Source organism: Bos javanicus, chromosome 20, assembly GCF_032452875.1.
Source record: "Bos javanicus breed banteng chromosome 20, ARS-OSU_banteng_1.0, whole genome shotgun sequence".
NCBI classification, from domain to species: Eukaryota; Metazoa; Chordata; class Mammalia; order Artiodactyla; family Bovidae; genus Bos; species Bos javanicus.
The window spans coordinates 2,124,929-2,650,000 of record NC_083887.1 but is presented as its reverse complement, the minus strand read 5'-3'; the positions used below and the strand labels follow the sequence as shown (position 1 = coordinate 2,650,000).

General features: G+C 47.3%; 3 protein-coding genes and 1 long non-coding RNA gene across 8 annotated transcripts; 2 read left to right on the top strand and 2 right to left on the bottom strand.

Moving 5' to 3' along the window:
• Positions 1-17,885: 17,885 nt before the first annotated feature.
• GABRP (gamma-aminobutyric acid type A receptor subunit pi) lies at positions 17,886-44,464 on the bottom strand. Of its 2 annotated transcripts, XR_009731703.1 has the most exons (11): positions 44,254-44,464; positions 38,836-38,932; positions 38,047-38,165; positions 33,631-33,698; positions 32,676-32,893; positions 30,947-31,029; positions 27,702-27,839; positions 27,089-27,241; positions 26,461-26,648; positions 19,427-19,782; positions 17,886-18,109 (listed from the first exon to the last, which is right to left on the bottom strand). XR_009731703.1 is itself a non-coding variant. In XM_061393197.1 (10 exons), the coding sequence occupies exons 1-10, from the start codon at positions 44,345-44,347 to the stop codon at positions 19,480-19,482; spliced, it is 1,461 nt and encodes a 486-aa protein (XP_061249181.1). In that variant the 5' UTR covers positions 44,348-44,463; the 3' UTR covers positions 17,886-19,479. The 2 variants fall into 2 exon arrangements, 1 of the variants encoding a protein (XP_061249181.1); XM_061393197.1 differs by having other exon boundaries at positions 17,886-19,782; positions 44,254-44,463.
• Positions 44,465-82,549: 38,085 nt separating this feature from the next.
• Positions 82,550-491,085, bottom strand: KCNIP1 (potassium voltage-gated channel interacting protein 1). 4 transcript variants are annotated; one of them, XM_061393194.1, is made up of 9 exons: positions 344,266-344,846; positions 104,042-104,074; positions 99,253-99,377; positions 98,429-98,498; positions 96,887-96,957; positions 96,067-96,174; positions 88,541-88,645; positions 86,914-86,976; positions 82,550-83,382 (listed from the first exon to the last, which is right to left on the bottom strand). In XM_061393194.1, the coding sequence occupies exons 1-9, from the start codon at positions 344,324-344,326 to the stop codon at positions 83,335-83,337; spliced, it is 684 nt and encodes a 227-aa protein (XP_061249178.1). In that variant the 5' UTR covers positions 344,327-344,846; the 3' UTR covers positions 82,550-83,334. The 4 variants fall into 4 exon arrangements, with proteins under 4 accessions (XP_061249178.1, XP_061249180.1, XP_061249177.1 ...); XM_061393196.1 differs by lacking the exons at positions 104,042-104,074; positions 344,266-344,846 and adding an exon at positions 490,659-491,085; XM_061393193.1 differs by lacking the exons at positions 104,042-104,074; positions 344,266-344,846 and adding an exon at positions 490,517-490,876.
• LOC133233406 (uncharacterized) lies at positions 269,074-323,950 on the top strand. The gene is made up of 3 exons (XR_009731702.1): positions 269,074-269,565; positions 316,480-316,967; positions 321,465-323,950. It is a non-coding gene; the product is annotated as an uncharacterized LOC133233406 (long non-coding RNA).
• KCNMB1 (potassium calcium-activated channel subfamily M regulatory beta subunit 1) lies at positions 455,832-468,771 on the top strand. The gene is made up of 4 exons (XM_061393191.1): positions 455,832-455,995; positions 459,873-460,030; positions 461,389-461,560; positions 466,954-468,771. Exons 2-4 carry the CDS (start codon positions 459,897-459,899, stop codon positions 467,221-467,223), a joined length of 576 nt encoding a protein of 191 aa, XP_061249175.1. The 5' UTR covers positions 455,832-455,995; positions 459,873-459,896; the 3' UTR covers positions 467,224-468,771.
• Positions 491,086-525,072: the final 33,987 nt, after the last annotated feature.

Here is a 525,072-nt window from a genome sequence, read left to right as displayed (position 1 = left end):
TGGTGGTGGTGGTAGTGGTGGTGGTGGTGATGGTAGTGGAGGTGATTGGGTAGTGGTGGTGGGTGGTGGTGATGGTAGTGGAGATGATTGGGTAGTGGTGGTGGTGGTGATGGTGGTGCTGGTGGTGGTGATGGTAGTGGAGGTGATTGGGTAGTGGTGGTGGGTGGTGGTGATGGTAGTGGAGATGATTGGGTAGTGGTGGTGGTGGTGATGGTGGTGGTGGTGATGATGGTGGTAGTGGTGGTGATGGTGGTGGTGGTGATGGTGGTGTTGGTGATGGTGGTAGTGGTGGTGGTGATGGTGGTGGTGGTGATGATGATGATGATAGTGGTGGTGTTGATGATGGTGGTAGTGGTGGTGATGGGTTAGTGGTGGTGATGGTGGTGGTGGTGGTGGTGATGATGATGGTGGTAGTGGTGTTGATGATGTGGTAGTGGTGTTGATGATGTGGTAGTGGTGGTGATGGTGGTGGTGGTGATGGTGGTAGTGGTGGTGATGGTGGTGGTGGTGATGGTGGTAGTGGTGGTGATGGTGGTGGTGGTGGTAATGGTGATGGTGGTGGTAATAGTGATGGTGGTGGTGGTGGTGGTGGTGATGGTGGTGGTGGTGATGGTGGTGGTGGTGGTGGTGATGGTGGTGGTGGTGGTGGTGATGGTGGTGGTAGTGGTGGTGATGGTGGTGGTGGTGCTGGTGCTGGTGTTGATGATGGTGGTAGTGATGGTGATGATGGTCGTGGTGGTGATGGTGATGGTGGTGGTGGTGGTGATGGTGGTGGTGGTGTTGATGATGGTGGTAGTGGTGGTGATGGTGCTGGTGGTGGTGATGGTGCTGGTGGTGATGATGGTGGTAGTGATGGTGATGATGGTCGTGGTGGTGATGGTGGTGGTGGTGGTGATGGTGGTGGTGGTGGTAGTGTTGGTGGTGGTGATAGTGATGGTGGTAGTGGTGGTGATGGTGGTGGTGGTGGTGGTGGTAGTGATGGTGGTAGTGGTGGTGGTGATGGTGGCAGTGGTGGTGGTGATGATGGTGGTGGTGGTGGTGATGGTGGTAGCGGTGGTGATGGTGGTGGTGGTGATGGTGGTAGTGGTGGTGATGATGGTGGTGGTGGTGGTGGTGATGGTGGTGGTGGTGATGATGATGGTAGTGGTGGTGTTGATGATGGTGGTAGTGGTGGTGATGGTGGTAGTGGTGGTGCTGCTGGTGGTAATGGTGCTGCTGGTGGTGGTGGTGGTGTTGATGATGGTGGTGGTGTTGATGATGGCGGTCGTGGTGATGGTGGTGGTGGTAGTGGTGATGGTGGTGGTGGTGATAGTAATGATTGAAGTGTGGGTGATGATGAGGATGGTGATGATTGTGATGGTTGTGTTACCAAGTCCAAGTCTGTGCTGCTCACAGCTTGCCAGGCCAATAAGTTGAGAAACAAGGTGTTGGGGCAAGGAACAGTGACTATCCAAAAAGCCAGGAAACCAAGAAGATGGCAGATTAATGTCTTAAAGAACCACTTTAACTCACAGTAGAATTCAGGCTTCTTTTATACTAATGGAAAAGGGGAAGCAAGAGGGTTCAAGGTCAAAGAATAAAGGTGGACCACAGATTTCTTGGAGCCACCTGGCCTTCAAGGAAAGCATAACATTTCATTTCTCCACTTGCTCATCTAGGCTGGATCACAGGGCTCCTGCAAAACCTCGAGCTGTTAGCAGTTTACTATTTCTATCTCTGCTTATTCGTGAGATTTTTGGGCTGGAAGTAAATCTATCTTTATCTACTGCAAGTAACAGCCATAACTAACCTGGGACCGTGGCATGAGAGCTTTATTCAGGGAACCTAATGAGCTATTTGGGCACAAGCAATATTCGTCTAAGATTTAACTCTTGATGTGCAGGGCTAACATAATAGAATACATAGGCTAAAGAATGAGAGAGGCAGTTTCAAACATGGTGTTAGTTCTGTTCTTCCTTTCTTACAGTGGTAAGGAAGGATAAAAGTTGAGAAAAGCAGTGCTAAGGACTCTCCATCTTAAACATAAAGGCATTCCTGGTACTTCTTCCACCAATATTGTTTGTTCTATCTGAAGGAGAAAAATGAGTGGCTTCAAGGAACTAAAACTGAGGGAAAAAAGAGGGATCCCAGTGTGATCTTAGCATATATGGGGCTTCCCAGAGCTCTATGAAGTAAGTGGATGTAAGTGAATAATCCTTATTGTAACCCACAACAGAGGTTAAAAAACCAGGAGCTTCACTAAATGCATCTGGCAAGCATTTCGTCTTCCCTTAAATAAAATAAATACCCTTAATAAAGCCAATGGAGGCAGGGTTGGTGGGAGGGGTGGGGGGTGGAGAGGGTGTGTATGATTTATTGTGGAGCAAGAAGAGGGTCTTGATGGCTCTGAACTATCTATTTAGAACTGCTGATTCTAAAACGAAGTTGTACATTGGTTTCTCTTTTTGTGCCAATCTTACATTTTTTAAAAAATATAACTTTTATGAATATCATCATTAGTGCTATAAGCACAGGGAAGTATAAGTTAATTTTACAGTAAAGTGATTATTAAATCCATTAGTCATATACAGGGAATCCATAATTAACTTATTCTCCAGCATCAAGTAAATGATTCTACTGTGTGCTTTAAGAAAGCAATTGTTCACTAATATGCAAAATACAGCAGAACTATTAGATCATAAAGCTATGCAATCTTATAATTAAATTATAAATTTTACATATTTTAATAATGTGCTTTATATACTTTAATTGTTTTCTACGCAAGATTAAAAGGAGGTGCCACGGTTTTTCTCAGACATATTATATCTTGACCTGAACCATGCAATACTTAATAATAATTGATGAGTATCTACCAGGGATGGCAGCAGTCCTTCAGCAGCATCAGATATTTCTTTGGATTATTGCCGAGGACGAAAATGAAGATATGCATTAGTCCTAAGTGGAGTCGCAGCCATACCCTTGGGCTTTTCTTTTGTTTCCCCGCCCCCTTTGCTGTTATAACAACCACAGGCATCCATGTTCCCTCTTCCCAAAACGGGCAGGCCTCCATTCTCACTGCCTTGGCCGACAGTGTGGGCAAGGCAACACACACATTAAATTCTCTGCAGGGGACTTATGTGCCTGCGTGAGCAATCTATTGTTGTTATTATATTTTGGATTAAATAATGATGCCATTCTTTTCCATGTGCACAATTAAATGTGTTTGAAAGGCTTGGGAAATAGCACAGATCTGTGCCTCGGGGGGATGCCTCCGTAACCTTCTGTTTTTCCAAACCCCAATTGCTGCAGTGGGAACCGTAGTGCTGGTTTCCTTTATGCTCCCTCAGAGGGAGCCAACCTTTCTCAGATGGTTCCCTGTTCTAACCGGCTTTCCAGTTTTCAGGAGTAACATTGCATTGAAGATGCCCTCCACACAGGAAGAATAAGAAGTTCATTCATTCTGTGAACACTTATTGAGAGTTTACGACAGACATGCCCAGCCCTGAGCTTAACGCTCAGATTTAAATTTTTGAAAGATGAGGTTTCTTGACTTAGGTCTGTGAATCAGGTTTATTGCTAAGGCTTACACAGTTTATGTTTGTTAGGGCTTTCACAAGGTGTCATAGACTGGGTTACTTAACAACAGAAATTTATTTTCTGAAGTTCTGGAGGCTGGAAGATCAAGGTGAGCACAGGGTTGATTTTTTTCTGAGACCTTACTCCTTGGCTTGCTAATGGCCCCCTTCTTGCTGTTTCTTCACATAGTCTTTCTTCTGTGTGTGTCTGTGCCCTAATCCCTTCCTAGAAGAATGCCAGTTATAGTGGATAGGGCACACCAGAATGACTTCAATTTAACTTAATTACCTCTTTAAAGTAATTTAAAGCCCTTCCCTGATAGCTCAGTTGGTAAAGAATCCACCTGCAATGTAGGAGACCCTGGTTCGACCCCCAGGTTGGGAAGATCCCCTGGAGAAGGGAAAGTCTATCCACTTCAATATTTTGGCCTGGAGAATTCCATGGACTTCATAGTTCATGGGGTTGCAAAGAGTCAGACATGACTGAGTGACTTTCACTTCCTTCACCTCTTTAAAGATCCCTATCCCCAAATACCATCCCAATCTGACATACTGAGAGCTAAGACTTCAACACATGAATTTAGGGAGGGCACGGCCTCACTGACTCAGTGGACATGAGTCTGAGTAAACTTTGGGAATTGGTGACGGACAGGGAGGCCTGGCGTGCTGCAGTCCATGGGGTCGCAAAGAGTCGGACACGACTGAGTGACTGAACTCAACTATTCAGTCAATAACACTAAGGGATCCCCATTACCAAGCCCTGGCTAGGGTAGGGAAGGCTTTTTGAAGGGTAACTCTAGACCAAGTTTCAAAAGATAAATAGAAGTTACTCAGATGACTTACAGGGAAGGAGGCTAGGCAATCTAGGTGGACAGGGCAAGATGTGATGATTAGTCTTGAGTATGGTCAGAGCTGAGTGTGACATGGGTGGGGAAATGGATTGACACAATGTTGAGTCTGGAAGGTGGGCAAAAGGGCAGCGCTGGAGTGCCACATTAGATTTGGAGTGCCAAGTCTAAGGGATTTGGACTTTATCCTGAAGGCTCACAGGAACCACTGAAGGATTCTAAGCTGGCGAGTGGTGAAATTTATTTTATTTTTTTACAAAAAAGATGGTACGTTCGAGGCCCAATGTCTGAAAGGTCACTAATATCCCCAGATCTCTTCCCTATGTGATTTGCTTCAGTACCTGAAATTCTCAATAACAAAGAAGCTCTCCTTTGGGTCACTGTCCTGTAGATGCAATCCTATTTATTTTCTTGATGGCACTAATCAGGATCTGTAATGACTGAATTTGTTTTATGTAGTTATTTCTTTGATGGTCTGGTCACTATATTTCCTCTGCACTGAGCATAGTGCCTGGCATATAGTGGTTGCTCAATACACATTTGCTGAAAGAGAGGATGAGTCATCTCGGCCAAATAGCACATTAAGCCATTAAAGCCAACAAGTTGACCCAGAACCCTTGAAATAAGGTGAAGATCAGATAAATTTTGACAACAGGGAAGTGTTGCCTGACCTAAATGAAGTTAGGTGGAACAGGCCAGTGGGAGGAGCCACAGCACACTGGCCGATACCCTATTTAGGCCTGTCACTGGGCGGCTATGAGGGGTGGGAGATGACGACTAATTGAGGTAATGCACATAGAAGTGATTTGCACACTCGATCGGGAAGCTAGATGGCCAGTGGGAATCACACTTCTGCCACTCACTACCCATGTGACCCTGAAAAAGTGGCTTGCACTCTCAATTTCCATTTTCTCATCTTGAAATAGGATAATGATACTTCCTACCTTTTAGGTTGTAATGAGGATTAAACGAGTTAATACGAGGAAAACTTTTAGAATAGGTTCTGGCACATCATAAGTGTTCTGTCAGTCTTGGCTATTATAATGTGTTTTTGAATTTTAATTAGAGGAGGTACACTCTGTCCTCTTGATTCTGATCTCTGCTCCTTTTCTTCCAGCTTCTAAGCTACTCCTATTCAGCTTCTAAAACCTAAATCATATTACTTCCTTACTTGAAAATCTTAGGCTTGAAAAAAATTCTTGGCTCGAGTTCAGACTATCACACAGATATCATGTGAGTGTTATGTTCCAGGCCCTGGATCAGAAGTTGTGGAAAGATAAACCCAGAAGTGCCTTCTATTAATGGCATCATGTGGTTTCTAGCAGTGTTTCTCAAAACTTGGGCCACAGATTTCCCTCTAGCGTTTCTGGTGCTGAACAAAATGACAGTAAACCAAATCTGTAAGTGCTCAGAATAGTCTGAGGGCAGAAGTCTAGGGCTTGACACTATCACCAGGATATGGAGAATGTTCTAGAAAAGAGTGGTAGTGAGTGGGACACTGGGAGGTACAGTATTCTTTCTAGAGAATTGTTCACACACTTTATACCCCCCAGAAGAGAGCAACTGAGGCTGAGGGAGGTCTCAGCTCTCAGAAAAAGAAGAATAGAATGAAGAATTCAGATACTCTGAGGCCATCACTGTAGCTACACTGTGGCTACCCAAACCAAACTTAGCTTTCTAGAATCGGCTGATAGAGCAAGATCCTGTTTCATTTGTGAGTTCTGGACACAGAATCATTCTCTGCGGCAGCTCTGATGTTGGTGGATGGGAGGCTCAGCTCTGTCCTGTTTATATAGCAGCAGTTGATAGATAGTGACTCCATAGTTGGATATTTATGAGAGGTTTCATTTCAAATAATATAGTTTTGGCCCGTGGCAATGCGAAGGCTCTTACCCATTATTACTGAGAAGCTAAATCTTTAGGATATTGTAACTATAACTGCAGGGTCTGTTTGATCTACCCGGAAGAACTGGAAAAGTTAATATTTTTCAAAGCAATGAAAGCTTTATTATAAAAAAGTCTCATTAGGAAGTTATCTGTCCCTAAAACATATAGGCTATCAGAAGGTCAGGTATTAAAAAAAGCAACTTTTCATACTTTTCTTATACCTTATGACTTCTATCACATAACAAGGTAATTAAAAAGAAAAAAAAGTTTCTTGCTTTCCATTACAGAAACCAAACACCTTGCCATGCCCTCCAGCCAGGTCCCAGCTCCGAGAGGAGCTGGCGAGGTCCATTCCTCACCCGTTCGGGACAACGGTCTTGGCTGTGTTAGGAACCGAGACTTCTACTGATGCAGTGTTGTTCCCAGACCTAGAAACCGTCAGTGCATTGTGAGTGTCCTCTGTTTCCTCGGTTGTAAAAGAACGCCACCCCCATTTTACACCCCCCGGGCGTATCTTCCAACATCTATGGGGTTTAAATCCTTGTAACGTGATGGGAGATCCTTGGCAGTTGGGTCTGGAAAAGATGGGTGAGTAGGGTGGTACCAAAGCTCTTTAAGGTGAGTGCTGGGAATCAGGGCTTCCCTGGTGGCTTTCCCAGATGGTAAAGAATCTGCCTGCAATGCAGGAGACCTGGGCTCAGTCCCTGGGTCAGGAAGATCCATCAGCGGGGAAGTGTTCATGTCACTGCCGCTCTTCTCAAAGGGACACTGGATGGCACACAGGCAGTCTCTTGGTTTGGGGGAAGTAAATTAAGAGCTAGATGGTTGGAGAAAAATTGGGCAAGTAATGAGGGTGATAGAGTTAGCAGAGGGCTTAAACAATTTTTCCTTTTTATGTTCGTAGAGCAGGAAATTGACCAGGACATGCACAGTAACCCCTTATGCTTTTAGAGGCCAGTGAGGGCAGCTTTGCTGGTGTTACGGATGAACTGGACCATCCTCTCCATCCCAGCACCAAGTTCATTTGTTGAAGTCCTAGCCCCTAGTACCTCCGAGTAGGATTGTGTTTGGAGATAGGCTTTTTCGAGAGAAGATTTATTTAAAATAAGGTCTTTTGGGTAGTGTCTAATCCAATATGATAGTTGCCCTTATAAGAAGAGGGGATTAGGACACAGATGTGCACAGAGGGAAGACCACGTGCAGACACGGGGAGAAGTAAGCCAGGGGCGAGACCAACCCTGTGGCCACCCTGATCTGGACTTTCAACCTCCACAACTATGGGAATGTACATTTTCACTGTCGGAACTCCCCTGGCAGTGCAGTGGGTAAGGCCCTGTGCTTCCACTGCAGGGCGCATGGGCTCAGTCCCTGGTTGGGGAAAAGATGCTGCATGCTGTGGCATGGCCAAAAATATTTAAAAATGATAATAATAGTAACTTAAAAAAATAACAGCAGACAATAAATTTTAAAAAATAATAATAAGTAAGGTTTTGTTTTAGCCACCCGGTCCGTGGCACTTTTTTATGACAGCCCCATCTGTCATAAGTTGTGGTTAAGGGGTGGGGGGAGGAGAAGGGCAGACTCTATAACCTTGCATCACCATGCACAATGTACCTCTTTCCAAAGTGTGAACCACTTAGCGGGGCACTCTACCTTTCCGTATGCCTGGACTCTTAACAGGCTGCACTGGGCTTCCACCACAGATTTTGCTCTCAAGGGCTACAGGGATTTCTTACCTTGGCCCAGGGGAAATGTTGGACTCTAAAAGTTTGAGGCTAGATTTTTTTTTTCATATATTTTATGTCTCATTAATCAGATTTTAAGGAAAAGTTACTTTCTTGATATAGTCAGGATTTCTGCAATACCTACAATATTAAAAACTATTTGGTCCCCAATTCTGTTTCTTGCTATGTTGCTACTATAGAATCTAATTTAGCATTTTTCCCAAAGTGTATTCTATAGAATATCCATAAGATACTCTAATATATTTTATTCACAAAAAGGATTTTATTGTCAAAAACCTTTGGGAAACACTGAGTATTATACTTCCCTCTTAGATATTCATCATGTACATTACATATTAGAAGCTCTGAGAATTCCTGCATCAAAGGAAGCCCTTTAACTTTATTTAATCCTCTATCTTTCAAAATTATTTGACTAAAAATACTTTTTATTCTCAGATCATCTAGCCAAAGTGATATTTCAAGAACTACAACAATAGGTTACATTCGCTCTGGCATTATTACTGTGTAGGGCATTGCTTTAAGCAGTGCATTTATTTTAGTTCATTTTCTACGGATAACAGCCCAGGAAAGTAAGGACTATTCCCATCCCCAATTGACAGATGAGGCACACAGAGAGGACTAATTTGACTAAGACGACACAGCTAATACACCTCAGCCAAGTCTCAAAATCAGGCATTCTGACTCCACGGAGGGGTGCTTGGAGAAACCTCTCTGATCTCTAGGGACAGAATTTGGTTCAGTTTTCTTGGATTCAGTGAATGTATTGATTCATTCAGTAAGTGTTAACTGGGTACTTTTTATGTGAGTCACTGTACTAGGCCCTGCGGATGGATGTCCAGTGAATAAAGGCAGACAGATTTCTCACCTGAGGAAGTACCTATCTCATGGAATGGCAGTCACCAGCCAATGCTTCACAGAGGTGTACAATTACAGCTGTGATCAAGTTACAGAGCTTTTTAATAAAAGGCATATACTGCCACAAAATATGGGGCTTGAGTTGTTCAGAGAGAGAGGGAGGTGAAAATTAAGCCTAAAAGTAACTCTATAAAGATCCAGCCCTGTGGGTGATATTTGGCGAAAACTCCCACAAAGACTCGTTTTAGTTTTGCTTTTCTGAAACGAAGGATTTTAGTGTTAGTCACTCAGTCGTGTCTGACTCTTTGTGACCCCACGGACTGTAGCCCGCCAGACTCCTCTGTCCATGGGATTCTCCAGGCAAGAATTCTGGGGTGGGTTGCCATTCCCTTCTCCAGGGGATCTTCCTGACCCAGGAGCAGAATTCAGGTCTCCTGCACTGCAGGTGGATTCCTTACTGTCTGAGCTTCCAAGGGGACACTACCTCGAAATGAAGCTATGTGGTGCCAGCCCTTGGTCAAATTGTCACTTCCAAAGCCCAAGGTTCCTGGCAGCTTCTTGCTCCTTCCACTTCTTTGTTCAAATGTTTCCCATTGTTCATTCATCCTGAGGTAGATGTTTGAGGATTATCTTTCCAAGAGGACAGCTACATTTTCTCTGGGATTAAGCCATAAACAAAAAGACTGAAAGTCAGTAGAGAGAGCTTCCTTGGGCAGGATCCCTGTTGAGAGGTGGTCTCCATTTCAGCTTGGCATGTAGCCAGGCTACTATTTTATTTTCAGTACATAATCCTATTTAAGACAGTTTTTTTTTTTTTTTAATGTGGGAATGGTGGCAATGAGAGCTAAAACTTTATTATGTAAAAATAAAAAAAGGATGAGACGTACATTTTAGGGTCTGACATATTAATTAGAAATTTTAGAGGTTTTATCTTCACATTCTTAGCAGCACCTGTTTCCTACTCAAACCAGAAACAGAAATCAAGTGGGTTCTATTTTGAGCTGTTCAACTAAACTTCAGTGTTAGCTGAGTCTAAAAAAGAGCATCTGTTCTTGAAAGTAAAAACCCAGCGCTTGAGAGCCACTCTTTGTTTTTAAGTCTCTCTTAAATCAATAAGTCTAGAGCCATTAGGTGCCAACAAAAACCAGTTAAACCAGAAACTGTCATTTTTTTAAAAATCAGTAATGTGTCCTTTATTTTTTATTCAACAACCTAACAGCTAAAGTTCTAATAAAATATAGATAGCATTTATTAAGCATGCAACAATATATGCCAGGTATGGTGTTAAGTACACTGTACATTTTGTATCATTCAAGCCTACAAGGATATTTTCCTTTCTTACAGAGAAGGGAATAGGTTGAAAGAGGTTAAGTGGGGTCACAAAACTGACTAGCAACAGGCAGAGCAGGGCTCAAACCCAAGTTGACTCAGTACAAAGGCGTATCGTCTAACCTCTCCAGTGCGCTGCTTGGCTTTCTCACGGGGTCAGTTTGCTTTTTCTCATCACCCATGAGTGACTGGCTTTGGAGATGGAAATTTCAGTGAATATACAGTGGTTGAAGGAGTCATGTTCTCACTGTTTGAATTTGTTTCATACCATAGCATCATCTAATTTGGATCCAGATTCTGAATACTTCTAACAGCTCACTGTAAGGGAGAAACGGTATGATATAACGGATAAATCATGGGTCTTGAGACCAATTAGACCTTGGATTCAAACCTCAGCCCTGCTGCTCACCAACTATGTAACACTGAGCCAGGCAGTCAATCTCACTGAATCATTGTTTTTCTTATCTGCAAAATGGGTTTGCAGCATTTACCTTACAGGAGTATTGTCAGGGTGAGAGACAGCATAGGCTAGGTGCCTAGTATATGATTGACACTTAATAAGTTGTAGCTATTGGCTCTCATTTACACACATGGGCTCCTGTCCTTTTGTGTGACTCGTAATATCAAGTCTATCCATCTGGGAAGAAGAGAAATGAGTAAAATGAGAAATGAGAAAAGCGCTGAAGGGCTGCATCGTGGTAATGATTCTTAATAATTTCCCCTAGTAGAAGTTTGAATAAAACTTGTTTTATGCCTCTGTTCTACTTGGAAAACATTATAAAACTGAGTAGACAACAGTGGTGATGACGCAGTGGGCTTTTCTGATAAAGATATAACTTTATTGCCCTTTATGTACTCTCTTGATTAATAAAGTAAGCAAATGGAAGGTAATTTGAAATACCTTTTCTACCATTTATAGTGTCAGAATACACAACTTACCTTTAAAAATGCGAAAGATTCATTGCAACGAAAGGTATGGCTTATACATACAAATGCATTTTTAAAACAATTCGCCTGTGTAGTGCTGAGAGGATTCATGAGCCAAGGTCTTTCACCACTACAGAAGTGAAATAGGATTTTCTTGCTAACTGTGTTTGAGGAGCAGCTAGCCGGGTCAGAGACACGTTGTGTGGGCAGGGGCTTTGAGAAGGAACGGCTGAAAAGCTGGATCCTATGTGAAAAATGGTTGCAGAAAGTCCTTTCTAGGGAAGAATGATCTTATTTGGTAGCAAAGATTCCAGAGATATACTCTGCCAAAAATTTCTGGGGGTAGGACAGTCCTGGCAGCTTGAGAGAGATCTTTGAGACAAAAGCCACAGATGGTAACTTTGAATCTGAACAGGGTTGTGACTTTTCATAACAATGCTGTGGATGTTGTAATCTTGCCATGCCCTGTGTGCACAGGCAGCGCACAGAGCCGTCTGAGGAGGTAATCGAATCAGTGACGAGAGTGCTGGGCTTAGAGGACGTGCCTTCTAGTCCTGCTCTGCCCTGGGTTTGCTCTTGGGTGCATTCTCTGATGCCTCTGACCATTAGCTACTAAAATGTCAATAAGCTTGTTGAACGTCATGATGTCCCAGCCATATCCCAATTCTGATTTTCTAGGGGTATGTAATATGTGCATATCCATATGTCAAATTAATTAGGACCTGCTTCTATTACACAGTTCCAAAACACTTTCATATTTGTAATCTCCTTTTTAACTCTATCACAAACCTGATGACTCAGCAGGTAAAGAATCCGCCTGTCAATGAAGGAAACACAGGAAACGCAGGTTTGATCCCTAGGTTGGGAAGATCCCCTGGAAGAAGAAATGGTGACCTACTCCAGTATTCTTTCCTGGAAAATTTCATGGACAGAGGAGCCTGGCAAGCCACAGTCCATGGGGTCACAGAGTCGGACCTGACTGAGCACATGGCACACACAAACCTGTGGGATAGGAAGGGCAAATATTTTTGTTTCGTTTGACAAATTAGTGAACTTAGGCAAATAGAGATTAAGGTAATGGCAGAGCCCAGATCTCTTGACTTTCTTTCCTGGGTTCCTACACTAAATGAAACTGGATTAATCTTTCATGATACGTTAAAAGAGTATGGAATTGGATTCTTTGTGGAAAAAAGATAACTAGGTAAGTTATGTTCAATTACTACAGGAGTAGATAAAACAAAGACCTATTTCCATTGTTGAGAATTTGCCTGTGATCCCTTCTATAAAATGGATAAGAATGTTCTATTAGGATGTAAAAAACATACAAACCCAGAAAAGGTATATCTCATATTCTTTTAAATGGATACTTTCTCCTGAGACTCCTTTACATTCTGAAAATTCACTTTATTATTACATTCTAAGGTTCGTAGCTTTAAATGCCACAGCATCTAACTTTTATTGGTGATATTTGTGGTTATCACTTTCCCCTGTCATCCTCTTCCATTTCCTTTGTTTTGTTCCACAATACGATTTGATTTATGAATGAGGGCTTTTGATGCTTCAAGAAATATTTTGGCGAATTGGTTCAATAACTTGTTATTGAAAAGCAAAATCCATCAGGGACATATTTGCCTACTTCCCCTAAAAAGAAATCTCTCATCAAACCAACTGTTATTCATCAGTCATGCCGTGCTTCTATATGTTATGAGGACATATCCACATGTTTGGTTAAATATGTCATAAACATTTGCAACCTGAAAAGCCAGCTTCAAGACTACTTTTTAATTTGGAAATTAAACAACTGTTGTAATCCAGAAGATAATAAGTGTTAGTCACTCAGTCATATCTGACTCTTTGCGACCCTATGGACTGTAGCCAGCCAGGCTCCGCTGTCCAAGGAATTCTCAAGGCAAGAATACTTATGAGTAACCATTCCCTTCTCCAGGGGATCTTCCAGACAGAGATCAAACCTGGATCTCCCACATTACCGGCAGATTCTTTACCGTCTGAGCCACCAGGGAAGCCTAACTGTAATTTGGATTCTGGCTAAACTTGCAAGACCTACTTCTGGTGCAGATGCAGAGGAAGTTGGTGAGCTAGCTCAAAGAGGCCCTAAGAATGAAAAAGAAATTCGAATTTGGAGATGACCTTTTACGTCACAACTTTGATAATCTCATACTTCTCAATTGAATCTTCTTTAGTCACTCTGAGAGTTCTTATTTTATGCGAGACAGCAAAAGAGACACAGATGTATAGAACAGTCTTTTGGACTCTGTGGGAGACGGAGAGGGTGGGATGATTTGGGAGAATGGCATTGAAACATGTATAATATCATATAAGAAACGAATCGCCAGTCCAGGTTCGATGCAGGATACAGGATGCTTGGGGCTGGTGCACTGGGATGACCCAGAGGCGTGGTACGGGGAGGGAGGTGAGAGGGGGATTCAGGATGGGGAACACATGTACACCCGTGGTGGATTCATGTTGATGTGTGGCAAAACCAATACAATATTGTGAAGCAATTAGCCTCCAATTAAAATAAATAAATTTAAATTAAAAAAAACTTTTTATTTTTTACTGGGGTATGGCCGATTAACAATGCTGTGACAGAGTCAAGCAACAGTAAAGGGACTCAGCCATGCATATACGTGTATCCCTTCTCCCCCAAACTTCCTTCCCATCCAGGCTGCCACATAACGTTGAGCAGAGTTCCATGTGCTCTGAAAGTTTTTGATGAAACTTTGGGGTCATACCCCTTGGCTCCCTGAGAGCTACCTTCAACCTAATTCAGGCCTACTGCTCCTCCAACCCACTGCAGAAGCCAAAGTCTTGGCTGCATGGAGTCTAACTCTTCACTTCCCTGTGAAGGTTTTTAGTTCATTTCTGTGCCTGTTAAGGATTAGTGTTTCACAAACCAGGAATTGCAGTGAAGGATTGCTGTAACCTCCATATGCCTTCCTAACTCCTCAACCACATGTTCCATTAGGTGTCTTTTCATCATGTTGCGGCCTATCAGAAACAATACCTGTCCTGTTCCTTCTTGGGGCTAATATAGAAGATTCCATGAGACAAAAGAAAATTTTGCTTTCCATCTGCTGTATACATTATTCATGTTCAATAATCATGTTGAGTTGGACTCCTCTTCCATGGGGCAAACACACTGTATTTTTTTTTCCTAAAAAAATATAGCTTTAGTGCAGCCGTTGTCTTTTCCACCAAGGCATTTGGCATCTGTCTTCCCATTTGACTTGACATCAAAAACATCTGGAGAGCTCTGAAAAATATAGATCTTGAGTCCATAGGTTTAGGGTTAGACTCTGAAATCTATTATTTACAAAGCTCTCCCAGTGAATTTGATGATCAGCCAGATTTGGGATCCACTCTTCCAAAGCATGGGCTTCCCTGGTAGTTCAGCTGGTAAAGAACCCGCCTGCAATACAGGAGACACTGGTTCAATTACTGGGTCAGGAAGATTCCCTGGAAAAGGGATAGGCTACCCACTTCAGTATTCTTGGACTTCCCTGGTGGCTCAGATGGTAAAGAATCCACCTGCAGTGCGGGCGACCTGGGTTCAATCCCTGGGTCGGGAAGATCCCCTGGAGAAGGGATAGACTACCCACTTCAGTATTCTTGGACTTCCCTGGTGGCTCAGATGGTAAAGAATCTACCTGCAGTGCAGGAGAACTGGGTTCAATCCCTGGGTCGGGAAGATCCCCTGGAGGAGGGCATAGCAACCCACTCCAGTATTCTTGTCTGGAGAACCCCCATGGACAGAGGAGCCTGGCTGGCTACAGTCCACAGGTTCACAAAGAGTCGGACACAACTGAGTGACTAAGCACAGCACAGCACAGCACTTTCAAAGCATGTGTGTTGGGAGTCCCTAAGACCATCCACAGGCTCAGTGATTGTCTATGAGAACTCACAGGACTCAGTGTACAGTGGCACCCATGGCTGTGATATAGCAAAAGTATATAAAAAACAGTCAACTGAGGGAAAATAAAAGCACATTGCATGAAGGAGAGAAAACCACACATGGACTTCCAAGAGTCTTCCCTGTGTCCTCCCTAGGACATGCTTGTTTCCAGCATGCAGTTGTGACAAGTGTGGAATGCTGTCTACCAAGAAGCTCATTAGAGACTCAGTGTCCAAGATTTTACCTGGGGGCTGCTCACACAGTCACCCCTTTGCTTAGCATGATCCCAAATTCCAGACTCCCAGAAGAGAAGCAGGTGTTCAGCATAAACCGTATTGTTTGTACAAATAGGTTAGGCCCAATGAGCCACTCTAACCAATTCGGGAATAATGAGAACTCTCCCTGAATCCAATTTCCCAGATGTCAACTAGGGGCCACTTTTCAAAAAGACCATTTTTAAGGATAGCAGTGTCAGGCTTGTTATGTTAATGATTTTCTACACAGTAAGTGAACTAAGTTTCTCTATTGGGTAGGAGGAGAAATTTACAGATGAAGATAGAGATTTAGGTGATGAAGTGTGAAATCCTATTCTTTGAGGATTTGAATAAAACTCATGCCTTGACTTGAATAGGAAGCAGGCCCATCGTGAATGCAGAGTATGAACCACTTCGCTCTCAAGATTGGTTAGCCCATGGCTCTAGTCTGGGCTTATTAAAGAAGAGATAACTGGTTTGTAGATGCAGATATTCTCGAAGATCACAGAGACATTGGATCAATATACAGCTAATCATTCACTTTTTATGCCCTATTCCCCTTTCTAGTTTTCCAAATGGGATTGCTTCTTCCCTAATTTCTGAAAAGGCACAATTTTAAGTAGTTAGATTGGATGGTCAAAGCCTATCTCACATCCAAATCACTGAAAGCTGTGGGTCACATGACTCCCTTTCAAATCCCCCAAAAGAAAGCATAATTTTGGAACTCAACCTTATGGGCCACCAGGAATATTCTTAGGCATACATTCTTTGTTAGCAATAGTTGTTATGACACTAATTTTTTGAAGCCAGAGGCATCTCCTTGTATCTACAATCTCCTAAGATTACCTAGCAGATTCTTCTGCTTTCAAACAGGTGGATGGCAAAATCAAAGAGGAGAAAAAATTATTTATTCTCATGGGAAATTTCCAGATGGAGACTAGATGTTTATCTGAGCATTTCATTATTCAACTGCATTTCATTATCCAAATTGCACATTTTCTTCAAAACAATTAGATTTTCTTTTAAGTTTGTTTCTATTTACTTTTATTCAGTTCACTTACTCAGGTGAATAGTGGAACAGTATGTCTCATGTACAAAACCTTCCTGGTCCTAATGACAGTCATTGTCATTTAGTCTTGCTTTTCACAGTGCAAAAAGGCCTTCTTATTGGACCTGTTTTCCAAAATTTTAATCACTTCTGCAACTTTTCTTTGACTCTTTTTCCTTTGCTGTACATCCTTCTTAAAAGTGTAGTGGCTAAACTTGGACTCAATGTTTTTCAACCCAAATATACTACAGTCTGATATATACATATATAAATTCTCTACAAAAATTCAAAAAAGATGTATATTATATATTTTAAAAATTATTTTTAAAACATAAGATACGTAGTCAGATGTTTTTTCCTTCTTTAAATTCATTAGTAAAACACACAAATTATATTGACTGTATAATGGGGTATAATTTCTGCTAAGACTCAATTTTTAAAATGTGTATTAAGAAGCGAGGATCTTTGGCAGTAAACACATTACTAACTGATCAGAATTAACTATGAGCACGTAGCTGAGAAGAGCTGTGTGCGTAAGAGTAATGCATGGCGCTGAGGAAAGACCACAGCTGGTCCTGGAGGCCCAACTTCCCCTAACTACAGATTATCACTATACTTTCCTGTGACTGGAAACCCAAACTGTATTTTTTTCCCTAATGGTACTCCTCTGCATTGCCCACTTATTTTCAGCTTGTGGTCTTGTAGTATCTAGCTCTTTTTTGCTATGCTCATTTCTCCATTTCTTCCTTTCATTTGAAATTAACCTGCTTGTTACTGAATATATCTACATCTATGTATACATATCTTCCTCCCTGTATTGAGAATATTGATATTAAACATTGATATTCTCAATATCAAAATAATTGATGGGATTAGTCTTGCTATTTTTACCCAAGAAATAAATGCTTTGGATAAAGCAGGTTGGGGACTGATCTGGGTAGGTATGATACATGGAACAGACTTAGAATATTTGGAGTGTTTTTACTGACAGCTCTAATATTGCAACCTACATAAGTTTCACTGTGACACAAAAATCCAAGAATTTTTTTCCCCAAAGTATATTCTCAAACTATAAAAATATCATTCAACAAAAACAAAAGAGAATTTAAAATTAATGGAGAAGATGTGGAAGGGAATCTAGGACATTTTTTGAGAAGTAGGTCTTTCAACATCACCAGGCCTAGCTGTTTAACTGCAAAGCAAGTTAACAGTGGTACAGTGGTGTCAAAGAATGACACTGACGATTTCACGAGTGTCTACCCTCCTCAGTAGGAAATAGTAGAGGGGGGTGTGTGTGTGAATATATATGTGTATGGTCTAGGATGAAGGGAATATGAGGATGGAAGAGTGTGAGTCCACTGAGTTTGTATTATGATGAACAACTTTTCAAAATGGGATCTTAAACATGTTCTATAGATGACCACTTGACTTGGTATGTAGCTGATATGATATATTTATTTCACAGTTTCACATCTTTATACCTTTTTAAAAAATATAGTGCTTGACTGGAGTTTCAAAACAGATATTTCCTTTCAATCTTTATTTAAAAGAATCACAAATATTATTGAACCATACAGTTGCATCCACCTCTTTAATTCTTCCATTCCCATCAGAAACATTTTGCTTAAAAACCTCAGTTGATCAAACCCACAGAAACGGAATTGTTAGCAGTATCATAAAGGGGGAAAGAATGAGAGCCTGTGGTACAGGGATAGGAGAGAGATGATCTTCCAAAGCCATAGTTTATTTCTGAAAGGAAAAGTTAAAGGATACATTTATTAGCAAAGGAAGCTAAAGAATTAAAGATGGCAAGATTCTTTTAAAAGATTGGGCCTTTATCATGGCACACCCACAAATTACCATTTATGGTACCCTCGGCTGAGCGAGGCCAGGAGGCAGGGATGCACATAAGGTGTTTCTTTTGTTAGGGTGAGAGTGGCTGGGCTGGGAAAAGATAGCTCACCTGCAGCACCTTGTTCTGTAACAAGCTACTGACTCAGAAAGCTCTGGACCCAGGATCAAAATTCTCCTACTGAGGCAGGATAAACCACTCAAAGTAGTCCAGCTAGAAAGATCAGGTGCCACTTGTGATAAGCCACTTGTTTCTGGGTGATGCAGCTCATTATCTATTATAATAAGCATCCTTCCTTGTCATTAGAGCATAGGGATAAAAGCTCCTCATGGAAGGACGCAGGGGATCTGCTGCTGGCAAACTGTTGCTCAGTGTTGAAGCAGCAGATAGAATTGGACTTGATTCTGCAAGGCTTCATGACAATAGTCTGTATAAAGACTCTTAGAATAAGTGTTTTAAAAGTTCCTCCATTTTTCCCATGATGTGGGGAAACGGCTTCAGTATTGTTTAGGATAGGCTTGCATATAATAGTAAAATGATAAGACATGTCAAATGGGGGAATGAAGCCCCAGAGCTCTCCCAGTTTGGGGAATCCATTATATCTTATAAAAGAAGAGATTTATGTTTGAGATTATTGGTCCACTAAATTTTTCTTCACTTATATTTGATTTTCAATGGTAGGACTTATTGGAATATGTGGACAGTTCTGCTGTGGCAATAGACACTATATTAAAAACTCATCTTGGTATTTACTGCACTGACTTTCAGTTAATTTACTTAAGCCCACATTTCATTTTAATCAAAACCAAAAACTAGAAACTGTTACTCCCCAACTAAGCAACAATGTATTTTTTAAGCACTGTAGAGATTTAGTAAATAGCATGTGTGATTAATTTAGAAACAACCTCTGCCACTCGACTCAATACACATAATAGTTTCCCTTTTCCTCTTTTGTATGAGTTAAATGAAGACCAGGGAGCCAATGAGAAGCCAGTCCTGTTAGGCTTGTAATCTTGGGCTCCATAGGGATGTCTTTCGTAAAAATAAAAAATAAATGGGTAGATATTTCTATTAAAAGACATGGTGCTGGGACTTGTACACAGCTTAAATAATGGTTGGGTGAGCCATTCTTTGAGGGGAAACGCTCAAATGTTATTTTAGTCACTCGCGGCACCATTAGTTGGGGTGCACACTTGGCTTAGAATATCGTTTACCTTATTACGTTGCTTATTGATGATCTTTGGCTTGCAAACAGTTCAACATCTTCTCAAAAATACATATAGTATGCCCAGTAAAATACATTGGCTAGCATAAAAATCAAAGGAAATAGGAGTTTGGAATATCGATCAACATTACTCGGGTTTTGAATTGTGAAATAATCAACAATCCTGCCCAACTTATCTCGGAAGACAAACTTGACCTTGTCACTGGTTTTCATTGTCAGGTCGCTGTAGTCAACGTTATCTCCGGAAATTTCAATGCTGGCAAAACTGATCTTCCGTTTAAAGCTGGAGATGGAGCTGTTGATGATGTTAGTAATGTTGACTTCTTCCACTTCCTTTGCTTTCCCCTAGTTCATAAACACGGTGGTTAGTGTGACAGATGACTTAGCAAAGTAAGTAAGTGGGTATTTATATACGTGGGGCTTCCCTGGTGGCTTAACGGTAAAGAATACACCTGCCAATGCAGGAGAGGTGGGTTCGATCCCTGGGTCAGGAAGATCTCCTAGAGATGGAAATGGCAACCCATTCCAGTATTCTTACCTGGAAAATCCCATGCAGAGTAACCTGGAGGGCTATAGTTCATGTGGTTGCAAAGAATCAGACATGACTGAGTGACTAAGCAACATCAATTCACATACTTAGAGGTCTTAATATTGAATAATTAGGTTTAAGACAGAGCAGTACTGAGTGCCTTGCTTACCATACAAATCAAAGGAAATAGTAGTTTGGAATATCGATCAACATTACTAGGGTTTTGAATTGTGAAATAATCAACAATCCTGCCCAACTTATCTCAGAAGACAAACTTGAACTTGTCACCGGTTTTCATTGTCTGGTAAGCAAGACGTGGCAGTCCTGATATCCTGCTTATAGGCACCTGTCTTTAAGCCATCAGCTTGTATAATGGGGAGAATAACCATTGCCCATTCTAGATGTGCAGAGCCGAGTGTGTGTGTGTATGTGTGTGCTCAGTTGTGTCCAACTCTTTGTGACCCCAAGGACTGTAGCCCATCAGCCTCCTTTGTCCACAGAATTTCCCAGTCAAGAATACTGGAGTGGGTTGCCATTTCTTTCTCTAGGGTGCTAAATGTTAATTGCTCAGGTTTTGAAGATACTGACCTGGGTTCAGATCCCATTCTGTATTTCACTATTGTGACATTTTAGTCACCCCAATTCCTTTAGAACTCAATTTCCTTGCCTGCAAAATGTTGATGACATTAATACCTACCTCTTGAGAGTGATGGGAAGATTAAATGGTGTAAATTACGTAAAGCATTTAGTAGGTATTTGACGATTTCATTTTATTCCAGGGAGAAGGGAATAACTGATTATGGAAGTTAGTAGAAATCAGCAGTGTCTTAAGGTTTTTGCCACACAAACAGAAATAATGATGGTTCCTGCAATCCCATGGAGTTGCCATTCTCCGCCATAGCTGGAACAACACAGCACGTGGACTGGAAAGAAAGCTCAGCTGTGGAACGCAGAGGCAGCCTGATCCCAGGGCAGAGCCTGGGTGGGGTGGTGGCAGCCGTTGTTGACTCTTACTCCAGCAGCACATCAGAAGCAGCCCAGGCCTCTGACAATGGCTGATACACAGTAGCTCACTGCCCCCAGTCCACACAGAGAGTCTACATGGGTCCTGCTTGCCCTGCAGTGCGACTTCACAGCAGGGCTGGGGTGGCAGAGGCCGGAGGAGTGATCAGCTACGAACGAAAAGAGGACCTGGACCCGAGGTTGCACCCGAGCAGAGCAAGGGCAACAATTGCTGGTACCTGCCCAGATAGTACATCAGAGAGAACGTGGACCTCTCTCTGCAGCCTACCCAGCCTGTAGGCCTCCCTTCCTTCAGCACCTCCCTGGGGCTGGGAGAGGGAAAAGCATACATTTAAAAGGGATAGAGCCAGCATGAGCTCAATCCTCAGGGCTTCTGCTCCAGCAACTTGGGGTCAGATCCCACCCTAACAGGGTGAGGAGGGTCACCGGGCAGAAAGGAAGTCACACCGCACACCAGGCTCTAGCTCTAGCCCCTCCATCTGCAGTCCCACCTTCCACCAAGGTGACAGCTGCCAGCACATGCTGAGGAAAGACATGACTAGCTTCCACACCAAGTTCAGCTTTCCCAGCAAAAGCACTCTGTGTAGGGACATACCCACATAAGGCCTATGCAAGACCGCAATAGGCAGCTGCTTCACCTAAACTCGTAGAGGCAGAGAAATTTAAGCAAAATGAAAAGTCAAAGAAACTGATCTCAGTTGAAAGAGCAAAAGAAATCCCCTGAAAAAATAATGAAACAGAAATAAACAATATCTGATAAAGAATTCAAAACATTATTATTAATAATGTTAACTGAATTAGGGAAAAGAATAGATGAACATGGTGAGAATTTTAACAAGGAACTAAAAAATATTTTTAAAAAGACCCAATCTTAGGGATTCCCTGATATCCATGGTTAGGACTCCACACTTTCACTGTCGAAAGCCTGAGTTCAACCCCTGGTCAGGGAATAAGATCCCACAAACCGCACAGTGTGGCCAAAAGAAAAGAAGTGAAGAATTTAATACTGAAGTAAAACTCACTAGAAGGAATGAAGCAGACTAAATGATACAGAAGAACACATAAATGATCTGGAAGATAGAATAATAGAAACCACCTGATTAGAACAGCAAAAAGAAAAACAAGTAAAAAAAAAAAATGAGAACAACTCTGAGATAATATCAAGTGTATCAATGTTCACATTATAGGGGTCCCAGAAAGAGAAGGGGATAGAAAATGTATTTGATGAAATTATGACTAAAAACTTCCCAAACCCAAACAAGGACCAAATATCTAGGTACAGGAAACACAGAGGGTCCCAAGCAAGATGAACTCAAACACATTCATACTAAGACATAACTAAAATGCCAAGCGTTAACGATAAAGAGAGAATTCTAAAGGCAACAAGAGAAAAATACAGAATCATATACAAGGGATCCCACATAAATCTGTCAGCTGATTTTTCTGCAGAAACTTTGCAGGCCAGAAGAGTGTGACATTCAATGCTCTAAAGGGTAAAACCTGCAACCCAGGTTATTCTAGATTATCATCTAGAATTGAAGAAGAGATAAAGAACTTCTCAGACAAGGAAAAACTAAGACAATTCATCAATAGTAAACTTACCCTAGAAGAAATGTTAAAGGATTTTCTCTAAGTGGAAAAGAAGAAAGAATCTATAGGAAAGGGATAATCCTAATCCCTTTACTAGGAAAGGCAAACGTACAGTAAGAACTGAGGCTCAACCACTTAATTAAGCCAGTGTGAAGATTAAAAGACAAAAAAATTGTGAAAACAACTATAACTGCAAAAAACAGTTGAAGGACACATGAGATGTAAACTATGACATCAAAAACGCAAAGTGTAGGAGAAGGGAGTAAAAAATGCAGCTCCTTCACAATGCGTTTGATCTTAAATTACTACCAGTTTAAAATAAGTAGACACCACAAGTCAAAAACCTACAAGAGATACACAAAAATGAAAAAGAAAGGAACGTAAGAATGTTATTAAACAAAATCTTCAACCATAAGAAAAGAAACAAAAAAGGAAATGAACTGAGAAGAACCAAAAAAAAAAAAAACAAAACTAGAAAATGAGTAATAACACGGCAGTAGGTACATGACTGTCGGTAGTTATTTTATTTTTTATTAAACTTTTTATTTGGTATTGGAGTATAGCCGATTAACAATGTTGTGATAGTTTTGGGTACAGCAAAGGGACTCAGCCATACATACACATGTATCCATTCTTCCCAATTCATTGAGCTCCCTCCTAGATACACTGCTATATTTAAAATGGATAACCGCCAAAAGTCTACTGTTGAGCACAGGGAACACTGCTCAATGTTATGTGGAAGCCTGGATGGAAGGGAATAATTACTTTAAATGTCAATAGACTAAATGCTTCAAACAAAAGACAGGGTGAGTGATAGAATTAAAAAACAAGACCCACCTATATGCTGCCTACAAAAAAGTTTAATGCATGCAAAGACTGCAAGTGAGGGGATGGAAGAAGATATTTCATGCAGACAGAAATGATAAAAAAGCCAGGGTAGCAATACTCATATCAAACAAAACAGACATCAAACAAAATCTATAACACAAAACAAAGATGGAAACATACAGTAATCAAAACAGCATGGTACTGGCACAGAACAGACATACAGCTCAGCACAACAGAGTAGAGAGCCCAAGAATAAATCCACTTCACAGTCAGTTAATCTATGACAAAGGAGATGAGAACATATAATGGAGAAAAGAGTTACCTCAATAAGTAGTGCTGGGAAGACTGGACAGCTACGTTTACAAGAATCAAATTAGAAAAATTTTAATTAATTTAAAATTTAAAATTAAATTAAATTTTAAATTTTGTATAAAATTTAATTTTATACAAAAATGAACTCAAAATGGATTAAAGATCTAAATGTAAGAGCTGAAACCCTAAGACTCCTAGAAGAGAACGTAGGGAGAATACTCTGACATAAATCATAGCAATATTTTTTTGGATCAGTCTCACAAGACAAAAAGAAACAAAAGCAAAAATTAAACAAATGGGGCTTAATTAAACTTAAAAGTTTTGCACAGCTAAGGAAACCATTAATAAAATGAAGCGACAACTTACTGAATGGGACATAATATTTGCGAATGACATGAACAGCAAGAGGTTAATATCCAAAATATATAAACAGGTCATACAGCTGAATATCAAAAAAACAACACTATCAAAAACATGGCCAGAGGACCCGAAGAGACATTTTTCCAAAGAAGACATACAGAATGACTAACAGGCAAGTGATACTTGACATATCTAATTATTAGAAAAATGAAGATCAAAACAATAAGACATCACTTTGCATCTGTCAGAATGGCTACCATCGAAGAGTCTACAAATGAATATTGGTTAGGACGTGGAGAAAAGGGGATCCTTGTACACTGTTGGGAATGTAAGTTGGTGCAGTAACTATGCAAAACAATAAGGAGGTTCATCAAGACACTGAAAATAGAATTACCATAAGATCTAGCAGTTGCACTCCTGGGTATATATCCAGATAAAAATGAAAGTACTAATTCAAAAAGATACATGCACTCCACTGTTCAGAGATGCACCGTTTACAATAGCCAAGATATGGAAGCAATCCAAGTGTAGCTCAACTGACCAACGGATAAAGAATATGTGAGATACACATATATATAATGAAATATTAGCCAACCATAAATATGAATGAAATTTTGTCATTTGCAGTAATGTGGATGGCTCTAGAGAGCATTATGCTCAGTGAGATAAGTCAGAGGGACAAAGGCTCTGTGATATCACTTATACGTGAAAAAAAATAAATGAATACAACTAGCAAAAGAGAAACAGACTCACAGATAGAGAAAACAAGCTAGTGATTATGGGAGGGAAAGAGAAAAGACAAGGGGCAAGACAGGGGTATGGGATTGCATGATTTCAACTACTATGTATAAAATATATAAGCAGCAAGGGTGAATTGTATAGAACAGGCAATAGCAGCCATTGTTTTGTCATAACTTTAATGGAGTAGTATATATAAAAATAATCATTATGCTGTACACCTGAAACTCATATAACATTGTAAATCAACTCTACTTCAATTTAAAAAATAAATCTAATTAAAAAAATAATTTTTTAAAAAAGAAAGCCTACAGGGAGTAAAATAAATGAATATTCTTTGGCTGGCACATATGATCATTTGCCTTTAGTACTTGAGTACTATGACTGTGTGAAACATTGTTTACGATAGTCAAGCACAAGAGAAAAGTCAACTGGATCTCTGGGCTATTCTGAATCCTCCTTTTCTCCCCATTAAACCTTGTACATCCCGGCCCTTTGCTGAAGGTGGGCAGCTCTTCTGCATTGGATCCCTATTTTTTTTTTTTGCCTGTTAGCAGGAGCTTTGTATGGCCATGTCTATCAAACTGGGCTTCCAAAAAATTCCAGGGTTCCATGAGGGTGCAGAGAATAATAGTTAAGGGCATGGTCCATTGCCCACTGCAAGTGGGAATAACAGATGTGTCAGACTTTGGAGCCAAGCAGATTTAGGTTCAAATCTCAGCTCTGCCTTTTCCTGTCTTTGTCCTCTTGAATAAATTACTTATCTTCCCATACTGAGAACTCTAAACTGTAAAAATAGGGATAGCCTTACTGAGTTGTTATGAGCACTTTTAACAGGTGTCTACAAGATGGTAAAGAATCCGCCTGCCAATGCAGGAGATGTGGGCTCGACCCCTGGGTTGGGAAGATCCCCTGGAGTGGAAAATGGCACCCCACTTCAATGTCCTTGTCTAGAGAATCCCACGGGCAGAGGAGCCTGGTGGGCTAGAGTCCATGGGCCCACAAAGACTCGAACATGACTGAGCACATGACCATGACATGATGACCATGAGCATTTTAAATGACATAATATTGGCAAAGAGCTTGTGACTATGTCTGGCATATACATGCTCAATTGATAATAATCATTATTATTATTCTGAGAGATGAACCATGGTGTTTCACTGCTAAGCCAGATAATGAGTCTCTCCCTGTTAGCAGAAAAATACGCTAATCATGAAGTTTGCCACAGTTTAATTTTTCCATACATTTTTCTGTAAACCATTGCTTGTATAATTTAAGAAAACAAGAAGGCAACAAAAGAATAAATAGTAAATACATATTAATCTGGAATTTATAAGCAGCTGATCATGTTTGATTTGATCCTAGGTTTTTCATGGATGCTTGTTCTCGTGGTTGTGATTTTATGTTGCATTACAGATAACAGTTATTTTCTGTGAGAAAATTAAGCATATTAATATCTCATTGGCAAAAAGAGTAGTCTTGTTAAAAAGGCGTCATGACTGTCAGATTCCCACAATTGAACAAGATGAGAATCACTGGTGCAAAGTGAATCCCTGGGGGTCAGGAACCAGGTCCTGGTTTTCTCGACAGACCAGTATATGGCACAGGTGATGAATTATACAGAGTCCTCAAATTCTTACCCGATCTTTGGCTGCCATCTGCTGTAAGGAGCTGTAGTGGGCAACTGCATATTCCAGGAGGGCCCCAAACACGAAGCTAAAGCATATTCCCAGGTACACATCGATGGCCTTTATGAAGCAGTTGGTGTTCGGGAGAGAAGTACGGGACCCAATCATCAGTGTGGTCATTGACAATACGGTGGTCACTCCTGGGGAAAAAGTGAGCAATGTACCCACGACAGTGGTCAGTGCACCTGCCTTCTCCACCTGGCAAACTGTCTCCACTCAAGAGCTGGCAGCATGGGGACAGGACTCAGAAATGGGGCAGAGCTCATTCTGAAAAGGCTGTGGGCTTCTGGAAAAGAGTTGATTTGCCCATCTTGTACAGGTATGAGTGATACGACTTTCTAAATATTTCCGTCTTCTCACTGGAGGGAGGTGTTCAGTAAACAAAATAACCATTCTTCCTTATCTGTCACTGTAAAACAAAGTTTAAAAATACACTATTCCTAACGTGGTCTCTCTTTATCTCTCAAGAAATCAGCTCCTAGAACTGTCCTGTGAATATCAAATAAAAGAATGGCAGAAAGTTAAAAAAAATAAGACCTAATAAGCCAGTTCTTAGAAATCTCCCATTGGAACTACTTACCAATGCAGGTTCTTGCAGGAACTGAATCAAGGGAGATCCAAAACGAGACCCAGGATAACACCACCAGGAAAGTGGAAGGAACATAGGTTTCCAAAATGAAATATAGGACGTTCCTCTGAAGCTCAAATTGCAAGACCAGTCGTGTGTAATTTCCTGATAGGGTGAACACGGGATAAGAGATCAACCCTACTCAACTGGCATTCCCTGTGGGATGTTTAACTTCGCTGTATTTGCCTCAAACCATCCATTGTTCACCAAAACATAGTTAACAATGAACTGTCATTATAGTTTCAATGAAAGAAATTGTGGTTGTATAGTATGGCGTTTACGGGGGTGCTGATGCCCCCACCCGCGAGCCTCTCATGCCTTACTCTGTCACAGTGTTCCTGCAGCATCACTGCTGGTTTCCAGGACACCTGCTTCACTAGACTGTGAGCCCCTGGGACCACTTCAGTAGTGGGTGTGAAGCAGGTAGAAGTGCCAAGCCCAAACGCTTGGCATATCACAGAGGGGTTCTTGGGCCCAGAAGGGGCCAAGTGAAAAAGACGTGATATTTCTGACTCAGAATACAACTAGGCTACATTGCCCTTGTGCAGATTGTCCTATGAGTTACCTGTTTCCTGCTGTGATCTGGTAACTGAGGTGAAATATTGTTGTATGGTGTACTGAGCAAGCCGCAGGTTCTCCAATCCCCGCACAGAGTCGTTCCCTCTCAGCCAGCTGAACTCTACGTCATTCCCATCGTAGCCCCCTGCCGAGTGAAAGAGTGCCCTGATCAGTGCAAGAAGGTGGCAGATTGGACTGGTCTGGAAAACACTGTGAGGCAGAGACAACAGAAGCTCTGTCTTGATGGTGTAAGTCCAGGGACGATCCCACGCAAAGCCCGGCGTGATTTCTCAAGCGTAGTTACAGTGTGTGCCCAGAATGAGACGACCTGCTGGGGCCTTTCACCGTCAGTGAGAACCAGTCCTGCGCTAAGCATTGTATACACCTAGTAGATGATGAGTAACTAGAAACGGCCTCTATCACTATTTAAATGATATTTTTGAACACGTATCTGTGAACTCACAAAGATCTATAGTAGCTATTGCCTTTCAGGACAGTCTAATTTGGAGGGGGTTCTCAGGGACATTTGGCCTGTTCATATTTTCATATTGGCATAATACAACAAAAAAAGAACCCCAAAAAACTTTCAGCCATCCACTTTGTTGATGTCTACAAACATAAGTATTTGATAAACCTCAAAGCAGTTTTACTAATATAGTTGGTGATAGTAATAATAGCTACCTTTTATTAAACATTTACATTAAGTCCTTTACATATTATGTCTCTAAGATTCTCACAAGCTTGCAAAGTAGAGCTATATACTTCTTCATTATTTAAAACTTTTTTTTTTACATTTTATGAAATTGAAATGGATCTCACAGTTGTTATATATTAAGTAGAGCTTAGAGCCTACATTTTTTCTGCAGTGTTCCTATTCGATACATGCTGTGCCTTAGAATTGAGGAACTGTAATGCTTTGTCCCTTTTATACATGAGAATGATCAGATTCAGAGAGACTGCATAACTTTCTCAGGACAGCAAAGCAAATGAGAAACAAACCTGTACTGGACCTCAAGAAAGTTTAATACCAAAGCCCATGGATGATGATGATAATATCTATCGCTTAGTAATCAATTACCTTTCTAAGTGCTTTACAACATTATCATCTCATTTAATCCTCAGATGATACCTTTGAGAAGACAGATGAGTGGTTATTAAGCACATAAAAAGATTCTCAAAATCATTAGTCTTAAGGGAAACACAAATCAAGACCACAGTAAGATACCACTTCACATCCACCAGAATGGCTGTAATGAAAAAGATAGACAGTAATAGATGGTGAGAGTGTTGCTGGTGGAAATGTAAAATGGTGCAACCACTTTGGAAAACGATTTGACAGTTTCTTGAAAAATTAAACATAAATTTGACCCGGCGTTTTACTCCTAAGTATCCGTCCAAGAGAAATCAAATCATGTCCATAAAAGGACTTGTACAGAAATGTTCACAGCACTGTCGTTCATAACAGCTGAAAGGTGGAAACAAGTCAGAGCAACTTGTAGTGCTTGTATCATTTTGTCTGGAATCCCAAAGGGAAAAAGTATCTAAAAAAGTAAGTTATACAAGCCTCTACTTAGATACTTTGCTTTCATAACTGATGGTGGGGTTGTTGTCCAGTCACTAAGTTGTGTTCTACTCTTTGTGACCCCAGGGACTGCAGCACGCCAGGCTTCCCTGCCCACCATCTCCTGGAGTTTGCTCAAACTCATGTCCATTGAGTTGGTGATGCCATCCAACCATCTCATCCTCTGTCGCCCCCTTCTCCTCCTGCCCTCACCCAGCATCAGAGTCTTTTCCAGTGAGTTGGCTCGTCGCATCAGGTGGCCAAAATATTGAAGCTTCAGCTTCAGCATTAGTCCTTCTGATGAATATTCAGGGCTGATTTCCTTTAGGATTGACTGGTTTGATCTCCTTGATGTCCAAGCGACTCTCAAGAGTCTTCTCCAGCACCACAATTTGAAAGCATCAGTTTTTCAGCACTCAGCATTTTTATAGTCCAACTCTCATCTGTACATGACTACTGGAAAAACCATAGCTGTGACTATATGGACCTTTGTGGGAAAAGTGACTGGTAAATGCTCACAATCATTACCTTCTCATTGCTCTTTCCCTGAGTGGATATGGGCAATTGTGGCATGGTATCAATTCTTTTCTAGGGATAGCATTCAGGAAAAAGCCCTTGGTGAGGTTTCTGAACCCAGAGTCAGGGAAAGCTTCCTCTGCTCACTGGGGACAATATTTGTGCAAGCAGAGTGCTGGAGTTTCCAGGAGAATCTCACTCCTGAGATTTGAGATGAGCACAGCCACCCATGGAGGGCAATTGCTCTCTGTACATGGGGCTGAAAATGAGCTCTCTTTTTGTTAACCTCAAGTTTTAGTCTGCCCCCAAACAGCTGCATTGCTTCAAGAAGGTTTTTCATGCATTTAATCAATAAGGTAATTAATCTGCCTGCCCGAGTCTTTAATTAAATGTCTACCTCTGAAAAATGACCGCTGTCTCATAATGGTTCTGTTTCTCAGATGTTGGCCACTAGTGTCCTCATGTAAGAAGCACCCAGGGGTTTCCAGAGCTTGACTACAGTTTTTCCTCCTTGTGCAAGCCATGCCTTGACGCCTTAATAATCATTGTCTGTGGCATTTTTTCCCTAGGACTTGTATCACAGGTGCCACCTCCCCATGGTAGGCATTTCGGAGTGGTTTACAAAGGAACCACAAGATCACTCAGACTGCCAGGAATTCATCTGACACCCATCAAGTTAGAGTAAATCCTCATTCTTCATCATAAGCAAATCCCCAGGATGCAGTTTGGATGTCCACTTACTGGCACTATGCTATTAAGCTTTATGTGTATCAAATAATTTATTTTAGAAGTTTAAAGCAGTCTTGCAATAAAGGTCGATGATTGTTTTGTATATCTGCCAGTTCTTCTGCTGTGCTCTTCCTGGCTTCCATGACTTAGTAGTTTCTGAGACTCCTTCCTAGTCCTATTGACTCCTGTTTGCTTTGCTGTCCTGTCTAGTTGTAGGTGGAAATACTTGGTGCCAATGCACAGGGGTCCTCTCCCAAAGACATAATGTTGAAAGGTTTATTTTTTAAAGTCTCTAAATCTCTCTGGACATACACCCAGAAGGGATGAACCCATTGTCATCAACATCAAGGAGAGAAAGTCTACTATGAATAGGACACTCCTCACACATACACAGATCTAAGTCACCCCAGAAACTCATCTAAGGGGCCCACATGACATATACTCACAGCTCTCTAGTTGCAACTTGCATGTCTGTGTGTCCATGGGGTATTTAGACAGGTCCATGTTACATGCAACAGTTGTTGTGATTCTAAGAAAGGAAAAATGGGTTCGTAGAGAGTGTTATAAGGATGCTATAAAAAGTATACCCTCCCTCTTAAGGGCCACTCCAAGAGAACTTTCACCTTGACTCTTAGAGTGAATGTGTGACTTGGTGCCCACATTCACAGAGGTCCTGAGTTTTTCTGCACTAAGCAATACTTGAGAGACTTGGTTAAAGCCAGAGTCCAGAGTGCAGAAAGTTAGAATGTTGGCAATTCAGAGACAAACTTGCAACAATATCACAAAACAGAATCATTCATTGGCTTTTTTGAGATCCTTCTGCATCCAGTTTATTCTGGGCTCTGAGAGTCAAAAACTTGCCTAAGGTCAGAGAGCAGGGACTTGCCCTAAATCTGTCTGACTCTGGAGCCAGGCTATTAACCATCGTCCATTATTTGTTATCCTTGTACTTGCACTGTTATGTGCAATAATACAGAGAGACAAACACACACACGCACATGCACACTCACACATGCTGTGGGAACGCAAGGAAGGGGCACCTTAGTATTAATTGGAGTTAGGGTCAAGGGAGAGGTCTATTGGACTTCTCGAAAGAGGTGTTGAGGTTTGGGCTGACCTCTGTGGCTCAGCTGGTAAAGAATCCGCCTGCAACGTGGGAGATCTGAGTTTGATCCCTGGGTTGGGAAGATCCCCTCGAGAAGGGAAAAGCTACACACTCCAGTATTCTGGCCTGGAGAATTCCATAGACTGTATAGACCATGGGGTTGAACACAACTGAGCGACTTTCACTTTCACTTTCATGAATATTTGGTCCCTGTGTGTGCATGTCTGAAGTCGCTCAGTCGTGTCCGACTCTGCGACCCCGTGGACTGTAGCCCCCCAGGCTCCTCTGTCCATGGTCCCTAGCCTTCTACTGAAGGCCTCTAGCAGCGTTTGGCTTGCAGTCATTGTCTAACCCTGGCAGAGGCAGTGGTGAGTCCTCTGCCTGTAGGCTGCCCCAGGGAGCACCTTAGGGGCATCCTTCCTGTTGCTGCCAAACAACAGCTTGATGAAGTTGTGAAGGGTGGAAGAAAGTTTTGGCCTCGGGGATTTGAAGAAGGGGCAAAGCAGAACCCATGACTACAGGTGGTGAGGCTTTGGAGGACTGTACTTTGATTTTTCTATCTGTACGAGAACAGTTCACCTAAGTAGAGATGTATTCTGTGGCCACCAACTGCCCTGCTGTGCCCAGGAAAAGGAAGTTCTTTGTATCACCTCTCTGTCTGCGCTTCCTGTTCCCCTTCCCTCTTCCTAGCTAACTTCCTTTTACTCTTTAAGACTCAGCTTAGAGTCCTGCGAAAACCTCCTCTAACATCACCCCAAACCACTGTCCCACTCCCGCCTCAGGCCCCCAGTGCCCTGACTTCCTTTGCTTATGTGTCTGTGTCAGGACAACATCTGATTCAGCCCCATGGCCTCAGCATCCAGCACAGGGCTGGCACGGAGCACACATTCTCAGTAGAGACTTGTTGAGCCAAACTGGACTGAGAAAGGGCCCTTCTGCTCTGTGGACAAGGACCTAAGAAGGCAGGCCCACGAGAAGGGGAGGTGGTTACTGAAGACTGGTCAGAACATCCTTTGCCTTTCCTCCCCACTCTTTCCCCTCCAACCCTGAGGTCACAGGTGCCCAGTTACCTGAGGGCATACAGGACTGTGCCATTGGAGAAGAGGCGGATAAGTCTGTTCCCCACAGTGACTTCATGGAGGAAGGACTTCTTGGACTCCACGATGTAGGTGTCTGGCACCCAGAGGAATTCCACTAGGCGTGCATCCAGAGTGAAGCTCTTGTTGCCTTCGAACACCAGCCGCTGGTCCGTCCAGCGCTGTCTGAGGTATATGGTGGCTGTGTAGTCCTGAGGGGCATCCGGGGAGAGGAAGTGGACGGAAGGAGAAAGCTCAGAAAGTGCAAGGAAAAGGGTCCCATCTTACTTCCCTCCCCACCGCCACTGAGATCAAGAGCACATGCCACAGTAGACAGGGGTGAACGAAGCTTGCCTCGAGGTGGTGGCCTGCAGCTATATGAGAACAAAGCACCATATTTATTCCAGATAACAACACCCACTGCCCAAAGGGAGCCGCATAGGAGTATGTTCAGGGCCTTAACTTACTATCCCTTGATCACAAAGGCCACAGTAAGTTTTTCAAGGTTGCCTAGTTTACCTGGGGTCTACAGCGGACTCTCATGGCAAACTGCCTGTAGTGTCACCTTGCCTAAAATGTGTTCTCTTAAGTGAGAAGATGGTTGGAAGAAGTTACATGATTATTGGTTTTCATCAGCTTGTCTCCTGCTCTGTGAGGAACCATGTGATATTTAGGCTTCCTCCCTGCATTTTATTTTTCCCCATTCTTATCCCTCACCCAGCACACCCACTCCCTCATCCCCCCCACTCCCAGCCTTTGAATCCACTTTTCCTCTGATACTCAGAAGATTTGTTTTACAAGCATCTTCCACTGTCTTGAGTTTCAGGATAGGTCTCCAGTTCCTGCCATTCCAATAAGTCTCTGTTCTGTTTTGCATAGCTAGAATGGGCTTCCTCATAAAACACAGGGAAGGGGCTCAATGGGTGGAAGGCGAGGGAAGCACACTTACCATATTACTCTCTGAAATACTGGAAATACTTGCAATGTCCAGAGTCAGTGCTATCTGAACAGGTTCTCCTAAGAATGGAGAAAAAACAGAAAGCCTTAATAGAAATATAAACAGATTCGGTAACATTAGCACAGTTAAGAAATATAGTTATATACATTAATAATTAATAAAAAATATATAAGAAATATATGGGCTTCCCAGGTGGTGCTAGTGGTAACGAATCTGCAATGCAAGAGATGCAAGAGATGCAGGTTCGATACCTGGCTCAGGAAGATCCCCTGGAGAGGGGAAAGGCAACCCATTCCAGTATTCTTGTCTGGAAAATCCCATCGACAGAGGAGCCTGGTGGGCTACAGTCCAAGGGGTTGCAAAGAATCAGATAAGGTCTCAAAGCGTCAGACACAATTGAAGCAACTTGGCAAATATGCACATAAGAAATACATATATCTTGGAAAATTTCAAAAGTAACAGTGATCTATTGCAAAATTTTAAACACTTTAGAAGCTTATAAATAAAAGATTAATTTCTATCCTCCCCCTCGCAGGAGAAATGTCCATACAGGGTGTGTCTCTCTTTTGTATGAAAAAGCAACGCACATGTATACACTTAGCTAAACACGCGGAAGCGAGACCACACTAGAGTCATTAGTGTTTATTTGAAGGAATGGAATGGTATCTGCTACTTCTTACTTGGAGGACTTTTTCCTATGGTGCTTGTGAGGGACCCATTTATTTCAAAATGTAATAGAGATTTGGGAACTTGTACACAAATATATCTCCCTCCCTCAACCAAGTAAATTTACCACCAGATGGCATTCAAGACTGCTCATGGTTGAGCTTCCACTCACCTCCTGACATCTTTCTCCTCTTCCTGTGCTCTCCAGGCACCTTAAACTATTTACAATTGCAGAACCATCCCCATTTGGTCTGGTGTACAGATGCTGGGCCTCAATCCTGGAGTCTGGGCGGATGGGCCTGACTTCTGAGGGTGCCTGTCTTACCTCTCAAGTGAAGTAAGAAGAAGTGAAGAAGAATGGGAGCCACCATTCTCAGTGGCCAGGCCAGGAATATTTACTCTCCCTGAGACTAGAGATGTGGAACAAAAGTCCAGGAGTCAGGAAGATGTGAGTTTTGATCTGGGAAGTTAGCAGACCTTTCAGAACTGCAGCTTTCTCACCTGCAGGTTTGAATAATGCTAATGACATCAGAGGGTCATGGAAAAGGTTAAATGAGAGAAGGTGTGTAGTAGCTTCTTTGCAGGTGACGAGCTGGAATATGCACGAATGGTTGCCTAGCTAGACATACAGAAGGTGCTCAGAAATAATTATGTGTACAGAGCCCCCAGCATGGTTTCTATCATGTCATACCATGCACTTGGTAAATATCATTTCCCTTCCCTAACCCCTCTCTTCCATGATGTTAGCTAATTCTGGAAAAGAAACAACCTTCCTCATCAGGTTAATAGGTGGAAAGCATTTACTTGGGATAATAACTGGGGGTGCCTCAGGGAACTGTGACAACACATTAACTAGAGAAGGAATTCAAAATGCTTCACCACATCAAACTGGGAGAAATCAGAGAGCAGCCTAATTATTAATTGAAGGAAATCAAGCTGCAGGGTATAGGTAAGAACTTGGAATTGGAGTTTTAAAGCCAGTGCAATTAAAAATAATTAACTGAATACTTGGTAGGAAAGGGGTAGATCTTTCAGGGCAGACCCTGGAAGGTGCTGAAGGAGTTAAGGTGCTAAGTGGCTCTCTGACCCTCATGGCAGCAAGGTGTTGCATCAAGAAGAGAAGCTTAGGGTCAGAGTGGCCACATCCCAGCAGTGTGACCTTGAACAAACTGCTAAACCTCTCTGTTTTACAGTTTCTCATCTTTAAAATAGAGCTACTAATGTCGGTCATCAGGGTGGGGTTGGGAAGGTCATGGGATCGATTGTAAGAGCTCGGCACACGGCAGGCGTGGGTCAGCGCTGGTTGCCACCCCGAGGAACATGGAGAACCGAAGATGTACAAGCGCCTCAGGCTCACTGTGGGCTTGTACGTTTAGTTTGTTTCTAGGTAGTCTAGTCCCGGCTTTTCCTCAGTTGGCTGCTTTATGGACCAGAGTTTGTTCTTTCTTCCCTGTGAGTTAGAAAAGTGAGCAGTACCACCAGAGGGCAGCTTTCTCCTAGGAAACAGGTCAAGGCCAGGTCCTGGGCAGAGGCTTGCAGACCCGTGCTGCCAAGCTCAGTCCCTGAAAAGCCCTACGGAGGTCTGGTCACTCAGGGACCTCAGGGTCCTAGACCTGGGTGGACAGACGTTACTCCAGAGAACTACAGCCCCTCCGTGGGCCTGGAGACTGCCTCATACATGTAGGTTCTGTTAGGAGGCAGAGTGCCAAAGGCTCATGACAAGGGGTGGGGGGTGTGCCTTCCCCTCTTTTTGACTGAGGACCCCTTGCCCCATCCCACCCCAGGGGGGTGTGCGTCTCATGTCCCTGAGGGCCACCTCAGGCTCAGAATGGTATGTTACCCAGGGACTCTGCACCCTGTTGGTCCACGAGCCAGCAACAAGAAGGGCAGTGTTCTGGCCCAGTTGTTTGGCATTTGGGAGGCAGAGAAGTTGTTCAGCAAATCTAACTAGATGTGCACACTCCCAGGCTTATCATTAGCATTCAGTTGGTCCTGGGAAAACTAGGGGAGGTGGAAGCCCCCCAAGGTCCCTTAACTTAAGGACTTCAAATCCAAATAAGCAGCTGGGTCTCTCAGATCTCCACCTGAAGGGGTATGGGTGGCCCCAGCTGCTGTGCTCTGAAACCTTTCACCACACTTGTTCAGAGGCCACACTTCCCATGGGCTGCATCCCACTGGGGCCTGAACGTGTTAGGAATACTAAGGCAGGCCTGCTCCTGGGAGGCACAGAGATGGGAGACTCCTGTGATGGGAACTTCTGCTCAAGGACTCCGTGGTGGACTTTCTGAACACGCTTAGAACTGCACTGTGGTCTAAGGCACCTCCACTAGCCTTTCTTCCCTCCCTCCCTTTTCCCCTTCAACTTTCCAGCTTCCTCCTTTTCCTGCCCCATATTTTGTCATAGATATGGCCCCAATAAATATCTTGCAAGGATAATCCCCTCTCATTGTCTGCTCCTCAGAGGACCTGGACTAACCCACTAATCCTAGATCTGACCTGAGAATTTTATTAATATCAACTGAAGGGAGGAGCAGGAAGGCAAAGGGATTAAAATAGATGGCATCCTGATGATATATTTAAACACTTCATTCACTCTTCCTTGTGAGGTAGATGATATGCCCCCTAGTTACAGAAAGCTAAGATGCTTGCCCAGCAGTTGAGCCAGGAGCCAAACTCAGGTTTATTCAACTCCAAGGCTCTTTCTACTACTCAAGGTAACAAGACATTAGTAACCACCTTGTTCAGTCTTGCATTTTACAAACAGAGAGGCTGAGACCCTGTGAGAAGGAGGTAGGTGGTGGCCTCATTCTTTCCATCCTTGCCTCATTTTTCAAGATATATTAATTGACAACTTGCTACCTGCTGAGCACTGAGATACCACTGGGGCTAGTGAAATAAATAAAGCAGGATTTCTGCAAGGGATTTCAGCCTAGAGCCGAGACAGACATAAAGCCAGTGACAGTAGCACCCGGTGACAGCTATGATCTACAAGTATGTTCAAAATAGAGTGTGAAGAAAGGGCATGAGGCCTGGAGGAATCTGTGTGGGCTGCTCAGAAGAGGAAGCCTTTGATCTGAGACATGAAGGAAAACTGGCATTTTACCAGGAGTCAAATTGGAACAACCTCTTCTTGGCAGATAAACAGTCTGAGCAAAAACCATGGAGACCAGAGAGGCCAAGGAGGTCTGGGGGCACATTTGTATAAGGGCATAGCGGGGAGAAGCTGGGGAGATGAGGTTGACAGACAGATAGAGGTGGGGCTGGGAAGTGCCGAGTGTGCCGCGCAAAGGGCTCTGGACTCTAGGCTGGAGATACTGGGGAGCAGGAAGTATTCTGAGCAGCAAAGGGCCCAGGTGGGTCATCCGAATGGCAGAGTAGAGGGTTAGTCTTGAGGTGGCAGGCTGAGGCATGAAGAACAGGTGGAACAGTCCTGGTGAGACATAGTGGGTTTCTCGAGTAATGATACCAGAAGTGCAGGTAGAAGGCAGAGAGCAGGTATGGGGTAGTGAGGAAGCTCTAGTCCTCCCTGGGGAGAAGGATTTCTGTATCCTGCAGGTGGAGAGACCAGAGAAACTGCTTTCTCCCAAGCAGCATGAAAAATAACTGGCAGCTGTTTGTATCACTGCCAATCTGTTAGATCAGAAAAAGCAGTCAACTACAGTCTCCCAAAACCCTTATCTGCATATTATCTCTGGTCCTGTTCCTTTCAAATTGATGTCCTGGGCAAAAAGAATGACCTACCGCCAAAATTGGGCCTGAGAAACTTGTTATATCCTGCTGTGAGATTCTCAAAGCCAGGCAGGGACAGCTTGTTGCTTCTGCTGACCTCGATGTTAAACTGATTCCCCTGGACGCACATCCTGCAGAAGAAAACAGGTGTCAGTGTACATGTGTGCTGATGTGCGGGTCAACATGCACACACACAAACTTGAAACTTGAGCTTGTGTTTGCATGTATGTGTGTGGTTATATAGGCTTCCAAGTGGCTCAGTGGTAAAGAATCTGTTTGCCAATGCAAAAGACGCAGGAGACACAGGTTTGATCCCTGGGTCAGGACTCTGGAGTAGGAAAAGGCAACCCACTCCAGTATTCTTGCCTGGAAAATTCATGGGTTGCAAAGAGTCAGACACAACTGAGCACACAAGCACGCACATACGTGTGCATGTGCTCATGTACCAGCAATGACTCTTCCAAAGAGAACCCTCCAATTTTCAGCTGCTGAATTAAACATATCTCTATCTCACCCCACTTTATTATGCATTTGCCATGTATCATAATGTCGTGGTAATTTGGAAACACTCAAAACCTTCACCCCAAAACAAAAGGGATTTATCCATCTCTGACCATTTTGGAAGCTTGACTTCTCCAGACGGAAAAACATGGCATGACACTGTACGTCCTGGTGCGTCTGCGGGGTGAAGGCACTAGGATCTGTCTTGTCGTCGGTAAGTAGAAAGGACTGCCACCCCTCCCACCGAGTGCAAAACACAGAGCAGTTCAGACCAAGGCCACTGTGGGTGGCAGAGCTCACCGTGCAGAGAAGAGACTCAGACACACAAAGGTCAGGTGGAGACTGCGCTTCATGCTGGGGAGCGGCACGTGTAGCGTGAGGCCGAAGAAGAAACCACCTGGGGAAGCAGATGGGGCAGGTGGGAGGCAGCCGACCCCCAGAGCGCACCTCCACCCAGCCCAGCTTTTCCCTCCTGGAGGGTCAGGTACAGCATTTTCTCCACCTCTGTTGGGGGCAGCCTCTTCCCACACCCACATGCAGCTCCTCCCTGCATGTCATCCAGGAATGCCTTCATTTTGGAAGATCACATTTTTTTTCCACTTTTTAAAACTGGAATATAATTCCTTCACGGTGTGGTGTCAGTTTCTGCTGTACAACATCATGAATCAGCCACATGTATTCATATATCCCCTCCTTCCTGAGTCTCCCTGCCACCACACCCCCACCCCACCCCTCGAGGTCATCACGGAGCGCCACACTGAGCCCCCTGCGCTACCCAGCAGCTTCCCATCAGCTATCTGTTTTACACACGATAGTGAATATACGTCAGTGCCACTCTCTCAGCTCATGCCCTCTCCTCCTCCCCGACCACCGTGTCAACAAGTCTGTTCTCTACATCTGTGCATCTATTCCCTCCCTGCAAATAGCTTTATCGGTACCATTCCTCTAGATTCCATATATATGCATTAATATATGATATTTGTTTTTCTCTGACTTACTTCACTCTGTATGACAGGCTCTAGATTCAGCCATATTGCTTCAACTCACTCAATTTCGTTGGAGAATCACATTTCAAATAAAGGCTGAGGACTTGTTTAGCGAGCAGTTCTCCGGAGCAGAAATGTAGCTGGTGCGTCCTGAGGTGCATGTGTGGAGAGCCCAGGACAGCGCTCACCCTGTCCTTGTCCTGATTTTCCAGGAAGGACATCCCAACCACATACTCCCCTCTGACCATGCTGTATATCGGAGGGTCTAGGCCTGTTAAGCAGGAAATGAGAACTCCCTGAGGACCTCCATGGGCCAAGGAACATGTTAGGTATTTTCCCATAGATTCTCCTCATCTGTGCTCACAATGGCCTTGTGAGATGGGCAGGTTTATCCCTGTATTGCAATGAGAATACAGCACTCCCAGAAATGTCTCTGTGCTGGTGAATGTCAGAGGCTTCACAGACAGGGCTGGCAGCCTCAAGACCCAGTCACGGACTGCTCTCCACCCCCGGACCTGCTCCCTGGTGCTTTGAAGCTGCTTAGCCGGTGCGGGTGAGCATCATGTGCGTGCAGACTGTCAGGGGAGGCACGGCCTAGGGGCTGGCCTCCTCGGTTTGGGGACTGCTGTCAGATGTCTCTGGGAGAGGCAGGTACCCAGGCAGGCGAGCCTGCGAACTGTCACTCTGGGGACAGCAGCAGAGGTCCTCAGGGCAGGGGCGGGGCTCAGGTCCCAAATTTGACCTCTTTGGTAGTCTCTGTGAACAAGGTCACTTTCTAGAGTCTTGCCATTCTGGGGCTCAGGGTGCAAATCAGCCATTAATTAACATTACTTACAAAACAAACACATGTTTATTCTAGGAATGGAAATGAACTAGAGATGTATACAGTCAAATGTGAAAATTTCAGTGATGTATTGAAGTAGGTGTATCAATTTGACACACGTACCACTAGGGTGGGAGATGTTGATGGTGGAGGAAGCTGTGTATGTGTATGGAGCTCAGTTTTGCTGTGAACTTAAAAGTTCTGAAAAAATTAACTCTTAAAAAAATAGTGTAAATCCCTCCCTCACTTCTCTAGTCTCATACATCCAAGATAACAATTGTTAACGGTTGCTTTACGCACACATCCACTATATTTTTATGTACACATATATCTTTGCATGAAGAAAAAGATTTAAAAGCAAAACTGGAATGATGGCATACAGTTTTTGCTACATACATTTTCACTTAATAATAAAAGCAAATCTTTATTAAATATTGAATGCATGCTTTTACTATGCCAAGAACCTCTTCAATCCTCACAACAACTTTTTGAGGTAGTTACTACCATTGTCATTTTACAGATGAAGAAATGGAGGCTTAGAGATGATAAGAAAATACCAAGGTTATATAGCACGTGAAGAACAGAACTGAATCCAGGCAAGCTGAGCCAAGCACTATTTTTTTTTAGCATTTTATGTTTTTTTTTTTTAATGGTTATTTCACTTTCATATTTCTTTAAAAAGTTGAAGTATATTTGACCTACAAGTACTTTTAACCACTGTACCATGACACATACTCTTTCCCAATGTCAGTGGGAACTTTCCATGTCATTCCTATAGATCTGCCTCATTGTTTGTGATGGCAACAAGATATTTCATAAGATTCCATCCATGGCTCCTCCCATGGATGTAGGAGCCTGGTAGGCTGCAGTCCATGGAGTCGCTAAGAGTCGGATACGACTGAGCGACTTCACTTTCACTTTTCACTTTCATGCATTGGAGAAGGACATGGCAATCCACTCCAGTGTTCTTGCCTGGAGAATCCCAGGGACGGGGAGCCTGATGGGCTGCCGTCTATGGGATCGCACAGAGTCAGACACGACTGAAGCGACTTAGCAGCAGCTGCAGCAGCAGCAGTGTACTAACATTTATATAACACATGTCCTATATGGTTACTAAGTTATTTCTGAATCTTTTACTGTTACAAAGCCAATAATGAACATCTCTGCACATGTGTAAACTCCTATAAATCTGCACTCTGTCATATTTCCCTGCCTCAGTCTTTTCCTGCTCGTGCGCCAACAATACCAGCCATAAAATCACCATTATCGATCTACCAATGTTCGTAATCACACTTTCTCCCTTTAGTGCATCTCCCCGACGCTTGTCCTTCCTCTTAATCCCAGAGTCATGTTTAAGAAGGTCCAGGGAGCACTCCCATGCCTTCTATCCCTTCATTCAACTTTCCAAAGGCTTAGCGGATCCTCCTATGAATCAGACTCATGTGAGGCCCCCAAAGAGCTGCGGTCTGCTGGGGACAGAGGAGCGTGAGCAGTGAAGGAGACCTGAGTTCCCGGTGACTGTCCTGTGACGGGGGCCGAGGCAAAGGGATTCAAGGAGGGAACACAAAGGAAGCGCGCGGCCAGCTCCATGGGGGACCGTGCCACAGTGCTAGGATGGAAGCCATAGAGAGGGTCACGGGTTCCTGAAGGATGTGTGTGCATTTGCCAGGTGAATGAAGGAGGCCAGGGGCCCTCCAGATGGTGGGGACAGATGTGGAGTCTTGTCTACGGACACCCTGCTACTTACTGCACTTAGTCTCTCCCTATAACCCATGACCACTGACAACTTCTTTCTAGTCTGGCCTGAATTAGCTGCATTCTCATCTGGGATATGTCTCAACTCTTTCTTCTCTCATAAGGTACCACCCTCAGTCAAGTAAGTTGGAAACACCCAGTCTTCAGCTCCAAGACTCCAGCTGAATCATGTGTTTCCTGTGGTCAACCCTAAGTTAGGAAGACAGAATGTCTGGGCCCTGAGCCTTTGAATCTGCTCCAAAGAGTTCATACTCTGAGAAGCTTTACCCAGGCTAGACGTGGATGGGTGATCCCATCTCAACCTGCTTGCTCTGGTTACAGTGCTGAGAATGTCTCATTTTATAAGGGAAGAAAGGAGAAAAGGAGAAAGCCCTCTAAATGCCTGCTAGGTGCCACTCTTGGTGATTAATCTCATTTAATTCTCACCAACTGACCCAGTAGGTGTTAATTTCGGGAGTTGACTCTAAGATCAGTGAAAGGTTTTGACTGAGGTCACATGGCCATAAAGTGCCTGTGATTTGAACCCAGGTCTTCCAAGCCCCTCTTTTATGTGCTATATCTGGGAAGAGAGGCCTCAGGTCCTGGAGCTAAACTGGGTTCCACAAAACCCATCTCTGGGATGGAGTTCTGTATTCACAGCATGGCCTAAGTGGCAAGTGCAGCTGGTGCCCTCGTCCCACGTGGCAGAGGCACCAACCCTTAGGTGGCAGTTTGCGTACCTGACTGCCTGAATGGAGGTTTGGGCCACCAGCTGTGATACAGACTCGGGGAATGGCGTTTGGCAGAGCTGTGCACTGAGCCACCAGGGGGCGGTGCCCAGAGGGTTGTCTTGCAGCCACAGATTCTGGCTGGAACCACCAGCCTCCTGCGTCTGTAGGGAACATGGTACTCAGGCACTCAGATCCACTCCTGAGTAGGGGCAGCCTATGCACTCTTACCCTCCTCTGAGGGGATCTCTGCCAAGATCCAACTTCCACTGGTAGAACTTGAACTTTGGATTCAGGCATCCCTGAGTTGTTTAACCTCTCAGAGCATTGGTTTTCTCATCTAACAAAAGGGAATAGAAAGCACTCAACAAACACCTGCTTTCATTCTCCTCTACCTTCTCCATCTTCCAGGGGACTTTGGCGACTCCACCATGACTACAGGAATCCAAAGCTCAAGCTCTTTCTAACATACCCAGGCTGTGAGCTGACTGTAGTGTCGCTCCGAGGGGACTCAGGTTGGCATCACCTCGGGGAGGACAGTGTCAGACACAGGACCTCAGGGTCACCTAGGCGACTGAGGCCACCTTTTTCTAGATGGGCTCTGAGAAGCAGTTGTTGTTGTTTGATTGCTAAGCCATGTCTGACTCTTTGCGACCCCATGAAGCAGAAGTAATTCCAGTATGTGCTGGTCTCCACTCCCATTCCCAGAATCGCCATCACACAAATACTGAGAACTGAAATTTGTCATGCGAAGAGTTGACTCATTGGAAAAGACTCTGATGCTGGGAGGGATTGGGGGCAGGAGGAGAAGGGGACGACAGAGGATGAGATGGCTGGATGGCATCACTGACTCGATGGACGTGAGTCTGGGTGAACTCCGGGAGTTGGTGATGGACAGGGAGGCCTGGCGTGCTGCGATTCATGGGGTCGCAAAGAGTCGGACACGACTGAGCGACTGAACTGAACTGAGCTGAAATTTGCCATGTTAGCCTCCTCCCTCCATGGGCACTGTGCCCCTGTCATCGGTCACTTCTGCATAGACAGAACCATTTGTTGGAAAGCAGGTGTGGCACCTGAGTTAGGCTGAGATGAGGAGAGACATCATCACCACAGGCCCACCTTGAGAACTCACAGAAGCTGGACTTGCCCAGTGTGTGTCCTGGGTGGTGACACAGAGAGGAAGACCTGCGGCTCTAGGATCGGACCAAAGGTGTTCTGATCTTGCTTCTGTGCTTTCTCTGAGATTGCTTAACTTCTCTCTGAAGTTGAGTTCCCTCCACTGTATTAATAAAAGGAAAAGTTCTTAAGACAACGGTGAGGCCTCGTACAAAGGAGGTGCTCCGCAAATTCCGGCCCCAGCCCCCTTCCCCGGGTCCCTGCCGGGCTTAGACTTGGCTCGCCTGCCCTTTTCTCGCTCCAAGCAAAGAGGGGCCAGCAGCTTCCTTACCGGTTCCCTTACTCCGTTGGGACCGGGCCTTCAGGTCTTCAGGCTGGGCTTTCAAGTAGGGCATAGTCTTCCAGGTCCCTGAGATTCTTCCCATCGTCAGCCCTGACCCCCGGGATGCAGACACACAACCACTCTCTGATGGAGTGGCTCTCTCTGTGGGAAAGAGGAAGCTGCAGGACCTGCCGGCAGACGGCTGGGTGGAGCCTCTCACAGCTCCTCCCCCGGGTGGGGCTCTGAGCAGGTTCCAGGTGTCTGTGGGAATTCTCAGCTCTGGCTAGGGCTGCCGGCTGCCAGGGACTTGATTCTGAGCTGTGTCTCAGCCACACTCCTGGACCAGAGAAGATTCTTAAGATGAAAGACCCACGAAAGTCAAATAAAATGGGTCACCCACCCATCATGTCTGGAAGATGAGTCTCTGGTTCTGGATTCGGGAGACTCCTCTCTACCTTGGTATAATGAAATGAGAATTTGAAGTGTGTATGACCTTGGGCAAGCCACTTCACCCCTCTACTCCTCAGCTTCCCATCCATAACATAGAACTCGACCATCTCTAAAATTATGATTCCTGGTTATGTATTTTAAATGCTCTTTGGGATCAACAGAGAACCTTATCTGTGTAGAAGACTTGCAGAGCCCAGCACCTCATGCTTTCCACTCTGTGAAGTCTCAAAAAGAGACACAGAAGTCAAAAGAATAGAGGATAGAGGCTGAGCAGACCCACCCAGGAAGAGATTGGAGGGACTCTGGGACAAATCTGGAGAGATTTCTAGACTGCTCCAACTTCCCTGTCCCTACCCCTGACTCAGATGATTTCCCATTCCCCACAGAGTCCACTGTAGGAGCCTCCTTCTTCCCTGGCCAGTTGAACCTCCTAACAGAAGTGCTTCACAGCGTTCTCTGAAAACTAAGTGCCCTCCTTGTCACTGTAGCCAGTGGCCTCGAAACTCAATCTTGGCTTCCTGTGGGAAGGCACAAGGAATTCCCTGGAGGGTTAGCCTCGCACCCTGAGAGCTGGGGGCCAGGGAGGGAGTCGGATGGAGAGCCCCAGGGGCGAGCTGGCAAGATGCCCCTCAGCACCTCCTACCCTCCTGACATCACTGCAGGGCTCCTGCCCAGGTCCCTGCCTGTCCGGGAGATGGGGCGGTGGGGAGAGAGGGAGACAGTTGAAGAGGGAGTGAATGAAAATTCAGGAAGCTAAAGGAGGTAGGAAGGATAGAGGGGGCCTTCATGGGCGATGCCCCATAGATACCTTTGGCTCCAGACAAGTTTCCTTAATGTGCCCCTGGAGCCTGGCCAGCCTCACAAGCATTTCTGTGCTGGTTGGCACGGAGTAGGTACCTGAAAAGAAAGCTCTTTGATTTCTCTTGAGAGGCCTCACTTTGACCTGAGAAACTTGAAGGTGGCTAGAAAAGGAATGAAGGAGGATCCAGTTTCAGGTTCTCAATGAATGGAAAGTAGTTTGGGGGTTTTCTCAGAATTTCCAGATGTTCTCATATAAAACGAAGGTTCAAAAGTGACAAAGACAGTTCGGAGATGGGAGGTGGGGATGGGAGGAGTGGGTGTCCTCTGACTCAGGAACAGTGAGATGAAAGGCCAGGTGGCAGCTAGCTGGGTGGCTTTGCCAAGTTACTTGACTTCTCTGTGCCTCAGTGTCTTTATCTGACAAATGAGGATGATGGCTTCTCACAGTGTTGCTACAAGAATTCAGCAATGACAGGTTTGAAACTAGCTCGTGTATTGTGCCTGGCACATTGTGGATACTTGATAAATTGTTCTTTTTATCTGATGTCATTGGTATCTTCTCATGTTTGTACTTACCTATTTAAATCTCCATCCAAGTATCTATTTACCTACCTATCTATTTAGCTTTCTATTTACCTATTTAGCTGTCTGTCTATCTATCAATCTAATCATCTACCCAACCATCCAGTGTTTAGACTTCCCAATCAGATTGTAATAGATTGATTGCATCAGGGTCAGGGCAAGCCAGACCTCAAGTTAATAAAGTAGGTATGATGAGGCTTCTTATCTCCCAATTTCAAATGATGCTTCAGTTTAGTGCCGGCTTCTTTGATTTCTTTCAGGTCAACTGAAGAAATGCTCAGAGTGGGGAGTTTGCAGGAAAGACATGTTCTTATCCAGAAGACCCAGCACCCCTGCCCCATCCAGGTCTCCTCATTTCCAAGAGTGACCTCTTGTCTCCAGATGCCTGAGGTCAGTGGTATGTCAGGATGTTCAGCTATGCAGGCACACTGCCCATGGGTTATTCATCATGGTGTTCACCTCTTAAGTCACCTGGCCACACACCCTCCTAGAATGTGTCCCAGAAAAACAAGGGCCAGGGTGAGTGCCTTGCCGGGGACCTTGATCACCCTGCACATAGGACACTCATAAGTCATAATAATGCTGTGCATTTAGATAGTGCTTTGCTGTGTTCAGAGCCTTTTCACATGCCTGTGCCTTAGCTTAGTTGAGCCGCATTGTAATTCTGTGAAGCAAACAGAATTTGTTCCCTTGTTTTCAATGTGCAGATGAGAAAGCCCAAGAGTCACACAACCACTAAGCAGTAGGCGACACAGACCAGAGCCCAGGCCCTGGGACTCGAGTCGGCCGCTTGCCTCACACCTCTGTTCAGTGACGACGGGGAGTGCAGAAGGACAGGGTCCAAGTGAAGCGGGGGATGCAGACAGCCCTTGCATCTTCTGGCCTAGAAGGCCATGGTGGGAGAAGGCTACTGATACCTGCTTGTCAGGCTGAGGCCCCACCACCTGCAGCCCCAGGTGGAAGCACCAGGCAGTCGCTACCCCTTTCGTTTCTGTCTCCCCTCCCCCTTGTCAACACCCAAGTGACCCCTACCCCAGACACCTTTCCATTTTGTCTCATCTGCCAGTGCCTGACTCAGGATTGTCTTACCTTGGAGTCTGTGGTCTCCAAAAAGAGGCTTGCATGCACCATGTCCTATGAAAGATGAGTCTCTGAGGTGTGGGGAGAAAATAGTAGAACTTCTATGGCTTCAAACAATAGGAAAAACATTGCACTCCAGTAATATTTCTGTGTAGGTGGACACTGGCCTCCCATTCCTCTGTTGGCCAGACTGGCCAAGGCCACGTGCCAAGGGCCACGTACCACGTACAAGCCTGAGGATGGAGCAGGGCTTCACATGTGGAGGCCTTGCAGCCTCCACTCCTTCTCTGTCAGTGTGCCTGGACCTTCTGCAGTGCACGTTGGTTCAATGGATTTATGATTTGTTTTCACCAAATTAACCCTAAAGCAATGGAAGCTTGACTTAAAAATGAGTCCTGCAAAGAGAAACTACTGAGAGAAGATAGCATTAATAATGCAAACAGAGGCAAACAGCAAGAAAATGGTGGTATTGACACTTCCTACCTAACGCCTACCTTAACTAAACATCTTCCAAATGAAGCGTTCTAGTGCTTTTCAAAGCTTTGGGTCAAAATATAAAAAATGCAATAACTAGCTAGCAAAAACACCTGATAGACATCAGAGAAGATAGAAAGTCACGAGCTGAATTTAAACAAAAGCCTTTACAGTAGCATTTTGCATTACTGTGATACATTATCAGATTATGGATCTCTGAACCTTAGTGAAGTATCTTTTTTTTTTTCAATTCTGAAAACTATCAGAACAAAGTATCAAAATAATTTGAACTTCAAACCAGATGGTATGAATGTCGAATGGCAGAGTGTTAATACGGAGAGAAAACGAACTGAGGAAAACACGCCAGCCGTGAGTGTGTTGCGTGCATGCCCCGTTGCTGAGTCGTGTCTGACTCTTTGTGCTGAAAATATTAGCATCCAAAATAATTCCTTTCCGTGATAAGTTTTTTTTTTTTTGGTATGGTTAACAAAGTAAGAGCTCAAAAGGTAATGTAATTTCATCTTTAGCTCATCTATTTAAATCCTCTTTCTATGTCTTACTGAGGAATGAAGCTCTAGTGGTGTCTCCTGTTAAGAGGTGACCTTTGCACTGACCCTAGGTTACTGAAGGATGAGGGCTGGTTGCCAAAGGAGCCAACTATGCAATTAAAGGTCTGGAAATTTCTGGACCTCCAGGAGGTTAAAGAAGTTGGAAGTTGAATCAGTCACCAGTAGCTAAAGATTTAATCAGTCATATTTAAGTAATGAGGCCTCCATAAAACCCCACAGGGACAGTGTTCGGAAAGTTGAGCTGGTGAACAAGTGGAGACTTGGAAGAGTGAATTGCTCAGAGGTGACAGGAAGTTGCCCATCCTTTCCTCAAACCTTGCTGGATACATCTCATCCATCTGGCTGTTACTGAGTTATACTCTTTTAGAGTAAACCAGTAGTCTGCTAAATAAAACATTTGTCTGAATTTTGTGAGCCATTCTAGCAAATTAACTGAACCCAAGGAGGGGGCCCACTGGAACCTGTTGGTCAGAAACGCAGGTGACAGCCTGGACTTGAATCGGCACCTGAAGGCGGGGGAGGGCAGGCAGTCTTTGGATTGAGTCCTTAACCTGTGAGATCTGGATCCTGTCTCTGAGACACTGAGTCAGGCTGGGCGCCAGAATGTTCTGGGGGCCAGACACCCTCTTCTGGTCTCAGCCGCACTGTCTCCTGCCTGGTTAATGTCAACGTCTTCCCCACTGCTTCTGCTCTGACAGCCGCATTTCATATTCACCTCCCTAGCCTGTCCAGCCCCCTGCCCTGCTCTTGCCTCTTTCTCCGTATCTTATCCTCTTCCACCAGCCTCCATAATTCAGTCATTTACTGTGTTTATTGTTTATCATCCACTGGGCTCCTCCCTGTAGCATGCAAGCTCTACGGGGCCCTTCAGCTGTTTTGTTCCCTGATGTATTCCAGTGCCTGGCACATAGGGGTCTACAGATGTGTTGAGTGAACCGTAGCGACTCAATGCTGTTGGCGTTTCAGGACTCCTGTTCTAAGAAACAGCTGGGGAGCTGGGATGTCCTGCCCAGAGACACACAGCCAGGGAGGGGCTGACTGCCGAGTCCGCGTCTCCGCCCCTGGGCCTGGCTGAGGCTGAGCTGATGCAAGCTGTGTGAGGTGGTCTCAGCCTCGGGGGTCCCCCTGCCCCTCCCCTCGACTGAACTCTCCATGGGGTTACTAAGTAAGCATCCTTACTCAGCACCCCCTCTTTTGTGTTGAATAGGGAGAACCCCTAGGCTAAGGAGCTCTGCCCTAGTTAGACCTGGGGGAAGAGGCTGGACTTGGCTGTGGTGGGCTTGTGCTGAACTTTCTCATGCTCCAGAATATAGAAGTCAGAGGCGCTTGGCTTCGGGCGGGGGCGGTGGAGTGGCTGGCAGACGGGGAGGGCCTGGCAGAGAGATGAGGCTCGCACAAAGCAGCTAATTCTGACAGTGTCTTGAAGACCCACCTTCTGAGGCTAGAGAAATCAACCCCACCTATTTTACCACAGGTTCCTGGCTTGCTCCCATCCCCTCTTTCCCTGAATATTATAGCCACGCTCAGCGTTAGTGGCTGTCTAATCCTTGTAGTATGCATTTGCTTTGTAAACACTCATGCAGCCAGTTCAGGTGTGGCCGTGGCCCTGGCCTTGCCTGACCTTCTCCTGGGTTGCTGCTGGCATCTCTCCAAAAGGCTGGGGCACCTGCCTAGACCCCAACGCGGTGCTGAGGTCTCCAGGAAGGTCCCACTGGTGTGACCCCAAATGGACTCATCCTTTCCCCTTCACCCCGTCTCTGCTCTGCTGCTGCCGCACCCCAAGCATACCACGTTTGGTCATGCCCCTGGCCTTTGCACACCCTGTTCCCGCTTCCTGGAATGCCCACTCTGCTCTCCCCCACCCACTGAACTGCTCCTCATTCTTCAGGAGCCAGACCTAGTGCTGGTCTCTCCAGAAGGTCCTCCTGCTCCCTGCCCCTTCATGTGTGGATGTGTGCTGCACACGTGCACACTCACACACACAGATATCCTGAACACAGACTTATGCATTTATGTTCCATATACACACACACAACATGCACACATGAATTACATATGCATCCATAATTCCCATCCCCTCCACAGGTACACACACCATAGTCCCTTCCAAATAGACCCACTCGCACATATACAGACATATTCCACGTCCCACACATGTTCACACACCCTCCTGCCCTCTGTACCTGCTCTGCAGACACAGTCCCGAGCCACCCCCTTCTTTATGCCTCAGATCACTGGGCACAGGTGTCTTTTAGCAGGTCCTGCACTGGACCATGGTGGGTCATCCCTTGTTCCTCAGCCTGGACCAGAAGTCCTGCCTGAATCCCCCTTCCTAACAGGGTGGCTGGCACACAAGAGGACTGAAAAGCAATTGGGAGGTGGGGACTGAATCAAAGTGAACTCATGAAAAAAGAGTAGGGTGGAGATGAGCCCTAAAAAGGATTCCAAGAGCATTCAGCCTGGGGCCTCAGTAGAGCTGAGGCAGACAAGGGCATCTTTACTTTGAAAATCAAAACAAGCACAAAAGAAAGCAAGCGATGCGGCACCTCCCAGGTGAGCCTCCCGTGCACCTCTGGGTAAGAAGCCCTGGTCAAGGCCACCAGCCCTCTCGTTCTCAGAGTTGGGTCGTGGTGGCCGTAACTACACACAGCTGGGTCGGGACCCATGCCCTGGTTCCTAAACACCCTGTAATACACAGGCAGCACCCCTCCACCACGCCAAGAAAGAACTATTTAACCTAAAATGTCAACTGTGCCCCCTTGAGAAACACTGGTGGAGAGAAAGAAAAGAACATGGGTTTTTGGAAGCAGTGTGAATCCCAACTCTGCCCCTTCCTGCCCATGTGATCTGGGACAAGTCATTTCCCTGCTGCCTCTGAACCTCAGTTTTCTCACTTGCAAAAGGAGATAGTTATGCCTATGTCACGTGGTTATTGTGAGGATCAGATATACACAAAGCGGGAACTCCCTGGTAACACTGCGCTCTCACTGCTGAGGACCCGTGTCTGATCCCTGGTCAAGGAACTAAGATTCTACAAGCCACAGGGTGCAGCCAAAACAAAAACTTTTTTTACACAAAGCATCTACCTAGCTGAGTCACAGGGCACATGGAAGGTGTGTGATTAACAATGGCTTCACTTTAGCCCTGGAGCCTTCCAGAGCTAGACTTCTGAAGCCAGGCATTTCCCTCTGCCACGCCTTTAGCAGTTCAGTTCAGTTCAGTCACTCAGTCGTGTTCGACTCTTTTCAACCTCACGAATCGCAGCACGCCAGGCCTCCCTGTTTATCACCAACTCCCGGAGTTCACCCAGACTCACGTCCATCGAGTCAGTGATGCCATCCAGCCATCTCATCCTCTGTTGTCCCCTTCTCCTCTTGCCCCCAATCCCTCCCAGCATCAAAGTCTTTTCCAATGAGTCAACTCTTCGCATGAGGTGGCCAAAGTACTGGAGTTTCAGCTTTAGCATCATTCCTTCCAAAGAAATCCCAGGGCTGATCTCCTTCAGAATGGATTGGTTGGATCTCCTTGCAGTCCAAGGGACTCTCAAGAGTCTTCTCCAACACCACAGTTCAAAAGCAGCAGATCTTCCTCCTAGTATCTCCCTGGTCTCTTGGTTTCAGAAGTGTCCTTGTTCTATCACTGGCCTTCCTCTCTTCTCTTTGAACTGTGTCCATGTGAGCTGGAGTTCTGAGCCCTTCATCTTCAATCCCCCAACTTGAATATACATATATCTCTGCTTGAGTGCGTGTGTTAGCTCTGGATGGGTAAAGCATTCCTTGAACGCAGGGCATGGTGTGTGTGTGTGTGTGTGTGTGCGCCCGTGCCTACATGTTCACATGCATCTGTACACTTTCCTAACTTCTCCTCTGATATGATTTTCAGAAAGGAGATGGTAGGGGAATCCCTGATTTGGAGGTGTGGCATTTTCATTTCTAAAAGTGTGAAAATTCACATCCTTCCATGGTAGCTCAACTGGTAAAGAATCTGCGTGAAATGCCTGAGACCCCAGTTCGATTCCTGGGTCCAGAAGATCCCCTGGAGAAGGGATAGGCTTCCCACTCCAGCATTCTTGGGCTCCTGGTGGCTCAGATGGTAAAGAATCCACCTGCAATGCAGGAGACCTGGGTTCGATAGCTGGGTTGGGAAGATCCTCTGGAGAAGGAAATGGCAACCCACTCCAGTGTTCTGGGCTGGAGAATTCCACCGACAGAGAAGGCTGGCGGGCTACAGTCTGTGGGGTCGCAAAGAGTCGGACAAGACTGAGTGACTTTCACTTTCACTTTCAAGTATACTCAGGACATAAAAATAAGAAGACAGTGTCCACACAGAAAGTGATATTCCCCATCTTCTCCCAGTCTTGCTATAACTAACTTTTAGAGGAAACTGTCATCCTTGTTTGGACAGAAGAGTGTCAAAGAACTCTAGAAGGGGGCTGTGGGGGTCCCTTACCCTTCCTGAGCTTCTCTGAACGTTGATATGCCCCATCTCAAATATTTTGTCTGTAGCATATATTTTGTTTAAAAATAATAAACTTGCCTTTTGGTATTACAGAGGAGCAGAATTTGACACCCTAAAATGTGTCTCTTAGTCATATTAATTATTTTAAGCTGATTATTTTCTGAAAAAATAGGATATAGGGGAAGGACTTGGAAAACAAAGTAGGCCCTTGTGTAACTAAAGTTACCTTTGCAAGAGAAATCCCCATTTTTAAGTGTGTCTCCCTCTCTTACTCTCAAAGGTCACCTTTATAAGATCACCAACATACTAGTTCAAAACACGGGGAAGGCGCTTCCCAGTGGAGCCTTTCGGGAGCTTCAGCCTTGATGTTTTTGCCTGCATTTACCTCCATCTGCCATCCACTGCCTCAGGTCTTGTTCCAAAATGCAGTTCAGATTGTGTCACTCCCTTCCTCAAAAGCTTCCCTGGTGGCTCAGACAGTAAAGAATCTGCCTGTAATGCAGGAGACCCTAGTTTGATCCCTGGACTGGGGAGATGCCATGGAGAAGAGAATGGCCACCCACTCCAGTATTCTTGCCTGGAGAATTCCACAGACAGAGGAGCCTGCTGGGTTACAGTCCATAGGGTCGCAAAGACTCAGACGTGACTGAGCAACTACCACTGGGCTTCCCTGGTGGCGCTAGTGGTAAAGAACCTGCCTCAGTACAAGAGACATAAGAGATGCAGATTTGATTCCTGGGTGGGGAAGATCCCCTGGAGAAGAAAATGGCAAGCCACTCCAAGTATTCCTACCTGGAGAAGCCCATGGACAGAGGAGCCTGGTGGGCAACAGCGCATGGGGTTGCTAAGTTGTACACAACTGAAACAACTTAACACACAAAACGTGCTCACCCTTTAAGATGCCCCTCGGACACTTCCCCCTTCCCAGAACCTCCTATTTGAAGTTCTCCCCTCCCTATAATATAGCCAAGTGCTGGAGTTGACTGGATACACGTTTTTCTTCTCCAGGACTGAAAGCTTCTGAAATTCAGGGACTGTGTCATTAATCACTGTGGTTGATCTCCTTCCCCCTTTCCTGCATCCAAGTGCTTGGCACAGATTAGGGATTAAATAAATCATGGAATTGAAGCATTTTCTACAAGCTCTTATAGGAACCGCTGATGCTGACAGATGAGGAGTGGGGCTTGATGACTGCTCGAAATCCTCCCCAGCCAGGCAAATAGCAGGAGAAAACCCAGGAAAGACTCTAAGAATTGTTGAAACGTGTATTCCAGTGGTTGGGAACCCACTCCAGCTGATGCCACATTATCTTCCCTTCTGTAAGAGCCAAGCAGCCTCTTCCCTTTCCAGCCCCTCCCATTTCTCTCCAGCTCCCATCTCTGCTGCTCTCCAGGGGAAATTTATGTCTGTAATGGTGGAATGATTAGCTCCCAATCCTGGTATGCATTAACCTCGAATTGATGGTGTCAGCTAATGAGAGAGAGGGAGCAGGAGGGTTCAGGCATTATGGCGCCTCTAACTGCAATCCTTTCTCTAAGGCCTGGCTTGAACTTGCATGTTTTTTCACTCCCAACTAGGAAAGATCATTATAGGTTTTCTCATACTCTATGATATCAGTAATCTCCATTTTAGTCAAATCTTTCTCCCCCATCCCAAATAAAGTTAACAATATATTTCTTCCCACAAAGATTTCTTTACCTGTGGACTTAATTTTGCCCTTATTTTGGCAAATGGGAGGCACAAGGTATAACCATCAGTTATTAACTGTGACTCTGGATGAGCTGCTTAGCTTAGTCTGTTTTCTTATCTGTAAAATGGAGATAGTTATAATATCTACCTCATAGGGTTGTTGAATGGATCCAATGGTTTGACATATGTAGATACTCAAGCATAGGGCTGTGCTTAACTACTGTTAAGTAGTCATGATTATTGCCTGGTCCACAGGAGCACTGGCAGCCTGTGCCCTCTCTGGGCATCAGCATCCTTTTCTCTAAAATCGGGGCTGAGCCTAGAGGGGTGGGATGGGGGAGTGGTGGGAGGGAGGCTCAAGAGAGTGGGGGTATATGTATACATAGAGCTGACTCATGTTGCGGTACAGCAGAATCTAACACTGCATTATGAAGCAATTATACTTGAACTTAAGAATAAAGAAGTAAAATAAAGAATATAAAGAGAATTATAATTAGACAAGAGTTAAGAAAAAATAAAGCAGGGGCTCAGACTTGGCCATCTGTAACTCTCAAGTGAAATACTAAGACAGGATAGCTTTTTTTTTTTTTAACTTTTTATTTTGTATTGGGATAAAGCCAATTAACAAACGATGTTGTGATAGTTTCAGGTGAATAGGAAGGGTCTCAGCCACACATATACACACATCTATTCTCCCCCAAACTCCCCTCCCGTCCAGGCTGCCACATAACACTGAGCAGAGTTCCCAGTAGGTCCTTGCTGGTTATCCATTTTAAATACAGAAGTGTGTACATGTAGACCCCAAACTCCCCGACTATCCCTTCCCCCCGTCCTTCCCCTAACAACTATAAGTTCATTCTCTGAGTCTGTTTCTGTTTTGTGTAAGTTCATTTGTATCATTTCTTTTTAGATTACACATACAAGCATGTCATACATGTCAAGCATTCTCCTTCTCTGTCCGACCTACTTCGCTCAGTATGACAGTCTCTAGGTTGAGATGGGATAATTCTCTGGTCTTCTCATCACTCTATTTATATGCCAACCTGGCTGCTGTTTCTTATTACTTAAAGTCTCGCTTAATTTGCTCCACTCACCAGTGCACAAGATTCCTCGGATAGTAGTCATAATTGTCCCAGTAACGCGACGGCAGGGAAGGGACTTCCTTACTTAGAGCTGCTCCCTGCCCTCCGGAGAAGTCGCTGCACTTCGTCAATGGCTTCCTCCGATGGTCTTCATCTCTGGCAACCGACGATATCAGTTCACTCAGTGATTCTTGTGTCTGCGTAGTGTTTTAGAGAGTTTTCCATCTTAGTGGTCTCAATTCGTCCTCTCAAGTAACCCCATGGGTAGCTGGAGTAAATATCTGTCAATCCCATTTTAGAGATGGCAATACTTATTTGTTTGTGAATATTTGTGGAACATCTGTACAGCTGCCCCGGCTCAGATGACTGGTGTGCGTGGCTGAGGTGTTGTGGCTCTCAGTGGCGTCTGGGTCCCAGGCCTCCCTGTGCTGGGCCCAGCGTGCCCTGCCCTGTCACACCCCTCGCCTGGAGGCGGCCCCAGTCACCACCCTGGTTCCTGGTTCTGAGGCCCTCACTTGATGATCACCTCCAAGAGAGGCCATCAGCACAGGCAGCCCCCTTGGTGTCGTTTGCTGAGCCCGCCGTTCCCTGGTGAATTGCTACTCACGCTCTAGGCTCCAGCTCCTACCCTGTGGACCCTCCCTCACTTTGCCTTTCTTTGCTCCTCCCAGCAAGGCACTTTAGATTCATCTCCATGACCACACTTATCACACTGTAGTGTGATGACTTATGTACACTCCTGCATGTCTGCACCTGCACCCCCCCACCCTGCATACATCCCCATCCACATACAATGCTACTAACTGGAAAGTTCAGGAGGTTGAGGGCCCATTCTCTCATTCCTGAGTCTCGAGAGTCAAGCCCAGCATCAGCAAAGGCTCAGTAAATGTTTGTTGAATGGATGGAGTAATTCTGAATGGGTCATTCCCTCTCTGAGTAATGTTGGTACCTTACATCCTCTGGGTGTAGTTGGGTAAGGAAGGGGAGAAGATGGGGAGATGGTGAGGGGAGAGAGTTATTAAAGATAGAAGCAGAATACCAGGCCTGGCACCTCTGTGCTTCCGGGGTAGATTATTTTAATATGAGAAGTGTCTCGTTTATAGATGTCCAGTAGCCATTGTGGATAAGTACCCCTCTCAGTTTGCTGCCATGTCCTTTCCTCCCAATAGATCCTGGGTCAGGAAATTAGAAAGACACAAAGCAACCAGGCAACTTGCTTAGCAGAAATGAAAGGGAATTTCTGATGGTCTCTCAAGTGCTAGGCTTCCTTGTTACTAGGTAATATTATCACCATTTTATAGGTATAGTCAACATTACACAGTAGATCCTGGGCCAAGGTGAGATTTGACTTAAGACCACCCAGGACCAGGAACACTAAATGTCTCCAGGCTTCACTGGGGACCAGAGAGAAAGGTGAGAGGAGGGTCTTATATTGAAACCTAACATGCTGGGAGGTGGGAAAGGGAAAGACCTGGAGAAAGTCATGTCGACTCTGGGAAATGATTGATGTCTCCAAAGGTGGACTCTGCTTCACGTCTATGTGGTATTATCTTACTTATAAAGAGTTCCTGAGCTCAAGAAAATGGCCAGAAGTAGGGGACAGTAAGGGTCACGTATCTCTCCTGAAGGGACCCCCACAGAGGGGCAGATGGAAAGCTGTAGCATTGTTTGAAGGGACCCTGAAGTAAGAGCTCCAAAGCTCTGTGAGGGAGAGGGCTGTGGCTGTGTGTATGCCCTCATGTGTGTGAACTCTGTGTGTGTGTGTGTGTGTGTTTGTGTCTACCACGTGTGTGGACTCTCAGGAGCATAAACTGAGCCTTGTTCAGTGTGGTTCTCTGGGTTCCTGGCATCACCAACTGTGCCATCTGCAGTGAATCTTCCTCTACCTCAGTTGGCTCCTGCTCCAAAGGCCCATCTGGGCCACGTCCCCCTCACCCTGCAGGAGCCCCTGTTTGACTAGCTCTTGAGCAAGATCTGTTAAGAAAGTGTAGATTAATTTTATTTTCTCAAGAGTCACATTGTCTGGAGAACCCTCTCTGGCTTTCAGGCAAGTGCCTGGACTATGGGCTGGCACAGGGCCACGGGGAGGGAACAGTCGGCTGAGCAAACAGAGGGCCAGCTCCTTCCTTCATTGCCTTTGTGTTCGGCACCCAGATGGGGCTCAGGCTGGGCTTTGGGCAATCAAATGACCCACCTGTCCAGTCCCTTTTCCCCAGCCTCCCCAAGGGCTCTTGTACTGAGCCCGAGTCTAAGTGGTTTCCTGCCTGTGTATTGGCCCTCTGAGGAAGTACTGGCATCAACCCTTACTCACACCCCACCATGACTTCCTGACCCTTCTACCTAATGGAATAATGGTGTGTGTGGGACTCTTCATAGACTATGAACTCTTCATAGATTGTGAACCGTTTCATCCAACAGCTAATTTACAGGCCAGGGAAAATACTGTTTGAATTGTCTGTGGTTTATTCATTCACTGACTCAGTGAACATTTATTATACCAACTCTGGGCTAAGCGCTGGGGAAATAAAGATGTATAAGACATAGCCTGTCCCTTGAAGGGTTCATGGTCAGCTGGAGGAAAGTTGTAAACAAGAAACCCATTATGCAGTACAGGGAGCAAGGAGAGTGGCATTACAGAGAAAGGAGCCAATGAGGTAGGGGAAGAGAAGAGAGAGACCACTTGTGGGCTGAAAACTTCACCAAGGAGGTGACAACTGAAATGGTTCTTGAGGGATGGGTGTCTGCTACCCAGGTGAAAAAATAAGGACAGGGTCCTTCTGGGCAGAAGAAACAGTGTATATGAAAGGCTAGAGCGGGAGAGCGTGTACCAGGAAGACGCCAGGAGAGGGGAGTGTCACATGATGGGCCTGGCACCCATCTGGAGAAGCCAAGAAGTTTGGATTTTATCAGACAATGAGGAGCCAGCAGAGGACTAGCCAGAGAGCCGCCTGCTTGCCATACATGGTGTGAGAATATGGTGAGTAGGTTAGAGAAGCTCCCCAGCGCTGAGGTCGTGTGGTTGGTGCCCAAAGAGGTGGTAAGATTTGAGTGGGGAAAACCTCTCTGCTGGGAATGGCTTCCCACCTCATTAACTCTGCAGATCTGGCAGGAAAGTGTAGACAAACTCCAGTCCCTACAGCTGGAACATGCAGCTATGCTGAAAATACATCTTACCTATGAAACACAATGTGTAATAATTAACAGGAATAGATCCTTCATTCTCCAGCCAACATGGAAATGCAGACGTTTACTCACAGAAATTTAGAGTGGAAAAGTCCAAATACCTTTTCATTGGATTTTGTTTTTCCAGTGAGTTTGGGGACTAAAGATCCTCCTCCTCTTCTTTTTACTTTTCTAATGAACAAAAACCTTCCTTCGTTTTAAAGTCTGGAAAGCCAAGACCCTGAAAATGTAAGTTAATCCCTCCAGATTCCACTGTGTTCAATGGCAGTGTTTATACTCATGAAGATGGGGGTGGGGCTTGTGATTCCTGAGTATGAAATGGCCCATCTATGAAGTCCTTAGAAGGGTGCACTGATGCAATTGCCTAGGAATTTTTTTTTTTTTTTTGAAACAAACAAAGAAACAACCACCTTTTATCTTCCACTTGAGTTATCTGGATCCCAAGGCCAGAGGCTATTGCCACCCATGTCTTCCCTAGCTTCTGCAAGATTGGTCTTCACATCCCAGGTAAAGATGACCAGACAGAGGGAGAAGTGAAGAAAACATCTCCCTTCCGGACTACTCCCTTCACTCCAAAGAGTCAGATGAGGCAATCTTTTATTTTTAATCAATTAATTAATTTGAAGTAGACCATTTTAGTCTTTACTGAATTTGTTACTATACTGCTTCTGTTTTTTTATGCATTCGTTTTTTGGCTACGAGGACTTTCCAGATGGCATAGTGGTAAAGAATCTGCTTGCCAATACAGGAGACACTAGAAATGCAGGTTCCATCCTTGGATGGGGAAGATCCTCTGGAGGAGGGCAGGGCAACCCACTCCAGTACTCTTCCCTGGGAAATCCCATGGACAGAGGAGCCTGGCGGGCCACAGTGCATGGGGTCGCAAAGAGTGGGACACGACAGAGTGACCAACACGTGCTTGGCCACGAAGCAAGGGGGATCTTGGTTCCCTGACCAGGGATCAAGCCCACAGTTCTTGCACTGGGAGCCAGGCTTCAGCACTGGACCTCCAGGGAAGTCCTGGGGCAGGGCTTTCTGCTCAGAGCATCTTTGTAGGGCTGTCAGTGGAAGGCAACATTATGAATAATATAGCCCTCTCTGCTGCCCTTCGTGCTGGAGAAGTTCACAAAGCAGGGAAGCAGCCCCCTTGCCCCTCACTCCTACAATGCCTTCCTCGGGTTTGAGCCTGCTCTCAGTGTGAATCTTTTGCTACTGTTGTGGGGGCATTTCTGCAGCTGTGTTTTATATTTTAAAACATTAAGAAATGTGAATTAAAATTTTTCTCTTTCATTCCTATATAGGGTAACCAGATTTGGCAAATAAAAATAAAAATATAAGACATCCAGTTAAATTTGAATTCCAGGTAAATAAAGAATACTTTAAAAAATATGTGTGTTCCAAATATTGCATTATTTGGTGCTGATCTGAAATTTTAATTTAACTGGGCATCCTGTATTTTATGTGGCAGCTCTACTCTCTCCACAAGGAAAATGGCTCAATATCTGTTTTCTCTGACCAGAGCAATTGTTTACACTTGTTTTTGCCATGATGATTTGCTTTGAGCTTGTTAAAATAATTGGTCAAAATATACATGTGCCTGGGGAGTTCAGATGTCTGCATTTCCAGAAGAGTGTAGGAAATTGAATCCAAATATTGATATTTCTGATGATTAATCATTATCAGTGTTTGTGCCTGATGCAAGCTCTTCCTTTTGACTGAACTGACAGATTAGTGAAAAAGATAGCCAGTCACTTGCTTCTACCTAAGCCCATATCATGAAGCGTCTTCACTTTTCAATGGGTTGCTTTAATGTTTACAACCATTGTAGTTAGTGTGTAATTAAGACACGGAAAATACCTCCTTGAGGCTAGAGGCCGTCTGGCTCTGTAAATAGTATTTGTACTGACCAAGCCAATAAACTGTGCACACCAGAGGGACAAGCTGTGCACCAACCCCCTACCCCCACCCTGCCACTGACCCCAGTAATTTAGAACTAAGGTAGTCCTTTCGGAGAAGGCAATGGCACCCCACTCCAGTACTCTTGCCTGGAAAATCCCATGGATGGAGGAGCCTGGTGGGCTGCACTCCATGGGGTCCCTAAGAGTCAGACACGACTGAGTGTCTTCACTTTCACTTTTCACTTTCATGCATTGGAGAAGGAAATGGCAACCCACTCCAGGGTTCTTGCCTGGAGAATCCCAGGGACGAGGGGAGCCTGGTGGGCTGCTGTCCATGGGGTCACACAGAGTCGGACACGACTGAAGTGACTTAGCAAAGGTAGTCCTTTAAGAGTTACAGAATAAAATTCATAGAATATGAATGAAAGAAATTATCTCTAGACATTACAGGGGTTTTTGCCAGTATTTTTCCAGAGCCTTTTAATTTTATTGTATAAATTCCCATAGATGGGCAGGCACAGATCTCTTCTGGAGTTAAGGGAGGCTGGGCATCTAAAGGTGGGTAATCTCCCGTTAAATACTACTTTTTAGAGAAAAAAGGGGCTTCCCTGATGGCTCAGCAGGTAAAGAATCCGCCTGCAATGCAGGAGACACAGGAGACATGAGTTTGATCCCTGGGCTGGGATGATCCCCTGGGGGAGGAAATGGCAACCCACTCCAGTATTCTTGCCTGGAAAATTCTGTGGACAGAGGAGCCTGGCGGGCTACAGTCCACGGGGTCGCACAGAGTCGGACACGAGTAAGCACCTAAGCACTCCCACACAGAGAACAGAAGACAAGTCTCCCTAGGGTGACCGCAGCGAGTGGAGGCTGTGTGCATGGTGCCGTATAGCCTGTATGCTCTCGTGTGCCCTGAGCTGTGGTGTTAGCACTGCAGTTTGTTTGCCAACTATGCGAGGAACAGGCCCCAGAGCCTCTGTATTCAGCAGCAATTCACTGCTGGCTTCCCTTGGCAAAATGCCAACTGGGTAACCTTTCTGCATTGCTATAGAAAAGGTGAGTGCTTGCTCAGTTGCTCAGTCATGTCCAACTCTTCATGACCCCTGGACTTAGCCCTCCAGGCTCCTCTGTCCATAAGATTCTCCTGGCAAGAATACTGGAGTGGGCTGCTATTTCCTCCTCCAGGGGATCTTCCCGACTCAGGGATTGAACCCGCGTCTCCTGTGTCTCCTGCATTGACAGGCAGATTCTTTACTGCTGAGTCATTAGGAAAACCCATAGAAAAGGTAAGTAGCTGTTCGAAATTGCAAGTGCATATAGAGGAGATATACTTCTGTCATCATCTTCTACATTTTATACAGTGTGTGTGAGCAAACTGTATTCAGAGGCAGGGGTTCTTCTAGCAGGTCAAGGCTGACTGTTGCGTCAAATTCCATTGCTGTCCATTCTGGAGACTGTCTTTGCCATGAGCACACTGAGCCAAAAGAAATGATTAGAGTAGCATTTCAGGTTTCTCTCCTTTTGGGTTCTATTTTGTGTACCATTGGTCAGGAGATTAACTTAATATAAGAAGGAGGCAATTAATTTAGTTTAAGGGAAGCCTATTCACTCATTAAATAAACATTAGCAGAACACCTGCTCTGTGATGCACTTTCGGCCTAACAAGAACAAACAAGAGAAACAGACATCTTGTTTGCTGGTTCAGTGGTGCCAGTGATGTGTGGTTTGGTGGCCTAGACCTATGTCTTTTTGTGCATATTAGAATCAGAGGTCACCACTAGGTCATGAAGACGTGGATGGAGCTGAGTATTATAGGTATAGGACAAAGTGGGGAGGACAGGGCAAGAATGGTCTGGGAGCTGTCCAGGCCTGGGCACGGATATAAGATCCCTCCAACATTCCAATCCAAAGCCCTCAGACAGTCAGTTCAGTTCAGTTCAGTCGCTCAGTCATGTCTGACTCTTTGTGACCCCATGAATCCCAGCACGCCAGGCCTCCCTGTCCATCACCAACTCCCGGAGTTCACTCAGACTCACGTCCATCGATGGCATCAGTGATGCCATCCAGCCATCTCATCCTCTGTCGTCCCCTTCTCCTCCTGGCCCCAATCCCTCCCAGCATCAGAGTCTTTTCCAATGAGTTAACTCTTCGCATGAGGTGGCCAAAGTACTGGAGTTTCAGCTTTAGCATCAGTCTTTCCAGTGAACACCCAGGACTGATCTCCTTTAGAATGGACTGGTTGGATCTCCTTGCAGTCCAAGGGACTCTCAAGAGTCTTCTCCAACACCACAGTTCAAAAGTATCAATTCTTCGGTGCTCAGCTTTCTTCACAGTCCAACTCTCACATCCATACATGACCACAGGAAAAACCATAGCCTTGACTAGCTGGACCTTTGTTGGCAAAGTAATGTCTCTGCTTTTCAATATGCTGTTTAGGTCTGGTCATAACTTTTCTTCCAAGGAGTAAGCGTCTTTTAATTTCATGGCTGCAATCACCATCTGCAGTGATTTTGGAGCCCCCCAAAATAAAGTCTGACACTGTTTCCACTGTTTCCCCATCTATTTCCCATGAACTTGGGTCTAATTATCTATGTTGAATGGCTTTAGCCAGGCAACTAGCTGGCAAGGTAAGTGGTTAAAATGCTGGATATGATGGCAGGAGCTCAGAAAGTCATAGGACTGGAAGGGAGAGGGTTGAGTAAGGCTGCCAGGATGCCATTTTTCTGTTCATCTATTGATTCACACATTAATTCACTCAGCAAACATTTATGAATATCTGTTCTGCAAAACTCAAAGATAAATAGAGCTGACTACGTACCCTCAAGGAGCTTAGCACCTTGTGGGAAAGAAAGGCAAGTGACAATGATTAGAAATACTAACTGGAAAAAAGAGAGATACTAGCTAAACCTTGCTATGAACAATCTTTTTGTGCCAATCCTCAATTTCCTCAGGGTGACAGAAAGAGAGCCGGATGTCACTTGTACATGCTGTGGATGGCAGTACAGGAGAGGAACGCTGAGCTTAGGGGGCCCATTGCTTTTATAGCGGATAGTAAGCCTACCTACCCTTTACTTTGAAGGGGGATGCTATCTACCTTCTGAGTCCACTTGCTATATAAACTTTCTTGAAAAGATAACCTATAGTCAAGATAGTGTCTCCATTCACAAGATATGCCGGAACACGAGAGACTCCAGAAAACTGTTTTCTCAAAATAAACAGGGTCACCAGCAGGAGTGGGAAGGGGGTGTGGTGTAATCAGACACTCTCCTATTGGCTAATGGTAAAGGCTTTTGTTTATGAGGAACATGTGGCTTCCCCCTATGAGCATCTCAGAGCAGATATCTGAAGAGAAAGGCAGCCTCTGAAGGAAGGAAGGAAATTAAAATCTGCTGAGGACCTCCTGAGTACGTCAAGGCTGTATATTGTCACCCTGCTTATTTAACTTATATGCAGAGTACATCATGAGAAACACTGGGCTGGAGGAAGCGCAAGCTGGCATCAAGATTGCCGGGAGAAATATCAATAACCTCAGATATGCAGGTGACACCACCCTTATGGCAGAAAGTGAAGAGGAACTAAAAAGCCTCTTGATGACAGTGAAAAAGGAGAGTGAAAAAGTTGGCTTAAAGCTCAACATTTAGAAAACTAAGATCATGGCATCTGATCCCATCACTTCATGGCAAATAGATGGGGAAACAGTGGAAACAGTGTCAGACTTTATTTTGGGGGGCTCCAAAATCACTGCAGATGGTGATTGTAGTCATGAAATTAAAAGACGCTTACTCTTTGGAAGGAAAGTTATGACCAACCTAGATAGCATATTCCAAAGCAGAGACATTACTTTGCTAACAAAGGTCCATCTAGTCAAGGCTATGGTTTTTCCAGTAGTCATGTATGGATGTGGAAGTTGGACTGTGAAGAAAGCTGAGTGCCGAAGAATTGATGCTTTTGAACTGTGGTGTTGGAGAAGACTCTTGCAAGGAGCTCCAACCAATCCATTCTAAAGGAGATCAGTCCTGGGTGTTCTTTGGAAGGACTGACGCTAAAGCTGAAACTCCAGTACTTTGGCCACCTCATGCAAAGAGTTGACTCATTGGAAAAGACTTTGATGCTGGGAGGGATTAGGGGCAGGAGGAGAAGGGGACGACAGAGGATGAGATGGCTGGATGGCATCACTGACTTGATGGACATGAGTCTGAGTGAACTCCAGGAGTTGGTGATGGACAGGGAGGCCTGGCATACTGCAATTCATGGGGTCACAAAGAGTCGATCATGACTGAGTGACTGAACTGAAACTGAGGACCTCCTGTATCTCAGGCTCTGCAATCAATATTTCTACAACTTCCATTTCACTTTGTCTCATAATAAACTTTCTTTTTTATTGTGGTAAAATTCATATCACATAAAATTTACCATTGTAATCATTTAAAAGTGTCATCAAGTTCATTCACCAGGTCATGCAACCACCACCACTATCTAATCTCAGACATTAGCATCAACCCAACAGAAACCCCAGACCTAGGAAGCAGTCACTCCCCATTCCTCCATGCTGCTCAGCCTCTGGCAACCGCTAATCTGCTTTCTGCCTCTATAGGTCTGCCCACTCTATATATTCATAACAACCTTTTTTTTTTTTTAAAAAAGACTTTCTTTGGATGCGGACCATTTTTTAAAAGTCTTTATTGAATTTTTTGCAATATTGCTTCTGTTTTATGTTTAGATTTTTTGGCTTCAAGGCATGTGGGAATCTTAGCTCCCCAACCAGGGGTCAAATCCACAGCCTTGCGCTGGATCCCCACATCAGCCTTTTGATATAAGTATTGTCATTCCCATTTTACAGATGAGGAAGCCATAGCTCAGAGAGAGAGGTTCACGTCCCGCCCAAGGTCGCAGAGCTGGTCGGTGAGGAATGTGATGGACTCTGCACTGAGCCCTCCAGGTAGAAGAGCATGGTCAGTCACTACGTGGCCTTTGAACTTGGCTTAGAAAGGCTCTCAGGAGCGTGCCCCCAGTCAGCGCGTCCAGGGTGTGGAGCAGAGCAGAAGGGAAGCAGCAATCCTGTGCACCGGGCCTGGATCAAAAGGCAGGCAGGAAGGAGAGGTGCTCCAGGTGGAGGAAGCGTCCAGTGTTAGCAGGGGTGGCCCGTCGGCCAGTGGAGCCAGAACCCCTGCTGAGTGAGGGAGGCTCTCTCTCAGTTAGGTGGCATTTGGTGGTGGGGGCAGGACCCTGATTCTGGAAGCGCTTGCAGCACAGAAGGCTGTGGCTCCCCGAGTCCAGCTCTAATATCTGTTTATTCGAGTGAGCCTGACAAGAAAGTGCCTGAGGAAGTCAGCTGACTCAGGTTTCGTTTTCTCCGGGGAAACCCAGACCTGTCTTTGGGTGAGAGTCTCTCTTGGCAGCTGCCAACACCCTCCACTGCCCCGGGGGTGCTGAGTGACTGAAGGGGAGTTCATGAGCGGCCTCTGGTCAGAGCAGCTGCCGTATGAGATCTCCCCTGGCTGTGTGAGCCTTTTGTCTGTCTCCTGGGAGCCCGTGAGAAGCTGGGTCAGAGCCCCACACGCCCACAGCAGCCGTCTCCTTCAGCCTCATGGGGCCACTTTCTGGGCCTTCCCCCAAGCCTCTGGGACTCAGGGAGCCCCTTTCCTTGCTTGGGGGAGTATGGTAGGTGTTGGGTATGTTCCTTCTCAGATTCCCGAAACTCAATAAGCTCATGGTCTCTGCCTCTGGGGAATGTTGGCTTCCTGCCTCCCCAGCGCTGGCGAGCAGCATCGGGTGGGGGAAGGGGGGGTTCCTTGGGCGGTCCTGGGCCACCCTCTCCTCCTGAGGATTTCTCTCAGAAGGATATGCATCCCTCAGCTCTGACCCGAGGGTCTTCAGAAGGGTTATGTATTCAGCAAAACGAGCCTTTCCAGATGGGCTGAGCTGCAGCAGCTGTCACATAGGGCCTCCGCCAGCCCCTGTGGGCCCATGGGATGCAGCCGTCACTGCATCTGGCTAGTCTGACTCCAGCCAGATGAGCTGGGACATGAGGTGTGTGCCTTCCTCCTGGCGGGGAGCTGGGTGAGCCTGTTCTAAGAGTTAGGGTGATGACCCTACGGGTGAGTGGGAAGAAAGGGGGGATGCCCTAGAAGATGTCTGAGTGCCCACAAAGATGGATCCTGTAGCAAATACCCTATTCTCACTCAGTAGAGTGGACACGGAATCGGGACTCACTGAGCTTCATCCAACTTTGCCACACGTGGCCAGGTGGACTTGGGAAAATCCCCTTACATCAGTGAGGCTTTGCTCCCTCCTTTTACAAAGTAGGTAATACCCACCTCACTGAGGTGTTGTGAGGCTTAAATGAGAATGTGTGTGAGATCCCCGATAGATGGGTAATAAATGCAAGTTTATTCAAGTCTGGTTATTGGAGACTTTGACTTCCCATGTAGCATTCAAATATCCTAAGAGAATGAGTGGATTTGCTCATGGCCCCTTCTCTCTTGGCCTCAGAGCCTGCCTTAGCCATTTCTGGGACATTTTCTGAACAGTCATCCTATGCCAGCCTGTCTGACTCAGGAAGGGACTCCAGTCCCTTCTAGTTTCTGTGCAGCTCTGTAAATTAAAGGCTGCAGCCTGCGTTTCTAGCTGCTGAGTGAGGACGTCCCTGTGAGACCCCTGCTCTCTGCTCAGCTCCTTTGCTTTAGAGTGGTTGAGGCTGCACGTGTGATTCGTGCTGCCCTCTGCCGTGGGAGGCAGAGAGAAAGATGGCTACGCATGCTTTGCAGCCAGACGGCTTGGGGTGAAATGCTGGCTCCATTGCCAATTGTCTAGGTGACTGTGGGCCAGTGTCTTCATCTCTCTCTGCCTTAATCTCACCTTTTCTAAGAGGTAGACATGATCGTCTCACATGCACATGTCAGGCTATTGGGCAGATGAGATGCGCCAACACACACAGACACGTAGGACAAAACATGGAAGAAGGAAGGACGCCACAGCTTCCAGCTGTTATCAGGACTCTAAGTTCTGTGCGTTTGCCTAGGAAGGACGCCACAGCTTCCAGCTGTTCTCAGGACCCTAAGTTCCATGCGTTTGCCTAGAAACCCCATGGGCTATGAGCCAAGCATCCATGAGGGCGTCAGCGGCACATTCTGTTTTCTAGATCCAAGAGGTGGGGTGACGGGCAGGAGGAGGCAGAAAAGGAACATTTCTTGGTGCCTGCTGGGTGTCAGCCTGCATCCTACGACCTGTCCTACATTTATTCATTTACCGTGATGAGAATCCCACCAGGCAGGTGTCTGTTTTTATTGATACTTCACAGAGAAGGCAGCAGGTTCAGGGAGGTTAAACACCTCGCCCAGATGTTAGTGGTGAGTCAGGGCCCAACCCTGGGTCTGTCTGAAAAGCGCATTATTCTCCCATTCTCCCTCACCCTTTCCTGTTGGCTGAAATGGAAAGTTCCTAAACAGAGACGGGACTGTTCTTTAAGACCTATTGTGCTCTTGTTGGTTGTATTTTAAGAGCTGCCCTAAGTGACTGTGAGACAATCTATAAAGATTAAATACAAGCTCCTCATCCCAAACTGTCCTGGGAGTTTTCAGGTCAAATTGTTAACATGCCGATGGTGGTTCTACCATCAATCCAGTCCTCTGCTGAGCTGGGGATTTGATTGCCTATGGTTATCATTTACAGCCACAACAAAGTCAGAAGGAGTCATGGCTGGTTGTATGACACTTGTCACTTAATGTTAACTCCCTTCCATTTAAAAGTGTTAATTTCACCAGAGTCAAAAGAGGCTGCTTTCCTCCACTTTACAAGCCATCTAGATCCTTCTTAAGTTTTCTAGAAACTAAAATCTTTAGAAACAGTTAACATTGGTTTTCATGAAGGGCAGTGGTGCCGGCTTGGGCAGACAGAGCTTCCAGGGGTTAAGACTGTAGAAATGGGAGCTTGGGAGGCCAAGAATCAGTCCAGGTTTTGAGTGGGAGACGCCGTTGGGGTGGGTGCTTCTGGCTGTTGGTGATGGCGGGAAGTCTGGGGAGATGCACAGACAGTCCAGGAGAGGGCCTGGGTGGTGGTGTCCCCCCAGGAGGACAGTGTGGGAGGTGATTCCCCGGCAGGACTCTGTCAGCTTTGAAAAGAGGAGGGTTGGGTGGTAACACTCAGCACAGCTGTTTGGAGCAAGCCGCTCTTGTGAACGAAGAGTCCACATTTTGGGAGTAGGGGATACAATGGGAGGCTCCCCTCTCTTGGGGAACCCCATGGGGAAGGGCTGAGCTGACATCAAAGACTGCCACTGGAAAGGGAAGTCCTGTGCCAGGTCCCACCCTGATGTCCCCTAGGTCAGGAATGCTTTCTGGATGAGAAGAGTGGAGCAGGGAAGATAACCTTCCCTTAAAACACTGACACTCTCCCAAAGCCCATCATATGAATCAGAAGGCCGAAGCAGGTGGAAATGGCTTACCTTAGCCTCCCTCTGCAAACTGGCATTCGAGCCCATCTCAGTCTGTGGACCATTCATCCCAGACGACAGAAAGGGTGACTGGGCCCAACCCGACTGACCTTTGTGGCCTTCACGTGCCCAGGAGCCACCTCTCTCTGCACAGAGTGGGTGACAAGGAAAGACACAGCTGGGGGCTGGGGAGCTGTGTCTGAGGCAAACAGCTGCCTCCACACCAGAATGCTACAGCGTGAGGGACTGAAGTGGCCAGCTACCCCACCCATTGCTGCCCAATCCAGAGAGGAACGTGATCGGATTCGGGTTGGGTCGTCCAGTTTGTTGACTTAGCAGTGCAGCCAATGTCTCTTTGATCGAAGGTGTGAGCTAGTCCTTGAAGAAATTCTCTCTGACTTCCTGCAAATAAATATTTGCATCAGAGTGTGGTGGTTCCGGTGGCCCAGCAGAAAGAGGCTTAAGAGGAATGAGAATGGCTAAGGTTACGTTTTCTTTAGGTCTATAAGGGAACACCACAGAAAACTCTGCTATCACACAAAGCTGTGAGTGAAGTGGGTGTCGTTCGCAGCAAAGGCAAGAGCTAACACAAGTGTGCTCTCCTGTGCGGTTACAAAGAGTAACTCGTTAACCCCTGGCCACAACCCTGATGAAGAAGGTACTGTTATTAGTTTTTATTATTGTTTTATTATTAGTTATTACAAGTTAGGGTCCTTCAAGAAGCAGAGGTCAAGAGGAGATTAGATGTGCCAGAGATCCGTGGGACTAAACGGCTATGAAGGGTAAAGGCCGGGACACTGATGTAGGGCTGACAGCCGTAAAAAGGAGAGAGGGCAGGAAGACTGGGTAGGAAGAGTTCAGACAGCAGTGCAGTTCTGAGAAACCCCAGCCAGGCCGATGGCAGTCTCCAGGCAGAAGTCACTTTCTAGATCACCTGTCCTGCAGGGATGGGCTGAAACTGGCACCCCCTGCCCGCTCAGTCACTGTCTGGCACAGCCTGCAGGGTCACGTGGCCCCCGGGCCAGCAGCGGGCAGCCCTGCACTCCTTCTCTTCTGGGGCAGAGGGGGACGGTCACACCCACATCACGGCCCCTACTCTGAACCCATAAGCAGAAGGTAAGTTCTCTCGAAGGAGGTCTGGGCAGCACATCTCCATGGCCACCACACCCCCATTTTATAGGTGAGGAAACCGAGACACAGAGAAGTTACGTCACTTGTCCACAGTCTCAGGCCAATAAGTGGAAGAGCTGGCACCAGAAGTGGCCTGGTGCCAAAGTCCACCCTCTTAACCTCTGGTCATACTGTGGGCTGTAAGACTATCTGTTGGGTTTTAGCTTTGAAACCAGACAGACCGGCCTGCCCCTTCTCGCTCTGGCACATACTGGCTGCGGCAGATTGAGCCTGGGGTACAAAGAGTGCCTGGAACCGCGGCCAACAGAGAGCCGGTGCCCCGGCTCCGAGGGGTGGCCTGCGGTCACACAGCGCAGAATGACAGGGAGGAGAGATACATTCCAAAACAGGAGGATGTTTGCAACAGCTTCTTGGAACTCTCCAGAGGACCTGAGAAATGACTCCCCAGGCAGTCCCCTCCTTTTGAGCAGCACCTTCAGGTCAGACTCACATGCAGAGCGTGGTTATCCACTGAGCCCTACTCCCCTCATCTCTGGTCTGATCTCAGCCCAGGGCTCTGTCTCCATGCAGAGTGTGGGGGTGTTAAGATCCAGCTTTCTGGATTATTTCCAGGAGTCCCATAAAGAATCCAGCTTGGGTCTCCAGACCATGACCATTAGGATATGGAAGCTCTTCTGGGTGATTTCAAAGACCTGCTTCCTGTTGTCCTCCCTGTCCATGCACCAAGCCTGCAGGCAGCCTGGCACTAGGGAAGGCCCAGCCATCAACCTGGAGAGGGGAAAGGTGCCAGGTACTGGCTCTCAGGTCAGCTCCATAGTGATGGCCATGTTGTTAAACGGCTTTGCCTGAATTACTGTGTTAATCCTCAAATTAAAACTAATACTGTGAAAGGTGTTACTAGCTCCAAACGTGTTGTCAAACGTGATGCTGGTGAGGGATGTATTCACTCAGCAAACGATTCCCAAATGTCTGATACGTGCAGGCGCTGTGTGAAGTGCCAGTACATGTGGGGAGAAGAGTGTGATGTGGGCCTTTCCCTTAAGAAGCTTGAAATTCTGGGGGATTTGAGCATAGCAGCAGAGGAGCAGGCGCTCAGCTGCGAAATGCGCAGAGGTGGGCGGGCCAGCCACACTCGAGGTTGAGAAGATGTCTCAGAAGTGGCGACAAGGACTTCCCTGTTGGCACAGTGTATAAGAATCCACCCACCAATGCAGAGGACACAGATTTGATCCCTAGTCCAAGAAGATTCCACACGCCAACGAGCACCTGTGGGATTGCCCTTGTGCCACAGCTACCGAGCCCGCGTGCTGCAACTACCGAAGCCTGCATGCCAAAAGCCTGCGCTCGGCAACTGCAGTGAGAAGCCCATGAACTGAAACTAGAGAGTAGCCCGCCTTCGCCACAACTAGAGAAAGTCCACGCAAAGCAATGAGGAACCAGGGCAGCCAAAAAAAAAAAGTGGTGTCTATCATATGAGGTCTTAAAGGGTGAGCTGAAGTTTGCCCAGGGGCTAGGTAGAGAGAGAGCATTCTACAAAGAGGGACAATGCGTACAATGGCATGCATGTAGGCAACACCACACGGAGAGCAGCCTGTAGTTCCGTTTAGTTGTATATAGACTCCTGGGGAAGACACGTCAGCAGACAGTGGGGAGTAGGCCATGAACCACGTTGTAGGCCTTGCTAAGTAGGTGAGATTTTATCATATAGATTATTTGAGAGTCTTCTTATGGAATACAACAGAATAGAATCAACAATGACAGTAATTGCTACTATATAGATATAATAATTATCATAATTTTATTCTATTTTTTTATAAGTGAGTATACCAGACCTTTTTCTAAGGGCTTTGCGTGCATGCTATGTCGCTTCAGTTGTGTCCGACTCTTTATAACCCCATGGATGTAGTCTGCCAGGCTCCTCTGTCCAAGTGATTCTCCAGGCAAGAACACTGGAGTGGGTTGTCATTTTCTCCTGCAGGGGATCTTCCTGACCCAGAGATCGAACCTGCGTCTCTTATGCATTGGCAGGCAGGTTTTTTACCATTAGCGTTACCTGGGTTTTACCTCAATTAATGTGCTAATCCTTAAATTTAACACTTATTAAGTGTTAAAGTATTACTTTAAGTGTTAAAGTATTACTGCAAAAGGTGTTATTAGCTCGACTTTACAGATAAGGAAACTGAGGCATGGGAAGAGAGTGAGTGTCTGAGTCTAAACGCAGGCTGCCTGAGTCCAGGGCACACATCTGCCCTGCTCCTTGCCTAGTGAAGAGAAGCGATGGTGCAGAGCCTGAGTGTGATAAGGACTCTGTTGCTTTCTGCGATTTCCAAGTCCTGTCCTAGCCTTGCCCTGAGGTTTGGTTTTTACTCAGTGTTTCAGTGTCAGGTAGCCCTGAGGTGCTTCTGAGATCTTGGGATGAAAGACCCAGATTTCAGATAATTCACAGTCTTTCCATTGTTGATACTGCCTGGTTAACATCCCGCTCTCTCTGAATGTCAACTCCCACTCCCGAAAGGCGGCCTGCTGACAGCAGGAATGCTCCTGAGCTGATTGCTCCGTGAGCAGGCACCAGGCCTGGGCCTGGGGTGGCCTCTGGAGTGAAATGCAGCAGCATTTCCCCTCCTTCTCACCAGGGGAGACCAGGCAAGGTGTCTGTATGTACATGTGTGCTAAGTTGGTTCAGTTGTGTCTGACTCCTTGCGACCCTATGGACTGCATCCTGCCAGGCTCCTCTGTCCTTGGAATTGCCCAGGCAAGAATACTGAAATGGGTAGTCATTTTCTCCTGCAGGGGATCTTCCCAACTCAGGGATCGAACCTGCGTCTCTTATGTCTCCTGCATTGGCAGGTGGCTTCTTTACCACTAGCACCACCTGGGAAGCCCAGAAGCTGTCTACTTAATTCTAGCTAATATTTCATCTCTACTACCTTTAGGCAGGAGTTCTTAACACCCCCATTCTTCAGATGAGGAAGCTGAGGCTCATGGAGGTGAAGACTTCTTGCTCAAGATCATACAGCTCATAAATGGCAGAGCTGGAATCTGAACCCAGCCTGACCGCCTGTAAAACCCACTCACTTTCCCCCACAACATTGTAATCTTGTGAGGTAAGTATTACCATCCCTGCTTTATAAATAATGAAATAGAGGCTCAGAGAGGTGTAGTCACTTATCTGAGGTCACATAGCAAGTACATCGCAGCAGTGGGGTTGGAGTCCAAGCCTGTCTGTCTCCAAGGACTCCGGGACAGTCTTTCATCCTGGTTCAGCCTAGACTCTAAGGAGGCCACACTCCCTGGAATCCAGAGAATCTTCTGTTCTTCAGTCCCCAGTCCCCGAGCCCAGCACCCACTCCTAGCTCTGTGCATCTGGAAAAGCAGAGAGGCTTATTCTGCCTTTTCTGTCTCTCCACCCCATGACCTGATTCTGCAGCACGAGGGTGAGCCCTGAACCAAAATTCAGAAGACTGGGCCAAGTCCTCGTGTCTCCCTCTCGACCTTGGGCAGACCACTCATTTGTAAATTGGGGTGGTGAGTGCCCAGTTGGCTTCTTAGGGGAGCTGCGGGGAGAAGCAAAGCAAGCAAAGCGGATCAGAAAAGGCTTTGAAAGCAGCCCAGGGTGGTATAGGAGTACCATCATCATTTTGCTGTTTTCTTCCCTTCTCCCCTCTTGCTTCTCTGCAGCCTCTCCCAGCAGCAAGGCGCTTTGCAGGCCTCTCTCCAGACCCACAGTTAATGGCGCCCCTCTGGTCTGGCTTGTTGGACCACATTTCTCAGAGTTTTCCCACCCTCAGCCCTCCCAACTGTCTCTGAGGCCTCTGCCTCCTAAGGGGAAGATGCCCAGGGCAGATAACCCAGTTGCTTTCGTGATCAAACCCAAAAGTAAACAAAGGAAGATTTACAGAGGACCTGCAACTTGCCAGGCACATGAAGGGTTTAATTGTCACTGCCACCCTGAGAATTTCTCTGGTTTACTTTTGATGAACATGAGGCTAAGAGGTCACCTGCTTAGGGCATGCTGGAAAGAGAAGTCCACCTCTGGGCTGTTGCACTCACTGGGAGGCCAGACCCTGACTCCCTTCTACTCACCCTGCCAATGGGCAGGTCGTTCAGTACCCACGTCTGTGGCCGTCTGTCCTGGAGGCCTAACAAGCCAGGACTAACAAGTCCTGGGCTGGGAAGATGAACTTTTCCTTCTGGCTGCCCAGGATCTTTCAATCACCCAAAGAAATGGAGACTCTGGGGACATCTCTACTCCTGGCCCCTTCATCCCAGCCCCACTTCAGCTTCAGAGCACCAGGTGGGCCTGAAGGAGGCAGGGGCAGAGGCCTTTGTCTGCATTCTGGCAGGGCCAGTGCCTGCAGAGGGCAGCCTCTGATGTGGGCAGGAAAGAACTGCTGTCCTTGGGGATCAAAGATGCTGCTTCTGGTAGGCAACCCCAACAACGAGCGTGCGATCTTGGACAAGTCTCATCCCTTCTCTGAGCCTCGGTTTCTTGGTCTGTGAAATGGGACCATATCTTTACCTCTCCAGGCTTCCCTGATAGCTCAGCTGGTAAGGAATCCGCCTGCAATGCAGGAGACCAGGGTTCGATCCCTAGGTTGGGAAGATCCCCTGGAGAAGGGAAAGGCTACCCACTCCAGTATTCTGGCCTGGAGAATTCCATGGACTGTATAGTCCATGGAGTAGCAAAGAGTCGGACACGACTGAGCGACTTTCAGTCACTCACTCACTCACCTCTCTGTGGTGTGGGCGGGATAAATGAGTCACCAAGTGAAGGTAACGGGAAAGCTGCGTCGGACCTGGTGCATGATGCGCAGGCCTCGGAGCAGACGTAAATGTGTGTTTCCTTCCAAGGCGGTGGCAGCGGAGCGTGACCCGGCGCCCAGCCCTGGGAAGCAGGAGGCCCTCTGCATGCCCAGGCGCTGAGATTTGGGGTGGTGGGGCGCATCCCCCGGTTCCCTCTCGGGCAGGAGCTGCGCACCGCCTGGCTCCCGGGCCCTGCGGGGAGGCCCAGGCTGAGGGTCCCGCGGCGCGTTCAGCGGGGCGCCTGCTCCATCTAGCGGCGTCTGGCGAGCACCACCGCCGCGCGCGCCAGCCGGCCACAGCCTCCGGGTTCCACTCCTCCTGTGTGCGAAGAGAGTGCTGCTGAGTGCACTGCGGCCCGGTCTTAATTCTGCGTCTCCCATCGGTCACCACGTCCTCTGCGTGGTCCTGCAGGCTCTCACACTGGTTCTACCGGGTTTTCAGTTCTTTGGTCCACTCACCCGCCAGCCACTCCCCATGCTTTTGGTCGAATTCTTGAGGTCCCCGCCGATCCGTATGAGCTTCCCAGGTGGTGCTAGTGGTAAAGAACCCGCCTGCCGATGCAGGAGACCTAAGAGACATGGGTTCAGTCCCTGAATCGGGAAGATCTCCTGGAGGAGGCCATAGCAATCCACTCCAGTATTCTTGCCTGGAGAATCCCATGGACACAGGAGCTTGGAGGACCATGGCTCAAAGAGTCAGACACAACTGAATTGGCTTAGCACGCACACACGCACGCACCACCATCCTTCCCAGAGCTGGTCCCTCTTCGGCCTCTGGAGACACCTCTCTTCAGCTCCATTTCAGTCTGCGGCTCCATCTTCCTCAGAACCCTGTGACTCTCTGCCCCCTCCCTTCTGTTGGCCTGGCATCTGAAGCCATCCATCTGGTGGCCCAGCCTGACCCCTCACCTCCCCTATCTTGGCCTGCTCATGATCCTTTAAGCGTCACTGGCTTCCTGACATCTCTCCCTGATTTGGGGTCCCCTCCTCCTGCTTGTGGTCTCTCCGGGTCCCACCTCTGCTGGGAACCTTCCAGGATTACTAGAATCCTCAGGGTGCCATCCCCTTTGGACAGCAGCATGGAGATGTTATTGGAGTCAGAGGTGGCCAGGTCAGGGGTGTGCGTGGAATGAAATGTTGTTGTTGTTGTGAGGATTACATGAAATGAGTTTAGGCACTTAGAATGGCATCTGGCTCATTGTAAGCACTGAGTTAATGTTGTTATGGCCATTATTATAATTATTAAATCCTGTGTCCATTAATTACCAGCAGTGACTTTGGTCCCCTGATTTCACTTCACTGAGTTCTTCCCATCTGGAAAATGGGTACTTTTTTTTATTATTTATATTCCTATTCCAGAAAGTTGCCGTGGTTGCAGCCATGAAATTAAAAGACACATACTCCTTGGAAGGAAAGTTATGACCAACCTAGATAGCATATTCAAAAGCAGAGACCTTAGTTTGCCAACAAAGGTCCATCTAGGCAAGGCTATGGTTTTTCCTGTGGTCATGTATGGATGTGAAAGTTGGACTGTGAAGAAAGCTGAGCGCCGAAGAATTGATGATTTTGAACTGTGGTGTTGGAGAAGACTTGAGAGTCCCTTGGACTGCAAGAAGATCCAACCAGTCCATCCTAAAGGAGATCAGTCCTGGGTGTTCTTTGGAAGGATTGATGCTAAAGCTGAAACTCCAATACTTTGGCCACCTCATGCGAAGAGTTGACTCATTGGAAAAGATTCTGATGCTGGGAGGGATTGGGGGCAGGAGGAGAAGGGGACGACAGAGGATGAGATGGCTGGATGGCATCACTGATGCCATCGATGGACATGAGTTTGAGTGAACTCCAGGAGTTGGTGATGGACAGGGAGGCCTGGCGTGCTACGATTCATGGGGTCGCAAAGAATCAGACACAACTGAGCGACTGAACTGAACTGATCCAGAAAGTCGCCACAGTACTAAATGAGGTGCTGTACAGAGATGCTCGGCACATAGCAGGTGTCCAAGAAAGACTAGGCCTCTCCGTTTAGTCCACACTCTGGCTGCTCATCAGCTTTTCATAGATCCTTCTTAGTTATCCAGAAGTTCTTCTGCCTCTCTGGAGGCAGAATGCCTTCTTCCCAGCGGACTTTAATCTTTTCTCTTAAGGCCTTCAGTTGATGTGAGGAAGCCCAGTGTGTTTTAGAGGATAGTCTTTTATTCAGATTTAAATGTCAATCACATCTATTAATGCAAAATTTAAGCATTGCTTCAGTCGTATCCAACTCGTTGAAACCCCATGAACTGTAGCCTGCCAGGCTCCTCTGTCCATGAGATTTCCCAGGCAAGAATACTGGAGTGGGTTGCTGTTTCTTTCTCCAGGGGATCTTCCCAGCCTGTGGATCGAACCCTCATTTCCTGCATGTCCCACATGGCAGGCAGATTCTTTACCCACTAGACCCCCTGGGAAAAGCAACATCTGGAATGGCATTTGACAAAAAACTGGGTACCGTGGCTTAGCCAAGTTAACACAAAAAATTAACCATCACAGTGGGCTAACATTTATCTTGTAAGGAGTTTGTAAGCTCCTTCATTTTCTCTCATTCATTCTTTTTAAGTTCCTTCTCTGCCTCCCCATACTCCTCTCTGCTTCCTTTTCTCTGTCTTTTACTTACTTTTCTCTGTCTTTTACTTACTTTTCAGCAGCCAATTTAGTGCCTCTGTCGCTCTCCCCGATAGAATCCACAACGATCCATCTTTCTCCGCCTCTCCCCAAGCACTCAGTGTTCTGTGTCAGCACGGAGACTTTGGCTCCTTGGACTGGGCAGGGAGTGGGGGTCTAAGAGATGGGAGGGCTGGGTACTGGTCACCTGCCACAAGGCTCTGGCCACCCTTCAGGGGTTCTCGTCTGGGGAAGGGGCCTGGCTTGGACTTTGGGAGTGGGAAGGCGAGGCAGGATTCTCTTGGCAGGCTTCCTGGTGGGGGTAGAGAGCGAAGTGATACAGCTGGAGAAACTTGGCTGGAATAAACTGGCCAAAAGACTGACCAGGGAAGGTAAAATGATGAGGCTTGTTCATGTAAAGTGCTTCTTGAAGAACAGAGCTCCCAAAATGGTAGGTAAACCATGAAAGCTGGTGGTGGTGTGCTCTGGGATCCCAGGCCAATTTTAAAAACATCTATATGATATAATTTGACACATAATACATATAATACAAAAAACATATAGTTTAATGTTTTTGATAGGTGTATATACTTATGAAATCATCACACAATCAAAATAATAAATACACCCACCACTCCCAAAAGTCTCCTTTTGCCCCTTGGTGATATCCTCCACTCCTTCTCTCTGTGCTGACCTTCCCCAGCCCCAGATAACCATTGACCTGCTTCTTGTCACTATAGATTAGTTTGTGTTTTCTAGATTTCATATTATAGATGCATACAGTATGTATTCTTTTTGCCTGGTTTCTTTCATCAGTATAATTGTTTTGAGATTCATCCATGTTGTATCTGTGAACAATTCATTTTTCTTTATTGCTGAGTTGTATGCCATTGTCAGAGAAAGCAATGGCACCCCACTCCAGTGTTCTTGCCTGGAGAACCCCAGGGACGGGGGAGCCTGGTGGGCTGCCGTCTATGGGGTCGCACAGACTCGGACACGACTGAAGCGACTTAGCAGCAGCAGTAGCAGCAGTATTCCTTCGTATTATGATTGCACTGGCTCAGGTCTTAAGCCTACCCCTGAACCAATCACTGTGGCCGGAGGCATGGGAGGGAATGCTTAGCCTAGACTACGTCATGTGCTCCATGTCTAGACCTGTGAGTAATTAGCTCTCAAAATCTCAGGCACCATCAAAAGTCCACTCAGTGGGGCTGGTGACTTGTGAGATTTTCCTCTTCTCTTCAAGATCTGGGGGTTTTGGTCTCCAATCAGTCCCTGGACTGGGGTGCAGAGGTTGTTTTTTGAGGTCTGTGAATTAAATTGGGCCTTATTTTGATGTGAAGAGACTTCTTTCAGCTCCTGTAAGAAACCCATATGGGCATCTTTGCACATGTTTTTGGCATCATTCCCTCTAGAGGAACTGTGATTTGGCTTGAATTTATGGACTTGTTTTCACTGCTTTAGTTTTCATGACTGCTGCTTTCTAGCACCTTCTGGTGTTTATACATCATTACAGCTAGTTTTAGGAATAGGTGGAGACAGTTTTCATGTTCTCTAGGAAGTGGAGCTGGGCTTGGATTTCGGAGCTGGTAGGCTTTTAAGCACATTTCCAGCTGTTGTGAGCGCTTCCCTCCGTGTCTCTGGGCATCCTTTTCTCATCTGAAGCACAGGTGCCTAAGTGCCTGCCTCGCAGGGCGGTTGTGAGGCTCAGGTAGGGTCTCAACCACGCCACCTGCATCTCCTCCTGGCAGCCTCTCCAGTGGGCCTTCCTGGCCTCGCTCAGGATTTATTCAGAGATGGGATGTTAGCGAACCACAGGATTGGTCATGATGGGATTTTTCATTTCCACATCAGATCAGATTTCCTTATTGGAATAAGAGAATCTCAGAAGCCTGAGCAAGAAGTCACAGCAAGCCTAGACCCAGATTTTCTGAAAGTGCCTGATGACCCCTCAACCTCTGAGATCACGTCAGGTTCCGCTCAAAGGAGCCTTTCCTCTGCACCCTGTCTGGAGCAGCCACCCCCGTCATTTTCCTCATGTTACACTTCTGTTCTCTTCATACCACTTTAACTAGCCCAAGTCATTTTATTTGTTGTCTGTTTGCTTTCAATAGAATATAAGAGTCTTGAGAGCAGGACACATACCTGTCCTAGTCATTGCTTGTTTTAGGTTAGGTTCCTCCAGAAGCCAGTCCTGGGACAAGGATGTGGAAGTAAGTGGTCTACCTGGGAGGTGATTCCAGGAAGTAATGGTAGGGGGATGCAGGAAATGAGACGGGGAAGACAAAGAGGTCAATTAGGGGTGCACTTTTGAGCAGGTTACTACTGTGGGTGATTGGGGCTCAATTCCAGTGGAGAAAGTAGTCTGGGAAAAGGCAAGAGTTCTTCCTATTGGAACCTGGGTTATTGATTCGCCAACTTGGCATGAGTCATTGGCTCAGGGCTGCTCCTAGGAAGTGTTAACAACCTGATTCTTCCTGCCTGCCTTTTCCACAAACAGAGTGGGGCTATCTTGGCCACAGTCTGCTGTGACAGTCAAAGTCACAGGCAAAAAGTCACATGCATTTGCAGTCGGCAGCCGTTGAGTCCGCAGGAGTGAGTGCCGAGGGTGTCTGGCAAGGCACCTACTACACAGCTGAATCCCCAGCAGCAGGCGTGGTGACTGGCAAATAGTGATAATCTGGTGGATGATTCAGGAGGAGGAGGATCCCTCCAGGATGCCAAGGGGATGGATGTTCCAAGCTGAGAACCTTGTTTCTCTAATACCTCCGCTGCTGAGGGATGCATGGATTCACAAGAGCCCGGGCCTCTTTTTCTTTCTGTGCCTCTGTGGAAACCGCAGAGTTTATTTTTATCTCGTTCCTTTATTAAAAGCTTTGACGAATGATGGCCCATTTATTTGCAATTGCTCCAACAGGGTGTCCTTATCTCTCTACCCACCAGGATGACCAACGTCCTTTCTGTTGCTTATTCATCTTAGGACAAGTTTTGAATCTTCCTTCCATTCCGATTTCTCTCTGATATCTCCAGATGCTGATTTTCCCGTCAGTATTAGGTTCTGAGGACTGAGTTGAGTTTCTTATTTGTGGCCTGGCCAGGACAGGGAGAAGGGCAGCAGCCCTTCCATTCTTTTAGAGCAAGGGCTCTTAGCCCTAGGTGCACACTGGAATCACCGGGATAGTTTTTAACACCTCCTGATGCTCAGGGCCCCACCTCTGGAAGTTCTGATTCAGAACCTGGGACAAGGCTCAGGCACTAGGTACTCCAAAAACTTTCTGTGATTCTGATAGGTAGCCATGGGGGAGAAATGCTGGCTAAACTAACACAGGCATCAGACAAAGGCACCTGGAAAGGTCATAGGTATGTGTGGGTTCGGGTGCAGCGGGAGCCAGCAGCTCAATGATCTCATCAATTTCTGGTTTATTTTTACATTGTTTATTAAAAAAAAAAAAAAGCAAAACCTCTCTGCTTATCTCCTGTGATTCTGGTTTATCTGTCCTTTGGTTATCAGATAAGCTCTCAGAATTCCCAAATCACTGCAAGCTGTCCTAGGACTGTCTCTTATTCATGTCCAGTAGGAGACAGAACATCTTTGTCCCACCATTCCTAGCACAAGTCTTGAGATTCATGCTGTGTGGACTGGCATATGTACGAAGCCCAGCTCTGAGCCAATGATCGTAGCCAGTGGGATGGTTCAGATCCTGTGCTCGTTCATAGCACCGGGTATGGTCAGTTCCCCACTGTAGCTCTGCATGCACTTTACAATCATGGGCAGCTTCTAAGGAATTCTGATATCTGGGTTCTACCCTCAGAGATTCTGCTTCAAGTGGTCAAGGATGGGGTCCAGGTGTTGGCATTCTTCAAAGCTCCCCAGGTGATGATGAACGTGTAGCCAGGGTGGAGAACCATGGCCTAGACACTGTACAACCTCAGGATGCAGTGCACATCCAGTGTGGGGAGGGTCACAAGTGGAGATCCTCTGCTTGGGCCTAACTGTATGCCTGTTAGGGGCCAGCCACCTATCCAGCAGCCTTAGATGACTGCATGGCTGCACTGAGGAAGCTCGCATAGAGAGGCAGAGCAGTGGCCTCTGTGTTCCCAGCCATAAGAAGAGTAGCCAAGGGCAACCAGACTGGGAGTATTTCATGCACGCAGAGGTGTGGTGACCTGCTCTTGCACAGATAGCTAAGATATCCGAGGTATCCACAGACACCTAAGGCTTCCCCTTCTCTATATCTGTTTCCTCATCTGCTATTTGGGTTCAAAGAACGCCTTTGCCTCTCGGAGCTGACTGGAGATGAATGCAGTTTGTGTGAAGGACCCTTGGTTCCTCGAGGTGAGACAGAATCCCCTAGTAGGAGGCTCCAGGATACTGTGGGAAGAGTGTAACCTCTCTAGGGAGCTGTGCTACCTTAGTCAGTGTCCCTCACCTCTCTGAGCTTCAGGGTCCAAACCAGCAAGATGAAGACTCTACCTTCCAGAGCATTCTACCATAAAATAAGGTTATGTATATAAGCCCCTAGTACAGCCCTTGGCATGTAACAGGGGTTCAGTACATTGCTTTCTTTCCAAGAATGCTGCTGTTAACTCTTAATCTTTTTAATATGATGTCAAATGAGGAAACCAAGACTCCCAGTGTGCAATATAAGCAATTATTTGCTGTTTATAGGCTGGAGTCTCTTGATGAACTCCTGGATTCTAAGTCCCTCAGCAGGAGGTCCTGCCCACCGCTTCATCTCTGTATCCCCAACCACGCCATGTGAGGCTCCAGACTTTCCACACCAGAGGGTCTTGGGAGTGGCAGTTGTGCTGGAAGGGACAACGTGAAGAGCCTCATCTTTAAGCTGCATTTGCTTATGGTCACAGTCTTTGCATTTGAATGGGATATTTGCCTGGGGGAGGGTGATGCTCTGCTTGGCACAGTGCCTGGCACAATAGCAGTACTAAGAACTGGAGGCCAAAGGGATGGACTAGCCTTCCCTTTCCACAACTTACCTTTTCTGCTCAATGTAGTCATGGATGAAATGACGATTAAGAGTGTAAGAAATAGTTCTGTTTATTGATTAGAAGATGGTATAAAATTACAGCAATTTGCAGGCATCCTGGGCTTTCTGGGAGGGTCATGCAGTGCTGGACTCAGGCAGGAGATGGAGTGAGGCATGGGTCACTGGCACTGGCCCCCTTCCTGCGCCACTAGCGCAGATGCTAGCACGAGAGGGCACTACTGTCCTTGCCTCTGGAAATGGAGCACATGGGCAGTTTGGGTCATCAGACAATGCCATGCTTAGTTCAGTCCTATCCTACATATGTTAGATGCTGGCGCTCCCAATCTAGTCAGGGTAGATTCTGACTGTGCTGTACAACACTCATTCTTCCCACCAAAGACAGGGAAAGAGGCACATTGGTTCGGGAGGCCAGAGGATGGTGCGTGTTTGGCTCAGGTCATCTTGCTTCCAGATACATCAAGGTCTGCTGGACTTGGAGGCAGTGGCCTGGGACACGCAAGCAGAAAAGTGTGCACTACTGTTTAAGCTCAAGCAGAGGGACCTTCCACAGGGCAGCAGTGTGAAGAGATGAGCATGCTTCCAAAAGAAACCCGACTTCATCTTGTCTCTCTCGAGAAGAGGGAGGAGGAAGAGCTGGCAATCAGAGACTGAGCCACATGGTCCTGGGTTCCATAGTATGTCTTCACAGAGAATTCTTCCAAAGTGTAAAAGGTGTTTCTGTCCCAAGAGTTAGTGTGTAAAATCAGCAGGAGGGCCGATCAAGGTGCTCAGTTGGCTGTTTAGTATGTCTCTGAGAGCCGGATGGCTGTGTTCACAGTTACATGACATTTTGGAACAGCTGGAGGGACCGCATGATGTTGTCATCCTGGGGAGGGAGAGGGGAGGGAAGAGGATGGTTAGAATTCTCTGAGGCTTCTCCCTGAGAAGCTCTATAACTGGTGAGCACATCTCCCAGAATGAGGGACTTCCCTGGTGGTCCAGTGGTTAAGAATCTGCCTTGCAATGCAGGGGATGTGAGTTTGATCCCTGGATAGGGAACTAAGATCCCACATGCCAAGGAGCAACTAAGCCTGTGCAAAAACTACTGAGCCAAGAGAAATTCAAAGCAAGAAACACCTTCTCCGGCCTTAAAGAGAAATTCAGAAGAAACAAATTATTCAGTAAACCAGTGAAGACTGCTTCTTTTAAGAAGCTGTGGGGAAGTGCATTTTATCAAATGCTTTTTCTGTACTTATAGAGATGATCACATGCTTTTTCTGTTTTATTCTATGATGTCATTAATCACAGTGATTAACTGTTGAAGGTTAAACCATTCCAGCACTCCTGTAATAAGCTCTATTTGTTCATGATGTTTTATGCTTTTTACATATTGCTGGATTTGTGTTTCCGTGCCTGTGTCCAGAAAGAAGACATTAGCTTCCCAAATTTTGTATCTTATAGTGGCCTGGTCAACTTTCCATGATAGGGTTATGACAGCTTCATGAATCAAACTGAGAAGTTTTTTCTTTTTCTCTGTGTCCTTGAGTTTGTGTATGATTAGCATCATTTCTTTGTTAAGTGTTTGGAAGAATTTACCAGTGAAGGCATCTGAGCCTGACGTTTTCTCTGTGGGAAAATCTGAAATACAGATACAATTTCTGTAACAGGCATAGGACCATTCAAATTTTCTGTTTCTTTTTGTGCTAGTTTTGATAAGTTGTATTTTGTAGGTGGTTTGTAGACTTCATATATTATCAAATTTATTGGAAAATTGAACTGTTAACTTTTTAGTGCCGGTAAAGCTTCTGGTGATGTTACCCCTTTAATTCTGGATGTTGATAATTTGAGTATTCTCTTTTTTGTTTAAATTGGTCTTGTTAAACATTTATCAATTTAATTAATTTTTTCAAAGTGGAAATATTTGGGTTTACTGATTTTCTTATTGTATGTTTCTATTTTATGTTCTCTATTTTATATTTTTCTATTGTATATTCTCTAAGGAGTAAGTATGGGATGTAGAAAATCCTCAAATGTTTGGATCTTAACAAGTTTCAAATTCCATGTGTCAGAGAAAAAAGTATCTTAAATTAAAATATAATGAGAATATGACATCAATAATCTAGGAATCTAAAGCAGTACTCCAGTAAAGCAGTACTCAAGGAAAATTTATCCCTTTAACTGCTTATATTAGAAAAGAATGGTTGAAAACCAATGATTTGAACCTCTGTTTCAAAAATGTAGAAAGAACACCTAGAAAATTGAATTTAAATTAAAAAGCAGAAGGAAGAAGATAATTTGGAGCACGTGCATGCATGCCAAGTCGCTTCAGTCGCGACTGGGTTGCCATGCCCTCCTCCAGGGGATCTTCCTGATGGAACTCACGTCTGATTACCTTTCCTGCGTGGGCAGGCGGGTTCTTTACCACTAGCGCCACCTAGGGAGCCCAATGTAGAGGACACATGAATGAAACAGAAAGCGGACTGAAGTAGAGAAAGTCAACAAAGTTGATTATGGGTATTTGAAATCTTTTAAAAGTACATGCGTTCGGAAGTCAGGCTGCCTAGATTCTAATTCTGACTCTGTTACTAGTGGAGTGACCTTAAAGTACCTCTCTGTGCCTCAGTTTTTTTGAGAGTGCAATGGTATGGAACATAGTACCTACTTACAGGGTGGTTTGTGAAAAAAAAAAAAGTGAGTTAATGAATAGCTATAGAAGTTGCAAATGTGAGAAACTAAACTGATTAAAAACCTGTCAAAAAGCATAGTACAATCAAAGCATAGTCAACAAGCATAGTACAATAGGGCATAGTATTTAAAATTAAAATGATACAGTTCAAGTTCCATCTCAATCATTTTTTGAGGCTTAACCATATCTCTTAACTTTGCAATACCTCAGTTTTCCCATCTTTAAAATGGGTATGATGAACACTGGTGGTTAGCCAGCTCATAATGATTAAAATGTGGAAATGTTTCTAACCGTGTTAGAAAATAAATAACTGCTGACCTGAGCCTCTCTTCCAGCAACTTCCCCTCTGGCTGCCTGATAACTGGTTCAGAACCCCTAGACTACCCAAAGATCCATCAGCTAACAGGTTAGTACCAAGTTTAGCAGGGCTTCTCTAGGGCACTGCTCCAAGGCCTTGGTCAAAGTCAGTTAAGAATGATCAATTCTCAGTCTATTCCAGTTTTTAAATATATTGACTATGTGAAGTTTATGTAATGTACCTAAAACTTGGCTGGTGCTCACTACATGTTAATAACTTCTCCCCTCTCCCACTTTCTTGCACTTGCAGTTCTTACTAAGAGGAGATCAGAGTAACTGTATATTTTTCTGAAACAAAGTAGGGGTATAGATGCATTTTTCTAAATTAGAGGAAAGTGATTATTTCCAGTTCAGTCTCTGGCTGACTCTGGGGCTAATGTATCCTTTAGAACACAAGCATCAGCGGAGACCCACTGAGTTAGGATCTGCATTTTAATAAGAACTTCAAGGAGGCTGGTTTGCACATTAAAGTTTTAAAAGCGTTGGCCAGGGAAATTGTGCTAAAATGAAGCTTTCTAGATCCACACCCAAGATCCAGAGTCTCTGGGACTGAGACCTGGAAATGTGCATTTTCACAATCATCTGAGGCAATTCTTACACACACTGTGGCTTAAGAATCACAGCTCTAGACTTTTTCCAGCAACTCCCTTATAATCTAGGGCAGTGGTCCCCAATCTTTTTGGCACCAGGGACTGGTTTTGTGGAAGACAATTTTTACACAGATGGTGGGGGGCGGGGAGGGTCGGATAGTTTGGGGATGAATCAAGTGCATTACGTTTATTGTGAACTTTATTTCTATTGGGCTTCCCTGGTGGATCAGCTGGTAAAGAATCCACCTGCAATGCAGGATACCTGGATTCAATCCTTGGGTTGGGAAGATCCCCTGGAGGAGGGCATGGCAACCCATCCTAGTATCCTGGCCTGGAGAATCTCACGGACTACAGTCCATGGGGTCGCAAAGCGCCTTTCACTTTGTTTCGTTATTATTGCTTCAGCTCTATTTCAGATCATCAGGCATTAGATCCGGAGGCTGGGGACCCCTGGTCTAGGGAGTGGGCCATCAGGCAGAGGAAGACTGAGAAATGACAGTGCTGCCCACCTGGAAGTCTGCAGTTCCACAGAGACCCGCTCTGGGCTCTCACAGCCCCCTGCTCCCCTGCTTAGTCTGTGTGGCTCAACCCCTGCATGGCCAAAACCAGCCGCAGGCCAGTCTAAGCAGTGGAGGTTGCTGAAATTCTGAGCTGCATTGCCGTGGCTGCGGTGGCTCTGAGTCAAAGGGCTGCAGGTTTCTTGCGTTCTCCCTTCTTCAGGTCTCTGAGTCCCAGATTTCCTTTTCCAGATTTAGAGGTTTTGTGCCCTGAGATCTCTCCTTACCTCCTGACAGGATTCAAGAAATTCATCTAAAGTCACGATGCCATCTTTATTTTTGTCCATTTTCTGAAAGACACAGGAAGCAGTTTAAAGAAACTGGTAATCTGCATTCCAAAACTTGCTTTTTGCTCACCAACATTCCCCTGACAATTAGGATGGTCTTTCATTGGTCAGACAACTCCAGGCCCTGGTTACAGCATTTTGACCCCCATGCTGCTGCTGCTGCTGCTGCTAAGTCGCTTCAGTCGTGTCCGACTCTGTGTGACCCCATAGACGGCAGCCCACCAGGCTCCCCCGTCCTTGGGATTCTCCAGGCAAGAACACTGGACTGGGTTGCCATTGCCTTCTCCTTGACCCCCATAAGCATCTTTCAAATGAAAACATTTGCTCTAGACGCTCGTCTTTTCATCACCCGATTATTCTGCTGACTCCTAACACGTCTTGCCCAGTCTCACTTCCAGCCTGTCTATTTGAGCACACTGGGCACAGGCAGGTCTACTTCTGCCCGTGTCACCTACTGTGTGACCTTGAGTCTCCCTGAGCCTCTGCTTTTCTCATCTGCAAAGTGAGAGGATTAGACTAAACTGAGCTCTCATGTTTGCTGATACTCTCCTGCCAGGTGAGAAGGCAATGGCATCCCACTCCAGTACTCTTGCCTGGAAAATCCCATGGATGGAGGAGCCTGGTAGGCTGCAGTCCATGGGATCGCTCAGAGTCGGACACGACTGAGCGACTTCACTTTCACTTTTCACTTTCATGCATTGCAGAAGGAAATGGCAACCCACTCCAGTGTTCTTGCCTGGAGAATCCCAGGGACGGGGGAGCCTGGTGGGCTGCCGTCTACAGGGTCGCACAGAGTCGGACATGACTGAAGTGACTTAGTAGTAGTAGTAGTAGTATACCACTAAGATCTTGCCACTCTTCTAAGTCACAGATTAACGGCATCCACCTACTTTTTACCAGAGCAAGGCTAAATTCTTCAGTTGAAAGATCTCTCTCTAGTTTCCAACCCATCCTAGTTTCCATCTGATGTCCCCTTGCTCCTCAAGCACAAATGCTTAACACCAACGACACAAATGTGCTTAATGACATCTTCTGTATTTACTCTGAGGGCTTCCCAGGTGGCGCTAGTAGTAAAGAACCCTCCTGCCAACGCAGGAGACATAAGAGACACAGGTTCGAACCCTGGGTTGGGAAGATCCCCTGAAAGAGGGCATGGCAACCCACACCACTATTCTTTCCTGGAGAAGCCCATGGACAGCGGAGGTTGGCAAGTTACAATCCATAGGTTAGCACAGAGTAGGGCACAACTGAAGCGACTTAGCAGGAGGAATACACATAACAATATCTTTGATGTATGCACATGTGCTATTTACTCTGATCTCCCAGCCATTTTTATGAAATTTAGAGTCCACACGCTACCACTTATACTTAATAATATTCATCCTTGCTCTCTTCTGTAGTGTATACTTGTCTATGTAATAAAATAATCTATTCCTGGGGGACGGTACATCTTGTAATTCTGTTTCTTACCATGTGGAGGCTGGGATACAAAACACTGCTCAGACACTTGTGGGTTGGTTGGTCTAAGGTGAGCTTAAAGCTTACACACAGGGTGTTGTGCTCTTACCTGGAAGAAGATGTCCACGTGCTGCCTTGGAGTGTCTTCTTTAAGCACAGGATATGTGTATTTCCCCATCATGTCGTAGATGGCTTTGACAATGTCCATCATCTCCTGGAGAGGGACATGGAAGCACACGGTGTGGGAACCAGGAAGGTAAGGTCTTCTAGGTGACACTCTGGGGCTCTCTGTCCCCCTTGAGAATGAGAGTGATTAAAAGGAACCTCAGCTAGTGAGAGGGAGTTAGAAAGGGAGCTGAAGGGTATATATCCTGGGAGCTTCTTCCCAGGACAATTCTATTTGTTGTCAGAAGTTCTTGGGTGGCTCACCTCTTCCTGAGCTTTCCCAAGTGATGAGTTATAAGTGGGATTTGAGTGTATTTGTTCATGTACTGCACCCCACTCCAGTACTCTTGCCTGGAAAATTCATGGACAGAGGAGCCTGGTGGGCTGCAGTCCATAGGGTCGCTGAGGGTCGGACACGACTGAGAGACTTCTTTCACTTTTCACTTTCATGCATTGGAGAAGGAAATGGCAACCCACTCCAGTGTTCTTGCCTGGAGAATCCCAGGGACGGGGGAGCTTGGTGGGCTGCCGTCTATGGGGTCACACAGAGTCTGACACGACTGAAGCGGCTTAGCAGCAGCAGCAGCAGTTCATGTACTGACGGACCCACACCGCATTTTTGGAACACCTTCTCTCTGCTCTATAATTCCCTTGCATGATTGGCCTGTGTGGCTTTGTTTGAGCCAGCTGATGGGAACAAATGTGGACATCTGACTATGGAACTGAGTCACTATGTCGTTATCTCTTGAGAAGTCGGAGTGAAAAGCTGGAGTTTGTGTCAGAGTTGGTACCATGGGCAACTCATTTCCAGGTTTTAGTTGAGATCAGGGGAGAGCAGACACTGAAAATAAATATAGAGATGAACTTCTGTAAAGCGTAGGCTGGAGCAGATGGCATAGAGGAGATGAGAGAAATGCTGGGAGGAAGGGAGCGCAAGTAGAGAAGTGAAAAGGGTAGAGGAATAGAGAGCGGAGAAGGGAGGTGCCAGACGGAGGAGGACACAGATTTTCCCATGAGGAATTTCTCATGAGCTTACACACATACACATGTACCCCCATACACATGTGTTTTCTGAGAAAAGTGGTTGAAGTAGACAGAGATAGTAACAGGGATCAAGAGAAGCCCTGGAGAAGCAGGGTCTGAGAATGGTTACCCTATTCACTAAAGCGTCCTCTGGAGTCTCCCCACCGCCAACCATTCCTGCAGAGGACGGTGTGGCCATCTTGACCTAAGACAGTGCTGCAGGAGGGAGACGAAAGAGAGGAAGAGATGGGTGTAGCATAGGGGGAGACCAATAACTTTCTACTTTGTAATGGGGATTAAAATGTGCTACATTAAACTACCTGTAATATTTTTCACTTTAACAAGAATTATTTATTTCTTAAAAGACTTTTCTAAGAAATTACCAAATCTTTACAAGAAAGGTCTCAACTTAAGCCATTGATGTTGATGGTTTTCTATCTTTGTAACCAAAAAATCCCTTTCTACAAAGACAAAAATTACCATGGGGCCAGATAGATGTTACAAATCCTTTCATATTTTCTTTCCAATCTTTCAGTAACATGGAACAGTGATCAGCACATACTCATTAAAATAAGTAAGTGGCTCTTATTGCTCTGTGGATCTGTTTCCCCAAAACTGTGAGCTCTGAGGACACATGCTTGATCCTTCATTGCTAAATTCTCTGTACCTGGCACCGTGTCTGCAGGGGCTGGGAGCCCCGTATCAGTTAAGTGTCCCCGTGGTGTTTTCCTGGTTACCCTGGCCAGGCATGGTGTTCCATGGGCTTCCTCGATCCCTACTCAGAATGAGGAAAAGGAATGTAGGAAAGCAGCCTTGTCTTCAGGATATTTGATGGAGTGTCTACAGAGACCCGGAACTTCCAGGCGGCACTAGTGGTAAAGAACCCCCCGTCAAAGCAGGAGATGTAAGAGACACGGGTTCTATGTCTGGGTGGCAAAGATCTCCTGGAAGAGGGCATGGCAACCCACTGCAGCACTCTTGTCTGGAGAATCCCATGGACAGAAGAGCCTGGCGGTCTGCAGTCAGTGGGGTCACAAAGAGTCGGACATGACTAAGCGACGGAACAACATGGGTATTTATTTTGCAGATTATAATCCCAAACTATAAATTTGTATTTGTTGCTCATATTATAATATTAATAGCGTTGGCTATTGTGAACTCCTTCAGGCTGGCTTCTAGGACCTTCAGATATGCTCTTCACCACCCTTTTTTCTTTAATAGTACTCCCATTTTTTTGACACTGTAAGATGCTCTAAGATCATCTTGTATTTTCTCTTTCCCAGGCCTGGAATCAACCAAGTCCAAGGGGACTGGTTACTTTTCTTGGAGAACGGTATTTAGAAACCAGGGTCTAGGTGCCAGTACTCATTGCTACCGGGGTGTCATTGCTCTTAGGTCCTAACAATGGACAGAACTAGGGTATATACACCTGTCCACGTGCTTAAGTAAAAATGTGTGCTTTAATGAGTCCTTAACATCCATATGGCTATAGGTTTGTTTCCTGAATAACTTTTATAAGAGAAAGGACTTAAAGATAAATTTTGATTGCTCTCTCAGGATTTTCTTTGCTACGATTTTGATGAAACTGTTTCCAAATGACTGCCAGGGGAAGGTTCAGCTATCTTTTCTAGGAAGCTGCTTATCCACACTTTATTTTCTTTTAAGGAGAATTTTATTAATCCTGCTTCCAGAAAGGTCTGATGGATATTTAATGGGGACAATTTTGTCTATATTGTAAATTACAGAAGGGGAGCAGGAGTTAGTAAGATTATTTAGAGATGGAATAATGGTTGAACGAAGGTTGAAGATCTTGTTATAAGGCTCACTTTAGGGTCTTTTTTTTTTTCTTTTCTTCCTTTTAAAAAATATATTTTGTAAAGTAGTATTTGAATATTTTAGACTATCTTTTATTGTTCTTTCATTGCTAAGTCATGTCCAACTTGTTAGTGACCACATATACTATAGCCCACCAGGCTCCTTTGTTCATGGGATTTCCCAGGCAAGAATGATAGAATAGGTTGCCATTTTCTTCTCCATAAAGTATCATATATTTGAGTATATATAGGAGCATTTAATTATTTACAACATTGAGATAATATTATACATCCTACTGTAAAAAATAATGTTTAAATGGAATGTATAATGCTAATTTAAAATTATATCTAACTGCTTTTGCATGGTTTTACATGGCCACTTGTTATTCCATTATATACTGGAGTTCTTACCATATCTGCTGTTAGTGGACATTAGAATTTTTCACATTCTGGGGACTGTTCACCACTTTATCTTCAGCACCAAGAACACCTAACAAGCCCTCAAATATATGTTGAGCAAATCCATGACTGAATGAATGAGGAATGGAAATTGGAGGGTTGAGGTGAGGATTAGAGATGATATTTGTAACTCTGCACACTGTACCTGGCACATAGGAACTTAGAAAGTGGGATGCTATGAGATGCTAAATCCAAGCTTTGACTGAGATTCCAGGATACAGTAGATACCAAAGTGAGTTTTGAGATAGACCTGTGGGTATCTCACTATCTATGTACCACATCTACTTTGAGGCTCTAAAGGTGTCCAGCAGTGAAGCTTCAGAAATTATTTGTGATAGTTATTTAGAGATACGCCTGAGGCCAGGGGCGGTGGCCGGGAGGACCAACCCCACGTCCAAGGAGCCGTGGCTGCGTGGGCGCAGGAGGGCCTAGAGGAGCTATCCCATGTTGAAGGTCAGGAAGGGTGGCGGTGAGGAGATACCCCTCATCCAAGGTAAGGAGCAGCAGCTGCGCTTTGCTGGAGTAGCCATGAAGAGATACCCCACGCCCAAGGTAAGAGAAACCCAAGTAAGACAGTAGGTGTTGCAAGAGGGCATCAGAGGGCAGACACACTGAAACCATAATCACAGAAAACTAGTCAATCTAATCACACTAGGACCACAGCCTTGTCTAACTCAATGAAACTAAGCCATGCCTGTGGGGCAACCCAAGATGGGCGGGTCATGGTGGAGAGATCTGACAGAATGAGGTCCACTGGAGAAGGGAATGGCAAACCACTTCAGTATTCTTGCCTTGAGAACCCCATGAACAGTATGAAAAAGCAAAATGATAGGATACTGAAAGAGGAACTCCCCAGGTCAGTAGGTGCCCAATATGCTACTGGAGATCAGTGGAGAAATAACTCCAGAAAGAATGAAGGGATGGAGCCAACGCAAAAACAATTGTGGATGTGACTGGTGATAGAAGTAAGGTCCGATGCTGTAAAGAGCAATAATGCATAGGAACCTGGAATGTCAGGTCCATGAATCAAGGCAAATTGGAAGTGGTCAAACAAGAGATGGCAAGAGTGAATGGCGACATTCTAGGAATCAGCAAATTAAAATGGACTGGAATGGGTGAATTTAACTCAGATGACCATTATATGTACTACTGTGGGCAAGAATCCCTTAGGAGAAATGGAGTAGCCATCATGGTCAACAAAAGAGTCCGAAATGCAGTACTTGGATGCAATCTCAAAAACGACAGAATGATCTCTGTTTGTTTCCAAGGCAAACCATTTAATATCATAGTAATCCAAGTCTATGCCCCAACCAGTAATGCTGAAGAAGCTGAAGTTGAACGGTTCTATGAAGACCTACAAGACCTTTTAGAACTAACACCCAAAAAAAGATGTCCTTTTCATTATAGGGGACTGGAATGCAAAAGTAGGAAGTCAAGAAACACCTGGAGTAACAGGCAAATTTGGCCTTGGAATACAGAATGAAGCAGGGCAAAGACTAATAGAGTTTTGCCAAGAAAACGCACTGATCATAACAAACACCCTCTTCCAACAACACAAGAGAAGACTCTACACATGGACATCACCAGATGGTCAACACTGAAATCAGATTGATTATATTCTTTGCAGCCAAAGATGGAGAAGCTCTATACAGTCAGCAAAAACAAGACCAGGAGCCGACTGTGGCTCAGATCATGAACTCCTTATTGCCAAATTCAGACTTAAATTGAAGAAAACCACTAGACCATACAGGTATGACCTAAATCAAATCCCTTATGATTTTACAGTGGAAGTAAGAAATTGATTTAAGGGCCTAGATCTGATAGATAGAGTGCCTGATGAACTATGGAATGAGGTTTGTGACACTGTACAGGAGACAGGGATCAAGACCATCCCTGTGGAAAAGAAAAGCAAAAAAGCAAAATGGCTATCTGGGGAGGCCTTACAAATAGCTGTGGAAAGAAGAGAAGTGAAAAGCAAAGGAGCAAAAGAAAGATATAAGCATCTGAATGCAGAGTTCCAAAGAATAGCAAGAAGAGATAAGAAAGCCTTCTTCAGCGATCAATGCAAAGAAATAGAGGAAAACAACAGAATGGGAAAGACTAGAGATCTCTTCAGGAAAATTAGAGATACCGAGGGAACATTTCATGCAAAGATGGGCACAATAAAGGACAGAAATGGTATGGACCTAACAGAAGCAGAAGATGTTAAGAAAAGGTGGCAAGAATACACAGAAGAACTGTACAAAAAAGATCTTCATGACCCAGATAATCACGATGGTGTGATCACTGACCTAGAGCCAGACATCCTGGAATGTGAAGTCAAGTGGGCCTTAGAAAGCATCACTATGAACAAAGCTAGTGGAGGTGATGGAATTCCAGTTGAGCTATTTCAAATCCTGAAAGATGATGCTATGAAAGTGCTGCACTCAATATGCCAGCAAATTTGGAAAACTCAGCAGTGGCCACAGGACTGGAAAAGGTCAGTTTTCATTCCAATCCCTAAGAAAGGCAATGCCAAAGAATGCTCAAAATACCACACAATTGCACTCATCTCACACGCTAGTAAAGTAATGCTCAAAATTCTCCAAGCCAGGATTCAGCAATACGTGAACTGTGAATTTCCAGATGTTCAAGCTGGTTTTAGAAAAGGCAGAGGAACCAGAGATCAAATTTCCAATATCCGCTGGATCATGGAAAAAGCAAGACAGCTCCAGAAAAACATCTATTTCTGCTTTATTGACTATGCCAAAGCCTTTAACTGTGTGGATCACAATAAACTGTGGAAAATTCTGAAAGAGATGGAAATACCAGACCACCTGATCTACCTCTTGAGAAATTTGTATGCAGGTCAAGAAGCAACAGTTAGAACTGGACATGGAACAACAGACTGGTTCCAAATAGGAAAAGGAGTACATCAAGGCTGTATATTGTCACCCTGCTTATTTAACTTATATGAAGAGTACATCATGAGAAACGCTGGACTGGAAGAAACACAAGCTGGAATCAAGTTTGCCGGGAGAAATATCAGTAACCTCAGATATGCAGATGACACCACCCTTATGGCACAAAGTGAAGAGGAACTAAAAAGCCTCTTGATGAAAGTGAAAGAGGAGAGTGAAGAAGTTGGCTTAAAACTCAACATTTAGAAAACGAAGATCATGGCATCTGGTCCCATCACTTCATGGGAAATAGATGGGGAAACAGTGGAAACACTGTCAGACTTTATTTTTTTTGGCTCCAAAATGACTGCAGATGGTGATTGCAGCCATGAAATTAAAAGACGCTTACTCCTTGGAAGGAAAGTTATGATCAACCTAGATAGTATATTCAAAAGCAGAGACATTACTTTGCCAACGAAGGTTAGTCTAGTCAAGGCTATGGTTTTTCCAGTGGTCATGTATGGATGTGAGAATTGGACTGTGTAAAGGCTGAGCACCGAAGAATTGATGCTTTTGAACTGTGGTGTTGGAGAAGACTCTTGAGAGTCCCTTGGACTGCAAGGAGATCCAACCAGTCATTCTGAAGGAGATCAGCCCTGGGATTTCTTTGGAAGGAATGATGCTAAAGCTGAAACTCCAGTACTTTGGCCACCTCATGCGAAGAGTTGACTCATTGGAAAAGACTCTGATGCTGGGAGGGATTGGGGACAGGAGGAGAAGGGGACGACAGAGGATGAGATGGCTGGATGGCATCACTGACTCGATGGACGTGAGTCTGGGTGAACTCCGGGAGTTTGTGATGGACAGGGAGGCCTGGTGTGCTGGGATTCATGGGGTCACAAAGAGTCGGACACGACTGAAGCGACGCAGCAGCAGTCATGCTGGGGCTGCTGCTGCTGCTGCTGCTGCTGCTGCTGCGTCGCTTCAGTCATGTCCGACTCTGTGCGACCCCATAGACGGCAGCCCGCCAGGTCCCCCGTCCCTGGGATTCTCCAGGCAAGAACACTGGAATGGGTTGCCATTTCCTTCTCCAATGCATGAAAGTGAAAAGTGAAAGTGAAGTCACTCAGTCGTGTCCGACTTGTAGCAACCCCATGGACTGCAGCCTACCAGGCTCCTCCATCCATGGGATTTTCCACGCAAGAGTACTGGAGGGGGTGCCATTGCCTTCTCCGTGACTGGGGCTATTTCCTCTCTGATTAGCTCTTTCGTGCTCCTAGCCTCAGCTCACTTACCTCTTTGTTTATGTATCCGTCTTTATTGATGTCATACAAATTAAATGTCCATCTTAGTTTCTCATGGACGGTTCCTCTCAGTAAAATTGACAGAGCGGTTACAAAGTCCTGAGAAGTGGAAGAGGCATGAGACATTAAGCAGCGAGCCACTGGGTGGGGCGGTGCTCTGTCTGGGGGTCAGACTCTGTGACCGTCTTTACAGAATGGTATCACCCAGGTCCTCTGTCTCCTGAAGGATGTGGCCAAGCTCAGCACAGTACACCACCCACCTTCCACTGCCTACCTTGCCACATACTGGGGAAGGAGCTTCTGGAGGAAGAAGGGAAGGCAGCGTGTGCTGACATCGGCTGTCGCCTTACCCCCAGGGCTGCAATTACCGTAGAAGTGGGGGCATCCTCTGGCGGCTAGGAGTGTGGACTCTGGAAACATACCACTCGAGTTCAAAGCCCTCCTTTGCCTCTTACTGTCTGACCTTGGGAAAGCCACTCTGTCTCTCATTACCTTACTTTCCTCTTCTGTAGACTGGTAATATATAGTAGAACCCTACCTTGTTAGGGTTATTGTGAGGGTTAAATGAGTTAATTCGCGTAGAGTGCTAAGTGCAGCGCTGTAGCGCTGGTCAGCCCGGTGCACATGTGAGCCATTAGACTGTCAGTCCCTGAGGCCCTGAGTTCTTGGAAGACAGTTGTTTCTTCTGTCTTCAGGAAATCCTTCTTAAATGGTATAGAACTTAAGCATTGAATGATCCACTCCTCCCAACATGCCCATCATTTAAAGGAAGCGTTGTTGGGGCCCTGGGGCCTCTGAGAGACAAACATACCTCAAACTTCACGGAGCCTGTCTGCGTGGTGTCGAAGGCATGGAAGAGGTAATGAGCATACATGCTGGCATCTGCAAGGCACAGAAGGAGAGGCAGGTGATGGGAACGGGGACCCCGCACAAGGGAGGGAGATCACTTAAAAGCAATAAGAAAGAGGAGAGGGTGATGCTGGGGTGATAGGAAGGAAAAGATTGCCGAGTGGGAAAAGCCACTGCTGTGACCTGAGACCTGTCTGGTTTTCCTGGGGTCTAGGGGGGAAGTTCTAGCAAAAGCTAAGACAGGTTTCGTCCCTAAGTCTAGCCATCCCTGGAGAGACGCTCCTGTCTCTGAGTACAGTTCTTGTTGGATGAATGACTTGGTCCTGTGTGTAGAAGATGTTCTTCTGGATGGCAGCACAGTGCCATGGAATGCGCGCCCACTAAGGGTCAGTTAGACCTGGACTCAGAGAGCAGTTCCATCACTACCTCGCCGTGTGACTGTGGGAATGTAACGCAACCTCTCTGAGCTTCACCTTCCCATCTCTGCACACTGTTTAACTCTTCACGTAGTCATATCATTAGAACCATCGTTGTTTGCCACATAGTCAAAACTCAATAAAGAGTGGCTCAACAGGACTCAACAAATAGTGGGTCTGGGGCCTGCATGGGGCGAAACTGTCCCCAGCTGGGGGAGGAGCCCTGTACTGGAACTCACGCCTGAGAAGGCGCCTGTCTGCTGCTGAGGGAGGCGTATGAGAAATAGAGCCCGAAAAGCGTCTGGGACGTTTGGATCTCTGTTTCATCGGCCCCCGAGGAAGGGGTCCTGCAGGAGATGGGTCCTGGGCAGGAAGTAAGTTAACATGTGACACACGGAAGCCATGGGAAGCCTCTGATGCCCCAGACCCCAGGGCCAGAGCAGGTGCCTGCAGGAGTCAGGCAGGGCGGCAGAGTGCCTGTGAACCTGGCACACAAGCTAACCTTATTCATAAGCAAGATTTTATTCACCTTGCATGTTTTTGGATTCCTTTATTTTTATAGCTTCTGGTATTTACTAAAGTTCTTTTTCAAAATTCCACCTTGCCTCAGCCGTTTTAAGGAAACGATGGAGCACGGCGCAGTGGGAGGTGGGCCTAACACAGCAGAGCTTTGGATGGACACTCTGGGGCCCAGTCCTGGTCTGCCGCTCTCTAGCTGTGTGATCTGCAGTGAGCTGCTTAGCCTCTCTGAGACTCGGAGGCCCATTCTCCCATAACCACACCAGCTTTCTAGAGACTTTATGATACTGCTTTATCACTACCATCTCTGGGAGAGGGTCCATTTTCAGAGCTCTTTTCTGCTAAAGCTTTAGTGAATTCCACATCTTGCAGTAAGGGAGGAACGCTGCTCCGAGCTCTCCCCAACCCTGAGGAGGAGGCAGACAACAAGGCCCTGTGGCCCTGGAGGAAGGAAGCATGATGGAGGGAGCAGAGAGGGAGCCGGAGGGAGCAGAGAAGGAGGCGGGAGCAGAGAGGGAGGCGGGAGCAGAGAGGGAGCTGCGAGGGGTCTCTTTCAAGACCGGACTCACCTCCATGAGGGAAAAACTGAGCGTAGATCTGCTTGAATGTCTCTTCATTGACCACACCGCTGGGGCACTCCTGTGTGAGGGAGACGGAGTCAGTGGGGGAGGCTGAGAGCTTTGGAGGTCCTCATGAGCCCTGGTGGGCGGGGACCGGGTAACCACCTGGGCACTTCCCTGACTCCAAGGAGAGTGGCTGGAAGTTCTACTTTAGGACTGAAGCTGCTTTGCAAAATTGTGAGATGTTATCAGAGAATGGGCACTGTGAGGTGGGAGTTTGGGCTGTGGGATTTTTAACAGAAAGACCTGGGTTTGGATCCTGGCTCAGCCCCTTCTATGCTTTGTGACTTTGAGTGAGTCAGCCCTGATTCTCAATGTCCTTACCACGAGAATGTAAAATAGGGCTACCAGTACCTTTCCAGCCAGGCTCTCAGGAAGTTAAATACATGAAATCATGAGATAACACGTTGGCTTTCAGCCTGCTACTTCAGTCTGTGAGCTGGGTTAGCAGCAGACCCAAAGCCCCACATTTCCGGGACACTAATGACACTGATGGTGTGATGGGCTATCCTGAGGCGAGTATCTAGGCCAAAGCCATGCCACCCTGCCAGGTCTGGGCCACCGGCTGGCTTCCCATCCACCGAGACTGCCTCTTTCTTGTTTGGCACCTTTCTCTCTAGCTGGTGAGCGACCGTGCTCTCCTGACTCCTTTATAAAATGGCCTTCCTTACATATACGCAAAAATCTCTTGGAGGGGTCCCTTTGGCATTTGGGAGAGCGGAGTCCCAGGTGGGAAATGCTGCCTGGGCCTTCAGAAGCCATGTAGGTCTTACATTTTTGAAACCTCGATAAAGGACTTGCAGCTCCCTCTTGGTGAAGTTGGTTTGTGCCTCCAGCTGCTCCAGCCCCTCAGGCCGATGGCAAACCATGGTCATCTCCAGCTCGTCTTCAATCTTATCTAGAACCAGAAGAGATGGCATTGGGGTGGCTCACCTTGGTGGTCACTTGTCAGACTGTAGCCTGGGTTGTCAGAAGGGGGGTGTGGTGACCAGGACATAGGGTCATGGGCTGGGGGGTCACATTGCAGATGACCTTCTTGCCTTGAGCCCCACCTCTCTATTCAGTTGCTTTCTATCTCACCATCAGTCCACCACTCCAGGTGTGTTAGACACCACCTATGGAGGGAACTTCAGCCCAGGAACATGCGTTCCGAGTGCTAAAAATAAGTCCATACAAAAATATTTCCTTGTCTTTCAAAATATCTGTTTTGTATATTCAATTTGCTGCCCACTGAATATTCCACTGCTCATCTGAATATTCCAGAGACACAGGTAAGTGAGCAGATGGATTAACATCCTCCGAACAGCAAAGGGAGACAAATCTACTAAAAAACCATAGAATAAATTCTTACCATCTGGGAAACTAGAGGTAGGCTAGCTTGATTTGGCAAAAAGTACAAATTATAGCATGTTAAATATTAATTTAAAAATATGAAACCACTTTCCAGTATTGTAATATCTAACAGACATCCTTAAATAATAGGAAAGTAACTTAAATGGGAGCTACTTTACATAAATGAAAACTTTGGAAGCATTTGAAGGGCTCTACAAACAACGGTTTACATGTACTACGGTGCAATAGTTTTGCACTATTATTTAGGAAGCTTTAGTCATTTAAAGCATCCTATTGCTCTGTCCATCTCCTATTGAAGGATCACAAAATCCAAATAAGCGGAACTTTGAACGTTTTACCATCACCACTGGGCTTCCCTGGTGGCTCAGCTGGTAAAGAATCCACCTGCGGTGTGGGAGACCTGGGTTCAATCCCTGGATTGAGAAGATCCCCTGGAGAAGGGAAGGCTACCCGCTCCAGTATTCTGGCCTGGAGAATTCCATAGTCCATAGGGTCGCAAAGAGTCGGACACAATTGAGCAACTTTCATTTCACTTCACTTAACCACCATAGAAGTGTTTTCCTTTGGGACCTACCAGAATGCTTTCTACAAATTTACTTCAGTCAAGAATCAATTACCATCTAACCTTCCTGGCCTGTTGTTGTCAGGCAGGCATCACCAAATCCATGTATTGAGTAACTGTAAATCTGAACTGGCAAGAGTAGTGATGAGATGGGCAGGCTTCTGGAAATGTACACGCACCGTCATATCCCATGATGGAGAGTGAGGATGGGCTGAGTTTCCGTCTGAGGATAGGACGGGTACACGCATTTCCCTAGCTAGTGTCCGTCTCTTTGCATCAGATTCTTTCCGCAATTGTCACTTCTCCTTTTGAGACAATGACCCCAGTGAAAAAGGAACCCATCAAAGTCAGTTTATATCTTGTACCTCTTCTCTGAGGTAACTGACATTGGGGTAGAGTTCCAAGGGAGAGGCAGAAGAACTCGGTGACGATTTCCAATTGTTATCTTTTTTATGTGCTAGGGAACACGTGTCATCATATCCCACAGGGATCAGAGCATATTACTCAATATAAATGACACTTTGCTTGCACAAAATAGCTGCCAGTGGCCAATTTCCTTATAATTTGAATAGAGCCATTAATTATTGTTATGTTACCAGCTAACAAGTTAAGTAGCAATTATGAAACACTGTAGCATTCTCAAACAAATAATCCCACATAAGTATAATTCAGAATTCTCCCATATATTTTTAACTCATTTAAAAATAGAAAACAAGTTGTTGGTTTAAATCTTCTAACATTAGATTTAGTAGCAACTTTATTTTAAAAATGCACAGAAATTTAACAGTGAAAAGAGGTGAAAGTTATATTAAAAGGTAAACAAGGAAGACATGAAAGTATTTTTGGAAGAACTCATGTATTTTTGAAGGCATCTAGTATACCTTTTCAAGTCTGTCTTATCCAGAAGCTTAAAAGATTTCTCTTTTCAGTATTGACTATTATCAGATTCTTCACAAGCTCAGGGAAATTCCTTTGCAGAAGTTTGAGAGACTCTGACTTAGAAACTGCACTTGCTTACCATCTCTCTCATTAAAAATGCACTAAGTAATTATAGATATATCAAATATTAAACTCACTTCATTAAGACAGAACTGGTTTGTTTGCTGGCTGACCAGCAGGGTCAATTTTCCATATCAAAGAGATTCTATAATATCTGAATATTTGGACATTGACTGCCAAGCTTTTGTTTGGCTTTTTCATCACCCTCTAATTGTCAGACTGTGATCACATCAGTTACTGAAGAAAATTTGCATATCTGGGATTCAAGATGCTAGCGCTGGGAAATCACTGGCGTGGTGAGTGTTAGGGGCTTAAACCAGTGGTTCTTAATTTTTTTTCATTGTAAGAATTACAATTTACATCACAATCCATATACATAAAGGAACAATTTTGTAAAATGTTTTGAACCAAAGGTTTCATGAAATAATACTTTTTCTCACTAATGGGAACTGTCCTCTGTTTTCAATTTTAATCTATTCCTTTATAAAAATGTACTGATTATGACCCTCATGGTCATGATTTGGGAACAGACAACACTAATTTGTTTAAACCTAGAGCAATCTTTATGGGGGTGCCCATAACTAAGCATTCTTTCCTTCACACCAGCTGCCCCTTCTTTTTCTTTGTAAGGTTCATGGTTCTGGCCACTGTAGCTATATTCCAAAGCAACCTTGGAAGGAGCTGTGGAGGTTTTCACATTCCTGTTTTCCCTGGGGAGCCTCTGAGTGCTGTCCAAGTGGTCCCACTAAAGGAAGAAGGATGGTCCAGCACCCTGGTTGGAGGAAAAGGAAACAGAATGAAAAGATGGGAGCCTCCTTGATAGTTTCTTCTGAGGTTAAAAGTTTCTGAGGCCAAGTGCTACTTGTTATTCCTATTTTTGTTATTAAAAATAATGATAAGCCAGTTACAAAGTCAGGTTGAATTTGAATCAAAAAGATAAAAATTAACCCAGAGAGCGAATACAATGGGGATAACCACAAAGCAAGAATAAATCAGAATATCTTTTGTTTGTAAATTGCCTTTGTCCTGTAAAATGTTTTCATGCCCACTGTCCCGTTACAACCTGTGTGTGGTGGGGAGTGGGGAACATTACCCTCTCCATCAGAATATTAGGAAGATGAGTGTCCTAAAAGATCAAGAGTTTTTCTAACTATAAGAACCTTAAAAAGTGATGAACAATCCAATGCTGGGGGTGGTTAAAGCAAGATAGAGTACCAGAATAACATCTAATGAGTGTAGATGCTATACAGGTAGTTCTCAGACGGAAGGCAAGTTTGGAGAAGATGAATCAGATTATGTGGGCTTTAATGTTTCGGGGCCACAGGCTCTTCTGAGTTTGGATGAAAGCTATAGGCCCTCTCAGAAAAAGCAAATGCACCTAACTCACATTCCCTGAGCTCCCGTCTCTTTCAAACACTTGGAGCCCACGTTGAGGATCTAGTGCAGGAGAAGCTCTCTACACCCTGTCGCCTCTGCCTTTGCCCGAGTCCTGGTTCACACCGTCAGTTGGAGACAGAACTGGACCTCAAATCTGGCCAGTCCAGGCAGATCTGGCTTCCATGTGCCTCTCCAATGGCTTCTGCTTCCCTCCAGCACAAGCTGCAATTTGGTTTGAAACCAGCCTCACAGATGTTCTGCTTTTGGCAAGCTCTCTGCCCGTGTAAGAGTGAGGCACTTCCACTATGAGCAGTCTGTGATCTCCTCCACGACAGGATGAAAGACCATGGCCATTTCCATCTCCTTCTCCTTGGACTGGAAAATATTTTCTGGATTGGATTTTGTACCAACCATCTAGCTTTGAGGTTGCAAAATGAGTTGGTCCTTAGCTTGAACAGAGTTCAAAGACAGGTCTTGTTTGGCCTATAAAATGTATTTTGTTGGGAATTTCCAATATTTAAAGATGAGAGATTCAAGCACAAGTTTGGATTTCTAGTTTCTCTTGGAAACTGAGATTCCCTGACCACGTTGGCAGCAGTTTATCAGAGCTGAGCAGGGGCCGGCCCCTCGAGCCATGAAAACCTCTAGTGTGCCCTCTGTCTTCCTCTGCGTGACTTCATTTCTCCTCTCTGCCTGGTCCTGCAGGCATCTGAGGTTTTGGTTCCTGATCTCTACCCACTTACCCTGCCACCACCTACCTTTCACCTATCTCGTAACACCCAGATGACCACCTTCTCTCTTCCTCACTATTTGTTTATTCAAACACGTTTTGCTTTGTTTCGCAAAGGATTTGAAGTTGATTATATGAAACACATATAATAAAAAAAAAAGATATAAAGTAATAAGAAAAACTGCCTTGGAAAATATTAATTAGATTAGGAGGTTGAGACCACAGGGAAAAAGAGAACACAGAAATTCAGGTCATTTGTTCCAAGCAGTTACTACACTTGAGCCACAGATTGGCTCTGAGCTTTTACATGTATCTTACAGTCTGTGAGAGGAAAACATATCAGTTTCTTTAGGGGAAGAAAAATTTTCCTGTAACTTGTCTCTACAAGAGTGTTTTCAACTGTTTCTATTTAAAAGAAGTTTGCTGACAGGACACAGAAATTTGGTCTGTGTGAGAAGACTAATGACAAAATACATCCTTGGTTAAGAAGCGCTCCCACTGAAAGTAATGTAACCAAAGCAGTCAAGTTAAACTTTTTTACCTCTCTGATACTGGTAATACCACCAGGCGATGTCTAGGAAAAAGTAAGAAAACATTTTACCAAAACCGGTCATCAAACAAGCAAAACACACTTTGATTTTCCATGGAAAGCCTGTTCTGCGGGTGTCCAGGTCACCATCCAGCGCAACATATGTGAAGAGGTCTCTTGCTAGCAGAGCTGGAACTGACCTCCCACGGCCAGAACAGCCAAGAGCAATGGGTTACCTTGCAGTGCCCACTGCTTCCAGCAGGGGGCTCATTGAGCATGCCCGCAGCCATGCAGCCATGCAGCCCGAAGAAAGGTGGGGGGCGAGGGGCAGAGGATGCACGGATGTGGATGGGTCTTGGAAATACCTGCATGTTTGATTGAAGAATGCCCTATAAGATAACCCTACACAATAGAGGCCCCATTGCTGCAATCTGCCATTTTGTGATTTGAAGCTGCATTCTTGAAGTATTCTTTACTCACTCACTCAACAACTATCAGTGAAGTGTCTACTATGTGTACATCGGTGAATGAACAACTCTGTTCCCTGCTCTGGTGGAGCTTACAGTCTACGAGTCTTTGCTTCTCTCTTCCCCTTTCAGTCACAATAAGTAACACAGATTCAGAAAAGGATAGAGGGTTACTGAAGACTTAGCACTTTGGGATGACTGGACAGATTGGTTGCAGGCAAAATCCCCAATTACACTGAATATAAAACATGAGACAAAACATCAGACCTGGAAAATCCTCCATTTCATGGTGGAGATGGGTGGAACTAGGTCCCAAAGAGTGGGAAACAGGTTCTAGTTGCTGTTCTTCTGTTGGCCTTTTGGGGGCTATTTTGGGATCATCCTAGCTTTCTCTGTATCCCTGATCAAGAGTGCATAAAGCAGACCAGCCACCACCTTGTGTGTCTGAGTCATTCCTTACCCACAACCCAAGACAGGAAAGGCTTCTTTCCCTGCTGCCCCTGAAAGTCGTGGGACAGGTGGGTGTCCTATTTCTGCTCTTGTTGCCTGACCTGAATCCTGTGGGAGAAACTTATCGTACTGGATGTGTCACTCTCATAGGTAGCATTTGTATTTATTTTTCTAACAGAGGCTACTTTTAGAACAGTTAAGGTTATGGAAAAATTGTACAGAAAATAGAGTTCCTATGCATTCCACCTTCACAATGTCACCTATTTTAACATCTTGACTTGGTATGGTATATTTGTTGCAATGGACAAACCAGGATTGATCTATTATTTTAAACTAAAACCCGTAGTTTACATTAGAGTTCACTCTGTGTTGTACAGTCTTGTAGATTTTGATAAATGTATAATGCCATGTATCCACCATTATAGTATTCTACAGAATAATTTTACAGTTCTAAAAGTATAGCATTCTTGTAAAGATATGTCTACAAATATGGTCTGACTTCTCTGACATTCCAGGAATGTGACAGGTATTGGGAGAGAGATGAAAAGATACCATGTCTATTCATAAGGAGTTAGACTGATGGGTAGGGCACATGCATAGACCAAGGATTACCAACTCAAATGCCAATCGTTGTTGTTGCTCAGTCGCTAAGTTATGTCCAACTCTTTGTGACTGTAGCACACCAACCTCCTCTGTCCTTCACTATCTCCCAGAGTTTGCTCAAATTCATGTTCATTGAGTCAGTGATGTTGTAATTCAGATGAGTTTGGTAATGTAAGTACAACCATGGAGAGTGCTGGGGACTGAGAACTGGAGAGCCATTGCCCCATGAAAGGGAAATAGCTGTTATGCAGCCAGTTGTTGTCATGTAGAATTTAAGCCTGGTGAATCCACATCTTCAGGTTTTTCAAGAGATGCTACAATCGAAAGATGATTTGTGTCCTGATTCTTAGCTGTTGTTGATGCATTTAACATTTATATATATATATATACACACACACACACCATTGGACAAGTATAATATTACTGTTGGTAGAATATTGTGGATTTCTGGAAGGGAATTCTTCATTGGCAAATCATTCCAAGCTCTGTGTATGTATGTGTGTGTGTGTGTGTGTGTGCACTCAGTCACTCAGTTGTGTCCAACTCTTTGTGATCCCATGGACTGTAGCCTACAAGGCTTCTCTATCCATAGGATTTCCCAGTCAAGAATACAGAAATGGATTTCCATTTCCTTCTCCAGGGGATCATCCCGATCCAGGGATCAAAATCATGTCTCTTATGTCTCCTGCGTCGGCACTAGGAGGATGGTAATGCCATTTGGATGGCGGGGGAACAGAAGAAGTCACAGGGAAGATTTCAAGGGAAAGTGATCACTTATTGAGTCTTGAAGGAAGAAGGACAATGGAACAGCATGTGAAAAGGCACAGAAGCTGAAAGGGCCCGAGAATTGCAAGCTCTCTTGAAGCAGAGCTGACTTCTCACTGAGAAAAACAAGAAAAGGGGGATTTAAAAAAATCACAACTGTTTGGAGAGCTACCAGGATACATATTAAAAAGATCATACATCATGACCAAGTGGGCTTTATCCCAGGGATGCAAGGATTCTTCAATATCTGCAAATCAATCAATGTGATACACCACAATAACAAATTGAAAGATAAAAACCATATGATTATCTCAATAGATGCAGAGAAAGCCTTTGACAAAATTCAACATCCATTTATGATAAAAACCCTCCAGAAAGCAGGCATAGAAGGAACATACCTCAACATAATAAAAGCTACATATGACAAACCCACAGCAAACATTATCCTCAATGGTGAAAAATTGAAAGCATTTCCCCTAAAGTCAGGAACAAGACAAAGGTACCCACTCTCACCACTACTATTTAACATAGTTTTGAAAGTTTTAGCCACAGCAATCAGAGAAGAAAAAGGATTCTTCTTTTCCACATTGGAAAAGAAGAAGTAAAACTCTCACTGTTTGCAGATGACATGATCCTCTACATAGGAAACCCTAAAGACTTCACCAGAAAATTACCAGAGCTAATCAATGAATATAGTAAAGTTGCAGGATATAAAATCAACACACAGAAATCCCTTGCATTCCTATACACTAACAATGAGAAAACAGAAAGAGAAATTAAGGAAACAATTCCATTCACCATTGCAATGAAAAGAATAAAATATTTAGGAATAAGTCTACCTAAAGAAACAAAAGACCTATATATAGAAAACTATAAAAACACTGATGAAAGAAATCAAAGATGACACAAATAGATGGAGAATACTCCATGTTCATGGATCGGAAGAATCAATATAGTGAAAATGAGTATACTACCCAAGGCAATCTATAGATTCAATCCAATCCCTATCAAGCTACCAATGGTATTTTTCACAGAACTAGAACAAATAATTTCACAATTTGTATGGAAATACAAAGAACTTTGAAAAGCCAAAGCAATCTTGAGAAAGAAGAATGGAACTGGAGGAATCAACCTGCCTGACTTCAGACTATGCTGCTGCTGCTACTGCTAAGTCGACTCTGTGCGACCCCATAGATGGCAGCCCACCAGGCTCCCCTGTCCCTGGGGTTCTCCAGGCAAGAACACTGGAGTGGGTTGCCATTTCCTTCTCCAATGCATGAAAGTGAAAAGTGAAAGGGAAGTCACTCAGTCATGTCCAACTCTTAGCGACCCCATGGACTGCAGCCTACCAGGCTCCTCCGTCCGTGGGATTTTCCAGGCAAGAGTACTGGAGTGGGGTGCCATTGCCTTCTCCGGACTTCAGACTATACTACAAAGCTATAGTGATCAAGACAGTATGGTACTGGCACAAAGACAGAAATATAGATCAATGGAACAAAATAGAAAGCCCAGAGATAAATCCATGTATCTATGGACACCTTATCTTTGACAAGGGAGGCAAGAGCGACTGAGCGACTGAACTGAAGCAGAGCATGTGAGCGGGACTTTCAGCAATCTGGGAACACAAAAACTGAATCAGTGCCACAAAGACATTGAGGACGCGAGGCCCCAGACTGGAGGGACCACAGAGACATGAGCCTGGTAACACGAGTTGCTTATTCCCTCAAGGCTTTTGATAATTCCTAAGTGACAGAAGTCAAGAGAAACTGAGAGGTCAAGACATACTACCACAAAATTTTGTAGAGCCAAACAAAGCTTTTGGCAGGCTCATGGTATTAAGAGATAACTGTTAGAGTTCTGGGTTTTCCTAGGAAGAGGGATCCTGGTAAATACCCAGGCTTTCAGCTTGACCCCTAAAGGATTACATTTTAGGAGCAAAACCAAGTTAGGAATAGGTCCGGCTTTACAAAGACTGAAATCCAGCCTCAACACAACTCAGCCCATGTTTGGGTTAAGTTTACTGCCCCTCTTCTAATACTTTCTAGAAGTGGAAGTTCAGGTAGGTAGTTTACAAATTTTTAATTCTAATGCCCACCTTTCATTAAAAATGCCAGTTGTATTAAGAGACAGGACCAAAAGTAAAAGAAATAACATGGTAATAGAGATTTATGAGACCTAGATATTGAACCTCTCAAACATGGGCTTTAAAACAATGAAATATGCTCCAGAAAATAGATAAAAGATGGAGAATGCCATCAGAAAACCATAATATACACAAGAAAGTAAGTTTAAAATTCTGGAATTATAAAGTATATTACTTAAAATATATAACTAAACAGATTGATTTAACAGTAGGTCATGCACAGATGAAGAGAAAATTAATGATTTGTTAGATAGGTCAAGAGAAAAATATACTCACTGATGCACAGAGAGAAAAAATGGAGACTAGAGATAAAAGCACAAGACATGATGAAAAACTCTAACATTTATAATTGGAGTCCTGGAAAAAAAAGGAGCTAAAGAATGATTCTGAGGCAATATTTGAAAGATAAGTAAATGAAAATTTGAAAAATGGATGTAATAAATCAAGCTACAGATTCAAGAAGTACTACAAACCTCAAGCAGATAAACACAAAGAAAACCACATCTAGAAGCATCACAGTAAAACTGCTGAAATATAATACAAAGACAAATAAAAACTCTTCAATATAAGACAGCAACCTTCAAGTTATAGCCAAACCCTAACTAAACGCTGCTTACAAGCATAAGGACAACAAAGGCAAAAGTAAAAGTATGTAAAAGAACACAGCATGCAAACAGGAATTGAGAAATTCTGGCACGGCTATTTTAACATCAGATAAACTAAGCTTTAAGGCAAGAGGCTTTGCTGGAGACAAAGAGTTTTCAAAATGAAAGAGGCCATTCACTGGGAAGACATAGCAATCCTAAATTAGTATGCAACAATAATATAGCTTCAAAATACATATAAATCAAAGGCTGATGGACCTAGAAGGAGAAATAGCAAACTCACAATCAGAACTGGAGATTTAAAAACACCCTGGAAAGATCGCCTGGAGGAGGGCACAGCAACCTACTCCAGTATTCTTGCCTGGAGAATCCCATGGACAGAGGACCTGGCGGGCTATAGTTCATAGGGTCGCAAAGAGTCGGACATGACTGACACGACTTAGCACGCATGCACACGCAGTGTGTAATTGATAAAACAAAAGACCAAAAAGGCATAGAAGATACGAGCAATGTAATTAGCAGACTTGGTCTCATTGACGTATGTAGGTCTCTTTACCCAACAATCATAGACTATTACATACCCTTTCCAAGCGCATATAGAACACTTACCAAAACGGACTACTTCCTGGCTCTTAGAGCCAATCTCCAAGAATTCAAAGAATTGAAATTTTCAGAATGTTTTCTGTCCAAAGTGAAATCAAGAAATCAAGAGCAAAAAGAAAACCAAGAAATCTCCAAATGTTTGGACATCAAGCAACATGGTTCTAATTCCTAAGTGTCCCATGTATCAAAAGAAGAGACGTCATGGAAATTAGAAAGTATTTTGAACTAAGTGATAATGAAAACATGACATATCAAAACTTGTGGGCTGCCATTAAAACTGTGCCCAGAGGGAAATTTAAAAGAGCATAACCTACTCGAGCTGCACATAATTTATGTGACAGGGTGCATAAAACTGAATGATGTGCTATCTCTTGTTATCATATTTTTAGTGTTTCCAATGATTCAATTTTAATGTTGCCTAAGCTATGTTGGTTACTTTAGAGACTATTTGTGATGGCATGCTGGCATCTGAAAATGTAATTTTTTCTCTCCCCTAAACATGGCTTGTTGGTCTTTTCTGGATAAGTTTAATAACATCTTTCGATTGACAGATTACCCCAATGTAATCAGGGATGAAGATCCTCGTTGGTGCCTCTGTGTAGCCAAGGGGGAAACAAGTTGTATTAGACCCTTAAGTGTAATCCTGGAGGCTGAAATCCCTACAGCCAAGACTTAGACGTGAGTCATAAGCTCAAGCAGACACTCACGGCACACAACTCATCAGCTCTGAATTTTATAAACGTAAGGATGAGTCCCCGGAGTGCTGAGTTGAGACTTGATAAAGATTTTCTGAGTGTTCTAGACATTTTTTTCAGTCTTCTTGGTTCAATAAAACTCAAATCATGTTTTGCTCCAAGCATCTGTTCTCTTAATCTTGAAATCCTCTTGCCCCTTTTAAGCAAAATTGAATCTATACATATCTCATTCATTTATACCTCAGTCCTAAAAATGTTCTGGCAAAGAAAAGTCCTACCAAAAAAATATTTGAGTATTTGAGTACTGCTACTTTCACTGGATGGGGGTTTTCTGGATGAAATGTCTCAAAAAAATATATAGTGTACCTGAATTCTCTGACCTTTCTCCTCAAATGGGGATATTTTTGAGGGTGACTTTCAGTGGGATGTACCAAAGGGGCATGTCAGCTGTATACTGCAACTTCTTGAAGATGGTGTTGGTGGTAGAAATGAATTTTCAGGAAGGTAATGCAATTATTTAAACTCCACGAAGTCACTACATCGATTGTGATATAAGTCACAATTCTTTTGTCTGTGTGGTGGTGCAACATTCACACATTTTCCACCAAGACTGAAAAAACAAAGACACTCCTGGGAAAGGAGTGCGTCACGTAGACACCAGGGTTGACAGCAAGAAGGAGCCCTAACTGGTGTTTCAGGACAAGGAGCAAGGCCACTGACATTAGGGACTCTTGAGTCCTCTCCTCTCCAAAGCCAACGCTTCTGTCCAGCTAGCCCCCCCCGCCGCCCCGCCCCCCAGGTTGCAGAGCAGAAATATATGTCAGCTTCACCGCAGTGTCTCAGCCACAGGCGAAAATCTCTAGATAATGTTTTAAGTGGACTTGTTTGTCTAGAAAAAGTGTCCCAGGATGAAACTTTGGATGATTTACTTAGGTAACTCCCACAGTTCCTACAGCTCTAGGGGAGAATTAGTTATATCCTGCCACCAGTTAGTAGTCAGGAAGCAGTGGGGAAACCTCCCACTGTTTCTCCTTTAGTCTCAGCAGGACCTTGCCCTGAAGCTCCAGCACTTGGAGACAGCCAGGTAATGAGCAGTGGCTGCCCTGCTTTGGGGAAAGAGGGTATACTACCCAGGATGAATGGGTCTAGGATATTTCTGCAGGAAATCAGAGGATTACATGGGTGGGATTTTGTTACTTGGCTGAGAGGCTAAAATGATTTATTGCAAATGAGAGAAAAATAGTCTAGGGAGAAAAGATGTTCTTAGTATTAAGATGGACAAATGAAGGTACAGAGAGAAGCTGAAGGAATGACTCAAAGGAAAAGTAAAATTGCCACCTGAGCAAGACTTATCTCAGGTTGGCAAAGAGCTTTCTCATCCATGGAAACTCATTGGACTGAGGCCAGGCTAAGGAGTCAATAGCCTGTCTTTCAGTCTGCTTTTTGAGGAGCAGTTCACTGCCATCCAGATAACATGTCAACTTGCTGAGTGATGGTTTCCAAGCAGGGAACTTGAGGGGGTGGCGAGAAGCCTGCTTGATACCATTTTCCAATTTCTTGGTGTACATACCTGCTTCATAGCCTAGTTCAGGTTATTAACATGAACTCACTGAATATGGATTTGGGAAGCAAAGCCCATGATCTGACAGTATGACCTGACTCCATCACTTTATTACTGCATATTTAGCATATGCTTAACTATTCAAAATCAGTGTACTAAAGACCTGAAAATCAATTTAATACTGGTGAAATACTCAGTTTCATGGTCAGTGTAGTCCTTGTAACCCAACTAAATAAACCCTTTCTTTTTTTTAATTGGAGTATAATTGCTTTACAATGTTGTGTTAGTTTCTGCTATACAAACAAAGTGAATCAGCTATATAAGTATACATATAACCCTTTCTTTGTTAGTGGGAAAATAAACTCTTGTATACCATACAGAACAACCACAAGCAGGGAAATAATGGAGCCTGGCCAAGGGAGCTTTTTCTGGATTCAGTTTTAATGTGTCCTCATATTAAGTGCCTCTCTTAGTGAGCTTAGAGAGTATGGTAATCGTTTTAGAATTGATCTAATAATTTCACTATCCCTAGGAGGTATGTGGTCATTAGACTAATTGGATACCCATCTTGTTGCTGTGAATCTAAAGAGATAAGATATATAATGCTCTCTCTGCATACAGTAGGTGCACAAATATGTTATTCCCACCTTCTAGTATATTAAGATTGTGATCTTAAGGGTCATTCTCAAGCGCAGAATCCAAAATCATATCTGTTAGACTTTCTAGGTCAAGATTACATCGTCTCTGATGGATCTAGTTAATTACATGTGCTTCTTTTCACAATACAGGGAGATTTCTTGTTCTGTGATTTACCCGGTCAGAGAGTCACCCGGTTGCCAGTTCAAGTTGGATATTAACTAGATAAAGTGAATATTAACATTCTATATTAACTGCAACGGACATAACCAAACACAAGACACCGAAAGAGCTGCTAAGCACCTCAGTCCGCAGACTGCCACGGAACAGGGCAGGGTTTCTATGGGTGTGGACGCCAGAAATGTGAGCAAACATACATAATGACTGGTGGTCACTGAAAAATTCCCTGCCTCTCCTCCCCTAGAGTTATTACACGGCTCCATGTCCTCTGCCCTTAATAATCCAGATAGTCACAGGGTGCATTGCAGTGGTCCAGTTCTCGGCTGGAGGAGAGAATTGGATGCTACCCTCTCCTGGAACACAAGCTGCTGAACACAAGGACTGCAGCCAGGTTGTCTGCCTGCCTGCCCAGAGGCAGGGAGAAGGCGGCAAGGTGTCCTCTCCAGGCCTCAGCTAAGAAGCCTCTTAACTGTGCACTTAATAAATGAAGCCTTGGCAGACACACCTTGAATTATTAATGAAGTTATTCAGCTTTGATTGTTTTCTTCTTTGGGGGAAAGGTTATTCACTCAAACGCCTTTGATTAGACTATATAATACATCACAATTGGACCTATTTTATGTGCAACTTTATGGTGATAATAGTTCTGTCTCATTTAGAAGCAAATCAGACATTATGAACTTCGTGATTTATTAATGTATTGATTTCTGTAAATGTCAGTGCATCTCACATCCCGTCAGAGAGCCTGAGAACAATCAGTGCAGGACCAATAAAAATGTAAAATGAAATCATCATTAAAAAAGGGAAAGACTGCAGGTTAAAAAGCCCTGCTGCCTCTCTGAAATGTTTCAGATTCCAGATCATTACCACGAAGGGACCCCTCCCTCGGAAGCACAGCCTGCATGAGACTGGGGCAGCTCTGTCCCATTTGTCTATTCTGTATGGACTGCAATAAGACACAAGAGGTGAACAGTCAGACCTGGAGGGGCCTCCAGGAGCTTGTGCCCTGACTTCTTTTCCTGGAGATGAAAATCAGATAAGGGGGTCCCTCTCCATCAGATTCACCCCACTACAATCCAGCACCCCCTTGCTGAGTCTTCAGGACAAAGCCCAGACTCGCCAGCTGGCCTTGAAGGATCTATCCTAAAGGCCCAGTTTACCTTTCCAGAACAATTTCCCCACAACTACATGACATGGGTCTTTTGCAATAGCTGCAGAGTCTACTGATATGTGGACCTTTATCTCTGCCGAAGCAGGTGATCAGCTGACTTCAATCCCAGCCACCTTTGAAACCTAAGAGCCATCTCCTCTTGCTACCTCCTCCTAGCAGCTCTCAAAGGCCACCACGTGGAAAGCTCTCTCTGTCCAAACCCCAAAAGCACTTATTACCTGTTAACAGTCACCCAGTGGGTATCAGAATCTACCTTTGGGTGTTTCATTGTGGTGTGAGATGGAGTGGGGAAGGGAGACTGTGTCTTGTCTTTTTTTTCCTACCCCACTCCCTCCATGATGTCTAGTATCTACTTTGCACATAGTAGGTGCATAATAAGTGTTCATGAGTGTACGCACGCATGCTAAGTTGCTTCAGTGGTGTTCGATTCTTTGCGCCCACATGGACTGTAGTCCTCCAGGCTCCTCTGTCTATGGGATTCTCCAGGCAAGAATACTGGAGTGGGTTGCTGTGTTCTTCTCCAGGGGATCTTCCCAACCCAGGGATCAAACCCATGTCTCTTACGTCTTCTGTATTCGTAGGAGGGCTCTTTACCACTAACACCACCTAGGAAACCTCTAGTAAGTGTTCATTATTTGCTAAAAGTGTGTAGAACTATTAGGAGCTGAATGGGAATTACATCAGAAGTCCCAAGACAGCAGCCAAGAGACTATCTGGAAAGCAGTTGGCTAATTTGGTGACTAATTCCATCATTTAACAGTTTTGTTCAGAAACCACAATCTGGCAGTCCACAGGGCATAGCTGTTATCTCACTTTTTTCAGATGTGAACTTTGCCAACATTGTTTTCACATAAAATATGGATTTGGTTTCATATTTTATGTGGAAACACACAGCACAATTGGCTGGGGCAGAGAAGCTGCTTGCTCCAGAGCGAGTGCACTCTAGTGAACCGCAGATGCCACTGCTCCCTATTACCTCTCCAGCACTAGGGTCAGGGGGCTTGCCAGCGTCACTCACTATATCACCGGCCTGTGTCTGTGAGCCTGTGTAACAGCCAGTCTCCTGCCACATGCCATGGTTTTCCAAGTGACTTTTGTGTGTTTTGTGATATTCTGCAAGTGACTGAGTTTCATTTTGGAGGGTTCTAAGCAACATGGGAAAAAAATGAGTGCCGTGTGATTAGAGAATCTGTGTCTTCATACAGATTTGGGCTGTGTACTACACGATGCTTCTGTGCTGCTAACATCACATGTGTCAAGAATGGGGTTGAGGGAGTTCTCTGATGGCCTAGTGGTTAGGATTTGACACTTTCACTGCAGAGGCTGGGGTTCAATTCCTTGTTGGGGAACCATCTTGCATGCCACACAGCATGTTGTTAATACAAAAATAAATAAACAAATATTTTTTTAAAAGGATGGAGTTGACTTACAGGTTCTATTTCAGTACTTTTCAGGTTTCTATTCTATAGCTGCTGCTCCTGCTGCTAAGTCGCTTCAGTCATGTCTGACTCTGTGAGACCCCATAGATGGCCTCCTACCAGTCTCCTCTGTCTCTGGGATTCTCCAGGCAAGAACACTGGAATGGGTTGCCATTTCCTTCTCCAATGCATGAAAGTGAAAAGTGAAAGTGAAGTCGCTCAGTCATGTCCGACTCTTAGCAACCTCGTGGACTGCAGCCTACCAGGCTCCTCTGTCCATGGGATTTTCCAGGCAAGAGTACTGGAGTGGGGTGCCATCTCTTCTACAGAACACTCTTCAAATCACTTAGCTCCTGTGAGATATGTTGTTATATTATTCCCATTTTACAGAGGAAAAATCTGTGGTTCAGAGAGGCAAGAGAAAATATTAATATTATCTTTTTCTTAAGAGAAATGGAATCAGAGATCCTATAAGACATCCCTGAGGTTACCAAGATGGTGAGTAGAAGAGCAAAGGCTAATCTCTTCATCTGATTGACAGATAATTCCTGGCATAAGGGGCCACCCTCTGGGTCTCCCCTGGGCCCACTTCTGTGTCTTTGTGGCTGCTCCTCTGTCTCACCGAATGAGGGGCTACAGTCTTCTATTCAAGATTCTCACTCTCTCTGCACTTGCGCCCAGTCTGTGGCAGGAGGGGAGAAACTGAGTAGCTTCAGGGTCTTCCTCCGCACTTTCTCCCCTGCCTCAGGCTCGCTGCCATCCATTTAGCATTTCCAGTTTTGTTTCCCTTTTCTCAGCAGAGGAGTGGCCTTCATGCTGGTGACAAGTTGTAGAAGTCACAGAGCATGAGTTATAGAGAGGTATTTTAGCTTGCCCTCTAACTTCACAGATAAGGCTCCTGGGGTCCAGAGAGGGAACCAGACTTGTCCAAGGTCACACCCTGGATTCCTGAACAGCAGGGTTAAACTCAGCTCAGTCCCGCTGGCAATTCAGTATTCTTTTCAAAGCACTGTTTACTCCTTCAACAAATAATTACTGAGTGCCTACTGGATGCCAGCCACTCTTTTAGGCACTGAGGATAAAGGCGGTGATGTGTCCTGTGAATGATGATATAGTAGGGTTACAGAACTAGAGAGAAATGGGTTATGGGAGGCACTATTTAGACAGTGGTCAGGGACAGCGTCTACGGAGAAGCCAATGGCACCCCACTCCAGTACTTTTGCCTAGAAAATCCTATGGATGGAGGAGCCTGGTAGGCTGCAGTCCATGGGGTCGCTAGTCGGACACGAGTGAGCGACTTCACTTTCACTTTCCACTTTCATGCATTGGAGAAGGAAATGGCAACCCACTCCAGTGTTCTTTCCTGGAGAATCCCAGGGACGGGGAAGCCTGGTGGGCTGCCATCTATGGGGTCGCACAGAGTTGGACACGACTGAAGCGACTTAGCAGCAGTAGCAGCAGGAAAGGCGTTCTCTTGGCAAAACTCTATTAGCCTTTGCCCTGCTTCATTCCATACTCCAAGGCCAAATTTGCCTGTTACTCCAGGTGTTTCTTGACTTCCTATTTTTGCATTCCAGTCCCCTGTAATGAAAAGGACATCTTTTTGGGGTGTTAGTTCTAAAAGGTCTTGTAGGTCTTCATAGTACTGTTCAACTTCAGCTTCTTCAGCGTTACTGGTAGGGGCATAGGCTTGGATTACCATGATACTGAATGGTTTGCCTTGGAAATGAACAGAGATCATTCTGTCATTTTTGAGATTGCATCCAAGCACTGCATTTCAGACTTTTTAGTTGACCATGATGGCTACTCCATTTCTTCTAAAGGATTCCTGCTGACAGTAGTAGATATAATGGTATTCTGAGTTAAATTCACCCATACCAGTCCATTTTAGTTCGCTGATTCCTAGAATGTTGACATTCACTCTTGCCATCTCCTGTTTGACCACTTCCAATTTGCCTTGATTCATGGACCTAACATTCCAGGTTCCTATGCAGTATTGCTCTTTACAACATCAGACCTTTCTTCTATCACCAGTCACATCCACAACTGGGTATTTTGCTTTGGCTCCATTCCTTGATTCTTTCTGGAGTTATTTCTCCACTGATCTCCAGTAGCATATTGGGCATCTACTGACCTGGTGAGTTCCTCTTTCAGTATCCTATCATTTTGTCTTTTCATACTGTTCATGGGGTTCTCAAGGCAAGAATACTGAAGTGGTTTGCCATTCCCTTCTCCAGTGGACCACATTCTGTCAGACCTCTCCAGCATGACCTGTCCATCTTGGGTGGCCCCACATGGCATGGTTTACTTTCATTGAGTTAGACAAGGCTGTGGTCTGTGTTATCAGATTGGCTAGTTTTCTGTGATTATGGTTTCAGTGTATTTGCCCTCTAATGCCCTCTCTCAATACCTCCTGTTTTATTTGGATTTCTCTTACCTTGGACATGGGGTAAGAGAAAGACTCTACACATGGACATCACCAGATGGTCAACACTGAAATCAGATTGATTATATTCTTTGCAGCCAAAGAAGGAGAAGCTCTATACAGTCAGCAAAAACAAGACCAGGAGCTGACTGTGGCTCAGATCATGAACTTCTTATTGCCAAATTCAGACTTAAATTGAAGAAAGTAGGGAAAACCACTAAACCATTCAGGTATGACCTAAATCAAATCCCTTATGATTTTACAGTGGAAGTGAGAAATTGATTTAAGGGCCTAGATCTGATAGATAGAGGGCCTGATGAACTATGGATGGATGTTCATGACATTATACAGGAGACAGGGATCAAGACCATCCCCATGGAAAAGAAATGCAAAAAACCAAAACGGCTTTCTGAGGAGGCCTTACAAATAGCTGTGAAAAGAAGAGAAGCAAAAAGCAAAGGAAAAAAGGCAAGATATAAGCATCTGAATGCAGAGTTCCAAAGAATAGCAAGGAGAGATAAGAAAGCCTTCTTCAGCGATCAATGCAAAGAAATAGAGGAAAACAACAGAATGGGAAAGACTAGAGATCTCTTCAAGAAAATTAGAGATACCAAGGGAACATTTCATGCAAAGATGGGCTCGATAAAGGACAGAAATGGTATGGACCTAACAGAAGCAGAAGATGTTAAGAAAAGGTGGCAAGAATACACAGAAGAACTGTACAAAAAAGATCTTCATGACCAGATAATCACGATGGTGTGATCACTCACCTAGAGCCAGACATCCTGGAATGTGAAGTCAAGTAGGCCTTAGAAAGCATCACTATGAACAAAGCTAGTGGAGGTGATGGAATTCCAGTTGAGCTATTTCAAATCCTGAAAGATGATGCTGTGAAAGTGCTGCACTCAACATACCAGCAAATCTGGAAAACTCAGCAGTGGCCTTAGGACTGGAAAAGTTCAGTTTTCATTCCAATTCCAAAGAAAGGCAATGCCAAAGAATGTTCAAACTACCACACAATTGCACTCATCTCACATGCTAGTAAAGTAATGCTCAAATTCTCCAAGCCAGGCTTCAGCAATACATGAACCATGAACTTCCAGATGTTCATGCTGGTTTTAGAAAAGGCAGAGGAACCAGAGACCAAATTGCCAACATCCACTGGATCATTGAAAAAGCAAGAGAGTTTCAGAAAAACATCTATTTCTGCCTTATTGACTATGCCAAAACCCTTGACTGTGTGGATCACAATAAACTGTGGAAAATTCTGAAAGAGATGGGAATACCAGAGCACCTGACCTGCCTCTTGAGAAACCTATATGCAGGTCAGGAAACAACAGTTAGAACTGGACATGGAACAACAGACTGGTTCCAAATAGGAAAAGGAGTACATCAAGGCTGTATATTGTCACCCTGCTTATTTAATTTCTATGCAGAGTGCATCATGAGAAACGCTGGGCTGGAAGAAACACAAGCTGGAATCAAGATTGCTGGGAGAAATATCAATAACCTCAGATATGCAGATGACACCACCCTTATGGCAGAAAGTGAAGAGGAACTAAAAAGCCTCTTGATGAAAGTGAAAGAGGAGAGTAAAAACATTGGCTTAAAGTTCAACATTCAGAAAACTAAGATCATGGCATCTGGTCCCATCACTTCGTGGGAAGTAGATGGGGAAACAGTGGAAGCAGTGTCAGACTTTATTTTTTTGGGCTCCAAAATCACTGCAGATGGTGACTGCAGCTATGAAATTAAAAGACGCTTACTCCTTGGAAGGAAAGTTATGACCAACCTAGATAGCATATTCAAAAGCAGAGACATTACTTTGCCAACAAAGGTCCATCTAGTCAAGGCTATGGTTTTCCAGTGGTCATGTATGGGTGTGAGAGTTGGACTGTGATGAAAGCTGAGCGCTGAAGAATTGATGCTTTTGAACTGTGGTGTTGGAGAAGACTCTTGAGAGTCCCTTGGACTGCAAGGAGATCCAACCAGTCCATTCTGAAGGAGATCAGCCCTGGGATTTCTTTGGAAGGAATGATGCTAAAGCTGAAACTCCAGTACTTTGGCCACCTCATGCGAAGAGTTGACTCACTGGAAAAGACTCTGATTCTGGGAGGGATTGCGGGCAGGAGAAGGGGACGACAGAGGATGAGATGGCTGGATGGCATCACTGACTTGATGGACATGAGTTTGGGTGAACTCTGGGAGTTGGTGATGGACAGGGAGGCCTGGCGTGCTGCAGTTTATGGGGTCGCAAAGAGTCGGACACGACTGAGCAACTGAACTGAACTGAACAGGGAAGGCAGTAGCCCAATTAGGCATCAGTAAGTGGCGAATGATGATGAGCTTTGCAGTCAAAATAGTCAAGCTTGAATCCCAGTCCTGCAGCTTAATAGCTGATCAGCCTCAGCATGTTACCTCCATTGTCCAAGATTCATAGCAAAATGGACAGAGTAATACCCATCTCCCAGTCTGTTGGGACCACTGCAATGACTGCAGAGAAAGTGCCTGGCTTGTTGAAGGCACTCGGTGAAGTCCCCTCCTCACTTTGTGTGGTGGGGCAGGGAGCTTAGCTTAATAGTAGGTGTTTTGCTCAGCTATGAATGGAGTGCAACCTACACAGAACCCACATAACACTCCATTAACCAGGGTGGCCAGCTGGAAGACTCTTGTAGTTTAAGATGAACAAGCCAGGATTAGTCTGTGAATGCCTTAGTGGGTCACAGGACTCTGAAGCTATTTAATCTGAGGAGTGGTGGGTGGCAATTGCTAAGCTTGGAGGGATTCTTTGATAAAACTTTCTAGACTGGACCTCTGGCTTGGAAATCCCAGCCTTTCTGAGAGAGATCTTATTTCTCATCATTAGACATAAATCTCAAAGTGGCTTACTGAGAAGCTTAAGTTGAATCATAGGAGTCTTTGAATATTAAATCTCAAATACAAGCAACCCAAATAGCTTCCACTCATGCCTTCTCTGTGAATTCTCCAGACCTCCCCACCTGATCTCAAGACCTGAAATGTTTTGTCTATAATTATCTCTTCTATGGGATTATTGGGTGGGGACACTGGAAGAGGAGGCACAATTTTTCACTTTATAGTCTATGGTACTGTTTGAAATATTTTTTAAGCTATATGTATGTGCTGCTTTTATAATTTTAATGTTTTGGTTGAAAACACTACATGTTGAGTAGATAATGGTAAATAGACGCCATTTGTTTCATTGGGAAATTGGCCTGGTTAGGTCTAGTCTAGTGCAGTTGTTCTAGTTGTATTTGTTATGATGTTGGTTTTGTGTAATCAAACTTTTTTTGAACAAAGCATGATATTCTAATGGTCATTAGTGCTTGTCACAAACTATTTCTGGTTCTTCTTCCAAGCACTTACTGCTCCTTTCAGTTCAGTTCAGTTGCTCAGTCATGTCCCACTCTTTGTGACCCCATGGACTGCAGCATGCCGGGCTTCCCTGTCCATCACCAAGTCCCAGAGCTTGCTCAAACTCATGTCCATCGAGTCGGTGATGCCATCCAACCATCTCTTCCTCTGTCATCCCCTTGTCTTCCTGCCTTCAATCTTTCCCAGCATCAGAGTCTTTTCTAATGAGTAAGTTCTTCGCATCAGTTGGCCAAAGTATTTGAGTTTCAGCTTCAGCATCAGTCCTTCCAATGAATATTCAGGACTGATTTCCTTTAGGATGGACAGGTTGGATCTCCTTGCAGTCCAAGGGACTTTCAAGAGTCTTTTCCAATATCACAGTTCAAAAGCATCAATTCTTTGGTGCTCAGCTCTCCTGCTCCTTTTGAGAGAGCTAATTCTTAGGTAGGTTGATAAGAAGTCCAGGGTCCCTGATGAGAAGGAGGAGGAGGAAGAGGAGGAGCGGGGAGAGGGAGTGGGGAGGGGGAGGAGGAAGGGGGGAAGGGGAGGGAGGAGGGGAAGGAGGAGAAAGGGGCCTGGGGCTCTAAAGGGGAGAAAAGGACAAAAGTTTTTCTCTACATTGCTTTGTCTTAGTCAGTATAACAATGTATCTTGCTCCAGGACCTGCTTCTCCTTAACAAGAACCTTCTGCCTAATCTTATTATCTTAAGATTTATTTTGTGGGAGTAGGTCTGGTGAGACCTTTCTATTGTTAGTTCTAATCTTGTTAATTTAAGATGTATGTTGGGGGAGTGGGTTGGGTAAAAGTAAATAAGGCCTTAATAAGACTAACAAGGTGGGCGCTCTTCGTTCCCCTTCTGATGTCTATGACAGAAGCTTTCTCTGTCTTCATTTATACTTTAATAAAACTCTGCTACACTAAAGCTCTTGAGGGATCAAGCCTGGTCCCTGGTCCGGAAGCTAAATCTTCTTTGGAGATCAGGAACCTAGCTATCACTTTGAAGCTAGGTGTGACCCCTGCTGGCCAATCATGTGGGAACAGGAGCGACACTGCTTTCCAGGGTGGAAAGAAAGTGAAAGTGAAGTCGCTGAGTCGTGTCCAACTCTTCGAGATTCCGTGGACTGTAGCCTACCAGGCTCCTCTCTCAATGGGATTCTCTCGGCAAGCATACTGGAGTGGGTTGCCATTTCCTTCTCCAGGGGATCTTCCCAACCCAGGGATCGAACCCCAGTCTCCCACATGGCAGGCAGACGCTTTAACCTCTGAGCCACCAGGGAAGCCCCCAGGATGGAGGTAGAGATTAAGTGAATAATTTCTGAATTATAACTGAGCAGAGTGCTATGGAGGAAAGGCATGGGATGCCATAGGAACTTAAACTGTAAGACTGAGCCGTGACCACAGGGCTTCTCTGTGGCAGTCCAGAAGGACAAGGGAATGGCCAAATGGGGAGTGAGGACAGAGAGAGGCAACAGCCTCTCTCCAGGACTCTGCAGTGAGAAGAAGGAGGCATCCTCCAGGAGATGGAAGAAAGCCCATCATTATGTCTGGAGGCTGCAACATGGTGAATAAGGGACAGAGAAGTGTGAGGAAGGCATGGACCATATTGTGCCGGGCTCGGGGCCTGTGTTAACAGTTTTAGAAGTGGCAAATAGCAAATAAAGTACAGTACAAAGAGTTTTATTTTTTTGAGAAGCCAGTGAAGAGTTATAATATAACATTCATCACCCAATAAGGGCTGATGTTAATCATAAGAGAACCAGGACATCCTTAGCTCCTCTCCCACTTGCTGGGACTTGGTGGAGAAAGGCTTTGCAGAGCAGTTCTCTGTCCGATGGCTTCACATCTTTCCTGTCCTTATTGGCTCTTTGCAACAGATAGCCTCTGTTAACCAATCAGGCCTGAGATTTTAGACTTGGTCTCAGCTCTCTATAAGTGAGAGAAAAGGAAGAAAGTCTGTTTCTCCCTTTTAGTTAATAATACCTATCATTTGAGATACTGAAGTTTCAGCTGGAATGCCCACGGGTCTAGTTGTCTCTGTTTAGAATTCCAAAGGCTGAGTCAGGCTTAGCTGGAGACCTGACTCCATGGCATCAAGAATATTATAAAGCTGGGGAAAGTCTCTTAGGACTAAGACTTTTTGTAGCTAACCAGAAACTTCCTTCTTTATTCTTATTTTAGTTAGCCCATAACCCTGAAGGGGAAAACAGGTCCTGATAATTGTAATTAAAAGGAAGAGATTAAATAATGCAAAGAGCTTCCCTGGTGGCTTAGTCAGTAAAAAATCCGCCTGCAATTCAGGAGACCTGGGTTTGATTCCTGGATTGGGAAGATCCCCTGAGGAGGGCATGGCAACCCACTGCAGTATTCTTGCCTAGAGAATTCCACGGACAGAGGAGCCTGGTGGGTTACAGTCCACGGGATGGCAAAGAGTCAGACATGACTGACTGACTAACACTAGGAAGCTAAGAAACAATGAGACCAGGATCGAGGATGCAGGTAACCTTGTACATCCTTCAGATCATTTCTCAGAAATATTCCTAGAAGTGGATAAAAGTAGGCTTCAGGAAATAGGGAATTTCTGTCTATCTATCTATATATTTATTTCTAAGATAACATACATAAAAATTCTAGCAGTGGTTATCTGAGGAGGTTGGGGTTGGATGGCTGTTAAATGCGTATGTTTTTAACTTTCCATAACGAGTAAGTACAAATTTCTAGAAAGAAGAAATCTATGAAGGTTATTTTTAAGTCAACTTAAAGAACAAATGTGGAATGCCTTGGAAGCCTTGGTAGGGAGTGGGCAGGTGAGGATGGAGCACCTCAGGCTTGGGGACCTTTGTGTAGCCTTATGACATGTTATATCCATCAACCTCAGTTTCAACACGCGGCAACAGTAAGAACAATCTCTACTTGTTAGGGCTTCTGTGAGATTTCAACGAGTTAATGAATGAAGAAGCAACTGACATGGAGTACAAGTTCAGTAGATGATAAACAGTTCCTGATAACTGTTCCCTGACTTACAAAGAAAAAAGACACTGTCTGGCTAGAGGCAGTGGAGGAGGCATTTCTCAACGTCAGGGGTTGGGAGTGGAGCAGGGAGGGTCTTCCTTCGGTCAGAGCAGTAGCTGACATTTCAGAAGCATTTCCTAGATACCAGGCCGGCTTCTAGTGCTTCATATAACCCTTTACAAAGGTTACATTATTTCATGTAACCCTTCCCAAACCCTGTGAGTTCTACGTTGCTACCCTTTTACAGACAAAGAACTTGAGACCCAGAGATGTAAGGTCATTGGCCCAAGACCAGTTAGTAAATGACAGACCTGAGACTCAAACCGAGGTCTGCATGAATACCAACATCTGTGTTCTTAACTGCTACATTATATTGCAGGAGCCTCTAACCTTTGAGCTGGATTGAAATTCCAACTTTGTCACTTGAATGTGATCTAACTCACGTGTCATGGTCCTCATGGGGATTAAATGTGACAGGGCATGTGAAAGACCTGTGTCTGGTACCCAGCGGTGCTTGTCATGCAGTGGCTCCCTTGGTTCCACATCTGGGCCCCCAAGAGGACATTCCCACAGCTTTTTTGGTCTTCTGTGGAAGTTTCTCAAAGCTATGCTGCTGAAAAAGCAATTTTTTTTTTTGCTATAGCTATGTGGATAGATTTTTAATATTTAATTAGAGAGACCTTCAGCTTGGAGAGAGGGCAGGACTTGTTATTAAATCCCCGCTGCTTCGTCTCCTTCACTTGCCCGTGGGATTATTCATTCATTTCCAGTCACACAATTTAATATTGCAACAGCTAATGGGGAGATGTTGATAATTTGTAAAACTGGTTGGTCCCGAGGCCACTAGAGAAGCTCCAAGCCTGGGCCTGATGGGGGCTGGGGCGGATTCTCTGGAGAGAGGGCTTCCAAGAGCTCCCTGTTTATTATCTGCAAGCATTCAGGAGTGCCTTCTGAGATGCCCTGCTGGACATAGGTGAAGATTAGAATGTTCACTGTACAGTTGCATCCTCAAGGAGTTAGGACCCTGGGACACCTGAATGCATTAAGGGTTTTTGTGGTAAAATTTGTATCCAGAGTTTGTTTTAATCAGGTACCTTAATACACTGGAGACAGAAATGACAACCCACTCCAGTATTTTTGTCTGGGAAATCCCATGAACAGAAGAGCTTGGCAGGCTACAGTCCATGGGGTTTCAAGAGTGAGACATGACTTAGTGATTAAACCATCACCACCACCACCTTAATGGGCTTCCCTTGTGGCTCAGCAGGTAAAGAATCCACCTGCAATGCGGGAGATCTGGGTTCGATCCCTGTGTTGGGAAGATCCCCTGGAGAAGAGAAAGGCTATCCACTCCAGTATTCTGGCCTGGAGAATTCTACGGACTGTATAGACCATGGGATAGCAAGGAGTCAGACACAACTGAGTGGCTCACTCACCACCTTAAAAAAGACCCACAGATGTGAAAATAACTGTCATGAGGAAGAAGTTTATACTCACAGATCCCTAGACACGGGAGACACAGGACACCAATGCTGGGCCACTCAGGGAGGCACCAAGGTTGGCAGGAGGCAGAGACAGATGAGGGGGTGGTGTGGCCCACAGCCTTTTTTTGGGATTTTGTGGGAAAGAGTGGGCAAGACAGGATGGATATGTAAGACAGAAGCAAGCTTAGGATTGGAAAGTTTGAGTAATGTGGCAGCTCTGGGCTTCAGGGGTGGTCCCTAGTCACTTGGTACCTGGCCCTGGGATGATTTAGGGCAGAGTCAATATTGGCATGGTATGTGAGAGTTAGATAAAGGAGATGATTGCATTTGGGCTCTGGGTTGGTTGACTTGCACACAAAGGCACACTTGCAGAGTAGTCATTTGCTATCCCTAGGAATTAACTAGCTGGGTTGAAGAGTGGGGGAGTTTCTCCAGGATAAAGGCCCCAAATACCAGAGCATCAAGAATATAGGAAATAGGGACTTCCTGGTGGCCCAGTGGTTAAGAATCTGCCTTGCAATGTGGGGGATGCAGGTTTGATCCCTGGTTGGGGAACTAAGATCCCGTATGCCATGGAGCACCTAAGCCCGAGCACTACAATCTAAGCCTGCATGTTCTGGAGCCTAAAAGCCTAGGAGTCAGTGCGCTGTGGTGAAGACCTCACATGCCACAACGAAGACCCAACACATCCAAATAAATAAGTATTTTTTAAAAAAGAATAATCAAATATAGTCAATGGAGTTTGGTTCTGTAATCAGACAGACACAGGTTAAAAAATGCTTACTTTGACACTTCCTAGTGGGGCATCAGTAACAAACCTCCCTGGGACTCATTTCACATGCTCAGTATCTCCTCTGAGGACAAGTCTATGAGTATAAACTCCTTTCTTCATGACAGTCATTTTCACATCTGTGTGCATTAAAGGCCCTAATTAAAACAAACCCTGGGAATGAATTTCACCACATGAGTCACTCTAGAGTGCATAATTATGGAGTGTCTTTGATGGGCAGTGTGATTACATGGGTGGACAAAAGCAGATATGGTTCTTATCCCCAGTGAAGTTAGTTTGTGCATGGGAGACAGAACTTCAGAATCACAGATGACACACATAAAATTATCACTGAGAAGTTCTGGAAGCGGGAGCTGCTCTTTGATGCTATGGGAGGAAGTGGCAGGGGCTGTGGTGGAGTGTAGGCAGTCAGGGAAGCTTTCCCTGAAGGAGTGATCAGTTCAGTTCAGGTCAGGTCAGTTGCTCAGTTGTGTCCGACTCTTTATGACCCCATGGACTGCAGCACATCAGGCCTCCCTGTCTATCACTATCTCCCGCAGCTCACTCAAACTCGTGTCCATTGAGTCGGTGATGCCATCCAGCCATCTCATCCTCTGTCATCCCCTTCTCCTCCCACCTTCAATCTTTCCCAGCATCAGGATCTTTTCCAATGAGTCAGTTCTTCACATCAGGTGGCCAAAGTGTTTGAGTTTCAGCTTCAGCATCAGTCCTTCCAATGAATATTCAGGACCGATTTCCTTTAGGATGGACTGGTTTGATCTCCTTGCAGTCCAAGAGACTCTTCTGAACACCATAGTTCAAAAGCATCAATTCCTCGGTGCTCAGGTTTCTTTACAGTCCAACTCTCACATCCATATATGACCACTGGAAAAACCATAGCTTTGACTATATGGACCTTTGTTGGCAAAGTAATGTCAGCTTTTGAATATGCTGTCTAGGTTGGTCATAGCTTTTCTTCCAAGGAGCAAGCGTCTTTTAATTTCATGGCTGCAGTCACCATCTGCAGTGATCTTGGAAGTGAAGGAGTGATAGTGGACATGAAATCTAAAGAGATGGGAGCTCACTTGGTGGGAAGGAACGTGTGTGTGTATGTGTGATTCTAAGAAGGCAGGGAAGATGGGGTGGAGCTTTTCAGGAGCCTCTGGTGTACAGGCTCTGGGGAAGGAGAAAACAAGGTGTTCAGAGGAAATACATCTGAATACGTCCTTCAGCGGCTCCCCATTGCCCCCAAGGAGAAGGGCCACACTCTGGAACGAGGCAGTCAAGGTCCTTTCTGATCTGCTCCCTGCTTAGCGTTCAGGTTTCTTCTGTTGCTTCACTCGTACCCACTGACACCCTATTACACATATACTCACTCTCTAGAAGTTCTTGCTGTTCCCCCAGCGTGATTTCCTGGGTGACATTTTCATAGCTTTGCATGTGCTCCTGCCCCCACCTGCTGCCTGATTTCCTTCTCTCTCGGCTGGGTTATTTCCTGGGTCTCCTTCAAACCTGTCCCATTGCACTGCACACGTGCGGGGACACTGTTTAGACTACAGTGTGAATGGTGCTTGCCGGAGTTGTGCAGCTCTTCAAAAGATGTCACCGCAAGAGCTACTTCCTCTGAAATGGAAGTTGTTCTGTCTTCCCCAGACAGCATCAGTATAAGATCTCACTCTTTGCAGCATTTATCATATGGCATGGTAAATACAGAAAGGCTTTTCTGTCTCTCTTGATCATGGGCTCCTTGAGGGTATGGCAAGTTGAGGCACTCACTTACCAAATATGCAATATGTTGAGCTCCTATTCTGGATCAATTACCATCCCAGGCACCAGCCACATGGTCACAAATGCTCTGTTCAGCAAGACTGACACATTAAACAAATAATCACTCAAATGAATGCATAATTATACAATTATTTCTGTGAAGGAAAAGAGTGGGGATAACATGAGTCAGAAAAACCAGAAGGAGTCAGTTTAAGTTAGAGGGAAGGAGAGTCTGCAGACACATAAGCTGAAGTGTAAAGGTGAGAAAGAGTGGTAGAAGAGTTTCAGGGAGAGGGAATAGCGTGTGCCAGGATTATGAGATGGGAAAGAGCTTGGCCTTTTGAGGAAGTAAGTGGAAGCCAAGTGCTGGAGCAGAATGATGAAAGGAGGAAGTGGTATCAAATAAGAAGGCAGTTGGTCAAATCAGCCAACTTCAGGATTTTATCTTTAAAGCAGGGAAAGCAGAGGTATCAAGTTTATAACTGCCCTCAGACTGACCTAATTAAACTTCAAAGCTTTTGCACAGCAAAGGAAATGATCAACAAAGCAAAAATAAAGCCTACTGAATGGGAAAAAATATTTGCAAATGATATGACTGATAAGAGATAAATATCCAACATATATAAACAGCTCAAAAACATGGACAACTTGATTAAAAAAAGGGCAAAAGAACTGAATAGACCTTTTGCCAAAGAGGAAATACAGATAACCAACAGACACATGAAAAGAGGTTCAACACTGCTAATCATCAGGAAATGCAAACCAAAACCACAGTGAGATATCGCCTCACACTGTCAGAAGGGCTATCATCAAAAGAAAACAAGTAATAAATTGTTGGCAAAGATGTGGAGAAAAGGGAGTCCTTGTATACTGTTGATGGGACTGTAAATTGGTACAGTCACCATAGAAAACAATATGGAAGTTACTAAAAAAACTACAGGCAAAACTATGACCCAGTAATTCAACTTCTGGACATATATATATATATAAAAAAAAGCAACCTCAAAGCAAAAATACTAATTCAAAAAGATACATGGACCCTAATGTTCATAGCAGCATTATTTACAGTTGTCAAGATATGGAAGAAACTTGTTTCCATTGACAGATGAATGGATCAAGAAAATGTGGTACACACACACATACATACACTCTAACTACTTAGCCATAAAAAACAACAAAAATTTTCCATTTGCATCAATATGGGTGGACCTGGAGGGCATTATATTAAATGTCAGAGAAATACAAATGCTATATGACATCACTTATATGTGGACTCTAAAAAAGACAGCAAACTGGGTGAATATGACAACAGTGAAGTAGCTTCACAGATGCGAAGAACAAACCAGTGGTCACCAGTGAGAAGGGAGGACGGACAGTATATAAGCGGGGAGTGGGAGACACAAATTATTGGGTTGAAGATAAGCTACAAGGATGCACTGTACATCATAGAAAATAGAGTCAATATTTTATATTTACTGTACATGGAGTATCGCCTTTAAAAATCATATAAAAATTGCCCCAAACCAGAAATTCATCTAAATATTCATCAATAAACAGCAAATTGTTAGTATCGTCACACAATAAAATGCTACACAGTGATGTGAATAAATTAACTGCAGCAGCATCCAACAACATGAATGGAGTGCAAAACCAAGTAGAATTAACCTGTGCTTTTAGAAGTCAGGATAGTAGTTCTCCTTGGGGTGTAGGGACTGAAGTGGAGCAAATAAGGGGCTTCTGGGATGCCGAAATGGTCTTTCCCTTGTTTGTTGGAAAAAATTATGGGTGTTGGTTGCATGGGTTTCTGGTGCATATTTCAATGAAAGTTTTTTTTTTTTTTAAATCTGTTTGTTGTTTTTTAAGTTGCAGAAGAAAGACCTGCTAAGAGAGCGTTGTAACTGGATGAGAGATGATGCAGACTTTGAAGGAGACCCATGAAAAAGTGACTTTAAATCTCTCTGTCTGAGGAAACCACCAGACTTGCTGATGTAGTGGATAGGGTATGAGGGAAAAGGACAGGGAGGTGACAAGGAAGATTTTCCAGGCTTGAGTAATTGGATGGGTGATGGGACTGTGTTGTGCAGTGGGGAAAAGCTGGGAGAGAGTTGTCACATTTCTCTCTTTACCCCTCACCCCAGCAAGGGTCTCTTACAGAGCATGATAAATGCACACTTTGGTAAATGCACACTTACCTTTGATTCGTAACCTAATGATCAGGGGTTTCCCAGCTGGCTCAGTGGTAAAGATTCCACCTGCCAATGTAGGAGACGTAGGTTCAATCTCTAGGTTGAGAAGATCCCCTGGAGAAGTGAATGGCAACCCACTCCAGTATTCTTGAAAATACTGGAAAACCCCATATCCTGGGAAACCCCATAAACAGTGGAACGTTCTGGGCTACAGTCTACGGGGTTGCAAAGAGGTCATTAGGGCTTGGTTATCTGAGCAAACTTCAGGAGACAGTGAAGCACAGGGGAGCCTGGATGTAGTCCATGGGGTCACAAAGAGTCAGACTCGACTTAGTGACTGAACAACACTTAGTAATTAAGTGACAAAGGTGGAGTTTGAACTATGTTTTTTAATGTTGCCACATTACTTCTGTCTGATCTGGGGATCTTGTGTCTTAGTGGGAGATGGGGGATGTTTCCCCATTTCAGCTTCTATGATGACAGGAGGCAGTCCTGATGCTCAGAAAGTGCTTGGAGATCGAACAGCTCTCAGGTTGTGTTTTGCCCTTCTTAATAAAAACATTTACCCATAATGTCTCTTTATAGGATAATAAAAACAAGCCACATGACTCAGGCTTATTAAAGTATACAACTTTTTACTTTAAGACAGCATGGCTGTCTTAAATTTTGAATCATATTATTCAACATTGCCAAAATATATCATATGTTATTAATTTATTTTTAAATAGACAATTTCTTGTAGATTAGCATTCTATTTACTTCTGAAAAAGTGGGCAGCAGGAAGGCGAGGGTTCCAATTAGAATTGTCCTGAAGATAAATTGAGGTCACTGGCTGAGAACACTTCAGCCTTTTCCCCATCTGGGAACAGGACCATCTGTCATCCTGGAGGGGCCAGGCTGGGATTGTTTTTTGTGCTAGATCTTCCCCAAGTGTTGGAGGTTCTCCCCAGGAGTGAACTGGGGTGCTTCCAGCCATCGATCCTGCAAAAGCACCATCCAAGGTTGCATGCTACTGCTAAGTCACTTCAGTCGTGTCCGACTCTGTGTGACCCCAGACGGCAGCCCACCAGGCTCCCTCATCCCTGGGATTCTCCAGGCAAGAACACTGGAGTGGGTTGCCATTTCCTTCTCCAATGCATGAAAGTGAAAAGTGAAAGTGAAGTCACTCAGTCGTGTCCGACCCTCAGCGACCCCATGGACTGCAGCCTTCCAGGCTTCTCCATCCATGGGATTTTCCAGGCAAGAGAACTGGAGTGGGGTGCCATTGCCTTCTCCAAAGGTTGCATGATGAAGGTGAAAACCATCAGGACAGAGCTGCCTCCCATCTGCCTCTTGCTGCGTCTCTCCTTCTGGTCAGTGGCCCTTTCTAAGGACCCCTCCCCCCAGGCACACACAGAGTTTCTGTACTATTGATTCCTCCCCCAAGCAAAAACCAAAACTTCCCTGTGGCAGCCAGGAGGGCAGCTCATGCTATGTGATGACAAGAGAATTTACGGGTCTTTCAAATGTTTCATGTAATTGTAAAATCTCAGCATTTACAATTTGGATGAAACCCAATCATGTCCATTCATATCAGGACGTGTTGATTGAGAGCCTTCTGAGGTCAGTTCAGTTCAGCTGCTCAGTCGTGTCCAACTCTTTGTGACCCCATGGACTGCAGCACGCCAGGCTTCCCTGTCCATCACAAACTTCTGGACCGTGCTCAAACTCATGTCCATCTGAGGTCGGATGTTCGCATCTGTAGAGCTGGAGAAGTGGGAAAAGGTGGATGCTGCCCCAGGGGGTGTGGCTTGACTTCCATATCTGTCATACGCTAGTTGTGTCACTTCTGCAGTTAGGTCACCAGCCCAATGCATTTCTTTGTATGTGAAGGACTCTCGCTTTTCAGGTTCTTCCCAAGGATTAGGTAGGCACCCAGGACACAGTGCATAGTAGGTGTGCAGCTCTTGTGGCTCCTCTTCTTTCCCCTCCTGCCTATTCCTGTGTGAGAAGGTGGCATGACAAGCTGCGCTCTGGGTCACCATGCCTGGGAGTCAATCTGCCACCGTCTTTAGTGGATACTGTGGGGGACTGGCCTGACCCCCAGGAGCCAGCACAGGGCAATGAACACTAAAACACATCCCTTGACCCTGGTTCAGTGTCCTCTGCAGGGCTGGACATTTCCATTCTCTGGGCTCCAATTCCTCTACAGTGGAAAGAGAGGGTGGGGAAAGAGGGGCGCTGGATTTCCACTTGCTAGCCTTGGGCAGTTCTCTCTCTATTTTTTGTTATTAATCAATTATGGATCTAGTCTCCAGAAACTTCTCTAAAGTCACCTTGAACCTATGCTATCTTCAATTTATATTAAATTTCCTTTTGAGATACCAAGTTTCATTAAGTTTATTGGCTTTGAGTAAGTCAAATTCCTTCTAATCAGCTCTAGTTTACTTCTTTTAATCTAATTTTAGTATGTTTAGGATTTGCTCAACATTATTTTTTTAATGTATAAGCATGTCCATGCTCTCCATATTCAGATTTTAGGGAAGAGAAGATTTACATAAAAGAGCTTAATGAATTCCTACTATGTAAAGTAATGAATTCCTACTATATGTAAGGATTTGTTAAGTGCTTTCACATTTGTTAATCTCCTTTTATCTTCCCAGCAATCATGAGAGGTAATATTTGTATTCCCAGTTTGCCATTGGTCAAACTAAGTCCCAGAAAGCTTAAATGACTCTCCCAGGGTCCCAGAGAAAGTAAATGCTTGCACTGGGATGTAGAACTGGAGCTCTCTTTCTATAATCTGGTCCCATCACTTCATGGCAAACAGATGGGGAAACAATGGAATGGACAGACTTTATCCTCCTGGACTCCAAAATCACTGCAGAAGGGTACAGCAGCCATGAAATTAGAAGTTGCTCACTTCTTGGAAGAAAATCTATGACCAACCTAGACAGCATATTAAAAAGCAGAGACATTACTTTGCCAACAAAGGTCCATCTAGTCAAGGCTATGGTTTTTCCAGTAGTCATGTATGGATGTGAGAGTTGGACTATAAAGAAAGCTGAGAGCCAAAGAATTGATGCTTTTGAGCTGTGGTGCTGGAGAAGACTCTTGAGAGTCCCTTGGACTGCAAGAAGATCAAACCAGTCCATCCTAAAGGAAATCAGTCTTGAATATTCATTGGAAGGACTGATGTTGAAGCTGAAACTCCAATACTTTGGCCACTTGATGTGAAGAACTGACTCATTGGAAAACACCCTGATGCTGGGAAAGACTGAAGGCAGGAGGAGAAGGGGATGACAGAGGATGAGATGGTTGGATGGCATCACCGACTCGATGGACATGAGTTTGAGCAAGCTCCGAGAGTTGGTGATGAACAGGGAGGCCTGGTGTGCTGCAGTCCATGGAGTTATAAAGAGTCGGGCACGACTGAGCAACTGAACTGAACTGAACTGCTTCCACAATGTTGTGATGTTGTAATGTTGCCCTCCAGCTTCTTTCTGCCTTCCTTTTCGTTCTCCCTCTTTATACACTGAGAGATGGAAGTGATTATTCCTGGAGTTGCTCAGCATTGATTTTTGCTTCTCCAGACATGGAGGCTGTTTTTTTTCTTGAAGCCTCAATGTCTTGTCTGAAAAGGACTGGAAACTCGAAAGCAGGGGTCCTCCAGGGCTCCCATCTAGCAGCCTGCTTCATTTCTGTTGCGCTTGGCTTCCGTGGTATCTTAGGATAAAGCTGTCACTGCTACAGCTCAATGCAGACCTAGCTAAACAGCAGCACATACATTTAATAGCATGCATGTTTAATTGCATCTGGCCAATGAATGCATTCCATGTTTGTGGATCTTTACTTAGGTGGTTCTTGGGGAAAATTGAGGGCATGTATATCAAGCAATTTTTGAATTATGTCTCTATTAGAATCTGTGAATGTCTCCCCAGGGGAGCCAGGAAAACTCTATTAGCTGAGCAGTTTAAAACAGGATTGGAGGAAGCAGTGGGGGAATATCCCATAGGGAACAATAATTACAAACAGCACTTCCATGTAAACAGGTCTTAATGTGCTTTCTATATTAAATTCCTGAGAGTGAGACTCTGGGGTGGTATCTCAGCGCCCCCTCCAGGGCCACACCCCTGAAGTGCTGGAAACTGAGGCAGAAGGCTCAGAGGGCCCTGCTGGCTTCCCCAGCACTGGAAGCCTCTCAGACCTTGAGAACGCCGAGCTGTAGGCAACAGGACAATACTGGCATTGTTGTGTGACCTTGAGGAAGTGACCTTGGGCAAGTCACTTCCTCCCCTTGGGCCCTTAACGTTTTAGCACTGAGTCAAATGCTTTCATACAATTAATTTCAATTAATTCTTACAACAGCCTTCAAGGTGAGTTATATTACCCCATTTTACAGACTGGGGGCTAAGTATCCCACCCAAAGTCATTAGTCAGCAGATGGCAGAACTGGGGTTTAAACTCTGGCCTCTGACTCCAACTTGAAGGTTATTTTCACGACACCAGATTGTTCCTATGCTCTTTAGGGTGTTGTCCAGCTAAACATTCTATGAAATAAATCTTTTTGATACCAGAAGCTTGGTGATCTCACCTTGGCTTTTGCAAAACTCTCTAAATAAAACTCATTTACAGTCTAGCAGCCATGGAAGCAGATATATCACTCATTAGTTCTGTATTTTATCTATGACTGCTGCTGGTTCCAGTGTTCTAGGGGCTATGGCTGGGGCCAGGGCACCCGTAAAGCATCTGGACTGACGGTTGGTTGTCATAGTGATGGTACATAGGGAAATGCTGTGTTCCTAGCATAACCCGGAAGGGTTAATTTGGATTTTATGCTGGATCTGCTTCTGTGACTTGAACCCTCATCTTGCCACTTTTGTAAGCATACATAATGGCCTGCCTTGGGGAGGTAACTTGAGCCTCCCACCTGTGAAGGACTGTAAGGAAGTGAAACTAACAAGTTCCCCTGCCTGAGGCTTGCCATTCTAGGGGACATTTGCAAGGACTGAATGCTCTTTTTCCTTTGTTTCCTCACCCCCACCCCTCATCTTTGATCCGTGAAGGAACCTGGCCTTGACAAGATGGTTCTTTTGAGGCGCTATCCTGTCATCTTCTCGGTCAGCCAGTTCGCAAGTAAAGTCCCTTAGTCCCAACACCTCTTCTCAGATTCACTGACGTTGAGTCAGTGTGATACTTGGACTCGGTAACACTGGCTGGATTGCACCTCTTCTGTCTACCTTGAAAGCAAGTACATGGTTCTTCTTACATAAAGTGGAATCATGGGATCATTAAAACTTCCAGGTTGGACAGACCTTAGTTAGATCATCCAGTAGATTTCAAACTCCTAGATAGGCAAAGAATTCTTTAATCAAAGAAAAGTTGCTTGGCGGTTAAGTATGTAAATGAGATGAAAGCGTCAGATGCTGAAATTAAAGTAAGAGATCATAAGAATGTTGCTTTCCTTCTTCAAATCCCATAAGGTGGTTCTTCAGGAGATTTTATAATTCATAATTGGAAACTAGTGATCTAATCCAACCTGTACCTTTTATAGTTGGCTAGCGTGAGCTCAGTGAGGGACGTTGGTGTGCCCCAGGGATTGGAACTGAGGCTGGAGTTCAAGTCTATTGACTTGCCGCCCAGGGCTCTTTTCTTAACCTCATAAACAGTGGCAATGAGTGTGTCCCAGGATTGGGCTAAAAAGGATTCTAGTCCTTTTGCTATGAATAATTTGTACATTAACCCATTCATTCATCACCATTTACTATGTGTCAAGTAGTAGAACTTAACCCAATTCTTAGAATACTCTCTGAAATAACCCATTCATTCATCACCATTTACTATGTGTCAAGTAGTAGAACTTAACCCAATTCTTAGAATACTCTCTGAAATAACAATACTCTCTGAAATCCTCTGGCCCTAGGGCAGGCCAGAGGAAGAATAGTGCACTTCTGTCGATATTTAGAATGTATATGAGGAAGATAATAGAGAGGTTTAGAGAAGGAGCCAGGCTTTGACCCACAAGAGAAGAGCAAGAAGTAACTGCTTGGTGTGGGATGTGGAGTCTTTGCTGGTGAACATGGAAGCCTTTGTCTTGGGCTGCCACATGCATTGCAAGGTGTGAGAAAGTTTTGTGGATAAATCACTGGGTCTGTCGTCTGTCATCCATTAGTCGTTTGTTCATTCATTCAACATTTCTGGAGCATCCTATGTATTGGGCACGGTGTTGGGCAGAAGGAATTATGGTGAATAGGATAGATATAATCACTATCTTTATGAGTTGGCCTCTTCCCAAGTTTCCTTTTTGTGGGATAAAGATATTTGTTCATTTGGTTCACTCATTTAACAAATACTTGTTCTTGTTGCTAGAACCACCTATCGTCTTAAAGTTGATTCCCTTAGGAGACACAGCTTAGAATGACTCTTGAGGGGACAGGTCACTCCAACCATATTCTCTCTAATTTTTAAAGTAAGCATATGTGAAAGCAGCCAATAGTCTAAAGCCAGTTTATCATTGTTCCTCAATGTCCATGGAGAGACTGACTCCAAGCCACCTCTCCCCTAGCAGATACCAAAATCCACAGATGCCCAAGTCCCTATAATGTAAAATGAAATGGTATTTGTGTATAACCTATGTACCTACTCCAGCATACTTTAAATCACCTCTAGATTACTAATACAATGCAAATGTTATGTAAATAAAATGTAAATGTTATGCAAATACTCGCTCAGATGCAGCAAATTCAAGTTTTGTTTTTTAGAACTTTCTGGAATTTTTTTCCATATATTTTCCACGTGCAGTTGTTTGAATGTTCGCATGTGGAACCCACCAATGTGGAAGGTCAAGTGTACTATGATAGTACCATAATTTAATAAAAACGGTTGTACTTGGGCTGTTTCCATGCAAATTCACTGATGAAACAATTGTTTAAGCAGTGATCTGTTTTTCAAGAGTGATTTGAGAGCGGTCAGGGTGCAGAAGTAATGGAACATAGCCTAGATAAATTTCAATGGAAATGGATTAAAAGCAGGGAAGTTAGGGAGAGAAAGAATGGAAAGACCAACTTAAGTGGCTATCACAGGAGAAGGCTCTGAGCAGCATGAGAGAGATTTGGACTCCTGGGGCTAGATGGAGAGGAGACCAGGGCATGGAGAGGGAAGGCAGGGAGGAAGAATCTATGTGTTTGCCTTTTTAATCCTTGAATGTTGCCTTGAGGGAAACAGAGGAACAATACTGCAGCTTACTTATTTCAAGGGTATTGGATCAATGAAGTATTATGCTGAATACACTAAACAAGTGACTATGTGGGTGACACTGAGCTCTTTATTTTGGAAAACCTCAAATGCCTGGCTTGCAAGATGTCTAAGAAGGTAACTAGGCAGACTGATTTTTATAGTCAGGTTTATGGATGCTGGAGACAAAGGCTGGGTTCCTCCCTGGGGTTGATTTTGTCTAGGGGCAATGGTGTTCTGGCCACAGCTCAAGTACAAGGTTGAGTTGCTGTGACTTTCTTGTGCAGAGTAGAGATTGAAGCACAGAGAGCAGTTGGTAAAGTATTAACTAGCTAAGCAGACTCCTCAAGGCTTGCGATGATAGGATGTAAGTTACTGGACACCCAGGTGAATCTTGGGGTGCTGGTCTCAAAGCTGGCTGAATCTCCTTCCTGTTATTGCCTCCCCTTCTCCCACCCTTTCTCACTCACTCGCCTCTTCACTGCTTTTTCTAAACATTTCTCACTCCTCTCCCCTCTTTTCTTCTACCTCTCAAACTTCCTGTCTTATTTCACTTCCTTTCTCTCTGTAGTTGAAAATATTGTGAACTTTTAAAGAAGAATCATTATATTCCTTAAATAGAATTTATAGTCACTTAATGTAAAAATCAGGTTGTGATCCTTCTCTGTCAGTAGCCAGTAATCTGCATCGTTATCTTTAGCTTCTGAGCAGTGGTGTCACAACCTTGTCACTTTTCACAAGTGAAAAGTGAAAGTGAAGTCGCTCAGTTGTGTCCCACTATTTGTGACCCCATGGACTGTAGCCTACCAGGCTCCTCCCTCCATGGGATTCTCCAGGCAAGAGTACTGGAGTGGGTTGCCATTTTCCTTCTCCAAGGGATCTTCCCGTCCCAGGGATCAAACCTGGGTCTCCCTCATTCCAGGCAGACACTTTAACCTCTGAGCCACCAGGGACTCCATACAATAGTACTTTGGGATAAAAGTGGAACCAGGATGTCAGGGAAAGCTACAGACACTTTCACTTTATCTGTATTGTAAGAAATTGTTTTTATTTTATTATCACTTTCCTTAATATATTTTATTAAAAATTTTTAATATAAATTTATTTATTTTAATTGGAAGCTAATTACTTTACAATATTGTATTGGTTTTTGCCATGCATCAACATGAATCTTCCTTGGGTATACACATGTTCCCCATCCTGAACCCCACTCCCAGCTCCCTCCCCATAACATCCCTCTGAGTCATGCCAGTGCACCAGCCCCGAGCATCCTGTATCATGAATCGAACCTGTACTGGTGATTCGTTTCACATATGATATTATACTTGTTTCAATGCCATTCTCCCAAATCATCCCACCCTCACCCTCTCCCACAGAGTCCAAAAGACTGTTCTAGAAGAAATAGAAAATCTTAACAGACCCATCACAAGCACAGAAATTGAAACTGTAATCAGAAATCTTTCAGCAAACAAAAGCCCAGGTCCAGATGGCTTCACAGCTGAATTCTACCAAAAATTTAGAGAAGAGCTAACACGTATCCTACTCAAACTCTTCCAGAAAATTGCAGAGGAAGGTAAACTTCCAAACTCATTCTATGAGGCCACCATCACCCTAATACCAAAACCTGACAAAGATGCCACACAAAAAAAAAAAAAAAAAGAAAGAAAAGAAAAGAAAACTACAGGCCAATATCACTGAGGAACATAGATGCAAAAATCCTTAACAAAATTCTAGCAATCAGAATCCAACAACACATTAAAAAGATCATACATCATGACCAAGTGGGCTTTATCCCAGGGATGCAAGGATTCTTCAATATCTGCAAATCAATCAATGTAATACATCACATTAACAAATTGAAAAATAAAAGCCATATGATTATCTCAATAGATGCAGAGAAAGCCTTTGACAAAATTCAATATCCATTTACAATAAAACCTCTCCAGAAAGCAGGAATAGAAGGAACATACCTCAACATAATACAAGCTATATATGACAAACCCACAGCAAACATTATCCTCAGTGGTGAAAAATTGAAAGCATTTCCCCTAAAGTCAGGAACAAGACAAGGGTGCCCACTTTTACCACTACTATTCAACATAGTTTTGGAAGTTTTGGCCACAGCAATCAGAGCAGAAAAGAAATAAAAGGAATCCAAATTGGAAAAGAAGAAGTAAAACTCTCACTGTTTGCAAATGACATAATCCTCTACACAGAAAACCCCAAAGGCTCCACCAGAAAATTATTAGAGCTAATCAATGAGAATAGTAAAGTTGTAGGATATAAAATCAACACACAGAAATCCCTTGCATTCCTATACACTAACAATGAGAAAACAGAAGGAGAAATTAAGGAAACAATTCCATTCACCATTGCAATGAAAAGAATAAAATACTTAGGAATATATCTACCTAAAGAAACTAAAGACCTACATAGAGAAAACTATAAAACACTGGTGAAAGAAGTCAAAGAGGACACTAATGGAGAAATATACTGTGTTCATGGGTTGGAAGAATTAATATAGTGAAAATGAGTATACTACCCAAAGCAATCTATAGATTCAATGCAATCCCTATCAAGCTACCAAAGGTGTTTCTCACAGAACTAGAACAAATAATTGTATAACTTGTATGGAAATACAAAAAAAACTTTGAATAGCCAAAGCAATCTTGAGAAAGAAGAATGGAACTGGAGGAATCAACCTGCCTGACTTCAGGCTCTACTACAAAGCCACAATCATCAAGACAGTATGGTACTGGCACAAAGACAGAAATATAGATCAATGGAACAAAAATAGCCCAGAGATAAATCCATGCACCTATGGACACCTTATCTTTGACAAAGGAGGCAAGAATATACAATGGATTAAAGACAATCTCTTTAACAAGTGGTGCTGGGAAAACTGGTCAACCACTTGTAAAAGAATGAAACTAGAACACTTTCTAACACCATACACAAAAATAAACTCAAAATGGATTCAAGATCTAAACGTAAGACCAGAAACTATAAAACTCCTAGAGGAGAACATAGGCAAAACACTCTCCGACATAATTCATAGCAGGATCCTCTATGACCCACCTCCAAGAAACTGTTTTTATAACGTGAGAATTCACTCATCAGTTGCTTGTGTAATTACTATGTAAAAAATAGGTAAACCTCTTTTTACAAATCAGGTGAGTTGAATATTTTATATTTCTCTTTCTGTGAAGAATCTCAACCGAGTCACATGCAGTTGCTTTGACTAGTATATGGCCCTCACTTTTCTCAGAATCTATGACTTTGGATAGAAAAGTAAGCTCTAAAAAGTTCATTGTGCTTGTATGATAGACTGTGAAATACCAGGCATGCTATGCCAGCAAATCCTGTGTGTCTTTGTGCTGGGTTTCAGATGTTCTCAACTGCAGGACAGGGCTGGGAGAAGTGGGCAGGGAGCAGAATGGGGCCTGGAGTCAGGCTTGTTTTGTCAGTCAGGTTAGGGGTCTTCAGGCTGTGGCTGAATGAAAAAGCGGTGGCTTGGGTCTGGGTGGCTCTGGGGAGCTCTTTAAGATCCAAACACTAGAAACGCTTCTGACCACAGAATGCATTCTCCTGATTAGAGGAGAGGAGGTCCTGGTTGTCCTCCTGCTTGTCATACAAGTGGAAAATTTTAGATAAAGAACAGGGGGGTTCCCCGGAACAGAAGAAGAGGTTGTCCGTATGGGGAATTAGAGGTCTGAGGAGACCTCTCCCATTTACCTTGAAAGGGAACATCATAAGTTTTGAAAAATAATAAATAATGAGCAGACTTGGTAGGGAGAGAAAAAGGAGAAGCAGAGGAAATAAGTGTCCTTTTCTCCCAATATTTCAGAGAAGGTGGATAATAGACACTGCTTAAAGCCAACATTTAAGTAGTCAAGGATTAAGTGTGCCATTTAAAGCATAATTATACATACAGAAGAATTAAACAAAGCAAATCTGGAGGTAGAAAAAGGGAAGAGAAACAATGAGGATATAGTATAGCACAGGGAATTACAGCCATTATCTTGTAATAGCATTTAATGGAGTACAATCTGTAAAAACACTAAATCACTATATTGTACACCTGAAACTAATATAATACTGTAAATCAACTATACTTCAATTTAAAAAAATGAAAGAAGGAGAAAAAAAGAGAGAGGGTGAGGTTAAGGTTGTAGATGAGTAGTCCACTTGAACTGTTTCTGTTCCTTCAGTGGTAGGATGGTATATGGACACGCATACACACAGAGGTACCAAGACACATTTACCAGCAGGATCATGCTCCTCTTAGAGGCTCTAGGGGAAAATTCATTCCTTTGCCTCTTCTAGCTTCTGGGGGCTGCTTGTGGCCGCACCATTCAGTCCCTGCCTCCATCTTCACGTTGTCTTCTCCTCTTCTGTCTGTGTCTAACCTCTGCCTGCATCGCTTTTATGATACTTATGATGGCATATAGGACCCAACAAGATGATTCAGGATAGTCTCAAGATCTTTAATCATACTTGCAAATAACTTTTTTCTTTAATAAAGTGATTAGGACCTTTGGGTGCACTTTTGGGTGCCCATGTTTCAATCCAGTACAACCCAACTTTATTAGGTTACAAACATTTTACCAAAAGGAATACTACAGACATTTGATAACTAGAAATGGTGATATTCCCAATGCTCTAGGCACAGTTTAAGAGCAAGTTTGCCACACTTGGACAATAAAAAGTGCTCTGGAACTCAGAAGGCATGAATTAAGTCCCAAAATTGTTATTTTCTAGCTATGTGACTTTGAAGTCAAAGCCCCAGAACCTGAGTCTTTTGTTAACACTATAAAAGTGGTTCAATGATAATATAAGATTTTTATCTCTCACAGGATTTTTCTGTTGTCCAAGTCAAACATGAGATGGGCAATGTTTTTTCAACTACAAAATATATGCAGGCACTAAGTCCATAAGAAATGGTTAAAGTCAGATATATGTGGGTAGTTGGCTTCATATGAACCATATTTCAAATATTTTGCCATCAAGTGGATCCAGAAAAATTTCTGAGTAATACTATATGTTTAATACAATTTAGAATGCATAGAAAATGGACTTTCTAAAGACCCCAATAAACACACATGGATTCTCAGGGTTTCCCAAAGAGCTTTGCCAAGTTATTATTGCTATACTTTTTGTCTGCTGTTCTTGTGTAGCTTGTGACATTCCTTTTTTCATGAACAAGTTACCGTCAGAGACAGCAAAATAACCCTATATTTAGAAACATATAAGATACGGCAGCAGGCGAACCCACTTTGAGGAAATCTGTCATGTGCCTCACTGCTTAAGGCAGTGCTTGGAGTTAGAATCCCCAGAAAAATCCCCAAGAAAAAGAAATGCAGAAAGGCAAAATGGTTGTCTGAGGAGGTCTTATAAATAGCTGTGAAAAGAAGAGAAGCCAAAGGCAAAGGAGAAAAGGAAAGATATACCCATTTGAATGCAGAGTTCCAAAGAATAGCAAGGAGAGATAAGAAAGCCTTCCTCAGTGATCAGTGCCAAGAAATACAGGAAGACAGCAGAATGGGAAAGACTAGAGATCTCTTCAAGAAAATGAGAGATACCGAGGGAACATTTCATGCAAAGATGGGCTCAATGAAGGACAGAAATGGTATGGACCTAACAGAACCAGAAGATATTAAGAAGAGGTGGCAAGAATACACAGAAGAACTATACAAAAAAAGACCTTCATGACCCAGATAATCACAATGGTGTGATCACTCACTTAGAGCCAGACATCCTGGAATGTGAAGTCAAGTGGGCCTTAGGAAGCATCACTACGAACAAAGGTAGTTGAGGTAATGGAATTCCAGCTTAGCTATTTCAAATCCTGAAAGATGATGCTGTGAAAATGCTGCACTCAATATGCCAGCAAATTTGGAAAACTCAGCAGTGGTCACAGGACTGGAAAAGGTCAGTTTTCATTCCAATTCCAAAGAAAAGCAATGCCAAAGAATGTTCAAACTACTGCACAATTGCACTCATCTCATATGCTAGTAAAGTAATGCTCAAAATTCTCCAAGCCAGGCTTCAATAGTACATGAACTGTGAACTTCCAGATGTTCAAGCTGGATTTAGAAAAGGCAGAGGAACCAGAGATCAAATTGCCAACATCTTTGGATCATCAAAAAAGCAAGAGAGTTCCATATAAACATCTGCTTCTGCTTTATTGACTACAACAAAGCCTTTGACTGTGTGGATCACAATAAACTGTGGAAAATTCTGAAAGAGATGGACATACTAGACCACCTGACCTGCCTTTTGAGAAATCTGTATGCAGGTCAGAAAGCAACAGTTATAACTGGACATGGAAAAACAGACTGGTTTCAAATTGGGAAAGGAGTACGTCAAGACTGTATATTGTCACCCTGTCTTTTTAAATTATATATAGTATATCATGAGAAACACTGGGCTGGATGAAGCACAAGCTGAAGTCAGGATTGCTGGGAGAAATATCAATAACTTCAGATATGCAGATGACACCACCCTTATGGCAGAGAGTGAAGAACTAAAGAGCCTCTTGATGAAAGTGAATGAGGAGAGTGAAAAAGTTGGCTTAAAACTCAACATTCAAAAAACTAAGATCATGGCATCTGATCCCATCACTTCATGGCAAATAGATGGGGAAACAGTGGAAACAGTGACAGACTTTACTTTTTGGGGCTCCAAAATCACTGCAGATGGTGATTGAAGCAAATTAAAAGACACTTGCTCCTTGGAAGAAAAATTATGACCAACCTAGACAGCATATTAAAAAGCAGAGACATTGATGACAAAGGTCTGTCTAGTCAAAGCTATGGTTTTTCCAGTGGTCATGTATGGATGTAAGAGTTGGACAATAAAGAAAGCTGAGCACTGAAGAATTGATGGTTTTGAACTATGGTATTGGAAAAGACTCTTGAGAGTCTCTTGGACTGCAAAGAGATCCAACAAGTCCATCCTAAAGATCAGTCCTGAATATTCATTTAGGTCATACCTGAATGTTCTAGTGGTTTTCCCTACTTTCTTCAATTTAAGTCTGAATTTGGCAATAAGAAGTTCATGATCTGAGCCACAGTCAGCTCCCGGTCTTGTTTTTGCTGACTGTATAGAGCTTCTCCATCTTTGGCTGCAAAGAATATAATCAATCTGATTTTGATGTTGACCATCTGATGATGCCCATGTGTAGAATCTTCTCTTGTGTTGCTGGAAGAGGGTGTTTGCTATGACCAGTGCGTTTTCTTGGCAAAGCTCTATTAGCCTTTCCCTGCTTCATTCCATACTCCAAGGCCAAATTTGCCTGTTACTCCAGGTGTTTCCTGACTACCTACTTTTGCATTCCAGTCTCCTATAATGAAAAGGACATCTTTTCTGGGTGTTAGTTCTAAAAGGTCTTGTAGGTCTTCATAGAACTGTTCAACTTCAGCTTCTTCAGCATTACTGGTTGGGGCATAGGCTTGGATTATCGTGATTTTGAATGGTTTGCCTTGGAAACGAACAGAGATCATTTTGTCATTTTTGAGATTGCATCCAAGTACTGCATTTCAGACTCTTTTGTTGACCATGATGGCTACTCCATTTCTTCTAAGGGATTCCTGCCCACAGTAGTAGATATAATGGTCATCTGAGTTAAATTCACCCATTCCAGTCCATCTTAGTTCGCTGATTCCTAGAATGTTGACGTTCACTCTTGGCATCTCCTGTTTGACCACTTCCAATTTGCCTTGATTCATGGACCTAACATTCTAGGTTCCTATGCAATATGGCTCTTTACACGTCGGACCTTGCTTCTATCACCAGTCACATCCACAGCTGGGTATTGTTTTTGCTTTGGCTCCATCCCTTGATTCTTTCTGGAATTATTCCTCCACTGATCTCCAGTAGCATACTGGGCACCTAGCGAAGTCGGGAGTTCATCTTTCAGTGTCTTATCTTTTTGCCTTTTCATACTGTTCATGGGGTTCTCAAGGCAAGAATACTAAAGTGGCTTGCTATTCCCTTCTCCAGTGGACCACATTCTGTCAGACCTCTCCACCATGACCTGTCCATCTTGGGTGGCCCCACATGGCATGGCTTAGTTTCATTGAGTTAGACAAGGCTGTGGTCCATGTGATCAGATTGGCTAGTTTTCTGTGATTATGGTTTCAGTGTGTCTGCCCTCTGATGCCCTCTCACAACACCTACCATCTTACATGGGTTTCTCTTACCTTGGACATGGGTCATTCAGGTATGACCTAAATCAAATCCCTTATGATTATGTAGTGGAAGTGAGAAATAGATTTAAGAGGCTAGATCTGATAGACAGAATGCCTGATGAACTATGGATGGAGGTTCATGACATTATACAGGTGACAGGGATCAAGACCATCCCCAAGGAAAAGAAATGGAAAAAAGCAAAATGGCTGTCTGAGGAGGCCTTACAAATAGCTGTGAAAATAAGAGAAATGAAAAGCAAAGGAGAAAATGAAAGATATAAGCATCTGAATGCAGAGTTCCAAAGAATAGCAAGGAGAGATAAAAAAGCCTTCCTCAGCAATCAATGCAAAGAATAGAGGAAAACAACAGAATGGGAAAGACTAGAGATCTCTTCAAGAAAATGAGAGATACCGAGGGAACATTTCATGCAAAAACAGGCTCAATAAAGGACAGAAATAGTATGGACCTAACAGAACCAGAAGATATTTAGAAGAGGTGGCAAGAATACACAGAAGAACTATACAAAAAAGATCTTCACGACCCAGATACTCACGATGGTGTGATCACTCACCTAGAGCCAGACATCCTGGAATGTGAAGTCAAGTGGGCCTTAAGAAGCATCACTATGAACAAAGCTAGTGGAGGTGATGGAATTCCAGTTGAGCTATTTCAAATCCTGAAAGATGATGCTGTGAAAGTGCTGCACTCAATATGCCAGCAAATTTGGAAAACTCAGCAGTGGTCACAGGACTGGAAAAGGTCAGTTTTCATTCCAATTCCAAAGAAAAGCAATGCCAAAGAATGCTCAAACTACTGCACAATTGCACTCATTTCACACGCTAGTAAAGTAATGCTCAAAATTCTCCAAACCAGGTTTCAGTAATACATGAACCATGAACTTCCAGATGTTCAAGCTGATTTTAGAAAAGGCAGAGGAACCAGAGATCAAATTGCCAACATCTGCTGGATCGTGGAAAAAGCAAGAGAGTTCCAGAAAAACATCTATTTGTGCTTTATTGACTACACCAAAGCCTTTGATTGTGTAGATCGCAATAAACTGGAAAATTCTGAAAGAGATGGGAATACCAGACCATCTGACCTGTCTCTTGAGAAACCTGTATGCAGGTCAGAAAACAACAGTTAGAACTGGACATGGAACAACAGACTGGTTCCAAATAGGAAAAGGAGTACGTCAAGGCTGTATATTGTCACCTTGCTTATTTAACTTATATGTAGAGTATATCATGAGAAATCCTGGGCTGGAAGAAGCACAAGCTGGAATCAAGATTGCCGGGAGAAATATCAGTAACCTCAGATATGCAGATGACACCACCCTTATGGCAGAAACTGAAAAGGAACTAAAAACCTCTTGATGAAAGTGAAGGAGGAGATGTTGGCTTAAATGTTGGCTTAAAGCTCACATTCAGAAAACTAAAATCATGGCATCTGGTCCCATCACTTCATGGCAAATAGATGGGGAAACAGTGGAAACAGTCAGACTTTATTTTTTGGGGCTCCAAAATCACTGCAGATGGTGACTTAGCCATGAAATTAAAAGATGCTTACTCCTTGGAAGGAAAGTTATGACCAACCTAGACAGCATATTTAAAAACAGAGAAATTATTTTGCCAACAAAGGTCCATCTAGTCAAGGCTATGGTTTTTCCAGTAGTTATGAATGGATGTGAGAGTTGGACACTGAAGAAAGCTGAGCGCCGAAGAATTGATGCTTTTGAACTGTAGTGTTGGAGAAGACTCTTGCGAGTCCCTTGGACTGCAAGGAGATCCAACCAGTCCATCCTAAAGGAGATCAGTCCTGGGTGTTCATCGGAAGGACTGCTGTTGAAGCTGAAACTCCAATACTTTGGCCACCTCATGCGAAGAGTTGAGTCATTGTAAAAGACCCTGATGCTGGGAGGGATTTTGAGCAGGAGGAGAAGGGGACGACAGAGGATGAGATGGCTGGATGGGATCACCAACTCAATGGACATGGGTTTGGGTAGACTCTGGGAGTTGGTGATGGACAGGGAGGCCTGGCGTGCTGCAGTTCATGGAATCGTAAAGAGTCAGACATGACTGAGAGACTGAACTGAACTGAATATTCATTTGAAGGACTGATGCTGAAGCTGAAAGTCCAATACTTTGGCCACCTGATGAGAAGAACTGACTCTTTTGAAAAGACCCTGATGCTGGGAAAGATTGAAAACAGGAGGAGAAGGGGACAACAGAGGATGAGATGGTTGGATTGCATCACTGACTCCATGGACATGAGTTTGAGTAAACTCCAGGAGTTAGTGATAGACAGGGAAGCCTGGCATGCTGCAGTCCATGGGGTCACAAAGAGTCGGATATGACTGAGAGACTGAACTGAGCTGAACTGGAGCTAGGATAGTGAATCACTTCTGAGGTTACCATCGCACAGTCAGTGTACATGGTGGTTTGGAGAAAGGCTGTCATCTGGTGAGGGCAGAGTTTCATAAAGCTGGCCCAGCAAGAGTGAGAAGAGAGGCAAAGGATTAACTGGTATGGTCTCTGAACCTTCTGGGAGGCATTACTTGCCTGTCGCCTCCACATTCCTGTCTCAATCTTCTCTCCGTAGCCCCTGTTGCCTTCACTTTGGTGGAAGTGAAGATGAGCTTGATTGACTGGCAGGCCCTGGCAATGACAGTTGGGTGTGCATAGTGACATTAGCATATCAGGGACAGATCATCCTAGTGTTCCTACTCTGGACGTTTCACTGGCAACTTTGAAATCCAGAAGGATTTGATGAACTTTAAATCAAAGACATAAAGAATGGATTTTATCTTTTTCCCCTGTTGAGTGGTATATTCGTATGATTGGCAGGATCTAAGACTGAAAAGAATTATTTATGAAGTATCTGCTATGAAATAGATAATAAGCTTGGTACCTTCCCATATGCCACTTCATTTAATTCTTACATTATGTAGCATAACTACTAATGTTTTGGGTTTAATTGTGCCATCCAAAAAAATATGTTGAGGTCATAATCCCTGATAGCTATAAAGGTGACTTTACTTAGAAATAGAGTCTTTGCATATGTAATCAAGTTAAGATGAGGCCATTAAGGTCAGTTCTAACACAATATGACTGGTGTTCTTATACGAAGAGTCAATGTTATGTGAAAACAGAGACACAGAGAGAAGGTGGGCATGTGAAAATGGAGGCAGAGACTGGAGTGATGCTGCTGCTGCTGCTGTTGCTAAGTCACTTCAGTCGTGTCCGACTCTGTGTGACTCCGTAGACGGCAGCCCACCAGGCTCCCCCGTCCCTGGGATTCTCCAGGCAAGAACACTGGAGTGGGTTGCCATTTCCTTCTCCAATGCATGAAAGTGAAAAGTGAAAGTGAAGTCGCTCAGTCATGTCTGACCCTCAGCGACCCCATGGACTGCAGCCCACCAGGCTCCTCCATCCATGGGATCCTCCAGGCAAGAGTACTGGAGTGGGGTGCCATTGCCTTCTCCGTGGAGTGATGCTACCAGAAACCAAAGAAGACCCGGAGCTATCAGAAGAAACTGGGAGAGGAAAGGATTGTCTTCTAGAGGCCCGGGGGTAGTATGACCCTGCCAACACCTTGTTTTTGGAATTCTAGCCTCCAGAACTGTGACAGAAGACATTGATATTGTTTGAGCCACCCAATTTGAAATAATCTGTTACAGGAAATCAATATAACCATTATTCTCACTTCTCTACTTTTTGCAAATGAGGAAAGTAAAACCTGGAGAAAAAGAGACTTGCTCAGGATCACACAACTGATAAATAGCACACAAGGATCAAAACCCAAATCTTTTGACTCTGGTCCAATACATACATTATTTCAAAACTACTACTGAAAAATTAAATAAGAACAAAGCCCTTGAATACTAATGAGTTCTTTAGAGACATCCCACTGTTCTCCTTAAATTTACTGCGTCATATTGGCCCCTCCAGTAGGAGGTAGTCTTCTCAATATTAAGTAGGTGAATAGAATTTCTCATACACACAAACATTAAAAATGGTATCTCAGACTATATGGCAAAGGTTGTAGCATAGGAGCCTATGTGTGGTATAGACTTTATGACAGACCACAGGCTCTATCTGGAGCTAACTTACTTGTTGAGGTGCTAGTTGTCCAGGATAGAGAATGAAATTTTAGAGTCAAATATCCACTTATTGCTATTGCTGTATCTTTGGAAATTTTATGTAACTTCTCTAAAACTGTATTCTTCCTTACATAAAAGGAACAACAATATCTACTTTCCACAGTTATTACTTTTTTTCCTTTAGAGTGTTATTTTGAGGGCTACATTAGCTCACGTATATAAAAGCACCTGGCACCTCGGATATTGTAGGTGCTGAATAAATGTTAATCCCTTCCTTCATCTGGGTTCCTGGAGGCAATCTTAAACATATGTTCTCTACGTTTTACCTTAATCCCCTCATTATTATAACATAAGATGAGTAACTGATATTTTCTCTGGTAATAAAATCAAAAGCTGTAACCTTGAGATGTTAGAGCAGAGGATGGGAGATGATTACCTCTGGATATGGAAAGGAAGAACAGGGTAGTATTTCCACTGCACCTTATAAGGAAGTAGGCAGCTCTTACATTAATCTGTAATCTCAGTGGGTATCTACTCTGAAGGTCTGAAAGGGGACAGAATACGTTGTCCTGGAATCTGGTGGAAAAGAGAGGTTTTTCTAAATTTTTATGACAAATTTTTTGGCAAGATAAGTTTGCAATTTTAGAAGGGCACAAATAAGGGACTGAGGGACAGGAGGAATCTCTATGTGCATACAGAGCTATTCTTCCAGATTGTTAGGTTTCCAGTGGGTTTTAAGAAAGAAAAAGTTTTCTGAATGTGCTTCAGCCTTTAAAATCTCAGGAAAACACAGCCATAGACTTTAGAATCATATTGAAATTCACTAAATTTTAGCTAAAGATTAAAAATTTCTTACATAGAGATAACATATGAAATAGATAAAATGGAGCTGGTTTTCTGGAAGCAGAAATGAATGGCTCAGGGTCTGCTTTACCAACCCAACCACAAAACCAAATACAAAGCAATCTCGGGGTTACTCAAGGATTCCATGAAGCAGAGACTGAAAGTCACCAATAGCCTCATAGGAAATTGAGATCTAAATAAAACAGTGATATTACCGAGGTTAAACAGAGACAGATTATTGGTAGAAACCAGGTCTCTTGGCCCCTAGTTCAGAGCTCATCCAACCACATCATTCTGTCCTTAAGTCTCTGGTCTCCCTTATTTTTGGTTCATAATTTAGCTAATTCTTTGTCTGAAAATGTATTTCATTATTAGGTATGTTACCTCTTGGAAGAGGAATTCTGTCTACACTATGCAGCTATGAAAGAATATACATCAAATATGCAACAAACATGCATTTAATATACACTGTTGGAGGCTGGCCTTGTTTAATGCATGGTTTATCAAAATTAGAATCTAGAAAGTTTCTCAGAGCCTAATTTTATGTATATGAACAATAGAAAAACTATGTTCTACTTGGAACAAAATCTCATGAGAAGGAAGAAAATGCTTTTCATTTTTTGAGCTCCTTTAACTTTGGGAACCAAGCCACTAGCTTTACAGTAATAAACAGCCTGGTCAACCTGAATTTTAAACTACATTTTCAGTAAGGAATGGCAGATGAGGTGGATTTAGAGTAAGGGTTCTTTTGAATATTGAGGGTTAAGGGTTGGGGAAAGAAGTTGATATCTTTGTTTAATGTCTTTTCATTGTTGGGCACTGTGATTGGCATTTTGCAAAATCTTTTACTACCATAATCTTCCCAACTACTTCTTAAACAAAGTTAATCAACACAATGACTTTTGAAAGTTATTGACTTCTACCAACCTTATCAGACAATTCGTGAGAGAATTTTGATGTATTCTGCTAGTTTCACACAGCTAGTAATCCACCAAGACTCACATGCATATAGAGTGGGAAGAGAAGATCCTAATTCCCTGCTTCCCCACCACTCTCCAGGCGCCACGTTTCAGCACCACGGACAGTGCATCACTCCGGTGCTGGGAGTAAGGTTGGGATCAATACAGCTCTGATTTAGCCGGGCTTTTTCAAATCTCTCGGGTCTACGCGCTAAGTTCTGTGCATTTTCTAAACTACTCTCACAACCACCTAAGCTGGAAAACACATTCATATGAATCGAGGAAGCTCAAGGGTTCGCTTACCGTCTGACAAGTCAATCAGCCCGAGGTAGTGCAAAAGTTTCAGAGAGGAGCACACGACCACCACTATTCCCAGTGTTTGAAGCCCCTCGGACTCTCCCTCCGCCCACATCCTCGCGGAGCACTGGCCCACCAGCACGACGCCAAGCGGGCATTTAACGCCGGAAAATCACTCTTCCAAGCCTCCTTTCCCGCTGTTCTAAGCGCACTGTTTATTTCCACCAGACTCTCCTCACAGTCTCTCCCTCCCTCCCTTTCTCTCCTCCCAGCTCCCTCCACCTTTCTCCTCCTCCTATCTGGCAACCTCTATGTTGTTTCATAGTAATCTTTGCTTTTATTTCATTTTCTTCTAAGGTAATCCCCCTAAAGGTTTATCCAACCCCTAACCATTAGCTACCGAATTGTTGCTGCTGTTTAGTCGCTAAATCGTACCCAACTCTTTTGCGACCCCATGGACTGTAACCCACCTGGGTCCTCTGTCCATGGGATTTCCCAGGCAAGAATACTGGAGTGGGTTGCCATTTCTTTCAGCAGGGGATCTTCCCGACCCAAGGATCGAACTCATGTCTCCTGTGTGCCCCCTATATTGCAGGTGGACTCCTTACTGCTGAGCCACCAGGGAAGCCCACGTGTAACTGTAATTGGCAAAGTCTTATAGCATACTCTGATACTCAGAGGGAATGCATGTGAGTGTAGACATAAGGGAAGACAGAAAAGGAAGAGATTTATGCTTTTCATCTGAGAAGGAGTTGAAGGTTATTTTTAAAAAGGACAACAATTTGTCTTTACTTCTTCAGTTGCAAAGAGTCAGGCTTATTCTGGAATACAGGTGGCCCCTGCTTTGACAACACAAAATGTCCCTGAAAACTGAGTCATCAAGAAAGTAACTATAACCTGGGCCAAGTCCACAGTTACATTTGTGCTTGGGCAGGTTTTATATCAGTATCAGAAATTATTAAGAGGGTAGTCAGGCTGACTAAACGACCACTTAGCAGCACTGAATTAGCAAAACTTCTGGAAATAAAGCAAAAAACAAACAAACAAAACGGAGAAGAAAAAGATACATGGTGTATCCTAAACTTTGGGGCTCTATGTGGAACTCTGCAATTTTCTTACACTGATTGTCAGCAATGAGCCTGGCGGGGAACAGTAGTCAAAGTGGTGAAGAGGGAAGATTGGAGACTAATGTCACAGACCTGTTCTTGGGAAGATTATTTGGTCTCCATGAGGTCCAGTTTCCTCTTCTGTGAATAGATCTACCTCAAATAAGAGAACCCATGTCACGTATGAGAACAGAACACGCACTTAACAAACCCTGGTCTCAGATTTTGAGACTCCACTATGTTGGCAACAATGTGGGAAAAAGACTCTCGTGAATTGTGGGGGGGAATGTACATTCAAACAATTTCTTGGGAGGGTAAAAACTCGTCAGAAATAAATAGTATATATACCCTTGGGTTCTGAAATTTCACATAGAGGGATGCATACATGTCTGTATAAGTATATATATGTGTGTGTGTGTGTATAGGATATTTATCACATCATTTGTTCATAACAGTAAAAGACTGGAAAAAAAAACATTTGCTTATCAGTGAGGAAACTGGTTAAGTAAATTACAGTGCATACATAAAAGCAATACTATATAGCTATTAAAAGAATGGCATATAAGGAATATCATTGTTGTTTAGTTGCTAAATCATATCCAACTCTTTTATGACCCCATGCATGATAGCCTGCCAGGCTCCTCTATCCATGGGATTTTCAAGCAAGAATACTGGAGTGGGTTGCCATTTCCTTCTCCAGGGGATCCTCCTGACCCAGGGATCAAACCTGTGTCTCTTGCTTGGCAGGCACATTCTTTAACACTGGGCCACCTGGAAGCCCATAAAGAATATTATATAGTCACTTAATCTATACATCTTGTAAATTTAATTATAAGTTAAAATTTGTCTTTTTGGGGAAGAATATAAAAAATATAATTAAATGAAAATAGTTGCTCAGTACAGTAGTTTAATTTTGAAAAGGGATATTTTAAATTTTACCATTCATTTTAATTTTGAAAAGGGACACACACATACACAGGCTGGTATATACCTATTTCCAGAAGGATAACTGATAATTGAGAATTTTAGCTGCTTCTAGAGCGTCTGGGGCTAGAGGAAGACCCATTATTGAAATTTTCTCCCCTGTGTGTAACTGATTTTAGACAGAAAGAATAACTAAATGTGAACACTGGGCTCTCCTTTCTTTCTTTCTCTGTGATGGGGGAGACATATTCTACATATCTGAGTGAGACTCGGGAAACTCTTGTCTTCTCTGCTCTGTGCCTCCCCCATTGGCTCTATGTACCAGTCTCCAGTTTCACTGGTGCCTGGGCAGTGCCTGGAGTCAATCCATTCCAGCTTGCGAAAGCTTATTGTTAAAATTTCCGGAAAACAACAAGGCAGTTGTTAAACCTTTGGTGACTTAAAATCAACCACAGCAGGAGTATTTACACCATGGAAATTGTCAAACACTATAAATGAGTGCTTCCTCCCCCTCCTCGCTATCACAGGTTTACCAGGACTCTTACTCTGCCATTCCAGACCCCACTATGCCATTCCAGACTCCATTTGCCCAAAAGGAAGCCTGGCAAATACACCTGACCCAAGATTTTCCTACCTTCCTGTGTTTTTTCCCCTCTGGAGCCCTAGCAAGTACAACGCTTAGCTCAGTGAGCTTAGTGGAATTTTAGGCCGTAGCACAGCCAGACACGAGGAACTAAATCAGGAGTACAGATATTTCCAAGTTTCTGGTAAGTCAGTTCTTTGCTCTCTTTGCTCTCCTGCCTTCCCTTGTCCTGGTTTGTACCTGCTCCTGCCTGTCTCTCTCATGCTTCCTTTCCAACAAATCTACCTTTTAAGGTTGTTGCTGCCCTGACTTTCTCCTGCCTCTGCACTTTCACTTTCACTCAAGATTATGCATGCTCACTGCTCTAGATGCCAGCCCTGGGTAGATGGTTCTGGTCGCAGGCATATTTCTGTCCTGCATTTTTGCCTGTTATATGATTTCACCTGGCACACGACTTTCTCAGTTCAGTTCCACTAACATATATATTACTCAGCATTTGTTAGATGCAAGGCCAGATGCTAGCAACTAGACTTAATCCTTGGTCACTTTCTAGAATTTCTGGAAATAAAAAGACATGACAAGGAGGAACTGGGGTTCCCTCTTTATACTTTGCTGTCACCATGCAAACACATTCTTTCAAGAATTCTGGCCTCAGAGACAAGCCCCTCCTGATTGTCTCCTAACCCTGATCTTTAGGAACATCTGCGTTTCATGCGAATTACCTCAAAGATAACTGCACAGACTTACAATTTTCTGGAAATTGTGGGGTGCCTTATACAAGCCGCTTCCCTGTCTGAGGGAATGTCCGAGCCACTAGGGAAGCCCACACACAGCTCTGCCTGCCTTCAAAGCCCACACTCTCCCACATATCCAGTTAATAAGTGGGGTATCTGTGGTGTGGCACTTGTGAGAGATCCATGAATTATTTATTAAAGAACCTGTTATTTTCCTCACATCACATTTTCAGCCAGCATCATGTGGTGTCTGCACAAATCTTCCCTCTACATGTAACCTCCCTTTAAATTTTTATTGAAGTTCTGTCTTTCACTTGATGAGAAATTCTTACCCTAACGGGAACACTTCACAAATTGCTTTTTCTTATTTCCATATAGATTGTAAGGTGAATATGTTTGCATTGTAGATATCAGCCTGCATAGAGCTGGACATTTTTCTCACTTTGTCCCAAATTATTTTTTGGCCAAGAATCTTTGCTGGCTTTCTTCAATTCTTTATCAGCACTAACAGGCATTTTTTTTCTCTCTCGGCTATTTGCCATAAAGAAACAAAGGACTGGGTCACTCATGAGATGTTCCCTCTGAGTGAGGATGGTGGGGGTGGGGGTGGCGTACCGACCTCTTGACCTCTTGTATCAGATACCTGACTTTTGCTCCGACCCAGACACCACAAAACACAGGATTCCAATTCAGAATTGTCACAGTCTGACAAATGAATATTGGCTGTGGCTTTCAAGGTCCCGTAGGATTCTCGGGAACCAAGACTGTCACACTCAAAATGCCTAGCATCTTAGTCAGCTTAGGATTGTTGTTGTTTAGTTGCTAAGTTGTGTCTGATGCTTTTGGATCCCATGGACTGTAACCCACCAGGCTCTTCTGTCCATGGTTCGGTGCAAGAATACTGGAGCGGGTTGCGTTTCCTTCTCCAGGGGATCTTCTTTACCCAGGGACTGAACCCATGTCTCCTGCTTGGCAGGCAGATTCTTTATTACTGAGCCACCAGGGAAGCCCCAGCTTAGGCTACTATAACAGAATTCTGTAGACTGGGTGATTTAAACATCAGATATTTATCTTTCACAATTTCAGAGGCTGGAAAGACTGAAATCTTTCAGGGACAAAGTCAGGGAACAAGCATAGTTGGGTTCTGGTAAGATCTCTCTTTCTGGCTTGTAAATGGTTGCCTTCTTGCTGTATCCTTACAGGGTGGAAAGAGAGAAACAGCTCTAATTTTTCCCTTTCTATAAGGACACCAGTCTAATCATGAGGACTCGATCCTCATGACTCCATCGAAACATAATCACCTCACAAAGCCCCACCCCCAAGTATCATCACATTTCGAATTAGAGCTTCAGCATATGAATTTTGGCAGAGACACAAGCATTCAGTCCATAGCATGTGGTTTTCAGCAAACAACTTGCAGGTACACGGAATCTCTGGGTGTGAATTTTAGCTCTGCCACCTGTATGACCTGGGACAAGTCATTGAAATGTTTGAAGCCAGCTTCCTCACCTGTAAAATGGGACTATTCCTGGTACCCATATTATAAGATTGTTGCAATGATGACATGCGATATTACCATAAACTGCTTTACCCAGTCCTGGACATCCAGTGAATAGCAGTGTGGCATAGAGGTTTGGTGCAAGCCTCTGGGGCCAGACCACCTGCGCTGAGTCTCAACTTGGCCTCTTACTTAGCTCTGTGACTATCGGTGAGTTACTTAACCTCTCGGGGCCTGAGTTTTCTCACAGTAAAATAGATATGATCATAATACATATTACAGACAGTTGTGAAGATGGAAATGAGTTAGCAATTATTCATAGAAAGAACTATATTAGTATCATTATCATTATTATTATCCATATGCTCCAGGAGATCATAATCAGCTGGGTCCCATGGAGAAGTCACAGATTGAGTATGTACACACAGTTTGGATCTGGGAAGAAAAAAGTATTTTTTCAGGTATGGGAATAAGACTTTCTCTGGAAATTTCTAGCTGCTGAACATCTCTTCTCCAGCTACAAATTCTCCTTCCAGACAAATGGTTTCAGCTGAGTCTGATTTGCTGCTGGTTCATCTTTGTTTGTGTCATCTCCCATCAGACAGAAAATAAAATTCGATTTTAATTAGTTACTTCCACTGTGCACAGCTTGCTTTTCGCTGTGTAACCTGAAGTAAACAGAGGTGTCCTTTGGTACAGGGCCCCCAGTATTGGAGAAGTTCACTTAGTTAACTGAAAACACACGTGCAATGCTGTGTCCACATTTACTTGACTCCTCAGGGCTTGCCGCTTGTATGTGGGTTTCTGCATGGTTCTCCTGGTAACGGTAACGTAAAGTCTAAATCTCATCTGGATCAGCTAATTTGGTAGAAGGCTCATCTTCTGGAATGTTCTGTTGCAGTTGGTATAAAAATAATGCCAATAATTGCATTTGGAGATTTCTTTTCTTTAAAAGATGGGAAAGAAATGAAAGAATTCCTCAGCGTGCCATCTCAGAGCTCTCAATTCTACCAGAAAGCAAACTATTTAACTGCAAGGTGGTTATAGTTCAGAGAGAAAATCATTGCTGTTCTCATCACTGGTCAAAATATGAAAATTATTCTTGTGTTCGTTATCTTGGTGCCCTTTAGGGGGCACTGACTGGATTTGTTTAATTTTGTAATGATAACTGTACAATACTAATGTGATGATATCTTCCTTCCTTCTTTCTTTCATTCCCCCTTCCCTCTCTTTCCTCCCCGCCTCCTTTCTTCTTTTCCTTTCTCTCTCTCCTTTCTCAGATATTTACTGGGCCTCTGTCAGACACTGGGAACAGATGGGGAGAAAAAGTCTTTTCCATTAGGAAGTTCACAATGTCTAAAAAGTCCTCTAGGATTTCTACTAATAATTTGCAAAATTCAGCTTCACCTTTTAAATTACTTTGCGTAACGAGGTAAATTAATACTTGCTGAGCAGTACTTCAGAGCAACTGAACAACAACAATACTTGTTGAAAAAATAATGTGCCCCACTGCTTAATAAAGTTTTAAATTATGATGCAGCATTACTTTCATTTTACAGGTAAGAAAACAGGGGAGAAGAGAGGGAAATGAAATGCTCTTAGCATTTTTCATGGGTCGGGCCCTGTGCGGGGCTTTCACACAGGTTTTTTCCTGTACTTTAATTGTCTGAGTTGTGTGTTAGTCACTCAGTTGTGTTCAACTCTTTGTGATCCCATGGACTGTAATCTGCCAGGATCCTCTGGCCGTGGAATTTTCCAGGCAAGAATACTGGGATAGGTTTCCATTTCTTTCTGCAGGGAATCTTCCTGACCCAGTGATCGAACCCAGATCTCTTGGGTCTCCTGCATCGGCAGGTGGATTCTTTACCATTGCACCATAATTATCACAAGACAAGTTTTCCCAGGAGGTGATAAAACTAGTTGGTGGCAGAGCCAGGCCTAGAGTTCAGGTTTTCTGTGCGTTCTTTCTTTGAGAGGATTCACGGACTCCCCAAGACTCCGACTCCCAGTGGCCAGCGGTGGGGGGCGTGAGAGGCAGGAGTCAGAGCTGATCATGGGTCACGATTTTCCTGTTTCTGCTCAGTCCTTTCTCTCAGGCCCTTTACTTCTCCTCCCAGTAGCTACAGTAACAACACAGAGTTAGAGATTTTATATACTTTGTTAACTCACTTGGTCTCAACAATGATTCTATTTCTTCACTAGCCATTATTGCTCCTGATAGTGTGTTTATGGGAAGGGGCAGATGCCGAAAGGTAAAAGCCTCAGTGTATAAAGCTGCAAGCCCTTCTCTCATAAACACAGCACTGGGGAGAGCTGACCTGCTTCAGCCAACTTCCCATGGAATCCAAGCGGGGAGAGTCTCCACCCCTTGGGTCCCAGTCTCTCCTTGGGCAATTCCCAAAGGCAGATCTGTTTATTTGATTGTATCATCAGCTCCATGGAGACAGGGGCAGTGTGGAGGGTAGGGAGGAGAGACGATGGGAGACAAACTTGCTGGGTTTTCTTCTTGGATTTTAGAAAATCCTCAGGAAAGATTATCCCAAGCACTTCACAAGATTCGTTTGGGGAGGATTCTGAACCCTCTTTCAAGAATTCTGTGTCCTTTGGGATGAACTTCAAGATTCCTCCTCTTTCCATCCCTCTTCACATCAAGCATCTAGCCTGCTGGGCTCATTCTTCATTTTGCATCCCACCTATATTCCCCTCCCCTACCACAGACATAGGTCTGTCTGCTAAAAGCAGGCTAGAACACAGGAGTGGCTGCTTCCCAGCAGGGAAGAGTAACGAGCACATTAATTAACAAGTGCACAAGATTTGTGTTGATTGTCAGCCTGAATCTTTTTTACTGTTACTGCTAAGCCAATTCAGGCGTGTCCGACTCTGTACGACCCCATAGACAGCAGCCCACCAGGCTCCGCTGTCCCTGGGATTCTCCAGGCAAGAATAGTGGAGTGGGTTGCCATTTCCTTCTCCAATGCAGGAAAGTGAAAAGTGAAAGTGAAGTCGCTCAGTCGTGTCCAACTCTTAGCGACCCCAGGGACTGCAGTCAACCAGGCTCCTCCATCCATGGAATTTTCCAGGCAAGAGTACTAGAGTGGGGTGCCATTGCCTTGGTTTGAGCAAAACTTGACTGTTGTGGATGTTCGTTTGTAAATAAAGCCAGTGAGTAATGGCATTTAAATATCCACCAATGTGTTTCAGTTTTTACCTGTTTTGCTTTCTCAGGAGGGATCCAGGCTCTGTTGGAATTTCAACACACATTCTTTCCTTCCTTCCCTCCTCTTCTTCATTGCTTTCTTCCTCTCTCCAATATCATGTTCTCTAAGCACCAGCGATCCAACTGTGACTAAGATTAATCTCAGTCATCACAGAGTCTCCAGTCCAGTGACTGACATTGCAAACAGAACCACAGATGGGCACCGGTTCCAGCCAGTTTTGTTCCAGAGCGAATGCATTTAACATTGCGTTTCTAGCACACAGAACTTGACTTGCACTGCCCTGCTCATTCCCGTGTCTGTCTGTTTCCCATAGAATGCTCTTTCTTTCCTCTGCCTGGCTAAAGTCAACTCAGTCACCTTTCAGTTCAGTTCAGTTCAGTCACTCAGTCATGTCCGACTCTTTGCAATCCCATGGACTGCAGCATGCCAGGCCTCCCTGTCCATCATAACTCCCAGAGTTTAACCAAACTCATGTCGGTGATGCCATCCAACCATCCCGTCCTCTGTCATCCCCTTTTCCTCCTGCCTTCAATCTTTCCCAGCATCAGGGTGTTTTCCAAGGAGTCAGCTTTTCGCATCAAGTGGCCAAAGTATTGGAGTTTCAGCTTCAGCATCAGTCCTTCCAATGAACACTCAGGACTGATCTCCTTTAGGATAGACTGGTTGGATCTCCTTGCAGTCCAAGGGACTCTCAAGAGTCTTCTCCAACACCACAGTTCCAAAGTATCAATTCTTTAGCACTCAGCTTTTTCACAGTACAACTTTCACATCCATACATGACCACTGGAAAAACCATACCCTTGACTAGATGGACCTTTGTTGGCAAAGTAATGTCTCTGCTTTTGAATATGCTATCTAGGTTGGTCATAACTTTCCTTCCAAGGAGTAAATGTCTTTTAATTTCACGGCTGCAATCACCATCTGCAGTGCTTTTGGAGCCCCCCAAAATAAAATCTGACACTGTTTCCACTGTTTCCCCATCTATTTGCCATGAAATGATGGGACCAGATGCCATGATCTTAGTTTTCTGAATGTTGAGCTTTAAGCCAATCTTTTCACTCTCCTCTTTCACTTTCATCAAGAGGCTTTTTAGTTCCTCTTCACTTTGTGCCATAAGGGTGGTGTCATCTGCATATCTGAGGTTATTGATATTTCTCCCGGCAATCTTTATTCCAGCTTGTGCTTCTTCCAGCCCAGCATTTCTCATGATGTACTCTGCATATAAGTTAAACAAGCACAGTGACAATATACAGTCTTTGCGTACTCCTTTTCCTATTTGGAACCAGTCTGTTGTTCCATGTCCAGTTCTAACTGTTGCTTCTTGACCTGCATACAGATTTCTCAGGAGGCAGGTCAGGTCATCTGGTAGTCCTATCTCTGAGCTGAGTTAAAGTCATGACTCTCCACACTCTTCTAATTTGTTCTTTTTTCTCTGAATGTAGGGCACATATTTGTTAATCATGAGCTTTGGGGCTGGGGGGAATCTCTTGCTTTAATTTCTTGCATTGCTAGCTAACTCTCAGCTACAATTGTGAGAATTATTATTAATTAAGGAAGGCAGCATGGCACAGACACACGGACAGGTGGTTTGAAGTCCCTGGGTCCATGCATGTCTCTGACACTCACTAGCTGGGTGACCTTCAAATGACTTGACCTTGCTGAGACTCGCCTATGAAATGAAGCCAGTCATGCTTCCTGAGTCCCAGGACACCTCTGTTGACCAGGAGTACACAGAGTGGTTTCAAATACTTTTGCAAGAGCATCCACCTTCCTTCTAGGAGCATCCCTTTCTACCCTGCCAGAGATACACTTGTCTAAGGCCTGACATGGGACAGTCCATGGGTTGAGCTTTGGACACTGGAGGCAGAGATGTTTGCTTATGTGTTTACCTACCTAATGGCAATCCACTCCAGTACTATTGCCTGGAAAATCCCATGGATAGAGGAGCCTGGTAGGCTACAGTCTATGGGGTTGCAAAGAGTCAGAAACGACTGAGCAACTTCACTTTCACTTTCACTTTACCCACCTAATAGAACCTCAAATCCATTTTTAATGGATTTGCAGAATATTAAATTGCAGATTGCAATATTCTGCAGATTTCAGAATATTAAAGGGGAAGAATAAAGCAGAGGAAGCTGAAGAATTCTCCAGCAATCACTGATTCTAAGTCCTGTAACACCTGAGAGATAACACATTCCTCCTGGGAACAGTGGCCAAGGCAGTGGTGACTCTTGCTTGATGATATGGGGAGTGAACTGGTGAGAAGATTTTAAAACCTCTAAGAGACAGATGTGCATAATCAGGACAAGTTCCCCAAGTGGTTTTTCTATGTGTTCTTCCCTCTTTAGAACGCAAGTACTCTAACTCCTTTAAAAAGCATTATAAAATATTTCAGACATAGAAAGAGGTATGAAAAAGAATCTGATGAACACTCATATACCTGTCTTAGGAAATAAAGCTATACCAATAGAGCTGAAGCCCATGTACCCTGCTTTGATTGCAGCCCCTTCCCCTCCTTTTGGTGTTTTTAAGCATATCCTAAACTCGGTGACTTTCATTTCCATGCACTTCTTTTTAGTTTTACTACATGCAAGTATATATGTATATTTCTTAAATCGTATATAGCATCATTTTACATGTTATTAAACATTACATAGAATCATATCACATGTAGGCTTCTGTAATTTGCTTTTATTTTTTGCTCAAATCTATGTTCATGAAATTCATCCATGTTGACATATGAAGCTGTAGTTTTTCCATTTTACTGTTGTATTATATTCCATTAAGTGGCTATCCCATGATAAACACAGCATTCAACTGTTACCAGATGGTTTGTTACCTCTGTTCTGCTATTGCAAACCTTGTGACTCTCATCAATATTGAACATGCTTCTGATGTACATTCGCAAGACTTCCTTTTGGGTAGTGGTTCTCAGTGGCAATTTTGCCCCCAGGGGACACTTGCCAATGTCTGGAGACAGACATTCTGTGTGGTTTCAACTGGGAACCGTAGTGGAATCTGGTGGATAGAAGCCAGGGATGCTGCTAAATATCCTGCAATTCACAGAACAGCCCTAACAGCAAAGAAATATCTGTCCCAATATATCAAGAGTGTGGAGGTGGAGACATTCTGTTTTGAGGGAGTAGAATTTCTACATCACAGAGTTTGTGCATCTTCAACTTGAATATTGCTAAATTGTTTTCTAAAGTGGTTGTACTAATTTACACCCAAACCAGTGGTACACTCACCCCCATTTTATTGGTTAAACCTGAGGTTGGCAAAGGTATGCAGTGACTTGGACAAGGGTATGATAAGTGGAAGTCACTCAGTTGTGTCCAACTTTCATGACCCCAAGGGCTATATAGACCATGGGATTCTCCAGGCCAGAGTACTGGAGTGAGTAGCCTTTCCCTTCTCCAGGCGATCTTTCCAACCCAGTGATCGAACCCAGGTCTCCTGCATTGCAGGCAGATTCTTTACCAACTGAGCTACCAGGGAAGTCCCGTGGAATGATAAGGGCATTAATAAAACTTTGACAAAGACATGGTACTCTATTTTCCCAGAAATAACACATCAAAGGAAGATGAATCTAGTCCTTCAATACAAGAGACGTTATAAAGTGTCTATTATGTCGCCAGGAATTATTCTTTACACTCATTGCCTCTCATGTTGCAAGGCTGGAGAAGTTAGTATCAGAGACTAGAGCAGTACACTTAATAGCTTGGAAGTGAGACAGACCTGGATTTGGGTCCTAGAATAGTTATTTACTAGCCCTGTGCTTTGGGAAAGTTACTTGACTGCTCCAAGCTTCAGTTTTCCTCATCTGTGAAATAGGGATCATTATCATAGTAATCTACCTATGTCATACTACCACTGTGATAGAACTAATGCAGTAGATGATCCATAAGTATTAGCCGTCATCAAATCACATCACCACTGTCATTTAATAGATGAGGAATACAGCCTCTGAGTTTAAGTAAGTTGATAAAAAGTCACAACTTGTAAGTGGTAGATATGGAATTTGAACTCATCTGACTCCAAAGTCCATCTTATATTAACTGTGTTATGATGCCTCCCTCAGAGGGGAGGACTTCTGGCTCCAAACCATTAATTTGGATTTTGTGTGTGTGTGTGTGTGTGTGTGTGTGTGTGTGGGTGGGTGCAATCCATATGAATTATTAAAAGTCATACTCTGTCAAAAACTTTTAAATAACACATTTCAATGGTCTCATGAATATTTAGTGACTCAACTAAGTAAAACAAATGCTGCCAAGACATCAGTCCCCTGGGGACCTGCTGTAATAGACAGACAAGGATGATCTGTAATTAGAATATGGACTGCATGCAAATGGTGGGTCTACAGAGTACAAAAATAACTTAGTCTCTTACAGATTATGAATCTCTCCTTTGCCATATAATTGCTAGTAACCTGCCCATCCCTGAAGACAAACCGACTGAAGCCTATCACCTCTGCAAATGATCACAAATTTAAAATTAATGGTGTCAGAATGAATGATGCTCGCCTTCCTACACCCCGTTTGCAAATCATGTCCTCCACTTTCCCACCCCCTCTTCTCCTCCTGGGAAAACATTTGTCTTCAGAGGCCAGCAAAGAGGCATTTGCCGTTACATACATCATGACATAGTTTACATATGCTCCAAGAAGCCAGGGCTAAATTACACTGGTGAGTTATTAAAAACAGCTCTCAATGCTATTATTATTTATTGCATTTCCAACTCTCTGCAGCAGCTGATTACACTGCTTAATCTTGTATTTTAAAAAAAATTCTCCACCCTGAAATTAATTCTCCCTGCAATGAATAAGCAAGGTCAGCCACACCAAGCACCCTTTGGAAAAGAAAGTTTGGATTCTGGAAAGCAGTTTTATTGACAGCCCTGGGATTGAGTCTCTGTTTCCCCAGGCTCAATCATTTGTGTCTGGGGAAACAGCCTCAATATTTCCCATGAAATAAGAATCTGCCTACAATGCAGGAGACCAGGGTTCAATTCCTGAGTCGGGAAGATCGCCTGGAGAAGGAAATGGCAACCCACTCCAGTATTCTTGCCTTGAGTATTCCATGGACAGAGGAGCCTGGCAGGCTACAGTCCATGGGGTCGAAAGAGTTGGACACAACTTAGTGACTAAACCGTCAGCGTGAACATTTCTTTTCCAAAGTGTTTTCTGAGGGAGTTCTCCAAATCACAGGTCTCACAGGCCAGTCCCTTCTTTGACTCATTGAAGGTGTTCAGTGATCTGGTCCCTGCCTACCTCCCAACCTCATCTCTCACAGTACTGCCTTTTCAGCCAGGGCACAGTCGTCACAGGGGCTCATGTTTCTTCCAGGACCAGGCTGTGCTTTCTGAGCTCTCCTGCCTGCTGGTCCTTTTACCTAAAATTTTACCTCCACCCTTCTTTCTTTTCTGAACATCTTTTCCTTTCAGATTCATCTTAGGAAATAATCTCCTTTGGGGAGCCTCCTGAATGAAAGCATTTCTTGCCTGCTTCCAAGAAACCCTGCACTTACATCTAATGCAGAACTTGGCACTCTCTATCGTCATTGTCTATTTATGTATCTGTTTCTTGTCACACTATGAACTGCTTGAGAGCAAGGGCAGATAGCATTTAAGATCCCAGCATAAAGCCTAGCCCAAGTGCCCGGAAATTAAGAAATCGCCAAATGAAAGCAGTCTAGTGGAGTGAAAAGAGCTAAATCTCTTGTATTAAGCATTTATTCATTCAATCATTAAACAAATATTTATTGAGTATCTATAATGAGCCAGGCACTGTACTAAGCAATAGAAACACCATGATTAGAAATCAATTCTTATGGTGCCAATGGCCTAATGAGGCAGAGGTACCTGCCTCAAATAATAGCACAAGCATATAATTACAATTCATGGTAAGTGTTAAGTTCCTATAAAGGAACAAGCACTCAGGGCTATGACAACATGAACATAGGATGCAACCCAGGCTGGAATCAGTATAGGGAGTTTCATCAGGGATGCCTTCCTGGAGGAAGTGATGCTTAAGCTAAGACCTGAAGGATCATTAGGCCTGAACTAGATGATTGGAGAAGGTAATAGCACCCCACTCCAGTACCCTTGCCTGGAAAATCCCATGGACGGAGGAGCCTGGAAGGCTGCAGTCCATGGGGTCGCTGAGGCTCGGACATGACTGAGCGACTTCACTTTCACTTTTCACTTTCATCCATTGGAGAAGGAAATGGCAACCCACTCCAGTGTTCTTGCCTGGAGAATCCCAGGGACGGGGGAGCCTGGTGGGCTGCCGTCTATGGGGTCGTACAGAGTCGGACACAACTGAAGTGAGTTAGCAGTAGCAGATGATTGGTAGGACAAGAGTATTTGAGGAAAAGGGACAGCCTGTGCAAAGGTCCTGAGGCGAGCAGGTGCCTGATTGCTGAAGAAGTTTTTGGGAACTGACTGACTCTAGTGTTAGAGGCAGGAAATGAGCAGGGGTAGACAGTATGGTGTCAGAAAAGGCTGAGAGGCACTCTAGGGTTAGGCCATGCAGTCTTAGAGACAATGTTAAGGTTGTTCATTCTGGGCACAGTGGATTTTAAACAAAGGAACAACATCATGAGTGTGATTGTGTGTGTGTTACTTTTTATAACGTTTGCAATGTAGAGAACAGAATAGAAAGTGACAAAGTATGTCACTTGTATCTGCAGATTGCCTCGGATAACACAATGGTGGTAACATGGAGTTAATGACTGAAGGAACACATGGAGGTGGGAAGCCTCCTAGAGGTGCCCTTGGAGATAGCTTGACCTTGTTTTAGGGTCATAGGCCTGCTCTTGGATATCCCCCTTTACTGACCAAGGCTCAGCCTTTCTGGGGTTAGCTGGTTTGGGGCCTCTGTTCCAGAGGCCTGGGGGCGGGCATACTCAAGCACAGGTGAGCTCTATATTTGTACTTATGCCTCTGGGATAAAGAGATCAGAGAACTGGACTTCACCTCTAAGTTATAAGTTCTGCCTCTAAGACCTTTTAGGTTCTTAGAAGGGTTAGGTCAGCTTCAGAGTAGACTTAATTTGCTACCATGAGAAGAATGGGACCTTGGGATGTGTGGTCTGGTTCATCTTTCCCTTCCATCCTTCCATTCATCCATATCTTTTCACCCAACAAAGACTCACTGAGAAAATATTGGCGGCAAGTCTAGAGCCTGGTCTTGTGACCAGGGACCCTAGTGCAGACCTTGTTCCGCGGGTGTGGACGGGTGGTCCACACCCGTCGTTATGTGTTAGTGTCTCTCAGCTGCTGCCAGGAGATGAGACTGTCACAGAATTTTGTTCTTTTGGTTCTTTGGCTGCTGAATTGGAGCTCCAGGAAAATCCTGCTTTCTTCTCTCCTGATTTAATTGGCCCATTATTTTAAACTTTTGTAGATAAGGGAATAAAAAAGTCAGTGGAATATTGTATTCATCACATTCAAATTAATATGCTTAATTACCATAAAGACAGTGAGTGTGGTTGCAATATTTTCTCAAAACTTTTAATTGAACAGAACACGGGAGGGGGGGAAAAGCGAAAGCTGAAACAGTCAAGCTCAGATGTTGTTTTTCACTTTCTCAGAATGTGTGCTGTTTGTGATCTACTCATCTCATTAGTGTTAATTATGAACTAAAATAAAATGGCATTTAACACTGTACTGAGACTTTAATTAAAGCCAAACCTCCGTATCCAGGAACTCTGTGAAGTCCAAGGTAGTTATTCTACAAGCGTTTAAGCTTCTGTTGGGTCAATGGTACACCTATACATGCTCATTCCCCTCCTGTGTGAAGGCTTCTGGAAGCCATCCATCCATCCGTCCATCCATCCGTCCATCCGTCAGTCCATCCATCCATATATACATACATATATGTATCCCTTCACCAAATAACATTTTACTTCAACATTTAAAATTTAAAGTAGCTTTGGGGGAAGAAAACAAATATTTGTTAAGGTCCATTACATCTATCACTTCAAATACATTATCTGAAGCCTAATACAGCACCAGTAATATAAGGAACATTCAAGTAAGCGTAGTTAGTAATATTGTATACATCATCTCTTTAATCATCAAAACAGTCCCATAAGATAGGGACAGATTATTATTATATCTGTGTTACAGGAAGTAAAATTGAGGTCCAGAGAGACTGTGTGACTTGCCCAAAGTCATATTCACTCCATCTTTTCCTGCTTTGCAATGCTGAGCTAGAAAAAGTATTTTGGATTATCTAAATTCATTCATTCAGCAAATGTAGATCACTTGCTCTGTGCCAGGATCAACATCAACACTAGCGCTGGAGGAAGCTCAGTCCCCCTGCTTAGAGTCAGTGGGATCAGCAGACGTTGGCTGGAGATGACAAAGCAGTGCTGTAGGTGCTGAGAGAGAAGCAGAACTGGAGGAGCATCAACAGGGGCACCACGTCCAGCCTGGGAATCCAGGAAGGATGAGACGAGTGGAACAGTTTCATCCAGGAGTCCTGCAGAGACACCCAGTCGGAAGGGTGGGCTCACGGTTCTTCTCTCAGGACCTCTGGAAACCCCAAGCCCAGCTGCCGAGTGGCAAATACAGCACGGTGCTCAACGAGCCAGACTGTAATTGAGCCCCCATGAAATGCCGGAAACTATTCCCACATAGTGTGCCAACCACTGGCCACAGTCATCGGGGCTGCTTGGCACCAGACACTGGAGATAAAGTCAGTTCCTGGCATGGACTAGGCACTAGTACACATTTGTATTCCCTTCCTCCCTTGGTACGATCCCCCAACTCTGTGTGGTTCCTGGGTTCTGATATCTGAACTGGGCTCCTCTCCTGGATGCCACAGTTTCTTTATTTGGAAGAAAAATCAACACAGGAGAGTAATTGCTGGTATGGTCAGGATTCAGGGATCTCTAGGGCTGACTCATTGCTTAATGACAAGGGACAAGGTAGGGGCCAGGACTAGAGCAAGTCACCTGCCCCATGGCAAACAACAGAACCAGGACTTGGACCCAGGACTCTTGACTTCAGTCTGATGGCATTTCCCTTTTCTTGACAGAGCCCAGTGGGGAGCCTTTTAGGAGATTCTCCTATACTTAGTGGGAGGTCAGGATGCTGTGGAAAGTGATTCTTGCCCATAGGTTTGCTTCCTGTTTGCCCAACTTTGCTTGACTTATTCCTCTCCCCTCCCTAGGAGCCTTGCTATGTAGGGACTCTGTCTGTCTTTGACTTGCCCCATTAGCTCAATGCTTAGCCCCTCAGAGGTTTCTCCTTTTAAGCTGTGTCTTCAGGGAAAAGGGAAGTGATTTCAAGGAAGGCATATATTGCTTTTAGCATCCCCACATCTCTCTCCTGTGATTGTTTTTAGGGGTAAAACTTGTGACTCAAAGTGGCCAGTTGCATCCTAGGTCCCCTCGGTCACAGTGATTGTCCTGGGAAGGGCACAGGACCGGATCACTGTGAACGTTTGGGATTTAGTTACATGAGCTAAAAAGTCCCTTTCATTTTTTAAAATTAATTTTTATTAAATTTTATTGTAGTATAGTTACTTAGGGCTTCCCTTGTGGTTCAGCAGTAAAGAATCCCCCTGCCAATGCAGGGTTCAATCCCTGGGTCAGGAAGATCCCCTGCAGGGGAAAATGGCAACCCACTCCAGTACTTTTGCCTGGAGAATCCCATGGACAGAGGAGCCTCATGGGCTATGGTCCATGGAGTCACAAAGAGTCAGTTGCAGCTTAATGGCTACACAGCAGCAGCAACAAATACTTGCTTTACGGTCTTGGGTCAGTTCCTCCTGGACAGCAGAGCGAAGCAGCGATGGCTCCAATGCTTTGGACCCATCAGTCCATGGGGTCCCACAGAGTCAGACCCAACCGAGAGACTAAGCACAGCACACACACACACACTCACACACACACACACCCACACTCTCATATATCCCCTCCCCATTTAGGTCAGCAGACACAGACACACAGACACACACACACACACACACATATATATCCCCTCCCTGTTTAGGTCACCAGAAAGTGCCTTTAGTTTAAGCAATTTTAAGGTAATTTTTCAATTATTTGCAATCCAAAGAGTCCAAAGAATGATGAAATAATAAAAATAGTAAATAATATGAATTGAGTGCTTACTTTGTGCCAGGTACTGTTTTCAGTTCTTACTTTTCTGAACTTATTTAGTATTCACCACGACCTTATAGAATATGTAATATTGTTCTTCTTACATTGGCCCTGGTGAGGTTAAACAGCTTACAGAATAAAGGGGCCTGGCACATAGGTGATGGATCTGGGATTTGAACCTGGGCAGCCCAGCTCCAGGGCCCATGTTCTCAACAGCAATGCAATCCTCTCCCTAGGTATGTATTCTTTTCATTTAAACCCCGAGGGCCCTCTTTTCATTTGGTGATCTTGTAGAGAGACAGTTCCTCCCCCAGTCTGCTCAAATTCTTGGGAAAATGAAAGTGAAAGTTGCTCACTCGTGTCTGATTCTTTGCCACCCCATGAATTTTAGCTGTTCCCTTCTCCAGGGGATCGTCCCAACCCAAGAATTGAACCCAGGTCTCCCACATTGCAGGCAGATTCTTTACCATCTGAGCAACCAGGGAAGCCCAATCATACTGGAGTGGGTAGCCTATTCCTTCTCCAGCGGATCTTCCTGACCCAGGAATCCAACCGGGGTCTCCTGCATTGCAGGCAGATTCTTAACCAGCTCAGCTACCAGGGAATCCAACAGATGAATTTCATGAGGTTCCCACAGGGGAGGTAATTTGCTTGTGCAAATACATCCCAGAGGCCTGCCCACCACACCAAACCTGACCTTCTGTCATTAGAGGATGCATTTCTTCAGATTATTAATAATAATCATATGGGATCACAAAGAGTCAGACACAACTGAAGTGACTTAAGACATACACAGAAATAATAATAGCTTTTACATGTTGAATACCTGCTATGTTCCGGACCCTCCTTTAAGCATATTGTACACATTATCTCATTTAATCCTTAGAAAACAGGGAAGTGCAGTCAATTATGGGGCTCAGGTTCACTGAACTAGGAAGTATTCTTGTCCTCAGAGTCACTCTCTGACTCCTGGGCCTCTTGGACCTGTGGTCACCCAGAGGGAGAAGAGCACAGAGGCCAGTGACTAGGCAACCCAAGAAAGGCCAGAGGGACTTCCCTGCTGATGCGGTGGTTACAACATCGCCCTTCAGTGAAGGGTTGCATGTTAGATCCCTGGTCCGGGAGCTAAGATTCCATGTACCTTGGGCCAAAAGACCAAAACAGAAAAAATGGAAGCAATATTGTAACAAATTTAATAAACACTTACAAAATAGTCCACATCAAAAAAAGAAAAATCTTAAAAAAAAAAAAAAAAAAGCCAGAATGACTCATGGGCTCCAACCAACCACAGCTGTGGGGCAGGGAGGAAAACTAGTTCCCTACTCCCTGGGGATATCCCTTGGTCTGATGGAGAAGATCAAGATTGAAAGTACAGAACAGACCCCTCAACTAGCCAGCAACTAGCAAAAGAGACCGGGTGAAAACACCCCAAAATGCTAGTATGGCTTTCTCTGCTGTTGGCTTATTAGGATTAATTATCTTCATCTGTATTCTTTCACATAGTTGCTAAATTGTCCATAACGAGCATGACTAATTTTTTTACTTATGAATAAAATAAAGCAAAACAACAACCTATTATGAAAATTAATACAGAATTCTCCAATAGAAGGAATCCAGGATCTGTGGAGAAATGGTTGATTCTAGGGTTGGGGTAGGAAATATATAAAATGAGCTAGGGACTTAGCTGGTGGTCCAGTGGTTAAGAATTTGCATTGCAATGCAAGGGATGCAGGTTTGATCCGGTTGGGGAATTAAGATTCCACATGTCATGGCTGTTCAGTCTCTAAGTAGTGCCTGACTCTTTGCTACCCCATGGTCTGCTGCATGCCAGGCTTCCCTGTCCTTCACCATCTCCTGGAGCTTGCTCAAACTCACGTTCACTGAGTCAGTGATGCCATCCAACCATCTCATCCTCTGTCATCCCCTTCTCCTCTCACCTTCAATCTTTCCCAGCATCAGGGTCTTTTCCAATGAGTAAGTTCTTTGCATCAGGTGGCCAAAGTATTGGAGCTTCAGCATCAGCATCAGTCCTTCCAATATTCAGGGTTGATTTTCTTTAGGATTGACTAGTTTGATCTCCCTGCTGTCCAAGGGACTCTCAAGAGTTTTCTCCAGCACCACAGTTTGAAAGCATCAATTCTTTGGTGCTCAGCCTTCTTTATGGGCCAACTGTCACATCCATACATGACTACTGGATAAACCATAGCCTTGACTAGACAGACCTTCCACATGCCTTCAAGCAACAAAGCCCACATGCTGCAGCTAAAACCCAATGCAGCCAAACAAACACATACATTTTTTAAAAAGGTCATAAAATGAGCCTAGAGCATTTTGTATTGCCAAAAAATAAGGAAGTGCTCAAAAAACAAACAAAAAACTGTACAATGATGAGGGTGTGTCAAAGACACACAAGAGTCAACTGAGAGAGCTCCCAATGGCCAAAGGTGGAACAATTTGAACGACAAGAATGTAAACTAATACTGAATCATAGCCCAGAGTATAAACACAAATATCCATGGTAATAGAAGCACGTCTCTTGTGCAGGAGAATTCCGAATAATTGAGTAGATACTCCACCCTCAAGGAGGTGGAACATAAACCCTCAACCCTTAGGTACGGGCTATGCAGAGTGGCTTCCTTCCAAAGAGGGCAGTATGAAAAAGGGGAGGGTGAGAAGCTTCACAGAGGAGAAACCTGACAAACGCTGCTCTGCCAGATGATCAAGGTCAACATCACAGTGAGGAACCGTGCTGACTGCATGTATCCTTGACACGAATGTGATATGAATGGCACTTTACCTCTGTGCTCTTCCTCACCCAAACTATGACCCAGTCTAAACACAAGAAAAACTTCAAGATGAGAAGTTTTTATCAAGATATTTTTAATCAAGAAAAGACCCAACTGAGGAACATTCTACAAAACTGCACAGTAACTCCTCAAAACAGCTAAGAGGAGCCTTGGTAATTGAACAGGTGATTGAATGGAAACTGTGGTGGCCCAGACGGGATCCTGGACCAGAAAGGGACATTAAGGATCGATAAAAACTAAGAATATCTGAATAAAGTATGGACTTTAGTTAATAATAATGTAGCAATATTGATTCATTAATTGTGACAATGCCAAGGTAAGATGTTAAGACTAGGGGAAGCTGGGCGTGGGGTGTCCCAGAACTGTCTACTAGTTTTGCAATTTTTCTCTAAATTGAAAACTTCTAAAATAAAAAGTTTATTTTAAAAAGTCTGGAAAAGGGAGTGGCAGTGTGTGTTATAGTCTTTGGATGATCACTCAGTCCCAACAGCAATGCAGCTGGAAGGAGAAACTGTTTAACTCCCACTGACTTCTACTTTGCCTCTTTTTCCTTAGAAAAATCTAGACATCTGTCTCTTAGCTGGACTGGAAGGGAAGAAGGTTATTTTATCTAGCTGGCCTCCCCGCAGGTCCCACAGAGATCTCTTGGCAGTTAAATTCATTAACTTGGTATTTCCTAATGATTAATACTGATCAATAATCTGCCGGGTCTGGTCCTTAAATCAATTCCCCCATTAATAAGAATGAAAGCACCATTTTATTATCAAGCCCTGGACCTTTTGCAGAAAAGGCTTCTGGGGTTTGGGCCTTCTGTTCCTGCTGCTGCGTATCAAGTTAATTAAAACTCCCACTCAGGTCTCCCAAGCCTCATGCTTGTGACTTGGAACAATATTAGCTTGAGGGAAAGACCTCTAGAAAAATGAGTTGAGTCTTTCATTCAGTGAGACACTCCGTTATTTAGTCAACTAATTTTTACTCAGAACCTACTAAGTGCTCCGGTCTCTGCTCAAATGCCCCCACCTTAGAGAGACCGCCTCCCCTCATCATGTTACCTGAAAGGTCACTGCTAACGTGCTTTCTCGTCACTGTTTTAGCTTTCTTCACTGTTACTGCTGCTGTAGTTTTCATCAGCACTTGCTAATATATTTAATGTACTTGCTCACTCTTGTCTTTTTGGTATTTGTTTTGTTTCCCCACTAAATCTAAAGCCCCAGGAAAGATTAATTCTAAACGTGAAGGAGAGCCAGGGAAAGAAGCAGTAGGGGGACTTCCCGGGTGGGCCAGCGGCTGAGACTCTGCACTCCCAATGAGTTTGACCCCACATACTGTAACCGAGACCTGCTGCCGCCAAATAAATAAATGCTAAACAAATAAATATCTTAAAAAAAGAAGTAACAAGGTAGGATTTGTGTTTTGGAAAGATGACTCTGCCTGGAGGTACCTGTGGACAGAGTTGGAGGAGGGTATGGACAGGACTGGAGCAGTGAACACACAGGGCCAGTGGAGGCAGTTCACAGAGCCGGTGCGGCCGTGTGGTGGTGGGGTAGAGGAGAGGAAGGCTGCTGCAGGTTGCAGGAGCTGGAGGCAGTTCACAGAGCCGGTGCGGCCATGTGCTGGTGGGGTAGAGGAGAGGAAGGCTGCTGCAGGTTGCAGGAGCTGGAGGCAGTTCACAGAGCCGCTGCGGCCGTGTGGTGTTGGTGGGGTAGAGGAGAGGAAGGCTGCTGTAGGTTGCAGGAGCTGGAATGGACAGAACTTGTGGAATGACTGGGTCTGGGTGGAGAAAAGGGAGATTTCGAGGCTGAGTCTCAGGTCTCTGGCTTTGGTACCAGTCCACTGGGGAAGGACACATGGGGAGATGACCTGAGATTCGATGGGGTCATATTTCCTGAGAAGGGGGCATGTGATGAAGAATCAGAAAGTTATCTTTCTGTTCTTCTAACTCTGATAGTACTCCAGTTCCCTGTCTTCTATAGGAGAAACTCTGGAGACTGGGGCTGAAATCCCCATTAGCTGGCCTCATGTACGTTCTGGGTGGAGAGAGAAGGTTGGTGGGAGACAGGGGAGCTGGGGGTGGGAAATGACACTCAGGCCACCTCCATTACGGTTCCTTCTCAAGTGTGATCGTTCTGGGTGGAGAGAGAAGGTTGGTGGGAGACAGGGGAGCTGGGGTGGGAAACGACACCCAGGCCACCTCCATTATGGTTCTTTCTCAAGTGTGATGTGGCACAACTTCATATGCACCCCCTTGAGTTGGCAAATGAGCAAGTGGGTCGGCATGCAGTACATAACTTCATGTTGACTTGCAAAGAGATGAGGAGAGTGTAATATAGGGTGGGCGAGCCATAACCCATGTGCCTTTCCAGCCTCAGCCCCTTTCTTATACCAATGTTCAGGGACCTCTGCTAGGTCAGGGAATGCAGCTGTGGAAGGTTCCAGGCATAGGCGCATGGCCCACCTCTAACCACTCTGCTTACCATCTCAAGACTTCCTCACTCCTGCTCACCGAAAGAAAACATGTTGGCTCTGCCATTGTGACCCACTGACTCCTAGAACCTTGGAGTTAGCAGGGATCTTAAATGCCAGTTAGCATTATCCTGTATTTGTAGGCCAGGAGAAAGCAGACATGCCTTGGCCAAGGTCAGACAGGAAGTTGTAATGAATGTGACCTTCCAAGTCATGTATGTTGCTGTACACACATGAACGAACACTCAAGTGTCCCCATGTCCACAGACACACAGTCAGGGAAACACAGAATCCTTTCCTGGACTCCTTCTATGGGCTTCAGGCGGTGGACCACCCCCAGATGTTAATTCCAGGCTTGTCTGGCTTCTCCTCTGAGCTCCAGCAGTCTCCTCAGGATCGCCACCTGTATGGCTAACAGGGAGCTCAACAACAACACCAAGACCATCCCCTTGATTTCTGTTCGATTATACCTGCTCCTGAGTAAGTCTTCCAGAAACTGACAATGACAGCATGTCAAAAACCTAGGCGTCATCTGAGAGTCTTCTCTCTCTTTGACCTTTCCAGTCCCTGTGCAAACGCTCAGAGGAACCTGTCGGCTCAATTTCTGAATAGATTGCAAATCTGTATTTGTTAATCTCACTTGGTTCTCGAGTGAAGTGAGCTTCCTGTGTGAGCAGTTAACCAGTGCTGGTTCCATGTGTAGGACACACCATAAAGAAGGAACAAGGGCAGCTAAGTGTGGAGGCCCCTGAACCTTGCCGGTGGTGGTAGGTAGTGTACCGGCCAGGCATAGCCAAGAGCTCCACCTTGGTGGGTCCCTGGGGCCCTCATGAGGAAGAAGCAGGAGGCAGCCTGGCCGGCTCTCACCCCTTTCAGATTCCCTAGTGTAGAGGCAGATGCCAAGCACAGGGCAGAAATCCATATAAATGTAGAATAGGGAAGTTGGAGCAGAGGCCCTAGGCCTGGAGTCCTAATCTGTTTTGTTTTGTTTTTTAAATTTTTATTTATTTGTTTTTTGTTTTGGCTGCTTTGGGGCTTTGTGGCTGCACGTGGGCTTTCCCTAGTTGCCGTGAGCAGGAGGTGCTCTCGAGTTGCGGCGTGTGGGCTCTAGGCCCTTGGGCTTTGGTTGTTGCAGCACATGGACTCAGTAACTGTGGCACGCAGGCTTAGTTGCTCTGTGGCATCTGGGATCTTCCTGGATCAGGGATCAAATCTGTGTCTCCTGCACTGGCAAGTGGATCCTTAACCACCGGACCATCAGGGAAACCCCTGATCTCCTCTTATGCTGGGTCTTTAGCTGCCACCCAGCTAGCTGGGGAGAAACATAAGGACAAATATCCACTAACTGGGCTTCTCATTACAGAAACTGCACATCGAAAACTCCCTGTGATGTACTCTAAGCAAATGACTGCTTTGTATAAAAATCATTCTCCTTTAAATATTAAGGGGAGAAAGTTTTCCAGTTTCCTTTGGCATGGCTTTCTTATTATTTCTTGAGGGCAAAGATTTCCCATTTCAAAATGGAAATCAATGAGAAACATGATTGAATTTGGGAAACGCAGTTTTACAGTCGACTGTTCCAGACTGTGTCACAAGTTCTGAAAGCTATAAATAGATTTATAATTCATACAAACATTCTGGAGATCAGAAAAGTGGCTGGGTCTCACTTTGTCATACAACTGACTTAGACTGTCCTGTCATTTCAGATCTGTAATGTTCTCTGTTCTTTTGGGACAAAGAACAACTTGAGATATTATTTCCTTGTATCTTTCTCCACACTCCTCCCACCTCGGTGGGTCATGGGAAGAATTAAATGGACTGGTGTGCATCAAGAAATAGGCCAGAGTGGGCAGAAAATAGTAGGTCTTATCTTTCTAATCTTGGGACCCTGAAAAGGCCAAGAAAAGAAAATCTCAGAGGTTATTAGGGGATGAGTCATGATGAAATGGAGTAATTCTAATAGTAAAAGCTCTTCTCTCAAGGTTAAAGTTCTAAAAGAAGATTAAAACATGGAACCACGAAAGCAAAGCGTCTGGTCCAGAGTCTGGTTTAAGACAAAAAGTGGAGGAACTTCCCTGGTGGTTCATGATTAAGAATCTGCCTTCCAATGCATGGGACATGGGTTCGATCCCTGGTCAGGAAACTAAGATCCTATATGCCAAGGAGCAACTAAGCCTGTGTACCACATCTAGAGTCCTTTCACCACAATAACGGTCTCATATGACACAGTGAAGATCCTCTGGGCAGCAACTAAGAGCCGCTGCAGAAAAAAAAAAATTCCCTCTGCTGTGCATATTAGTTCTTCATTCCACTCTGCATACTTTGGAACGTGTGAGGTATTTTTAACCAGGTAAGACTCTGGGAGAGCCCTCAGGGAAGAATTCTCTAGAAAAACAAGAAAAAAAAATGTCTGCTGCATTGTAGGCAGATTCTTTACTGACTGAGCCACTGGGGAAGCCCTTGATGGCCCTGCAGGGGCACTTGTTCCAGAAGTTACCACATTCAAGGCCTCATCTGTTTCATTCCTGAGGTGTGAATCTCAGTGAAGGAGGTGAGATGCCAGGGAAATACAGGCTGCAGGTCAGGTGTCACAAGGACTGAAAAGAGAAGTTCATTCTAGGATATTTTTCGCATATCTGAGTCTGTGCACTGAGATTCATTCCCGGAAAACTGGAAGGAAGCTTTTCATAGAACCTGGTTCATATACATGGCCGGTAATTGAAGGAAGCAGCTGCCTAATATTAGGACAGAATTCCCTGGAGGCTGGGAGAGGCTGAAAGGGCATGTCCTCCGTGGCCACGCCCCTCAGAACCACGCCCCCAGAGCCACGCCCCTCAGAGCCTTGCTCCTCTGGCTTCAGGAAGGCAGTGTCGCCAGAGGCCAGAGCTCTGAGCCTTGCAACAGGAGGAAATGGTACACAGAGTCTGTGCCAGCCTGTCCTGCCCTCGCTCTTTCCCTTATTCCAGCCCCACCCACACCAGCCCTTCGGGGCCAGCCTTTGTTCCCCCATCCACAAGCTTACTCTGAAATGCAGATCTTTTCTAATTTCCTGCCCTGTGGCAGAGCCATCGGTCAATGAGCAAGATCACTGACTGGTCAGAGAGGGACTCGCTTCCAGGATAGGACTTTCCCCCACTGCAGGCACATGGTAATTAAACTGTACTGTGGCTGAGAGGACAATGTTTCTCCAAGAAGACTGTCAGTTTTCAGAGGACAATGGGAATCAGAAGTGGAGTGGAAACAAAGGTTGAGATCTCAGCCACAGAAGGTGCCTGTGCTTATCGTTGAAAGCCAAGCTCCCCCACAACTCTGACATACCATCGATGTGCAAAAGCAGTCCAGGCCACCTGAACATGGAGAAGTCAGCCCTGGAGACCTCGCTCCATTCCAAAGGCCATCAGCACATCCAGGACCTATCGACTGGGGCTTAGCGATGGTGGGCGCTGGGACTGGGGTTGGCCTGTCTGGGTGGAGCCACCTGAGACTGATTTGGGTTGTGGATGCGGGGCTAAGTCACTTCAGTCGTGTCCTACTCTTTACGATCCCATGGACTGTAGCCTGCCAGGCTCCTCTGTCCATGGGATTTCCCAGGCAAGAGTACTGGAGTGGGTTGCCATTTCCTTCTCCTGGGGATCTTCCCAACCCAGCGATTGAACCCATGTCTCCTGCTTTGCAGGCAGACTCTTTACCATCTAAGCCACCAGGGAAGCCCACAAGCACCACTTAATTTGGGTCAGATGTAAGCAAATGTACTCAGATGGAGGTAAAGATATTTTTATGTATGAGAGAGAAAGAGAGGAAGGGAGAGAGAGAAAATAAATATGAGAAAACAATGAAATGGGAGCTGAGGAGAAATTCAGTCTTGCATCTAAAGCAATGCTCCAGTTAGTTACAATCTCTCTGGGTCCTGGTTTCCAAGTGAGGTCTCCCGTAGCATGCATCTCACTGGGCTGAGTGTGACCTGTATGGTAACATCAACATTCCATCAGACATATGTAGTCTTCAGACAGCCTGGTCCCGATACATGCCAACTTCATCACATGCACAACTAAAGACAGAGTTCTCCTAATGTTGAGGGAAAAAATGACTTGTTGGTTGCATTTTGAGTTGGTGTTTTTCATGTATTATATTGTAAGGATGATTTAGGGAATCTCAAGAGTAATTCTGACTACGCCCAGTTATTATCTTTTGTGCTGATTCCAGAGACACTGAAGTCATTATTTTATAATCTTCTTTATGCAGTTAACTTACCAGTCTTTATTTTTATAAATGGTAATGATGCAAACTTGATCCCTGTTTATTCTTGAATTGTTCCAAATTTCAGATTAGCACACTCCAAAATAATGGTTTTATGATATACGTTATAAATAGATTTCAGAATCAAATTGTGTGAACATCATCTTACTACATTCCAAAAAGCTATAAAGAAAAATTCGCATCATAAACCAGATAATGTTAATGCAAGTCATATACCTAATGTGAAACTACTGGCTCCAATAATACTCTGAAAATGAGAATAACATTGCAATTTTCACCAACAAATAGCTAACCTAATTTAACCACAGGTAGACTTGAGCTCTATCCAGATGCTTGATATATAGGTAAATCATACATAATATCTGCATAAGAAAGAGTAATGAGCAAATTCAACAGCTAGAATGAGCACTTTGTTTTAAATATGTTTTACCTTCATTAAATGCATTAATATTCATGAGTAAATGAATTTTCTATGGCAATGACCGAGATTCAGCCGATCTCCCTACTTTTTAAATGGATGTATGTATGTGTGCTGTGCTTAGTCACTCAGTCCTGTCTGACTCTTTGACCCCATGGACTGTAGCCCGCCAGGCTCCTCTGTCCATGGTGATTCTCCAGGCAAGAACACTGGAGTGGGTTGCCATGCCCTCCTCCAGGGGATCCTCCCCACCCAGAGATGGAACCCAGATCTCTCGTGTTGCAGGCAGATTCTTTACCATTTGAGCTACCAGGGAAACCTATATGGATACCCAGCATCAAAGTACAGCATGATTTTATGGTGACAGGAGTAGTAGCAGTTTTACAAATTTGCTATAGACTTGTGGACGGGACTGGAAGGTGAGTTCCTTCAAGCTTTCAGGTGCAATCCGCCCTTGGGGATATCCCCAAGGCCCTGAGGCACAGAGCCTGGCTCGTGGCAGGTGCGAGGCAGCATTTGACAAAAGGAAAAACCGGTGCCCGGGGGAATGGCATGGACACCCCAGAGCAGAAGAGTACAGAGAAAAGCAGGTCCCAGAGGGCAGCCTTCTTGGAGGAATTAGGACAGAGACAAACCCCAGAGACGGGAAGGGCTTAGGACTGACGGAAAGCTGTGCAAAGAAGATTTCAGAAGGAGAGAGGGAGAGACAGAGGGAGGCAGTGGTGTGGGAAGAGTGAAATGGCACAAGAAAGGATGAGGATGGGGTGACTTTTGTAGAAGAGGAATTGCTGGGTGAAGAAGGCCACCTGTGGACTGGTCAGAACAGCACCCTTTACCTTAGGAAATATCCTTCTCCAATTTAAATGTTTTTAGTGAAAATTGTGATGTTCCTCAAAAGGAGGTGGCTCCCTGGCTACCAGCTGCTTGATGTGGAGGATCTGGGGGGAATCCATCAGTCTTCTTCATGGAATGCTGAAGGGTATCAATGCACTGTCTCTGTGAGGGCAAGCTTTCAAACAGACCTGGAGCTGTGGAGGGTGGCCATCCTCTGCTATGTTCATCAGAAAATGACAGCCTGTCTGCAGGTAAAGGGGGGCGGGGATGAGACAGCAGGAGACAGAGAGAGCTGCCTGGGGCTACATTCCAGGCCTCGGTTCCACCGGGGCTGCCAGCCTCCATCGGTGTGCCTCTGAGAAGTGCTTGGCTTAAAAGTGGTTTATGTTAACTGGCACCAAATTAGAGTTTGGTTTTTGCTTGTTTTCTTTTTCAGCCTAGTCACACAGCATGTGGGATCTTAGCTCCCCAACCAGGGATTGAACCCAAGCCCTGGGCATTGGAAGCTCGGAGTCTTAACCACTGGACCACCAGGGAAGTCCCAAATTAGAGATTTTTATGTGCATCCACAACAGGAGTCTGGGTTGGGCAGAGAAGGTCTCACAAACTGTGGCACAAAACCCCAACTCAAACCGAGAGGGAGTCTCCCAGATCTGTACTTTTTGACGGTGATGAAGAGTGAGGAGAGGGAAGCAAAGGAGAGACGCGCTCACGTCTTCTTGCTCTTTGCAAGGTCACACCTGGCAGCAGACTTCTCCCCCTCCCCAGGTGTACACAACAAGACGCAAAATCCTGGGTCCAGAAAGCTCCAGGCGCCACCCCTCCTGACCTGTATTGACAGAAAAGGGATCCAGAGCCGGGCTGTCTTTCCTCCCCTTGCTAAGCGGTCGTTCTGTCTGCCTTCCAGAGCTGCCCGGCTGGAACTCCGCTCGGAGGCTCAGCACTCTCACTCCCCACCCTCCCCTCGGGTATGCGAGGGCACTGTGTCCCCCGGCCCAGGCGCAGACCTTCGCGCCTCTCCCCACAGCCCCCATTCCATCCCAGCCCCACGACAAGCTTTGCTTATTTGGGTGTGTGTTCTCTCATCCCAGATAAGCAAAATGAAGAATGAAAATCTGAGCATATTAACATCTAGAACCAACTTAAACAGCTGTAGACTTCTGGAAGGCAGGGACTATGCCTTAGTTTTTTTAACTTTTTATTTTATATTTGAGTATAGCTGATTAACAGCTTCAGATGCACAGCACAGGGACTTAGCCATACATGTACATGTGTCCACTCTCCCCCAAACTCCCCTCCCATCCAGGCTGCCACGTAACACTGAGCAGAGTTCCCTGGGCTATACAGTAGGTCCTTGTTGGTTATCCATTTTAAATAGAGCAGCGTACACCTGTGGCTGGTTTTTGTTTTTTGTGGGTGTTTTGGGGGGTAGGGTAGTTGGAGAAGGGAATGGCCACGCACTCTAGTATTCTTGCCTGGAAAATCCCAAGGACAGAGGAGCCTGGTGGGCTACATGTCAGACACAACTGAGCAATTAACACCACTACCGCTCCTGTAGGGAGGAGGATTCAGGGTGGTGTCAGGAAAAGGGCTCAGGCTTTCCTTACCCAACTCCAGCTTCTCCATCTGTAAAATGGGAAAGCAGCAACTCCCTTTCCACAGGGATGTTTCAATGATAAAAAGAGAGAAGATACATGTAAAGGCACTGGTACATGCCTGCCATGCCACAGGCATACAAACAAATGTCAGGCCCTCTCTGCCCCACTGGCCATCTTCATATAGCTCAGTTGGTAAAGAATCTGCCTGCAATGCAGGAGACCCCAATTCGATTCCTGGGTCAGGAAAATCCACTGGAGAAGGGAAAAGCTCCCCATTCCAGTATTCTGGCCTGGAAAATTCCATGCACTGTATGGTACATGAGGTCACAAAGAGTAGGACACGACTGAGTGACTTTCACTTTCACTCTGCCCCAGCACGTCCCCTCGAGTCTGACAGCTAATGTCACTGAGACAAGCAAATGTGGACACCTGCCGGCTTCTCCAGCTCAGCCTCCCGGTTCCATCCTGAGCGGGCAATGCCCCTTTTCCTCTGCACCTGGCCACTTCAGTGGCTCCAGGGCCTCTCCTTCTGACCTTGGGAACGCTGTCCCCTAACACACTCCCAGGGACGGCAGCTCTACCTTTCACTTCGTCTCCCGCCCTCTCTCCTCCTCCCCCACAGCCAGCCCGCTTTCCCATCGCTCACCCTGACAGCCACAAACGCCTATTTATTTGCCAGCTAACTTCCTGGTGGTTTAATATCCCCTTGAATTACTGTACAATCTCTTTCAAGTTATATTTGATTATTTTTCACATTTAAAAACATGAACACAGTTACCCAACAATGGCACGTGCCATTACAGTCAGAAATAAAATAGTATTGCAATACAATCTATGCATCTCAGACAAGGACTCAGTCCCTGGAAATTATGTCTCCAGCAAGGAGCGAAATCTGCCGTGATAGGTACCATATAAATGCATATGAGACAATAAATAGTTACAAAGGGAGAGGATGCTGAATAATTAATCCACCCGCCTCTCCAGGAACGCTCTTTATAAATCTGTCCCAGGCGTTCATTTGTTTTGTTTTGTTTTGTTTTTTAACAGAAGCAAATATTTAAAAGTAAAAAATAAATTATGTTCAGGAAGGAGAGATAAAAAGAAAAACTCAGTGGGAGGGAGATAGAAGATTATAGATGGTGAGAGTTCCAAGATTCCTGTAACATCAGCCGGATGGCACTTGTTAAGGAGACGGATGGGAATATTCTGAGGGAGACAGGATTGGTCTAAAATCGGATCTAAGCACTAGGTGTTCATGCTGGATTAATGCTATGGACTTTGTTTATGGCTGTTGTTTAGTCACTAAGTCATGTCAGACTCTTTGTGACCCCGTGGACTGCAGCACGCCGGGTCTCCCTATCCTTCACTAACTCCCAGAGTTTGCTCAAATTCATGTCCATTGAGTTGGTGATGCCATCCAACCATCTCATCCTCCGTCGTTCCCTTCTCCTCCTGCCTTCAATCTTTCCCAGCATCAGGGTCTTTTCCAGTGAGTCAATTCTTCCATCAGATGGCCAAAGTATGGGAGCTTCCGCTTCAGTATCAGTCCTTCCAATGAACATTCAGGGTTGATTTCCTTTAGGATTGAATTGTTTGATCTCTTTACAGTCCAAAGGACTCTCAAGAGTCTAGAGAAGAAGTCTAGCACCACAATTCGAAAGCATCAGTTCTTCAGCACTCAGCCTTCTTTATGGTCCAACTCTCATATCCACACATGACACTGGAAAAACCATATCTTTGACTAGACGGAGCTTTGTCAGCAAAATGATGTCTCTACTTTTGAATATGTCATCTAGGTTTGTCATAGCTTTCCTTCTATGGAGCAAGTGTCTTAATTTCATGACTGCGGTCACCATCTGCAGTGATTTTGGAGCCCAAGAAAATAAAACCTGTTACTGCTTCCACTTCTTCCTCTTCTATTTGTCATAAAGTGATGCGGACAGATGCCATGATTTTCGTTTTTTGAATGCTGAATTTTAAACCAGCTTTTTCAGTCTTCTTCCTCACCTTCATCAAGAAGCTCTTTAGTTCCTCCACTTCTACCATTAGAGTGGTATCATCTGCATATCTGAGATTGTTGATGTTTGTCTTAGCAATCTTGATTCCAGCTTGTGATTCACCCAGCCCAGCATTTTGCATGATGTACTCTGCATGTAAATAAAATAATCAGGGTGACACAAAACAGCCTTGTCTACTCTCTTCCCAATTTTGAACCAGTCCGTTGTTCCATGTCTGGTTTTAACTATTGCTCCTTGACCTGAATACAGGTTTCTCAGGAGACAAGTAAGGTGGTCTGGTATTCTCATCTCTTCAAGAATTTTCCAGAGTTTGTTGTGATCTACACAGTCAAAGGCTTTAGCATACTCAATAAAGCAGATGTTTTTCTGGAATTCCTTTGCTTTTTCCATGATTCAGTGAATGTTGGCAATTTGATCTCTGGTTTCTCTGCCTTTTCTAAACCCAGCTTGTACATCTGAAAGTTCTTGGGTCACATACTGCTGAAGCCTATGCTGAAGGATTTTGAATGTAAACTTATTAGCATGTGAAATGAGTGCAATTATACAGTAGTTTGAACATTCTTTGGCCTGCACCCAGGTCTGTGTGTAGCTGGAGAAGAAAAAACTCATAGGGACACAGTTAGAAAAGCTCTAGAAATCTCCTCCCTTCCCTTGACACTACTGGATTTCCAAGAATCTCAGGGTAAGTACAAGATTTTATGTGATCCAATCCAAACTTGACTTTGAATTGCATCCTTCCCACCTTTTCCTCATTATACCCTCCAAACCTTTCTGGTTTGGAGCCAAAAAGACCCCAAACTCTTCTGCCCTTCAGATATATTCACTCACTGGCTTCAATTATGTCCAACTCTTTGAGACCTCATGGACTGTGCCTGCCAGGCACCTCTGTTTGTGGAATTTTCCAGGCAGGAATACTGGAGTGGGTTGCCATCTCCTCCTCCAGGGGATCTTCCCAACCCAGAGAATGAACCCACGTCTCTTGGGTCTTCTGCATTGGCAGGTGGGTTCTTTACCACTGTGCCACTTGCGAAGCCCAATTCTCACTCACCCTTCTGGTTACTGGGTCTAAAATTCTCCAGATCTGAAATTCCTTTGGATTCAGAAGGTTCCTCTTAAAATATGCTCCTTGTGCCAGTCAGTCATAACTTAGTGGGAAATACGGTGGGCTATAGTCCATGGAGTCTCGAGTGGACACAACTAAGCATGTGTTTTTTTTAACTTTTTATGTTGGAGTATAATTGATTAACAGTATTGAGTTAGTTTCAGGTGTACAGTAAAGTGACTCAGTTCTATGTATACATCTATCTATTCTTTTTCAAATTATTTTTGAAAAATAATTAAATTATTATTATATCCCCAACTAGTTTAATGCATAATACTGAGTAGCATTCCCTGTGCTATATAGTAGGTCCTTGTTAGACACCCATTTTTAAATATAGTAATGTGTACATGTCAACCCCAAATTCCTTAACTATCCCCCCCTTCCCCTTCCCCTCTGTTAACCATAATTTTGTTCTCTAAATCTGTCTCACTGTCTTTTCATATGAATTTTTTCTGATTACTAATGAGGTTAAGCAACTTTGCATAGAATTGTGAGCCTTAAAATTCTTCTGTGAAATTAGTTTTTTTAATCTTCTGCCCATTTTTTATGTTAGAGTGTTTGCTTTCTTCAACTTAATCCTGGATACTAGTCTTCTATTGGTTATATTAATATGTGCTGCAAATAACTTCTCCCACTCCATGGCTCATATTTTAACCCTCTTTAAAGTGACTTTTGCTTCCCTGGTGGCTTATGTGGTAAAGAATCTGCCTGCCATGTGGGAGACCCAGGTTCAATCCCTGGGTCAGGAAGATCCCCTGGAAAAGGGAATGACAACCCACTTCAGTATTCTTGCCTGGAGAACTCCATAGATAGAGGAGCCTGGCGGCTACAGTCCATGGGGTCACAAAGAGTAGGACATGATTGAGCGACTAATACTTCCACTTTCAAAGAATCTTCTGATGGGCAAAATTCTTAATTTGAATGAAATCAAACTTATTCATCTTTTCCTTATGGTCTATACTTTTTGTATCTTGTTAAAGAAATCCTTTCCTAACGTGAGGCCATACATATAATCTCCTATATTGTCTTCTGAAAGTTTTATCATTTTTCTTTTTCACATTTAGATTTTTAATTCACTTGGTCCTAACTTTTTTTTTTTTTCATGATGTATAGCATGTGGGATCTTAGTTCCCTGACCCAGGATTGAACCCATACCCCCTGAAGTGAAAGCTCAGAGTCCTAACCACCCAACCACCAGGCAAGCCCAGTATTGATTTTTTTTCCCAAACATTAAGCTTTTTATTTTGTATAGCTGATCAACAATGTTGTGGTAATTTCAAATGAACAGCGAAGGGACTCAGGCATACATACACATGTATCCATTCTCCCCCAAACCCCTCTCCCATCCTGGTACTGATTTTTATACCTGGTACAGGGTATGAAGCAGGCTTCCCTGGTGGCTCGGCAGTAAATAATCTGGCAGGAGACCTGGGGTTAGATCCCTGGGTTGGAAGATCGCTTGGAGGAGGGCATGGCAACCAACCCTAGTACCCTTGCCTGGAGAATCCCGTGGACTGAGGAGCCTGGCAGGCTATGGTCCATAAGGTCACAAAGAGTCAGACATGACTGAAGTGACGGCATGTGAAGTAGGAAATCAATTTAATTTTTTTCCACAATAGACTACCAGTTGTCCCCAGCACGGCTATTTAAAAGTCTATTGTTTGCTCCACAGGTTTGCGGGTCACGTATCAGCTCTCTGTATCTGTGGGAGGACCTTCTGAACGATTGTTTCCCATCGTCTATTTGTTTCTCTCTGTAACTACACTCTCTTCACCATTCTTGCTTTATCCTGAGTCTCACTTGTTGGTTGAGTCAGTCCTTTCATTACATTCTTTCAAAAGTATTGCTGTCATTCTTGATTATTTGAATTTCCATAAACATTTTGGGAGTAGTTCTTAAAGTTCCTCAAATGTTAGAATTCTGATCAGCTCTTCATCAGAATCACAGGCCACTTTGGGGTGAACTGACGTCTTCACTGTGTTAAGTCTTCCAATCCAGTCATGGCTCATTCTCCCCATCTACGTCTGTGTGTCTGTCAGTCGCTCAATTGTGTCTGACTCTGCGACCCCACGCACTGTAGCCTGCCAGGCTTCTCTGTCCATGGAATTCTCCAGGGAAGAATACTGGAGTGGATTGCCATTCCCTTCTCCAGAGGATCTCCCCGATCCAGGGATCGAACCCTGGTCTCCTGCATCGCAGGCAGATTCTTTAGTGTTTGAGCTACAGGGAAGGGCCCCCCATCTCTGTAGATCTTCCTTAATGTCATGGATAAAGTTTTATTAATTCCCCCCACAAATGTACAACCTTTGTGGATTATTCCTAGATGTTTTAGATATTTAATATTATTTTAAATAATATTTTTAAAGGGGCCAGTTTCTTTTTTCTCTGGGTGTTTGTTTTTCATTGATTTTTGTCCAAAAACCTCATTGAATACAAGAATTTTAATAATGTATCTTAGATTATTTGAATCTATGCAACTGTATCACCCATAAATTTTTTCTGATTCTTACACATTTTATTGATTTCTTTTGCCTTCCTGTGCTAGCTGGGATTTCCAAAACCATTTTTTAAAAAAGTGATGTTAATGCCCTTAAAGGGTATATTTTCAACGATTCTTTCTTAGGTATAGTGTTTGCTGCATGCTTTTTGCAAATACCCTTTACCAGGCTAAGAGAGTTCTTTCTAATCCTGGTTTGCTATGTTTAAAAAGATAATGGACAGGGCTTCCCTGGTAACTCAGTGGTAAAGAATCCACCCGTCAATGCAGGAGACACGGGTTTGATCCCTGATCCGAGAAGATCCCACATGCTGCAGAACAACTAAGTCTGCATGCCACAGCTACTGAGCCTGTAGCCTGTACTCACCACGCTCTGCAATAGGAGAAGCCCCCGCAATGCAAAACCCGAGAACCACAGGTAGAGAAAGTCGCCGCTGCAACGAAGACCCAGTGTAGCCATACATAAATAAATAAACCCCATTAGTTCTTTAAAAAAGATAATCGATGGGAGATTTTGTCAAACGCTTTTACCTCATCCGCATATGTTGATGAGCACATGATTTTTGTCCTTTACTCTATTAATGTACATTGCTTGAAGTGACTTTAAGCCAATCCTGCATTCCTGAGTAACCTCAGCTTCTTTATGTTGTTGGAATAAGCTTGCTAGTATTTTGTTGAGATTTACAAAAAATTATTATTAATATATCTACATGAGCAATATTATATTTTAATTACCCTTTCTTTGGCAGGATTTGATGTCAAGCTTATGTGTGCTTGATAATGAGTTGGGAAGTCTTCCTTCTTAAAATATTCCTTGAATATTCATTACAATCAACTGGTAAAAGTGTCTGGGTCTGAAGTCTGTGTTGAGAAAAGGTGTTTATTAACTGATAATTTCTCTGAGGCTATCAGTTTTCAGTATCATTTTGAGTCAGTTTTGGTAAGTCTATATTTTTATAAAATTTTTTCTGTTTTCTACAGGTTTTCTAATTACTGCAAGATGGTTGTTCAGAATGTCCTCTTAAATCTCTAAAGGTCTTATGTTTCCTTTTTTTCCTCCTAAAATTAGTTTATGCTTTCTGTTTTTTTTTTTTTTTTTGGTCGGGGGTGGGGGGTGGTGGGGCGGGGATCAATCTTACAAAAACAAAACTTTATCTAGAATTTTACTTACATTTACATTTGCTTCCCTGGTAGCTCAGCTGGTAATGAATCCGCCTGCAACACAGGAGACCTCAGTTTGATTCCTAGGTGGGGAAGATTCCCTGGAGAAGGGATAGGCTACCCACGCCAGCATTCTTGGGCTTCCCTTGTGGCTCAGCTGGTAAAGAATCTGCCTGCAATGTGGAAGATCTGGGTTTGATCCCTGGGTTGGAAAGATACCCTGGAGAAGGGAAAGGCTACCCACTCTAGTTTTTTGGCCTGGAGAATTCCATGGACTGTACAGTCCATGGGGTCACAAAGAGTCAGACACGACTGAGCAACTTTCACTTATTTATTTTCAAAAGTTAATTTCTCCTGTTACCTTTATTATTTACTTTTTCTTCTACTTTCTTGAGATTTATTCTGTTTTTTTTTTTCCCTCTTCTAATATGTTGTCTACTTTGTTCATTAATTTTCAACCTCCCTCCTCTTCTTTTGTAACTATTTACATCTTCAAGGCCAAGCTGCCCAGGGTTGGGGGTTCCCCTGAAGCCTGAGGGTCGCCCTGACTCAGCTCTGGGCCCCTGCTTCACTGTGATCATTGCAGCAGAGTGCTTTGCTGAACTGGTTGTGACCTGGAGGCAAGGGCAGGCCAGGACCTAAAAGAGCCAACAGGACCTTGGGCTGCCAGCCAGCGCCCTCTGCTGGTGCCCCCAAGCCTTCCCCAAACCCTTCAGTTTCTGGCAGCTGCAAACCTCAGCCGTCCTGAATTCTTCTCTCCCTCCTTTGTCCCACAGAGCACTCACTCTGTGACCTGCCTGGCTGCTGGGGACACGGGCAGAAATCGGCAGTGGTCTGGGTTGAGAGCCAGGCGCTTGTGCTGCTGCTGTTGCTCAGCTCAGCCCTGAACAGATGCAAGTCTTGACTTGGCCTCTGGACTCCTCCACTCTGGTGCACTCTCCCAGAGAAGCCAGACAGATGCTCACAGATGTCAACACATTCAATCCCTGCTCAAAAGTCTACTGTGGCTTTTCCATTATGATTTATCCCATGAGATTGGATTTGGTTCCCTGCGTTACACAGTAAGACCCTGTTGTTTATCTACTTTAAGTGTAATTGTTTGCATCTGCTGCTGCTGCTAAGTCGCTACTTACCCCAAACTCCCTCCCCTCTTCTCCTTCCCCTTGGCAACCACAGGTCTCTTTTCTATGTCTGTGAATATATGTCTATAACTGAGTCACTTTGCTGGCCCCAACCAGGGATCAAACCTATTCCCCTCCCCCTCCCCCTGCAGTGGAAGAAACAAATGTTAACCACTGAACCACCAGGGAAGTCCCTGCCTCCCTCTTCAAAGGGCCCTGTGATTACATCTAGGGCTCACCTGGATAATCCAGGAAAATCTCCCCATCTCAAGGTCCCAAACTTAATTACAGTGGCAAAGTCCCTTTTGTCCCATCAGGTAATAGTTACAGCTCCTGTTTGGAAAGCGTGACTCAGATTCCCGCATCTGGATTCATCTCTTCTTCACTGGCTGATCCTGAGTAACTAACTTGGTCTCTCAGAACCTCCATTTCCTCCAATAAAATGGAGATAGTAATCCCAGGTACAAGAAGGTTGTGGGTTTAAAGATGAAGTGGGATGATGGGAGCTATGGTTGAATATTGATTTGATTAAAATCTGCATCTGAATTTGCTTCTCTCAGATCCACCCTCAGCCCTCAGCTCTCCTGGGCTTGAAGCAAACACAGTAGATGAGGTTAAAAGAAAACTGAGGGGGCTGGGACTTGAAGGAAACTTCCTATGGAACTCCCCCACACCTGTCCTTTATACGTGGCTGTGGGTCTCAGCCATCACTCTGATGAAGATACTGGGAAAGCAGTATTGGAGTCCGATGGAGGCCCCCTGTGGCCCCCAGGTTTATTCAGTGAGCTGGGACCCTTTAATGTCAGTGCCCCTTGGGAGACAGGCAAGGGGAGGGGCTTCATATTCCACATGCTCCCATAGGCTTTGGAGGTCTATGACACTAGCAACAATGAGTCACGTGCCTAGCACTGTGTGCACACAGTCGGTGCTCAATACATGTGGCCCCTCCCCATTTTCCTCTTGCCCATCTGCTTCTTGAGAGCAGCCCCTGGGCTCTTGACGTCTTTCCCTTCTTAGGTCTAGAAAGAAGCCGTGAGGAGCGGCGGAGGCATCAGCCGGGATCCTCTGCAGCTCTGTTGGCCTGTGATGTGGCCAGCGGCTTCATGCCCTGCTCTCACGCATCTGACCAAGAGGGACTGGAGACGCCTCCAGGGGGCGCTGTGAGGACTGAGGGGGACAGGCGGCTCACACCCAGCCGGGAGGAGAGGAGGGCTGGGGGCTGACTCAGTGGCATGCTCAGAGGACCTGAGTCACCTCTCATAGGGCATCCTTGTTTGACAAGATGGGGATACACATTGACCCCAACTTCATAGACAGGCTTCCCTGGTGGCTCAGTCAGTAACGAATCCGCCTGCAATGCAGGAGACCTGGGTTCGATCTCTGGGTTGGGAAGATCCCCTGGAGAAGGAAATGGCAACCCACTCCAGCATTCTGGCCTGGAGAATCCCATGGACAGAAGAGCCTGGCGGGCTACAGTCCATGGGGTCGCAAAGAGTTGGACACGACAGCGTGACCTTCACTTTCACGGACAGGAGGGATCTGGGCAGGCTGCAGGGAGCAGGGGTGGAGGGAGAGGCGTGGTGGGGGGCGGGTCTGTGCACCGAGCTAGGGCTGGTCCTGAAGGAGGGACACCTGCGGGTGCCGCCTCCCTTTGCCGCCTGCTGTGCTGACGTTGTTCACTTCCTCAAGGGCTTTTCACTTAGTCTTGACAGTCACCAATCACCTTACATTATTTTCAAAGAGACTTTCAAAGTGCTTAAAAATGAGCTTGCGACTTCCCCAGTGGTCCAGTAGTTAAGAATCCGCCTTCCAGGGATGTGGATTCACCCCTGGTTGGGAAACTAAGATCCCACTGCTTCAGGGCAACTACTGAGGCCGAGCACCACCAGGAAGACCTGGTGCAGCTCCTCACTCCAGAGACGAGGCATACTTAACACTCAGGGCCTTCATGGGCCTCGGACTAGGAAAAGTACGTGAGGGCAGCAAAAGCTTTAAGGCACTGGCCCCTGCTCTGAAACGTTGGATGTTTCAGTTACCCCAGGCCCCCCTCCTACCAACCCTGAAGGCTTCTGAGCTCTTTTCCCAAAGGCCTCCTTTATGCTGGAAAAGACTCCATCTTGGGGAGGCTGGAGTTTATGAACAGAAACATTCCATAAATTTGATTTAGAGAGGACTAAGTCGACTGAAAGGCTGAAAACATCGCCAAGAGGATGGTGTTGCTCTTGAGTCTTGGCTGAGACCCAGGGGAGCAGGCCTCCCCAATACACCAGCAGACGTGAGGATTCAGAGTCTGGGCAAAGCACTGAGGGTGTGGGGTGTACCCTGGGGAGACGCCCATGCCGGCTAGGGAGGCTCGTGACTGAGGCTCAGGCTGTGTATGGGCGGCTGAACACCTACCTGGTCTGAGGTACATTTTATTTACTTCTCAGAGATAGTAAATAGTCCAAATCCTGGGTTTCCCACCTCAGAATGACTTTCTTCAAGTGGAAGTTTGAAGATATCTGTCTCTCCTTTTGGGCTTTCTAGGTGGTGCTTGTGGTAAAGAACCCGACTACCAGTACAGAAGATACAAGAGACATGGGTTTGATCCCTGGGTCGGGAAGATCCCCTAGATGAGGAGGGCATGGCAGCCCACTTCAGTATTCTTGTCTGGAGAATCCCATGGACAGAGGAGCCTGGTGGGCTATGGTCCATAGGGTTGCAAAGAGTCAGACACGACTGAAGCGATTGAGCATGGATGCACGCACATCTTTCCCTTCATCTGGTCTTCCCAGTGGACACAGAGCCCAGGACGCAGCCGCCCCAGAGCACCCTGGGAGAAACCATCCTCGAGCCTTGGGGGGGCACCTCTTTCTAAAGCATCCTGAGAACAGTGAATCACACAACCCCGGCATGTCCTGTTCCCTTAAAACCCAGAGAAAATGAATTCCTCTCACACTTGGAAGAAACTGTCCCCAACTCCCTTTTAGGCAAGAGTTAGCCCTGTGCACACGACCCGTCCACAACAGGACCCCGCGGCCCGGAACCATGGAGAAGGTACAGGGGGTCGGAGGCGGAGGGTGTTACCCGCCAAGTCCTGAGGCTGCACACACAGGTCCCTCTGGAGTCTTTTACGCTTTAGTGCCACAAATCAAATGTCACTAGAAACCTGGCCTTTCCTCCACATCACAGTCCCCCCTCCTACACACGCAGTGACTGGAGTCTAAAAACCGTTCCCATTGGCTGCAATTTTGACATGAGGTGATGAGTGGGAGATGCAAAGCCAGGGATGGGAGACATGGCTAGTGGGATGCCCATGAGTTTGGAAACGGCCGAGGCTGCATGCCACCAAGGTCGAGGGTCTTTCGGAGCATCCACGTGGGACTGATGAGGTTCCCTCAAAGTTCCCTGCACCCTTCCAAACCGTGACGGTAGGTCTCAGCCATTTGAAGCCACCAGATGAAGCTCTTAAGAGCCAGTGTCATAGATCATGGGGAGATACTCCCTTGGAGCAGGAAGCCGAGTGCAAGCCACATGCACAGGCCTTACGGTACCTATGGTACCCAGAAGCCACTGTCCCCTCCAACCAAAAGCCACGCCTCCCCCAACCAAAGCCAGGGGCCCTCAGTGTGACCCTGAGTTTTGGCATCCCCTCTCCAGACCCAGAGAAGTCTCCTTTGGGACAGGAGAAACCCACACATTGAAACCACCCTATCTGAGAATCGAGAAGCAATGAAGGACTCGTGTCTTACTGTGGCCGCTTTTGCTCCCAAACTGCCAGTGTGCCATCACACAGCCCTCCCGCTGGTCCAGCCTGACTTACCTGCAAGAGAGAACACAGATGGGATGACAGACAGCTTCCCTGGGGACCAGCACAGCCTCCTGGAGGGCTCCAGAGCAGCTTCTCACACTGAGGGAGGATTGGCCCTAAAAAGGCCTTCCTCACAGCAGGGCAGAAACAGGGAAGCCCACATTTTCTCCTGCTGCCTTAACTTTGACCAGGTCAACAGCCCCAGAGAAATGTGATGAGGCTCAGAAATGGAGTCTGGAAAGAAGCTCTTGGTAGGGACGCAGGGCAATGGAGAGGCCACGCCCTCAGGCCTCCGTGGGCACATGTTGGGAGGCAATAAACGAGAGCTGCCTTCTGAGCTGGGAGGTGGGGACTTGCCTCTGCTTGAATCAGTTCCTTGGGGAAGGGAACAGTGGGGACCAAGATATATTCTCTTTTTGCACCCAGGGGCTTTGTGGTTCAGCGAATGTTGAATCCTCTGCACAGCTGCAAGCCAAAAGGAAGTAGCAATTCCAGGGTGGAGTTTGGATTCCCGCTGAAAGATGATGCTCCCCCCCGCCCCCCCCCCCCAATCCCCAGTTCCTGTGCATCCAAAGCAAGCAAGAGTCCATTCTGTTCATCCCATGCCAAGCTGCCTTTTACTGTTTCCCCTGTAGGATATTCCCAAGGTTTATAATTCTCTAGACTACAAAGTCTGTTGGCATCTCAGGCAATGGCAAGTGAGGGCTGAGAGTTTTAAACAACCAGGCTTCTCCTCAAATTTTTCCGCCCATGCCTAGCACACACTAAGATTTTATTAATAGTAAATGCTGTTTATCCTCCCTGATGTTAGGCTCCACTTCTCACTCAGTCTATAGCCTTGGTGTGTATGTAGAAAAATAGATATGCCTCTGTTGTCCAAAGCCTGAGGCACCAGTCAAAGACTTTCCCTGCCAGTTTTTCCTTTGGCATGATTAATTTTAACTCAGTTCTGGGTATTGACCTGCAGTTTGGGAGCACCATCACCCAGTACACAGCCTAAACCATAAGTAAGTGCTCACCTGAAATTCAGACGGCAGCCATGGGCTCAAGCTCACCTAGACTTAGCTGACTTTTCCATTCCCTGCTAATGTTGAGCACCACGCTGGGTAGGTTTCTGCCCCCCAAGCTTTCCCATAGCGTTGATAAGCTAATATCCATTGTGAAACTCTACTGCCCACCACTTCCTGGCCTTCAGATCACTATCCTTGTCTCAGAAGATGGGAAAAATATCTAATTCTCATATCAGCCACTCAGGAGTCACCCTTGGCATTTCCCTGGTCCCCATTTCCTTCTGAATTCATCACAGAGTTCTGTTGATTCTACTTTTTAAATCTCTCCACTGTCACTGTCATCTGTAGAATTGATGGCTGCGCTTGTGCAGCCATTTGGGGCCATGAAGTAACACCCATAGGTTGATATTGGCAGAACAGAAAGATAGAAGGAGCCTGAGTTCTTCGTGATTCCTTGAGGCTGCCATCCCAACCATGCACCACTTCCTCCTGCCTTCTTTAACATTTAAGAGAGAAAAACTTCACACTCTAGTGTTAGGTTATTTTGGAACTTGAACACATGCAGTTGAACCTCATCCAACTGAATCGGTGAGGTGGAGAAAGGAGATCTGACTTTGAACAGCTGTATCCCGGGCTTCCCTGGTGGCTCAGATGGTAAAGAACCTGCCTGCAATGCAAGAGGCCTGGGTTTGATCTCTGGGTTGGGAAGATCCCCTGGAGAAGCAAATGGCCACCCACTCCAGGATTCTTGCCTGGAGAATTTCATGGACATGCACAGTCCATGGGGTATAGCAGGTGGAACACACATGACTATAGAATTAGAAAGTGTTAGGGAGATGGGAGGACAGGAAGGTTTCACAGGTGAGATTGGGCCGAGGAAACATGGGACGGAAGTTGTCACAACCACAGATGGCTGGGGAATTACTGAGCTTGGGTATTATATGTCCACCTGTATTACCTCAGCTGTATCACTTCTCACGATGATCTTATGAGTTTGATTTGTTTTATTAATGAGAAAAGTGAGTTTAGAGACATGATGTAATTTGTCAAAGGTCACATAGTTAATAGTGGATGCAGGATTCAACCCCCAAGAAGCCTGGCTCCAAGGTCTATCCCTGAAATACTGACTTCTGGAGGAGCATTTGTTTTTCTTAAATATCCAACAGAGATGAGTGTTTTTGTTTGTTTGTTTGTATTTTACAAGTTGCTGAAGTACAAACAGAATTGACTGTTAGTCCAGAAGAAAATCTAAAGATCATCTAACTAGAGCCTTATCATTATTATCATTATATAATATTAATCATTCAGTTCAGTTTGGTTCAGTTCAGTCGCTCAGTCGTGTCCGACTCTTTGCCACCCCATGAATCGCAGCACGCCAGGCCTCCCTGTCCACCACCAATTCCCGGAGTTCACTCAGACTCACGTCCATCGAGTCAGTGATGCCATCCAGCCATCGCATCCTCTGTCATCCCCTTCTCCTCCTGCCCCCAATCCCTCCCAGCATCAGAGTCTTTTCCAATGAGTCAACTCTTCGCATGAGGTGGCCAAAGTATTGGAGTTTCAGCTTCAGCATCATTCCTTCCAAAGAAATCCCAGGGTCATTATTAAAATAATTAACCAGTAACAGTAGAAGTATAATAGCATCTGGACTGCCTTTAGTCGAATACAGTTACAGTTTCCTGTGGAAACTTGTGAAGGAATAAAAGGTGGGTTGCGCCAGGCGAAGCAAGTTGTGGGACCCCAGGGAATCTAACTTGCTCTCCAGTCTAAACAACTCCCAAGGAAAGGTAGCCAGTGCTCTTGCTGCGGCGGCCGGCCCTGGGCCTTCTTCGGGCTGCTGCTGCCCTCTCCTGGTCATATCTGGAATTGATGAAAGTCTCCTCCCAGCGCTGGTCGCAGGAAGCTTGACTCCAGCGAGAGGGTGCTGCGGAGGCTTCTTCAGTATCCACTGCTCCCACCGTCCTGTCGTCGTTGTGTTCGGAAGGGCCGCACGACTTATTAGGAGCAAAAGGAAGAGACCGCTTTATGTGGGGCTTGGTGCTCCCAAGAACTGCCCACGGGGCTGCTTGGGACCAGGAGAAGAGGAAGAACCAGACAGACTGGAGAGGGGTAGGGGGCTCAGAGAAGGAGGGGGAGGGGAGGGAGGGGTGGGGGAGGGGAGGGGTGGGGGGAGGGGAGGGGGTGGGGGGAGGGGAGGGGGGGGGGAGGGGAGGGGAGGGCGAGGTCTACTGGGGACCCGGACAAGGTCACTATAGCCTTTAAGTGACAGACCTATATCCCAAATCCAGCAAATACAATTTCCATTTCATAGCTGTGGGTGTTCTTTGGAAGGAATGATGCTAAAGCTGAAACTCCAGTACTTTGGCCACCTCATGCGAAGAGTTGACTCATTGGGAAAGACTCTGATGCTGGGAGGGATTGGGGGCAGGAGGAGAAGGGGACGACAGAGGATGCGATGGCTGGATGGCAGCACCGACTCGATGGACGTGAGTCTGAGTGAACTCCGGAAGTTGGTGATGGACAGGGAGGCCTGGCGTGCTGCGATTCATGGGGTCGCAAAGAGTCGGACACGACTGAGCGACTGAACTGCACTGAACTGAAGACCTTAGATACTAGATGTGTGACCTTAGCAAGTTACTTGGCATTTTTAAGGCCCCCTTTTCTCATTGGGAACTGGGGGTGCTCCAGGCCATGGAGAGGTGCCTGACGGGAGTCCATGGGCCAGTATAGGTGGGGCACTAGCACAAGCCTGGCACGGGGTAGAGCTCAAAACCATGGAGCGGGGGGTAACTGTCCACAGCACGTCAGCAAATGGCCGCAGGAATCTGAAGCTGGTCGGGCTCCCCAAGGGCAGGAGTGAGGACGCTGGAGCCTGGGTTAAGGAGACAGACACTGTCCTCTGAAACGCAGACTAGAAACCTGCATCTGTAAGCCGTCTCAACTCCTGCCTAAAATCTGGGTCCTGGAGGTTTCTGAGCACTCCCCCCACCCCAGGGGCCACTTTCCTTCATTCCCTTGGCACCTCTCACTTCCCCCTGGTTTGAGCCGAACAGAGACAGGAGAGAATAGACACATCTTTCTCCTGGCGGCCTGGTCCATTTTATTTGACATTCGTTTATTCAACAAATATTTCATGAATACCTTTTCTGGGCCCAGCACCATTCTAGGGGTCGGGGAATCAGCAGTGAACAGAATAGATGATGAGCCTGTTCTCACGGAGCTTATGCTTAAGTGGGGATAAAGGGAGATAGGAGACCAGCATGCTGTGGCTCGGCTCTCAGTCGTGTCTGACTCTGTGACCCCACGGACTGCAACACGCCAGGCTTCCTTGTCCTTCACCACGGCCCCGAATTTGCTCAAAGTCATGTTCACTGAGTTGGTAATGCTACCCAACCATCTCATCCTCTGCCGCCCTCTTCTCCCTTTGCCTTCAGTCTTTCCCAGCATCAGGATCTTTTTCAGTGAATCGGCTTTCCACATCAGGTGGTCTAAGTATCGTAACATGTCAACAACTACAATATGTAACATGATAAAGAGTGAAAATGTCAAGGAGAAACGAAGGCACAGAAGCGGAGGGGAGGGGCTCTGGGTGCTGGGGGCGGGGAAGGCCAGCAACAGTCTCCCTAAGCGGACGTCTGAGCAGAAGGCGGTGGGAGCCTGAGCCTGCGGATGGGTGGAGAGGGCTGCAGGCAGAGCGTACAGCAGGAGCAAAGCCCCTGAGGCAGGAGGCAGGCACCCGTCTGTGGACCAGCCAGGAGGCTGGCGTGCTGGAGCAGAGGGAGGCGGGTGGGGCAGAGGCCCTGACAGAGGCCGGCGGCGATCAGGAGCCTGCCGGGCCTGTGCTCTTGGGGTGAGATGGACAGCACGGGAGGAGTTCTGAGCACAGGAGGGACGTAGTCTGGTTTCTTATTCACAGTACCTCTTTGTCTGCTGGCAGAGAATGGACTAAGAGAACAACGAGGAGGCAGGGCAGAAGCGGGGAGCCCACTGGGGAGGCTCCTGCAATAATTCAGGGCAGAGAGGGGAGTGGCAGCTTCCTATGGGGAAAGCCTTGCCAGGCAGTTAGGGTCTGAGGACAAGCGGGAACGGGGTGGTAAAGCGATGTCTGAGCCAGTGGATCCTGGCCTATAGGACTCTCAGGGGCCAGGGAGGAGCTGGAAAGGACAAAGAATCCATATTCCCACTAGGTACCCATACACAGGATATACCTAACATGTGTATATATCTTTATTTTAATCTACTGTAGATGCTGTGGTCCTAGGAATAATGTTAATTTAAAAATGTTGCTGCTACGTTGTCTGTTTTGAATGCATTCTGTAGTGGATCCTACCCATTGTTCTGTTGGTGATGTGGATGGACTGGGGGTGGGAGCCAACCCACTGCAGACACGGAGGGGGATTTTGCACGCAGACAGCCTGGTTTGCAGGTGGCTCTGCCACTACGTGACCTTGAGCAGGTTATTTCACCTCTGAACCTCCATGTATCCATCTGTGAAGAGGAGATGACAAGTCCTGCCCCGGGGCGGGCACTATTGTGTGTGGGGGGAGCACTAGGAATGCAGGCGGTGTTTACAGGAGGTGCTCGCTTTCTTTCCCTCCTCCTGTCTCCTAGAAGCCGTCCTCTGGGGATTTCCCTGGTGGTCCAGTGGTTAAGACTCTGCACTTCCAGAGAGCTCAAATCTGGTGCTCTATGACAGCCTATAGGGATGGGACAGAGTAGGAGGGGGGCGGGAGGTTCAGAAGGGAGGTTCAATATGTATACCTCCAGCTGATTTATTTTGATATATGGCAGAAACCAACACTGTAAAGCAATTATCTTCCAATTAAAAAAAAAAAAAAAACCTGTACTTCCAATGCAGGAGGCTCAGTCCATCTCTGGTTGGGAAAGTAAGATATCACAGGCCAAAGCCAAAACCAAACCAAACAAAAAAATGGCCTCTGTTCTTGCATTACCACGGGCTTGCTAGGTGACTGTGGGGAGCTGTCCACCTCCTTGGTCCATCATCTTGTCCTGTACCAAACAGGGATAGTACTGGAAGGGAAATACCTCCAGAAGCCTGGGATCAGGAGGTGTGTGTGTCATACTGGCTGAGCCACGGATGCGGTCTCTGCATACAGAAGACCATCAGCAGTACTCTCCTTGTGCATGGATCAGAGGTGCTGGCCCAGAGAGCAGTCCCAGAGAGCTCGTCCCGGCTCCAAGGCCTCAGGCCTCTGCAGGCAATGCGCCGTGGTCGGAGCTCTTCCCCTTGGAGCAGGTGGCCCGTTCTCTGCTTTCTGCGTCCCTTGTCCCTGTGTGTCCTTCCCGCCTCCGCAGGGTGACAGGCAGGCTTCCAGGGCCCAGGTCACTTCCTGGGTGGCCTCCTCCACTCCATACCTCTACACACCATCTCTACGCACAGTGATCCACAATTTCCATTTCCTGCCTGGCTCCCTCCTGAATGCCAGACTCCTGCTTCTGGTTGCTTTCTTCCCATTTCCACTTCGATGTCTAACAGAATCCTCAGACTTTAAAGAAGACCCCTGAAATTTCCCTCCAAACCTGGCCTATGTCTCCCCATGGCATTTAGTGAAACTATTCTCCCAGGTACTTGGACACCACTTTTGGGGACTTGCTTGACCCTGGTTTCTCTCACACCCACATCCCGTCCAGCAGCGTCTCCTGGCGGCTCCACCTCCCAAGCATACCAGAGACGGTCCCTTCTCGTCCCTCCACCCACCCCCACCACCTGCGCCTGGGGCTCCATCTCCCGCCGCCTGGGGACCCCCGTGGCCTCCCAGCCGGCCTCTCTGCCTCCATCATCCAGTCTCCTCACCGCAACCCGGTGATCCTTGCTTATAAATCCAAGTCAGCTTGTTTTTTAAGTTATATAAATTTAAGCCTGGAAAATGTCTGCTCAAAATCCTTCAATCGCTCCCACTTCCACCTCAGAACTGAACAAAGATCTTTGAGAAGATCTTGTCTTGCCTGGAGACAAAAACTGGAGCAAAGTGGAAACTGTACCTGCCTCCTTGAAGCCCAGAGTGTGGGAAACACAGCCAGCCAGGATGTAAACAAAGACCCTGCCGACAGAGGTTGGGGGGCGGTGGAAGGTCTTTGAAGAGGTGATATTTAAGACGTCAAAGAGACTGAGAACTGAAAGGGAGTCTTGAGACATCTGTTTTAATAATTCCTCCTACCCCGTTTAGAAATGGAGGGAGAATGAGCCCAGAGTGGTAAGGTGACCTGTCTGCAGCCACATAGCATGTCACCTACAGAACTGGGGTTTCAAGACAAGTATCCTGACAGTCTGGTTTGTGGCTGATGAGAGCTGGCCTGAAGCTGCAGTTCCTAACAGGGATGTCTGGGAATGCTACGAGACGTCAATCTTCTCTTATTAAATATATATATATATACATAACACAAAATAAAAGCTGTATGCATCTCATGCTTAACATGCCCACGCCTGATGCGTTCTCTGATGAGCCATGGTGCGGATGTTGCCCACTGGATTAACGGTGCCTCTGTCCTGCCATGCGCCTTCACCCAGAGCCTCAGACCGCTCAGCCACGCTACCCGCTCCTGCCATTTGCTTAGACCAAAAAACTCCCTGCAGCCAGTCTGGATTTCTATCTCACCCGCACATCTGGTTTCTCAGCAAATCTGACTCCATACTTACAGTACATCCAGGATCTGGCCCCTCTCTTACCTGCTGCCTTCATGGTGGGGGCAGATGTCACCTCCTGTGAGGTCCCTGCAGAAGCCCCCGGGTGCTTCCTCGCCTCTCCCTCAGCCCCACGCCAGTTCATCGGTCCACGCACAGCACAGCCGTTAACCTGCTGTCTGGGTTTCACTCCACACTCTCTGCTGGCTCCCTTACCGCCCTGCCAGCGCCCTGCAGGCCACACACCTTTGTCCTCCTGTCGCCTCCCTGGCCACTTTGCCTCTGTCCTCGCCTGGGCTGCCTAGCCCTACATTCCTGGCTGGGCACTGGCTGTTTATTCTGCCAGGAAAGTCCTCCCCCCAGAGACCAGCACATCCCCCAAACTGCTTCAGGTTGCGCTCCACAGACAGTCCTGATCACTCTAGCTGAAATTCCAGTTTGTTCCCTGCTTGAGTTTTTCTTTGCTTTTACAGCAGGATGGCCTACTTACTCTCCTTATCTTGTTGGTCGTCTGCATGTTAAGTAAGAGGTCTGCTCCCCGCAATGTTGCCCCCCAATACCCGAGTACCCACCTTCCCTAGGCTGCTCTTGCTCCTGGCACCTCGCGGCACAGATCTCAGCTCAGCCCGTCTTGTCCCCTTTGGACACCAGGTGGCGCCACACACCAACCCCCAGCTCCTGGCTGACGGCCCCTTGAAGGAAGAGAGACGCTGAGAATCTGCCCAGGAGAGGCCGGTGGCCTGACCCCACCATGAGAATGATCCTCTCAGACCTGGAGATTCACAGAATTCTTCCCCGTGGAGGGGAAGGCCTCTCCTGGAGGCCTCTTCCTGGTTCGGTCTGGACTCAAGTTCCCTACACCAAACTCCAAGCCGCCTGTGGTTGGCCTACTGTGTGCTGGGTGCTGTGCTGAGTGCTTTTCTCCAGAGGCCCCATTAAACCCTCCCCATAGCTCCGGTCCCGTCTGTAGACTTTGAGGAGCTTCCCTGGTGGCTCAGACGGTAAAGAATCTACCTGCAGTACAGGAGACCTGAGTTTGACCCCTGGGTTGGGAAGATCCCCTGAAGAAGGGAATGGCAACCCACTCCAGTGTTCTAGCCTGAAGAATTCAATGGGCAGAGGAACCTGGTGGGCTATGGTCCATGGGGCCCCAAAGAGTCAGACACAACTGAGCAACCTTCACTCACTCGGATGTGGAAACGGGGGTTCAGAGAGGCCAGGTTGCTTGCCTGAGGTCACACAGCTGATGAGTACAGAGCTAGGACTCCAACCCACGCTCCTTTGGCTCAAAGTCAGGGTTCTTCCACTGTATCAAGCGTCTCCCCTCACTGGCCTGGAGAGAAGGCAAAGTCAGAAGTTGGTCCATCCTAAAGTTAACACGTTTCAGGAATCAAGGAGGGGAAATGACACTGATTTGTTCTGGCTGTTTTCTTTCACGTACTTACTGCCCACGTCCCTGACATTGCTCCTGCTGCTGCTGCTAAGTCTCGTCAGTCGTGTCCGACCCTGTGCGACCCCATAGACGGCAGCCCACCAGGCTCCCCCATCCCTGGGACTCTCCAGGCAAGAACACTGGAGTGGGTTGCCATTTCCTTCTCCAGTGCATGAAAGTGAAAAGTGAAAGTGAAGTCACTCAGTTGTGTCCGACTCTAGCGACCCCATGGACTGCAGCCCACCAGGCTCCTCCGTCCATGGATTTTCTAGGCAAAAGTACTGGAGTGGGGTGCCATTGCCTTCTCCGGTCCCTGACATTAAGGATATGTAAACTGAGCCCAGAGAGGAGGTGGTGCTTGCCCAGGGTCACACGGCACAGCTGTGTTCTTTCTCCTCACTTCCCAGGGCCTGTGCAGGGATGCTGCAGGTGGGATGGCAGAGCCGTTAGCAACCTGTGCCAAAGGAGGCTGCATGCAGACAGAGATGGGCAGGCACCTTTCAAAGCCTTGAAAGGAAGCCCCACGGGCAGGGTGAGACCTGGGAAGGCACCTCCTTGGGCTGAAAGAGATAGGATTTGAAGAGAAAATGATAAAGAAGAATGAATGATCCAGGAGGCCTTGGACACAGTCTGATCTCAGGGTTCTTCTAAGGCTTTCTGAGTCTCTTTCCTGTCCTGTCGCCCTGGGTATTTCTTTCCCTCCCTACTTTAAACTTTGATCAGATGCTTGTACTCTCGTCCCCCAGACCCAGATGAGTCTGGGCAGAGAAATGGGCAGGGGGACAGAAGGACAGGAAGGGAGAGCCTCTGCCACAGGCAGGGCTCAGTGCCGAGGGCAGACGGCTGCCGACTGTCCCGGCCACTGGGGAGGCACAGCCCCGATGCTCTGGAGGTGTCTCCGGGGGGGCGGCAGGGTGCTGCGTGGCCCGTCCTCGTATTCACTAAGTGCTGTCCCATCCCTGGTGAGGACCAGGGCTGTGAGCTGGCAGGCCTGGCCCGTCACTAGGCTGTCAGCAGCTGAGCCGGAATAACCCCAGGGCCTCACGGTGGGGAAGAGAGGAGCCAGAGGCCCCGGAGGAGGGGCTGGGCGCATGTGGCAGTCCCAGCTCCCGCCCAGGGTCTGAGCGAGGTGCAGGAAGCGCTGTCACCACTGAAAGTGAAAGTGAAAGGCGCTCAGTCGTGTCCGACTCTTTGCGACCCCATGGACTATACAGTCCATGGAATTCTCCAGGCAAGAATACTAGAGAGCCTTTTCCTCGGCTCCTAATGAAGAAGGAAAAATAAGTAAATCAGCAGTTTGGGGCCTGGCGGTTCCCTGTGGGGAAGACGGCTCTCCTTCTGTGCAGGGAGGTAAATGTGTTGGGTGTTTTTCTTAAATAAATTCCATCCAGGACAGCTTTTCTTTAGATCTCCAGATGCTTCTGCAAAGTCTTTGAAATGGAGAAGAGCAGAGACAAGTCTCTAAGGCTCAGACTTGCCCTGGGGTGCTGAAGCCGTTCCTAGTCCCCAAGGGGCCATGCGTGTGGACCCCCGCAGTGCTTCCTGAACGTCTACTGGGGCCACACTTCTAGAGGCTCACCTCCACCCTCAGGGCTGCCCTGGGGGGCAGGCAGTGTAGTGCCCGCTTCACAGATGAGGAAGCTGCCTCCCGGCGTGCTCCAGACGGGAGCTGCGCTCTCAGGATCAGACAGCCTCGAAGACATGATTTCACAGGGCTGACTGTTCCTGGAAGAGGGAACAGACACTCAGAGAGGGAATCCCCTGGGCAAGGCCACACAGCCAGTCACCGACAATCTGTGAACCTGACTCCTAATTGCGAAGGCGATGTGCCCTGCGCTGTCCACAGGCAAGCTGTTCTCAGTTGCTTACATTTGGTATGAATGTGGGAAGGAGGCAGCCATGGAGAAGTGATTATCTGGACCCAACTCCAATCAGAAAGGCTCCCTCTGAGCCTCAGTTTCTGGACCTGTGAAATGGGAGTGATGCTGAGTTCTGGAATTACATCTTTAAGACACAGTCTCACGGTCTGCTTCTTTTCTCCCATCCCTCCTCCCCAGGTAGCTGCTTCTGGGTCACAAGGCCACGCCTGTCCCCTTGAGGTATAATCACGTCTTGGGAGACCCCCTCACCCACCAGTCTCACTGTTCTGTGACCGTGCGTGCCCATTCACACCCCATCCAGTGCCTAGGCTGCTCCCTCTGCCTAGAGGGTCCCTTTCTTTTTGGAATTTTAAAATATTTATTTATTTTTCTGCTTTATGAGAAAATATTTACCATGTTTGATTAGAGTGCCCTTTCTTCTTGCTTTACATCCCTCCCTTGTTTTAAAGTTTACAGTGGCTCCCCTGAATCCCAGTACAGCCCTCCACATTCCAGTCATGTAACCACACTCCGGACTCCCCAGACGGGCCAGGCTCTTTCTCGCCTCTCTGCCTTGGCACTTGCTGCCCCTCTTCTGGGATGGTTTCCTCGCCTTGTGCACTGGGCGAAATCCTCTCCATCCGTAAGCCCCAGCCCAAATGTCCCTCCTTTGCAAAGTCTTCCCTGGGCCACTGGCTCACCTTAAGTAGAGGCAACTGAGACTACACGCCTGGTTCACTTCTTGCATTCATTCACCAGCACATTGTAGGAACAGTAATCTTATGTTGATTGAGTCCCAGCGCCCAGCACCCTGAAGTATCAGCATCTTCTCATCCACCCACGCGGCACCAAGTAAATGCTTGCTGAGCCTTACTTCGTGCAGGGTCTAGCTTTAGACTCATTTCCTGATGGCGTGCTGAGTTTGCTGAGGGAGGGTCTGTGCCTGGATCACCTGTGGGTCCCCAGAGTTGGCATCTGCCCTCAAAATGGCCAGAGACTGTTTGCCTACTGATCACCTCACACTCACTCCTGCTCTTCCCTAGAAGAGCCAGCTTGCCCCTGACTCTGCCTCCCTACCCACCTTCCACAGGCCCAGACTGGCCCAGGAAGTGGGGCAAGTGTCCCCAGAACACTTAGCAGCCTGGGGAGGGTCTGCTCAGCCCATGCCTGCCTCCCCTTCCTCAGCACCAGCCCCATTCAGACAGCCAGACAGACAGGCAGACAGACAGACTGATGCGTCCAAGTCCTCACCTAGGAACCAGTGGGGAAGGGGATCATTTCCTTTTATCACACCTACTGTTCATGGGGAATCTGGCCCATCTGGCTCCCCTTCCTTAGGTTCAGGTTTAATTCACTTCACAGATGTCTTTGGGGGTGCATTTGGTGTCCCCACGAGGTGCGCGTGTACTGGGGTGTGGCCGTGGAGGGCGCTGAGCATGGCAGCCCAGGCGCTGATGCAGCCCCACCGGGAAGAGGCCTGCTGTCCAGGGCAGCACGGGCCGGGGCGCCCACTGAGTGGGTCTGACATCCTGAGCGCCAGGAGAGGCAGGGCTGCTGGGCAGACGGAGGGAGAGAGCAGCGGGATCGAGGCATCTGGCTGCCTCCTCTGGGCCACAGGGGCTTCACAGCTGCAGGGCCTCCCCCGGCTGCCTGAGGCCCTTCCTCACTCCTGCCAACATCAGGCAGAGGGGTCTCTGACTGACTGGCTGGGGACTTGGCTGTCCAGGCCTCTGCTCAGGGTAGGGCAGGTTCCCCCTGGACCCCTGAGTTTCAGCCTTACCCTCTGATCTCTTTCCTTCTGGCCCTGACCTAGAGCCTTAGTCAGGAGTTCTCTGTGTGGACAAGCCCCCCTTACCCTCACCCCATGACTCCCCTTGTCAGAACCCAGGCCTGGAAGGAGTGTCTGTTTCCCAGGGCAGCGAGTTTAAGCAGTTGGGCCAGCAGGAGATCGATGCTTATGTCAGGGGTGAAGGAGGGAACAGATGTTTTCTGAACAGCAAATCCATAGATGCAGGAGGCGGGAGGGGATGGGAAGGAGGGACACAGCGCTTTCGCATTCTGGAGTGAGCCTGGGGCCTGAAGGAGGGACACAGCGCTTTCGCATTCTGGAGTGAGCCTGGGGCCTGAAGGAGGGACACAGCGCTTTCGCATTCTGGAGTGAGCCTGGGGCCTGAAGGATGGACAGCAGTTCTCAGTGGGGGCCGGGGGCACGGGCGAGCCTGTGGAACTGCCAGGTGGGCTCCAGTCCAGAGCTGCCCTTGGTGCCACGGGCTGCAGGCTGCAGGGAGGCAAGAAGGCCATGGGCAGGTTTTCCGTCTGACCCCTCAGTGCATGGTCAGAGCTCCCCGCCGGGGGGCTGGGGCCAAACCTGTGCTACTCAGGAACCCCAGACATGAATGCTGCCGATTTACCTTGAGCTCCCTCTGAGAAACACTCCCTTACCACAAACACATGCACTGCAGCACTCTGTGTGTGTTTAAATATTCACATGTTGATGGGTGTCTTAGCAGGAGCACCAGACTTGCAGTCAGACCATTAAATCATGGCTTTAGAGCCCGGATCCTGGGCATGGAAAATACCCCATGTTGCTTTTTATGACAGTTACGAAGAAATAAGTGCCTTTTTCTTTATTACTTGTGTTATTGATCTTTTTCCCCCAAACAGTGTTCCTGGCAGTTTCCTCACAGGGTCTTGTGGGGAGAAAGCAAATCCAAAACCTTCAGAGTCAGAGAGACTGAAGTTGAAATTCTAGCTCTAATGCCTATTGTGCAATTTTTAGGATGTTGACCTCCCTGAGCCTCAGTTTCCCCACTTGCAATAAAGGGGCTTCTGATAGGCATGTGCTGTATGAGGATGAAAGGCCCTGGCTTGAACAAGGGCTCAGTGGAGCCCGGGGTGGTTTGTCTGACCTCCAGGTCAGCGGTCCCCAGTCCTGTCCTGGTCTGTGGACTGTTAGGGACTGGGCTGCACAGGAGGTGCGTGGCGGCTGAGCAGAGCTTCATCTGTGTTTAGACGCTCCCCACCACTCCTGCTGCAGCCCGAGCTCTGACTGCAGTGGGGTCAACGAACGTGACGCACTTAAGTTATCCCGAAACCATCCCTGCCCTGGGCCATGGAAAAACTGTCTTCCACGAAACTGGTCCCTGGTGCCCAAAAGGTTGGGGACCGCTGCTCTAGGGGATGCAGGGGTCTCAGTGTGTGGGTCTGAGGGGAGGGAGGGAGGGCTGGCCGCCCGGGGCATGATCCACAGTTCACCGTCCAGTTCACCGTCCAGGCCAAAAGCCCTGGGAGGCCCTTTTGGCTGCAGTCTCATTTTCGAATGCCGTGTGTGTGTGTGTGTGTGTGTGTGTGTGTGTGTGTGTACGGTGGGGTGGAGGGTGATCCCAAAGACAGAAGTTCCCCACGTGCTTCTCCACAAATGGGGAAGGAAGGAAGGGTGGGCCAGGCCGGGATCCGTGACACCTGTCAGGGGAGACCGGTCCTGGCTTCCCGGATGAAGACGTTCCATTAAAAGCTCTGATATTTACTGGAGAGAGAGGACACCCGCCATCCTCACGATGCTGAGCCGTTCGTTGCCTTGGGGTCTCGGGCTCTAGAATCCAGGGGAGCCCCCAGCCCCTCTCCTCTCCAGCCTATCCCTGCAGGCAGAGCCTGTCCCCACCTGAGCCTCGGTGCTGGGTGGGGCTGAGGGCAGGGGCAGGGGGCTTCCTCCTCAGCCCAAACAAGCCTCAGCTTTTTGGGGGCCTCACTCAGGGAGGGCTAAACACCATAGACTGGTTCAAAACAGATCCTCCAAGCACTGTCTTCAAGTCAAATCAAAGTGCCCCACGCTTTGTTGGCTATCTGAGGGCCGGGAGCTGCCCCCAAGCTTGGGCACTGGGCCCACGGGGTCTGCCAGGCTCTTGCGCAGCGGCAGGAGGACCTGGAGTTTTGTGAATTTTCTGGGACTCGCAGGGATCTCAGTCCTTGTCCAGCACAGCTTGGCATCATGAGAAGCAATAGCGAGCTCCCTGGGGGTGGAGGGGGGCAGCCCAGGCTGGCGTGGGTCAGGCCCGCTGGGTGCTGGTCCCAGTGGGGAGTGCAGGGGGCTTGGTAAGGGGCAGAGGAAATCTGCCTGAAGGCGCTGGAGCAGCAGCGCCAGCTTGCCGTTCGGGAGGCCCGTGACCCAGCGGGGCCGCCCTGAGGCTTCTGTCCCAGGTGGTTCATGGGTGCAGGGAATGGGCTGGAGGGGCTCAGCTCAAGCCTCAGGCTGCTGAAGCGGGAAGGGATTAATGACCAGCCCTGGGAGCCAGACAGCCGGACCTGCAGAGACAGATGTTCTCCATTGTATAATATCTTTTTTCTCATATTGTTCAGGGCCATTACTAGCATTGTCACAGGAGCGTTCTTTGAGAGTCACTTACAAACAGGGAGTGGGCTATGCTGGAGTCTGGAGTCCTGTTCCTGCCTTCCCCACAAAGTCCACACACACACACACACACACAGAGTCAAACACTCACACACACACTCTCACACACACACTCACACACACTCACACACAGTCTCACACACACACACACGCTCACACACACACACACACACGCTCTCACACACTCACACACACTCTCACAACAGTCACACACACACAGTCACACACACATACACACTAACACACACTCTCACACACACACACTCTCTCACACTCACACACATACACACACATGCACACGCCCCACAGAGGAGCGGGGACAGCCAGGCTCACAGCCCACACTGGCCGCCCGGGAGGACACGGGCTGCAGCCAGCAGGTCACCTTCTCCCCGGAAGGCCGCCCGTCTGTCTCGGGCTCCCAGCCCACTGGGCTGAGGACATGTGCTCACAGCTTCACTGCAAAGGAGGCTGGGAAAGTAAGTGTCTGTTTCCCAAGCTTCTCAATAGGGAGGTGGACCCTGCCTCCCCTCATTAGATAGTGGAGTTCTCAAACCCAGGAGGGGTTTTCACAGGGCAAGTCCAGTGTCCTCCTCGGCCTTATCCCACGCCTGTCCTCCCACCGCCCGCTGCACACACACTCTCACACACACTCCACAGGGCCCCTCCGTTTGATCATGCCCAGTGATGTGGTCCCCACCTTGGGGCTCTGCCTAAGCTCCCCCTGTCTGTGATGCTTGCACCCGACTCGCGGCCCCGTGGCTCCTCAGTGAGGCCTGAGCACTGCTGCTCAGTCCCCATCCCGGTTATGCTTTAACACTTTATATTGTCTTCCTGCCTTTCAAGCGCTTTGCACCTCCTGTAATCACTGTAACAGAAGGCAGATGGAGGCATCCCGCTGCCAAGGATTTTGGCTAGAGCTTACAATCTGAGGCAACGGCTGGGCAGTAACCCTAGCTGAATAAATAGAACAAATAAATACAGTTGTTGGATGCATGTTAGACTTGCTGAGAAAGTGGGATGGCTTTCATGACCATCATCCCAACCCAGTAATTCAGTGTACGAGAGAAGGTCAGACATTGTCAAGGAGATGGGGAAGGGAATTTGCAGGAGGAAGTGTGCTTCTGATTGTTCTCTTCCCCTTGAGGAAGGTGTGCTCCCTTGGGTCACAGCCCACTGCTGGGGAGCCAGGAGAACTTCCCCCAGAGATGAGGGTGCCCATGTCCTGCCCTTCCTTCTCCAGGGGCTGCTGAGCGGCACGCACATGGTGCAGCCATTGGCCTGAAGCTTGGGTATAGAGCCCTTGAGAGAGCTTCCTGAGCCCCTGGAGACTGGGGTGTCTGTGAACGTGCGACTGCAGTCTGCACTGTCCTGGGGGATTCAGGGCTGGGGACCACGCTGAGGTCAGGTGGCCGACCACAGAGACAGGGCAGCTGGGCACTGCCATTTGGTGAGGCGAGGATGTGCCAGCTTCCCACAGCTGGGGGCTGAGGGAGGTAAGCACGCTGGAGACGTTTGCATGAGACACCCTCGCCCCTGCCAGGAGGGCTTCTGGCTGGAAGAGAGCACCCAGGCAGAGAGAGGCTGTGCCTGGTTGGGGGCAGGGGGCCAGGAGCTGGGGGCACGAGGATGGCTACAGAAATTCAGCTGACAAGGGCATCTACCAACAACAGACTGGGGGAAAGCCCTTCACCAAGGAGCCCCACGAAAGAGCCAGCATTTGGAGGCCAGAAGCAGGCATCTCCAATTTTGGCATTGGTTTGATTATTTTGGATGAATAGTCATGCAAAATGATTCAGATAGTCATAGAAACTTGGGATGGAATCTTCCTTAAAAATCCCCTAGGATATGGTACTAAGCCAGTGGTCTTCCCTTAGTCTGCAATTCCATTAATGTTTGAATTTAGCATTTTGATGTTCTAAAAGGTAGCATTTCCTCAACTTCCCCATATAATTTCTTATAACTTAATAAATATATCTTCCTGACATCTAGCCTTTTCTCTAGTGAATCAACTCTTGACTATTCAGAAAACAGACTTAATTAGCCTTTTTTCCTTCTCCTGGCTCCATGACTACTGTTGAGATGTTAGACGGTTTCTTAGCACGCATTAAAGATGCAGTTAAACTCTGTGTTCCAATATTCAGTTTGGTTTAGTTCATTCTTTATTGGGCTTCCCTGGTGGCTCAGCTGTAAAGAATCTACCTGCCAATGCAGGAGATGCGGGCTCAATCTCTGGGTCGAGAAGATGCCCTGGAGAAGGGAATGGCAACCCACTCCAGTATTCTTGCCTGGAGAATCCCAGGGACAGAGGAGCCTGGCGAGATAGAGTCCATGGGGTCGCAAGGAGTCCGACACGACTGAGCGACTGAGCAACAGCAACAACAGCAGCACACGACGTGACAGGACAGCCCTCCTGGCCGGGAGAAAGCCGCCAAGAGCACCAGCCGAGTCCAGAGACCCTGTCCCTCCTCAGCCACGCCTCCCTCCTGCCCTGCGCCAGAGCAGGAGGGCCAGGAAGGGAGGAGAGTCTGGGGATGCAGGCTGCACCTCCCCTCAGCCCCCCACCCCTGCTACGCCATCCCCGTCTGAGCTGAGACAGTGAGAAATTTAAAATTGCATGTGAGACTGAAGTTCTAATTGTATGGGACTTTCAGCCACTTGAAGACTGAAATTATTCCTGAGATGAGAGCTGAAGTGATTGCAAAGCTAAGAGAAGAGCCAGAGACGTTGTAAAATACAGAGGGAGGGATATGAGAGACTAGAGAGTTGAAGACAGTTTGGAGAAAATGAAGCTGTTTGTTATTTGTACCCCATTTGTGTTTAGACCAATCCACAGGTCTGTTACCTTCTGGGTCACTTATTTATTAATTCATTTCCTGCCTCCCCACTCCCACTTCACCCTGTGTGCTACAAGACCAGGAATCTTCTCGGCCAAGATCAAGGTCACTGCTGTGTCCTTAATACCTAGAACAACGGCTGGCACATAGTAGATGCTCAATAAATATATTTCAAATAAGGGAAAGGACAAATGTCCAAATACATTTATCAATATTGCTGTGACCTATTTTATTAAGTTGGTTGAAAATGTTATTTGATATTTGAAGACTGAGTTTCCCCCCAGTTAAACTGGCTTGGACTCCTCAACCCCAGGAGCCGGTCAGAAGGCTAAGCCACTGATCACCCAGCTCAGTGCATTAGGCATGGCTCTGTCCTCCAGAGACCAGCCACTAGGGGCGGGAGGCAGAGCCCAGGAGAGTCTGGGGTGATGGGAAGGCCAGGCCTGGCCTCCCCCTGGGACACAGCTGTCACTGAGATCCAATTAAAAGTGGCTGCGAGGGGGCCGGTGGCTCAGAGTGCATGATAGGAGCGCTCCTGATGCCAGATTAAGGACTTTTCCCAAGGACTTCCCTGATGGTTCAGTGGCTAAGACCACATACTCCCAATGCAGGGGGCCTGGGCTTGATCCCTGATCCAGGAACTAGATTCCGCAGGCCGCAACTAAAGATCCCCCATGCGGCAACAAGATCCCACTGCTGCTACTAAAGCCCCGTGCAGCCAAATAAATAAATTACAAAACAAAAAGGGGACTTTTTCCCAGAGCGCTTCCGTGGCCGGGTGCTTGGCCCTTCTGTCCGTCTGCAGGCCACCCACAGAGGGCGGTGCCACCACCCCATACCCAGGGTCACCCTCCTGCCCACCCGTAGAGCTGCCTGCACCCCTCACTGCCTTACCCGGAGCTTTAGGAAGCGGCTTGCACATCTGCTTTGTTTAAGGGAAGAGGGCTGGAGAAAACAGGGTGTTTAGTGTCTTAGGGCTGCTGTAACAAAGTACCGCAAACTGGGGGCTTAAAACGACAGAGGTTTATTCTCTCTGGAGGCCAGAAGTCTGAAATCACGGTGCCAGGTGGGCTGTGCTCCTTTGAAGGACATAGGGAGGAGCCCGTCTTTGCTTCTCCTAGCTTCTGGTGGTCCTGGTACTCCTCAGCACTCCTCAGCTCCTCATATAGTGGCAGCAGAACTTTCTCTGCCTCCATCTCCACAGGGTCGTCTTCTTTTTATAAGGATGCCCGACACTGGATTTAGGGAAAACTCAGGATGATTTCGTCTCGAGGTCCTTAACTGATTACATTTCCAAAGACTCTACTTCCAAATAAGGTCACCTTTTGAGGTTCTGAGTGAACGCGAATTTTGGCGGGACCCTACACCCTAACCCCAAATGACTCTTGATTGACGACCTACTTTGCCCTAGGGCCTGTGCAAGTCACCTGCATCCTCCAGTTTTCATTATGTTCCAACAAACTGGGAGACATGGTTATTGTTTCCTTTTTCTCCCCCAGAGGAGGAAACTGAGGCTCAGAGAGGTTCCCTGACTTCCGTAAGTCGCATGTGAACCGGGGTTGAGCTCAGGGCTGTCATCCTCCAAAGCCATCTATACTGGTTTATGAGAAGCTTGAGGACAGGGGTTTTGGCCTTATTCATCTTTTCATCTCTCTTCTCCCATCATTTCTGGAGCCATCACTCTGCACACTGATAGTTCTGAAAACGGATAAATAAGAAAGGGACCATTGACCTTGAGAAAGACCTGGAACAGGTGTATCACTGATGTGGTTGCAGAACCTTATGGTCGCTGGGTGTGTGGACCACCCCCCAAAAACCTCCTTCAAAAACCTCTGTGCTGACAAGTGACGATCTCTCATTGACTAGATGCTCCTGCTCCCTCGAGAAATCTTGCAGCCCCTACAATGTCAGATCTGTGCTAGCCCTGGAAAACAGGAAGGGCAACCATAATAATGACGATCTCTAAACAACAGTTACAATTTGTGAAATGCTTACTACCCCACAGGCCAGGCGTTTTGTACAGGCGTTATCTTGAAATCTTCATAACAGCCCATATAGGTAAGTATTATTATCCCCGTTTTTGCATAGAGGTTGCATTCTGATCTGAGACTCCCTGACTTTGAAGTTGGTATTTCTGCACCTTTTTTTTTTTTTGCTTCTTTTCAACTTCCCTGCCAGACGGACACCTTTGTACCACCACAGATTTCCTGGGCAAAGGGTGGAGGGAAGTGGGAAGATGCCGGAAGCAGAATGTCTAGGCTGAGTCAAGAGGATTCCTAGGTCCATGGGGAGGGCCCCCATACTGCTCTGAGTTTTAAAGACTTCAGAGAGAAAAAAACATCACTCCCTGAAGAGCCAATTAATGAAAGCTGATTTGCATATCTAAATTGGTTCATGAAAATTGTAACAAGCTCCTGGTGGACTTGGGGGTGAGGTTCAGGAGTGTTGAACACTTCAAGGAGATTTTTGTGCTAAGGTTTTTTATTTGCTTGTTTTATTTCTTCTAAAATTTAACTTCACCTGGCTTGAAAATAGAGAATCCACTAACTTGTGGATCAGGTGTAGATCCACTTCAGGCATAGTTTGATCACGACTTCAGCATCATATTCTATGCTGCTTGCCTCCTCCTCAAGTTAGTTTTGTTCTTGTAGCCAGTTCCTTCAGAGTAGCAAAGTGACTGTAGCAGCTGTAGTTCTCACTCTTGCACCAAACTCCTTCTAGAGATAGCTTTTCTCTTCTAATCAATAAACCAGATTTCTGAGCTTAGATTTTATTGAAGGTCATGTGCCTTCCCTGAACCAATGATTAAGGCCCAGGGAACTTATGGGATTAAACTACTGTGTTCAAGCCCATCGGAGAGCACTCCTCGAGCTACAGGTGAGATAATTACATCTCAGCTGCTACAGGACAGGGAAGCGGTGGGATGGGTGTTGGGAAGACATTTCAACCTCCTCTACAGAGATCTCCACGGGGAAGGAAAGTGGAACTGACATCCTTTGAGCATCTGCTGTGAATCAGACCCTTTTAAAACTTTGACAGCACATTGTATGGCAGGTGTTTTTATTTCCATTTTCAAGATGAGTAAATAGATTGAGATTCCCAGGTTTGTGGCTCTTAACACTCTTGCATCAGTAAGTAGTGGACTTTGGGTCTGAATCCTGGCCACGGGTCCCTGCTCCTCCCGTCTGCTGAGGGGGCTCTGGCTTCGTTGTCTCCCCTTCCTCTATCTCCTTCTTCAGACCCCTCATGCTTCCTAACACTTGGAACTCTGTGACTGAGGGATATTAGCACAGAGATCTGAAGATTCTTAACTAAAAGGTGGACAGAATCCAGCGTTGAGTGTGCCAGGGACTTGCAGGATCATCTCATTTTCCCTAGTGCCATGAATCAATATTTCTCTTACCAGGTTGTTAGATAAAGGCACAGTGAGGGCAAGGCATTTTATTAAGGCCACACAGCAAGCAATGAAGGATCAAGAACGGCAGGCTCTAGAAGGCCTGTGTTCTACCCATCTCTTCTCTCAGCTTTTAAAATCAAGTTTTACTGGCGTGTAGTTGCTTTACAGGGCTGTGTTAGTTCCTACTGCCCAGCAGGGTGAATCAGCTACGTGTCTACACAGAGCCCCTCTTTTTTGGATTTTCTTCCCATTTGGATCACCACAGAGCTCTGAGAAGAGTTCCTGAGCTTTAGGGCAGGTTCTCATTAGTCATCTATTTTACGCATAGTATCAACAGTGTGCGTGTATGTACATCAACCCCAAGCTCCTAATGTCTTCTTTCAACCGCGTTTAAAGCAGCACATGGCATGTCTGCACTTGGAACTGGTGGACATTGCCGGCACCCTCAGCCAGGCTCCACAGGTGGGAATCACCTTGGCCAAGGCCCCTTTCAACCCAGGTCTGATTTCTGAGCTCCTCGGGGCCTGCTAGAAACTCACTCTAATCCAACAGACCTTCTTACATGCCTCCAACCTACACATTCCCAGGAAGTTGTTTGCAGCCATCATCTCTTTAAACGTCACAACTGCTCTGTGAGAGGCGGGGCTCACTCTCCAGGGACCCAGAGGGGTAAGCTGGAGCTCAGAGTTTAGCCACTCGCCCAAAATTACGAGCCAGGCCATGAACTGGCTCCATCAGATACCAGTGTCCGACTGTACCACTTCTAACGGAGGCGCTGGGAAAGGCTTTGAAGGGGAGGTGGTATAACATCTGTGCTTTGAAGGATGAGGGAAGAGTTAAGCTGTAATAGAGTCCCCTCATTGGTCCAGTGCTTCTCAGGTTCAAGCGATCTTGCCTGTAGAAGCACCAACTCACTCACTCACTAACTCAGTCATCCATTCGACCCTTCGGTAACTGTTTATGATTTTAAAGTAGTTATTATTTACCTTGGTCTGCACTGGTCTCTGTTACTGCATGTGAGCTTAACTCCAGCTGTGGCAAGTGGGGCTCCTCCTGGTCGTGGTGTGCAGGCGGTGGCTCCTCTCGTGGAGAGCGGGTGTGCGGGCTCAGGAGTCGTGGCTCACCGGCTTAGCTGCCTCGAGGCATGTGGGCTCTTAGTTCCCGGAGCAGGAATCGAACCCAAGTCCCCTGCATTGGCAGGTGGTTTCTTAACCTCTAGGCCACGAGGGAAGTCTTGGGAGATATTTACTGAGCACTGTTCGGGTTCTGAGGATTCAGTGATGAACAGGACAGGGTCTCTGTCCTGAGGCAGCTTCTGGTTATCTCACAACAGCATGAGGCAAGCCAGATGTCAAACTGTCATTCCCATTTGGCAGACTAGGAAACTGTCACTTAAGCAAGTGACGTACTGGTCCAAGATCATGCCCATTACGCGAGTGACATTACTAGGTCGGAACTTTGGTTTTCCAACCCCCTCAGTTACACTGCCCTAGACACCAGTGGTATCACAAAGGAGAAAACGTCAGCTTGCTTGCTTGCTTTCTTCCTTCCTTCTTTCCTCCCTTTGCTTTCCTGACATAAAAATGTAGAGAAGACAGTGCGTTCTTGCAAGGCTCTATGTGGAGAGCTTCAGTTAGGAGGGACACCCTAGGCCTGGGGACCCTCCCTGAGCCCCCAGAACTTTGGAACCAACATCCTTGCAGAGAAACTATTAGCATGCAGACAAGTTACTGCAACCAACCCGGGCTTTTAATCAGGCAGCATTTAAACTGTCCCTTCTTGTCTGCGATTCGCCGGATGTTTACATCATTTGTAATGAGACGAATTGGGACAAATTGCCAAGGACACTTATGTAAATGAGACCAACAGACATGCTCCCATCTCCAGTGGTCGATGGAGGGCCTCTTCTACTTTCTCCTCCCTATCTCTCTAGGGATGTTGTAGGGAAGAAATGGTACTTTAAATTCTGCAAACCTTCTCCCTGGGCAAACAGAATATTCCTTGTAAGACAACAGCTTTACATTTCTGGTTGTGACTCTCTCCTTCCTCTTATTTACTCTCTCACCCACCTCAAAGGAAAAATAATGTGCAATAAACAGTTGTTTTAACTGTTTGTTTTTCCCTGCACAGAGAAGAGTTGGGTCTGCATTTCCCGGAGTAGGTCTGTGGAACCTTTGGAGAACTCTTCATTCAGTTGAGTTTGGGAAACAGGGCTACTAAAGTTAGCCCAGAGTCTCCCGTGCGGGACATTTCAGAGTCTTTGATAAGCTAATGAGCAATGAGAATCTCCTAGAGCAGGTATGGCTTCTAGGAGACCCTTCATGAATTGTTCATGAGCAGAACCAGCTTTGTAAAAAGTCCTGTGAACACTGTCTCCAAAAGACTCGGCAGAAACACAGCCTCTCTGGCAGCAGCCGGACATCCTCCTATTATACCTTGTAAGTCTGGCTGATGACAAACCCAGATGCTGGAGAGTGAGGTCCCCACTTGAGTGGACAGCATGACTGGGATGTGCAGGAGCCAGAGGACTGTGGTGTGTGGGCCTGGAGGGGGCAGAATCTGACCTCGGCCAAGCAGTCCCCACGTCGTACCCTGCTGGCCTTATCAAAGGCGTGTACTTACTGCCCCCCCTGCCCTGGCTTCTGCCAGATCCTCAGCCTCTGAGCCTTCCTCCTCCCCATGCTTTGCAGTGCAGGCACACTGCCCTGTCCTCTCATCACATCTTCCCGACCAGGCCTGGGATCTGCAGAGTGGAGAGCCTGCATTCCGATCTTGAGATCCTTCATCTCCAGCTCAGCTCAGCTCCAGCTCAGGGCCTAGTGTGCTCACTAGGTATCAGATCTTAGGCCTAGAGATGCCAAGACAAATAAGACATGGACCCTGCCCAGAAAGAACATGCTTAGGGGAGGCACAGACAGGAAACCAGTTACAATCAGGGTGATCACCAGGGTGATGGGGACAATCAGAGGGCAGAGGGGCCTTGCCCAGCCTGGGACTGTCTGAAAGGCTGGATTCCAGAGGGCAGGCAGTGACATGCAGGTAAGCAGGAATTCCCCGGGTGAAGACGTGTGTATGGAACTGCGCTCCAGGCAGACAAGACAGCCTGAGCTAAGGCCATAAGCAAGAGACGGCATGCTGGTTTAAGAAACTGGATGAAGGTTGGTGTGGCTCTGGGGGGAGCACAAGAGATGCAGAGATGGATGAGTGCCAGGCGGGGTGTCTGAGAAAGAGGGAGCCCCGAATCCTGCCTCTTTCACGTGTAGAGGGGAGCCTGGGGCAGAGGGAGTGCTGGCTTTCACAACGCGTGAAAACCACGGACATGAAAATGAGGACTTTGGCCCCTTACCCAGCCCTGATCTGAGTACCTAGGCCCTGCAAGGTCCTGCCCGCACCCCTGCCTGAGCAAGAAACTATTTGCAATTTACCAAAAAAAAAAAAAAAAAAAAAAGAGGAAGAAGAAGAAGAAAGAAAAGAAGGAAGGAGAAAGGAAAGAAAAAAAGTTAGTGGCAGAAACACTCCATGCTCCAGCCTTTGTTCCCGCTGTTCTCTCCCCCTAAACCTCTTCCCTGTGATGGTCACATAGCTTCCTCTCTGTTTACTAAAACCTCTCCTCAGATGCTCAGATGTCACCTCTGGTAAGAGGCCCTTTCTGAACATCCATTTGAGAAGCAGCTCCAGTGTGGGCTTCGCAGGTGGCGACAGCGGTAAAGAACTGGCCTTCCAGTGCAGGAGACACGAGAAGCGGCCCCAGCCTTCTCCACTTCCTCACCCTGCTTCATTTTCCCTCTGCTTTACTTTCTTCCTCCTGATGTTCACTGCACACTGATTTGTCCACATGGCCATCGTCCATCTCGATGCAATGGAAAGCTCCATGGAGATGGGACCGTCACCATCGTCCATCTCGATGCAATGGAAAGCTCCATGGAGATGGGACCATCTTGCTGATTTCCAGTGCCTAGCTCAGCGCCTGGCCCACAGTAGACGCTCACTAAAAGCTTTTGATTGACAGACAAACAAAAGACCAGTTATAAGCACCAGGTGCTTCCACATGCATTGGCTCAGTAGATTCTCAAAACTACCCGTGTTTCGGGGAAGGCTCAGCAAGAGAAGGCACTTGTGTCGGGCCCCCTCGTCAGCCACAGGTGGAGACAGGATGTAAATGCAAATGGAAAGATTCCACTTCTCTGAGCTTTGCTGTTCTGCCGCTCAGTCGTGTCCGACCTTTTTCCACCCCCTGGACTGTAGCCCACCAGGCTCCTCTGTCCATGGGGTTTCAACCCTATTAAGTAGACATTATAGTTCTCCAAAGGCTGCTCCCCTGCTGAAGTAACCCTGCTCTCAAAACACACAGTTGTGCCTCTTTCCAGGCGATGCAGCTCCCTGAGCTTTCTGAAGGAAAAATAATAGAATAACTGCCAAAATGAAAATCAACAATAGGTGCTCTTTATTGCGTGATTATATGTTCTGGTTGCTGTGCTAAAGACATTCCTCACATCAACTCAATGAATCCTCACAGCCACCTACAAGATAGGGATTATTATTATCCCCATTTGGCAGAGAGACTGAGGCAGCTTAAGTAGCTCCAGGCTCCGGCAGTAAGTAGTGAGGTCTGGATTCAAGTACGAGCAGCTGCGTTTGGAGCTGGCATGCCTCTGTTCCCATGGCCACTGTTTCCATGCCTAGAGGGCAGTGAAGGATCCTCCCTTTGACCTTCGCCAACCTCTGTCTTTGCCAACAAAGGTTGTCCTTTGGTTTTTCCATTAGTCATATACGAATATAAGAGTTGGATCATAAAGAAAGATGAGCGCCGAAGAACTGATGCTTTTGAAGTGTGATGCTGGAGAAGACTCTTGAGAGTCCCTTGGACAGCGAGATCACACCAGTTAATTTTAAAGGACATCAACTCTGAATATTCATTGGAAGGACTGATCCTGAAGCTGAATTTCGAAAACTTTGATTACCTGATGCAAAGAGCTGACTCACTGGAAAAGACCCTGATGCTGGGAAAGATTGAAGGCAGGAGGAGAAGGGGATGACAGAGGATGAGATGGTTGGATGGCAAACTCATGTCAATGGACATGAGTTTGAACAAACTTCAGGATGGTGAAGGACAGGGAAGCCTGGCATGCTGCAGTCCATGGGTTTGCAAAGAGTCGGACAGCACTTAGCGACTGAACAACAAGAACAACTTCCATCTGGTGGAAAACCTCAGGCCACTGAGATTCTCTCTGCAAGGAACTTGTGAGATCATGATTGTGATGGAAATGGCTTTTTTTTTTTTTCCCCTAGGGCAGACAATTAATCAGGAGTATTAATGAAAATGCCAGCTCCATTATTGCAGAAACGTAAGTAATTTATTGGGAATTGGACTGAGGCCATTAAAATGTTATTACAGGCTTGTCAGTCAGCCCTCCATGTGCTTCTGCTAAGAAACCGCTGCCTTAATGAAATTGTTTGGTTCTCCCAACTCAAAGTTGACAATGCCTGGGTGTGCTGTGCTAGTGAAAGTGACATCCTGGGGTCCCCAGGCCCACACAAAGCAGCTTTCATGTTATATCTTGCTTTAATGATCTGTGAAGCTCCTACTATGTGCCAGGCACTGAGACAGAGAAGTAAGCATGGAGACACAGGCTATGCCATCAAGGAGCTTGTAAACCAAGGGGGGAACGTATGTAAAGATAGCTATATGAACATGCCGGAAAACAGCACAGGCAGTGACTTTAGAGAATTCAATTCTGGCTCAAGATGGATGGGAGGCTTCCTGGAGGAGGTGTCAGTATGCAAAAAAAAAAAAAAAAAGTCTTTCCTGCTAAGTTGCTTCTCTCCCCTAAAATCTGATGGGACTGACAGCAGAGGTTAGTGATCTGAGGATTTAGTTTATGACATGCGTTCTTAATGGGGATGACAGAATTTTCACAGGGGTAAAAATTGGTTCTTTCCGGTGGAGTGTGTGTGAAAAACAACGACAACAAAAACTTAACTTTTTTATGTTTAAAGCACAGGTATGCATACAGTACACAGGTAGGTATACAGCATATTTTTGGCGTTAAAATTTCATAGTGGAGGGGAAGAAGACGAAGGGAAAAAATGGCTAAAAAAGACATGAATGAAGAAAAAAACCAAGGGACTTCCCTGGCAGTCCAGTGGTTAAGATTCCACACTTCTACTGTAGGGGGTGTGGGTTCGATCACTGGTCAGGGAACTTAAGATCCTGCATGCTGCGAGGTGCCGCCAAAAAAGAGAACAAAAGAAAAAAAAAATTAGCAGCTGAGAAGCCATCAGCAGTTGGACCACAGACCCCAGTGCACAGATGGGGTGAGTGTGCCCTCCGGGCCATCGGCTGATAAGAAACCGCATGAGTTATAGCCCATAGTGAGGAGGTGGGGCTGAGGTTTTGGCCAGCCTAGATGCTGGCCAAACGAGCTGACAGCTTTGCTTCACTCCTTGTCTCCACTCATGCCCAGTGAAATCCTGTCGCCAGCCCCCCAGCAGGGTCTCTGGCTCTCCTCTTGGCTGTGGCAATGTTTGGGAAGCAGATGCAAGCAGTTCCCAGGGACCGACAGTCCTTCCCAGCCAGCTGTCCCCATCTGCTTTGTGACACGGCCGGAGGAAGCAGGTCTTCCCTGGGAACACATGCTCAGCCATTGCATCCCAGTTGCTCCCCTGGACTTGATGGTTATTTGGGAATCGCCTGTTCCAACTCATCACCCCTTGTGGGCACCAGAGCTGGGTGACCTCCTCTTGAAGATGTTCAGTCTGCTCACTCCATTCAGGCTGCAAGCCCCTGGTGCATCCACGCTGCTTCATCTTCTGGGCCATGAAGAGCCAGCCACACAGAAACCAGCCACCCCCTGCTGAGGACTAACCAGGCAAGGCCTTGCGATCCTTTACAGAAGTTCTTTACTATTCTTCCTGACTAGACAAACCTTCTAATGTGTCTACACATTGCTATTTATTCTATCAGTCAGGACAGGCTGAGATCCGCTGCAGTAACAAACAAGCCCCAAATCTCAGGGACTAAAAGTAACAAAGGCTCATTTCTAGCTCCTCCCCCCACTTCCTTTTTTTCTTTTCTCTTATTTCTCCTGTTCCTAACTCTCCATCCATTTCTCTCCCCCTCTCATGAACCTTTGGGTTCAAAATCTTGGCTCTCTCACTAGCTATGTAACTTTGGGCATGTTACTCAGGTTTTTTTTTTTTTTTTTTTTTAATGCCTCCATTTCCTAATATTTCAAGCAAGAGGTAATCATATTACCCATTTAATGGACTGTTGAGAAATTAAATGAATTAGTGCATGTAAAGTTCTCAAACCACGCTGAACGTAACAGAAACACTCGGTGTTCTGTCTAATTACTAGCTATATGACTCTGTGTAAAGGAGTCAAAAAAAAAGACTGGGTGAAGACTCTCACAGTCTTGATGGACGGGAGACAGATGCTGGACGAGCACAGGGGGTGGCAGTGGTCCACACCAACTGGGTGGGAAGGCAGGTGGGGGCTTAAAGTGAGAGACTGCAGCTGGGGGTTCACGGAGAGGCAGATGTTTGCCAAGGGGTGACAAGGAGAAGAGCATTGAGGATAAGACGATCAGACACTACAGTCAGTGGGAGAACCCACACAGCTCGGGGCATGTGGGGTGGGGATGTTCCATAGAAGGGAGTCATGATCAACTGTGAATTCTAGCAAAATCTCTGCTGTGTGAAAAGCGGCTAAGACCAGGACTCAGCCCAGGACCAGGCAAGTGGTCGAGGGGGAGCTGATGCTGCAATCAGGGGAGACAGAAAAGACTTCTGGAAGGAGGAATCAGCAGAACCTACAGCCCAACTGGCCCTTAGGGGTAGAGGAGGCATTAACACAGGTTCCTAGCCTGCCCAAGGCAGGCAGGACAGGGCACACACCTTTAGCAGTAAGGATACACCGTGGGCCCTGAATTATGCTGGCCACATTCACTCAGAGCCAAACCTAACGACGTTAGTCTGGGGCATGGTGATCAGCCTGCCCTCCTGCTGCCACCATGCTGATGAGACTCCACTCCATTAAAGCAATTTACTCCATCTCCTTAGACTCCGGAAAATGGAAGCAATCTCTAGGGAGGGCTGTGTGATACCTGACCTCCGGCTCACCCTGGGAAGTGGTGCATTTTCAGCCCTGCAGGCAGAAGCCCTGTTTGCTGTCACTCATTCACGCTGTTATCGAGGTTCCCAGGATGTGTGATTCAGCCAAGGGATCTGCATCCTCCTCCCCTGTCGCCCCATCAGTCTCTGGAAGGGAGAGCAAGTGCTTCCTACCCATGATGGCTCAGTTTCACTAATTGCACTTAATTCCTCTGCACTGTGCCCGGCAAGGGCCTGCTGAGAGCTCTCCATCAGCTTTCTGCGGAGTTGGCTGGCCTGTGGCTGGGAAGGAGGGCTGGCAAAGGGAAGGGAGGGGACACAGGCGCTGAGAGGGAGCGTGCTTTGTGCCAAGTGTTTCTGGAGCTCATACATGCTGTTGCCTCCTGCCTCGTCTGCGTTGTAATTGGGTGTTGGTGTGTCTGGTTTTCTCGTGGGCCAGGAGTTTGCTGAGGGCAGAGAGGCTGCCGTGGACATCTCTGTCTCCAGCACCTGTCCAAACCACTCATAAATGTTTGTGGATATGTCAGGGGGATTACTCACTAGCATGTAAGCTCGAGGAGGGCAGGGACTTGTGTCTCTTGTGTTAACTGCTACCTAACCAGCACCCAGCACAGCGCCCAACAAGTGTTGAGCAAACACACACAGAATGAATGAGTGAACGAATCTTCCCTCCCAGCAACCCTGCAATGTGGGTGGGCTAGACTGCATCACTGGGTCATAATCCCCCCTCCCTGTTGCCCTTCCCTGCCCCACCAGCCCTAGGCTTGGCCATGTGACTCGCTCTGACAATATAACAATTGGGAACCTGACTCCAAAATTTCTGCTCTTTTCTGTGAAAGCTGGGAGGAAGAGCGGGCTTGGGACCTGAGCGTCCCAGGTTCCAGGAAGGCAGCCACGGCCATGAACTCCAGGGGAGAAGGCAGGCTTGACAGACGGCTGTCTCTGTGGCCATGACCACCCAGCATATGATGCCTCCCACAGGGCTACATGGATGATTCCACATTTTCTAACATTTTCTTACTCTGAGAAACTGGTTCTAATGCTGTGCCCTGCCCCTCAGTCTCATGCTAACTCTGTCATGCTGTGCTTTTCATGGGAATTAGCCTTGCCTTTCAAAGATGCCATGAGGCGTGGGGTGGAGAACTGAGTACCAGCTGTGGATAGCGGAGCACAGGCTCTGCCGAGCTCTCACCATGGGACGCCAGGCAAGTCAAGCCCTTCTAGAGCCTGGACAGCTGGAAGCCAGGGGCTTGAACCAGATAAGCTTGGATGACCTGTCTTGCTCCAATTCTAAAAGCTGGCTTCCTCCTCGACCCCCAGCTGGGGCTGAGAACCATTTTTTCTCAGAATCAAAGTTAATTAGAATTGTGAGCTGAAAATGCATCCCAGAGACCCTCAAGAAATGATCACTGCATCTGAGTCTCACTGTCAAGCCAGAAGATCTGAAATAAAATCCTACCTTTAGCATTTCTTACCTATGTGACTTCAGAAAAATCAGCTGGTCTGGGAAGACCTCAGTTTCCTGATGCAGAAAATGGGTGATAATAGCTATTGTGAAGAGCTATTTATGGGCTTTCCTGCTAGCTCAGTGGTTAAAAAAATTAAAAAAAAAAATCCACCTGTCAACACAGAAGACACAGGTTCAATCCCTGGGTTGGGAAGATTCCCCAGAGAAGGAAATGACAACCCACTCTAGTGTTCTTGCCTGGGAAGTCCCATGGACAGAAAAGCCTGGCAGGGTAGAGTCCATGGACTTGCAAAAAGAGGTGGACATGACTAGCAACTAAACAACGGCAACAGAGCTATTCACAAGATGAAAGGGTTTAATGCATGTGAAAGAGCCCTGACTGCATTCAGATCAGATCAGATCAGATCAGTCACTCAGTCGTGTCCGACTCTGCGACCCCATGAATCACAGCATGTCAGGCCTCCCTGTCCATCACCAACTCCTGGAGTTCACTCAGACTCACGTCCATCGAGTCAGTGATGCCATCCAGCCATCTCATCCTGTCGTCCCCTTTTCCTCCTGCCCCCAATCCCTCTCAGCAACAGAGTCTTTTCCAATGAGTCAACTCTTCGCATGAGGTGGCCAAAGTACTGGAGTTTCAGCTTTAGCATCATCCCTTCCAAAGAAATCCCAGGGCTGATCTCCTTCAGAATGGACTGGTTGGATCTCCTTGCAGTCCAAGGGACTCTCAAGAGTCTTCTCCAACACCACAGTTCAAAAGCATCAATTCTTCGGCACTCAGCCTTCTTCACAGTCCAACTCTCACATCCATGTATGACCACAGGAAAAACCACAGCCTTGACTAGACAGACCTTTGTTGGCAAAGTAATGTCTCTGCTTTTGAATATGCTATCTAGGTTGGTCATAACTTTCCTTCCAGGGAGTAAGCGTCTTTAATTTCATGGCTGCAGTCACCATCTGCAGTGATTTTGGAGCCCCGAAAAATAAAGTCTGACACTGTTTCCACTGTTTCCCCATCTATTTCCCATGAAGTGATGGGACTGGATGCCATGATCTTCTTTTTCTGAATGTTGAGCTTTAAGCCAACTTTTTCACTCTCCACTTTCACTTTCATCAAAAGGCTTTTTAGTTCCTCTTCACTTTCTGCCATAAGGGTGGTGTCATCTGCATATCTGAGGTTATTGATATTTCTCCCAGCAATCTTGATTCCAGCTTGTGTTTCTTCCAGTCCAGCATTTCTCATGATGTACTCTGCATATAAGTTAAGGTGCCCACTAAGTTTGGAACAGACATCTCTAGAATAATCTTCCAGGAGGAGGGGAAGGATATACGTGTTCTGTTGATAGTGGCTGACGGACACAGGCTGATGGTTTGTCTATTGTGGTTTAGTTCCTATGTCGGGTCCAGCTCTTTTGTGACCCCGTGGACTATAGCCTGCCAGGCTCCTCTGTCCATGGGGTTCTCCAGGGAGGAATACTGGAATGGGTTGTCATTTCCTTCTCCAGGGGATCTTCCCAACCTATAGGAAATACATCCTACTAGTTTATAATCATTGGACCATTTATTAAGGACTTAATAGTGTGTCGATGGTCACACTCAGCACATTACTTACGAGCTTGTTGAATTTTTAGAACAACTCCATGAAATAGGTAGAATAGTCTAATGTTACATATTGATGACACTAAGGCATCGAGAGGGGATTCATAGAATTGGCCAAGCTCACTCAGTTATTGAAAGGCACAGCCAGTGTTCAAATCTGGATCAGTCTGGCTCCAGCGTCCTGGCTCCTAATAGCTATGCCAGGACACTCTCCAGGCTTCTTACTACTTGGAGCTGTGTGAGAACAGGAAGCCCGCCTGGCATGCTGTATCTGACAACACTGCTTGACTGCCGAGAACTGCTTTTATTAAATTGTGCCTTGAAAAGGTTCCATGTATCTATGCAGAGGAGAAACTTAAGAAGCATCCCTACAAAACTCTGACGGTGCTTACAATAAAGATTTGGTTAAAACACTAGCTCACCCACATCACACGGGCTCGGAGGAGAAATTACTCTCACATATCCATGTTAATGACCAGTATGTTCTCATTTGAAGGTACGTGGTTCTCAAATTTAAATGTGCATCACTATTACCTGGAGGCTTGCTTAAGACACTGACGGCTGAGCCTCACTCTCAAATTATAGGCTGGGCCTTGAGAATCTGTTTATCTCACAGATTTCCAGGTGAAGCGGAGGCCACTGGTCTGGGCACCATGCACTGAGAAACAGTGCTGTGGGATTTTACACAACAGATCACGTTTCCTTCTTTGCAGGGGCTGCTAGGAAGCTCAGAGACAGATTAGAAGCCATCCTAGCGAGAGTTCACGCACTTTTCCATCGTAGCTTTACATCTAGCCCCTTTTTATTTTCTTTCACTTGCATTTTCTTAATTGTCACAAGATCCTGACTCAGATAAATAAGTAAGTTAGCATTTAAAAAATTTTGTTCAACTGTATCTTTATAAATCACCAAAAAATCCCTTTTGAAATGTACAGACACAAAAGTAAAAGATTCAGTGAAATGGCTAAGTGCTTAGATTACAGCATTAGGTTGCCAAGGGATTCACCTTCACCATCTCTGTGCATCAGTTTCCTCAGATGTAACGCAATACTTGCACTTCCCAAGCCCCTTGGGAAGGTTTTGCATGTGATAAGGCATGCGATGAAGTGCTTATTAGCATGGCGCCTCACATCACCAGCTCGATAAATGCTGGTGATCATGATAATTATCGTCTGCCAGAAGCATAAATAAATAGTCTTGTGGCCGCCATTGCTCTCTGCTGACTCTGCCACTGGAAGGAAGTGAGGAAAAGCTTTCTCATTCTGTGTGGTAAGAAGCCACCGTGGGGAGGACGACGTTCTCTTTTCTCATCTTTGCTATGTACGATTCTGCAGGAGACAGAGTGAACTGCACACTCCGTGGTGAACAACCTTTCCTGCCCAGAGCACGACATTGTGGGGAGCACCGGGAGGCCCCATTACATCGCTGTCACACCGGGGGAAACAGACGTCTCCCTGTTGGAGAGTGATGACAAGAAATATTAAGGCACCAAACCCCAGTGTTCAGAGCCTGACTCAGAGCCAGAGAAGCCTTCCCTGCCTCCATCTAGAACCATGCTTCCAACTAGGACCTTAATCCTGAGTTTTTAACCCTTCCTCCAGCAGAGACGACTTTACAGAGCACGAAAGGAGCGGTGTGGCCTTGTCATTTCTCTCAATGAAGAAATTCCACCACCTTCGTGCTAGTTTCATCTCCATTATGAGTCAGCTGGGTAGACACACTTCTCCCCGTTGTTAACATTTTCATTTATTTACCTTTGGCTTGCTGGGTCTTTGCTGCCGTGTGGGCTTTCCTCTGGTTGCAGTGTGGGGGCTACTCTCTAGTTGCTAAGCAGGGGCTTCTCCGCGTAGTGACTTTGCTTGCTGCGAAGCGCAGCCTCTAGGTGCCCAGGCTTCAGCAGCTGGGGCACGTGGGCTCAGTCGTTGCAGCTCTTGGGCTCTAGAGCACAGGCCGGACAGTGGTGGTGCACAGGCTTCATTGCCCCACAGCACGTGGGGTCGTCCCGGATCAGGAATTGAACTCGTATCTCCTGCATTGGCAGGTGGATTCTTTAGCGCTGAGAGCCACGAGGGAAGCCCTAATTTTCCCCATTTTATGGGTGAGTACACTGAGGCTCAGAGAAGCAGAGTAAATTGCTGAGTTGACATCATTGAAGTTGGCTTTCCAGGTGGCACAGTGGTAAAGAATCCACCCGCCACTACAGAAGACAGGAGACGTGGGTTCGATCCCTGGGTCAGGAAGATGCCCTGGAGGAGGAAATGGCAACCCACTCCAGGATTCTTGCCTGTAGAATTCCACAGACAAAGGAGCCTGGCAGGCTACAGTCCAGGGAGTTGCAAAGACTTGGACACGACTGAGCGCGCACGCATCGTCAATGTTATCTGACTTCAGCAACCGTTCTCAAGCCATGGCAGCATGAAACCCAGCAGGTCGGCTGCCTCGGGCTTTAAACTTCTTTCACCCTCCTCCATCTGTTCTGGTGTCTGCTTACCAACCCTGATGACAGCTGGACGAAATGACGTCTTATCTGGAAAGAATTTAATGATGTTCTCTTTCCCAGGAGAGCCTGGGGCCTGAACAGCAGCATGAAAGACTGGGGAAGAGGGCAGGACTCGAGGCGTGTGCCAAACAGGCTTCTGTGTCAAGCTTTGGTGCCCACTCCCCTGACCGTGGTGCAGTTTTGAGGCAAAAACCTTCCAGATGATATCTGGGTGACCCGCAGAGGCCCAAATTAGGAGCCATTACCACGGAAGACCCAGCAGAACAAGAGGCAGAAGTGGTACGTTGCAGGGAAGGGAAGCTTGCCCCTAGGCTCGGCAGACCCGGTTCTGGCCCTCGCTCTCGTTGACAGAGGTGGTGTGACCTTGTGTGGGTCTCAGGGTGATGCGGCCCCTCTGGACAGCCTGGTCTGAAGTTTCATGCTCATCCTGAGGCTGGTCTTCACTCTATCGTCCTTCCCAGAGTACACTGACTGATGGGCTGCAGCTCCACGCTCAGCCTGAGGCCGGTCCTCATTCCATCCTCCTTCCCTGAGTACACTGACTGATGGCCCCAAGACGGCCACATCCTGATCCCTGGGGCCTTCGGTTTTAGCCTGGCAAAGAATTTGAGATGTGGTTAGGCTAAAGATCTTGAGACAGGGCCATCATCCAGGATCGTCCAGGTGGACCCTGAATAAAATCCCAGGCGTCCTTATAATAGGAAGACAGAAGGAGACTGGACACATACAGAAGAGGAGAAGGAGGCGACATTGGAGGGATGCGGCCAGAAGCCAAGGAATGCTGGCGGCCACCAAAATCTGGAAGAAGGGACTGCCCTGGCAGTGCAGTGGTTGAATGTCTACCTTCCAACGCAGGGGATATAGGTTCTATCTCTGGTCAGGGAACTAGGATCCCACATACCTCAGGGCAACGAAGCCTGCACATCACAACTACAGAGCCCACACAGCCAGAGAGACGCCCGAGCCCCGCAGCCGGGACCAGACTCAGCCAGATAAGCACATAAATAAATACAATACACATTAAAGATCTGCAAGAAGCCGGGAACCCCCTTCTTCTGACAAGGAGCGTGGCCGTGATAACACTTTCACTTCAGCCCAGTGATACTGATTTTGGAATTCTGAGCTTCAGAATGGTGAGAGAATAAATTTCTGTTGTTCCCAGCCCATCTAATATGTGGTAATTTGTTACAGCAGCACAGGAAGCTAATACACTCCCAAGCAAATTCAATTCTAAAAGTATTGGCAAGGCATGTAGGTTTTACTGAAGGTTTCAAGGGGAGATGAGAAAGGAATTCACATTGAACACGATATATTAATAGCTGGAGATGAACCAGGCTCTGCATTAGAGCTCTGTTCTCCAGGAATCCTCCCCTCATCATGTCGCCTTACGATCCTGACACCCCAGAGTGTCAGGGGCACTCTACCAATTGCCACTCTCAGACAAACAAAAGGAGCAGTCAGCAGGTGGGGACTGACTATAAGAAGACACTGTGTTTTCTTTCCCATGAGTGGACCGAGCTGGGATTTAAGGGTCAGACAGACCCAAAGTCCCCTTCGAGGCACTCACTGACAGCTGGGAGACAGTGAGCTCTTGGCAGGAGCCTCTTGATCTCATCTGTAAAGTGGAGGTTTGAATACCTACCTCTTGTGGTCGTTGTAAAAATAGGAAAGGCACCTTGGCCTGGGTTTGGCACATAGTCATCATTCAACGATCATTTATATTAGAAAATAATGCTTAGATTAACTGAGCACTTACTGTGGGTCAGGCATCACTCTACACTTGTTACAGGGATAAGCTCATTTTTTCCTCTCTTCTGCTCTATGAAACATGCATGAAAAAATGGAGGCAGAGAGGTTAAATACAGAGAACTGAGGTGACTGTGAGTGATATGTGGATCCAAACCGGGATGTCCCACTGCAGAGCCACATCTTCAGACTTTAAAATGAGATGGTAACCCAAGCAGGGATGCGGCTGCGTCTGGGCATGCTGGCAAACCTGAGGGGGCCTGAGCATTCCTTATGAGAGCACACAGCTCAGGAAAAGGACCTTGCAGGAGCAGCTGGGCGGTGAGAGGGCAGCTTGGTGGCTGACAGTGGCATCTGGTCCCAGCCTAGGGCACTGTGCGGTGGGAGAGAAGTTTTCTGGATGAAGCGGTGCTTCAGGGGAGAAGCAGAGCAGCGGGAGGCAGAAACAGCTGATGCCGCGTCTTTAGCCGAGTTTCTGCAGCTACAGTGAGAATACGAACCAAGGACTTTTGAGCTAATGACTGTATATGTGGCCTCATGGAACAGCCTGTCTGCAAGGTAATGGTTATTAATTTTAAAAAGTGTTGTAATGAGGACTCAGTGAGGACACACGCATGTTTTGGACACATCACATGGGCTGCCAGGCTCAGGCTCCTACACTCCCCCACAGCCCAGAAGGAAGGAAAAACCTGAGATGATCCAGGCTTAGGCTCATACACTCCCCCACAGCCCAGAAGGAAAAACCTGAGATGAACAAGTTTAGGGCCTGGGACTCCAGGCTCCTCCCACCCGCCTGTTCTCCAGAAATTTGACTGGCCACAAAGAGCTGTCAGTCATTTCATAGGCTGTCCAGACTGCTTGCTGCCTGCCAAGAATTAAAAACAGATGGTCTTCACACCACTGAGAGTCGCTCAGTCATGTCCAACTCTGTGCGACCCCATAGGCGGCAGCCCACCAGACTCCTCTGTCCCTGGGAATCTCCAGGCAAGAGTACTGGAGTGGGTTGCCATTTCCTTCTCCAACTCTGTGACACTAGATGGCCATAATTTTATTTTTTAAAAAAGGAAAACAACAAATGTTAGCAAGGGTGTGGTGACACTGAAACCCTTGTACGTGAGGGTGAAAGTGTGTGAGTCACTCAGTCGTATCTGATTCTTTGTGACCCTACGGCCTGCAGCCGCCAGGCTCCTCTGTCCATGGGATGGTCCAGGCAAGAATATTGGAGTGGGTTGCCATGCCTTTCTCCACAGGTACAAATAAAATGGTGTAGCTACTGTGGAAAGCAGTTTTTCAGCTACCCAACAAGTTAAACATAAAATTATCCTAAGACGGGCAATTCCACTCCTGGTATGTACTCAAAAGAACTGAAGACGTGTGTTCAAAAAAGAAAAATAAACCCATAAATGAAAGGTCATAGCAGCACTATTCACAGTAGCCAAAAGATGGAAAAATCTTAAATGTTCATCAAATGATGAGCATATGAACAAGATGTGGCATATCCATACCATGGAACATCATTCCGCCATAAGAAGGAATGGAACACTGACATGAGCTACAAGAATGCCCCTTGAGAACATGATGCTGAGCCAGACACAAAAGGCAGCATATTATTCCACTTACGCGAAATATCCAGAGGAGGTGAATCCATAAAGGCAGAAAGCAGACGAGTGGTGGCCAGGGGTGCTGGGTTTGCATTTGGGTTGATGACAAGTTTGGGAATTAGATAGTGGTGATGGTGGCAAACGTTGTGAGCATATTCAGTGCACTGAATCGAACACTTTAAAATGATTAAAATAAGGACACAGATGGACTTGTCTGCAACACAGAAGTGTGCTCACAGACTTGGAGATCAAACTCACGGTTGCCAGAGGGGAGGAGAGGAAGGAGGGACAGCTTGGGGGTTTGGACTGACATGTATCCACTGCTAGGTTTAGAGCTGATAAGCAAAGGGGAACCTGCCGTTTGTATAGCACAGGCAATTCTGCCCAATACTCTGTAGTAATCTAAATGGGAAAAAAAATTTTGAAAAAGAAATTGTTGCTGTTGTTCAGTCACCAAGTCATGTCTGACTCTTTGTGACCCCATAGACTAAAGCATGCCAGGCCTCCCTGTCCCTCACCATCTCCCGGAGTTTGCCCAAGTTCATATTCATTGAGTCGGTGATGCCATCCAACCATCTCATCCTCTGTCACGCCATCTTCCTCATGCCTTCAGTCTTTTGCAGCATCAAAGACTTTTCCAACGAGTCGGCTCTTCCCATCAGGTGGCCCAAGTATTGGAGCTTTAGCATTAGTCTTTCCAATTGGTATTTAGGGTTGATTTCCTTTAAGATCAACTGGTTGGATCTCCTTGCAGTCCAAGGGACTCTCAAGAGTCTTCTCCCACACCACAGTTTAAAAGCATCAATTCTTCGGCACTCTGCCTTCTTTATGGTCCAGCTCTCACACCCGTACATGACTACTGCAAAAACCATAGCCTTGACTAGATGGACCTTTGTTGGCAAACTGATGTCTTTGCTTTTTAACACACTGTCTGGGTTTGTCATAGCTTTCCTGCCAGGAAGCAATCGTCTTCTGACTTCATGGCTGCAGTCACCATCTGCAGTGATTTCAGAGCCCAAGAAGAGGAAATCTGTCACTGGCTTCACCTTTCCCCCTTCTATTTGCCATGAAGGGATGGGACCAGATGCCACGATCTTAGTTATTTTAACACTGAGTTTTAAGCCCGCTTTTTCACTTCTGCCAAGTATTCAAAAGAACTAAAAACACGTGTTCAAAAAAAAAAAAAAAAAACCCAGATGAAAGTTCATAGCAGTGCTATTCATAGTAGATAAAAGATGGAAAAATCAGAGAATCAGATACATCAGCCCATCTTTATATATTTATTGTGATAAAATACCCATCACAACAAATTGACTATATTTTAACCACTTTTTGGACACATAGTGTTAGCTTTTCTTTTTCAGTTTTCATTGTATATTGGCATAGTTGACTGTCAGTGTTAGCTTCAGGTGTGCAGCAGAGTAATTCAGTTATGCACGCACATGCACGCTGGGGAACCAAAGCTCGGGAAGGCACGCCCACTCAAGAATCAAACGCAGGCCTTTAACCACTGCTCCATACTGCACCCCCAATTGGGCTGATTCCTGCCCAAGTCATTTCCTGAGCTGCAGGACAGAGAGAGGGAGATCCGCTGGCTTAGAGAAGCAGACCTGCTCGGGAAAGAGGCGCTGCATGCAGCCCAGTGCAAATGGATTTTCTTTGTGCCAAGAAGTTGTTTGCAGAGAACTTCCTGGCCTGTGTGGGGTATGTGTATGCCCCAGCCCATCCCCTCCTGGGGGCTGAATCTGTCTTGCTGGCATTCGTAGTCAGTCCGGCCAAACGGGGCCACTGACTCAGTTCCCAGGAAAGGGCTGGTCTGGGAAATGCCTGAGCAGCCCTGCTGGAAGGTTCCCACGGTCAGCCCCGCAGGCGGGCCCGCTGACCTCCATGAAGCACCAGGAATGAGCACAGAGCAGGGATTTTTCTTTCCGTGGCTTGCTCGCCTCCACCCACCATCTGGCTGACCTCCACCCCCTTCCCCAGACTTCTTGGAGACCAAACAGCCAACATGCACACAAAGCCTTGCATTCCCAGCTGCCGCTTGGCTTCTTCCTACAAGTGTGACACAGGCCACAGTGAAGGTCAAGAGGGGCTCTGGGGGACTTGCTTGGTGCTCCAGTGGCTACGACTCTGTGTTCCCCATACAGGGGGCCTAGGTTCAACCCCTAGGGTCAGGGAACTAGCTCCAACATGCTGCAACACGGGTTCATATATCACAACTAAAGATCCCACACGTTGCACCGAAGGTCGGAGATCTCAGGTGCTGCAACTAAGACCAGGCGCAGACAAATAAATCAAAAAAATAAACATTAAAAAAAACAGATAGGCTCTGGGCCAAGGATCCTAAATATCTTGGCTGGCCTCGGGGTGGCTCTGCCGTTTCTCTCCTCTGCTACTCCAGTTCCCCTCCACTGAACCTGCTGTGCCCAACATAAACTGCTGTCCCCACGGGCTGCAGTACTGGAGAGGACTAGTCAGGCTCCGCTGCACCCCTGCCCCACCCGCCCCCTGTGGCGTGACTGAGTACACGCCCTAAGTGACTCCAGTTGACTTTCTGTGGCAAGTCAACTTGCAGCCAAGAGAATCCTGATGGACAGAACCCGAGGGAATTCCTCGAAAATCAGACCTACCCTTCATCCCACCTTCCCCATTTCAGTGAATGGCGCCACCTGTTGGTCAAGTCAGACACCCGCAAGGCTCCTACTGCCCCTCACACCCAGGTGGATCGGCCTCCATGCCCAGCTGACTTTACTTCCTACCTCTTGAACTTGGCCCTTTCTCTCTACCTTAGCTCAGGCCTCATCATCTCTTGTCCTTATCAGTCTTCCTTAATAGTTCCTCAATTGACTTCTGCACCCCCAGTGTCTTTCCTTCTAACTTCTGCTTCTCCCCCAGTTCACCCTCTGGTAGTGAGTAAAACAAGAGGGATTTCCACAAACCCCAGATGTCATGCTCTGTCCCCATAGGAATAACACCTAGGTCTGTGTGACAAAGTCCAGACAATTCTGCCTGGCATTAAAGGCTCTGCCCAGCCTGGGTTCCACTTACCCTCCACCCCTGACCACACAGGATTTGAATGTGCTGTGCTCTCTCACCCTCACCCTGGCTCATGCTGGCCCTTTGCAAAGGCAACCTCTATCCCTCTCTGTTTGGCTAACTGGTCACCTCCATGACCCCTGCCCTCACATACCCCCAGCTGTGTCATTTGTCCTCCCTGGGGCTCTTTGCCCAGACCCCTTAACACTCTATCACATGTCCACAACCCTCTGTTTGCTTGTCTCTGTGGTGTCTGTCTCATCCATCACTTTGTGCCTGGCTCCCAGCACAGGGCCTGCCACATAGTAGGGGCTCATGAAGGAGTCAGTAAATAAGTGAATAAAAAATGATCAGTGAGTCTGAGCTCAAGGCTTTTGATTCTCAGGCAAGGAAAGTGGAAGCTTTTCCTTCCCCTCCTCCTTCCCTCCGAAGGTGTGATCCGGACCACTGCGGCTCCTCTCTGCACCAATTCGGCTCAGCTGAACCTCCAGCGACACTTTGAATTCCTGTAAATTACTTCCCTGCTATGACTTGTAAGCTGGGTTGCCAAGCAACGAGAGGGGATTTGGTCCTTATCAAAGGGCCTCATCCGCACATTTTGCACTCAGAAGGTGTCCTTGTTCACATCGGGGGCGGGCAGAACCCCACTCTTTCAGCCCCTCTGCTCTGCTGGGCACCCCGGCCACAGTCTCATCCTTGGCCCTGAAAGGAGCTGGCCACCCTGGGGGGCCCTGAGACAGTCTTTTTCTGAGCTGTGATGCTGACTGGCTCACTCCGAGGGTCAGGAGAGGAGAGAGTGCTCATGAGCTGTGAGCTGGCCCATACCCAGAGACCACACACTTGGAAATCAGGAAGCTTGGGGTTTGCAACCCTCAACGGGCACTTAGCCACACGCCCTTGGGAGTGCACTTCTCCATGTGGGGTCTGGTTTGCTCACCCGGTGAGTGTAGGTGGTAAGACCACTCGCCAGGGCCGGGGGGGATTAGATGCGATGATATGAATCCCTCTGTGACACCCGGCGCCGAGCCCTGGCACATGAGTGGCTGCAGTTCTTTGTAACCTAGAAGGTCTGTCACCACCCTGGACAGTGGAGATGCCAGCGCTGGGCTGTCAGGCCTTGAGTGAGAGCCCCTGCTTGTGCCTATCGAGTCACCAGAGGGAAACAGAAGGAGTCCAAGTTACACTGTGGCCCTTTGGGAGAGTCCTTCACCTGCCCTAGATGGCCCAGCCCATGGGACAGAGGAGTGGATGCCTGCCTTGTCTACAAGTTTCTACGGCCCGGGAGCAAAGGGGGAGGTGGTGCGTGGTGGATAGGTGTGGGCCCGGAGGGAAGCTGCTTCTGTGGAATAGATGGGGGCTGGGGTGCAGAGTCCCCAGCAAGTATTTGCTGATGGCTGGTCTTACAAGCAAAGCGAATCCGTGCTTTGTGCAGGAACTAGTCTTAACCTTTCAGAGTCCTGCAAATTAAAGACATCATAGGAAGGTCTGAGTGTGGTGCAGGGTGGGGCCTTTGGGCTTCCAGGGTCTCTGAATCAGACCCAGAGGGAGCTGCCTGCCTCACCCAAGTGGGCAGAAGCCAGGGTGAGGTCCTTTGAAGCTGACCTCAGCTTGGTCCCTCTGGTACCGTCCCCATCTCAGGGGGGGCTCTGTCCCCTGCTGCCTGCTTCACTGCCCTCTGCCAGGGTCAAGGCCCAGGTTAGACTCCAGACAGTCCGTGCCTCTTCAGGGACACCGTTCCAGATGCCGAAGGCTGCATGATGGTCCCTAACTGTGCTGTGATGCCTCCACTGGAGCAGGAAGCACACGCTCCAGCCTCCTTCCTGCGACCTGTGCACACGAGCCAGGTCTGGCCCACGTTTGGTCTGTAGCCCCCACACAGGGAAACAGAGCAGGTGTCCACTAGAACAGGTGAGAGGTGTAATGCATGCCGTCTCTCTTTCTACTTTCTCCACTGCTAATGCATTTATTGCTTCGGCCCCTACCTGCCCTCAGATTTCATTCCATTTCCTTCTTCCATCTTGCACAGCTTTCAAATAGCTTGTGTCCTATTTGTATTAAAACCTGAAAGAAGCCCTGGACAGCTCACCTGCCTCATCCTAGAGAGGGGGATGAAGCCAGAGCCCAGGACTTTCAGGGCAGAACTAAAGCCAGGCTGAAATTTCAAGGGATGCGCTAGTCTGGCTCCCAGGAAAGGTTCCACCTTCTGCCTCCATCTCTTGCTCCGTCTCTGGGGATGGCTGGCAGCTGATGGTGGTTCTGATCCATTGCTCCCATAATTACCTCCAAATGTTATTTTCTTGAAGCCATATTCTCCTCCACACCGCTGTGACTCCCAGAAGTCCCCACCACGTGCCCCATTAGTTTCAAATCTGGAGCTGGTGTATTTAAAGGGCACTGCAGCCCAGCTCACGGCCCTCGTGTATGAACTGGGACAGGGTGCTCTGAGGAGAGAGGGGAGGAGCAGAAGCTCACTGAATACCTACAAGGTGTCTTGAACTCGCCAATGGCAGGTGAGCTCTTTGAATGACGTGGGGGGTTGGTACTGCATTTATATCTCTTGCTTTAAAGACTGAGGAAACTGAGGTTCCAAGATGGGGTGCAACTTGTCCAAGGCCACACAGGCAGTCCATGCCAGAATGTGGGCTCACCCTACAGCTGTCTGTTCCCAAGTCTGTGCTCCATTCCCTGCCCACACCTCCCACATTCTGTTCAGAAATGTCACAGGCGATCCAAGGTCACCTCTTGGGAAAGATGCATGTGTAAAGTTCAAAGTCCTGGGGGCCCTCTGCTCCCGCTCTCTGTCCCCACAGAGCCTGGAGCTGGGAGTCTGACCCCAGTCTCACTCTGGGCTGGCCTCACTTCAGCTTTCCTGGTGAAATTTCATGTCACTGAAGACAGAGGTGTGCACCCCTTGCTGAGTCCCCGGCAGGCTCCATTCAGCAAACACGCACTCACTTCTCTATTCGGACAGCGAGTAGGGAAGGATGACTGCCCGCTCAGTGTGTGCCAGCCACCATGCTCAGCATCCGGGTTCACAACAGTCTTCTAACTTAAACCCCAGTGTTCAACCCATTTTCTAGATGGGCACACAAGCTCAAGGAAGCTGGCTGACTTGCCTAAGGTCACAGAGATGGTAAGTGGCAGAGCTGGGAGTCAAAACTAAGCCTGTCTAATTCCAGCCCAGTTCTGAAGTACAGTATTTCCAAACATTAACTGGCCATCTTCTAGCTGCCAGGCACAGTGTTACTCAGTTTGTAAGAGCTCTCTCTTTGAATCAGCACAGTGGCACGGATTATCTGTTACTAAACTGAACAGGGAAATGGAGACTCCAGGCATCTAACTGATTTGCCCAGGGTCCCGCAGCGAAAGAGTGGTGGAACGGAGATTTGGATCCAGTCCTTTCGATTCCGCAGCTTAAACTCTCATCACTCGCTGTCCCACCCCCTCGTGCCTACTGAACACAGGGAGTGAAGCTAAGCTTTTGGGAGGTAGCCATCAGTGAGACACCCTTCAGGGGTGGATGACAAGGAGGTCCTCAGTCGCACCGAAGTGTGAGAAGGGTGGTCTGAGATGACTGTCGGGGAGGACAGGTGGGGAACGTGGTGGGCATGGGTGCACGGGAGCCAAAGATGGCTTCCAAGAGGAGAGGAAGCTTAGTTTGGATATTAAAGGACAAGCAGGATTTATGTGGGGGAAGAAATGAGGAAGGAAATTCCAGGCAGAGGAAATAGCCTGAGCTAAGGCCCAGAAGCAGAATACAGCATGATTTTCTCAGGGAAATGCAGGTCATTTCATGTGGCACTGACCAAGAAAGAGTTCCAGGCGCTGAGCAATTTAAGGTGAAGCTGGAGAGGCAGGCCAAGGCCAGGTTGAGTAAAGTATGAGGTTACAAGCAGCAGTGCGCTCAATGGTCAATTGATCCATGGTCAATCCGTCTATGACCAAGGAGGCAAGGATATACAACAGAGAAGAGATAATCTTTAGAATAAGTGGTGCTGAGAAAACTGGACAGCTATATGTGAAAGATTGAAATTAGGACATTTCCTCACACCATATAAAAAAATAAACTCAAAATGGATTAAAGACCTAAATGGAAGGAGCTCTATGGTTTCAGAGCAGAATTTCGTTCTTCTCTATGGCTGAATAATATTATATTCCACTGCATATGCATACCACACTGGACCACCGGGAAGTCCCTGTACTAGCTCGTTTTCATTGCTGCTTCCGTTTTTACCTATAGACAGATGCCAGACTTTTAAAGGCGACATTTGCTAGGGGAAAGAGGAGTGAGTTGGCTCTGTCTGGCTCCTGTTCCAGCGCTTCTTCCAGCCTCCGGTTCTGGCTGAGGCAGTGTTAGTGGGCCTGGACTCCAGGGCAGCCTGTGGGTCCAGGCAGGCCAATGGGACCTGGAAACAGACCTACAGGATCTCATTGCGGTCTGGGGCCTCGGCCTCTGCCCTCTCTTCCCTCCCGCCCTCCCGCCCACACACACGCGGGACGCTGTGTGCCAGCTAGGGCCCAGGAGGCAGCTCTTCAGATGTGGTTTGGGGACTGCCTGCATCCTCGACATCCCGTTTCCGCTTTGGCCTCTGGCGCGGCAGGAAGCCTCTTTCCCTCTGGGCCTCAGCTGACTTCTGACCCCTGGTCCCAGACAGAGCAGGACAGCGCCCTGTTTCTGCACAGGGTCCTGCAGAAGTGGGAAAGGACCCCCATGGACGCCTCCCACACCTCCCTTCTGCACAAGACCAAGATCTCTTCTATCACCCGGAGCCTCTGATGTGCCGGTATCCTGGGTAAGGGCGGGGCTTGGGCAGGCAGCAGGCAGGAGCCCTGCCCTGCGCTGAGTGTGTGCAGCTGTATGCAGACAAGCTCTCCTGATCCCAGGGTGCAAGTGTTCCCACAAGGCTCCTAACGCTGAAATGACACCCTGCTTTCCACTTGTAAAATCTCAAGTGTGTCCATCCATCTCTCTTGCTCCTTCGATTCTTATAAAACCCTGTGAGAGAGGCCAAGTAGGTATTACTGTCTCCGCTTTACGGATAAGTATTACTGTCCCTATTTTACAGATTAAAAAGTGCAGCTTGGAGAAGCGGAGTGATTTGCTGCCCAAGAGTTGGAGCAAGAAATCAGGGACTTCCCTGGTGGTCCAGTGGCTAAGAATCCACCTTGCAATGCAGGGGACGTAGGTTCAATCCCTGGTCTGGGAACTAAGATTCCACATACCACGGAGCAACTGAGCCCACGTGTCACAGCTACTGAGGTCTGTGTGCTCTGGAGCCCGTGTGTCACAACTGCTGAGCCCGTATGCCACAACTTGAGAGCGAACGCAGCACCGAAAGATCTCACGTGATGAAGCAAAAGATCCTGGATGCCGTAATTAAGACCGACACAGCCAAATAAATAAATGTTAAAAAAAAATCAAAGCCAGTCCCCCCGAGTTCTGGTTCCCTGCTTCTTCTATGTGTGGTTTCCATGGGTTTGCATCTATACACACAGGGCTAGGTAACTTGTCTGGGGTCACCTAGCTAGAAGACGGGAGTGACAGAATTGAAACCCAGAGACCACGGCCGGGTGCCCAGGGCAGGACGTGTGGAACCCAATGACCCTTCTCTGTCCCTTTCGGGCTGGTTTCCTCCTCACCTGCAGGCCCCTGTGGTCTGGGATCCCACAGGCGATCTACGGGGCAGGGCATGGGGGTGGTAAGTCCTTCCTTCTCCCGGCTTCCCTGGCCGCCAGAGAGGCAGGTGGCTTCCCCTCACCTCCCATTTAAAGGGTGTCAAGCTTGCAGAAGGCAGATGGATGAGCTCTTCAGCCAGGGAAGATTTTGTTGCTAAAATACACGGTCTGATTACGAGTGATTGAGGGGCTGGAGAGGGAGATGCTCGTTGGCTGTGATTTGTTCTGGTTTGAAGTAGCTCTAAACAAGTCACCGGGAGGCAGAATCCGGGCCCGCAGGGTTCAGCATCACCGGCCTTTGGCAGTGACACATTCCCTGTGGATGCCAGGGCTGTATTTGACAATCCTGGACAGGGTTTTCAAACAGTTTTTGAAATCAGATTCAGTACATTTATCTTGTCTCCTTTCCATCTGGCATGAAAGCTTCCCCATTTTTTTTTTCTTTCTTGCTCCCTTTTCTTTCTTCCTTTTATACATACATGTCTTATTTTATTATTTTTTGTCCTCTCCAGAATCAGAAGTGAGCTTCAAATTAAGGGAAGGTGGCTTGGGAAACTGAAACCAGCCTGCTGCAGATAATGATGCTGTTGGTGCCCGAGCTTCGTGGTACTGCCTCCGTATCTGTCTGACAAGGAGAATCTGCTTGAGGGAATTCATCCTGCCAAGACTGAAGGCAGTGATTTGGGCCAGTGATTCATGACCCCTTGATGGGCCCATGAATACATTCATCTTCCAGATTTATCTCATTTCCGAAATCCATGATCGTCCATTCTGGCAGGAGGTGGTGATGGGCGGGGGACAAGCCTCTCTGCAAACGAAGACGGAGGGGGACTCTGGCAGCTCCTCCACATGCTGGGGAACGCAGCTCTGGGAAAGGTTTCAGTGAGACAGTCTGCAAGATGACCCACTCAGCCCTGCAAGAAGGCTGGACGGCTTCTCCCTCATGGAGAGGATGACAGTCAGACTCCCATCTGTCACTATGCCTTGGTTTGAGTCATGGGACTGCCGCAGCTGCAAGTGACTGTCCTGTTCCTGTCCCTTAAACCGGACTGAGCCAGCCACCCACCAGTTGTGGACTCCTCGAGTTTTTCAGGGATGATGGCCCCGACCAACCCTAACAGATGCAGAATGACCGATGGTGAGGAGCACAGATACTGGAGCCAGGTCAGCTGGGCTCAAACCGTGGCTTTTCCATTTTGGTGGCTGCTGCATGAAGAGTGAGCATGTTACATAAATGCTCTGTGCCTCAGTTTCCCCAGAAAACTCACTTAGATAGCCCGACTGTGTGACTGAAAGGAGTGAATAGACACTAAACGTTGAGCCTGGTACAGCAAGTGCTCAGTGTTGGCTAACACCACAGCCTCCCTGCTCTGCCTGCCAGCTTCCCAGATGCTCTGTCCTTGACTCTGATATCTGCTTCCAGTCTCATTGGTTGGAGAACCTCCTGGGCAATCCCCTTTGGCTTCCAGCATTTTCACTTCCTGTGGGGTTTCCAGGTGGCTCAGTTGTAAAGAATCCAGCTGCCAATGTAGGAGATGCGGGAGATGTGGGTTCAATCTCTGGGTCAGGAAGATTCCCTAGAGAAGGAAATGGCAACTCACTCCAGTATTCTTGCTTGGAGAATTCCATGGACAGAGGAGCCTGGAGGGCTACAGTCCATGGGGTCACAAAGAGTTGGACATGACTGAGCGGCTAAGCCTGCATGCAAGTATCCTCATTTTGGCCTTGGTCACAGCTCCAGCTCTGGTGCACCAGAATCCCACAACTAATCAGGCCCCAAACTGGAGTGGGGTTCAGACAGAATGAGAGCTTTGGAACTGTGGTCCAAGGCTTGCAGAGCTGAGACCCAGAGAAAGGAAGGCACTTTCCAGGGGCGTTCACCAGACTCCGAGCCGGTGCCCCTGGCTCCAAGTCCAGTCCTCTCTCCACTGTCCCTTGACCCTTTGAATGATGTTTCCTTACGGATGCCATTTCTCTTTTTGTTGACTGTGCCTCAGGCTGGAGTCCTGGTTCCTAGACAGCGCTCTGGAACACGCCTCTGAGTCTCTCAATGGCATGGGTCTCAAATGTAGAGTCCCTCAGTTTTTGATCCAAGAGGCAGCCGCACAGTTACAAGCTCTCCAAGTAGCAGCCACGGCCTCAGATCCAGTGCAGAGGGTGGATGTGGTGCAGGCGTGTCAGCATTTGCAGAGAAATGTGTTTTGTTTTTTTTTTTTTAACAAATGGACAGATGAGCTTGCCTGTGTGGGGTGGGGGCTGGCGGATTCTAATCTTCTAGAACAACTGTTTGACTTTTTCCTGAGTACAAAGGGATAAACGAACCCTTTGCATGTGCTTCTTTTCTCTGTTTTCAAAGCCATGTTCTCAAAACCTTGGTGTTTCAGAAACAACTTCTGCATCTTAATGCTGGAGGAAGCTCAATTCACTTGCCTGTGCACACGGGCAGCCCTGCTGCGCAGGCAGGCATGAAAGGAGCCTGGGTGAGGCCCAGCACTCTCCCCTCCATGCCCCCGTTCCTCCCACACATGCCTGCCTTAAGGCTACGAGACAGCACTGCCTGCCAGCTGCACCGTCACACCCGTGGTGCAGACGAGCACGATGTAAGGGGCTGATGGACTGGCTGTAAAGAGCCTGGCTCTCTGGAGTCAGAGCCTTGAGTTCAGATCCAACCACCGGCTAGCGCTGTGATCTTGGCAACATTAGCCTTCCTGTCTAAGTCTCAGCTTCCCCTTCTGTAAAGTGGAATAAAAGATTTCTCCTGTAGAGTTCTCAGGAAGATGGAGTGAGCTAACACAGAGGCTATCCCACCTCGCCTCTGACTCGTACGTTTTAGAACCTGAGCGCTCTGGCCCATCACAGGGTGGACCCCATAGAGTGAGTCCTGGAGACGGGCAAGGGGTAGGCCCTGAGGGTTGTGGAGGGGAGAGACGAGCCCCTTCCTTCCATCACCTTAGGATCTCCACCAGAGCCCTTCCAGGCTGAGTGCTACAGTATCCCTAGTCAGTTGACCTCAACCTTACCCTTTGGGGAGGGCTCATCTTCTGAAATGCCTCGGGATAGAGCCTGGGGACCTGGGTCGAATGCAGCGCGTCTCTGGCCAGCGACACACGCTGTGAGTTACTTTCATGGATTGCCCTCACTGATGACACAAAATATGGTCCTCTCAAACACAGCTCCCTGGCCTGGGGCCGTCCTCGGGGGCTGCACTTCAAAGCTCAAACACAGCTCCCTGGCCCGGGGCCATGCTCGCGGGCTGTGCTCCAGAGCAGACGCACAGCCGGGTTGCACCGCTGCCTCCCCTTTGCTTGTGGGGGATGCGGTGCAGGGGTGTCAGCGTTTGCAGAGAAATGTGCTTTTTTAAGGAAATGGCAACTCGCTGCAGTATACTTCCTGGGAAATTCCATGGACAGGGGAGCCCGGTGAGCTGCAGTCCATGGCGTCGCAAAGAGCTGGACATGACTGAGCGGCTGAGCACACAGGCCAGCGTCTTCATTTTGGCCTACACTTCATCCCCTACTCCTAAACCCCACCCCCAGGACTGGAGCGCTGCTGGGCAGGACTCCGGTGGACTTGGACTGGGGATTGTCTGAAGAAGAGCTGACCTAGCTGGGCTGACTCGCTGCTCCACCCCATCCAGTTGTGCACACAGCACTTCAGACCACATGGCCACGTGGTACGTGCTGCCCCCTTCATGGAAACCCAGGGGGAACAATAGCTAATAATTACCACATGTGCACCTTGCGGTACTGCCTTTCACAACTCACTGAGGAGATGTTACAATTGTTATTTACAATTTATTAATATAGAGAAGGAAACTGTAGTTAGAGTCAGCAATACCTGGCCCCACGGTGGGAGAGGCCGCCCTTGAACCCTGGCTTTCTGACTACAAAGTACTGCGCTGTTAGTCGTGAAACTACACCCCTCTCTGGGAGGGGGAAAACCCAGATGCCATCTCTTTGTGAAACCCAAGACAAGGCTTTATTGAGGAAGCTCCCCAAGGTGTCCAGCAGCCAGTGGCTGACTCTGTGCATTCTATGTTATTCCAATGGATGGGATTTAGGAACGAGGAGGCATCAACAAAAATAAGGAAAGATAGGAACATATGTAGAGTTCCTACCATATGCTTTGTATGTGTTGAGTCCTGTTAAGTGTTTAGAGATCCTGGCCCTGCCCATCTCTAGCTTGTCATATAGGAGAAGTCGCCCTTCAGGAGCCTTGAACCCTTCATCTGTAAAATGAGAAAGCAAGGTCAAATGACCCCTCACTGAGCAAGAGTTATATCTGACTCAGTCTCTTAAGGGTAACCTGGTATTCTGTTACACAAAAGAGGTCTGGAAAAGTTAACTGACTTTTCTAAGTGAACACCCCCCATGAAGCTACAGCCTACTCTCTCGTACAGTAATGAATGGGGAGGGAGGCCCCCCGCCCCGACACATGTTCCCAAGCTCCAGCCCTCTGTGAGGGCCACCCCCATGTGGTGACAGCTCCTCCATCTCCCTCTACTTTGGAAAAGTGACTGAGCGCAGTGGGCAGAGGGACCCCCAGTGGGGGATGATATCTCTCTGTTTAATGAGAGACTGTGGGAGGGTGGAAAATGCACCCGATTCATCTTTGTTGCCTAAATACCTCTTAAATTCTCCCTTGAATACTTCTAATTCAGCAGAATGTGAACAATTATAGCGGGAAGCTATTCATAGGTGGAAGGGGGCTGATGGAATTATTTATCAAAGTGACATTTTAATTATAGTGAAGAATGAGTTTGTTGTCACCGAGACGGAAGATGGTGGTACCAGGCCTCCACACACCCCTCTAGAGTAAATTAAAAATGCTCGCCTCTTCATGATAACTCCATTAGGTGCTGGAGATGCAGGGAGTAAATGGCAGGTTCTTTCCAGCACTCATTTCTGGGTGCTGATAAGATGTGAGGGGTCTGTTTCATGCTGGGAGCTGGGTGATCTCTGAGATGCATGGGGTCTGCAGGCAGAAGCCAGATGGATTCAGAAGAGTCTCCTGCTCTCAGGGGTCTTTCTTCCTTCCTACTTTGTGGACTAGGCCACTTGTCCACACTCCCTTGGTGTTCCACTCTCATCTAAAACAAGAGATATCTGCAGAGTAAATCCCAACCATGCAGAAGTGTATACAACCAAGGTTAAGCCACTTAAAGTAAATGACCCAACTTCCTTAACCTCCCCGACTCCTGGCTCCCCGTCTCCCCTTGAGGCATCCAGCGTGTACAGACTCTCCTGAATCGGTCCTGAGATAATCTACACATTCACAAGCACATCTGTAGTCTGAGCTGGCTTCGGTTCCCTTCTGAGTTATTGCTGGGCTGTTTACCTCCCCAACCAGGAGGAAAGCAGGGATTATGTCATGGGTCTCTCTGGTATTCGCCGACTCCCCGGTAGCATGGCCGTGTTTGTTAGTTTCTACCACTGAGTCAGCACCTGAGACACACCAGATACCACGCTTAGCAGAAGTATTAATTCTGATCTTCCAACTGGCCACAGAGGGTTGGGTTTCCATCCCTATTTTGGAGATAAACCTAGATTTGGAGCTACTAAGTCATGCCTTCCAAGTCATGCCATGCAGAACTTTAGGGTGGAGCACGGGACCTACGTCTACTTGTTCGGTATTTAGTAGACTCTTACCTGTGCCCACCACTGTGTCAAAGATCATTAAGAGGCTGCCTCTGACCTCCAGGCGTGCACAGCGTACACGTGGGTGGGACGGGGGGAGGGCAGGCCAGGAAACACACTGTCAGTGACGTCACGACAGTCGGCTTCGCAGAGCGCGCAGGTGCTTAAATACAAGCCCTGTCACTTTCCAGGTCACACGTGACCTCAGATAAGTCACCTCGTGTTTTTCAGGGCTTAGTTTGCTTAAAAGTAAAATGGGCATAATGATATCCAGTTCACTGGGCTAGCATAAGCATTGGGGACTATACTCATAAGGCACTGAAGGAATCTGAATAGGCATTTCTCCAAAAAAGATACACAAATGGCCAATAAGCACATGAAAAGATGCTCAGCATCGCTAATCATTGTGTGCATGCACAGTTGCTTCAGTCGTGTCTGACTCGTTGCGCCCCTAAGGACTGTAGCCCACCAGGCTCCTCTATCCGTGGGATTCTCCAGGCAAGAATAGTGGAGTGTGGTGCCATGCCCTCCTTCAGGGGATCTTCTGACCCAGGGATGGAACCTGCATCTCCTGAGCCTTCTGCATTGCAGGCAGATTCTTTACTGCTGGGCCACCAAGGAAGTCCTCACTAATGATCAGGGGCATGCAAAGTCAAAATCACAATGAGATACTACCTCACACCCATCAGGATGCTTATTCTCAAAAAAACATTAACTTGTGTTGGTGAGGATGTGGTTAAATAGGAACCCTCATGCACCACTTTTGGGAACACTAAATAGTACAGCTGCTATGGAAAACAGTATGATAGTTTCTCAAAACAATTAAAGATAGAATTATATGCTCCAGAAATTCCTCAGTTCAGTTCAGTTCAGTCGCTCAGTCGTGTCCGACTCTTTGCGACCCCATGAATCGCAGAACGCCAGGCCTCCCTGTCCATCACCAACTCCCGGAGTTCACTCAGACTCATGTCTGTCGACTCAGTGATGCCATCCAGCCATCTCATCCTCTGTCGTCCCCTTCTCCTCCTGCCCTCAATCCCTCCCAGCATTAGAGTCTTTTCCAATGAGTCAACTCTTCACATGAGGTGGCCAAAGTACTGGAGTTATGAGCTTCAGCATCATTCCCTCCAAAGAAATCCCAGGGCTGATCTCCTTCAGAATGGACTGGTTGGATCTCCTTGCAGTCCAAAGGACTCTCAAGAGTCTTCTCCAACACCACAGTTCAAAAGCATCAATTCTTCAGCATTCAGCTTTCTTCACAGTCCAACTCTCACATCTATACATGACCACTGGAAAAACCATAGCCTTGACTAGACGGACCTTTGTTGGCAAAGTAATGTCTCTGCTTTTCAATATGCTATCTAGGTTGCTCATAACTTTCCTTCCAAGGAGTAAGAGTCTTTTAATTTCATGGCTGCAATCACCATCTGAAGTGATTTTGGAGCCCAAAAAAATAAAGTCTGACACTGTTTCCACTGTTTCCCCATCTATTTCCCATGAAGTGATGGGACCAGATGCCATGATCTTCATTTTTTGAATGTTGAGCTTTAAGCCAACTTTTTCACTCTCCTCTTTCACTTTCATCAACAGGCTCTTTAGTTCCTCTTCACTTTCTGCCATAAGGGTGGTGTCATCTGCATATCTGAGGTTACTGATATTTCTCCTGGCAATCTTGATTCCAGCTTGTGCTTCTTCCAGCCCAGCGTTTCTCATGATGTACTCTGCATAGAAGTTAAATAAGCAGGGTGACAATATACAGCCTTGATGTACTCCTTTTCCTATTTGGAACCAGGCTGTTGTTCCATGTCCAGTTCTAACTGTTGCTTCCTGACCTGCATATAGGTTTCTCAAGAGGCAGGTCAGGTGGTCTGGTATTCCCATCTCTTTCAGAATTTTCCACAGTTTATTGTGATCCACACAATCAAAGGCTTTGGCATAGTCAATAAAGAAGAAATAGATGTTTTTAAGTCAAGTGGGCCTTAGAAAGCATCACTATGAACAAAGCTAGTGGAGGTGATGGAATTCCAGTTGAGCTATTTCAAATCCTGAAAGATGATGCTGTGAAAGTGCTGCACTCAATATGCCAGCAAATTTGGAAAACTCAGCAGTGGCCACAGGACTGGAAAAGGTCAGTTTTCATTCCAATCCCAAAGAAAGGCAATGCCAAAGAATGCTCCAGCTACTGCACAATTGCACTCATCTCACACTCTAGTAAAGTAATGCTCAAAATTCTCCAAGCCAGGCTTCAGCAATATGTGAACCGTGAACTTCCAGATGTTCAAGCTGGTTTTAGAAAAGGCAGAGGAACCAGAGATCAAATTGCCAACATCCGCTGGATCATCGAAAAAGCAATTACTTATGGGTATATACACAAAATATTTGAAAGTAGGGACTTCAACAGATGTTTGTACACCTATGTTTAAAGCAGCATTACTCACAATACCCAAAAGGAAGAAGCTACCCAGTGTCCATTGAAGGTGAGTGAATAAACAAAATGTGCTATATACATTCAACGGAATATTAATCAGCCTGAAAGGAATAAGGAAATTTTGGTGCATACTGTACCACAGACGAACCTGGAGGACATTATATTGGGTGAATAAACCAGTTACAAAAATAAATACTGTATGATTCCACTTACAGGAGGTCCTTAGAGCAGTGGGACTTACAGAGAGAGCGGAACGGTGGTCTCCTGGGGCTGGGGGAGGGGGATGGGGAGTCAGTGTTTAGTGGGTTTAGTTTCACAAGGTGAACGTGCTCTGGAGATGGCGGGCGGTGATGACTGTTCAACAGCGTCAGTGCACCTAGTGGTACCGAACTGCAGCCTTAAAAATGGCTGAGATGGTAAATTTCACAAGGCCATCTGCAGCAGCATGGATGGATCTAGAGAGAGTGCTACTGAGTAAAGTCAGTCAGGCAGAGGAGAAGTATTGTACGACATCCCTTATATGTGGGATCTAAAACCAGGAGGAAGGGATAATTAGGGAGTTTGGGAAGGTCATGTGCATGCTGCTATATTCAAAATGGACAACCAGCAAGAACCTACTGTGTAGCACAGGGAACTCTGCTCAGTGTTATGTGCCAGCCTGAATGGGAGAGGGGTTTGCAGGAGAATGAATGCATGTACATGCATGGCTGAGTCCCTTTGCTGTTCACCTGAAACCACCACCACATCGCTAATGGCTATACCCCAAGACAAAATAAAAAGTTTAAAGCCTGGGGAAAGAAAAGGATGAAAAAAAAAAAAAACAGATGGCAAATTTCAAATGATATATATTCTATCACAACTTAAGAAAAAGAATTGAGCGATCTCAACAAGTACTAATTTTCTCTTTTCTTTCTGTTTTTCTTAAACAAATCAAGTGTCCTGGTTCTGGCAACAAGGCTCCTGCCTCCCTGTGGCTCAGACGTTAATGAGAGGGACAGACGAGCGGGCAGTGATCACTCCCTGTGATGTGTGCTTTGCTGGAGGCCAGCCGAGGGCGTGGAGAGCACAAAATGTGCCTGGGATGTATGTGTGTTGGGGAGGCAGGTGTGGCTGTGGGTGTGTGCACACACACATGCCCCTCAGGTCGCCTTGGAACGGTGGAGGGGTCAGAGGATGCTGCCTGCAGGGTGGCAGCTCAGCACACGCTATGCGAACGTGAGGATCAGATGACAGAGCCCAGCAGGGCTCCTCCCATCCCTGCTGTCCTCCCCTTCCAGACCCACCCCAGACAAACCTCTCAGGCTCGTCCTGCCTCCCTCTCCCCACCGGCAGCATTAGGAAGATGACTTTGAAAACACAGAAGAGGAAGGAGCCGCTGTGGAAGGAGTGGTGTAGAGGAGGAGATCAGAGACACTGCCCACTCTGCTCTGAGCTGCCCTGCTGAAAACTTCATCTTAAGCCACTGAAACTCTGGGGCTGTTTGTTACAGCATTTGTACGGTCCATTACAATCCAGCAGGGGACTCAATTATTTAAAATAGACACAGTCTTAGGAGTGGTCATGACAATAGTAAATCCAGCCCCGTCAGGCTGGTGATGAGCTAGCCGGACGTGCAGGCAATTTGGAGTGAGGCTGGAGCCTTCCCCGCCCCTCCCATCACCCTCAAGTCCAGTGTTCCCCAACACTAAGCATCACCAAACCATAAACCAGAGCCCAACTGCTAAGCCTTGGGAGTTGGATAAAAACATTCAGCCACTGTCAGCCATCCCCTCACTGGGGATCTCAGCTCTGATTGGACTTGCTTCCCCATGTCCCTTTTGCCTGCCTCCTCAGCCTTCAGTTTAATCTGCAGGACGAGGCTCCCTGGTCCTCAGGTTTCCCCTCAGAGGAGCTGTGTCTGATAGCTAATCATTATGGCTGATGAGGGCCTGGGAGGGAGTAACTTCAGTCAAAATCAGGATCAAGGTGCTCTGGGATGACAGCTCCCCTGGTCTCTCCCAGGCTGTCCCAGGGAAGGTCAAGGTTTCCAACTGCCTCCGATCCACACTCAGGGTCATCCTGACTTGCCAAACTTGGGTCCCATGACATGAATGCCAGCACTCGCCAATTCTAGTGCATGTACTCCACGCCAGGGCCTTTGCTCAGGATTTACACATCAGCTCCTCTAATCCCCGTGCCGTCCCTGGGAGTTTCCACATCCCTGACCCTTTGCTGCCGAGGAGGAAAGGGACGCTCTGAGAGGTGAAGCCACCACTCAGAGCCAAGTGTCTTGACAGCAGCGGAGCTGAGATTTGAGCCCTCAACTGTCTGACTGCAGAACCTACCGCTCTGGGCCAGGTCTCAGGACTTACCTAGAAGGTCAATGGACTCCCAGGCCATCTCAGCCCACAAAAAAGAGCAATTTAACTACAATCATCAAGCACCTGCACACACTCCTCTCCTTCTCATCTGTGTTTCCACGTCACCTCCTCTGAGGGGTCTTCCACAGACTCCTGTCTGAAACAGACAACCCCTGACCCTCCTCAGCCACTTTCCACCCCTTACCCTCACTGTCTAAATTTCCTTCAGAGCATTTATATAACATTTATGAGCTTATATATTTATTTGTGTATTAAGTGTCTCTGCCACATTAGAATGTAAGCTCCATGAGGAAGGGGAGTTGTTTGTTCCCCTACTGTACTCCTTGCGGTCCAAGGGACTCTCAAGAGTCTTCTCCAACATCACAGTTCAAAAGCATCAATGCTTTGGTGCTCAGCCTTCTTTATAGTCCAACTCTCACATCCATACATGACCACTGGAAAAACCATAGTCTTGACTAGATGGATCTTTGTTGACAAAGTAATGTCTCTGCTTTTTAATATGCTGTCTAGGTTGGTCATAATTTTCCTTCCAAGGAGCAAGCGTCTTTTAATTTCATGGCTGCAATCACCATCTGCAGTGATTCTGGAGCCCAGAAAGATAAAGTCTGTCACTGTTTCCACTGTTTCCCCATCTATTTGCCATGAAGTGATGGGACTGGATGCCATGATCTTCGTTTTCTGAATGATGAGCCTTAAACCAACTTTTTCACTCTCTTCTTTCACTTTCATCAAGAGGCTCTTTAATTCTTCTTCACTTTCTGCCATGAGGGTGGTGTCACCTGCATATCTGAGTCCCTTGGACTACAAGGAGATCCAACCAGTCCATCCTAAAGGAAATCAGTCCTGGAAGGACTGATGCTGAAGCTGAAACTCCAGTACTTTGGCCACCTCATGCGAAGAGTTGACTCATTGAAAAAGACCCTGATGCTGGGAGGGTTTGGGGGCAGGAGGAAAAGGGGACGACAGAGGATGAGATGGCTGGATGGCATCACTGAGTCGACGGACATGAGTCTGAGTGAACTCCGGGAGTTGGTGATGGACAGGGAGGCCTGGCGTGCTGTGATTCATGGGGTCACAAAGAGTGGGACACGACTGAGCGACTGAACTGAACTGGACTGGACTGCTCTACTCTTAGCGCTCAACAGTGCCTGGCACAGAGCAGCGGTCAGTGCATACGTAAACCGATTAATCTGAGACTCTGAATACCTAATTAAATCAAGTAATAACAAATACCACTTATTTGGTAACTTTTATGTTTTAGGAACTGTACTAATGCTGATAGTAAAGTATTATGTCACTTTTATCAAGGAGGTAGACACCATTATTATACCCATTATATCAGGTGAGGAAACATAAGCCCAAAGCCGTTAGCCAGATGTAGAAGCAGGTTAAGAGCTCTCAGCTGTCTAACTCCCGGGCCTGGATGCTGAGCCTCTGCTCTATACATCCCTCTCTTGGCTGACCTTGGCCCCTGACCTGTGGCCATTTGTAGTCAGACTGAGTCACAGGAAGCAGCCTAGAAATGGACATGAAACAGGGAGTGATTTGCTCTGCAAAGCTACCGAGCTCTCTTGGCACCTCTTGTATTTCCTTCCCGAGAGGAGCTGTGCGGAGTAGCCTCATTCAGGGAACTGCATCAGGGAGCCTCATTCGAGGGTTTTCGGAGAGGGTGTGTGTGTGTGCGTGTCCCTTGGTCCCACTCTGGGGCTGCCTCCCTCCTGACACCATCTAATAAAACAGTACAGGCCGTGGCCATAGATGCAAGTGACCGGCACAGTCACAAGCTGATACTTGTTTTTTAAAATCTTGCAAGACTACAAATCACACATAGAATCCAGCAAGGAAATAGGAAGGCCCCTTAAGGAGAATGCTGGCTGGCCCAGGAGCAGGTTTATTAAACGCGTGGGTTGGAAGCAAGCAGGGGCCCTGCAGCCTGGCAACTGGCACTAAGTCTCGGTGGGTCGGGTCTGAGTGGACCCCACTCACTGGCCATGTGGCCTCGGGGAGTGACTGCACCTCTCTGCGCCTCAGCCCCTCATCTCAGAAATGGAGACGGCAGTGGCTGCTAACAGAGGACTGTAAACCGGATGAAGCACCCTACATGGGAGCTCAGTACACTGCTGGTTTCTTAGGTCCCTCCCTGAATTTCAGCTTCAGGGCACCAAGTTTCACACATTACAAACTGGAAAGGTTTAACTGCCTAGCAAGTTTTACCTGATGCCACAGCGCACATCTATGAGCAAAGCAGCAGGTTCTCAGGGAAACCATGAGAGCTCATTTCAAGCCTGGACTGCTTGCAACAGGCTGGCCTTGTCTCTCTCCCTCTCTGTGAGCTCATTCATTCATCCGTTCATTCATTCACTCACTAACTCATTCATTCACTCATGGTCTCTGCTAAATGCTGAGCTTGGTGATGTCCAGAATAGGACATATATAAAGTAGAGTCCCCCTGTGTGAGGCTGAATAGTGTCCCCTAAGGCTGTCATCCTAATTCCTGGAACCTGTGAATATGTTACCTTACATGTTCAAAGGGACCTTGCAATGTGATTATATTAAGGATTCTGAGATGGGGCGATCTCCTGGAATTATCCAGGTGGACCCAGTGTACTCAGAGTGGTCCTTAACAGAGGCAAGAGAATGAGCGTCAGAGAATGGCAATGTGAAGACAAAGAGAGGCTGGAGTGATGCCCTTCGAAGGCAGAGGAAGGAGCCATGAGACGAGGCATGGGGGCCGCATCTAGGCGATGGAAAAGTGAGCAAGTGTCTTCTCCCCCAGAGCCTCCAGGAGGAGCACAGCCATGCACACCTTGATTTTAGCCCCTTTAGGCTCATTTCTGAGTCCAGACCTAAGAACTGTAAAATAATAAATGTGTGTTGTTTTAAGGTACTAAAATTGTGCTAATTTGTTGTAGCAGTGACAGGAAACGAATAGCCCTCAGCCCTCCTACGTTATTCTGTATCATGCAACTTGTCGATTTCCTTCAGAGCGTCCGTTTGTAATTCCAAACTTGTCATTCATCTGTCTTCTCCTCTGTGCTTGTTGACTCCACGAAGGCAACAATTCCCTCTGTTCTCTTTCCCACTGTGTGGCCAGAGCTCGACTTATGTGTAGGCACCCAGACGCCGCTCCATGCATAGCTGTTGGGTAAACGTTCTGTCCCCGCCCTCAGGGACCCTGTACAACACAGTGTAAACCCACTGTCAAGGCAGAGTGCTGCTCCATGAGTAGGGGAGACAAGAAATGTACTTACAAAAATAACAGCAATGCCTACTAGAAATTGAATGCTCACTAGGCCAGGTACCGGGCTAAGCCCTTTAGAAACATGGTGTCATTTCCTCCTACCAACAGTCCTATAGAAGATGAGGGGTGGAAGCCCGACCAAGAGAGATGAAGTAACGTCCCCTGGCCATGTGGATGGGTAATAAAGCACAGCTGCCTGGCTGCAGAGTCACCCAGTTTCCACTGTGACAGACTGCTGCCCTGTGACTTCTAAGGCCCACGTAAAAGGGCTTTACACTCTCACCTATCCTCTCCCTCCACCCAACCATCATTAGCAGCAGCAGCATCTTAATCCCAGCACCTTACTACAGCACCTAATATATGCAAAGGTGCCGCGAAGGTTATAAAGAAGTAACTATGATATTGTTATATTATCATCGCAATTGTTTATTAAACACCTACTATGACTGAGCGACTGAACTGAACTGAACTGAAGTCTTGCCTAGAGAACCCCATGGACACAGGAGCCTGGTGGGTTACAGTCCATAGGGTCACAAAGAGTCAGAGACGACTGAAGGGACTTAATACACACAACACAAGGACACTTCTTGTCAAAGTTTATGGCTTGAGTAGGCCACAGGCATATTGTTAAGAGAGCTAGGTTTGACTCTAGATTTTATTTTAGGAAATGATTTCTGCTTCTGGATTTACTACTTATTAGCCATGTGACCTCAAATGGCACCCCACTCCAGTACTCTTGCCTGGAAAATCCCATGGACGGAGGAGCCTGGTAGGCTGTAGTCCATGGGGTCGCTAGAGTCGGACACGACTGAGCGACTTCACTTTCACTTTTCACTTTTATGCATGGGAGAAGGAAATGGCAACCCACTCCAGTGTTCTTGTCTGGAGAATTCCAGGGACGGGGGAGCCTGGTGGGCTGCCGTCTATGGGGTCGCACAGACTTGGACATGACTGAAGCGACTTAGCAGCAGCAGTAGCGACAGCAGCCATGTGACCTCAGGCAAATTACTTTGCCTTTCTGAATCAGTTTTCTCACCTGTAAACTATTGATACTAGAAGTTCCTACTTCCTCGGGCTGCTGAGGGTTCAAGGGGATGATGCCTGCCTGTGAAGGGATGACCCTGTGCTGGACACAGAGGGCACTCAGTGAACGGAGGCTGCCATGAGGGCGGTCATAAAGCCACAGGCTGCTCTGCTCCGGGCTGTCACTGTCTCCTGTTTGGGAGGATGGGCATTGTTAGGCTCCGGGAGCCTGCAGAGGGAAACGGGGAGCGAGGGAGAGAAAGCACCTGGATCTCTCTATTACCACTGATTGGAGCCAAAAATAAAACTGAAATTCAGCTAGAAAGAAGGAGCATGTGAGTCACTGGGGCAAAGAGCCCTCCACCAGCCGCCGAGTCCTGGGTGCTGTCCCTCTACGTCTTCCTGTCCTTGTCACAGTGACCTTCCTCTCCCCTGGCTGGGCACCTCCCCACACCTCACACGGACGACGGAGCTCTCCAAGCTGCTCCTTCAGCCTCCACTGCTCACTGCCAGATCCTCGTGTTAAGAGTGGCTTTCCTCCATGATTGTGCTGAGCTCAAACCTCCCACAGCTCACAAGCTTCTGCGTTTGGCATTCTGAGAGTTTCCAAGTTCAAGTCACAACTGCCCTGCCATTCTTATCTCTAATGGTCCAGCCTGGCCTCCCAAGACCACTGTGAATCCACTGTGTGCAGCCTCTCTCTTTCTGCATGCAGTCCCTTCTCTAAACATGGTGTTATTGAAGTAGTTTGTGCATTCATTATTTTACCTAGCCAGCAGATGAGAACAGAATTTCTAAGTAGCACAGAGTCTAGGGAGCAGCTTGGCACTGGCAGCCCACGAGTGGCTGCTGCCCAGTCTAGTGCCCATGACAGACATTGCTAATGGATCACACAGCATTTTTCCACTCACTGAGTTCAGACATAGCCTCAAAATTCTCAAAGCAATTTCTTAGGCAGCCTCTACTTATCACCTGAGCTGGTACAACTCAGCTTTCATCTTCAGGTAATATGGTCAGACAGATCGGCTCCATCCCTGTGCCACCATCTACCCGGGTGACCCCACACAAGGCAAATGTCCCTTCTGAGCTTCCATATCCTCAGCACGAAATGGCACTCATTTTGACCTCACAGGGCTACTGGAGGATTTGAGCTCATGAATACCAGGAAATAACATTTTCAGGAGTTCTCATTGCTTTCCCTCCATTTGCTTAACAGCATTCACTGCCAGAGGGGTGGGGGTGCAACTGGAAAGGTAAGAAAGATTTTCAGTTTATTAAGCCTCAGCAAGGCAATGGCACCCCACTCCAGTGCTCTTGCCTGGAAAATCCCACGGACCGAGGAGCCTGGTGGGCTGCAGTCCATGGGGTCGCTAAGAGTCGGACATGACTGAGCGACTTCACTTTCACTTTTCAGTTTCATGCATTGGAGAAGGAAATGGCAACTCACTCCAGTGTTCTTGCCTGGAGAATCCCAGGGACGGGGAGCCTGGTGGGCTGCCATCTCTGGGGTCGCACAGAGTTGGACACGACTGAAGCGACTTAGCAGCAGCAGCAGCAGCTGAGCCCAGAAGAGAATTTTGTGCCCCAAACAGAAGATTTTGAAGAATGAAGGAAGAGGCGGGCTCTTCTGCCCTCCAGTTCAATAAGACTTCTCTAAACCAGTGCAACAACCCACTCCAGTACTCTTGCCTGGAAAATCCCATGAATGGAGGAGCCTGTGGGCTGCCGTCTATGGGTCGCACAGAGTTGGACACGACTGAAGCGACGCAGCAGCAAACCAGCGCAAGGAGGCAAGCAAAGAAGAGGACTAAGATGCTGGCGGTCATTGACAAGGATGGGGAGGAGAAAGAACCTAAAATCAGTCTAGACTGAAGAATGAAACTAAAAACAGGCTGGCACTGGGGTTTCTGCATACAGCCTGGCACAGGTGCAGCAGAGGTTCCAGGAAGAAGGACCGAGACAGCCTCCCAGCGTGCCCAAGCCCTGCATAGTGCCCATAAATGGACTGTTCTTGAGTGTTGTCTGGAGGTGCCTGCAGACCTGCCGAGCCCGCCTTTGCAGCGGGATGGGAAGAAGGCAGCGGTGGCTGCCCAGGACGGGACTGGGAAAGTCTGTGCGTTCACTGAATGAGGTGGATAAGGACAATCGAGCTGGGTGTCCTGAATCCCCGGTGATGCACTGACCCGGAACAAGCGCTCCCATCCCCGCTCCCAGCTCCTGCCCCAAACTTAGATGCAGCTGTTGGAAAAAAAGCTGAGAGAGAAACTGAAAACACTGAGGTGAAGGTCCTGCTACCCAAAGGGCTAGGGACTCAAAATCGGTATGAAATTCAGTGATATAAAAACAAATTCACACTTTTTCCTCCTCCAAATTTGAGGGCTGCTGTTAACTCACCACATATACATGGTAGCTAGTGTCTATTAGTATTGCAAATGTCAGCTACTTCACTGCTAATTTTTTGTTAATTTTAAAATTGTTTGTATTTATTTATTTATGTTTGGCTGTGCAGAGTCCTTGTTGCTGCGCCGAGTCCTTGTTGCTGTGCCGGCTTTTCTCTAGTTATGGTGAGTGGGGCTGCTCTCTAGCTGCAGGGCGCGGGTTCCTCATTGTGGTGGCTTCTCTTGTTGCAGAGCACGGGCTCTAGGGTGTGGGGCCTCAGTAGCTGCAGCTCCCGGGCTCTACACCACAAGCTCCATAGTTATGGCGCTCAGGCTTAGTTGTTCCGCGGCATGTGGGATTTTCCCTGACTAGGGATCAAACCCACCTCTCCTGCACTGGCAGGCGGACTCTTCACCACTGAGCCACCAGGGAAGCTCCATTGCTACTTATTAATGCTAAATGGAAGAGTATCAAGTGTTCTTATAGTGAGGATTAAACGAAATAATGTTCTCTAAGCCCTCTAACACATAGTAGGCACTGGGTGAATATTTATTAGCGTCCTTGTTTTCCTTCATGGAGTGAAATCCCTCCCACATGCAGATTCTGAGAACTGCCATTTCCATTGTGCAGACAACTTCTCAGGGGTTCTGAACATGATCTGACTGGCCTGCTGGCTCTGTTGTCAAGTACATTTGATCAGTTCATGAAGTGGTCTTTAAAAATGCTCTGTGCTTTGACAAAATTCAGAACAGCAGACTTGGGAGGCAGATTGCTTCCTTGTAATTCAAGGAAACATAAAGCTCTTCAGCATTGAGCTTTCAGTAAACTTCACATTCCTCCTCTCTGGTTCTTTTCCCACATTTAGGATGTGGGGTATAGACTTCAAGAATCCCCAAGGAGAACTGAAAGGTGGAAGATGTTATGGGACTAAGAGATCTACCATTGGATTTTCTAGTCTTCCCTCCTGGCTTCTCCCATCTCAGTCAGCTAGGAAGCCAATTCCTATCTCTTTGGGAATAAAGGGCTCCAAAAACATGCCCTAGACCAATAATCTGGAGTTAATGACCTATGTGTCCCTTGGAATCTGCTTTTGGGTGGCCATTGCTGCTAACCTTTTAACAATCTGGGAAGATGATAACACAGAGGGGGGTAGATGCAATACTATATTGCAAGCACTTGCTCCTATTAATATTTACTGCTGCTGCTGCGAAGTCGCTTCAGTCGTGTCTGACCCTGTGCGACCCCATAGAGGTCAGCCCACCAGGCTGCGCTGTCCCTGGGATTCTCCAGGCAAGAACACTGAGTGGGTTGCCATTTCCTTCTCCAATGCATGAAAGTGAAAAGGGAAAGTGAAGTCGCTCAGTCATGTCGGACTCTTAGCGACTCCATGGACTGCAGCCTACCAGACTCCTCCATCCATGGGATTTTCCAGGCAGGAGTACTGGAGTGTAATATTTACTGAGCAACTGCTAAGTGTTAGGCTGTGTTGGGTATTTCTTTCTCTTTTTTTTTTCTACTTATCATGGAAATCCTGTGAAAAAAACCTTATCTCTCATTTTACTAACCAGCAAAAGGACCTGGGAGAAGTACCTGCTTATGACTTCCCAGCAAGTGAAGGGTGGAGCCACCTGCTACCCAGGGCAAAGCACCTTCTTAGTCAAGATGAACTAGAAATTGTTATTCAAACCATCTACATATCTGCTTTATATTGTTGGGGCTTAAGGCAGCTGCGTATCTTTTTCATTCCATAGGTGAGTTTAACCATCATGCAAGGATCTTTAAATCATTTTCATAAATGAGGTAGCTAAGGCCTTATCTTGCCTCATCATCTCTTCTGCAATATTCATGTCACTTTTAGAGAGCTCAGCTTGCACATCCAGAAAGTCACTGAGATGGATGAGCTCCAGGAGCCTGGGCACACAGGACGTTACTTTCCCACCTATGCCCCAGGCAACCATCATAAATGATTCACAGATCTCATTTCCACCGAACCCACATGTGGCCCCAGATCCTGAAACAGCTCTTCAGGAAATCACAACCAATGAATTACGAGTTGGTGTGGGGAAGCGAATCCTATTTGCCATTGTCGAACGAGGAGAACAGCTTCCCAGGTGGTTCAGTGGTAAAGAATCTGCCTGCCAAGCAGGAAATGCTGGTTCAATCCCTGGAGGAGGAAATGGCAACCCACCCCAGTATTCTTGCCAGGAGAATCCCATGGACAAAGGAGCTTGGTGGGCTACAATCCATGGGGTCACAAAGAGTTGGACATGACTTAGCAACTAAACAACAGCAACAATAAACAGAAGACTGTAAAGGGTCCTTCGTCTCTGACTTTCCATGAGGCTCTGTGGTGTGGAGACTGCAGCTCGCACTAGGGGGGCCCAGCCCAGCCCAGCCCGGCTGCTGGGACCGGTCAGCTGCCATCCCCAGGCCTCAGTCTCTTCCTCTGTATCATGAGGTCTGTGGTCTCAAGTCGTTCCAAGAACCTGTGATTCATGGCACATCACCTGATGAGGATTGGATACAAAGTGATTCCTCAAAATTTGCATCCCAGGCCAAGTAGACATCATCTAGGAGTGATGATGATGCCTCCCTTTAGGCTCATTAAAAGGAGTCTGTGCTAGGCATTTTAACGACAACATAAAATGCTGCTTGAGATGAGGCTCCAGGGAATAACAATACAATCGCACAGACTCAGGATCAAAAGTGCCTCAAAAGTTATTTGTGTCATCTCACATTGAGAACCCCCTATACCAGGCCAAATGAAATATTTTCCAAGTCTCTGTTGTATTCCTCCTGTGACAGGGAGATTCTCAAGGCAGCTTGACCCTCTTTTGGAGACTTGAGTATTTGAAAGCTTTTTCTTATATTCTGGTATTACTTCACCTCACTGGACCTTGAGACTTGGGCTCATACAACACGATCTAGTCCTTTTTCCTGCTTGATACATCATCAGGTATCTGAAGCTACTTTTCAGGTCATGTCTCTATAAGTCTTTCCTGGTGGCTCAGAATGGTAAAGAAACTGCTGGCAATGCAGGAGACCCAGGTTCAATCCCTGGGTTGGGAACGTCCCCTGGAGTAGGAAATGCAACCCACTCCATTATTCTTTCCTGGAGAATCCCATGGACAGCGGAGTCTGATGGGCTACAGTCCATGGGATTGCAAAGAGTCAGACATGACTGAGCAACTAACACTTCATGCCTAGATACCCCTGTTCAGCCTCTGCCATGAGACCACCTTGTCTTTAAGCTAAAACATCTTCAGGTCTTACATCCTGCCACTATTTCTCACGTGACATGGTTCCGAGTATCCACGCCCTGGATATGCCTGGGGCTCTCTACGTCAACATCCAGCTTGAACAGAGCCACGCAGGCACGATCTGCTCGAGGCAATGTGAAACGGAGCTGGTAGGTGGCGGAGGGCCTGGGTCCTACGGTCCAGGGACTTGGGTTTGGACCTCAGCTCTGTGTGACCTCATGTGAGGGACTTTTCAGAACCTCAAATGCTGGGTCTGGAAACGAGAGTGAAAACAGTACTTGCCTCATAGGGTTATTACAAAGATTAAGTTGGCTCCTGAATGAAAAGTACACACAGGAAATGCTCAGGGAATTAACACAGGAATATAACACAGGGTGGTAATATTAGCTATTACCACCCCATCTTCCTAGAAACGGTATTTCTGTTAACACAGACTAATGAAATAATTACCCAGTTCCCAAGAAAGTGCAGGTCCCTTGGAGCAGTTCTGTCACTTCTAGAATGGGACACGGACTAGCGTGCGGTGGTGGAGAGGTTTGGACGGGGTCAGCACACCCAGGCAATTGATGGCCAGGGGACGAGTAGCCAACTCTCCTTAGAGACTCAGAAAATAAAATTCAGAGCAGAGAATGCTAAACCCTGGCCTGACAGAAAGCACCAGGGATATCAATGAACTTATAAGACACTCGTTATTTTATTTTTTTCTTTCCCATTTAGGGCTGTTCATCCCAGGGTGTTTGAGAGCTGATTTAGGGCAAAGAATGTGAGCTGGTAATGAGCTTTGGGATGCCCCCCTTCCACCCCTCTCCTCTGGCAGGGATAAGAGAAGAAGCATGCAGGGCTGTCAGAGGAAGGCGGGGAAGGCTGGCTTTGATTCCCTGTGAGCCACGCTAAGTCCTGGCCCAGCACGTCACCCCGCCTCCAAGTTAGGAGCCAAATCCGGTTCTGAGCAGGGGATGAGGAGCCTTGGAATTCCAAGAAATCTCTCTGAGCTGTTTGAAGAACCTCTAACTTCACTATGAAATGGCAGAGGATCCAGCAGAGCTCAGCGGGGACGAGAGCCTTAGAGGAGGTTTATTATACCCAGGAGATGCCATTAACTCATGGCTTTCCCTGCTGGGCCCATCATAGTGGAGATGTGCTAAGAACGCCCAAGGGCATTTCATGACAATGGCAGCCTTCTGCCTAACCCTGAAGGTAGACAGGCAGGGTTGTTTTCCTGGCCTGCCTGGGACCGACTTTGGGGACTTTTGCATTGTTGATTCTCCAAATGTGGTCCATAGACCTCCGTCACCATCACAAGAAGAGTTACTTCTGAAAATGCAGATTCCTGGGGCTTCTCCAGTCCTGCCAAGTCACACTCTCTGGGGTCGAGACCTAGGATGTTACATGCATAACCAGCTCAGTGGGTATTTTTCATGCTCCTTAGGGTTTGAGAACCACTGCATCTAAATTCAGGAGCACTTCTTATGTACTTATACATTCTGAGGCTGCTGCGGTTTTCAGAGCAGACAGGTTTCCATAGGGAGGAAGTGAATGTGGATGGAAGGAGGACAGAGGTTGTAGAGATTCACACCTAGGTTGTATGCTGCTGAGTACTGGGGTGGCTTGTCACACAGCCTTCCAGTGACTGCCAGACTTGCTCAAGCCATTTCCAAACTAGCTCACCAGGCTTCACTCAGGGCCATCTTTCAGTTCCTCAAACACACCAAGGTTATTCCCAGCCTTTGCTCTTGCTGGTCCTTCTGCCTGGAATCTCATCCTCCCAGTCTACTCATGACCAACCCTCTCTCAATATTTGTGTTTTATTTCAAAAGGCTCCCTCTTTGTCCTGTCTATCTAAGCAGACCTATCCCCTCCCCAGATCTCTTTAGCTTCTCCGTGGCATTTGTCATTTTTGAAATTTGGTTATCATCCACCTCTTTTTGCTTATTGGATAGAGTCATTGCTGGGTTCTCAGTGCCTAGAACATAGCCTGGCATTAGTAGGCATTCGACAAATATTTGGTGATGTACCACGTTTCCCAGCACCACGTCTTAAGGAACCACTGCTGAGTGAGTTTTCAAACGCTCTCCAATCTGTGGCACTCAGAGATCCCCGTCTGGCTTTCCCGCTATTCTCAGCCCCCTCCTTGGCACTGACTGCTGTGTGGGAGATCCCTGTAGTTTTCTTTCCTCCCTTCTCACTCTGCTGGCACCGTGAAGGTGGAGACCTTTTCTTTGCCGTTGGGCCAGGGCAGAGCTCTGCTGTCTAGCGCACAGTGGCCACTCAAGACACATTTGTTGACTGAGCAAATTAACAACATAATATGCACTTTGTCCTAACAAATTGCACACCTAGTGACCTATCCTGAAGAGGTAATTACAGCCGCACCAAGTTGTTCATGGAGACACCTTTTTAGTATAGCATAAAGCTATACATAATGTAAAGTTCATAATTAGCTCATCAACTAATAAGTTGCAGTCTGGAAGAACATGGACTTTGCAGCCAATATAAATGGAGCTCTTTACATACATGCCTTTAGGTGACTTTTAACTTTTTCTTTTTTCTTTTATAAGTAACACTGCATCGAACATCCTTGGCCTTAAATACATGCTCATCTCTCCTATGTCCTTAGGATAGACCCCTAGAATTTGAATTATTGGGTTACTTGGTATGAATTCTTTTTAAAAACGTCCTACTTTTTCTGAATACACCATGCCATCTCCAAAAATTAATCAACAAAATTGCTTAGAGCACCTGAGGGAATACAGTTTCTTTCTTTCTTTAACCCTTTTTAATCAAACGAAAACAGTATTTGCCCAGAGTCAGAATTAACAAGCAAGACAATCCATATTAAAAGATTCAGTTAGAATGAAGACAAAGGCATCATATGAGCTCTGACATTCACACGCAACAGACACACAAATGAATTTCTCATAGGCTCCAGCTTTTGATTCAATGTATCCAGGCAACAGAAGTCTGGATTTAATAACAGATGTTCGCTGCATAGCAATCACCATATAATGCCAGGGTAGACTAAAACAGCATTTTATCAACCAATAAATGTGCTGTTTGCTTTATTTTACCATGTTGTTCTTCAGGTCCCTTCAAAACCGAGAGGACAGATTGAGTCACTCGGCATCTGCTGGGAGCAATATGTTTGGCTTCATTTAAAATGAAAAATCAGGTCTGTGTTTACATTCTTCACCAAAGCATGGGATCTGATGTGCTAACACACCCAACTGGGCTAGCTGGAAGGGTTTTCAGGAAAATCTCAGGGGAACTGGGACCCTAGCGGGAGCCAGTCACCCTTCTGGGAAAGACATATGGTGATCCTTCCACTTCAATCAGCGCCGCCGGAGGGAGGTCCAGGTCTCCCCAACCCACAGACCGAGTGGGAGCAAAGGACCCTGCTGCCGCCTTCCCAGGGCCAAGGGGCAGCTTTGGGGACCGGAGTCTACTTTGAAAAGGCCAATCACTCAACAGCATTTGAGTAACAACCTTTGTTTGCAAATCTGTGAATACACGGACGTCCTTTCCTGAGGGAAAATGGTTCCAAAGTGGTAGCCAAGAAGAATGCCATTTTGAGTCAGCGCAGGTTGGCTGAGATGGAGTCGGGGAACAGAGAAAGAAGCTATCCTTTGTCAGGCAGGCACTCTGCGCTAGCTACCAGGCCAACTTTTTATATATTATCTTATTTAATAATCATAGCTTCCCAGGTGGCACTACTGGTAAAGGATCTGCCAGCCAATGCAGGAGACGCAAAGGACGCAGGTTCGATTTCTGGGTCAGGATAGCATGACTCTGAGAAAGTGCTCATCTGTCTTCTCTTTAGTGCAGGAGACACGGCTTAGAGTGTTGAAGTCACTTGCCCAAGCAGCTAACACGTGATGGGGAATTGTGTCAGGGTAGAAGGTCAGCATGATGCTAAGTTGGATGTGACTGTTTTCCAAAGATGCTTGCAACAAGAGCTTTCAATGCGCATGTCATTTTAGAACTTGGCCACTTCTCCATCAAGATATGGGCTCTAAGCCTCTATCCTTGAAATGGAGTGGGGTTTTGTACACCAGCCAATAGGCACAGGGATTTCTGAGGCTAGATCATAAAAGGCACTGCGGCTTCTACTTTGTTTGCTGGGACACTTGTTCTTGAAATCTTTAGCTATCCGGTGAGCAGTCTGGTTGCCCCGAGGTCACCATCTACTGTCAGGCCCAAACAAGAAACCTATGGAGAAGGCTATTTAGAGGGGAAAAGGCCCCTGACTGTAGCTCTCAGATGACAGCCAGCACCATCTTGCCAGCCACATGGGTGAGTCATGTTGAAAGTGGATCCTCCACTTCCCTACAGTTACCCCAGCTGACTCCTCATGGAACAGAGACAAAACACCCCTGCCAAGCCCTGCAAAAACTGCAGACTTATGAACAAAATAAACAATTTGTATTGCTTTAAGGTAGTACATTTGGAGTGATTTGTTATGCAGCAATAACTAACTGATACACTGGGGGAATGCAGAAGAGGGCTAAAAGAGTTCCATTCATTCTCTAATCTTCAGTGCCTGGGTATAACTTTTCAGTAAAAAAAAAAAAAAACAAAAAAACTATGTTTTTTACATAACAGGTGTAATAGACTTTTAAGAAGAAAAGGCCATTGTTAGCAGTCCTCTCCAATTCCTTTGCCCATCTCCACACAGGAAAGTCAAGCTAGCATAAAGGCTTATTGAGAAAAATTGTGCTTCCATTGTCCAGAAGGAGAGAGAATAAAGGGAGAGTGAGCTGAGTAGGTAAAAAGGAAGAAGTGGGAGGACTAGTGAAGGGCAATTCTGAGCTACTCAGCAACAGAACCCATAGGATGAATGTCGGTGATTCGTACACACAAATGCAGTGTAGACACAGGAGCAATAGAAAAAAACGGTCACCACCCTAAAGCTGGTCCCAGCTTAAGCTTAGGGCTATTATTTGACACTCCCTTCTCCTCTCCAACTGAGGAGAGGACCTCCCAAAATAACTAAGACCGAATTTTCTGCCAGGTTGGCAGGTAGCAATTTATACTAGATTACACTGACTCAAAGATATAAGTAACTGGTACTTCTTGCATTCATTTTTCCTGCCCTATTAAAGGGGAAAACATTTCAGTTAGTGTTGACTCAAATTACTTTTATCATAATGTTACTTATTGGCAAACATAAAGCTAGGTATAAAATCCTTATGCTTGTAGCTCTCATTGAGCTATAAAACTGAAACAAATTTCCAAATTAAGCACAAATAAGACTGCAAAATCAGTTAACTTCAAATTAGCAACATTAGTTTAACGTAAGGTGGTTTGGTTGAAAGTGAGTTGCCGTTTGCAGTGTGTCTATGGTGTGGAGCTGACTTTTTAAAATTTTATTTTTAATTGGAGGGTAATTACTTGACAATATTGTGATGGTTTCTGCAGTACATCAACGTGAATCAGCCATAGGTATACAGATGTCACCTCCCTCTTAAACGTCCCTCCCACCTTCCTCCCCATCCCACCCCCATTTCTCTTCATTTTACTACAGACATTTTACTTCACCCTGCTGGTCTGCTTCATGCTATGAAGGTTCAAGGCTCTCCTGGCTTCTCTTGGAACTATCAGAAAATTGTATTTGATCACACGAGGACACTCTGGGTACTTAAGTCCTTCTCTATTTTTTCTTATTAGCTCATAACAATAAAAACAAAAACAAAACAACCCCAAAAATAAGCAGATGCCTGACAGTTGGAAGCATCAGTGGCCACTAAAATCACATTGCATAAATCAGGGGTCAGTGAACTTTTCCTGTCAAGGGCCAAATAGTAAATATTTTTGGCCTTGTGGGCCAGATGGTCTCTGCTGAGACTACTCCACTCTGCTCACTATTGCTAAAGCAGCTCCTATTAATGCAAACTAATGAGCACTGCTGTGTTTCAATAAAACTCAAGGTAGAGACATAGAAATTGGAATCTTACAAAATTTTCAGATATCATGAAATATTATTCTTCCTTTGGTTTTCTCCCCCCAGTGATTTTAAACTGTAGAAATAATTATTGGCTCATAGGACATACATGGGATGTATGGAGAGAGTAACATGCAAACTTACATTACCATATGTAAAATAGACAGCCAATGGGAATTTGCTGTGTGACTCAGGGAACTCAAACAGGAGCTCTGTAACAACCTAGAGGGGTGGGATGGGGAGGGAGGTGGGAGGGAGGTTCAACGGGGAGGGGACATATGTGTACCTATGGCTGATTCATGTTGATGTTTGGCAGAAACCAACACAATTTTGTAAAGCAATGATCTATTAAAAAAAACAAATAAATTTAAAACAAACAAACAAAAAAAAACCCCAAACAGGTTGAGCATTGATTCAGTTCATGAACTATAGTTTGGGGATTTCCGGCATAGACTGTGACAAGGTGGTTACAGCTGATGATCTAGAATATTATACTGATGTTCAAATAATTTACTATTGAAATGAAAATTTTTTAAAAAATTAAAAAGATATTACCCTTGAGAATTCATAAACCCTGGAGAATATTTGAGGAATTGAGTTAAGACACAGGACCCTGGGACATCCCCAGAGAGCAAGCTCACCATGATCAACAGGAAAAAGGAAGACGCTGGGTGCTGGGACGGATGTCCTCAGTCCTCTGCAGCGTCCCTCCCTTACCCCCAAGCACAGACAACACAAGCGCATAAGTACTAGCAGTACTCCCGAGACCATCCATGGAAGCAGTGCAGCAACGGCAGCTTTTGCAAAAACGTTCTTTACCCGAGCAGCTTGGAAAAGACTCTGTGGGTCTGTGTCTGGGATACAGAGCTGGCCTTTCTGCTTTATTGCTTATTAGCTGTGAGACCTTAGACTAAACCTCTCTCTGCTTCATTTCCTCCATGTGTAAAATAGTCATGCTGCCACCAAGGATTCTTGCCCTCTTCCTCCCCAAATATATGAGGGGTGTTGCGAGGCTTAAATGAGATGGTATATGCAGTGTGCTGGCCACGATACCCAGAACACAGCAAACATTCAGTGGATGGTAAAGTCGTGGTCATGAGTATTGTTGGTAGTTGTTTGAGTTTCCCCGAGCCCCATCTGTAAGTGGTGGCTGGGCTAGTCTCACTTAATCTCAGAGGTGGGTTGAATCAGCCCACGTAGGTGGGTCAAGGGGCACACAGGTGCCCCAGGTTGTAGCAGCCCTCCCCTCACCACCCCCCGCCCGTCCCGCCACCAGGACTCACACTTGTTCCTTTACTCCAGTCAATGCTGCTGCTGCTAAGTCGCTTCAGTCGTGTCCGACTCTGTGCGACCCCATAGACAGCAGCCCACCAGGCTCCCCCATCCCTGGGATTCTCCAGGCAAGAACACTGGAGTGGGGTGCCATTTCCTCCTCCAATGCATGAAAGTGAAAAGTGAAAGTGAAGTCGCTCAGTCGTGTCTGACTCTCAGCGACCCCATGGACTGCAGCCCACCAGGCTCCTCTGTCCATGGGATTTTCCAGGCAAGAGTACTGGAGTGGGGTGCCATTGCCCTCTCCACTCCCGTCAATAGCACTGTGCAAATTGTGAAACTGAGAGGCGATTCATCAGTGGGACTGGAAGCATCTGACCCTACTGGGGAGAGGGAACGGGGACAATGTGTCAGTGACTTCAGCATCCACAGACGCCTTGATCTTTTAAGTGCTGCCTGGCTGGGTTATGAATATTTTCCCTTTGGTGCGAGGGTTTTGGAGGAGCTTCAAGAAAGCCTGTGACGGTAAGAAGGGAGTGTTCCGGGTGGATCTGAGTCGGGTGGTACCACTTAACCCAGGTGTTTGGGGGATTGCGAGTGTCGGGGGGCACTTGGGTCCATCTCCAGGGAGCTTTTATCTACCCAGCAGGAAAACGGATGCAGAAGTTCCAATCTGTGACCCAAAACCTCTTGGCAGATGCTTTATTGGGCTTGTTTTGTGTCTGTTTGTGCGTGCGTGCTTGTGCGTGTGTGCGTGTCGGTTTAATTGAGACGACTCTTACAAACTGGGACACTATACATACAGTCTATTTCCAGCTTCCTTGGAAAAGTCGGGAAATCTGGCCACGTTCCCCCGGGAAACAACAAAGTGGGTGGAGAACAGCTATCTGTTCAGACACGGTCACGCGCCTCAGTTCACCACGGTCCCCCCCCCATCCCTTTCATCTTCCCGACACGTAGACCACTTGGGTCGTCATTTCTCACTGTGCGTGGGATGCTATTTGTCTTATTGTAGAGACACAGTTCTCTGTATTCACATCTCTATTAAATGCGGGGAAATGAAAGATAGATCAAGAGGGATGCATTTTTCAAGGAAAATGATGGAAAACATACTTTCTTGTGATATTGAAGAATATTCTTAGGTACTTTGTATGCAAATGGCCATCCCTGCTCACTTGCATGCCTCGTCTGGCCCAGAGCTACAACTCTGCTCTACTTCCTAAGCCTCCGGAAATCCCCACCTTTAAGCGCAGTCCCCTTATTCGGGTAATGCACTCAGCCGATGTCTACCTGACGCGGGGACTGCCAAGCGGTGAGTCGGGCAGACGTGTCCTTGTCTCCTCAGCCTGGCCAGCTAAAGGAATTGCAGCAATGCAAACAAAGCACCCTGCGGTGCTCCCCACAACCCCCCGCCTCTCCCCCCCAAATCCTGGTTGCCTTCATAGGGAGAAAGCCATAGCAGTATCACCAAGGCGGGAAATGCCTAGTGAGGAGTCAGCCATCTTTCCAGGAAGAGCTGATGCTTAGGCTGAGACCTGGATGGGGCGGTGGAAGGTGTTGTTCCAGGCAGGGGAAAAGCATGTACAAAAGCAAGAAGTCCAGAGCAAAGGGTGTTTGAGAATTGCAGGAAGCGAGGTCCTGTTGGAGCATGGAGGTGGATGGGCTGGAGGATTGTCCAGAAATGAGTCCAGAGAGGTGAGCAGCTGGGTTGTGATGCATGTAATCTGTTAGAAAGGGTTCACGGCTCACTGGGGGCCTGAAATGCATGCATAAAATCCCAGTAGCTAAAGGACAGCAAGAATAAGCCAGAGCCCATACAAGGACAGTGGGGGAGGGGGAGGGGACTGCTGAAGGGGGCAGGGCACAGCCCCTCCGATGGCTCTGCAGCAGGCCCCCCAATCCAAGGCTGATGGGGGCCCAAAGGACACGGTGCAGGCCCGGAGCTGCACAGATCTAACTCTGCCACTTTCTAACAGGCCTTGAGACACGACTTTATATTTTTCAGTCTCAGTCATCTCATTTATAAATTGGATAATGATAAATACCTTCCTGAGTTGCTTGGCGGGTTAAATGAGGCTAAAAACATCTGGCACTTAAAGAGATGGTAATAAGAGTAAGTTGATTTTTTTCAATTGATTTTGGTGTACATTTGGAAACCTGATGCCTAACCTGGGATGACTTAGCTTCATTTCCTCCCACGAGGCATCTCCTGTTCGGGGGCCCCCACCCGGGAGGAGCCCTCCCCGGTGCCCGCCATCTGTCGCTGGCACTGGCCCCAGGGCTGACCTGGAGTCTGGCACAGGGCCGCAAGGATAATTACCACTTCTGAATCGATTCCTTTGAGCCCTTTTGAGCAGGCTGAGGAATGCCGTGATTAAAATGATTAAAAACCTGCCTCCTATTTCACAGCTTTTAATATTTGATAAGATTTTGAAGAGAGGGATGAGAGCAGGGTATGAAATCTGGCAGTTTACAATCCCAGCTTCCAGCCCCCTCAGGAACTTATCAGGGCACTGAAAAAGGCAAGAGCCAGAGAGAAAGAGAGAGAGAGAGTGCATATGAGGGAGGGTACGCTGGCATGCATCCTCCAGAGAGGGAAACCACAGAAAGAAAAGGGGAGGAGATCCTCTTCCTTTCAGGTTCTTCGTGGTTTTGAAAGCCAGTAATACTTAAGATTATTATTACAAAAATGATGCTAAGACAATAGCAGCGATCATTTATCAGGCACCCAATATATGCCAGGCATGTGTGTAAGGAATAGACCTTTAGTTTTCCCAATGATCTTAGAAGGGAACAGATTTCTTCTTAATTTTATAGAAAACAGAGGCTCAGAGAGGTGATGTGACTTTTTCCTGGTATCACTCAGTCAGTTACTGGGAGAACTGAAATCCACACTGGGTCGATTGGGCCCTGCGCCCCACCCAACACAGCATTGTGGAGCATCAAAGCAGGAGCAGGAAAATGCCACAGAAGAGCAGGAGCCCTCGGGTTTCTTTCCTGTCCCCACCCATAGGCATGACAGGCAGTTATCTTTGAAGAGAACAACTCCAGTGGTCAGATATCAATGCCCGAATGTTTTGCTTTTTGTTCTTCCAGCTCATAGCCTCCCTCCACGCTCATTTTCTTCCTTTCATCTGGATCTTGACGACTCCGCTGGAATGTTAGCTCATCTAGGACAGCTTCTGTCTTGATTCAAATAACCTGACAACGCTCAGCACGGCTGAGCACTTACCGAGTCCTGAGCACTTTCTGTCTCTTTTCCCACCTGTTGTCCCATGATGCACCACAGCCTGACGAGTTAAACACTGTTGTCATCTTTATTTGGAGGATGAGGAAACTGAGGCTCAGAGGTGTTGGGAAGTTCATTCAAACAACCCCTACAGGGATCTGGACTGCCCTCCAGAGTGGAAAAGACAGCTTGAGGCTTCTGAAAGCCAGGTCTGGGAGGGCCACAGACTGTCCCCAATAGCGTCAAAGAGTTCACGGTTCTACAAAACCCTGTCATTTGGGGTCGGTTGTGGGGAGCTCTGCCATATAGGGCCACCCAAGACGGACAGGTCATGGTGGAGAGTTCTGACACAACGTGGTCCAGTGGAGAAGGAAATAGCAAACCACTTCAGCACTCTTGCCTCTGATGCAAACAAGCTGTTATCAGAATGTGCTCCCTAAAGAAGGTTTGAGAAGTCGCTTTGTTCTCTTCATCTTGGGAAGGTAAGAGAATGTTCCAGATTACGGTGAAAGAGCTCTGTCTCTGTCTTCCGGAGGTCATCCTGCCACCATCCCCCTCACCTGCCCCCCCCACCACACACACAAGGCCATGACTGTTGGGGGAAGGGTCCCAGGGTTGCAGCCACTGGCTGCTTCCACTTAGAGAGGGAAGAGATACACCTGAGCCCTTTCTGGGTAGAGTCACTCGGTGTGTGGGGTCTAAAATCCATCCTGGCCAACTGAGGAGGCAGAATGGGAGTACGTTAGCCATTGAGAATCCCAAATGGGATGCAACGTGGGAGAGGAAGTGAACAAGCCTGGAAAGCTTCAGAGAAAGAGCCAGGACCAGGAAGATTTCGGCTCAGTACAGGTATGAACGTTCTCATAGTCAGAGGGGTCTATGAAAGAGGATCACCATTCATAGTCAGGACTAGAAGAGTGTGGGCCAAAGTCATGCACCTATGCGGGATGTTGTAGAGGGTACTTAAGCCTAAGGAGAGAGTTTTCGAACTTTAAGATCTCTTTCAACCTCAGGAGGGCAGTAAGCACGGAACCAAACTCAATCTCTTCCTCCATGCCATTTGAGCAGTCAGCACATGTTTGGGACATACCAGTTTGTTGAATGAATGAATGATCTGCTGCCATAGATACACACCAAAGTGTTCAGAAACACCAATGAGGGAAACACCAATTAGTATTATTCTGTTAATAATAAAAGTCACATGAAGTCCTCTAGAGTTCAGATAGTCCATATGGACAAACTCCTTTATTGCTCCCATGTTATAGATCAGGAAACTGAGGTTCAGAGTCAAAGGTCACACACGTCGAAGGCGGCAGAGCAGGGAGTCAGACCTGCAGGGGTCTGACTTCTTAGTCATGCTCTGTACACTAGGGCCACCCTGACTATGGTTACAAAACTCACCCTTTGCTAAGGATGTGGCCTGGACCTGGGGCAGCTCTTCACTGAGACGCTGCCTGCAGCGGGGAATGTTTTAGAGCCAGAACAGGAGGTGCTGCAGTGAGCAGCTGCCTCCAGAGTCAGGTTTGCTAGCTGGTTTCCATTTTTCTGCTTGGAGATTCTTGGTCAGGTCTCTGCTCTCCTGAGAGTCCTACCAATACTCCCAGCATTGGTGGTCTCTTTGTCCCCTTGGGGTTTTCCTGCTACCCCTCCTCTCAGCCACTACAGGTCACCTCCAACCAGTGACCCGCCCTGAGCCTTGTTTAGATGCCACAGTTCACTGCTGGTCCCTTGGCTTTGTTCAAACTTCCATCCATCACCTTGACTCACATACACTGCGTACCCCCCATTCAAACTCTGACCAGCATGGCCCAACGACCCTCTTTCTTCCTGTCTCTGGTCTCAATTGTCTTCCTTGTAGCTTCTTAATCTTTGCTTCTTCAATGATTAGATCCTGACTTTCTGTCTGAGCTCTGAAGCCCATTTCCATCTCCTGCCCTGTTGCCTGGTCCATATGAGACCCTAAACTGACTCATCACTGAACCTCCTTTTGTCCTCTTAGCTCTTCGCCCCTGGGCTGACCTCTCTTCCTCCTGACTTCCCATCTGACGTCTGGTCTCATCTCTGACTCCTTTACCTCCCATCCCCCACGCTGACTCATCCCTTGGACCAGGGTGTCTCCACGGTGACCCTTCAGGCACTTGGGATTGGACAACTCTCTGTGGTGAGGGACTTCCCTGTGCATTGTGGGGTATTTAGCAGCACATCTGCTCTCCACTCTCTAGAGACCAGGAGCACCTTCCACTACTTGTGCCAATCAAGCATGCCTCCAGAGATTCTCGGACATTATCAGGGGCAAATCCCTGTATGGTGAAAATCACTGTCTCTGAGCTCTGTGCCTCTGTATTCCATTCTCTGAACACTCACACTGTATTCCATTCTCTTCCACAACTCGACCTGTGCACTGCTGTCTCCAGTTCTCCCGTGTGCGTGCTAAGTCACTTCAGTCATGTCCAACTCTTTGTGATCCTATGGACTGTAGCCTGCCAGGTTCCTCCGTCCATGGGATTCTCCAGGCAGGAATACAGGAGTGGGTTGCCCTGCTCTCCTCCAGGGGATCTTCCTGATCAAACCCAGCTCTCTGGTGTCTCTGAAGTCTCTGACGTTGGCAGGCGGGTTCTTTACCTCTGGTGCCACCTGGGAATCCCCTGGCTCCCCTAGGTAACAAGTATTCCCACCTCCCAAGCTACATACTCCTGCCCTCCAGAATCCTGAATCAGATTCTTTTCCTGAGTATCTGACTGCTTGCCACAGACTTTCTGTTCTCCATACTCTTGCCACAGCTTCCTTCTTCCTGCTTCTTTGTTTCCCTCCTTCTCCTGCACTGTGATTTTGCATTTTAATGGCCAGTTCAATCTCTCAGGTGCTTTGGGTGGGTCGTTAATTTCACGCTGCGCTACTCCCATTAACAGCATCGCCCCTGACAACTAGGAGCCAGTTTCACTTCCATCCTCCCTCTCCTCTGCCTTGTGTTTTGCTTTGGTCCAAGGCCCTGGTTCGATTCCTGGGTCAGCAAGATCTGCTGGAGAAGGGATAGGCTACCCACTCCAGTATTCAGGCCTGGAGAATTCCATGGACTATGTAGTCCATGGGGTCACAAAGAGTCAGAAACGAACGAGTGGCTTTCACTCACTCAAGGCTTCTTCACTAGTGCAGTCTCCAGGAGGGACAGCAGCCCTGCTGCATGCATCAGTGTAGACTGTGCGGTCTCTGAACCATGGGGATCTGCTTCCCGAGGGGAGGGAGGCAGCTCGGTGGGTGGGGAGAGCATGGGTGTCTTGGTCCATCCTGTCATTGTGTGAACTTGGGCCAGTCATTGAATTGCTTGGAGGCTCAGTTTCTTGCAGCCCTTCCCTTTTCCCTTAAAAGCGTAAATGAAAATACACTAGTACAGATAACTCAGAATTAGGAGACAAGTTTCCTCTCATGACTGTCCTCTTTCGGACTCAATACACATATCATTTCTGCATTGTTGCTAATGTATATGCTGCATTTGACTCATTTTTCTCATTTACTTACATATTAGGCTTCTTAACACTTTGCTGTGTCATGTGGAGATGAGGCACGTGACTTAAATATACTGCCTAACTGGGCTTCCCTGGTGAGGCAGATGATAAAGAATCTGCCTGTATTTACTCCTCCCAGCAATCCTAGGAGACAGATACTATGTCCTCCCATTTTATGGATGAAGAATTTGAGGTCGCAAAGTCTCCTAGGGAGAAAGTGACAGGGCCAAGGTTGCAATCCTAGTTTTCTCAACTTAAAGCATATGTTTTGAAAAAAAGCACATTGTTTCTCACATAAACATTAATAGATTTGAATAAGCTGGTGCATATAAAGTGCCCAACAAGTGTCTGTGCACACAGTGGGTACCTATCAACTGTTCATGCTTTTCTTTACCTGTTTGGGGAATGGATAATAGATAGAAACTGTTAATGTTTCAAAAAGAGCAAAGGGCCTTTTGAGTTCTTCCCTCTGCCTGACCACACTCTCTGTGGAGCCCTAGGTTCTTTTAGGCAGAGGCAGTATGTGTCCCCCATGCTTCGTTCAGCACCTTGGACAAGGTTTAGTAAATAGTTATTGATTGACCCATTGACTGCAGCAGCACTGGGGGTGCCAAGTCACCTCCGTGATGTCTCTGTGGGGAGAGATGGGGCTGGTGTGCTGGCCCACAGCTGCTCCCAGACAAGGGCGTTTGCATAACTGGAACGTGCTGTCCCCAGCTCTAATAAAGATCCGAACGTTACTAATTGGCAGGCAGAGGCTGTGTTCTCTCTATGGGATCAGAAGGGAGCAGAGCGTGCCCTGAATGTTAATTTCCTCTGCAGCCTGCACGCAGGGGCGGGGGACGAGAGGGGGAGGAAGAAGGGCCCAGGGGCACAATACATCCCACACACAGAGCTCTGGTCTCACGGCCCTTTCATCAAAACGTACAGAAGCAACAATGAAAAGGGCACAGGATCTGGGGCCAGGTAACTAGGATTGGGTTTCTGAATCTATGTCTTACAAGCTAAGGAAGAAACAAACCCCTTGGTCTCTCTGGGTCTCAGTTTCTTTCTCTGTCAAGTGGAAACAAATGTAACTGGCAAAACATTCGTTGACTAAATGGATGAAACCTGATAGGCTTTTCAAAGGGTGTGACATCAGCGATACAAATAGTCTGTTTGTTCTCAAGAGCATAAACAGGCAAAACACATCATAAAAATAGAAAATAATGACATTCAAGCTTCTGGGTGAGGTTGGCCAAGAGTCCCATGTCTCCTGTGGTGAAGAGTAACACCATGTCCTAGCCCAGTGGTACCCATGACTGGTTGGGTAATTATTTGAGGAGCTTTTAAAGATACAAATTCATAGGCCACCTCTCTGAAGACAGTGTGTTTCAACAGGTCTTAGGAGGGTAGGGAGAATGCAGGAATCTGAATTTCTATTGGTGCCCCTGAGGAACTCACCAGAGAGGCAATCATAGTTTGTGCTCAGTCACTTCAGCCGTGTCAGGCTCTTTGCGACCCCATGGACTGTAGCCCACCAGGCTCCTCCGTCCATGGGATTCTCCAGGCAAGAATACTGGAGTGGGTTTGCCATGCTCTTCTCCAGGGGATCTTTCTGGCCCAGGGATCAAACCGCGTCTCATGTCTCTCGTATTGTCAACTGGGTTCTTCACCGCTGGCACCACCTGGGCAGCTCCACCCCACAGCCTTTTCTCCCCTCCTCAGCACCTCTGGCCACTGGAAAGACCGAATGAGGTATCACAGGAAAGATGTTGTTCCAGTAAGAGCTGTTCTCAATTTACCCTCCAGGACCTTTAGGGAAATTTGAAGGATTTAAATGAGCAGGACTGAAAGAATATGATTATAAAAAAAATATGGAGCTTTAATTTTTGAACTCCTCCAGAACATGAGTACAGTTTTTTATTTCTACTTTATTTATTTAATTTTTTCATATTTCCAAAATAGTACTTTATTTTTTCAATTTGTGAAGAAGTTGCAAAACTTTTTATTTTTTTATCTTTTTATTTTATATTGGAGTATATCCAATTAATAATGTTGTGATGATAGTTTGAAGTGGACAGAAAAGGGACTCAGCCATATATATCCATGAATTCATTCTCCCCCAAACTCCTATATTATTAGCACTGGCTGATGCTGAAGCTGAAGCTCCAGTATTTTGGTCATCTGATGCCAACAGCCGACTCATTGGAAAAGTCCCTGATGCTGGGAAAGACTGAGAGCAGAAGGAGAAGAGGGTGTCAGAGGGTGAGATGGTTGGATGGCATCACCGATGCAATGGACATGAACTTGGGCAAACTTCAGGAGATGGTGAGGGAGAGGGAGGCCTGGCGTGCTGCAGTCCATGGGGTCGCAGAGAGTCGGGTACAACTGGGCGACTCAACAACAGTGCTAATATGTAATGAACTCATCAAACATGCATAATTATAGTAATTAGGAATTATAAAATAAAAAACTATCAGTAGAAGGCCCATGACTTCTTTCTGAATTTCTGATGAACATTTGTGTACCTCTGGGGTGTGGGCTGTTCTATTTGACGATAACTCCTATCAAGGATTCAGAAGACCTTTCTTGATGTTCAGAGTGTGCTGTGACATTGCAACAGAGGAAGAAGGATGAAGGGTCTTTGGGAAATCTGTGTGTGTGTGTACTTGTGTGTGTGTGTGTACCTGTGTGTGTGTGTAGGGACAATGTTTGAAAGCAAGGATGTGTTGGGATAGAAACCTTCCTGAAAAAAAAAAAGAAAAAAAAAAAAGAAACCTTCCTGAACATGTTCAACATCATAAAACCTCCACTTCTAAACTGCATAGCATACCTTTCCATTCCTGTACAGGGAAGACATAAGAAAGAGGGAGACAAAGGAAGACTTTTACTGCATCTCTTATGCCAAATATTTAGCACAGATCTCCTTGCTCAGAAAACTCAGGCCAGAGTGTGAGGTGTCGGGGAAAGGGCAGGTGATATCATCAAACTGAATTTAGGACTGTGAACGTATGTCCAGCAAGCTCTGGGTACCACTCCATGCAATTCCATCAATATCAGCCACTGGAGTGAAATTCCAAGAAAGTGAGCAACTGATTGATCCAAAGTCAGCACAATCACTGGCTCATTCCTTTCACCGTTGGGCCTTCACAGTCGGGGGGTGTAAAGTGTGCCCTGGCCAAAGCGGAGAGAAGAAGCACCTGCTGAATCAAGAGGCAAGACTTGGGGCTCCCTGCAGTCTGGGGGGCTTCTGACCCACAGTGGGGATGAGTAAATATCAGGCTGGTGGACGGAGGATGGGGAAGCTCTGGGTTTCGTCGGCTCTCCCAGGAAGTTTCCTGTGCATCCAAGACTAAAAGGGCAGATTATGGGGGGAACTAGAGCTGGGTGTGGAGGGTTGTGAATGGGGATGAGAAATGCCTCTGGATACCAACCCGACAGTCTAGAAACTTGGTATCCCAACCCTGGGTTTCCTTTCCAGAGTGGAGGGGAAATGAGCATCCGTCTTGGGGCCAGGGACTGCCAGAGGCCACATGACTATACCTGGCCCCATGCGTCATTCCAGGGCTTGGAGCCCATTCTGGGCAGATGTTCCACTTGCTGTGTTTCATCCTTCAGCTGAAGATCTGATCCCCGGGCTTAGGAAGACAGATTTCTCTGGACTGCAATTCCAGGAAACTTTAGATGAAAATGCGCCTCTTGTTGAAAAAACTTTCTTGAGAAAATAGAGCATGCCTTTCTCTGACACGGCAGCTCAGGGGCTGGGAGATGACAAGCAGGGGATGGGGGGAGGGGGGCCCACAGGACACCAGGCTCTGAGAAGGGCTCTGGAGAAATAAATGCACTTGCAGGGATCCACTGGGCTTTGGGAATGGACAAGAGAGAGGTGCTCCTCCTGCCTCTTGTGAATAGCGGTGAACACGGCAGCCAGGGCCCCTGCCTCACGGAGTTCTTGTACAGTCGTGTGGCCCCTGGGCATGGGTTTCACACGTCCCGTTGATGCCCACTCCTTCATTCTTGTCACTGATCCCTCCAGGGCTCATCCCTGCCTCCATATATAGGCTGGGCCTGCTGCCTAGAATCCCCTCTGCCTCCTGTCTGCCTTACAAATGTATATTTGCTCTCTGGGTCTCAGCTTCATTTGAACTCCCCCAGGAAGCCCTCTGTTATCCTTGCTGGGCCAGCTGCCTCTCCTCTCTGTTTCCATTTATCTTAGCATTTGCCTTTTCTGTTTGTCTTTGAAAACATAATACAGTCTTTGGGGTCAAGTCTCAGTCCTAATCATTTCGTAGCTTCAGTTCCAAGGATAAGTCCTGCCATACAGTAGGAAACTCAAGAAATAAGTATTGCATCAAACTGAATGCACCACTGCTGTGTACCTGCTGTGTGCACTAAGCAACCTGGGCAATGGAGACGTGAGGGAGAGGCTTTAAGACACTTCCAGTCTGGTGGAAGGTAACCAGAGGCAGAGACTTTGCACCTAAGTGATAAGTGATAGATGAGCTTTAGGCGATGCCTTCAGGGACAGGGGCAAGAAGTTGCTCAGTTGCTCAGTCATGCCGACTCTTTGCGACCCCATGGACTGCAGCACGCCAGGCTCCTCCGTCCTCCACTATCTCATAGAGTTTGCTCAAACTCATGTCCATTGAGTTAGTGAGGCTCCTTTTGCCTTCAATCTTTCTCAGCATTAGGGTCTTTTCCAATGAGTTGAAGGGACAAGAAGGGAAGTAGGTAAATGCTGCCTCTAGTCTTGCTTCTTATGTCCCCTTTAGACACTCACTCCAGCCAACTTCCTGTACATTCCTTCTATAGCCTGGGACCAACTCCCTCCCTGCCTTTCCACATGCTGTCCTCCGTGCCTGTAACGATCTCAGCCCATTCAGACCCTGCCCACCCCTTCTGTCACGGTCACTGTGTCTGCTGTGTCATCCACATGCCAGTAGCCCTCAGTGGGGTTGGCGACACAGGCGGGAGGGCAATGTTCATCTGAGGATCCAGGGGCTGGCCAAGCAGAACGGGGACTTTTTAATTGACATTTAAATGTCAATGCACCACATTAAATGTTACGGGTGTTTCATCACAGCTCGCAAGGAGCATAAACACATCTCCAGCTCCTTAAGAACTGCCCACATTAATCACAGATGCCCTTTGTAAGTGGAAACAAACCCAGGGCAGATGCCACACTCTAGCCAGAAGCTGGAAAGCAAGGAAGTCCATCACAGATAAGAAATCTGGCCTGGCCACTGGGCCTCTTAATATGAGAAGGATGGACAGTTAGAGAAAGCGATTTGCACAGAAGGAGAATCAGAGGAAGAGGAGGGGGAGCGGTGGGGGGGGACTCAGGGAGAGGAAGGCAGAAAGGTGAGACATAGGAGACAGAGAGGAGGAAACACAGCCGAAAACCCAGAGAGAGACGCTAGGGGCCGGAGTGAGGTGGGGAGCAGGAGGAGGGGGGGCTTAGACAGAAAGAGACAGGCAGAGAGAAAGGCAGGCTAAGACCGAAAGAGACACGTTCATAGAGAGGGACACAGGGAGACGAACAGAGAAGGCAAAGAAGAGACAGCGACTTTTTACAGGAGCCAAGACACGGAAACAACCCAAAAGCCCATCAACAGGGGACTGATTTGAGAACCTGTGGCATATGTATATGTGGTATCCAATGCATGCCTGTATATGCAGTATATAAAATGGAATATTACGCAGCCACAAAAATGAGCAAAACACTGCCGTTTACATAGATGGACCTAGAGAATATCATACTAAATGAAGTCAGACAGAGAAAAACGAATGTTATATGATATAACATGTGAAATATAAAAGTAATAGAAATGGATCTACTTATAAAACCGAAGCAGACTCGCAGACAGAGAAAACAAACTCATGGTTACCAAAGCAGAAAGTGCCGAGGGCGGGGCGGGGGGGGAATGAATTAGAAGAATGAGATTAACAGATAAAAACTACTATACATAAAATAGATAAGCAATAAGGATTTACTGTTTTTAACACAGGGAGCAATTTTCAAAATCTTGTAATAATCTATAATGGAAAATAATCTGAATATATGTATATATATATATATGCTGTTGCGGCTAAGTCACTTCAGTCGTGTCCGACTCTGTGCGACCCCATAGACGGCAGCCCACCAGGCTCCCCCGTCCCTGGGATTCTCCAGGCAAGAACACTGGAGTGGGTTGCCATTTCCTTCTCCAATGGATGAAAGTGAAAAGTGAAAGTGAAGTCGCTCAGTTGTGTCCGACTCTTAGCAACCCCATGGACTGCAGCCTACCAGGCTCCTCCGCCATGGGATTTTCCAGGCAAGAGTACTGGAGTGGGGTGTATATATATATATATAACTGAATCGCTTTGCTATACACCTGAAACTAACACAGTATTGTAAATCAACTATGCTTCAGTTTTAAAAAAGATAGTGACTGAGAAGCATCAACCTGCAAACGAAGATGATTCTTATTAGACAGTCCGGGAAACTTGACTCTGGGATACCCAACGGCTGTCTGTCACCTTCACATGATCCCCAGGGGAGGGGTTGGAGGAGACGAAAACGCTGGCTAACACGAGGTGGTTCCAAACACTTCTAGCGGTTCAGCCGTTAAGACTCCACACTGCCACTGCAGGGGGCACGGGTTCGATCCCTGGTTGGAGAACTAAGATCCCACATGCCACAAGGTGCAGCAAAAAAACCCAAATCAAAACAAAACAGAAAGACAAAAGACATGAGGTGGTCCTGGGAGGGAGCAGGCCAGGAAATTCACAACACTGCTGTACAACATGGAAGTCCTACCGCACCCATGGGGCAGCTGAAACTGAGGTCCAGGTCACAAGGTGAGATACTCAAGGTCACAGGCAGAATCAAGCCTAAGACTCAGGTCTTGTCTTTCCCAGGGCTTTTGCCATGAGCCAGCACACCTGTCCAGACACTCCAGTTCTCTGCCTGCTCAGATCTGAAGCCTGACCCAGGCTTTTAGCCCGGATCCAGACTGGGAGTGATAAGTACTGGGGCATTCACAGCTTGTCATGTCAAGTTGTGGGGAAGAGCACAGAGAATTCCCTCGTGAGGCTTCCTGCTGGAAGCCCAGGGAAGAGAGGACTGGAGGGCAGGTGGCTGACCTGACAAGCTCTGTCTGCCCCACAGCGAACTTGGCTCTTCCTGCTGCTGCCCAGTATAGGGTCCACAGGAAGAATTCAGGAACCTGCTTTATGCTGACCACTGACTTTACTGATCAATTTAAAATTGTTGCTGCATAAACTTTCTCGTGACAAAGTAGTTGATTTACACAAAATAGACACAGTTTACAGTGTAAGCCTGGAGAAGGAAATGGCAACCCACTCCAGTATTCTTGCCTGGGAAATCCCATGGATGGAGGAGCCTGGCAGGCTACAGTCCATGGGGTCACAAAGAGTCGGATACGACTGAGCAACTTCACTCACTCATAGCGTAAGCCTATGTTGCAAGGCATATGATTGAACTACCTATGGACACCCAACTCGCCCAACTTCAGAAACACAACAGTGACCAAGTAGCTGAATGTTCCCTGGGAAATACTGCCAGCCTTATTTACAAGGATGAGGGGAAAGCAGGAGGGAACTGGGAGAGCAGAAAAGGTGGCTGGGACTGGAATGACAATCTGGATGCTCTCCAGGGCTGAGGCTGAGGGGTCTACAGCTTTGGGAGCTTGCTGACCTGTAGGAATCTGTCCATGTTATCTGTCAGAGCTCAGACACATCTGTTTCAAGCCCAATCATTGTCTGGCAATTAAGTCCAGTTTCCCTAACTTGGACCAACTCCCTCACAGATTCGGGCCAAGAACACTGGGGATGGATGCAGAAGAGAAATGTCCAAAGTACCTTCTTCAAGGAGCCCCACCCAGGGGAGTACTGACAATAAATAGGCCCTGACAGCACGCAGTGTCCTCAGCAACGGAAGGTGGGTAGACACGAAGGATTCTAAAGATGGTTGGACAGCATCACCCATTCGACGGACATGAACTTGGGCAAACTCTGGAAGATAGTGATGGACAAGGAGGCCTGGAGTACTGCAGTCCATGGGGTCACAAAAGAGACGGACACAACTTAGCGACTGGAAAACAACAGCAACAAAAGTAAGACTCACTTAGCCAGAAGAGGAAAATTTAACAGAGAAGGGGATTTGGAGGCTGGGCTTCGAAGGATGAATAGGAGCCTACCTCAAGGCCAAGGGGACGGGAGGGCCATCCTAATCGGCACACAGAGCAAGTGTGATTATAAAGTTTGGGGAGCTAGGGTATGCTGTAGACAGTACTGGGGAGGAAGCCAAAACTGACTAATATATGTTGCTGCTTTGTAGGTAATTGGACATATATGCAAATAACTAATTGTGGGTCTGTTGTGATAGCTTGAATAAGAGTAATATAAACAGCACTTTGGAGCTATAGAAGCATAATTTTGAAGACAATGAATTCATTCTTTGTGGTGGTGGTTGTTTAGTTGCTAAGTTGCATTTGACTCTTTTGCCACCCCATGGACCGGGGTCCACCAGGCTCTTCCATCCACGGGATTTCCCAGGCAAGAATACTGGAGTGGGTTGCCATTTCCTTCTCCAGGGGATCTTCCCAACCCAGGGATCGAACTCACATCTCCCGTAGTGGCAGGTGGATTTTCTTTTTTTTTTTTTACCACTGAGCCACCTGGGACTTCTATCAAATTTGCAAAGGGAATGTAGGTGGTAATAGAGAGAAGGTGGTTATGTCTAGGGTGACGGTGGATGCTGCCTTGAGGAGTGATGTTTAAGCTGGGATTGGGAAGGAGATTCTCAAGAGCAGATCAGACAAGATGCCCAAAGATGCTGCACAGCCCAAGGTAGACTTGCCTTCAGAAAGACTTCGAATCAAAGCCTGTATGCGATGGAAGAGGACACAGGGATCCTTTTTTCAGTGCTTTTATTTCACAGATGGAGGAACTGAGGTCCTGGGAAGAAAAGGGACTTATTCAAGGTCACTCAGCTTGTTTAGGGGCTAACAAGATACAGCTCCATACGTCAATCTGCAATTTCTGGATTTTAAACAACTCTTGGATTTATAAGCACTTTGTTTTCTTTTATTAGATTTCTGTGTCATAGCTGATGCCCTTAAGGGTTTCTGTTTGTGCTTTTCCAGCTCATTAAAACATACTAACAGACTAGGGACCATTAGAGTTTCAACTTGGCTGTCTCGTTCAGGGAAAGGCACAGGTGGGTTAGACGGCAGAACCCAGGTTCATTCCCAGCCGGCCCCAGGGACCGCACAAGCTGACGGCCGCGCTGACGGCTGCTCTGACAGCTGTCGGGGTCACTCTGAGAGTCCTCCTGTCACCTTGAGTGGAGTCACTCTGCCCACCCCCAGGCCAGTGTGACCTTTCTCTACAGGTGAACTTGGCATCCCACCTGTCCAATGATGCAGCTGGAAGAGACATTTCCCCCAAGGTCCCACCCAGTTTCAGCCTTCCAATCTTAAATGGCAAGAGCAGCTTAAATAGCCAGCATCTTTGATGGTGGCACTTTCCTTTCAAGTTCATCATCCCAAGCAGTTCCCTCTGTCTAGAAATGCTCTTCCTAATAACAGTCATATGACTCAAACATCGGGCTTCCCCGATGGCTCAGTGGTAAAGAATCACCTGCAGTGCAGGACTCACAGAAAGACACGGGTTCAGTCCCTGGGTCAGAAGATCCCCTGGAGGAGAGCATGGCAAGCCAAGTACTCTTGCCTGGAGAATCCCATGGACAGAGGAGCCTGGCGGGCTATAGTCCACTAGGGTCACAGAGAGCTGGACACAACTGAAACGGTGAGCATGCACGAGACTCAAACATGAGCTTCTTAAAGAGGTCCTCCCTGATCCCCATCAGCACGGCGTCACAGTCCTGTGACTGTTTGTCCCTGAGAGGACAGGACCCACATTGTTCACTGCCGGGGACCTAACCCCAGGGGCCAAGCCTGGCACACGGCCCTGAGGAAATGCTTATGGCATGAGCTGCGTGAAGAATGCCAGGGAGAGTCAGGAGAGAGGAGGCAGGGAAAGCGGCAGGAGGTGGCAGAACCGCCCACCTACGGTCACTCCTCCAGACTGCACCTGTTTGATATGGCTTCACAATGGACAGTTTTCAGGAGAGAAAACTGTTGACCACAGTTTGTCCATATTCAGTCCAGAAAACATTCAGCCACCCTGACAGTGGCTAACACACTCGAGTGCTTCCTATGTGCCACATCCTTTCAGTGCGTGAAGATGCCCCTCCTTTGGTGGATACTGGTGGAATCCTAGTTTACAGCTCAGGACAGGCGCCCAGGGGTGTCGAGTCAGTCGGCCAAGGTCGCACAGCCAGCAAGGGGCTGGCACAGGGGGTGGGACTGGAGCTTCGGGAGGCCGGTTGGGCTCTGGAGTCCACGTGCTTCACCTCTGCACTGCACTGCCTCTCCGGAAAGGGAAACCAATGGACCTGTTCACGTCACGACAGCTGGAATACGGAAATGCTTAGATACAAGCCCCGGTCTGTCCAAATCTGAAGGCAGGACAGCCCAGGGAATCTTTAGCAGGCAGCATCAGCAGTTGGAATCCAGGCTACAGACTAGCAAGAATCCCCCCATGTGGCAGCTGGAGCCGACCGCAAGATGAGGGCATAGAAATCTTCTGGGGCATTAAGGGGTGTCTCCCCACCTCCCAACCAAGTGCTCCTGCCTCTCCTAATCACAGCTCAGGTTCTAGAACAAATGCCCAGGGCCTCCCTCAAGAAATGAGCCATCTGCAGATGGGGCTGAAAAGAGATAATCGGAAGAGACACTTCAGATTTTTAGAGCGGGCCAGCTGGCTCCAGCCTGCTTCCGGGCCCATCTGCGGCGGGCCACCCCCACCCCTTCGTCCCTCTCCCTGCTGACACCACGCCCTCCCCTGGCTGGCTCTGGCCTGGGGAGCGGGGCCTCCAACCACAGGGAGCGAATCTCTGAGCAGCGAGGGCAAGGGAAGGGTTGACGGAACTTCACGAGGGTGGGGCCGCCTGAAGCACCGGAAGCAGCGCACAGAGCAGAACCGGGAATCTCAGGAGACTGGCAGCTCGGGGACATTCTTCCTCGTCCTCACCCCCTAACTGTCTCTTGCAGCTCCTCCAAGAGAACTCTGGAGGGACCCTGGGACACAGCAGTAAGGAGGAGGTTTAGGGCACACTACTTCAGACAGACTTTCAGGCCAACCACTTGCTGTGTGACCTGAAAGTGGTCTGATGGGCCTCGCTTTGCTCATCTGTCATATGGGGATAACAACACCTGCTTTATGGAGTCTTGAGAATTGAGTCTTGAGATGTGTTTCATGTGGATAATGCTGTGTCTAGGATGTATTCTGTGTTCAATCAACAGGCAAGTATTAATAGTTGCTATTGTCCTGGAAAGTTCCTTGTTGGAGCAGGTCATGGAAAGTTCCTGGCTGGCTGGTCTACACTGGCCCAGCCTTGCCCAGTGCTAAGGCAAGAGACTGGATCACAGGTACCTAGAAACCGGGCTGGGTCTGAGCACTGTTTCCATCCCGTTAGCCTTTCCTCAGTGACTTTCCGCCCCTGCTTTGTACCCCTGTTACCCCAAATTATAGGACAGTCTCAATAACTTGATGTTGCAGCGCATGGGCTTAGTTGCCCTGAGGCACGTGGGATCTTAGTTTCCTGACCGGGGATCAAACCCATTGGAAGGATTCTTAACCACTGGACCACCAGAGAAGTCCTTCCCAGGGCTTTCAAAGACGCCATCCAAGTTCATTTCACGAGGACTCCATGAGGAGTCCAACAGGAATACCCCTGTTGACAGCCTCCCTGCAAACTGGGCAGCGAGGACTGCAGGACTCAGGAGTGTTTACTCCTGACATGCTGGCACTTTCCATCATCTGCCCAAGAACTGCTTGGGGCAGAGTCTTGGGGTGGAGGAACCTGGGATACAGTGCCATAGTGTAGAAGCTGTGGGGCCAGACGGCCCTTGGGGGAGAGTCCTGAGGCCACTGCAGTGACAGTGTGACTCAGAGTCTCAGTTTCCTCATCTGTAAAATGGGATAATAATATCAACCTGGCAGGTGACAGAGAAGATTAAACATCAGACAGGCATGGAAAGTGCTCCACACACATTGGCTCCTGAAGTAACCTCTGTCCCTTTGGAGGGCATGGTTCCCACTTCAATTGCTCTGCCCCCAGATGGTTAGATAGCATCACCAATTCAGTGGATTTGAGCGATGAATTTGAGCAAACTCTGGGAGATAGTGGAGGACAGAGGAGCCTGGCATGCTGCAGTCCATGGGGTCACAGAGAGTCAGACAGGACTGGGTGACTGAACAGCAATCCCGAGTGGGGGGACTGGGTGCTGGGAAGCCAGCCCCGCAGATGCTGTTGACAATCGCTGAGTGGCACACCTGCATTAACTTAAGTAACGGCGTAGCTCAGTCTCGGCCTAATTGGTGAACCTAGGTCTGCAGACTGTTGATTGGTGGGGCAAAGAGGAGCCTGAGTACTCTTGTTCTAAGAAGATGGGGCTGGAAGGAAAGAGATTCTGCTTCGCCTGCCAGCAAGGAAGGATAATTACAGCGCTTGTCAAAATAAGATGTGGAGATAGAGCCCATTCCCTGCCAGCCAGTTTCTCAAATCCCCTGGGAATCCCTGGTTTAATTAAATACCTGGTGCAAATGCTCGGCACCGGGTGTCGAGAACATGCCTGGATTAAAAATCCACCCCAGACAGGGCCCGGATGAGCACATTCCCCCTCCCCTGCCCACAGGCTCCAGGTGGTGCTGGGGAAGAGGGTGGGGACAAGAAAAAGGAGAGGAGCGTTGGGAGGAGAGGATGACTAACACAGGAAAGAAACAACCGAAGGAAGCTCCAGAACTGAAGGCTGCTGCAGAAGGGATTAAATGGAACATAGAAAGAGTTTCCCAACTGGGAATCGTGCCTGCAAAGATATTGTCTCTTGATTAAGAAAATAAAACTCACATCCTGAGTCTGGCCACGGGTGGTGAATCTCCATTTGGGGAGGACGGCAGAGCTGCTCAGCCCTGGTTTCTAAGATGCAGCGGCTTCACGAGGCTCATTCATCAAGCCGCCTTCCCCATTCCTCGGGCCTCAAAAGCCTCTGCCCTGTCTTTGCCACCTTGGCCCCATTTTGTACACAAGAGCCATTCTAATCCCTCTACAGAATGACTGAGCTTGGCTGTGATATTAGACAAGACTTAACTGAAATCCTGAGATGACAGCTGGAAAATTAACACCGATCATATCCTGAGTCTGGATAAGCTGGCGTGCAAAATGCAGCTTCCTCTCAGAGGCTCCCAGGACCTTCCCATCTTTCTTAGTGGTCAACAATCCAGACCCCATTCTGGCTCACCTCCTACTGATTCTAGATTGGGTGTCTCAACATAGTGGCCAAGGGACTTGATCTAGATAGCGCTTAGATATATTTTCTTGGGGACACACAGTCTTCTAAAAATCAGATAATTTTGTATGACATCTGTGTAATGAAAAATAAGATCTGGCTGCACAGGGTCACATCCCCACAGGCCTCAGTGGTCAACTGGAACCAAGGACAGGCCATGCCCTTGCAAGCATGTGACATTAGCATATGGGACTAGAGCCTGGACTGTGCAGGCAAGAGTCGTAACGGGGCCCTCCTGCACTGCCTGTCTGCACGGCACCAGGTACTGAATCAGCTGTACGATCTCACAAGAGGCTGAGCCTGTGTTCCCCCTCTCACCCGTCCATCCACTCACTCAGCACCTAGTTACTAAGCACTCCCTCTGTTTCATATATTCTGCTAAACCTAGAGACAGAAGGTTAAGTAAGACAGACATCCCAGGTCCACCTCCTCCTCACTCTGAGTTTCCAGTCTGAGACCCTCTCACTACTTGTAAGGAATTGTAGCTGGAAATGCTCCATTATGCTTTTTCTTTCTGTATTTGTTGGCTATGCTGCACAGCTTGCAAGATCTTAGTTTCCCAACTAGGGATTGAACCCTCAGCAGTGAAAGCACGGAGTCCTAACTACTGGGCCACCAGGGAATTCCCTGTAATGAACTCCCTTTCAAGACAGGCCAGCCTTCCTAAGAGGTGTCCTTCTTCTTCCATGATGATCACTGTGCCACTGAACAGCTCAGCAGTACCACTATGTGTACAAGAGGTGCATTAGCCTGCTGAAGGGCACAGGTGGGGTGGAGATCTCTCCATTACTCTAGCTCACAGACAACAGAGGGGAGAGGGCATCAGGTGGAGTTAAAAAGAAGTGGACTCCTTACCCTGTATTTAATCCTGGCTCAGTGCTACCTTGGGCAAGTTACTTAGCATCTCTGGGTCTTAGTTTTCATCACCTGTTAAATGAGGATAATGATAATTCCTACCTAATGAATTGGTTATGAGAAATAATATTTGCAAAGTGATTAAGACACAGTAAGAGTTCTACTTAAGGATGTGTGTGTTAGTTGCTCAGTCGTGTCCAACTCTCTGTGACCTCATGGATTGTAGCCCGTTGGGATCCTTTGTCTGCAGAATTCTCTGGGCAAGAATACTGGAGTGGGTAGCCATGCCCTTCTCCAAGGGATCTTCCCAACCCAGGGATTGAACCCAGGTCTCCTACATTGTAGGCAGACTCTTTATCGCCTGAGCTAAAAGGATATGATTAACAAATGCACACAAATTCTGAGACAGGGGTGCAGATCATGTGAGTTCCAAGCATCCTTCCATGATCAGGGTCATAGGAATCATGTGCAAAACAGAGCTGTCCCTCCCAGGGCTGCTGTATTATACAGGACGTGCTGGACAAGGGTGTTGGACCCAGTACTGGGCCACACGAGGGACTCATCCAGGTTTTCTTTCTTCATCTCTCCCTCTGGCACACACTGGCAGCTTCATGCTTCGGTGTGTGGCCTCAGCACACCCTTGGGACAAGTTCCCTGCATATCAAACAGCCTGGAGCTGAAGATGATGTCATTCGCTGGGAGCTCTCCAGGGCCAGCTGGTTTTCTGAGGAGGGAGGGAGGTAGGAGGGATGGAAAGATTGCATCTCACCACTCTGAGACGCCAGCGCGCTAACCCTGCTCCTCGTTAGCACCAGCCCTGGCCTGGACAGCTCCTGATCTCTGGTCCACTTAGTCCCTTCTGCAATTCCTTCCCCACACAGCTGAGCTTTGAAAAGCATCAATGGGAACTTGCTATTCCTGCTTAAAACCATCTAGCAGCCTCCCCGCTGCCCTTAGAATAAAACTCCTTGGTATGGCCCAGAAGGCCCTGCGCGACCTGGCCATTGCTCTCCTTTTGACTCCTGCTTCCAGCATGCCCTCTCTCACTTACTGTGGTCCAACCATGACTGCCTTCCTTCTCTTCTCTCTGCATGGCCTGGAGTGGCCTTCCATCTTCTCTCAGATGTTTACACATCTGAGCCCTTTCTGTTAAGGTAGTCTGAGCACAAATGCCGCCTCTGCAAGGAGTCCTCCTGGATTTTGCCATCAAAGAGCTCTCCGGTCTCCCAGCACCACCTGCCCACGTCCCCCGTGTTGTTTCCTTTGCAGCACTTATCACTGCTCCCATTCATCTCACAGCTTTGTTACCTTGATTGCCATCTGCCCCCACCCCGTACTAGTACAGCAACTGACCACAAAACCATGAGAACACCACTTGGTTTTGCTCTTTTTGGCTCAGCTGTGTACCCTCAGCCCCTCACACAGTGCATGGTGCTGAGATGACTCAATAAATATTTGTGAAATCAATGTGTGGCTGAATGGGTTCATTCCTTTCAGAGGTCAAGAGATGTATCCTGGTCCCTCCCAGGGACTGATAGTGCACTGAGACCTCCTGTGACAAATGGCTCTAATTTTAAAAACTTCCTAAAGGCTATGAGAAGGCAGAGTCCTTGATCTATAGCACCGAGAACCCAGTCTCCATCCAGCCCACCCAGACCTCACCATGAACAGGCACACAAAACCACCTACATGCACATGTGTGCACATGCATAAGCACACACACACACACACACACACACACACACACACCTTTGTGCAAATAAGTGAAACTGTGTGGATGGAGGAAAAGAGAATGGATTACCAACCTGGTGAAAAGAAAATCTGGGCAACACAGATCACAGCAGAAGGGGTGTGAGCTTCTGCATCGCTGCCGCCCCGCAGTGCACGTACAGCTCTCTGGTGTTCTACGCTGCGTGGGGTCGAGAGTGGACTGCGCGTCCAGGCTCGGTATGTACCTTCAGGCAGCGCCTCCCACCCAGCACGGACAGATAAGAACATGACCTTGCATGTGGCGAAGGCCACACAGACACAGGCAGAAAGCATTACAGGAGGTCAGGCAAAGGAACATTCCAGTCTATTCCAGGGCTAAGGACGATGCAAAGCTCCAGAGAGGCTCTGACTGTGGAGCTGAAGGTTAAGTGTGTGTTTTGTCCGTGTTTTGCTAGAGGACAAGAGAGAGAATAGGCAAGTAAGAGAGGACATGAAAAAGGCATGGATGTGTCCATGTACGTGGAGTGACTGGGCTGCAGTGGGTTGAGTGTGGCTGAGCTCATACATGATGAGAGGGGAAGAGATATGGCTGGGGAGGGAAGCTGTGGAGAGTCTTTAATCCCTGCTAAGGCACCCGGATGTCTGGAGCACAGACCTGGGGAAACTCCAGAGCCTGCCTGGCAAAGGAGAACTGTGGTCAGTCTTAAACTTTAGGAAGATTACATTAGCACAGTGCGGGGTAGGGATTGGAAGAATGTGAGTTAGAGGCAGCAAAATGAGATAAGGTGGTCAGTAAGAGAGGATTAGGGCCTATTCCAGGGAAATGGAATTTTAGAGAGAAATGAGAGGATGGATTTAAGTGTAACTTAATAAGGAGACTCACAGTTCTTGGTGACCAACTAAATGCAGTATTGAGTGAAAGGAAGGAGTTGAAGATTCCTACTACTGTCATCATCATCATCACCATCACTGTCATTAGCATCTTCATTACCCTCATCAGAATCACCACTCTACCGTCAGTATCATCCAACATCATCACCATCATTACCGCTGTCGTCACCGTCTTTGTCATTATCATAACCATCGTCCCAATCATCACCACCATCGTCATGACAATCACCACCACCATTGTCATCTAACACCATCATCGTCACGATATTCATCACCATCACCACCACTGTCATGACAATTACCACCACCATCGTCATGACAATCACCACCACCATCGTCATCCAACACCATCATCGTCATGATATTCATCACCATCACCACCACCGTCATGACAATCACCACCATCGTCATGACAATCATCACCACCATCGTCATGACAATCACCACCATCGTCATGACAATCACCACCATCGTCATCCAACACCATCATCATCACGATATTCATCACCATCACCACCACTGTCATTCCAGTTAACATTTAGGGGACTTGGTTGGACTTCAGACACTGTTACAGAGCTTAACTTAGGAGGAATCTTCAGATCCACCAGAGATTCCAAAAGTCTTAAAGTGACCTACTTTTTACCTGTCTTTCCTGAACTTCCTTTCCTAGGTAAATTCTGCTATTCCAGAAAGAAATGTATTTGGATTTAGTTTTTCTTATGGTTCTCTTGAGTAGTGCAATTACATCAGTAGGTTTCGTAGCCTCCAGACAGGGTGCAAACAGCTGGGCTAACTGCCCGGCTCACGGGCCTGTTCCGTAACTTGAGGAGCATTTAGGTGTCTAACCACTCGCTTTTCCTTTCTTAATGCCTCCCATGACAATCTAGTGTTACCAGAAGCTCCACAAGACAGAAACCGTGTCTGTTTTGTTCATCAGTGTATACTCACAGTGGAAGGTATAGCGGGCCTTCAACAGGAATTTGCTGAATAAGCGTTATTTATCTCCGTAAACCACTTTTCAGTGTTCATTGAGGGTTGACAAATTTCTGTGACAGAAGTGAACTCTATCTTAAAAAATGAATTATCACTGTTCCAAGTTTCTTATATTTCTGTGGTTAAATATGACTTGAAAACAGTGAATCAAACAAAATTAAACAGTTTTTTAAATAGCAGGACTTCTCTGAGTTGTGAATATTCTATTGTATGTTGTGAATCTCTAGGAGAAAGCTCATTATATAACATTCCTTCAGTTCATTTCAGTTCAGTCACTCAGTCATGTCCAATTCTTTGCAACTCCATGGACTGCAGCACGCCAGGCTTCCCTGTCCATCACCATCTGCCGGAGCTTACTCAAACTCATGTCCATTGAGTCGGTGATACCATCCAACCATCTCATCCTCTGTTGTCCCCTTCTCCTCCCACCTTCAATCTTTCCCAGCATCCAGTGAGTCAGTTCTTCGCATCAGGTGGCCAGAGTATTGGAGTTTCAGCTTCGGTATCAGTCCTTCCAATGGATATTCAGGACTGGCTTCCTTTGGGATGGACTGGTTGGATCTCCTTGCAGTCCAAGGGATTCTCAAGAGTCTTCTCCAACACCACGGTCTAAAAGCATCAATTCTTTGGCACTCAGCTGTCTTTTTAGTCCACCTCTCACATCCATACATGACTATTGGAAAAACCATAGCTTTGACTAGATGGACCTTTGCTGGTAAAGTAACGTCTCTGTTTTTTACTATGCTGTCTAGGTTGGTCCTAGCTTTTCTTCCAAGGAGCAAGCGTCTTTTAATTTCATGGCTGCAGTCACCATCTGCAGTGATTTTGGAGTCCAAGAAAAGAAAGTTTCTCACTGTTTCCATTGTCTCCCCATCTATTTGCCATGAAGTGATGGGACCAGATGCCATGATCTTAGTTTTCTGAATGTTGAGTTTTAAGCCAACTTTTTCACTCTCACTTTCATCAAGAAGTTCTTTAGCTCTTCTTTGCTTTCTGCCATAAGGGTGGTGTCATCTGGATATCTGAGGTTGACATTTCTCCTAACAATCTTAATTCCAGCTTGTGTTTCATCCAGCCAGGCATTTCGCATGATGTACTTGGCATATAAGTTAAATAAGCAGGGTGACAATATACAGCCTTGACGTATTCCTTTCCCGATTTGGAACAAGTCTGTTGTTCCATGTCCAGTTCTAACTGTTGCTTCCTGACCTGCATACAGATTTCTCAGAAGGCAGGTCAGGTAGTCTGGTATGCCCATCTCTTTAAGAATTTTCCACAGTTTGTTGCGATCCACACAATCTAAGGGTTTGGCATAGTCAATAAAGCAGAAATAGATGTTTTTCTGGAGCTCTCTTGCTTTCTTGATGATCCAATGGATGTTGGCAATTTGATCTCTGGTTCCTCTGCCTTTTCTAAAACCAGCTTGACCATCTGGAAGTTCACGGTTCATGTACTGTTGAAGCCTGGCTTGGAGAGTTTTGAGCATTACTTTACTAGCGTGTGAGATGAGGGCCATTGTGTTGTAGTTTGAACATTCTTTGGCATTGCCTTTCTTTGGGATTGGAATGAATACGGACTTTTTCCAGTCCTGTGGCAACTGCTGAGTTTTCCAAATTTGCTGGCATATTGAGTGCAGCACTTTCACAACATCATCTTTTAGGATTTGAAATAGCTCAAATGGAATTCCATCACCTCCATTAGCTTTGTTCGTAGCGACGCTTCCTAAGGCCCACTTGACTTCGCATTCCAGGATGTCTGGCTCTAGGTGAGTGATCACACCATTGCGGTTATCTGGGTCATGAAGATCTTTTTTGTATAGTTCTTCTGTGTATTCTTGCTGGCTCTCCTTAATATCTTCTGCTTCTGTTAGGTCCTTACCATTTCTGTCCTTATTTAAAGATCCTTTGCATGACCTAATGTTTCAAGGAACACACTTTCAGAAATACTGGATTTAAATCAAGTGTTCAGTGATTTCATCAGAGGTAAAGCAGCTATGATTATTGCAGTTTTCCTTCATTACATTCTTAATAGTTAAGAGATGATCCATTTTATCAATTAGTTGCAGGAATGTCAGTTCCTCATATCAGAGAGCAGGTTCTCTTAGCCAAGAACATCATTATGGTCTAAGGTTGGAACTAAAATCTTTTTGTATTAAAAAGAACTCAGGGAATCAAAAGATCTGAGTTATGGCAAATACTTTTTCAGGTCATGTGAGAATTTGTTTCATTCGCTTCTGACAACAGATCTCTGACTTGGAGTAGAGACAGCAGGGCTTACTCTCGTGTGTGCTGAAGGCAAGCAGGAACACCAACGCTCACACTGACCATGAGCTCCCTGGTGCGCTGCCTGGCTTCGCTAGTCCAGCTCCTTCCGGAGGTCCCAGCATCAGGATTCTCCCGTCTAAAGAGGGACGGGATGATATAGCCTGGGGCAACCATGAAATTAGTGACTCTGAAAGCAGATTTACTGCTTTTAAATAATGATTCACAAAGAATGAGTTATACATTCAGAGGTCACTCCTAGCCATGGCAACGCTTGCTTGGAAGCCAGTAGGTAAACAAAGTAGGTAAAGCCTCCCCACTTAAATCTGAGACCTCAAAGGGTTACACCTTTAATGTAAAGGTGAACGAGAAATAAATTCACACAGAAGATCTGCCTGACCTGACTTTGATGCTAGGGGTGAAGTGGAGAAGGGAGGTGACTCATGTTTCTAAAGAATTTGTAACCATATGCTTTCAGTCACTTGGGTTTGTGGTCTGAGAAACCTTAAGTAGAAATTTTAATTTGAAATGGTTTAGGGTTGGTATTTCTCCCAGGTGACTATAAGAAACAAGCACAGTCCTTTCTGGAGAAGTGAAATTTTAACTCATTCCTCAAAAAATTCTCAAAGGTAAATTCCAAGGAAAATTCTCTGTCAAAAACTGCAAAACACAGAAGAATATAAGGCACTATAATAGAGAACAAACAGGAACAACAGATATCAAAATCAGATCAGCAAAGTTTCAGATATTAGAATTTTCATCAGACACAGAATATGAGATGGCAATGTTCACATGTGTAAAAAAATAAGAGAGGCTTGAAAATATGAGTAAAGAATAAGATACTGTAAAATGTCTTAGGAGATTTGAGAAAGACTAATATAGAACATCTAGAAATTAAAAATATATTTTAAACTAAAATATAATAACCTCAATGGATGGTTATGGATAAGTTAAAGAGCAAATGAGAAACAAGTAAAGAGAGAATTGGTAAACAATCAGGTAGATATAAATCAAGGCATCTAGAATGTAGGCTAGGAAGACGACGGAAAAAATGAAAGATGCTAAAAGATGTGGGGGATAGAGTGAGAAGGTCTAACACATAGTAATTGCTTATGACTATCTGGAGAGTAAACAGTTCAGTTCTAGAAAGTTCAGCTCTTAAAGTGCAGGACACCACACAGTCTAGGACAGAGAAATACTAAAAGCAACCCGAGAGAAAAGTCAGACCACCTACAAATAAAGAGCAATTAGACTAACAGCTATCTTCTCAACAACGATGGAAGCCAAAATGTAATGAAGTAGTATTTCTGGTGAGCCAAGAGAAAAATAATTGGTCACCTGCATGCACATCCAGAGAAATTATGTGTCAAGAATGAGAGAAAAAAGATAAAAAAGAACAAGCAAACAAGAGATAGTTTTGGACAAATAAAAACTGAAGGTTTAACCATCAACAGATTCTCACCAAAGCACATTCTTAAAGATGTTTGCATAGTCAGAAAGAAATTAACCCAGACAGGTGGTCTGAGGAATACTAAGCAAATATTTGACCAATATGAGAGTAAATGTAAACTAATATCTACTATGTAAATTAATAATAATAGTGTTTAATTTGTTGACTTAAAAAGATAAATTACTGCTTTTAAGTAGGAAGTAGTATATCGTGGCAGGCCAACTTTCCCAGGAACTAGAAAGGGAAAAAAAAAAGCTGCAAAAGTAGAAAATTTGAAGATATCAAAGAGCTGTGGAAAAGAGAAGTAAGTGGACCTAAACTGCAGAAAAGGAAGAGCTCTTCCTACATAAGCTGATAATTACTGATAGCTTTCTTCCCTGGGGGCATTTGTGAGTCTGGACATTAACTGAAGCTTAGCGTTGGTCCAAGCAGAGTTTGAATGCTATGGGAAACGGACTCTAGCAGAGTTTTAATGATGGCCTGGCACAACAGACTAGAAACAACAGAAGTCAGAGATGTAAGGCTGATTTTCTCTACGGGACTTTGCTCTGTGCTGAGTCCGCACAGGTAACATGGACGCTGGGGAGGAAAATTGGAATGAAAATCTCTAATGATCTCATGGCGCTTAGGAGACAGAGTCCCACTAGGCAGAGAGGACCTGACATTAAGGCCTGACTGTTTTCCCCCTTTGCGGAACGAGAACACAGAATCAACGGGGCTCTTATTCGACAGTCACACTCAAGGAACAAGGACAAACCAGAGATGGTGGGTTTAGTCTGTCAAAAACTGCAACCCACCACCGATGTTGTTCAGTCACTAAATCATGTCCAACTCTTTTACAGCCTCAAGGACTGTAGCCCACCAGGCTTTACTGTCCATGGGATTTTCCAGGCAAGAACACTGGAGTGGGTTGCCATTTGCTCCTCCAGGGGATCTTCCTGATCCAGGGATCAAATATGTGTCTCCTGCACCGGCAGGAGGATTCTCTACCACGGAGTCACCAGGGAAGCCTGGTTAACCCATCAATGACCCATCTCAATTTGTGACCAGGCTGAGAGACTCAGCCTTTCACCCTGTCCCCTGACAGGAAAGGAAGAGGCTTCTTTGATAGAATGAATCATCTAGAGCCTCCACATTTCTTTAACACACAATGTCCAGTATACAGTCAATATTGTAAGATATGTGAAGAGGCAGGAAGAGGGAGAGAAAAGGAAGCAAACAATAGAAACGGATTCACAGGTGATCTGGATACTGTAGTCAGATAAAAACATTAACTATGATTACAGTGTTAGAGATAATAAAGGAAGTGATGGATGCAATGGAGGAAAATATGAGCCTTCTAAAGTCTACTCTCTTTCAACAGTTACCTGGAATCAACAAACAAGTACTAACTTACTAGATGGGTTTAACAGCAGACAAAACACAACAGACTACGGGACCAGTTACTGAAAGACAGAAACAACGGGAAACAGCCGAACTAAACAGCCAAACTAAACAGGTGCTTATTATGGAGTATAAGCACCATGCGGGTCATGTCGAAGTTCAATATACACATTTTTGGAGTCCCAAAATTATCTTTGGAAAGATAATAAGCAAAGGTTTCCAAGCTTATGAAATACACTAACTCACTGATTCAAGAAGCCCAGTGAACGCCTCCCGAAGAATCAACACACACACACAGAATCACACCTTCACATTTCACAAACTGTTAAAAACCAAAGACAAATTTTCCAAAGCAGTCAGTCACAGAGAAAAAAAGACAAATTATCTTCAAAGAAACATGAATGAGTCTGTTAGCTAACGTTTCAATAAAAATGGGTGAACTTTAGAAAACATTCTTAAAATGCTGAAATTTTAAAAATAACAAAGTACTCCTAGTATTATATGAACAACAACAACAAAAAAATCCTGAAAAAAATGGAACAAAATAAAGATATTTTCAGGCAAATGGAAATTAAAAATCAACAAAAATGTAATTTCATCAGACAAGCACTAGGGGATATACCAAAGAAATGAAAGGAAAATGATTCCTGCCAGAGACACAAAATTGTAAGAAGGAATGAAGAACACTACAAAGGAAACATTTAGGTTACTTTGAAAATCACAATATGAAAATCACAACGTAGAGACTTCCCCAGTGGCCCAGTGGTTAAAAGACTCCACACTCTCAATGCAGGGTGCCTGGTTTGATTCCGGGCCAGGAATCTGGATCCTACATGATACGACTAAGACTGGCAGAGGCAAATAAATTTTTTTAAAAGTCACAATATATATCATATGCAGAGGTAAAAATTTTAACAACAATAGCACAACAAGCAAGAAGGGAATAACGGAACTCAATGGTTGCCAAGTTCTTCCATTGTTCAGGAAGCAGCAAAAGTCCTAACCTAAACGGGAGCTGACTGTGGCTCAGACCATGAACTCCTTATTGCCAAATTCAGACTGAAATTAAAGAAAGTGGAGAAAACCACTAGACCATTCAGGTATGACCTAAATCAAATCCCTTATGACTAGACAGTAGAAGTGAGAAATAGATTTAAGTGACTAGATCTTATAGACAGAGTGCCTGATGAACTATGGATGGAGATTTGTGACACTGTACAGGAGACAGGGATAAAGACCATCCCCAAGAAAAAGAAATGCAAAAAAGCAAAATGGCTGTCTGAGAAGGCCTTACAAATAGCTGTGAAAAGAAGGGAAGTGAAAAGCAAAGGAGAAAATGAAAGATATACCCATTTGAATGCAGAGTTCCAAAGAATAGCAAGGAGAGATAAGAAAGCCTTCCTCAGGGATCAATGCAAAGAAATAGAGGGAAACAACAGAATGGGAAAGACTAGAGATCTCTTCAAGAAAATTAGAGATACCAAGGGAACATTTCATGCAAAAATGGGCTCAATAAAGGACAGAAATGGTATGGACCTAACAGAAGCAGAAGATATTAAGAAGAGGTGGCAATATACAGAAGAATTATACAAAAAAGATCTTCACAACCCAGATAATCACGATGGTGTGATCACTCACCTACAGCCAGATATCCTGGAATGCGAAGTCAAGTGGGCCTTAGGAAGCATCACTTTGAACAAAGCTAGTGGAGGTGATGGAATTCTAGTTGAGCTATTTCAAATCCTAAAAGATGATGCTGTGAAAGTGCTGCACTCAATATGCCAGCAAATTTGGAAAACTCAGCAGTGGTCACAGGACTGGAAAAGGTCAGTTTTCATTCCAATTCCAAAGAAAGGCAATGCCAAAGAATGCTCAAACTACCACACAATTGCACTCATCTCACACGCTAGTAAAGTAATGCTCAAAATTCTCCAAGCCAGTCTTCAGCAGTACGTGAACAGTGAACTTCCAGATGTTCAAGCTGGTTTTAGAAAAAGAGAGGAACCAGAGATCAAATTGCCAACATTTGTTGGATCATTGAAAAAGCAAGAGAGTTCTAGAAAAACATCTATTTCTGCTTTATTGACTATGCCAAAGCCTTTGATTGTGTGGATCACAATAAACTGTGGAAAATTCTGAAAGAGATGAGAATACCAGACCACCTGATCTGCCTCTTGAGAAACCTTTATGCAGGTCAGGAAGCAACATTTAGAACTGGACATGGAACAACAGACTGGTTCCAAATAGGAAAAGGAGTACGTCAAGGTTGTATATTGTCACCCTGCTTATTTAACTTGTACGCAGAGTACGTCATGAGAAATGCTGGGCTGGAGGAAGCACAAGCTGGAATCAAGATTGCCGGGAGAAATACCAATAACCTCAGATATGCAGATGACACCACCCTTATGGCAGAAAGTGAAGAACTAAAGAGCCTCTTGATGAAAGTGAAAGAGAAGAGTAGAAAAGTTGGCTTAAAGCTCAGCATTCAGAAAACTAAGATCATGGCATCTGGTCCCATCACTTCATGGCAGATAGTTGGGGAAACAGTGCTGACTTTATTTTTCTGGGCTCCAAAATCACTGCAGATGGTGATTGCAGCCATGAAATTAAAAGACGTTTACTCCTTAGAAGGTAAGTTACGACCAATCTAGACAGCATATTAAAAAGCAGAGACATTACTTTGCCAACAAAGGTCCGTCTAGTCAAGGCTATGGTTTTTCCAGTGGTCATGTAGGGATGTGAGAGTTGGACTATAAGGAAAGCTGAGCACCAAAGAATTGATGCTTTTGAACTGTGGTGTTGGAGAAGACTCTTGACAGTCCCTTGGACTGCAAGGAGATCCAACCAGTCCATCCTAAAGGAGATCAGTCCTGGGTGTTCATGGAAGGACTGATGTTGAAGCTGAAACTCCAATACCTTGGCCACCTGATGTGAAGAGCTGACTCGTTTGAAAAGACCCTGATGGGAAAGATTGAGGGCAAGAGGAGAAGGGGACGACAGAGGATGAGATGGTTGGATGGCATCACCAACTCAATGGACATGGGTTTGGGTGGACCCAGGAGTTGGTGATGGACAGGGAGGCCTGGAGTGCTGCGATTCATGGGGTCGCAAAGAGTCAGACATGACTGAGGGACTGAACTGAACTGAAACTGTTACAGGCTAAGAATGTACAGTGAAACTTCTAGAATAACCACTGAAAAATAATTATAGAGTGTGAAACGAAAGTCAGTGCAAGAAAAATATAAAATAATAAAAATATTTGTTTAATTTCCAAAAAAGACAGGATGAAACGACAAATAGAAAACAAATAGCAAGGTGGTAGAATTAAACCCAATTATATCAGAAAGTGTATTAAATATAAATGGACTCAAAATCATAAGATAGAACTAAAATAATGAATAAGAGCATTTAAGTCTGAAAGAAGGTGTTGGAAGGGTGAAATTTTCTCTCTATCCTGCTTGAGTTATTCAGTGCTGCATGCTTAGTCACTCAGTCTTGTCCGACTCTCTGCAACCCCATGGACTGCAGTCCACCAGGCTCCTCCGTCCATGGGAATTCTCCAGGCAAGAATATTTCAGTGGGTTGCCATGCCCTCCTCCAAAGGATCTTCCCAATCCAGGGATCAAACCCAGTTCTCCCGCATTGCAAGTGGATTCTTTACCTTCTGAACCACCAGGGAAACCCTTGAATTATTTTAGCTGATCTGTTAAGGAAATTGACAAAAGACAGATTGACAGGAAAAAAACAAAATTCACATGCATGGCGATCCCCCAGAAATGAGACCCCCAAAGTGACCAAGGCAGGCTGTTTACGGATCAGTTTTAGACAAAAAACAATTATTTTCAAGGATTTAGCAGAACAAAGGTGTCTGTGCATAGGGTAACAGACTAATGAAGAAGTAACGAGATGGGTTTACACAGCTGTCTTAGCCTTGAATTCCCCAACTCTGGTGATAAGAATGTTTTCCAACCTCCTAATATGGGGACTGCTACTGCTGCTAAGTCGCTTCAGTCGTGTCCGACTCTGTGCGACCCCATAGACGGCAGCCCACCAGGCTCCCCCGTCCCTGGGATTCTCCAGGCAAGAACACTGGAGTGGGTTGCCATTTCCTTCTCCAATGCATGAAAGTGAAAAGTGAAAGTGAAGTCGGTCAGATGTGTCCGACTCTTAGCAACCCCATGGACTGCAGCCTACCAGGCTCCTGCATCCATGGGATTCTCCAGGCAAGAGTACTGGAGTGGGTTGCCATTGCCTTCTCCATAATATGGGGAGGATACATTCAAATGGGAGATTTATTTCCTGCTTTCGTGGGGAAACAGGTGGGTCAAAATGTTGTGGTTATTTTTTAATATCTTTATTTTTGACCAGCTGTTTCCCAAATAACTTCAATGCAGAAGAATTAACAGCACATCTCGGGGGAGCCTGATCTGAATCCCACAGAGGTAATTAGAGTCCAAGCATTATAAAAGTATAATGTCATTATTCACAAGAGTAAAGACATTAATATCAGTGAGATTCAGACCTTGTTAAGTGTGCATGTTTAAATTTCTAGAATACCCATTCAAAAAAATCAATCTAGTGAGCTCTCTATTCTGAATTCCTTTAGAAATCTTTGTCAGTTTCTCTGATTTTGACAATTATTATTGTACAGTTACAAGATTTAGGAGAAAAGTAAGACTGTTAACCCAAAAATATTTACTAATGAGCTGGCTGCTTTACAATCAAGTATTACTCTCCACAGACACCATTTTCTGTCTTTACTCATCTCATCCATGTCTTTGTTGGTTTTCTTCAGCTTGTTGCTCGTAGTATCAGAAAATGCAATGGCGAAAAAGGACAAATCTCTAAACAGAGCCAGACTTCAGAAAGTTAGCCAAAGAGTGGTTGGATGACTGCTCCAATCACATTTAAACTAAACACGAAGTGGCAGAAATGAACTAGTTAACGATCAAAGCAGAGAAAACAGACAAAGATGCCAGATGTTTCAGAAGAAAATTTCATCATCTAATGATGGGAAGATACTCTTGGGAAAACTGATAAATCTCTAAAATACCTTCACAAATGCCTCTATTATCACGCTGTGAAAATCAAACACAAAATGAAGAATGTTTTGTGCTCAGACATGATTATCTCTAAAAATTTCATTCCCCCCTAAAAAAAAATCAACACTTGAGAATTTCTATTTTTAATGAAAAAACATTAGCACATTTGACAATATAACCTACATTTTGCTAACAGGAGATAAGAAAGGCTTGTTTTCAAGCTTCCAGTTTCAGTTTTTTAAAGTATGGCCCCCATTCAAACCTTTTTCCTTCACCATTTATAATGGATATTTTGACCCTTGTTTTAAGAAGACTCTCTTTAAGTGGTATTTTACTGGTATCAATTATCCTTAGAAAAGTGAAGCGTGCTTATGTCTGCTTTCTTTGACCTGAGAAGCATCTTTCTGTGTGTTTATATTTGCGTGCACGTCTTAGTTTCTTCTCCACACCAGATTGAGTCCTGACACCTTTCTGCATTTTGATAGCTGCTATGAGTCAGACACTCAGTAAGTACCTCTCACGTAATCCTTCCAGCAACTCTGAGACATCTTAGATTTAGAAGCTGAGGTCTGGAGAGTTTAAGTGATGAACTTGCCCAGTGCCACACAGGGAGTTGATGACTCAGTGCAATCCTCCAATATGTCTGACTTGCAAACCAAGCTTTTAATTTCAATGCTACACTTCCTTATCCATCCTTCTCTTCCCAGGGGTCATCACAGAGCCTGCCACATAGTAGGCGCTTAGTGAATGCTAGCACGTCTGAGTTGTGACTTAACTCGAGCCCCTGGTTCAGTGTGATATGGATGAATAACTATTATGGCCATTGTTCAGTTTGACTTTTGGGTGTATGGCTAGGAGCCCAGGTGTTATAAATCTGTAGATGGGGACGCCTCTTTGGAAGGGGCGCTGACAGTGGAGCATCTTTTCCCCGTCTGGCTTTACAGGTGATACTATATTACGGGGATGGGAGAACCGAAAGGGAGCCAGCAGGTCCTGAGCTTCTACAACGGGCCAGGTGTTGTCTGAGGTGTTTCCAGTGTGTTCTCTGAATCTCCTAAGAAGCCTGCAAGAGGCGTTACAATCTCACTTTTGGAGATGCACAAACTGAACCTCAGAGAGGTGAAGACACTCGCCCAGGCAGGATGGACTACAAGCAGCAGAGCCAAGGTGCACGCTGTCCCACTGCAAACCTCTCTGCCTCTTTACGACGTTAATCTCAAATTTAATGCAATATTTAAAAAATGTGTTATCTAGGGCTCTGTCCATAAATGGGAAAATTAACAAGAATAAAAAGAGGAAAACAGATGGGCAAGGGAGTGGAAAGATGATTGATACTAGTATATTCTAGTTTTCAGCAAGGTGGGATGTACATAGAGTACTTTGTTTTTACAGCTCTTCCCACCAATATTTCATAGCTGGGGAACCTGGGGTTCATTAAGAAGTCACTCACCTAAGGTCACCCTATGAGACTGTCTACCCTTAAATCCCCATTCTACAGATGGGATCACTGAAGCGGAGATGACACATCCCAGCGCAGAATAACACGGCGAGCAGAATCAGATCTGCTACCTTCTGCTCCCCTTTGGGTGTGGCCACCAGGACCTTTTCCACCAGGGAGAGCAAGCGCCTGGGGCTCATCCTGCTGACGGCACACTTCAGCCCTGTTGCCTGCCCGTCGAGCCGGGGTCTTGTTTGTTCATTTGCTTGTTTTTTGGCCATTCTACACGGCACGTGGGATCTGAGTTTCCGAACGAGGGACCAAACCCACATCCCAGCACTGGAAGCACAGAGTCTTAACCACTGGCCACCTGAGAATTCCCCGTAGGGTCCTTTTTTAACCCCAGCTTCTGCAGTTGGAGGAGGGTTAGCTTGAATAAAGAGCACTCCTTCAGGCAGGCAAGGGAACGTGGTAAATTTGCCAGTGTTTCTGATGTTTCAGAAGCTTCAGGGCCCTGCCAGGATGGGCTGGGGGTCACTATCGAGATCTCGTGACTGAGCAAGGCGCAGCGCTCGGTGTTCTCAACCTCTCTCCACTCTGCTGTGCCAAGGGAGGGGGAGTCCTCCTCACGCGGGGGGCTCTGTGAACTGTCCCCTGTCATGCGGGAAGGCCCGTGGTTGCTGTGTAATTGCGGATAATCTACCGTCCCTGTGATCCACGCAGCAGTGCCAGGCTGTTGCTGCCATAACTCATGACCTGGAAGCTGTGTGAGGAATGGGGATTCATTTTCTACTTGCCAGTCAGTCCCAGGGCGGCCCGGCTCGAGCAGCCTCCTCCAGCTACCTCTACATAAACCCTTAGAGACTTTTGCAGAGTGGAGCGGGTGTGGCTTCTGGACAGGCGTACCCTCCGGGAAACCCATCTGTTCTCTCCGCAGGACGGGGGCTAGGGAGCCATGCCCCAGTAAGCCTCCTGGGCTCATTTCCTTGGCTAAAAAATCTTAGTTTCCTCACATCGGTTTATCACTTTCTATGGAAAGCATAGAGCCTTTCCATAGCTTCCCTTTGTACCTGGAGTGGAGTCCACACTCTTGGTCATGCTCCTGAAGACCTCCCTGAGGCCTTCCTCTACGCCCCCCTCTCCGTGGCTTCCTGGTACTTCTGCTAACACAGGTTCTTCCTGTGGCTGGCGGTTCCTTCTCAGCTTTCTGGGCTCAGCAGAACTGCCCCACTCCTCATATTTCTGACTGTTCTAGCCAAAGTGGCCCCTGCCTCCACCAGGAGTCTCATCTCATCGCTCCATTTTATTTTTCCAATAGTGCTTTCATGCATGCTAAATCCCTTCAATTGTGTCCAACTTTTTGTGACCCTGTGGACTGTAGCCCGCCAGGCTCCTCTGTCCATGGGATTCTCCAGGCAAGAATACAGGAATGGGTTGCCACGCCCTCCTCCAGGGCATCTTCCTGACCCAGGGATTGAACCCGTGTCTCTTAAGTCTCCTGCACTGGCAGGCAGGTTCTTTACCACTAGTGCCTCCTGGGAAGCCCCGGTAGTGCTTACCCCAACTTAAATGCATCTTGTGAATTTGTTTGTTCACCTGCCTATTGCCCTGTCACTCCCACTAGACTTCAAGGCCCAGGAGAGCAAGGGCCTGGTTGGCCTGCTCTCCGCTGTCCTAGCACCTGGCATAGCACAGGCGCTCAGCAAGTAACTTGTTAACTAGCAGGTGTCAATCGTGCAGCCCAGCCATCTCTATAAGTGCATCTTCTGAACCCAGACCTCTCCTTTCTCAGGGCAATTAAGCTGCATACCAAGAATACAGGGTGAGTAAAAATTTATCCTCCCCAGTGACTTCATGCCTGAGCTGAAATAAGAAGAGATTGATTTTTTAAATAGTAGTAATAATAGTAATTGTCTCTCAGCCTGGATTCTGGCTTCAGTGGCCCCACCAGCCTGCTGTTTGGACATGCCCTGTTCACTTTCTCTCTCTGGGCCTGTGACCTCTCGTTATAACGAGGCTCCCAATATATGCTGCTTCCCCTTTTAGATCTCACGGGAATCTCTCCCCACTCCCCACCCAGGAAAACTCAACGTTATGTGTGAACTGACTGTGACTCGTAGCCGACAGTCCGAAAGCTATGGCAACAGTCCAGGAGAGGCAGGAGGCTAGCCTGGGCCCGGGAGGCTGTGGAGGAGGTGAAAGGAAGTGAGAGAGCCAAGGGTTATTTTGGAGGTCATGATCACAGATCCTGCGAATTGTATATGGAAGCTGTTCAAGGCTGGGAGGAGAACATGTGAAACCAGGGAAGGAAGGACAGGAAGGCAGCCCAGAGCCCTGGGGCCAGTCCCTGTTTAGTGGGTCCCCCTAGAGGGTAACCCAACGAAGGAAGCCAAAATTGGATTCACTGAACAATACTGGCTCACTGAGTGTGTAAGCGCCAGGAGCTTGCCTTACAGGACCACGTGGTGAAGAGGGGTCCTCTCTCTGGGCGTGTGGAAAGAGAGGTGCCCCCTGCTGGAGCACCGAGCACGCTGTGGTTGCTGCCTCGAGCTGTCTCCTCTGTGGGTGGAGAGCTTCTGAGCAGGGCCTGGGCAGCATTCACAGGAGACTTCTGGGATGAGGACTGGAGGGCACACCATGTACGTCATGGGACATGAGCAGTGCTGGGGGGCTGCCTAGTGTCCCCCCCTCACCTCCTCAACGTCCCTCACTCAGCAGCAAAATTCCACCTTGACTCACTGCAAGCCTGAACCTTTCACTCTGAGCTGAAGCCTTGACTCTAATTATATTTCACATCCTCAAAGTAACAGCGAGTTTCCTCCCGGCTGCCTAGGCTCTAGGCAGAGAAGGAGAGAAGCAGGAAGTGACAGAAGGCCCTGGAGGCAGGCTTGGGTATGGGGAGGGCCCGAGGAGTGACGGAGGAGAAACTGCCTGGGTGGAGAGACCCTTCCTGTGGCCCTGACCTAGCAGGGTCCAAGGTCAAGGTGATTAGGAGAACAGGAGCCTCAGGCTGTGAAGAAGGAACTGCCTTAGGGTGACTGTCAGTTCAGTTGCTCAGTCCTGTCCGATTTTTTTGCGACCCCATGAATAGCACATCAAGCCTCCCTGTCCATCACCAACTCCCGGAGTTTACCCAAACTCATATCCATCGAGTCGGTGATGCCATCCAGCCATGTCATCTTCTGTCATCCCCTTCTAATGACAATCAGAATAGAATAGTTAAGCATCTCATGCATCTGCTATGTCAGGGCTCTGCGGGCTTCATCAAGTCACCCTGCTTGATTATCAGCCCGACTGCAGACTGATGTGTTCCCAGAGTGGCTGAGGAGGATGTGTCCACCAGAGAACGAGCCTTGGGAGTCTGCACTGCGTGTGCTCAGAGGCTCCCCTGCCCACGCTGGGGGTTGCAGAATAGTTAGACTCCTGGCTGAGAACAGTTCCTGGAGCCTCGGTTTCCTCATGTGCAAGATGGGAAGAACCACAGTCACTTCCTCCCAGGGCTATTTGAGAGCTTAGGTGAGGTTGTGAGGTTTCAGGGTGTAGCATACAGCTGCACTCAGCTGTGGGGAGTCTTCTTGCTTGAAATGCCCAAAGGGCAATGGAGCCGGGTCTGTGGACACAGAGACAGCCGCTTCAGTCACAAAGCCCACTCAGATTGGGTAAACTGAGGCAGCGTAACAAAGGCACTGTTGACAGTGGTGACGGTGGGGTGTGGGAGACCGTGGATGGTGCCAATCTCTGGGCCAGAACAGTGGGTGCCTTTAGCACGCCAATCCCAAGAATAAAGGAAGCTGTCAAAACCTAGAGACAGAAAGATCTGGATGCAGAGGGCAGTCTGAGAGAGACCCGGTCCTCTGTCGAGGGGCTGAGCGCCTCACTACAGTCCCACGGGACGGAGCCAGGGGTGGGTCCCTTGAAGTCACTCTCCTCCCATCCTGTGTCTCCTGGTGACTCCACCTACAACAGCCAGGACTTCCTGGGGGTCCGCTGGTTAAGAATCCGCCTGCCAATGCAGGGGGCACAGGTGAGATCCCTGGTCCGGAAAGATCCTACATGCCACAGGGCAGCTAAGTCCATGTGCTACAACTACTGAGCCCGTGTGCCCACAGCCCATGCTCCGCAGCAAGAGAAGCCCCACAAGCCCAGGCACCGTAACAGAGTAGCCCAGTTCCCTGCTACCAGAGAAAGTCCACGCGCAGCAGTGAAGACTCAGAACACCCCCCAAAATACATAAATAAAAATTAGAACAGTCAGAAGCCAGAGGCAGGGCCTCGTTGATAGGGGCCTCCCAGGTCAGCCTCCTGGTACACGGGAAGAAGGAGGCAGAAACAGAGACTGTCCAGCTCAAGGGTGAGTGCAAGCAGGAAAAGGGGAAGCAGACAGCTACGCAGGCCCATGTTACCGATGGGGAAACTGAGGCTCAGTGGGGACACTAAATCACAGAATATGGACTACCTGACTCCGACTCCCTCATTCATGCTCTTAACCGTTGTTCCCTGTGGTTCTGCCCACTACCTTGAGTTGGGTGTTAGTTTCCTTATTTACACATGTTCAGACAGGCAAAGTGACTGCCCAAGGTCACACGGCAGAGTCCAGATGGTAGAAGCCAGGCCTGGAGGCCCCAGTGCCAGGCTGCTTTCATCATCAGCATGATCCGGCCTTGGCAGGAGAGAAGGTTCTAGAAGCTCTGTTTAGATCAGGGCCGCAACCTCTCTGAGCCACCAGCCTGAAGGGCCAAGGATGGCGGTGAGGGTGTGTGTCTGGGGAAAGCTGGCTATTGCCCAGTGTCTCTCTGTGAGGCCCCTTCCTGGTGAAGCTCCAGGGTGCAATCTCTCTTCAGAGATGATTTTTCCAGCACAGAGCTTCACAGGCGCAACTCTCTTCTTAATTCATCTCGCCTAACACCCGGGGGACATGTCCTGCCACCCTGCCTCCCCCTTTTTCTGCCCTTCCCCCACCCAGCCCCCTATCAGCAGCTTCTCTAGACTTGTGAGCAGGTTTTCTTTGACTCTGCTCTCTGCACCAGGCAGATAATACATAAGGCCGTTTGCCAAGGTCATCTTTAACTCTGCGGCACTGCGGGTGAGGGAGTGAGGGAGACTTAAATCACAGGGTAGCCCCGCTTTCCTTAAGGTCTCAGCAGGAGTGCGGGTGGGAGAGGGGGGCTCTGATCCCTCTCCTCTCCTCACTCTAGCTTGACTGGTGGGACTGGGCTGGCAGCTGGGAAATGTTTGCATTCCACTATTTCACCCTTGGGGAGGACAGAGAGAGAAAGGAAGGTCAGAGGAGGAGAGGGTGATTTTGATGATAGTAGGGAAAAGGTTGTGGGCCACAGTCTGGACAGAAAATGGTCAGCTCCTGGAGAAGATGGGACAGGGTTTGGCCTAATTACTAAGGTCAAGATATGACCTGGTTGCTAATAATACACCCATTCTATTGATGGGAAAACTGAGGTCCAGGGAAAAAGAGGTGGTGTCCAAGGTCACAGACAGTAGCAATCAGTGGAATAAGGCAGCAAACCATATCTGCCCAGGGCTAATGGAAGCAGCTCCCAGGTTAGGACCCAGGAGTCCTCAGTTCCAATCCGGGCTCTGCTCTGACTTGCTGTGTGAGGCTGAGCAAGTCGCTGCCGTTCTCTGGGTTTCAAAGTTTGATGATTTTATTTTTATTCAGCACCTTCCAGGGCTTCCCAGGTGGTACTAATGGTAAAGAACCTGCCTGCCAATGCAGGAGATGTAAAAGAGGAGGGTTTGATCCTGGGTGGGGAAAAGCCCCTAGAGGAGGGCATGGCAACCCACTCCAGTATGCTTGCCTGGACAGTCCCGTGGACACAGGAGCCTGGCGGGCTACAGTCCATAGGGCTGCACAGAGCGACTCACAAAGTGACTTAGCAGGCAGCACCTACCATGTGGGAAGCCCTGGGATGCTGCAAGGAACAAACACAATCCTGCCTTTATGGAGCTAATATTCAGGAGGAGACTCAGCAGAGACAATCCTCGAGACAGCCATTGAAGATGGATATTACGAATGCCATTTCACAGATGAGAACACTGAGCTTCATCTCTACACTGATGGGACTGGAGGAGATGATTCCTCCGAGGACTCTTTCCACCTCCATGTTCTTCTGGCAGAAAGAATCAGAGCTCAGGCCCCATGAGGCTGCACATCTCCCATATTTAAAAGTTTATTTATTTGGTCTGGAGATGAGTGATCAGATTTTTTTTTTTTTAAAGTAGATTTACCCTCTTAATTATGTTTGAGGTAGATTTACAATGATATTAATTCTCACTCCCTGAATAAACATGAGAGGCGAATGTTTGCTTAAGGAAAGGCCTCAAGAAGCAAGAGAGGCAAGGGGTGGGGGTGGACAGGCTGGGACTTTAGCATTTCCTGCAGGTTTTCAGAGGCTGAGCATTCACCCAAGGAGAACAACTGGGGTAGGAGGTGCCAGATTTACAAAAGTTGGGGACAAAGTAGGAGGGGGCCTCTGGAGGTGGTTCCCTCCCCTCTTTTCTCTGGTCCTTTATCAACAGGAGCTGAGAGTTCATTGCACACTTACTAAGTGTTGCTGGGGAAGCAGAGAGATGTATAATCCTGTTTCCTGGTGCCATGGTCTGAATGTTTGTGTCCCCCAAAAATTCATATGTTGAAACTTAACCCCCAATGTGATGGTATTAGGAGATGGGGCATTTGGTGGGTGATTAGGTCATGAGGATGTGATCTTAATGAATGAGATCAGTGCCCTGATAAAAGAGGCCAAAGAATTGATGCTTTCAAACTGTGGTGCAGGAAAACTCTCTTGAGAGTCTCTGGGACAGCAAGGACATCAAACCAGTCAATCCTAAAGGAAATCAACCCTGAATATTCATTGGAAGGACTGATGCTGAAGTTCCAATACTTTGGCCACCTGACGCCAAGAGCCAACTCATTAGAAAAGACACTGATGCTGGGAAAGATTGAGGGCAGGAGGAGAAGGGGACGACAGAGGATGAGATGGCTGGATGGCATCACCGACTCAGTGGACATGAGTTTAAGCAAATTCTGGGAGATGGTGAAGGACAGGGAAGGCTGGCCTGCTGCAATCCATGGGGCCACAAAGAGTCGGACACGACTGAGCGACTGAAGAACAATAGAAGAGGCCCTGGTTTCCCTGGTGGCCCAGTGGTAAAGAATTCACCTGCCAGCACAGAAGATGCAGGTTTGATCCCTGGATTGGGAAGATCCCTTGGAGAAGGAAATGGAAACCCACTCCAGTATTCTTGCCTGGGGAATCCCATGGACAGAGGAGCCTGGTGGGCTACACACAGTCCATGGGGTCACCAACAGTCAGATGCAACTGAGCAACTGAGCACACACACAAAAGAGACCCCAGAGGGCTCTCGCCCCTTCCCCCACTTGAGGACACAGCAAGAAGACAGATGTTTATGAGCTTGTGAAGCAGGAAGTGGGCTGTCACCAGCCACTGAATCTGCCAGAACCTTGATCTTGGACTTGCCAGCCTCCAGAACTGTAAGAAGTGAATGTTTGTCATTTATAGACATTTGTTAGAGCAGCCAGAATGAAGACACCTATCTTCTGGCTTTTTCTAGTCCACGAAAGCTGCCAGCCTTTCGTTTCGGCCTCTAGCACAGAGTAACAACACTGAAGAAAGCTCTTATCTTCCTTCCTCTTCCCCCACCCAAGGGCACCCTATCATGTTCCACTGAGTTATGAGGCCAGTGACCAAGGAGAACTTTCTGCTCCTCCTTCCCTCCAGAAGTTTCCAAGGACAGGTGGTGGTGTTGTTTAGTTGCTAAGCTCTGTCCGACCCATTGCAACCCCATGGACTGCAGCCCACCAGGCTCCTTTGTCCATGGGACTTCCCAGGCAAGAATACTGGAGTGGGTTGCCATTTCCTTCTCCAGGGGATCTTCCTGAGTCAGGGATCCGGCCCAGGGATTCAACCCATGTCTCCTACATTGGCAGGTGGATTCTTTATCACTGAGCCACCAGGGAAGCCCAAGGACAGGAGCTAACCTAATTTGCATCCTCTGAGACAGAGCCTGGCAAGGTCCCCTGCTCCAGACCTCCCCCAGGCGGCTGGCATGGTGCGGGGACCGTAACCTCTGCCGACTGAGTCAGAGACAGCAGCGTCTGCAGTCACAGGATGATTTAGCAGCTAATGAGAAAAAACAAACAATGGAAGCAGTCCCCGCTGTGGGGGAAACGCATTCATCAGATTCTCTCTGAGAAACCGAGGCAGCCAGCACAGACCACTGCGCGCAGGAGGGGCCTGGCTGCTAATGACCCTGGCCCTGGAGGTGGCCGCCACAGCCGAGACCCGTGAGCTCCCACCTGTCACCCTGCAGGTTCGCATCCCCCAGGCCTCACCTCTGGGCAGGGCAGCCAGAGCTGTCTGGAGCTTCCATGGGGCAGAGTCTGACTGCAGAGTGAGGCCGGGGTGACCCTGAACCAATGAATGAACAACTGCCTAGGAAAACCACAGCCAGCTCCCCCAGCCCAGCCCATCGCCTTCCTGCCCATGCTCCCTGCTGGAACCAAGGCAGGTTCCTCAGGGGTGTTACTTATCAGAGGTGTTGGTTGTACCCGTTTTGTAGATCAGGAGACTTGCACTGGCAGAGAGGATGTGACTTCCCAAGGGTTGCAATCTAAAAGATGAAATCTGAACTTTGTGCATGCGGGTCTTGGGACTCAAAGTTGAAGCTCTGTCCGTCAAACCTGAACCCAAGTCACTCCTTGTTCATGTGTTCCCCACAAGTACTGTCCCCATTCTAGAGATGAGGAAAGTGAGGCTCAGAGGTGTTGAGTGACTCACCTGATACCACTCAGCTAGGAAATTACAGAGCCAAATTCCAGGCACTGTGCCAAGTGTTGGGCATATGAAGAAGTGGAGCCCAGTAGTTACAGCTCCCAGCTTACATTGCCTGGTGGGACTGCAAACGCTGGCAGTGTGGCCTTGGGCAAGCTACCTGACCCTCTCTGCATTAGTACCTCCTATGCAGGATTATGAAATAGTGTAGGTAGGAGTGTGCCGAGCTCACCAGAAACTCTCTATGAATGTTGGCTGGTTTTAACCCTTGTTCCACTATGCCTGGGGCTTCCCTAGTGGCTCAGACGGTAAAGAATCTGCCTGCTATGCCAGAGACCTGGGTTTGACCCCTGGGTGGGGAAGATCCTCTGGAGAAGGGAATGGCTACCCAGGCCAGCATTCTCGCCTGGAGAATCTCATGGACAGAGGAACATGGTGGGCTACAGTCCGTGGGACGGCAGAGTCAGACGCGACTGAGCAACTAACACACACTTCCACTACGCCTGGTTCTGGAAATGCAGAGATGAGGGAGCTGCTCCCTTACCCTCTCTGAGCTCTCTGAGTCTGTTGTGTTCGTTCTCTTCTTATTCTCAACACCCAGAGACCCCTCCCCAGTTCGGGGTGCAGGCACAGTGATCCACACTGATGTCTCCTAGAAAGCAGAGAACAAAGAAGACCCTGCTTGACTTCTGAGTCCCTGAACAGACTCTGACTACTGCAGGCAAAGACCTAACTGTGCTCAGAGAAAAGGCTTTGATTCTGTGGACTCTCTGAATTCCAAAAACCCAGAGCTGTGAAGGACACCTGAAAAAAACGACAGATCTGGAAGGCTACCTGCTCTGTCAGAGGAAGCTGGGCCCGACCGCCCTCTCCTCTGCCCTGTATCTAAAATCTGCCTGAACTGGGGTGAAGAGGAGGAGAACCACCCAAGGGGAAAGAAGACGAGGCGTTTGCTGGTGGTCATCGGCAAAGGGACTATGACCTTCCCTCCAGCTGAGTCCCTAAGGTGGGCTTGAGAGCAGAGGGCAGCCACACAGCCTTGGGGCCTGTGATCTGGACACCGAGATGGTCTCATGGGGCGTCCTGGATAATGAGTCTGGGAGTGTGGGTCAGAGGACCTTATTCTAGAAAGCTCACCATCGCCTTGTGACCGAGAGAGAGAGAGAGAGAGCGTGAACTGGACTCAAAGAGGCTTTGAGGCTCAGATACAGAGAAGACCTCAGGGATACGCATGGACCTGTGACCTGAAGTGAGGCACGTCAAGGACGTGAAGTGGATGCCAGCATAGACAGACGACTGAAGACCAAACGCCCCCACTCTGCCCCATGCCTCAGCACTCCTGCCTGCCAGCAATGGCAACAACTTTCTGACATGAAAATGCAACTCCAGAGAAGGCAGAGGAGAACTTAAATTGATCAGAATTTTGTTTCTTTCATTTGGCAGAATGAAGGCTTGAAGCTGAAATTAAGCTTAGTTACTGAATAATAATGAAAGCAACATATTTTGCATATCCAAATTTGTGGTCTGAACTGACTGCAAGCTATAAGCCAAGAAAAAGTTTTAAAATAAAGATTTAGGTCAGTGTAAGGACTAGAAAGGATGAGGGTCAAGGAAGGCTTCCTAGAGGAGGTAACCCAGGAACTGGGTTTTGAAGATCATAAAGGAGTTGACCAGATGGGTAAGGATGACAGTGGGGAGGTTGTTCCAGGCTTGGGCACTGCCTGTGCACAGGCTTGGCAGAGAGAGAGGGCTGCCCTGTTGAGGCAGTTGAGAGTGGCCTGCAGCCAGGTGACCATGGGAAACAATGTGAGCTCGGTCTGGAAAGATGTGGGGCCAGGACTTGATGATTTCAGAGGCTGTGCTGGCTGCCTCAAGGGCCTGTATCCCCTGGGTTGGGGGACTGAGGCTTCTGCAGGGCCTCACACATTTCAGCCTGCCCTGGGCTGAGTCAGATATAAAAACAGCAAACTACATTCCTTTCATGCTGCACTGTGGGCTAAAGGAACCAATCCTGTTTCTTCAACAAAGCAAATTATTAAAATGTCCTCATTAGGAACAGGAGCAGCATAACAAAGCTTGCTAATTATGAGATGTGAAGCTCCCGGTGCCATAGAACTGATATTACCAAAGATAGGAATAATAGTTAGTCGTGGACTTGCCAGGGGAGGACTGATCTCATTATTTCATGAAGTCAAAGTCGATATTTATGTAACATTCAAAGTTCTGCCTTAGGACACAGGAACCTCACCATCTCACTGGTGATCCGCAGGCTACCAGCTTCAACGAAACCTGGGGAAACGAGGCGTCAGGAGCACAGGATCCTGGGTCCCAGCCCAGACCTCCAGGATCAGAATTTGCATTTTAACAACACTCTTGGGTGATCTGTGAGCACAAAAGTGTGAATGTACTAAAGTAAAAGGAGAAAGCTCCCAAAGATCCATCAGCATATCAGTTCTCCTCTTTAATTTTCTACAGATGCCGCCTTGTTCTCGCCGGATCCCACTGACAGTCCAGAGCCCACGCTGCCTTCAGAAGAGGGTTAAGTCTTAAACCCACATACTCTGTCCTGCGGAAATGCATCTGTCAGGCAAGGCTCTAGCTTGCAAACTACTAGCATCCACTCCAGCTGGTTTACACAGAGAAAGAAGTTATTAGAAGATATTTGGGAATTCACAGAATCTCCAAGAGGTCAAGGCATCAGGTTTGGAAGCCGTTCTACCTAGAGAACGTTCAAGGCCTCTTTAGGAGGAACCCCGCCCATTTTCCCATTGCTCAACACTGGCACCACGGCCACACGAGGGAGACGACCCCGGAACCACTGCCTCCACAGAGCTGCTTGTCTCTGCCGCCACTCTGGCCAAAAATGAATTCCATACTTCTAGGTGGACCTCTTCCAAATAAAGCTTCATGGGGGTCCCTCTGCTATCTTAGCCTTAGATGCAAGCGCAGCAGGAAGGCTGAGTGTGAGTTCCCACTGAGGAGGAGGGAGAATTTCTAATGCCAAGAATTAAATGGAGGAAAAGCGCTCAGTAGATCCCAGGAAGCCACAAACTGCTGAAGGGCCAATCCTGTGGGCAGCTCTCTGGACATGAGAGGCAGAGGTTGTGAGAGAGGCAGGCAGCCCCACCCTTGTCCTGGAAACCCAGTTACATAACACTCTAGTCTTTGGTCAAGTCATTTCCTCAGCTTGAGGCCCAGTTTCCTCACCTACAAAATGAGAAAAGTGTAGGAATCCCTGGCCGTCCAGTGGTTAGGACTCTGAGCTTCAACTTCAAGAGGTATGGGTTCGATCACTGGTCAGGGAACTAAGATCCCACATGCCATGTGGGCGGCCCAAAAAGGGAGAAATGAGAAGAGTGGTATCAGTAGCATCGTTAGGAGGATTAAAAGGAGCGGTTTGCAAAGCCCCCACTGTAGTACCTGACACGTGCTCTTATTAACATAATACTCTCAGTTGTTCAATTCTCTACTTCACTTTTTCTGCCTTCTTGTGGGTTATGCAAACATTTTTAAAATTCCATTTTGATTTATCCATAGTGTCTTTAGAAACAACTTTTAATTCTGAGATAACTGTTTGTACATGTGCTCGTGTCCAACTCTTTATGACCCCATGAACTGCAGACCACCAGGCTCCTCTGTCCTTGTTCCAACTGTCAAACAAAATTAGGAAACTCAAGAGGAGAACTGTCAATTGTATTTCCCTGTATTTCTACTCTCCTTTGTCCCTCCTTCATTCCTAATGAACAGTAAAATGTCAGGCTTAAGCCCTATTGTATCAGTTATATTAAATATAATTTATACCAGTTAAGACGTTTACACAATGGATTGAAAAAAAACCATGACCCAACTATAGACTGTTGACGAATGCACTTTAAATATAGGAATATAAGTTGGTTTAAAGTAAGTGTATAGAGAAAGATAAGCCATGCAAACAATCAGAATAAAGCAGAGTGGCTATTTATATCAGTAGACTTCAGAGGAATGAAAATTCCAGAAACAGAAGGGGATATTGCATAAATCCACTAGTAGGATTCAGCAGTCCTAACTGTATCCCTAAATGACAAAGCTTCAGAAACCATGAAGCAGCACTGATAGACCTGAAAGGAAAAATGGGCAAATCTGGAATGGCAGTTGGTGATTTCGGTACACCTCTCTCAACAACCAGTAGAACCACAGAGACACAAAAATCAGTGAAGATACAGAAGAACTGAACTTTGTCAACTAACAAGATCCGATTGGCATTTGCACATTATTACGACATTATACTCTACACAACAACAGTAGAACAGACATTCTTTTCAAGAACTAAGTTGATGCTCATCAAGATAGACGATGTGTTGGGCCATGAAACACATTTCAACGTATTTAAAAGAACTGAAGTCGAATAATCTAGAAATTAATGATAGAAAGCATTAGATAAGTCTTTGAACACATGGAAAGTAAACAACACATTTCTAAATATTCATGAGATTTTAGAAACACATTGGATTGAATAAAAAAGGAGATGTAACTTATCAAAATTTGAGGGGAAAACTGAATCATGGCTGACAAATTCATAACACTAAATACTTCCATTAGAAAATAGGTTTCAAACCAGTAGTCTAAGTTTCCTTCTTAAGGAACTAGGAAAAGAGTAACAGGATAAGCCCATAACAAGCACAAAGAAAAAAAATGAAACTAAGAAGCTGGTTGCAAAGATAAAAAAAGAAGGTGATAATCCTTTAGGAAGGTTACCTGTAGTGAGACTGACAAAAAAGACACAAACTACAACTCTCAGAAAAGACATAGTATATCACTACTGAGCCACAGAATTGAAAGCCTTATGAACAGATCTAAGTACATAAACTTTACAACTTAAATGAAAGGGGCCAGTTTGTTTAAAAGTACAAATTACCAAAACTCACACAGTACTAAATAGATCATTTGATAGCCTTATAACTACAGGCATTCCTCATTTTGTTGCTCTTCACAGATAACTGTGTTTTTTACAAATTGAAGGTTTGTGGCAGCACTGTATCAGGCAAGTCTATTGGTGTCTATTTTCCAACAGTAATCACTCACTTTGTGTCTCTGTATCAAATTTTTGTAATTTTCACAGTATTTCAAACTTCTTTGCTGTTACATTTGTTAATGATCTGTGATTAGTGATCTTTAATGTTACTGTTGCAAAAAGATTATGATTCACTGAAGGCTCAAATGATTGTTAGCATTTTTGTAGCAATAAAGTATTTAAAATCAAAAAAAAAAAAAACCATAATACTCATCACCACCAATAACAGTCCTATCCCAGAGTCCTGGAAACCTTCTGTGCTTTGATTTCATTGCATTGCCACCTAAACAATCAACAAATATCTCATGAGCAATGAGCACCTATATGTGACAGGCGCTGTACTGGGTGTGGAATGGTAAATGAGAGAGATGGTCTCTGCTCTCCAAAAGCTGGCCATCCAGCAGAAATAAATATGCCTACAGCATTATGCAATGGGCTGGTGACTGCGGCAGTGTAAAAAGGAGGCTCAGCATTAATCCCTAAGAAAACCATTCAGAGGAGACAACATTCAAGGATAGCTTTGCCAAGGGAGAAAAGATGGGAAGGAGAGCATTTAAAGTCTAGAGATCAACAAGAACCAAGGCGCAGAAGGGGAGAGTTGCGAGGCACTTTTGGGGAAGACTTTAAGACCTGGTGACTAAGAGTCTACACTCTGGAGTCAGGCTGTCTAATGTGAGTTCAAATCCCAACACAGCCATTCATAAGCTCTAACCCTGGACAACTTTGTTATTCTACCTTGTAAATCTATGGTTTGTGCGTGAGTGTGCTCAGTTGCTCAATCATGTTCAACTCTTTGCGACCCCATTAGGGCTCTTTGTAGCCCACTAGGCTCCTTTATCTGTGAGATTTTCCAGGCAAGAAGACTAGAGTGGGTCGCCATTTCCTCCTTCAGGGAATGTTCCCAACCCAGGAATCGAACCCATGTCTCCTGCATTGCAGGCAGATTCTTTACTGATGAGCCACCAGGGAATCGCCACACTCTTGGACATTTGTTTCCAATCATCTTCCAGACATCTGAGGCAGATGGGCTAGGTTTTCTGCAACTCCTGCTATGCCCCGGTACGGGACAGAACACTTCTTGTGAGTTCCTCATGCCGGCTGTGCAGAGTGGTCCGTTCTACAGATAAGGAAGGCCGCCCACACAGCAAATACCACAGCGGAACTGAATTCTGGCCTACAGCTCTTCGCACTGGCCCACAGGGTGTTGGGAGGGTCTAACGGGCCTTCGAAACAGCTGTCCTGCTGCTCAGAGGCTGCTTGCAGCTCCCTCCTGAGAAAAGGGCCTGCTGACTGGGGCAGGGTACCGAGAGAGATGAGAGGGGGGTGGTGGTAAGGAGCTGTGGCAGCCTCTGGTTCCCGAACAGCTGGGAGGCAGGCTGAGCCCCAGCAGCCTGAGTAGGATGGCTACTGAGATGCAGACTTCCCCCCAGGGCAGGCCCTGGGCAGAACTGACTGCAATCCTCGAAGCTCCAAGGTAAGCTCCAAGGTGAGCTCCAGAAGCCTTCCTGAATCCTCCAGCTCACAGATACCACTGCGGCGTGCCACCTCCCCCACGTGCAGTGAAAGACAAAGAGAAAATGCCCCCTTTGGAACCACCGCATCTATACATACAGGACGATCATTGTTTTTGAAACTATTAAGATGAAATTTGCCACTCGAACACATGCTATATGGCATTAGATGACATCGTTACTCTCAAAACAAAGGTGTTTTATTTGCTTATTTATTTACTTGATGTTCTCACTGTTACTAAGAGCCCAAGGACAGGCAGAGAAAGCTGCAGCTGTCTTACGATGTGCCTGCTGGGGACGGGAGTGTGAGTGTGTAAGCACGTGTGCAAACCTCCAGCTCAGTGATCCTCCCACATCTCCAGGCCTCCAAGGAGGGCCCTTCAAGTCTGCACTTTTGCAAAATAACTAGTGACCACCTGCTGTGGGTCTTTGGACCATCCCTGAACAGCCTGAGAGGCCAATGTCAGACTCATCTCCAGGTTCTGCCTCGTCTCTGACCTCGGCAGGGATCTCATACTGGGTCCCTCAGGTCATTCATAGCCTTATTTTATGAGTTATGGGCTCCTTGAGATTCCAGGAGGAAAATGACTTCCCCAGAGGACCACAGAAGCCACAAGGCTAGGATCAGAATTCCGCCCCCAGGTCTTTCTGATGCCATGATCACGTAGCTCTCCTGGCCTAGCACCCCTGCCCCCTCAGTCTACCTCAGCCCAGCAAACATGCACACATTCAGTTGTCTCAACTCTCCTTTGTAATACGGCAGAATGTTAGCAGATAAGTAACTGAACACATAGCTCCAACATCAACCCACTTCGGTACTCTTGTCTGGAGAATGCCATGGGCAGAGGGGTCGCAAAGAGCTGGACACGACTGAGGCTAACACTTTCCCTTTCTTTCAGTGTCAAGCACTGTAGATTGAAGACGCTTTGACTCAGACCTTGAAGCCTCATGGTCTGGAGTTTCGTGCTGGGCTCCTGGTGCTGGTGACCTGAAACCTGGAGAAGGGTCATCTCATCCAGCTTTGGGATGTAGGAGAGGTATAGGAAGGCTTCCTGGAGGAGATGTTGTGCATGCCAAGTTCCAGAGGACAGGAAGTGCTGGCCAGACGAAGGGTGTGGGTGCGAGGCTGGACAGAAGTGTCCTGAACAGCGAGGACGGGATGAAAGCCACAGACACCGTCTCGTCTTCCTCTCCTACATGCCACCCCCTGGGTTTCATTTGTGATTCTCCAATTCCAACAAATCTGCAAGGCCCAGAAGGATAGATCCTCAATTGGAGGGGCATGTTTTGGGCTCAGCAGACACTTGATATGCAAGAGGAGGAAAGAACCTCTCCACCCTCAACCCCATCCCCTGTCTTTGACCATGTCTCTTGCCTGCACAGACCACCCCCCTCTTCAATATGCTGCCACATAGGGGCTGCAGACTAACAGTGTGCAGACTTCATTGTCTCAACAACTGACTTTTACAAATGAGGAAAGTGAGTCCCAGGAATGTGACACGAGCTCAGCAAGTTCACACAGCTGGAAGGTGAAAGAGCCGGATTTGGAACCCAGTGGTAGGTGAGAAGGCTTCTGAATGGTGGTGCCAGAGAAGACTTTTGAGAGTCCCTTGGACAGCAAGGAAAACAAACCAGTTAATTCTAAAGGAAATCAACCCTGAATATTCATTGGAAGGACTGATGCTGAAGCTGAAGTTCCAATACTTTGGCCACCTGATGGAAGAACTGACTCCTTGGAAAAGATCCTGATGCTGGGAAAGATTGAAGGCAAACGGAGAGGAGGGCGGCAGAGAATGAGATGGTTAGATAGCAGCACGGACTCAATAGACATGAGTTTAAGCAAACTCTGGGAGATAGAGAAGGACAGAGAAGCCCAGAGTGCTGCAGTCCATGGGGTCAGAGTCGGACACAATTGAGTGACTGAAAAACAGCAGAAGGGGAAAGTACCTGATAAGCCAGGGCTGGCAGTGGGAGCCGGCACTGGGAGACTCGGCGGGACTAAGCTGGGGCCTGGCGCTGGAAAGAAATTCCAAGGATGGTTGTGAGATGGAACTGCACGGAGTCTGGAGACGAGTCCGCCCCAGGAGAGCAGCCTGGCTGGCTCTAGCGTTCTGGACGGTGGCACTGTCTCCCTGGCGACTGGCAGATGTGAGGCTTCTAAGCATAGGACAGGAACTAACCATCACCCCTTGCCAAGGGGAACGCCAGAGACACAATCACTGGAATGAATGCCTTCATCCAGGCAGACCCTGGGGAATCAGATGGCTCGCCCCTCCCCCCTCCACCCCAGGAGAAGCTTCCAGAGCACTCCTGCCTCTGCTCAGCTGCCTAGGAAAGGGGCCTGTCACCACGTTTGGCTGGCATTGCAAAACTGCAGCCTGAGTCAGAGACATATGGCCGCCAAAGTCAAGGCTCCCAAATTAACTCGAAAAACTGCCAATCAGCAAAGCTCTATCTGGGGTTTTCACGGAGGTCTTCCTTTCTCTGTCATCCAGAAAGGGAACACACATTGATGATGTGCAGAGACGGGTGAGCTGCAGACCCTGCAGCGTTGGTCATGCCCTGTTAGGCTTTGTTAAGTCCCGGGCACTACGTGGGGGCATTTAGGCCCTCATCCTCACAACACCGCCTGGGGGTTTTGATCCCTCATTTTACAGAAGAGCAAACTGAGGCACAGGAAGGTTGAGTCACTTGCTCAAGGTTATTCAACTGGTAAGTGCTGGACGCTCAGTCATGTCCAACTCTGCAATTCCATGGACTGTAGCCCTCAAGGCTCCTCTGTCTATGGAACTCTCCAGGCAAGAATACTGAAGTGGGTTGCCATTCCTTTATCCAAGGGATCTTCCCCACTCAGGGATCAAACCCAAGTCTCTTGCAGGCAGATTCTTTACCATCTGAGCCACCAGGGAAGCCAAAGTTCCCCAAGCCTTGGATACAAGCCCCACTTGCCCCCCACCCCCCAACTAACTGCACCAGCCATCAGATGTCCCTTCATTCATCCCATCTGGGACAAAACCAAGTTGCAACTTTCTTCTCCCCTACTCCCACCCACTTCTCAGGGGACTGTGTAGGGAAGAGATTCCTCTGGTGAGCCCTTGGAGAGCTCAGAGCATGTGACTGTCCAGAGCGGGCTGTCCGACTCCACGCTCGGTGGGCTGGGCCTCGGAATACAGAGCTCCAGGCTCGGGTCAGGAGCCAGGCACCTCAGGTGGCAAGGCGTCGGCCCCTTTGCCTCTCAGGACCTCAGTTTCCCCCTCTGGAAAACGAAGACGTGGACCGGTTCAAATCTTTTTTGGGGGGCAGGGGAGAGATTTGCTGTGTTCTGAGTATCCACCTTGGGACGTGCAGCAAACATTCAATAAAAGAGCTACTGTGTACAAATTCAGTTCTGAGGGCTCCACATGAGTTATTGCACTGACCCCTCCCGATGACCCCAAGGGATAGGTTCTTTTGTTACTATTATTTCTATATTGTAGATCAGAAGACAGAACACTCGGGACAAGTGACTTGCCCAAGGTTACCCAGTGATGGAGTCAAGATTCAAACCTTAGTCCAGCTTCAGAGCCCAGGTGCTCGTCCTTCCACTCCACCCACACTTTCAGGCACAGCAAGGCCATACTGAGGAACTAGAGGACGTGCACCGTGGCGTCCAATAGTGCTGACTGTCGTGAGTGCGGCAGGAGATGCAGCGCAGAGGTGTGGCCAGACGGGACAGGGCCTGAGCAGAGTCTGAAGGAGTAAGCCTGGCTCCCAGGGTGCTGGGAAACCACTGAAGGGCGCTAAGCATGGAAAGGTGGGCCAGAGTCACATTGAGAAAGATGGATTTGGAAGTGGTGGGGAGGATGGTTTCAAGGGAGTGAGGATGCAGGCAGGGAGGCCAGTGAGGAGGCCCCAGGAAGGAAGCCAGAGACGACCCTGGGTGGGGGCAGGAGGACAGGAAGAATATAAGAGCCACGTCCGCTCTGAAAATGACACAACCTGGCCTCAGATGACCTGCAGGTGGAGGGGGAGAAGGAGAAGGTTAGAAGGATTTTTGCGTTTCTGGTTGGGAGTCTGGGGTGGTGCTGACCGAGAAAATAGGGCTGAGCTGCAGATCAGGGTAAGGTGGAGAGGAGCTCAGTTTGGAGCGTGATGAGCGGCAGTAGACATCCGAAGGAGATGCCCAGCGTGACTTGGAGATGCACGGCTGAGGCTCAGAGGGGGACGTGGGTGCTGGAGTACTTGGCACTGACAGTGTTTGTCGGGGCGATGGGCTCTCCCAGGCAGGGAGAACACAAAAGAGCTTAGGTTAGAACCTTGGGACCCCTCCTGGAGGCGGGGGGCAGAGGAAAGAGTGAAGTCATCAACTCCGGGCTCTATCGGCTTTGCATTAGCCGGCCCTGCCAGCTAGGATTCTCAGGAGGCCAAGTGATTACCCCTTTCTTTCAAACTCAGCCCTGAGAAGCAGGCACCGGTCACAGTCCCAAATCCCTGCCTCTCTGCTCTGGCACCAGCCCAGGATTCTCCAGCAGGCTCTGAATCGTGTAATTACCCATGCAGTAATTGTGCCTGGCAGAAGGCTTCCGCGTTCCTGGGGAAGGGCGTCCCAGAGCATCACCTGGCAATCCAGTCAGCATCAGTCTGCTCCAAGGATGCTCACCACCGCCCGCTGCACTCCTCGGGCTGCAGTCCCTGGCCCAGGGGAGACCTCTTGGCAGGAGCAGGTGAGCGCCCCCCCCCGTCTGCATCAGTCGGTTCGGCTTCCTGGAGGCACACGGCCCCGTCCTCGAGTACTGCGGCCCAGCACTCTTCTGCTGTCTCCCGCGGCCCTATTTATGACCTGGGGGTGGGGAAAACCTATCAACGCAGAGCAAGCAGCTAATCGGTTTACTCAGTAGCCTCAGGTCTTCCGATGTAACTCTAATTCCTACTAAGGCACTGGTGAGTGTCAGACTTATTTCAACAGCCACTGCAGACATGATAATCAAAGCACCGAGATTCCTTTGTTCCAAATCCTATACAGATGAGGCTCACAAGGTTTGCTTTGGAGGGAAAACTAGGCACTGGCTTGTTTTTTTTTTTTTTTTTCCTCTTCTCTCTCTCTCACTTCCTCTCCTTCCTGTTTCTTTCTATACTGAGATCAGGAAGAAGCTGCCAGAACATCAGGGCTGGAAACAGCCCCAGGCCTATGGGTTTGCAAATGTGGCTCTCGTAAGCTCACGGGCCAGCCAAAGATGCCTCGTGATGAGGCAAGAATGGTGCCCAGGGGAGGCTGCTGGCTGCCTCCCAGAGACCTCATAAGGTGGCATTTACCTTGGCGAATTCCCCAGCCTCTGGCCCCCAGCCTTGGAGGTTCAGAAACCTGCTTTTGCTGGCACACCCAGAAGGGACCCATCTGTCAGGAGAACACTCCCATTAACCCAGATCATGAGACCAAAATACAAAGCACCCTGAGAAAAGGAACTGCCTTGCAGAACAGGACCGCAGAAGCTGTTGTGACCAGTACCGTCTCTCCCTGGAAGCAGAGCTGCCTGGGGAGGGACGTTATAATAATAAAGTTTCCTGATGGATCTAGAATCATCTGGAATGTTGGCTGAAGCACTAGAAGGCTTAATGGCATCAGACACTGACTGTCTGCTCCATCCTTTCCCCAGGAGGGAGAGAGATAACAGCAGGATCACACAGGCCACATCCCTGGGCAGGGCAGGACTTCCCTGGGCAGGTTTGGTTTGGACCCTGCCAACTGACCTCTGGTTGGTGAGCTGCCTTTCTCAACGCCTAAGATGACCAAATAGCATCTGGACTTAGACTCGCTCCCCAGGCAGGACCCCGCCCAGTTGATCGGGTGCTCACCCCTGAACTCCTGTCTGTGGCGGGCCTGTCCGTGGTCTTCACCCTGCCTCCATCTTGTGCTTCCCCGAGGGTGAAAAGTCGCTGCTGGGCCAGCCAGGGACCACATCTTCTGCCTCCCTCCCCAACCCCACCTCCCTGCCACATCTGGGTGGGATTAAGAGCAAGCTCTCCCCAGTGAAATTAGTGTGTAAGTGATGCTAGCCATGGCTGGGTCCCAGTGGTTAACAAGCAGTGTGCTCTCTCTACCCCTTCAGCTAGATGTAAAGGAGGCCCTAGGGTTAGTGGAGTGACAAGACCGAAGGAAGTTGAATCCCTAAGTGACCGCATGGAAGAAAGCTACTGGCCCACCAGGAACACCCACACCGAACAGTTTCATGAAGGGCAAACTTCTACACGTTAAGCCCTTGAAATATTGGGGCCTATTTGTTACAGCAGCAAGCATCACACTCCAGAATAAATTTTCTATTCTAATCCTGCCTCCTAGAGATTACAGTCATCAGGCAATGGAATTTTAAATCTTCTGAAACTGCAAATTCATATCCAAACACCATCTCTTATGTCATTTCTAAAGGTGGCTGATGGTGAGGGCTGTGAGTGGGTATGCTTTCCCAAGTTCTAACTTGATCCTCACCCGCCCTCCTTCCCAGATATGAGCTGATGTTACTTGCAGATCCCAAGCCACAGGTGTGACATGGTAAACGAGACTCTGAAAGTATAGAAATCTGTGCAAATAAACCAACACACCAATGATTGGAATGGTCTTTCAGCCTAAATGAAGGGTTTAAACACACACAGCACAGAAGTGCACTCACAAAAGCAGAAGGAGACAGAGCAGAAAGACAATCTGGACTGTATAAAGGGAGCAGAAGATGTGAACTTCATCAGAGCCAGGAAGCAAATACATTTCATGCCCCTTCATGTCAACTGCGGAGAAGGCAATGGCACCCCACTCCAGTATTCTTGCCTGGAAAATCCCACGGACGGAGGAGCCTGGTAGGCTGAAGTCCATGGGGTTGCTAAGAGTCGGACACAACTGAGCGACTTCACTTTCACTTTTCACTTTTATGCATTGGAGAAGGAAATGGCAACCCACTCCAGTGTTCTTGCCTGGAGAGTCCCAGGGATGGGGGAGCCTGGTGGGCTGCCGTCTATGGGGTCGCACAGAGTCGGACACGACTGAAGTGACTTAGCAGCATGTCAACTGTAATCAATTGGTAGTGACTGCCTGGGATGCTGTGTTAAGAAGGATTCTGAATCACATTCTGGCTCAGAAGAAAAAGTACTATAATGGATGAGCAAGGTCTGCCATAATTCATAGAAGGGGGAATGACAGCACATGCCAGGAACTGTCACACTTGTGCTGGGGACTAGGACTGTGGTTGCAGAGGTGGTTCCAACTCCTTGTGACCCCATGGATTATACAGTCCATGATATTCTCCAGGCCAGTGATACTGCAGTGGGTAGCCTTTCCCTTCTCCAGGGGATCTTCCCAACCCAGGGATCGAACCCAGTTCTCCCCCATTGCAGACAGATTCTTTACCAGCTGAGCCACAAAGGAAGCCCAAGAATATCAGAGTGGGTAGCCTATCCCTTCTCCAGTGGATCTTCCCAACCCAGGAATTGAACCAGGGTCTCCTGCATTGCCGACATATTCTTTACCAACTGAGCTACCAGGGAAGCCTGCAGTTGCAGAGGAGCCCATATTTATCAAGACTATGGCTTGGAGCTCACTGGGTCAAAACATAACAGCCAAAACTATTGTTAACCCTCAAATGAGTGCCCATTATGGCGTAGGTATTTTATATACACCTTTCCTGTTAATCCTTACAACAACGTTGGGGGGAGCTATCAGCCCTATTTTACAGAAGACAGATCTGAGGTTCAGAGAGAATAGGTGACTTACCCAAGATGACACAGTTCAAGAAAGGCAGAGCCAGACAAGAACTGCCTAGCTTCTAAGGCTGTGCATTTCGCCGTTACATGGAATGCCTTCTGCATTCAGTATTCAGAATTCAGTATCCTGCATTCAAATTCAGGTCTGGATTAAGAGGAACAAAGTGTGCCAGTCTTTTCCGTGGTTCCCCAGCCTTTCTGGCATGAGGGACTGGCTTCATGGAAGACAATTTTCCCGCAGACTGGGGTGGGGGGTGGGATGCTTTCAGGGTGATTCAGAGCATTACGTTCATTGTGCGCTTTGCTGCTATTACTATTCCATCAGCTCCACCCCAGACCATCAGGCGTGAGACCCCGGAGGCTGGGGACCCCTGAGTCATTCAGTCTGGCTGCTGCCCCACTGACATAAGTGCAACAGTGGCGGGGGCGGGGGTGGGGCTTGTCTCTCAGGCAGCTCAGATGGAGGTCGTACGAAGGCTAACTTGATTTCGGGTTTGAGCTTCCTATAGCCTTTCTCCGTCTCTTGAGTCGGTTTATTGCTCTTCCAAAGTTTTGGAAGAAGGCCAAGAAAGGCAGGAGGAGAAGGAGAGAAGGGATGGGAGCCTCTTACGTTGTCAGGTCCAATGATGAGTGAGCCGCCAGGGAGAGATCACAGAGCTGGCAGCCAGGAGAAGTGGGAGTAGTCTTGCATTGCATTGAGTTCCCACAGAAGCAGCTTTCCTGAGCCTCAGCCTCATCAAGTGTCAATGGAGCTAATGCCAGGCAGCAAGGGGAAAGTCTGGCTTCCCGGGTGGCACTAGCCATAAAGAACCTGCCTGCCAATGCAGGAGACATAAGTGGTTGGGGTTTGATACCTGGGTCAGGAAGATCCCTTGGAGGAGGGCAGGGCAACCTGCTCCAGTACTCTTGTCTGGAGAATCCCATGGACAGAAGAGCCTGGCAGGCTACAGTCCATGGGGTCGAAAAGAGTCAGACATGACTGAGCGACTAAATCACCACCACCACCAGCAGACATGCCCAGCCCAGTGTCTGATGCTCCATTCAGGGCAGCAAGCTTTATCTTTCCCTACACAAATGCACAGATACCAAACACCGCTGAAAGAACTCTTGATCCGCGTGTAGAGTCACTGGGCGAAACCAGAAGTCTGAGGCGGGGAGAGGGGCAGCCTGCCTCCGTTTCCATCCTCTACAGATCACACTTGGTGCTTTGCAACCTTGAACAGATCCAGCCCAGTTTCCATCCATCCCTCCACCCCACACTCACCTGGTGTCTTTGCATGAGTTCTTCTTTCTGCCTGGGTTCCCCAATACACCTCTAAACAACAATAATAGTCACAACAATAAAAACGCCGCCAGTGAATGAATTCTCCCTGTACTGAGTGCTTGCTGTGGGCAGGCAGCCTGCTGCCTGCACTCCACATGTTTACATCTCCTTTAAAGCTCTCCTTCCCTTCATTGCTTTCTTGATTCTGTTTCAGGGTTTTGGGGAACAATGTATCAACTCCAGGACAGATAAAGGCTGTAAGCAGCTCTAATCCCCAAACCACTTTGGTCTTTCCATTACCTCCCGTCCTGAGCTGCTTTGGGACAAATCCCCATTCCCAGGTCCACTTACACTTGACTTTTCTTACTCTTCGAAGGAGCTGATGTGCTCAGTATTATCAACTTCACTGGACACCAGAAGAAACCACGATTCACCTAGTAACTTACCCAGAGTCACACAGTCAGTACGAGGCAAGCCTGGGATTTAAATCTAAGATTATTTGGTCTTCAGTTGAACTCTTTGTCAAAATAGTAGCTGGCCCCAAATGCCAAAATGTTATCTTCATTTTTTTCCAAGCAATCCCACCAACACTGTGCGATCCATTCAGAGGATCCCCTCAGGCTCAGAGTTCCAGGACCAGGGGGGTCAAGGTGAAGCCATGCCCCCAGGTGGACAGGCGGTAAAGAACCCGCCTGCCAATGCGGAAACGTAAGAGACTCGGATTCGATCCCTGGGTCAGGAAGATTCCCTGGAGGAGAGCATGGCAACCCACTCCAGTATTTCTTGCCTGGAAAATTCCATGGACAGAGGAGCCTGGTGGACTACAGTCCATGAGGTCTCAAAGAGTTGGATACAGCTGAGCATGCACGTGCCAAAGACGGACACACAAATCTCTGGTCTGTCATTACCCATCACCTATTACATTAATCTCTCCATTAGTGATAGAAGCAACAAATGCTACCAGTATTCAGAACCACTACCATTCATTAAGCCCTTACTCTGCGCCACACTCCTAAAAGGCCCAAGAACACTGCAGTCGGCATGTGCTTACCCCTTTCCCAAGACGAACAGAGGCCCAACAGGCGCCTCTCACTTGCCCAGGGTAAAAGGTGGGCTGTGGAGATGCTAGACTTGAAGCCACTCCTGTAATCTCTCTCAGGATCTGGGCAGAGGGATTGTGGCCATGAGGAACTTTTCTAAAGGAAGGACGTGCCTCTCCTCCTTGCTGCACACACAGAAAAATGGGCGCTGAGGAGGAAGCACGGTACCCCAGAAGCAGCTGGTGGGAGATGCCATTTTCTCCACCCTTGCTCGTATTCAGTCAGTATAGAAATAGGGCAGAGTGCGTGCGGGCCAGGCGCACCTCCGGGAAGTCTTCCCAGCTTGCCAGATAAGAAGGGCTGCGGCACGCCCACCCTGGTCCTGGCGTGAGGGCAGGCATGTTCTGATGTGCTAGGGAGCTGCCCGATGGACCTTTGGAGGTGAGACATTTAACCAGTGAGTTCATCCAAGAGCATGGCCTGTGTCCTTCTGTAATGTTACTCTTTTCTTCCACAGATATTTATTGAAGACGGACTACACACCAGGCCTGGCACAGTAGTGGGATGCAAGTGTTGAGAAAGCTTATACGAAAAGGATTCTGCAAGTACCTACCACGAATAAAAGTAAAATCTAGAGGCATGGGCTTGATTTGTCTTACTCTTTTCTATTGTTGACAAGTACAGCGGGGGGAATTCAAATTCTGGGCGTTGGAAATCTTTCTGTGCAGCCTAGTTGAAGAAGATAGATTGGACGAGGGGCATGAGAGCCTTAAACCCACCCATGCTACCACCATCACCACCGCCACCGCCACAGCCACCATCGCCATCACCACCATCACCACCACCCACCATCGCCCTGCAGCCAGCACCGCTGCTCGCACCACTCCATCGCCACCACCGCCGCCCCTGCTGTGACCACCACCACACGAGCACACCCTTCACCGCACGACTACCACAGCACTCCGGTCACCACCCCTGCTGTGAGCACCACCACCACGAACACACGCTTCGCTGCATGACTACCACAGCAGTGCCATCACCAACACTACAGAAAGCCCCCCGCACACGATCCGTCAAGCTGCACACTTTGAAGATGCAAAGGTGTGTTCGCACATCCAATCACATAAATCAGTTCACACGTCGGCGAACATTGTCACACGCACCCACTGCATGCGTGTGCAGTTACTACAAGTAGCTGTGCTTCTGTGTACTTTACTGTTTCAACTCCCAGAGCTTACTCAGACTCATGTCCACTGAGTTGGTGATGCCATCCAACCATCTCATCCTCTGTTGTTCCCTTCTCCTCCTGCCCTCAATCTTTCCCAAACACGTACATGCACATTATCTCATTTAATCCCCATGACAATTCAATGAGTTGATATCATGACTGTTATTACTTCATAGATGAAGAAACTGGCATGCAAAGAAGACTTAAACAATTTTCTTAAACCACGCAGCTCATAAGGGGCAAGTTAGGACTGGCGTTTGGTTCTATGTTACTCAATACCCTACATGTTTTGGGTTTTTTTTTTTCTGCATCAACTCTTAGTAAATGGTTATGGAACAGTCCCCAGTGCTCTCATGTTTCTGCTCTAAACCACGATCTTTGACATTCAGATCCTGTGAGGGGCTGTGTCAGAGTTGTGCCCAAGCTTCTTTGGCACATTCATCCCAATTAGGGAATCCCAAGTTCTCCTGCATCTCTGTGAAACACCAAGTCAAGTCACCAAGTACCAGTTGTGGGCTTAAAACTGTGTTGAGCTTCTTGCAGGAGCTCAGAAGGGCAGAAAGCAAAGTCCCTGTCATTGAGGACAGCATACTCTTGACTGAGAGTCAAACATGTTTACAGGGAGTAATTATAGAGCGATTCAAGGCAGTCAGTTGCTAGATCACGCAGGAGAAACACGAGTGCACTGGGAGGGATAGGGGAGCAAATGCAGTGGAAGTAAGACTTTCGGGGAGACAGGCTGGGTTAGAGGGGACAGTCCCAGTCCCCACTTACTTGTCCTTTGCTCATCCTTGCTGTCTGCTATCTTCCAGAACCCCTTCCCCCACCTCCTGGAGCATGGACAGCCTGACCTCCTGTCTCCACCTCCACCTCTTCCCTCCCATTCCTGATGATAATCTTCGGCTGACATCCTCCACCTCACAAGCATCACTGTCGTTTCATACCTTCCCCTCTCTCGTCCTCTTCCCAGATGTCCTCATGCTGCTCCTCCCACTGAGAATGCCCCACCTGCATTCCTGCCCAGTCCAAGCCCAAGCCCTGCCACCCACATCAAGCACCACCTCTCTCAGCCTTCCTCTCTAATTCTCTCACCCTGTCCCTCGGGAAGAGATGTCACTCTCCCTCTCTTTCTCTCCTTGGAAGCTCCGCAGTGTAACACAATCTGCTGTTGAGGACAGTTAGATACCTGGATACAGACTACCCTGGTGATTAAGGATGCAGATGCTGGAGTCAAACCCTCTGAGTTCAAACCCTGGCCTGTCCACTTCTGAGAGAAGAGATACTGGACATGTCCCTCCTTAGCCCTCAGTTCTTCAGTTCTCTGTAAAGGGGCAAGTAATTGTGCTGAATGCCTTGTGATGCCATAAGGTTTATATAAAAACCAAGCTGCTGAAGTGTCCAGCACGCAGTCAAAGATCTATAGATTTTGTTAATATTATTATTGTCACTAGCAGGAAGCTCCTTCAGGACAAAGATAGTGTCCTACATTACTCTCATCTCTTTCTGGCAGTTTCTCCTTCAGGGGAAAGCAGATGGGAGCCTGACTTTGAAATCACTGAGTGGCATTTGGGAGGCTCCGAAGAGCTCTGGTACCATAGTCCTTGATGTCTCAGCGCAGAAAGAATTTAGCGAGAAGCAAAGTGATAGATAAGAAGTGATAAGAGGCATCCTATTTTAATAAAATAGGATGCTTGTGAGGCTTACAAGTGGGCAGGTGAAGGGGTGATGCACCCTGAAAACTTCCTGGGCTACAGTTTTATAAACAAAGGAAAGGTGGGGAGGAGGAGAAGAACTTCTTTTTCTTGCGTAGACATTATGCTTCTATCATCAGCTCCTCCTTCAGGATGAGCAGGGGAGTTTTCTTGTCCCTACATGATCAAGCTAGGGCCACAAATTACTGTTTCTTATGTGTGCAGAGAGCATGTCCTCGGATCACTAACTGCTGAGCTCACTGGACAGGAGGTGGGTCTCACGTCCCATTGTTTCATTGTCTGGGGCGTGCTCCGTGCTTCTGTTGCTGGTTTTGTTGCTAACCAAGCCTGCTCTTCACTTCATGGTTAAGTAAACCTACTTTCTTGAGTAATCACTAACTTACAGGCAGTTGTATTGTTATCTTCATTTCGCAAATTGGGAAATTGAGGCTCCAGTGACTAGAGAGCAAGGATCTGAAGCCTGTCCAATTTCAAGGCACCTCCTGCTTGCCCTCTGACCCCCAAGAAGAGGCTGAACAACTGTGGCTGCTTCTGAGTCAATCTGCAAAATGAAGATAACAATACAGCTATCACAGGACTACTACACAAATGAAGAAGATTAGGTATGCTCAAGGCTCTGGGACATGGCAGGCCTTCAAAATTTAGAATTCTTCCTCCTTAAGCAGTGCTTCTCCATCTCTCTAATTTCTACCCTAAACAAATCTATTTACCCTGGATAAGTCTTGATTAAGGCTTATCAGGTCTTAATAACTTGATAGGAAGTTCAGGTTATTAAGAAGGAATAACTTGAACTTCCTATCAAGGAAGCCTTCTACAATAATTCAGATTGTTCATTTGCTTTCCAACAGAGGCATTCTACCAGGCCCCCCAGAAAAGGCATTTGACTGTCAAGCTTCAGGCCCTTCCTTTGTCCATTAGATTCCTACTAATTTCTGTCAAATCTTCTGGCTTCAAATCCCACACAAAGGCTTTTGCACAACACCCAGGTGACCAGCCTGCTCTGCCACACTGAGTGCTGTCATCACACCCCTTGTGGAGAGAGGTCACTGGTTCCCGAGGCTCTGTCGGCACCTGGCCTGGGCTGCAGTCCTGGAAGCAAAGTAGACAAGGATGAACAGAGCTCCTCCATCAGACCTTCAGAGAGCACAGATCTTGGGGGTATGGCTAGGGTGATGGCTTGTGGAATCAAGATTCAGGATCTCTCTTGGCTGAAATAACATTTTAAATTAGCAAATTAAAAATGAATGGCTTCCCTTGTAGCTCACTCGGTAAAGAATCTGCCTGCAGTGCAGGAGACCAGGGTTCAATCCCTGGGTTGGGAAGATCCCCTGGAGAAGGAAATGGCAACCCACTCCAGTATCCCTGTCTAGAAAATCTCATGGACAGAGGAGCCTGGTGGGCTGCAGTCCATGGGGTCGCAAAGAGTCGGGCACTGAGAGTACATAATCCTGGTCTTCTGTTTCATTTAAGGGAAAAAAAAAAATTAAAAAAAGGATCAACTGCAGAAATGCTCATCTGGGGAAATCTGACTTCCTGGCGATTCATATAAAAACAAGCAATAGCAAATGTCATGTTGTATATTAATGCATTTATACGGAATCTAGACAAATGGTACTGATGAACCTATTAGTAGGGCAGGAACAGAAGCTCAGATGTGGACAGATGTAGGCGGTGGGGGAAGGGGTGGGTACAAACTGAGAGACAGCATGGACACACACATGCTATCACGGGGAGAACAGCCAGCCAGTGGGGAGCCGCTGCCTAACACAGGGAGCTCAGCTCGGGGCCCTGTGACAACTAAAGGGCTAAGGCGGGGTGGGGTGGGAGGCTAAAGAGGAAGAGGAATATTTGTATACTTACGGCTGACTCACATTGCTGTACAGCAGAAACTAACACAGCATTGTAAAACAATTATGTTGCCAAAAAAAAAGAGCAGTGAAGGGGAAGCCTGGGGTTCAAATCCCAGGGCTGACGCTCAAGCTGTGTGACTGTAGGCAGACTGCCTGTCTTCTCAGGACTTGTTTGGTTATCCTAAAATGATACTTCAACCAGAAAGCTTCAAAAGTCCCTACCAGTTTGATATATAATCCTATAGTTACATATATACATATATGATACATACACACACACATACTATAATCTGTGCTCTAAGTCAATGCTTCTCTAACTTCAGGGGCCTCCAAGCCACCAGGAGATCCTGTTAAGATGTGGGATTCAGTAGGGGTCTGAGACTCTGCATTCCTAATGAGCTCCCAGCTGATGCAGAAGCTACTGGTATGAGGACCACGCTTTGAGTAGCATGGTTCCAAGACAGCGGTCATTTGCCTCTCGCACACCTTTGCTATATTCAGACCTCTGTATCTTACATGCCTTGTTGTGTTGAATCCCCATCATGACTTTGGAGGTATTTACTATTGATATCTTAATTCTCTGGATGTTCACAGAGGCAAAGGCACCTGCCTGAGGTCAAATAGCTAATAACTGGCAGATCCAGGTTTTGAATCCAGGTCTGTCTAAACAAAACCATGTGTCCATACCTGCTATTCCACATACATGTGTGTGATACAGATTTAGGCCAATGTTTGGCTAAGAACGGGAAGGAAATTAATGCGAGAGCAGAAGGCAAACACGCCAGCAAGTTCTTGTATTTGTTTGTTTTGCAAAGATGACCACTCATCCACCCACTGACCCCTTCCTGCCTCTCGGGACCCCCTGAAAACACGGACTGATTCTGGTGCCTGATTCTAACAGCCTTGGAAGTATTTAAGTGCTCCATCCTTCTCTGACAGGCAATGATGGCTATAACAAAGGGAGAAGAATTTAGTTCACAGAAATGATGAGAGCAGAGGAGAGATGTTTAATCCTATTAATGAATCTGCTAATTGGCCTTCTGCCCCCAATCCTTTCATATTCAGGCATCAGATTAAACAGAAACAGATCCAGGGGTGGTTGGGGATGGGGTGAAAAGCATTTTTTCAAGGCCTGCAGATGGTTTGGTGGCTCCATATGGCTAAATGAGGTGCTTAGCCTACCCCTGGATGCCTTCTCCCCCACCTCCACACACACCCTGTCTTGGCTTGAGGTGAGGTCAGGAGGGAGGAGGCTGGTGAGGTTAAGAGCTCAGGCTCTGGGGTCGGCCAGAATCAGGCTTTGCCCTCCATATGCTGTGAGACATACGGACAAGGCCCTTCCCTTCCTGGAACCTCAGTGTCCTTGTCAACAACATGGAAACTGTACTAGGGTTTGTTCTCCAGGGTTGGGTTGTTATTGTTGTCGTGTGTCCAACTTTTTTCGACTCCATGGACTGCAGCACTCAGGCTCCTCTATCCTTCGCTATATCCCTGAGTTTGCTCAAACTCATGTCCATTGAGTCGGTGATGCCATCCAAACATCTCATCCTCTGTCATCCCTTCTCCTCCTGCCTCCAATCTTTCCCAGCACCAGGGTCATTCCCATGAGCTGGCTCTTTGGATTAGGTGGCCAAAGTATTGGGAGGAGGTTAATAAAATAACCCAGGAAAAGGTAGAGCAAGGTGCCCAGCAAAGAGCAAGGCCAGGTCAACGTTTGCCATCACTATTATTATTAACCCTGGTAGGTGATCCACCTTCTCCTGTCTCATCACTGGGAATTTTTTCCATCATCTAAAACTCACAGCTTCCCACAGGAATCACCAGAGAAACTGCCCAGGATTCTAGTGGCCATAGCTGTGATGGCTCTGGGGCCCAGAGGGGTGGACTCAGAGGTCACAGGTCCAAGGCACAGAGGTCACCAAGGAAGGCCCAGGCACAGTACAGATGGAGCAACAGCAGAGGAAGGGACCTGCCCTGAGATGGGACGAAAGGCAAGAGCAGAGCCAGTACTGCCTCGGGTTGCTAAATCACCTCACCTCCTGTGAAGTGCAGTGCTCACTGTCTCCTGGGGCCCCCCACAGCCCTATCAGGGAGATAAGGGGGACGCTATCATGGTCCTCATTTCAGAGAGGAGGAAACTGAGGCTCAGAGAGGTTCATCTAAGAAGTCGCAGAGTCAGAGCTCGAGCCCAAGTCTCTTACTTTAACCAGAGGTCCTAACCATTGCACACCCTATTCCTAACTCCCTGATCTGAGCTGAGTGTACCTCCCACTGCCCCTTACTGCCCCAGTGAAGCTTTCAGTTGCACCTGGAATAACAAGAATTAATCCAATGTTCTCTTCCCATGGCTAGGGTATGGGACGTCAGTGATGGCCCAACGGATGACAGCTACTCCCTAAAATGACCCATTTAAAACACCTGGAGGACAGAGAAGCGTTTAAAGTCAGGTTGTCTGAAGGTCCCAGGGCTCTCTCAGTCAGTCTTTCAGACACACAGACACACACACAGAGACTCCTTCTCTCTCCCCTAATACTGTTCGTCCTCTGCCTGATGAATGGGAACATCACCTCCAGGGCCATCGTGCAGAACTTTGCAGCTCTTCTCCCCATGAGTAGCCCCGAATTCCCCATCTGTGCTGCCACATTCCTGTACTACTTGGAGCCATCAAGGACTCACACCCTGGTCTATCCATCCTTACCTCTGGGCAGACAGCATCCATCAGCATCAGGCCTTGACAGGGGCCCTAGAATAAGACTCATTCCCTGAGAGCTAGTCAGAGAGATAAATGTGTACATCTGTAATCACATAATGCTTGGAACTGTAGCCAAGGGAAGGAGTGGTAACTGTAGGGGAGCAGGGCAGACAGAAATGTATTTTGCCTGCAAGAGCTTGGGAGCAGGCGATATTGAATGAGGCCTTAAAGGGTGTATCAGTCAGTCAGTCAGTTCAGTCGCTCAGTCGTGTCCGACTCTGCGACCCCATGAATCGCAGCACGCCAGGCCTCCCTGTCCATCCCCAACTCCTGGAGTTCACTCAAACTCACGTCCATCGAGTTGGTGATGCCATCCAGCCATCTCATCCTCTGTCGTCCCCTTCTCCTCCTGCCCCCAATCCCTCCCAGCATCAGAGTCTTTTCCAATGAGTCAACTCTTCGCATGAGGTGGCCAAAGTACTGGAGTTTCAGCTTTAGCATCATTCCTTCCAAAGAACACCCAGGGCTGATCTCCTTTAGAAAGGGTGTATAGGAGTTTGCAATAAACAGGGAGGAGGAAGTGGAAGAAGAGTGGGGAGGCCAAAGGGAATCTCAGGTGGAGACATCAGGGAAGCAATGTTAAAGGACACATGGGATTGTTTAGTGAACAAGCAACTAAGTGGACAGATACATGGATTTTTAAATCTCAGACAAAATAAAGGGCAACGTGAAACACAAGGGAGCCCACTGTGGGTCAGTCTTCACTTAAGGTTTTGAATGAATCAACAAAAGAGTGAAAGCTGAGAGATACTTTCCCACCTTCCCCAAAGACACCACACTCCTACTGATATCCAAAAAAAAAGTGACCAGGACTCTTCTTAACTGAGTTTATAATTTTCAGCTCTCTAAGAAGCAGCACCTTGTATATGTTTACTGGTAACTAGCTGAACTAAGGTTTCCTGTACCGCTGACTCCTTCCACGTTTCACAGTAGGGGGCTTAGATCCGGGACTTGGGGAGCAGGACTATCAATGCTCTTCATGCAAAGACAGTCTGCTATTGTAGCCTTTCTGGGACTTCATTCACCATTCATCAGTTTGTAGATTCATGCGTGCACTCATTCCTTCAGTCATTCATTCGATCCTCCATTTGCTTCTCACTCATCTATTCATTTCTTTATCTCTTCATTCTCTCACTCACTTATAGTGTAGGTACCCATTTGCACCTTCACAAAGCAAAGCCTTTTTAGATACACAAAGAGGTCTAAGACACGGTCCTTTTCTGGGGGCCAAAAACTCCCACTGATTTTAGGCAGCAGTCCTTTCACGCCCATCCATCAGTCTTTCCCGTCTCCTGATCCTTATTTGCCTTGAGCTCCAATGACTCTCTTCTGGGATGGAGGGACCAGAGCTGTGCCTGACCCTGGGTGTGGTCTCCCACACTTATGTGACTCTCAGGGCGCTGGCAAACAGGAACACTGCTCTCAGCATTTCCCTGCTAAATGGTAAACAGGCTTAGTACAGTCCCTGGACAAAGCTAATTCAAAGCCAGCAGACCAAATAACAGAATTCATTTCAGGGAAAGGGCTGGTAACTGAAATTCCAGAGGGAAGCTAACTTTTCCTCCGGGCTCTGCAATTCTAGGAAATAACAGAGAATGGCCAAGCATTCCATTACTTATAAATTCCTCCATGGAAGATTTATGGAATGCCTACTATGTGCAAGGAATGAAGATGGGAGCTGTGAAGAATGATTCTGAGTAACTCAAAGTTGACATTCTGAGGGTGGGGGGAGGGGTTAAACCTCCATCAGTTGCCTTATTTAAAGCATGACTTGAGAGTCAGGAGTATGTACATCTAAAAGATTAAGGAATTTAGATGGGAGAAGTTGCTTCTTTCTGAGGCTTGGGGAAGCCTTCCTGAATGTAGAAATAGCTGAGTGGGAACTTGGAATGTGAGTTGAATTTTAACTATTAGACAAGGAAGCGGGGGAAAGGGTAACACAGAGCTAAAAGGACAGACAAAGATGCAGAAATAGGTAATACTCAAGACATGAACACCCCTGCACAGCAGCATTCCTCTTTCAGACATAAGAACGCTGGCATCCCCAAGGGGAGGTGACTTCCAAGGGCCCTGAGCCCAGGCCCGTGTGACGGCAGAGCACTGCCGCTCTCCGTCTCGTCGCCTCCCGCCATCTCCCGGACTGTGCCTCGCTGGGCATGCTGCTCTGAGAACCGACCAAACCTGACCTCAGCAGGAGCATGCTCCCACAGGGTCTTTAAAATTCCACGATGCTCACTGATCTAGGAGTGAGGGGAACGGTCCCGCATTTGTCTCTAATCTGCCATGTGGCCTCAGAAAAAGCATCTAAAAGCCATGAGACTTTGTTGGCTCATCTATTCAACGAACACCCTGGAGACCCAGGCTCAGCCCTTGCTGAAGGCTCTGAATGCTTTCCCTCGACCACGGAGGACAGACAGCCCAGCCACCCCTACAGTGTGATGCTCCCCCTAAATTCTCTTGCCCCTCCCTCCACAGGTCCAGCTGCTGCCCCTGTGCAATCCTCCTCTAATCACCCCTGACCTGCCAGCCCTTTAAGCCCAGAGCTGTGTCTTTTGTATGATAAGCACATACAAAACTGTTAGAGCCAGAAACCCTATCTGGAATGCAGAGTCTGAATCTCTAAAGCAGGACTTCTCCCATTCTTAATTAAAGACAAAGATTCCAAACAGAGAGAAGGACAGGAAATTAATGTGAAAGTTTTTCATTCAGTGACATAGCTCTTAAATTATTTTAGATTTCTATTGCCTTCTGGAAGCTCTCCCTGAACACCTAGGTTGGGCTAGGCACATCCCTGCCCTCAGCACTAAATCTTGTGGAGCTTTATATGTATTTGATTCCAAACTATATTTCCAAAACACGCAGGGCATGTGTTGACTAAGATACAATGCTTTCAGGAACAGCCACAAAGCAGAGGCCAGCGGCGGCTGCGGCAATAGGACCAGCATCTGAGCACATGGGATTTAGGTCCCAGTTTCCTGGACACGGCAGAAAGAAGGCTCCAGAAATGAGTGGTGAGCATTCCCACAGGCACACACTACTTCCAGCATGGCTTACTCTAGGCATTTGGAAGCTCCAAACAGTAGAGCCATAAATTGAATAGTGGTTAAAATTTGCTGACTACGTATCATGTGGCAGAGCTTGTGCTAAGCATTTGATTTACATTATCCTGAAACCCACACAACACAACAGCTATTTTAAGATTGTAACTACTACTGTCCCTGTTTTCTAGTTGAGAAAAATAAGGCTTAGTCATACAGTTAGTAAGTGGTAGCGCCTGGATTTGAACCCAGCAGGAAGATGGATTCCTGAGTTGAAAAATCTCCACCACTCTCTTCTGACTGCTTCTAATTAGATCTGAGCCTGAGGTCTCAGAGATCATAGTGGCAGCTCTGAGAAGATCAGCAATAGAAATCTTCAAATTTGAGAACCGGATGGAAGCTGAGAAAATGTCTCATGTAATTTTCCCCTTTAACAAAGGTGAAACTGAGGTCGCCATGGGGCAGATATCTGACCAGGAAGTGATCTCTGATCACTAGCCTTTCCAGTCAGTTTCCAAGCCCTCGCCTCTCTGCAGAAAGGGTCTTCTGCTGATCAGCCTTCCACCGAGCAACACAAGAAGATAAGTCATTGCTCCAGGGAAGATGCTTGGGGGAATGTATGGAGCTGTGCATACGAGTGTGCTAAGTCGCTTCAGTCATGTCTAACTCTTTGTGACCTGATGGACTGTAGGTCACCAGGCTCCTCTGTCCACGGGATTCTCCTGGCAAGAGTACTGGAGTGGGCCGTCCCGCCCTCCTCCAGGGGGTCTTCCCCATCTGCATCTTTTACGTCTCCTGCATTGGGAGGCAGGTTCTTTACTATTAGCCCCACCCGGAAAGCTTGTATGGAGCTGGAGGCCCAGATAATTCCAGCCAGTGTGCAGGGGCTTTGTGCAAGTGGAGCTGAGTGGACACCCCGGGCTCAGGCAGCTTGTCAATAGCCCTGGACCTGCACTGAGCTTCAGACAAGCATTATTCTGAGAGTTAAGTGAAAATGGATGGATAAAGCACCTACCACTGTGTCAGGCACACAGTGAGGGCTCGCTGAATGCTGGTGCCCCTTCTTTCCTTCCTTAGACTCCTAGGAGAGAGAAGCAAAGAGCTCTGGCCTCTGGGAATCCTGCAGGAATTTGTCTGGGATGACCTGGAGTTTTGAGTAGGAAAAGGGAATGGTGGATGGCAATGTCTGACTGATGCCTGAGCTCTTCATCTCTGCCCGATGCTTTGTGAGGACTGTATCCTCTGTGTCCTCCATATCCATCATTCAGTTGACCTTGGCATCTTTCAACAGTCTCCTCTGGGTCCCTGGTGGGTGCAGCGAACACAGTAATCCACGCATGGTCCTTCTCTCTACTTCCTCCACAACCTGTTTTCTGCCTGGAGACAGTATGCCTGTCCATTTTATGGATAAGAAAACTCAGGCTTAGACAGGTGAAGGGATTTTCCTGAAGTCACATAAGAAGGGAGTGATGGGCCTGAGGTTTGCACCCAGACTGTTGGGCTCTAGGGTCCAAGATCTTTCTGTGACACCCAGCTGCCTCCCAGGATGCAAATCCTGAGTTTCTTGTCCCCACAGTACTCTGGCCTCTGGGACCTCATGGTGGTCGGATGGTGGGGGGGGGGGGGCGTCCAGGATCTGGCGCTGAACTTTGTCCCCACTCATCCATGAGGAGTGGGGCTCAATGTCAAGGTTGTAGGCCAAGGCTTGCAGACCTCTCCTGCGTAGGAATGGTAAGAAGGCAACCAGTCCCTTTCCTGCCAGAAGGACGTATAACTCAGCTGGACACATGGGCGGAGGCCTCTTTCCCATGTTCTAGGCTCTGAATGCCAACCCAGCTTTGTCACCTAAGATCCTCACGCAGAGATCTTATTCCTCAGTATTCAGCAGCCTGAGGTCTCTGTGGACTGGGCCAGATGCCAAGACCCCTCGTTGAGAAGTTATTCTTCAAGAGGTAGCTCTATGATGCAGACTTCCCTAGTGAACCGGGAGACCAACCAAGTCCTGACAATGGATTCACTGTGAGCCCTGGGGTCCACCATTATCCTAACGCTGATCTAATCACCAGCCAGCATAAGGGATAGCTCTAAGCCTACCTGGAGCCAGAACCTGGGCTCCAACAGCAGAACTTAGAGGTTTAATGGGCAGGTAACTTAAAATCTTTCTACCACTCACAAGAGTATTCGAGCATAAAATCCGAACAAACCAAACCCACATATTCTTTTTCCTAACTGCATGCAGTGTCTTTATTCCAACAACCAACTTTCAAGCAGGTGGAGAGGAGGTCTGTATAGACCCCTGTGGTGCAACACGTTTTCCCCAACTTCCCGTGGACCCGCTGGGCAACTGTGCCACTGGTGAGACTAGGCTTATCTCAGCTGGCACCCAGGCAGAGAAGGGACTCCAAGATATTATGCTTTCTAATCCCCGATGTTAGCTCACCTCTCCGCCAGACCTTGACAGTGCCCTCAGCTCCTCAGCGGTGCCCAGAGAGTGGCAGCATCTCGTATGATGCCCTGGCTCCTGACGCCCTGAGCCACCAGCACACAGCCTTGGAAGTTTTACCACCTGACTGCAGCTGACTCCTTTTGGCTTGCAGAGGCTTATTAGGGTGGGCAGACAGCACTCTCTCCCTGATGACCGGCCCCCAGGTCTGCATGGCATCGCTGCCCGGAAGGGAGTTCAGTGTGAATGTGCAGGCACCCTCCCCAGATGCCCACAGCCGTCTATGGGAATGGGGAGAGCTTCTCAACATTTACACCCAGATAATTCAGCGGCTCCCCCCGACCTGAGTTTGCCTCTGCCTTCTGCGCTGAGAGATTCCCCCAGGAGTAGGGTCGTAGTACCTGGTGTCCCAGAGAGGTCCCGTGGTCCCTGAAGTCCGAATCCACTCTGGCCCTCTCCTCTGCGAGCTCACCTACGTTCACACGAATCCTCCCGCCCGATTCTTACTCCTGTGGATACAGGAACCTAAACCTACTCTTCATGGAGAGGGGGGTCCGGGCCAAGGGGAACAGGTGGCACACCCCTGCACAGCACCGAGCACCCCCCCAAACCAGCCAGGGGAACAAAAGGAAGAAGGAGGTGGCTTACCTTTCGAGGGTCGTCTTTGTTTGGTTTGCAGAGAGGAGAAGGTGCCCATGACGGCCCCCATGGCAGCGAAGACTTGTGTGCGACTTGGGACCTCGGGCCCTGCCCCTCCCCTCCTCTGGAAGGAAAGCAGTGTGGATTTTCCACTCCGAATTGGAGGAGATTAAAAAAAAAAAAAAGCACCCGGCAGCTTGCTGCAGCTTGGTATTCAGCGAGTGTGGGGCTGGGGCTCTGGGAGCCTTTCCTTTCCTTCTTCGGCCCCGCACATGCACTGACTCACAGGGCTAGCGGCTCCTCGCGAGCCTCCGGACCCGAGCCCGGCCGCTCCCCTCGCCGAGGGTGGAGGACGATGAAGCCTGTCTGGCGCTGGACACCCGGCCGGCGCTCCCGCGCGGCCGAAGCTCCCGAGCCAGCGCCGCGTGCGGTGCGGGAGCCGCGCTCGCCCGCCCCTCCTGCCGCACGCTCCGCTCCCCTCCCGGCGCTCGGGCTGGGTCTCGGGGGGCCGAGTACCAATCATGAATGAACAGAGCAGGGACGGCTTAGAGCGGAGCCGCGCGCCTGCCTGCCTGCCTGCCGCGCTCCAGGCGAGTCTGAGCCGCTCGCAGAAGCGGCAGGCGGGCAGCCCCGGAGGGGCGGGGCGGGGCCGGAGCGCACGGGGGCGCCGGGGGCTGGGGTCTGGCGCATGGGTGGGGTTCAGGGGGAGGCAGATTACCCCTCCGGAGAACGTGTGTGTGGCCCGTGTGGGGTGCGTTGTTTCATTTGTCTTCAGGGAAAATCTTATTTAATCCACCTCCTGAATTCACGGGGTGAGAAAAAAGTCTGCTCCACCCAGGGAGGGGTGAATAAGGGTAGTCCAACTGGGATGTCTTTTTTTTCCCCCAGTAGTCATCTATGGAGGTGAGAGTTGGACCATAAAGAAAGCTGAGCGCCGAAGAATTGATGCTTTTGAACTGTGGTGTTGGAGAAGACTCTTGAGAGGCCCTTGGACTGCAAGGAGATCCAACCTGTCAATACTAAAGGAAATCAGTCCTGAATATTCATCGAAAGGACTGATGCTGAAGCTGAAGCTCCAATACTTTGGCCACCTGGTATGAAGGGCCAACTCATGACGCTGGGAAAGATTGAAGGCAGGAGGAGAAGGGGATGACAGAGAATGAGATGGTTGAATGGCATCACCGACTCGATGGACATGAGTTTGGGCAAGCTCTGGGGGTTGGTGAAGGACAAGGAAGCCTGGTGTGCTGTAGTCCTGCTGCTGCTGCTAAGTCTCGTCAGTCGTGTCCGACTCTGTGTGACCCCATGGATGGCAGCCCACCAGGCTCCCCGTCCCTGGGATTCTCCAGGCAAGAACACTGGAGTGGGTTGCCATTTTCTTCTCCAATGCATGAAAGTGAAAAGTGAAAGTGAAGTCACTCAGTCGTGCCTGACTCTTAGCGACCCCATGGACTGCAGCCTACTAGGCTCCTCCATCCATGGGATTTTCCAGGCAAGAGTACTGGAGTGGGGTGCCATTGCCTTCTCCGGTGCTGCAATCCCTGGGGTCACAAAGAGTCAGACATGACTGAGCAACTGTACAACAAAGGGCAAGAAATTTCCCTGAAGTTTCCCAGCCAGGATGTGGGATTAGAACTTGGAGCCTGGGGCTCTGTCCTGGGAACCTCCTGGGAACACTCCTGTTGGCACATGAGGACAACTGTGGGCCACTGAGCTGGGGAACTCACCTCTGGGTCCCACCAGATTTAAAGCCTCAGGTCTCCTAACTAGCAAGCAGTGCAGGGCTTCTCTATGGCTCTGAGGTCTGGAATCCTGGATAATGGAGCAGAACAGGTAGGAGCTGGCCCTACCTCCTTCCTGCCCTCCCTGTTGAGGAAGAGGGGTAGGGGTGGGGGTGGGGCTGAAGCCTGGGATACAACAGGACCTAGGATGGCCAGGACTTAAGGAACAGAGGGGTCATTGCTGGGGAGGAGGGTGATGGAGCCTCACTGCAGCCTCCAGGTCTCTCAGGTGTCTCTGGACGGAGCACCAAGCCACTTCACCTGCAGCCTCTGCTCATCTCCGCACTACCTGAGTGACCAGGATTGGCCCTTGAGACTTTACTAAAGGCTGCTGCTACTGCTAAGTCACTTCAGTCGTGTCCGACTCTGTGCGACCCCATAGACGGCAGCCCACCAGGCTCCCCTGTCCCTGGGATTCTCTAGGCAAGAACACTGGAGTGGGTTGCCATTTCCTTCTCCAATGCATGAAAGTGAAAAGTGAAAGTAAAGTCGCTCAGTCGTGTCTGACTCTTAGCGACCCCATGGATTGCAGCCTACCAGGCTCCTCGCCATTATCTCATTTCCTCCACCCCAAGGCTCTTTAAAGAAGCACTGAAAGTCGCTCAGTCTTGTCTGACTCTTTGTGACCCCATGTACTATACACTGCCAGGATCCTCTATGCATGGAATTCTCCAGGCAAGAATATTGGAATGGGTAGCTGTTCCCTTCTCCAAGGGATCTTCCCAACCCAGGGATTGAACCCAGGTCTGCTGCATTGCAGACCAATTCTTTACTGTTTGAGCCACCAGGAAAGCCCTTGAAGAAGCAGAGTACAGATAAATCGCAAGAGAGAACTCCATGGAGACAGCGGGAGCCTCCCATCAGTCCCCTGGCTGTAGGGGCCCTTTATCCTGCTGTTCTGAACGGTGTACTCACTAAGGTGATCTCGGCCAGCTCCAACCAACCTTGGTTTCAATGGCTGCGGCTCCCTCTACCCTGGAAGGTGAGCCAGCTCACACACCGTCTCCAACTCTGACCCCTCCCTCATGCATCCTGTTATGGACTAAATGTTTATGTCTTCCCCGAGTTCATATGTTGGAACCCTAATCTCCAGAATGATGGTATATGGAGATGCAACCTCTAAGGAAGTGATGGAGATTTAAATGAGGTCATAAGGGTGGGGCCCTGACCCTGTGGAATTAGTGTCCTTACTGCCCACAGAACAGGCATCAGATCCCCACCGCCTCCACATGATCAAGGAAAGACCATGTGCATACACAGCAAGAAGGCAGCCATCTGCAACCCATGGGGAGAGCTCTCACTGGACACAATCTCTGCCGGCACCTCACCTGAATCTTGGACTTCTAGTCTCCAAAATGAGAAAATAAATTTCTGTTGTTTAAGCCATCCAGTCTGTGGCATCTTGTTATAGCAGCCTGAGCAGACAAATACACAGTCACAGCCTGTCTACACCCTCAGAAGTCTCTGGAGCCAAGGTCTTGCTTTCCCTCTGACATGAACACCTATATAGGGCTCCCTAGGCCACCCCCAGGAGGCTGTTCAGGGGGGAAAGGATAAGATGGTCAGAGACCCGCAGAGATCCTGCTGAAGCACAGTGCACTTGTCTGTTTTCGTGACACACAAGCTTTGTTCCTTGCTTCCCTTGCTCATCACTGCTCCTCCAGTCATTCTCCTCCCATCCTTGTGGACAAGGGCAGATCACTGAGTTCCCACCACACATGGAGGCAGCAGTGTCAGATTAAGAGCATGAATCTGGGGAGGGGGTTGCTGCTAGATGTGGGTTCAATTCCCAGCTTTGTCCCTTATTAGCTGTATGGCTTTGGGCCTGATAAGTCCTTTCTCTGAACCCTATGTTCCCCTTCTGTGGTCGGCATTAGTACCTGCCTTGTAGGGTACCTTGTACGGGCTTCCCTGATGGCTCAGTGGGTAAAGAATCCACCTGCAATACAAGAGGCACAGGAGACGCAGGTTCCATCCCTGGGTTGAGAAGATCCCCTGGAGTAGGAAATGGCAATCCACTCCAGTATTCTTGCCTGGCAAATACCATGGACAGGGGAACCTGGCAGGATACAGTCCGTGGGGTCACAAAGAGACATGACTGAGCACAGGACACGCACAGTATTGCCATAGGGCAGTGCAGTCGTGTGTGTGAGGCCCTCGGTGTGTGCCCAGCACAGAGCATGACGGCCAGGGAGAGTGCACCGCCACTGCCTGGCTGCCTGGGGCCAGGCGTGAGCCGTGTGAAAAGCGAGGAAGCCACTGCCTTCCCCTCGGCTTCCATCTTTGCTCTTCATCTGTTTCAGAGGAAATCTATTCTCAGGATCCCCATCTGGTATTAAAAGACTCAGATTAGTTAAGGAAGGGAATGTGGTTGGCACCTGATTATGTGCAATTCAGCACTCTGCTAGCTGCTGTCTTCTACCATTTCCCAAATGTTCCACATGCATAAGTCTGGCCTCCTTGAATAGATTGTGAGCTGTTAGAAAGCAAAGCATACACCCCTTCCCCTGGCCTCCTCCCAGCATGGCTCAGCCTGGCCCAGGACATCTTGAGTGTCCCACAGATACTCTCACTGAGGTCACTCAGGGAGGGGAAAGGGGCCCACCCCACTTCTCTTTCTGCTCGTGAATTTAGACTGGACTGCTCCATCTGTAAAATGTGAACAGGCCTCCTTCAAGTTTTGGTATGAGGGATGGGTTGGATAAAGTAAAAGAAAAATGTTTTATCTCTCTGTAAATCACTCTGCAAATACCCTTTATTATTTGTTCTGGGGTTAATTTAGGTATTCATTTATTCATTCATTCAACATATATTTATTGGGACTTCCCTGGTGATCCAGTGATTAAGACTTCACCTTTCCATGCAGGGAGTGTGAGTTTAATCCCTGGTCAGAGAGCTAAGATCCCACTGCCTGATGGCCAAAACATAAAATGGAAGCAATATTGTAATAAATTAAATAAAGACTTTAAAAATAGTCCACATCAAAAAAAACTACTTAAATAGACACTTTGAAAAAAAAAAAGTGTATATTTATTAAGCAACATCTACTTGCTAGGCATTATTCTAAACACATGGATCAGTACTGAATGAGAAGAAGCAAGAGTCCCTGCCTTTTGGAGCTGATCTAGGGCTGAGGGCAGTCAGATGCTCGCATCTTTACAAACAGCAATCAGGAGGGAGTGAGTGAATATGGAATAAGGTGGTGGCGGGTGCTCAGAAGCCAGGTAAGATAACTTTTTGCAAACTACAGGTGATGTCACAAGTACAGATAGATCTCCAGAGGGCAGGGAAGCAGATAGAGCTTTCAACTCAGGGACATCAGGCTTCAAATGTGGGGTTTGTTTTGTGACCTTGAGCATGTTTTTTTGATCTTTGAAAGCTTCACTCTCTGCACATTTGCAAGAGGAACAATCCCACCAATGTCACTGGCAGGATGAGATTAAAACCAATTGTGATAGCAAAAGCACTCGGCACAGGGTCTCCCTGCCTGGAGCACAGTCCTGGCTCAGAATGTGCTAACTTTATTCCTCAGTCTCCTCCTTGGGTCTCCTTTGCAAGCACTTTCTTCCCCACCTTCCTAGGAGCTAGAAAAGACCTTAGTGTAAGATCTGAGCTTGGGAAGTGACTCTCCCGGGCCATGTCCTCATGCAGCAAGCGTGGCCTCATCTGTCGAGGCTGATTATGCCCCTTGAGGGAGAAAGGCTGATGTAGACTGCGAGGGGGATGCAAGGGAAACCAGGACCCAGGCTCTGCCCTTCACGTCCTGACAGCTGCACTGCCTCAAGGGTTCCCCCTTCATGCTCCAGTGCTGGAACAGTCTCCACCAGGAGCTGAGATGAGTTCAGACAGAGTGCAGCCACCCACGCAGCCTAGACACTGGCAGCAAAGCCCTTCTGAGTTACCCAGATCCAGGGAGGGGGAAATGACGTGCCAGAGCACCTCAGCTTGCATTATCTGAAACAGCATTACACGTTGTGGAGGTCAGGGAAGTCATGGGTGCCACACTAGACCTAGCATAATGCAGGTGCTTCATGAACTTGATCAAATGGCTCTCAGGGAGTGGATGGGAGGATGGCTGGAAGGAGGAAGGGTGAAGAGGTGGAGTAAAATGTTCACACATGTTTAAATACCCGATGAAAACTGTGACACTTCTTTCCCAAAAGAACAGGGCATGCTTGCACTCACAATTGGCATTAAGTTTTGTGGTGTTCACGAATCCCTATTGAAGCACATTTATGGACACCTGGTTAAGAAAATCTTTCCTCAGGAGGAGAGACTGTATGAAGGGATTTGACCCAGCCACTTCTTAGTTGAGCTTAACTTCTCTAAGACTCAGTTTCAACTTCTGTAAAATGGAGGTAATAATTATGCCAGTTGCTTAGGGTTGTTGTGAGGGTTGAATGAGAAGCATTCAAGTGCTTTAGCATAGTGACTGGCAGATTGCAAGGCTCCAGGAAGGATGCTCATCATCATTAACATCATTATTAAACTTTGTTCACTCACTTATTCATTCAGTCACAATTTGATGAGTGCATTTAGTGAGCACCTCCTGTTTATCACACTCTAAGTGGGTCTCTGGGTTGCAGAAGTTGATGCCCACTGGCTTGGAGAACTCACAGTCCAAGGGACAAAGGACAGATACACACCCCCTATAACATCCCAGACTTTGTCAAGAAACAGTGGGAATGACCTCTCTAGCTCTACCAAGTGAACAAAGTGTGAAAGTGCAAGCGTTAATCATTCAGTCATCTCTGACTTTTTGCAATCACATGGACTGTAGCCCTCCAGGCTCCTCTGTCCATGGGATTCTCCAGGCAAGAGTACTGGAGTGGGTTGCCATTCCCTTCTCCAGGGAATCTTTCCAACCCAGGGATCAAACCCAGGTTTCCCACATTGCAGGCAGATTCTTTACCATCTGAGCCACCAGGGAAGCCCACCAGTGAAGAAATAGGCCCTTAAACGCGGTCAGGCTGGCCTGCCCCACTCTAAGTCCCATCCCAAAGTCTGGACTCTGCAAGGTTAGGGGCCTAGGGCAGCTTAGGAGGTCAAAAGTCAGAGTGGAGGTGGGGTGGAGACAACAAGTGTGGAACTGGGTAGCAAGAGATGGGGCAGGAGGTCGAGCTGAGAGTTAGGGGCAGAGCGAGGCTGAAGTGGGGTAGAGGTGGCCCTGATAATTGTCATAGTGGCAGGGTGGACAGGTGACACTGAAATGATTGGGGCAATGGGGACAGAAGTCTTGGGCAGGATTTCTTATCTGTACAAAATATGGATTCATCAGTTCAGTTCAGTCACTCAGTCGTGTCTGACTCTTTGCAACCCCATGGACTGCAGGATACCAGGCTTCCCTGTCCATCACCAACTCCTGGAGCCTACTCAAACTCATGTCAATTGCATCGGTGATGGCATCCAACCATCTCATCCTCTGTCGTCCCCTTCTCCTCCCACCTTCAATCGTTCCCAGCATCAGGGTCTTTTCCAATGAGTTGGTTCTTAGCATCAGGTGGCCAAAATATTGGAGTTTCAGCTTCAGCATCAGATTATTTACCCAAGATTATGGATTCATGCTGCTGCTGCTGCTAAGTTGCTTCAGTCATGTCTGACTCTGTGCGACGCCATAGACGGCAGCCCACAAGGCTCCCCCGTCCCTGGGTTCTCCAGGCAAGAACACACTGGAGTGGGTTGCCATTTCCTTCTCCAATGCATGAAAGTGAAAAGTGAAACTGAAGTCGCTTAGTCGTGTCCGACTCTTAGCGACCCCATGGACTACAGCCCACCAAGCCCTCCGTCCATGGGATTTTCCAGGCAAGAGTACTGGAGTGGGGTGCCATTGCCTTCTCCAATGGATTCATAATCTTGGGTAAATGTTCAGGAGTCAACTGCATTCATGCCCCTTCTTTATTCTCCTTAGGTTATATAACAATTACGTTAGCAATGGTAGCCACCATCTATGGAATTCTTACTATATGCTGGTCACATACCCAGTCCTTCTTATTCATTTCAGGACCCCGTAAGGTAGGTACTCTCGTTATGCCCCATTTTATAAATGAGGCAAACAAAGCAAGTCAGGTTGAGTGACCTGCCCAGCATCACACAGCAAATAAGTGGTGGAACTAGTCTTGAACGTAGATGATCTGACTTCAGAGCCCACACTGCCTGTCTGGCCCCAAGTCCTCCAGCTGCTGTTGCAACTGATTTCCGCTAGCACAGTTTCTCTGGGGATTCACAGCAATGGTCTGGCATCTTAGAGCTGAGGGACGGAGAAGGAGAGGAGTCTGGCCCTAAGGGCTGCTCTCACCAATACCCTTGGTGCCTGGGGGCTGCAGCTATGGCCACCGGCCGCTGGGCCACCAGCCTAGAGGCACCCTGGGCCTGTTCTCACTCCAGGGCTTCTCCAGGCCAGAGGCCCCCGGAAAAAGTGAGCAGGGAGGGGAGGCGGGAGCAGCAGCCGTGCCGTGCGATGATTAGTAGTGATGCCAGCGATGAGCGCCCCTGGCCCTGCACGGCCGGCTGATCCCGTCAGCGCGGGCTCCCAGCTCACCAGCACCGCTGCAGCGGCTGGAGCCTGAAGAGGGAGGAAGGAACGTGGAGCAGACTCGTGGCTGCTGTCGTCCTGGGGGCTGCCTCTGGGACAGGGCTGCAGAACGGAGGCCACTTAAAACTACCAGCTCTCAGCCGATGTTTCCTGTGCTTCGTCCTTTGACCACACACCCTGCTCCACAGTCGAGACTTGTGCCATTTACTGCCTGGGTAGAGATGACATAGAATCAATGCAGTCACCTTCTGGGATTTTGACTTACAAAGACTCTGGTTTAAGATGAAAGGCCAGTTGGAGAGCAGGGCCAAGACATGTGTTCTTGGCCCACAGCGGGCACAGCATTCAGCCCTGAAACCCCAGACTGTGGAGAAGTCAGGGAACTGGGGATGCCTCACCCATTTCCTAAGTAGAACCGGGTCAGTGGACACAGCCCTGAGTCCCTCTTCCGGTCCCACCAGCCCTCTATATGGGCAGTGTGCCTTTTTTACTGGCCTGTGCATCTTTTCTGCTGAGTCTGGCAAGAAGAAGACTCTTTCCCCTGCCCCAGGAAGGGCATGGCCCAGAAAACCCCAGAGAACCAGCAAACCTTGGTTCCAGGATGGGGGGCCCAGCTGTGACCTGGGTGGCACTGTGACCACAGAATGTACAGGGGCCAGGATTCCCAGAGACTGCCTGCAGAGGTGCCAGGCTGCACATTGATGATAAAGTCCACCCCACAGCTCGGTTCTTCATAATAAGCCCCCAGAAGAATGTTCAGGCAAATCTGAGGGGTTGCAGCATCCTAAGTTTATTGAGATTTCATTTCTGCCCCCATCCCCTAAAATGGAAACTTGGAATAGAAATTAAGTTCAGCAATTTAAGAAATAAGCAAAGTAGTAGTCATGTATAGATGTGAAAGTTGGACCATAAAGAAGGCAGAGTGCTGTAAAATTGATGCTTTCAAACTCTGGTGTTGGAGAAGACTCTTGAGAGTCCCTAGGACTTCAAGGAGATCAAATCTCAGTCCACCCTAAAGGAAATCAACCCTGAATATTCTTTGGAAGGACTGATGCTGAAGCTGAAACTCCAATATTTTGGCCACCTGATGTGAAGAGCCGACTCATTGGAAAAGACCCTGATGCTGGGAAAAAATTGAGGGCAGGAGGAGAAGGGTACGACAGAGGATGAGATGGTTGGATAGCATCATCAACTCGATGGACATGAGTTTGAACAAGCTCTGGGATATTGAAGGACAGGGAAGCCTGGGGTGCTGCAGTCCATGGGATCCCAAAGAGTCGGACATGACTGAGTAACTGAAACACAACATCAAACACTTCTGGCATAACTGAAGAGGTTGGCTGAAATTCTTAGCTACTCAAAAAGCGATTCTCACCATACCACAATGGCTCTGCTCTTGTGTCCATTTTACAGATTAGCAAACTGAGGGGCAGAGAGGGATGTGATTTGCCCGGGGCCACAAAGCTGGACTGGGCTGTAGCGTCAGGGTGTGAACCCAGTTCTATCTGTTCTCAAAGCTCATGCCGTTAACCCAGCAAGGGAAAACCACAGTGGATGGGGGAAGGGACGAGAAGGAAGTCAGAGGACACAGAGAAGCAGCAGAAGAGCCGGAGGGGCAGTGGGGCTCTCCACTCACTCTCCCTCCTGCGATGGCTGTCCTGGGTCACAGGAGGATGGCCGCGAAGAGTCTCTGTGTTGGCTCAGAGGCCACCGCAGACATGGGCACTGCAGCTGGCCCCTGGTCACCTGGCCTGTGGGTGGCGGGTGGTGGGGAAGGCAGACGCAGCACCTCCAGGAGCAGGGACATCCCCCGTGCTCCCCAGGCACCCCCGGTAACCCCTTTCTGAGAAGTCAGGCTGGCCCTCTCCCCATCCCTCCCCCTGGGCTGAGGCCCCCTTCCCAGGCTGCCACAAGACACTGGCTTGACAGCAGCAGCATTTCCAGATGATTTCTCTTTCTGTTGTCTTTTCCTGCACTGGGCTGGCCCCTAGTGACTGAGAGGGCTGGTCTCTCTAGCTGGTGCTAATTGACAGTCCAGGGCTCTCTTTCTCTGGACTGCCATTTGCGTGGTGCATTAGTATTCGTGCCCGCAGCTCAGGGCTGTTCTGGATGGCAGATGCTGTGCGGATGAGTGGCGTGCCATAAAGACTTGAAGTGGTTTGCTGGAATCCAGGCCACTGAATAAGAGGACATGGAGGAAGGCTGCAGACGACACCGGGCTCCTCACCTGCTTTCCGCTTCCCGTGCTGTCACACCTGGAGTCTGCCGTTTCTGCCACGTATGTATGAGATCCCGGCCAACCCCTCCAGCGGTCTGACTGGCATCCGCTCAGCCCCTGCTCTGCTCCACCTGGCCCATCTTGGTGCCAAAGATGCAGAGAGAGGTGAAGTGTCTTGCTCCTGGCCTTAAGAAAGCTCACAGTCCTGTGAGGACAGTGGCATATTAGCCATTTGAAGGTGGGCATGAGCCCCAGGTAATCAGCTCAGAGCTCTATAGTGGCTCAGAAAAGGGACATCTAATTCAACCCAAAGAAGAAGAGTGGGGTAAGGGAGGGCAGTCAGGCATAGCTTCTCAAAAGCAGAGATGCTGGGTCTTCAAAAACGAGTCGGAACTTGCCAGCCAAACCCCACTGTGAACACATGGCTGTGCTTTGTAACTGGACCCACAAGAGCCACATTCCAGCTCACTCCCTCAGTAGTGCCCCCATGGGCAGAGCATCACCAACTCCATCTATGGATTTCCCGAACCTACAGATGGATGGACTTTGGGGAAAGCTGGTCCATCCACCATGGGTGACGACGTGATAAAACCCATGAGAGATGATTGAAGTGAACGATGGAATCATCCCCAAACAGTCAGATGCAGAGGGTTGACACTGGTAAATATCTCCAGGGTTGGGAACTTTGTGGTTTCGGAATGCAACCCAATCTAGTATTTTACCATTTACCCAGAACCAGACTCACCCCGTCTCACCAACGTCTGCTAAGCTGAAGAACTTTTACTCACAATGCTCCTGGAAGCAGAGAATTGGGGCGAAAGAAGCTGAGATGAAGGAAACAGCAAGGTCCAGGCCCCACAGAAGGAGTGCACTGGGGGCTCCAGACACAGAGAGGAGTGGGGGCCAGGGGCCAGAGGAGGCCAGGGGGCCACGCTGTGCAAGGCCTGTGCCCTTGGTGCAGGATTTGTGTTTTATGCTGAGAGCAGTGGAGGGCCATGGGTGACTTTTTTTTTTCACTTTTTGTTTTGAAAAGATGACAGACTCACAATAAGTTGCAAAACTAGTACAGAAAAGTCCTGTGTACCCTTTATCCAGAGTCCCCCAGAGGCGAAGTCGGTAGCTATACAGATGACAAGTACAGTTGTCACCACGGACTGACGCTCGGAAAACCCACAGGCCTCGTTCAGACAGCACCAGGCTTACGTGCTCATTTGTATGTGTGCGTATATGTGCGCACGTGCACTCCGAGTTCTGGGCTATTCTACCACATGTGTGTATTGATGTAACTACCAGCAACGTCAAGATGCCCAACTGTTCCACACTACAAAGGAACTAACTCTCCGTGCTCCCCCTTTGCGATTGCCCCACCCGCCTGCATCCTGTCACCAGGAAAGAAGAGCAAGAGAGGGAGGATCTGAGTGCTGTCTGCTGGGCCAAGGGCACGACCCATCCCCTTTGATCCCCTAGAAGCCTCTCAGCAAAGCAAGTTCACCATGAATACAGATTGCTTTGAATGTCCCCACTTTGCAGCTGAGGAGCAAGAACAGACAGGTTAAGCAATTTAAGGTCCCACTGCCTTCTCATGATGCACTAGCTGGCTGTCTCTATTTAGATGATCCCAACAGCTTTGTGCAGAGTGTGGTGTGTTGACCGTCTGTCCCGGAGCAGAGGTCAGGGAGCTATGCAGAACCCACTCTCTCACTTCAAGGTCTCAGCCCTTAATCTCTCTGTACTTCCCTGTCCCCAGGGGTGAAACGGTCTATCAACAACTTCAAATAGTCACGGTGAGGAACTGATTACAAAATACTCGCACAGTGCCCAGCATAAGGGAAAAAACATCTTTGTTCCCCAAATGCCAGCAATGACCCAAAAATACTGAAGAGAGATTGCTGCTCCTCTTCCCCCTCCAACTCCCGTCTCCATGGGGAAGGTGGGGGTGATCTCAGAGGGTGAATGGCCCTCCAATCTGTAGCTCAGCCCCTCCTCACAGCTGCCTCCGCTCACGGCCCCACACACGGCACACACTCCAGGGCCTGTCCGTGTGGCTCTGGGGTGCAGGGAACAGGCAGGGGACCCCCAGCTTTCAGTTGCTCTTGGGACCCTATGGCTAAGTTCTTTTCCTGAGACTAGAAGCTCTGGCTTCAGGCTTCCTCCTCCAGTGCGGCTTTCGGCAGTAATAAAGCCCGCACCTTCATCCACATTGAACATCTCTATTTCTCATGTGGTCCCCAAGAAACGAATGGGATTGATGGTGACCTTTAAACTCCAAAGCCAAGCACGGTTCTGGGCACAGAATCTCTGCCCTAAATAATGCCACACTTTTGTTTAGAGTGATTTGCTCAGAATTACTGAGAGACGTGTGTGTGCGGGGGAGCTGTTTGGGAGTGGGAATGGCAGGGGATGAAGGGAGGGTCAAGGAAGATGGAGAGAAAAAGAGAGAAGCTAGGGGTCAGACAGCTCTGGGGTCTTCAAAGGCCCCCGAGGGGGTCGGATGGGCCAGCTGCTGCCCTCGGGTCCCCCTGCCTGAGGCCATCAGCTCAGGCCATCACCCCACCGAGTCTGCCCTGGCCCCACATCTGGCAGCCAGCAGGCAGTCTCATTCCCTTTCTGCCCGCAGGAGTGAACTCTTGGTTTCCGGCAGTGTGGCTTCTCCTTTCTCAAGGGGAATTCCTGCCTGCATCTAGCGTCCACCTTCCATGTTTTGGGGTAAACGCCGAGGTAACCTATGGGGTCTTGCTCTCCCTCCCCCTCTCTTTAGGGCCAGGAGCTTCCCTGGCTGCTCAGTCAGCACCAAGAGGCCACGGGGTCAGCCTTCCCACCTGGCTCGCCGCCTGCCCTCCAGCCTCCAGGGCAGCGGGCACATCCTTCCTCTCCAACAGTAATGAAATCTCCCCTCTGCTAGGTGCCCTGCCGGGTCTGGGGTCAGCATTTTTACTCACTCAGCTCAGCCCTGTGCTCCAGCTCAGTAATTACACCCAACACCTCATCGCAGACAGGCCTGACTCAGCCCACATGGCTGGCTTCCCTGAGCCATCACCTCCTGGAAACTTAAACAGGCTTCTCTGGTCCGCAGGGACTGTTGGTGTGTGACTTCGCTCCCTTTTCTGGGTCCTAACAGAAATTACATCCACTCACATTGTTGCCCCTCCCCCAACACACATACTCAGAACAACCTGCCCAGGCCTCCCTCTGCTCCACCTGGCTGAATCCTATCCCTCAGTCCTGGCTTCCGTCATGTCACATCTCCCCCCGGAAGCCCTCCTGGGTTTTACCACACCACCTCCCTCTCTGTTCAGGTGCTTGTAGTGACTGCTTGCTTCTCTGAACCTGAACAGCTAGCACCGGGCGTGCTAGCTTGTTGTTTAGTTACTCAGTCATGTCTGATTCTTTTGCGACATCATGGACTGTAGCCCACCAGGCTCCTCTGTCCATGGGATTTCCCAGGCAAGAACAATGGAGTGAGTTGCTATTTCCTGCTCCAGGGGATCCTCCTGACCCAGGGATTAAACTCACATCTCCTGCATGACCAGGTGGATTCTTTACCACTGAACCACTTGAGAAGCCCCTAATGGTTTTTTTATAGGTCTATAAAATGCATTGTGACTAGATGAATCGATGAGTGGGTAAATGAGCACATGGGTGGATGGATGAATGAGTGAATGAGTGTACCCTCATATATCTAACTTCTCCCTCTGACTCTTAACCGCCTGTTATTTGGTTTTGTTTTTTAACTGCTTCACGGGATGACCCTGAAAGGAAGGGACCTAAATGTTATTTATTCATTACCCAGGTACTTTCAGTAAAGCCTTGTAGTCTGCACCAAGCATGAGACATGAGACTATAGAAGAACTAATAAAGTATGTCCCCGCCCTTGAGAAGCTCTATCTAATGTCATGGCCCCTGTCTTGTAGGGACCCTCTTGAAAATAGGATGGAATCTGTGGACCCTCTCTTGAGAAACATACACACACACATACACACACATGAAATATGAGTCAATTTCAAGAGCTCCTGAAATCCCTGGCCACAGTTTAAAAGCCCCTGGCCTGGTGGGAAAGAAAAACACATTAATAGATGATTTTAATGTATTTTTCTAAGGGCTGTGCCAGGAGGCATGGCCAGCTCATAATTGAGGGTCAGAAAAGATGAAGTGATTAGCTCACTTTGAGTGGGATGATGTGTCTCAGGGAGGTTGGAATCAAGGAAGAGATTTCAGAAGGGCTCGTTCTTGAGCAATGGGAAGAAATTTACCAGACAGGCAAAGGGAGAGGAGAAGGAAGATGAACGTGAACGAGCACATGCAAAAGAGTGACTGCTAGGGGCGGGGAGAGAAGACTTGGGAGTGACTGCTAAAGCACTGGGCTTGCTTTCCCGGGTGACGAAAATGCTCTGTGATTAGATAGTGCTGATGGCTGTGTAGTTTCGTGAATATGCCAAAACGCTGAATCATATACCTTAAGGGGTTAATTTTATGGCATGTGAATTGTGATTCTTAATTCTATGTGCCAATCTGGCAAAGTCATGGTGCCCAGTTGTTTGGTCAGACACCAGTCTAGGTGTTGCTGTGAAGGCATTTTTTAGATAAGATTAACATTTAAATTAGTAAACTATGAGTAAAGCAGATTACCTCCTGTAGTGTGGGTGGGCCTCATCCAATCAGTTGAACATCCTAAGAGAAAAAGGCTGAAGTCCCTTGGGGATAAGGGTTTATGCTTCCAGACTGTCAAGCTGCAACATCCATGCTTCCTCAGGTCTCCAGCCTGTCAACTTACCCTGCAGATAGATTTCAGACTTACCAGCTTCCACAGACATGCCAATCTCTCTCTCGGTATAAACACAGCCTATTGGCTCCATTTCTCTGGAGACCTCTGACTAATACCTTAATTATATCTCAAGTCTAAAATTTTATTAGTAGAGGACTGATTAAATAAATAATGGTAAAACCATAAAACACAAGTACACAAGCATGAACCAGGATGGAACCTTCAGGGTGTGTGTAATAAGATGGCTCAGCATGACAGGCAGAGACAGGAGGGAGCTGGTCGGGCAGGCAGGAGCAGGCACAGCCATGCAAAGCCTTGATTATCATACCAGGCTTCTACTGTGTGCAGGACAGTGAGCTATTACTTAGGGCTATTTTTGGTTGCAAGCAACAGAAACTGATGCTGATTAACTTCAACAGAAGAAAGGAACTATGAGTAGACTATGGAGATACTCACATCCAGAAAATACTTAACAATCAAATCCAGAACCTACCAGGGACCTGGGCTGTTCCAGGAGAAAGGCACCAGGAATTCATGGCTAGGGTTTCTTTAGGATAAACCAATTACCCCTACTTTTGGTTCTAGGATACTGTGGTCAGGCTTAGAAAAGAGAATCTGACTGGCCACATTTTAGAATCTGACTGGCCCAACTCTTAAATGGCGAGGGCAAGGCAGGAGCCCATGTACAACTTTCCTGCCAGTTGGGTGGTATCTGGGAAGCAGTCAGTGTGCTACTGCTGGAGAAACGAGGACAAGGGGCTGGCAGATAGATCCGCAGGAATGCACGGTGCAGACAACACTGGGATCCTGGCACAGCCAATGGACACGAGCAGGGGCTTGGTGTTCACTGAACTGTATTGTGGAGTCTTCATTCCAACCATGACAGTGTCCCTATATCCTGGGCTGTGTCAGGACCACAGACGCCCTGTTGTCAGAGAACAGACTATTTAGCGGGAGGACTGGAGCTGCTTCAGGCTTCTAGCTGTGTGGCATTTGATCAAGTCACAGCCTCTCTGAAACTCAGCATCCTCATCTGTCTAGGGCAGGCCATTGTGTGCATCTCCTAGGCTTCCGAGGAGGATTACATGTGGAGACACATGCGACAAAACCTGGTTCAGGGTCTGACAAGTTCCAAGGGCTCTGTTCTTCTTCGGGGACCGTCTCTAGTCTTGACAATGATGCTGAGTCAAGCAGAATGACATAGGGGCCTTGTCAAGTCAATTTTCAATTAAACGGAGACTAGCCATGATCTAGGCTGGGCCTGGGGCCAAGGATGTGGGTCGGTACAGGAATCAGGTCTTTTATCTTTGGGCTCCCTGATTTCTCTTGTCATGCGCCCTACCCTGCCTGAAGACTGCCTGCCTCCACCTGAGTCTGTGTGTTCAGCAGCCCCCTCTCCCTTGCCTCTGAGAGGTGGAGGATGGGGCCCATGGAGACGCAGACCTGCCCAGCTCCTTTGCAGATTCCCGGAGGTGGCTTCCGAAACAGTCCCTCCAAATTCATATGACTCTGAAGGTGGGGTGTCTGTGGGGGCTGCTGTTGTCCCCTCGGGCTCAACTCTAGGCCATCAGACACCCTCTTTGTCCAGGGCTGGGCTCTGTGTACTTGAGTTTGGAATATGGAGGAAGAGGTGTGGTCAAGGAGGGACAATACCACCGCTGGAAGGAAGATGGGTTCCTTTACTAGGCCCAAGACACAGGCCCCACCCAGGCCAGGATTTGGTGAAGGCGTGAAGAATCAACTCTAACTCCCACTGGCTATGGCTGGAGAGGAAGGGTAAATGGGAAAGAAGCTGGAAAGAGGGAGAGAGCCAGAAAGCTGGGCAGAAAATGGGACTGAGAGAAAGAGAGGAGATCAGAAGGTGAAGAGATCAAGGAGCCAGACAGAGCAAGGAGCCCAGCTGAATGATGTGAGAGAGGGAGAAGAGAGGAGGGGAGGAGGGCAGAGAGGGAGAAGGGGGAGGGAGAGCAATGGGCAGACAGACAGAGCTGGGAGACCGGATGAAGAAAGGAGAGAAGCAGGGGAGCAGGGAAGAGAGCGAGTGAGCCAGAGGGAGGGGGCCAGGGTGAGGGGGGACCCTGCCTCCGTAACCTCCAGCCTCCTGCAAACACTCACGGTGGAGGCGGCCCGCCAAGGCTCGGGGAGGGGCCACGTGCCTGCCTCGCTTGTTTTCGCTCTCTGATAAATGACAAGCTCTAAATGGTCTATTAGAGCAGAGTGAGTTCTACAAGTGCCTCCGCCCACCACCACCCGCTGGGGAAACGCACTATATTTATAAGGTGACTCATGTGGCTGCCACACCCCCTGGGGATCCAAGGCTGAACGCTCGTCATGACTTCACCTTCAAAACACCACGGGGACCGTGGGCACAGGCCTGTGGAGGTGTTCGTGGAAGGAGACATTCGGGTGAGTGAGTTTGTCAGGCGCGTTGGGGGTGCCCCTCCCAGTGGCCGCAGGGCAGTGGGGTGACGGCAGCGTAGCGCCGACGCGTTCGTGGACGGCTTGGAGTCAGTGCTTTCCTGTTGCCTCTTCCAGGATCCTTTTCCCCGACGCCCAGAGACTTGTCTAAGAGCTTTTGTTTCTCTTGGAAGCAAAGTGAAGAGGTGGAAAATGGTTGCCCTTCCTTCCGGTCGCAACTCAACCCCCATTGCAAGCTGTCTTAGTACTACCAGCCTCTACTTCACTGCATTCCCAGAGTCAGAATATTTCATTTATTAGTGAGGTGTTGTCATGATCGGTAACATCTCTCACGTCCAATAGACTGAGGGATAGTGATGGGCTTGGCTCAGTTGTATTTTTACCATCACGGTATCTTCTTAACAAGCATTTACAGAATGGTGGTGGTGGTTTAGTCACTAAGTCGTGTCTGACACTTGCGACCCTGTGGACTGTAGCCTGCCAGGCTCCTCCGTCCATGGGGTTCTCCAGGCAAGAATACTGGAGTGGGTTGCCGTTTCCTTACCCCAGGAGATCTTCCCAACCCAGGAACTGAACCCAGGTCTCCTGCATTGCAGGCAGATTCTTTACTAACTGGACTACCAGGGAAGCTAACTAACACTCTGTGAACAAAAATGTGACATTTCAGTGTCTAGTGATGCTGAAGCTGTTATTTTCACAGTCGTTTTGCAAATGAGGAAAGTGAAGCTCAGAGACATTTAGGAACTGATCTGAGGGACCAAACTAGAAAGAGAAGGTTGGTGCTTTAACTCAAGTCTGTCTGATTCCAGAGTCATTCTAACCATCACCCTGGAAACTTGCAGCCCCACACAAATCATCGTTGACAGACACTTGCCCGAGTTATACGGTGATTTGCACTCTCCCCTTGCACGCTAACTCCATAAAACAAGCTTGATGTTTCTAAATAGAGAGAAGCAGGAGGGACTGTGGCAGATAAAAGACGTAAAAGGGACTGTGGCAGATAAAAGACACAATCTTAAAATGAGGAGGTAGGTTCAGCCGGTTTTGAAGGGGCTCAGAAGCTGACCTTAGGCAGATCTGAGCCATATTCCAGTGACGGTCACAAGAGAGCCCAATGGTTGCATTTCCTGCTGAGTGGGGATTTTGGCTTTCATCCTTTTAGTCTGAAGGTCCCCTGACATGGGTCACCCTAGATTATTCTCATCACAACCCAGGTAGCTCCAACACCACTCTCACCTTAATTTCAGGGCCTGGATAGGTGTACCCAATAAACACCCATCTCAAGAGCCTAGAAATAAGATCTTTCTGGCTCAAACTGTCCAGATATTCAGGCAGAAGGCCCACTTTTGACCCCATTCATGCTTGGAAAGAAGACTAGAGTAGATAAAAGTGAAGAAATGCTATTTCTCCCATATGATAGTTTAAATTTAGAATTTAGGCTTAGGACTGCTAGGAGACACAAGGAATCTAGTTATGAACTATTTGAAATACCATTAGACTACAGATAAAATCTCTTAGGACAAAGGATCTGGGGACAGCAGTAGCAAAATGCTTCTCCTGACAAGTACTCCGCTTGTATGGCTGTGAATGTCACCAGGGCTGTACTGGTGGAGAAAGGAGTTGGTGGAAAAGAGCTTTGGAAGGAATAATGTTAGAATTAAATCTCTCCCTCTCTCTGACAGACTTGGCCTTGTACATTCTTCACTCTCATAGCATACTAGATCAAATCTTTCATAATTCTGCCAGAATTCTTTGGGCTTTTAAGCCATCAATGCTGAAGCACCAGCAAAAACAAATTCCATCAGAATCTCTGGGGGCTGTGGCTTTTGACAGGGGTGTGATGCCTCAAAATACCAGCCTCCCATATACCTGCTTCTGGGCCCTGCCATCCATCAACCATGAGTCCTGGAGAAATTACTTCAGTTACCTGATGCTTGGTTTCTTCAAAGGTAAAGTAAAACAAATAATTGTATAGATTTCCTGTGACACTTATGAGGATAGACTGGCTGGAGACACAGGTTCAATCCCTGGGATGGGAAGATCCCCTGGAGAAGGAAATGACAACCCACTCCCATATTCTTTCCTGGACAGTTCTATGGACAGAGGAGTCTAGGGGGCTACAGTCCAACGGGTCACACAAAAGGTCAGACATGACTAAGGAACTGAGCCCACATGCGTGCTTGATATAATAGCTGGAAAGAACCTTACATAGTGCCTGACATGCAATAGGAATTTAAAAGTCAGCCATTGTTGGGACCTCCCTGGTGGTCCAGGGGCTGACACTCTGAGTTCCCAAAGCAGGGGGCCCAGGTTCAATCCCTGATCAGGGAACTAGGTCCCACATGTGGCAACTAAGAGTTTACATGTGGCAGCTAAAAATCCCACATGTTGCAATGAAGATCTAAGATTCCCCAGGCTGCAACTAAGACCTGGCACAGCCAGATAAATAAATAAATTAATTTTTTAAAAGACTTTTAAGTAATTGGCCATTTCTATATTGTTGCTATTGCTACTAGTAAGTATTGAATAATCCCTGGCAAAATGTCTACCCTTCCTTAAACCTCCTGGGAAAAAAGTGAACTCGACCTGAAATATCTGGGTTTACAGTGGGTGGGCCACCACCATAGGAGAATGGGTGGTGTCACATGAAGTGTCTCATGCTGTCTAAGTGGCAGATCCTTCTCAGAGTGGGCTCCAAACAGTGTTTCCTGCTAACAACTCCTTTAAAGGTATTAATACCTCCTGTATTCTCAACTGGCCTACTACCCTGCCATCAGAGGGAATGCCAGTACCTCACACTTGGTGGAAGATGTGGATTGCAGAACATCCCATAACCACAACCAACATTCTGCTAACCAAGTTGGAGGGGAGCAAAATGCTTTAGCAGATGATAAAGGATCAGGATTCCAAAAGTCACTTTACTATACACAGGAACAGAGAATAAGATTTAGAAATACAGGCTCAGAAGCAAGAAATGTCAGTTGCAGTTCAGATATGATCATGTGGACCACTCAGAAAACAACCCATCACACATGAGGCCTTTCTTTCCACTAGAAAATAAACTACAAATTGCTATCATTGTAGAGGGTGGGTGGGGTTATTCTCACCTCTCTCTGTGTTGTGGTAATAAATCTTAAATGAATAAGCTTCTTTAAAAGTGATTAGATATAGATTTTTCACTAAGGTACATTTGATCTGACTTCTACATTCTTCAATGAACTGACTACAGACGAATGAGAAATACAAAGTGTTTTTTATATATTTACTTTATAAACATAAAACAAAACAAAAGTGAAGTGAAGTTTCCAGCTTGGATGAGACGTTAAGCTGTTATATAAGTTCGTCACTGAGAAAATATGTTTGAAATTTTATATCAGGAAAACACAATTAAGCAAAGATAAAATTAAATTGGAAACTTTCCTGAAAGTCCAGCGCTTAAAACTTTCTTTCCATGAGGGATGTGCAGGTTTGGCCCCCAGCTGGAGAGCTGAGATCCCATAGGCCTCATGGCCAAAAAGCTAAAACAGAAAATAGTAGAAATGTAACAAATTCCGTAAAAACTTTAAAAATGGTCCACGCCAAAGAGAAAAAGAAAGGAAAGAAGAAGTTAAATTGGAAGCCCTACTGTGAACTTGACTTTAAATATTTTCCTACCTCTGTCACTAAAAGTGGCCAGAGAAGCAGCACCAACTCTTGCGTGCCCCCTAATGCCCAGCTGTGGTCTTCATACTCTTCTCCACGGAAGGAAACAATGGCTCTTTGGAGGGTGGCCTCAGGCAGGGAGGAGACAGCAAGGATACTCTCCCCAGTATCACAGGGCAGTTCTGAAGGAACCCAGACGCTGGGTGAGAGAGGCTTCCAGCTGTCCAGCTCTGACACTTTGAATATGAGATGAGACTGACAGCTGTCATAAATGGAAACAGGATCTGTGAAGGGCCAAAAGTTCCTAATGAAGCTCCAAAGAGAAAAGTTGATCTAAATTGCACAGAAAGGGCAAGCATGATAGAGTCTCATTTTACATTATTTTTAATAGCTGCCTTGTGTTATATATGAACGATGCTAGTTCCTCTATTAAGCATATCCTGGCTCTTCTCTCTTTCCTTGTAAGGAAGAAAGCGTGGATCTTGAATACGTTTAATAGTCTTAGTAAAAAAAATAGAAATTAGTAGTCGTGCTCAATAAAAAGGGGAAACCAATAATGTATAGGAGATGCTGAACTGGGCGAATGTCTTCATGAAGAAACCGAACTGCTCATATTTATCCCTGGCTTCCGAAGAAATGAAACATTTTAGGAAAACCCTCCGGGTTCAGAAAAAGATCTATGAGAAATGGACTTTTATAGTCTTAAGTACAGTAATCTTAGAAGACTCTGTTGAGGTCCCAAATAAGAATCAGTAACCTCAAAACTGCTGACCTGAGATGATGCTCTTTTTCTTTTGGTTCTGGAGGAAATCTGTAATCCTAGAAGAAATTGGATTTTTTAAAAACCGAGTCCTAGGAATCTATCATATTAATTCTAAGAATGTAACTCTGGAAAGTATAAAACGAATGAAAAATATGATATATACGAAATATGGTCTGTATACTTTTGTAATTCGTTTCAGGGTAATGTAAGCATGTATTTTCAGTCACTTTGATGTTTTCTGTGCATCTTAGCTGACTTTTTAGGTGTTTGAAGCTTTTAGGAGAGTCTGAACATTAAACTTACAGTTTTAATTAAAAGTTTTGGAGAGTGTGGTTAAATAATTTTGTAACTGATGTTTATAAGTAAGAGAAATTGTAATTGGTTTAATTTTTAATAAGTTTTGATTTACCAATTATGTAAATAGTGTTTGAACATCAAGAGAAAAATTATTTAGTAGGTTCATAGGGTTAAATATTAAACAAAGAACAAGGAGGTGTGTGTGTTCCTCCTGGTAACAAATGTCCCACAGGCATTAAAGGAGCCAAAAAACAAGACATTACCCTTATGTAACCATACCAGGAACAGAAGAGACTGACAATTGTTTTTGCTTTGGAGTATGCTGTACTATGGGCTTCCCTGGTAGCTCAGCTGGTAAAGAATCTGCCTGCAATGCAGGAGACCCCAGTTCGATTCTTGGGCCGGGAAGATCGCCTGGAGAAGAGACAGGTTACCCACTCCAGTATTCTTGGGCTTCCTTGCTGGCTCAGATGGTAAAGAATCCACCTGCAATGCTGAGACCTGGGTTTGATCCCTGGGTTGGGAAAATCCCCTGGAGGAGGGCATGGCAACCCACTTCAGTATTCTTGCCTGGGCTGCAGTCCGTGGGGTCCCAAAGAGTAGGGTACGACTGAGTGACTAACCACAACACAGCACATGCTGCACTGTGCTTGCGTTTTCATACGGGGATTTTTAGAAATGGAGAAATTTTCAAGTCCGACAAGAATTGATCAAATGGAGCTTTTTCAAGTCTTATGTGGAAGATGAAAGAGGTCTTTGAGGCAAGGGTGCTAACCTCTCACCCAGCTGCCTCCAGTGCTCTCTGCCAGTACCCCACTCTCAAAACCTGAAACTCACTTCTTTTTTTTCCCAGCACTCTGCTATTATTGGCTTCCCTGGTGGCTAAGGGGTAAAGAATCCGCCTGCAAATCCAGGAGATGTGGGTTCGATTCCTGGGTTGGGAAGATCCTCTGGAGAAGAAAATGGCAAGTATGCCAGTAGTTTTGCCTGGGAAATCCCATGGGCAGAGGATCCTGGTGGGCTATAGCCCATTGGGTTGTAAAGAGTCCAACATGATTTAGCAGCTGAACAATAACAACAACTGCTGTTATTATTATTGTTAATTTTAACCCAAAGAAGCAGTATTTTATCTTATAGGGAGCAATAGGCCATTTCTTTCTGAGTGCCTCCAGCTAGTAACCTCTTCAAAATGCCTGCAGTCAACAAGCCCCCAGTTCTCTTAGCAACCAAAAGTCCCCCCGGAAGTCCTGTCTCCTGTATGACAACACCACACATTTTTGGAATCCTCTGATTTGATGCCTCCTTGACAGGTTACTTGCAATCTCCATTTCAAAATCCAAAGAAAAGAGGATTAAACATTTGAGGGCAAATGCCCTGAAAAATCTGCCTACTCCTTGTTTTCATTTCTTTTTCATTAATTGCCTCAAAAGTCATGCATGGAACTCAGATCCATATTACCATTTCATTTGCAGAAAGTGTTCAGTTATGTCATTTTATTCACCTTGAAAGTCCCACTGAATGGTTATCTTGAAAGCGAACACCTTGCAAGAACCTCTTCTTTTTCACTTTAGAGCTCACAGTGTATTCTTTTTAAAAGGAACCCAAGATGCCAAAATTCTCACATAGAAACTTAGACATGCAGGTGATTGTTCTGATGACAGAAAACTGGGCTTGATGGGGAGATGGTTCCCCTGGGAAACTGAACATGGAAAATTGAACTTGGAGTTGCAAGATCTTGCAGTAAACCCTGAGACAGGGGCTGGAAATGGAGTTTCTGGAGTCATTGTGAGTGCCCAGGAGGTAAGACACTCTCAAGAGAATGTACAAGGGAGCATCCCAAAGGCTGGAGGGACCCACACCGTCATTGAGACTGTCATTAGCAGCAGGGACTCTCATGGGACTTGATGACCAGGGAAATTTCTCCTCCCCCCGTGACTGGGGCTGATTTCCTTGTCCATTGAAGGAATCAGATTAAAGGATCTCATATTCTCTGCCTATATCTGTGATATCTTTCTGGCCATCATGCTGCCAAACTTTATGACAATTATCTAAAAACTAAGAAAAAAGTATAGAGAGTATCAAACAAATATGATTACCATAAAGTATGCTTGAATAAGACCCTGAGCTAACCTGGCCCATCAGACCTTGGTTGGGCATCTTGGATTCAACCTGCTACTCCAAGCTTCCTGGAGGCATGAAGATCCAAGATCCGCCTCAGTGACCCTTCTCTTCTGAAGCTCTCTCTGCCACCTCCCCACAACAAGCTGACATTTTCTTGTCCTCCATGGATGCACGTCTATTGGAGTTTCGGAGATAACTCTTGTAAAAATTAATAAACAGAAATTTCAGTTAATTAATTGAGATACCGGAAGCTCTCATGCCCTGTGGTGATAGCTGACTACAAGGAGAGAAAGAAAGGCTCCTCTTTTTTTGACAGGGATTCAGCCAATGAAAAGCTACAGACTTTCAGTTTTTATAACCCTCCCAACTTCCCTTCCCCCTTCTATAAAAGTACTCTCCTTCTCTTGACAGGTGGGAACTTGCCCTTGGCTCACCATGGTTGCAGACCCCAAATTACAATTCTCTGCTGATCCTGAATAAACCCATCTTTGCTGGAGAAATATCTGACAGTCTGTTTGTTTTAGGTCAACACTCTATTGCAAATATTAATTCACAGTTCTCTGAAGATGTGAGCGCTGAGGGCGGAACCTGTGTTGGATTCGTCACTCTCTCTCCAGTGCCTGCAGGGGCTGCGCATGGCCGCGCTGAAAGCACATCTGTTGGATGAATGAACAGAGACCAATAGCCACTAACGGTACTAAACCAGGCTACTAGGTAAACAGTTAAGAGCCAGTCCATGAAACAAAGAGTTTTCAAAGGTGGGTATACCTTAGACCTACGAAAAGAAATGTTTGCTTTCCGGTAGGCATGAAATCCCTGAGTGTATTTACAGGTCCTAGTAACATACAGAAAATACCTTCATTTCTGAACCCAAGGGGATGCCATTTATGATAAAATACTTTGCAATTCAAAACTGTCTCTGAGCTTCATAATTTATGTCAAGCATTACTGCTAGGACGTGATAAGAATATTTTCATTTTTCCTGAATCTGAGGAACTTGAGACTCTTTGTTGTATAGCAGGGAGGGATGTGTTAATTTGTGGGATAACAATGGTTTTCCCTGAGAATAGATTTCTGAAGGCAGAAGTCAGCAGAAACAGGCTATTTTATTTACCAAAATTTCCTCTACAGGCAAAATTTCAGGCTGGTAACCATTTCAATGAGTCACATCACTATCCCAAAACATAGAAGCCATGGATGAAAGGTCAAATCACAGCATGTCTATTTTTTAAAGCTAAGCGAGAATCTTTTCTATTCATTGTTTATCAACTGTATGCCTTTAACTAACTAGCCATGAAACCGGAGTTAAAAACCCAGATTGAAACCAAAAAAGCAGTCTGCCTGTAAGATTACACTAAGACATCTAAATCAGAGCTTAGAGAAACAGAATCTGTTCATTCTCACGGGGACTTGGAGGGTGGGTCTAGTGTGATCTGTTAGCGTAATTAATCCGAAATATGATCATCTGAAAACTTGGAACTGCAAATTAAAAGCAAGTTTAAACCAAAACCAGCCTGATAATCATGAAATCATCCCCTTGACCCCAGAAAGCATGGGCCACATGCAACCCCTAAACTTATCATTGAAGCTGAGGGCTATTGAACCATTCAGGTTTTGATCCTGAGCTGAGTGGAGGGTCAGCTTTCCTAGGGGGTGAATTCCTGAACGAATCTGGATCCCTTAGCAAGGGAGCATGGGGAAAGGGAGGGAGGAAGTGGAAGTAGGGTAAATTATCAAGTGTGCGCGCTTGCATTCTTTCAGGGCCCTTGAAACTCTGTGGATAAGAACTTTTGCAAAGGGGCCCTTGCGCCAGTTGTGTGAGGAGAAGCATCCAGAACAGAAAGATATTCTGAGACTTCTTGGAACTTTGTAACTTTCTCCTTTTGTTTTGTTATTTTTATCTCCCCTATTTCCTTGTCTTACCAGCCATGAGGACTCTTAACTTAGAAAGACCTAAGAAAAGCTGCCAGCTTGTTCCTGGGACAGCGTGTGGGAGGCCGCCTCTCTAGGTCTCAGATGGGAGTCTGGGAAGATCACCCCGACAGAGACTCTCCTCTTCCCAGACAGAAGGAAGCAGACCAGCGTGTACAGAAAGCACTCAGGCTGGTGGCTGGCACCCAGCAGGTGTCAGTGTGAGGCTGGGGTGAGTGTCTGGAAAGGGATTTGATACAGAGGGAAGCAGAGCAGTGGAGGAAAAAGGCTTTGAGGTGGTCAGAGCTGGTTCATCTCCAAGTACTGCCGTTAACTGGCTGTGTGGCTTTGGGCAGGTCACTTGTGCTCTCTGAGCCCCAGTCTCTTCATCAGCAAAATAGAAATGATAACACTGAGCCCAGAGGAGTCTTGTGAGAATCAGAAATGATGTACGTAAAGCATGCAGCAGGATGGGGTACTTAGTAAGTGTTGCATGAATGGAAGCTGACTTCCCTCCTTCCGGTCCCATGCACTATAATTATTTTTTAAAGTTAATATGCTTTATCCTAGCCTTGTGTCTTGAGAGTCCCTTGGACTGCAAGATCAAACCAGTCAATCCTAAAGGAAATCAACTCCAAATATTTATTGGAAGGACTGATGCTGAAGCTGAAGTTCCAATACTTTGGCCACCTGATGCAAAGAGCCAGCTCATTGGAAAAGACCCTGATGCTGGGAAAGACTGAAGGCAGGAGAAGAAGAGGATGACAGAGGATAAGATGGTTGGATATCATCACTGACTCAATGGACATGAGTTTGAGTAAACTCCAGGAAATAGTGAAGAACAGGAAGCCTGGTGTGTTGCAGTCCCTGGGGGTCACAAAGAGTCGGACACGACTGAGAGACTGAACAGCAAGAAGCCCTGTGTCAGCCAAACCAGCACGACTGTATCTTGTTGCTTACCCCCTGCTGTGGGGCGGGAGGCAGATAATCAACAAAGGTGCCAGGACCGTGTGGCCACCGTGGGCTTTGTGGATGACTGACAGGAGCGCGATGCACCTCACTTGAAAGCGCCACAGGTGTGCCCCACCCGCCACACCGTGTCGCCAGGGACCTCCGTGCTCAGCTGGATCTCCGTGTTTCCCTTGGCTTCTGGGTGAGGTCACTCTGATTATTCAAAGTACCTGGTCTCTCCCTGTTTCCCCCAGGACACTGACCTTATCTATAGGAAGCTGAACTCTAGAGTCAGCCAGAATTTCAATCTGGCTCCACCATTAACTAACTTAGTAACTTTGGACTCGGTGCTTTTGCTTCCTTATTCCTGTTTTCTCATCTGTAAAATGGGGATAATAGCAGTACCAGCTTTATTATACTAGGAGCATCTGTGGTGAAAATTCAGTGAACTTGCACCCATAAAGGCTTCGGAATGTACAAAAAGCACTGAATAGATGTCAGTTGTCACTGTGACTATGGGGACCTACAATTCCACCCCGTTCCTTACCCGAGTGGGCTGACTCACAGGCCAGCGGGGCAGACGCCACCATGGCCAGCTTCCCCACTGGGGTTCTGTCCCCATCAGCCTGCTGGTGGCCTCCCCTTCTGTGAGCTCGCCTCTCCCTCTCACAGCGACTCTCTCAGGTTTGGGATGAAACTACTCCCATTTCGCAGGTGAGAAGGCTGAGGCCCAGAGGGACTGAATGCCTTCCTGGACATCTGCCTGGCAGTCTGAAGCAGAGGCAGCGCTTCCTCTAGGTCTTCCTGACCCCACGTTTGCTGCTTATTCACCCCCACCCCCGGGTGTGAAGAGTCAAAGTCGAGCGGGTGGACAAAGGGTCAGGAACCCATTCCCACCACACCCCAGCTCCCCTGGGGGCCTGGACAGGCGCTGAAACTTCCCGCCCCACAGCCTCCTCTCCTCCCACCTGGCTGCCAGGAAGCCTCCAACACAGAGTGAAAAATGAGCCACTAAATGTATTATGACTTGTGAGGCTGTCTTAATAATTAAGTTTTATTAAAGCGAACACCAAGAAATTTCCTGACATGGCCTGCCTGGCGGAGCTCATCAAAAGGTGATAAACGAGTGGGTTCTGGGGAAGCGGTATCTGGACGGGAAGCAGGGGTGCAGAGAGAAGCCGCGGGTGGAGGAGCCGGAGGAGGCCGGGGCGCCCCCACCCGGCGGCGCAGGGCCAGGCCGCCCGCCTTCCTGCTCCGGCCTCCTGCCAGGCCCGGGGCGGCGGGCTGGTGTGTTGCGGAGACAGACTTCAGAGCCCAGCCGGGCCACTGCTAACGGGGTAGCTTACCTCTCTGAGCCTCTCTCCCTCCCTCCTTCAACTATAAAAGAGGGGTATGAGTATATACAGTAGCAGGTGGGAAACTGCGGGGAAGCGCAGGGAGCTCAGCCTGGCGCTCTGTGATGACCCTGGGGGCGGGGTGGGAGGGAGGCTCAAGAGGGAGGGGAGGCGCGAACGCATAACGCTGACTCATGTTATACACCCAAGCCAGCACACCTCTGAAAAGCAATGCGTTGGTTTGAGTCCATGAACCAACCCAGACGTGTTTCTCTTCCTCTCTGCCTCCTCCTTCCGTTGCTTCCTTCTCTATATTAGTTCCTTGGAAGTAGCAGGGCTTCTTCAAGCTTTTATTTGTCAAAGAAATTTCTCCATCTAGGGACGCTGGGGGACATGAAGAACATTAGCTTCCATAGCATTTGCTATTCAATAGCTATTTTTTGAGCACCTGCTGTATACCTAGCACTGTGCTAGGTTCTGGGAACAATGAAATAACAAGGAATATGTAGCTTTGACCTTGAAGGGCTTTACAGTGACCTGGAGAGACAGGTTGATCAAACCAGCACACTAATACATGTATGGTTAGAAATGGAGCTACTGCTCTGAATTTTGCCTGGACTCGGAGGGTCGGGAAGGTTTTCTGAATTGGAATCTGAGAAATGATAGGAATTTTCTAGTCAACAGGTATGAAAGCACAGTGAGAGAATATTCTAGAACATGTGCAAGGTCCCAAGAGGGAGAGAGATGGCCTATACCTGCCATTGAAAAAAGACCAAAGTCTGGGGCACGAGGAATAGGAGAAAGCAGCAGGAGAATCAGGCAGGTCTCATGAATTTCAGGGAAGTCACATTATGAATTTTGGATTTTTTTACCTTAAAGTTCGCATTTAACCACCGAAGGGTCCGAGAAGGGATGGCCAGAGTGATGAGCCTTGAGTTTTGTGAACTGTGTTTTGGAGGACAAGCCGTGGGGTTTGCAGGACAGGTGTGGGGGACCAGTGAGATGGCCCTTGCAGCGGTCCAGACAAGAATGGCAGCTGTGACGGAGGTGGTTCGAATGGAGATGGAGACAAGTAGGAAAGGTTAAGAGAGATTCATGAGTCAAAAATGAACAGGACGTAGTGACAGATGAGGTGTGGGTCAGAAGAAAGAAGGCAGTGTCAAACCTAGCTTGCATAGCAGAGTGACTAGAGGGGTCATTCTCTGGGGGGGACACCAAGAGGAAGATGCAATCATAGAGGACAGGGCCTGAGTTCAAGCTGGCATACGCATGTGAGATGGAAAAAATGTGTTTCAGGAAATGCTGAAAATAAGGGGAAATTAGGATTGTAGAGCATCAGTTGTAGAAGTGGGACAGGAAGGATGAGGGAGATGGGGAGGGATGGGAGACATCGAGATCAAATGCAATGATGGGTTTCCTGAAGTGATGAAAGTTAGCTGTATCGTCTTCAGACACGACTCAGTGAGTGCTGCTGCATCGGCATTCAGATGGCGATATATTTTAAAGTTACATAGTTTTTCCTGTATAGAAGTAATTCATGCTCATACTTAAAATTTATATAAAAGAATAGTTCAGAAAGGTGTAAAGTACAAGATGAAAGTCACTGGAACCAAGAGAGATCATCCAAAACGGGCTAGTATGGGCTGTCTTACTTTACCTTTCAGAATTTAAAAATGGGAAGTCAGGGTCTCTGAGGAAAATGCGTTTGATTTCACTGATTTACAATGCTGTGTTAATGTCTGCTGTACAGCAAAGTGATTGTATGTATATGTGTTACATATATACACAAGATACATGCATATGCACATTCTCTCTCTCTTTCTAAAGGTGTTTATTTGTTTATTTGGCTGACCTGGTCTTCGCTGCTGCACGCGGGCTTTCTCTAGTTGCAGAGTATGGGGGCTACTCTCCAACTGCGGCGTGCAGGCTTCTCACTGCAGTTGCCCCTCTCCCGGTGGTGCACAGGCTCTAGGGTGTCCAGGCTTCACTAGCTGCTTCATCTGGGCTCACCAGTTGCCGTTCCTGGGCTCCAGCGCTCAGGCTCAGCAGCTGTATCACCTGGGCTTAGTTGCTCTGAGGCATGTGAGATCTTCCCCTCAGGGATCCAACCCTTGTCCCCTGCATTGCAAGGGAGATTCTTAACCGCTATACCACAGGGAAGCCCCTACATTCTCTTTTTCTGTATTATTTTCCATATGACTTATCACAGGATATTGAATAGTTTCCTGTGCTACCCAGTAGGACCTTGTCGTCTAACCATTCTATATATACTAGTTTGCATGTACTAACCCCAAACTCCCAATCCATCCCCCACCCCCAACCCCCAGCAAACACAAGTCTGTTCTCTACGTCTGTGAGTCTGTCTCTGTATCATAGATAGCTCATATGTGTCATATTTTGTCTTTTACCTCTTTCAAATTATGAAAGTGTGATAAAACATTTACAGCAGACTTGGAAAATACAAAACAAAGTAACATACAGTTCTACTATATATTATAATTATCATTTGTGCCATATTTTAGATTCCACATATAAGTGATACCGTATATATATGCCTTGCTGTTCACTTAGTTTGATAATGTCTAGGTCCATCAGTCACCGAAAACTAACCAATCTAATCACATGGACCACAGCCTTGTCTAACTCAATGAACCTATGAGCCATGCCATGTAGGGCCACCCAAGATGGCTGGGTCATGGTGGAGAGTGCTGACAAAAAGTGGTCCACTGGAGAAGGGAATGGCAAACCGCTTCAGGATTCTTGCCTTGAGAACCCCATGAAAAGTATGAAAAGGCAAAAAGATAGGACACTGAAAGATGAATTCAGATGACCATTATATCTACTACTGTGGACAAGAATCCCTTAGAAGAAATGGAGTAGCCATCATAGTCATCAGAAGAGTCTGAAATGCAGTGCTTGGATGAAGTCTCAAAAATGACAGAACAATCTATGTTCATTTCCAAGGCAAACCATTCAATATCATGGTAATCCAAGTCTATGCCCCAACCAGTAATGCTGAAGAAGCTGAAGTTGAACAGTTCCATGAAGACCTAAGACCTTCTAGAATGAACACCCAAAAAAGATGTTCTTTTCATTATAGGGGACTGGAATGCAAAAGTAGGAAGTCAAGAAACATCTGGAGTAACAGGCAAATTTGGCCTTGGAGTACAGAATGAAGAAGGGCAAAGGTTAATAGCGTTCTGCCAAGAGAATGCACTGGTCATAGCAAACACCCTCTTCCAACAACACAAGAGAAGACTCTACACATGGACATCACCAGATGGCCAACACTGAAATCAGGTTGATTATATTCTTTGCAGCCAAAGATGGAGAAGCTCTATACAGCCATCAAAGTCAAGACTGGGAGCTTACTGTGGCTCAGATCATGAACTCCTTATTGCCAAATTCAGACTTAAATTGAAAAAAATAGGGAAAACCACTAGACCATTCAGGTATGACCTAAATCAAATCCCTAACAATTATACAGTGGAAGTGAGAAATAGATTTAAGGGACTAGATCTGATAGACAGAGTGCTTGATGAACTGTGGACAGAGGTTTGTGACATTGTACAGGAGACAGGGAGGGATCAAGACCATCCCCAAGGAAAAGAAATGCAAAAAAGAAGAATGGCTGTCTGAGGAGGCCTTACAAATAGCTATGAAAAGAAGGGAAGTGAAAAGCAAAGGAGAAAAGGAAAGATATACCCATTTGAATGCAGAGTTCCAAAAAATAGCAAGGAGAGATAAGAAAGCCTTCCTCAGTGATCAGTGCAAAGAAATAGAGGAAAACAATAGAATGGGAAAGACTAGAGATCTCTTCAAGAAAATTAGAGATACCAAGGGACCATTTCATGCAAAGATGGGCTCAATAAAGGACAGAAATCGTATGGACCTAACAGAAGCAGAAGATATTAAGAAGAGGTAGCAAGAATCCACAGAAGAACTGTACGAAAAAGATCTTCACGACCCAGATAATCACTATGGTGTGATCACTCACCTAGAGCCAGACATCCTGGAATGTGAAGTCAAGTGGGCCTTAGGAATCATCACTATGAACAAAGCTAGTGAAGGTGATGGAATTCCAGTTGAGCTATTTCAAATCCTGAAAGATGATGTTGTGAAAGTGCTGCACTCAATATGCCAGCAAATTTGGAAAAGTCAGCAGTGGCCACAGGACTGGAAAAGGTCAGTTTTCATTCCAATCCCTAAGAAAGGCAATGCCAAAGAATGCTCAAACTACTGCACAATTGCACTCCTCTCACACTCCAGTGTTCTTGCCTGCAGAATCCCAGGGACGGGGAAGCCTGGTGGGCTGCCATCTATGGGGTCACACAGAGTTGGACAAGACTGAAGTGACTTAGCAGCAGCAGCACATGCTAGTAATGTTCAAAATTATCCAATCCAGGCTTCAGCAATATGTGAACCATGAACTTCCAGATTTTCTAGCTGAATTTAGAAAAGGCAGAGGAACCAGAGATCAAATTGCCAACATCCACTGGATCATGAAAAAAGCAAGAGAGTTCCAGAAAAACATCTATTTCTGCTTTATTGACTATGCCAAAGCCTTTGACTGTGTGGATCACAATAAACTGTGGAAAATTCTGAAAGAGATGGGAATACCAGACCACCTGATCTGCCTCTTGAGAAACCTATATGCAGATCAGGAAGCAACAGTTAGAACTGGACATGGAACAACAGACTGGTTCCAAATAGGAAAAGGAGTACGTCAAGGCTGTATATTGTCACCCTGCTTATTTAACTTCTATGCAGAGTACATCATGAGAAACACTGGGCTGGAGGAAGTACAAGCTGGAATCAAGATTGCTGGGAGAAATATCAATAACCTCCAATATGCAGATGACACCACCCTTATGGCAGAAAATGAAGAAGAACTAAAGAGCCTCTTGATGAAATTGAAAGAGGAGAGTGAAAAAGTTGGCTTTAAAGCGCAACATTCAGAAAACTAAGATCATGGCATCCAGTCCCATCACGTCATGGCAAATAGATGGAGAAACAGTGGAAACAGTGGCTGACTTTATTTTTGGGGCTCCAAAATCACTGTAGATGGTGACTACAGCCGTGAAATTAAAAGATGCTTACTCCTTGGAAGGAAAGTTATGACCAACCTAGACATCATATTAAAAAGCAGAGACATTACTTTGCCAACAAAGGTCCATCTAGTCAAGGCTACGGTTTTTCCAGTAGTCATGTATGGATGAGAGAATTGGACTATAAAGAAAGCTGAGCACCGAAGAACTGATGCTTTTGAACTGTGGTGTTGGAGAAGACTCTTGAGAGTCCTTGGACTGCAAGGAGATTTAACCAGTCCATCCTAAAGGAAATCAGTCCTGAATGTTCATTGGAAGGACTGATGTTGAAGCTGAAGCTCCAACACTTTGGTCACCTTGATGTGAAGAACTGACTCATTAGAAAAGACCCTGATGCTGAGAAAGATTGAAGGCAAGAGAAGGGGACAACAGAGGATAAGATGATTGGATGGCATCACTGACTCAATAGACATGAGTTTGAGTAAACTCCGGGAGTTGGTGATGGACAGAGAGGCCTGGCGTGCTGCAATCCATAAGGTCGCAAAGAATTGGACACTACTAAGCAACTGAACTGGAGAAGGCAATGGCACCCCACTCCAGTCCTCTTGCCTGGAAAATCCCATGGATGCAGGAGCCTGGTAGGCTGCAGTCCATGGGGTCAGGAAGAGTCGAACACGACTGAGCAACTTCCCTTTCCCTTTTCACTTTCATGCATTGGAGAAGGTCATGGCAACCCACTCCAGTGTTCTTGCCTGGAGAATCCCAGGGATGGGGGAGCCTGGTGGGCTGCCGTCTATGGGGTCGCACAGAGTCGGACACGACTGAAGCGACTTAGCAGCAGCAGCAAGCAACTGAACTGACTGACTGAAGTCCATCAGATGAATTGATCTTGAGCATAAGTTTAAGTTTTCATAGTCTTATTAACAAGGGAACCAGAAAAGATGAGAAGAATGAGCTGATTTGCACTTCTTAGGGCAATGTGTCTACATGGACAGGGATACACAAGGGAGGTTTTTATGGGCCAGACTTAGAAGGTCCTTAGCTGACTTTCTCTTACATTCAAATTGGTTAGAATTCAGTCACATGACCATCCCTAAACTCAAGAGAGCTGGGAAATTCAGTCCAGCTGTACACCCTGGAAGAAGAATTTTGTGGTGAGTTAGAAGCTACAGGCCCCGGAGGAGCTGAATTTTAATATTCGGAAAATTCAGCATTAAGTACAGAAATATAGAAAGGAATCAAGCCCTTTGTATTAAAATATTTGTGCTTTGAAATAAGTTATATCTATAAACTTGTGATGTTTAAGAAAATATGCCTTTGTGGAATCCTGGATGAACTTTTCCATTCTGATGTAAAATGCTCAATTGAGCAGTTGATTTAGAATTCTGATTTTAAGTTGAAAGCTTACTCAGTTTAAATAAGTACTGGAACCTATAAAAGAAAATAGTCTTTACCATATTTATAAGTCTAATGAATTGTATTAATAGCTGTTACTTGAATATTTGAGAAGGTTTGGTAGACAGTTGAAGTACTTAAAAGATTCAAATATATTAAATCTATAAATGCAGTTTACAATGTTTAGAGCAATTTAATTAAACACGTTTGTAAATGAGAAGAAACGTTTCTCAAAGGTCCCCTTAAAAAGTGATTGTTAAAATTTGCTAGGCTTATAAATAAATAATAAAATTGGTAAACAAAACTTTAAAGCTTATGGAAGAACCTGAATCTATATGAATTTGTAACTTTATTAAATTGAATATTAATTTTAAAAACCAGCCTTTGAGTACTATATTCAATGCCCAAAAGCTTCCCTTGAGGGGATCAAATTAATAGATTTTTGTTATTAAAAATACAATTATGATTAAAAACTCAACCTATATAGAAGGAAGAGGTGAAGTCCCTAGGCTCATCCCCCAGGTAACCATCTTTACCGGTTTCTTGTGTACCCTCCCAGCAATGTCCTTTGCATACTCGTATAATCTCCCTTCCTTCACCACTGTTTTTACACAGAGGTTTATTCTGCCTGATCTCTTGCATTGCTTTTTCACTTAATGATATATCTTGGAAACATGTTTGTGCCTCTCATAAAAACAAAGATAACAAATGTTCCTTTTCATCTCTCTCCTCCAGGTCAGGGACAAATTCCTCTCCAGAGCCAGTTGTTTCATTGTCTCCACTCCTCTCCTACTCACTCCACAAAGCCCCTCTTGCACAAAAATGGTACTTAGTCAGAATACGGATGGCTTCTGTGCTACCAAACCCACTCAGTTCTGCTTTGTCCTGATCTGCAGCTTTTGAGGCTTTTCTCTCTTTCTTTTCCCTTCCTGGGCTTTCCAAATTCTCTCACCTTCTCCTGATGCTCCATCACCTTCTATCCTTATATCCTCTCCTACCTAAACATTATATCTAAGAGAACCTTAAAAACCTGGACCTTAAATATCCTCTTGTTATCCTAGATCTTTTCATGAAGTGACCACGTCTCTGCCCAGGGCTTCCTTTCCACCCAGATGACCCATACATTTATATGTCCAGCCCAGACACCTTCAAGTTCTCAATGTTCTCAACAGATGGGCAACTGCTTAAACAGCACCTGGTCCTAGATGGTTCAAAGGCAGGTCTGGCTATATAATTTGTCGGACCAGTGCAAAATGAAAATTCAGGTCCCCTGATTGAAAAAAAAAAATAAAGATTTCAAGATGGTCATTATTTAGGAGGGGAGAGTGCTACACAGTTTGTGGGATCTTAGTTCCCAGACCAGGAATTCAAGCTGGCTATGGCAGTGAAAGCGTGAGTCCTAACCAGTGGACTGCCAGGGAATTCTGTCAGGATGGTGATGGAAGAGCATTAAAGCAAGGATGGATCCCTATGCAATTGCACAAGTCTGGCACCCGTGAAGCTGCCCCTGCTCAAAGGTATCTCAGACTCAGGTCTAAAAAATCACATCCCAGCACCCCCCACCCCCCGCCACCAAATTCAACTTTTCTTGTCTTTGCTATATTAATAGATGGCACGACCACCACCATCCAGCTATGTGAGCCCAGAAACCAAGAGTTACCTTTGACCCTCCCTGTCCTGCACAACCACATTATCCAGGGCACCACCAACCCCTCACATAGGTTTCCACACTTCTTAGGCTAGCCCAAGGGCCATCACCTCTTAGCTGGCCTAACACAATGGGTTTCTCTCTGATCCCCCCACCACCTTCCTCTCCACATCATTCTGCAATCTCCAATATGACCAGAGAGATTTTTTTTTTTCCAAAATATAAAGCTAAGGAAAATATAAAGCTGGGAAAAGATCCAGATGCTGGGAAAGATTGAGGGCAGGAGGAGAAGGAGGTGACAGAGAATGAGATGGTTGGATGGCATCACCGAATTAATGAACATGAATTTGAGCAAACTCCAGGAGACAATAAAAGACAGGAAAGCCTGGTGTGCTGCAGTCCATGGGGTTGCAGAGTCAGACATGACTTAGCGACTCAACAACCACAACACAGCTAACCATTACAACTCATCCCTCATTCCATAACAATCCTTTGCTTTAACTGCTGCCCATTAAACTCTCCCACAGAACGTTTTTTCCTTTGACTCTTTGCATGTCTTTGCATGTTACTTTTGACACATAAAAGCTTTTATATTTTTGTAATCAAGTTGGTCAGTCTTTTCCTTTGTGGCATTGGGGACTGGTGTTCTCAGAATGATTCTATAAAAATAGTGTCCATGTTTTCTTTGCTTATTTTGTAGTCTCACTTTTTTATATGTAAGTGCGTGACCTTTGTTTGGGTATGAGACGTGAGGCTCCAGCTTTGTTTTATTCCAAACCCCTTGTTAGCAACCCTTGGCTGAGCCATCTTCTCCTCTGAATCACAAACTGACCTTGATCTGGCTCTGAATTCCCATTTGTGTCGAGTTTATTTCTGGCCTTTCCATTTTGTTCCATTGATCTGCCTTGCCTTGGGTACAAGTTTTCTGATAGCCTGACTTGATTCAAGGATAAAACCTGGACTCTTTTCAGGGTTTGAATGTCTTTCCCTCAATCCCCCATAAATAACAATTCCTTCCACAGAGTTTTTCTCTTTAGTTCTTAAGAAGAGATGAGGACAACGGAAGTTCAAGACTCTATTTTCTGATGAAGTCTGGAATGCCATTACTCTGGGCTATTGATTGAGGGCAGAGTTTTCAGCCAAGATGATGGTGGAGTTGATAACCTTGTATGGAAACTGAAGAGCCCAGCAGAGATGAATTCCCCCCTTCACAGAACGAGCTGGAAGTCTTTGGATTCCTGGTGCTGTGCACACCCCTGGGATTTCATTTGGGCCTGTCTCCTTTCTTCTTCTAAATGTCAAAGCCTTCAAAACTCAACTCACTTGTGCCTTTACCCAGAGAACCTCTGGTGAGGCTCCTCTCTGTGCTGCTCGCCTGAGTTCAGCTCTGTCTTAGCTCCTAGCACGTGCACACAGTAAATAAAACCCCATCTTGCCTCTAAACCAGCCCCTGAGACCATTGTGGGCTTCCCCAGGGCAGGATCCAGGCCTGGGTTGACTTGCGCCGTTTACTTTGCACTGACCCTCAGCCTGGCACTCTGGGATGTATGTGGGTTGGAGGTGTGTATTGATTTTTTGCATAAAAGCAATATATGCTCATTGTAGAAGATCCTGATAACAGCATTGCTCTAAACAACCCACCCCCCAGGCCCAGTGCCTTTTCCAGAAGAAACCACACAGTGTGGCATCTTGGTAAACATCTACGGAAGAGTTGACCTGCTTTCCCACACCGGCTAGCTGCTTACCCCCCTTTAGAGATGAAAGCAGTTCACTCATGTCCCGCTTTTATTTGATCACATGGTGTCACTTCTGCTGAACTCTACTGGTCAAACACTCAAGTGCTGCCCAGATTTCAGGAGAGAATGCACAAACCCCAGGTAACTGTCAGCCTTAGTCTGGAAGAGTTTTGTAAGAAGGGAGAGAGGAGGTCAGCCTGAAACAATGAAGAGAGGAGACGATGCAGATAGCTCTGCACACCCTCAGTGGTGGTGGGGTAGTCAGGTTGATGAGGATGGCGTGATATACAGGGCATGGCAGCCTGATCTTCAAGAGGAGGCAATTTCCATTAACGTGATAGACACTGAGCTGAGCACCTCAAAACCTCAAAACGACACAGTCAAATCCAATCGCTGTCTTGGTATATCAGGAGCAGAACCCAGACTCAAAGAAGCATGGGGAGTCATCCAAGGTCAGGGAGCTGGGAAACCACAAACGGGAGGAAACACTGATGTCTGCCCTGAGTGTAAAGCCCTAACACACTCTTAGCCACCACCCACACCTCTCTTGAGTTCCTGTAACATAGGACCTACAGACAGGAAAGCTGCAAAGCTTGGGAGTCTTGGAATCCTAATGCCCAGAGGCGCCCTGGAATGGTGCCCACCTCAGCCTTGCCTCCCTGTGGGGACCTCCTTCAGTCCCCAGAAGGATGTGTCCCCCTTGTCCCCCATTCCTGGAAGCATCACCCAGTGGGCTGTCTCCATTGTGTCTGTCCCACTGGCATGGTGGGCTTTCGCAGGTGGTCAGGAACGCTTGCAGTCAGGTTACTGCAAGCCCCAGGGCTCCCATCTTTGAACCACCTCTGCTGCCACCTGTGTGTGCCCATGAGTGCTCCATCCACATGCCCCACCCACACTGGTGATTCTTGTGGCAGACTTTATTTTCTTGGGCTCTGCAGATGGTGACTGCAGTCGTGAAATTAAAAGACGCTTGCTCCTTGGAAGAAAAGCGATGGCAAACCTAGACAGTATATTAAAAAGCAGAGACATTACTGCCAACAAAGGTCTGCATAGTCAAAGCTATGGTTTTTCCGGAAGTCATGGATGGATGTGAGAGGTGGACCATAAAGAAAGCTGAGTGCTGAAGAATTGATGCTCTCAAATTGTGGTGTTAGAGAAGACTCTTGAGAGTCCCTTGGACAGCAAGGAAGTCAGTCTTGAATATTCATTGGAAGGACTGATGCTGAAGCTGAAGCTCCAATACTTTGGCCACCTCATTAGAAAAGACCCTGATGCTGGGAAAGATTGAAGGCAAAAGGAGAAGGGGACGAAAGAGGATGAGATGATTGGATGACATCACTGACTCAATGGATGTGAGTTTGAGCAAACTCAGGGAGATAGTGAAGGACAGGGAAGTCTGGCGTGCTGCAGTCCATGGGGTTGCAAAGAGTCAGACATGACCGAGTGACTGAACAGCAACAACGGTCTATTGGCTAATGAGCATCAGGGGAGAAAATTCATTGATACGATTGTCTTGGTGAAAGAGATAAACCTTCTGTGAGATCCAGACAGTGCTAGGCCGTGGCTGCAGAGGGTGAGGACAGGGGCAGAGGGAAACATTTATTGGACGTCATTTGGGCACCAGGCACACAGTCGTGCCCCACAGGTGATTTCACGTCACCGTCCCCTAGCAGCCCAGGGGGCAGGTAGTACGAGCTTGTAGAAATACGGACACAAGGTCTCAGGGAGGTGAAATAATAGGCCCCAGGTCACATAGCTGATAGCAGGCTGAGACCGGACTGAAAAGAAATTCTTCCAACTTCTATTACTCTTCAAGAGCTATGACCCGAAGTCACTTTCAGAGGTTTTAAAAAGCAAACTGAAAGGAGGAATGTGGCTCCCTTCCTGTCTAACGTCCGGAAGTGTACCTGCTGTGGGTGAGGGGGCGGGAGCCCAGATATCCACAAACTGCCTTCTGCAATCCTTTAACTCGAGTCTAGGATCTTGAAAGACATGACAAAGACCATTAGATTGAAATAGGGGCCGTTTCCTCTAACACAGTAACTTTCCTTTAAACTTAAATTGAGAAACTAAGAGACTGGGCGATATCCTTTTAGTAGCTGCTCAGTGTAAATGCATTTTGAGAGCAAATGTTCCTTCAGAAGAGATCATCTCTAATGTTCTTTCAAATTGTCAATTTGGAGGATGAAGGGGAATGTGATTAGAAGACCAAAATAACAAAGAATTTTGAGACCAGCAAAAACGTTGCCTGCACGAATGTATAATTTAAACTGCCGAAGTGCTCTCACAGTTTTGATGCCAAATATACTTAATCAGTAATAATCCTGTCCCTCAAGAAGGCTCCTAATTTGCTTTATTGCCTTTTTAGATTTGTCCCCTTTCATTTTCTAAAATATAATCATAGTTCAGTGACTCCATCTGTGAGCGATTCGGCGATGAATTCTGGGTGGTAATGATGTACAACCAGCGTATAACAATTCCTTAATCACGCTGTTTCCTCTATTGTCGCCTCATTTGAATTCATGGTTTCCAGAAAATTCAATTATATTTGCAATTTCATCAAGGAATTACTCAGATAAATAACTGACAGAATAACAGTTCACTTATTTGTCAGGAATGAAGCAAAAGGAAGGGGGTGCAGAGAGAAGAAATGAGGGAAGAGAGATTTGGTAAAAAGCAGCATCAAGAAGTTGAGTTTTCCTGAGAGGCAGACAGGAAGGGTGGCGATATGACAGCTGTGGACGCCAGCTTGGCCAGCGGCAGGGGCGTGACAGGAAAACCCTAAATGAGAATCTGCCTGCAGGGCAGGAGACCCAGGTTCGAACCCTGAGTCAGGAAGATCCCCTGGAGAAGGGAATGCCTACCCACTTCAGTATTCTTGTCTGGAGAATTCCATGGACAGAGAAGCCTGGCAGACTACAGTCAATGGGGTTGCAAAGAGTTGGACATAACTGAGCGATCAATACTTTCACTTTCAACACTTGCTAATTGAAATCTCCTCACAGATCAGGCCTGGCTTAACTCCCCTCTCTTCGCCATCACTGGCTTTTGCTGTATCTGTGGCATCCCGGCCTTCATTCCAGGTAGAAATTGGTGACGGGACATTGTGAGCCCATTGCCACCTCTGTCATCTGAGTTTCATATTGGATTTTGGCTGCCACACACCCCAGCTGCTTTCTGGTTGCTGTGCAAAGCCGCCTCTCGACTTTAATCTTACCCATCAGAGTCTCTGAGTTTCCAAGGAGAAAATTAGTCATTGTGCACAAAGCCGACGAGCATCTGTTGGCCTCCTGCCTGTTAGGGGCACCTGGCTCATTACACCCACCCACTGTTGGAAGGTCCAGTCGTCACACAGCATGTATTTCATCTCCACTCGAAGCCACATCTGTCCTCGTCTCAGTCATAGGTGCTACCAAACACGCATCCCTCCAGATGCTCCCACGGGAGATAGGACTGGGGGCCAGAAAGAGAGCCACCGCTGTGTCCACTGTGGTGGCAGCTCCCACGGGAGATAGGACTGGGGGCCAGAAAGAGAGCCATGGCTGTGTCCACTGTGGTGGCAGCTCCCACGGGAGATAGGACTGGGGGCCAGAAAGAGAGCCACTGCTGTGTCCACTGTACTGGCAGCACTAGGGGTCTTCACTGCGGTGCACGGATTTTTCCAGTTGTGGTACTCAGGCGCTTCTACAGCTGTGTTCCACGGGCTCTAGCGTGCGCAGCCTCAGTAGTGGTGGTACATGGACTGACTCTGTTGTGACTTGTGGCCTTAGCTGCCGTGGGGCATGTGGGATCTTAGTTCCCTGACCAGGGACCAAACCCTCATCCCTGCGTTGGAAGGCAGAGTCTTAACCACTGGAACCCCAGGGAAGTCCCAGCACTATTTTGGAGGCTGGTCTTGCAGACAGTTACCACTAAGCCATGACAAGAGCCACCAGCTCAGGTCCTACTCAGGGCAGCTGCTGGGACAGACAACATGTGCTCTGTGCTCTCCCGGAAGCAGATATAATCACCAATGATAGCCTTTTTTTTTTTTTTTCCAGTGAGTGTTAGCTGATGTTCTTCCAGGTCACAGACCCCCAGGACAGCAAAGCTTCCTTCTTTGTCCCCTCTACATACGCAGGGGAGGGGAAGCCGAAGCACCTCTGTAGAAAACAATACTCTATTCAGGGTTCTCTACCCTGGCATGCACCTCCTATCAGAGATATATTTCTCACTATCAACTAGCTTGCATATCTTTTAAAATTAAGTTTTGAGAAATAAATTGGTGGTGATGGAAAGTGGACAACATCAACACCCTTTACCTAAATATGTCCAGGGAGCCACCCTGGTTGAACAGTGTTGGGTTCCTTGACACGTTGCACTGAGGGGGAATGCCCACCAGGGGCAGCAGTGAGCTGCCTGGGTAACAAGGTGCTCACAAAAGACAGAAAAGAATTGAGGCTTGTGCGCGGTGAGTTTAGGGAGAGTTCAGGGAAGAGGGACTTTGCTCTGGATTGGATGTTCTCAGGTAGCAAGGGGTCTTTATACATCTTATCTGTAAGGCAGAAGTAATGAAGAAGGAAATGGCAACCCACTCCAGTATTCTTGCCTAGGAAATCCCAGGGACAGAGGAACCCGGCAGGACATAACTGAGCAGTCAGACGACAGTAACAACAACAACAGCAACACATGATGCTGTTACTGATACATTACCCAGAAAAGGGAGACCCTGGTCATTTCTGTAGTTCAGACAAGGTTCTTGCTTCTGTCTGTGTTCATCGTTGTGTTCATGGGACATGATTTTGAAGTGGTCTTATCTGTATCTTGCTCCATTCTGGTCAGTGTAGCTTTGCCTGATGTCGATGTTCTGGGAAATCATTTATGTTTAACAGGTAAACACCAGGACCCAGCCAGGAGTGCCAGGACAACTCCTGCCTATAAGGGTGTTTATCTCTTTCTGAATAATATGCTTTTCCAAGGTTGCTCAGTTGGTAAAGAAAATCTGCCTGCAATGCAGGAGACCTGGGTTCGATTCCTGGGTTAGGAAGATGCCCTGGAGAAGGAAATGGCAACCCACTCCAGTATTCTTGCCTGGAGAATCCCGTGGACAGAGGAGCCTGGCAGGCTGCAGTCCAGGGGGTCGCAAGAGTCAGACACGACTTAGTGGGTAATCACCACCAAGGCCATGGATACTTCTTCATACCTGTGTTCTCAGTTATTCCACATGTTCCTCTAAATTTTATCAAAGAGTGCCAGGACACACAAGTCAGCCATAGCTGAGCCCTCCCTGGTCCTGCAGAGGTGGCAGCAATAGTGGGGTGGGATGAGTAACCTGCTTGAGGCCCACAAGGATGTTGTGAGTGCTAAGTCACTGCACTCATGTCCGACTCTTTGCAACCCTAAGGACCATAGCCCACCAGGCTCCTCTGTCCATGGGATTCTCCAGGCCAAGAACACTGGAGTGGATTGCCTTGCCCTCCTCCAGGGGATCTTCCCGACCCAGGGATCGAACCTGGGTCCCTCATGTCTCCTGTACTGGCAGGCTGGTTCTTTACCACTAGCACCACCTGAGAAGCCCCTCACAAGGATGTTATTAGCTACAAAATGGGAGGCACACCGCATGGCCAGGAGATACTTCATGCTAGGGCCACGACTTAGAGGAGCCTTAAAAACAAATAGGAGTTGATCAGAGCAAGAGAAGGGAGAGAGTGTTCCCTATTGGGGGAACAGCTATGTCAAAGCTGTTGAATTTAGTGGAAGAGGAAAAAGCCTGGATGATAGGCAGGCACTAGGCCAGGCACAAAAACCTTTCGGAGGAGTCCGGGTAGAAATTAGCCTATGGTGAGTGATGGGGAGTCATGGAAGGGTTGTCAACTGGGAGAGACCTGGTCTGTCATGCTTTGCATGAGATGCTCAGAGTGCCCAGGAGAAAGGAAGACAGGCTTCAGCGCCCGAACTAGGCCTTTGCGAGAGGAGGCCTCCGGTCCCATGCAACTGTTTCTTGCCATCAGAGCAGAAGAAGCCACATTAGGAGGTGACCCTGAGGGTAGCGTTAGGAGAACTGACCCATGGCTGAGCGTGTGGCCCCTCGGCTGCTTCCGATCCCGGCTGATGCACACTTGGCACTTACTAACCCCCAGCACTGCTCCAAGCCCCTTCTATGGATTGTTGTATTTTATCCTCACAATGATCTGATGGGGATTCTCAATTTTTTTAGTGCTAAGTCATAGATGATGAAACTGAAGCACTAAGAGGCGGAGAAGTTTGCTCAAGGTCACGCAGCTATTAAGTGGCAGAGCGAAAGTTCCACGATGAGCGGCGGTGTGTTCAGGGTGGGTGTTCCTTTCCTGCGGGCTCCACTGAGCCTCCCGAGTGCTGGGCTCTGCTCTGGGCTCTTCACCTATGGTGGCTCATCTGGACCTCACAAAACTGTGGACCACAGGTGTGTGCCGCTCTTCAAGGTCAGTCGTGGCCCAGAGTACAATTTGGAAAGGGAAGGCTATTTTCAGGAGTGGAGGAAAGGGCTGGAAGTTTACTAGTTACAGAGAAGCCTTTTGATTAACAAGTGTGCCAGCTTCAAGTCCTGAGCACCCAGTACAAGGCATGCTGGTTTGACACTAACTCTTGGAAATTCTTATGTATATTTAAATGTATGTGGAAGTGAAGTGAAGTGAAAGTCACTCAGTCGTGTCTGACTCTTTGTGACCCCATGGACTATAGTCCATGGAATTCTCCAGGCCAGAATACTGGAGTGGGTAGCCCTTCCCTTCTTCAGGGGATCTTCCCAACCCAGGGATCGAACTCAGGTCTCCCACATTGCAGGTGGATTCTTTACCATCTGAGCCACTAAGGAAGCCCAAGAATATTGGAGTGGGTAGGTTATCCCTTCTCCAGGGGATCTTTCCAACCCAGGAATCAACCTGGGGTCTCCTGCATTGCAGGCGGATTCTTTACCAACTGAAGCATGCACAAACGACTGACTGCCTATCTTTGTCTTTTGTTTGTTTAAAGTTGTTGTTTTTGTTTTCTTTTTGATGTGGACCATTTTTTAAAGTCTTTATTGAATTTGTTACAATATTTCTTTTTCCATGTTTTGGTGTTTTGACCTCGAGGCATACGGGATTCTAGCTCCTAGATCAGGGACAGAACCTCCATTGCCTACTTTGGAAGATAAAATCTTAACTTCTGGACCACGGGGGAAAGCTCCTGGTTACCTTTGAAATAGATGGCAATAGAATGTGGTGGAGAGGGCAGGAGAGGGCTGGATTCTCATTTCTGAGGAAGATTTCTCATGGAGATGCTGTGATAACATTAACAGTCCAGGCCAGGGAGAATTTTCTGCTTTGAATAAAGGATAAAATGCCGCCTCTGCCCTTCTCGCCTGTGCAACCCTCCACAGGTCACTTAAACTCTATGAGCCTCAGTTTCCTCATCTGTAAATCGGGAATAACGATGCTCACTTGGTGGGTTGTTTCCAAGATTTGAAAGTACTCTTAAAATGTCTGTTAGGGTATGTGGCACCTAATGAATGCTGGGTGAATGACAGGAAGTATTAAAACCAGTCATTTTAAACAGCACTCTAGATCACTGACAAGTACAGCTTCATTTCCCTGTGATGAGAGCGGAGAAGGAGTGAGGACGGGCTTTGAATGTGCCCAGACCAGCTCACGTGCTATTGTTTGTTTGCAGTATCTTTTCACTTGTGGCTTTATATCTTGTCCATTCTTAAAAACTGTTACATAGAAACGGATGCTTCATTGGTAATTGTTCCCTTTGGTGGTCAGTGTTCCTCAAGCAACTCTCTCCATTAATGAATCACCATGACAACCTGCCCACTTAAGAGGCTTGCAGCTGGCCCATGCTTGTCCCAGGGAGTACGTGGTCACGCCTCCAAGGGCCTGGGGGCTTCCGTAACTGAGCAGCAGAGGGGGGGAGTGCATCTACCTGTAGGACCTAAAACGTGGGCATGAGAGGGCACAGGGTCTGGCCCACAGCAGATACAAAAGGAATGCTGGTGTGAGTAAAATGAGATAACGTGATTTGGGAGAGGGGGTTCTGAAACAGGGCAATTGCCCTGAGTCCAAAAATGTAAGGTGCCTCATGCTGCTAGGAAGTGATGGTGAGGAGTCTACTAAGAATTATCCCAGCCTGGGATAGTTCTGTTCATTCATTCATTCAACATTCAGCATTATTAATAAGCTAGGCACTTATGTAATGAAATACGGTTTCTATCCTTATTATAGCTCACAGAGTAGTTAGGGAAACACCAAAATAGACAAAATCCAGGGGGGCAAGTGCTTCTGAGAGGAACATATGGGATGCTGTGGGAGCCCAGACTTGGGGTGATCTGGGAGGGCTTTTCAGAGGAAGAGTTGTCAAGTCTGGGCACGTGGATGGATGAGCATGAGTCATGCAGAAGGAAAGAGGGCAGGGATGTAGATGCCTGCTCCTAGTGGAAGAAATGACATATGCACCAAGAGAGGGAACGTGATGACTCCAATCAGAGACTCAAGACCTTCTGTGTCAGCAGGGTCTCATTTGTAAATAACAAGAATTAAGCCTAGATGATCTAAGCAGGAGGATTAGTTGACTCATTGAGAAACACCAGGGGGTGTTAGTGATCAAGAACCCACCTGTCAATGTAGAAGACTCAAAATGTAGATTTGATCCTGGGGTTGGGAAGATTACACTGGAGTAGGAAATGGCAATCTACTCCAGTATTCTTGCCTGGAAAATCCTATGGATGGAGGAGCTTTACAGGCTACAGTCCCTGGGGTCATGAAGAGTCGGACATGACTGAGCCACTGAACACACACACACACACAGAGTCACTTTGGAGGCTGTGTCTCAGAGGTAGCCCCCCGTATAGCACTGATGAACTGGTCCTGGGAAGATATCCACTGTCAACTGGCATCCACGTGCTGGGTTGTTTGGCCAGCATCACAGGGTCAGTTCTGACGCTGCTCCTGAAAATTAGACATGAGCATCACAGGGTCAGTTCTGATGCTGCTCCTGAAAACTAGACATGGTGGGTCCCCTGCCACCTCTTTCACAAACAGGCTCCACGTGGTTCCAGATTCTTCACGTCATAGCTTGCAGCGCTAACCTTGGGCCACGAGGGTCTGGTTAACTGGGTAGGATGTCTGTGCTCACCATGGCTACCAAAGAGGCTGGAGCAGAGGGCATGCAGCGCTCCCAGATTTATGGAGGTAGTCTCTGCTTTGCATGAGGGTTTTCCAAACACGGCGTGGAGGGAAGAACAATGCTGGGGAACTGACAAGGGAAGCTTTATCATGGGAGACTCTGGGCTCACAAAGGTGAGTAAGACATGATAATTGCCTTCAACCTAACGGAAGTGATAGTCTTCTCGGTAAATAAGAGACTGGAGAAAGTGCAGGGAGAGAGCAAAGTGGAAATCGGGCAAGGCATAGAATGAGCCAACATCAGGGTTCCGATCTGTAACCTTGGGCCTGTGATGTGGCAGGAACCCCTGTGATGCCCCGTGTGAGTAATGCTGACCGTGAACCATTCTGCCCCCAAGGTCTGTCTGAGTCAGTGGGACAGGACTGGGCAGGACTGTCCTGATAGGGTTAACGGTTCTTCAAAGACAGGGCTGTCCTCCACACCCCTGGAGGACATTAACTGAGCCCTTAATTAATTCACCATTAATTGAACCCTACAGAAATAATTTCTATTTTATATTTGTAATGACACGTTGGACACTTGAACCTGCAGGGCTGCAACTTCCACCCGAAACAACCACTCAAATCTGGGTGATTGCCTAATGAGGGCAGCACAACTCCCCCAAAGTTCTGATGAATTCGGGAGGCCCTCTGCCCTCTGAGGGTGGGAAAAAGTGCTGGGAGAGGCTGAGAAGGCAAACCTTAGTACCTCAGTAGAACTGGCTGCTAAGTCGCTTCAGTCGTGTCTGACTCTGTGCGACCTCATAGACGGCAGCCCACCAGGCTCCCCCGTCCCTGGGATTCTCCAGGCAAGAACACTGGAGTGGGTTGCCATTCCCTTCAATGCATGAAAGTGAAAAGTGAAAGTGAAGTCGCTCAGTTGCGTCCGACTCCTAGCGACCCCATGGACTGCAGCCCACCCGGCTCCTCCGTCCACGGGATTCTCCAGGCAAAAGTACTGGAATGGGGTGCCATCCCTCTTACAAAAGGATGAACTGTCTTTATTCCAATCTCTCTGGACAGGATTGTTCTGCCCTAGCTCTGTTCTCCAGGACTGGATAAACCAAATCCCTTTAAGTTCTTTATATCTTCACTAGGACCACTGAGCACATCTGTATTTCTTTTTGTCCAAGAAAGTTTTTGCTTCATCTGACTTTTCTCATTTTATATATAATTTGTGTTATCATGTGTTTACATGTTTCTGCTGTTCTTCTGATCTGCTGATGCTTAACAGGTGTTGATGAGAAAGTCCATATTCAACTAGAATTCTTTCAGTGCTTGTAGTCAGTGGAATAATAGTCATCCCCAATATATTCCGGGTTTCCCTAATGGCTCAGAGGTAAAGAATCCACCTGCCAATGCAAGGGATGCAAGTTTGATCCCTGGATCAGGACGCTCCCCTGGAGAAGGAAATGGAAACCCACTCCAGTAGTCTTGCTGGGAAATCCCATGGACAGAGGAGCCTGGCAGGCTACAGTCCCTGGGTTGGCAAAGAGTCAGACATGATGAGTGCCTGAGTGCGCGCGCGCACACACACACACACACACACACACACACACACTCACACACACACACACTCTTGTGAAGCACAGGCTCTAGGGCACGCAGCCTTCAGTAGTTGCAGCTCCCGAACTCTAGAGTGTAGACTTGATCATAATAGTTGGTGCACAGGCTTAGTTGCTCCTTGCATGTGGGATCTTCTTGGCTCGGGGGTTGAACTGTGTCTCCTGCATTGGCAGGTGGATTTGTGACCCCTGAGCCACCCGGGAAGCCCCACATTTGTGTTGTTTTGAGCCTCTGAGTGTTGATTTGTTAGAGCAGCATTAGGTAACAGATATAGTGCCTATTCTCAGGGCTTCACTATCAAGCAAGGAGCCGCCAAGAAGATGTTAGAACCAAGACTCTTGAAGGGCGCAGAATTCTGAATAGGGAACAAAAGCTTTGTTTGTAGACTTGCTCCTCCTGCTAAACAATGGCAGAACTATTTGCAGGGCAGCGGACACAGAGAATGGACGTGTGGACATGGTGAGGGGAGGGATGAACTGGGAGGCTAGAATTGAGATAGTCACACATACACCACCACGTGTAAAATAGATGGCTAGCGGGAAGCTGCTGTACAGCACAAAGAGCTCAGCGTGGTACTCCGCGATGACCTAGGGGTGGGATGGGCAGTGGGAGGGGAGACATATATATAATGTAGTCATGACTGATTTGCATTGTTGTGAGGCAGAAACCAACATGATAAGAAAAATAATGATCCCAATTTTGTGTCATGGGGTATTCGATTGTTATGGTGATCAGAGAAGCTAGTATGAGCTGAAAGGAGCTAATTTCTTTGTGAAAGGAGATTAATCTTAAAAAGTATACTCCTTTGAATCGGTCCTAAGATTGGCCATCATGAAATCAAAATACCCCTGAGGTTGTCAGCCATCTGGACTTCTGTTTTCTCTTCTCAAGGGGTCATGTCCCCCGGCGGTGGTAACAGAATAGAGGGGCACTGGAAGACAGAAGTGAGTTAAGGGGGAGCCAGGACTTCTCTGTATCCTGGTGGAACGCTGGAGGTGGTCAGCAGCCTGGAGGGAGTGCTGAGGCTCCTGATATTAGGGGCCCCTCTCAGCTTTAGCCCTACAGTCAGATCAGGAGAGAGTGAGACTCAGAGGTTAAAATGGACCCAGTGGGAAAATGCAGAAAACTCTGGAGTAAAGAACCCATTCCTAGGCATTTGCTGACAACTGAATTGGTAGGAGATGTGGCTGCTCTAACTGAAACCAAGAGACTGGAGCGGATAATATTGCTCTTGCATGTCAAACATCCACTATTTTCCTTTCTGCTAAGAAATATTTTTCCCTTTTCCCTCTGAGAAACTATCCCTCTCCTACCTAGTCCTTTTGGTTAAGACGGGGTTAAATACACCCCTTAATTCAGGAGCCTGGAGAAGGGCATAGCAACCCACTCCAGTATTCTTGCCTGGAGAATCCTATGGACAGAGGAGCCTGGTAGGCTACAGTCCATGGAGTCACAGAGTCAGACATGACTGAGCGACTAACTCACTCAGGTGGACTTCAAGGAATGGAAACATCAAATAGGAGATACATCTAAAGAATAAAACTAAGTCTAAATCACACCCTTGGTTAATGCGGGAGCACATGTTATGCCTTGGGCACCTGGAGAAAGGAGACTAAATTCTGTCAGGACCTGGAGGGGGCTCACATGGCTTGTTGTAGCATCCCAGGGGAGGGGTGTGAGGACCCGGCCGGGCCAGCTGGTAGAGTGTCAAGGGTGGGAAACAGATCTGGGTGTGGCACAGGCCCTGCCTCATCTGGAGCCTGGGCTAAGACAGAAGGGAGAGAGGTGGGGTGTGGCAGCCATGACCTGGGGGTCAGGTCAAATAGACTAGAACACTGAAAACTCACAGCAAGACGTGAGCTCGGAGAGAGAGGACAGAACTGTCCGATTACACAGCCAGTGTGGGAGCCAACTAACTCCAACCTGGTGCTCGGCATCACCCCGCAGCTGTGGGCATCAGAAACAGGTTACTCCAGCCAGTCTTCCAAGGTTATCAAAGGAAGCAGAAGGGGAGGAAGCCCCAGTTCCCATCCCTTCACTGCCAGTGCAGGCATCTACTGACGGCCTTCACTAGGGGCCCTTGCTGGGCTGGCTGTAACAGCCTCTCCTGACTCAGAGCATGCTCAGGGTAACAAAGGAAGAAGCAGGAGCTCTCAGCTCACTTTAAACTGCCAGCCTCTCTAGGTCGTGCCGCTTGCTTGCGGAAGATTGAGTGGGACAGATGGTGGGTGGCAGTTTCCCTGGTCTTGGTGCAAACTTCCTGGGAACCGCACAAATCAAGCCCTTCTACCGTTGTTCAAGGGAGACTGCCGACAGTGACTGAGGGGCTGGGTTAGGAGTGAAGGACCTCAGTCGCCTCACCTCAACTCCGCCCTGTCGTTTTCTTTAGTCCCCACCAGCACAGCCCGGCCTTGAGGCCTGGGTGATTCAGAGGCTGGAGTAGGGAAGGGAGCAGAGGGCAGTGGAAAGGGAGGGGTTGATAGCTGCTGGTGGGGACCTGGGGGGCCACATGCGTCCCTGTGAGAGGAGGAGGCCAGCTGCTGTCCTTGGAAGAGTTCAAGTTCAATCCTAGCTCCGACGCCTTCTAGTGGTGTGGCCCTCAGTAAGCTTCTTCCTAGAACCTCAGCTCTTCCTTGTAAAGTGGAAATGATAATAGCTGTCGACTCACAAGAAGGCAGTTGTGTAGATGAATACATTCCAGCAATCATTTTATAGTCAGCAGCGGGAATGCACCCCAGGACTCTTCCTTGATCCCCTCCCATGTTCCCTTCTGATTCGTCTGAGACCGTCCATCAACTGTCAGATCAGGAAGGGCCATCCATCCATCTGCTCAAAAGTCACTGAGCATTTTCTTCGTGTTCAAGGCTTTGGGAGAGACCACAGTTAGCGAGAGGGGCGGGCGTGCTGCTCTCGTAATGGGACTCTTTCCTGGCCATCTAGGTGCTCGCGAAATTGGTAAGGAAACTGAGACCCAGAGGGGGCAAGGCTTCTGCCCACAGTGACGGAGCCACGAAGGTGGGACCCATGGGTGGCACCGTGCCTGGGTCTCCACCTCCAAGGGCGAGGCCTGGCAGGACTAGATGAGGCATCAACATTTGCTGAACTGGTGAGTCCGTGAATCAGGAACTCCCAGTCTAGTGGCCTTTCTATGGCCTGCCCCCGAATAACTGGGTGGCGGATACATGTATGGAGGGAAAAGCGTGAGTTCTTTCCCCTATGTGGCCCCTAGTCCCTTCTCCCTCTGTAAAGGTTGGGCTGAGAGAGCTGGACGGGCTTTGCTCTCTATCTTGGGACATTGAATCAGGAGCCAAAGAAACATAATAATGTCATTCAGAAATGTGGAGCTCATGGCCATGCCTGCAAATCATGTCAGGTCTGTAGAACTGAAGTGTAAGGGAAATCAGACGCCAAGGAGAAAGGCTTTTTTTTTTTTTTTTTTTTTTAAAGGAAAAGCAATTAATTCTCAGGTACTAATACTATTCTTTCAGGATTCAACAAATCATACCCCTAACTTTTGTAGGGCTTGTGACAAGAATACAAACACAGGACTAGCCCTCCTTCCAAAAATGTCCACATCCTGATCCCGGGAACCTGTATGTGTGGATACCTGACAACAGGGTATCAGGTTGCAGATGGAATTAAGGTCTCTAATAAGCTGGCTTCAAGTGGGGAGCTTACCCTGGATTATCTGATTGGGCCCAAGTATCCCAAGGGGTCTTGTGAGTGGGAGACGGAGGCAGGGGAGAGACCCAGAGAGACAGTGGTGTGAGGAAGACCTGGTGACCACAGCTAGCTTGGAAGGTGGAGGAAGGGGCCCCAGGCTGCGGAAAGCAGGTCGGGAGAGTCAGGGCCTCGCATTCTCCCTCGGGCCTTCCAGAAAGAGTGCAGCCCTACTGAAGCCCTGATTTTAGCCCAGCGAGGCCCATTCTGGGTTTCTCACCTCTAGAACCGTGAAACAGGAAATTCACACTGTTTAAAGTCACCACTGTTTTAAGCTCCGGAAGTAGCCTCAGGGCTATTTGGAGAGGGAATTTGAGGTCCTGGTACCCAGAGTGTGGTCCTGGTGGGCAAAAACCCCATGGCCCTTTCTCCTCCTCTCCTCACTCTGTGGGGAGGGGCATGGATGGGGGAGGATCAGAGCGGGTCCTCTAAATCAGGAGCATAGCCATATCAGAAATCTGATTGAGCCCTGGCCTCCACCCACTCCCGTGGTCTGGGTTCTCCTCTGTCACGTCTGGGCTGATGGCATCATTCTGTTTATGTCCCTCTGCCACAGCCAAAAAGACGTCCACTCAGAAGGCAACGAGGAAGGCAACAGACGATGGGGTCAGGTTCATTTGGCAGAAAAGGGACACCATCCTGAGTACAGGATGATGCATCCTGGGAGTTGCCTGTGGTCCCTGCATCAGAGTGCCCAGGGCCAGCGAGATGGGTTTTCCCTGGAGACACTCATCATGCATAGTGAGCAAAGACCCATCTCTAGTTACCCAGGGCAGAGGCCCAAGGTCAGGCTGGATGGACCCCAGAAGGGCAGGTCCCGGGCCCTTGCAGATGAGCCAAGTACAGCTGAGACTAGAGGAGGGACTTGATCTCAGGTGCACATCTAACTAATGCTGAGTCCTTACCATGGCTACAGGGCCCCTGAGGATCCCGCCTGCTAGTCTCTCTGGCTTCACAGAGGTCCTCAACCACACGGCCTCCCTTCCCATCCCTGAAAAGACCTCAGAGTCTTTGCAATGCTGTGTCCTCCACAAGGAGCTGCCAGAAAGGGAAAGGGACTAACAAAAAGTCACGGAGCTCATCAGGGGCCCATCGGGGATGCGACTCCAGCATCTACCCAACTGTACGAGCCCGAAGGGGACAAGGCTTAACAAAGGTTCAGGGAATGGATGACACTTGAGAACCAACCATGATCCTAGCTCTGCTCACTTACTTCCTCTTGTAGAGCAGCAGCTGTGCTTATGATAGAAAACAGTGTCAGGCTTCATTCAAGATCTTCTCACTTTCACCCAAGAACCAAGCACTGTAATGGGTCCCAGGGATACAGCCCAGGGGCAGGACCAGAGATGACTTCGTGGCTGCAGATGCCCCTTCCCTCCTCTGCTTCTCCATCTCTGACCTGAGTTTGTGGCTGGACAGAAACAGAAGTGCAGAGTGCCTGCACAGATACACACACATTCGTACACAGGGCACACCTGCACCCATCGTCAGGGGCTGGGAGCCCCGCCCAGCATGCTCCCTGGTGGGTGCAGCCTCAGAGTGTCTCTCCCCTCAGGGGGCTCTTTGTTCTAAGCTCCCTGGAGCTGGCCCTGTTATCTGAATCACAAAGCCTCGCTACAAAGGTACCCTGTTCTCTCTGCTTCCTACCACAGAGATTGCGGGCAAGGGCTGCTGCACATAATTGACCTCAGATGAAAAACAGTGGCTTCAAGGTCTGCTCCCACCACTGCAAGTGTCCTGCAGCCGTCCAGTCCTGCAGAGACCCTGGGATGGCACCTGCAGAGACAGTAATGCAAACTGAAATACAGTTTACTTACAGGATGTTCAAGAAGCCCATTTCCTGCACACCTGAGGCTGTAGGCTGAAAGTCACACTGCTCACTCATGCTCAGACTGATTACTGAAGTGGGCAGAGAGGGGCAGCTGAGGGCAAAGGCCCTGGAAGAGGGTGCCCGGACAGGGTGCTGGGCCGGGACAGATTCTGGGTGAGCGGGAGGGAACGTCTGCAGGTCTAGCCAAAGTGGTGGGAGAGTGCCCTCAGCCACAGGTATTGCTTGATCTTGATGTCTCCATGACTGCCACGCCTTAACACCAGATGTTCTTGGGTTAAAGTTCCAGGCACATTTCTAAGCAGTCGAATCTCTGCCCCAACTCGGAGCAAAGCTGTTGCCACCACCCCCTCCTCTTCCCCGTCCCACTGAGCCCCGAAACAGAAAGCAACAGATCTATAGGAGGTCTCGGGTCCTGGCTGGAGGCAGACGGGGAGAGGACCAGGAGGTCTGCTCAGCCCAGTCACCTGACCCTGGGTGTTCTGTGCCGCCCAAGGCCGGGGCTTTGCCAGGGACACGCTCTTCTCCTGTCCACTGTCTTAGAGTTCACATTCAGTCCTGCCAACTCTCCTCTGAGGCAGGTACTGCTAATTTCTCCACCTTGGAGGTGAGGCCCAAGGTCACAGCACAGATCTGTGGTTGTGAGGTGGTTTGAGCTCCAACCTCTGTGTCTTCCTGTAATACCATGTTAAGAGGGATCACAGATCAGATTCCGGCCAGGCTTCTACTTCCCTTACTCAACGAGGTGAACTCTACGGCCAGGGATGGCCTCTGTGCCCTCAGTACAGCAGGCTAACGTGCTCCTTGTTCTGTTGACCTCTCAGCTCTTGGTCACTTCCTCTTCCTCCACCCCCTCTCCTCCTTCCTCGACACCACCCTTGGGCTGACTTTCCTCCATTCTACACTGTCCTCTCCCCGATCCCCTCTCTGCCATTTCCTGCCCTGCTCTGTCCCATAGTCTGTGCCACCAGGCAGGGGTTTTTATTGCACCTCCCTCCCTGTCCAGCTGCAGCGCCAGAGGTGGCTGCACCCCTGAGGTCTCAGCTCCACCCACATTGAGCTCCAGCATCACTGGGCTCCCCTCTCTTTGCTCCATCAGGCCCCTGGATGCTAACGACTTCCTCTGTTGCTAGTCCCGGGGCACATACGTACTTGGGGTTTCCCTCAACACCGCCCAACCCCCTTCAGACTCTCTTTCCTTAGTCTCACTGACTGTGCCCTCTCTTTTCTGCAGGCCCTCTGAACTGGTACGGCGCTCTTCCAGCTTCCTTCTACTTTCCAGTTTCCTGCTCTGCCTTCTCTTCAGGCTCACATCCTTTATCTATTAAACACTGATGAGCCTCAAAGGCTGGTTCAAGATGCTCTTCTTTTGTCAACCCATGCCATCAACCTGGTGATCTCATCTGCCCCCTGAGCTGCAATCACCGCCCACCCAGATGACTCATTGAGGCCTCTCTCTAATCTAGGTTTTTCTGAGCTCCAGCCTGGATAATTCAACCCCTTCCTTGATGTTTCCCCTTGACTTTGCCCAAGGCATCTTAAACACAACATACCCTAACCTAACCTTCTTTCTTAATGAAGGAGACCACCATTGATGTAGTTATGCAAGCTGGCGACCCGGAAGTCATCCTTGACCTTGCCTTCCACTCCTCTCCCACACCCAATCCATCACCAAGTTCTATCCACCTCTCTCTACTCCCACAGACACCTGGTCCAGGCTACCATCAAATTTTATGTTGTTAGTTGATCCCCCAATATCCCTGTTGCTTCTGCACACTTTCTGAGCTGCCCTCTGCAATGTGGCCAAGGAGATCTCTTTACAATGCAAATTGTGTCATAGCATCCACTGCCTAGAGTCTTCAACGGCTCCCGGGTGCTCTTTGGTCTTGCATGGGCTGTCCCCGCCAGCCTCTCCCGTGTCCCGTCCCTCACTTGCCCTTGATGTCTCCCCCTCCAGGAAGCGTGGTCTGCCACCCTCCCACTCGCAGGCACCCTCCCTCCACAGCGGCGTCTGCGTGTGTCGGCCCTCACCCTCGCCCTCTTCAATCTGACCGCTTCACCCCTGCCCCTGCCCTTGACTCCCACTCATCCTAAAGTTCTCAGCACCACAGTCACAGCCTCAAACAGCTGCTCGGATCTCCTGACCAACGACACTGTACCACTCATTACAGTTTTAGCTTAACCCTTACTTGTATGTTTCATGAATACGTTTTCCCACCTGCTATGTCACCCAAGAGGGTTAAGGGCCCATGTGTCTTGGATCCAGCAGTGCCTGAATTCCTCATATCCTTGAACTTGCTAATTATGTGAACCATTAAATTTCTGCATTACTTATGCTAATGCAGAGCTAGAGTTTACATCACTTGAACAAAACAGAATCCTCATTGAAATGACATCTGTGTCCTCTCAGTACCCCATTGTCCCCAGAAGCTTCCCAAGGTCTCCTGGGAAGGTGTCAGGAAAGAGCCTCACCTGGAATCGCTTCAATTTGGTTCCACTTTGCCTCTGGCTTGCTGTGTGACCTCAGCACATCCTCTGTTTTCTTTTCTGTGAAATAACTGAGCCTCTGCTCTGGGATTGTGACGTTCTGTGCTTTTTCCGCCAGGGCCATATGACGGTTTTCTACTTGACTATCTGAGCTCGTCTGGCCTCCTCTGGACAGCCAGGTAGAGCCCTTGTTGTAAGAAGGAAGGGATGGACCACTCCTTCAGGCTCTAAGTCTGCAGGCCAATGTGCTCTCAGGAGCTCCTAAGCTCCGTGCCCACAGCCTGCCCCTCCCTGCCATCTCCCACCATCCCCCGGGGAATAAAATGTGCCAACCCATGATTGAATTGGGCTGGGGCCTGCAAAGCCTGGGGAGGGGCAATGTTGCCCCAAGTCTTAAGGCTTTGCCAGGCCTGGTCCTGCTGCAGCTGAGGCCCTGTCAGGTTAAACCAGGCCTGCCAAGGCTAGCTCCGAGGGCCGGGCAAAGAGCTGGGACGCCACTCACCCCTTCCCTCTGCAGCATCAGGCAGACCTCCTTATGGAGAGGCAGCAGAAAGTGACAGGGACGGATGCCAAGCTCAGCCCCTCCCACTGCCCCTCATCATTCGGGCTCTCCTGACCCATTTTGGGAATGAGCTGTAATGGCAGGTGGTGAGAGGACTTCCTGGAAGGCGGCCTGGGGCCCTGGCACTCAGCCAAGCCTGCACGCTTGTTCCTCACCTGCGTCTGCCTCCCAGTTAGCCTGCCGAGCTTTATAAATGCTGCTATTTGTGGAATTAAAATTTCTTCTTATTTGCATCTGGCAGCATGGCAGCAGGGAGCAGGGGAAGGGGTGATGGGGGCTAAAGGCTTCTGGTTGGGCCCTGGGCCTAAGGTAGAGATGCTAAATGCCATGGACCACTGCTGACCGTCTGACTCCAGGGACCCGTGGCGCCCATGGACCGGGAGGATCCACCAAGGCACGGAGGCAGGGGGATGGACTTAGGTGAGGGGAGGAGGCCCAGCACAACCATCCCCTGCAGCCGCCTCAACAGGCCTGGGAGGTCTCTGCCCTCCCTCTGTCCTGGACTGCCAGAGACAAATCACTCATGACTCGCCCTCTCCTTTATCTGAGACCAAGTTTCTAGAAGCAAGACCCTCTGTACTGGAGGTTTATCAAGTAAGCGCTTCCAGGAGAAACCAGCAAACAAGGGGAGAGGAGGGCAAGATGCTGAGCGAGGCTGCTATCTGAGACTCAATCCCGCCAGGACAGAGGGGACCACAGATGCCCAGGCTGGGTGGGGAGGGGCGGGCTTCTCATCCCACCACCGGGCTGGGTGCTGGGAAAGATGGGAGAGAGCGGCGATGCCGAGCAGGGCCCTGTGGGACTCCTGAGCACCAAGGCCTTTTTGTCCCCTGTTGTTATAGCCGAGACTCCGGCCTCTATGACCTTCTCTCAGTTTCAAAGGGCAGAACAGTTGCTGATCAAAGGAGGAACAGCAATGAAAATACCTCTTGTTGTTGTTCAGTCGCTCAGTTCTGTCCGACTCTTTGCAACCCCATGGACTGCAGCACACCAGGCCTCCCCAAGCTTGCTCAAGCTCATGGGCGCTGAGTCAGTGATGCCATCCAACCATCTCATTCTCTGTTGTCCCCTTCTCCTTCCATCTTCAATCTTTCCCAGCATCAGGGTCTTTTCCAATGAGTCGGCTCTTCACACACATCAAGCGGCCAAAGTAAGGCAAGATCAAAGGACCAGAGAGGCTCTTCAAGATTAGGAGAGGGACTACCTGAGACCCTGCACACACCCTCATCTTGTCAGGAACCCCAACCTTTTGAACTTTGCAGAAGGAAGAATATAAGACTGTTACTGCCTCCATCTTTGCAACATATCCTGCCTAACTACATAACCTTTCCCTCCTCACCAGGGAGACAGGCACAGTTCTTGAGGTGCTCGTTACCTCTCTGCCTGGCAAAGTAATAAAGTCACTCTCTGCTTCTCCTCCACAACTCCGTCTCTGTATTTCTTTTTCACACTGGGGCACAGAGAGGCAAGAGTTTGGCAGCAGCAGGACACAGACTCCAGGCTGCACTTCAGGTTCCAGGCAAGTGAGAAAGCAGCTCCATCAACCTGGGGACACGTCTCGGGAGGCTGTGACAGCACTGGGCTTGATGGACTCACGAATGCTGGGGGTAGGGCAGCCTTGGTCTGTTGCCAAAAAGCAGATCCAGAATTTGGACACACGAATCTCATCTCCTGTGCCCAAAGAGGCTGGAAGGAAAAGCCTGGAAATACAGAGGCTGGTGACGGAAAGGAAAGCAGAGGCTTCGTGGAGGCACTGAGGCCAGGAGTGCCAGTGGTGTGAAGCTGGACCTCAGAAGGGGCTTCTTTCTCTGGCAAGAGGTTGGCCTGCTCACTAACTGAGCAGGGGGGTTCCAAAGACCTTGTGCAAAGGCCAGCAATGAGGGAAAATCCAGATGTTTTTAGCTCTGCATGTGACTCCAGCTGGAGGGGCCATGTCCCTGCCTGCTCGCCGGGGATACCTCCAGAGTGGCTGAGAGGCTAAGACAGAGCTCAGCTAGGCGGGCAGGTTTGTTCTGCACATCCCCCCACACCTCCACGCTGCACTTGCTGAGGACGCCTGGCCTGTGCTGGGCTCCCAGGGCCCAGAGTGCCAGGTCCAGGCTTGCTGTGCTTCCTCGGGCAGTTACCTCATCTCTGATCGCTCAGTTAGAGGCCAGCGTAGGTTTACAGACGGGTTTTGAGGACAGTGGCTTGCAGACAGAAAACACGTAGCCAAGCTCCTTCCTACCCTGAAGTCTGTGACTTTGTAGTTACCTCTGCCTGGAATAGGCAGGTAGCACAGTGATAAAATAATCCACCTGCCAATGCAGGAGACACAGGAGACATGGGTTTGATCCTGAGTCAGGAAGATCCCCTGGAGGAGGAAATGGCAACCCACTCCAGTATTCTTGCCTGGACAGAGAGCCTGGTGGGCTACAGTCCATGGGGTCACTAAGAGTCAGACAGGACTGAACATGCACATTTTTTAACCAGCCTAGGGGCTTGTTGTCAGACGGCAGCCTTAGAGGATTCTAAGGAGCTGGGTCTCCAGCTGATATTCTTTTTGGTCTAGTCTTGGCCTCTGAGGGTGGGAATGAGGCTGATGGGCAGGTTCCCCCTCGGGAAGTCTGAGCTGAGACTTTAGGAAGCAGGAACACACACACACACACACACACACACGGGAACTTGTCAGAAATGCACACTCTTGGGCCCCACCCCGACCTCCTGAATCAGAAGCCGTGGGGTGGACCCTGCCGTCTGGGGTCCAGTGGGCTTCCCCCGGGGGCTTCCTCATGACTGGGAACCGCTGAGGAGGACAGAGCCCTTCCCAGACCTAGCGGCTGTCCTTTTCACCCTGCCTGAGGCCAGTCACCCTCTGAAGGGGCTGCACAGACGCTTTTGATCATCAGGCGGAGCAGGAATCAGCCCTCTGGGAGCAGCCTTCCCACTCTGCCTGTATTGCTGGTATTCTTTACCTGACTCCACATTCTCTTCTAGAAATGAATAGCCTTGAATGGCCACATATTTGCATAATGGCTCACCTGTCCCTTTCACTAGCCTGAATTAATTATTTTGGAATACCATTTCCCCAATCTGTTTGCTTAGAGCTTTGGTTCTTCACTGCAGGTCTCAGTCAGAATCACTGGGGCAGCTTGTGAACATGCAGATGCCCGCCACACCCCCTCCTAGGTCCATAATCCTGTAGTGTAGCTGGACTGATGCACTTTACATACAATTGAGACAAGTCCAAGGTCTTGGTGTGCGGGGGTGGGGGCTGTGTGGGAGGGTGGCCGGGGGTGTGTCTAATTAGATGAAGGGGAGCATGAAGGTGGAAATGGAAGAGGGAAATCACGGAACTGGTCCCTGAAGGAGCGTCCTGGGATGGTCTCTGCAGGATGTTGCCTGAAGAACAGCACTGCTCTTTCCTAAGCACTGGGAGGATCATCTAATTCTCCTGTAGCCTGCAGGGTAGGGCTGGGTGGGGATTTTATGTCCCATTTCACAAACACTGTGGCTCCTCAGTATCACATCACTCATCTCAGTGTGAGTCGCTCAGTCATGTCTGACTCTTTGCAACCCCATGGACTTGTCCACCAGGTTTCTCTGTCTATGGGATTTCCAAGGCAAGACTACTAGAGTGGAGCACTGTTTCCTTTCCAGGGGACCTTCTCGACCCAGAGATTGAACCCAGGTCTCCTGCATTGCAGGCAGACTCTTTACTGACTGAGCCACCAGGGAAGCCCCACATGACTCATCAGGATTAAGCAAAGCCCTGTCCTGTGCCCTGGTCATAGCAAACACCCTTTTCCAACAACACAAGAGAAGACTCTACACATGGACATCACCAGATGGTCGACAATGAAATCAGATTGATTATATTCTTTGCAGCCAAAGAAGGAGAAGCTCTATACAGTCAGCAAAATCAAGAGCAGGAGCTGACTGTGGCTCAGATCATGAACTCCTTATTGCCAAATTCAGACATAAATTGAAGAAAGTAGGGAAAACCACTAGACCATTCAGGTATGACCTAAATCAAATCCCTTACGATTATACAGTGAAAGTGAGAAATAGATTTAAGGGACTAGATCTGATAGACAGAGTGCCTAATGAACAGAGGTTCATGACATTGTACAGGAGACAGGGATCAAGACCATCCCCAAGGAAAAGAAATGCAAAAAAGAAGAATGGCTGTCTGAGGAGGGCTTACAAATAGCTGTGAAAAGAAGAGAAGTGAAAAACAAAGGAGAAAAGGAAAGATATACCCATTTGAATGCAGAGTTCCAAAGAATAGCAAGAAGAGATAAGAAAGCCTTCTTCAGTGATCAGTGCAAAGAAATAGAGGAAAACAATAGAATGGGAAAGACTAGAGATCACTTCAAGAAAATTAGAGATACCAAGGGAACATTTCATGCAAAGATGGGAAAAATAAAGGATAGAAATGGTATGGATCTAACAGAAGCAGAAGATATTAAGAAGACGTGGCAAGAATACACAGAAGAACTGTACAAAAAAGATCTTCATGACCCAGATAATCCCTATGGTGTGATCACTCACCTAGAGCCAGACATCCTGGAATGTGAAGTCAAGTGGGCCTTAGGAAGCATCACTAGGAACAAAGCTAGTGGAGGTGATGGAATACCAGTTGAACTATTTCAAATCCAAGAGGATGATGCTGTGAAAGTGCTGCACTCAATATGCCAGCAAATTTGGAAAATTCAGCAGTGGCCACAGGACTGGAGAAGGTCAGTTTTCATTCCAATCTCTAAGAAAGGCAATGTCAAAGAAAGCTCAAACTACCACACAATTGCACTCATCTCACATGCTAGTAAAGTAATACTCAAAATTCTCCAAGCCAGGCTTCAGCAATATGTGAACTGTGAACTTCCAGATGTTCAAGCTGGTTTTAGAAAAGGCAGAGGAACCAGAGATCAAATTGCCAACATCCACTGGATCATTGAAAAAGCAAGAGAATTCCAGAAAAACATCTATTTCTGCTTTATTGACTACAACAAAGCCTTTGACTGTGTGGATCACAATAAACTGTAGAAAATTCTGAAAGAGATGGGCATACCAGACCACCTGACCTGCCTCTTGAGAAATCTATATGCAGGTCAGGAAGCAATAGTTAAAACTGGACATGGAACAACAGACTGGTTCCAAATAGGAAAAGGAGTACGTCAAGGCTGTATATTGTCACCCTGCTTATTTAACTTGTTTGCAGAGCACATCATGATAAACTCTGGGCTGGAAGAAGCACAAGCTAGAATCAAGATTGCTGGGAGAAATATCAATAACCTCAGATATGCAGTTGACACCACCCTGAACTAAAGAGCCTCTTGATGAAAGTGAAGAGGAGAGTGAAAAAGTTGGCTTAAAACTCAGCATTCAGAAAACGAAGATCATGGCATCTGGTTCCATCACTCCATGGCAAATAGATGGGGAAACAGTGGCTGACTTTATTTTTGGGGGCTCCAAAATCACTGTAGATGGTGACTGCAGCCATGAAATTAAAAGATGTTCACTCCTTGAAAGGAAAGTTATTACCAACCTAGATAGCATATTGAAAAGCAGAGACATTACTTTGCCAACAAAGGCCCATCTAGTCAAGGCTACTATGGTTTTTCCAGTGGTCAGGTATGGATGTGAGAGTTGGACTATAAAGAAAGCTGAGCACCGAAGCATTGATGATTTTGAACTGTGATGTTAGAGAAGACTCTTGAGAGTCCCTTGGACTGCAAGGAGATCCAACCAGTCCATCCTAAAGGAAATCAGTTCTGAGTGTTCATTGGAAGGACTGATGCTAAAGCTGAAACTCCAATACTTTGGCCACCTGATGCAAAGAACTGACTCATTTGAAAAGACCCTGATGCTGGGAAAGATTGGAGGCGGGAGGAGAAGGGAGCGACAGAGGATGAGATGGCTGGATGGCATCATCAACTTGATGGACATGAGTTTGGGGGAACTCCGGGAGTTGGTGATGGACAGGGAGGCCTGGCGTGCTGCGGTTCATGGGGTCGCAAAGAGTTGGACACGACTGAGCAACTGAACTGAACTGAACTGTCCTGTGCCCAGCCTGTGCCTTCAGCATCCTCTCACACTTCCTCCTCCTGAGAATGTCAAGGATGTACGTCAGTGAGCCTGCAAAAAATAAAAAATCAGCCCCCTGTACAGACTGAAACAGCTGAAACTCTGAGGGATGAGTTGTCTGACATACAGGCTCTGGGACGCCCTGCCCTGGAAGAAGAATTCAAAGAATCGTTTCCCAGCTTACAAATTTGCCATGAAATTTCTAAGCAGGCTAACAGAGTCAAGAGAGATTCTGAGGCTTTGGGACGAGGGAAGCAAGATGTGCCTGGCTTGTGAGGAGTGTTCAGGACTTCTCTAGCCTGCAGGGAAAATCAGAGAGATGTTGGACTTCATAGTTAAACTTTGCTGGGAAAAAGCCAGGCTGGTGGGCAGGAACTGCCAGCCTGTGGCCTGTGCTGCCCTCTGGTGGACATCAGCGGTACTAACCACAGCTGGCCAGGGCCGGTTTCCCAGGCTGACTGCCTCGAGCCTGGGCACCAGGGGAGACTGTCTGAGACCTGACCATGGCCAGGTCTGCCTCAGTTCAGGCCCCCAGCAGCGGTGTTCAAAGTCCTGAGTCCTAGGTCCCTGGCTGCTGCAGCTCCTCTCCGCAGGATCTGGCGAAGGAGCCTCTATGGTGCACAGCCTTCCTGAGCCAGACTTCCTATGCCCTCCTAAATTTATCCATCCTGGTTTCCTGGGCAGGGGCTTGATAGCACCCTACCCAGGATGCCCTCTGATTTGGCGATGGGGTAGGGAGCAAAAACCCCAGGAGCCCTCTCGTTCCAGCCCTTGGATGATATTAAAAGCACCTGACATTAACTGAGCACTGGCTGTATTCTAGACACTTTTCTAAATGTAACAATATCTATATATTTCCCTATATCTTTCTATATCTGTCTATCATCTATTGAGAGAGGCTGGGCAATGATTGTCGAGACAAGCAGGACACACCTCTGGATGAATGGAGATACAGAGACCACAGGCAGGAGTGTAGTCTCTACAGCCAGAAGTCCACAGTCTCAGCACTGCCCTTGATGAACTGAGTCCCTGGTCAAACTGGCACCCTACTTTGGGCCTCGAGTTCCTTATCTGTAAGATAATAATAGCATTTCTTTCTCTGAGGATTTTGGAAAATGCTAAATGGAATAATGGGAAGCATTTAGTACATGATGCACAGTAAGCCTTCAGCAGAGGTAGGTTTCTCTCCAGCCTTTGAAACTGGACTTAGGCTACCCAGATCTCTGGAGGAGGCAGAGGTGATAGTTATGATGGGGCTTCTGTAGGTCACGTCTGCTCACAATTGCTGAGTATCTACCATGCTTACCCAATAGCTATGAATGGCTACGGTCAGTGAGTGTAAAGTTTTGGCTGCGTCTCAATAGTACACACGTGAAGCTTCTAAAGACACTGGTACCCAGGTCCTACTGATGTAATTGGACTGGCTCAGGATCAAGTGTGTCTCCCAAGGGGTTCAAATTGTGCATCCGGTTTTGAGAGCTGGAGAATACTTCCCTCCTGCCTGCTCTCCCATTTAACAGTGTTCAGATCTCAGATAGGATTGTTGTTGTCATTGTTCAGTACAGTTTGATTCTTTGCGACCCCATGGACTGCACCATGCCAGGCTTCCCTATGTCCTGGAGTTTGCTCAAATTCATCTCCATTGGGTCAATGATGTCATTCAACCATCTCATCCTCTGCTGCCCCCTTCTCTTCCTGCCCTCAATCTTTGTCAGCTTCAGGGTCTTTTCCAGTCAGTTGGCTCTTCGCATTAGGTGGCCAAAGTATTTGAGTTTCAGCTTCGGCATCAGTCCTTCCAGGGAATATTCAGGGTTGATTTTCTTTACGATTGACTGTTTTGATCTCCTTACTGTCCAAGGGACTCTCGAGCGTCTTCTCCAGCACCACAGTTCAAAAACACCAGTTCTTTGGTGCTCAGCCTTCTTTATGGTCCAACTCTCACGTATGTACATGCCTACTGGAAAAAACACAGCTTTCACTAGATGGCCTTTGTCAGCAAAGTAATATCTCAGCTTTTTAACATGCTGTTTAGGTTCGTCGCAGCTTTCCTTCCAAGGAGCAAGTGTCTTTTAATTTCATGGCTGTAGTCACCATCTGCAGTGATTTTGGAGCCCCAAACGGAAACGTCTGTCACTGTTTCCACTGTTTCCCCGTCTATTTGCCATGAAGTGATGGGACCAGATGCCATGATCTTAGTTTTTTGAATGTTGAGTTTTAAGCAAGCTTTTTCACTCTCCTCTTTCACTTTCATCAAGAGGCTCTTCAGTACCTCTTTGCTTTCTGCCATAAGGGCAGTGTCATCTGCATATCTGAGGTTTCTGCATATTTCTCCTGGCAATCTTGATTCCAGCTTGTGCTTCATCCAACCTGGCATTTCACAGCTTGGATATCACCTCTTTAAAGAACTATCCCCTGACCACCAACACCAGGCCCATTTTTTTTTTTTTTTTGGTTCTATACCATTGTAAATCCCTATTCCTTTCCTTCAGAGAGAATTTACCTCATTTGTACTTATTAATGTGGCCATTTCAACATCTATCTCCTTTCCTAGGTAGATTTCCCATCTGTAAAATGGAGAGATTAATGTCTGCCTCACAGGATTCTTGCAAAGAAGCAGGTAAAGAGCTTGGTGTCTTTTAGGTAGTCCCTGTGAATCCCAGGAGTCCCTTGGGGGCAACACATTGTCATCTTCAAATGTCTTAAAATGAACACTTGCCAGCTTCAAAGCATGGGCCTGGCACAGTCTCTCTGGGTTTGGCCCCACAGTGGGCCTCATGTCGTCTGAACTTCCCTGGTGATACATCCTCATAATCAGAGCTGCTATGCTGTGAAATTCCACAACGGACTGAGCCCTCCAGTTCTGAGCTAGTGTTCTTATTTTATGTTCCCAGTTGGTGTGTCTTTTTAATTATCAGATGATTTGCTCAACAAATATTTAAATAAGGCCCAGTTAGGTGGCAGGCACCATTCCAAACGCTTTACACATATCTCATATAAGCAGTTTTGCTAGTTAAATAAAGCCAGTCCTCCTGTTGCTGGTTAAAATCTAAAATAAATGTCTGTGGGGGCAGGTGTTGATATAAATGAATACAGGGAGGGATTTTTGGGGGGGATTAGAGGGAAAGGGGTAGGGGAGATGGTCCTTTGGCTGCTGGAAGCTCAGGCCTTATTGAAGGCCCTGCTCTTCAGTTCCACCTAATCGTTTCTACACAAGTCCAGAACTGCCAGATTGTCCTACTTTTAAAAAGAAAGTATTGATAGCAGACTGCATTTTTTCTATGAAGATCTCAGCGTTTAGAAAATGGCTCAATTTGAAAAAAATAAAACAAAACACTTGAGATGAAACAAAACTCAGCTATGAGATGTGATCTGGCCTGGAGCAGCCTGGAGCCCGCAGGGGAGTGTGGGATGTTCTGGACTGCAGCCAGGTGCCGGAGCGGGAGGAAGCTTTGGGGAAGGGGAGAGAAAACATGAGACTCCGTCCTCACGTCCAGAAAGGTATGGGGTCTGTGTGTCCTGCCGGGCCTTGGTGGATGTGATGGTTACTTGCAAGTGTGGCCTTGACTGAGATGAGTGATGCCCAGAAACCAGGGAAAGCATCATCTTTGGGTATGTCCGTGAGGGTGTCCCCAGAGGAGGTTGGACTGGGTATTTCACCAGTGTGCCTGCGTATTATCCCATCCCTTAAGCACCTGAATAGAACAAAAAGGTGGAAGCAGGTGAGCTTGCTCTCTCTGCTTTCCCTTCCCCCCAGCCACACCTCCGTGCACATGTGTCTTAGTTCCCCAACCAGGGATCGAACCTGTGCTTCACTGCCGTGGAATCATGGTGCCCTAATCACTGCCGTGGGATCACGGTGCCCTAATCACTGCCGTGGAGTCACGGTGCCCTAATCCCTAAACCACCAGGGAAATCCCTTGCTCGCTCTGCTTAAGCTGGAGTATCTATCTTTTCCTGCCTTTGGACATTAGTACTCTTGGTTCTTGGGCTTTCAGAGTCAGACTGAAACTAACCCCACTGACCCCTTGATTCCAGGACCTTAGGACTCAGGTTAAATCACACCACCAGCTTCCCTGGTTCTCCAGCTCAAGGATGGTAGATCATGGGCCTTCTTGGCCTCCATAATCATGTGAGCCAATTTCTAGGATAAATTTCCTCTTGTGTCTTTCTCTATATATCCTATTGGTTCTTTATCTCTGGAGAATCCTGACCAACATAGTGGGAGGGCCTGGCTCCCTACGGACCAGGTTCAGGGAGCCCAGTTTCAACAGAGACTTGGTGTCTCATGGACCCCAAATACTCAGACTTTCAGGGCCCGTGGGGATTTGGAGTGGAGCCCTTTTTTTTTGCTTTTCCAGCCCCATCTAAACTCTCCCAGATTCTTGCCAGAGAAAGGGGAGTGCAAATAATGAGAGAGGAGGTTCCGCACCTGCCCAGAAGCTGAGACTTTCAAGAACAAACAACAAACAAATGCAGGAATGGATGACAAGCAGACGGGCTGTCCTTTCTCCCACTGTGGATTGTGAGGACCAGACTCGATTCGCGTACGCTCCTCACTCGCTCAGCAAACAGTCAGGGAGTAAATGGAGATGCAGCAGCGAGCAGCAAGGCCGGCTGGTCTCTGTCGAGCTTGTAAACTTTAATGCTCGCTTCGATACACAACCCAATGGTCTGTGAAACGAGGTCGCTTCCAGCGGCTCCCTTAATTGGAATCAGTTTCTCTGACTCAGAGGCCGAGGCTGAATGCGCTTGGTCAGCATCTGCTGAGGGAGCAGACAACAGGGAAGCTGTGCTGTAGGAGCGGGGTTGCGGGCTCCTTTTCCTCCCCTCCACCAGGGCGTCAGGATCCTGTCTGGATGTTCTCAGCTGCAGGAGGAAGATGGTCAGTGAGCAATTCTGGGAACCAGGAGGCAGCTGGCCCCCTTCCCGTGGGGACTAGTGAAGGGGTCAGTTAAAGGAAGGGCTGTGATCCAATAATAACACAACAGCAGCAACTGCACCATTAACAGCTACAACTCCTATTTCTGGGTCACTTTTCATTAACCAGGAAAGTGCACTTCATGTCACGAATTCCCCACAACTCTTTTCAAGCTCCATCATGCACTGGTTCCCGACAGGAGGATGGTGCTGCCAAGGTGAGCCCTTGCTCTTGGCTGAGCGCTTGACTCAGGCACAGGACTACAAAGGGGCTTCCCTCACAGGACTTTATAGTCCTCGGACAGTGTTTGGAAAGCCCTGAAGCACCTAATACTGCCTTGTGTGAGCTGCAAGGGATACGATAGATGCCAAGAATGCAACAATGTAATAATCTTCAGGAGGAATACAGCCAAAGAGAGGTCAAAAGAACTAGGCTTCCAGGGATGTGTAAGAGTTTGCCAACTGGAAGGAGAGGGAAAGGGATGTTGGGCAAATAGAACAACTTGAACAAAAATCATAGAAGCATTGGGGGAATAATAATCACTTCCATGTGCTCTTACCTATGCTATAAGAACATATGTATTGGAGGGAGAAGAAAAAGGAAGAGAGATTAGTCTGGAGTTGGACTGTGACCAACCTCTGATGCTATGCCCTGAAGTTGGATTTTATCCTAGAGACCCTAGGGGCTCACTGAAGGGTGAGCCAGGTTTTAGCCAGGAGAGTGACATATGTAGTCCAGCTCTGTGTTTTAAAATGTTCCTTCTGGTGGCTGGTGTGGAGTATGGGCTGCTGAAGAAAGATGCATGAGGCAGGACCCGAACAAGGAGGGAAGTTGGCAGGAAACCACCTTGGGATCAACGGAAGGCACTTCCTAACGCTGCAAGCTGCACAGGACGGGAAAGGGTGGCGTCCAGAACACCAAGCTCCTCCTCAGCGGAGGCCCCAGGCAGAGGGCAGTCCTCTTTCATTGCCTTCTCATCCTGAGATGCCATAACCAAGCGGGTGATGTAAGGACCTCTGTGGCTCAGACACAGCAGAGAGGATCCCTCATGCATCCTTCCCCACTGCTCCTGCCTTGTCGCCTGAGCCCCTTGGGCCAGTCCCTGCCCCCTTGCTGGCACAGTCTAGCTCCAACGGTAGTGCCAGCAAACCCCTTCCCCCAAATCACTTTCCCACACCCTTAGCAGGGGCACAGGACCAAAGTCTGATGAAGGGGAAACTAAAAAGAGGAAATATTGGGTTGGCCAAAAAGTTGGTTCGAGTTTGTCCATAAGGTAGTATGAAAAAACCCAAATGAACTTTTTGGCCAACCCGACCTTTTCCTCCCCATATTTAGGGGGCGAAGTTGAGGGTGGCGAGGTGGAGACCTGGGGGGCTGGCACAGAGGGAGTCTCTTGCATCCCTGTCTGCCCTGGCCGGGAACTCAGGGGGCTTGGGTCCACGGTCCCAAACCGGGCAGGCCTTCCCTTCCAGGTGCCACGGGGTAGGCCGTGCTGGTTTGGGGCCAGGCCTCACCAGGTACAGGCTGTGTGAGCCTGAGAAGTCCCTGCCCCTCGGCGCCTTTCTCGAAACTGGGGAAATAACGCCCACCAACCTCGTGAGGCAGTGGAGAGGATTCACTGAGGGGTTGCTGCTAATGGTCCTCAGGTCCAGGCTCAGGAAGAGGGTGGCCGTGAGCCCCTAGCACCCGGCCTGGGGGCTCTCCCAGCCTTGGGAGGCTGCAGAAGGGGTTCAGAGTGCAGGAGTCCTGGCTTACAGTCCTAATGGCCCAGAAGTATGTGTCCTAGAGTGACTCTCAGCCCCTCAGTAAGTACATAGCCTTGGGGAGAAAGGCATTTTGCTTCTTCTTTGCAGGTAAACCCAGGGAAACTGTGGGGAGCCACTGCCTGCCCCCACCCACCTCTGCAGCAGGAGGCTCAGGACCGCTGACCGCAGTCAGCTGTCACCTTCCTCCCCTCCCTGTGGAGGTGGCCTCACCATCCCTACAAGGCTGCAGACGGGATGGCTTCTTTCCAGGTCCTCCTCCCAGGGTCAAATCATTGCTTTCTTTTATACAAGGCTGGCTGCTAGAGAGACCAGCTCTCAGCTCAATCCTCTTCCCACCTTCCTGGAAGCCCGAGAGAAGATGCCTCCCACAAGTTCTCTCTTGGCTCCTGCAGCAGAAATCCAGACCGTGTGTGAAGTGTTTGTTTGGGTAAGTCAGGCGGTGCTAATCTGAACTGCCATTTACTGAGGGTATGTGTGTGCAGATGGTGTGTCAAAAACCGTATGTGTACGTTTTCCTCCGTGCACAGGACGCCTCCAGGGCTAGATGCAATTCATAGCTCCGTTTTACAGATTAGTAAACTGAGCCTCAGTGGGATAATTGACTTCACTGTGTTCCTGCATCAACTCCCTGCAGTAGGCAAAACAAAAGAAGATGAGACTCTCTAATTGATCTGGAAAATCAAACAAATAGGACACGTGTTATTAACAGAGTTTTTCAGGGGCTGCACAGCCGCCTCACTGGCTGGTGTGTGTGTTGGGGTGGGTGGTGGTGACAGTAGCTTTTCATTCACAAGGTGTTAACAAACCCCTTGTCAAGCATGCTAGGCCCTGAGGATGAGGAGACCGGAAACGAACGGAACAGTCCTGACCCTGGGAGAGTTCTGCGTCAGTCAGTGCAAGAAAGAGCAGCCCCCTGGATGTTTCGTGGAGGAAAGGACTTACTGAAAGGAAACAAGGTGCTGTGAAGTTACCTGAATTCGATCCCTGGGTTGGGAAATCCCCTGGAGAAGGGACTGGCTACCCACTCCAGTATTCTTGCCTGGTGAATTCCATGGATGGAGGAGCCTGGCGAGCTACACAGTCCAAGGGGTCGCAAAGAGTCAGACACAACTGAGCGACTAACACACACTTGAAATTACTAGAGGGGCTGGAGAAGTGACCTCTGGGGTTGACCTCCAGAACACTGCACAACTGAGCAGCCAGGGGCCATGCTGGGACGGCCACTGCCAGCAGCAGCCTCCCCTGTAGAGGACAGGACACGTGCAGGAGGAAGGACAGAGTTTAAACCAACTTGGGGGCCATGGCCGAGTTTTTCTCCAGCCAGAATGGGGTGTCGGAAGCCTTACCAGCACCAGCAAGGCCTCCTGTTCTATTTTCTCTTCAGACTCAGCCTACAGACAAGAAAAAAAAAAAATGCAAAAAGGCAAAATGGTTGTCTGAGGAGGCCTTACAAATAGCTGAGAAAAGAAGAGAAGTGAAAAGCAAAGGAGAAAAGGAAAGATATACCCATTTGAATGCAGAGTTCCAAACAATAGCAAGGAGAGATAAGAAAGCCTTCCTCAGAAAAATAGAGGAAAACAATAGAATGGGAAAGACTAGAGATGTCTTAAAGAAAATTAGAGATACAAAGGGAATATTTCATGCAAAGATGGGCTCAATAAAGGACAGAAATGGTATAGACCTAACAGAAGCAGAAGATATTAAGAAGACGTGGCAAGAATACACAGAAGAACTGTACAAAAAAGATGTTCATGACCCAGATAATCACGATCGTGTGATCATTCACCTAGAGCCAGACATCCTGGAATGTGAAGTCAAGTGGGCCTTAGGAAGCATCACTAGGAACAAAGCTAGTGGAGGTGATGGAATTCCAGTTGAGCTATTTCAAATCCTAGAAGATGATGCTGTGAAAGTGCTGCACTCAATATGCCAGCAAAGTTGGAAAACTCAGCAGTGGTCACAGGACTGGAAAAGGTCAGTTTTCATTCCAATCCCTAAGAAAGGCAATGCCAAAGAATGTTCAAACTACCACACAATTGCACTTATCTCACACGCTAGTAAAGTAATGCTCAAAATTCTCCAAGCCAGGCTTCAACAGTACATGAACCGTGAACTTCCAGATGTTCAAGCTGAATTTAGAAAAGGCAGACAACCAGAGATCAAATTGCCAACATCTATTGGATCATCAAGAAAGCAAGAGAGTTCTAGAAAAACATCAGCTTTATTGACTACAACAAAGCCTTTGACTGTGTGGATCACAACAAACCATGGAAAATTCTGAAAGAGATGGGCATTCCAGACCACCTGATCTGCCTCTTGAGAAATCTGTATGCAGGTCAAGAAGCAACAATTAGAACTGGACATGGAACAACAGACTGGTTCCAAATAGGGAAAGGAGTACATCAAGGCTGTATATTGTCAGCCTGCTTGTTTAGCTTATATGCAGAATACATCATGAGAAATGCCGGACTGAATGAACCACAAGCTGTAATCAAGATTGCCGGAAGAAACATCAATAACCTCAGACATGTAGATGATACCACCCTTATGGCAGGAAGCAAAGAGGAATTGATGAGCCTCTTGATGAAACTGAAAGAGGAGAGTGAAAAAGCTGGCTTAAAATTCAACATTCAAAAAACTAAGATCATGGCATCTGGTCCCATCACTCCATGGCAAATAGATGGGGAAACAGTAGAAACAGTGTCAGACTTTATCTTTTTGGGCTCCAAAATCACTGCAGATGGTGACTACAGCCATGAAATTAAAAGACACTTGCTCCTTGGAAGAAAAGCTGTGACGAACCTAAACAGCATGTTAAAAAGCTGAGACATTACTTTGCTGACAAAGGTCCATCTAGTGAAAGCTGTGATTTTTCCAGTAGGCATGTACATATGTGAGAGTTGGACCATAAAGAAGGCTGAGCACCAAAGAACTGATGTTTTTGAATTGTGGTGCTGGAGAAGACTCTTGAGAGTCCCTTGGACTGCAAGGAGATCCAACCAGTCCATTCTGAAGGAGATCAGCCCTGGGTGTTCATTGGAAGGAATGATGCTAAAGCTGAAACTCCAATACTTTGGCCATCTCACATGAAGAGTTGACTCATTGGAAAAGACTCTGATGCTGGGAGGGATTGGGGGCAGGAGGAGAAGGCGCCGACAGAGGATGAGATGGCTGGATGGCATCACTGACTCAATGGACATGAGTTTGGATGAAGTCCAGGTGTTGGTGATGGACAGGGAGGCCTGGCGTGCTGCAGTCCATGAGGTCGCAAAGAGTCGGACACGACTGAGCGACTGAACTGAACTGAACTGAACAGACTGGAGAGGCATGGATTTAGGGGACACTGGTTGTCTCTCCTCCCTCAGAATGCACGTGTGTGTGTGCTCAGTTGCTTCAGTCGTGTCTGACTCTTTGCGACCCCATGGACTGTATAGCCAATCAGGCTCCTCTGTCCGTGGGATGCTCCGGGCAAGACTACTGGAGTGGGTTGCCATTTTCTTCTCCAGGGGATCTTCCCAACCCAGGGATCAAACCTGGGTCTCCCTCATAGCAGGCAGATTCTTTACTGCCTGAACCACCAGGGAGGCTTTTAAATGGGAGAGTAGCAGGACTTGACTTGCAATTTTATTTTTCTTTTTAAGCTACTCATTTACTTGGCTGTGCGGCCCTTAGTGCAGCAAGCAGGGTCTCCGGTCTTTGTTGTGGCATGACGGATCTCTAGTTGCACCGTGTGGGGTCTAGTTCCCCGCTGGGGGACCAAACCCAGGTGCCCTGCATTGGCAGCGTGGAGTCTTAGCCACTGGATCACTGGGAAAGTCCCTGATTTACACTTTTAAAAGATGCCTCGGGCTACTGGGTGAATGATGGATTGAGGTGGGCAAGAATGAAGGCAGGGAGGCCCGGAGGAGGCTGGAAGAGTGAACAGGGGGAAGGGGATGGAGATGTGGTGTAGGGTACTGGCCCAGGATGTGGAGCTCAGATCAGGCTCTTTCTTCTCCCATCCCCCAGCCTCAGCCCAAAGACTTCCCCACTTCTCTGAGTCCTGTTCTGGCCTTTGTGGGTCTCATCATTGCCAAAAACCATGAGTTGTGTGGAGACGAGGAGGGGAAGTGATGTGTCCTGTGTTTTCAGACAGCCTGGTGTGATGAGCCAAGGTTCAGATAGATCTGGGCTCAAAGACAGGCTCTGTTACTGACTATGGAAGCTTGGAGGGTTATTTCCATTGGCCTCAGTATTCACATCTGTAAAATGGGAATAGTAATGCCATCTCGTGAAAATGCCAGCCCAACACTACACTTGCAACGCAAGCCCTCTGTTAATGCCTGCCTCTCATTCCCTATTCTCCCATTCATGTTCCTGCTACCCCCGTACATGAGTAGGAAGGAGGGAACCCAAAGAGCCTTTCTGAAAAGTACCGCTGTAATAAAAATGTCAACCACAGAAGAAAAGGAGCCGGTGCCACTCTGATGGTGGTGACGGCGATGAATGATTTATGTCCAGTGTAATGGTTACATAGGCAGCTGTTACATTTTAAAAGCATCATGCAAACAATAAGAAACATTTATTTAAGTGGTTCTACACTATGGGGAATTTGATTTAATCAGCTTTTATTTCTGTTCTCATTAGAATGAAGGCTGGCAACTCTAGTAGACAGCCCTACCTCCATGCGGTAGCTTCCAGCTATTGAAGGCAAATATTTTTCCTGTGCCACGATCAAACATTTATACAGCACCCGGCTCCCCATCTGGCCTGCAGACAGGAGGGGAGGTGCAGTGAATTCACGCCACGGAAGTCTCACACAGAGTGAAGCAAGGAGCATCCCCACATCTAACAGAATTAATAAACCGTTTGAAGAGCCCTTTGGAGAATAAAAATGTGCTCCGATTCCTAACATTTGTCTGAAGTGCTGGGAGCTGTAGGCAAGTGATCTGAGGATTCTCAAGGTGGATTTTTAATTTCTGCTATTCCAGGGTGAGGGGAATGTTTTATTTTTGCTTTTAATTCTAAGATCATCACAACTCACAAACCATGAAAGATGTAAGAGGACCCTGTGAATATGATGTGATTTACTTGAAATTCTACCACAATTTTTTGAATGATGTAACCAAATTTAAGATAGGGGTTCTCCTGGGGAGAGCTTGCTGCTGCTGCTGCTGCTAAGTTGCTTCAGTCGTGTCCGACTCTGTGTGACCCCATAGCTGGCATCCCACTAGGCTCCCCTGTCCCTGGGATTCTCCAGGCAAGAACACTGGAGTGGGTTGCCATTTCCTTCTCCAATGCATGAAAGTGAAAAGTGAAAGTGAAGTCGCTCAGTCATGCCCGACTCTTGGCAACCCCATGGACTGGAGCCCACCAGGCTCCTCCATCCATGGGATTTTCCAGGCAAAAGTACTGGAGTGGGGTGCCATTGCCTCCTCCAGGGGAGAGCTTAGGGAATGGTATAAAAGGGTTTTTTGTTGTTGTTGTTGTTTTTCACTGCATTGACAATATTTTATTTCTTAGGGTGGTGAATATCATGAATATTTTATATAAGTCTGTAGATCTTTTTGTATGTCTTAAATAGTGCATAACACAAATGGAAAAAGGAAAAGAAAGTCACTGGATATTAGAGTCAAAAGACCAGAATCCCCATGCTGGCTCTGCCGTTACCTTCGTGAATCTTAAACTTGCCTCCCGCTTTTTCTGGGCCCCAATTTTCCCTATCTATATAAAAGTAAAACTGGACTAGAGTCGTGTTTCTGAAATCATTTTCCCTGGAAAACTTCCCAATAATGTCTCTTCAAAATAAAGGGTTCCATAGTTAAATAAGTCTGGGAAATGCTCTCTGTCCTCTGGGAAAATCATAGAACGTTAAAGGTTCTGAAAAGTCCTATGGCAAGGAAATCTGCTTTGTTAAATATCTATTAATATCACAAGGTACTAGCATTCTGTAAAAAAATCTTTGGGGCTTGTTACTCTGAATTATCTCAAAGATTCCTTTTAATTCTAGATTCTTTAAGTAAAAAATTTAGGCCAATTTTTTGTCTCTGAACAGGACAATCTCTAGCCATCCCTGAGACAAACAAGACATCCCAGCCCACCGTTTTCCTCTAGGTTTTCCAGGTAGCATCCTTCCTTCCTGCTCCAAGTTCCCCTTTTCTGTACCTGGGCTCATGAGTGAGTGAAGTCACTCAGTCGTGTCCGACTCTTTGCGACCCCGTGGACTGTGGCCTACCAGGCTCTTCCATCCATGGGATTTTCCAGGCAAGAATACTGGAGTGGGTTGCCATTTTCTTCTCCAGAAGATCTTCCTGACCCAGGGATTGAACCCAGGTCTCCCGCATTGTAGGCAGACGCTTTACGGTCTGAGCCACCAGGGAACTCCTGGGTTCATACCCTCCCATTTTTGGGAAACTCTTCCTGAGTCAATCATTGTAATTCTTAGATGTCTGTCTTTCTTTTCTCTTTGACTCCCCACCCCAGAAGTTTAAATTATCCAAACTGTTCGTTGGTTAGTGTGAGATAATAAACCTGAGGATCAGAGAGGTTGTGTGACTGAGATAAGGTCACACAACCACAGAGCTGGTGAAGGATGAGATTCGAATCGACTTCTCTCCTCATTGTTCTTACTCTTCTTTGCTTTATATCCAATTTATTAATACATTCTGTCCCATGCTGCAATTTAAGCACATATGTTCTTGTATATTATCAAGATGCTGTTTCTTTTTCTTGCTATTGTTTATCTAGAATGGTTTGCGCATCTCTCCTGTGAAGATTGTATCTTCTTAAAGGTGGAAGCAACATCTCTGCACAAAATCCAGCGGTATCCTGAGGATGCTGAAAACTCTGTCACTGCCGAGTCAGAGAAAGCGCCACCGGCTTCTTACTCTCCTTGCCAAGTAGCCCCATCTCCAGACACTCCTCTCCGGTGTGATATAGTCACATCATTCTGTTCACATAAAGCCGTGTTTAAAATTCCCCTTCAATTGTGGGGTAAGGCAGGAGTCTAGAATCATGTCAACCCACATCACAGATTCTTGATCAATTATTCACATTGGATAAAAAAATCTTGGTTAACTGGAATCCTCAAATAACCACACCCAATTTGAGTGAGAAAGGTAACATTCGGAAGAAACCAAGTTTTCACCGAAGATTAAAAGAGAAACTAGGGGGAAGCCTGGCACATAATTACCATACAGTGAAACTGGATGTGAAAGAAGGAAATCTGACTTTGTGAAGGGTTATTTTAAACAGTCATTCTGAAAAACTACCATTTTCTATTAAATCCTATGTGACTAGAAAACAAGAACAAACCATGGCCAAGATCACTGATAGCATGGAGACTTGAGTTTCCTCTGTGGCTGTGCATCTTCCTGGGACCTACATGACAACAGTCTCCACCTCAGGAAGTTTTCCTTTCTGGGGAGTGAACTCTGGGATGGACAGGGAGGCCTGGCGTGCTGCGATTCACGGGATCGCAAAGAGTCGGACACGACTGAGCGACTGAACTGAACTGAACCCCAAGGCAAATCGTGCGGCTCCACTGGATGCCCTGTTTTGTTCTGGGCGGTTTCCGGGAGAGACCCGCGTGTCCACTAGATGGCAGTGTGTCTGCGCCCTGCTCTCACCTGCCCTATCCCTCAGACCCAGAGGCTCCGTCCAAGTGGCAGCTACCAGACACTTGCGGTTGAGACATGCTGAAAGGCTAATGCCTTTGATTTCAAGGTCCTAATGGCAGAAAGTAATATATCTTATGAGTAACTGTTTTCTATTGACTGCAGTTGAATGAGACAATTAGGGATATATTTGGTTAAATAAATATACTGTTAAACCATTTCACTTCTTGCTGTTTACTTTCTAATGTGGCTACTAGAAACTTTAAGATGATATATATAGTCTCATTAAATTTCTGTTGCCAGAGAAGAGAGAAAAAAGTAGAGGGGAGGGTGGCAATGGGCTAATTGGGTAGAACCAGCACAAGGTCCTCGGCAAACTAAGGACTCTGGAAAATGACCACTTGGCTTGAACTGGTGCTCCCTTAGTAAATTTGGGTGCATTTAAGCTTTGCAGATGGACATAAGAATGTTACCTACTCATGTGGATGCTGACAGGGTTTGCTGAAGTATAATCGGAAGTCATGGTTTGCTCGGGCCTGCATCCCAATGCAGTTATTAATAGCATCCCTTCCATTTCAGAATTGTCCCAATTACAGCAGTAAATTATATGGTCTCTCTAATTAAAAGAGGTCATGTGTAATTGCTCCCTCACATGGTATAAGTGCATAATTTTATATATAAAAGAATCAAGTAACTCACATATGCAAGATGACTGCTTTCTTTTCTAAGTGACATGATGTGAAAGTTGCTCAGACGTGTCTGGCTCTTTGCGACCCCATGGACCATAGTCCGTGGAATTCTCCAGGCCAGAAAACTGGAGCAAATTATAGTGATGGAGACCAGATCAGTAGTTGCTAGAGCGAGTAGTTGCTAGAGTAGAGTGTTTGTCTGTGAAGCAATTACATGAAGGACTTTATTGGAGTTCCCTTCTCCAGGGCATCTTCCCAACCCAGGGATCGAGCCCAGGTCTCCCACATGGCAGGCAGATTCTTTGCCAGCTAAGCCACCATAATTTCATGCAATTTCTGACTCTGAGCCAAACTTTTGCTTGAAGAAAAAAAATTCAGGTTAATAACTTTCAGGTAAATTCAGTCATTTCAGAATTATGTTCAAATCCATCTACTTCCTTGTCCCAAGGGTAACATGTAAGTTGGGGAGGTCATGCAGATGACGGCAATGGGCTGGTGGGGGAGAGTGGGGTGCTGGTCATTTAATTGCTTTCTCCAGCCAACTTTGTTCCTTTACCTGTCTGGTCACTGCTTAAATAGCCGGCAGTATCATGGCCCTGCCTTGGTCCGTAGCTCCTCATCTGATGTGGAACCTCCACATCTCTCCAAGACCTCTGTGTCCACTCTCCTGAGGACTGGCCGTGATTTACCTTTGCAGAGGTTGGCGCTGGGGTCTGCCTCTGCTGTCCTGTCCTGATGACATCTCCCTTCCTTCCTTTTACACTGTAGAATGGGAAGGTCCATTTATTCGGCAACCACACAGATTTTGAACGGGCTCTGACCAAGACCTTTGGCTGAGCTCATGGGATACAAAGACAAGTGAAAATGGCCACCGGTCTCAAGGAGAGCAGTCTCAATCAAGACATTCATCCTAATGACTGCTGAAAGATGATCTCTTCCAAGAGAGACACACATACACGGGACTATGGGATGAGGAAGGAGGAACTGGTTCTTTGTAGGAAAGAACACCAGGGCTGGGGACCGTGTTTGAGGGACACCTGGGATGGTGGAGGGCAGTGATCCAGTGGAGCATCCAGTGTGAGCAAAGCCTTGCCTTCTTATGTAGACTCAGTGATTCAGCAAAGAGTAGTCCATCCATACAATGGAATATCAGTCCAAAATAAAAAAAGGAATGCAGTTTATACATGCAACAACTTGGGTAAATCTCAAAGGCTTTATGCTGAGTGAAAGAGCCAGTTTCAAAACATTCTATATCATTTCCTTTATATGACATTATTGAACAGATGAAACTATAGTAATGGAGAACAGTTCAGTAGTTGCTAGAGGTTTGGTATGAGGAGAGGGTGTGTCTGTGAAGCAATTACATGAGGAACTTTACTAGGGTTATGGAATCCTTTTGAATCCTGACAGGGCGTAGTTACACAAATTAATACGTGTGCTAGAATTCATAGAACTGAATGCCAAAAAGTAAATTTTACTGTAGAATATAAAATAAATATTGCATAAAATAAAAAAAAAAAAAGACTCAGTGGTTCAGTTTGATGGGAAGGAAGACTGTTAATGAGGGTGTGTGCATGTGTGTGAGAGAAATCCAGCTCTGGGTGGAAGGCTGAGGTGTTTGGTTTTGGTCTCACTGGGCTGAGTAGGGGAGTATATGGGATCTGAGCTGTAGTTCAAGTACCCTTTGCCAGAAGTCACACGTAACACAGGTCAAAGACAGATGGGAGGTGAGAGAGGCAGCAGGCGAGGCGGCCCAGAAGGAGGCCTAGAGGGGCGAGGGGGCTGGGGGACTGGTGTGAGGGGGCTGTTTGGGAAAGACAGTGGCTGAAGTTGATTTCCTAATCTTTAGACTTCAGGATGTCAAACAGAAAAGTTAGAAAGGCAAACAGAGATACTTTTGAGGTTTGCAGTGGGTCAAGAGTAAAGGGATGCTGCCCATGGAAAGGGAGAGAGAACTTAGTTTAAGAATAGATTAAGAAGTTGGGTGGCAGGATGAATTTTCTGAGTTCCCTGGTTGTCCAGATGAAGATGTCTGATGGGCAAGACCAGATCTCAGGAGGCAAGGTCATGCTGGACAGATATCGGGAGCCATTTATTGCGGGGAATCGGGATGAAGGAAGGGCGGCACTGGTGGTAAAGAATCTCCCTGCCAGTGCAGGAGACGCAAGACACGCGGGCTTGATCCCTGGGCTAGGAAGACCCCCCTGGAGGAAGGCACAGCAACCCACTCTAGTATTCTTGCCGGGAGAGTCCCATGGTGGGCTATGGTCCATAGGGTCCCAAAGAGTTGGTCGCAACTGAAGCGACTTAGCAAGCACGCAAGCACAGGATGGATGACAGGGAGAAAGAGTGAAATAAGGTAAGAATGTCAGCCAGATTCTCAACAGGAAACAGATGCTTCACTAAATTTGAGTAATTTGAGGAGGGTTTATTCACGAAAGGACTAACAACAAAGGCGTCAGTGGGGTGTGTTTTGACACAAGCGAGGCTTCAGGACTTTGCTGCCTGCACTGCGACAGGGAGGTCACCAGAACCCAGAACACAGAGGCTGTGTGGAGCCAGACACCCTGAAAGTGACCTCCTGTCTGGGTGACCTCATGCTCTCCCCTACTCTGACCACCTGAGTCGTCTTCCCATTGGCTGAGAGTGGACCCTGGGAGACAAATGGAGGTTCTAGCAAAGCAACTACAGCCCTTCTTGTTGGGGATGAGGTTCACTAATTCCACAGGAGAGCATGACTTCTGTCTGTTTATTCTTTTATTCAATAACTTTTACTGGGTTTCTTTCTTATTACAAATGTAGCACATGTTCACTGTTGGAAAATTAGAAACTATAGACCAGCAAAAAGAAGAAATTAAAAATCATTAGGAGTCTGCTGCACAGACAAAAGCTGCTAACAAAAGTGCACTTTTTTTTCTGGATTTTTCTGTTAAAATATAGAGTGTAGAGGTCTTTCTAGGTTGGTGCATATGAATAGGTGTCATTTTGAGCAGTTTCTTTTACATGGAGACACCACAATTTACTTAAATAATCCCTCTTAATGGAGATATGGGTTGTGTTCTACATTCTAAATAATACTGCATTTCTGTAGCTAAATATTTATACCTCTTTAAGCTCAGTTCCTAGAAGCAGAACTGCTGAGGCAAAAAGTATATTCATTTGAAAAGATGTTGTGACATATTTTGGCATTAAATTTAAAAAAGAGAATACAATATAAGGGTTAGAATGTGGATGTTTTTGACCAAACCTGGCTTAGCATCCTTAATGAATCTAGGCAAATGACTTAACCTCTTTGGGCCTCAGTTTCCTCATCTGTAAAGTGGGGATGATGATATTAGTGTGATCCTTATGTGTTTGCTGTGAGGATTCAGTGAGTTATTCAGAGTGACGTGTTTAGAACAGAGCCTAGGGCCTGGTAAGTATTCCAAACAAAGTTAATTGTTATTATTTTTAGGAGCTATTAAGTGGTTCATTAAATGCATAAATGTAGCTGTTTTATTTTTTAATATTTATTTCTATTAATTTATTTATGTGGCTGCAATTGATCTTGTCTGTGGCTTGAGAACTCTTAGTTGCAGCATCTGGGATCTAGTTCCTTGACCAAGAATTGAACACCAGGCCCCCTGCATTGCAAGCACGGAGTCTCAGCCTTTGGACCACCAGGGAAGTTCTAAATGCAGTTCTTTTTCCTTAAAGACTTTCAATACTAGACCAGCCATAGTGTTGTGGTACAAAGTCAGGCGGGCAGCTCTGACAAGATAGAACTGACATAACCCAAGAGCTCTAGGGGCTTCCCAGGTAGCTTAGCGATAAAAAAAAAAAAAAAAAAAAAGTTGGCCTGCAATGTAGGAGATGCAGGAGATGTGGATTCGAATCCCTGGGTGGGGAAGATTCCCTGGAGGAGGAAACTCTGCTTCAGTATTCTTGCCTGGGAAATCCTGTGGACAGAGGAACCTGGCGGGCTACAGTCCATGGGGCGTGGGACTGCAAATGGGCGGGCCCAACTGACAGAGCATGCACACACACACATCTCTCTCTCTCTCTCTCTCTCACACACACACACACACACACGTAGATGACTAAGGAAGGGCAGGTCCAAGCAAGTTCAAGGCCAGCTTTGACTGAGAGCAGAGTGACCCAAGCATCTTTGCCACCCAGACAGAAGGACTCTCCCGCTGTGAGAGGTGACTCAGGAACCACGTCGGCTTTTGCTTCAGCCTCAAGAGTTCAGAGTAGATTTAAGAATCCTCCCCAACCTGCTCATAGTGAGGCTGGAGGACAAGGAGAGGGGAGAAGTTGCTACAAGGCCGGGGACAGACTTTGGGGGCACTCGGGGGGTCTCCGAGGGTTTGCTGTCCCTTTAAAAATGAAGTCTTCACTTCTCATCCTGGTCTCCAGGGCCTCTTAATCAGGATACGTTTGGCTCTTGGCCCCTCTCCTCTTACCCGCTTCTTCCTTTCCTTTCTATCAACCTTCCCCATGCCAAACCCATTCCTGCCTACCAGCTTGGTAATGTCTATTCCCTCTGCCTGGAATTCTCCTCCTCTAACTTCCCATGCCTGGCAACCTCATGTCATAGAGATATCACCTCCAAAGACAGTCTTCCCTGATCACTTCCTCCTTGCCTTCATCCATTCACTACGATTTATCAAGAGCTCACTAAGTGTCAGGCACTCCTGGGCCCTGGGATGGAGAGCAAGGCAATAGAACAGGCCCCTGATGGAGCTCACATTCCAGTGGGGACAGGCAGACAGCAAACAGACATCCGTGCCAGGAAATTACAGAGAGACAAGGGTTCTGCAGAGAGATGGGGCCTGGTGGTGAGAAGTGAGCCCTGATGCTGGGGTTGGACCATGTGGTCAGAGGCCCCCGAGAAGGTGACATTAACGCTGAGATTGCTCAAAAGAAACCAGTCATGTTCCTGAGGAGACAAAAGCAGTAGTCTCTGATCTGGGAAATTTTGTCCCCCAGATGCTGGGAAAGATTTAGGGCAGGAGGAGAAGGGGGCCACAGAGGATGAGATGGTTGGATGGCATCACAGACTCAATGGACATGCATTTGAACAAACCCAGGAGATAGTGAAGGACAGGAAAGCCTGGCGTGCTGTAGTCCATAAGGTTGCAAAGAGTCAGACACGACTTAGTGACTGAACAAAAACGGGATCACTTGGCAATGTCTGGGAATATTTTTGGTTGTCACGATTTGGTATTGTTACTGCGGGTAGCTACCTAGTAGGTATGCATGAGAGGCTACCTAGTAGGTATGCACAAGGCATAGGATAGGCCCCACGAGAAAGAATGATCTCAACCCAAATATCACAGAGCTGAGGGTCACACAAGGCACAGGTCAGGCCCCCACGAGAAAGAATGATCTCAGCCCAAATATCACAGAGCTGAGGTCGAGAATCCTGGGCTATAAGATTAGGGATCCAAGGATGAGGAGCATCTGAGGGGAAATATGAGGGAGACACAGATAATGAATGACCAAGCAAATGCAGAGGTGGAATAATTCCCTCCATCCAGCCCATCCCCTCACTCAGAAAACCAATTAACAGCTAACATGTCTACTTACAGAGAAAAAAAAATTATGACAGTAGATAACACATTACACCAAAATTGTGCTAAAGTGACAACTCTTAGGAATCATGGAAAAACACACCGAGACTGAGTTCATCATTCAAAATCGATTTTACAAGTATTTGTTGAGCACCTACTACGTGTCAGGCGTTACACATGGGAGAACTCCTCCCCACTTCCATCGCTTCTCTTTTTTTGCTGTGCACAGAAGCAAGAAGCAGCCAGAGTGAGAAAGCCTGGGTGGATTAAAATATTCAAAAGAATATATTCCAAAGAATATTCATCGAATTTCTGGTTGAAATGCTTGAGCCAATTTTAGTACAGAAAGAATAGTGAATAATAGTATTTTTTCTTTCAAAAACACACACACGTTTTATTTACATTTTATTGCTTTTATTTTAAGTTTGCCTTTGTCTATTGCTGTGCGGGGTCTCTGCTGTGGTGCACACGCTGCCCATTGCGGTGGTTGCTCTTGTGCCGAGCACAGGTTCTAGGGTATGCGGGTTCAGTAGCTGCTGGCGGCACACCGGCTTAGCTGCTCCAAGGCATGTGGACTCTTCCCAGACCAGAGATCAAACCTGTGTCCCCTGCATGAGCAGGCGGATTCTTAACCACGGGACCACCCTGGGACCACGATCATGGGAAGTCCCGCATTTTATATTTGTAAGTTTAAACCTGGATCTATCCAATAATCAACATTTATGTTTAATATTTAATATGGGGTTATGGAGGAAAAACTGTCATTAGGTTGACTGCCCGTCTCACAATAGATTGGGAGATATAAGAAGCATCTGTTATATGTGACATATATATCTCAGTTCCCCAACCCTTGCCTGGGGCAGGCATTGCTAATCGATACCAGAAATCTTGATTGGATGTACAGAATTCTGGACCCAGCCTCACAGTTCTTCCCAATGCAGAGCTCTAAGCACTTGGAGTCAGCAGATCTTAGTTACCATGAGGATGAAACTTTTTTGTTTTCTGGCTCTCTTTTGCATTAGACCATTTATTCCCCATTTTCAACTTGTACAACTGTTTTTATAAAACCTCAGTTCAGGAATAGTCGAGGATATGTTAGATAAGATTAGGAGTACATTCTGGACGCATAAATGGCTACGGTCTATTGATTTTCCCACAGGAGAGAGAGGCAATTGGCTCTGAGTCAGTTGGTCGCTTTTGACTCCTTTGGGTGAGGACAGGTCCCTGGGGCACAGCCAGACCGTTTTTACATATTTTTATTTACAAGTCACATTCAAAGGGCTGGGCAAGGTAAAACTGGGCAGGACAAGGAGCCCTGGAGCTGAAGGCAGATCAGACATGAGGAGTGAGTTGGGCTCTAGGAGCAACACTGAATGCTTCTCAGATGGCACTAATGGTAAAGAACCTGCCTGCCAAGGCAGGAGTTGCAAGAGACTCAGGTTCAGTCCCTGGGTCAGGGAGATGCCCTGGAGTGGGAAATGGCAACCCTCTCTAGTATAATTGCCTGGAGGATTCCATGGACAGAGGAGCCTGGCAGGCAGCAGTCCAAGGGGCTGTCGAGTCAGACAACTGAGCATGCAACATTAGACACTGAAGAGCGTGGAGCCTCCCCACGCCCAGTCTCCCCACCCTTTTCAGGACCAGTTCCAGGCTCCTGCACAGTATGGTTCTCATGGCCCAAAGGCGGCAAAGGAGGGCTGGACACTCCCTTCTGCTGACCACTGCCCTGCCCCTTCCCCATCCTTTGCCCACTTCAGACTGTCACCGTCTTTGTGCTCTAGATAAGTCACTTTCTTCGAAGGGGCTCAGTCCCTGTGAGACAGGCCTGGGACCCTTTGCCACAGTGCTTGCATCTGGACATCCCTCTCCTTGAGCAACAAAATACAAAGAAACTATATGGGACCAAAAATAACTGCATGCATGCACAGTTAAGGCAAATTCTGGACAAAAGACACAAAGAGACCAAAAAAGCCCAACTGCCACTTCCAAAGAGGCTGGAGAAAAAGCAGTGTACTCAATACCACCTAAGGGGTGGGCAAAGCACCTAAGCCACCTCTCTTGCCAGACCTCTGGACAGCCCCCTACCCTCACACCATATAAAAAACAAGCTCACCCTGCCTCAGGGAGTGAGTAAGCAAAGAAACCTGTTGAATTTCTTGTCTAGCCTCTAGTCAATTTCTGTTGACTTCAAGGAGATCAAGAACTCTGGTGGGTAACACCTGGGCCCATCTCCTTCCTTCTCTTTCTCAGGGTTTCCCAAATATAAGCACAAAACAAAATAAGTGAAAACAAAACATTGAGAAAGTTTTAGTCCACCAGGAAATTCTGAAACAGTTCTGATCAGCGTTTGCAGTCAGAACCTGAAGAGGAAGAAAATAGTTACAGAAAGACCACTCGCATTGGTCACTGTGGACTGAGATTCAAAGTTTAAGTCCAGGAAGCGTCCCCTCTGTCTGTTCCACATACCACTCTCCCCTCATCCTCACTGGTATCAGACACGCCCTCACTCATAAACTAATTATGGTACAACCTGGCCTCTTTCATATAATAATCACATACTGTTTGGTTATATTTGTGTGACATTCTCAAATCTATCTCATTTCCGTTTATTCCTTGATCTTCATAGCACCCTGCAACACAACTCCTAGTATTGAAAGGTTGTTGCTGAACCACCAAAGACGCCAGGATTCTTGGCCTCCAGGGAGAAGAATTCAATCTGGGGCCAGAGACGAGGCTTGATAGCTCAGAACTTTTGTGTAATAAGTTTTATTAAAGAGAAAGCTTTATTATAGAGTTTTATTAATAAAAGTTTGATTATAGAGAAAGCTTCTGACATAGACATCAGAAGGGGGCAGAAAGAATACCCCCGCTAGTCTTTAGCTGTATGTTATATAGCTACTACCAGTCTGCTAATTAAAGAAAGGAAATGTCTCAAAACTCAGAGAATGGCACCAGGCCCCTCACCCACAAGATGCATTTTGAGATAACCTTGGCACCAGGTGAGTCTTCCTGGGGTCATAAAACCATAAAACGATTGATAGGAATCTTGAAGAAAGACAGATTTCCATACAAATATACTGTTTCATTAACATAGATTAGGAGAACAATATGAGTATAACATACTGGTTTGTCAAGTGGGTTCTGATCCTTTAGGCGGAACCGAGTTGAAGACAGACTAGGGTAAATACATGGCACGTTAACATAGCTTAAGACAAACATTTCCATAAGAAAAATGCACAGGCTAGCTCAAGGTTTGAGAAAAGTTAGGTTCAAGTGGAACCAGGTGTCACTAAGGCGACACAGAATTTTAAGAGAAACCTCCTTTTAAATGTGTATCGAGAAGGGGAAAAATGTAATACTAGTTTGCCTCCTCCTGCCGCTTAAGAGAGAGATAAAAAATGTCCGACACTTGCAGCCTATTTCCTCTGTTTGGAGACCCCTGGGCTTCCTGCCTGTTACCCTCTCAGTATTATTCCCCTTTCACAGATGAGAAGACTGAGGCTCAGAGAAGTGAAGGGCTTTGCCCAAGAGGTACATGGGCAGATATTTGGGATATCTTCTGACTTAAGGTCTGGAAGCCTCCTTCTGTGTTCTGGCCACTTGCTGGACTGCAGGGTCACAGCATGGGGAGGCTGGCCTGGGTACCTCAAGGCCCCACTGGCTGGGGGTCAGGAGGCAGAGCTACAATTGTTCTCACACAACACAGCTGCAATATAAGCACTGTGACATCTTAATTACATGTGGCTATGTTTTCAGTTCAGTTCAGTTCAGTCGCACAGTCGTGTCCGACTCTTTGTGATCCATGAATCCCAGCACGCCAAGCCTCCCTGTCCATCACCAACTCCCGAAGTTCACTCAGACTCATGTCCATCGAGTCAGTGATGCCATCCAGCCATCTCATCCTCTGTCGTCCCCTTCTCCTCCTGCCCCCAATCCCTCCCAGCATCAGAGTCTTTTCCGATGAGTCAACTCTTCTTATGAGGTCGCCAAAGTACTAAAGTTTCAGCTTTAGCATCATTCCTTCCAAAGAACACCCAGGGCTGATCTCCTTCAGAATGGACTGGTTGGATCTCCTTGCAGTCCAAGGGACTCTCAAGAGTCTTCTCCAACACCACAGTTCAAAAGCATCATTTCTTCGGCTCTCAGCTTTCTTCACAGTCCAACTCTCACATCCATACATGACCACTGGAAAAATCATAGCCTTGACTAGACGGACCTTTGTTGGCAAAGTAATGTCTCTGCTTTTGAATATGCTATCTAGGTTGGTCATAACTTTCCTTCCAAGGAGTAAGTGTCTTTTAATTTCATGGCTGCAATCACCAACTGCAGTGATTTTGGAGCCCCAAAAAATAAAGTCTGACGCTGTTTCCACTGTTTCCTCATCTATTTCCCATGTTTAGAAAGGTTCATTATGACAGGAAATGACCCCACTGAGTGCCTAAGTCAGGCATGATTAACTGAAAGTGTCCATGGCAGCTCTAGGGCTTCCCTGGTGGCTCAGTGGTAAAGAATATGCCTGCCGTTGCAGGGGTGAGTTTGATCCCTGGGCGGGGAAGATCCCCTGGAGAAGGAAATGGCAGTTGACTCCAGTATTCTTGCCTGGAAAATCCCATGGACAGCGGAGCCTGGAGGGCTACAGTTCATGGGATTGCGAAAGAGTCGGACATGACTTAGTGACTGAACGACAACAACTGCAGCTCTGCCTCCTGACCCCCATCCAGCAGGCCCTTGAGGTACCCAGGCCAGCCTCCCCATGCTGTGACCCTGCAGTCCGGCAAGTGGCCAGGTGCTGCCCTGGCCACTCCCTGGTGCCCAAGTTGTACTCCTATGCGAGCTGCACACTCACAGATCCACTCACCCATCACTCATTCATTCCCTCATTCATAAATCTTTATTGAACATTTACCCTGTGTGCATGACTGAGCGACTAACTCTGCACGCTACTCTGTGCCAGGTACTGCTCTGCACTGGGCGCGGTGGGGGGGGGAGAGTGGGCAAAAGGACAATTCCACTTGTCTATTTTACATGCTAGTGGGCACATGAGTAGGGGGTGGTACAAACAGAGAAATAAGCAAAATACAGGGTATGTCGGATGGTTATATGTGATGGGAGGAAAATAAAGCGGCAGGCTAGGAAGATAGAGTGGGTAGTCAGGGACGCGTCACTGAGAAGGGGGCATTTGGGCAGAGATGGGAAGGTGGGGGTTACGTCCCTGGGTGAGGGAAAGTATCTTGGGCAGAGTGAACAGCTGGTGTGCGGCCCAGAGGCTAGAGGGGAAGAGAAAAGGCAAGGATCCTTTGTGGGGGCTGGCTTGCCCACTGCACCCCTAGAGCTTGCCAGTGTGGTCTATCCTCCACAGCAAGGTCCTCCGGAAAGTGTTTTGGGGAAAATGTCCAAACGTCCGGAAATAAAATTTCTGGATCAAAGGATCTGCACATATTAAATGGTAGGAGTCGCTTCCTGAAGCACTCTCTCACAGCATTTTCCTCTTTCCTTTCTCCCACTCAGCGTGTTTTGCTTAGAGCCAGATGAATCTTCCCCGATTTTCTTTTTACCTTCCACTACTTGAATGCTCGGAGACCTTGGTGGTTCTTGCTTGCGCACAGGAAAGCCCCGGCTTCCTCCCTCCGACCCCACAGACTTCCTCTATCAAACCCCACCTTTTCTCCTGCTGTGCCCCAGCACAGAGCCTACTCACTTGTCAGCACACAGCATGTGTGTCTGGCTCTGCTGCTGCTGCTAAGTCACTTCAGTCATGTCCGACTCTGTGTGACCCCATAGACGGCAGCCCACCAGGCTCCTCCGTCTCTGGGATTCTCCGGGCAAGAACACTGGAGTGGGTTGCCATTTCCTTCTCCAATGCATGAAAGTGAAAAGTGAAAGGGAAGTCGCTCAGTTGTGTCTGACTCTGCAACCCCATGGACTGCAGCCCACCAGGCTCCTCCATCCATGGAATTTTCCAGCAAGAGTACTGGAATGGGGTGACATTGCCTTCTCCGGTGTCTGGCTCTGGAAAATCTAAAAAGCTGAAAACTGATGGGTGGGGTCACAGGTTAACTGAACTGCACGTCATGGGTGGCTAGAAGCTCAGTGGCCACCATCCCTAAGAGACTCTAGACACTGAGTTACATCTTACGTCTTAGCCGCATCTCCTTTACTTTCACTGGACACAGCCTTGATTCATTCAACAAGCACACATCAGCACTTGCTAGAAGCAGACTGTCTGCTAAACACGGGAGATCCCCAAATGGAAAAACTGGGTCCCAGCTCCTTCTGGGTCCCAGGTGTCCTTCCCATCCACCTTCCCGTCGAGTCTCCTTAATCAGCCCAGAGTGTAGTTCACTGCCCCGTCTTACCTCCCACAGCACCTGGTCTCTGCTTGATACTTAGCATAAATTTATTAACACTATCACTAATTCTTTTTAAAATATTTCCGTGTCTCATCTTTCGAGCTAGAGTGAAGCTAGAAGGTAGGGACTACATCTTATATTAGATCTTTGCAATTCTCTCTGCCTTATAGATTATCTGGCACATGTTTGCTAGTTAAATATCTGTTTGTTGAGGATATGATCATGCGTCACCTCTGCTCAAAAAACACTTGATAAAATCCCCCAGCCTGGCTCTCAAGCCCTTTCCTTTAGGACTACACTAGACATCACCTCCTCCAGGAAGTCTTCCAGGAGTGCTTATTTAAGGTAGACTCAGAGCCATTGCCACACACACAAGCACATGTGTACATAGATACACAGACACAGAGACAGACAGACGCACACACATTGCTCCTTTGCCCTCTTCCATCAGAACAGCTGTCTGCAAGATGGGTGAGAACTTAGTCTTCAGAGTCACAACACCCCTGGGTTCTAACCCTGGCCCTACCACATACTGGCTGTGTGGTGGTTCCTGCACCTCTTTGCACCTCAGCTTCCTCATCTGTAAAATAGGCATTGTAATCACATGCCTCCTGGCAGGGGTGGAGGGCGATGCTAGGAGAAGCGAGCAAATGCTGCCAAGAGCTCCAGCACCAGCACCCATGCGGAGCACAGGAAATAAGCCTCATCCTTTCACTGGCCACACAGTAGGTCTGTGTGCTCCCTGAGGGTGGCCCAGAGCCGGCTTTGCTCCCCTGAATCACCGGCGCCTGTTGGGGTCGGGGACAGAGAAGATACTTCATTAATACTTGTTGGAGACTTCCCTGGCAGTCCAATGGTTAAGACTCCGAATGCAGGGTCCACGATCCCTGGTCTGGGAACTAAGAGCTGCATGCCGAGTGATGTGGCCAATATATACACATTTTTTGGGTGGGTGACCATATACATTTGCCTTGAGAGAAAGCCTGATAAATACAATTATCTGTCATCCCCAAACAGCAGCACTAAAGCCCATGGACAGGACTTTGGAAGAGGAATGAGGCCAACTGGGAAGCTGAACGTGATTGCGTTCAGGGCCCCAGTTCACCAGCCACCAGGCACCTTAGTGGAGCTGTGTTGAGCCAACCTCAATATCCTGCCAGCGGAATTTCTCAGACTCATTTAGATTCCATTAGGTTCTTCCTTTCTATTTTCATTTGAACAACATATATTTTCCCATTTTAATTTTTCTCCCTTCCTCTCAAATCAGAACACTTTGCCCACAGAGATATGGGCTACAGTTTGCATTTATAGCATCCTTATTAATCCCGTCTGACCTCTGGGCTGAGAGAGCAGCCTGGGGAAACAACGGCAGTTCCCTTTCCTCAGGGCTATTAAAGTGCCTTTCTTTTCATTGGTCCAAAACAGAAGATGAGCTAAAAAAAAAAAAAAAAGCCGGATTTCCTTTTCCATCTCAGGGTGTGGGAAGGACACGCAGTTCCCTATGTGCAGGACTCAGGGGACCTGCTTGGGGCGGCTGGCAGTCAGGGCTCTTGGACCTGCTTGCGGTCTTTCTGGATTTCTGGTGGGTACATTGGAACTTAGAACAAAAAATTGTAGAATTGGATAATGCCACGGAGTCTTGGCCTTCAACAAAACTGTCTTTCAAAAATGCTGGTCAGGTACTCTGGCTAATCCTTTGATACTTCCCGCACGTCTTTGAACATTTCCTATGCGTTAGACACTATTCCAAATGCTCTGCAGGTATCCACCGTTCAAACCTTCACAACAACGTGCTTACCTCTGAGAAGTATGTTATTTTTTCCATGTTTCAGATGAAGATATTGAGGCACAATGAGGGAATGAAGCTCAGCCAAATAACCTAGCTCCTGGCAGCAGCCAGCCATGGCTGGCACATGTGGGTCTTTTCTAGAAATGATGTAAGACCTACTGTTCTCTGGGTAGGGGCCCCGTGACCACAGGTTGGTGTCAGGAGCACTGAGTGCCAGCCCCCGTGCCATCCCAGGTTGGGTTATGCCTTGCTCAGGGCATAACTCACCCACCCCTGCCCCCTGGTGGCTCTGGTGGCAGAGGTGGGTCTGGCGTCTGTGTGCATAACAGCTGCATGTCTCTGCCCTGCCCAGCTCAGTCCCGGGGCTCTTTTATCCCCGAGTCACTGGAGCTGAGAGCAAAGTGGGTAGGAATTTAAGGGGATGGAGACTGGCTTAGTCTTGAAGGTTTGCTAAGAACAGTGGGGCAGGGAAATTGACGTATGCCTTGAGGACCCAGGTTCTAAATCCTAAGGACGACCCATTGGGGTCTCAAGACCCTGAAGGCAGGTCCTCAGAGAGTCTCCATAAGGATTTGTATGGGCTGGGAACCTGTCCCCTATCAAGAGGGCCACTGAATGATGCCATCCGGTTTGAGATGTCAGCTCCAGGAGATGACACGGTGGAGAAGGAACGGCATGGTCTTGAGTAGCAGATGGACTAGGGTGTATGACCTGCCTCTCACCTGATCTGGGCAACCCGGGTGTGTTAGCAACAACGCTGAGTCTAAAGATGAGCGGAGCCGTGATTGCTGGCTGCCTAGAACACAGGCTCTCCCCACTCTGCTCCTCTACTTCTTTGGCTGTGAGGGTAGCTTATGCCTCAAAACCTACTTGCCTCACCAGCTACCCCTTGGGGCCCCCTCTGCCAACCCTTACCTGTGCACCCGGGGCGGGGTGCACTGTTAGAGACCAGGCTCACTCGCCTTCCAGAGCCCAGATGTTCCGGGACTGAAATGTTTCAGAGCAGCCAGCCTCTCCTCATATCACCTTCATCTTTATTTAAAATTCTCACACAAAGCCCCACAGGCTGAGCAAAGCTTTGGTCTGCTCCTCTTTTTCAATGGAGCCTTTTTGACAAGAGCTGTGGTGAGAGTGGTGAATGCATTCTTCAAGAAGCCGGGGGCAGTGACAGTACAATGTTTCCGGTACGGATGGACCTGCTTGCAGGGCAGAAGTAGAGGCGCAGATGTAGGGAAAAGACTTGTGGATAGAGTGAGGGGAGGAGAGGCTGGGACGAATGCAGAGTGCAGCATGGATATATATACACACCACCACGTGTAGAGCACCGAGCTAGCGGAAGCTGCTGTACAGCACCGGGAGCTCAGCTCAGCGCTCTGTGATGACCTAGAGGGGCGGGATGGGGCCGTGAGTGGGAGGCTCGAGAGGGAGGGATCGTACATACACAAAAGCTAATCCGTATTGTGGTACAGCAGGAACTATCACAGCACTGGGAAGCAATTATACTCCAACTAAAAAGAGAGAGAAAATGCAAATTTCCCTTTGCCCAATAATAATCAGCAAACCAAACCAAAACATTCAGAATTTTACTACTTTTTCCTTGACTGGTCCCCATGGCAGGCCTGGGGTCATCACTTGGGGGCAAATGTGGTTTTGCCAGGGCCTCCTGCACTCTTGGAGTTTGGGCACAAAATAATTCTGCTCGCATCCTTGATCCTATTGTGTTACATGACAAAGAGCTCATTCCTTCAGCTTTGGGCAAGAGCAGGTTACAGATGAGGGTCTGGCTGAGCCCTGCAGATGCCTGGAGAAAAAACGAGTGAGTGTCCAGCAAGTGACTCATGCCCCTCCGCAGTGGCCGCCTACTCCACGGAAGCCCCACCAGCCAGCTGCTGTCTGCCGGCTAATAATTCTAATCTCCTTCCGTCATCCAGTAACCATCTTTCATCTAACAATTTCCTCCTCCAATTAATACCATCCACTGCTGGCTACTGGGGGATTTCAAGATGACGATAACAACAAAATGACGGCAGCAGCGAGCATCTGAGCTCTTATCTCTTGAGTGGTTGCAAGAGCTTTCCCTGTATTTTCTCCCCTAATCTACCCTAGAAGCTAGAAACTGTTCTTCTTCCAGTTTACAGATGGGAAAACCGAGGATCAGAATGATTAAGGGACTTGCCTTAAGTTATGCAACCGAACAACAAAGCCCTTGCCTTTGAAGGGCTACCTCCCTCCTGCTGATAGTCGATCTTCACTACCTGGCTGAGGATGAAGCAGTATGCTGAGCAACAGTGTGATTTTGGGTCACCACTATTCTTATGAGTGATTTCTATGAAGCTTGCCCTGTCCGAAAAATGCACGGGATCTAGGCAAGAAGGCAAGATTAGCAAATGTGAAATGATCAGAGAAACAAGGTAAATCCTAAAATTTCCATAAATGAAAAATATTTGGGGGAATTCTTTCCAAAATGCATTTTATAGAAATGTAGTTTGTTAGAGTGTTACTATGTCTTTTAAAAAATATTCAAAAGTCAGTTTCCATTTGTGAAGCATGGGACCCAGTGATGCTAATTTTTTTCTTGGCTGCAGGACTTACCAGGAACTTTACTCTCCTAACCTGCATGACACTCTCTACACCACGTTTCCTTCATTACGAGATGTCATCAGTTGTAAGATGCCCCATTTATTCCATAGTAACTTTCCCAGAGAATAAAAATTTTCACATATGATATGTGAAAAATTTTCACATTTGTAAGGCAGGAGCTCATTTCCAAAGCATCAGTAGGTGGAAATCAAAGAAGTAGGTTATTAGACAGCATTTCCCAAAACTTCCGACCAAGGAACCATTTTATGCAGGACTGTTGCTCTTCAGAAAAGTCTCTGTGAATCATTGGTTGGAGGAGAAAGCTGCTTTAGTTTGAGGGAAGCCAAAGAGACCTGGAAGGAGGCAGCCTGGAAGTGGGTCTCACAATCTGGGCAGGAGAGGCTGAGTGGAAGACAGAGGCAGAAAGGAGTAGGTCCTGGAGCTCATTAAAGGGCTGTGTCCCACCCCCAGGACTGGGTCCCACCTGGCACCCCATCATAACAGGGGGAGAATCGGATGTTCTTAGAACAGGCTTTCCCTACAGCATCCGACAGTTCAGGAAGCAAGACTCCACATATCACAGTCTGTAATGGAGACAACGCAGCCAGCAGTTTCAGCCCAGGCCAGGGTGCTGTGGAAGAGGAAATGTGGGCTCTGTGAGAGCCCAGAGGAGGGTTCCCCTCCTTTCTGGGGAGTGGTAGGAGAAGTCTTCCTGGAGGAAGTGGTTGTTAAGTTGGTGCTTGAAGGGATGGGAGGAGGTCAGCATGACTAGCAATAGTAGCCTAGATGCTGGGTTCATGAGCAGGGCACTGGAGGAGTTGAGAAGACTTCAGTTTCATGGGAGTGGGGGCCTGGTGGGGAGTGGGGAGCAACATGGGAAAAACTGAACTAGGGCCAGATCATGTAGGACCCTAAAGGCCATGAGAAGATATGTGGCTCTCACAGCGCCAGCAGGCAGTGGAGACATGGCTGCTCAATTGTGTCTGACTCTGCGAGCCCATGAACTGCTGCCCACTAGGCTCCTCTGTCTGTGGAATTCCTCCTTGAATCTGGGCTGGTCTTTGATGAGCTTGGACTAACAGAATATGGAATAAATGAAACAGCACAAGCACTCCCCCTGGGCCTTGAGAATATTTGCAGCGTCTGCTTTGCCCATTGCTCTTGGAACCAGCACCATGAGAAAAGGCTCATCAACTCCACTAAGAAACACAGGGCACAGTCACCACCTGTCACCGCAGCTGATAGCCGGCCAACTATGGGGAGAGCCAACTAAGTGGGCTATAGAGAGGCCTTCCAGGGGGCCACGGACATCAGAATCAGCCAAGCCCAGACTAGACCAGAAGAACCTCCAAGCAAGTCATACAGCACTGCTCCTTCTAAATTTGGAGGTGGCTTGTTACACTGCAATGTATATCTGATACACTAGTCTGTGTACAGAAAACCATTTACAAAGGAAAAACGGTCCTGGAGGGGAAGACTACAAAATGCAAGAGTCGTGGATTTATTCAACAGTGGGATTACAGGTGATTAAAAAAAAATCATTTGCTTCGGATTTTCAGGACTATGCTTAAGCTATTTATGGTTGAAAACAAATGCACTTTTTAAAAACTGAAAATAGGAGCTGAATTTTCCTCTCTGGAGCATTCTAATTCAAACCTCTCTGGCTAGTTCCTATTTAGAACTGGGACCTCATCATCAGCTTTCAGCAGATGTGGAGGAGACTTGGGTTGTGTCTCCCACTGTAAGGCCAGGATGGTGGGCTCTGGAGGGCTGCACCCAAGCTCCCCTCAGCCTCTCCCTCCTGGGCTTTGAAGTGAGAAACTTGGAAACTGCCGTCTCTGTTTTCAACAGCCATACATAGCTCCTCTCTCTGAATCCCTTGAGACATTCACAGTCCATACAATGCAGGCAGTCCCAGCCTTGCCCCTTGCTTTGGATTGTTTCCCTGTGTTTGGAGAGCTCCAGAAATGAGCTGGCACATCAGGATAAGCCTGCTATTTGGAGTGTAAGGGCCTGGACCCACACCCCAGCTTTGCACTTCCCAGATCCTGCGTTCATTTCTTGGCACCACTATCTTCCAGGGCTGAAGTTAGGCTGGACAGTCAGAGATGAACTAGCCACAGTCAGTGGCCTAGGGGAGTGCTTAGCCTTGAGGGTGAGACCTACACACTCAAAAGCCAAAATCAGGGTGATCACCTAATTTATTGTTCAAACTGGGACATCTGGGGGAGTGAAAGCGCCTAACTAGAGTCAACCAGGGCTGTCTGGGGCTAACAGAGACCTATGGTCATGCTGCCCACACTCCAGTGTTCTTGCCTGGAGAATTCCGTGGACAGAGGAGCCTGGGCTACAGTTCATGGTGTCACAGAGAGTCGGACACAACTGAGCAACTAACACCACCCATAGCCTAGCCTCTCCATATGAGTTGCAGTCAAGAGGTGCAGTCCAACAAACTAAAGGAATTTAAATAAACTAAAAAGAAAATCACTGCTTTCCTTTACATATGTAAATGTAGATGCTATTCATCATTCACAGCTACACTTTTGCTTTTCCTAAGTGTTTCCTAACTGAAGTTGCTCCAAAACCCTTGACATGTCAAACAGGAGAATTTTCTAGGACACCTGGCCCACGTGATTTTCTCTAATTCTGCCACCTCTTCCCTTTCTAGCTCTTAGCTCTTGTTACCTCTCTGCCTCCTGCGTCTCTGAAGCCAGCTGTCTCGCCCCATTCTCCAGAGGAACAGTGGGAGGAAGAGAAGAGAATCTGAGAGTCAAGGACACAGAACTATTTGGGGGTTGAGGGAAGAGTGGGGAGGCTCACATAGATAAAGGGTATCAATCTTATTTCTGGCATGCACACAGATAAATAGCATCCAGTGTGATAGATTCAATGATAGAACAGGCCCCTGTGAAGGAGGGGCACCTAAGCCAGCTGACCCTCAATAAACATTTTAGTTATGACTTAAATCTCTGTGACTTTAGTCAAATCACATAATTCTTCTGAGCTTCAAATTCTTCTTCTGAAAAGTAAATGAATGAATGAATGATATGAATGAGGAATGAATGAATGAATGATATTACAGCAGTCACAGTCCACTGACCAACAAAGTTTGATTCCTTTTTCCCACCTCCCACCAATCAGAATGTGATATCTATGCTGAGAAGCTGATGCTCATCCAAGACTACATTTCCCAGGCTCCCTTGCAGTGGGGAGCATGTGACTGGTCTCCACCAATAGAACATGAGGGTAAGTCTTATGTGTCACTTCCAGGTCAAGGTGGTTAAGTATTAGGTATTCAGTTATTTACATTCTCTCTGTACCCTCTCTCCCTGCAGTCTATCAACTAGATAGGTGACCTCGAGGCCTTAAGACAGTGGAGCAATGAGACGTAAGGCACCTGATTCCCCTAGCAACCACCTGTGAAAGAAAAATCAAAATGGAGTCGGTATTGCTAAGAGAGCTCTTTAAAATGGAGCTAGAAGGCCATTCAGGAAATGTGATTATATACATCTTAGCCTGGATGGAATTTGACCTTTGACGACTCATTATCCTAATGAAGTCATCCAAAATATCTGCCGGAAACTCAAGATACTTTTCCAACACTTACCCCAAAATAACTTGTGAAAGCCAAGTTATTAGCTTATCAGATTCATATCCTAAACTAACTCCCGATTCCTTAAAGACATTTTCTGGCTTGCCTCAAAGTCAATCAGTCTCACCAGGAAATTTTCAGAGACCTTGTGTCTTTTTGTCTTTATAAACCTCTGGTTCTTCTCTGGAACATTCTCTCGGTTTCACCAGAATCTGTGTCTCCTGAATTGAAATTCTTAAGACTTCAAATAAACTCTTTTCTTATTTGCAGCCTGCTACATTGTTTTTCAACACACCTAGAGAAGAGCCCTACAATCAGAAGCACACATGTTGAACTTTTCAAAGATAAAAAATGTACTGTTATTGGTAAAAGCCATTAAAATCTTGAGGTTGTTGCAGCAGTTAATTTATCCTGGCTACTTCACCTCTGTCTCAGGGTTGTTCAATAAATTAAATAAAATGAATGTAACGGCTTGAATATTACTCCTGCCCTGCAGTGATATATCTATGTCCAAGCCCTAGGATACTGGGAATGTGGGTTATGAGGTAAAAGGGTCTCTGTAGTTGTACTTAAGGATCTTGAGGTCATCCTGGATTACCTGTTACATGTGTGGGCCCTAAATCCATTGATGACTGTCTTTATTTTTTAATAATATTTATTTATTATTTATTTGACTGCATTGGATCTTAAGCCCCATTGTGGCGCAGGGGCTTAGCTACCCCACGGCATGTGAGATCTTAGTTCTCCAGCCCAAGCCCTCTACATTGCAAGGCGAATTCTTAACCACTGGGCCACCAAGTCCTGATGACCGTCTTTATAAAACAGGAGAGTTTTGTAAGCCACAGACAGAAGAGGAGATGGTCATGTGAAGATAAGAGGCAGAGATTGGAACGAGATAGCCACAAACCAAGGAAAGCCTGGAGCAGCTGGAAGAGGCAAAGAACAGATTCCTCCACGGTGCCTTCCTGTTTTGGCCAAACACTCCAGGAAACAGACTCACTCAGAAGGACAGCGTGGAGAGTGGAGTGCAGTTTATGACACCGGCGGGTCCGAGGCAGTTTCCTCCTCAGCCAGGGCCCCCGACCGACTTTTGTGAAAACCTTATATACCTTAAGTGTACTACTCAAGCCCACATCCCCAGGTTCCTTAAACCTAGCCTGGAAAGTGCTAAAGGGAGATACAATCAGGTTACAGCCATGATTCATAATCAGAAGGGTCAGCTGGTTATACACTGTAGCCTACACCAGTGGGTGCCATACAGATTACAAAGGTGACTGAGTACATAGGGGATTATCACATTCTTTCTGGTGACGGGAAATCTTGGTATGGAATCTGGTGTTTATCAGTCCGGGAGGCCAGTTTGGCCGTAGGTATGTTATCGCCACGGCTACCAGGCACGCAGTCCAAAGCTCACTAAAAGTGCGAGATGGAGTTTCCTTGTTTTTCAAGATGGAGTCAGCTCGGCCTGTCCCTTTCCTCCCTTGTTCCTAGGGAATAGGGCCCTCCTGACCCTTTGATTTTGGATTTCTAGCCTACAGAACTGTGAGAGAATAAATTTCTGCAGCTTTAAGCCACCCACCCAGTTTGTGGTCATGTGTTATAACAACCCGAGGAAACGAATGTGGTGAGGTATGCCCAGGGCTTAGCACAGGGCCCAGCATGAAGAAGCACCCAGAAAATGGTGACAAGAAGAGAATCAGCCCGTAACACCTCCACAGTTCCCTCCTCAGAGACAGGGTCTTCTGGAAGCTTGTGTCCCCTGAGAGCAGGCAGAGTTCACATCTGTATTGTTAATGCTAGGAGAAGTTTCTCGCTCATAACAGTATTTGTACTGAGAGTAAATGCAGACCTGGGAGCAGGCATTTTCATTAATGTGGAACCAAAAAATGAAAAACCTTTCTCTGCAGTGTCTCTTTTGAAATGCCTGTGGAAGCAGCTCCTGGGACCATCTGCCTGGGGCAGCCGGAAAACCAGCCTCAGGCAGAAGGGGTGTGATCACTGGGCCTTCTGGAAGGCCACTCTGAATCCCTCTCCAGGCCGAGGTCCAGAGCAGTCCAGGAGACCTCTCGTAGGATCAGTGTGAGGCAGCAAAAAAAATAATGCAGACTGAGCGGGGAGGCCAGAAGCTTACGGCTCTGGAAATGTCTGTCCAGTAAGGTAGCATCCGTCAGATGTAGCTATTTAAATTTAAATTCTTTACAATGAAATAAAATTTTAAAAACTTAGTTCCACAACTCAACTGCATCGGATGACTGCAATTTATAGAACAGTTCTGCCATCACAGAAAGTTCTACTGGGCCATGCTGCTCAGCCAGGAGGTTCTGTCGATTACCAGCACTGTGACCTCTGACATGTAGGTCTCCGCTTGTTTCAGACACCGTCTCTGCCTCAGTGTCCCCATCTATAAAAGGAGGGTAATGACAATATTTACTTTGTAGGGTCAGGATCAAACGAGATACTAGATTTCAGGTACTCAGCTCAGTGTCTGACATATGTTAGTGCTCTTTATGGGTAGAGAAATAATGTATGGTAGAGGAGTAAGGTGAGCTCACGGCTTGGGAGTGAGGAGACCTGAACTCCAGTCTAGGTTTTGATATTTACCAGAGGCTGTAGAGAAAGTTCCGATTTCTGCTCCATCAAAGTTGTGTGGCTTTGGGTGAGTCACTTCACCTCTCTGAGTCCATATATCTTAGCAATAGAAGGGAAGTTCGAATTTGATTGGATCCTACGCTTCCAGAAAAAGAGAATTTTAAAAGCCTAGTATTCTTTGACCCTGATCCCTGCTTTTAGAAATCTTTCAGAAGAATCAGAGAAATAAGCAAAGATTAAAGTTCAAAGATCATCTTTGGAGAATTAGCAAATAGCGACAAAATCTTGAAATTAGTTTAAATTTCTCCTGATAAGAAAATAAACATTTTATGGCATATCTGCATGATGAACAATTATACACATGCAACATCATTTTGTAAAATATTACATAAAAGGGAAAACGTTTCTATTTAAAACAAGCAGAACTTATTTAAAGTTATACAGTGTGTTTGTAAATTTATTTTTTGGAAGCATTTGCATCTATCTATAGGCTAGAATACACCAATATTTTGAACAGTGACTTTTTCCCCAGGATGCTGGACCTTGATTGCTTCTATTTTCATCTTTCTGTATTTATCAGATTCTCTAAAATCTAGTTTGCCTCCACTAGTTTGCAAATGGAAAACCTTACACTCGCAGAAAGCTGATGACCTAGATGGTCTCTAAGGGCCCTTGGCGGCTCTGACAATCTATGACTCGGCAAAGAGGTGGGAATAATCTGTTTACAGCCTCGAAACCTCTACCATGCAGGAGGCAGAGGGCTGGGTGAGGGGATGTCATGCAGTCTCTGGGCTCCTTCCTGACAGGTGTCACTGAGAACAGCTGGTGCAGAGTGAGGCCCTGAATCTTGCCAGAAAAAGAGAGTCCAGACATCCCGTTCAGCCCTGACCACACACGGTAGAGAAGCCGTGAACGCACCGTCGGTGACTGGGAACGTGTGAACCGTAAACAGACAGTGACAGGAGCCCGTTATGCGCTGGGTGCTGTGCTAGGTGCTTTCATAGGTTCTTTTCTTTTAAATCTTTAGAAAAGGAAATTTGGGACAAATAAACTTTTCGCCACAGGACTGGAAAAGGTCAGTTTTCATTCCGATCCCAAAGAAAGGCAATGCCAAAGAACGCTCAAACTACTGCACAATTGCACTCATCTCACACACTAGTAAAGTAATGCTCAAAATTCTCCAAGCCAGGTTTCAGCAATATGTGAACCGTGAACTTCCTGATGTTCAAGCTGGTTTTAGAAAAGGCAGAGGAACCAGAGATCAAATTGCCGTCTGCTGGATCATCGAAAAAGCAAGAGAGTTCCAGAAAAACATCTGTTTCTGCTTTATTGACTATGGCAAAGCCTTTGACTGTGTGGATCACAATAAACTGTGGGAAATTCTGAAAGAGATGGGAATACCAGACCACCTGACCTGCCTCTTGAGAAATCTGTATGCAGGTCAGGAAGCAACAGTTAGAACTGGACATGGAACAACAGCCTGGTTCCAAATAGGAAAAGGAGTACGTCAAGGCTGTATATTGTCACCCTGCATATTTAACTTATATGCAGAGTACATCATGAGAAATGCTGGACTGGAAGAAACACAAGCTGGAATCAAGATTGCTGGGAGAAATATCAGTAACCTCAGATATGCAGATGACACCACCCTTATGGCAGAAAGTGAAGAGGAACTCAAAAGCCTCTTGATGAAAGTGAAAGTGGAGAGTGAAAAAGTTGGCTTAAAGCTCAACATTTAGAAAACGAAGATCATGGCATCTGGTCCCATCACTTCATGGGAAATAGATGGGGAAACAGTGGAAACAGTGTCAGACTTTATTTTTCTGGGCTCCAAAATCACTGCAGATGGTGACTGCAGCCATGAAATTAAAAGACACTTACTCCTTGGAAGGAAAGTTATGTCCAACCTAGATAGCATAATGAAAAGCAGAGACATTACTTTGCCAACAAAGGTCCGTCTAGTCAAGGCTATGGTTTTTCCTGTAGTCATGTATGGGTGTGAGAGTTGGACTGTGAAGAAAGCTGAGTGCCAAAGAATTGATGCTTTTGAACTGTGGTGTTGGAGAAGACTCTTGAGAGTCCCTTGGACTGCAAGGAGATCCAACCAGTCCATTCTTAAGGAGATCAGCCCTGGGTGTTCTTTGGAAGGAATGATGCTAAAGCTGAAACTCCAGTACTTTGGCCACCTCATGTGAAGAGTTGACTCATTGGAAAAGACTCTGATGCTTGGAGGCATTGGGGGCAGGAGGAGAAGGGGATGACAGAGGATGAGATGGCTGGATGGCATCACTGACTTGATGGACGTGAGTCTGAGTGAACTCCGGGAGTTGGTGATGGACAGGGAGGCCTGGCGTGCTGCGATTCATGGGGTCACAAAGAGTCAGACACAACTGAACGACTGAACTGAACTGAACTGAAAGTTTTCGTTTCCAATAAGCATGCAAAGAACTGTTCAACCTTGCTGGTCATTTAAGCAAAGCAACTTAAAACTGGGACGAAAGATTTTTCACCTAGCTGAGGGGCGACTATTGGTAAATTTAATAGTGCCAAGTACTGGTGAAGACGTGTGCAATCAGTCATGCTGCTGTATACACATTTATTAATTGGTAAAATGTTCTGGAAAAAAGAATACCATAAACATAAAAATCTTTAAAAATGTAGAAACCCTTTGCTCTAGAATTTTTGCTTGGAGGCCTGGTCTTTATCCTAGGGAAATGGAAGTGGGAAAAAAATCATACACAAAGAATATTAAGTGAGATCTCATCGACCAGAGGGTGCAAATGAGTAGCACTCACTGTGAGATACGGAGATTTCAGCTCAGAGGCCCCACTCCCACAGCTTTCAGACAGGCATTTCTGGGGTTTTCAGCAGGTCCCACACGTGCTCAAGCACTCTGCTTCAACGTGCTTGCTCTTCTTCTGCCCAAAAGCCACCTAAGGGAGACGGCCTCGCACCCTCCCATGTAAGCCCCAGACCGACTCCCACTCTTCTCCAGACTGTTCCGCGCCCTGGAGGCTGACCAAAGGGCTGTATCTCCTCTACCAACTGGATTCAGTTAGGGGGGCTGTGAAGCTCAGAAGACAGGTCTCTGGACAGTGAGGTCAACTCATTCCCCAGCTGCGCCCTTAAGGGTCTCAGGTTGGAGGCCGCCCCTCTCAAGGGAACTCTATTTCTGATGCTGGCACAGCACCCCCGGCCCCACCCCAGCCCACCCTGGCCACCCGCCAGGATACTGCACTATTCCCTGTGTTTCCCTAGTCCCTAAACCTCCTCGAATTTCCCAAGCTCCTCTGAAGTGGTGTGCTGGGAAATCAGCTCTCCAAAAAGCAAATGCCCTGATTTGCAGTGTTTGCAGACCTCCATGGGAGAAATACCCCCACCGGGGCCGGTGACCAGCTTCCTGTAGTTTAACAACTGGCTGACAAAGGCTCAGCACACCAGGGGCCTGCCCAGCCTCCCCACCTCCCACCCCTCGCCCGTGTCCACCGCCCCTCCCGGGACTCTGGCTGGACCTGGAGTCTCGGGCCTTGCCTCTGCTGCAGCTGCTGTCAGCGATGATGCAGATTCCCTTTCCAGAAGGCCGCTGCGTCACTCCGAGCCCTCTGTTCTTATCACTCCAGAGCCTGAGTCACGCAACTTATGGCATAAAAAGAGCTCCATCCGCCTACATCCACCTCTGTCTCTCCTCGCTTCCCCTCCCCCTCGCAGTCTTGAATCAGGCTGAGGCAGGGCTAGGAAACTCGCAACCGGCTGCCATCTTCCACTTCTGTGGCTCTCTCTTCTCTCTCCCCAAGTTCTGATTCCTAAACTGTATACTTATAGATCCAGCCTCCTCTGTATCTATCAGTTTAGGAAAAATGACGTTGCCACTTTGAGTGAGGGTCAAGGTGAAATACATCTGCTGACCAGCAGAGGGAGACTCTGAGTTCCATCAAATAGGCAAACAGGCACCATTTCTAAACATCCAACAAAGGATGAGGTTTACTCATTTAATGGAATACTGTACAACCTTTTTTAAAAAGTCTTTAAAAAAGACTTTTGGTAAAATGGTAAAGTGATGGTAAAATGATTATAATATTGTGCCATAGTGAAAAGCAAGATTTTTTTTTCTCATCGATGTTACAATATAAAACAACCTTGAGGACGTTATGCTAAATGAAATAAGCCAGACACAAAAGGACAATTACTATATGATTCTATTTAGATGAACTATCTAAAGGAGTCACACTCATAGAAACAGCAAGTAGAATGGTGGTTGCCCTGACCTGGGTTGTTCAATGGGTATCACATTTCAATTGATGCAAGGAGTCTACTCACTAGAAAAGACCCTCATTCTGGGAAAGACTGAGGACAGGAGGAGAAGCGGGGCAGAGGGTGAAATGGTTGGATGGCATCACTGACTCAGTGGCCATGAGTTTGAGCAAATTCCGGGAGATGGGGAAGGACAGGGAAGCCTGGTGTGCTGTAGTCCATGGGGTTGCAAAGAGTCGGACACAACCGAGCGACTGAACAACAACATTTCAGTTTTCCAAGATGAAAAAGTTATAGAGGTCTGTTGTATGGCCATAACAATATAGTTAACTCTACTGAACTGTACGCTAAAAAATGGGTAGGATGGTAAAACCAACTTTTTTAAGTAAGTTTTTTTTTTTTTAAGCCAAATAAACAACAGAAAACCCCCAAGATTCTCTATTTACTTGAGTGTTGGAGATGTGACAGTGAGTAGGAAGCATTCCTGCCCTGGGTCTCAGAAAGCTTACATCCCCATGGGGAGGCCTGTCAAAGAAGAAGGCACATGAATAAATGCGAAATTCAGAGAGAGGAAGTGCTGTGGAGGAGGTGCACGCAGCGCTCTGCCTGCGCTGAATCAGAGCGCTGACCTGGCACCAGAAGTGAGGGGCATGGCTGAGGGCACAGGGGGTGAAGTGAGGACAGTGGACTGGGAGCCTCGGAAAGGAAGAGTTCAGTAGCAGGTGGGGGCGGAGGGGCCGTGCCCTCCGGAGGGAGAGCGCCTGCATCCTTCTGTAAGTGTCTGAAAGAAGGAGCGCTGCCTCCTCGCACCAGCAGTTCCCTCCGCGTGGCGAGCGGTGTGGCAGCGTTATCTCCATGCCTTATCTTCCTCCAGCCCCTCTGTGTTGTCCGTCTTGTCAATGGTGAGCTTAGGTGACTTTGCAGAAAGAAAACGGCATAACCCCTCCCCCCACCTTACTGCTCAGACAGACGGCAGGGCTCTTCATGTAAGCTCCACCTTATTTCACAGAGCATCGCGAACTGCTTACAATGATGCTTAATGACGCAGCAGGCTAGAACACCTTGTCGCTAAACAAGAACAGTAAGCCGAGGGGGAAACGTCGCTGGAAGAGTCAGAGGAAAAAGGAGCGCGGTGTATCTTCACTCACCTGTCCTGTTACCCTCGGACTCGCCTTGTCAGTTGATTTGAATTCTGGCCCTTAACCGTCCTGTGTTTGTCTTCTCAACTCCATAGAAAAATCTTCTGTTGTGATTTCTTCTGCTCCTCATTATTCCCTCTCCTTTAAAATGTATCATTTTTTCTTTTCTGTGGTGGTTTTTCGCAGTGCTAAAACCCCCCCTTGCTTCCCCGGGGAGGGGCTCAGTCTGACCACCTCAGCACAGTGACAGATCCAGAACCTCTGCACAGCAGGTCCGCAAATATTTGTGAGCGAGAGGCTTAGCCAGGGCTGAGAGTCACTCACACCCTCCTCCGTAGCACTCAGCCAGTGACACTCCTCAGCAGGGGCTCAGGACACGGGTTGCCAGTTTGATTTATGGGGCTTATTATTCCAAGTGGCGGCAGAGAATAGATATTGATTCAAAAGGGTGTAAATACGTGAGCGGATGCACAATCCAGAAAGGGCTACAGATGGAGGAGAAGAGGTCTGTAAAGCCCTGAAGCAGACGTCATGAAGAAATGCTGGTCCTCGAGGGAGCCTGGGGGAGCTGTGGGGTCAAGGCCGGGTTGTGAAGCCAGGTGCCTGTCCGGCGGCATCACCTCACGTGCTGGGAAAGTGCCCTCGGCAAGCGAGATGAGAAGGCCTCCTGTGAGGATTGCCCAGAGGAAAGTGTGTGTGTGCGCATATGTATAGGCATACAGGTGTAAATGTATATGCACACGCGCACGTGCCTGTCTGTATGCACATGTATGTGCTTGTATATGCATATGTATGTATGTGTGCACGTATGGATATGTGGATATGTGCACACGTGTGAGCATACAGTTGCACATGTGCATCCTAGTCGCTCAGTTGTATCCAACTTCTTGTGACCTGCCAGGCTCCTCTGTCCATGGGATTTCGCAGGCAGGAATACTGGAATGGATTGCCATTTCCTTCTCCAGGGGATCTTCCCGACCCAGGGATCAAACCTAGGTCCCCTACATTGCAGGCAGATTCTTGGCCATCTGAGCCACCAGGGAAGCCCCTGCACATGTGCATATATATGTACCTATGTTTATGTGTGTGTATATACATGAATGTGTTTGCATATGGGGCTTCCCAGGTGGATCAGACTGTAAGGAATCCACCTGCAATGTGGGATACCTGGGTTTGATCCCTGGGTCAGGAAGATTCCCTGAAGGAGGAAATAGCAACCCACTCCAGTATTCTTGCCAAGAAAAATACCATGGCCAGAGGAGCCTGGTGGGCTACAGTCCACGGAGTTGTAAACAGTCAGACACGACAGAGCATGCATGCAGGTGCTTGCCAATTTGTGTGTGTGTATGTGTGCATGCATATGTGCAATATGTGTACATAGGTACAAGCATATTGTGTGCACGTGTATATGTGTTCCTGTGCATGTGTGTATTACGTATGTGTGTGCATGCACATATGTGTGTATTAAATATGTGTATGCTTATATATGATTCCCGAGAGCTCAGGTGGTAAAGAATCCGCCTGCAATGCAGGAAACCCTGGTTTGATTCCTGGGTCGGGAAGATCCGCTGGAGAAGGGATAGGCTACCCACTCCAATATTCTTGGGCTTCCCTTGTGACTCAGCTGCTAAAGAATCTGCCTGCAATGCGGGAGACCTGGGTTCGATCCCTGGGTTGGGAAGATCCCCTGGAGAAGGGAAAGGCTACCCACTCCAGTATTACTGCCTGAATGTGAATATGTATGTGTACATGTGTATGCACATGTGTGTTTGTGCATATGTGTGTATGTATATGCATATGTATATGTATATTTCCATATGAATGTGGATCTGTCCTGGCACATAGTAGATGCTTGATGAATGTAAATGCTCTCCTATATTGCTGCCCTTCTGTTCTTTCTGTGCAGCAGTGAGCGACTTCATAGAAGAGTATACAGAGGATTTCTAAATCTCCCCCATACACGTCACGCAACAATCTCAGGCTTTTTAATTCTTGGTTCTGTAATACCACCATCACCAGCAACAATAACAGTTCCCTTTCTAAGTCACTTCCAACATGTTCCAGTTATTATGGCTGCGTTACAAATCTTCTCAAAACATAGGGGCATAAAGCAACCATTTAATGTGTTCACGTATTTTGTGGATGGGGAATTCCTAGAGGGTACAGGAGAGCTGGGTGATGTCTGAGGCCTCAGCTGGGGGACTTGAAGTCTGGGGGCTGGAGTCGTCTGCAGGCTCCTTCACACACTCATTTGGGAGGTGCTGTCCGTTGGCCGAGAACTGAGTTGGGCTGTCAGTTGAAACACCTAAGTGTGGCCTCTTGGCTTCTTCACCAAGAAGAAGAGTGTCAAGAGAGAGCGTCCAGTGAAACCCGCCCCACTGTTTACCACTTAATCTTGGGAATCACAGTGTCACTTCCAGCACATTCTGTTAACAAGGCAGTTACAATCTCTGCCAGATTGAAGGGGAGTGGACAAAGAAGCACCCTCTTGATGGAGGTGTGTTCACGGCACGCTCAGAGCAGAGCGCACGGGATGGGATGTGCGTTGGTGTACAGTCCTGGGAAAACGCAGTTTGCCACGTTGTGTCAGGCAGCTTAGATGATCGCTTATTCCTCAAAAACCACTGAGGGACTCACCATACATATCTCCATCCTAGAGATGGACCAACTGAGGCTCAGAGAGGCCAAGTACTTGCCTTGGGCAGTATATTTAACATCTCTGAACCCCAATGACCACCCTCCCCTCTATAAAAAGGGTAGGACGAGCTCTACCTGAATATGACTGTGAGCCTGCAGTGCTTATTACCTTATGGGATTGTTGGAAGGTTCAAGTCGGGCAAGCAGTTTTGTGATCTCTAACCCTCTGTGCCAACTCAGAGCACCTGTCTTTATCAGTGGAACATCATTGTTTCCTTCCTTTCACCTACAATCATCTGCCCCACACAAACCCCATAGCCAGCCAGGGAGCAGGGTTTCCACCCACATACTCTCAAGAGAGAGGCATGTCAAAGCATTTTGGCAAGAGTTTGCTTCGATGCAGCAGGAGGATATACCAGCCCCTGTATGTTCCCATCTTCCAAGGGGAGAGTACTTTGGGAAGAAGGCTAGTGTTTGCTTATAAAGTCCAAATGTGTAACTCTTAATACCTCTAGTCAGTTACAAGAATGTAGCCCTTTAGCCGTACTTTTAAAAGGCTGTCTGTTGTACTGAGGATCTCTCCCCCAAAGGAAAAAGAAGGACCAGCATTTTTGCACGAGGTCACAGGCAGGAATCTTCTGGCTCCTGCGTGGGCCAGGACCATCTTGGAAAATCACCCCTCGGGATTCATTCTGGGCCATGTCCTTCACAGCCAATGCTGCATCTGCAAGGTCTGAGGCCTTTAGACGCCCTCTTGGCTATGGTGCCCGTTAAACAGACGATTTACTCTCCTGTTAATAGGATTCAATTACGAAAAGGGGTGGGAAGGGACCTCACTGCTGGGGAGAGTTTAGGGGCCTGAGCACTGCTCTCGTTTTACGGCCCAATAGGCTGGTTGTCTCATAGCAACAGAGGCAGAAGTGAGGAGGGGCTAGAACTCTTTCAGTTGGCAGGGCTGAGCTGTGCCCACCTCCCCAGGAGCTCTAAATTATCAAGTGGTGGGTGTCTGTACAACAGAGGTGAGCTTTTAGGTCTTAGAGCAGCACCAGGCTCGGAAGAGAGAGCCCCGGCTCTGTAATCTGGCAGGACCAGCTTTGACTCTGGCTCCTGCATTTGGGGACTCCCCAGGTGGCTCAGTGCTGAAGAATCCGCCTGCCAATGCAAGAGACCTGGGTTCTGTCCCTGAGTCAGGGAGGTCCCCTGGAATAGGAAATGGCAGCCCACTCCAGTATTCTTGCCTGGAGAATCCCATGGATAGAGGAGCCTGGCGGGCTACCATCCACGGGGTTGCAAAGAGTCGGATACGGCTGAGCACTCACACACATGCGTGCACATACGCAGCCCGCACTTAGAGCAGCTAACCGTGGATGAGTAATTTAAGGCCTTGAGGTTCAGATTCAGTGTCTTCAACTGACCATGGAGTAAAGTGAGGGGCAGAGATGCTAGGATCATGCCAACAACCACTTTAAGGATGAAAGAGTAGAGAGAAGTATGTTTTTGCCTTCAAATGTTATTGCTCACTTGTCTCTTCTGTTGATGGGAACACATCTCTGCCCATGCGCCCAAACTGTACAGTTTGACCACCGGGAGGTCACCGGGCCAAGCAGGCTCTTCTTAGACCTGGCCGGCTGGAAACAGCCGTGAAGCGCTCACTGCTCCCGGCTTCTCCTTGGTTGGTCTTTAAAAGGTGAGTTTCTCTTTTCCTGCCCCAAATCGCCACCATTTCTAACTCTCATCACTACTTTGTACAAAGTAAGGTTTAAAAATCCCAAGAGGCTCAGAGAGGCATTGTGACCTGCCTGGGGTCACAGAGTATACAGTTGTCAAAGGCTGAGGGTTTTGGCTGCTGGGCGGGTTGGAAACGCCAGCCCCTCCAGCTGCCCCACCCCTTAGAGCTTCCACTCCTCCTCCCTCCCTTCCGTTGGCAAAAAGAAACTCATTTCCCATCCCAGACTTCTCTGCCAGCCCAGAGAGATTAAGTGAAGAAGAAATGTCTCCAAATATACCGAGATGGTCTTTCCTGGCTTCTCAGATTTGCTGTCTGTGGTTTGAAACCTGTTGCCCAGTAGATTCTGGGAATTGCAGGGCAGGGGCCTGGGTAACAGCTGCCAGCCCCTGGGCTGGGTACCTGCCCTCTCGAGTTTGTGTCCTGGGGCTGTGTGCTCAGACTTGACCATGTTTGGGCATGGAGGCTCGTCTCAGACGAGAACCAAAGGCCGCTTCCCCAGAGACGGGCTGGGAGCCCAAACTTCCTGCTGCAGCTCAGGCAGCCTCTTTTGGGTGGGGGCTGGGGACCAGGAAGAAAAGGGTCTGCCGAAGACTCGCAGGGCACCCAGGAGACTGTGAGTACTGAGGTCAAGGACACTGCGGAAGTGGTTTCTCCAGAGACTGGGGCTAGAGCGGAGACCTTCGCTGAGGGGCGCCGGCAGTGGGAACTCCCTGCCTCGAGGGGCTGGCCATCAGGACTCCGGGCTCCAGAGGAGCTGGTGTTAAGCCCCACAGGACTAGAACTGCCGGACCCGTGGTCTGGCGGCCTGTGGGGGGCTGGAGGTGGGAAGAGGGGTCCTTGGCCCCGTCACTGGAATGGCTCAGTGCCCTGGCCCTTGTCTCAGCCTGCAGAGCAGCCAGAGGGCAGCAGCCTGGAGATCAGGACCAGCCCTGGCACTTGTCACCAGGGGAGGGGTGGGGCAGAAACAGGCCCAGCAAGAGCACTGGGGACTTCTGATGCAAACCTCAGGGTTTCTTTCTTAATAGTAACAGTTAATATTTATCAAGGGCTTGCGTTGGGCCAGGCAATGTGATGTTTGGTACATCATTTGATCTTTATCAGAACTCTCGAAAGCGGACACGATCGCGCTTGTTTTACAGTCACAGGTTGCTGGGTGACAAAGCCAGGATTTGATCCCATGCCTGATGATCTCAGAACACCCCCTGTCCCTCACTCCACCAGACCCTTAAACACTGTCTTCTTTGCCCTGAAAAGGATGTCAACCCAAATATCGGATTACTGAGGAACCCCCAAATCCCGCCTTGCTTGGCCTTTCTTCACCTTTCCTCAATCCACCCCAGACCTCCAGTGACATTTCCAAATGGAGAGCTATATCTCAAAAGTCCAGAGATATTTAGCAGTTCTCAACTGAGGAGTTCTTCTGCGAGTCTAACTGAAATCCCGCATTTTACAGCTGCAACCCATTTCTCCCTGTGCAGACCTCAGGGGGTCTCAGCGGTTCCCACCCTTCCTGCTGCCTAAAGGTTCTCACTACAGATGTTGAAACTTAGGACTATATCTGTATTCATATCCTCACCCTACTCTTTTATCCTGTGTGGTCTTAGAAGGATTTATCAAAACTCTGCTAGCCCCCTCCCTTAGGGTGAGTGACAGTCTCACTAGAGCTTTGCAGACACGAGGGATCTGAACAAGTGGCCGGGTCCAGACTGCTTTATCTCCTTTCCTCCTGAGTGCCCAGACCCGGTACACTGGGAGTGCCCGGGGGAGGGGATGATGATGTGGCAGACGGGCCTCCTCAGTCTCAAGGATGCTCTGACTCTCTCAGGGAGGGACTGGTTCTACTGTGGGCACTCAGCCTAGGTCCTCCCTCCGAGGCGTGATCCCGTGTTGACCCTAGAGCCCTGTGTTCCACAGCCCCAGGGATAGGGCCATGCACCAACCATCCCAGACAGTCCTGGGAAGGAAGGCTGTGTAGGATTTTTGCCCATCCCTAGGTGGCTGTATTCTTTAGCCTGCAAACACATGTGTGGGCTTGTTAGACTGGCCCTAGGTAAATCATGATGTGGGCTGTCCCATTTCCCACAAGATGGAAGGACAGAAGGACAAACGTAACAGGAAAAATAGTTGAATAGCATGTCTCTCATTGTCAAGATTTTTTCCTTTGTGACTTTGTAGTATCTCTGTTGGAATGTAGGGAAACCACACTTCTCTGTGCCCCAAATGTGGGAGAAAAGTCATCATTGGGTATCATCCCTATTAATCACTGTGGAGGGCGTGACAGGGCTGTAACCTTGGTATCTGACCCTGGAGTCTCCTTTTTAGGACAGTGGGGGTCTGGGGACACCAGAGTGGGGAAGAAGCAGGGTGGAGATCTGAACACTTGAAGCAACTTAACAGAAGAGAAGTTGAGTAGAAAATAAGACACTTTGTTGAAAATCCCTTTGAATCAATAACGCCTATCTCGGGAATACTCACTCGTTCATAAAAATAATGTTTATTACCTTAGGGACCTGGCAAGGAAAATAAAGTCCTTCCTGATAGCTCGCTAACATTTCCCCTAATTCAGGGGTTACAGAGAAAGGCCCCATGGCCCTGTTATCTTTGGTAGAAATGCTACCTTAAGCAACAAACAAAAAGCAACAACAAAGGGATTTACTGAAGCGATGGGGCAACTCTGGAGAAGGCAATGGCACCCCACTCCAGTACTCTTGCCTGGATCCCATGGATGGAGGAGCCTGGTAGGCTGCAGTCCATGGGGTCGCAAAGAGTCGGACACAACTGAGAGACTTCACTTTCACTTTTCACTCTCAGGCATTGGAGAAGGAAATGGCAACCCACTCCAGTGTTCTTGCCTGGAGAATCCCAGGGACAGAGGAGCCTGGTGGGCTGCCATCTATGGGGTCGCAAAGAGTCGGACACGACTGATGCGACTTAGCAGCAGCAGCATCATGGAGCAAGTCACTGACTGCACCGGAAATCCATACCAGGACAGAAGCCGGGATGCTCTGGCTCCAGGAGGGGCCTGGGGAACAAGAGTGACCCTCCTGGTGGGGGTTCAGGGAGGAGGGGCTCTGCTTGCTCTGGGAGAGGCAGGTCCTGGAAGAAGGATGAAGGGCTTCAGGCCCAAGACGCAGGGAGGCAGGAAGCCGCCCATCACTTGCACCATTTCTGCTTGGGCTCAGGGGGGCTCAGGTCCCCAGGTAAGAGAGCAGCTGCTGAGGCCACGTGATGCCACCTGCCCTCGCGGAAAGCAGGGAGGCGGCTGTTTCAGGATCCCCACGGCTGAAACCCCTCCTGTCGCCCCGATGTCTTGGCTGCCCTCTGGCGGACCTGGTGCCCCTTCTCTGCATGCTTCCCCTGCCCAACCAGCCCTGCTGTGGGAGTGGTTTTTTATTTAAGTTAGTTAAGTTTTGACTGCTGGGTCATTGTTGCTGTATGAGGCCTTTCTCTGGTTGTGGCGTGGGGGGGTAACTCTCTGGTTGCAGCGCACAGGCTTCTCATTGCGGCGGCTTCTCTCGTGGAGCACAGGCTCTAAGCGCATGGGCTTCAGGAGTTGCAGCACGTGGGCTGAGTAGTTGTGGCTCACGGGCTTAGTTGCTCCATGGCATGTGGAATCTTCCCGGACCAGGGATCGAACCCGTGTCCCCTGCGTTGGCAGGCGGATTCTTATCCAGTGCGCCACCAGGGGTGTCCTGTGAGACTGTTTCGGCTCCAGGTGTCTCTGAGACAAGTGTCCTCGGAGGATGTGCATGGATATTCCCCCTCTGCTGCTTACAGTATTAGTTTATCTCCTGTATTAGTTTCCTATCGCTGCTGTAACGAATTAGCACAAACTCAGTGGCCCCAGTAGAAATCTATGCATACACAGTTCTGGAAGGCGGAAGTTCAAAATCAGCAGCACGCTGGCAAGGCTCAGTCAAGGTGTCGGCAGGGCTGCGCTCCTCCAGAGGCTGCAGAGGACAACGCTTGGTTCCCTGCCTCTTCCAGCTTCTGGGAGCTGCCAAACCCCTGGATGACCGCATCACTCCAGCTTCAGCCGCCCTGGTCATAGCCCTCTGTCTTTTCTGTCTCATCTCCCTCCGCCTCCTTCTTGCAAAGATCCTTGTGGTAACCTTTAGGTCTACGTGGATAATCCAGGATAATCTCGCTATCTCAAGAGCCTTAATAAAAAATCTTTGCCATGTAAAGTAACAGTCACAGATCCTGGGGCTGAGAACATGTGCATCTTGAGGGCCATTACTGAGCCTGTCACACATTGGGTGACCTCGCGCAAGTCACGTTATCTCTCTGAGCCACGAGCCCTTCATCTGTAGAATGGGGATGATAGTATTTGCCTCTCAGAGCTGGTGGAAGGCTTAAATGGGGCCAGAAAGCCCTCTGAGTCTTCCAAGCTCTGCACTGAAAATAGAGACAATGTTGATAGTTGATCACCCTCTCCTCTCACCCGTCACTTGTGCTGATTCCATGTCCGTTTGCCTCTCTGATCCTAGAAACGTCTGCTGTCCCCAGTGGCCATGGGAAAGAAGCTGGTGATGGCCCAGAGGCGGGGAGAGACTCGGGCCCTCTGCCTGGGGGTGGCCATGGTCGTGGGCGCCGTCATCACCTACTACATCTTAGGCACAACTGTGCTGCCCCTCTATCAGAAGAGGTACCGGACTCCCCGGCCTGCTCCCACCCTCCAGTCAAAGGATCTGGCATCTGTTGCCATGTTGTATATCTCGAGTGACAGGGAGCTCACCACTTCTACTATATACACCATTTCATTTGAGGGCCTTTCTGATAAGTAGGGGGCTTTCCAGGTGGCACCCGTGAAAGAGCCCGCCTGCCAATGCAGGAGACAGGGGTTCGATCCCTGAGTCAGGAAGATCCCCTGGATGAGGGCACGCAACCCACTCCAGTATTCTTGCCTGGAGAATCCCGTGGACAGAGGAACCTGGCAAGCTATGGTCTATAGTGTTGCAAAGAGTTGGACAAGGCTGAAGCGACTTAGCATGCACTGATAAGTAGGAAGTGTCTACATTGAGCTAAATCTGTTCCCCTGGAGCTCTGCTCTGGAATCTCAGAGAATGTCCCATGCCTTTGTTTTCTGATATGTCAACCACGTGAGCTTTCAAAGGAAAGACTGGGAAGTTCCTGATCTGTTCTCTAATGAGAATGAATACGCTCAGTTTTCTCAGCCTGATCTTAGGACAAATCTCAGACCCTTGCCTCTGGGCATGTTCCGGCGGCCGACAGCCCCCTTCTGTCTGGCAGTGTGTCTCCTGCTTGATAGATGGAGGTGAGTCACGACTGATTTGCTGGTGTGTGGCTGAGCCCATCAGCCTCTCCTGGGTCTGCTCCTGCCTCACGTTTTACGGTGCTGGAGCCTTTCCGGGCTGGAATCCTACCGAGTGAGGCACTGCTCAGAGTGGCCAAGTGCCTCCAAGACATTTCCTCTGGGTTCAGAGCCACCCCTACCATATTCCCCACCTGGGCACAAATCAAGCTCCTCCTCCATCTACTCTTTTTAAGGGAAGGGTCACAGATTCTGAAACCATCCAGACCTGGCTTCAGGGACTGTGAGCCCTTAGTAAAGTCACTTGACCTCTCTGAGCTTCTCTTCCACCCTCTGCAAGATGAAGATGGTGTGGACAAGGGGTCTGAGGTCTGGCTGCAGACCAGAGTCGCTGCGAAGAATGTTGAAAATACATCAACCCATCTTAGAAATTCTGATTCACTTGTTCTGGGGTGTGGCTTGGATGTGAGGATTTTTAAATCTAACCTGGGTTTAGGGTGAGCAGTGGGGGCCAGGCCAGTTTATGTAGATATTGTCCAAGAGGCCAAAAAACTGATATTCTGATTTTATGATTGCTCCCCAGGACCCAGGGACTCTGGGGTCATGCTCCTTTAGTGCTGGTTGCTAACGGCAGATGGGTCTTGGTCCTGAGTCTCTCTAAATGGGTTTGTGCTGGGCGCTCTGTGACACCCGGGTTCTGAGATGTGTTTGTGTGTGCATGGTCTCCCCAGCGTGTGGACCCAGGAATCCACGTGTCACCTGATTGAGACCAACATCAGGGACCAGGAGGAGCTGGAGGGCAAGAGGGTGCCCCAGTACCCATGCCTGTGGGTCAACGTGTCGTCCGTGGGCCGCTGGGCAGTGCTGTACCACACGGAGGACACTCGGGACCAGAACCACCAGGTACTGACTGGGTGGGGAGTGAGGACACGTCCTTTTAACCCTGGCAGGTGTGTGCTTGTCCCCAGCTGGCTCCCGAATCCCACTCTGGAGGAGAGCAAAGACTGGAAAAAGATAAACCCAGTTGACCAGGGGCCACAGCTGGTCTGAGGCCCAGCCAGTCTTAGCCCTTAAGACCTGCCACTGACTGGCTGTGTGACAGGGGCTTGGCCCTGCCAAGCCTCAGTTTCTGTTAATTGAAAATTGAAGTGCTGCTATGAAGTCAAGGACTGTGTATCATGTGCCAATCTTGACGTTGGCTGGATAGCAGGCACTCAGAGGAAGCAGCTGGTAGTGTTCTTATTCCATTCTATAACGTGGGTCAGATGAGAAGCCAGACCCAGAGCTGATCTCACATACAGGAACCCCCGTGACTCCCCGACTCCCCACTATAGGAGGCCAGAGGCCCAGGTTTGGAGCAACACTTAGAGGTCAACACTTGGAAAGTTTTCCTATCACTGCCTCTCAATGCCCCCCTCATACCTGCAAATCTACCACTGCAGTCCTTTCTGTAGGAGACACAAGTTGACCCATTTTCATTCATTCGTTCGTTCAACCATCACTTCCTGTGTTAGGGGTTGGGTTCAAGAAAAGAGAGCTCATACACGAAATAATACCTAGTAGAGAGGGCCAGTGCCGTAGAGAACAGTGAGGTGAGGGTGTCAGAAAGGCACTGGTGTTAAGAATCAGGCAGGTACTGGTTACACAGAAATGCAGAGGCGGGCATATATGTCGAGGGGACACAGAGAGCAAGGTACGGGGAAGGAAGGTGGGGAGATACAGGATTCCAGCCCCCAAAGAGACAAAGCTACAGGGCGGGGTATAGCGAGAAAGAGCTTCCGAAGCAGCTTAGGGTTTATTCCCAGAGGCCGTCCACACCGCCAGCGTGGGCAATTAAAATGGGCTTTTTGGGGGTAGTTTTTCTTTTTTTGTTGTTGTTTTTTGAGAGAAGCAAAACTTTAATGAAGAATGCTACATGTTATTGAAGGTATTTAGTTCTCATATTAAAAAAATATTACTTAAAACATTTTACTAAAATTTTTTTTTTGCTCTCAAGACAGTCCTCAGAGATGTCTGAGAGAAATAGCATGCACAACACAGTTGGAGAGAAGGAGAGGAGGTTTAATTCCAGCATAAGACACTGACACCGCACAGGTAGGGAAGCGACCATTTTATAGAGAATGGGATTGGATGTTTCTATTCAATCAGGATTTTTTTTTTTTTTTTTTTAGCTTTAACAGTTCAACCAAAGGAAGGAGATTGGGAAGAAGAGATGGGGGGAAGGGCTAAGCTCATTTACAATCACCATTTTACAAAACACCACACTGCTTCAACCACACGAGACACAGAGGTTGGTTGTAGCTGTGCAGCCCAGCAAATACGTAGAGCAAATGCCAAGGACGCAGGGTTGATGTAATAGGCCCACAGTTTTAAAGAGACTGATTCTGTCAGGGTGGTCTCTCATCGACCTGAGCCGGGAAGACATGAAGCTCCTTCACATTTTCATCAAAGGCCAGAGCTTTGCTGGGAACTAAGTTCACTCCAAATAATGCTCCTGGCGCTGGCTTTAACAGGAAGTAAAGTTATTTGCAACTCCTAATAGAATTCACCATTTCCTAGGGGAAGTTCTACTGATTACCAGGGAGTTAAATTCATGCAAACCATACAGAAAGGAAATACTAATTATATTCTGGTGCTGTACAAGCTGTGTGCCTGTTTTCTGCCAAGGACTACCAAACTGTGGAATTAAAATGTGATCAGGGAAACTGGGGCTCCTCACCTCTGGGTGTTAGGTCCTCCTGGGGTTCTTAACAAAACCAGGGACTACCAAACTGTAGAATTAAATGTGATCCTCACCTCTGGGTGTTAGGCCTTCCTGGGGGTCTTAACAAAACCCGGGTCCTACACCAGACCCACTGAAGCAGAATCTCTGGGCTTTCCAGGTCATTCTAAGTTTCCTTGGGATTTACTGCTGTGAGCAACTGGAGTCTTTAAAAGGTGTGGGGTGCTGGCGGCACGATCAGAGTGATATGGATGAGTGTGGGGGTCAGTTACTGGGGGGAGGTGGGGGCCACCACAGCTGGGACACAGCTGGGACAAGGATGGATGCTGACAGTCAGAACTTGGCGGCTGATGGGGTGGTAACGGGCAGGGTGCCTGGGGGGATGGTGGGCTCGTGAACAGGCCTGGGGGCTCCTGGTGAGCTGGGTCTGGGCAGGCAAGGGGCCTGGCTGTCCTGTCGTCACTAGCATGACTCAGCCACACCCGATGCAGCTAGGGCCTCCGCACCTGTCTGAATCAGCTCCTCCCAGGACCCCTGCCTCTTCTTTGGCATCCAGGGCCCCTGATTTATCCCCAGGATCAAGAAGCACATTTTCAAAGACAAACAGAAGTGGTCACTGGTGCGATGGGAGTTGGGAGCAGGCTGGTTTGCAGGCTGCCAGCTTGGAGGAGCTCGAGGTCAGACCTTCCCCTGAATGGGCTCCCAGCAGCCTGAAGCCTGCCTGCTGGGTTCGGAAGGACAGCATGGCCACCACCACATGTTCAGTCTTTTCTCCCAGAGCACCCAGGCGCCCCCAGGAGTGGTGCTGAGGGCAGGCTGCTGCACTGCTGTGATGGGGGAAGGGGACGTCATGGCTTTGCCAAACAGCAGGGTGGTGTACCAGCTGCTCTTCCCACCTCTGTTCAGCTCTGTGGTGCCAGGGCCTGGGTGCTTCAGGATGGCTGGGTGTCTTCTAGAGTGGCTGTGCAAGGCTGTCTCCCCCCACCTCCATTCTGAGGAAGGAGGTGGCTGTGCAAGGCTGTCTCCCCCCACCTCTATTCTGAGGAAGGAGGCGGCTGTGCAAGCCTGTCTCCCCCACCTCTACTCTGAGGAAGGAGGTCACCAGCTCGCTCTTGGTTTATCTCATGAGACTTAGCCTGAGAGGTTCTAAGCTCCTTTTCATGGTCTGTGCTGAGGACAGTGACACCATGGGGCTTGGGAGAGAGGCTGGATCATTTAAGATCCCTTAGACAACTGGCACTAATGGTAAAGAACCCGCCTGCCAATGCAGGAGACATAAGAGATGCAGGTTCGATCCCTGAGTCAGGAAGATCCCCTGGAGGAGGGCATGGCAACCCACTCCATCCTAACTCAATTGGCTAGGTTAACCAAGGTCACAGTCAGAGGCAGTGGGGAGACTCGGGCCAGGCCCTTTCAGCTCAGGATTCGGGATCCACTTGCTGCTAGGACCCTGGGCTTCTCTGGTGGCTCAGATGGTCAAGAATCTGTTTGCAATGTAGGAGACCCGGGTTCCATCCCTGGATTAAGAAGATCCCCGGGGGAAGAAAATGGCAACTCACTCCAATATTCTTGCCTGGAGATTCCCATGGGCAGAGAAGCCTGGTGAGCTACAGTCCATGGGGTCACACGGAGTCGGACACGACTGAGCAACTAGTGCAAGGCTAAGACCTTAGAGTCCCCAACAAATCTGAATGCCAGACTCCTCGGGAGACAGTGGCTCCCCAGCCTCGGCGGCTCCCCAGCCTCGGCTGTTCCCTGGCTGGCTGGCGATGTGGACCTGCATCTGGATGCAGCTCCGCCCTCTCTCCAGGCTGTCAGAGCTGCAGTGCAGCCATCACCTCTATGCTGGACTGAGTGCTGTCAGGGCAGGCAGCCTCGGGGCAGGACCTCACTCAAATCCAGGGAAGAACCCAGGCCTGGGGAGGAGCTGGCCCGACACTGTCTCTCATTTTGACTCATTTGACATGATTGTATAGGGCAGTGGTCCTCAAACCAGTGCCTGAAGTAGTTCCCAGGTTGCTGAGCCCCCTCCTCAGAGATTCAGAGTGAGCAGGGAGCCTGTGCTTGTGGCCAGCCCTCCAGGTGGTCTGCTGCAGGGGCTGCGGGGGCCCACCCTTGCCGAGCATGTGCTAGAGGCTTGCGTAAGCTGCGTGCAGACCTCCCAGGATGGGAGAGAGAGAAAGCCAGGGTCTCTCCTTTCTGCCTTCTCTGCAGAGCTTTCCAGCTGGACCTCATCTTTCCAGGCCGCAAGGTTCCTAATCACAGTGATCAGTGTCAGAATTAAACATATACTGGGCTCTGTCTGCACAAAGCTCTTTTAAATGCATTCTCTTTTTCCTTTGAATCCCAGTGTCAAATACCAGCTGGCCAACATCTTGGGTTTTGCTCACACAGAGTTAGACCTCATAAGTTTTCAATTCAAATTTTCACCAATATTTTAAAATTGTGAGAGTCCACATTAAAATCTGGTATTTTGGCTTCTCTTACTGTTTTGGAGGCCTGGCTACAGTAGGTCTTCTGGATGGCACAGCATCCATTGTCCAGATGGAGTGATGACTGCCAGGCTGGGTGTGTCTGGCTCTCTCCATCACCCCAGGCCCCACCACGCCCTGACAGTTCTCCCTGGCACCAAGGCAAGCGTCAGTTGGTCCCTGTCATCTTATTCCCTCACTGCTTCCCTTGTGGGTGTTACCTGTGTGAGCTTTGTAGGCAATTGAGTGTATGACCTCTGCCCTGAATCCAAATATAGAGCCCACTCAGCCTATGTCTCCCATTGGTCTTCTTAGACAGATAAGTTTGAAGTTCTTTAGTAAACTCCTTTGAAAAAGGTACTGCTTTTAACCCACTTAAGTGATGAAGACATCAAGGCTCAGCGTGTGTGTTAGTATCTCAGTCGTGATAACTGTTTGTCACCCCATGGACTGTAGGCTGCCAGGTTCCTCTGTCCATGGAATTCACCAGGTGAGGATACTGGAGTGGGTTGCCATTCCCTTCTCCAGGGGATCTTTCTGACCCAGGGATCGATCCCAGGTCTCCTGCATTACAAGCAGATTCTCTACAATCTGATCCACCAGGGAAGCCCTGTTAAGCAATTAGCCTAAGGTTCCTCAGTGGCTCAGCTGTAAAGAATCTTCCTGCAATGCAGGAGACTTGGGTTTGATTCCTGGGGTGGGAAGATCCCCTGGAGGAGCAAATGGCAACCCATTCCAGTATTCTTGCCTGGAGAATCCCGTGGATAGAGGAGGCTGGAGGGCTACAGTCCGTGCAGTAACACAGAGTTGGACATGACTGAGCGACTGAGCACTGCAAGTGATGGGAGCAGAGCCAGGGCTCCAGCTGGGGTCCCCGCCTCCCAGGGTGCAGTGTGTATCCTGACAGCTCCCAGGCCACCGCCCTCCCAACCAGCACCGCGTAGGCACCCCCTCAAACCACGCAGTGTGCAGCCTGCCAAGCTTTGGACAGTCTTGAGTCCACCCAGGCGCTTGAATCCAAAGCTGGTGTTTTCCTTCATTCCACACCAGGCCCTGAGAAACAGGGATTTCAGTCCCATGCGTGCTCTTGATTCTCCCTACAGTGCTCCTACATCCCAAGCAGCCTGGACAACTACCAAGTGGCCCGGGCCGACGTGGAGAAGGTCAGAGCCAGGTTCCACGAGAACCAGGATTTCTTCTGCTTCTCCACGACTCGGGAGAATGAGACCAGCGTCCTGTACCGGCGCCTCTATGGGCCCCAGAGCCTCCTCTTCTCTCTCTTCTGGCCCACATTTCTGCTGACTGGCGGCCTGCTCATCATTGTCATGGTGAAGATCAACCAGTCCCTGTCCATCCTGGCGGCCCAGAGGTAGATCCACACATGCCCATCATCTCTCGGGCCACTCTCGCTCGTGTCCCGTGCCCCCTCTCCTGCCTTCGCCCCCTCCCCCTCCACTGCACGGATGGTCTTTGGGAAATCCCTTAGTTAAGTCATTTCCTGCTCAAGACTGTTCAATGGCTCCTCAGGACCCAGGAGAACTGAAGGTCAACCTGTGATGGTTCTCCATCCCGGACCCCACTCAGTCCATCCATCTGAGTCAGTCCATCCCTGACTCAAATCTGTTTTCTGCTGTTCCGCTGTCCACTGGACTGATGCCAATGAGTCTCACTTCTGTGCCTGCTGGGCCCTCCCAGGAAGTGCTCCCCAACAAGCCTCCATTCCTTGGAATTCCAAAGTGAAAATAGCAGCAGCCCCATAGACACAGCACATTCATCAGTGGGACATCGCTTGTTTTCAGCATTCTCAGATCCGTATACATTCTTATACCAATATTAACAAATATAGGTACAAACTTCCAGTCTTGAAGTCATGGGGATATAACTGCAACATGGTGACAATAATTAGTAATACTTTGCTGCATATTTGAAAGTTGCTGAGAGAGTAGATCTTAAAAGCTCTCATCATAAGAAAAAAAACTGTCACTGTATATGAGATGGGTGTTAACTAGAAACTGTTGTGGTGATGATTTTGTAATACATACAGATATTGAATAATTTTGTTACACACTTGAAAACTAATATAATCTTATATATTGATTATACCTCAAGAAACCAAATATATACACAATATATAGGCTATAAGGAAATTATACTAACATACATAAAAAACATTAACAGTGGGATTTATTAATTGTAATTTTCTTCCTTCCTTTTATTTTTTATACTTTTCTAAATTTTCAACAATAGAAAAGCTTGGTTTCACTGTGTTTATTTTTAATCAGAACAGTAACAACAGATGTAATTTTGGAAAAAAGTTTGAAGGGGTAAGCTCCCCATCATCAAGCAGATGGAAGTGGCCTAGTGGACAGGTTGAACTCCAATCAGACACAGGCTTTTTTTTTTAATATTTATTTTTAATCGGCGGATAATCGCTTTACAGTGTTGCGTTGGTTTCTGCCATACAGCACCATGAATCGGCCACAGGTACACCTAAGACACGGACTTGTGAGAACACACAAGTTTGAGAATCCTGGACAGAGGGAAAGTAAACACAGAGATGGGGATTCATGGTTTTCAGTGTAGATTAAATACAAGGTACCTGGGCCTGCCCTGGCGGTTCAGTGGTTCAGCAAGTGGTGAAGCAATGTCAAAGCAGGAGACACAGTTCTGATCCCTGGTATGTGAAGATTCCGTATGCGCTGGGCAACCGAACCTGTTCACCACAACCACTGAGGCCGCCTTCTAGAGCCCACAAGCCAGAACCGCTGAGCCCAGGTGCTGGAGCCGGTGCTCACACCCAGAGAAGCCACTGCAACGAGAAGCCCACGTGCAGTGCTGGGGAGTAGCCTCCACTCGTTACACCCAAAGATGTCCACGTGCAAAGATGAAGACCCAGTGCAGCCAAAAAAAAAAAAATACAAGGCACTGACCCTGCAGGGGAAGCAGTCTCAGTCTTGGGGAGGGATAACTGGGGGAAAGGCACTGACCCTGCGGGGAAGCAGTCTCAGTCTTGGGGAGGGATAACTGGGGGAAGCTGTCATAGATCCACCAACACTCCAAAAACTTGTCCTAGAGCAGTCCTTCTCAAAGTGTGGTCCCCGGACCAGCATTCCTGGAGGCTTGTGAGAAAGGCACACTCCAGGCCCTCTGCCCAGCCCCACTGACCTGGAGACCACGAGGGGGTGGGTGGGGAGAGGCTGGTGGGGTCCCGAGGAGCTGGGCAGTACTCCGTGTTTTAACAGTGACTGCAGGGGACTCTGCGTGTGCTTGAGCATGAGAGCCACAGGTATAGAGAACCACGGTCCTGCCCAGGACTTTGGGGAAGGAATCAATGCCTTTTTCAGGTCAAGTCCTCAGCTGGGCTTGAAGTTAGGCTGGTGTCTCTGAAGGTCCCTGGAGCTGATTCCAGGTGCAGCCCTGGGAGTGAATCTTGCCTCCACTTCCAGCAGACTGCATGTCTCTCATTCTCCGTTGTGTCATCTATAAAAGAGAGAATGTCCCTTTTGGGTGGTTGGGAGAGCTGAATGAGGGTTTGACACATACTGGGCGGTCAAAATGGAAGCTGTTCTGCGGGGAGCTGCCCGGGAGAACGGGGTCCTTTGTCTGAAGGACACAGCTCTGGGAGCAGCCTCAGTCCTTGAGGGTTTGCTTGCAAACATAGCTCTCTGTCCCGCCACCCCAGAGATTAGGCGATTATTTACTGCAGACACCTGGAGTTCTGGGCAAACTTCTCACGCACAGGAAAATGTTATCTGGTGTAAGAAATAATAACAGGGTACCATTCCCATGCTCTCAAGATTTCTTGTGACTTTTTGTAAGATGTATAGGTCAACCAAGAAAAATGTTAACTGTCTTGTCTTTCTCACGCTCTCCTGTATAAATATAAGATGCTGAATAAAGTCGTGGTCAGACCGCTTCCCTTTGTGGAGACGTGTCTGAACCTCTCGACCCCATCTTTGTTGTAGCATTCTTTTGCTGTAGTTTTCTTTCTCAGCCGCGCCGTGCACGTTCTCGGGACCTGATCAACTTTGCCGGCTGGCTCCGGCACTGTTCTTAGTAACAATAAGAAGGAATGAATATTCAGAAACTTTCAGACGAAAGTATACCAACAATAATGTTAACTAGCATTTTTTGCTGCTTATTTATTCCATGCTGGGCGCAGTGCTAAGAAGTTTGCCTCATAAAAATTCAGTGAGCATTACTGAACCCACCTCATTGATAAGGAGAAGCAGCATAGGACAGAGGTTATATACATGGACTGGCTTCAACACCCAACCGTATTACTCCCTAGCTGTGTGGCTTTGGACAAATAACCTTCCTGTGCCTCAGTTTCCTCACTTGCAACATAGGAACTAATCATAATATTTCCCATTTGGGGGTTGTTAGTATTAAATGAGTTATTGTATAATGTTCCTAGACGAGTGACTGACACATGGTGAGTGCTGTATATTATGAAAAACTGAGGCTCTAAGAGGTCATTGGCCAAGGTCAACCAGATAGTGAATGAGGAACGGGACTTGAGCCCTGAGCTGTGTGATTTCAGAGCCTGGCCTGTGATTCTTTAGCTGACTCAGTCACCGGAAGCCCCAGGGTCCAGGTAAGGAACAGCGTTGCATCCTGGGATCCCCAAGGTATTCTCATGCAAGTCAGGGATCAGGGATCCCTGATGCAGCTTCACACCCTCCGGGTTCTTACTAGAGACAATCCTTCCAAGGGGAAGTAACACCCCACTCCCTGGAGCTTCTTCCTTCTGGGCTCGGGGACATCTTAAGAGTCCCGTGAATCTAGCAAGTCTTGTTGGGATATTGTCTTATAGTTTGGTAAGATCTTTTCTTTGGGGGAAAATTAGGTAAAAGATCTATCTGTGTGTTTCTTTACAACTGCATGGGAATCTACAATTCCCCCCACACTGAAGTTTAATTTTTTAAAAAAGAAAGAGTATCCGCATCATGAATCTCATTTATAGGGGTTTCTTTGCATATGGTTTTCATGCACCTGCGTTTGGGGCTGAAATACACCAAAATGCAGACTATCCCAACAGCCCCTACAGGGGAAAAGGCCACCACCCTCTAGCAAGAAGTACCTGGGGAGGCCCAGGCCTCACTGCCCCATGCATATTGACACTGAACTTCCTCTGCTTGAGACAAATGCCTTCCTCCTGTCAATGGAGTTTGGCCTACTTCTATCAAGTCCTACACCTACCTGCTGGTCACGGAACTTCAAGCCCAACATGGGCATGAACTAATGGGGATTTAAGCATGATGGAGTTAGACACGGAGGAGAAATGTTTCTGGAACAAGGGCGGCCTGGGAGCAGACAGCCCTCATTAGTTCTTTAAACAAATCACTCTGCTAACAAAGTCTAGGGCTGGCGCTGTTTTCGCCTCTTCTCTCCCGGGCCAGGGAGTCCCGCCTGGAGAGGTGCGCCTGGATCGCTCGCCCAGAACTTGGATGGCGTGGTGGAGATCAGTGGCAAGGGGACAGGGAGGGGCAGAGATGAAGCAGACACAGTGCCTGCTCAAGGGGCTGACCATCCTGCTGCCCCTTCTCCCTCCTTTCCCACCATTATCAAGGGCTTCCTTCTCCACAGTGAAGAACCTGATTGATGCAAACTCAAAATAATGCAATGAAAACTATTACTCAAACCTCAATTTTTGTGACCTCCTGAAATAATGCTAGCCTCCCCCACCTCCATCAACAATTCACCTAAAATTCCTCCTAATTTCAAAACTCCTTGGGTGTGCAGATTGTAGGCTGCACTCACCGTATTGCTAATTGGCAGCACAGGCTGGTGCATAAGAATAGCAAATGTCTTTTGCACTTAGAGGAATTTGAATTATATACTTGCAAAGATACTGTTTGATCACAGTGCAGCTATCTTATGCCTCATCAGGCACTGCCCTTTCGTATGTAGGGAAAAGAGACCAAAGCAAAATCAGAAAGACATGAAGAAATTCACCATGGTCTAGGGTAATGGTTCTTTAAAAAAAATTTTTTTTTTTAATGTAGACCATTTGTTAAGTATTTATTGAGTTTGTCACAATATATTTCTGTTTTTTTTTTTTTTAATATTTTTGGAATTGATAGACTCCAAATGCTGCTTCTAGAGAGGAGGCAAGGTATTTGAAGACGTGCAATTGTATCTGTAATGTTAATATGAAGCAAATGTGACAAAATGCTAACACATTAGTTTTGAGGGGTGCTTTCTGAGGAGCATATGGGTGTTTTATATTATTTGTTCTATTTTTCTGTGTTCAAATGCTTTCTCTAAAATAAAAGAGTGAATGGAAACAAAAATATGTTTGGTTTTTTGGCCATGTGGCATGTGGGATCTTAGCTTCCCAACCAGGGATTGACCCCTCACCCCCTGCACTGAAAGGAGGAGTCTTAACCCTTGGACCACCAGGGAAGCCCCTAGGGTAATGGTTTTCAAGTGGAGGCCGGCAAGGTCAGAATTATTTTCATAATAATATTTACATACTGCCTGCTTTTTGCAGTCTCAATCTCACCATGTGCGGAATTTTTCAGGGCTTATGTGTGTGACATGTGATATCACAAAAGACTGAACACGGACCTGAGAAACCTGTTGTCTGTTAAGCCGAGCACGAAAGCAATTTGCAAAAAAGGAAAACAATGCGCCCTTTCTCAATAATTTTTTGAAAATGTAACTATTTTTAATAAAATATAATCTTTTGTTAACCTGGAATGGGTTTATCATTGTTTTAAAATAAATTCATTTAAATGAAACATTCTGAGTTTTCATTCCTAAAATGGTTCAGTTCAGTTCAGTTCAGTTGCTCAGTCGTGTCCGACTCTTTATGACCCCATGAATTGCAGTACACTAGGCCTCCCTGTCCATCACCAACTCCCGGAGTTCACCCAAACTCACGTCCATCGAGTCAGTGATGCCATCCAGCCACCTCATCCTCTGTCGTCCCCTTCTCCTCCTGCCCCCAATCCCTCCCAGCATTAGGGTCTTTTCCAATGAGTCAACTCTTCGCATGAGGTGGCCAAAGTACTGGAGTTTCAGCTTTAGCATCATTCCTTCCAAAGAACACCCAGGGCTGATCTCCTTCAGAATGGACTGGTTGGATCTCCTTGCAGTCCAAGGGACTCTCAAGAGTCTTCTCCAACACCACAGTTCAAAAGCATTAATTCTTCGGCACTCAGCTTTCTTCACAGTCTAACTCTCACATCCATACATGACCACTGGAAAAATCATAGCCTTGACTAGACGGACCTTTGTTGGCAAAGTAATGTCTCTGCTTTTGAATATGCTATCTAGGTTGGTCATAACTTTCCTTCCAAGGAGTAGTGTCTTTTAATTTCATGACTGCAATCACCATCTGCAGTGATTTTAGAGCCCAAAATAAAGTCTGACGCTGTTTCCACTGTTTTCCCATCTATTTCCCATGAAGTGATGGGACCAGATACCATGATCTTCGTTTTCTGAATGTTGAGCTTTAAGCCAACTTTTTCACTCTCCACTTTCACTTTCATCAAGAGGCTTTTTAGTTCCCTTCACTTTTAACACTGGTTAATATAACCCATATAAACCAAATCTCTTCTGGAGTTGTAAGTGTGTTTTTAGACTCTAAAAGGATTCTGCGACCAGAAAGCTTTGGAACTGCTGACCTCGTGTGTCCGGAGACAGTCGGGGTCCTCTTGCTCCTCCTCACTGTGCCCTGTGTGCGTCCATGGCCTCCTCTAAGCTTCATGTGATCCCTACTTGGAGCCAGGAGGGGAGCTTCCATTTCCCCATCTCTCCTACCTCCAGGGTCTCTCTGCCACCAATGGATTTGTTCATGAATTATCTTCCTGTTCCTTAACCTTCATCATGTCGATTCAAAGACGGAATTCGTCATCTCCCTAGATTTCCACAGCTCTCCCTTCCCACTCATATAAAGCACATGCTCATCAGACAACTTCCTTAAATGCTAAGGAGGATGGGGAAGAGATGTGTATAACCGTAGAACAATCAACTCCCGACTGAGTGTTAGACAAAGGTGGTGCTTCATCGCAAAGGTTGTGCCTCCCTTCTCAGGTACAGAGACTTCAACTTCCCATAATCTCCCTCAACCCACACCAACTGCCCTCAAGCTACATGAACTAAAAACAGGGGCTTCTGTGGCCTCCACAGCTTTCAGACATGTTTTCTGTCTCCAGTCCCAGGGAGACTGTTGCCCTGAGCCTACTCTGTCCATTCTGGAGCCCTTGCTTTTTGACACTCCTTTGTTTTCTTATATTCAAACATAAACTCATTTTCTCTGAAGGTCAGTAGTTCTTTAAAGATCATCTAACTTTTCCCCACATTCTAGTCTGGTGCTTGAGCCCTTCTTATAATGTTTCTCTTTTTCAACTTATGTCAACATCTTTTTTGACAAATAACTCATTGTATGGGGAGGCAGCTCCTTCTATTTCAGGATGTATTTAGCAAATTACTCCTTGGACTATAATCTATCATCTGCAATAATAAAAGCTAATATTTGTTGAGCACCTGTAGGCTAGGATCCAGGCTAAGCTTTAATATGTATGGTTCATTTAACCCTAACAAGGTCCTTTAAGGCTGTTATTGCTATCTCAACTTCATAGATGAGGCAACAACAGTGCAGAGATTTAACTTCCTGAAGGTCAAAAGTTAGCTAACAGCAGAGCTGGAATTCAAACCTGAACAGTATTGTTTCAGACTCTACGCTCTAACCACTGTGCACCCTTCCCCCTGCTGTTGTTCAGTCAACCCCAAGGACTGTGGCACACCAGGCTTCTCTGTCCCTCACCATCTCCTGGAGCTTGTTCAAACTCATGTTGGTTGAGTTGATGATGCCATCCAACTGTCTCATCCTCTGTCGTCCCCTTCACCTCCAGCCTTCAATCTTTCCCAGCATCAGGGTCTTTTCTAATGAGTCAGTTTTTCGCATCAGGTGGCCAGAGTACTGGAGCCACAGCTTCAGCATCAGTCATTCCAATGAGTATTCAGGTTTGATTTCCTTTAGGATTGACTGGTTTGAATTCCTTGCTGTCCAAGGGACTCTCAAGAGTCTTCTCTAGCACCACAGTTTGAAAGCATCAGTTCTTCAGTGCTCAGCCTCGTTTATGGTCCAACTCTCACATAGGTACATGACTACTGGAAAAATCATAGCTTTGACTAAAGGGACCTTTGTCAACAAAGTTATGTCTCTGCTTTTTAATACGCTGTCTAGCTTTGTCATAGCTTTTCTTCCAAGGAGCAAATGTCCTGCTTCTTAGTCTCTGCCTAATGTCAAAAATGGCAAATTCTCGACAGGACTGATAGCTCGTTGGGTGCCTCTGTATACCTTCCCACAGAGCCCAGGCTCTCAAATGGCTCCCTGGAGCCACATCTCTGAAGAGCTCACAGATGTGGAGTGACACCCAAGCAAAGCATTTGGAAAAGCCCTGAAAAGATTCAGATGGAGAGCTGCCGACATGGACAGGCGGATGGAGTTAGCTATGCTCTGCCTAATGCCGCGATAGCCCAGCCCACAGCCCATCAAACACCCGGCAGCAACCCAGGCATGCTACAGCCACAGCAATCCATGAACTGGTCACCATATTAAAAAGCAGGGAGGAAGAGAGGCTGTGCTGACTTGTCTCTTTCTTAGGGACCTCACACTTCTCTTGGTCAACCCTGCTTTCTTCTCCAGGTGTTCCCAAACCACTGGTTCCATACTCCATTCCAGAACTTGTCGAGGAGTGGATAGCATGCTTATTTATACACAGCTTCAGGATTTTCTTTTGCAATCATCAATAAAAATTGGGCCACGTGACGCCTTCTTGGTATCTAATTTTTCTGTGACTCTGTTGGCCATGCACGTGGTATTCTTTGAAACATCTTGTACACATGTGTCTTTAAACACTGTTTTGTATGCTGTCTGTTGGTTCTTTCCAATTCCCGGAACTGAAATAGTCTGAGTCATAAGCCAGGACCTCGTTGGTCTGGAGCAGCCTGAGCCTCTGACTTCCTGTGAGTGTCTTAGCCACACCGGTCCATCACGCTGCAGGGAAGGTGTGAAAGCCAAACAGAAACTGGTGCCATTCGCCCCTCCATTGGATCATGCGCCCCAAGCAGACTCAGTCATTCTACTCTCTCTTTCAGAACATGTTTTAAAGGCTTTTTCTTATTCTTAAATTTTGGGGGAGGTAAGTTTCAGCTTAGTGTAACCTTATTCTTCTGGTTCTAAACTATGTGTTTTATTTATTTTTGGAAAGGGGGCCTGCAGGGAGGAATGCTCAGAAAGGTGAGAGTTCGAATCTAGATTGTCTATGAATCTAGGCAGTTGTACTCCATTTCCTCAACTGGAAAATGAGGGACTTCCCTGGTGGTCCAACAGTTAGGAATCTGCCTTCCAATGCAGGGGGTACGAGTTCAGTCCCTAGTTGGGGAACTAAGGTCCTACGTGCATCTAAGGTGCAGCCCCTTCAAAAAAGGAAAATGAGCACAGCATCCTTTGTCTGATAATTCAGTGCAACGCTGAATGTGAAGTGCTCAGCACAGCCCTTGGTATACAAAAGATGCTCAGCAAATCTTCACCGTCCGTTTGAGCAAAGGTGTCTCCTTCCTCAGATGATATTGATTCTTCTCTGAGCTCAGAGAACTTCCCACTTCCCTCTTTTTCTCATGAGCAACTTCCCACTTTTCTTTCTTGTGAGCATGGAGGACCATCTTGCTTCTCCTTTTCACTCTGTTAACTGTGCTCTGTCTTAAAAATTTCTGCTATGGATAGTCTACTTTGAACTTTCTTGAATCTACCTGTATAAACTCAGTTCCAGGGGAAAAGCAGTGCCTGGTTGAACCATCCAAGGGCCAAAGGACCAGTTTCCATGACAGTCTACTTCATGGAAGAACCACCAACATTGACAATAGATCTGGCTGGAATAATCCTCCCAGTGTGAGGCAGGCAAATCCCTTGGCCCAGAAATCAGGCTTAATTGGAAATTAAATTGCATCTCCATGCCAACTGCAGGAAGCTTATATCCACAGCTAATTTATCAAGGTGATGCCTTATCTCTGAGAAGCACGTGGGAATAGGGCGGCTACATCAGCAAGGTTACAAGCTTGTATCTGATGAGATGAGCTTTCTTTAAAGTGAAGCTTGAACCCTTCTGGTTCTTCATTTTGGGATTCCTGCCCTTACTGGCTGCCTTCTCTTTGCCAGGCACCATGCCAGGACCTAGAGATGTCGATGCTGCGGGAACCTGCACTGAATGCTCACTGCTCTGAGCCAGGGGCAGAAAGATCCCCAAACCACAGTGCTTCACTTAGTTATCCAGAGGTGAGTGTTAAGGAAGGTAGAGAGCACTACAGATAACTTCATGGTTAAGAACCATTGTTTAACACCGATACTAGTAGTTCACAATGGTCAGGGTGACCAGACTCTTCACTAACACCTTTACACCCATTTATTCCATTTATACAATTCTCCAGGCAATGGTAGTAAATAAATACATGATTTCATTATCACCACTTTACTGATGAGGAAACAGGGACTGAGGAAGTACTTAACTTGCCTGAGGTCATTGTCACTCAGTTAATAGGTGGCAGAGCTGGGATTTATTTATTTAGGCTGCACCACACAGCACATGGGATCTTAGTTCCTTGACCAGGAATTGAACCTGAACCCCCTCCACTGGAAGCATGGACTCTTAGCCACTGGAGCATCAGGGAAGTCCCTAGAGCTGGGGTTTAAACTAAGGTCACTTCTTAGTGAAGTCAATGCCTTTAGCCCCTTTGTTTTCCCCAACTATGAGGTTTTTAAAATGTCCACCTATAGAAGGGCTTCCTGGGTGGCTCAGAAGGTAAAGAAACTTCCTGCAATGCAGGAGACCTGGGTTTGATTCCTGGGTTGGGAAGATCCCCTGGAGAAGGGAATGGCAACTCGCTCTAGCAGTCTTGCCTGGAGAAACCATGGACAGAGGAACCTGGCACGCTATAGCCCATAGGGCACAACTGAGAGACTAACATAATAGGAGGGTTGCAAAATTAGTATCTAGGAGATGCATACCCTTCACCTTGGTTCACAAATTATTATCAATATTTTGCCATATTTGCACTCCTTCACTGTGTTTTTTGTTTTTTTTTTTGACTCATTTGAGGGTAGTTTCAGGGATATAAAACACAAGTCTGGTTTAGAAGCCAGGTGGGGATGAGTGTGGCTGGAGGAGAAGGTGTTTGTGTTGGAGGAGATATGAGCAGGAAGTGGGGTGGGACCACAGGGTACGGGCTTTGAGCTCCAGGCCCGGAAGTTTAAGTATGCTCTAATATGAAGAGGACAGGCAATGTCATAATGCAATGAAGACATAACTTTTATTGAAGCTATTGGGAAGAATTAAAAAATTAAAGATGTGTATTCAGTGAATGATGTTTTATGGTCTGATTAAATATACATGCTTATTGAAGACAAAGCAGAGAATATAGTTCTTTTATCAAGAAGAACTTTAAAAAATAACCATGTATCTCAGCTAAAACCCAGGATTTCTGTTTGTGTCTTTTCTGTTGTACTTTTTCTGTCCATGTATCTATTCACAGATTGGAGTCTCATTGTACATGGAGTTTTGTAATCTGATTTTTCACCTGATATTATGTCAATAGCATTTCTGCTTGTTATTAAGTAGTCCTCAAAATAATTTTTCAAAGGTTTAATATTATTGCACCAGATGGATGAATCAAAATTTATTTAGCCCACTATTTTTTGACAAGTTGAGATCATCTCCAATTTTTCACTATTGTAATGCAATACCCTTATGCACACCCCTGAATAAAAGTCTTTGTGTACATCTCTGATGATCTGCTTAGAGTAAAATTCCAGAAGTAGGGCTCCTGGGTTAAATGAACCATCTCTTTGTCAGCCCTGGTGTGGAGGAGACAGGAGGGGAGAATCGGGAAGAGATGCGGCCTGCCAGCTGCATCAAAGCAGTGAGACATGATGAGAGCTTGGACTCTGGGGACAGTGCTGAGAACGGAAAGCGTGACAGACAAGAGAACCACAGGGGGAAGATAATCAATGGGACTCAGGGAGCAAGATAACCAAAGGTGCAAATTGGAGATGTGAAAGTTGGACTGTAAATAAGGCTGAGTGCAGAAGAATTGATGCTTTTAAACTGTGGTGTTGGAGAAGACTCTTGAGAGTCCCTTGGACTGCAAGGAGATCGAACCAGTCAATCCTAAAGGAAATCAGTCCTGAGTATTCATTGGAAGGACTGACGCCAATACTTTGGCCACCTGATGGAAAGAACTGACTCATTTAAAAGACTCTGATGCTGAGAAAGATTGAGGGCAGGAGGAGAAGGGGACGACAGAGGATGAAACGGTTGGATGGCATCACTGACTCAATGGACATGAGCTTGGGCTAACTTGGGGACATGGTGAAGGACAGGGAAGCCTGGCATGCTGCAGTCCATGGAGTCACAAAGAGTCGAACACAGATGAGCTACTGAACAAAAACACACTGGGGACATGTATGGAGAAACAGTGAAGTCAGGAGAGAGAGGTTTGTTTGGCTTTCACGAGTGTTGACTAGAGGCCACAGGAAGACATGCAAATAGAAAGACTTGTGATCTATCCTCCCTTCCTCCCTTCCTTTCTCCATTCCATTGAATTAGGATCACTGGCACCTTGCTAGGGAGAATAAATGTGGACAGAAAGATGGACTCGAGAAGACAGAACACAGAAGCAAAGGCTTTAATGGGCACGCAGGGCAGAGACTACCAGGAAAGGAAAGAAGACTCAGAGGCCTAGGTTCCAGGGCCAGCTTTGCTTCCCACTGCGTTGTCCCCTCCTGAGCATCTCATCTGCCTGGTGGCCTGCTCAGTTTCTCTGGCCCAGGTGCTGGAAAAGCAGCTACAGCCAGGACAGCCCCTGCCCTTGTGGAGCTGGACTGTCAGTGGACAAACCAGGCCAGAGATAAAGGAATAAATGTGTGACGGAAATGCAGGAGTGCTGTTCAGGAAAATGAGACAGCCTCAGAGGGTAGAATGTGCCGTTGTGTGTAGAGGGAGATGAGGATCTCAGACAGGAAGGGATTTGAATGAAGTGCGGGAGAGAAGAAGAGGAAAGCTGGTGGAGTGTGTCCAGAGAGAGGGCAAAGTGACTGTCAGGACCCGGGGGCTAGGACCTGGTGTTCCAGCAAGAACAGCATGACCTGGTGGTGGGAGGAGAATGTCAGCAGAGTAGGAGGCCAGAAATGCAGGGACAGATCATGCAAAGGCCGTAGGGACTTCCCTGGTGGCCCAGTGGTTGAGAACCTGCCTTTTGATGCAGGGGACGAGGGCTCCATCTCTGGTCAGGCGCAAGTTGCTGGGCAACTGGGTCTACATCCCACAGCTATGGAGCCTGTGAGCCGCAATGCAGACCCTGCCTGCTGCAGCTAAGGTCTGCCGCACTCAAATAAATAAATACAAATAAAGTCAACCCTTTATTAAAAAAAAAAGGCTATAGACCACAGAGGAAAGTCTGCATTTGACTCTGAACCTGGCAAGAAATCACTGGAGGCAGAGTTGTGAGGAAGCGTATTATGTATTCTAAAAATATGGGAATGGATGAACAGCAATGGTTGAATGGATAAAAAAAAAAATTATGGTTAATCCCTACTCTAGAGTATTATTCAGCCTTAAAAAGGAATGGAATTCTGACACATTCAACATGGATAAACCTTGAAAACATTATTCTAAGTGAAATAAGCCAAGTGCAAAAGGGCAAATGCTGTGTGACCCCACTTACATGAGGGACCGACAATAACCACATTCATAGCGGAAGTGAAGCGGTGGCCAGGAGCTGGTGGAGGAGGGAAAGGGGCGTCATTGTTGGATGGAGACAGAGCTTCAGTGTGGGAAGACGGAAAGTTCTGTAACTACATGGTGATGATGGCTGTACAACAATGTGAAATGCAACCGATGCCACTGAATCGTACACCTCAAAATGGTAAATTTCATGCTACATATATTTATGACAATACAAAATGTGGGAAAGAATGCTATGTAAAGAATTTTCTGTGGGGCATATTAATTTCCTAGGGCTGCCTTAACAAAATACCACAGACTAGGCAGCTTAAACAATAGGAGTATTTTTCTTTGCGGCTCTGGGTGCTGGAAGTCCGAGCCCAAGGTGCTGGCAGAGCTCGTTTCTGGCGAGGCTCTCTCCTCTGCTCGCAGAGGCCTCTGTGTTCTCACCGTGTCTGCACGTGGCCTTTTCGCTGCGTGCGTGTCTCTCCTTGTAAGGACACTGGTCTCATCAGATCAGGGCCCCACCTCATTTAACCTGAAATACTTGTTTTAAGTCTTATCTCAAAATATACTAAGTCCCCTGGGTACTCACGAGTTCCATTTTGAAAGTGTGTCTGTAAGCCCAATTTGTTTGTAAGTTCAACAAAGTTACCCTAGGTATCTGACTAACACAACTGACTATATAGTACTTTTCCGTAATAGGTTTATAATGCTTTTCACGTCAGTAATATTTAAAAAACGAACACAAAAAATAAAGAAAGCATTTTAAATCTTACGTCGCTAAGTCGTGTCTAGCTTTTGTGATACCATGGACTGTAGCCCGCCAGACTCCTCTGTCCATGGGATTTTCCAGGCAAGACTACCGGAGTGGGTAGCCATTTCCTTCTCCAATCTCAAACTTTATGCTATAGCAACAGCTGGTGCTTCTTAGCAGTAGCCGCTCCATCACTGCTGGTTTTATACTTGCTTCTGAACATCCTGGGCTTGCAATAAAGATGCTGCATTACTGTGCTCTGCACAATATTGTAAAGGACACAAAAGCACAACCACTGGCACAGGACACACACACGTGACAGTCGTGACACAGGAACTAACTTTCACGATGGAACATGCGAACGCGCGTTCACGTCTCAGAAAGCTGGCAACTTGAAGGCTGCTATGCAGGGGACGCACTGTACAGCCTGAACGCAGTTAGGGCCTCGGCACGTGAACGGGGGCGGGGAGCACAAAAAAGTCCATGATGGAGGATGTCGGTGCTGAGGGCTTGGAGGCAGAGAGTGCTTCTTTGGTACTGTATGCGAGCTTCAGAGTCATAGCTCTGGCTTTGTCATCTTGGGTAAAGTAATCAGCCTCTCCCAGCCTCACGGTGGGAATAACTAAAGAAGGTAACTCATAATGCCAGGCTGGACTGACTGCAGGGATCCTTGTAAAACCTTAGCAGACAAATCACACACAGTGAATGGACAGCAGCTGTTATTATTCCTCATATGGGCCCTGTTGGGTTTGGCAGGACAGGCTGCTGCTTTTCGACGGGTGAGGCCAGGACAGGGTTAATCAACGCAAGGGCGGCAGGAGGGTGCTGCAGTCCAATATGCCTCATGGCTGTGGTTTAGGAGTATCCCAAGGCACAGCCGGTTCCCAGCTGATGTTTTCAGATAGCGAGCTGCAAGCCTGGGCTTGGCTTTGCCTGCCAAGCACAGATGGTTTGAAAAATGCCACCCCAACTGGCCCAGGGTTAATCAAAAGATTACAGAAAGAAAATTGGGTAGGCTAACCCCAGCCTCTCAGACACAAGCCTCTGAATCACAACTACCCTTCTGACTCCTGCTCCATTATCTGCCTCTGCTTCTGAAGCACCTCATTCCAGCAAGAAATGGAAACTGGCTGGGCTGGAATTACAATGGGAATGCTTGCTGGGTGGTATTTCTTCTCTTCCCTCTCTGTGCAATCTCAGCTATTGGGCTAGTTCTCCCATATTTTTTGTGGTTGGGCTGGGGAAGGGGAATCTGTGCATGAGGATTTGGGGTGTAGTTGGGGGGCAGTGAGTCACAGATCTCAGGGGAATTCTCCAGAGCTGTGCTGCTTGGGTCAGAATGGAGGCCTTGAAACCTGGGCCACCTCTTTGTTAAGCTGGGAAAGAACCAGTTTTGTCTTTATTACTTTCCTACACCAGATCTGAGTTTCAGAAATGAAGGGAGTGTCATGTAAGGAGTAAAACCGGAACTTGGAGGCAGACAGCCTGATTTCCAAGTCTGGCTGTGTTCCAAGCTGGCTGTGTGACCTGGAGCCAGACACTTCCACTGCTGAAGCCCAGAACTTCTCAGCCGTCAGAGGGTTAGTGGGAGCTCTCCACCTCCTAGGGTTCTTGTGTGTATTAAATAAAACCGTGTGCAGTGCTCACAGCCATGTCAGGCATAGAGCAGATGCCATGCATAGTGTTACAAGGATTGCTGGGAAATCTTAAAAGTCTAAAACTGGAAGGGGCCTTTGAAACCAGCCACTGCCTCATTTTAGTGATGACGACACTGAGGCCCAGAGAAGGGAAGGATCTGGAATCAAACCCAGGCCCAGCTCCCAGTCAGCTGCTCTTTGCAGCTCTAAGACCACGAAGTGGAACTCTATGGCTTTAGGAAGACAGGACCATGCTTAGCATTACATTCATGGCCCTCCTGCCATCATCCCAACAGGAAGAAGGCTTTCTCGTGGAGCGTACAGGGACGGGGCTGACGGTGGTCATAAACATCTTCACTGGTGTCTCTTCCTGGAGTGCTGGCTTCCATTGCATCCAGCTGGCCTGGGGAGCCTGTGTGACCTCCCCTCTGTGCATCTGGCCAGCCTCCATGGCCGGGCAGCAAGGGCAATCCCACAGAGCATGCAAGAACCGGGGTGAAGGGGTGGCCAGGCCCTTGGTCTTGCTTGCACTGACCCTTCATCTCATCAAGGTCACTGTGGCTGGTGACTTCTATCAACTTCCTGCACAGAAATTCAGAACAGGAAGATGGGGCATGGGAGGCCTCCACACTAGCCTAACAAAGCCCAGGCCTCAGAAAAGGACTCCAGTCACACTTTCCTGAGTGTTGCTGGGCAGGGAAAGCAGTCGGTCATCATTTATTCAACATCCATCCACAGCTCAAGGCATCACCTAAGGCCCATGCGGCGACTGTGCCTGCTCTCAGAGGGGCAAGGGAATGGTCAATACAAACATAAAACCACTGAATAAAAAGGATAATTTCAGCTGTGGACAAATCCTTGTTTACAAAGATGTAATTGAGAGTGGCTGAGGGTGGAGGTGGCAACTTTGGAGGAGCAGCGCACCTAGAGAAGAGCCGGAAGAAGCCTTGACTCAGGGCTTGTTTCTTTGGCCTCTCCCTCCTTCCTGCCAGCTACAAGTCCAAGGTCTAACCCCAGGAAAGGAAGAGAAGGGTGGGAATGTGCCTTTCCCTGGGCAGCTGTTCTGTGCTTGGTGCCAGGTGTGCCACAGGCACCCTCTCCTCGTAGCCCCACGAGGAGGGAGAGACTGGCCCCATTTTTCACGGGAGGACACAGACTCAAGGTGGGACCTGGCTTGCTCTGGGCTGCCCTGCCTGGCAGAGGCAGGATTCGAAGCCAGGGCTGCCTGGCTCCAGAGCTGTGCGTCCCCTGCGTCTTCCAGCCTTCTGTGGCTGCTTCACCCAACCACATCTGTTCTCACGAATCAACAGTTCTCTGGGACGTGGGACTTACAGTCTGGTGAGAGAGGTAATCCAGCGAAGATTCTGCCACCTGAGCAGAATGGGGAAAGTGAGGGTCACACTGGCGTGGCCAGGGACCTCCGAACCTCCCAACACTGAGCAAGACCTGATTTGAGCCACTGTGTCTTCATGTTGCTGCCCTCACACCTGCCAGAGGGGCCCACTTCCAGCTACTTTTAATTTGAAACAAACTAGGTGCTCCCCCGTGGTCTTAAAGTTAACAGGATGTCTGTGCAGCAGGGTTGGGATAAGCAGCCTTGAACAAATCCTTCCTGCCTGGTATCGGTGTCATGTGGAACAGAGGCCTGGGGGCCCAGAGAGGGACAGCCTGGGCAGGGGAGGAGGTCCCACCCTCCTCTCTCCTCTGCTGTGGGACTAAGGGGACCCCAGAGTCCCAGTCCCTGAGGAGAGCACCTGGCCAGCAAAATGAATCAGGGAGTGATGGGTCTGCCACAGAGGGACAAGGGTTAAGAGACCTGGAGGCTGGGATGAGGGCTACTGAACAGGGGAGAGCCAAAGCAAGCAACTGCCCACCCTGGCAGGCTCTGGCTTGGGACTGAGGAGGCAGGAATGGACCAGAATGACGGAACTTTCTGCTGATGGCAAGGTACAAACGCTCAGAGGTTGCCAGTTGCAACCAGGGAAGAGGTTGTGTTCACACGGACTCAGTGCTTACCTGCATGGCTGGGACAGCAGATTAGCTCGGACCGGGGATGGTGGGGACCTTAATTTTCCCAGCAAAGATGGGTGCACACAAGTTGAGCTTCTCAGGAGGCAGGTGGTGTCCTCCTTTTGACAGAGGGCACTGTCACATCTCACAGGTTGCAAGATCCCCAGAGTCAAGGTCATTGCTTTCCTAGATAATTCTAGTAAAGAGTCGATGTCTCTATTCTAGTCTGCCTGATGACATAAAACTTGTGTATTTCTCCACTGGCATGACCATGTTTCATAAGAATGGAGAGCGGTGAGGGAGGGTCCCTCGTGGGTGCAGAGTTGGCCCACCATTCAGTAGGTGCCCAGACCCCAGAGATGATAGCGAGGCCAGGTGGGCACACATGCATCTGTCTCGCTGACCTTGGAGTGTGGGGGTGTTCCCTTTACCCATCAGTGTTCCTTAATCCAGGCCATGCCACATTATGGAATTTGTCCCAACTCCTTGCAAGACAGATGGCTGCCCTGAATTGATTCAGCAGGTACAATCATTTCTGACAAACACACCTACAAAATTAACGAGAAGCTGGGGGAACTTTCCTGGTCACAAGGTGGGGAGCGTGCCTGCAGGGGCATCTTCCTCAGCCCCGGGGACAGGGAAGCACCTGGTCTTGACTCCACTAGAACCCGATCTAATTCCAGCCCTGCTACTCATCGCCAGCTAGGCCACCTGGCTTAGCTAAAGGTCAGTCTCCTTAAAATTGTAAAAATGGTTTGAAGTGATTGCAATGCCTACTTCCAGGGTCAGGAGGGACTTGCTCTCGACTCCCTACAAGTGCAGAGTCACCCCCTTCCCTGCAAGCTGCCAGCCTGTGACTTGTATTATCCTTGTTAAATGAGAAAACAGCCTTTCGTGGTTGATATCGCTATCATCTCCAATGAACAAGGAGGAACTTCGGTTTGGGGAGGTTTTGCAACTCACCCAAATTCACACAGCTGGTGGACCGCAGGGTTGGGACTCCAGCCCAGCCTGCCCGAGGGCAGAGTCCTCCCCAGGTTCAAGGTCAGTTTCTTGAGGCCCATGAACAGCAGTGAAGAGATGGCAAGAGGCACAGCTTGTCTCCAGTGGGTCTGAAGCTGAGCTCCTGCGGTGCAGAGAGAAGTGACCTGGGCCAGGGCAGGAGGGGGAGTTGGGGCTCCAGGTCAAAGTCCTTGAGATAAATCTTACAAGATCAGCACCGGCCCGCTTTTGACCCCGCAGCCACATGGGTGGTCAGGACAACTGAAGCTCTCCCGGATTGGACTCCTACCTCCTGCTTTGCTTTGCCATGTGCGCCTGGGGCGACAAATGGGTTTACAAAATGCAGAAGGAAATGGGCTTAAACCTCCCCAGCCGGAGGGGAGCCTGCACGACCTCTAGCTTCTGCCTCCGAGTCCTGGAGTCTCTGAGCTAGACCTGCGGGGCCGGCTGCACAGGAAGAGGAGGACGCAGGTCCCCCTGAGGCTGGAGCTATGGGACTCCCAGCAGGGAGCTGGGCTTCTGCTAAGTTCTTCCTTAGAGCAGGGGAGGGCCTGGCTCTGGGAGGCACACTCGTGGCTCCTGATCAGGGAGTCAGGTGTAAGAAATGTCAGTTTCAGCCCTGGGTGGGCCACAGGAGAGAAAGCTCAGGAGAAGGGAAGCAGCAGAAGTTGCTCTCAGAGTCTGTGCCAGGGGCTCAAGAAACAAGCAGGAAGTGAGGCATCCCTGCTGTCAGATGCTCGCAGCCCTGAGAGTACCAGTTAACCACTGCGGGAGCACCATGGAACATTTCCGGGAGATCCGTTGCGCAGGAAGCTTTAGGCAGACAATCTTGTGTAATCTTATAAGGAGGACACTTATGATTCCACTTCACAGAGTAGGTAACTGAGGCCAGAGAGAACACGAGGCTCCCCAGCAGAAAGCCCAAGATGTACTAGTCTGGCATCAAATTGCCTTTTCCTCTGCATAATCGGCTTTCAAACTTTTTTTTTTTTAAGTTAGACACTTGCTGTTAAATATCAATAAAATGCAGTAAGTAAAGCAAATCAAAGTAGAGCCGGAGGGGCAGGAGTGAAGGTGCCAGACACTTGCCCATCCCCACGACTCACACACGACCGCCCCTCTGTTGACAACTGAAAAGCCCTTCCCAAGACACAAAGAAGCTCAGGCAAGGTTCTGAATGATTTGTCTGGCTGGAGGCTTACCCTCTGGCCATAGACTGAGCACCTCTGGGACAGAGGTGTGCACGGTGCTTCCTAGAAACTCAAGCTACTCCAGGTATCACCTCAGGGTGCCGCGTAGCGCTGCTCACTCATTTAGCCCTACTGGTGGTGCACTCACTCTGGGCCGGGCCCTGGATGCCTAACTGGCCACAGTGGTGGGTAAAAATGCACCTGGCCCCGCCCTCATAGAGCTTAAGTGAGGAAGACAGCCTTTAGCTGATGTGTTCCTAAAAGAAAAGACAGATCACATATCGTGATCAAAGCTGTGAAGGAAAAGATCGATGTCAAGGAGGAGGACCTGATCTGTTCACATCTGGAGATCTAGCCATGAGAAATCTAGCCCACCAGCCACTGAGACCACTGGGACTGGGGAGGGCTGGCATCAGAGGGAGGTGACCAGGACATGGGCATTCGTGGGCCCTCCCTGTTCCCCAGTTATTCCCAAGGCAGGCAGAAACGGTAAGCTGCTCCCAGGACCAGCTGGAGGTCCCTGGGAGTCTTACATTCCTCAGTTGCAAAAGGAGTAGAGAGAAATTCTTCTAAAGGTTGGATTATCACAAATCTAGGGCTCAGTGCGACGAATAAGTGAAATCACAATGAAAATCAGAAATCATGATGCAAATGTCACATGTCCACATAGGCTCTACTCTAAATTCACCTAGGGCTGGTCTATACATTAAAAAGACCTTTCTCCACTCCCCTGCTCTAGGCTTGGCTTTCTTGGTTGTTTATTTTAAAAATATTTACCGAACACCTGGGGTGGGCAGAACGCTGGTTTCCCAGCATGTGCCTGGCACAGAGCCAGGGCTGTGTAACCACTCAGGGCTCTGGGCAGAGCCAGGAGCAGCGTGCCGCCCCGGTGCCTGCCGTGTCACCTCACACATGGGTCTGCAGAAACTCGGCACGAAGCAGGTCCAGGGAAGTCCAGGCGGCCACTTGGTCCCCAGCGCTGGTCCCATGGAGCCCTTTCTGTGTCACACAGATATCAGTCTCTGGAATTCTGAGTGGAGAGAGGGGGCCATCCTGACCCACCGGCTGGCTGCTCTGCAGAGACTGAGGCTTCAATGAGCTCCCACTGCCAGCGCCAACCTCATTCTGCTGCCCAGCCCCAGTGTGCCTTCTGGACTCGGTTGAGATGCTGCCTTTGGAGGAGCTCTTCACCTGCCCGGGCGTCTGTTCTCTGATGCCTCCCTCCGTCTCAGCACCAGCGTGACGTCCCCATGGTGTCTGCGTCTTGTGTCTTTGGTCTGTGTTCCCACCAGTGTGCACGTTTCTTGACAAAGGGCCTGAGCCTTATTCATCCATGTGTCCAGTGTCTTATGAGTGTGGCACAGAACAGGTGCTCAATAAATGTTAAATGAATGATTATAGGTAAATATGCAGATGAAAGTATCTTCATGCTCATTTATTCAAATAGCCATCCACCCTCTGTCTTCTATACACACCCTTTTGCACACCCTCTCTCTCCCTGACTGGCCTCACCTGCTCACACTCACCCCTGCTTGCTGCGTTAAGTCCTTCTGAGATCTCTCCCTGCTCTGATGCTGCCTGGAGTGTACAGCCCCGCCTGAAGTCAGATACATGAAAGAATTTGGAAGCCTGGATGGTCTGGGTCCCCTCTGCAGACCCATGCCCATCTCAGTCCTTGGCAGCTCCTTCACGTGAGGTCACTGCATCATGCCCCGTAAAGCGAGCCTGTGTCTCAGCTTCCCTGGATCCTTGCAACAAGGCTGGGAGGTAGACGGGTTAGGTTCATTTTACAGATAAGGAAATTGAGGCTCAGAGAGGCTGTGACTTGCGTAAGGAACAAAGCTGGAGTTGAGACCTAGGTTGCCTAAGTCCAGGCCAAAGCTCTTTCCATCGTGTTCTGGGAAGCAGAGACTGGGATAGGATGCCGCTCGCCACCCGTTACCCGCGAGAGCCAGAATCGCCGGCGTGAGAAGAAAGCACTCCATTCGTGTCAGAGGACTGAGTGGGGCCGCTCTGCGCGATCCTCTGAGCCCTTTGCTCTCTCCCCTCACCCCAGTCCACCCTGCCTGGAGCCCCTGGGAATTCTGCTTGGCAGCTAACTCTCAGTTTTGAGTTTTCATTCCACCTGGGGTTCCAGGAGGGGCAGTAACCTGTTTCACAAGTGCAGTGGGGGACAGAACAGGAGCGGCGAAAGGAGAGGAGAAAAGAAATAAGCAGAACCTCACCATCCTTCCTTCTATACCCACCTTACCATGTCAGCAGGCTAGACCTGCCGGGCAGCCTTGACCCAGGTCATCAGAGAGGCTCATACACAGCCTTTATCATCTCTCACTGTCGTTTTCAAAACCCCCATCAAGGGCTTGTGGGCCTCGCTCCTTCTCCAAATACCCTGTCCGCTGCTTCCCCCAAGACTCTTTCCTCCTGAACGAAGGGCATGAATATTTAAAGACGTTTTTTCAGCCAGTGCAGTCGCATCACGCTGCTGCTCTCTCTTCAAATTTTATCTCCAGAAAGTTTGCCAGAGTGTCTCTGAGTGCCTCACACTCCCTGGTACAGAGTGTGATGAGGGGCCCCAGACACAGGGATGGCCCAGAGACGTTAGCCACCCCTCTGTGTCCTGAGGCTGAATGGCACACAAGGAGCCCTGATTCTGGCCCACAAGTACCCTTCGTGGGCTACCTGGGCAGTCAGACCTGAAGACTCCCTGCCACCCCAGTTCTTGGGGCATGGGCTTACGTAGGAGACACAGAAGGAAAAGGGATCCCAAACCGCAAAGAAATGATGAACAAAACCCCAGAAACACGAGACCCTGGAACCCAAGAGGAGAAAGCTCTCAGCACACCAGACCCAGAGCTAATGTAGATCCTGTATTCACCAGTGCACCATGGATTCCAGCCTCGAAGCCACTCCTGCTGGCTCCCTCCAGCGTCTCTGATCTGCAGAATTACTCACAGCCCACCGCATCAAATCTCTCTTTTATCAACAAGACACAACACTCCTCTGTGGATAACTTCTTGAAACTCTAGTCATTTTAAGCCATTTCCAGTGCTCTGGGAAGGGTCCTGTCCCTCTGCCCGCCTGTAACCAATCAGCCACACACCACCAAATCCATTTCCAAAGTTCCGGGCAATTACAGCCGCTGAGCTCCCTGGCCTGGTGCCCGCCTGCTCAGAGCCAGGACCCAGGTTGTCAGCAACCCCGAAACCCAGCCACCAGTTTCTCCTCCAGCTTCCTCGGAGACCCAGGTGGACCGAAATGCCACGCTTACTGCACCAAGGCACTCGGACAGGCCAGACCACACCAAGATAGAAAACGCGGGTCAAGGCCAGGCTCCCTACCTTTGCTGAGGGTCCCCGTGATGAGCTTAAAGATGGTCTGGGCAAATTTCACGAACCCAAGCTTGCATCTTTTGGAGCAGCCGCTCATGGTGGCAGAGGAAAGGCAGGTTGTGTTGTCAGCGCCCAGAAGGGAGGCACCCACCTTGCGTGCCCTGGAACTTGAAGCCTGCCTGCTCGGATCCTGAGAGATGGATGCACCCCAGAGGCTCCAAGAACAGCACAGCTGCCTCTGCAGTGAGTCCGGCTTCTGCATCCAGAGAGCCCACAGGGCACGGTGTCTGTTCCCTTCCTTCCTCCCGCCAAGCCCCTTCCGCTGTCCCCCCAAGTCCTCGACACGGGAGGACCTCCAGATGCCAGGCTGGGCCAGCACCGGCAGGGCAGAGGGCGCTGCGAGGGGATGGAGGAGGAGAGGGAAGCTGAGCAGAGCAGGGAGGGAGGAGCTGGAGCTCTCCCAGGCTTTGCTGACTGTCTTTCTTACATGGCAGTGGTAATGTAGCAATTAATACCCAAGTCAGAAGGGAGGGGACTGCTACGCAAAAACGCTCCACTCCACAGCCTCCCGGCTCGCTCTCCCGCTCTTTCCTTTCTGGTTAATCTAATAGATCAATTCTCTGAGCTGTGCCTGATTGGGACCTGGGAAGACTCCCCCCAGAGCAGGAGATCGCTGCTTAACGCTCAGTGGAAAGTTTGCAGGCAGCCTCCGAGTGGCCTGGTTTGCATCACGGAGAAGTCGGGCCAAGTGGGGAGCCCCACGGGAGCTGGGCTGTGTGGCTCCCTGGTGCCAGCAGCAGGGGCTGCCAGCCTCCGCAACTCGGAAAGTCATGCCCTTGCTGCCTCCTGGCTCCAGGTGCCTTTTCACCGACACCCCCAACACACGCCCACCCAAAGTCTGCCGTTCAGCTCCAGCTCCCACCCCTGCAGAGCAGGTAAGAGTCTCCTCTCTCATCAGGGCAGCAGAGGAGTGCAAATAGGGCTTTTCTGGATGAAGAAAGTATTCCTCAGAGATGCATAGAGGAATGGCTGAAATTCAAACAATTTGACTACAGTATAATACTCTTAGAAGTAAAACTGCAAGGTAGTGGGCAAATGTGAACTCCAACTATGGCTTAACAAAAAGTCTGGCTGCCGTTCAGTACCATAGACTGTGTGAATTGGACAGAACATAAGGGAACATCTCATCCCACGCTCTAGACATGGCATGAACCTTCCCCATGACACCCCCCCACTTTACTTTCCTTGGTTATTTAAAGGGTTCCCAGGCACCCCACTCCAGTACTCTTGCCTGGAAAACTCCATGGATGGAGGAGCCTGGAAGGCTGAAGTCCATGGGGTCGCTGAGGGTCGGATACGACTGAACGACTTCACTTTCACTTTTCCCTTTCATGAATTGGAGAAGGAAATGGCAACCCACTCCAGTATTCTTGCCTGGAGAATCCCAGGGACGGGGCAGCCTGGTGGGCTGCCGTCTATGGGGTCACACAGAGTCGGACACAACTGAAGTGACTTAGCAGCAGCATGGGCCACCACCATGGGTACCACCCATCAATGCACTGTGGTTTCATTTGAATAGTTTCATTTGAATAGCAGATACAAAATCTACCTAGAGTTGAACTAAGCCACGCCTTGAGAATGTCTTTCTCTTCCTCGCCATCAGCTTGACTATTATCTGCTTCTCTGGGATGTTTGAGAGAACTAGATTGCTTAAGAGCCAGAGAAGGGAGAACACCCATTGATAAAACGCCATATATGCCAGAACTCAAGCTCCATCTTCTGTGAGTCATGGGAAAGTGAATCTTGAAATGAACCTCAGCCCTCAGGGAAGTCACCAACAAATTCCAGAGACAGGCCAGTAGCACAGAGCCTTTCTCCAAACCCAAGTGCCCCTCACTCCTGACTTGCTGGGACAGTGTGAATCACACGCATTGCAGGAAAGAGCCTTGGTGGAAAATAGCCCCTGCATTGGATGTCACAGAGCAGGGGTTCCCAGCCCCCAGGCTTAGACAGGACCCAGCCTGCACAGCAGGAGGCAAGCGGTGGGCAAGCAAGCAGAGCTTCGTATGTATTTGCAACCACTCCCCATTGCTGGCATTACTGCCTAACCCCCTGTCAGATCAGCTGTAGCATTAGATTCTCACGGAAACATGAACCCTCCTATGAACTGTGTGCATGAGGGATCTTGGTTGCACGGTCCTTTGGAGAATCTAATGCCTGATGATCTGGGGTGGAGCTGAGGTGGTGATGCTAGCGCTGGGGAGTGGCTGCCACCATCTCCCATCACCCCCAGGAAAACAAGCTCAGGGCTCTCACTGATTCTGCACTATGGTGAGTTGCATAATTATTTCATTATATATCACATTATGATAGTAATTGATATGAAGTTCACAATAAATATAATGCACTTGAATCATCTGGAAACCACTCCCCCTGACCCTCAGTTCAGTTCAGTCGCTCAGTCGTGTCCGACTCTTTGTGACCCCATGAATCGCAGCACGCCAGGCCTCCCTGTCCATCACCATCTCCCAGAGTTCACTCAAACTCACGTCCATTGAGTCAGTGATGCCATCCAGCCATCTCATCCTCTGTCATCCCCTTCTCCTCCTGCCCCCAATCCCTCCCAACATCAGAGTCTTTTCCAATGAGTCAACTCTTCGCATGAGGTGGCCAAAGAATTGGAGTTTCAGCTTTAGCATCATTCCTTCCAAAGAACACCTAGGGCTGATCTCCTTTAGAATGGACTGGTTGGATCTCCTTGCAGTCCAAGGGACTCTCAAGAGTCTTCTCCAACACCACAGTTCAAAAGCTTCAATTCTTTGGTGCTCAGCTTTCTTCACAGTCTAACTCTCACATCCATACATGACCACTGGAAAAACCATAGCCTTGACTAGACGTACCTTTGTTGGCAAAGTAATGTCTCTGCTTTTCAATATGCTATCTAGATTGGTCATAACTTTTCTTCCAAAGAGTAAGCGTCTTTTAATTTCATGGCTGCAGTCACCATCTGCAGTGATTTTGGAGCCCCCCAAAATAAAGTCTGACACTGTTTCCCTGACCCTCGGCCTATGGAAAAATTGCCTTCCATGAAACTGGTCCCTGGTGCCAAAAAGGTTGGGGACCACTTGTCATAGACCTTGAAACTGCCTTGTTATTCACTCTGTGTCTTAAAGTGAGGAAGGTCCCAACTAGAATGCATATGGTATCTGGAGATGTTAATGGCACTTAGTTTTTTGTACACTTGCTCACATATCCAGGACTTAGCAATCTCAGAGTCTGTGGTGTGGAGTTGAGCAGCCAGGATGCAGAAAGCACTGAGGGCCCAGGATGCAGGAAACACCAACCCAGGCGCACCACGCACACACAGCTGGTGCCCTTCTGGGCCTAACAGCGGAGCAGATTCATCATGAGATGTGGAGCCCTCGTCAAGAACCATTCATCCAAGGAATCTGGCTCATTTTGCAGAGTCTTCGATCAGATGGAGACGCAGGGCAGGTTAGTGTGGAAAAGAAGGAGAAAAGAGCTGGGGGTGGAACAGCACCTACTAGGCAAGGAGCTGGCCGAGGGCAGCACCACCTGGGCACCAAAGAAAAGTTAGAGAAAGATTAGAGGAGCATATGGCACCCATCTGATTGCTTTGCCGAGGAGAGTACTGGCCTCTGGATGGAGAATTCACTTCAGAGGACAGGGAACTCTCAGCTACGCCCAGCTGTTTCTCTCTTCCATCCCACAGAAGGTGAGGACATTGAAAACTGAGAAGACAAAAAAAAAAAAAAAAAAGTCAACCAACCAACCATTAAAAAATAAAGCTGGTGACTTTACTGACATCAGCTGACCCTGAACTTGATCTTTCAGCTGGAAACCTGGCCAGGAATCCTGCTGGAGCAGGGACTCCTGAAAGGCTGTCAGCAGCATCTAACTTACAATGACATGAGACATTGCTCCAGCTCGGGAATCTGGAACCCCAACCTCTGAACACACAGGTGGAAAGAAGCAACCGTACTTGTTGTTTGAAGAATCAGGACAATCTTATAAACAAGTACCTCATGAGTCCTCCAAGAAAGACAGGTGATGGTTAAGTCGGTGGGTCTTTGCACCAGGTATTTAATCACTCACCTGCTCATTCCACACCTGTATATACTGAAAACATGCTATTACCATGGCCTCAATCCAGGCGCTGAGTATACAGCGGTGGGCAAGACACACCAAGTCCTGGGCCCACCAAGTACCCATTCGCGTGGTGGGAGGACGAACACGGTCAGCCATCGTGTGTACATATAAGACAGTGCTTCAAAGAAAAAGAAAGCTCCTACTTTACGGTGTCATCAAGGAAGCTTTCTCTCTATTAAAATGACATTTAAAAAGAGATTCCAAACCAGATGTAAAGCTCCCTGGGGTAATAACCAACCATTAGGGCTGAGGAACAGCAAGTGCGAAGGACAAAGACAGATATGAGATTCTAAGGTCGGCAATTCAGCAATTATCAAGCAAGCCAGTGAGCCTGAGTTTTTCCTTCTGTAAAATGGGAAGAATAAGTCTTACCTCCAAAGGTCTGGGGGAGATTTACATGAAAATCAATGTGATTAATTTAGCTTCTGGCATAATAAACCCCTTTGTTAGGGGCAAAGTTCCTTATTGAAGCTCCGACTGCTGCCACTCTTGTTGGTGGGGCCGCCACTCCTGCCCTGTTCCCTAGAGCAACTCCTCACTCTGTAGGCGAAGCTTCATGCTCACTGGGAATCATGGAGCCAGGCGCCGATGCTTAATCTCCCCTAGTAGTAGCTCAGACACTAAGCATTTCAGATCCTCCTCTGAACACAGCAAGGCATTAAGTATCTGACTCCTCAATCTCAGGCCCAGAGAAGGTCCAGAGAAGGTCAGCAGCATCTAAAACACCACACAGCAAAATCCCCAGGAAAATGGGCAAGGTGTTTGGTGTGCCAAGCACATCCCCAGCCGAGGAAGGCAGGTTGTGCCCATACTGAATTCATGATGGGAGAGTACAGAGAGGATCCTTCTCTGCTCAAAACACACGCTATTCTGCAAACAAGGAGCAGAAGAGGCCACACAGAATTCAGATGGCATCAGGGAAATTAAACCATCAGCAGGCTTATAATTAGTCAGCCTCCCCCTACAGATGTGCCTTAGCCAAAGGAACTCAGGAAGGTATTTATCTCTCCACCTGAGATTGTTTATGGGGATCTTCACAGGCTAGTTCCAGGGGGAAGGAGAGGCGGACGGTGGCTCCAGATGGTGTCTGGGCTGGGGAAGGTGCTCTGACCTCTCTGAGTTCAAGGCTGAGACAGGACAAACATGCCGGTCTTTAAAGGGTGGAAAGGCTGTCCTCAAAACGATAATGATGACAGCAGGGCTCGTTGAGTGCCTTCTACATGTGGGGCGACTACTCTAAACACTCACTTTCCGCGTAGCTGATCCTTAGAACTCTATTACATTTCCTATTCTACAGGTGAGGAAATGGGCCCAGAGAGGGAAAGTAACTTGTGGATAGTCACAAAGACATCCTGAGTCAAGACCATTTGACTTTAAAATTGTTAGAAAGTTATTTAGTGTCTCATTAGGGTTCAAAATTAAAGCGACTGGCAGTGTGAAGGAAACATGGTTTGCCTGATTATTAAAAGAAAAAAGCAGCTCTTCATTAAAATTATAAAGTCCCCATCCCCGAAGGCATCACAGAGACAGAATGGAGACTTTCGCCCTGGAGGGAATTCCCGCCACCCTGGTCGTGGGGGTGGGAGCCAGGTGGAGAGTAGGCACAGATTCAGTCACAGAGCATCCAGGAAACAAAAGCCACACCAGCTATTTTAACAGAAAGCATTTCCTATAAAGATGTGTTCAGCAGGTGTTGGAGGACGGGAAGGGCAAAGGGAGCCAGTGAGAAACCGCAGAGGTGGTAACTTCAGGAAGCAACTTCTGCTCTAGTGCTGGGTGGGGTAGGGGGCGACCAGGGAAAGCGCTGGGGTTCTCGGGACCTGGAAGTCTGGAGGAGGCACTCCGTGATGGTGAGACTCAGACCTTTGAGGAAGGGGTGCCAGCTGACTGGCACTGGCATCTCTGAGGGGGAGCTATGAGGTTCATTCTGGGAGAGTTCTGGATTCTGGAAGCTGCCACCGCCAGCGGACAGTACTGTTGCCTGGGGACACGGATGGGAGCAGGAGCAGACTAGAAGGAATAAACACCCCCTGCCACTTACAGAGTGCAGCCCAGAATCATGCAGCAGGGCAGGGAAGGGAGCCTTGAAGCTGGGGGTCAGCAGCCAGTTGACACAGTCCAGGTACCTTCCCTTCTAAAATTCTAGAACCCCACTAAGTGCCAGGCATCGAGGACGTACCCGCAAATAAGACTACATCCCTTCCCTTGTGGAAATCGCACTTTTGAGGTAGAGCAGGGGAGGGGTGCTTAGAACATAAACAAACAAACAAACAAATTTATAAGGTAGAGAATTTCAGAGCATGAAAATAAAGCAACTAGTGACCGGTGTATGTTTCTCTAATCAGCAGGACTGTCATTGAACAGCCCATAATAGAACAACCACTAAGAGGAAGACAGCAGATTCCACCGGGGTCAGGATCATCAATAATCACTTGTTTCTCTGTGCTGGGTGTTGTATTTGGATTATCTGGGTTTTGCCACAATTTATGATGTTGGTAGTGTGATTTATTATACCCATTTTACAGATGGGGAAGTGGAGTTCAGGCAGACTTGATGGCTCACCCAAGGGGAGGAGGTGGAGCCAAGGGAACTAGTGACTGACTGGAGTCTGGGGAAGGGGAGGGAGTCAAAAGCCACAGGTATTTCTAGAAACAATAGCAGGAAATGTACAAAAAGGATGAGTTTTGGGAAATGAAACGGTTACAGAGTCCGTTTGTTTTGGGGAGAGAAGCGTCTAGCTTGTTGATGGAAATGAAAGTGAGGAACTCAGGAGAGAGGGTAGGAGCTAGAATTCTCATAAATAAATGATTTTTCTTGCTGCTTAGGAAGAAAATAAATGTAGCATCCCAGCAGGCCAAAAATATTAGCATTTAAATACAGCCTTACACAGGTGGGGAAAAAGGGCAATTTCCTTAGAATTAAATCAGACTTTTTCTTTCCTCCGAGGCTCAGAAAAGTCCATTCTGCTCAAGTGTGGTCTTCAGAGTGTTGCTCCACGTTCTCAGTGGGACTCCTGTTCTCTCCCCATTTTCATCATGAGAAAATGATGCCTAAGAGTTGATGGAAATTCCTCTGATGTTGGCCGGAAGTCTCTCAGGCTCATTTGCCTCTTGTGTTATCTAGTCTGCAGGGCCTAGTTGGGGACTGGAGGAACCACGGTTTTGCAACGGAGAAGGGGAGTGTGCAGCTGCAGGGGCTTCTAGGGAAAAGACGGGAAGAGACCAAGGGGATCCTTGAAGTTGCCCCTTCTCCATCTGTTGCCCCTTTGCTACCCCATTGACACATCTTGCCCCAGTGCTGTCTTCCCCTGTCTCCTCCACCCTTGCCCACTATGCTCAGCTGGACTTGGGGCCCCTATCGTGTGTAATCATGGAAAGAGAAGAGCTAGCTTCAGTTAGATACCGAAGATCCCAGGTGCAGCCTGGCTGCCCCAGGCTGACCACCGATAGCCACGCAAGTCAGGCTCATCAGTCTCACGGCTACTTCCCCTCTGCCTCCCAGAGCCCAGGAAAGCAGGACACAACTCCACACAGTGCAGCCTCGGGGGCTGGGCTTCCAGTCCAGATGCAGCTGATTCTGGATTCTTCTTTACTCTTACTTTCCTGGATCCGCTGGATCTTATTTTTTGCAAATAACCCGGATGGCTTTTCCCATATTCTTTAGCTCAACAAACCACATCATAGCCTCCCAGGACATGGACGTCACAGGGCGGGAGTCATCGTTGGTTTCTCCCCATCCTCTTTCCCCTCTGTATTATTGGCAGGATTGTTCCTTCCTGAGGCTCCTTGCCTCCTCCCAGCTTCCAGTGACGGCTGACGTTCCCCACCAGTCCTTGGCTTGTAGACACATCCCCTCACCTTGGCCTTGATCTTCATGTGTCTGTGTCTCTGTTTTCTCTTCTTATAAGGACAGGGGTCACTGGTCAATAGTCCCAGGCCATATGACTGCAGCTTGAATTAGCTGATTACATCTGCAAAGACCCTATTTCCAAATAAATTCACATCCTGAGGTTCCTGGTGGACACTCAGTTTTGGGGGGACACTACTCAAGCTTCGCCTCTATCCATGCCAGCTCCAGCTCCATCTAAGCCGTCGCCAGTTCACGTCACTTCTGCTTCCTTAGTATCTCTCCAAGTGGCCCATTTCTCCCAGTGAATCTGCTTAGTCAGCCCCTCATTTACATTCCACTGATGGCTTCTCATTGCCTTCAAAATCACACCCACACTGTTCAGCAGTGCTTTCAAGGCTCTCGGAGATTCCACCACTGTTTATCTCTCCAAGCTCATCTCTCCTAGGACGCACGGCTGTATTGATTCGCATACAGATGTGGAGTCTTTTGTGTGTCTGTCTGTTTGTTTAATGACGGCCTCTCTCCCTGCATGTAAGCAGCTCAGAGAACGGGGAGAGTGGCTCTCTTGTGCGCTTTTCTATCCCATGCCTGACATGCACAGTGAATAAACTCCACGCTCCCTCTGGTCCCAGTACAGTGCTGGGCAGTGCTGAGAACTTCAGTGATCCGACAGAAGGACTCCGATCCTGAAGTGACGCTGAGACTTGGGAAGACGGACCAGAGGAGCTGAGCTACCAGGCCAGAGACATAGGGGAAGGGTGGGGGGGCTCCCCCACTTTGATGGCCCTGATGAGCCGCCTGGCCAGAGGGACCACAGTACTGGGGCCTTGGAGACACTGCTGCTGTGGCTGAGAGGCTGGGGTGGGGGGCACGGTGATCTCTGTCACCTCTAGCCCCCAGTCGTGTCTTTCTTCCACCCTAAACCCTCCTGTAGCCTCCTTGCAAGGTCCAGGGTTAAGGTCTCAGCAGCCTCTCCCTCTCTCACTCCTTTCCAGCTTCACTGGCTCCCTGGATGTTCCTTACACAGGCCAAGTATGTTTCAGACTCAGAGTGTTTGCGCTGTGCTTCTTCGGCCTGGAACACTGTACTCACACAAAATCATTCTCACCCGATTCCGTTGTTTTGCTCACGTGTCATCTCTGCACAGAGGTCCCCCAAACAACTTTATTGGGAAAGCGCCCCTCCCACCACTGATTCTTTTACTTGGTGGTGGCAGGTTACATCTTCTTTAGGGCACTTGCCCTTTCCCACCTCTGTGTTATATATGCGTCCCCCACCAGCCTGCAAGCTCCCACACACACGGCCAGGTCTGTTCTCTTCTGCTCCATCCACAGTGCCAAGGAAGAATCCCCACGGCCCCACTGGTCACAGAGACAAGCTCCCTCTCCTTGGGGTTCTCTAGCTGCCACGCTCTTCTGAATAAATTCACCAGAACATGCTGGAAATTTTGGTCTGGTAGGGATCTTGCCTAGTTTAGAGCACCCACGGATAACATGGGTTTGGAGCCCATGGGACTTGAACTCACCATAATCACTCATTAGGTGTGTGCACTTAGCCAATTATTCCAACTCCCTGAGCCTCTGTTTCCTTATCTTTAAAATAGGCATAATCAGCATCTATTCTGGTGTTAAACAGGAGGGGGCGACTAACTGTCCTGGTTTCGGAGGACTGAGGGACTTCCGAGAACGCAGCTACTTTCAGTGCTGAAACCACAATAGTCTTGGTCACTCCTGGGTCCTGCACAGACAGACAAAAACAATGGCTCAGATGGCGAAGAACCTGCCTGCAATGAAGGAGACTCGGATTCAATCCCTGGGTCAGGAAGATCCCCTGGGGAAAGGAATGGCAACACGCCACTATTCTTGCCTGAGGAATTCCATGGACAGAGGAGCCTGGGGGCTACAGTCCATAGGGTGGCAGAGAGTCAGACAGGACTAAGTGACTAACACTTTAACTTCCTTCAATGAGAGTGCAGAGCCTGTGTTTTTAACCCAAATTCCACACTGTCAGATTTTGGGTCACTTGATTTTATATTTTACTCCATATATTATCACAAATGACCCAAATCCTCTATGGCACCAAGGAGGGTGTCAGAAATAGTAAAGAGGTAATTAGTCGTGGGTGGCCAGTACCCTTTGCCTCTATGACTGCCTCCCTCTCCTATACCAGTTACAGTCCTGTCCCCTCAGATCCACCCATGGAGAATAGAGGGGTTGACCCTGGCAAGACCACAGCCAGACCAAATACCCAGGCTCCTTCTACCTTCAGGCCACCCACCAAGGAAACAGACAGAAAGGTCACGTGACCAGAGCCAAGCAACAAGTCAGACCCGTCCTTCTAGAAACTCATCCAGAGACAGTGATGGGGGAACGTGGAAGGGAGGCATTTACCAGAAAAGAGTCTCTTGAAAGATTCATCTTCATATTGGTAATTACATCTGTGCCCAGTGGGGCCGGCAGGATCCTGGGAAGCGGCGGACAGGGGGGCATGTGCATCAGTGGGGTGCTGAGCAGGGGCTGTTTCCCATACTCTGGTAATGCTCACTGCAGATCCCAGAAAACCACCCTTGTCCCTGTGCCCAGCGCCTCAAATGGTGAAAGCAACTCAACTCTTAGAGGAATTCAAGCTCAGTGCCAAGCTGGCATGTTCCCAGAAAGGCAGGAAGCAATGGCATGCCAAAGGGGATGTGAAGGCTTTCGGGAGTGGTTAGTGTTGTTTTTCCCCACCCAGCACATACGCTTGCCCACAGCGGGGAGGGGGAGGCTCGCCCCTTTAACACACACCCCATCCCTCTCCCCTAGGTTACCTTCCCACCGCAGAATGTCAACACCTTCTAGTTTGGCATCGCCCTCGCCTTCTAGTGAGCAAAGCAGAGGTGGACCTTGTCATTTGTCTGAGCCCCCTTTCCTTGTCTGTGACATGGTTGTAAACTAGCTTCCAGATTGGCAATATCCAGGTGAGGAGTAAATAAAACAATACCTGAACAGTTCATTTCTAAATTGAGAATGCGGAGTAGGATCGTGTGATGGGCCTCCTAGCTCTGTCACCTTTCGACAAAGGAAAGCTCTTAAGTCTCAGTTCTTCCATTTCTCACTCTGTAAAACGAGGCCACCTGTAGCCTATGATTACCGTATTCAGTGAAAAAATGTATACATGGAATGACGGTGAGTTCCACTGCCTAACTTATAAGCTCCATTCACATCCCTTGACTCTGGCCAAGGGTCTGAGAGCTGGGTGTCCCTGGGCTTCAGAGGTTCCAGAGCAGGAGGACAAAGGCCCAGATGCAATGGGTCTGGAGGCATTTCCAGGGCCCTTTTATTTCTGTGGCTTCGGCCTGAGTTGGAAAGTGTATAGGTCCTGCCTCCCCGAACATGTCAGTAAGCTAGGTCATCTCAGGACAAACATCGATGAGAAAAAGCCTAATTAAGTTGGATTTCCTGACTTGAGGAGTTGAGACCCCTCCCCTTATGGGGATGGAGCTCTGTGCAGCCTTGGAGCCTCTCTCTGTGGCCTCCACACACCCCTCCCTAGAGTAGTATCGGCCCTCACTCTTTCCTGTCCCTTACACGTGAACAGGAAGTGCAGAGACAGACACAAGAAGAGGAGAGAAGGAAGCTGTTATCCTCTCAGCTGGCACCCACGTTCCTCTCAGGGAAGGCATTGCCTTTGTGGAGGTTTAGGTCCCTGAAGAAAGATCTGAACTGGGGGTGGGAGAGAGCTGAAGAAGGCTTAGGAGAGGGCAGATGCAGGCTGGCCCCGGGGATTGGGAACAGCCGAGGGGTGTTCAGGGAGACGTCTGAACTCACCTTTCAGTCGCCTGTGGCCACGAGGCACACTTCCTCTGTCTCCCTAAGCTTCCTGTGCAGTCCTTGGCTACACACCCGGGACTTGTCAGAATTTTTAAAAGTGAAAATTAAGAGAAAAGATTGAATTGCAAATTCTGATAGATTTAATGTGGAACAGGATCAGGGCACCCATGAAACCAAGCAGGCCCTAAGCCAGCCTAGCTCAGGGTCTGCAGGCGCTCAGAGGCCCAGGTGTCTGGGAACACTCGGCCCTCCCTTTCCCCCTCCCCCATCTCTTCCCCTCCCTCCAACATCTACGTAATGGTGAGAGCTTGAGAGTGGAAGGGACCCCCTAGGTGGTGGTGGTGAAGGGGAACATCCAGAAAAAGCCAGTGGAATCTTAAAGGATAAAGCATTTCAACTGATTTCCTGGCTTCAAACATAGAAATACTAATATCAGCTTGTGCATTTATTATCCTTTCCAAAGTGCTTTCCCTTATTTTGTCCCTTTTAACCTCAGCGTTTTGTTTCAATTTTCAGACAAGGAGACTGCAGCCCTGAGAGGTCACGTGACCCATTGGAAGTGGCACTGCCCAGGGTCTGCTCCCTACTGCTGTTGGGACCTGTGCTGACTCAGCTGAGCCCAAGCCTCTGGCTGCAAGTTTGCTAATCGTTAGGATGTTAAGTGACTCCAAAAATACTATGGGGGTGGCTTCTAGGAGGCAAAGCTGAGCCTGGAAATGGGGTTCAGGACCAACCTCTGTTATGACCCACCCCTATTCCCCACCTCCAGCAAGTAGGGAGCAGGAGGGTGAGCAGGAAGGGGCCAGGGGCAAGCCCAGCTCAGCTGCCCAACAAGGGAAGGAGTGGTTCTTTGGTGTAGCGAAGAGGATGGTGGGGAGCCTGAAGAGGGCTACAATGGGGCTGGAACCCAGAGATTGGTGTGCGCACAGCTGGGGGAAGTCTGGGTGCAGAGACAAGAACCTCAGAAGAGAGAGCAGCTGCTGCTGTGTTGGTTGGCACTAGAGGGGCTGTTTTTGACCAAGACTCACTCAATCTCACTGTTTTCTTGATGGGGAAAGTGAAAGTGAAAGTCGCTCAGTCGTGTGCGACTCTTTGCAACCCCATTGACTGGTCCATAGAATTCTCCAGGCCCGAGTACTGGAGAGGGTTGTCTCTCCCTTCTCCAGTGGATCTTCCTGACCCAGGAATTGAACTGGGGTCTCCTGCATTACGGGTAGATTCTTTACCAACTGGGCTATCAGGGAAGCTCCTGCTTGAGGAAGTCACACAGAGGCTGCTCTCTGCCTAGAGTGGGTTTCCCACTGTTTTGCTAGAGGGAGCCCAAGTTCCTACTCCTTGCTTGCAGCCCACCTGGCCAGAGGTGACCTTCCCTGGTGCTCCAGGGAAGATACGAGTCAGGGGCTCAGGGGAGGAGCAGCTCTGCCCCCTAGTAATGGGGAGATGTCAACAGACGTTGAAAAAATGTTTTCAGGAAGCAGCAAAGGCTAGATTTGACTGTAAAATGAGTGCTGTTTCTACTCAGAATTTGTGAGGTACTACACCCCTTCCCTGCACCTGGTGGTGTGTATTCTACCCTCGGTCGGCTTTCGCCCCCCAGGATCTGTGCTCTTCTCAGCAAGTCCCGCCAAGTACAGAGTTCCAGGACCCAGACACAGTGATGGGGGAAGGGAGAGGCTTAGCTGTGTGCTTAATGAGAATCGTAAGACCCACCACCTATCAAGAAGGCAGGATGAGTAGTGGTCAGACTTGTGGGCTCTGTAGTCAGACGATTTTGTCTCCAAATCTCCCCTAAATAGATGTGACCGCCAAGGTACCAGGAACCTCTTCTATCTTGTTTACCACAAAACTCCCAGTGCCCGGAATAGAGCCTGGCACACACAGAGGAGTCAATATTTTATGAATAAACCAGCAGCTCCAACCTTGCCGCTTCTTTAGCCCTGCACCAGTAACTTCGTCCCTTTGAGTGTCAGTTCCCTCCTCTGTAAAACGGGAGGAAAACTTGCTTACCAGATGCACGTGTGTGTGCGCTCAGCTGCTCGGTCGTGTCTGACGCTTTGCAACCCCATGGACTGCAGCCCTTCAGGCTCCTCTGTCCTGGGATTCTCCAGGCAAGAATACTGGAGTGGGCTACTATTTCCTCCTCCAGGGATTTTCCCTGGCCCAGGTATCGAACCTGAGTCTTTTGCATCTCCTGTATTGCAGGTATATTCTTTACAGGTGAGCCACCCGGGAAGCCCCGTGGTGAGGATTAAAAGAGAGAACCAGCTGTGGCACTCAGCACTGGGCTTAGTGTGTCTCCACGAAGACTGCAATAACAGCAGCTAGTTCATAATTCATATTCACCCGACACTTTGTGAGGTACTGTGCATCGGGCACACGCTTTTCTGCGTGCATGTGTGTGCACCAATGGGCATGCATACATAATCTCAAGTTATCCTCCCAGGAGATGGTTCTGTTATTATCTTATTTTTACAGTTGAGGAAGCTGAAGCCTGGAGAGGTGCTTCAAGAGACAAGTTGCTTTGCTGGTACGTGGTGGTGTAACCAGAATTTTAAGGCCTGGCGTCTTTGTTTTCACACTCAAAAATGTTTGCTTAGACTCCTTCTGGATCGGATACTCTGCAAACAGCAATGTACTGGTTTGGGTCACTCAGTGCAGAAGACAAAGCAAGTCTTCAGCCATCCTTTTCTGCATATATGACATTTACTTCTAAAGCCGGTGACCAAAGGTACCCAAGAAATGATGAGCTGAATTGCCCAAGGATGCAATGACGGGTCATCAGGTATCAGCCTTGCATCTTGCTGCCTTGGGGAAACAGGATGCTCTCAAGGAGTTTACAGCCCACGCTGGCAGGGCGGGGAGTGGATCTTAGCTTTCAGCGTCTCTGAGCATCTCCCAGGTCACTAACCACGTGCAGATGCCAGTGTCAACCCACAGGCAACAGAGGCTGGTATTGTAGGTCTGGGGTGAGACTTTGGGGCCTGAATCTTTGACAAGCACTCTGGATAATTCTATGCAAGTGTGCTTTCTGCTTTTGGAAATTTGAAAAAAAAGATCTATCAAATAGGTTTGTTCCCTAGAGTTATCTGTTAAGCAGGAAGGGAGAGCAGACTCTGGAAGATTTTCAAGAAAGAAGGATGTCAAAGAGATGTCAGTTTATGGGTAACTCCCCACCTACCGCAAGCTCCCCTCCCCCTATCATCCCCCAAACACCATTCCAGTGGCCGCCCTCCAAAGAAGCACTGAGTTGGCTCCCAGGCAGCCACCCAGCCTTTCCAACGGGGCAGAGAACATTAAGGGGAGGAATAAGGAATCAGCTCCTCCTGTGTCCTGTTCCTCCACCTCCCCTTGCTTCCACTGGAAAAAAGAAAATTGCCAAGTAATTGGTCTTCGACAACCCCTGCTGGTCTTGTCCCTTTCATTCTTGCTGAGATTATAATTAGGGACTCAGTAATTTAAATTGAAAATCCATGAGCAAAGCAGAGCCTTCATTTTTCAAATGCTTTTTTCACAAATGGCACACGTGTGCATGCTCAGTCGTGTCCGACTCTTTGCGACCCCATGGACTGTGTTCCTCCAGGCTCCTCTGTCCATGGGATTCTCCAGGCAAGAATACTGGAGTGGGTTGCCATTTCCTACTCCAGGGGGTCTTCCTGACCCAGAGATCGAACTTGCGTTTTTTGTATCTCCTGCATTGGCAGGCGGATTCTTTACCACTGAGTCACCCGGGAAGCCCAAATGGTGCTCCCAGCCAGCGTGGGCAGCAGTGGCTGGCGAGTCCAGTGGGGACCAGAAGCTGGGGAGCACAGCCCCTCGGCTCTTGGCAAAAGTACAGGAGCAGCAGCATGGATGAGCATTCGCTATACCCTGGAGGTCCGGTCTGGCGTGCTTTCTAAGCCCTGCTTTGTTACATCCACCCTTGGAGGTAGCACTAGTTCTACCCCACGTTATAGACAGGGAAACTAAGGCTCAGAGAGACAGTGATTTGCCCAGGGTCACATAGCGAGGAAAGGACAAGACAGACCTGAAGCCCCACATGTCTGATCTTGCAACCTATGTGCTTTATCTAAAATTTGTCTTCTCAGCAATGGACCAGGGGCCTAAATCCCAGATCCAAGTACATTTCAGGTTCTGTGGTCCTTGTTTCTCCCCTACTAAAGTCTGGGTGCAGCCGCAGCCTGCCCTGTGCCCTGAGGGTCTATAGGTCTGAGTGAGGTTCTTGGTGGGGCTAAGAAAGAGGAGGAGAATTCTCCCGTCTTGTGAGCTATGGCTTCTCTCTGCACTGATCACTCTGCCTCCTATCCCTGGGTCCTTGAAACATTGTGTCTGGGCAGGAGCACCCATCACATCACCTCCACCTCCCATTCCTCTGAGGAGGAATCAGAGACCTCAGAGAGGAAAAATGACTGTCCAGGATGCCTCTGCCAGCTCTTGGCTGATGGAGTTGGGACTGGGAGCTTCCCGACATCCACCAAGCTGCTTCTCTGCAGCTCTGTAGAGCTGGGCTCCGGTTCCAGGGAATGGGCCTGTCCAAACAGAAAGCCAAACCAAACAGAGAGCAGGTAGGGAAGGGAAGGAAGCGCCGTGTCTTAGTCATCTATGATACGTGGGCTGTGAAAGAGAAGGGTATTGGGGCCACCCTGTCTGCAGGAACTTTTGGCTTCTCCTTTCTCAGTGTTGTATAAACAGAATGTCTGTGGTCCTTACCTGGTAGAGGCGATGTGAAGGTCACCTGGGGTCGTTGATGTACAACATGCCCCAGTGCAATGCTTAGTAAAGGCTGGTTCAAAGCAAAACCATTACTTGTTTCCTTGTTCAAAAGTGGACTAATATTATTAATAATTCTTATAATAACATTAAGGAATATTAATGCCTCTGTTCTCCAGATGGGAAAACCAAGGCTGACCAAGATTAGGGGACTTAGACAAGCATCTTGTAAGAGGCAGGTCCTGGGTCCAGCAGGAGGCTGTGCGATCCCTGGGCTGTTCCCGCCACCCCACACACAGCACGTCACTCTAATCTGAGGGGGTGTCAGCAGGACAGGGATATCAGTGGCTGGGGTCTCTGGTCTCCCGGGCAGACCAACCCGTGACCTGGCTCTCCAGGACAAGCCTCGGGGGGCCGACTGTACATTTCAACCACCCAGTGCCCCAGAGCGGTAAGGGTGCAAGTTTCCCTGTAGGCCAGGAGCAAAGCTTGGGGATCTTGCCCAAGGTCCTAGTCCTTTTTAAACTTTTTAAAATGCTTATTGGAGTATATTTGCTTTACAATGTTGTGTTAGTTTCTGCTGTACAGCAGAATCAGCTGTACATCTATCCCTTCCTTTTTGAATTTCCTTTCCATTTAGGTCACCACAGAGCACAGAATAAAGCTCCCTGTGCTTTATAGTCGGTTCAGTCCTGGTTCTTATCGAATCTTCCCTGGTTGCCAGTCACCTGCTGCGGGGGCTCTTTCATTTAGTAAATATGGAAATATCCCCTTTAAACTCTTTCCTTGTCCAGGAAGGAAGGAAGGGATGGAGGGAGGGAGGGAAGGAGGGAAGATGAAGGAGACTGTGGTTGATGAAGCATGTGTTCTAAAGAAACAACTGGGACATTTGTATGATGGGAATATGAGAATACAGAGATTTTGTGTTTTGTTTTTCTTTTAATATTATTGCAACTTTAATGTAAGTTTGAAAAGATTTCAAAATAAGTTATGAAAAAACTAAAACATTTCCCCTGTTTTCAAATATTATTTGTGATTTTTAAACATGTTCAAGAATGGTCACTCTTCTTTCTTGCCCTTTGCCCTTTGGTGTTTTGGTCTCCCCGGCTCTCTCTGTCTTACTCCGCCTCCCTCTTTCCCTCTGTGCTTCTGTCTCTGTTACTTGGTTTGGGGACATCGCGAAAGTTAACCTTGACATCAAGGGATAGCTTAGCCCTCTTCCTTTCCGACACTCCCCTCCAGAAGCCCCTCTACTCAGAGCTTAGGGGCCGGCTGAATCAAACAGCAGCTCAGCACCTTGGCAACGATATTGCTTTTTAAAAAATCCTTTTTTAAAGCCATGCCGTGAAGCTTGTGGGATCTTGGTTCCTTGACCAGGGACCAAACCCGCTCCCTTGCATAGGAAGCTCAGACTCTTAACCACTGGACCACCAGGGGAGTCCCCAAGGGCATCACTTTTAAGTATCACTGTCATTTTCTCTGATCTTAGAAACTCCCAGCTGAGCCTCTCTGCTCACATTCCTAAACATAAATAAACACGTCCCCAGCTGGGACGGGCAGCATCATAAACTGGCTGTGTTTATGCAAAGCAAAACTTCTTAACCAGAAAGTGGCATGCTCTTCTTCCTGCCTGGGGTGGGCAGAGAGAGGACAGAGGACACAGGAGAATGGGAGGAAAAAGGACAAGCTGAAAGCAGGGGAGAAAGAGAGCGGGTGATGGAGGGGGAGGAGAGGCTGCAGAAAGGCCCCGGGGAGTCACACCCACCTCTCTCACACCATCAGAGAAAAGCTGAAAATGACAGAAAAACTGAGGCTGCGGAAAACTGTGTCATTACAGGGACAGGGCAGAGTTTTCTGCACCATTAAGAGTGGCGCAGCAAGGGCCAAGAGAGGAGTTTCTGAGCTCCCTAAACCCCAGGAACTGTAACACCACATTCTGCATCCTCTCTCTACCCACAGCAGAGCTGAACTGGCCTCTGAGTCCAAACCCCTGTTCTGCTGATCTAGCTTTGTCTGCGGCAAATGCATTTGGGGCTTCTGCAGTTTTCCTGAGAAACAGCACGTTTCCTAGGGAGTAAACACCATCACTGATACTTGTTCTTTTCAGCTCGAGGGACCATCCCAGGAACAACACCTGGACCCTGCTCTCCGAAGGAGGAAAGGTCATGCAGTGATGTCATAACCTCAGCAGGAAACGTCCGCCACAGGACCTAAAGGGTTCAGAGAAGCCTCGCGCTGTTTTTTCCAGCCTCACCATCAAAGGGGGAGAGGTGAGCCCAGGGTGACAGAGACTTTAGCCCTGTGCACACGCCGTACTCCCACAGCGCTGATGCTCGGAGCAGTAACATCAGCATCTCCGTGATTCCTGGGCCAGTCGGGGGATCAGAAGGAAATCAGGCTTTTGGCCTTTCCACCCCTGGAGAAAAGCCACAGTTTTGCTACTGCTCACCTTCTCTAGATTGGACCTGGAGGTGGGGAGGGGAGAGAGGAGAGCGATGTTGCCCTGCCCTCTGCTGGGGGAAGCACAGCAAAACCGCACTAAATTCAGGGGCCGACGAGCTTGGGTTTCAGGTTATCTGAGAGGAAACCCTCCTTCGTCCACTTTCTGAGACTGCATCCTGGATGGCAGAGCAGAGGCCACCGTGGACTCTTAGCGCTGAACTTGGGGAAACCAGGGCCCAGGACTCTGGACTCAGAATGGCCCTCCCCAGGATGCATGCTGTAAAACGTTTTCTTTTCTGATGAATCCTCGCTAAGAAAACATACTTGACACGTTCCCCTTTCACCTAAGACTCAGACGTGGGCGTTTGCCTCGTCTGAGTTCAGTGAAGTGTCTTCTGTTTACTGAATTTCTCCTCTTCCTGTGGTTTGGCTGGGCAGTGCCATTTTGCATCAACTTGTTGTCTGGGATTTGTACCCTCCCACCTGCCCACTGGGTGTCAAGAGTCAACAGAAGCCCTCTGTGTCCTGAGACGGGCGCAGGCCCCTTTGGTCACCAGAATGTCCCACAGCAGCCTTCAGAGGACTGGGATGAAAGGGCTTCAGGCAGGGCTGACCCATGGGCAGAGCTGCCAATCAGACCTATGGCTGCTTTCTCTTTTGTTGTTTTGATGATAATTTTTGTTAATTTTCAGTTACGCAGATGATACAGTCATACATTCATCCTTAAAAACCACAACACAGAACATTAGCAACAAAAGACCCACACCCCAAATCATTTTGCTTCTTTTTTTTTAAAAAAAAGTTGCATAATATTTCATCTTTGCCAGTGAGATTTAAGGCTTACTGGCTTCGCTTGGTTTGTCTCTCTCCTCCCTGTCCCTATCAAGGATGCGGGCAGGCGCGGGTGGGTGACAAGAAGCGGGATGCATCATTCCACCGGAGAAAGGGCAGGAAACAGAAGATGCCTGAGCTGAGTCTTCCTGAAGACTCGTCTTCCCCACCCCAAGGAGCCATGGAACCACTCTCGTGGATGTAGGGAGAGTCTGGTCCTCCTAGCAGGGCTCTTCCGCTCCTGCCACGGTGATGCTCCCTGGGGGAGGGCCACTGCCCTTCTCTTTGCTTGGTCTGAGATGATTTGAGGAAAGGAGGAACACCATGTGAGCAATGGACCTGGCCATGCCTCCTCATGGGTCAACTGAGGTGCAGGGAGGAGCGGGTGGGACTTCTTCTTTATTCCCTCCCCAAAAGCAGCAGCAGCTAAAGGAAAGTTTGAAAGCCCCAGAAACCAGCAGTGGTGCCAGATAGTAATGACCTCTGCTTCCTCTCCTGTGTTTCCCTTTGCACGTAAGTGTGAGTATACACAGGGCTTCCCTGGGGGCTCAGTGGTAAAGAATCTGCCTGCAGTACAGGGGATGCAGTTCGATCCCTGGGTCAGGAAGATCCCCTGGAGAAGGAAATGGCAATCCCACTCTAGTATTCTTGCCTGGGAAACCCCATGGACGGAAGAGCCTGGCAGCTACGGTTCATGAGGTCACAATAGTTGGATACAACATAGAGACTAACCCACCATGCATCCCATGAGTTACACACACCGCTCCCCCATCATCACGTGACCATGGGCAGACCCCCCAAGGAGCCTACAGGTCACATTAGCCTTCCTTCCCCGCACTGTTCCCCCACCATCTGCACGTCCCCCAGACCGCAGCCCTCGACCAGGAACACAGGCCTTTACCAGGAACAAGGGCCTCCGTGACTCTCAGATGGTTGACCAGAGAGACTGTGCTCTCCCCTGCCGCGGTACAGACGCGGGAATTTCCCTCGAGATAAGGACCACACCCCCTTCTCAGCAACCACTTGTGGCCCCAAGAGCAAGAGGGAGGTCTTATGCCCCCAAAGAAAACGGAATTGCCCGTGACTCATACCAGGCCCTGCTGGTTGAGAAATGTGCTTCCTGGGGTTGGGGGTAGGGGAGTGGAGCAGAGCTGGGGCCAGGGGAGGGGTGTGTGTGTGCGTGCGTGTGTGTGTGTGTGCGTCCGCAGTTGGCCTTCTAGCAAGCTGTGGCACCGCTGAACTTTCCTGGGACCAGGGCTTTCAGAAAACCAGCTTCCAAACATCAAACCATCCTTCCCAGATGATCGTGTGGCCCACGTCTGTTTGGACTTTGTTTTAAAGAGCAAGACAAAAAGGACTAAATGAGAAGGAAAAATCATTCAGCCATGTGAATTATTCCTCCCACAATAACAAATTAGGAAGTTCAATGATCTGCTCCCATGCGAGGTGGGGACAGGGGAGGGTGTTGTATGAGGTGGGCTCTCGGAGGCCCTTGGAGGCTGGTCTGATGCCTGCTCCCCTGCGGTCCCAGCTCTCGTCCTGTTTCCAAGCCTTGGAGAGACACCTTCTTGCCTTCTGAAGACTCTGCTGCTTGTTTGATGTGCAGCTAGGTCTCTGGAGGGCAATTGGGATTGTCATGTTGGGTCTTGAGGGAAGAGGAAGTGAAGCACTTTCGATTTTTCTTTCTTTCCTTCTTTCTTCTTTTTTTTTTTTTTTGTGCTATTGTGGCAAATGGGAAATATCAACTTGGATAAATAAAATGGGGAACCAAGACTCACCACATGATTCTGATCATTTTCTCACTTTGGCAGAACAGGAGCAAAGAACAAAGGCACTTTCTGATGCCACAGCTTAACTTTTAGGCAGCGAGGTCTTTGTTTGTCTAAAGAAAGGGAGAGAGAAAATAATGTTTGTTGAAACTTTATTATTTCATTAAGCTGTCTTATTTACTGTTTCTCCAAACCCAATGACATGATAGTTGTGTCCCCAGGTCACGTCGGGGAAACTGAGGCAGTTTCTGAGGCAGAAACTGAAGAGGCTTGCCCAAGGTCATTCTTGTAGCAACAAATGCTTGAGAAAGGATCCAAAATTAAAAAAAAAAATTTATTGAGGTATAGTTGATTTACAGTGTTTCAGGTATACAGCAAAGCGATTCAGCTACACACACACACACGCACACACACACACACACACACACACACGTTGTTATCTAGTTGTTTCAGTCATGTCCACTTCTTTTGCTACCTCATGGACTGTTGCCCTCAAGCCTCCTCTGTCTACGAGATATTCCAGGCAAGAATATTGGAGAGGGTTGCCATTTCCTACTCCAGGGGATCTTCCCGATTCAGGGATCAAACCCCAGTCTCTTGAGTCTCCTGCGTTGGCAGGAGGGTTCTTTACTATCTGAGCCACCAGGGGAGCCTATATGCAGGGACTTGGGTTCAATACCTGGGTTGGGAAGGTCTCCTGGAGTAGGAAGTGGCAACCCTCTCCAGTATTCTTGCCTGGAGAATTCCATGGACAGAGGAATCTGGTGGGCTACAGTCCATGACATTGCAAAAAATTAGACACGGCTGAGCAACTAGCTTTTCTTTCATATATATTCTGTTTCCATATAGGTTATTACAAAATACTGAGTAGAGTTCCCTGCGCTATGCAGCAGGTCCAGAGGATCCAAGATGGGCTTTGACTGTTGCTAAATTTCCTGGGTTTCCCTGGTTCTTGCATGGTCTCTGGCCCTTCCCTCCACACTCATCTATTACTTTGCTCTTCACTCAGGAGCCCTGAGGGACGGTGATCAAATCAGTCCTGGACTAGGCTGTAACATCTAGCCCTGGGCTGCCCCGGGCTGTTTCTGGGCAAGGCTGTTCACTGTCCTTCTGCCTTGATTCGAAGATGGGACGTGGGGCCAAGGTGCCACCTCAGTTTGTCCAACAGCAATGTGCCCGGTGCTCAGGACAAAGGTTGTCTTACCTGATACCAACCAGGTGGTCAGAGGAGGGCTCAAGGCAGAGACCCTCCATAGACAAACTACACCTGAGACAGTGTGGACGTGTCGTGTTTGTGCGTTTACTCACCCCTTCACCCACTCAGTCACACGTGCCTCTAACTCATTTCCAGACGTCACTTCTTGGCCTGAAAGAAGCTGCATGATCTTATCCCTGTGGATGTCCCGAGCCTCAACTCCTGGCCTCCTTCCTGTTCGCTCTACTCTTTCTACTCTTTTCTGTTCCTCAAACACCCAAGTTTGTTCACATCAGGACTTTCTTCTCCTCTTTGCTTGGCTGTTCCTTTCTCACCATTTGGGTTTCACACAAATACCACCTTCTTGTAAGGGAACCTGACTATTCCTTCTAAAGTAGCACTTCAGTGACATCACTTTGGTTAACTGACTTCACAGTACTTCTCAGTTACCTATCTTGCTTAGTTCTTTCTTCCATCCGGCTGTTCCTAGTATATCTTTTTTATCATAAACTGATGATCCAGTAAGTGAAATGTTTCTGTGAGTTCTATGAGCCACTCCAGCAAGCTGCTGGAGCCTAAGGAGGGGGGTGCTGATCTACAGCCAGCCAGTCAGAAGCACATGTGACAACCTGAACTTGAGGTTGGCCACTTAAGCTGGGGGCATGGGGTGGGCAGTCTCTTGCAACTGAGCCCTTCACCTATGGGATCTGAGGCTGCCTTCAGGAAGACAGTGTCAGAGTCTGAATTGGGTTACCGGACGCCCTGGGATTCCCCGGTGGCTCTAGCAGTGAAGAGCCTGCCTGCAATGCAGGACATGTGGGAGTCATGGGTTGGATCCCTGGGCTGGGAAGATCCCCTGGAGAAGGAAATGGCAGCCCACTCCAGCACTCTTGCCTGGAGAATCCCACGGACAGAGGAGCCTGGTGGGCTACAGTCCATGGGGCCGCAGAGAGTTGGACACGCCTGAGTGACTTGACGTGCACACACATCGTACATCCTGATGGTGCCCAAGTGTTGCTTGGTGTTATGGGAAAACCCCTCACACCACACACATTGGAATTGGGTCCATTCTTAGTACTCAAGAATTATTGAAAAAAGGAACAAAAGGCGAACAGGGTGAGAAGTAAGCCTGGCAACGTCAAGCGGAGTTGGGAAGCGCTAAACTGAGGGATTTAGACATCAGTCCCTGGTGACTCAGCTGGTAAAGAATCCGCCTGCAATGTGGGGGACCTGGGTTCAATCCCTGGGTCGGGAAGATCCCCTGGGAAGAGAAAGGCTACCTACACACTCCAACATTCTGGCCTGGAGAATTCCATGGACTGTACAGGCCATGGGGTTACAGAGTTGGACACGACTGAGCGACTTGCACTTTACAGAGGATGATGAGAAGTCACGGAAGAACTGATGAGACATGTGTGTCTAACAGTCGCCCTGCTGCAGCACCAGAAACGTGTTGAGAAAAATCCAGGCTGAAGTTTCAAGACTCTGAACCTCATTTTGTAATCACTATTTTCATTTGCTTTTCTTTTTCTTAAAGAGTTGCTCTCTGCCCAATTGTAAAAGCAAGTCTGGAGCTTCCTCTAACAGTACAAGGTGGGGAAAGAGTATGATTTCCATTTGGGACATGTTGACTTTGGGGCAAATTGAAGGCGCTCTAGGAGGAGGTGTTCTGCAAGGAGCGTAGTGTGGTGGTTGCAGCATAGGTGGGGTTCAAGGCTGTGTGAACTTGGGCCAGCTGTTGGATCTCTCCGTGTTCCATAAAGTGGAATGATGAGCACAGCACCACCCTCCTATGCTTGTTGTAAAGATCAGAGGAGACAAGGTATGGAAAGTGCTTAAACAGTGCTAGCATGTGGTAGGTCCTCAAAGGAAGTTGCATGTCAGCCCTTTGTACTGTGTGGGGAAGTGCAGATGTCGGTGTCACCAGAGAGATGGAGACCTTAAGAGGAGTTGGATCATGCAGGAAGAGTGTGTTAAGGCATGATAAGAAGGTCAAGGCAGAGCTCTGATATTTATCAGGGTGATCAGAGAAAGAGGAACCAGCCAGAGATGCTGAGAAGGATTAGCCACAAAGGTGGCGGGGGTGGGGGAGGAGAACACCATATGGGCACTAAGTCCTGGGGGTCACCTGCTGCCGACAGCCAGGCTGCTTGGGTGGACCTTGGGGAATCCACCAATGAGCTGGGCAGAGGGCTTCGTGAGTGTCGGGCACTGGGAATGAACGTGTGTGCAGACGGCAAGTGTGGACAGCGTCCTCCTGAGAATCCCGACTATGAGAAAAACAGAGGCACGGAGGCAGGGGATTTTTTGTGTTTGATTCATTTTGCCTTTGGAGAACTCAGTTCATTGTTTAAAGATGAAATTCACAGACTTGGAGGGAGGTCTGTGAAGAGAGTTGGTAGAGAGGATATGAAGATTTAGGGAAACAATAAAATCATGGATGGAAAATGTGACAGTTGTGGAAGAATTAGGGAGGGTGGAGGGCAGAGGGAGGAGTCAACCTTAACCAGCTCTTAAGACTGGAAGGCAGGGGCGAGGGTGGGAAGGTTATAAATAAGTTTGTAGGTAGGAGGACAGGAAGTGGGGAGCTATGCCTGATAGTCTGTTTTTGTCTGTGAAGTAGGATACTAGGTCATCTGCGGAAATGTGTTAATATAGAGAATCTCTCCAACTGTGGGGCATGTAGGAGAAGTTGCAATTAAGAATCTTAAAATCCCAAGGCTGGGAGGTCCAGGGTTGGAGGAACCAGAGTTGATGGGGACATTATCAATATCTTTATAAATCACTTTACATCGAGTCATACGAATCCCATAGCACACCAAGTGAGGATGAGGCCTCAGAGGTAATTTGCACATCTTTATTTGTGCTATACAGTTGATTTTAATTTACGACTCTTTGCTCACTAGCTGCTTGAAGCAGTTCAAGATCGTCCTATCCTGTAGTTTAAACGAACTGCTCACACATTAACTTGTAAAATTAGGAGTAATTTCAAACACACAACAAAGTTGGAAGAATTTCACCCTTCACACCAATATTATTCACCACCTAGCTTCTACCATGAACATTTTTCCAAGTTATTTATTTAAACAAACTTCAAATTTTAGGACGTTTTAGATTTGGAGAAAGCTTGTGATGGCCATTCAGAGGCCCTTGGCACTGTCTCCTCTGTGTATGAGCATCGTGTATGAGTAGAGTGCATTTGTCACAGCGAATGAGCTAAAACCGATACAGTGTTATTAGCTGAAGCAATGCACTGTTGTCAGATTTCCTCAGTTTTTGCCTGGCATCCTTTTTTTTTCTGCTCTATGATTTCATTCAGGGTATCACACTCCTTTTTTAAAATCATGTGCTTGTTTATTTTTGGTTGTGCTGGGCTGGGTGTGCAGTTATTCATGTCTGGTCGTGTTTGGTGTGCTGCTGCATATGGCTTTTCTCTAGCTGTGGGGAGCGGGGGCTGCTCTCCAGTTGCAGTGCATCCGCCTCTTACTGCAGCGGCTTCTTGTGTTGTGCAGCACAGCTCTAGGGCACGTGGGCTTCAGTAGTTGTGGCTCACGGGCCTAGCTGCTCCTCAGTATGTGAAATCTTTCCAGATCAGGGATCGAACGTGTGTCCCCTGCATTGGCAGATGGGTTCCTCACCACCGGATCACAAAGGAAGACCCACATTACATTTTGTTGTCCTCTCTCCTTAAGTTTGTGCAAGGTCCACCTAGTCAAAACTGTGGTTTTTCCAGTAGTCATGTATGGATGTGAGCGTTGGACTATAAAGAAAGCTGAGCACAGAAGAACTGATGCTTTTGAACTCTGGTTGGAGACTTCTGAGAGTCCCTTGGACTGCAAGGAAATCCAACCAGTCCATCCTAAAGGAAATCAACCCTGAATATTCATTAGAAGGACTGATGCTGAAGCTGGAGCTCCAATACTTTGGCCACCTGATGCAAAGAACTGACTCATTTGAAAAGACCCTGATGCTGGGAAAGACAGAAGACAGGGGGAGAACAGGGGGAGAAGGGGATGACAGAGGAGGAGATGGTTGGATGACATCATGGACTCAATGGACATGAGTTTGAGCAAGCTCCAGGAGTTGGTGATGGACAGGGAGGCCTGGTGTCCTGCAGTCCATGGGGTCGCAGAGTTGGATGTGACTGAGTGACTGAACAACTCCTTAAGCTCCTCTTGGCTGTGACAGTTTCTCAGACTCCCCTCGTATTTGATGACCTTGACAGTTTGAGGAATAATGATCAGGTACTTGGCAGAGTGTCCCTCAGCTGGGAATGGCCTGATAATTTTCATTAAAAAAATGAATTATGATTTCTTTTTTCCAGCTTTATTGAGATACTAAAATGTGTAAGTTTAACAGAAACAGACTCACAGACTTAGAGAACAAACTTATGGTCCCTGGGGGGACGGATGGGGGGAAGGGATAGTTAGGGAGTTTGGGAGGGACATTTACACACTGCTATATTAAAATGGGTAAGCAACAGAGACCTGCTGCATAGCACAGGGGATCCTGCTCAATGCTATGTGCAACCTGGATGGGAGCGGTGTTGAGGGGAGAATGGATGCATGCATATGCATGCCTGAGTCCCTTTGCTGTCCACCTGAAACTATGACAACATTGCCAATAAGCTATACTCTAGTATAAAATAAAAAGTTTAATAAAAAGATGTGTAAGTTTAAGATGTACACTGTGACGATTCGATACGCCTACATGTTGTGAAATGAGCAGCACGTAGGGTTAGTTAGCACCTCTGTCCCCTTAGTTAATTATTTCTTTTTTGTGGTGAGAATATTTAAAATCTACTCTGTTAGCAGTTTTCAAGTATGGAAATACAGTATTATTGATCATTATTGCCATGCTTTATATTAGATCTCCAGAGTTTATTCACCTTATAACTGAGAGTTGGTGACCTTTGACCAACATCTCCCCATTTCCCTCTTCCACCATTCTACTTTCTATTTTTATGAGTTCAGCCTTCTTAGATTCCACATATAAAGGATATCATACCACCTGTATCTCTCTCTGCATGACTTATTTTTTAGTGTAATGCCCTCAAGATTCATCCCTATTGTTGCAAAATGGCATGATTTCCTTCCTTCTCGTGGTTAAAGTAGTATTCCACTATATACTCCCTGTCTCTTTATTCATCCATTTGTAGAGGAATACATAAAATGAACTTGGAGTTGAAGACAAATATGGTGTGTTTTGGAAGATATATACAAAACAACAGCTTCACATTTTGCAAATATGACAAATTTGATATTTTGTGCCAATGTTAGGGCTTCCCAGTGGCATTAGTGGTAGAGAACTTGCCTGCCAATGCAGGAGACATAAGAGATGTGGGTTTGATCGCTGGATCAGGAAGATCCCCTGGAGAAATAAATGGCAACCTACTCCAGGATTCTTACCTGGAAAATCCCAAGGACAGAGGAGCCTGGTGGGCTACAGTCTAAGGGGTCACAAAAGAGAGTCAGACATGACTGAGCAACTAAACAACAAAAAACAATCTCTGATGGCTGACCACCTGCAGAGTATACTGCTACTTCCAGCATTTAAAAAGTTTTGTTTTTTTAAATTAAGATATAGTAAGATTGATATAGTAAGATATAGCAAAATTGGTGTGCAGAATTCTATGAGTTTTAATGTCTAGGTTTGTTTGTATAACCAACCGACCACCACAATCAGGATACGGAACAGATTCCAACGCTCAAGAAGCCATCTTCTGCTACCCCTTCAGAGTCATCCTCTCCCGAGTCCCGAGTCCCTGGCAATCACTGGTGTGTTGTCTACCACTGTGCTCTTGTCTTTTGCAGAACGTTATATGTAAGGCGTCTCACAGTATGTCGTCTTCTGAGACTGACTTCTTTCACTGCAAGTGACACCCTGGAGATGCATGCAATGTTGCATGGATCAAGAGTTCATTGTTCTCTACGCTGAGTGGCTTTCCACGGTGTCCATGTACCACGATTCTTGTATCCATTTGCCAGTTGGAAGATATTTGGGTTATTTCCATTTCTTGACAATTATGAATAGAACTGCTGTAAACTTTCGTGTACATTTCACTTCTCTAGGGCAAATACCTCAGAATGGTAATGCTAGTTCATGGGGTAAGTGAATATTTAACTTGATTACAAAAGAACAAACTGGTTTCCAAAGTAGCTGCACCACTTTGCATGGTTACCAGCAACAGAGGAGAGAGTTCCAGCTGTTTGCTGTACAGTCCCTGATAATGAGCAGCTCAGGGCTGGAGCTGGGACTTCATTTCTCTCCGTGATAATCCTGCAGGGCAGGTCCCCAGGTCTGGAGCTGGCCTTCAGCATCAGAGAGCTCTTGTGCTGTGGCCCCAGCTCTCTTCCCCAGCTTCAAGAAAGCCTGAGTTCTTCTAGAAGCGCTTCTGGGCTTCTTCTGGATCTCTGTACGAGCTCTGCGTTTCCCTTTGTTATTTGCCCGCCACTCTTCAAGCTCTTCTCTGTGGCAAGCACTTTGCTGAGCCCAGTCTCATTTTTAATTATTATTGTTAAATATTTTAAACATAATATAAGCATTTTCTTTTTCTTAATATTGTTAAATATTTCAAACACCATAAATAATGATAAATCCCAGTGTACCCCTTACCCCAATTTGATAAATTCATATTTTGCCCCCTTAGCTTCAGATCCTCTTGTTTTAAGAATTAAGACTTTACAAATACACTGAAGTCCTCCCCTCCCCAGTCTCATTTCTCTCCCTCTCTTCCTGGAAACAATTGCTTTCAGAAGATTGGTAGATGGCATCCTTCCATGCTTTTATACACTTACTACCAATATAAATATTCATAAAGAATATATAGTATTTTTTGCTCAGACCTTTTACCTTTTTTAGTGTGATGGAAAACTTAACATGAAATCTATGCTCAACAAATTTTTAGAAGTACAATACATTCATGTTTGGGCTTCTCAGGAGGCGCAGTGATAAAGAATATGCCTGCCAGTGCAGGAGACACAAAGACGCGGGTTTGATCCTCGGGTTGGGAAGATCCCCTGGAGTATGAAATGGGAACCCACTCCAGGATTCTTGCCTGGAAATTTCCATGCACAGAGGAACCTGGAGGTCTACAGTCCACGGGGTGGCGAAGAGTCGTACAGGACTAAGAGTCGGATAGGACTTAGTCAGACAGGACTAAATCGGACAGGACTAGGACAGCAGTCTCAGCTGTGTGTGTGCTTTGCTGGGCAGCGGCTCTCTGGAACTGTTTCAGCTGTGTAACAGAAACTCTAGAACCCTGGAACAGTAACTCCGGATTTCCCCTTCTCAGCCGCTGGCAACCACCATCCTACTTTCTGCTGTACTAAGAAGTACCTGACTACTTACCTCATATCAGGGGAATCAGGAGGTATCTATCCTTCTGTGACTGGATTATTTTATTTAGCATAAGGTCCTCAAGCTTCATTCCTGTTGTAGCACGTGACAAGATTTCCCTCTTCTTTAAGGCTGAATAATTTGCATCCTCACGTCTATTACAACAGCCACAAGTGGAAATGACCTAGATATCTATCATGGGTAAACTGATGAAGAAAATGAGCTATATACATACAAGTGAATGCTATTAAGCCTTTCCCCTTCCGACATGTTTTCTGTGTGCATATTACTGTCCCATTTCACAGATGAGGAGACTAAGCCCCGGTGAATTGTTAGATGAGCGAGGCTTGCAAATACCTGGTCGGCTTGTGCACTGTCTCCCATGCTCTCCCGAGATACACAGAGATCAGTGCTCTCCCACTCCTTTGGTCTTACGCAAACCAGGACCTCTTCACCAACACCAATAAGCCTTGGGGGACAGAGGAAGCCCAGTCTCACTCAGGAGGACAGGCCCTGGGTGATAGGTGACTGTGGGACGCTAGCTTACAGCACAGTGTCCAGCATCTGAGAAGTGAGTCATAAATTTGCACCGAATGCTGGAAGAAAGCAATGAACAAGTGGAAGGTGGCTCAGATCTGAACTTCTCCAGTGCCAGGAGGACATGCTTTGCCCATGCCCTCGAGTTAACACCAGTCTTGAATTTCCAGTCCACGGGCTTCCCAGAACTTCCCTTTGTACAGACAGAAAACTTGCCTCTATCATTTGCTCATTAGACACTGGATAAAGAAAGCCTATCTCTCTCACCCAGGCTTGGTTTTGTTGATACTTGCAGATAAAAAAATGGATGGCCAATAATAAGCGGAAGTTTGAAGATCATCCATCTTAACGGAAGAAGTGGTACCAAGAAGCTGCCTCCCTCGGGCTGACACATCAGGGTCCAGAATCTGGGCTGAGACTCCCCTAGAGGTGCTTCCCCCTCCATTAGAGCCTCAAATTTCAGAACTTCGTGTCTCGACATCATGACTTTTTGTTGTTGCTGTTTTGTCTAAGATTAAACACAATTACTTTTTCATTATTTACCATTTTATTTTAATTCAATTCTTAAAAATGTTTTTATTGTGATAAAAGTCATGTAATATAAAACACCCTGTATTAACCATATTTAACTCTACAGCTCATTGGCTCGAAGTACATTCACATTCTTGTGCGACCCTCACCATCATTCGTCCCCTGAATTCTTCACCGTCCTGAACTGAAACTCTGTCCCCATCAAACACCAATTCCACATTCCCCGTCCCCATCATCACCCACAGCCTCTGGCCTCTACCATATATACCCTACTATGCATAAAATAGATAACTGATGAGAACCTCCTGCGTATCATAAAAAAGAAGACACAGTCTGTTTGTAGGGCACCTATTAAGTTAGCCCTAAAAATTCGTTCCAGTATGCATGGTGCTGTGTTGTCGCTTCAGCCGTGTCTGACTCTTTGCGACCCCATGGACTGTAGACCACCAGGCTCCTCTGTCTATAGGATTCTGCCGGCAAGAATATTGGAATGGGTTGTATGCCCTCCTCCGGGGGATCTTCCCAACTCAAAGATGGAACCTGCATCTCTTATGTCTCCTGCATTGGCAAGTGGGTTCTTTACCACTAGCGTAGCACCAACTGGGGAGCCCCCAGTGTGCATTAGCAGCAGCAGTGTAGCAGTGTTAGTTGCTCAGTTGTGTCAGACTCTGTGCGACCCCACCAACTATAGCCCACCAGGCTCCCCTCTCCCTGGGATTCTCCAGGCAAGAACACTGGAGTGGATTGCCTTTCCCTTCTCCAGCCAATATGGGTTAGAGGTAGACAAATACTGCTTGATTCCACTTATATGAGATACCTAGAATAATTTGAATTCATACAGTCAGAAAGTACATTGGTAATTCATTTAATTTTTTAACTCCAAAAAAACTTTTCCTCTTTCTGAGCAACATCATATGAAATTGTGACTTAGATGAGCTAATTGTATTTTTCCAATAGGCAATAATGTTTGTGCTTGTGTGCATGTGCACAAAACCTAATCTATTTCAAATGTGTGTTTTCATCTGTGCGTGCGTGTGTACTAAGTCGCTTTATTCGTGTCTGACTCTTTGAGACCCTATGGACTGTAACCTGCCAGGCTCCATCGTCCATGGGACTCTCCAGGCAAGAATACTGGAGTGAGTTGCCATACCCTCCTCTAGGGGATCTTCCTGACCCAGGGATCCAACCAGCGTCTCCTGGGTCTCCTGCATTGCAGGCAGAGTCGTTACTGCTGAGCCACCAGGGAAGCCGTATTCATCTATGTTCTAACTCAAATCGCTTTGTGTGCCACGCCAGTGGAACTCTGCATAAAACAAAGCTACTGTTCTGTAGGCCTGGAGTTGGCCACACTGAATGCACAGCTCAGGAAATACACTGGTGTGCAGGCCTCGGTAAGGAAACCAAACCAAAACATACTCTTTTTTTGATACTGTAACTCTAGATCCAGCCTGGCATGGCCTCGACTGGATATTTCTTGATACGTGTGTGTTCAAGGAGGGGAGCTTTTTGCTTAAGAGTTACAACCCAGAACTGGACTTCCTGATCTGTAAACTGGGGTCCAAAATCCCTAGTGATGAGACCGTGTTTTTGGTTACAGACAGCAGAAACTGACTCTATGTTAAACAACAAATGGTGTGCATTGAACTGTGGCGGCTGGGAGCTCAAAAAACGGAAGGCATAAGAACAGTCTCGGAACACGGGCAGCAGCCACGGGACCTCGAAGGGTCAGGCTGCAGGACCCACACTGCAGGGCCCCCCTCGGGAGCCAGGTAAGGCGTAGATAGTGCTCCAGATGTTCCAGGTGAATACACGTCTCTGCATCACCAGCTCAGACCTCAAAATCCTGGCACTGAGTGTCTGATGGGCTGCATCAACAGAGGAGAGGGATGGGGAAAGTTAACCCCCTTGGTTCTACCGTGTAATACATACTACGTTGACCGTGGCCGCAATGACAGGCGCGTCCCCCAGGGGATGTGCTGCTGCTGCTGTTCAGTCGCTCATTCATGTCTGACTCTTTGTGACCCCAGGGACTGTAGCCTGCCAGGCTCCTCTGTCCATGGGATTTCCCAGGCAAGAATACTGGGGTGGGTTGCCATTTTTTATTCCACCCAAGGGGTGTGCATGGTGCTAATTGGAATAAGGCTGCTGATGCTGGACAGCTAAAAGAGGAACAATCCTTACTCTGACCTTTCCAAGGTCAATTTCAACTATTTGAAATTAATTTGTACCTGATAGAGTGCCTGGTACCTGATTAAATAATTCCATGGATGGCCTGGGCAAACATATGAAAACCTTTAAGGAGAGAGAGAAAGAGGAACTCTAACTTAAAGTGAAATACCAGTAATCTTCCTGGGAGAACTTGAAAGGTGCAGTAGAGTTGCTCTTTAAAAGCTTTCTCTTTTCTAGACCAAGCCACCAATTACGAACAAAGCAGTTTTTAACACGTGGCTTCTGCATATAGAGCCAGCGCTGAGGCTAGCTGTTGGAGGTGGCACTTATATTGCCAAAGGACATTTAGATGGAAAACAGCACACTTTCCAGAATGACTGTGTCCTCAAGGAAGGACATGGAACTCTGGACTCTACCGCCCAGCCAACACTGTGAACCAGAAGGTCCACCACCTGGGTCCCCTGAGAGTCTGATCTAAGATGGAAAGAAAGATAAAATGTCACAGCAGAAGGTTTAAAACTAAGGGCTAACCTTGCTAAAAGACCCTAGACCATGTTTCCTTCTGGATAGAGTAGAAATGATGCTTCAGTTAGAGTTTTTAGTAGAGCAAAACAAAAATGGCATTCTTTTCTCTGGAAGTCCCCCAATATCCAACTTATGGTTACCTTTTAGGATTCTTACTGCCAGCTTGCAGTCTGGGGCCCAGTCAGCTTTAAGAATTATCTGGGAGTTTGCTAATGGGACAGACCCCTGGAACCTACCCAAAGATCTTAGTCCAGAGGACTCAGAGAGATCCAAAGATCTGCATTTCCCCCAAGTCCCCATTCAGGGAGTCTCTGACCTGGTGGCCTAGTCTGAGTTTACTTTTTCTTGCCATGGAGAAAGCTTGCTAGAACAAGTTTTATAAAAATGGGGCCTGCTAGGCTAAATAAAATTTCACAGGGAGTGTTAAGAAACCCTGAATTATAAAAGCACAGAATGTAGTAAATGTTTAAGGAAATTAACTCATGCAGGTATCTTTTCCCATGAGGATGGTTGTTGTGCTGGTTGAAAATCATTTTCAGTTTAACAGGCCTCTTAAAGGCCTCAACTAAGTAACAAGTTGCTATATTGGCTCAAATTATTGTGCTTATCAAATGACAGTTCTAGCTAATGTGCGCTCACTCGGTGCTCTGGGCTCTGGGTTTTACACACCTGATTACATTTAATTCCCAAGAA

Excerpts from the sequence above, each read along its gene's own strand:
- GABRP (XM_061393197.1), bottom strand. The coding sequence starts at position 44,347 with ATGGGAAGAATCTCAGGGACCTGGAAGACTATGCCCTACTTGAAAGCC. Across the intron at positions 38,166-38,835 it reads CTGAGTCTCTTCTCTGCACG|GATGTGCGTCCAGGGGAATC; the intron begins GTGAGCTCTGCC and ends TTTCTTCTGCAG. Across the intron at positions 27,840-30,946 it reads CAAGTTGCAACTAGAGAGCT|GGGGCTACGATGGGAATGAC; the intron begins GTGAGTATATGT and ends TTCACTCGGCAG.
- KCNMB1 (XM_061393191.1), top strand. The coding sequence starts at position 459,897 with ATGGGAAAGAAGCTGGTGATGGCCCAGAGGCGGGGAGAGACTCGGGCC. Across the intron at positions 460,031-461,388 it reads CTGCCCCTCTATCAGAAGAG|CGTGTGGACCCAGGAATCCA; the intron begins GTACCGGACTCC and ends TGGTCTCCCCAG. Across the intron at positions 461,561-466,953 it reads CTCGGGACCAGAACCACCAG|TGCTCCTACATCCCAAGCAG; the intron begins GTACTGACTGGG and ends TTCTCCCTACAG.
- KCNIP1 (XM_061393193.1), bottom strand. The coding sequence starts at position 490,769 with ATGCAGAAGCCGGACTCACTGCAGAGGCAGCTGTGCTGTTCTTGGAGC. Across the intron at positions 98,499-99,252 it reads TTTATCGAGGTTTCAAAAAT|GAGTGCCCCAGCGGTGTGGT; the intron begins GTAAGACCTACA and ends TCCCTCACACAG. Across the intron at positions 96,958-98,428 it reads TCAGTTTTTCCCTCATGGAG|ATGCCAGCATGTATGCTCAT; the intron begins GTGAGTCCGGTC and ends TGTGCCTTGCAG.